Source organism: Oncorhynchus mykiss, chromosome 17 (genome assembly GCF_057628025.1).
Source record: "Oncorhynchus mykiss isolate SJ-2025 chromosome 17, ASM5762802v1, whole genome shotgun sequence".
Taxonomy (NCBI): Eukaryota; Metazoa; Chordata; class Actinopteri; order Salmoniformes; family Salmonidae; genus Oncorhynchus; species Oncorhynchus mykiss.
This window is the reverse complement of record NC_143038.1, coordinates 50,844,934-51,307,119: the sequence shown is the minus strand read 5'-3', so window position 1 is coordinate 51,307,119 and position 462,186 is coordinate 50,844,934. Positions and strand designations below refer to the sequence as shown.

Here is a 462,186-nt window from a genome sequence, read left to right as displayed (position 1 = left end):
ACCCAGCACAACAAGCATCCCTAGAAACACTGTCATGCAAAGTAAGCCATCACATGAAATCAAATCAAACTTTATTTATGTGCCGAATACAACAGGTATTCATTCACCTTACAGTGAAATGCTTACTTACAAGCCCTTAACTTAATCAACAATGCAGTTCAAGAAAGAATTAAGAAAATATTTAACAAATAAATAATTAAAAGTAGCACAATAAAATAATAATAATGAGACTATATAAAGGGGGTACCGGTACCGAGTCAATGTGTGGGGGTACAGGTTAGTTGAGGTAATTTGTACATGTAGGTAGGGGTTAAGTGACTATGCAGATAATAAACAGTGAGTAGCAGCAGTGTAAAAACAAATGGGGGGGGGGGGGGGGGGGGGGGCTTTTGGTCCTAGACTTGGCGCTCTGGTACCGTTTTCTGTGCAGTAGCAGAGAGAACAGTGTATGACTTTGGTGACTGGAGTCTTTAACAATTCTTGGGGCCTTCCTCTGACACCGCCTGGTATAGAGGTCCTGGATGGCAGGAAGCTTGACCCCAGTGATGTACTGGGCCGTATGCACTACCCTCCATAGTGCCTTACGGTCAGATGCCGAGCTGTTGCCATACCAGGCAGTGATGCAACCAGTAATGCTCTCGATGGTGCAGCTGTAGAACTTTTTGAGGTTCTGGGGACCATTGCCAAATATTTTCATACTCCAGGAGAAGGGGTCAATGTGATCTGTACAACCTTCATTGTTGAAAATAACACATTATTTTCACTGCATATTTCAAAAAAACAATTATTTCAGGGAGAGAGAACTAAAAACACCCCATGATTGACATTACACATTACCTTACCGACGAGGTTACTGTGACATTGCAGAAAACGTTCAGTTCGTGCTGACACCATCTGCAGATGGTAACAAAATACAGTGAGGAGAAAATTAGAGAAACGTTGACGCCTGAGGCCAAAGTTAAAACATCATCACCACATAAACACATCCACCAATAGAACAGCAGAGTGGGAGTGAGAGGCACTTTCTGTTGTGTAGGGGTAATACTACCCTGCGACCAAACTAACTATCTCATCTGCCCTGGCAGTTGGCAAAGAAAGGTAGTTGTGTGTTGGCCTTTGACAGGCGAGCTGTGCACACTTCCACGAGTGGCAAACAGCGTGACAGAGTTGAGAGCAAGGAATGTTGTAGATATAGGCTGTCCTCTCCCCCGTATGGTACAGTATGACTTCTCGCTGTTTTCAGGGTTCCTGTAGGGTGACTAGAGTCACTATCTCCACCCACTCCCAGTACTAGACATGCTGAGAGATGACACACTTAGAAAGCCCTGGTTACTCACTGCTCGTCCTGAGGTTACAGGGAAGTATTATAGGGATGTATGAGTGTCGGGAGCTTCCCCTGACTAACGTCTGCCATGGCCACTGATTACAAAAGGATCAGGACCTCTTGATGGAGTCCTAGGGACCACAATTATTCTTACACAGTCTCAGTTTTCTTGTGTTACAGAGCTTGTGCTGTAATATGCATTAACTCAAGCATTATTTTCCCAGAAGATGCTATATATTGAACAAGTCATGAGAGTGTTATGATTGATAGAATGCTGTGACTCAGCAAGACTTAAACATGGGCATATTCATGTGCACTCAAAACCTGCTAAATCATAGGTTTAGGAGCTGTATGGCAGTATCCGACAGTTGTCTTATTCAGCAGTTTACTTGGGTAGGTAGAGCTGGAAGGGCATGTACATGTACGCAACAACATCAAAAAAGTTTACCAAGCATGAAAAAAATCTCAGTTATATTATAACAAGATTTATACCAAAATATATTTTATTTGAAGTTACAGTTGATTTAGAGATCAACAGAAGGCCACCTTCCAGTTCATTGAGCAGTTAATTATTCTGAAAACAGTAATATAATATAATAATATTAATTTACACCATTAGCAGAAGCTTTTATCCAAGGTGATTGACAGTATAGTGACTATATATTTTTCAGCATGTGTATGTGATCCCTGTGGGAATTGAACACAGGACCTTAACATTGCTCTTACCAACCTACCCACACCCTTCTCAGATAACCGTTTAATTATATGTGTTTAATGTACATTTCATCATGCTTCCATGCAACTGGCTTGCACGCCCACCTGACAGGGGCTGTGACCTCTGCAGGATGAGCAATGACAGATTACATATTGCAGAGCCGTCCAAAAGGCACTGCCAACAGATCCCACATGCATACTTGCAGTATTCACACAACCAGACACGACACACTGGCTGTTCATTTAGCTGCAATATTGATATTGAACAATGTGTGTTGTACAGTAGCTATAAAATACAAAGGGGAAGCTAAATTGATACTGATCCAATGCAGTATTCTGAGAAATAACTGAGGCAGCCATAAATCATGTCTTTGCTCTTTTATTCTGCCCTGTGACATAGCAGCAGCTCTTAAATGTCATCACACTTTACAATCTAAGAGCGCATAAGTCAGAGAGGTTCCAGTCATATAGAATATGGTATAATCTTTACGGCTCACCAAATGGATGATAGTGCATATAATACTCTCCCACAAATCTGTAGGAAATCAGTGAGGAATGTACAGCGTGTGTCAAACTGGCAGTACAATAAACATCTGATCCTGCTTCCACTTGACTGGAGTCCTGGATGTACCAGATGGTGTGCCTTTTCACCATATTCTCATGAATTATACTTGTAAATAGATGTGTACGCACATCTATCATCTAGACTGTGATGTAACAAGAACTGCTATACCTGCCTCTCAAAATAACAGATCAACATAGAAAAATATAGTATAATTTATGTATGTTAGAAAACAGATTCAAGGCACCAGTGAAATGTAACACTTAGCACATATCATGTTTTTACTTCCTATCTACAGCTCAAGATTTCAGGTTAAAGTAACATGGGAAAGCATTGTTGAGTCATTGAACAATCTCATTGGAGGTGCTGGTATGCATAGACTAATACGATTTAGATTCTGGGATGCACTGGACTGGATATTCTTCTATCAGCAATCTGAAAGAGCAGGCCGAGATCAAGAGACTTTGACTGCATGCATCATAAAGAGCCTGAAACAATCAGCTTAATAACTGGTGCTGGGCTGTCGTCTCCCACGCCTGTGGCTGGCTGGCTAATCTGTTTAAGAAGGAACCACACAGCCACAAGGATCACTAGTCACGCAAGTCAAATACTCACAATCATTACTTTTTGCAGGCAGTATGTTCAATTCTCAATATCTTATTGCATGTTAGTTAAGGAGATGAGCGGTTACAGGCAGTTTGTGGTGTTCCTTATTGCTCTGTTGTGTTCTGCTTTAGGTTGTGTGGGGTCTACCACAGTGACAGACAGCCAACCAGGGGTAGCTTGTCCAGACACTGTTGAGGACACAAGTTATATCAGGGTGATTCTGGCTCATAACACCATGATGGGGAGTCAGATGTGCCCGGGGTTCTCTGTCCACTGTGCCCTTGCCTGACTTACCACCCCTCTCTCCTGCCTCCCTTCCTGGCCTGGCACAGGGCAAGCATACCAGATTCCCAAATGCCAACAGATAGCTTAAGACGCGACAGCTGCTCCTGCATCTTGAATGTCTGTCCATTACATTCCCAGAAGTGTTCTAAGGGAGGTGACATTTGCTGTGTGGTGCCTATGAACCCCCTACCTCCTGTCCTTGTTCCTCCTTACTCCACCCCCCCCCCCCCCCACCCCCCCCACCCCGCCACCGCAAAAGCAAAGACCCAGCATGGGGCACCAGCAAAGCCAAATAACAAGCTGCACTTGACATTCATAATTTATTGATGTGCCCTGCTTTAATTGCAGGTGGAGAGCCTCTCACAGTGGTTAACCGTGGGGAATGAAGGCCCTCCTGCCTCGGCCCCACACTTACTAACTCAGCACGCTGGGCTGTGCTCAGTGCTGGGGTTATATAACCCTGATGACACTCAGTTGCCTGCCTGCCGCCTAGTTGGGGTTTCCTATCCTGTCCCTCTCCACACGCTACCCGCTACTCGCTACTCCCTACTCGCTACTCCCTACCCACTACTCCCTACTAACTACTCCCTGCTCTGCAATCTGCTTTACAGTTTATAGGTTGAGAGGGAGGATGTGCAGTCATTATCCACTAATTTTGAGTGGAGTGGAGGAGGGCTTTGATTGGTGTGTGACTGATTGAAGATCCCTTCAAGCACAACCTCTGGTCTAATCCTTGGATAGTGAGAAGTATAGTGAGATGTCATTGTTGGGAGATGCTGAACTACAAATTCCTAGAGACACAACGATTTGTCAATGTGAAAATGCCCTTGATCAGGTATGGACAAGATTGTATTTTCACATTATGTTTTGTATTCAGCACAGACAACCACATATTGTTTTCACCCATCTCAAGACAGCCTCTCTGTTTTAATATATCTGGCTTGGGATTCATTTATCTGCATAAGCAGCAATAGCAATGATACATTTAGTCTTCAGTAGCACAGATGTGGCTGACATTAACGGCAAGGTTCTTGATATCCACACGGATTGTTATTTCTCAAAATGAATCCCCCAGGACGAGCAGCGAGGTAAACCTGGATCAATGTTGGTGCTCGCAGACAAGGTCAGTGATAGCTGAAGCTCGAACTTATTACTTATTATATTTTTCTCTCAGGTTGTATTTACACTACTTTGAACACCTTAGTGACTCGACATTGGTCTAAATACTGAGGGATCGGTTTGTGCTAACAGCTGTCAGGAAAGTGGTGTTTCACGCAGCCTTTATTTTTGACAGACTAAATAGCCTCTCACATCTTTTAGGTTTGGAGTGGGATTTGAAGCCATTGAGGATGTTACACAAAAGGTATTTCATGAATCATCCTGAATCATCCTATGCTCAAGGCACCCACAGCATAACACAGAGATACAATGGAGTTGGAATAGTATTAAACTCACAGTGTGAAAAGTAAGTAGGGACTTTGCCAAATTATATCCGCAGAATGTGAATGGCCTATTTGTGCTTTAGCGTAGACTTGCCCCAAATACACTCCAGCATCTCCCTCCGTCTGGCAGCCGATATAAAGATCTTCAAGCCCCGTCCCATCATTCTCTAGTTACCATACTCCACCTCCATTTTCACACTGAGAAAGAGAGAAGAGATGGGCCTCAATGACCACTTTGATGGTGTTGTTTATACCTAGTGCTAATTATACTGACATCTTATGGTAATCGTTAATCATTTCAAACCTAAATCAACCCTTCAAAGTTTCCTATTACTCACCCTGGCTCTTACGCACTGAGACAGCCAGCAAACCTGAATTTACACAAGATAACCGTTTCCGACTGAACAGCTCTGGTCAGGGAGTTGGAGGCCGTCATACCTGCTAAGAGTGGTGCTCCACATGCATTTCAATTTGGAAACATCTCCATTTTAACCAAATCTCTCTGTTCTCAGTCCATTTCATTCTGAGCTGCTTGGCAATTACTCAGCTGGCACAAACATGCCACAACAGGAAGGGGGGAAGGGATGTCTTAAACACAGTCATGAATATAGTAATTAAACATGTTGATTAAAAATAAATGACAGTTGGAAATTACACTTATACAGCCTACAGTGTTTGGATTCTGCAATTTAGTCTTGAGTCTGTCTATAATTAAATTGCTGGTTCAAAACAAAACAAAAAAGGCAACAGTGAGTCAGCTAATTCCGTGTCTATGATATAAAACCTGTTAGTGTTATAACTAACTAACTAACTATCATAGCGGCGCTAAATCCAACAAAGAACCAAAGCACTATTAATATGCAATGTCTGGCTTGCCTGTAAATACAGAGATGGTTAGCCGACCACACGCTGAGTCATGCTGCTCATAGATCCTCTACCTGGCAAGTCAACACATAAGTCACAAGTCTAGTAATGAAACCTGGCAGTTAGGGTATAATAGAGATGTGCTTTTCCCTTGCAGAGCACAATATGAAACGCTCTATCATTGTGCTGGAATAGGTCGAAAATATGATGTTATTTTGATGAAGAAGCTGCTCTCCTGCCCTGAGCGATATCACAGGTGTGCTTTATAGCGAAAAGAACTCACTTCAGCTCACACCCTAAAGCAGGGATGTGAGACATTGGTTTACGGATGACGAGGTATAATGTAGGTGCGTTGCTGTTATTCACTGACAACTGGAGCTGTTTGCATTGCCAAACACAATGTATTCTGTAAATACAGACACGCGTTCTTATGTTGTGATGCCGAGGTTGGGAATTACTATAGAGGGTCACTACTGGTAATAACGGCTCAGGCAGGCGGGGCTTCTATTTACCCATTGATATGTACTCCATATTCACCCATTACATCCCATCATACAGAGCCTTTTACTACTCCATCTCCCTCCACGTCTCTCAGGACTCCTCCACTCTGTCCCTGTGCTACAACCTTGGTCTAATTCCATTTGCCTGTTGATACAGATCCCATTGGGGAAATCTAATTTAAATCTGAATTTAAACCTGTTCCACTGTTGTGGTTTGAGACGCAGTCACTGGTCCCTTTGTGTTTTACTATTAAGGATATAGATTGTAGACACACATGGGCTCAGTGGCTGTATGAAAAAAAGGTATTTGTTCCCATCAGGCAGTTGTAGTGCAATCTACTGTGACAGTGCAATCTACTGTGACAGTGCAATCTACTGTGACAGTGCAATCTACTGTGACAGTGCAATCTACTGTGACAGTGCAATCCACTGTGACAGTGCAATCTACTGTGACAGTGCAATCTACTGTGACAGTGCAATCTACTGTGACAGTGCAATCTACTGTGACAGTGCAATCTACTGTGACAGTGCAATCTACTGTGACAGTGCATCAAAAGGATCATTGTATAACCTGAGCTGACTTAAAGTGCTGACGTTTGGCTCGCAGTGCAAACAAGGGCGAAGGTTATATGTGCAGTTTTTGAAAAGGTCACAGTTGAGACTTATTCCATTTTCCGGGATAATAATGAAGCATCTGTCTGACTGTAGCGTGGGCGGGTTGTGTAGCGCTGTCTGTCACCTTCGGACAAGATCTTCCTGAAAATGGTGATGTTACTGTGAGGCTGTCTATCAATGCATTGTCTCGTCATTCTCAGAGACTCTGGGATTAAGACTGTAGGAGAGATAAATAATATTCTGTTTGAGGGAGGACAAATAAAACAAAGCGACATTCATTATTCAGATATAAATCATTTTTTTCCTGGATGCCATTTTTGCATTGTTTCATTGATTATGTAAGGGGCTATGTGTTCTACGGAAAATAATGAATGAGTAAATAAGATATATATAATTGCTGCACTTAATTCGTTGACCTGTTTTTTATTGATAGTTATTTGATAAAACGGTGCTGATTCATGATTTCAACTGGCTGAGGAAAGCTGCCTGCCTCCCTTACAACAACAAAAAATGTGCAGTCAGAGTGCACTGTAGTTCTTCTGCGATTACTGCATCCAAAATACCACAGTCAATTTTTTTGTAAGGAGTGTCTGTCTCATCCCGACTCCTGACTTGCTCATTACTATGGGACAGCTGGATATCGAATTTGAATATTGAAACAATGTTGCAAATGTTGGAGAGACAGACAGCAAGGTTTATACAAACTTCGCTGTTGAAAACTAAATGTTATTCTAAAAGAAATGTGAGATACTGTCTAGATGATTTTTATAGTGGAGATAAAGTTTATAAATTGCCTGGCTGAGCTGATGAGACAGTGGATTGCGCAGTCAGATGGAACAGAGTAAATAGGCATTTTAATGTCAAAGATTTAGCCGGTGGTAACTTGTGGCATAGACATCTGCTGGAATGCGGTTTTAACCAATCAGCATTCAGTATTAGACCCACCCTTTGTATAAAGGGAAATAATGCATTCTCTAGAATGCCCTTCAAGCCAATCAGAAACAAGTATTCAACAAAGCCTTTATATAAAGCCCTTTATACTAGTCTATCAAAAGGTATCAAAAGATATCAAAAGGTTAAACCATAAAATATGCAAAATACAAATTAAAAAAGCGATACATAATGATACAAAATATTTTGTAATATCAATATTTATATCAATATATATTAATTAATCATACATTTAATTATTAATTTATTTGCTAAATTCATGACAATCAGTAATAGAAATTATTGGGATTTAAAAAATTTAAAAATCTTAGTGAAACAACCCAAATATTTTCACACTAGGAAGTGACATCATGTTTTGTCAACATGCTAAAGGCACGCCTCCTTCATAGCAATGAGGAGGGCATGAGATAAACCCTGGCACATTCTGAGACAGACAGACAGACAGACAGACAGACAGACAGACAGACAGACAGACAGACAGACAGACAGACAGACAGACAGACATTCAATTGACTGCTACTGTGCTAAATTCAGGATTGTCATCTGCATGAATATGACTTCTCCACGGACATTTGGATTCTCTCTCAATAGCAACAGAGCGTCGGGACCCAGCTGGGGAGTGTTTTGTCGAGCTCTGCTCTGCTGGCGAGTTGCAGAGCACAGGGAGGTAGAGAAGGAATAAAAAACCTTGCATACACTTCAGCCGTGTTACTGTTGGATTGGATATCCTTTTAGATTAGCAGGCAGATCAGATCGACAGGCATTCCCACGCAATAAACCTTGCTGTCTGTCTCTCCGACATTTGCAACATTGTGACAAATGGAGCGATGTAACAATTTCCCTCTTCACTTGATCTGCCTGAGACTGACTTACCCCGGCGTGTATCCTTTTGTTTCAGAGACCCAGGCGTCCTCCTCAGTCAATCCCCCAAGATCGACTGTGGGTTAACCCGGCGGACAGAGCCCCCTCCTTAGCCCCCCTCCCCCTGTCTGTGCCCCCAGTTTCTCTCTATTCCTGCTTCGCTATAGTTTCTATTTACCCTTGCTAAACCACCCTAATCTTTCTGCTAAGATCTCTTTCTTTCTCCCTCTATCTAGCTCGCTCACTCTCTTTCGCTCTCTCCCTCCCACTTCTTGCCATCTCCCTCCCCTAGCTTCTTCAAAGCCAGCAGTACTCTATTCTATCCAGGATGCTTGCTACATGATATCTCGGAACACAGCGTTCGACGCTGCTCTCTCGCTGCCTGATGCCGGAGCTGTCTCAGATTTTAATCTCAAGAACGGCAGGATGCTCCTGCACAGGGATTGATCCCCCCCTTTTCCCTCTCGTTCTCCCCTTCCCCTCCCCTTTCCTAATCTCCCACCCTCTGACCCTCACCCCCGCTTCTCTTTCCCGACACCCCTTCCCATTCTTTCTCACCCCAAGCCTCCTCTGCCCCTCTCTGCTCTTACCCCCTTGACCATGTTGCCATGTGTCTGCTGGCTCCAGCCTCTCCTCGTCTTGCTGTCCTCTGTCTTACGGGCTCAGGGGGAAAACTGTCCAGCTAGCTGCCTGTGCCCGGACCCCCACACTGTGGACTGCAGCGGCCGTGGACTCACCCGTCTTCCTGATGAAATCCCCTTGGACGTCCGCAGGCTCCTTCTGTCTGACAACTGTATCCCCCGCATTCCCTCTGACTTCCTAGTGCTCTACAGTGACCTGGTCTACCTGGACCTACGGAACAACTCTTTGTCCCACATCGAGCCGGGCACCCTCAGCACCTCTTCCAGGCTGGTGTTTCTGGACTTGGGCAGCAACAACCTGACTGAGATCCCCTCGGGGACCTTTGGGCAGTCCCGTAGCCTGATCAAACTCCGCCTGGGCAATAACCCCTATCTGAGCAGGGTCAACGAGGATGCATTCCTGGGCCTCACCTCCCTGCGTGAACTGGAGCTGGAGCGTAACGCCCTGTCTGGCCTTCAGGTGGGGGCGCTGAGCCAGTTGCCCTCTTTACGGGTGGTGAGACTGGAGGGCAACCCTTGGGTGTGCAACTGCAACTTTGCCAACCTGTTTGGATGGCTGGAGGAAAACAGTCAAAAGCTTCCAAATGGTAAGTGTCTTCATCAGGGGGATGTTAGTTTACTTACAGCTGGCTTGGCCTAAATAAAGGAAAGTCATGCAACATGAAGATTCTATTATCTCAGCAAATCCTCTGCCATGCCATTGCTGTGTGTTCTATTTATATTTTCACAGTAGAAAGAGGAACCCCTTCCTCTGCTCTAATTTTGGCTCCCTCTTTCTCTTCCTGCCCTAACCCACAGTACCAGGGAGAGTAATGAAAGACAATGAAAGATGAGCTCTAGGGGGAAACCTTCAGGGGGATGGTCTCAGATACATTTCACTACAGACTGTCTGCGGCTTCATCCACATCAGCAAAACAAACACAACAACAGAAAGTCAACACCTCACGTTTACAATTCTGCTTGAGCAATGAGATTTATGTTACCGTGGTTGTGTGTGTAGTGTACTGTCCAAGCCAAACACCTGCCTCTTCCCTCAGGCCAGTGGTCTATCAATGTTTCACTAAATCAGTCAATTAGTGAGTGCTGTTTGTATGACCACTGTAACCAAGCTCACCCTCCCTCTCTCCTTCCTGGTGGTGGAAGCTGGAGCCCATCCAGTCTTTTACTATTGTGCGTCTGCCTGGGGGAGTTAGGTAACGTTACGGCACTGATGTGTTGGCGTGGGCCCCCTCTCTCTCTGTGTGTCCCAGGGACACTCTCAGAATGTGTGCACGGCACACAAATAGGAAAAACAACAAAAGACAAAGGGGATTACAATTCTCCCACAGGAGTGTGTATCACACAAAGGGTAACGTCTGCTTACATGGAGATGATTAGACTGAACATCCGATCCCAGCAGCTATTGTTGTGGGATTCATGTGTTTATAATGCAGAGGGAAACAAAGCTTAATTGTAGAGATTTGCATTTCTTCCACTCTTTTCAAGGTAGAAACGTAACAAACCTCAGGCTACAGGATACACAGTAGCCAACTATCCAATCCAATATATTCATATTTTAGAACTTTCAGATTTGACTCCACATTTCATAATAATTATTCAAGCAAGACTGTGTATAGCCCACCAGATAATAGACTGTGTATAGCCCACCAGATAATAGACTGTGTATAGCCCACCAGATAATAGACTGTGTATAGCCCACCAGATAATAGACTGTGTATAGCCCACCAGATAATAGACTGTGTATAGCCCACCAGATAATAGACTGTGTATAGCCCACCAGATAATAGACTGTGTATAGCCCACCAGATAATAGACTGTGTATAGCCCACCAGATAATAGACTGTGTATAAACCACCAGATAATAGACTGTGTATAGCCCACCAGATAATAGACTGTGTATAGCCCACCAGATAATAGACTGTGTATAGCCCACCAGATAATAGACTGTGTATAGCCCACCAGATAATAGACTGTGTATAGCCCACCAGATAATAGACTGTGTATAGCCCACCAGATAATAGACTGTGTATAGCCCACCAGATAATAGACTGTGTATAGCCCACCAGATAATAGACTGTGTATAGCCCACCAGATAATAGACTGTGTATAGCCCACCAGATAATAGACTGTGTATAGCCCACCAGATAATAGACTGTGTATAGCCCACCAGATAATAGACTGTGTATAGCCCACCAGATAATACTATATAGAACCACAAACATGTAGGACACTTTGTTGTTAGAATATTATGGTCCAATAGTTCAGGTGTGTTGAATCTAGATACCCCAAATGACATGCTTCACACTGTGAATGTAAATATGTGTACTGTATTCAGTTCAAAGGTAAAGCCTCACAGCATAAAACATCATGAATACGTTAAGTCGGCACATGAACCAATAGACAAAGTACATAAATAAGCATGCACAGCTGTCACTGTCTCCAAGCCAAGGTCGTTTCACAGGGGAAAATGCTGTAACATGATGATCTACATAAATATGGGACATCAACACATTGTAATGACAAACATTGACCCATCTTATGTTACTGTATCTGTATCCTTTTGCAAATATGATTTCCTTACTAGGTTTGATGGATAAAGGATTACTTAGATAAACTCAGATATACAATCTATAATTCAGGCAAACTGGGTAAAGCTGACAATTGCCCAGGGATCCTTTCCATTATATCTGTGTGATACATTACTCTGTGGATATGGACATCATGTTGACATAACCTTACTTTGTTGTTCTTCTTTAATCATAGGAATGCAAGGGCAACAGTAGTTATGTTTTATAGAGGCTTGTGTGGAGACAAATAATATTTCTAATCATATTTTCTACCCTATGCAAGCAGTGGGTGGACATTGCAAATCGCTGACAACTAACAAAAACATCCTCACACGTTTAGTTTGTGCATTAGCATGTAATTGCCATCCCTCGTCCTCTCCCTCCTACTTCTCAATAATAAAGCAACCACAAAAAGTTGGGGCTGTGTGAGAAAGAGAAGTTGATAAATTGTCAGGAATACCTCGATCTCCCGTGGTAAGAGACTGCAAATGCATTCATCACTGGTCCTCAGTGTTGTCTACTGCAGGCTGTAATGAATTCTATTAGAGACGCTGGCCAAGCACACATCAGCAACAGTGAACAAGAGGCCATGGTCCCAGCGTGCCAACCCCTCTGGCATATCTGCCAACTGGGCCGAGAGATGCACTCTCAAATTGAGTTAGCAGTGAAGCTTCTCACCTCATGTAAGGCACTTACATTCAACCCAGTGCGTGTTTACTGTGTGACCTGGCTAGGAGGCTTTAGCATAAGACTGGTCAAAACCACCTGCCAAGGAAAAAAAACATAGTGACCTTTTCTATTTAGCGTCATCAACCACACCCACTGGGCACAGACGTTAGTTAAACATCTAGTTTTGATTTACATTTGGTTGAGTTGCCAACTAACTTGAATTCAACGTGAAATTAACAAAACATTTCATCATGTCATTGGATTTAGGTTAGAAGTTTGGTTAAAAAAAAGTATGAAAAGCCCTTATGTTGATGACTTTTTGTTAATCCAATCACTTTTTCACATTGATTCAACGTCATCACATAGATTTCCTTAGTTGAAATGACGTGTTGAAATTAAGTTTTTGTCCAGTGGGCACTCACACACATACAGTGGGGCAAAAACGTATTTAGTCAGCCACCAATTGTGCAAGTTCTCCAACTTAAAAAGATGAGAGAGGCCTGTAATTTTCATCATAGGTACACTTCAACTATGACAGACAAAATGAGAAAAAAAATCCAGAAAATCACATTGTAGGATTTTAATGAATTTATTTGCAAATTATGGTGGAAAATAAGTATTTGGTCACCTACAAACAAGCAAGATTTCTGTCTCTCACAGACCTGTAACTTCTTCTTTAAGAGGCTCCTCTGTCCTCCACTCGTTACCTGTATTAATGGCACCTGTTTGAACTTGTTATCAGTATAAAAGACACCTGTCCACAACCTCAAACAGTCACACTCCAAACTCCACTATGGCCAAGACCAAAGAGCTGTCAAAAAACGCCAGAAACAAAATTGTAGACCTGCACCAGGCTGGGAAGACTGAATCTGCAATAGGTAAGCAGCTTGGTTTGAAGAAATCAACTGTGGGAGCAATTATTAGGAAATGGAAGATATACAAGACCACTGATAATCTCCCTCGATCTGGGGCTCCACGCAAGATCTCACCCCGTGGGGTCAAAATGATCACAAGAACGGTGAGCAAAAATCCAAGAACCACACAGGGGGACTTAGTGAATGACCTGCAGAGAGCTGGGACCAAAGTAAACAAAGCCTACCATCAGTAACACACTACGCCGCCAGGTACTCAAATCCTGCAGTGCCAGACGTGTCCCCCTGCTTAAGCCAGTGCATGTCCAGGCCCGTCTGAAGTTTGCTAGAGAGCATTTGGATGATCCAGAAAAAGATTGGGAGAATGTCATATGGTCAGATGAAACAAAAATATAACTTTTTGGTAAAAGCTCAACTCGTTGTGTTTGGAGAACAAAGAATGCTGAGTTGCATCCAAAGAACACCATACCTACTGTGAAGCATGGGGGTGGAAACATCATGCTTTGGGAATGTATTCTGCAAAGGGACCAGGACAACTGATCCGTGTAAAGGAAAGATTGAATGGGGCCATGTATCGTGAGATTTTGAGTGAAAACCTCCTTCTATCATTAAGGGCATTGAAGATGAAATGTGGCCTGGTCTTTCAGCATGACAATGATCCCAAACACACCGCCCGGGCAACGAAGGAGTGGCTTCGTAAGAAGCATTTCAAGGTCCTGGAGTGGCCTAGCCAGTTTCTAGATCTCAACCCCATAGAAAATCTTTGGAGGGAGTTGAAAGTCAGTGTTGCCCAGCAACATCCCCAAAACATCACTGCTCTAGAGGAGATCTGCATGGAGGAATGGGCCAGAATACCAGCAACAGCGTGTGAAAATCTTGTGAAGACTTACAGAAAAAGTTTGACCTCTGTCATTGCCAAGAAAGGGTATATAACAAAGTATTGAGAACGTTTGTTATTGACCAAATACTTATTTTCCACCATAATTTGCAAATAAATTCATAAAAAATCCTACAATGTGATTTTCTGGATTTGTTTTCTCATTTTGTCTGTCATAGTTGAAGTGTACCTATGATGAAAATTACAGGCCTCTCTCATCTTTTTAAGTTTGAGAACTTCCACAATTGGTGGCTGACTAAATACTTTTTTGCCCCACTGTACTTTATGTTGCGGTAGACCTGAAGAACACTTTGCAGTTTGTGCCAGAATTGGGAATATGCGTGATATTTACTGCTGAATGCATTTGCAATTTAGCAATTCATAGAGCACAGGGGCACAGTGTTCTGGAACTGCCTCTGTGCTCATTAAAAATAAGAAATGTTGCTGATGCATATACATGAAGTCAACAAAGCTGTAAATCTGAAGGCAAAAGGAGAACTTATGATTTGAAGTCCCTGGCTGCAGCTCCAGAGGCCTTTTCAAGTCAATGTAATTTCCCATGGGTCTGGGATATCAGAAGAGAAATAATCCTTGTACAGGTTTGCTGAAAATCTGTGCACGATCTAACCAGTCTCTTCTCAACTGCTCACATCGTAAAGGAATTGTTGTGAACCACACCTACAGAAACTGTTCCCAAGGACAAATTATAGAGTCAAACGCACCTACACGCTGCTAACAATACTAAGTTGGTATTGCTGAATTGTTGGTATGCGTTGGTGTGAACACTTCAAACCACCCTAAATATTCTCGGAGTATTATGAAATGACCTGATTCATGATTGGTGATTTTTGTGTGTGCATGTGTGCGTGCGTGTTTGGAGCTATTGACCACCACTATTCCTGCAATGACTTATGGACAGTCATTTATAGAATGAGGTTGATTTGATAAGCTCCTGAATATGTATCAACCCTTCACAGAACCATGATCAGTATCCTCCTTAGGTGTATGATTTGTCATAGAGTAATGTTACCCTTTAATTCAGAGCTAAAATGGTAGTGGTTAGGATGGATTCACAAACCGCATCAACAGACAGTTTATGTTACCAGAATAGACATGGAAACATGGAATAATTCAAACATGGACACATTCCTCTATCCGTATCTGTCAAATCATTCCCAAATTACCATACAGGAAACTCCCTCTGTCCTAATCCTGTTGTTTCTCGTTGTGGATATGATTTTATCATGGATTAGACCCTGTCTAGCAGCAGCAGTGTAGACATGCTCTGGAGCCATTTTGTGCCTTTTCTTTCATGCTAATTTCCCATGTGCTAGATACCAGTCCACTGCACTACATACTAGCATATCTCTGTTTGCATAACTGTGATTGGGTCACTGTGCTGAGTGGGTTGTAAATGCCTAAAATTCTGGGCTTTTATGGATTAAAAGTGTTGCTGTCCAGATGACTGTTTTACAAAATGGACAAATGCGTAAGACACATATATACTGTAGCTATCTATACCTGTTGATAATGTATTTGAAATCATTGTGACTGTTGTACAATGAATAATGACTGATCTTAATCTGAATCATGTGTCATGATGACCCACCTTGCATATCAATTGACAACCTCTCTCCATAAACCTGCCAAGGATTCAGTCTGTGTAGTCAGATGTTTGTGGGTCCACTCCTCTAAGGAGATGTTCCTGTACGCAGGTCTGCCTGTGTGCCACTAATCAGGCACCTAAATGTTTCATTAGGGGAATGAGTGCAAACACGATCCACTCCTGTCTCCAGTGCTCTTGGGTTAAGGATGAACAAAGGCCATGCATCATTTAGAGCAACACAGTTCTATAGCACAGTAGCCAGCCGGGTAACAGGAGCCACAGACACAGACAGGGCAGAGCAGCTCCCATGGGTCCCTTGGGCCAGTGTCTGAGGCCTAATGTGTCACAGCTATCAACACCATTCATGATCCACTGCTCATGTGACAGGATCAAAGCCTGAATTTTCCTTCACAGCCTATTAGGTTACTTCCCAGAGAGCTTCCACCACACTGTATGAGCAGCTCTCTAAGTATGACGCCACTGTGAATTCACTAGTTCTCCACATCACTGTCGCATATACAGTATGGAGTTAACATTGTATTACATTACACAATTATCAACTGTCTTTGCCTCGGGCATGGATGTAAGGGAAAATGTATTATTCCACTTAGGGAGTGAACATTATATATAATGAGGGTTACATTGAGAAAATTGGACCTGTCTGAAATTAAAATGGATGGCCCTCCCTTCAGCAAAATATATTTCACAGAAAATAATAATTAAATCATAAAATGCATAGCAGAGAACATGCCTACCGTTTACCCTCACTTCTTGGACTTAGATATGCCGTTTTAGAAACTGTTCTTTGTCCTGTAAGCATTTCATGGCAACGCAGGAATTTTGATATCGCACAGGGCTGCCAGCCGGAAGGTTGTGGGTTCACAGACCACAGTGGACAAGAGTAGGGGTGGAAATATCACCTTTATAGTAAAAGCATTACACAAATCTATCGTATTTGCAGGTCCAAGAAAACATTGTCTTTTCTAAAAATGTAATTTTACATATTAGCAAAATGTTTTAAATACCACACAAATTACCGAAATGAGGAGCTGAGTATGGACAGAGAGATAGGCCTATGTGTTTATCTTATCATATTTCTCCAATGCCAAATCAATAAGTCTAGTTTGCAACCAAACTGTCCCTGTTTGCAAATAATTAAATCTGAGATGTCAATAGGAATATGAGTATGGTACTTTCAAAAGGGGCTCCCGAGTGGCTAAGGCACTGCATCTCAGTGTGCTAGAGGTGTCACTACAGACCCTGGTTTGTTCCAGGCTGTATCACAACTGGCTGTGATTGGGAGTCCCATAGGGCAGTGCACAATTAGCCGAGGGTCGTCTGGCGTTAGGTATTGGCCGGGTTAGGCCGTCATTGTAAATAAGAATTTGTTCTTAACTGACTTGCCTAGTTAATTAAATAAATAAAACAAGTTAGGCCTACCTTTCCACCCCAGACAGAGTAGATCAATCAACGTAGAAACATTTAAGCTTTAACTACTGGCTACTCGTCTTACGTGGCTTAACCCAACAAGAGGTCACACGTGTTTCCCTAAAAGCTGTCTGTGTTTAAACACGTTCTATTGTACAGAAAGTGAATAGCTGAATCAATTGATAGTGACAGATTTAAATTACTTCCCAAGCCAAGTGCAGTTTTTGTCTCCTCGGCTATTAAAGGTTGTAGCTCAGCCTCTGAATGTCAAATAAATGAATCAATGATATCCCCATATACATCGGAGTCTTTTCCAGATATTTTCACAGATATTTTAAAGCATCACAGAACAAAGCGCTGTTATCGATCACTTTAGATAATCAGATCTGTTTTATTTTCTTCAAAATAGAACTGCCAAAGGGGGAGGAGATAGAACTGCCAAAAGGGGAGGAGTTGTAGTCTACTGCAGCGATAGCCTGCAAAGTAATGTCATACTTTCCAGGTCCATACCCAAACAGTTCGAACTACTAATTTAAAAAATTACTCTCTCCAGAAATAAGTCTCTCACTGTTGCCGCCTGCTACCGACCCCCCTCAGCTCCCAGCTGTGCCCTGGACACCATTTGTGAATTGATTGCCCCCCATCTAGCTTCAGAGTTTGTTCTGTTAGGTGACCTTAACTGGGATATGCTTAACACCCCGGCAGTCCTACAATCTAAGCTAGATGCCCTCAATCTCACACAAATCATCAAGGAACCCACCAGATACAACCCTAAATCTGTAAACAAGGGCACCCTCATAGACGTTATCCTGACCAACTGGCCCTCCAAATACACCTCTGCTGTCTTCAACCAGGATCTCAGCGATCACTGCCTCATTGCCTGTATCCTCTACGGGCCCGCAGTCAAACGACCACCCCTCATCACTGTCAATCGCTCCCTAAAACACTTCTGCGAGCAGGCCTTTCTAATCGACCTGGCCCGGGTATCCTGGAAGGATATTGACCTCATCCCGTCAGTTGAGGGGTGAGGTAAAGTAACTTCCTCACCATCTTAGATAAGCATGCAGAACTAAGAACAGATATAGCCCCTGGTTCACTCCAGACCTGACTGCCCTCGACCAGCACAAAAACATCCTGTGGCGGATTGCAATAGCATCGAATAGTCCCCGCGATATGCAACTGTTCAGGGAAGTCAGGAACCAATACACGCAGTCAGTCAGGAAAGCAAAGGCCAGCTTTTTCAAGCAGATATTTGCATCCTGTAGCTCTAACTCCAAAAAGTTCTGGGACACTGTAAAGTCCATGGAGAACAAGAGCACCTCCTCCCAGCTGCCCACTGCACTCAGGCTAGGTAACACGGTCACCACCGATATATCCATGATAATCGAAAACGTCAACAAGCCTTTCTCTACGGCTGGCCATACCTTCCTCCTGGCTGCTCCAACCTCGGCCAACAGCTACGCCCCCCCCCCCCCCCCCCGCAGCTACTCGCCCAAGCCTCCACAGCTTCTCCTTTACCCAAATCCAGATAGCAGATGTTCTGAAAGAGCTGCAAAACCTGGACCCGTACAAATCAGCTGGGCTTGACAATCTGGACCCTCTATTTCTGAAACTATCCGCCGCCATTGTCGCAAACCCTATTACCAGCCTGTTCAACCTCTCTTTCATATCGTCTGAGATTCCCGAGGATTGGAAAGCTGCAGCAGTCATCCCCCTCTTCAAAGGGGGAGACACCCTGGACCCAAACTGTTACAGACCTATATCTATCCTGCCCTGCCTATCTAAGGTCTTCGAAAGCCAAGTCAACAAACAGATCACCGACCATCTCGAATCCCACCGTACCTTCTCCTCTGTGCAATCTGGTTTCCGAGCTGGTCGCGGGTGCACCTCAGCCACGCTCAAGGTACTAAACGATATCATAACCGCCATCGATAAAAGACAGTAGCCGTCTGTGCAGCCGTCTTCATCGACCTGGCCAAGGCTTTCGACTCTGTCAATCACGATATTCTTATCGGCAGACTCAGTAGCCTCGGTTTTTCTAATGACTGCCTTGCCTGGTTCACCAATTACTTTGCAGACAGAGTTCAGTGTGTCAAATCAGAGGGCATGTTGTCCGGTCCTCTGGCAGTCTCTATGGGGTGCCACAGGGTTCAATTCTTGGGCCGACTCTTTTCTCTGTATATATCAATGATGTTGCTCTTGCTACGGGCAATTCCCCGATCCACCTCTACGCAGACGACACCATTCTGTATACTTCTGGCCCTTCCTTGGACACTGTGCTATCTAACCTCCAAACGAGCTTCAATGCCATACAATAATCCTTCCGTGGCCTCCAACTGCTCTTAAACGCTAGTAAAACCAAATGCATGCTTTTCAACCGTTCGCTGCCTGCACCCGCACGCCCGACTAGTTTATCACAGTGCCATCCGTTTTGTTACTAAAGCACCTTATACCACCCACCACTGCGACCTGTATGCTCTAGTCGGCTGGCCCTCGCTACATATTCATCGCCAGACCCACTGGCTCTAGGTCATCTACAAGTCCATGCTAGGTAAAGCTCCACCTTATCTCAGTTCACTGGTCACGATGGCAACACCCACCCGTAGCACGCGCTCCAGCAGGTGTATCTCACTGATCATCCCTAAAGCCAACACCTCATTTGGCCGCCTTTCCTTCCAGTTCTCTGCTGCCTGTGACTGGAACGAATTGCAAAAATCGCTGAAGTTGGAGACTTTTATCTCCCTCACCAACTTTAAACATCTGTTATCTGAGCAGCTAACTGTTCGCTGCAGCTGTACATAGTCCATCGGTAAATAACCCACCCAATTGACCTACCTCATCCCCATACTGTTTTTATTTATTTACTTTTCTGCTCTTTTGCACACCAGTATCTCTACCTGCACATGACCATCTGATCATTTATCACTCTAGTGTTAATCTGCAAAATTGTAATTATTCGCCTACCTCATGCCTTTTGCACACAATGTATATAGACTCTTTTTTTCTTTTTTCTACTGTGTTATTGACTTGTTTATTGTTTACTCCATGTGTAACTCTGTGTTGTTGTCTGTTCACACTGCTATGCTTTATCTTGCCAGGTTGCAGTTGTAAATGAGAACTTGTTCTCAACTAGCCTACCTGGTTAAATAAAGGTGAAATAAAATACAAAAATAAAAATCTTAAGCTAACAAGGGCCTGTACTTTTTTGACATTTTCTTTAATAAAATGTAGGCCTAAGGAATACCCTTTCATACCCCGTCAATTCGACTCCTGGTTTTAACTTAATCGCCCTGACATGGAGGTAGGCTATTTAAAAGTGCCTGGTGGGTGGAGGAATTGGCCGACAAATCTATGGATCAAATCAAATCAAATCAAATCAAATTGTATTTGTCACATACACATGGTTAGCAGATGTTAATGGAGGTGTAGCGAAATGCTTGTGCTTCTAGTTCCGACAATGCAGTAATAACCAACAAGTAATCTAGCTAACAATTCCAAAACTACTACCTTATAGACACAAGTGTAAGGGGATAAAGAATATGTACATAAAGATATATGAATGAGTGATGGTACAGAGCGACATAGGCAAGATACAGTAGATGGTATCGAGTACAGTATATACATATGAGATGAGTATGTAAACAAAGTGGCATAGTTAAAGTGGCTAGTGATACATGTATTACATAAAGATGCAGTAGATGATATAGAGTATAGTATATACATATACATATGAGATGAATAATGTAGGGTATGTAAACATTATATTAGGTAGCATTGTTTAAAGTGGCTAGTGATATATTTTGTAGCACCCTATGGACTAATTTTGTCTGTCAAACAGGTAGGCCTAACTACTATTTCTTAAATAGTAAGAAATAGCCTCCCGAGTGGTGCAGCGGTCTAAGGCACTGCCTTGCAGTGCTAGAGGTGTCACTACAGACCCGGGTTCAATCTCGGGCCGTATCACAAACAGCTGTGATTGGGAGTCCCATAGGGTGGCGCACAATTGTTGTCCGGGTTAGGGGAGGGTTTGGCCGGGGGGACTTTACTTGGCTCATCGCACTCTAGTGACTCCTTGTGGCGGGCCGGGTGTCTGCAGGCTGACCCCCGGTCATCAGTTGAACAGTGTTTCTTCTGACACATTGGTGCGGCTGGCTTCCGGGTTAAGCGGGTGGGTGTTAAGATGTTCTTTTTGGCGGGTCATGTTTCGGAGGACGCATGACTCGACCTTAGCCTTCCGAGCCCATTGGGGAGTGGCAATGAGACAATATCTACATTTGGGATAAAATACAAAAACAATGTCATAGGAAGAAATTGCTACAACACAAAGCCCTCTTGTTGTTGAAATGAATTATGCCTACTCGAATTTGCCTACATTTAGCAGCATTAGCTGTCCATTTCCGATTGATTGTGCCGTGGCTGCTGCTTCAATTTTCAACACCACATTGTAAGTTACTCGAATCTGGTTTATTGTGAGGTCAATAAATCTGCTAAATATATTATGAAAGAAACATTTAGCTTTTATTAAAATAAATTATAGTAGTAGTAGTAGTTCTCTCGAACTTCTTCTCATCTTCGAGCTCTCCTTCTCAAACTGAACAGACTATAGGCTATAGGGTAGTCCGCACGCAATAATATAATTTCTGGGAATAGAAATATTATTTTGGGAATAATTATTTCACTCTCCTCCTGAACTGCCACTGTAGGCCTACACAGCACAGCATTGGTTAGGCAGCACAAAAAAACGTTTGAATTAGTAAGAGCAGAGTAAGAGCAGAGCAGGCTCAAGGTTGGAATATCCATTGCAGTGTGTAATGCAGCCTAGTTTTATTTACAACATCCTAGCAGTGCAAAAGACTCTGGAAGGAAGTACATTTTCTTAGAAATATAACTTTGCTCTGTGCTTCTTCGAGCATGCACTTCATAGGCTATAGCCTATAGGTGACTCACCACCTGGATTCGGTCTTATGAAGCAAAATTTGAAATGGTGTTTTTTACATTGGATAAATGTAGAGACTCAGAGATACAAAATGGTATATCATAAACTGCATTTGAGGAACAATGGGAAAGTAATTCTGCTTTGAAAGTTGATCAACTTGTAAACTCACTTTTGAGAAACTGGCCTTTGAATGTTTTGGTATCTAGTGAAGAGCTCTTCTTTGTCTACAGCCATTCAGCATTGTTCACACCCTCTTATGCTTTAGCCCCAACCATCTCGTTTTGCTCTCGGAGCGCACAATTTACGCTCTGACCGATGATTTGTTTACCTATGGATGACATGAAAACAGCCTAAGCAGCTCTGCTGGCAACAATTTCATTATGCTTTTTTGCAGAAGTTTACTGACGGCAGCCATATTCAACAGGTGTTGAACACACGTCATGTAACGTTAGCTAACAAGCCAGCTAGCTAATGTTAGCTAGTTAAACATCAATGAACACAGTTACTACCCTGCATGAATACGGCTCTGGGATATTAATATTAGTGTCAGTTATTAGCCGGCTAACGTTAGCTACAGTGGGGGGAAAAAGTATTTAGCCAGCCACCAATTGTGCAAGTTCTCCCACATAAAAAGATGAGAAAGGCCTGTAAAAGTTTATCTCAATACTTTGTTATATACTCTTTGTTGGCAATGACAGAGGTCAAACATCTTCTGTAAGTCTTCACAAGGTTTTCACACGCTGTTGCTGGTATTTTGGAACCATTCCTCCATATAGATCTCCTCTAGAGCAGTGATGTTTTGGGGCTGTTGCTGGGCAACACAGACTTTCAACTCCCTCCAAAGATTTTCTATGGGGTTGAGATCTGGAGACTGGCTAGGCCACTCCAGGACCTTGAAATGCTTCTTACGAAGCATTGCTTCATTGCCCGGGCGGTGTGTTTGGGATCATTGTCATGCTGAAAGACCCAGCCACGTTTCATCTTCAATGCCCTTGCTGATGGAAGGAGGTTTTCACTCAAAATCTCACGATACATGGCCCCATTCAATCTTTCCTTTACACGGATCAGTTGTCCTGGTCCCTTTGCAGAATACAGCCCCAAAGTATGATGTTTCCACCCCCATGCTTCACAGTAGGTATGGTGTTCTTTGGATGCAACTCAGCATTCTTTGTCCTCCAAACACGACGAGTTGAGCTTTTACCAAAAAGTTCCATTTTGGTTTCATCTGAGCATATGACATTCTCCCAATCTTCTTCTGGATCTTCCAAATGCTCTCTAGCAAACTTCAGACGGGCCTGGACATGTACTGGCTTAAGCAGGACGTCTGGCACTGCAGGATTTGAGTCCCTGGCGGCGTAGTGTGTTACTGATGGTAGGCTTTGTTACTTTGGTCCCAGCTCGCTGCAGGTCATTCACTAGGTCCCCCCATGTGGTTCTGGGATTTTTGCTCACCGTTCTTGTGATAATTTTGACCCCACGGGGTGAGATCTTGTGTGGAGCTCTAGATCGAGGGAGATTATCAGTGGTCTTGTATGTCTTCCATTTCCTAATAATTGCTCCCACAGTTGATTTCTTCAAACCAAGCTGCTTACCTATTGCAGATTCAGTCTTCCCAGCTTGCTGCAGGTCTACAATTGTGTTTCTGGTGTCCTTTGACAGCTCTTTGGTCTTGGCCATATTGGAGTTTGGATTGTGACTGTTTGAGGTTGTGGACAGGTGTCTTTTATACTGATAACAAGTTCAAACAGGTGCCATTAATACAGGTAAAGAGGGGAGGACAGAGGAGCCTCTTAAAGAAGAAGTTACAGGTCTGTGAGAGACAGAAATCTTGCTTGTTTGTAGGTGACCAAATACTTATTTTCCACCATAATTTGCAAATAAATTCATAAAAAATCCTACAATGTGATTTTCTGGATTTTTTTTCTCATTTTGTCTGTCGTAGTTGAAGTGTACCTATGATGAAAATTACAGGCCTCTCTCATCTTTTTAAGTGGGAGAACTTACACAATTGGTGGCTGACTAAATACTTTTTTGCCCCACTGTATCTAGCTAACAGTACACTTTTGCTTGAAATTAAACCACTTTCTGTCAAAATTTGAAATGTGTAATATCTGAAAACGTAGCTAGCTAACGCTGCACTTTCCTTATACGTCATCATGCATGATGGACATGTCTCCCTGTCAGGAATGCCATACCACGATTGCCCTCAGTTTGAAGATGCAATCTGTAGACAGGTGTTTTGTCTAGCTATCATACTCTAATTTCACTGATTTCAAAACTTGATCAGGAAGTAGAGAGCAACCCTTATGCAGCTCCAATACACAACAAAAACATTTTAATGTCGCTTTCGACAGGATTACCAACACAGAATGACGAACTCAAATAGACAGAAGCCTTCTATTTGGCAGACCAATCCTTGTGACATACGCCTAGTTTCCTGAATTGGGTCACATAGGCTCTGGATCATTTGAGATAAGGGGCGGCATCGTGCACACATCAATACATAGCCTAATAAGCAACGAATTAAAAAAATTGAAATATTGATATTTCGTCATTTACAAATTACATGACCCTGCCCCGGACTAGATTTAAAAATACTAAACCCTCCATTTAACTGAAATCGAAAAATCACGACACTCCCCCATTTTCCTCCAGGTACCCATTTGGTAAATGTTGATCCATCCCTTACTTGAGAAGAGAGTGTATTTGACCTTGGCCTCATTTAATGTTTATTTAATGTTGAAAAATGAATGCAAGCTGACATTGAAGTGTATAGGTTAGCAAGCAATCAAAAGGTGCTATGTGAGTAATTGATGTCTAAATGGCAAGTGTATTATTCTCACCAAAGCAGGATCTAACCAGTGCTCTATACAGTTGTGGGCTTTGTGCCTGTTCTTGTGTGCGCATGTGTGTTTTGAATGAGCCATGCTAAATGTTTGTGCTGAGAGTATCCCCATTTAACTATGAGATCACTGAGTCCCTGTGCATAAGGAAATCCCTTCATGATTTGAATGATTCACCCTTGGCCTCGCTGTCACATGAAGGGTTGTCAATTTGTGCATTCAGACTCTCTGCCCCATCTCCCTTTGTCTCTTCTCACTCTCTCTCTCCCTCTGACTCTCTGTCCTTCTTCTTCTCAGATTTATTCTATTTGATTGTCTTTGAGTAATTTCCCCCTCTCTCTGTCTGTGTGATTATGTCTCTTTCTGTCTGCTTTACAAACAGGCAGGCTCAAATTAGGGATTTGGCGGATGCTTGTGCACCCAATACTTAAGGCTCAAATAAAGCAAGGGGAGGAGATACAAGCCTCCAATATCAGCCTACGACAGTCAGCTCGATAAATCCCCCAGGAGACAGGGAGTGGGTTACAAAAGGACAGCCTATCCCCAAGGCTGCCTGTAATCCTGATTGTAATCCCTCAAGAGCAGACACTAGCTGTAACCTATCCATATGGTTTCCCATACCTGTGCCTCCTGGCAAACCTGACTGGTTTCTAGCTGCATCATATTCTATGACTCCAAACATTACGTTGCCATCCCAAACCATCTCAATTGGGTTGAAACTCATGTGATTGTGGAGACCAGGTCATCTGATGCAGCAATCCATCACTTTCTTTCTTGTCCTGTTGACAAACAAATGATAGTCCGACTAAGCGCAAACCAGATGGGATGGTGTATCGGTGGAGAATGCCATGGTAGCCATGCTGGTTAAGTGTGCCTTGAATTCTAAATAAATCACAGACAGTGTCAACAGCAAAGCACCCCCACACCATCACACCGCCTCCTCCATGCTTCACGGTGGGAACCACACATGCAGAGATCATGCGTTCACCTACTCTGCATCTCACAAAGACACAGCGGTTGGAACCAAAAATCTCAAATTTGGACTCATCAAACCAAAGGACAGATTTCCACCGGTCTAACGTCCATTGCTTGTGTTTCTTGGCCCAAGCAATTCTCTTCTTCTTATTGGTATCCTTAAGTAGAGGGCTTTTGCAGCAATTCGACCATGAAGGCCTGATTCACGAAGTCTCCTCTGAACAGTTGATGTTGAATGTGTCTGTTACTTGAACTGTGTGAAGCATTTATTTGGGTTGCAATTTCTGAGGCAAATAACTCTAATGAACCTTTCCTCTGCAGAAAAGGTAACTCTGGGTCTCCCTTTCCTGTGGCAGTCCTCATGAGAGACAGTTTAATCATAACGCTTGGTCCCAAGTTTCATGAGCTGAAATAAGATCATGGAAATCAAGCTTATTTCTCTCAAATTGTGTGTTTTAATTTGTTTACATCCCTGTTAGTGAACATTTCTCTTTTGCCAAGATTATCCATCCACCTGACATGTGTGGCATATCAAGAAGCAGATTAAACAGCATGATCATTACACAGGTGCCTCTTGTGCTGGAGACAATACAATGAAACTCTAAAATGTGCAGATTTGTCACACAACACAATGCCACAGATGTCTCAAGTTTTGAGGGAGTGTGAAATTAGTATGCCCTCCCAGGCCCACCCATGGCTGCGCTCCTGCCCATTCATGTGAAATCCATAGATTATGGCCTAGTTAATTTATTTCAATTGACTGATTTCCTTATATTAACTGTAACTTAGTAAAATCTTTTAAATAGTTTCATATTTCTTTTCAGTATAATTCCTTTTGGAATCCAGCCAAAGTGGGGGGGATGTACCATTTTTTAAACCCGCAACCTGCATTCAGAAAGACTGCCAGGGTTGGGAAGACTAAAATATGAGACTTCCCTAAACATCTACACTGGAATAACCCTGCAAAAACATATATATTGAAACAAACCATTTAAAAAATCTACCTGCATATGATAATGATGGGTGTGGTTTTGCTTTAACACTGGTTATTAACACCAACTCTGGGGTTATTTTACACCACTGGATATTCATTGAATTCTTTACAGTGTTCATAACTCTTGAATCAACACTGAAAAATCAACACTCGTTAACACTGGCCAATGTGTTGTGTGCTAAGGGACACATCTGCAGTCTTCCATCCATTTAAAGAACCTCTTACATTTCGAAAGAATTGTAGATGCCACGTCCCAGCACCCAGAACCAAACAGTCTGTCAAGAGAAACTACAGAGTCTGTGACAGGGACTGAGGAACCTGTCTGTCATGTGTAGGAAATCAAACTAGGATGTTTGTCTGGTAGACAGACAGTATTTTGGAGAGGGTCCCAGTGAGAATTCTCATGTCAGAATTATATAATCAGGAGGATTTGTGTAACAGGTGTCCACTGAAGCTTAGGGCTCTATTCAATCCGCATCGCAAAAGTTAAGCTTTTCAGCGTGTTTGATATTTATAGGCAATATTCCTGCTTTATCAGAGACTGTATTCAAGTTAAATGCTGCATATGTCGGCTAAGTCGGAAATTACCTTTACATTTCTATTGTGGAATCTGTAGCACTTGAATAGAGCCCTTAGCGTATATAAATTACACTAATACTGCATATGACCGGAGGCCCAGTGGCCCTAATCCAAGGCTCTGCTCACTGAAAAACTCTCTCCATTTGGGGGGAGAAAACTGTGGGTGGACCATGGTGCGTTATATAACCTATTTGTTCTCTATTAAAGAAATGGTAATAGCATGAAACTGCTCCATTTCCACAAGAATCAAGGCCCATTGTTTTCAGTTTAAACCGATTTCACCCTTTTTCAGTCATTTCCACATACCGAAAAAGTGTCTGTGGCCTCCTGCATAATGTATCTATAAAAATAATGTGTTAACCACAAGATAATCAGCACAAGGTAAAACAAAAATATCCACTGTCACCTATAAGCAGGGGTTCATTTAGTGCTGGAAGAAAATAGGGACTGTCGTCGTACCCCACTAGGAGCAGGATATCGTAAATACAGTAACTCCAACAGGACTCTGCAGGCAAACTTTGCTCTACAATCTCATTAATCAAAGTGTAGGGAGATGCTGGGGCAGAATTACTAGAGACAGGCCCATCTCAGAGCCTAAGGCTGGGTCTCCTGGGTCATGGAGTTTGCAATGCAAAGTTCCGTGTGAAAAGCAGAGGCCATTCATCTCTTATTGAAGTTGCCAATACAGCTGGTTTTAGCAATGTAAAGGATCCCAAGACTATATCCGACTCCTCTCAACTTTGAGTGGAATTTACATGCAGCCTCTTTATAAACTTTCTTGGGTTGTCCAGGTGAACTTTCCATCTGACCATGCAATCCTATGTTATACCTGTTTTGTAACATGGGAAGCCTATAATGTATAGGTGGTGCACATTTACACTGTAGTGAAAAAGCTAACAGTATGGTTAGGTGTATGACGTTGTCATGCACTTCAAAGTTTTATGCGGAACAGCAATGATTTTAAATGAGTGGATATTTTACATTTAAATAATTTAGCAGATGCTCTAATCAAGAGCGACTTACAATTAGTGCATTCATCTTAAGATAGCCAGGTGAGACAACAACACATCACAATCGTATCATGTACATTTTCCCTCAACAAAGTATTTATCAGCAAAGCCAGTGCTAGTAGGAAAATAGGTTGAGGGTGCCGTGAGAGTTATTTAAGATTGTTAAGAAAATAAAACAGATCTGATTATATAAAGTGATCTATAACAGTGCTTTGGTCCGCAATGCTTTATGCTAGAAACAAGCTCTAAAATACAGTGGAAGGAAACTAAGGTAACACTTTACTTGACAACCAGTGTCATAACATGTTGTAACAGGTCATAACCATGTCATAATATGTCATAACAGCTGGCATAACTTGTCATAACCTGTCACAATATGGTCATAACACTGTCAAACCAATATTTACACCTATTGTGACATATATTGTATTCTTTTCTGGTTATGAAACCTACATAAGAGTGTCAAACCCCACAGAAATATGATGAGATGAACACATACGCCTATCTCGCTGTCCATTCTTGTGTGGAATTTGATTTATTAAAAAAAGACTCTGTTAATATGAAAAATGGTGTAGAATGTTAACATTTTTTTTTCAATTATCTGACATGCAAATACGATGATAGATTCATGCAATACTTTTACTATAAAGGAGATCTTTCTCCTCTTGTCCACGGTGGTCTTCAAACCCACAACCTTCCGTCCGCCAGCCCTGCGCACTATCAAATGTCCTGCGTTGCCATGTAATGCTTACAGGACAAAGAACAGTTTCTAAAACTGCATATCTAAGGCAAGGCACTGGTCTGTACAGAAAGTGAGAGTAAACGGTAGACACGTTCTCTACTATCCACTTTCATTCATTATCTTGGGTATAGGGGAGGGTCACTTGCTTTTTTTCAGGGAGGATTTAGGTTAAATATATTTTGCTGATGAGAGGGCCATTCATTTTCATTTCAGAGAGGTCCGATTTTCTCCATGTAACCCTCATTATAAATAACGGTCACTCCCTTAGAAGAAAATAATTAGCCCTGTGCCACCAGATGCTCCCAGATTATGAGCGAACACATGGTCAGATGAGGAGAGAGCAGCTGGAGTGGTGTTCTCTGGGAAAATACATGTCTCCATCAGGGCCAAAAAGGGCAACATAGACTGAGATGAACTCAGCCTTATTGACAGCAGATCAGCAGTTCCAAACGCTGCTGGAGACTAGGAATTCCACATGGGTTGTGCACGCAGGGTACAATAAATTAGAAGGATTGCAGCTATGGGGTGGGGAGCGTCTGTAAAACCTAAAGGGAGAGGAGCGAACTGGGATGGGAAACACACATACTTGCCAAAGCTACAAAATAGCAAAATGAGATTATCAGAAAATAACTAGGTAAGATAATCAAGTGAGCCTTCCTCTCTTTCCTTCCTTGAATAACTCCATAGGACAACTCTGCAGATCAACTGTAACATAATCCTTTGACACCTTACATTTATAAAAAAAACATGAGAAAACCAGCCGCATTCCACATTGCATGGATGGCAAGTCCTAAAGCAGAGTGGATTGTAATGTTGACAGCAGAACATAATGAGCTGTGTGTGTGTGTTTGTGAGAGACTGAGAAAACATATACAGTATGCATGCGTGCTTTGGCATGTGGCCCACCTCCAATAGGCTTTCTCTCTGCCCACCTGTGAGTTAACATTTTCATTGCTATGTCTAGCTTTTTCATCCCAGTGTAAAGAGCCAATTTATTTACTGTATGCGGTTGTCCTCCCAAGCGGCCAGCCTTGTTCGAGTAGAACATTTTTCTCATTTTATACCTTTGCTAGGTGTTGTCATGCACTGTGTTGACAATGGCCTGTGCTGTAACTATGAAACAATGTTATGGGAAGAAAGGGATGTGGTCAGCTGTACAGTGATGAATGTAGAGGTCAGAAGTCAATAAGAGTGTCAGTGTCGGGGACTAACCAGTGCCCTGCAGAGCTCATGCGTAAGACAACTATAAACATGCCTTTCAATCAAAAAAGCCACTATGTATCGAATCAATTCTCTTCATCATGTGGACTTGAGTCAGATATGTTTCTCTACAAGCTAAACAGCCATGATTGTAATGCAGAACACTATACAGGAGCTAATTTGACCAATTCATCAGCTGTTTAACCTTGCAGTGTTTTCAAAGAACATTATTGCAGCAGGCAATGTCAAGAGGCTTGTTTGTTCATTACTTTCATTTCTATTCTAGACAGCATAAAAATCAATGAGGTAGTAGATAAACGAATGCAGTATTAGCTCAGCTGGCAATTTAGTCCTGGATTGAAAGTACATACGTATTATAAGGGTGTTTGAAGTTGTCAGAATACATCATTCCATTTTGTATCTGTTCAGCTTTGTGAATTATATAGCCAAGCCAGCTGAAAATCTCTCTCACACAGCACAGACCTCAAAGCCTTCCATATGCATAGGTAGAATTGGTGGAACTACTACAGCCTGTAATCTAGCCAGCTCTCTCATCTCACATGTTATCCCATCAGCACAGCACAGGGCATGTCAACGGCACTTCAAATATTTACTCAATGTTAACAAATTGGTTCAGTGAGGCTATGATCCACAGCTCATGTCACCTTGGGACTCAGAATTAAGACTAATGACATTACGATGGAAAAATACCCATGGTTTGTTCTTTCCTCAAAATGGAATGAGTGGAAACTAACCTTGAAATCCACAATGTGTTGTCGTTTTTGTCATTGTAAACGATATGTCAAAGTGACTTGGCACTGGCGAGCATGACAGACCAATTTATTATGGTTACATCTTGAGATTAGTTCAGTGAATGTGCTCCTTATCTCTGGTTGTCCCAGACAATGCTGTAAATAAAAAACAGAGGTTATTCCAAGTGGTGTTTGGTTAATTGTCTTCTATTGAACACCAAGGATCATAATTCATAGAATTTGAAACCAATCCAGACTTTCCATTTAGTAAATAAGACGTAATAAAATGAGTATTGGAATAACAAAAACTCTTTATATGTTATTATTGCATCTAGAGGTCAATATCTCGATAGTTATTAGAATTGCTGTTATTTGTGAAGGTTAATATATTTATTTCTGCTAGAGGGAACAGTTTGTTTTACATGATGATAATGTGATATTGGGGACTATGTCTGGGGTTTCTGTGTGGTCCTAATCATATTCCTCTTCCTTGTCCCCTTGTAGGAGTGGAGGGCATGGAGTGTACATTACCCATGGACGGCAGACGGGTGTCCCTGAGCCAGCTATCACAGGACAGCTTCCGGGAGTGTCAGATCACCCTTACCTTAACAGACTTACTCATCATCATATTTTCTGGCATCTCTGTGTCCGTAGTGGCCATCATGACCAGCTTTTTCCTGGCCTCCATTGTCCACTGTTTCCAGCGCACAAGCAAAACCACTAAGGGAGATGAGGAGGAGAGTGAGGAGTGAGACTGACTGTGTCCCAGAGCACGCATGAACTGACACTTCATCTGGCCCGACCGTGAGACCAGGCTGCTGCCCAACATGCTGCCCAACCTGCCGCCTCACACAGGTGGAGAACTGGGAGAGGAATAGAGGGATTGAGTGACACATTTTGCATTGGTTTGTGGGGTTTTCCAAAAGCCCTGATACTGCAGATGCTGTTCTCTCTGCATGTGTGGAAAATATATAAACATGTCCCAATGAGTTATAGTCACAGATAGAATAGATCATTCTCTATGTCTATGGTGTTGACAGTGTGCTGTGGTTGCTCTTTAAAAGCATACTGAATAGCTCTTTAATACACACAAATTCACTGGTGGTTGATGATTCGATAGGAACACCAAGATGTAGAAAAAAGAATATGTTTATAAAGAGTTGCATACTTTGCAGTTAGCTTTTCAGTGCCCAGCCTAGATCCAAACAAAGACATATCCAAACAAAGACATTATTAGACATAACATAAAAGCAAGTAATACAGATTTTCAGAAACTATTTACATTTGGTTTGACATTTTTACATCTTACAGACGTTCATACAGAGTCATTAAACTGTGATTTATTTTGAAATGAAGTAGCTATAAGTAGCCACAGGCTCTTAGAGCCCAAAATGAGTATTGAGTATTGGCTAAGTGAAAATGTTTGTTGAAGGATACAGTACGTCTCATATTGAACCAGGGCCTTAGATTGCCATTGTAATCCTTGGGCGGGTCACCTAAGCGTTGTTTTGGGCCAAAACAGATTGAAAAACACTTTCAGTGTAAACTTAAATGACTAAAACCAGATATAAAGTATGCAAAAAAGATAATAAAGCTATATATATATATATATATATATATATATATATGTTTTAAATATAAACTTTGAGAACTAACATTCACCAAAAGCTAGGCAGTCGGGAGAATTGAACACTTCAAAAACAATGCATTTCTCCGTATTGATTTTGTTATTATGTTCGAGCATTAGAACACAGCATTAACCAAGCCGAAATCGAATAGAATTGCAGAAAATTCGCTTTAAATCTGCTAAGATTTCTCTCAGCTCAAGGGATTTTTTATTTGAATTGCAGTAAATTGGCTTAAAAATGCTAAAATGTCTGTACACCATCAAGATGGGGGCCGCACCCAATGTTCAGCCACACCGACGAGCCGACCGCACCCAATGCCACTCTCCGAGCTACGTCCAGTATAATGGAATGTCCTGCCTTCTCACGGAGTTCAATACGTTTTATTTTGGGACTGCCTCACAGGTTAACTACCGTTCTGCAAAAATGGTTTTGCTGTTGCAGAATGCAATATTGATTAAGGGCAGCAGGAGGGGTAAAAGGGGTGTTCTGTGATGGAACATATAATTCATCTGACATATGCAGGTAGTCTCCGAGGTCTACGGATGGTTTTATATCCAGTATATATCCACCGATGTATGTATCAATGGAAATATAGTAAACAACATTTTAGAAAAAGATTTACATCTTCCAGATGATACATGTTCCCTAGATTGAGAATTGTGAATTGTGTAAAATGCCATACATATAATCTAATAAACAATGATAATTATAGGTGTAGAACCAAAATAGAATTGATGTGTCAAATACTACACTTTAAATGGTGACCGTTGTATCTGAGTTTGGCCCCTAACTCCACTGAGTGGACTAGTGTTGCCTATATCTGCCAAAGATTAGGTTAAGAGGAAATGGGCATTAGGGACTTCCTTGTGGATTATGTAGTGTACAGTGTTGTAGAGTTGGTCCTTAATAAAAAGGAATCCACAGTATAGCCAAATAACATTGAATTGATGTAACTGTAAAATCACTTATGGTCTTCATGCAGATTGCAATTTGCTTTAAACCTTGATTAGCTTGCTTAGTCAAATGTATAATTTAAGGTAGTTGGTTTCCCCTCACATGGCAAGAAAAAAATACATTTAAAGCTATGGTTAAAAAAAACGGTATATTCGCGAGAGGATGTCAAACTGCAAAATGCAAAAAGCAGAGCAAAGAATAACATCCACAGTGAAAAAAAGTACACTTGGATTCTTTCTATTAAAAAAGAGAGAACATTTATGAATGTCAAATATTTTTGGGAGGAATTACATTATGAACAGGGCAAAATATAATGTGCAGCGTTTTCGAGAGATGTGTTTCGCAGTGGGGAAAAGAATAAGACAAATGTGGCCTTACATGTCTTGGAATCAATGTACACCATACAGTTGATGCACAGAGATGTCATATAAAAGGGATACTTCAGAGCTCTCAGATACTATCCTTGGTTGCTCGTTATGTTCTGTATATTGTTTAGTGTTGGATTTCATCCAACATTTTCAATGGGATAGTTTGAGCAATAAATGAACCACGAAGATGTACTTTTCATGGAATATTATAGTTTATATTACAGCCCACAGATTATAGTTTCTCATACCCTGAATATGATGTTATCTATCATCAGTGTTGGATGCATATCAAACACTGGTTGTCAATGACTACAGAGGAGACCAAGTTAATAGATTTTCTTGGCAACGCTGCATAGGATGGACAGCTACATGAATTGATTATTATTGTCTGAGAAATGATTAAATGCTTCAGTTAACCTTTCATATGACCATCATACAGTATGTGTAGCATAACATTGAGACATATAACCATAATGAAGACACTGAGATAAATACATGTCTGTTTATGCAGTTTCCTGTGAACATAGCATTGAGTATGAAGTAACAATAATAGCAATCTATGAATTGTCAAGCATGTGTCATTCACAATATTCAGTATAAAGGAAATGAATTATCCTGACTAATCATCCATCACAGTGGGTAATGTGACAGGTATTGGTTTTACCATGAATAAGCAACCGTGTGCAATAACAAATATGTCTTACATGAATCGTTAGCATAATGGAAGTTCAGGTCCTAAAAGACACAGAAATACAAGTAAGTACAGCAGATAACTTCTAACTACTATGTAGTTACAGTGAAATTATATGACAAATATTTTAGTTCGCTTGGAGCAATTTTCAGCATGCCGTTTATTTAATGAATTTGATAATTTGTAAGTTATAAATTAATTTATCGTTAGATACGAACAAAGCATGCAACCCTAGGTTTTATTTCTGCTTTCCAGATTCATATGTATATTTTTCTATTAAAGTCTATGGGATGCAACTCTTCTGTGTCTTCACATATCACATGGGAGGTCTCCTGGCTGTCTGTGCCAGTTCACCTTGACAATGGTTCTATATCCTTGAAGAACACGTGTCGCTGATGGATACTGTTGTATGTTTTTCTTGACTTAAAATAAGATGATGTCACTCCACTTTGTGTTTAAAAAGTTAAAAGTTGAATCAAGGCTGTTAAAAACAATTAGCATGTTTGGAAAAATATGGTGTGACCTTTGTGAGCTGTCTGAATCCATGTCATAAAGATAGTACCATTGGGTTGTCAGCACTAAAACTGTTTAAAATCATAGGAAAGAAAGTCAATTAGGCTTCTTCTGTATTTCTGTTGCCAGACCTGTAAGCCTTCACATGTAGGGACATACTATTTTGACCAGGTCATTGCATTATTCTCGTAGACTGTGAAAAGGTCATATTGTGTCAACCACATAAATCATTAGCATTTATATACATGGCCAGGTCATCCTGTTCATCTTTGACATGCATTGATACATTATTACCTGGTAATAAGTCACACTTCAAATGGCATATCCAATCAAATTTGGCATAGATCTGACAGTAGGCTATATGCAATCAGTTGGCAGCATTTAGAAAAATGATGTTCTTTGCACAGTTTATTTTGCTAAATTTGTAATTCCAACAAAAAAAGAAGCTATGAGCAACATTGTCAGAGCAGGATGTATAATGTATGTGTGCAAAAAAACAAAACAAAAAAAAAGTGAATTTTTTAAATTATTATCTGTCTTGTTTTTTCTCACACACACACACACACACACACACACACACACACACACACACACACACACACACACACACACACACACACACACACACACACACACACACACACACACACACACACACACACACACACACACACACACACACACACACACACACCACAGCACAACACAACACACACACACTCACAGGCATACATGGACATAGAATCTCACACCACTCTTTTATAACACACTGAGGTACACTCTCTTCCCCTGTTGTGATCACTGGATACAGCAAAATACAAAAATAGAATAACTAGAGTAACTGAATTATTTCCTGATACCAGTCAGGAAGACCGATAATGGTTTGTTTGATGGGCTCAGTCAGTCCCTGAGCCCTCCTGTGTTCTGCAGTGAACATATCTGTAGTAACTGCATGCTTCGATATCTACCACACACTGTTAGCACAAAGTGCGTATGCAAATGCTGTTCTATTTTTGGCAAGGGTGATATATACAGAAGTAAGAGACTTTAAGAAGTCCTTGTATCTCTCTCTCCTCTGGATTTGAGCTGGTTGGTATTGATATCATCTTTTAAAAGGAATTAAACAATTTGTGAGGAAAAAGGTTGATGTACTGTAATTATACAAACATATTATGAGGCAAAGTTCAACACACAAAAGGAAATGCACTATTCCAAATGAATGGCACATGTGTAAATTGTTCACTTTCACATCTGACAGCGTTGCTGCGATTGCTCAGGTGAACATAAGTCGTAAAGGCATGTCGGCTGTTGGCTGAAATCATCTGTGTCTTTTAGGGGAAACCATTTTATTCATTGGTTATACAAAGGCTTGTGTTTCTTCCTTTGAAGATTTCTACACGTTCTGGCACAAACACAGGTACCTCATTGTTATGTACTATAGTGTTAATCAGGGGATGTCTTCAAGCAAAGATCAGGACTGGAGAGTGATCTGACTGAAACAAGATTTCCACATAGGCAAAGAGGACATAACCCCAACTCGAGACTTAGCAGGGGGAATGTCTGTTAGAGGGGAAATCATCTCTGGGCAATCCATACTCAAACAGCGAGGAAGGGGCATTAATAGTATGGAGTGGGTTTATCACCTGGGTGTGAGCCAATGAACAGAGCCCGGAGAGGGTGGTGTTGATGATGAGTATTTTCCTGTAACCATTTACCTCATTTGGTTGTCATGGCTACACAGCCAGAGGCCAGTGCTCTTGGAAGGCGAGGAGGGAACGGAGAGGGGAGAGGGAGAGATGTGGAGAAGCATGGCCCTCAGCATCTCTGCCTTGCATTTCCCTCTCCCACTGAACTAACTGGACCTGGCATCTAATCACTACGCCCCTGTGAACTGATCTCTGACTCCTTCCTCCAACTACTATTCCTCAGAGGAGGCTGGTGGGATTGGCTATAGGAAGATGGGCTCATTGTAATGTATGGGATGGAATCAATGGAATGGTGTCAAACACATTGTTGTGTTTGATGTGTTTGGTATCATTCCATATACTCCATTTCAGCTATTATAGTCAGCCCATTCTCCTATGGCTCCTCCCACCAGCCTCCTCTGCTCCTCCTACAACTCTGACTTCTCTACAATATAATATGATCTAATAGGGTTTCTAAGGTAATTTTTTTATTGACTCTTTTTTGGAATCAGCCTTTTTTGGCCCCATATTGGCATTAGAGAAACAGTAGTATGTCCTTCAAGATTAAGGATGATGTATTTCTGCCACTAGTGACCTCTATTCCACACATACCAATAGATACTCCTACACTAATCATTTCAGATTACAGATTATTTTACATCCAATCATCTCTGTGTTTTCAGTCATTTTATGCAATCTTGCAATGTCATACATATTATATTGTCCCTCCAAGTATATGCACAGCACACATTCTCTGTATGACCTTGAAAACGGAGTCTCTCAGATGGAAAATGATTGCAGTTGATAAAATTCTGTATAATTGATACTACATGTTTTCACCCCCTGTATGTACTGGAAGTGACTAAGCTGCCAACAGTCCGAGTCACAGTCATCCATCCTATGACCTGGAAACCAAGACAGGACACTCAGCAGCTTAAAGAGAAAGTCAGATAACACTGTGAAAGGTTTGGGCCTTCTGGCCCACAATGGGATTGGAGGTGATGGAGGAGGGTCAGGTTGCTGTGGTAAAAGGAGCCACCCGTCATACTTGGCTTTACCTAATGTAACAGGTGTGAAATGGCTAGCTAGTTGGAGGGGGTGCGCGCTAATAGCGTTTGAATCGGTGACGTCACTCACTCTGAGACCTTGAAGTAGTGGTTCCCCTTGCTCTGCAAGGGCCGCAGCTTTTGTGGATGGGTAACAATGCTTCGTGGGAGGCAGTTGTTGATGTGTGCAGAGGGTCCCTGGTTTGAGCCCAGGAAGGGGGTGAGGAGAGGGACGGAAGCAATACTGTTACACTAAGACTGGCCTGTGTGCATAAGGACACGGGAGGTTTCAACTCTGGAGCTTAAAGGTAAGGAGTTGAAAATAAAATGTTGGTCGATCCTGAGGTCTATATACAGTTGAAGTGAGAAGTTTATATACACCTTAGCCAAATACATTTAAACTCAGTTTTTTCACAATTCCTGACATTTAAACCTAGTAAAAATGCCCTGTCTTGGGTCAGTTAGGATCACACTTTATTTTAAGAATGTGAAATGTCAGAAATGACTTAATTCAGCTTTAACTTTTTTCATCACATTCCCAGTGGGTCAGAAATGTACATACACTCAATTAGTATTTGGTAGCATTGCCTTTAAATTGTTTAACTTGGGTCAAATGTTTTGGGTAGCCCTCCACAAGCTTCCCACAATAAGTTGGGTGAATTTTGGCCCATTCCTCCTGACAGAGCAGGTGTAACTGAGTCAGGTTTGTAGGCCTCCTTGCCTGCACATGCTTTTTCAGTTCTGCCAACAGATTTTCTATAGGATTGAGGTCAGGGCTTTGTGATGGACACTCCAATTGTAATGGTTGTCATTGGTGGAAGAAGAGGAGGACCAATGCGCAGCGTGGTAAGTGTCCATTATTTGAATAAAATAACTGAACAAAACAACAAAAACGACAAACGAACAGTCCTGTAAGGTGACGAAAAACACTAAACAGAAAATAATCACCCACAACTAAAATGGGGAAAACAGGCTACCTAAGTATGATTCTCAAACAGAGACAACGATCGACAGCTGCCTCTGATTGAGTACCATACCAGGCCAAACACAGAAATACAACATAGAAAAAAGAACATAGACTACCCATCCCAACTCACGCCCTGACCAAACTAACACAAAGACAAAATAAAGGAACTAAGGTCAGAACGTGACACCAATACCTTGACTTTGTTGTCCTTAAGCCATTTTGCCACAACTTTGGAAGTATGCTTACCTCATGATGCCATCTATTTTGTGAAGTGCACCAGTCCCTCCTGCAGCAAAGCACCCCCACAACATGATGCTGCCACCAGGTCATCCAGGTCATCTATAAGTCTTTGCTAGGTAAAGCCCCGCCTCATCTCAGCTCACTGGTCACCATAGCAGCACCCATACCGTAGCATGCACTCCAGCAGGTATATTTCACTGGTCACCCCCAAAGCGAATTCCTACTTTGTCCGCCTTTCCTTCCAGTTATCTGCTGCCAATGCCTGGAATTAACTGCAAAATTTACTGAAGCTGGACACTCATATCTCCCTCACTCACTTTAAACACCAGCTGTCGGAGCAGCTCACAGATCACTGCACATGTACATAGCCCATCTGTAAATAACTAATCCAACTACCTCATCCCCTTACTGTTTCTTTATTTTGCTCCTTTCCACCCCAGTATCTCTACCTGCACACTCATCTTCTGCACATCTATCACTCCAGTGTTTAATTGCTATATTGTCATTTTTTTGCCACTATGGCCTATTTATTGCCTTACCTCCCTTATCCTACCTCATTTGCACACACTGTATATATACTTTTTATATTTTATTATTGACTTTATGTTTGTTTATTCCATGTGTTGTTGTTTGTGTTGCACTGCTTTGCTTTATCTTGGCCAGGTCGCAGTTGTAAATGAGAACTTGTTCTCAACTGGCCTACCTGGTTAAATAAAGGTGAAATAAAAAATAATAAAAAAATGTCCTCTGCTGTTGGTCTGGAATTGATTTGCACTTTTCACACCAAAGTACTATAGGAGACAGAACGCATCTCCTTCCTGAGCGGTATACCGGCTGTGTGATCCCATGGTGTTAATACTTGCGTACTATTGTTTGTACAGATGTACGTGGTACCTTCAGGCGTTTGGAAATTGCTCCCAAGGATGAACCAGACTTGTGAAGGTCTACAATTTTCTTTCTGAGGTCTTGGCTGATTTCTTTTGATTTCCTCATGATGTCAAGCATAGAGGCACTGAGTTTGAAGGTAGGCTTTGAAATACATCCAAAGGTACACCTCCAACTCACTCAAATTATGTCAATTAGCCAATCAGAAGCTTCAAAAGCCATGCATTTTCCAAGCTGTTTAAAGGCACAGTCAACTTAGTGTATGTAAACTTCTGACCCACTGGAATTGTAACAGTGAATTATAAGTAAAATAATCTTTCTGTAAACAATTGTTGGAAAAATGACTTGTGTCATGCACAAAGTAGATGTCCTAACCGACTTGCCAAAACTACAGTTTGTTAACAAGAAATTTGTGGAGTGGTTGAAAAATGAGTTTTAATGACTCCAAATTAAGTGTACGTTAACTTCCGACATCAACTGTATTTGACCATATAATGATTGTCAGCCCCTGCGAAGCTAAAGTGTCATATCACAGCCTCATAATCTGTCCTGATTTGTGTTCGTGTTACATTAACAACTTGTTTAAGGGACATTGACAGAGATACATCTCTAGCTGTCTGACCATAAAAATCTAAGAATAGCAACACACATGCCTCAGTCTTTGGGAGGAAGACTTAGTGATGAGCATCCAAGCATTCAAGCAGGCTAACTGCATATCCATTGCACCAAAACAGACAGTATCTTGTCTGCTTCTAGATATAGGGAATGGTAATTACACAGAATAGCAACTCGACCCTTTCACCCCATCAAAAAGAAATGAGGGATTAGCTTTAAATTCCACCTGTGTGGAAGTCACATGTAGCACAGTAAAGGGGGGTTAATGTCAATAGTCCAGGTGGCCATTTGATTAGTTGTTCAGCAGTCTTATGGCTTGGGGGAAGACGCTTTTAAGGAGCCTTTTGGTCCTAGGCTTGGCGCGCCAGTACCTCTTGCCGTGCAGTAGCAGAGAGAACAGTCTATGACTTGGGTGACTGGAGTCTTTGACAATTTCTTGGGCCTCCCTCTGACACGGATTGAATAGAGCCCTTAGTGAGGTCAATTTATTACCCATTATTGAAGTTCCTGTCACAATCCTTTATACAAAATACCACCAAGACACTGATAACTAAGTGATATTAAGCCCCATTTACAGGTGTCCTTTGTCCTGATCTTGTCCACATGCTCATTGTGCCCATACTTTTAGACAGGTGTAAATGATTAAAAGGCGTATTGTGATCTGATTGTGATCAGATCTTATAAGTGTAAACAGACAAGATCAGGATAAGATCAGGACAATATCAGGACAAAGGATGCATGTTAGAACCAGGTATAAATGGGCCTTCTGTCTGTAGTTAAGGCCATCTAAAGTTAACAAGGTGAGTGAAGGGAGCAAGGTGACTCCTTAGTGTTTTGTCTTGAGGCAGTTGTTATATAACATAAACCTGTATTTGAGGGCTTTAACCCCATTAAACCGTTGATTAATTGCATAGTCCTGAAAAGTCATTTGTTGTGAAAAACTATGATATCATATAAAGTACCCAACAAGATACATCAAGCTGAACAGTGAACACACTGTTATAGTGACATACTATAAATATATATAGGTTTCCATGTGGCCTACTTAAACTTTGAAGAGACGTTGCGTTGAGCCAGCAATAAATTGCAAAGTCAATATGAACTATATAAGCAATATGAGGTTGGAGACGACTTGGAGCCAGAGTATATTTGTCTGTTTCTCCGCTTCAATCACTGGGCCGCCCCTTCTGTTTACCCAACGTCTCTCTCTCTCTCTCTCTCTCTCTCTCTCTCTCTCTCTCTCTCTCTCTCTCTCTCTCTCTCTCTCTCTCTCTCTCTCTCTCTCTCTCTCTCTCTCTCTCTCTCTCTCTCTCTCTCTCTCTCTCTCTCTCTCTCTCTCTCTCTCTCTCTCTCTCTCTCTCTCTCTCTCTCTCTCTCTCTCTCTCTCTCTCTCTCTCTCTCTCTCTCTCTCTCTCTCTCTCTCTCTCTCTCTCTCTCTCTCTCTCTCTCTCTCTCTCTCTCTCTCTCTCTCTCTCTCTCTCTCTCTCTCTCTCTCTCTCTCTCTCTCTCTCTCTCTCTCTCTCTCTCTCTCTCTCTCTCTCTCTCTCTGTATGAATTCTAATTAATTGACATGTGTATCCCTCTAGCCCCACTGAAGCAAACCTTCACTGTTTGTCTGCACTCCAGCCCTGGGATACACTCACAATGAGGCGAAGAGAGAACAGTTACCTGGAAAAGGTCAGCCGTGTTTGTACTACTTCACCGAATCCACATGAGTCAAGTGCAATTAATGCTTTGTACTTGGGCCTGGAAAGGGAAGTACTGTCGGGGGTGGACACAAGGGTCTAGAATAATGGACCGAAGTGAGCCACCAAAGGACAACAGGATTTTGTTTGAGAGGACCACTGTCTTAGTAGCTATAAAATCTAGGTTATGATGCCACAATCAATAAGTAATTTACATAAAGAATCAATTAAAGTGAAATGATGTATTCGTGTTGTTTTTATCAACCAATTCGGCTTATGCTTTCCATGCAGGTTAAACATGACTTCAATAACATTACAGTATTAACATGGTCAATCTTTATTTTCATCTGTATCTCTCCATAAATCTGTCCTGTGCTGATGGAGCTTATAGCGGTGGTGTAGGGGAGGGGCTCCAGCCTATAAAGGGGGTGTAGGGGAGGGGCTCCAGCCTATAAAGGGGGTGAAGGGGAGGGTGTAGATGGGGTGTAGGGGAGGGCTCCAGCCTATAAAGGGGCTGTAGGGGAGGGAATCCAGCCTATAAAGGAGGTGTAGGGGAGGGGCTCCAGCCTATAAAGGGGGTGTAGCGGAGGGTGTAGATGGGGTGTAGGGAGGGGCTCTAGCCTATAAAGGGGGTGTAGGGAAGGGGCTTCAGCCTATAAAGGGGGTGTAGGGGAGGGGCTCCAGCCTATAAAGGGGTGTAGGGGAGGGGCTCCAGCCTATAAAGGGGTGCAGGGGAGGGGCTCCAGCCTATAAAGGGGGTGTAGGGGAGGGGCTCCAGCCTATAAAGGGGGTGCAGGGGAGGGGCTCCAGCCTATAAAGGGGGTACAGGGGAGGGTGTAGATGGGGTGTAGGGGAGGGGCTCCAGCCTATAAAGGGGGTGCAGGCGAGGGTCTCCAGCCTATAAAGGGAGTACAGGGGAGGGTGTAGATGGGGTGTAGGGGAGGGGCTCCAGCCTATAAAGGGGGTGTAGGGGAGGGGCTCCAGCCTATAAAGGGGGTGCAGGGGAGGGTGTAGATGGGGTGTAGGGGAGGGGCTCCAGCCTATAAAGGGGGTGTAGGGGAGGGGCTCCAGCCTATAAAGGGGGTGCAGGGGAGGGTGTAGATGGGGTGTAGGGGAGGGGCTCCAGCCTATAAAGGGGATGCAGGGGAGTGGCTCCAGAGGTCCAAATGTGGAGGGTTGAAGCAGATGGTAGTCTCCATCACCATGGCCACAGGTATGGCTGGGATTGGCAGGAGGGAGTGCCAACACAAGACTGGTTGGGGGGGATGGTGGTGTTCCACATCTGTCCGGATTTATTTAGCACGCAGACCAAAGGTGAAGAGAAGATACAGACAAAGAATAAGATTATTTACCAACTGTGTAGACTTTTCCCTGAAAAACTGTAATATTACAGTGCTGAAAGCATTTCTGTGTTTACAGAAATTAGCAATGTGACAACAAAGCGATGGCAGCAACTCATCCTGCTGTCTCCTACTATCTCATTCAGGGAACATATGATTCACTAACTTCAGCTGCCAATGTATTTTGAGAATGTTATGAGGTGGATTTTGGCTTTCTGTATGATTTATTATATAGTTGTAGGACTTGTATGGTTGTTAGAATCAGCATATATACATCCAGAGCTATCAGAGAGGAGGGAAACCGCAATCTTTGGGAAGTTTAACATTAAGACCTTGGCGAGAGGGACATAGAGAACAATACTTTCCCTAATTATTTTGTCAGGGGGGTCATTTCAGTTTAGAGCCAATAATGAGACTAATTCCAAGGTAATAATGTGAGAGAGACAGAGACACTGGATGCGTGTTCAGTATTCCCAGCCAGCTGCCCTTAGGCAGACAGGACAAGTTGTCCTTTCAGAAGGAGACAGCACAATAGTTATCTTTTCTGACTGGCTGTGAAATCAGAATTGACAATATTCTGTGCTGCTATTGGTCGTTTTGTCCGGATGGCCACTTCCATACCACTCCCCACCATCAATCCTAAATGATCTGAATCTATCAGATTATATTTACATTTTTTAATCTTCAGATTTTGCACAGATGGATAGTTTGCGTGCTCCAACGGTAAAGTTGTGAGACACTGAATGTTTTAGAGAGCATAAAGAGTCCATTAAGAGGTCATGTTTCAAGAAGGTCAAAAGAGGCAGAAGTTAGATATAACCGGATCTACACAGTGTTTCTCTCTCTGTCTCCCTCTCACACATTCTTTATATCTCCCTCTTTCTCTCTTCCTACCTCGTCACTGGCTTTTAGCATGTCATGCCCTCCTTTCAGATGGCATTTGTGCCGACATCTTAAATTATTCATTAATGTATTTACAGATGCTGTATCTTAATTGGATCGTCCTGTCGTTCTAGGAAACAGCAGGAAATGCAAACTTGTAGTGTATTCAAGGTTTAAAAAGGCTTCTAAAAGATTGTAATTTCCACTCAAACATTTTTGACTTGATTTGCCCTAACAAAAAATGTATCAACCCCTAAAGAAAATCCATTAATTACAATCCACATAACAATTCACATGTCCTGTTGCTGCAGGATTATTTTCCTGCTTTGTGAAATTGCCTCAAATTAAGATACAAATTAAGATACAGCACCTTTAGGAAGGGCTTCACACTGTGGCACACAGTCTCTGGCACTGGCAACTTGGTTCCCGGACTGTCCTCTCAAATCAGAGAATAATGCAGAATGGCACATCCCCTGTGAGTGCATGGGCTAATCCCCCCCCCCCTCCCAAAAAATGCGTAACTTCAAGATGTCTTGATTTGTGACGAGAATGGGAAAGGTAGCGTAATAATTTCAAAGTGACCATGTTGAAGCTCATAGATAGGTCTGTGTGCAAATACAGATTAATCAATGTAGTTTAAGCCATCACAATGTTGCAATGTCATTGAGTAGTGGCCATTAGGTTATGTTAGGTTATGTAAGTGTTGAGCTCTCATGTTTATTGAATACAACATAGGAATGAAACAGTGTAAAGGCAAAGATTGTTACTCACAACCATAGACATACCTGTAAATGATATGGCTGTCTACGGTTCAGAGAAAGACTCTTTTAGGTAGCATTTCTATAGATCTCACTTACTGTATGTGAGTATACTACACTATTTGTCAGAGTTTGTTCAATCTAAAGCATGTGTGCAGCAGAGCCATATAAGCAAGACTGACTCAACTGAATTGGTTGTCACATCACATCGTAAAAAGGATATGACAAGCTATGAGACTACATTTCGCAAGAAAGGACTTTGTTTTGATATGGCAAAGTGGATAATGCATAAAAAGATGATTTACTACAGAAATGTATGTAATCCCCAAACTGTTTTACTCCCCTGACTTTACTACAGTGTGTTGGCTGAGAGGTTGGGGAAAAAGAGGGAAGGTATGACATGGTGGGTGTGGATCCCGATTGAAACATCAATAACAGACGTGTGTTATTATTGGTGTGAAAAGTTGAGGGAACAGTTTTTTATTTGTTCACTGATGGATACCTCCCAGTGAAGGTCAAGTCTCAGTCATAAGTACCAATCTCAGACATGCAAAGTCTATGTGTAAAATATATAAAAGACTTACATGTCAGAGTAATATATTATGTTCAGACAATCATCTACCATAAGTGAATCATGATTATGTGGGAATTTAGATATTATCATTATGTAAATATTGCATAAACATAATCTGCAGCATGTGTTTATAGGCTATGACATGACATTTATTATGATGACATTGAGAAATGAAATGTGATTAGTAATCATACCACATTTAGAGTGCCATCTCTTTGCAGTTTTGCACAAGAGGTGATTTACAGTAGCAGGTAGTAGATTGCCATCTAGTGATCTAGTACTAGGACTGCACTACACTACTCTGAAGCTACTAAGCTAAAACAACGATACAGGTATCCTAGATGTATACCAAATTAGGAACATGATTTTGAAATTAGGTCAACTATACCATCACATTACTTGAAAAATATAGTCAACTAGTAGTTATATAGATGAAGTATACTCCCCAACACTAATGCACTGCAAAATGGAGAATTAAATGCCCATCCAAATTATACTCAATTATGAAAGCATGTTTGCTTTCTTGATTCATGTAGATAATAATTGCCATGTTGTATAAGAGAATTTCCATTGGACATAAGGGGTTAGCTTTAGCCTGGAGTTTGGTTGATAAAAGGCAGTGTTCATTCCCACCACTGGAGGGCACTGTGGCATTGAAGGAATGGCATATGGTAAATTGTAATGATACAGTACTTGTATTTACAGAATGATCATAGAACAATTACAGCTCCAGGTTTGGATTCAGTCCCTGCAAAGGAATACACACAATTTCAAATATAATGTGAATGTAAAAGCAGAATAGGCTAGTTCGCCTGAAAATCCATGTTTTATCTATCAATTAGAATGTCGAGACAAACTAGTTTAGCAGACTTAAAAGAAATGCCTGAGCAGCGTACCAACATCCGATTTCAGGGTAAAAGGAAGCTAGGTTGAAGATACTGTATCCTTGAAAACAGGATTTTTCCGGTTTACTCCACCCCACTGAGGGTGGTGGAGACTTGGCTTGCCTTTGCCCTCCTGAGTCCTCATTTGTCTCCCATTTACCCTCTAATGACACAATGAAGGAAATTGTTACAGGCTTCCAGTGATGTGTATAATGGGACTCTTTGACCTGGCTGAGAGATTAATCTGAGATTAAAGTATTATCCACTCCACCAACACACACTAGATATTTTAATGTGTATTCTCTGATTATAGTACTAACATGGTCTATACTATTGTCACTATCTAGGAAAAATATCAATCCTACCACAATATACTATTATGATGCAGCCATTATGTGCAATCCAGTTAGTGACACATCTTGTCAGGTCGCTGACACTTGTAATGCAACTCAAACAGTTGTGCCTCTACCATCATACCGCAAGAGGGAGCAAAAAACACATTTTCCCATTTCTTGTGTCAGTTGCGCAGCAGACGTTTGATCCATTGTAAATTGTTTAGTCAAAAAATAATCTCTCATGGATTGACTATGTAAACATAAACGGTATAGAGCATATAACAAAAGTACGCAATATTTATGTTGTAGTTCAAGCTAGATTAGTAAAGAAATTATGTTGACAACTGCAGTATGTTGAAAACTGTGTTTTTTTTTAATGTACATTTCTAGAATTCCTTGATGACGTAGATTTTAACAATAGGCTATCAAGTAGAGAGAGTCATCGAAAATTAGATATTTTTTTGCTCTTACAGGAAAAACCTTTATTTCGTATGTGTTTCCAATACAATACAGCCATCTATTTAATATTGTGAGAAATGCACTTATTTCCTTCTAACACACCATGTGCTCCCTGCTTTTTGAAGGGAAAAAATAAAACTTCCAGACAAGAAATTGGTCTCCCATCTTACAATTCCTGATTTTGTGCCTAGCTCCACTCCTATTCCCCAGGCGCTCTCTTTTGATAACTTCTGTAACCGTAATAGCCTTGGTTTCATGCATGTTAACATTAGAAGCCTCCTCCCTAAGTTTGTTTTATTCACTGCTTTAGCACACTCTGCCAACCCGGATGTTCTAGCTGTGTCTGAATCCTGGCTTAGGAAGACCACCAAAAATTCTGAAATTTTCATCTGTAACTACAACATTTTCAGACATGATAGAACTGCCAAAGGGGGCGGTGTTGCAATCTACTGCAAAGATAGCCTGCAGAGTTCTGTCCTACTATCCAGGTCTGTACCCAAACAATTTGAACTTCGACTTTTAAAAATCCACCTCTCTAAAAACAAGTCTCTCACCATTGCCGCCTGCTATAGACCACCCTCTGCCCCCAGCTGTGCTCTGGACACCATATGTGAACTGATTGCCCCCCATCTATCTTCAGAGCTCGTACTGCTAGGCGACCTAAACTGGAACATGCTTAACATCCCAGCCATCCTACAATCTAAGCTTGATGCCCTCAATCTCACACAAATTATCAATTAACCTACCAGGTACCTCCCCAAAGCCGTAAACACGAGCACCCTCATAGATATCATCCTAACCAACATGCCCTCTAAATACACCTCTGCTCTATTCAACCAAGATCTCAGCGATCACTGTCTCATTGCCTGCATCTGTAATGGGTCAGCGGTCAAACGACCTCCACTCATCACTGTCAAACGCTCCCTGAAACACTTCAGCGAGCAGCCCTTTCTAATCGACCTGGCCTGGGTATCCTGGAAGGATATTGACCTCATCCTGTCAGTAGAGGATGCCTGGTTATTTTTTATTTAATTCCTTCCTAACCATCTTAAATAAGCATGCCCCATTCAAGAAATTTAGAACCAGGAACAGATATAGCCTCTGGTTCTCCCCAGACCTGACTGCCCTTAACCAACACAAAAACATCCTATGGCGTTCTGCATTAGCATCAAACAGCCCCCGTGATATGCAGCTTTTCAGGGAAGCTAGAAACCATTATACACAGGCAGTTAGAAAAGCCAAGGCTAGCTTTTTCAAGCAGAAAATTGCTTCCTGCAACACTAACTCAAAAAAGTTCTGGGACACTGTAAAGTCCATGGAGAATAAGAACACCTTCTCCCAGCTGCCCACTGCACTGAAGATAGGAAACACTGTCACCACTGATAAATCCACTATAATTGAGAATTTCAATAAGCATTTTTCTACGGCTAGCCATGCTTTCCACCTGGCTACCCCTACCCCGGTCAACAGCACTGCACCCCCCACAGCAACTCGCCCAAGCCTTCCCCATTTCTCCTTCTCCCAAATCCAGTCAGCTGATGTTCTGAAAGAGCTGCAAAACCTGGACCCCTACAAATCAGCCGGGCTAGACAATCTGGACCCTTTCTTTCTAAAATTATCTGCCGAAATTGTTGCCACCCCTATTACTAGCCTGTTCAACCTCTCTTTTGTGTCGTCTGAGATTTCCAAAGATTGGAAAGCAGCTGCGGTCATCCCCCTCTTCAAAGGGGGGGACACTGTTGAACCAGACTGCTACCGACCTATATCTATCCTACCCAGCATTTCAAAGGTCTTCGAAAGCAAAGACAACAAACAGATTACCGACCATTTCGAATCTCACCATACCCTCTCTGCTATGCAATCTGGTTTCAGAGCTGGTCATGGGTGCACCTCAGCCACGCTCAAGGTCCTAAACGATATCTTAACCGCCATCGATAAGAAACAATACTGTGCAGCTGTATTCATTGACCTGGCCAAGGCTTTCGACTCTGTCAATCACCACATCCTCGTCGGCAGACTCGACAGCCTTGGTTTCTCAAATGATTGCCTCGCCTGGTTCACCAACTACTTCTCTGATAGAGTTCAGTGTGTCAAATCGGAGGGTCTGTTGTCCGGACCTCCGGCAGTCTCTATGGGGGTGCCACAGGGTTCAGTTTTTGGACCGACTCTCTTCTCTGTATACATCAATGATGTTGCTCTTGCTGCTGGTGAGTCTCTGATCCACCTCTACGCAGACTACACCATTCTGTATACTTCTGGCCCTTCTTTGGACACTGGCTCCATGTCATCTACAAGACCCTGCTAGGTAAAGTCCCCCCTTATGTCAGCTCGCTGGTCACCATAGCATCACCCACCTGTAGCACGCGCTCCAGCAGGTATCTCTCTGGTCACCCCCAAAGCCAATTCTTTCTTTGGCCGCCTCTCCTTCCAGTTCTCTGCTGCCAATGACTGGAACGAACTACAAAATCTCTGAAACTGGAAACACTTATCTCCCTCACTAGCTTTAAGCACCAGCTGCCAGAGCAGCTCACAGATTATTGCACCTGTACATAGCCCACCTATAATTTAGGCCAAACAACTACCTCTTTCCCTACTGTAACTGTTTTCTTGAGGTGAAGGAGAGGCGGACCAAAATGCAGCGTGGTGTTCTTGACACATGTTTAATGACGATGAAAAAACGAACAATACAAAAACGTAACTTGAAAACCTATACAGCCTATCTGGTGCAAACAAACACAGAGACAGGAACAATCACCCACGAAACACTCAAAGAATATGGCTGCCTAAATATGGTTCCCAATCAGAGACAACGATAAACACCTGCCTCTGATTGAGAACCACTCCAGACAGCCATAGACTATACTAGATACCCAAACTAAGCCACAAACCCAATACCTAACAAAAACCCCAAGACAAAACACACCACATACAAAACCCATGTCACACCCTGGACTGACCAAATTAATAAAGAAAACACAAAATACTAAGACCAGGGCGTGACACCTACTGTATTTATTTTATTTTATTTATTTAAATTTGCTCCTTTGCACCCCATTATTTTTATTTATACGTTGCACATTCTTCCACTGCAAATCTACCATTCCAGTGTTTTACTTGCAATATTGTATTTACTTTGCCACCATGGCCTTTTTTTGCCTTTATCTCCCTTATCTCACCTCATTTGCTCACATCGTATATAGACTTGTTTCTACTGTATTATTGACTGTATGTTTGGTTTACTCCATGTGTAACTCTGTGTCGTTGTATGTGTCAAACTGCTTTGCTTTATCTTGGCCAGGTCACATTTGTAAAGGAGAACTTGTTCTCAACTTGCCTACCTGGTTAAATAAAGATAAATAAAAAATGTAGAAATCCAATTTTTAGGAAGGAATTTTAAGATGTATAAATCAATCTAGCTTCCCCGCTAATTTTATAAATGAGGACGACTAAGGTGAGGATGCCTAGGGTCATGGACTCTATTCTATCTAATTGATGTGAAAAGGCCAGCCCATCCCAGCCCACTGCTCCACTTTGCCAACTGCTGCTTGCTCGCATCCCGCCAGCCTCTCAGTCTCTGGGCTTATGGCTTCTTGGCCTAAGTAGAAAAGTATGCTACTTTATTTGCTTGTCTGCTATGGGGATTGTAACACTCAGTACTGCACTGCAGTTTAGATTCTCCAGCCATTCCCAGGTTTCTCCCAGTTTTACTTGCGTTTTCACCGATAAGTCATGAGTGAGGAAAGGGGAAACTGCTACAATCCTTAGATACTACTAATGAAACAAAGACAGCATTGATAAACTTTTACAATACCTCCTAATCCACTTGTGGCATGTTTATGAATTGTGTGTATTACCATTCCAGTTCCTTTATAATGCCCCTATAACAACACGATGTTTTACTGATTTGATGAATCCATATATCTTGCATCACCTGTGTTAGCAAGGCTAAAACTACTCCATGCTGCATCACTTATTTGAGATCTATGGTACACAGCTGGAATGGACAAACACCTCGTTCCTCAAATCTCACTATTTAACATCCAGCTATCTCTCTCCCTCTCTTCTCTCCCCTTTCTTGCATGTATACATGCAGGCATACAAGCATGCACAGACACACACTCCACATCACAGGACGTTGGTGGCACCTTAATTGGGGAGGACGGGCTCGTGGTAATGGCTGGAGCCGAATAGGTGGAATGGTATCAAATACATCAAACACATGGTTTCCATGTGTTTGATGTGATGCCATTCCATTTGTTCTGTTCCAGCCATTATTATGGTCCGTCCTCCCCTCAACAGCCTCCACTGTTCCACATGCACTCACAATCCCCTCACCATCAGGATGTGGGGGTAAGGAAGTGGAGTGGAGGGGCTATAAACTTGAAAGGGCTCTCGTCTTCCTAAGAGAGGAGTAAAGAGAGCTAACTAGGTGACATGGAGTGGGGGTGTGGGGGGTGGTGGTGGTGGAGGTGGAGGAGGGGGTTCGATTCTACTCTAGAAAATGTACTGGCCTAGTGGGAAAAACAAGCCACAAAAAGAGAAGAGCAAGAAAACATAGGGGTGAGAGGAACTGGAGCTGTGGCCTGAGGATGAACCCAACGGGACATTGCTTGGCGGGGTCATCCCAAGTTCACGTCTTTCCCTCGCTGACTCTGTGAGAGTGGAGGAGCTGTCCGAGGCTGAGGGGGCCTGCTCTTGACAGCCTCCAGCCCCGGCAGGGAGTCCCCCAGGGGCCCTGTAACACAAACCCATTTCCAGCAGGAGTCCTCTGGGCTATGTGAGGGATGGGGGCTCACCCTGGGTAAGGGAGGGTCACGCTGGGGGTCAAGAGGGTGGGGAGCCACCACAACCAATAAATATCTGCTTGACACATAAGAGTCTGTTTCCAAAGCTCCCATTCCTGTTCCCTCCTCAGTGAAGGTTCCAGTTACTTGCAATAGAAAAGCTGAAACTATCTCTATATCCTTATACAGGAGCCATATTGTACTGACATGGGAAAAGTAGGATGGGGGGGTAAAGTTTATTTTGGCTGAAATGATTTGATAATACAGGAAATGAGTTTACCTTAGTTTACCCTCTTTTGTTCTCTGTTGCTTCTCTTTTCTGTTATTGACTGTACGTTTGTTTATGTGTAACTCTGTGTTGTTGTTTATGTTGCACGGCTTTGCTTTATCTTGGCCAGGTAGCAGTTGTAAATGAGAACTTGTTCTCAACTGGCCTACCTGGTTAAATAAAGGTGAAATTAAAAATTTTAAAAATCCTGAAAGCAAAGGACACAGGATGTTGCTGAAGGGAGCTGTCCTCAGAGGAGACCCCTATGAAGAACCCTTATTGGTTTCAGGTAGAACCCTTTTGAGTCCCATGCAGGGCCCTTCAAACAGAGGGTTCTACATGAAGCCCAAAAGGGTTCTACCTGGAACCAAAAAGGGATTCTACCTGGAGTCTATAAGGGTTATCCTATGGGGACAGCCGAAGAACCCTTTGGAACCCTTTTTTCTAAGAGGGTAATATTGAAAGGGAATGACAGGTGGTCCAGGTGGAGACATGACTGTTACAGATGGACACAGAGACTCGAGAGGTCTTTGATTTAGACAAATGAGAGACAGTCTATCATTCGTCACTCACAGAACCAACAATGAGTCAGGGCCCAGAGATAGCCAACTAATCAGGCAGTTTACACAGACAGCCCAGCATGTGTCATTTGAGTGGATAAGTGGTCCCTCCCATTATGTTAAGAGTAAAGGCTCTCTACCAGGGGAGTGGGGAAAGGTTGTCAGGGAGTTAATGAGTTGAGTGATGGGCTGATCAGGGATCAGAGGGTTAAGCTATATGACAGGACACGTCAGAGATTGAAGACTTGTAGATTTATGAAGTGTTTGTTAATCACCAATCACCTCATATGGCCATCAGGAAACACAATGGATTCTGGGCACACTGTCGGTAGAGAGTTGACAGGTTTTCCAACCTGCTTTTTCCCCCTGGCCAATTATAGTACTTTTCAACCATTATTGCACATCTTAAAAATGCTCTATGAATACAGAAGATGTGTGGATATGGCAATATAATACTGCATAATAAAATGCTTCTCAGCAGTAACTTTTACAACTGCTGCCATTTGGTATCCTTGTTTTACCTTTATTTAACTAGGCAAATTCTTATTTACAATGACAGCCTAGGAACAGTGGGTTAACTGCCTTGTTCAGGGTTGGGGCAACACATTTTTACCTTGTCAGTTCTGGGATTCAATCTAGCAACCTTTCGGTTACTGGCTCAACGCTCTAACCTCTAGGCTACATGCCTACCCGCCACCCTGTTGCTTACATTAGCAGTGACTGAGACATTAAAAAACATTTTCATTCTGTAGAAAAAGAGCAGGTCTGAACACACAGGTCCGAGTCCCCGTGCATGTTGATTGCTCAGGATAAGATGACGTTGCTTTTCTCTTGGTCAATGAGTCATAGGTAATTTCAACATCACAGCCCTTGGTTGTTTTGGTCCTAAAGGCTGGGAAATGTGGTGATACTGTCATTGTAGTCTATTTAAAGTAGTTTACGTTGTTTTACATAGTTTTGCTTCATAAGACTATGATCAAGTTAGGGGAGGGTTTGGCCGGGGAAGGCTGTCATTGTAAATAAGAATTTGTTCTTAAATGAATTGACTAGTCAAATAAACGTTAAATAAATCTAATTAAATAAAGCATTAAATCTCCAACCTGGGAAATAGAGCGTGTCTATCATCTGGGTCAGTTGTGTCAAGTTAAAATATGTGATTACATTGCATTGTAGAATACATTTGATCATATTGAAATGTCATCAAATGTTCTGTCTCTTTCAAACATCTATAGATTGTAAAGTAGATTTTGAAAACTTTGGTTGATGCATAGAGAACAAAATATACAAAGCTGTATTCAGCAGTGTGACATGGCCTACACATGCTGAAGGAGTATTTCACGTTCTGACCTTAGTTCTTTTGTTATGTCTTTGTTTTAGTATGGTCAGGGCCGTGAGTTGGGTGGGTTGTCTATGTTCCTTTTTCTATGTGCTGTTTTTGTGTTTGGCCTGGTATGGTTCTCAATCAGAGGCAGGTGTCGTTAGATGTCTCTGATTGAGAATCATACTTAGGTAGCCTTTTCCCACCTGTGTGGTGTGGGTGATTGTTTTCTGTCTATGTGTATGTCACCAGACAGGACTGTTTCGTTTCGTGTTATTCTCTGTGTACATTTTGTGCACGACCGTAGGGGGCATTTGGGGCATTTGTTTGGGTTGGCGTCGGTTTCACCTGGGTGGTGAATTAAAAGTACCGCTACCCTGCACTCTCTGTTTCCTGCGCCTGACTTCTTCCTTCACTACACCCCGGGAATTACAGAGTAGGGTTTACTGTAACAATAGTGAACATTGACTTTATTGCAGATAGGAGTTCAGTTTCTCTTATGAAATGCCTCTTGATACAAACACCTGGTATGAATGGGGGAGCCTATATAGGTGGTGCCTGTGAGATTCATATAGACAATGTCCAGGCAGCAGGAAGTTTCACATTCATCTGGTTCTAGTTTAGGCATATCTACTGTATATTACAGTAATTATGTCCTTAGTATGCATCATAATAGCAATGTACATTTCTCAATATCAAAATACAGAATACAAACTTCAAGTCATTTTGTCTGTGTCAGTAACATGAACTTGCTGAAACGTGTTTTATGAGTCTGAACTGTGTGGTTGAGTTATAACACAAGGTGGCTGGTATGTAAAGCAATTTGTTCTGCATTTGCATGTCTGTAGGAGCCGTCTTCCTGAGGTGCCAACAGAGAGACTGTTCCTGTCTTGTTGACAAGGCATGGTGGAGAGAGAAAAAGGGAAAAGAAAGGGAGTGAGGAACAGAACAGAGCACAGAGGTTTAGGGGTGAGGGAGGATAGAGAGGTGAAGGAGGGTGTTGAGGGAGCTGAAAGGGGGTGGGGAGTGGGAGGGAGAGGGAGAGGGGGGAGAAAAAAGGCTGTGCTGAGGAGAGGACCTCCCCGTGAACTGTGCAGTCGCGAGCCGGGTCATCGGGGCGAGGTTGTTAGAGCGTGCCTGTAACAGTACACCCGAGGGTTCAGCCAAAGTTCACACACTCAATGTGCAGGATCCATGTCCCTCAGTCAGCGCTCCCCAGTCAACCAGCCCAACCAGCATTGCACACCAGCACATACACAGGAACACAGCAATACTGTACGTGCACTGCACCCAGCACACACTCACACAAACATGAGCTCAGCATAGACAGACAAACACAGATAAACATAGAAACCTTATAATCATTCTGGTTAACTTTGAAAAATGCAGTTCGAAATACAAACATGCATGTGTACATACTTATACACATAAAAAATTGCCCCACATTGTCCCACAAATTATATAGATAACATGTTGCTAACATTTCAATGATGAATCACACAGACTGTCGCTGAGGGATGATACATGATAAATATAAAAAGGACAGCATGATCTCATAAACTCTGCACAGGAACTAGACGGAACTGTTTGCAACAGGAAAAAGGAACTTCTTTGACACTATAATACTGTAAATTATATTTGTGTCTGTGGCCTGTAAAAACAGCCAAATGGTTTGAACTACAAGAGAGATGGCACTAATTCCAGCCAGGATGGTTAAATAGGAAAGGCCAATAAGCCAGAATCCCCTCTGTGTGAGCGAGCTCTTTGTGGAAAACTGTCTGCTGAACTCCCGTTGAAGACTGGTTGGCCCACTGTCAAACCCAGAGCTTGACCTGGTGTTGAACCCAACTGTCAAACTGACAGTGTATTGTGGGTCTGTGCTGAGGGAGGAGGGGCTAGAGTGTGGCGAAGTTGAGTACAGGAAGTTTTCATCATTATGAGTCCCTTTAAAAGTTGTGCTGCATAGTGATTTCATTTGGCTGTGCTCAATAGACACAATCAGCAAAATATGTTTGCATTGTTGGAAAAGGCATGATTTCAGGCCCAAACCTTTGGCAAACCATTATTTTACAATAACTGCACTGTTGGTGTGAAATATCTTGGATATCCCATCTGTCTCAGAGGCCTATCCATCATATGATGACCTGCACATACTCTCCTCATTCTCAGGCGAGGGATAAGTCGTTCCTCTCCTCTGTCACAAGAGTATTTGACAGGCGGGCCCAGCTGTGGCTGTCAGGCGCCAGAGCACCGCGCCCTTGGAGCCTGAGGCAGACAAGGCCCAAAACCCAGAACAATTCAGCCTTTGTGAATCTACTGGAAACCATCAACTGCATCCAAATGACCGTAAGCTGCAGATACAAGCCAGATGTTGGAATTCCACGACTAAGTTCAATCCCAGTCCAGTCTGGCTCATCCCAGCCTGGCTCAGGCTCAGTAAAGAAATGTCAGTCAGAGTAGTTATGAAGCTATGAAAGACACAAACTCATCCCACTGGCAAGTTAGATTGGGACACGTCCACATGGGTGGAAATTCTTAATTTGCCATACAGTACAACTGGTTGATTACTGTCTCATAAAGAGTTGAGGATCATTTGTTTCTATTTGAGTGAATATCAAATCCAGATCAGATTGTTTCAACCTACTGTACACTCTTAGAAAAAAGGGTTCCAAAGGGGTTCTTCGGCTATTCCCATAGGAGAACCCTTTTTGGTTTCCGGTAGAACCCGTTTTGGTTCCATGTAGAAACCTCTGTGGAAAGTTTTTTTTACATGGAAACCAAAAAGGTTCTACCTGGAACCGAAAAGCTTCTTCAAAGGGTTCCCCTACGGGGACAGCCAAAGAGCCCTTTTAGATTCTAGATAGCACCTTTTTTTCTAAGAGTGTATATTACCGTGATGTGCATGTCACGTGTGCTCCCTCTCTGGCCTCTAGGTCACTAGGCTGTTCGTTATGGCGCACACCTGTCACCATCATTACGCGCATTATGACACTCACCTAGGCTCCATCACTTCCTTGATTACCTGTCCTACATATGTCACTCCCTTTGGTTCCTTCCCCAGGCGTCATTGTTTATGTTTCTGTTCCATGTCTGTGTGCTGTTCGAGTTTCTTGTTTTGTATTATGTTGTGTTTATTTATTAAAACACTCACTCCCTGAACTTGCTTCCTGACTCTCAGCGCTTATCGTTACAGTGCATCATTAATTTGGGCTTTATCCCTGTAAAAACTCTGTAGATCTGGGTGTATTATCTGAACTCAGAGACAACATTAAGATGTTTTATTTATTTTATTTTTATTTCACATTTATTTAACCAGGTAGAGAAGTTGAGAACAAGTTCTCATTTACAATTGCGACCTGGCCAAGATAAAGCAAAGCAGTTCGACACATACAACAACACAGAGTTACACATGGAGTAAAACAAGCATACAGTCAATAATACAGTAGAAAAATAAGTCTATATACAATGTGAGCAAGTGAGGTGAGATGAGGGAGGTAAAGGCAAAAAAAAGGCCATGGTGGCGAAGTAAATACAGTATTGCAAGTAAAACAGTGGAATGGTTGATTTGCAGTGGAAGAATGTGCAAAGTAGAGATAGAAATAATGGGGTGCAAAGGAGCAAAATAAATAAATAAATAAATACAGTAGGGAAAGAGGTAGTTGTTTGGGCTAAATTTGAGATAGGCTATGTACAGGTGAAGTAATATGTGAGCTGCTCTGGCAGCTGGTTCATAAAGCTAGTGAGGGAGAAAAGGGTTTCCAGTTTTAGAGATTTTTTAGTTCGTTCCAGTCATTGGCAGCAGAGAACTGGAAGGAGAGGCGGCCAAAGGAAGAATTGGTTTTGGGGGTAACCAGAGAGATATACCTGCTGGAGCGCGTGTTACATGTGGGTGCTGCTATGGTGACCAGCGAGCTGAGATAAGGGGGACTTTACCTAGCAGGGTCTTGTAGATGACCTGGGGTCAGTGAGTATGGCGACGAGTATGAAGCGAGGGCCAGCCAATGAGAGTGTATAGGTCGCAGTGGTGGGTAGTATATGGGGCTTTGGTGACAAAACGGATGGCACTGTGATAGACTGCATCCAATTTATTGAGTAGGGTATTGGAGGCTATTTTGTAAAGGACATCGCCGAAGTCGAGGATTGGTAGGATGGTCAGTTTTACAAGGGTATGTTTGGCAGCATGATTGAAGGATGCTTTGTTGCGAAATAGGAAGCCAATTCTAGATTTAACTTTGGATGAGATATGTTTGATGTGAGTCCGGAAGGAGAGTTTACAGTCTAACCAGACACCTAGGTATTTGTAGTTGTCCACATATTCTAAGTCAGAGCCGTCCAGAGTAGTGATGTTGGACAGGCGGGCAGGTGCAGGCAGCAATCGGTTGAAGAGCATGCATTTAGTTTTACTTGTATTTAAGAGCAATTGGAGGCCACGGAAGGAGAGTTGTATGGCATTGAAGCTCGCCTGTAGGGTTGTTAACACAGTGTCCAAAGAAGGGCCAGAAGTATACAGAATGGTGTTGTCTGCATAGAGGTGGATCAGAGACTCACCAGCAGCAAGAGCGACATCATTGATGTATACAGAGAAGAGAGTCGGTCCAAGAATTGAACCCTGTGGCACTCCCATAGAGACTGCTAGAGGCCCGGACAGCAGACCCTCCGATTTGACACACTGAACTCTATCAGAGAAGTAGTTGGTGAACCAGGCGAGGCAATCATTTGAGAAACCAAGGCTGTCGAGTCTGCCGACGAGGATGTGGTGATTGACAGAGTCGAAAGCCTTGGCCAGGTCAATGAATACGGCTGCACAGTATTGTTTCTTATCGATGGCGGTTAAGATATCGTTTAGGACCTTGAGCGTGGCTGAGGTGCACCCATGACCAGCTCTGAAACCAGATTGCATAGCAGAGAGGGTATGGTGAGATTCGAAATGGTCGGTAATCTGTTTGTTGTCTTTGCTTTCGAAGACCTTTGAAATGCTGGGTAGGATAGATATAGGTCGGTAGCAGTCTGGGTCAACAGTGTCCCCCCCTTTGAAGAGGGGGATGACCGCAGCTGCTTTCCAATCTTTGGAAATCTCAGACGACACAAAAGAGAGGTTGAACAGGCTAGTAATAGGGGTGGCAACAATTTCGGCAGATAATTTTAGAAAGAAAGGGTCCAGATTGTCGAAATAGTGGATTTATCGGTGGGGACAGTGTTTCCTAACTTCAGTGCAGTGGGCAGCTGGGAGGAGGTGTTCTTATTCTCCATGGACTTTTCAGTGTCCCAGAACTTTTTTGAGTTAGTGTTGCAGGAAGCAAATTTCTGCTTGAAAAAGCTAGCCTTGGCTTTTCTAACTGCCTGTGTATATTGGTTTCCAGCTTCCCTGAAAAGTTGCATATCACGGGGGCTGTTCGATGCTAATGCAGAACGCCATAGGATGTTTTTGTGTTGGTTAAGGGCAGTCATGTCTGGGGAGAACCAAGGGCTATATCTGTTCCTGGTTCTAAATTTCTTGAATGGGGCATGCTTATTTAAGATGGTGAGGAATAATAACCAAGCATTTTCTACTGATGGGATGAGATCAATATCCTTCCCCGCCAGGTCGATTAGAAAGGCCTGCTCGCTGAAGTGTTTCAGGGAGTGTTTGACAGTGATGAGTGGAGGTCATTTGACCGCTGACCCATTACCGATGCAGGCAATGAGGCAGTGATCGCTGAGATCTTGGTTGAAAACAGCAGAGGTGTATTTTGGTTAGGATGATATCTATGAGGGTGCCCGTGTTTACGGCTTTGGGGAGGTACCTGGTAGGTTCATTGATCATTTGTGTGAGATTGAGGGCATCAAGCTTAGATTGTAGGATGGCTGGGGTGTTAAGCATTTTCCAGTTTAGGTCGCCTAGCAGCACGAGCTCTGGAGCTATATAGGGGTTAATCAGTTCAAATATGGTGTCCAGAGCACAGCTGGGGGCAGAGGGTGGTCTATAGCAAGCGGCAACGGTGAGAGACTTGTTTTTAGAGAGGTGGATTTTTAAAAGTCGAAGTTCAAATTGTTTGCTTACAGACCTGGATAGTAGGACAGAACTCTGCAGGCTGTCTTTGCAGTAGATTGCAACACCGCCCCCTTTGGCAGTTCTATCTTGTCTGAAAATGTTGTAGTTAGGGATGAAAATTTCACAATTTTTGGTGGTCTTCCTAAGCCAGGATTCAGACATGGCTAAAACATCCGGGTTGGCAGAGTGTGCTAAAGCAGTGAATAAAACAAACTTAGGGAGGAGGCTTCTAATGTTAACATGCATGAAACCAAGGCAATTACAGTTACAGAAGTCATTAAAAAAGAGCTCCTGGGGAATAGGAGTGGAGCTAGGCACTGCAGGGCCTGGATTTACCTCTACATCACCAGAGGAGCAGAGGAAGAGTAGGATAAGGGTACTGCTAAAAACTATGAGAATTGGTCGTCTAGAACAGAGAGTAAAAGGACGTTTCTGGGGGCGATAAAATAGCTTCAAGTTATAATGTACAGACAAAGGTATGGTAGGATGTGAATACAGTGGAGGTAAACCTAGGTATTGAGTGATGATGAGAGAGATATTGTCTCTAGAAACATCACTGAAACCAGGTGATGTCATCGCATGTGTGGGTGTTGGAACTGAAAGGTTGGATAAGGTATTGTGAGCAGGGCTAGAGGCTCTACAGTGAAATAAGCCAATAAACACTAACCAGAACAGCAATGGACAAGGCATATTGACATTAAGGAAAGGCATGCTTAGTCGAGTGATCATAAGGGTCCAGTGAGTAGTGAGGTTGGTTGGGGTCATGGCGATTCAGACAGCTAGCCGGTAGCAAGCTAGCATAGGATGGAGGTCTGTTTTTAGCCACCTCGTGCGTTTCCGTCAGTAGATTAGTGGGTTTCCGTGTGGTAGAAGGGATCAATCCAATTGCCAAAATATATATAGTTATAGTGACCCAAGAAAAATTGTCTGAATAGACCTATTCAGATAGCAGCCGATAAGACAGCTAACGTTTAGCGAGCCACAGATGGGCGTTCAGGTAACGTCGTGACCGAGGGGCCAGTTGGATAACTCCCTCGGGCAGATAACGTCGGTAGTCCAGTCGTGAAGGCCCGGTGGGGCTCCGCATTGGCAGTAAAACGGGTCCGGATAGGTGATTGTAGCCCAGGAGTGGCTGATGGAACTCTTAAGCTGGCTAGCTCTGGAATAATAGATGTTTGCTCCGGGATCGACGTAAGCCAGTAGTCACACGGATAGCGGCTAGCTAGCTGCGAGATCCAGGTGTAAATGTCCAGAGCTTGTGGTTGAAATCCGGAGATATGGAGTGAAAAATAGGTCCGGTATGTTCTGGTCTGAGTCGCGTTGTACAAAACCGGCGATAGATTTTCGAACTAAAGGATAGCTGATGACCACAAACCGTGGTTAGCTGAATACTAACGTTGGCCAGCTAGCTAGCTTGTGGTTAGCGTCTGGCTAGCTTCAATTGTGGATTTCAGATTTGAGGTAAATAATACTGTTTTTTTGTTAGTTCTTTAAATGGTGAGGAGGGTTGCAGGAGAGTGTTTTGAAGTTGAGTTTTTGGAAAAGAAAATATCTAAAAGATATGAGAAGAAAGGTGTAAATATATATATATATATACGGGACACGGCAAGACAAGGACAAAGGACGTCTGACTGCTATGCCATCTTGGGATAATGATTACTGAAATTATTGCATAGAATGTTGTCACTAAATTAAATGGCTTGAACAAAAATCGTCTCTAATGTGAAATAATAAGTGCTCTAAAAACCAAATCCCATTGGCCAAGCTGTGGGAGGCGTCCTCCAATTAGAATGGCTTCTCATTAGTGGTGCAGACTAACCTGTATTCAGAATGTTCAGGATAACACGATAAGTTCTTCCAGGGCCCAACTCAAACATGCCAAAGGTTGTTGGAAAAAGATTAATTTGTCCCTTTGAAGGCTAATTACGGCCTCCACAGCCGACCTTTCAACTCTGAGGTGTTGAGCAGACAATTGATCTTTTCAGCTTCAATGTGAGGCACAGACTGTGTGTGTGTGTGTGTGTGTGTGTACGTGTTCATTGTCCCACTCCATGGTCAGTGGACCATCATGTGTAGGAGGATGCACATGGCTGCTCTGTTTTGACCACCCACAGATTGCAAGCTCTCAGCCTTTGTGTGGGTGTTCTTTAATGCAGGAGCTTATACATGTGCATTCATTTGTTAGTGCAAGGGTTTTGGAGAACAATTAATATCCACTTTTGGATTCCATTTTCCTGTATGTTGCCTGATAGCTGCTCAGCTATATTATCCTACCCTATCCTCTCTGTATTTAAAGGGGATATGGGAATGCTAGCCTAACTACTTTGCAGCAGTAGCTGCAGCAATGTGCACCAACGTGGACTGTCCAAATGTTGGAAGGAAGGAACCTCAGGTTCTGTACCAAGGTGATCAAAGTGGGTTGATTATCACCAATATAATCATTGTGTTTTTCCACAGTGGTTTTGCTGCCTAGAAAGCTATCTTAGCTGCATGCTGACTCACTCCTCTGGGTAATAGCTATTCTTCTCTCCTGCACTGCTTGATAACCCACATCCTCTCCTCTCTTTAGGGAAATGCTTTCATCATGACGCACTCTGTGTATTTGGGCTGTTTCCATTTAGATGGGTTCAGGTGTAGTTCACAAAGGCCGCCTCCAAACCATATGACTAGCTCTCAGGCCTTGGACTAGAGAGGCCAATGTTTATGGAATATTGCATTGCCAGGGATTGAGAGGTTTTTCAAGCCAAGCCAGCAATGAAAGTGCAGTTTGACTATACCATCCTCTTTATTCCAGCAGACGTTCCTGTTAATAGTAACAAATGGCAAGAAAAGTCCACACAAAAGTTCACATCTGGTGTCTCACTCAGTTGTGATTTGGATGGCGTGTTTTGGAGAGCGTGCATAAGCTTTTTAAGCTGGTCTCCTTTTATGCCTGGGGCACTGAGATGAGGATTCTTCCCCTTGACCCACTTGTGATTCACCTTGATCAAGGCAGGCTGCTGGCAGGGCAGCAGGGAGAGGATAGTCTGATCTGACAGCAGAGTTCAGTGGAGCTGTGGCACCATTGCGTAACCTATGAGGAAGCAGTTCAGTAATAAATTATCCGCCTGAGACAGTCCATCTGGGAACAACATTTTTCAGCCTAACCTCCTGACGTGATGCCTGGTGGGCTTTATAAATATCCCCAGCCCATCCACAGTGTGAACTGTGTTTCACCCACACACACCCACACACAACCTCTGACTGTTTGCCTTCTCCTCTTTCTGAAAAGACAGCTTTGCTTTGTTTTCCCCGAGCGCTTACCTCCCACTTTCTCTAGTTAACTGTCAACGTTCAAAAGCATAACATTCAAGGTCACATGTACACTAGCCCCTACCCAGGTTGAATCCAATCATATTGGACCTTTAGAAGATCATACCTTAAGCTAAGATCAGAAAAGATGAACACATTTTATCCAAAATTAGGGTAGAAAAACAGAAACAAATGGTAACCATTGATGGACCGAATCCAGGCCTTTTATGCCAGTATCAGTCTGTTTCAACACAGCAGAGAGATGCTTGAAAGCAATACGTTTATTTCACGAGACTCCGTTGTGCAATTCCTTGTCAGATGTGCATGGCGCTCTCTGTGATCTCCGTGGCACTGTTGTTGTTCCTGATCAGATGTGTCGACGCGATACGCTGTTCCAGAAATGAACCTTAATGAAAAACAAGAGATAGGAGGAGAGGAAGTATGCAGTGCGGCTCCGAAACCTTTACCCCCCAAAGATCATAGGAAGATATGGTGTTCTGCACAGATTGTTAGGAGACCTGTACGGTGTTGTGTGGCCAGCATCCAATAATAAATTACACTACTCAGTAGGTCTCATTTATCATTTTCAAATAACTGTCAATGTTTAGTAGTAGTAGTAAATCAATGAAAAGCAATCACATTTGACAATCATGAAGCTGTAGAGTTGCTTGGCTTTCCAGGTCAACTTCAGTGTACAAAAACACTACAGCCACAGTGTGTGTTTTACCACATCTATAACCAAAGGCATTTACTTGCCCTTCACACCCTCTGAGCTCACTGGTCCTTTGACCTCTAACCCCTGCTGCTCAATATTTCTTGTTGTTTGACAGGCCAACCGAGCCGTGGAGGCGGGCCCCTTGCTGGGGGTTAGTACTGACCCTTTTATCACACAACCAACCTGCCTCTTGATGGAGGAACATAGCATTAGACTGGCAAGAATGCTAACAAAAAACGAACAGAGACATTTTGGGACATATCTCAAATAAAATTGTATTTGTCACATCCACTGAATACAACAGTGAAATGCTTACTTACAAGCCCTTAACCAACAATGCAGTTTTAAGAAAAATAAGTGTTAAGAAAGTATTTACAAAAAAAAAACAATAAAAATAATAATTAAAGAGTAACAATAAAATAACAGTAACGAGGCTATATACAGGGGTACCGGTAGAGAGTCAATGTGCGGGGGCACAGGTTAGTCAAGGTAATTGAGGTAATATGTACATGTAGGTAAAATGACCATGCATAGTAATAATAACAGAGTAGCAGCAGCGTAAAAATGGGGGTGAGGGGGGCGGGGGGTCAATGCAAATAGTCCGGGTAGCCATTTTATTAGTTTATGGCTTGGGGGTAGAAGCTGTTAAGAAGCCTTTTGGACATAGACTTGGCGCTCTGGTACCACTAGCCGCGCGGTAGCAGAGAGAACAGTCTATAACTAGGGTGGCTGGAGTCTTTGGCAATATTTAGGGCCTTCCTCTGATGTGGTGATGCAACCAAATGAGACATTTGTTTCTCTCATTGGAATACAATGACTGTATTGTCAGAATGTTTATTGCAGGATAATTCCATTCCTCTCTGTCCTCCTAGCACCTATCAATAGTTTGTTTGCCTAGGGCTTTGCTAATGCTGCAATGCCCCAATATCAGGCTGTGAGGAACCAACGGCCAAGAAAGTCAGAGTCAGGGGATTAGATGAAGTGAGAGACGACAGAATGCTGCACTGCCCAGAATTTTACATGCATTCGGCATCACTGCACTACTAGCTAAATGGACTCCAGAGCCAAAGGCCTATAACGTATTTAATAGATCATTGGAGGGGGACTCCGAGCACCTCTGTAGGAAAGTACACTCAGGCTTGCAGCTTTAAAGTGAAGCACAAAGATGGCAGATTAGTACAGTTCACTTAAGAGCAATGCAACAATAGTTTCTGATTGCTGATGGGGAAGAAAGTTGTGTGAGAATTTAGAGGACAGTGGACCATGCCTGTCTTTGATTAAAACATATGCTTTAATGATATCAATCTAAGACAATAGATGTGCTGAATTCTTCCTCAGCTCAAATCCCTTAATATTACTGAAAATGTTGTTACCCTACATATACTGTATCTGCATCTAATTTCTTTGTTACTTCATGCCAGAATGTTCTGAGTGTACCGATGTTCTTGGTGAGGCCAATAAGACAGTGTGACATGTACTGTAGTTCTCTCTCTATGCATTAACACCTCTACCCTATTCACACCTGCTTCCACCTGTGCCTGGTACCTCAGGCTCAAAGACTGTTTGTGTTTGTGTATATCTTCCCAAGCCTCCCTCTGATTTATCCACCATTTGGCTAACCTTGCTCTCTTCCATCATACTTGCACTACATAGCTCCCTCATCGACCTAGTTCAATCTCAACATGCCTCAGTCTTCTCCCTCTTCTTTAGCAACAACTATAGCCCAGTCAGGGAATGGAAAAACAGGCCATTAACAGAGGCTCAGGTTTTCTCCCAGCAGAGCACATTCTCTCTCCCTCTGACCAGTGCGGTGCGGGTCACCTACTAATCATAATGAACGGCCCTATCTTGAGCACACAGTAGGGTATTTATGGTTCGCTGGGATTCAAATGAATGTTTATGAGTCTTGTCTGGCAGCCAAAGGGTAGACACTTTCCCTGTTTTTACAGTTCTCTTATTGGTTGGCCTGGGGCTTTGTGTGTGCGCTTGCTTTGCCTTCTGCTCAGACAGAAGGCAGAGCAGCAACACAGCTCTGGGTGTTTATCTGTGCACTATACTATAGATCACTTTATTAAAGATGCAGTCCAGGATCTTAAGCACAACAAATGTGTAACATATTGTATGAATTGGATTCGTAACATATCATACAAATTGTAAGTACACAAGTGCATGACATTGTACACAAAAACGGGGACCCGTCTTGTCTTGTGAGCACCACATTCAAAACTACTAGCTGAAATTATAGAACATTTCAGAGCATCACTTTAACTAGAGGAAGGGTCTCTCTCACACAGCAAGGAGGGCAAAGATAACTGTACATTTTTCCCCTGATGATACAGTACAGCATGGCAATGTCATAAAGATAACCAAGGCCTATTTATTAATGATTAAATACCTCCACTCTGGAAGATGAAAGCTTGTCCTTCTAAATCAGGTTTTCCCCGACACCACACATACTGTAATTTACAAGGTTCTCTTTGATGATATCTGGGATACATCTCGCAAGGCCTTTTTAAACCGTGTTTTCAATTATTCAATAAAACATGAATGGTTTAATGGTTAACTATTTTCCAGCATGCAACAACTTGTGGCCGGGATTCAATCCGAGCACTCTAGTCGTCAACGCTACTTTTAAAGGCAATGTTAGCGCATTTATGGTCAACGCTACAGATGTCGGCTTGGAAATTGCCTTTAAATGTCAAATGCCATTTAACGTCGTTTTGGATTTAATCGCGGCCCTAATCTTCTTCATAGTGTATAAGTGAGCAGTGTATGGATTTGTCTTGCCTTCCAATGAATGTTGCTCATTTGCTGTTTTGACAACACATCCTGGCATGGTTTGCATAACTGTGTTATCATTCTCTACCATGTGAGAATCATCCGGTTAACTCTGCTGTGTTGACCACTCAGTAGACATTTTCCAGTCTACATGCACAAAGAGACACCTTGGTTCTCTGAAAAAGTATTTTATTAATGTGATTCCATTCAAAGACACATTATTGGTAGGATAAAGAAAGGATCATCAAAAAAAATGACTTGTGGAAAAAAGGCTGTTGATCCAGGCAAGTTTTGCATGGCTTATGTTCAATGTGTGAATGGTATTAAGTCCGTCCAACTACACACAGGAGATCAAGAATGTGACCAGGATAAGTTCCAGCAGCTTGTAAGCTAAAGTTACCTGCCGAAGCAACGATACATGCTGAAGTCCCCATGACACTTTGCTGCATACTTTCAAAAGGCTTTCATTGTTTCCCAATGTCCTGTAGCCCATGTATCCTTCCATTCAACATCCTCTGGAGTTAACGAGGTTCCTCTGATATGTATTGACATTCAGGATCATTTGTGTTTATGTCCTCCCTTTGAATGTATTCATGCAGGTATAGGTTCCAGAAAACTTGTGGATCTCTTCAAGTGCAGCCTGTGGCATAAAGCTAGGGTGTGGAGAAAATACAGAGATAGGGGGTTACCTATGAGTGAAAAACATGTGTGTACTTTGAATTGGTCAAAATGACATGAGGCATTACCTTTTGAGGACAACGAGAGCATGCATGGTCCAGGGCATGTAAAGGTAGGCTGTGTTAGTCCTGACTGCATCCACAGTCCTTTCAGCAACTGTCTCTGGCTTGAGGGGAGGGAAGAGCGCTGGAAACCTACAGGACCAGAAAAACCAGCAAGATTAGGTATGCAGTAACTGCAATACATGGTTTCATGTAAACTAGGGTGTGAAGAACCATGTTGCTCACCTGACTCTCATACCCTGGAACATCTCAGTGTTGGTGTGGAAGGGGAGCACGGTGGTGCAACCCACCCCGGGACAGTCCAGCAGGCCCAGAGTCAAGCTCTCCATGAAGGCCAGGGAGGAGGCCTTGGAGGTGCAGTAATCTATGGCCCCAGGGATGGGCGATTGGGAGAGGATGGAGTTTATACAGACTACGTGGCCATGCTGGAGCTCCAGCATCCGTGGCAGGAAGGCCTTTGTAGTCTGGATGGGGGAGAAAAAGGGAGGGAGGGCGGATATGGGAGAAAATGTGCCGTTAAAGACATGAAATAGAGACACACAGGGGAAGCAGGCCCGAGTGGAGCCACAGATTGAGTATACATTTATTTTTAGCTGATGATTGCATTTCTGTCTGCACACAACCTGACAGTTTGGTCTATATTCAAACAGAGTGCCATAGGCCTTCTGATTTTCTACCTAGGGGCTGAAGCAGTAAGCCTATCATTTGGAAATACCACTACACTCATGTAAATGAAGCTGAGACTGACATGCCTGCTGGGCGCCCACTTCTGTCAACATGCAGGGTTATTGGCCACTAAAAGCACTTGTGGAGAATGATACGATTGATCTATCTATAAGGAAACCCACACCTTTCTTCCTAAAACTTAACAACACTTACCCAGAACTGCCCCATTGTGTTGATGTGTTGAGATTTCAAAAGAGCGTCATCGTCACAGTCCATCAGACTTTTCCCATGAACCACTGCAGCGTTATTCACCAGGATCGTAACATCTCCCACCTGGGAAAAGAATAACATAACAAACGTCAAAAACAAGACTGCGTTTCTATTCCTCCTATTAAGAAGTTATCCACTTTCTTTCTACCTACTTTCTTTTCATATGAAGTTATGTAGTAGAGCTGACAGACAGTCATATTCAACACTCTTACAGTGCCTTGCGAAAGTATTCGGCCCCCTTGAACTTTGCGACCTTTTGCCACATTTCAGGCTTCAAACATAAAGATATAAAACTGTATTTTTTCATGAAGTGGAACGACATTTATTGGATATTTCAAACTTTTTTAACAAATCAAAAACTGAAAAGTTGGGCGTGCAAAATTATACAGCCCCCTTAAGTTAATACTTTGTAGCGCCACCTTTTGCTGCGATTACAGATGTAAGTTGCTTGGGGTATGTCTCTATCAGTTTTGCACATCGAGAGACTGAAATTTTTTCCCATTCCTCCTTGCAAAACAGCTCGAGCTCAGTGAGGTTGGATGGAGAGCATTTGTGAACAGCAGTTTTCAGTTCTTTCCACAGATTCTCGATTGGATTCAGGTCTGGACTTTGACTTGGCCATTCTAACACCTGGATATGTTTATTTTTGAACCATTCCATTGTAGATTTTGCTTTATGTTTTGGATCATTGTCTTGTTGGAAGACAAATGTCCGTCCCAGTCTCAGGTCTTTTGCAGACTCCATCAGGTTTTCTTCCAGAATGGTCCTGTATTTGGCTCTATCCATCTTCCCATCAATTTTAACCATCTTCCCTGTCCCTGCTGAAGAAAAGCAGGCCCAAACCATGATGCTGCCACCACCATGTTTGACAGTGGGGATGGTGTGTGTTCAGGGTGATGAGCTGTGTTGCTTTTACGCCAAACATAACGTTTTGCATTGTTGCCAAAAAGTTCAATTTTGGTTTCATCTGACCAGAGCACCTTCTTCCACATGTTTGGTGTGTCTCCCAGGTGGCTTGTGGCAAACTTTAAACTACACTTTTTATGGATATCTTTAAGAAATGGCTTTCTTCTTGCCACTCTTCCATAAAGGCCAGATTTGTGCAATATACGACTGACTGTTGTCCTATGGACAGAGTCTCCCACCTCAGCTGTAGATCTCTGCAGTTCATCCAGAGTGATCATGGGCCTCTTGGCTGCATCTCTGATCAGTCTTCTCCTTGTATGAGCTGAAAGTTTAGAGGGACGGCCAGGTCTTGGTAGATTTGCAGTGGTCTGATACTCCTTCCATTTCAATATTATCGCTTGCACAGTGCTCCTTGGGATGTTTAAAGCTTGGGAAATCTTTTTGTATCCATATCCGGCTTTAAACTTCTTCACAACAGTATCTCGGACCTGCCTGGTGTGTTCCTTGTTCTTCATGATGCTCTCTGCGCTTTTAACGGACCTCTGAGACTATCACAGTGCAGGTGCATTTATACGGAGACTTGATTACACACAGGTGGATTGTATTTTTCATCATTAGTCATTTAGGTCAACATTGGATCATTCAGAGATCCTCACTGAACTTCTGGAGAGAGTTTGCTGCACTGAAAGTAAAGGGGCTGAATAATTTTGCACGCCCAATTTCTCAGTTTTTGATTTGTTAAAAAAGTTTGAAATATCCAATAAATGTCGTTCCACTTCATGATTGTGTCCCACTTGTTGTTGATTCTTCACAAAAAAATACAGTTTTATATCTTTATGTTTGAAGCCTGAAATGTGGCAAAAGGTCGCAAAGTTCAAGGGGACCGAATACTTTCGCAAGGCACTGTATCTTATCCAGACATTGCAATTGAGGTGTAATCTATATGTCAGATGGTGAAGAGGAATCAAGGAGCTATGAACCCCTGCCAGTTCTGTGGGGGGAAGTAAACAGCAGTGATAGAAACCTTGACCTGTGAGCGTTTCACTGGCTCAAAACAACTTTTTTATTTGTGTGGATAAAAATTGCTCATTGGATTTACTATGGACCTACGGTAAAACAGCATACCTTCTCTCTGACCACCTTGGCCTGCTTGTAAACCTCCTCCCGATTGGCCACGTCGCACAGGAAGTAGTGGCACTCTGTTCCTGATTGGGAGATCTCTTCGCATGTCTCTTTCAGACACATCTCTGTGCGGCCCCACAGGATCACCTAAGAAAGGAAACATATTGAAGGTAAACTAGCCATGGGTTACAAAATAGGGTTAGAAAATGACTGACAATGAAGTTGTTTAATACTCTATGTAATATGCTCTGAATAGAAGGCGAACAAGTAACTCAGCTGCTTGAATAGTGATATTTAGCTTTTTAACAATCAGCGATCTGTACATTTATTGTTGTCCAAATCCTGAGAAAAACATGACTAAAATAAGTTTAATGGTGTTGGATTCTGGCTTGAAATATACTTATTCGTGTTGCCATACTAGAACTTATTGATTACTTTACATGTAAAATAAATGTAAATGCTCAATGAAGGGTGAACAGGGACTTTGTGTATGCAAAGTTACTGAGTGAGACAGAAAATGTATTATGAATTATTAAACATGTTATTAAACATGGATATTAATATTCTTAAGGAAGGAAGCAAAGAGCAACAGTCTAGTCTCAGTTCCTGATAACGCAGGCCAGTTGCCGTGGAACTAGGACAAGGAAGGATGTGGAACTCAACTCGAAATACGGTCAACAGTTGAAGAGAGATGAAACCTCTGGGTGTCACGATCGTCGTAAGGAGCGGACCAAAATGCAGCGTGGTATGTGTTCATTATGATTTATTAATTAAAGAAAGCACTGAACACTGAATACAAACTATACAAAAACAATAAACGAATAACGACCGTGAAGCTATAATGAGAACTGCGCTGACACAAGCAACTAACATAGACAATCACCCACAAACAAACAGTGAAACCCAGGATACCTAAGTATGATTCTCAATCAGAGACAACTAATGACACCTGCCTCTGATTGAGAACCATACTAGGCCGAAACATAGAAAGCCCAAAATCATTTAAAAACAAACATAGACTGCCCACCCCAACTCACGCCCTGACCATACTAAATAACGACAAAACAAAGGAAATAAAAGGTCAGAACGTGACACTGGGAGGGGGGCCAGAAGGGCCCACCCCGAAGAGCATCTAATGGAACTACTGTCCTATCTCACACACACACACACACACACACACACACACACACACACACACACACACACACACACACACACACACACACACACACACACACACACACACACACACACACACACACACACACTTCAACGATTATGAAGGTTCTAAACTTAGGGAGGACCATGACAATACCAGTAAGAGGAACCTACTGAGTTTCTGCCTAACAACAGAGAAGGATGTTTATCTTAGACATACAAAGAGGTGACTCCTAGTCAAAAGGTATAAATATGTGCTTGTGTGACTTGTATGTTGTGTCTGCAGCTAACGCACCCAGTGGGTTGAGTAAACCTTGGTTTGAGCTTTTACTAGTCGTCCGTTTGAGTGTTTACTCTCTTTGCTCAGAAGCTAACAATGGGTAGCCAAAACCAAATAACTATACCAACAACTCATGCTCTCAATAAGTGCATAGACATTTCATGTTTGCAGCATTTGGTCCAAAAGGATGAGAAGACATAATTTGGTTGAAATGTTCATTTAATTCATAGAACAGAGAGGCCATTTTTAGGTGCAACAAATAGTTTTAGAGTGAGATAAAGCGGGTGGAGTTGCAGTATGAATAAACTGTCTCTTCATCAGCCTGGTGAGGCTAAATGAAGTTCAGTCATTAGAGCAGAGAACACGGGGTAGGATGGAGGTGGGGGGCAGCGATTGGGCAATTAGATCTGTCAGTCTTTGGGGTCAGGGAAAGGTAATGAAATAAGGTGTCGAGCCCTCCTCATCTCTCAAACACACATTCTCAAAGAGATTACACAGCATGTTGAGCCCAGTCATTTCTGGTCAGGGAGTCTGAAAACAGTGAGTGTGTGAAGTACTGAGGGGGCCAATGTAGGGCTTGGCTGGTTGCCTGTGACCGAGGTTAATATTTGAGCAGAAAGAAAGTGATCCTGTGTGTATGTGTGTGTTTGTGTGTGTCTGGGTGTGTGCATGGACATGTGAGTGCAAGAACTTGCAGGTCTTTCACCCACCCTTACAGTATGATATCAATGTTGTGTAACTATAACAATCCTAATTCTAATAGGGAAGATCACTTAAACACAAGTACAGGTCACAGTGACATCCTTGTCCTGATGGAGAAGAGCACAGTGACAGCCAGGGGCTATAAGCACATATTTCTTTAGGAATGAATAGGAGGATAGTACAGTATATCTCAACCTCTCAAACATGCATAGCTTTCCAAAGGTTGCCTAAGGTTTTGCTGCTATCTGTCTTGTTTTACTGCAACACCACATCTAGGGCAATCTGATCAGCTGTCTGTGATTTACATAATGGAAGCACTAAGCGAATGAGACTTTAAAGTGAAACGTTTGCTTTGGGGCCTTCATTCATTTGAGTGGGAGGATCACAATCTGCATGACATGTAGTTTCTATCAGTTCCAAGACTTCAACATGGTTGTCTTTCCACTGGATGGGTCATTGTTTGAGTTCATTAGGATTGCTTTTTTGTTTGCTTCTTTTGCAAGCCCATTTTAGTCATCAGAAGAGATGGACAAGTGGCAAGTGGGTCTAGTTAAATGACTGAAAGCCTTTCATAGGATTTCATCCTAACAGTATTCACACTGTGTTTTCCTGTTATTTAATTAATTATGCTTATCTGCCAGTGCCAACACAAACAATGGCCAGTTAAATCTAGAGCTATCAGTTTAGGATGCCTACGTGTTGAGGTAAAACTAATTCTAAATTCCCTCACATCAGGTGACTAAGTATCTCTGATAAACCAGTGATTACTCTGAAGTGCCATATCTGACAAGATGAAACAACATTCACCAACTGTGTAAAACTGATGGTCTATTCAAGGACAGTAAGTCTTCGCCATTACAGAGGGCTGATGTGTCAGGGTGCAATGATGAACTGGCGGTGTGGTCATCCACATGCCTACACCACAACACAATTATATTTCACAAGGGAAAACCTGGGTTCAAGGATGGGCATGAACCCTTCTCTTCACAGCAGCTGTAGAGGATAGGGGCAAACAGGGAGAGAGGGCTTTGGGAGTTCAGGAGGCAGTCGCCTGTCCTGCTGCTGTCTAATTAGTGCAGAGATAGCAGGGTCAGTTGCAGGGCAATACCCAGCTGGGAGCAGCGTGCTTCCTGCACACACACACGCACACACACAAAGACACACTATATAGTGCTTCAACTAATCAACCTGGGTAGAGGCATATGTTCCCAGTTCTCCAGATGAGAAGCCAGGGCTGAGAAAGATTGCATTATCTTATCTCTTAGTTTTCTAAATTGTACTTCTTCCACATGTTCACAATATTATGATCAAAATATTGAGTTGCAAAACTGACCCCCCTTTGTTGTGAAGAAGCAAATGATAGCTTTTAAAAGCCACAGGTTTCCTCCGAGTTCTTCCATGAGAAGACGTTGATGGAAGGATGATGAGCGAGGCTAAAGCAATTTAACTTAAAATGTTTTTTTGTTTTTTTTAGCTCAGGCCACATAAAAGAACACCAATTATAAACCGGTACGTTTGAGGCATGAATGCTGACAAAACATGTATTTTTAATGCTCTTATTACGTTGGTAACCAGTTTATAATAGCATTAAGGCACCTCTGGGGTTTGTGGTATATGACCAATATCCAGGCACTCCGTGTTGGGTCGTGGTTAAAGACCCGCCCTTAGCCATGGTATATTGGCTGTATACCACACCCCCTCGGGCCTTATTACTTAAATAACAACTACGACTCTGTCGTTTGCCACATGGCAATTCATAAAGCTAGTCATTATTGGTCTAAGTTACATGGCGAACATGCAACTATCTTTTGATTTTGATTTGTAAAAGGGGGATGTGGTATTCATATGAAATCCTTGTGACATGATTATGTCTCAATCTGTGTGTCTGAGAGGTGTAAAGTGGACTGGACTCTGTCCATTACACATGAGAGCACACAGAACACCACGGTGGCTCACTATGCACTCAGCTGTGTAATGTTTGAAGGAAGTTATAATAGGAATAGTGGGTAATCTGACCAGTAGTGGAGGCTTGGCGGGGACTGTCAATGTAGTCACTGAGGTATTTCAAACCTAAGTGACTGCTCCTTTTTAGGGAGGGGGATGGGGGTGGAGACAGGCTATTTATAAGACCCCTGGATGTATGATGATGAATGTTTAGGATGGGCGAGGCAGCTAAAACATGTCACCTTCCTCTGTAGGCTTCATTTCACCTCAATAATGAACTCAATGTAAGGTCATTTCTGCCTTTCTGGTTTGCTTGAAAAACACATCTGAATCTGTTTTATTCTGGCAATGTGATGTTTTATGTTGGCACTTGGCATAGGTAAGTGTTCCTTTGCTGGTCCCAGATGAACAACAACACTTATTCTGTGAGGATTATGTGATTAGCTTTCAAACATGTTTCTTCAGAGAGTTTCAAGTAGAAAAAAGAAGCACACATTCATCCCAAATCCATAGTAGGGTTTTGTTATCAATTGATCAGTTCTGCTGGCAGTCATAAACCAATACAACTTTCTTCTGGACATTAATGATGCCTGATCTCATCCACTATACATTTTCAGCCATAACTCCTATTCCTGAATTTTGGCTGAACAAATATAATTCTGTGCTTCACTATATCATGGCAGTGGTCAAACGGTCAGAGGGGGACCATCGATTTCTGCAGACATGCCCTCTGGTTGACCTACTCTGTTGTGCAACTTGTACCAAAACTGAGAACCCTGTCCTGCAATCTCAATGGCCCATTTACTCTTAAGGTCATGGCACCCTGCATTCATATTGGAAGAAACAATAGATTGGAGTAACACATGGGCAAACTGATGTCTTTGCCCTCACAATGTACCTAGGCAAACATATGGAGATTTTGGTAAAGGAGGATGGGGGTGGGGCAGTACTACATCAATAAAAAATATTAGTTTTGTCAAGAAATGTGTGTAAATAAGACTATGTATGGTTGGTACAGGGTATGAACTCAGTCATTGTTATAACCATATAATTAACAAGTACTAATTCAAAAGATATGAAAACCTGCACAGGTGTGGGCTAATACTGGCTATTTTGAGTACTCCTATTGTCTAGGCTAAGTAGACCCACTCACTTTTAATGCGCAACAAGTTGCATAATAAAAACAAAAAATTGAGAAACTAAACGCATGCATCTGTTTAATTTACCTTTTTAGCGCCCTGCTTGGCAAACTCTTGAGCCAGGTGACGACCAATACCTCGCCCCCCGCCTGTGATCAGCACCACCTCCTTGGTCAGGGTTCTCCGTCTACTTGGTTGCAGTAAGCACACGCTTGCTTTCAATATGTAGTATAGAATGTGGATGGGGAACAGCACCATGCAGCCCAAACACTTAAAATCCATGTTACTTCTTGTACAGTAACCTAAATTCTCAAAACAACTTTCGAACACAGAAACACAAGTTCAGTAACGATATCCTCCAATCGTGATGTCCTTGGCAGAGCAGAGTTCAATATTAGGTTTTTAGGTAATTATCGGGTTAAAACTAATAGCAGACTAAAGAAGGCTACTGCAGCACTTGATGTCAAAATGTCCTACAATTGATAAGCTCGTCAATATACGGAGCTCAAGCATGTTTCTCGATTTATTCAGAATACTGGCAAAACTATGTTATTTGATTCAATACCTCTTTACACCGGTAGTACTTTGTTACTTTTAACAAAACTGAACTCGAGTAACCTAAAGAAGGCGCGAGTGTCTCCAAAGGCATGCGCTACGGAATCGTCTACAACAAGTGTGTTGTGTTCCTTCCTTTAGACGTTACCGCCTCTGACTCTGGCAGCTTAATTTATAGAGCTCTGACTACCCGTTCTCGCAGTGCTGGAAAGACCTGCGATCTGAAGGGAGTTTTTTAAAGACCATTAATCCTGATTGACAGGTTGACTGGTGAGGAATATATTTATTGACTGTGTCGGCTGTGAATGGTTGTGCTCCCCACCCCCGAGAAACGTTGGCCACCACTGCTGTGAAGGCATATTTCAGTTGCTCCCACTCTCTGATAAGTAATAGTTGGATACGTTTCTCATGAACTTTAGAAGTGGCATAACCTGCTTTGATAATTTACTTGGATTACTTTGATGGCACTTTGATGAGGCAACATTCACCCAAACTGGTTTAAGGGGTTGGTCGCAGTATCCAGGTTGTGTGCACACACACAATCTCTGAAACTGAGAGCTGGCGGGGAGTAGATGTGTCAAGTGACTGGATTCGAAAATATTTGGTGGAAAAAAGTGAAGGGAAAATAGGAAGCACAAAATTCTGCAAGAGCAAGCAGCAAAGAAACAAAATAAGTTAACATGCCAGCAGCAGATTCTTTCAGATACCTCCAAATCAGGAATTTCTTAAGGACACATATCCCATAGTATGACATTAAGCCAAACAATCCTAGATTTTATGATGTGCTACAGGCCCACATTGAGGCATCCACAGACACTATTAAAAGGGCTTGGGAGCAGGAACTTGGTTCAGAATACTCAGATGAGTAGGACTGGGTAGAAGCTCTCCGGAATATAAACCACAGTTCAGTGAATGCCAGACACAACCTTGTTCAGTTTAAGGTGATACACAGGTTACATTACTCAAAAGTTATACTGCATAAAATATTCCCAGACAGCTCACAACTGTGAGAGGAACAAGTAGGATGAGGGGACTATGACCGACTTATTTTGGACATGTCCTAAATTACAGTTGAAGTCGGAAGTTTACATTCAGTTAGGTTGGAGTCATTAAAACTTGTTTTTCAACCACTCCACAAATTTCTTGTTAACAAACTATAGTTTTGGCAAGTCGGCTAAGGCATCTACATTGTTCATGACACATGTAATTTTTCCAACAATTGTTACAGACAGATTATTTCACTTATAATACACTTTCTCACAATTACAGTGGGTCAGAAGTTTACATTCACTAAGTTGACTGTGCCTTTAAACAGCTTGGAAAATTCCAGAAAATTATGTAATGGCTTTAGAAGCTTCTGATAGGCTAATTGGCATAATTTGAGGTGTACCTGTGGATGTATTTTAAGGCCTACCTTCAAACTCAGTGCCTCTTGGCTTGACATCATGGGAAAATCAAAAGAAATCAGCCAAGACCTCAGAAAAAAATGGTATACCTCCACAAGTCTGGTTCATCCTTGGGAGCAAGTTCCAAATGCCTGAAGGTACCACAATAATCTGTACAAACAGTATGCAAGAATAAACACCATGGGACCACGCAGCCGTCATGCTGCTCAGGAAGGTCTCCTAGAGATGAGCATACTTTGGTGCGAAAAATGCAAATCAATCCCAGAACAACAGCAAAGGACCTTGTGAAGATGCTGGAGGAAACAGGTACAAAAGTATCTATATCCACAGTAAAACGAGTATATCGACATAACCTGAAAGGCCAGTCAGCAAGGAAGAAGCCACTGCTCCAAAACCGCCATAAAAAAGCCAGACTGCACATGGGGACAAAGATCGTGCTTTTTGGAGAAATGTCCTCTGGTCTGATGAAACAAAAATAGAACTGTTTGGCCATAATGACCATCGTTATGTTTGGAGGAAAAAGGGGGACGCTTGCAACCCGAAGAACACCATCCCAACCGTGAAGCACGGGGGTGGCAGCATCATGTTGTGGGGTTGCTTTGCTGCAGGAGGGACTGGTGCACTTCCCAAAATAGATGGCATCACGAGGCTGGAAAATTATGTGGATATATTGAAGCAACATCTCAAGACATTAGTCAGGAAGTTAAAGCTTGGTCGCAAATTGGTCTTCCAAATGGACAAGGACCCCAAGCACGCTTCCAAAGTTGTGGCAAAATGGCTTTTAAGCATAACAAAGTCAAAGTATTGGAGTGGCCATCACAAAGCCCTGACCTTAACCGTATTGAAAATGTATGGGCAGAACTGGAAAAGCGTGTGCGAGCAAAGAGGCCTAACCACCTGACTCATTTACACCAGCTCTGTCAGGAGGAATGGACCAAACTTCACCCTATTTATTGTGGGAAGCTTGTAGAAGGCTACCTGAAACGTTTGACCCAAGTTAAACAATTTAAAGGCAATGCTACCAAATACTAATTGAGTGTATGTAAATTTCTGACCCACTGGGAATGTGATGAAAGAAATAAAAGCTGAAATAAATCATTTTCTCTACTGTTATTCTGACATTTCACATTCTTAAAATAAAGTGGTGATCCTAACTTACCTAAAACAGGGAATATTTACTAGGATTAAATTTCAGGAATTCTGCCATTCTGCCCACAACAACTTCTCCTCAGACGCCAGTGACTGAGGATGTTGATTAAGGCAGCCCCCCACATCTCTCTGATTCACAGGGGTCACGTTAAATGCAGAAGATAAATATCAGCTGAATCCATTCAGTTGCGCAACTGACTAGATATCCCATGTGCCCTGCTTTTGCTGTTCTAAGAGCAGTTTGAGTCAACTGGGTCTAATGCGGCTTAAGCACAGAACTGTACCTTGTCATCAATTTATGTTGCTGTTTTAGGAGCAGCATGAGTATACAGGGGGCATTGCTTCGAACAGAACAGTGTCAATTAGATATTGCTGCTCTAAGAGCAGCTTGAGTCAACTGGGTCTTCTGCTGCTCTAAGAGCAGAAATATCAGTACTGGACATCAACATATTCAGTACTCCATATTCCTCTTTTCCCATTTTCCTAAAATGTTTTATTGCCTTTATCAGATCTGGATGGAGTCAGAACATCCAGCTCATCATCCTGGGGTAGAACGCCTACTTCACAGCATGTCACAACACACTCTTACACTATAAGGAATTGTTTTCCATTTAATCTAAATAATCTATATCTCTATGAAATTAAGTTGAACCAACGTGGACTAGATGCTGAATTAAGCACCAAACAGAAGAAAACTGACTAAAACAGAGACACCACATGAACTTGTTCAATAAGAAACACTTTTTTGTTTTTGTTTTCTGTTGTGAAATGATTTGCTACGGTTTGCCTTAATGAATATGACCCTGATCGTAACCCACCATTTACAAATACCCATAACAGGGTTTCCAATGAGTATATCCTTCACTCTTAGAATAAATTAAAAAATCTAGAACATAAAAGGGTTCTTCAGCTGTGCCCATACGAGGACCCTTTCAAGAACCTGTTTGATATGGAACCTTTTGGGGTTCCATATAGAACCCTTTCTACCTGGAACCAAAAAGGGGTCTCTTATGGGGACAGCCAAACCTTTTTTTAAAAGAGCGTAATAGTAGTTTGTGGTCCTCTAACAGGTACCGGTTTAATTTTTAATTCCAAGGGAAGCCAGGCTTCCCCTTAAAAATGACAAAAAAACAACATACAAAATAATTTATCTGTCGTCTGTGTTTCATAAATTTCTTTCAATTCAAGAGAGGCTGAATCTATCTCTGTAACGACTGTCTTGGGAAGAAGGTGAGGACCAAAGCGCAGCGTGGTAAGTGTACATCTTATTTAATGAAAAAAACTGAACACTGAATAACAAACAACAAAGAAACAACCGAAACAGTTCTGTCTGGTGCAGACACACAAAGACTGAAAATAACCACCCACCAAACACAATCGAAAACAGGCTACCTAAATATGGTTCTCAATCAGGGACAACGATTGACAGCTGCCTCTGATTGAGAACCATACCAGGCCAAACACAGAAATAGAAAATCATAGAAAAACGAACATAGACAACCCACCCAACTCACGCCCTGACCATACTAAAACAAAAGACAAAACAAAGGAACTAAGGTCAGAACGTGACAGTACCCCCCCCCCCCCCCCCCCAAAGGTGCGGAACCTCACCCCTTTGTCTCTGTATTTGTAGCCCATCTATGCTGTCTGGTCAAAAAGAGTATGACATTGTTTCCACCCGTAGCATTAAAAGCAAGGAAACCAGCGAGCATTTGGCCTCCCTTGATGAAAAAGTATATAATAGTAGCCAATCAGCGTTGAGATAAACTGAGTGAGCTCACCTGTGAATGGTCTTGGCGCACCAAAAAACAGTCTCAAGGGAAACCCGTTTGGATTTTGCTTCAGACCAATCACATCACATTAGAAGAACATTTTAATTGTTGTATCCTGTTTTGTTGTTGTCCTCCGGTGGCTAGGTTGCTAGCTAAAATTGTCTCTTTCCTAAATTAGTCATGGGATTTGGAATTTTGTTTTAACTTAATTCTCAATACTGGCCAATGATTATAACGCCAATTCTGATCCAGCCATGTATTCACACATTGTGGCCCTGGCCTGAGAGGATGGAAGTTCAACATGTAGCTAGATGTAGAAACGTTACGCTAATGTTAACCATGAAAGAAAGTTAGGCTAGCAATCAAGCATTTTAGCCAGGTAGCCTAGTACAACAACAACTAAAAGGGTGTATGACAGTCATAGACTGTTTAGGCAACATGACACAAAGAGATCTTCTTTTGGATCTGACAATTAATCTTGATGGTTGTACAGTCATCTCAAAGAAAACTGTGAAGGACGTCGGCGTTACTCTGGACCCTGATCTCTCTTTTGACGAACATATTAAGACTGTTTCAAGGACAGATTTTTCCCATCTACGTTACATTGAAAAATCAGAAACTTTCTGTCCAAAAATGATGCAGAAATACTAATCCATGCTTTTGTCTCTTCCAGATTAGACTACAGCAATGCTCTACTTTCCAGCTACCTGGATAAAGCACTGAATAACCTCCAGTTAGTGCTAAACACAGCTGCTAGAATCTTGACTAGAACCCAAAAATGTTATCATATTACTCCAGTGCTAGCCTCTCTACATAGGCTTCCTGTTAAGGCTAGGGCTGATTTCAAGGTGTTACTGCTAACCCACAAAGCATTACATGAGCTTGCTCCTATCTATCTTTCCGATTTGGTCCTGCCGTACATACCTACACATATGCTACGGTCACAAGATGCAGGCCTCCTTAGTGTCCATAGAATTTCTAAGCAAACAGCTGGAGGCAGGGCTTTCTCCTATAGAGCTCCATTGTTATGGAATGGTCTGCCTATCCATGTGAGAGACGTGGACTCAGTCTCAATCTTTAAGTCTTTATTGAAAATGTATCTCTTCGGTAGGTCTTCTGATTGAGTGTAGCTTGGCCCAGGGGTGTGAAGGTGAATGGAAAGGAACTGGAGCAACTAACCGCTCTTGCTGTCTCTGCGGTTCCTCTCTCTCCATTGGGATTCTCTGCCTCTAACTCTATTATGGGGACCGAGTCACTGGCTTACTGGTGCTCTTCCATGCTGTCCTTAGGAGGAGTGCGTCACTTGAGTGGGTTGAGTCACTGACATGATCTTCCTGTCCTGGTTGGCGCCACCCTTGGGTTCGTGCCGTGGGGAGATCTTCGTGGGCTATATTTGGCCTTGTCTCAAGATAGTAGTTTGGTGGTTTGAAGATATCCCTCTAGTGGTGTGGGGGCTGTGCTTTGACAAAGTGGGTGCGGTTATATCCTGCCTGTTTGGCCCTGTCCGTGGGTGTCGTTGGACAGGGCCACAGTGTCTCCCGACCCCTCCTGTCTCAGCCTCCAGTATTTATGCTGCAATAGTTTATGTGTCGGGGGGCTAGGGTCAGTCTGTTATATCTGGAGTAGTTCACCTGTCTTTTCCGGTGTCCTGTGTGAATTTATGTATGCTCCCTCTAATTCTCTCGCTCTCTCTCTCTCTCTCTCTCTCTCTCTCTCTTTTTCTCTCTTTCTCTCTTTCTCTCTTTCTCTCTTCTCTCTGAGGACCTGAGCCCTAGGACCATGCCTCAGGACTACCTGGCCAGTACACCTAGTTGTGCTGCTGCTCCAGTTTCAACTGTTCTGCCTGCGGCTATGGAACCCTGACCTGTTCACCGGGCGTGCTACTTTGTCCCGGACCTGCTGTTTTCGACTCTCTCTCTCTACCGCACATAATGTCTCTAACTCTGCATGATCAGCTATGAAAAGCCAACTGACATTTACTCCTGAAGTGCTGACCTCTTGCACCCTCTACAATCACTGTAATTATTATTATTTGACCCTGCTGGTCATCTATGAACGTTTGAACATCTTGGCCATGTACTGTTATAATCTCCACCCGGCACAGCCAGAAGAGGACTGGCCACCCCTCAGAGCCTTGTTCCTCTCTAGGTTTCTTCCTAGGTTCCTGCCTTTTTGGGGAGTTTTTTCTAGCCACTGTGCTTCTACATCTGCATTGCTTGCTGTTTGGGGTTTTAGGCTGGGTTTCTGTATAGCACTTTGTGACATAGGGTGATGTAAAAAGGGCTTTATAAATACATTTGATTGATTGATGAAAGAGGAGGATGGCATTGGAATTTCTCTACAAGTAAGGTGACTCAACATGTTTTGTTCTACTTGCACACACACATAAATCAGTGCCATGGACAGCCACATCCTATATAGCTTACATTGATTGGGCTAAATAATTGTTGGTATCTTTAGGTTGTCACTGTATTAGACTAAGCATAGTTGATTAGATGTTGTTGAAATGGTGCTGGAATGGTGGAGGCAGCGCCTGTTTTCAATGCAACTTGCTCTAAATCTCTGTGGTTCTAAATCAATAGTTGTTTAGTAGTCTGAAAATGTGGGAAACGTTAACTTGCTTGACCATGCTGTAGGTAATGTACCTGTTTATCTTTGCAATATGCTTTGTGGAATTCATCGGACAGATGTTGCTCTCCGGTTTTGTGATAAAACAAAGCTGTGGTTGAATTTATATGGTCACTGTGTCACTTATTGTCTCGGCCATAGCCCTATATATCATGATGTCAAGGCATAAGGACTAACAGGTTATGGAGCAAACTATCACAACACATAGGTTGTAATATGGCTATTGTATCCTGGCGATTTTACCCACACATCGCTACTACAGCCAATACCTGGGCTACAACACTATGCAGGACTTCTTCCCCACTATGAACATGAAGGCCAACCCCATGTGTGATGACCGCCACTGCAGAAAACAGCAGAACAAATACACTGAGCAAAAATGTAAACACAAAATGCAAGTGTTGGTCCCATGTTTAATGAGCTGAAATACAAGATCCCAGTGAGTATTTCTCCTTTGCCAAGATAATCCTGACAGATGTGGCATATCAAGAAGCTGATTAAACAGCATGGTGCACCTTGTGCTGGGGACAATAAAAGGTCACTCTAAAATGTGCAGTTTTTTCACACAACAGAATGCCACATATGTCTCATGTTTTGAGGGAGCATGCAATTGGCTGCAGGAATGTCCACCAGAATTGTTGCCAGCAATTTGAATGTTCACTTCTCTAACATAAGCCGTCTCCAACGTTGTTTTAGAGCATTTGGCAGTAAGTCGAACCGGCTTCACAAACGCAGAGCACATGTAACCCCGCCAGCCCAGGACCTCCACATCCGGCTTCTTTACCTGCGGGATCATCTAAGACTGAAACTGTGTGTTTGCACAACCAAAGAATTTCTGCACAAACTGTCATAAACCATTACAGACAAGCTCATCTGCGTGGTCGTTGTCCAGGGTATTGACCTGACTGCAGTTCGGCGTCGTAACTGACTTTAGTGGGCAAATGCTCACCTTCGAATGGCCACTGGCACGCTGGAGAAGTGTGATCTTCACAGACGAATTCTGGTTTCAACTGTACCGGGCAGATGGAAGACAGCGTAGCATGTATGATGTCGTGTGTGCGAGTGATTTGCTGATGTCAACGTTGTGAACAGAGTGCCCCATGGTGGTGGTGGGGTTATGGTATGGGCAAGCATAAGCTACGGACAACGAACACAATTGCATTATATCGATGGGAATTTTAATGCACAGACATACTGTGATCCTGAGGCCCATTGTCGTGCTATTTATCCGCTGCCATCACCTCATGTTTCCACATGATAATGCATGTCACAAGGATCTGTACACAATTCCTGGAAGCTGAAAATGTCCCAGTTCTTACATGGCCTGTACAATCACCAGATATGTCACCCATTGAGCATGTTTTGGATGCTCTGGATCGACGTGTACAACAGCGTGTTCCAGTTCCCGCCAATATCCAACAACTTCGCACAGCCATTGAACAAGATGATCAACTCTATGTATCGCGCTGCATGAGGCAAATTGTGGTCCCTACTTTTTTTTAAACTAACAGATGTATATCTGCATTCCCAGTCATGTGAAATCCATAGACTAGGGCATAATTCATTTATTTTAGTATATGAGCATGCATCCAATAGTGTTGAAATTCAATTTGAAGTGTAAATGACATTTACATTTTTGTCAATTAGCAGACACTCCTATCCAGAGCAACTTACTAGTCGGTGGTGATATTGGTGATATTGATTTATCAACATTTTTGTGAATATGGAATAAAAAAAAGTTTCAGGCCCTGACAAGTGTGATATTGACATCATTTCACATGATTTTAAAATATGAAAAACAAATCAATAAAAACAATCTGTATTTTATTTTTTACAATGCTGCTGTGGAATAGAAATATCAGTTGGTCTGGGACAACATTGACATTAGCAACCTCTAGAGCTTGTTGAATAGATAAGGTTAGTCAGAATCAAGGTGACAGAATCATTGAATTTCTCAGCATTTTTAACATAAGAGAAGCCCTTAATAGATTAAAATAAAAAATCACTGACACGGTGTCCCTTTTTGAGATGTTCTTTTTTTAAAGTGGTAGTTGTCGGAAGATGACAAATGTCTTAGCAATTTGCTGATGTACACACTGGGTGCCTCTAACTAAGTTAAGTAATGTGTGGTTCCCAGTTTCAAACATAAAGTTTGATGTGCCCCACAAGGGACCCCAGTTCTCCACCGACTCTGTAATAGGAAGTAGTTGATGAATATGAAAGGTCATGTGATTCATAGCATATAAATCTGGGACTTTGTGAAAAAAGTTGTCAACAATTAATTTGCTCTCAACAGGTCATTTGGACTTCTTTATTCTAGAAGCAGCAAACCAATACCTTCAACTAGAAAGTGCCTTAGATAGGTCATTGGAAGAATACCATTGTCATGACGTTGGCCTGGGGGGGTAAGTTTATGAGTCATCTCTTCCCCCCTTTTTCCTCTCTCTACCCTACTGAGGTTAGATTTGCAAAACCCTTGGTTAACATAGAGATTCTGGGAACATCAGTAGGTGGGGGGAAATAAACTATATTCTGGTAATCCGAACAATTGAAGATATGCGGTGGTACTTAATGAATATGATGTCAGTTCAGTCTTCATCTGAGACATTTTCATCAATGATAAGATGACAAACTCTACAGTGGAAAGTCTACACATCAGAGTTATCGGATTCACATGGAATTGTTGTTCAATGTAAATGTTTGAATATTACATTATTTGTGATGGGATGAAATGTGATTTTAGCTTCTAAAATTTAACATTTGGGTTTTCATAAGATAAGGCTGCTCAATCAGTGAACCTCCCCTGTGAAGGGACAAGGGCTATAAAACTTTTCAAACACATCCTCCTCTCCCTTCCTATATAAGCCGACGACAACATAACTTCCTGTTCCGAGGACGTGAGGACGTCGGTCCTATGTCAGAATGGTTCAGATAATAACTACAGAATGAAGCCAACATCAGCGTGAGCTTTGGTTGCGACTAGTATGAACTTTGAACTCTTATTCACTACAGAAGTGATACCTCCTAGCCGTTTAGTTAGCAACAGCAGCTGCAAACGAGGGTTAAGAAGGAACAGACAGAGTATCCCGTCTATCACACAACGGCATTACTACAACTTATCCAATTGACTACCAGAGACATTCTTCAAAGGACAGAGGACTCAGTTTGGCAACACGGTCTTCCATCTACCACCAACCTACTGAAGCGCAGCTCAGAGTAAATATTTATTGCATTTTCCTTTTCCAAATGGGCGGTCATTTAGAATGCAGAAGATATGTCACGTTCTGACCTTTATTTCCGTTGTTTTGTATTTATTTAGTATGGTCAGGGCTTGAGTTGGGTGGGCAGTCTATGTTTTCGGCCTAGTATGGTTCTCAATCAGAGGCAGGTGTCATTAGTTGTCTCTGATTGAGAATCATACTTAGGTAGCCTGGGTTGCACTGTTTGTTTGTGGGTGATTGTCTATGTTAGTTGCGTGTGTCAACACAGTCCTTATGATAGCTTCACAGTCTTTATTTGTTTATTGTTTTGTATCCAGTGTTCAGTTCTTTCTTTAATTAAACATTCAACATGAACACATACCACGCCGCATTTTGGTCCTCTGATCCTTCTTGCCTCTCCTCTTCAGATGGAGAGGAGGAAGACCGTGACAAGATACTGTATTTACGATAGCACAGCTTCGCCTTTGTCCCCGTTTTCCCGCTCTTTCACTCAACCCAGTCCCTTTTCCTTTGTGTAACAAGCTGTCGTATCTGTTCCGCCCGCTAGGGACATTTTCCTTTATGACGTAATTTGTAATCAAGTTCTGATTTAGTTATGTGTATGTGTGATTCGTTAGGTATTTAGTAAATAAACAATTAAACCCAATTTTGTATTGCTGATTCATATTTTTAGCCAGGGTTCGTGCAGATAAAATAATTTACAACTTTCAGATGAGACTGAATTAAGACGATAATTGATACTGACGGCTATTGATGTAAAATATTACTATGTCTTTAGGAGTTTATTCGGAGAGAACAGCTCTATAAATATTATTTTGTGGTGCCCGACTCTCTAGTTAATTACATTTACATGATTAGCTCAATCAGGTGATATTAATTACGGAGAAATTATTTTATAGAATAGCATGTCGTATCAATTAATCCGGCATAGCCAAAGACACGACACCATTAACACAAATGAGTGAGTAAAACCAAAGCCAGTTCCTCCATTCAGAATCTTCCAAGGTTTCTGTACCAAATATTAAGTTCTGCTTTTCTGATGTATCAAATACTTATGTCAAGCAATAAAATGCAAATGAATTACATAAAAATCATACAATGTGATTTTCTGGATTTTTGTTTTAGATTCCGTCTCTCACAGTTGAAGTGTACCTATGATAAAAATTACAGACCTGCAAAATCGGCAGTGTATCAAATACTTGTTCTCCCCACGGTCACTGTGGGGATGATGTCATAGATGCACTTATTGATGATGCCAATGACTGATGTGGTGTATGTTGCAGAAATGCTCAGTGCCATCGGAGCAATCCCGGAACATATTCCAGTCTGTGCTAGCAAAACAGTCCTGTAGCTTAGCATCTGCTTGATATGACCACTTTTTTATTGATATAGTCACTGCTGCTTCCTGCTTAAGTTTTTGCTTTGTAAGCAGAAATCAGGAGGATAGAATTATGGTCAGATGTGCCAAATGGAGGGCGAGGGAGAGCTTTGTATGTGTCTCTGTGTGTGGAGTATTGGTGGTCCAGAGTTCTTTTTCCTCTGGTTGCACATTTAACCTGCTGATAGAAATTTGGTAAAATAGATTTCAATTTCCCTGCATTAAAGTCCCCGGCTACTAGGAGCGCTGCCTTTGGGTGAGCATTTTCTTGTTTGCTTATGGCGGAATACAGCTCGTTCAATGCTATCTTATTGCCAGCCTCTGACTGTGGTGGTATGTAAACAGCTACAAATGATACAGATGAAAACTCTTTCAGTAGGTAGTGTGGTCTACAGTTTATCATGACATACTCTATCTCAGGCGAGCAATAGCTCGAAACTTCCTTAGATATTGTGTACCAACTGTTGTTTACAAAAATACATAGACCGCAGCCCCTTGTCTTACCAGACGCCGCTGTTCTATCCTGCAGTACATCATATAACCAGCCAGCTGCATGTTGATATTGTCGTCGTTCAGCCACAACTCTGTGAAGCATAAGATGTTAAGTTTTTTATGTCCCGTTGGTAGTTTAATCTCCCGTGTAACTCGATTTTATTCTCCAAAGATTGCACGTTTGCTAGCAGAATGGAGGAAAGTGGGGGTTTATTCGATCGCCTACGAATTCTCAGAAGGCAGCCCGACCTTTGGCCCATCTTTCTCCGCCTCCTCTTCATGCAGATCACGGGGATCGGGGCCTGTTCCTGAAGGAAGCAGTATATCCTTCGCATCGGGATCGTCAGATTCATGAAAGGAAAAAAAATATTCTGCTAGTCCGTGGTGAGTAACACAGTCCTGATGTCTAGAAGTTATTTTTGGTCATAAGAGACGGAAGCGGCAACATTGTGTACAAAATAAGTAAAAAAATAAGTTACAAACAATGCAAATAAACAATCCAAAAAACAATCGGCTTGGGGCAGGTAAGACGTCTGCCTTCTTCTCTGGCGCCATCTTACAATGCTCAATGCTGTAATCGCTGCCAAAGGTGCTTCAACAAAGTACTGAGTAAAGGGTCTAAATACTTATGTAAATGTGATTTTTTTTACGTTGAATAAATTATCAAAAATGTCTAAAAACCTGTTTTTGCTTTGTCATTATGGGGTATTGTGTGTAGATTGAGGAAGGAAAAAACAATTTAAATAACTTTAGAATAAGGCTGTAACGTAACAAAATGTGGAAAAGGTGAAGGGGTCTGAATACTTTCCGAAGGCACTGTTTATCCGAAGTATGTGGACACCTCTTCAAATTAGTGGATTCGGCTATTTCAGCCACACCCCACACTTATTTAGGCTTGCCATAACAAACGGATTGAATACTTCGATTCATATTGAATATATTGATTCAAGACATTTAAGCTTTTCATTTTTAATTCATTTGTAAAATTTTGAAAAATATAATTCAACTTTGACATTATGGGGTATTGTGTGTAGACCAGTGACAAACCAATCTCTTTTTAATCCATTTGAAATTCAGGCTGTAACATAAAAAAATGTAGAAAAAGTAAAGGGGTGTGAATACTTTCTGAAGGCACTGTACCTTGGCTAGTCTTGGTAGCTAGATAGCTTGTTGTATATGCTGGTTGTTAGCTTGCATAACAGATATGTGTCTAATTGTAAGAGACACTTCATGTTTTATGGATAAGTTTTAAATTTACAGAGTGGCTGAGACTGCTAATGAATCTGATCAAGCTCTGAGGCTGATATTGAATCAGATCAGCCACATATCAGTTATGCAAGCTAACAACCAGCATAGATAGCAAGCTGGGAGACGAGTTTGCCTGTCAGGCATCGTTCAGGGCTTAAATGGTTATCGTGCATCTGAACAAATGAATGAATGATGCTTGGTACATTTGATTATCTCGTGATCTCGACAAAACACCTTTTGTTATGTCGTGATCACCAGAAAATGATCTTGTGATGTCGACAAAAAATCTTTTGTTATGTCATGATCATGATATTCCCTTATGAACAATTCAAATTGGATTCCCATAGGAAAAATTCTCACTGGAAATATTACATTGGATTCCCATTGGATTCCCATTGTGAATTAGCCCCCCATGAACACTTAAAAACCATGAGATTGTAATGGTACTCTCATTGGAATCCTATTAACAAGAATATCATTGGGGTTTCATTGTATTACTCATATTCCCATTGGATGTTAATGGGTTATTAATTGGTTATTCATTGTTTTGTTGTGTGGGTATTTCATGGGACTTATTTAACATTGCCATAGTATTAGAAAAGATCATCTAGCACAAAAAAATGTTAATTTGATTTATTTTACTCTGCTTTTGGCTTCAGTTGGTTGACAACGTCCTTTAGCTTGTAGGCCACGGCAGTCCGTATTGAGGCCTTGTCCAACCCCTCAAAACATATCTGGAAATGAGCTGAAAGTAAAATAAAACACAAATCTTAATAATCATAGGCATTGATATGGAGTTGGTCCCGCCTTTGCTGTTACAACGGCCTCCACTCTTCTGGGAAGGCTTTCCACTAGATGTTGAGACATTTCTGCAGGGACTTGCTTCCATTCAGCCACAAGTGCATTAGTGAGGTCTGGCACTGATGTTGGGCGATTAGGCCTGGCTCGCAGTCAGCGTTCCAATTCACACCAAATATGTTTGATGGGGTTGAGGTCAGGGCTCTGTGCAGGCCAGTCAAGTTCTTCCACACCGATCTCGACAAACCATTTCTGTATGGACCTCACTTTGTGCACGGGGGCAGTGTCAAGCTGAAACAGGAAAGGGCCTTCCCCAAACGGTTGCCACAAAGTTGGAAGCACAGAATAGTCTAGAATGTCATTGTATGCTGTACCATTAAGATTTCCCTTCACATGAGCTAAGGGGCCTGGCCTGAACATTGAAAAGCAGCCCCAGACGATAATCCCGGTTTTCAAGTGAAATGGATAGAGAGCCTGTGATGCAACTTCCGCTTTTGGATGTTAACAAGGCGACACTCCATCTTATCTCCTCTACATTTACTGGATTCGTTGAACAGTGCAGAAGAGAACCTCCTCTGAAAAGTATGTAGGAGATCTAGTTTCAGGTATTTCCTTTACGCCTGCTACGTTAGAATAAGTAAACCTCCCATGAGCTTTTAGGTTATATAATTCTGGCAGACATAATTACATACTACTTCATGTGATATAAGTTAATAATAATTCACAATGAAGATGGGGGACTGTGAAGACCCCTGATGTATTGATATATCACATCGTTCTCTGTGACAATACAGAAATGGGTCAGTCCCAGAAACTTGTCAAGGTGGCAAATAGAGACCTGTATAAATACCTTCTAAACAAATCCAGTGAATTCATGGGCTACCGACAAGATTCCAGCATGTTATTTTTGGCGCAGGCCTTGTCACTTTTACTGGGTATAGCTGCTGAAACTGTGATGGGTTGAAAGAACAGCTTTACAATGCGAGCTTTATACTGGGTTCAGATTCTCCGAAGGCTGAGACTCTGACAGCTAAATGGTTGGCTAGTCCTAGAACACAGCTCCAGTTGCTGTCATTTTCTTGCACATTGCACAGAATTACAAATCACAAGGCATTGAAGTAAGAGATATATACAGTACTAGTCAAAAGTTTGGACACACCTACTCATTCAAGTTTTTATTTTTTACTATTTCTACATTGTAGAATAATAGTAATGACATCTAAACTATGAAATTACACAAATGGAATCATGAGGTAACAGAAAACGTGTTAAATGTTCATGGTCAAATTTCTGCAAAGAAACCACTACTAAAGGACACCAATAAGAATCAGAGACTTGCTTGGGCCAAGAAACATGAGCAATGGACATTATACCAGTGGAAATCTATCCTTTGGTCTGATTAATCCAAATTTGAGATTTTTGGTTCCATTTAGAATTAGAATTCAAGGCACACTTAATCAACATGGCTACCACAGCATTCTGCAGCGATACGCCATCCCATACCAAACACACCTCCAGGCTGTGTAAGGGCTATTTGGCCAGTAACCCGACCTCAACAATCACCCGACCTCAACCCAATTGAGATGGTTTGGGATGAATTGGACCACAGAATGAAGGAATAACAGCCAACAAGTGCTCAGCACATGTGGGAACTCCTTCAAGACTGTTGGAAAAGCATTCCTCATGAAGCTGATTGAGAGAATATGCAAAGCTGTCATCAAGGCAAAAGGTGGCTACTTTGAAGAACATAAAATCTAAAACCTTAAAACTTTTTGGGTTACTACTTTATTCCAAATGTGTTTTTTCCTAGTTTTGATGTCTTCACTATTATTCTACAGTGTGGAAAATAGTAAAAACAAAGAAAATCCCTTGAACTGAAGATGTGTCCAAACTTTTGACTGGTACTGTATATATTTTATATTTAATTCTGAATTATTATGAACATCAATTGTTTTGTAAACAACAACACATTGATATGTTTTCAATTCCAAATACCATGCATTTTGTTGCCACTTGTCTAGACTAGGGAACATGGTCTGCTATCACTCAAGCCATCACTGCCATCTACAGATGAACAGTGAAAGTTCAGATCCTCTGCTTCACAATAAATGTGAAAGCAGTTTTCATTTTTTAAAGGACATTAAAAATGTATTAACTTCTATCCTGTGTTTATACAAATTAGGAGACTGTATATTCATAAAAATAGCTAATTGTGAAATATGTGTTAAATGTATCTAATTGCTTGAGTCCATAAAATACATGGAATAAAATAATGAATGTCGCTTTGTTACTGCCACTCAAAGTCACTTAGATAGAACAAGTTCAGAGCAGGGTGTACACAAAGATGTAGGAGGGGCAAATAAAACCAAAGCAACTGGATAAAACATGCATACCTAATGACTTAGCTATTTCTACTGTAGCCTACCTGGGATCACACTAGAAGCACCATGGACATCATCACTGCAATTTTAATAATTGGCTTTGCTGCCTTGATTTCAGCCTGGTAATTGGTCTACTGTGTTCTGAGCTGATGAATTCAGACATTCCTCAAGGGGTTGCAAATCGAGGGAAACTACATGTAGTTCATGGCATGTTTGTTGGCATAGCAATTGTGGTGTGTATCTATCTATGGAATTGTTAGTGCTTATTATTTGATGTTTTCTGCAGTCAAATCACGTTCAAGTCTCTGAAAAAATAATTTATTTAATGTATTCCTTGGTGAAAAGAAAAACATCCTCGTACTTGAATAGTATTAAAAAGAGAACTCAGCTCTTTTAAAAGATGTTTGTCCTTTCAATGTACACTAACCACTGATAAACTTCAATGGTGTTGATAAGAGAACAATAAATGACAAAAAGTCAAAGTCATTGTTCCGGTAAGGACACTCAAGCAGAGTTTTCACAGTACTGTACTGTAGTCCACCTTCTGGTAACACCTTAACTGTGTCACTGGTTATTCATTATGTTGTTGCATTCATTGTTGCTTAGTGTGCAAGCAACAAGAAAAGCAAAGCTATATTGTGGCAATTGGAAAATATTTCACTTCACAATGGTTCATGTTAACCTTATATCTAAGTTCGTCTGTCATCAGGTCAGGTTCCCCAGGTGGTTCAGAAGACGGTTCCTGGAGACCAGTTCCCCCTATACTACATGTGACGGAACTCACTTTCTCTGAGGTGCCAGTCAGAGTGTATGAGCCCACAGCTGGCTCACTGGTCCTGTGGAAGGGCCTGGTGTATATCAATGGTGGAGGATGGGCTGTAGGTTATTTAAAAAATATATATGTATTTCACCTTTATTTAACCAGGTAGACCAGTTGAGAACCATTTCTCATTTGCAACTGCGACCTGGCCAAGATAAAGCATAGCAGTGTGAACAGAGTGTGAACAGAGACATACCACTGCTCTCATTGTGGAAAGTCATTTTCCCAGTCAGAGGACCTGAAAACACATGAGAGAATAGAGAGGCTGTGTTCTGACTTGTGTTTTTGACCTGAGAATGTAATTTTTTTGACACAGAGTTACACATGGAGTAAACAATAAACAAGTCAATAACATAGTAGAAAAAAATTATCTGTATACATTGTGTGCAACAGGCATGAGGAGGTAGGCAATAAATAGGCCATAGGAGCGAATAATTACAATTTAGCAGATTAATACTGGAGTGATAAATGATCAGATGAACATGTGCAGGTATAGATACTGGTGTGCAAAAGAGCAGAAAAGTAAATAAAATAAAAACAGTATGGGGATGAGGTAGGTAAATTGGGTGAGCTATATACCGATGGACTATGTACAGCTGCAGCGATCGGTTAGCTGCTCAGATAGCAGATGTTTAAAGTTGGTGAGGGAGATAAAAGTCTCCAACTTCGGAGATTTTTGCAATTCGTTCCAGTCGCAGGCAGCAGAGAACTGGAAGGAAAGGCGGCCAAATGAGGTTTTGGCTTTAGGGATGATCAGTGAGATACACCTGCTGGAGCGTGTGCTACGGGTGGGTGTTGCCATTGTGACCAGTGAACTGAGATAAGGCGGAGCTTTACCTAGCATAGACATGTAGATGACCTAAGAAAAACCAGATGTCTAGATAATGTTGCTTATTTATCTTACAATAGGGGCCTGCTAATATAAAAAAAGAAAAGCTTCATTCTCTGTTTACTCTAGTCTAACACTAATGTTCTGTTTCTTGTGATCAGATACTGCAGATGAGGTCTGCAGGCACATTGCCAAAGAGGCTGAAACCACAGTGGTTTCTGTTGGGTAACTTTTACTTTCTGACTCACTGACTCAAAATGTGCTTCCAAAGCAGATCAATACAGTGAAAAGGGCTGTGAAGTTGTCAAAGACATGTTGCTCCTTTTTCTACCCTCTTTAGATACCGGCTTATCCCTGAACATCAGTATCCCACTCAGCTGGATGACTGAGACTGTAATGTGTCACTTCCTGTCTGTGGCAGAGGCAGAGTTCGGGGTGGACCCGGGAAGAGTGGCAGTCGGGGGTGATAGTGCTGGGGGAAACCTGGCAGCCATACTGTGACAGCGTCTGGCCAAGAGAAAGAATGGACATCTGCTGTCTCCCTGTGCCCAGGTCCTCATCTACCCAGTTTTGCAGATGGCAGATTTCAACCTGCCTTCATACCAGCAGAATCATGCTGTGCCCATATTGTTCTGTGGCTGGATGGCATTCTACTTCCTGCAGTATCTCAACGGGGACACGTCAGTGTGCCAGGATGCGCTGAAGGGGAACCACATCCCTTCTGAGATGAGGCTGGCCTTCAAGGAGTGGTTCTCCCCAGAACACCTCCCTCCTGAGTGTAGGGTGCGGTGCCACCGCCAGCATGTACACTCAGCGTTGATTACAACAGAGAGGTGTACCACAAAATCAAAGACCGTCTGGATCCGGAGGTGTCCCCACTCCTGGAGGATGACACTGTTATTCGTCTGACCCCACCGGCCTTTATCCTGACCTGTGTGTACGACATGCTGAGGGATGTTGGGATCCTGTACAGGAAGTGGCTGCTGGACCTGGAACTGGAAGTCACATGGCATCACATGCCAGACCGCTTCCTTAGACTAATGGAATAAAAAAATAGGCTGGTTAACTTTCCCATCTGCAACATGGGCTGTAGATAGAACTTTAAACTACGTAAAAACGCTTAAAATTTAATAGGGATTATTTTGAGATTAGATTTTTCATGTTCCTGGCAAGTGACTTTGTTCTGTTTACAGGCAAAGCTAATAAACTCCTACACAGCTTAGAACATGTTTTACTCTTATTTTAACCTGTTAAGGCATTCATTTTCATTTCTACAGAAAGATGTATCCAATTATGTTCATTATGATTTAAATGAAGACGTGTATTGCATGTATGAGCTATATGCTAACTGCTCCAGAATACTCTGACATTCAAAAATACAGCACCATTCTAAAGTACTGCACCAAGTGTTATCATAATGCAGGTCATTTGCCTTCAGTTTGCCTCCACTACTGTTCCACTATTCTGTTTCAGTCACAGAATGTTTGCTGTATCCATAGCAACCGAGCTTCCTCTTCCCATGTCACAATGGGAGCAGGTGAAATGCACCATCATCCGTTCTGTTTGATCTAACTATGCTCTAATATTAGGACCAAACCAGCTCTTAATCAGACGTATTTGACACCATGTGCAGTACCACATACAGTATGGGAAATCAGGAAAAGAGTTATGATAAATGGACCCAACCTGGCTGGAGAATAGAGCAGAAGTATGCAAACAATGTTCTAATTGGCAACTGGGTGGAAGAGAAGTTTCAGGTATGGTTTTTAATAATTTATTTAGGGATTTTCAATTAATTGCTGTTGCTATCATGCATTGCCTGTGATGAATGTTGCTAATTCATCAAATAATGCAACATTTGGCAAGAGTCATCAAAAGTCATTATTAAGAGTTTTAATTACAGCAAAGCGTGGGTACAGCAGCCTTTCCTTTCGATCCAAATGAGATTCTCACAAGAAAAACCTGCACTGAGTGTGAGAATGTGCTGTACCTCCTGCTTTCTGTAGCCAAAGATCTTCAACAAACTAGTTCAATGGCTGGTTTCCAATGGTTCTGCTGCTTCTCTGTCGGTTTGCAAATCTATACAAAAATAATTAGAGGGCTTCAGTTAAGCTACATCAGCACAGACTCCCAGTGTGAGAGACTCAAGAGGCAGTCTAATTGCATTGACGCCAGGCAGGGCCGCGGGCTGCTGCTTCAGGATCTGACTAGAGGGATGTCTTTAGAAATACTGTACAACAGCATGGATCGATGGTGAAGTGTGAGCTTTGCTGAGCTCATGCTTAAGTGGCTGAGCAATCCCTCCTCTCCTCCTCTCACCCCCTCCTCCTCCTCTTCCTGTCTATTTACCCTGTCTGTCCGAGACAGTTCACTCGAGAGTGTAAGACAGCCAACAGCACCAACCGTGCAGACTACCAGCCACAGTGGGACCACCGGCCAGACGTCATCCTCAGACGAGAGGCGCTGCGGAAAGCTGAGGTCAGTCTTAAACAGCAGGATCATGATATCATTAGCGTTAGCAAAATGCTAGTCAAGTTAGCCCTAAAAGTCTAATCAATCAAAGAAGGCTAATCAATCAAAGAAACAGTGTGCAATCTGCCATTGCTTTTAAAGCAATGGATGGCCAGTAGAATAGTGTGTTGCATTGCGTTCCAGGGCCTTCCCGCTAAGCTGCTTCTCTCCCACCACGGCACGCTGCCCTCCCATTACCTGGTCACCCTCTATGATGAGATGTATGGGCGCCAGGGCACCTCCACCCTGCCTCCCTTGCGCTCCTGGCATCCAGACAGGCTGGCGTGGACGCCAGAGAAGTCTGACCACCCAAGCTTGGGTAAGAAAGGAAGTCAACATTAGAATAACCCCTTTCTAAAGCATTGGTTCAACCAAGTTTTGAGTGCAAAACCCATACGGAACACAGCACCTTGGTTTGACAAACCCACTTGTATATGGTAAAAAATCATCACACAGTATGTTTGAATTATAAAAAGCTTGTATTTAATTGACTGTGGCACAGAAAAATGTCAGCTGTAATTACAAACTAGTCTCAAGTAAAGAAAATCCGGGAAGAACAAAGATGCAGTGTTCAACAATTAAAGTTCAGGCAGAATAAATGGCCTTGGATTGTTCCAAATCTGTCACAGATATAATTAATGACTGCAGCACTATAACAGCTGAGCCCTCTCTCTCTCTCCCTCCCTTCTCCCTTCCAGCACCTCCAACTAACTTTGGCCTGGTGGAGTCTAGACAGGTCCGTCTGGATCAGCAGCAGTCCCCCCTCCCTGCGCTGAGTGTGTATAGGTCAGCGTACCAGAAGTACCCACTCAGTGCTTTCTGCCAGCCCCGCTTCGCCAGTGTGCCACGAGGCCACTCCAGTAAGCTCCATCCTGCCAATCGAATCAACAAGGACATGGATCTGAAACAACGGCCCTGCAGACAGGTCCCAGACAACTCAGTCTCCGCCAGCCTCCTCCCTCCCCTGTCTGTTGTGTAGACACAGAGCTCGGGCCCTGAGATGGCGCCTCACACGCTGTTTCAATACTCCGTGCTCTAAGGCATGAAAAATTAAATGAAGCAGAACATATGGGATATCAAAATATGCAGAAAATTAAACAGGAGTCTCATTATAATCTCTTGAAATCTAGGCTGTGTGTGTGTGTGTGTGTGTGTGTGTGTGTGTGTGTGTGTGTGTGTGTGTGTGTGTGTGTGTGTGTGTGTGTGTGTGCGTGCGTGCGTGCGTGCGTGCGTGCGTGCGTGCGTGCGTGCGTGCAGGAAGGGAAGGAGTGTCCGCAAAACACATCTGAACATTTAGGATAATCACATGCTAATTATTTACCTCGCACTTAATATTTTCAATTTGCTGTTTCGCTATTTGCCGTTCTTGTCTACTAATGTTTTGTATTATGTCATGTTTCATGTTTTGTGTAGACACAGGAAGAGTAGCTGCTGCCTTCGCAACAGCTAATGGGGATCCTAATAAAATACCAAAATACCAAATACCCTAGCCTAGTGTTGATGTCAGAGCTGACCTGTGTGTCCATATCAGGAGCAATGAGTGATGCAAGGCAAACTCTGAGGGGACCTGTCTAACTCCCATTCCATTAGGTGTTTAATTACAGGGAATCAAAGTGTTTAATTAGGAGGAATAAAAGATGCTTATGTGTTTGATGGTCAACCATCTGTGTCTCTATTCTCCTGCTGCCTCAGCTAGTGCAGCCCTCTGCCCGCCTCTCCGTTACTCATTTCAATACTTAAGTTGATTTTTGTGTGAGTCAGAAAATGTGGGTAGATCATGTGTTATCAATTACTCCTTTGTATGTTTGGTTAGTCAGACCACATGATGGCGCTATAGCGACATGTCACACAATGGAATCCCAGACAAGGGTGTCGTGCCACTCAATTATTCTTAGTCTATGATTGCTCTTTGTGAGACAGCTTGATTTGAATGAAAAAACTATTAGACATTTAAACATTCATTCAAACATGTGTATTGTTGATGTAATTATGCAACACATCAATTAACCGCCACATCTATCATCCTACAAATTCATTGATTTACTCTGCAGTCAGACACGACACATCACACAGCAGAGCTCTGTTTGTTAAATTGTTGATGACTTATCATTGAAAATCAGTCACTGTCAGGAAGGAAAGCACATTTCATTTAAGTGATGATTCAACAACATGACTTAAATGCCCGACACAATGCTGAACAAACTGCTTTCAGTTTTTTATTATTTTTTTGCATATTTCTTTCTTCTGCTGATTAATATTGTACAAATGTAACGATAAATATGTGTTTATAAAATCAAGAGTCATTCGTTATGTTGGTGCATGAATAACTTCTAATATCAACAATGTTGAAAACAACAGCAGAAGAAAACAGGCGAATACTATACTCCAACCTTAGAAGAGATTCAAAAGTAGCATGGACTTTTTTTTATTGAAGCTCACATACAGTACATTATGCTCTGTCACAACCTTCTACATCATGTCATATTTACAGACCAACTGTGGATAATTGTATTGAGTCCAGTCCTGTGTGAGTAATGTTTGTACCCTACACAGCTGCCTACTGTGATGGATTATTATTATATCAACCCAGTACTCCAAAGCATTATGGTTGAGTGAATTAACTTAAGACTTGTTTATTAATTATTTTTTTATATTTGCATGATTTAGAAGTAACTCGGTAGTGCAAGGGAGGAGGGAAATGAAAAGAACAAGCAGCTTTCACAAAAACATGGAGTTTCTATGGCAGTACACCCTGAATAAATCTAAACAAGCAGTAGTCTAATTACCATTAATGGCGTTAATATTTTACTTTCATTGCCTCTGATTAAGACAGCTGTGCTTCCCAGTAGGACACTCTCAGCTATGAAAATGGCCTGGGTGCATAAAAACACGAGATACTCCCTCACTGCTCTGACCTTGTCTGTGCTGAGGAGAATCATTCCTGGTCACACACTGGTCTGGAGAGCTTTCTTATCAGGAAGTGAGAGTACAAAGGGGAAAAGGATGCCCTTAGCTGCAGTGAGGACACTCAAATCATCCGCTACGAAGCTCGGAGAGATCTCATCAGCCAGGAACCTCATGGTGAACTGGTGGCATATGCAGTAGATGGTGTCGTCCACAACAACACACTGAAAGGCAGGGCAGTGGGCGAGGCGTTTGGTGCAGCATTCATACCATAGTCGTGCCACGGTGTGGTAGCGGTACACACTGATGCCTAGCTGTGGGTTGACATCAAATCGATACAGAAAGTTTCCTACTCCCACTATCTCGGTGGTCCTCATTTTGCTTCCCGTTATTGCGCTTTTCCTCCACACATTGGTTTTTGGGTTGTAGCGCAACAGTGTGTATCTCAGTGTTCCCCCTAGAACAAAGAGTTCCCCATTGCACACCGTGACATGATGGGCCACAGCAAATGTATCATTGGGCAGTGGGGCCACAAAAGTCCATCTGTCAGAGCGGGGGTCATAGCGCTCTACGGTAGACAGACACTCCCCTCCGATGGCATAGATGCAGCCCTGCAGGGCTGCCAGTTTGCAGTGGGGCCTGGACTCATTCATAGGACTGATCTCTTTCCAAATGGACGTTACAGGGTTGTAGCAGAACACTCTCTTGGAAGGCTTCATCTCTCTGTCTGCGCCCTGCTGGCAGCCCCCCACTGCTACAAATAAGTAGTTGTCCATAGTGCACACGGCACAGCCTTTGGAGATGACTTCCTGCGGGATGGGACACAATGGGTGCCAGCTGTCTATATAATCATCATAGCAGTAGAGACCACTGTATGGCTTGTTGGTGGCTCGCTGCTCTGTTTTTGTCCCTTGAGGACTACTCCCCACCCAGTCCTGAGGGACCATGTTGGCTGCCACTAAGAACTGCCTTCCTCTCATGCGCTGTTTCTGAATCTCATCCCGCTCGCCTGCTCTCAGCATCCCATACAGACCTGGGTCCCTGAGGACCTGGAGGTAGTTGTCAGACATCACTCTGAGGGCTGCCTGCTGCAGAGGGGCCTGCCCATGCTTCTTAGACAGCTCCAGCACCTCCATGCAGTTGCCCAAATCAAGTTTGGCCTTTAAGCTCTCCAACTCTGAGCTGCCCATGTTTTCTTGAGGCAGATTTACAAATCTAGCCCCAGCTATGGTTTCTAGGCTGGGCTTCTCCCATGCACTGGGGCCCCTGGTGTCTGTCATGGGACTGAGGGGAGTGACAGGGCTGGGATCCCCTGATGAATAGGCCTGAGAGTGGGGCCTCAGCTGGGTCGAGGCTCTGGGTATCAGAGAGGTGATCAGGAGTTCTGAATGTTCAGCCGCTGTGAGGTAGCTCTCCTTGCGTATGAGACCCGGCTTGATGGGAGATGTGGGCTCCGGACTAACTGGTGAGAACGGCCTCTCATCAGGACTCTGCGGCAAAACCAGATCACGCATGATGATGGGGCTTAGGGACGAGGGAGGCTCAGTGAGGCTGCTGCCACGGCTTCCAAATTTCACAGACTGTGAGTCCAGTGAATTCCCCTCAAACTGACCCAATATGGAGTCTGTGATGGAGTGCGAGGAAGATTCCACAAAGTATTCATAGATCTTTCCCCGCACAATGCTCTGGTCCCCAGGTCCTTCCATCACAAGGTTGGCATCCTCCACTGTGATCTCTGCCTTGGAGAGAAAGCTGGAGTAGGCCCCCTGGAGCCCCAGGTCCTGCCGCAGCTCTCTGCCGACACCCAGCCCCACACTGCCCTCCAGCCTCTGCAGAAAGCAAGGGGATCGACGGCCTGATGGGCTGGCCAGCCCACTGTCATTAGGATCAGGGAGTTTCAAGATGGATCCAAACATACAATTATTGGTCTTAATCTCAGCCTCCTCAACAAACACGGGGAGATCTTCCTCCAACTCCAAGCTGTTGTCCTCCTCTACATTCGATTCCTCCTGCAATGCAGCCATTTCCTTAGTGTTTGTGAACTTGCCTGCTTCTTCAATCTGGGTCACTTCTCCTTTCCCTGTCCCTGTATTGGTCTTGTCAGGTGTCAGGTCATCACTCTGTGAGTGGCCAGGCTGTTTGTCCCCATCACTTCTTGTGTCATGTTTGGCTGTGCTTGGAGCTCGCAGTTCCATCTTGCAGTTCAGACAGGTTCCAATGGGTGCTTCAGTGGGCCTGTCTGGAGGAGGCCTCACATAGAGCTGGGGTTTAGCTGCTGTACCTCTCGAGCTGTAGAACCTGTAAGCCCAGGAGATGAGCAGAACAGCGGCCACGGAACACGTCAGCTTCCCCAGCAGTTGCATGTCGAACTGGACACCCAGCAGATCTGCTATGGGCATGACTAAACGGAGGAGTTGCCAAGGTGAACAACCTTTTTGTCTGGGTATTTCTTTTCAGTGCATCTTAGCCAATGGTAGCTGGTAACCTGCAGGCTGTAGAGGTCTGATGACTGTGTCTGTTCTCTCTCTTCTCTCTGGACAACTTGTAAACTGATACCAACACTATTTGCATCTCTCGCTGCTGGGGCGGGGCAGCGGTCACAATCCACCTGCAACAGGTGATCATGTTTGCTCTGGCCTTCACTATGTCGTAGAGAACAGTCATACTTAGATAGTTCCAGTGTACATATTTACATTTGTTGTCTCATCACAAGATGAGTTTATCATGTTGTTTACTGAGTGGTTTAATTAAGTGTTTGAACAATTTGGAAACTATATCACCACAAGGTTAAACACAGATTCAGACTATAGTGCTGTTGAGTCTAACGTTTACATGACTGTATTTGTAGGAGTGGCCTGGATCATATGTCTCTATTTCAGACCTATGTCAACAAGAAAATAATGATCCAGTTCAAACACATGACAGTCTGCTGTCTGCTGAAGACGTGGTTTGACTAAGGCGTGGGAAAGGCTGATTGGTCACATTTAAGGACATCATGACCAGGATACAGTTGTTTGCACAGACAAAACTAAAGATGAAATATCTTTCACTATACAACACATTTGTTTTGGCTCAGCTACAACAGGAAAAGAGGCCAGGGATCATGTTCTTATAGAAATGAACTATACATTTAAGCACAGACTTCTAAAAACAATGACTGGGTAAGTGCATTTCTATCACACACTGTTATGAACACGTACTGTAAGACAGAGCCTCAATGCCAAAAAGGAATGTTGACTGTATGAATCTGACAATATCATCCATATTTATAGACTGCGTTGACATACAATACATACATCTCTGTCACGCCTGAGTCCTGTCACTCAGTCAACGCAGTTAAGCTGTCAAATTGTAATTTGTGTTGCCGATAACGACACGCTTGACCGAGGCCAGGGTCATAACAAAGAGCTGGGCCGGCAGCGATGCGATGCGATGATCTCAGGGAGGTGTGTCCTGCAGGGAGCCATTTGGCCGGTGTCCTCTGTGACATAGACACTATTTGGCCATCTGATAGCATAGACTCCAGATGCCCATAAAGGGATCTGGATTCAGCCGGCGTGGTTAGTCGTGAATAATTCACTGGTGTCACACAAAGGCAGCTCATTCTCCTCACTGCCTCCGCCATCTCAGGTGTACCATTCAGGAGCACTGCAGAACAAAATGATTGCCAGCATGTGCAGTGTTGTATGGAGACACTTTCACCTCTTCTCCTCCTGTGAAATGATATTGTGATAAGATATGGACAGGAAATGGGAAATGTAAACAGTTTAAACAGCCATAACTATTTAAGGTGAACCATATAACCGTAAGGGTTCTTTTTGGAGGATAGGTGGAGTGTGTAATAGATTAAGATAAGGTAGGGTGAGGGGAAAGTGAACTCGATAGCTATACATGACTATCAGAGGGCGTAATTACCGTAAGGCCATTCTGATTACAAGTTTAGCACTGACGTGTGAAAAGATAAAGCAATTGATGTGTTTATGTGTATTTTGTTATGTACTTGTGAAAAAGATATATTGCATACATTACAAGCATGATTACATATATTTCCTCTGTTGGCCATCAGATATGCATGCCCTACAAATATCCGGAACACGACACAAACACAATAGAGCCAGGATGTGTGCTTTTATTTGGTCCACTATCTCTTTTATCATAGATGGGCCTTCAATGAACATCCACATACAGTGCCTTCTGAAATTATTCAGCCCCTTCCCTTTTTCCACATTTTGTTATGTTACAGCCTCATCCTAAAAATGGATGAAATAAAAAAAAAATCTTTATCAATCTACCCACTATACCCCATAATGACAAAGCAGAAACAGGTTTTTAGACATTTTTGAAAATGTATTAAAAAAACATATTATTTACATAAGTATTCAGACCCTTCGCTATGAGACTTGAAATTGAGCTCAGGTGCATCCTGTTTCCATTAATCATGTTGTTTCTACAACTTGATTGGAGTCCACCTGTGGTAAAGGCAATTGATTGGACATGATTTGAAATAGCACACACCTGTCTATATAAGGTCCAACAGTTTACACTGCATGTCAGAGCAAAAACCAAGGGTACCAAAACATTGCTGCAGCAAGAAAACAGTGATTCTTGGAACCACCAAAACTCTTTCTAGAGCTGCCCTGCAAAACAGAGCTATCGGGGGAGAAGGGCCTTGGTCAAGGAGGTGACCAAGAACCTGATGGTCACTCTAACAAAGCTCCAGAGTTCCTCTGTGGAAATGGGAGAACCTTCCAGAAGGACAACCATCTCTGCAACACTCTACCAATCAGACCTTTATGGTAGAGTGGCCACTCCTCAGCCACTCCTCAGTAAAAGGCACAACAGCCTGCTTGGAGTTTGCCAAAAGGCACTCTCAGACCATGAGAAACAAGATTATTTGGTCTGATGGAACCAAGATTGAACACTTTGACCTGAATGCCAAGTATTACGTCTGAAGGAAACCTGGCACCATCCCTACGGTGAAGCATGGTGGTGGCAGCATCATACTGTGGGGATGTTTTTCAGTGGCAGGGACTGGGAGACTAGTCAAGATCGAGAGAATGGTGAACGAAGCAAACTACAGAGAGATCCTTGATGAAAACCTGCTCCAGAGCACCCAGGACCTCTGACCGTGGAAAAGGTTCACCTTCCAACAGGACAACGACCCTAAACACACAGCCAAGACAACGCAGGAGTGGCTTCGGGACAAGTTTCTGAATGTCCTTGAGTGGCCCAGCCAGAGTAAAGACTTGAACCCGATCTAACATCTCTGGAGAGACCTGAAAATAGCTGTGTAGTGACGCTCCCCATCCAACCTGACATAGCTTGAGAGGATCTGCAGAGAAGAATGGGAGGAACTCCCCAAAAACAGGTATGCCAAGCTTGTAGCATCATACCCAAGAAGACTCGAGGCTGTAATTGTTGCCAAAGGTGCTTCAACAAAGTACTGAGTAAAGGGTTTTGGATACCTATGTAAATGTGGTATTTACATTTTGTTTATTTTATTACATTTGCAAACATTTCTAAAAACCTGTTTTTGCTTTGTCATTATTGGATATTGTGTGTACGTTATTGGGTGAAAACACCCCCGATTTAATCCATTTTAGAATAAGGCTGTAACGTAACAAAATGTGGAAAAAGTCAAGGGGTCTGAATACATTCCGAATGCACTGTACATATGTACTTTTTGTAAGTTAGAGACTAGATACATCGTTTCCTCAGGTGGACTCTAAAAAACATGATCAGGAAAACAAATTAGTATATCCTGAACTCACAGACTTTATCATTTTGTAAACAAAGTAATGATGTGCATTTTACTTAGGCAGTAAAGTGATAGACAATATACACATTTCCTAATGCATTCATCATAGCTTTTGGAGCTGTTTTCTAAAAAAAGAACAAGAAAAGTATGACGTGCCTCTTGAATCCAAATACACAATACTGAAAAGATAGTTACAAATTATCATTCATATCCTCCCCTCATACTGTTCCCTAGTTACTCAGCACTCATCTCTAAAACAATTGAATGTGCATTGTACTCAAGGGCGGACTGGGACAAGAATTGGTCTCTGGCATTTTATCCACACAAGCCCTCATATCTGTGCTCTCCGCCAATTTTGTTGAGCGAAAAAAAATGAATAAAAAGATCTGGAAGTGTTTTATGTTGTTGTAGTTTTGTTTCATTTTTTAAGGTTACAAACACATTTTATTGTCTTAACCAATACTAGTGACTAAATGACAGCTTAAGTTTGAAATTCTTGGTAATCTTGGATGCTAGCCAGGGAGAAGTTACAAGAGAGAGTGGTGGTGCGGAAGTAACATTGGTAAGGCTAAGCTGGAATAGTCATTGAACATTTTGAAAAAACATCTCTTACTACATTCCTATTAAAGTGAGATGAGAACATTATGGTTAATATAGCTATTATGTGATCCATTTTAGTCTGATTAATATTATAAGGCAAAATATTGTGGTTGGAAAATTGCATTGTGACTCATGGTTCATTTTCTTAAGTATCAAACCTATAACCTTATTTATTGAATCAAAACGATCCAACATGAAATGATGGATTATAGTACATTTGTTGAAAGTAATGAGCATTACAAATAATAAACATGCACTTCTCGCCTGCCGTTACTTCCATCCCAAGCCTGTGTTTCTTCAGCCCCACCGGTAGGTACAAAAGTAAATTTGCGATAGTTCAGTTTTCGACTTATTTCGTTTCACCTCAATTAACCTAGAAATGAAATGACACTTTCTAAAGGTAGAGGACATATATACGTTTGTCATAAAATATGGTGGCCCTAGCTCTATCAATTTCTGAGTAAATAGGAAAGACAAAAAGTGTTACTTCTGTCCCGGTTCTCTGTGCTGAAACATAACATTGGGCATTACAGTATAGTGTTTCTCAACCATACCTACAGAAATCTGATACCATCCTCGCTTCGACAGGAAAAAAGGGGACATAACTTCCAAAGCTGTGTTTTTGTTATAGAATCAGATCCCATTCTTCTCTCTAGTGCATGGGGGAGAGGAGAGTGGCTCGCTCATCACAGCAGCAGGCCACAGCAAAACAAGCACAGCGGCAGAGCAGACACTTTCATTACAGGAATCATGAGAATAATGAACTTTACTGTTTGACCAAATTATGGTTTTAGCCGCCCAAAAAATAGGAAGTTCTGAGTGAGGTGAAAATGTAGAATTTGCTCTTTCTAAATTTATAGGCACCCTTATATTTTTATATGATCCATGATCTTGCCTGTCTTAACTGATGACAGAGTTGGAGCATGTCTCTTTGCTGACGTCACGTTTGACTTTAAATGTTGCGTGACCTCAGCTTAGCCTATCACAAAACCGGGGCCGGCCATTGCCAACTGATCAGTCAAAGGCTCATTATAGATGAGTATAACAGAGAAATTGCGCAAACATCTTAAAAATAAATCTTAACAGACCCATGGGCCTGCCAGCCGTGTCACTTTTTATTGTTTTATTTATATATATAAAATATTTCTGTGTGTAAATTTCAACCAGAACACCCATTTGCCAGATGGCCAATCCGCCCGATTGTAATTTAGCAAGGTGAGACGACCCCATCCTCATAAGGATGGCACTATCCATTCTATTAAGCCCTAAAAGTCTCCCCTCTTACCTCTCTGCTGGTTTAAGCCTCAATCCTTTAATACACGGTGTATCTAGAATAGTTTAAATTGCAATTCTCCAGAATTTCTGACGCGGGATTCTTTTGCAGTAACAAACCCCTCACAGTGTGACAGTGGAGCGTAGACAAACATACAGAGCCGTAGAAATGGGTTAATGGCAATGTCAGAATGCTGTATATTCCAACCTAATTATTTCCAGAGTCTTTCAGACAAGGCCAAGACAGATTTGAAAAGTTGTGAAGGGCAGCTAAATCGTGTGTTAATCGCCAGCTTTAGTATAGATATTCTGTAAAGAAAATATGGCCCAAGGGATATTCTGGAGGTAAAAACGTCTGGAAGGATCATCAAATATCCCAGCCAAATTCATCCATATACACTTAACCATGACCTCAAAGTAGAGTAACTAACGGTTACTGTAACCGTTACTGTATACATTAGATTCCTCATTATTCTGGGATGGGATTATTCTAACGGTTTTGTATGTATATTGACATCCTGTTATCCAAGATGTGATTAAGTAGGCCTTTAGAAGTAAGAATGAATTAAGTAGGTTTATCTATCTTCCATGGTAAAGACAATAAGGTAGTTTACTGCATGTAATTTTAAACACAGTTAGGTTGTAGAAGTAAAGTCAAACCAAATGATTTGATAATCTCTCCATTTTAATACAGGTGATATGAAACAAATGCAACAACCCTGTTTACACTCTGCGTCGGGTGAGCATCTTCCTGGAATGGTGGATAACATGACCCTACTAGTAGATGTCAGGGGGAAGAGTTACATATTGTACACAACGCAGGTCACTTAAGATAGTATGCAACAAGTAAATAACTGGATTACAGGCCAGTGACAATGAGATGTTGCGCACTGCAACACACGAAAAGGAGAAAGAATTGTCAAACGTCACATGCACCACAACCCCGAACGGCGGACATAATGTAAGATACTGTACTTGCATTGTTTTTCTATCCTCATTTAAAGATGATTCTGTCCTGACAGCCTATAGGATTATCTCTTGAAACAGCAAGAAAGGATGAGAAAATACAAACAAAGGCTGTGAGCTGCTGCAAACCCTCACAACTCTTCATCAACCATTCCTAACCTGAACCCATAAAACCTCTGATTATCTTCAATATTTACGCGGATGTACACAAAATACACTCAAAAAGAAGATTATCCATTTTCTCTTTGCGTTTCGTCCTATTGCACATTCCAAGCCATCCGAAAAAAACAACAACCGATTAGCAATAAAAAACAATGTTCTCATTGAGTATTTAGTTGCCAGTTGTTCATCTGTAGTTTAAAGATTGGGTACAGCACAGCCCAGTGAATGGGACAATTGGGTGGGGTCAATGTGGTGGGCCTGCCAACACCGGTCGGTTCATGTCTCTCTACACAGTCAACTCCTGCAATGTTTGAACATATCAAAACAAACCCAAATGCTTTTTTCCCCCTTTTTTAGCAACTGATTTTTATTGATCAACAGGCAGAGGTGGGACAATAAACAAAAAAGAAGGTGTGGGGAAGGGGTATACTGGAGGTGGTTATTCTCATGTTCAGTACGTTATGCTGTTTTCTTTATATTATAATCTTGGTTATTATTTCATTACAAAAACAGAGTGGAGGGCCATCGGGTGGTGGCACTGGTTCCTGAAAGACTGACGTATGGAGGGCCTGTTGGATGACTGGAAAAGGCTTGTAGGACTGTGTGTGTGGTGTGGGTGTGTGTTGGAGGGGCTTGGGATATGTTTGTGTGTGTATGTGTGTGTGTGTGTGTGTGTGTGTGTGTGTGTGTGTGTGTGTGTGTGAGTGTGTGTGTGTGTGTGTGTGTGTGTGTGTGTGTGAGTGTGTGTGTGTGTGTGTATGTGTGTGTGTGTTGTGTATGTGTGCATTGAGTATGTTGGCTGGAAGGTTTCACGTCAGTTCCACAGTCACTGTGAGGACCAGGGCCAGCACCATCCATATAGGTCCAAGCACATCCATGCGAGGGGTTCCATCTGCAAGGGCCAGAGGAAGACATAGTCAGATCACTATTTATAATATCCAATCACTAGACACACACAAACTAAACTAAATCTAAATAATTAAGACAAAGCAGACTTGAATTTCAATTAAAACATTTATATTTGTTTTCAACCTCTATGCCATAATGTTAAACTAAATGAAACCAAATCATGTACTGACAGAGCAGATTTGGTCCGATGTTATCCCCTGGTAACGACTTTCAATACAAGGACATTTGGCAATTATGTCTCTTTGCTTTTATGGCAGCTTAACCCATTCTCCACTAAAATGATATTGCTGCTAGAACTACACTTGAAATAGCCTCATGTTCTCCAGTTGTTTAAGTAGGATTGCAATAAAAACAACTACTATGGCCACTGCCTTCACTCCTTCCCTTGTGTCTCTATCCCTCAGTTAATTTCCATTATCATCAATATTCTAAAACATTTGTTAGGACAGCCAGAGCATTGAAGCTCTGACAGAGATGGAAGAGGAGCTTGGTTTGTTGCTCTGCTGTAGCCCCTGTTCTGACTGACTGATAGGGTGATCTTCCCACACACTCAGGGGGAGGAGTGGGCCGATCAGCCACTGAGCGTTCAGACATGTGTGCAGCGACCTCTCGGGCCATGTTCTACATCGATTTGACTTGCATGCGAGTCATGTCTGTGCCTCGCACTGCCTCGCACCGCGATCGGTGGCTTCCACGTTGACCTGATTCTGTCCTTGCTGTGGCACACCTGCCCCTGTGCTTGCTGGATCATTTGCATATTCAAATATACATCCGTAAGATACGGCAAGCAGAGCAGCAGAAAGAGAAAGAGACTGAGAGAGAGCCTTCATATACCTATGGGCTTCCTCTGATAATCCCCTATCTTTACATATGATAATCTGAGGTGCTGCAAATGAGGCCTCACACTGGGTATGATACAACTCTAATCTCACAGTTCTCACAAAGTGATAAAAGTGGATAGTGACTGAAACATGATTGTATCTGAACATAGAGGGGAGAGATTTCTGGTTAATCTGTTCCCTTGTGTTGATGATAGAATGATAGACATGTCTACACCTGTCGTCAGTTTGCTTATACATCAAACGCTAACCAAGAAGTAGCTAGAAGTCCTTTGTTACTGTGCCATTTTGGATACAAATTGCATGCTTGTCATTGCAGATGTCTTCAACTACATCTTGAGAAATGTGTGAGAAGCAAACAAACAGGAGAAATGCTTTTTAAAAGACAACAATAGAAACTTTCTCTGTCAATCGTCTTCATAGCTGCCATACTTACTGTTAGGATTCTGAGTGTTTTTCATCATGGCCGGATTTTCTGTTGAGAGACATGAAGGGGAAACGGAGAGAGAGGGAGAGAGAGACCAAGACCAAGAGAGAGCAAGAGATAGAGAGAGAGACCGAGAGAGAGAGAGAGAGAGAGAGAGAGAGAGAGAGAGAGAGAGAAATAGGCTAAATAAGTGTGATGAGGAGAAAATAGAGAGCTGTTCCTAAAGCTCATGTAAAATAACATCCCCCTGGTGAGTCTGTATTAATAGAGCTGTGAACATTGGGTTCTCTGACAGAACAAGCCAGAGCAGCAGTTAGAACAGTGGTCCGACAAGAAGGCAACAGCAGAGCTCCTATTCTAACAAACTCCCCAAACTGCTAGTCTTTCAGCATCCACATGTGATTTCCCCACTCAGTCCACAAAGACAGAGAGAAATCAGTGGGTTTGTGACAGCCCGCCTCTTCACTGCTGAGTCACTTCAGTGTAATCACCGAGGGTATTTTATCTAAGGTGCTTGGAGATGTTCATCATTAAGATATGAGTACTGCTTTCTGCCAGTGGAGAGTCTCAATAGCATCCCATCCTTATACTCTATTATACCTGATGATGTATAATGAACAGTTAGCCAAGTGAGCAGAGCTCCAAATATCCACCCTGCCCCTGGAGAGAAAAGTGTCTCATTTCAAGGCCACGGGGGATGGTGCCAAGGTCACTCAATCACCATTTAGCTCCCCTAAGTATGAGTGGAAGCCATCTAGGATATAGACATAGACAGATAGCCTACACTCCACACATAGCCGATGACAACTGATCGGGCATCCGGGTGTTAAATAAGCATTAGTGCTCTTTCTACCAAAACGCTCCCCAAGGTAACACCTTCCCAAAGTGGCAGTTTCCCTAGAAGGAGGCTCTTTGAGCCCTTCCAACAATTTGTACATTTCTGACATTTTCTAAATCGTGCTCACGGAAGGATGTCAAGGTGGGGATTTATAAATCATGGACAGATCGTTTCTTAGTTACATTATAGCAATGTAAGCAGATTACCATGTCCTGTGAATATGTTAACCCTGGACACTAGCCCTTGAACATATGAACGCATTTAGACTACAATTTACACTGGGTGTACCAAACATTAGGAAGACATGCCTAATATTGACTTGCACCCCCTTTGACCCCAGAACAGTCTCTACAAGGTATCGAACGCGTTCCACAGGGATACTGGCCCATGTTGACTCCAATGCTTCTCACAGTTGTGTCAAATTGTCTGGATGTTCTTTGGGTGGTGGACCATTCTTGATACACACGGGAAACTGATGAGTGGGAAAAATTCAGCAGCGTTGCAATTCTTTACACACTAAAACTGCTGAGCCTGTCACCTACTATCATACCCTGTTCAAAGGCACTTAAATCTTTTGTCTTGCCAATTCACCCTCTGAATGGCACACACAATGTGTCAATATTCTCAAGGCTTAAACGTCTTTCTTTAACCTGTCTCCTCCCCTTCATCTACACTGATTGAAGTGGACTTAACAAGTGACACCAATAAGGAATAATAGCTTTAAACTGGATTCCCCTGGTCAGTCTATCTCGTATGAAGAGCAGGTGTTCTTAATGTTTTGTACATTCAGTGTATATCAGTTCCATCTCTTGCACAGCAGTTATCTCTAAAATGAGAGTAGAGAATATATAATACATAGGAGAAGTCATTCATCCTCGGAGCAGCAGATTTGCTTAAAGTAGAGCAGCTATGATTGACAGGCCTCTGATCAGTTTTAATTCCAAAGGGCTCAAGGGTAAACACATCCAGGGCAGCAGGACATACAGTACAAGAGTAATAGTCAGCAAGCAGTCCAACTCCCACATCAACTAAAGCAAACTGGGACTGCGATAAATAGCACATCATGAAAAGACTGATCTAGCTTGCACGTGGTGGGTCGTTGAACAAAGAGGTGGGATGACACTGTCAACAAAAAATATAATTTATTATATTATGGGCCTCTCATGTGATTAGTAGCAGTCAGTGTTGGAGAAAATGGGTACAATGCACGCTGCTTGTGGGATTCTAATGGCTGTTGGATTTTTACTCACCCAGATGAGAGGCATTACTCACTTATGTAAATCAGCCTTTGTTGGAGAGGCATTGTTGAGTCATTTAGTGATACAATCACTTATTAATCATGCACTTAGTTTGCATAGATAATTCATGTCTAAAAATGGCCACAAATCTCTTCTTTTTTTAATTTTTTTTTTTACATAAATGCGATGCTTAACACTTTACAGTATGTGGATGAATAATATTAACCGTTGAAACACAAATTTAATGGTGTTTGAAATTTGAATAAAGATATTCATTTGAATAGTGGGAATAAAATATCCCATGAATAAGAATTAGTGTTAAGTTTTAGATTTTCTGCAATGCTCTCTAGGATTAGAGAATATGGTGATGAGTTTGGACACGTACCAAAGACGATGAGGCGAGTGTGCGTGTCCGTGGAGCCCAGGGGATTCTGGGCCGTGCAGCGGTACATGGAGCCGTTGAGTTCGGCTGGCACTCTCTCCAAAATCAGCTCCTTCCCATCCCACTCGGCACTCCCGTCCAGCAGACGGCCCCCGACCCGGGTCCAGGTGAAAAGGGGCTCAGGGAACACCTCATTCTATCACCAGACCACCGCAGTGTGTGTGAGGAAGGGAGGGAGGGACAAGAGGGGAAAAAGAGATAAGTCCCAGCCAAGAGATTAAGAACAAAGACTACATGAATAATACACGCTCTATTTCCCCCAAACGCAATGGTGAGTTAACAGCATGCATTAATAATCAACACTACATTTACAAAATGTTTCTCATTCTCATGCCTCTTCAGAGAGTTCCCCACACAGTTTTAAAATATTTCCCTTTTCAAAAGGGTTGTCATGGTTATTAAGAGGGCTATTCTCCCTCAGAGAATAAGCCTTCCTGCTGTCCTCCTCTGGATGTCTTTTCTGCCATCTGCTGGAAACAGACATGTTATTAGAATCAAGTCAGCTGGAGAACACGTCAGCAGGGGAGGAGAGGGCGTTAAGTAGAGAGAGTGGTATGAGGGGTTGTGGTGCTCAAAGGTTATTCAAAGGGAACAACACATCATCAGGAATGATGATCACTCCACACATGGTCAAAGAAGAACTGGCTAGGGAACTCTACTGTTTCATCTAGTCTGCACTGCAGGACTGAGGGACAAATATTTCACCGTCAATCATCTTGGGTGAAAGGGGACAAAGAGATTGACAAACGGTTGACATCTATTCCTGAAGAAAAGTGTGATGCAACAGAATGAAATTCCATTAAGATAAACTAACTGTTAGTGATAATCTGACTAGATTTTATTTTAGCAATTAGAAATGTGACACCCCAGCCCTTTTAAAGAATCTATGACGACTTGACTCTTGCCACCTTGTGTGACCCATAGAAATGCTTTAATGAACTGAACATCTGCCTTGACGAGCTGGTTTGTCATCGTTCTGACTAAGCTGGTGTGATTTGTGACACCTTTCAAAAACGACTGTGCTGATAAGAGTTATTGAACCTCCGAATTCACATGATGACAGAAGTGAAAAGGGTTTGTTGATCCGGGATAGTCTCATGGCATAAGGTCACACCAAGATAAAAAAAAAACATTGAAAGGTCCGAGTGAGACCTTCCTGTCACATATCCCCAACGGCCTTAGAGAAACCAAATTAAAAAGACCAGCCCCAATGAAAGAGTCAGTGCCTTTCTCATCTTCATGTGTATTAACACAGATTGGGGACTAAGCATATCAATGGAAAGAAAGGCAAAACCCCACACTTTGTGATTATGCATTATTCTGATACTATAAACCGTAGGGGATACAGATATCTTTTTTTTATCACACTATGAGAAGCCAAAAGAGGTAAAACATTTAGCATTAAATCTTATCTACTGGTGAAACCTCAGAGCCTTGGTCCAGTGAAGGATAAGGGAGATTTTCGTTGGGATCTGTTTCCGAAGGGCCCAATTGGCTGTACGTCCCAGTCAAGCCTGTTTATAGTGACCATTCTTAACACTATTCAAAGGACAACTTCAAATACCATGAGATCAGTGGGTGGAGATACTCACATACATCTGCCCAGGTTTCAGCCTGCTGCACTACACTAAACTTAAAGGCACCGGATCAGTGCCATGATTAGATCCTCTTCAATTCAAAAGTAGCAAACCAGAACAAAACAATGACAAACAGACACCTTATGAAAACAAACAGTGCTATCATGTCCAGAAATTCATGAAGCAGTGAATGAACAGTAACAAAGGCGATTGGTGTGCTGGTTCATTAGCATGGCCTATCAGGATGAACCTTATCCTCTCTACCTGCGCCACCACTGTGTCATCCCTATCCCTGTCACTGAGATGGGGATCAGCTAAATACCATTCACACTGCAGGAAAGATTGTATTTTTTTGACAGAGGATGATAGTATAAAAAAAAACAACTCCTAACTGGAATGCTCTAGCAGGAACAAACCCTCACTCTGCTCTGCTGAGGAAACCTCTAACAGCTTGACATGGATGCCTGTTGGCTTAAGGAGATAGACTTAAGAAAACAACAGAACATCAGAGAATTGGAGGTATCCATAAACAAACAGATTTGAAAAGGGTTATTCATTTTTCATTGAAATAGTTTCATGCCTTGAGGCATAGACAGTACGCAACAGTGAAACAGAAATGTGAAAAGATAAGAATATTCCCCCCAAAAATTCAAACCAGTCACATTTTCCAATAGTGCACTTTTTCCACATTTTTTTCCACAGAACAAGAAACAGTATGCTAGCCTTAGACTGAGAAGACATATGGTATATCCCTCACCCTGTAAGAATGGTCACTATTTCAGAAAACTCGTCAGGCTTAACTGCATATCTCCCCTGTCCCCTCCTATCCCAAACTGACATGGCTCTCCGGTTTCATAAACCCCCATGCACTTACCCCAGGAACCCCAGCGCCTACCTGGAATCCTTGCACAGTGATGCGCACTGTGTCCCCTACCTTTGCCCTGGTGGGGGTCATCAAAAGCTTGGGGCCCTTAGGAGCCGCTGGGAGGGAGAGAGAGAGAGAGAGAGAGAGAGAGAAAGAAAGAAAGAAAGAAAGAAAGAAAGAAAGAAAGAAAGAAAGAAAGAAAGAAAGAAAGAAAGAAAGAAAGAAAGAAAGAAAGAAAAAAAGGAGATCAAAAAAGCAGTGTCATCCCAGTGGCATGTCAAGTAAATCCAGGAGGCACCTTTTTATTTTGGAGAGGGGTAGAGAGGGAGAGAGAGGCGAATACAATTTCCTGTCAATTAAGGTCATGGTGCGAGAGGCTAGGGACCTCCATGTCCTTTCATCAACAGCTAGGACAATGGTGGATTTATTTCCCCTTGGAGAGAGGGGACTAAATTGGATAGATAGTCATTACTGGAGGAGAATCGGAGCTCCCCAGGAGGAGTGTGGAGGCAGCGAGATAAGGAACACTCAGAGAACCTTGTCTTGGTACAGACAGGAGTCCTCAGATGATATCCATTATGTTCCTACTGAAACAATGGACGTTTCAGGGGAGGGGAAATGGAAGCTTCCATATTCTTCACTTTCAGAGGGGCCTTTGGATTGTGTATGGAGCAGAGATTGAATGAAGACATTGAGTGATTTGCAAATTATTTAAGATTTAGTGTCATCTGTTAATCTACTGTATGTAACCTTGTTGATGTACTGTACATGCACTGTAGCAGGAGGACAGAGTGGTGATGTGGCCATCATCGTGTGTTAAATGAGATCTGTATGAACTGGTTCTGCATTGTTTGAGTTGATTAACAATTTCCCTCTGATAACCATATAGAACGCTGTGATCCCAAATGTTAGACAATGAACCAAATATAAGTGATGAGATTTGGTTGGTCAGAGATGCACGCACAAGTGTAGTTATTCAGGAACCTTACAATAATTCAAATTCACACTTTTCAATATAAATCAAGTGCTTGTTTCAATTGATGAGTGAAACAAAAATTAAAATTAAAATAGATAAATGACCTCAATTTCACCCATAAATCAAGTCATAAAGTGTTGGCCGAACTGAATGAAGCATCTCTTTTCTTGGGAAGTTACTGAATCATGCCCTGCATCTGCCTAATGGAATAAGAGTTCCTCTGTCACATTTGAAATGGGGATTGGAAATATGCATTGCACACATATATCAAGTCAGGGGACCCTTTTAGATAACAGGATCTCCATCCTTATCTTTCTGTTGCTCTCTTCCAGAGACATGAATCAGATGGAGGCATCACGATGTAGAGCACGGAGTGGGGAGACAGACGCAAGACTAGCGATACACATGAGAGATTAAGAGCTTGTCAACACAATGACAACAGTGACTCACTACAGTTACTACGTTGAAATGAAATGGGGGAATGAATCTTGGGCTAGCTAAATGTGTAAGAATAATATATCTGAAGGAACTGGGCAGAACTATAGTCAAGCACCTCTATTGTGTTAGGCCTAAAGTAGCCATAACAATCATCGCCCCAAAAATGAAAGATAAGACATTGAACCAAGCTTATCATACACATCAAAATAACAGTATTTTGCTTTAAGTGGTCTCAAGTCCATGATGAAGATGTCACTTTGCCAGTTATCATGGGAGTGTGATTGCCACGCTGCCTGCTTCCCACCTCCCACTTTCCGTCTGAAGGGTATTTTCAGTATTGGTTTCATGGCGTCACAGTGCTTGCTGGCACCGCCAAGAGGGTGATGGCTGATTTCTGGGATCCACTCCAACAACGACAGTTGGTGTCCCACGTCATCACTTTTGATTAGGACAGCATGCAATGTGACTGACATACTGCGGCACCCAGGAGGGCCTCATAAGGAAATAAGTCCTGGACTCCCAAGACGTCGGCCAGCAACCCAACCTCCTCACTTTACAGCATGGAACTGTTAGCACTGTGGGATGGGTCAGTGCACACACAGTGCCCTCAGTAAACAACAGCGCTCGCTGCATCAGGTGAGCTTTGTGATCCAGCCAAACATCAGCAGGCCTGGCCTCTGACTATACAGATTTGGATGACTGCAGAGAACTCTAAAATAGACAGAGAACTTCCAGTATTGGCTGGTTGAGTGGTTTGACTGTGTGGTAGAGAGAGCGAAGACAGAACCAACAATTTAAAAGGGATGACTGTAGGATCATTGGGTCATCATCAATCCAACACTGTATAATTCAATGCACACATCCAGCCTGGATTGGACTTCATACAACAGCAAGATGAAAGTGGGATAAATATGGAGATGAGACGCAGGTGAACATAAAGACACACACACGCAAAGATGCAAGCATGCACACACACACACACACCGCACAGCCCAACACACAGAGCATCTGCTCTCTGATTATCAGTCTGGCGAGGAAATGACTGGTGTATGCAGCCGTGGATCATTTCTCAGCACTGTATATGAAATTATAATTCCTCCAGTCTTTTCATGCTGATAAATAATAGACCATGCAAATAAAAAGAGTACTTTTAATTATTCAGATGTGCTGAGATCATAAATTCTGGAATGGAGAGGCCCAGGTGAGAAACCCACAGAGGTGTTGCTCATTCTGAGAGGTTCCCAAGACCTCAGCCCAAATCCATTTGTAAGGCGAGCACGGAGCAGCTTGTGAATATTCATGAAATGTAATACAACATTGGTCGGTTGTCAGATTGTCGCTCTGTCTCATGTGGCAATATTAAATCAGTGAAATATTTATTACTTATGGGCAGTGCAAAGACTGACCAAATACACCTTGGAAGGCAAGTGTAAGGGAGTGGGTGACACATCCCAGGAGCAATTAGCTGGCTTTAACTGTATAATCAGAAGACCGAGTTCTGCCCAATCTGAGGGATGGATTTAAAATGTGTCCCATTTTAGATGATCACATTCTACCAGGATATAAGGATATAAGAAATAATGTTTTGAAGTGGTGACATACATTTGCTACCTCAACACCTGTACTGTCTATTGTTGCATAGCCTACCCCAAGAGCTCTCACTCATACCACTCCAGTTTGAATCTGCTCCAAGTAGGTTTATGAATGCTATGAATTTCAAGTGTACTCCAATTAAAATCAACTAATGCACATTTTCTGTTCTCTATTCTCAGGGTGTTGAGGAGGAATATCTGGAGAAGCTCTTTCCATCTCTTTAAATAACAAAGCTACTGATAATTGAATGGCTTGAATTGCAGCATAGGAAAAGCCTTGTGAACATATGAAAGGCATTGACAGTTAGCAAGGCTTTCTCTGGGCCTAAATCCCTCTGGGCCGAGTATTTTTTACCATCAACATGTAACAATGGTAAAGAGGAGGCTGTTTCAATCAACACTCCAGCTATTTGTCTTGAGAAGACAGATAATACAGGAGCAGGATCTTAATTTGAACCAGTTTGCTACAGCAGAAAAATAATCCTGTAGAAACAGGACAGTTGAATTAATTGATTATAATTAATGGATATTTTTGTAGGGGTTGACATTTTTCTTAAGGGAAAATAAAGTCTGGAAATTACAAACTTCAGAAGCCTTTTTAAACATCAAATACACTACAAGTTTTTAAATTAAGGCATTGCAGGAAAGTTATCCTGCAACAGGGTGATCAAATTATGATCCTACATCAGTAGATCCTTATTAATCTTTTCATGATAATGTTCTTATTCCTATGTGTTATATTCCTGCTTGGCATTGGAGCGTTAATATATGAGAGTAAAAATATAAACAGGTTAAACATTTATTATTTGCACTATGCAGGCTCTTAAGCATTAAGCTGTCTCTTTCCCTGGCACATAGCCACTTGTCAGCCATGGTTGGTAAATCCTTTATAGACCCTAAACACTGGTCCTTCCATGTTGGTTGAGTATTTTTCTCGCTCCGCAGTTGTTGTTGCTCTAACAACAGAAACACTATGAAAAGCTAAAGGGCGAGCAACATGTGCCGCCCCCATGTCTATCAATACAACACAGTGAGAAAGGGACACTAGCAGGAGGAGAAGGAATTTTAAGCCTTGAGACATGGATTGTGTATGTGTGCCATTCAGAGGGTGAATTGACAAGGTAAAAAATGTAAGTGCCTTTGAATATGGTAGCAAGCGCCAGGCTCACCGGTTTCAGTAAAGAAGTGCAACGCTGCTGGGTTTTTCACGCTCAACAGTTTCCCGTGTGTATCAAGAATGGTCCACCATCCAAAGAACATCCAGACAATTTAACACAACTGTGGGAAGCTTTGGAGTCAACATTGGCCAGCATCCCTGTGGAACGCTTTTGACACCTTGTAGAGTCCATGCCTCGACGAATTGAGGCTGTTCTGAGGGCAAAAGGGGAGGGGGCAACTCAATATTAGGAAGGTGTTCCTAATGTTTGGTATACTCAGTGTATATTTTCTTCACTTTGATTATTTGTAGAATCAACTACAAACAAATAATCCCACAGTCACATTCCCTCGTTTATCCTTGAAACAATTTAAATGAAGGTAAAGAAACCTCCTCCAATACAGGACATTTGTTGAGATTATGTCATCATATTTAGAGCATATGGGAGGCAGTGATTTGTGTCAGATGTGGGGGTACACAGAGTCGCCTCTACATTGACATCACGTGGCTGGTTGTGTTTAAATTCTCATTTGGCTTCCCTTATTCAGGTTGACTTTTTCAATAACGGTTGTGAGTTAACTCAATCTAGCAACAGACGGCTCAATGAATTGCACCGTCAGTCACTACTGAGTTTTGCATTTCACTCTAAACTCGCAATCTGCTCAGCTGTAACACAATTAAGCATCAAATGGAAATCAGTGTTGTTCGGAGTAGATTTGCGAGGGAGACATAAGGAGGCTTGAGTAAAGCAGAGATTGAATAAGACTTCGGGGGGAGACAAGGAGAGAAGAGGAGAGGAGTGAGTTAGGGGAGGGGTATGTCTGTGTTGTACTCACCCAATGTGACCTCTGTCTGCATGGGCATGGAGAGTGCTGGGTGCTTGACCTCACAGCTGAACATGGCATCATTGTCCAGCTGGGGGTTAAGGGTCCAGGTGAGTCTGGCCTGCACCAGCACAGAGCCATCACTCTGGGGGATGTGGGTGTGGCTGAAGTAGTAGAGTGGGTCAGTGCTCTGCACCCAACGGGGGAACTCCCGGCTCACCACAGTCTCTGGAATGACCTCGGTGGCAGGGCTGGGCTGCTGCTGCTGGCCCTGGGTGTGCTGGCCCGTGTTACGACCACGCTCAGGGCTATCGGTGAACAGGCGGCCTGGCCGCCCCTCTGGATCCAACAAGGAAAGGGACCTCTGCAGCTTGGTGTCGTCCAGGTCCCTGCTGATGAGCGGCCTGGCACCCCGCACCCCCGCTGAGCCACCGCCGTCCTCTGCAACAGCTGAGGGGTGGATGTAGGAAATCACCTCTATCAACTCTCCATCTCGCTTAAAGTACACCTGAGAGAGAGAGAGAGAGAGAGAGAGAGAGAGAGAGAGAGAGATTTGTACCGTTGACAATTTTGATTCTTATTATCTTAATATTGTAAATATCCAAAGTAAGCTTTGGCAATATGTACATTGTTACGTCATGCCAATAAAGCAAATTGAATTGAATTGAGAGAGAGAGAGAGAACAAAGGGAAAGTGAGAGAGAAAGTGAAAGAGAGGGAGAGAGAGACAAAAAGGGGAAAGAGAGAGAGAAAAAGGGGAAAGCGAGAGAGAGAAATAGAAAGGGAGAGAGAGAGAGAGAGAGGGGGGGGGGGGGTGAGACAAAAAAGGGAAAAGAGAGGGAGAGAGAGAGAGAAATAGAAAGGGAGAGAGGGAGAGAATTGAGAGAGAAAAAAAAGAGGTGAGAGAGAGCGAGGGAAATAGAAGGGGAGAGAGATAAAGAGAGAGAGAGGGAGAGAGGGAGATGGAGAGAAACAAAAAAGGGAAAAGAGAAGGAGAGATTTGGGTTGAATTATATCCCTTCCAGTATTCTTATTACAGCTTCAAGTGGTGATCATGGGCTGTAGGTACTCAGTCACCAGTGAGCTGCTGAAGAGGAGATGTGTCAGAGCTTTGCCCTGTCCTGGTGTTCAGCCAGGCTTTTCTGTCATATTACAGGAGTTTCCTCACTATTTCATGGGGGCATTTAAGATCCCTGGCTGGTAAATCTCTTGACAGGGAATTCAAGCTCCCATTTCAACACATAACCTCCAGATATTAGCTTTAACATCAGGATGCAGAACTAGTGCCCGTGGCCCTACTCATACTGTGATTTTAGATGTTCTCTTTTCTTTATTTATTCGAAAAGAAAAATGTGACTTGCAGTCCGTTTGGGAACCTTTGGACATTTGGAATCAATTTGCAAAAGTATTATTAGCCTAATATACATTTCACTCCATTGTTTGGCTTTTTTGTAAAAAGAGATCGCTGAGGCATGCTTTGATTTGATGCCACCTCAGGGGCTGTTCACTCTGCTGGGTAAATAGCAGTAATGAGTGTAAACCAGTGTGACGTAAGGCCATGCTCCTAGGGGCTGACTCTCTATGGCTCCATATGAACAGATACCAATAGGGAGAGAACAGACGACCAGCACTCCTCCACACATGAACGCAACACTTTCAGGTTTATAGGCTTTTAGCTACAGCACATCATAGACAGTACAGTACATAGCTATTGATTGAACAATGAACAAGGGATTTAAATGACTCCTCCATACGGTGTACTGTACCTCCTTGTTTAACACAACAGCGCATGTATTCCTGCTAGTAACATGATAATACAGTAGTACTACAGTGTATATTGTATACAGCTGTCACACAAATACCGTTTTCTGTGTTGAGAGCCTTAACTATAAGTCAACTGGTCTGTGCTATGTTGACTTCCTATGTACTGTGTATGCCTACAGAAGTAGGATCTTAATTTGACCTGTTTCTCACAGCAGGAAAACAATCTTGAAGCAAAAGGATATTTCGATTATAATTAGAGATTTTTTGTAGGGGTTGATACATGTTTTGTTAGGGCAAATCAAGACTGACATTTTAAAGTGGAAAGTACAAACTTCAGAAGCCTTTTTCAACCTTGAATACACTACAAGATGTATTCCTACTTCTGGACGAAGAGTTTTTCTTCAATGAGTCGGACGCGAGGGATATACTGTTGACACCCGACCAGGCCCCGATCCCCGTGATTCGCTGGAGAAGGAAACGGCGATTCCGAGGCAAAAGATCAGGGTTCCTTGTGAGGACCAGGCGACGAGTGGCTAATCTGCCCTAATGTTCAATCGCTAGAAAATAGATAGGACGAACTGAAAGCACGTAAATCCTACCAACAGGAAATTAAAAACGGTAATATTTTATGCTTTACCGAGTCGTGGTTGAACGACGACATTGAGAGCATAGAGCTGGCGGGTTATACACTCTATTGGCAAGACTGAACAGCCGCATCTTGTAAGACACGGGGCGGGGGCCAATGCATTTATGTAAACAACAGTTGGTGCACAATATCTAAGGAAGTCTCAAAGTTTTGCTCACCTGAGGTGGAGTATCTTATGATAAGCTGCAGACCACACTTTTTACCCAGAGAGTTTTCATCTGTATTTTTCGTAGCTGTCTACATACCACCACAGAGCAAGGTTGGAACTAAAACTGCACTAAATGAGCTGTATTCCGCCATAAGCAAACAGAAAAACGCTCATCCAGAGGCGGCACTCCAAGTGGCCGGTGACTTTAACGCAGGGAAACTTAAATCAGTTTTACCGAATTTCTATCAACATGTTAAATGGGCAACCAGAGGTAAACAAATTCCAGACCACCTCTATTCCACACACAGAGACGTGTACAAAGCTCTCCCTCGCCCTCCATTTGGAAAATCTGACCATTACTCTATCCTCCTGATTCCTGTTTACAAGCTAAATTTAAGCAGGAAGCACCAGTGACTAAGGTCTATAAAAAAGTGGTCAGATGAAGCAGATGCTAAACTACAGGACTGTTCTGCTATCACAGACTGGAATACGTTCTGGGATTCATCCGATGGCATTGAGGAGTACACCACATCAGTCACTGGCTTTATCAATAAATGCATTGAGGATGTCGTCCCCACAGTGACTGTACATACAGTACATACCCCAACCAGAAGCCACGGATTACAGGCAACATTCGCACTGAGCTAAAGTGTATAGCTGCTGCTTTCAAGGAGTGGGACTCTAACCCGGAAGCTTATAAGAAATCCTGCTATGCCCTCCGACGAACCATCAAACAGGCAAAGAGTCAATACAGAACTAATCAAATCAAATCAAAGTTTATTTGTCACGTGCGCCGAATACAACGGGTAAACCTTACAGTGAAATGCTTACTTACAGGCTCTAACCAATAGTGCAAAAAAGGTATTAGGTGAACAACAGGTAAGTAAAGAAATAAAAAACAAGAAAAAAACTGTGAAAAATAACAGTAGCGAGGCTATATACAGACACCGGTTAGTCGGGCTGATTGAGGTAGTATGTACATGTAGATATAGTTAAGTGACTATGCATATATGATGAACAGAGAGTAGCAGTAGCGTAAAAGAGGGGTTGGCGGGTGGTGGGTGGTGGGACACAATGCAGATAGCCTGGTTAGCCAATGTGCGGGAGCACTGGTTGGTCAGTCCAATTGAGGTAGTATGTACATGAATGTCCATTTAAGTGACTAACCGGCTACATACAGACACCGGTTAGTCAGGCTGATTGAGATAGTATGTACATGTAGATATGGTTAAGTGACTATGCATATATGATAAACAGAGAGTATCAGCAGCGTAAAATAGGGGTTGGGGGGGAACACAATGTAAATAGTCCGGGTAGCCATTTGGTTACCTGTTCAGGAGTCTTATGGCTTGGGGGTAAAAACTGTTGAGAAGCCTTTTTGTCCTAGACTTGGCACTCCGGTACCGCTTGCCATGCGATAGTAGAGTGAACAGTCTATGACTGGGGTGGCTGGGGTCTTTGACAATTTGTAGTGCCTTCCTCTGACACCGCCTGGTGTAGAGGTCCTGGATGGCAGGCAGCTTAGCCCCAGTGATGTACTGGGCCATAAGCACTACCCTCTGTAGTGCCTTGCGTTCGGAGGCCGAGCAAGGTGATTTTTTTGAGCACTCTTAGCTTTGCCATTGAGGAACTGAAGCAAGCACGTTTTTAGGTTTTTGTTTGAAACACAGCCCTACGTCCCCACCATCACACAAATACTGTAAACGTACCATTAGAAATCACAATCTGGGTCAGGCGGGCATCATTCGAAAACATATTTTATTGCCAACATGGCTAGATAAGATATAAAATACAGTGTTAGACTTTCAAAAGGCACTTCAGACAAACAGATTGTAATTTTTAAGTGCTTGTTCCACAGCAAAAAAAACATAAGGAACTCTGCTCAGGATAATCCAGGGTAGAACGCATGTCATCCCTGTAACTGTGGATCAAACATCGCAATCATAGATGTTAATACTGTAAATTACATGAGTTTTCAAATAAGGAAATGTGAAGTGCACAGTTTTCTTGTATGATTTTCAAACTGTATAGGGGATAACAAGGGCTGTGGAAAGGGTGGAAAGGGCTACGTAACCTTTTTTTCTGAGTGGAAAGGGCTACGTAACCTTCGGTCTTAAGTAACCATACCAAATGTAACATAGCAACATTATTGGAGGGTAACATAAAATACCAACTGTCAGTCCAGGATGAATGGCTGCCTTGACATTTGAAAAAGCTTGAATCCACAAAGCACCTTGCTTTTATACAGAACATATAACAAAATCAAGCTCTAGGATGTGTCCTTCCTATTTAGAAAAATATCTCAAGATTTGCAGAAGCAGTGGCACATTTGGTGCAGTCACATCTGTTGTATGCACTGCTGACCAGTGTGGGGCACTATCTCTCCTACTTTCCCAAACAATGAAGTGAGTGCTGTACCAATTGTAAGTCAGAAGGATTCATCCAACTCTACTGTGCAATTTATTTATTTACTGTTTTCTTTAGAAATATATTTTGACAGAGAAAACTGTTGCTTTGAGGTTGTTTTAAATAATCATTGCATGTTATTCAAACCAGTAAAAGGATATCTTGTATAAGGTCTGGAAGAGTTGCATCATATGGACCTCAGGTGCCAGTGAGAGACCATCATTGTGGATGTCTATATAATCCCATAATCATTTTATATAGTACTTTATGTTACTACTCAATAATTCAGGATCATTCATACACATACAGTGAGGTCCAGAATTATTGGATCCCTTGATAAAGATGAGACAAAAATGTATACATATACTGAGCTATATTGTATGCTCATTTTTTTACATTATATTCTGAGGAAGAGATTTTGTAAAAAAAATAGTCTCGCACCCTCCACTTGCGAGGATAACGACATTCTAAAATGTTTTATGAGATTGGAGAACACATTTGGAAGGCTCTTAGACCATTCCTCCATACACAATCTTTCCAGATCCTTGATATCCTTCCACTTATGGACTGCCCTCTTCAAAACAAACAAAATGTTGATTTTGTGGTCGAATAACCATTTCTTTGTGGATTTTGATTAATGCTTGGGATAATTCTCTTGCTGGAAGATCCATCTATTTTTTGCTTATCTTTATTAAGGGCGCCAATGAATATGGACCCCACTGTATATACATGATAGTCAGTACTTTCTGGAAGATAGAACGCTTTAAAAGTAGGTTAAATCATTGAATAGTAATTAGTCAGTATTGTATTGGTTTACTATGCATCATTTACAATGGGAAGAATACCGTTTGTTACATTTCATGGATTATGAAATCCTCTCACATTAAGACAAAAATACACTGATCAATTGAATTTTCCTTTGAATTTGTGAATACACTTTCGGTAAAAGAAATTGAAATTGATATCCTGATATTCATCCTGATAGTCAAACTGATCGACTTACCTGAAATACCTAATCCTCACGTATTCACTAGGCTTAAAGGGGCAACCAGAAGTTGCTATGTCCATTGATTATTGAAGACTATAACCTATAAATACCTCATGAGCCCATCAGAACTCAAAATATAAGCTTGTTTTTCTCCAATGTTTGTAAACAACGTAAATGTAAACAAACACTATAGAGCCTCAAAACTATCATCTGTTTATGAATTTGAGAGTCTTTACATTTCTCCACCCCATCCCTTAGCTTTATTTTTTTGTTATTGCCACTTTAATCAGCATACTAGAGGCAATGAAAGTCCATTGTAATAGAGATGTCTTTAGGCTGGCTACTTCTTTTGGTGTCTGCATATGAGTCTTGCTGCTGGCTGTAATTTAGACAGTGGGCAGTGGTAGCTGTGTTGTAATGAGAAGCTATTTGTGGTTTTCAGTGGTCTTTATGCATGGTCCTTTATAGTGGAATAAAGTGATTATCAATCACGCCTCTGTTCTACATCCCCAAATGCATCAGGGTCCAATGTGTTCAGACAATAGAGCCAGAGCACACACCACCAGCTTCATTCGGATTCGAGAGAGCTTCGACAAACAAACAAAGATGTAATTCTGAACGCCCGCCCAAGCACAATGCCTTGGTGTTAGCGAAATTAAGCTGGTGCGGCACGAGGTAGGCTCTGCAATCTGCCTGTGAATAGACAGTGATGAAAAGCACCTGCACTTCAGATACTGCCAGCCTTAACCCCTTCGCCCTAACATCTTGGTTCCAAAGCTCATTTAGAAGTGTAACAATAACCCTTTCTCTTCCCCCAATGGCCCAAATACACCTTAATGTTGACACAATCAGAGGGACAAGGCAGTACATGGTGACAGTGTGACTCAGAGATAGAGAAAGAGAGAGAGAGAGAGAGAGAGAGATAGAGAGAGAGAGAGAGGGAAAGACGGAGAAAGAGAGAGATTAAACAATAGTAGCTACGACTTAATCATCTCTCATAATTAGCTGTCATTATCCTTCCTCTTTTCAATCAGTAGTTACTTGTGCTCTGAGGATGCTGTAATGCCTGTCACAAGACAACTATTAATGCTATATGATAGGCTCATCAAAAGCATCTAAAATTGAAGGTGATACACTTTTTACAGTACCTAGCGAAGCAACAACACTCTTGTTGCTTGTATAGTTTCTTCAAAGCTGACAAATGAATATTTCTGGTGAATAACTGGTGAAAGAAAGGAATGGATGTTCACAACCCAGTGCACAGCTCTTGTATGACATAGCAGCCATTGATTACGCTTACAAGCTAACCGAAAAAACTCAAATGATGGCTGATCACATAAGCTGCAATGTGAAAGTCTGTATGGTAACCAAAACACTGTTGACCTCTGTTAAATGGTGTATGTGTAAACACAGAACATGCATTGATAAAGACTTAGAAAAGCATTTAAGACTGGGAAAATAGCAAACAGAGCCCACAACAGCTCATTTTGTAACAAGCTCCCAGGCAACAGCACTGACAAAGAGCAAATGCGTTTCATCAAATGGCAGAATGGCGTTTGAAGTTGCATTCACAAAACCCAGGCCAATACAGTAGTGCTGCTGGAGCAGATCCTTATACAGCTAATAATGGGGTTTCATAATACCATAACTTCAAATAACAACAATTAATGACATAACGAGAATACAATTCCATTATGCTCTATACTTTGGTTAATGACATGTTACAAATAAAGACTACTGGTTGATGAAGCACTATGTAGTATGGTGTATACGTATTTGCAACTAAAAAGTCTGCAAACATGGGATTTACTATGCTGGCGAGTGTCTCTTGAAATAAATCCAAAACGATTTCTTCTGACTTAACTTTTTTTTAAATGAATGTTGTCCTCCACTGGTTAAGGACCACAACACTATATCTCCAAGGAGATGAAAAAGAGAAATGTGCAGGATTGGGGAGTCAAGAGGCACTCCTGTTATAAAATATATCTGTGAACAATGTCAGAATTTGTTTACTGGGTTTTGATTTAGTCCTACAGTACTGGGCAACCCTGGCAGGGTGATTAGCTCTCCACAGAGGCATCAAAACTTCTTCTGGAGTCAACAAAAGTACTGTATCCTCTAATATTTAGAATCATAGCATGGTCATGTTACAAACACAGACACACTTTCATTCCGTACTTCATGTAAATATATAGTTACTTGTTCCATTTCCTTGGAGACAACTCTCCTTGTCAACCAGTTTCTTAATCATAAATCTAAACTGCCCACTCCTACCACTCAATCTTCATCCAGAAAGGTTGCTTCTTTTGTTACCTCACGTAACCTAACATGAATTTAATGCTCAAACCTCTAAGTGTTTTTGAACTGAGTCCCTGATCGTGCTGGTTTAGTAATTATTTATTTTAAAATCAAATCAAATGTATTTATGTAGCTCTTCTTCCATCAGCTGATATCTAAAAGTTCTGTACAGAAACCCTGCCTAAAACCCCAAACAACAAGCAATGCAGGTGTAAGAAAACACCCTAGAAAGGCCAAAACCTAGGAACAAACCTAGACAGGAACAAGGCTCTGAGGGGTGACCAGTCCTCTTCTGGCTGTGCAGGGTGGAGATTATAACAGAACATGGCCAAGATTTTCAAATGTTCATAAATGACCAGCATGGTCAAATAATAATAATCACAGTAGTTGTCGAGGGCGCAGCAAGTCAGCACCTCAGGAGTAAATGTCAGTTGGCTTTTCATAGCCGATCATTGAGAGTATCTCTACCGCTCCTGCTGTCTCTAGAGAGTTGAAAACAGCAGGTCTGGGACAGGTAGCACGTCCGGTGAACAGGTCAGGGTTCCATTGCCGCAGGCAGAACAGTTGAACAGTTGAGATGGGACAACATAATCCTCTTGTCTAATTTCACACAGCCTAACAGTTAAACAAATCAAAATTCAAAGGTTAAAACATGCTACTAAATGATTTTGAAACGTCAAAATGATTGAGGTTTTAGGGGTTCTGTTAGGCCATATCAAAACGCATTAAGAGTATATAGTGAAAGATTTAGTCAATTTAGCCCTTTTTCTAATTACCAAGAGTCAGATGAACTCATAGACACAATTTGTATTTCTCTTTGTGCAGTTCGAAGGAAATTTTATGAAGGTAATTTAGCCTGCCATTGCTAACTAGCATTAGCGTAATGACTGAAAGTCTACCCGAACAGCTAGCAAGCCTTAACGGACCACTCTCTGTGAATCATCCAATAGTCTTCTATAATAATTGGCATATTTGCCACAGAGCTTCTAACACGTCAGCTACAAAGGAGAGTAGAAAGGTAAATTAATTATGGAATTAAAAGTTAAAGGAGAAAGATAGGCTACAACGACCAAGAGGCAACAGGTAGGCTGCTACTTTATATTCTGAATGAAGTTGTTGTTGTTTGTAACTGTGTAGGACAAGAAAGCGCATGAAGTCTCAATTAGCCTAGCTAGCTATGTAGCTTCTCTCAGTTTGATGCAGTCAAGACAGGTACTACCTAATCATATTGGATGAAAAATAATCTAGTTTTGGAAGCTATTATTCTACTATAGCGTGAGTCGGCACGGTTGGTTGCTATCTCTCGTCTCTCCCTCCTCCTTGTTCCCCATTCTGTCTCACTCGCTCACACTCACCGAAGCCTACACACACAGCACGGTCCCTGCTAGAGCGTCACCTCTCTGTACCTCCAGTCCCTCACGCTTTATCAGCTCCGGTTAATAAAGTAGCTTATAGAATTTACTTTTCTGCTGCTTCCCTTGCTCGGCTCAGATCGTGTCTGGTTGTCCTCGCATCCATTAGGAACGATTATCTATATTTAAAAAATGTATTCATGCACATCGGGTCCGGATGGGAAAGCCCCAGGTCTATTTCTTGAAAGCCTCTAGTGTGAGGCGGCTAGATGTACAAGTATAAATCCTGGACAGGACACTAGTCTATCGCAGGGCCATCACCACAATCTGTCTCCTTATGTAACATGTACCCTCTATATTACCTTCTGTATGTATTTAGACAGAAGATTACAGTCTGACCAAATCCACTTGTAGAATCATCAGTGATTTGATGAGTCATAAAACTCCTGACCAGATCCACTGACACCCATCTTTGAAACCAAATGACTACCCCACTGCATGAGTTGATCCTCTGCATGACTAGAGCTACTCAGGGAGTCTAATGGAAAGACTACAGGCATACATATATTTGGAGAGATGGTCTTTCAGATCTATCTCATTTCCTCCTTCAAGGTTGGGAGAGAAGTCCAGCAGAGCAGGACTGTAATGACTTAAAACCAGCTGTGGGATCATTATAGCAGAGTGTCAGGCAGGCCATGGAACGCACTCATGGGGCTTTATATAGGTGGTCAGTCAGTACCTGAGAGACGGAAATCGTGTTCACCTTGTATTCACCTCTCACTGGGTTCATAATTAAATGATTAATGGCCCAGTGGGGACGAACAGCGAGTGGCGCCACTCAAGCAGTGTTCATAGGCTCATAGGCCAGAAGACAGAGACGCATGTGGCTTCAGCTATCTCTACTACCTTGTCTGCTATCTCAAAAAGTTTAGGGAATAGCGGGGTGTCTAATGCAAATTCCTGGTACAATCATTACTAATTAGTCACTTTGTGATAAGATTAATGATCCAAACTCGGTCTACCCGTATGTCCATGTTTGATCTTTTTTTTTTTAAATAGTCTCTATAATGACTACATTGCCTGGTGTATTTACATAAATTATGATTCACAAGTCAAACTCTTCCATAGAAAATAATCTCTTCAATCATCCCCTTCTACACAGAACAAAAATATAAACATGTAAAGTGTTTGTCCCATGTTCTATGGGTGAAAATAAAAACAAAAAATCTGGAAAAAAAATCTGAAATAAAACATCCCAGAAATGTTCCATATGCACAAAAAGCTTATTTCTCTCAAATGTTGTGCAGAAATGTGTTTAAATCCCTGTAAGTGAGCATTTCTCCTTCATCAAGATAATCCATCCACCTAACAGGTGTGACTTATCAAGAAGCTGATTAAACAGCATGATCATTACACAGGTGCACCTTGTGTTGGGGACAATAAAAGGACACTCTGTGCAGTTGTGTCACACAACACAATGCCATAGATGTCTCAAGTTTTGAAGGAGCGTGCAATTGGCATGCTGACAGCAGGAATGTCCACCAGAGCTGTTGCCAGAGATGTTTATGTTAATTTCTATACCATAAGCCACCTCCAACGTCGCTTTAGAGAATTTGGCAGTACGTCCAACCGGCCTCACCACCGCAGACCACGTGTAACCATGCCAGCCCAGGACCTCCACATCCAGCTTCTTCGTCTGAGACCAGCCACCCGGACAGCTGATGAAACTGTGGGTTTGCACAACCGAGGAATTTCTGCACAAACTGTCTCAGGGAAGCTCATCTGCATGCTCATCATCCTCACCACGGTCTTGACCTGACTGCAGTTCGGCGTCGTAACTGACTTCAGTGGGCAAATACTCACCTTCGATGGCCACTTGCACACTGGAGAAGTGTGCTCTTCATGGATGAATCCCCGTTTCAACTGTACCTGGCAAATGGCAGACAACGTGTATGGCATCGTGTGGGCGAGCAGTTTGCTGATGTCAATGTTGTGAACCGAGTGCCCCATGGTGGAAGTGGGGTTATGGTATGGGCAGGCATAAGCTACGGACAACCAACACAATTGCATTTTATCAATGGCAATATGCACAGAGATAACATGATGAGATACTGAGGGCCATTGTCGTGCCACTCATCACCTCATGTTCCGGCATTATAATGGACTGCATACTCACCAGACATGTTAATAAATGCTCTGGAAGGACGTGAACGACAGCGTGTTTCATTTCCCGCCAATATCCAGCAACTTCACACAGCCATTGAAGAGGAGTGGGACAACATTCCACAGGCCACAATCAACAGCCTGATAAATTCTATGTGAAGGAAATGTGTCACGCTGCATGAGGCAAATGGTGGTCATACCAGATACTGACTGGTTTTCTGATCCACGCCCCTGCCTTTTTTAAAGGTATCTGTGGACAACAGATGCATATCTGTATTCCCAGTCATGTTAAATCCATAGATTAGGGCCTAATACATTCGTTTCAACTAACTGATTTCCTTATATGAATTGTAACTCGGTAAAATCTTTGAAATTGTTGGCATGTTGCGTTAACATTTTTGTTGAGTGTACTTTACCTCCTATCTTTTCAACAATACCTTTCAGAAAACAATGAACAATTATGTACAAGTTTTTATACCACAAAATACAGCAGTGGGCTAGTTATAGAAGGGGATGATTGAAGAGATTATTTATACACGCAGTGGGCTAGTTATAGAAGGGGATGATTGAAGAGATCATTTATACATGCAGTGGGCTAGTTATAGAAGGGGATGATTGAAGAGATTATTTATACACGCAGTGGGCTAGTTGTAGAAGGGGATGATTGAAGAGATTATTTATACATGCAGTGGGCTAGTTGTAGAAGGGGATGATTGAAGAGATTATTTATACATGCAGTGGGCTAGTTGTAGAAGGGGATGATTGAAGAGATTATTTATACATGCAGTGGGCTAGTTGTAGAAGGGGATGATTGAAGAGATTATTTATACACGCAGTGGGCTAGTTGTAGAAGGGGATGATTGAAGAGATTATTTATACATGCAGTGGGCTAGTTGTAGAAGGGGATGATTGAAGAGATTATTTATACACGCAGTGGGCTAGTTGTAGAAGGGGATGATTGAAGAGATTATTTATACACGCAGTGGGCTAGTTGTAGAAGGGGATGATTGAAGAGATTATTTATACATGCAGTGGGCTAGTTGTAGAAGGGGATGATTGAAGAGATTATTTATACACGCAGTGGGCTAGTTGTAGAAGGGGATGATTGAAGAGATTATTTATACATGCCATGGGCTAGTTGTAGAAGGGGATGATTGAAGAGATTATTTATACATGCAGTGGGCTAGTTGTAGAAGAGGATGATTGAAGAGATTATTTATACATGCCATGGGCTAGTTGTAGAAGGGGATGATTGAAGAGATTATTTATACATGCAGTGGGCTAGTTGTAGAAGGGGATGATTGAAGAGATTATTTATACATGCAGTGGGCTAGTTGTAGAAGGGGATGATTGAAGAGATTATTTATACATGCCGAAGGCTAGTTGTAGAAGGGGATGATTGAAGAGATTATTTATACACGCAGTGGGCTAGTTGTAGAAGGGGATGATTGAAGAGATTATTTATACATGCCGAAGGCTAGTTGTAGAAGGGGATGATTGAAGAGATTATTTATACATGCAGTGGGCTACACATGACTGGAACCTTTCATGTGTACATTAATATTGTTAACAGCGTGAGTTGTCCTATACTGCACTGTATATGCACTGAACAGCATGTTCAAGTGCATACATGTGTGACTCACCGAAGGGGCAGGTTTGCCTCCCTTTGCAGTGCACAGTAGAGTGAAGTTCTGGGCCTGGTACCGGCTGAATGGAGCTGGACAGTTCTCTGCCGTAACTGAGATGTTGTTTGGAGGAGCTTTGGAAAGAGAAAGGGACAGGTTAGGCAACAACACATGACAGCTAAAAATGTACTAAAAATGACTAATTATACTACTATTATAAACGTTAAACTCATTATCCTTGACACTGTGTGCTCAGGATTGTTTGTGTCATAAAGCAGGGCTGTTAGCCAGGGCCCTATGCTGTGTTCAGGATCCCCTGGGTTTCATGCCAGTCTAATGGGGCTGGTTAAAGATATGGAGCAGAGCTCATGCATATCATACAGTATTAGCAGCCCATTGCCTGGCTCTCTCAAGGGAAACCTACAAGCATGTCACAGAAATAGGAAAACATGTGAGCACCACTTTACAGCAGAGAAGAGCAATGGGAGTTAAGCTGAGTGAACAGGAAATATAGCCCCTTCACATAAATTCAGATGCTTAACATGCAATCCATGTTACACTACACTAGTGTTGGTCTTTTGAAAGCAAATTCCTCAAATAGCGGTCCCTCACTGAATGCGTAGATCAATAATAAACCCATCAAGGGAGATATAGGAGTGGATGACCAGGAGTGTGAAAAGAGGGTGAGTTGAATAAATGGATGAACAATATGAAAATGCAGATGGCGGTCACAGTGACAACATCAGTTGAGGAGGATGAAAGATAGAAAAAAGTGTTGACATCTAAATTTCCTTGCTACTCTGAATGTTTCAGACTTTCCCAGTTGCTGCATCCTCAAGGCTGGCATTAGATATTCTGCCTGCTATATTATCACATAAAACATTTCCTGTGAATTTGCCTTCACACCCGGCATAGAGGAAGCAGAATATGTCTGGTCCGTTTGGCTTCTCTGAGCCTTTATAGGAAAGAAAAACAGTGTGTGAAACTAGGAGAAGGGGTTAAAAGAGAGCCCAGTGGGAGTTCCACCATGAATCTCTCAATTGATAAGACACGCTTAAAAAGATCCTACATCAGCATTACTGGCCTGGGAATAGAGCCGTTTCATGTGTAACTTTTATATCTAAATCTATTTGGGGGGTTTCAAGCAGACATGCCAAAGCGATTAATTGATTAAAACGAAGGGGGGAAAATGTCTGATGGCCTGAACGCCTTCTTGTTTCCACACCTCTTAATTGCTTATTGATGGGGGACGTATGGCTGTAAATGAACCTTAGAACACTCCATTAGCTGTCTAACAGAGGTCTGTCTGAAACGGGTATGATTAGCTCTCAGAGGCATCACAGGCCCAGGCGGCTAGAGCTCAGAGCCTTACGTTAAATGTACAGCAGCGAAACTGTTATCCACTGCCAGAGTACCATTGACTTCACCAAAGCAAAAGGCTATATTCCGTTACAGAAGGATATTTGAGAAAAACTGGTCATTAACATGCTTTGTTCAATAATATGCAAAGCCACAAGTCTACTTGGCAAGTCTCTGCCTCTGACAACTTTTTAAATTGAGCGCAGGAAGTTTATCATGACTCTATTCTAACCACATGGTTGATGCATAAAACGCTGTGATACGTACGATGAGCCATACATATTGAAGTAAGCCTTGATAAAATATTTTAAATTATTACAAGCAAGACCTGTCATGCATAAACCACGATTTGAAAACACAACAATAGTTTGTTTAATCCTTTTAAGGATTAAGATGGTTGTTAGATGTGATATTGGCCTTACATACTCTATTTCATTACATTCCTATGTTTCTTGCACCATTTGTGGAACATTATGGATTCACACTTTGTATCATGAATTTTCATCATTTCACCACCTCATCAGCTCTGACGTAATTGTTAACCTCTTTCTCCATTTCACAATTCCTCAGCACACCTTCTGTTTTCAGAATGAAACTGTGATTCTCTACTGCATGGTAGAATATTTACTTAATGTAAAAAGATGTGGCATGTGCAAAATCCATAGCAGCTAAGTTTCCTAGGCACACGTAAACATTGATTAACTCATTTCATACAAAAAAAAAGACATCCCTGTGTTGTGTAAGAAATTGTGTAAGAAAATTGCGTTGTGTAAGAAAAATCCTTTACACTCTGAAGAGGATGTCAATGTCTTTGACAGCTTCTTCTCTGTAAAGCGTCATATTCTATTGCTATGCAGTGACACGAGCTGCTTTACTTTGTATCTGTGCATCCTGACTGCTACAGCCTCCGTAGTCATCTCTATCACTGCATTACATACAAAGCCGGGAAGGACATATTTGAGACTACGTTTGAGAGGAGGCCTGGGAGAAGAATCAAAGGACGGAGGTTCTCAAGTCCAGGATATTCATCTTATCAAACACTACATATGAAAGTGTTTGTATGGTAAAACTCTGCTCTGCATTCAATTGCTCCGCCAAGGCCAGCCTTCAAAGATGCAGCCCTTTCTCCTACATTTATACACTAAAGAAATCTAAAATTAAAGTGGAAACCATTTATTTTCCTTTCTCAGTCAGCTCAACTACAGAACAGTTCATACCACTAACAGTCCAAGCCCCCCTCTCCCTCCTCCATCTTGCTCTACACCCTCAAGCACCATTACCCTGCTCTCTTTTAAAAAAATAACAGCAAATTGGATTGGAGAGTGTGTAGAGCAGAACCAAAATTAACAGAGCTCACTGGGGACTTCTCTCCCAGGCCTGATAATTAAGGGAATTAGTGCTCTGGAGACAGTTGTGCGAACAAGGCAGCATCCCAACATCTCCTTTTACTCAGCGCACAGGTCTCAAGTTCACATCTCCAGGGTTTGGGGGAGAAAGGACAAAAGGAGAAGGTCCCTAGGTCATTCTTGGCTCCTTTTCACTGAAAGTAATTTTGTAATAACTATTTAATGGAATTGTACTTTTTAGTCATGTGCTCAAGAGTAATCAGTCCAAATAATCAGTCCCAAAGTAATCAGTCCAAATGTCTGCATGACCTTTCATTTGTTTCGGTCTGCTAAGAGATTGTTGGAGGCATTGTCCTACGTGGCTTGATCAAAATCATATTCAGATTACCTTCTAGACAAATCAACCTCAACAGCTCTCTCTCATTGATGGTGACGATCTACTTGTCAGATAATAGGACATTCTGACTCCAAGTAGCAGCCTGAATATTGTATCATTATGTGATTAAACATGATCTATTATTGACACTGAATTTCAAGTAGATCATCATTTTGTCTCCACATTCCATAGCATGTCCCAAGTTTCCATATCATCTAATTTAAGTAACATAAGTGGCAATTGATGCTAAAATGCAACCCTTGCGTAAAGGTTTTATTGCACTTAGAAACTTTTTTTATTTTAATTCCTCTGAATATTTAATATGGATACATGCACATTACTCATACCTGCTAATAAATCATGCATGTATGTCACAGAGAGATTTGCAGGTGATTTGAGAGATCTAGGTGAACCCTAAACGGAGGGGAAGCGCTTCATTCCCCCGTGCCACAGACCATGCTTCTACTGCTGGTCTACAGAACAGACTGCAATAGAAACATTGAGCTGTGCTTTCAGGTTTAAATATAACACCACCATGAAAAGGAACAGAGGGAGGAGTGAGACATACAAAGACAATGTACAATGTTAATTTGATGATGAACTTTCAGTGGGAACAACCCACCAGAATGAAAACACTTTCGACCCCAAAAGAAAGGCTGCATCCATTATTAATTTAGCAAACTGACACAACGTAATACTTGCATCTGGTGTCAGACCTTCCTCTGACACAAAAACGAGGTAAGGCATACAGACAATAGAAATGTCTCTATACTTTCACGCAGATTTAGAGATAACATTCTTAACACTTTGAGTCAAAGGCAAAAATTATCATATTCCATTCCATATACATATTCCAATGTGTCTCTATAGAAATACATTTATTCTCACAGCACCGTGTGTGGGGGAGACACTTAGATGGTGAGAGCATCACTATAGCAGACAATGAAGCATAGACAGGAGTTCATGTTACAGGTAATTGGCTATTGTAACCTATCAACAAACAGCAAAAGCTATTTTCTAATAACTGACACTAGTTCTTTACATGGCATCTACTATTCACTTAAGATCTAAGAAAACTAATATACTGTAGTCCGCCTCCACACCGACAGTCACTCTCTCAATGCGAAAGCACAATGTAGCCTAGATAGAGTGGGGCTAAGTGAGTCAATGACAGGAGACGACTTTGCCAAACTGCTTGCTTACAGAAGTTTGAGAAGTCGCCCACTTGGAAGGGATACGATTGAAGGCAGAAGATGGAAGGCAGCCTAAAAAACAATCAAAGCCAAGTCCTCTCTAGGGGGTAAGAGACACGTTGAAATAAGTGCTGGCGAGAGGCTCCAAGACCTACGACTGCTCCTTTGAAAGCAGTACCAGGAGATAAAAGACACTGAAATGCTTTTTAATCACTTTTCCATTGTGCTTTCAGCATTTACATTTACCCCCCGTCTCTTTCATTTTCATTCATCATTACTGGGCTGTCAGCTCTTATCGCGTTGTCCCACCGCTAACCAAACAGGAACAAGGAGCAGGAGGAAGGGGATGAGGGACTCCTTCAACTCTGGTGACTGTCAGGAAGAGGAAGAGGATGACACACAGACAAACGCTTGTGTCACTTTGAACAAGTTCCTCAGTTAGAAAGTCCATTAATCAAACCAAACGCTGCTGAAAATGCAGCATGCACACATACATAGTAGCTTGTGAGTGCATGTGTGCATATGGTTTCATAGATATTCATTGCTGTCAGCCCAGTCCTACCTGCTGTCTGCAGTGTTTGGACGTATCGTGGTGGCGATGTCTCTGTCGGAGAAAGAAAGCTCTATAGACTTATTATAATTTTTTTATCCGTTGTTTCTTAAATATGCCACCTTGGACTGATTAGTCTTAGCCCTTCAGAGCAAAACTTTCCAAAGTTTCCCCCCAAAAATGTGCAGAAACTTTTACAAAGGAAGGCTTTCTTTCACTAGGGAGCGATTTGCGCATTTAAGCTCAATTGAGAGATACTCTGTTTTCTCCCTCTGGTCCCATACGATAGGCAATAAGATATGTCATGGCTGTGTATAGCTTTACTGTCACTCCACTCTCCCGTGCCTGCAGCTCTCCGAGGGTAAAACCAGCCATGGACTTAGAGCCCTGTGCATATAATGAGGACATGGGGGACATAAGAGAGGATTTCTCTAGCACGGCTCTAAGGCTGGGTTCAGAAGGGACAAAAGGGAAGGGTTTTTTGGTGTAAAGCGTAGAGTGGCAGATGGGCACTGACTGGCACCCTCATCCCTAAAGTCTCTTTTCCTTTTCGGGTGGGGAGGGTTGGAGGAAGCTATGCAATCTGCTTTGACTTGGCCCCCATTTACCTCTGGCCCAGTCCCCTTCTCTTGTGGGTAATTTACAGGGCCCAGGCCTGCCGGCTCCTTTAGGGCTCCCTGGTGCCTGGTGTGTCACAGACAAATTGGTTGATCAGTGTGATTGTAATGCCTGGTTCAGATGCTTTCTTTATGACACCTAATTTACCGACCAAGCAGGGAAGAATGGGGCCATAAAGTTATACGAGGCCAAAGAGATTCAGACGAGGCAGTGGAGTATCCATCATTTAATTCTCCACCATTGGCCCCTGACCATATGAGCAATCCCTAAAGAAGTATTTGAAAGAGTCTACATCAAATGCCCTCAGCTAGACAGCCACAAGCTCCCCAACTGTCGGCAAGTAGTATACACAGCCTTCGAGGACAGACAGGCCGAGGAATTCATATTTCAAACTGACAACGCCTGGGGGTTTGATGGGGAACAGACATGAACTCATAACAATGACAGATGGATGACCATGCAACCAACCATTTGGCACACCACATCATTTCAACATAGAAATTGGGTAATAAGTTGATCAATGAGATTTCAACCTTTATTCACCTATTCAAAAAGTCAGCCAGAAGTTTGTTGAATTCCCAATGTGTTATTACCATTTGAAAGCACAACAAAGTTCAAATGGGAATACAATGTCAGATATTTTGTATTTATACCACAACTTCTTCGGGGTAGCCCCCCTTCTTCTCAATTTCCGTCAAAAGACATACCCTAATCTAACTGCCTGTAGCTCATGCCCAGAAGCAAGGACATGCATATTATTGGTATCATTTGAAAGGAAACACTCTGAATGTTGTGGAAATGTGAATTGAATGTAGGAGAATATAACACAATAGATCTGGTAGAAGAAAATACAAGGAAATAAACACACGTTTTCTGTTTTTTATTGTTGCTGCATCATCTTTCAAATGACCAAGAACAGCCAAACATACAGATAGGATGCTGAGGATGATTTGAATGAAGAACATAAGATGGCAACAATAGCTGAGCAAAGTTTTAGACAGATAACTTCAGAAAGGAGTGAGCTACATGACATTGAGCATGAAGTCACCCAGGTGCCCCACACAAATGTACCCAAATGTACCCAAGTGGCTGAATTGGTACAGTGATACATTTTGAAGGAAAGAAATATATACAAAATACATAAATGCTATTCTAACACACACCCCAAAAATATATATAAAACATGTTTAAAAAATAAAATAACAAGGGTAACTATTTACACATTTTCTATTTACAATATTGTGAAGACCCTCAGTCCTCTACACAATATTGTGCTGCTTTTGCATGGCCCATAGCAGTCTCTTTCTGCTGTAAAGCAGAGGCTTACTGAACAGGTGGTGCAGGTGATGGGGCATTTCCTGTGACAAAGGGCACAACGACGTCTCCCTACTGCGCTCTTTTTGCCCTGAGGCACATTCCTGCCTGCAGAGATGAATCTGGGAAGGTGAACACTACTGGTTGGAGCAGAAGGGACAGAGGTAGAGGGGACAGAAGGTGCTTCAGTGGACTTGCTGTAGCTTGCAAGCTCCTGGATGAGCAGCTCCCTGAAGGCTAGCTGTGAGATGGGGGGATGTCCACAGCTCTTGGCCATTTCCTTCTGGAGGATGAAGGCATTCATCACAGCAATGTCAATGAAATGATAGACAAATGTCTTGTACCATTTCGTGGTCTTGTGGAGAACATTGTAGTATCCTATCAATTTCTTTGATAATTTGGGTAACATCTGTATATCTAGACTTTGTTTTCGCTTTTCCTGATTTATTTGCCATAATTTAAATATATAGAATTGCTGAAAATGCTCTTCACTATGTACTGCTATGCGTAACACTCGTGGCTCCGTCAAGTAGGATTATCAATGGGGAATGAACCTCCTTTACGCCAGAGTTTACGACAAAAGCTGGTCTTTGAACGTATAACTATTACATATTGCCGTTTACCTCAGCTCATTGGCTATCTTCCAAGCTAGATTTCAAGATGATCAGTGGTCATTGGGCCAAAATACAGTCAATCAACAATAGACCGCTCCTACCATTGGTGAGCAATGAGGTCATTGTTTGGTGTCTTCAAATCGGTTTGTTTCGGGTCAATACGTCCCAGGAAAAGAGCCACCAAGTGTGATTGTGTTACTACCAAACAGAGGATTGCAATGAAACCAACCATGACTGGATAAACGTGTGTTTAGTGTGTGTATTTACCATGAATGTTTCATCCAAAGTTGAATGAGACGGAAATCACGACGCAAGCGTTTTACAAATGTTTCATGTTAGGCTATAAAAATGTATTTTATCAAACAAAACTAACATTCACTGTGGAGCTAGGACAATTGGCATTGCCAAAGAGGAATATTTTCAAAGGTAAGAGATGTATTTTATTGTTATTTCTGACTTTTGTGATGCTAATGCTTGGTTGGAAAATGCTAGCAATACTTTTGTTAGCTGGGTGCTCTCCTCAGACAATCGCATGGTTTGCTTTTGACGTAAAGCCTTCTTGAAATCTGACACAGCGGCTGGATTAATAAGATGTTAAGCTTTGAAATGATGTAAGACACATGTATTTACAAGAAATGTTAATATTACAAATGGTATATTTAGAATTTTAGAGCTCTGCAATTTGACTGGCTGTTGGCCAGGTCGGATGCTACCGTCCCACTGGTGCCAGAGAGGTGTTATCACTGTGCTTCATCCAATAGCACAACCAAATGACCAGGATTGCAGTTGAGATTATTGTGTAGATACATAGTGCAAGTGAGCAATGTTGTTCGAGATTCTGCACAGATTATTATAAGAAATTGTGAAGATCTTTGTGAAGCTCTCCACCGACCTGTGATATTTGAATGCTATCTTGAACGTGCACTCTTTCTATGATGACATTAGAATACGTGTATAGTCACTGTAGGCTAACCTGTGGCCATGGATGTGTTACTCATTTTAAGGTTGAATAAATACTGTGACATTAGTTTGTAAAATAGTCTTAACTTTAGGCTATTTACTTTATTACAAAAGTAATATTTAATTGTGTTTGGTTATTAATGCAGCCAAATACCAACATTGAAAGTATATCTAGTGGTTTGATAATTTCATCTGAGCCACTGGATTAATACTATTCTTTAACTATTATTTTTGGGTTAGTTGGATGCGTGAATCCAGCATATCATATGTTAACTTGTCGACAAGTTAATAGGCTATTTACTGTATTGCAAAATTAATGTTAAATTGTGTTTGGTTGTCAACACAACCAAATATCAACATTTGAAGGAAATATTGTATATTTTGTGCCCCTAACTTAGTCTGGATTTAATTCCAGTTTGTCTACGAAGTAAAAGTAAATATGTTGGATTCACGTCTTAAGCTCAACCAATAATCAAAGTTAAAGAATAGGACTAAATCTAATCAAATCAGACATTAAATGCACTTTAAATTAAATATACTGTATTTGATTTAGTCCTATTCTTTAACTTTGATTCTTGGTTGAGATGGAAAAGTGGATCCATCCAATGATTGACTTGAAGAATACATTTGAAATAAACCAAAGCTTGAAATCCTAGGCCTATTTGTACTGTCCATTTTTAGTTTAATCCTGGAATGAATTGAAACAATAGCTCTTGATGACTTTGCAAATGCTATACTTATTTCAATCTCTTCATTCAAAGACTCAATCATGGACACTCTTACTGACAGTTGTGGCTCTTTTGTGTGATGTATTGTTGTCTCTACCTTCTTGCCCTTTGTAATGTTGTCTGTGCCCAATAATGTTTGTACCATATTTTGTGCTGCTACCATGTTGTTGCTATGTTGTGTTGCTACCATTCTGTGTTGTTAAGTGTTGCTGCCTTGCTATGTTGTTGTCTTAGGTCTCTCTTTTATGTAATGTTGTGTTGTCTCTCTTGTTGTGATGTGTGCTTTGTCCTATATTTATATTGTATTTATTTAAAAAATTTAATTGTTCTTAACTGACATGCCTAGTTAAAGAAAGGTAAAAAATAATAACAAATATAGGCCTAAATAGTATAATTGATGACATATGACTTATAGAGTATGGTTATATTTAATTTGTTCTGTTGGAATGACTTTGATAGGAACAGTGACTATATTTAGTCATTAAGTGATCTCTCAATAATCATTCTAACGATAGCACATTGGTAGTAGTCAGTGACAAATATCAAAGCTATGCTGGGCTTGGAACCCTGGATGGGAGACCAAATGAATAGCAGTTAGATCAACTCTCCAGTAGGAGGTGCTGCCCAGCCTTATTTTTTTTCTGGTAGCGGATATAACGTTAAAGATCTGACTTTGTTTCAAAGGTAAAAATGTAACATATTTTATAGAAGGTTTGTCTATGTTGAAAATTAGTTGCAATTACGACACCTTCCACCCTCAAAACAACAGTTTATGTTCATTACTTTTCCACGTAGATTCCATGTCACAATACGATGACAAATTACATTGAAACAACGTTGATTCAACCAGTTTGTTCTCAGTGGGAAGAGTTATTTTCAAAACTAGGAATATTGTACCCCAAGAACCTGTTTAAAAAAACATAGTATGAAAATCTTTGGTAGTTTAGTAAGTGAAATAGGGAGATGGTAATATTAAAAGGCTTTTTGAGTGGATGTCTGTGTAACTGCCTCAACAGTATTGTGGACCACAAACGTTGTTTTCCCTCTGTAAGCCAATAATTAATTTAATGATAATGGAAAAGTGGCTTAAGATTTCCCATTTTTGTTTGTGGGCGTGTGTGTGAGTGTGTGTGCGTGTGCATGTATGTGTGTGTGTAAAGCATATAAAGGGGTGAAGTCCCCGTAGGTGATGTTGGCAACACTGATTGGAAACTCTGCCAATTCTACCTCTCACTGGTTGCCCACAATAACCAAAGAGCTGTGTGAAACAACCTCAAAGACCAGTGAAATAAATGGCATATAAAATATTTACACTTTAGAATTCACTAATATAGTTAGACCTTCTAAGCTAGGCCTTTGCTTGTTTTTTCCTCTGACTTAACCTATTCCTTTCATTGAGAGTTGAGAGACGCGAATAAAGAAATGTTTCCTATTTACTGTACAGCCTCCATACAGTAGCCTACTGTATACTTAACTTCTAGCGACTGCTTCCTCTTACAGTATCTCTCTTTTAAAACTTGTTATGGCTGCAATCCCGATATCGGGATAAGTGTCATCAACAACCGCTGAATAGCATAGCGCTACATTCAATAAATATCACTACAAATATTTATATTCATAAAATCACAAGTGCAATATAGGAAAACACAGCTTAGCCTTTTGTTAATCCACCGGTCGTGTCAGATTTTGAAATGATGCTTTTCAGCGAAAGCAATCCAAGCGTTTGTGTAAATGTATTGATCGCACTACAAAACATTAAGTACACTTAGTATCAGGCAGCTTGGTCACGAAAATCAGAAAACAATCAAATTAATCGCTTACCTTTGATGATCTTCGGATGTTTTCACTCACGAGACTCTCAGTTACACAACAAATGTTCTGTTTGTTCCATAAAGATCATTTTTATATCCAAAATACCTGTTTTTTTTTCGCGTTATGTTCAGAAATTCACAGGAAAGAGCGGTCATGACAATGCAGGCAAAAATTCCAAATAGTTTCCATAATGTCCATAATAAACAGGTCAAACTTTTTTATAATCAATCCTCAGGTTGTTTTTAAAATATATAATTGATAATATATCAACCGCAAATTTTTTTCACAGTAGGAGAGGGGAAAACAATGGCTGTCCAAATTCTGTTGCGTGAGCAAAACTCATGTGACCACTTGACGCAATGTTATCGTTCTGGCTCATTTTTCAAAATAAAAGCCTGAAACTATGTCTGAAAACTGTTGACACCTTGAGGAAGCGATATGAAAAGGAATCTGGTTCATATCCCTTTAAATCCAGCAAAGGGAGGCTATGGAACATGGAGTTTTCAAAATAGAAGCCACTTCCTGTTTTGATTTTCCTCAGGGTTTCGCCTGCAATATCAGTACTGTTATACTTACAGACAATATTTTGACAGTTTTGGAAACTTTAGAGTGTTTTCTATCCAATACTAATAATAATATGCATATATTAGCAACTGAGACTGAGGAGCTGGCCGTTTACAATGGGCACCTTTTCATCCAAGCTACTCAATACTGCCCATGCAGCCATAAAGAGTAAAAATTACACTATGTTTTCTCATTGATTATATTATGGAATAATGGATGCACTGAAGCCAAAAACAGACGTACGGTGTTCATATTTTCATACATATTTTAATAAAATCAATAGGAATACCTACAATGGAGAGATATACGTTTATCAAATCGATTAATAGCCTAAGATACAGATGTAGGATCCTAATTTTATCCAGTTTGCTACAGCAAGAAAATAATCCTGCAACAACAGCAATTATGAATTATGATGTGGATTATAATTAATGGACATTTTTGTAAGGGTTGATACACTTTTCATTAGGGGAAATCCAGTCGGAAATGTCAAATTGGAAATTTTGCAGGAATATTCTCAGCAACAAAATAGTGATCAAATTAAGATCCTACATCTGTATGCATCGGCAATCTGTCAAATAAACCACAGCAATGTGAAGAGAGTGTGCCTATCTGTCTGCAAATCAACTGTTCACTTTAGATCCAGCACTCCTCCTCTTGCATAACATCACTGACTGTTCAGCCTGGAAGCTACCTTCTTTTTGTAATCAGGATATGAAATGGAAATTATTATTATAATAACAATAATTATAATTATTATTGTAGTTATTAATAAAAAAAAAAAGAGTTCAGCTTTACTCTTTCTCAATTCCCGAATGGCTACATTTATTTCTTTGCCAAAAATACCTATTCCACCCTGAGAAGCTCTATATCTGGTTAGATCTGCATGTTTCTGGGTTAAGTCGGGGGCAATGTTGCCTACACCTAGTCTAGGGAGGGATGGGGTTACAACATAAAATGTGCATGGGAATTAATTCATAAGCATGGAAATCTATTCATGAATTCTTCGTGGGGATATTTTCCATCTGTATCCAGAGTATTTCACAAGGATGCTGTAGTGGTATTGGGATGGGCTTGTTATGATGCAAATAGCACATTGGTTTGGGGCCTGAGAGAGGCTCTGTTTATTTAGGCCTACTAACTGAAATTCTGGACCTCTTAGAAAAACAGGAAACAAGGAAAGAACAAATAATTATTCCCAAGTATCTTTGTTGCTGATATGTTTTAGAAGAAGCCAACACAGGGGAATTAATGAAAGGAAACAAATGAAGGGATTTTGTCATCATCAACCCCTTCTCAATCAAAAACATTTCCATTTTCCACTTGAGATGTTTCACTCTCAGCAGATTGCCAAACATCCTAAATTGAATCTGTAACGTTTGCCTCTGGACATGAGACACTTTGTTTCAAGGGTGCCTTTCATTGCTCAACTACTTCAGAATTTAATCTCCCAAGTGAGCCTTTTATTGTGATAAACCCAGTGGCTATGGTAGTATTGGCAATGCTATAATAGTAAAAAAGCAATGGAGACGAAAAGCAATGAGATGTTGAGCAGGTAAAAATGTGTTGTGAATAAAATCACAGGAAAATCTCACTAAAGTACATTCCTATGTGATTTGTGCATTTGTGTGTGTGCCTGTGTATAAAGTATGAGACATGATAAAGGCTCTTTGATGTATTCTGAGACGGAGCAAAAGCTTCATTACATGAGTCTCTGCTTATATTATGAGCCACAGCATGTTCTGTTCTTGTAGGCAATACTGACATCCTGTGAATAATAAAACATCAGTGTAATATCAGGAACAGGGGTCAACAGCACATTCTCTGTGCGATTACCACTTTATATCCACACCCCACCCTCAGTTGGTGCCAACATTATTTTTTTTTAATCACATAGGAGTTTAGTATGTAAGCTTGTCAGACAGACAAATGGATGTTTCCACACCTTACTCCCCTTACTGCTATAGAAGACAACCTATGGCAGCAGGAGAGGACAGAACCAAACAAAAGGACATTGAAAACCATGTGACCTTTAGCTTTCACAGAGAAAGTATTACATTAGATTGAGGCTTCAAGGCCACTTTTACTTCCTTGTGACAATAGGTTGAGACTAGAAATTAAATGATGTACTGGAATGAGTATGCCTAATGCATACACTGTGTTTGATCAGAAGGTCATGAATTTGCATTGACATGCCTCCATATGAACCTGTCTGTCAGTGGTTGTGATTAAAGGCTGGCTACAGTCCCCGGTCTATCTCTGATACAACATGCCATTAGGATGACCAGATTGCTCTGATGCACCCTGGCGGCAGTAGAGTTGTTGAGGGGTTGTGTGTCCTTTAAATTTCTTAGATATTAGGTTTTGTCGTGGAATTGTTAGATATTACCTGTTAGATAATGCTGCACTGTCGGATCTAGAAGCATAAGCATTTCGCATACACTCGCAAAAACATCTGCTAACCATGTGTATGTGACCAATAAAATGTGATTTGATTTGATTAAATGTAGTCATTTGTCACTCATTAGATGCTACTCCTCTACTCACTACGGGGTCAACACAGGCCAGGCCTGACTTTCTCACGCAGTCCACTTTGTTTGTTCTTTTCAAGGGAATAATATATCAAAGGAATAATTACCATCAACCTCTCATGCATTACAAATGGAACGTGGAAATTATACCTCTCGAGTTGACATGAGTCATCAGAAGAGAGCTTCAGAGAACGACGTGTAATTTGGGTTTGACTTTCTTTAGATAATGAGCCACTACCCTTATGTTTGGTCACTGATGTAGTCAGGTTCATTCTCTGATGATTCAGTCCAGCCTCTTAGGTCAGATCATCCCAACACAAACAGATTGTCACACAAGGCTAAAGGTGCCCTTCACATTGCAGGCAATTGAATCTAAAAACATTCCTAGTTTCACGGACCACAGTGAACACCCATGCGGACAACTGTGTGGAGAAGGATTCTTCATACGTCCATTTATGTCTATATAGTACGTCTTAATAAATGACACCAATACCTGGCTGATACATTAACATTGTGTCATCTGTCACTTGGCAGTAGGACTAAAGTCATGCCATTAATAATATATGGATGATTCTCAAGTGTCTGTGAAATCAAGCTAGATATAAATCTGCTACGTAATTACCTGTCAAAAGATGATGACAATAAATCATTAAGCTATGAGGAGAATTGCAGTCTGGAAATTAAATTGACTTTTTGATTTTGTCATCTAAAACGTTCAAATGCATAATATTAGCTACTCTGGTTTAAAGGTTAACATTAAATACATGATACATGGTAATCTTCACCTCTCCTTGATTTCATTGATCAGGGTCTGTCAAATTCATGATATTCTGTTTGGAGAAAGAAGAAAAACAGGACCATTTAATGGATTACTCCATGTATTTCTCTTCAGATCAGTAGAGCAGAAAGCCAGGAGAGACAACCTCTCACGTCCTAACAGAAATAGCCTGGCTATAATTGTAAATCAGGTTGTGAGCCTTTTTCTATTCAACAGTCATTCAGTCACAATAGGTTAGAACAAGTGAGAATATGCTCTCGGGCAAAGTCACAGCAAGTGCCAAGTTTAAGAGTCTTCATTACATAGAACACGATATCATTTATGGAGTCGGGTTACTGTTCAGGGGCAATCTGACAAACATATTGACTTTGACACACTTGAGGCTGCAGATATTCTGCACCTACTTTCCATTATGCCGTAATCTGATTTAGGAGGTACCTTGGCTCAGTAGAAAGCTACCTTCATAAACTTTTGGTATCAACATTTGGGTGAAGGTATTTCAATTCTCAAACAGAAACAGAAATCATATGTATTTTACAATGCCATAAATCGACTATAATATGGTATAATAAAATATGACGAGATTTTCAGACTTATGGTTATGCAAGAATATTACACAGCACATTAGTATCCGTTTGTTATTCAATATTTGAATCCTACAGACGAAGAACCATATATGTGACAATTTTTCCATTTTGAGATAATCAGTTATTTTTATATTATTAATTGTGTGTACCACATTAGGTGTTTTATGGTTGACAAATAATTTACCATACCCATATCTTCCAACAACAATTTATATTTTTTTGTTATTTCAAAAAATACTTTTTTTATTGCCGTTTTAATTTTAAGAATGTGGAAGAACAGTATATCTCCAGTGATGATTTCAGTTTGTGGAAGAACAGTATATGTGACATTTTGCATGACTCTTGTAAGATGTCCTTTTTTAACACCTGATATGATGTTTTAAGTACTTTCAAGTACAGATGCCCTTCATGTAAATAACTTAAATGCAATATGTAGTTAATTCATTTGTATGGAGGTTCATTTAAAGGTGGTCTATCAACTTTAGCACTGATGACTTTTCTTAAAAGTTGAGTCATGAAATCTTAGTCTCATTTAAAATGAAGCCCTCAATGTGAACATACCATAGAACTACAAAACACTCCCAATCTATACACAGAATGAGTTTGTATTGCACCATTGTGTAACACAGCACTTTTAGAGTTAACGTTAATGTACGTATCATTACTGTCAAAGTTAAACTATGCAAGTGTTCAATATAGCTATTATAATAATAGGCGTTTTGTCTTATTTCTAACCTGTTCTAAGCCGGAGAGAATCAACGCTTGTTGTTTCTCGTATGGGACAGTGTAGAACCTGTTGAACAGATGCAGCTTGCGTTCATCAGTCAACTTTCCACAATCCTTTCTGCACGTCGTGGAACACGCTCTTCCCTGCAGGATACAGTGTAACTAGCTAGCTACTGTAGCCATGTCGAATCATCCGGTGGACGGAGAAAAAGTAGCTAGCTATGTTTCTTCTATAATCTAGCAATAACATTTGTAACGATAATGTATGAGTTAGTAGCCAACGAACTTTAGCTAATATGTTTTCTCTATAGTTACAAATTAGACAACCCAGAACATACATGTTAGTTACTGTACTCTATAGCTAGCTAGCTTGATTGTTTGATATACGGTTCTTCCACATACCTCTTTTGGACAGCTTTTCCCAGTTTTTTCTTGACCCTTACGATTTGTATAGGGTTTTCCCGCATCCCGTAAGATCTTCCTTTGCCTGTCTTTCCATTCTTTTAGTTTTGTTTTACGTTTCTTTCCCACATTTCTGCGATTTTCATCAGCAACAGAAAGGTTGTGCACTTGTCCGTCCATTCTGAGTGGTGCACATAAACGGTTATTCCACGAGAGCCTATCTTTAAATGTAAAATTATTGTTAATTAGCGCGTGGAAAGCTTGTGAAACCGGTTCACTATAGAAAAATGGTGTCCAATAATGATTTTTCAGGTATATCTCTTTTTTTTTTTAAATGTCACATATATGGTTCTTCGTCTGTAGGATTCATTTGGTCAAGTGTGGATTTGTGGCATGCAGACACAACTCTTTAAAACCACTATATCATGTTCTTATGGTTGGAATGTACCATACAGCACATTAATAATGCACTAACAGTAATTATCCTTCATAAGTACATGCAAATGGTTGCTCATTGACATTTCCTGCTAAGCTCACTATAAGTGACAGAGTTTGTGCAAGTTGTAGTGAGAGGCTACACATGAACGACATGAATGTGATAGATAAAAGGCCGCAGAGTTGTTATCCCATGAGGAGTCATTACAAATCTCTCACTCCAGCACGGCTTGGCAGTTACAGTCCAGACATCTTGTACATGGCTTTTCCATTTAGGTATTTAAAAGATCTGCCGACCCACAGCCACTACTCGTAGCCTAACTTGATGCATTCCAGAGGAGAAAAGAAAGGTCCCAAATCCAGGCTGAATTTCCCTTTTTCATTTCCCCCCTTTCGCTTCCCTCACCTATTTTGTATTCAAGTTTAGATAAATGGGCATAGTGGGAAGAAATCCACTCGATACATGCTCATGGGCTGCCTTTAGTGCAGCCAACAGAGATGAATGTGGAATCTCTAAAAGCTAAGACTACCGTGAAGGGGCGCTCAGCAACGCTCCAAAATGTCTGACCCTTTTCCCTCTCTGATGGGCCATACCAAGTACCACTTACAAGCTCAGGATGTTTGACAGGGACTAAGAAGTGAACATCTGATTACAAACTGTTACCACAATAGTTAGTAATAGTTATGCCCTCAACTATGCCCCTACTATCGTATAGTTGTGCTGGCAGTGCCACGTAAAGACCCATCCAATGAAAACCTACCACACCACATTCCAAACCCATCACAACAATATCACATGGTTGGATTTATCTCTGAAATCTGTCAATAACAAATTAAGACATTTCCTGACAATGTCCAATTTTGTTGAACTTGTAGAACTGAGCGATTAAATGTTTTAAAAATATATATTATTAAACAACTAATTGACCAACGTATTTATCAACGCACCGTTTCTTCAGAGAGAAATCCTATAAAGCATGAGAGAAATCAAATCGAAAACAAACTGTGTGACGCTGTAGGGAGTTGTAGTTTTCAATAGGCAAATATTCAAACTAGTTCAGTGAAGAAAACGTGGTAATTAATTACAAGAATGTTGGATTTCATTATTACTGAAACAGGACCCAAGTGCTAAATATAAAGATCAGTCCATTTAAAACAATTGGAGGCCCCCTTACATTTCAGTGTTGTGATGCAAATATTCTAGCAAAATGCATAGCACATAGAATTAAAAAGTTATTTTCGGATATGATTCGTCCTAATCAGACAGGTTTTTTTACATGGATGATACATTGGAGATACTAAACTCAGCAAAAAAATACGTTTATTTTCAGCAAACTTAACATGTGAAAATATTTCTATGAACATAACAAGATTCAACAACTGAGACAAAAACTGAACAAGTTCCACAGACATGTGACTAACAGAAATTGAATAATGTGTCCCTGAAAAAATCAAAGGAACAGTCAGTAACTGGTGTGGCCACCAGCTGTATATTACTGCAGTGCATCTCCTCCTTATGGACTGCATCAGATTTGCCAGTTCTTGCTGTGAGATGTTACCCCATTCTTCCACCAAGGCACCTGCAACTTCCCGGACATTTCTGGGGGGTACCAGACATGCTCAATGAGATTGAGATCTGAGCTCAATCCCATTGATGGCAGAACACTGACATTCCTGTCTTGCAGGAAATCACACACAGAATGAGCAGTATGGCTGGTGGCATTGTCCTGCTGGAGGGTCATGTCAGGATGAGCCTGCAGGAAGGGTACCACATGAGGGAGGAGGGTGTCTTCCCTGTAATGCACAGCATTGAGATTGCCTGCAATGACAACAAGCTCAGTCCGATGATGCTGCTACACACTGCCCCAGACCATGACGGACCCTCCAAATCAATCCCACTTCAGAGTACAGGCCTCGGTGTAACGCTCATTCCTTCGACGCTAAACACAAATCCAACCATCACCCCCGGTGAGACAAAACCGCGACTCGTCAGTTAAGAGCACTTTTTGCCAGTCCTGTCTGGTCCAGTGACGGTGGGTTTGTGCCCATAGGTGATGTTGTTGCTGGTGATGTTTGGTGAGGACCTGCCTTACAACAGGCCTACAAGCCCTCAGTCCAGCCTCTCTCAGCCTATTGCGGAGAGTTTGAGCACCGACTGATGTAGGGATTGTGCGTTCCTGGGCAGTTGTTGGGAAGTTGTTGTTGCCATCCTGTACCTGTCCCGCAGGTGTGATGTTCAGGTGTGTCGATCCTGTGCAGGTGTTGGTACAAATGCTAGGATGATCAGCTGTCCATCCTTTCTCCCTGTAGCGCTGTTTTAGGCATCTCACAGTACAGACATTGCAATTTATTTCCCTGGCCACATCTGCAGTTCCCATGTCTCCTTGAAGCATGCCTAAGGCACACTCAGATGAGCAGGGACCCTGTGCATTTTTTGTTGTTGGTGTTTTTCAGAGTCAGTAGAAAGGCCTCATAACTGTGACCTTAATTGCCTATCGTCTGTAAGCTGTTAGTGTCTTAATCACTGTTCCACAGGTGCATGTTCATTGATTGTTTATGGTTCATTGAACAAGCATGGGAAACAGTGTTTAAACCCTTTACAATGAAGATCTGTGAAGTTATTTGGATTTTTACAAATTATCTTTGAAAGAAAAGGTCCTGAAAAAGGGACGTTTCTTTCTTGCTGAGTTTACAAGACAAGTACTGAAAACAATAGAACTCTATGAGAAATCTGGGAAACCAGGCCTGGTATTCTTAACTGACTTTGAAAAGACTTTTGATAAAGTAAGACTGGAATTTATATATAAATGCCTGAAATATTTCAAATTTGGAGAATAATTTATACAATGGGTTAAAGATATGTATAGTAACCCTAGGTGTAAAATAGTAATGGCTACTTCTCAGAATTTATTCAACTGTCAAGAGGGGTAAAACAAGGTTGTCCACTCTCTGCATATCTATTTATTATGGCCATCGAAATGTTAGCTATTAAAATCAGATCCAACAATAATATGAGGGGCTAGAGATGCAGGGCATAAAAACAAAGGTGTCATTGTACGCTGATGATTCATGTTTTCTTTTAAATCCAAAATGTGGTTCCCTCCACAGCCTCATAGAGGATCTAGATACATTGTCTAATCTCGCTGGATTACAACCAAATGATGATGAGTGTACTATATTACGTGTTGGATCACAACTTTTACATCACCGTGTAATTTACCTGACGGTGTCTGACGTTGAAGTGGACATACTCAGCATTCATATTCCAAAAGCAAGAAATGATCTCACTACAACACATTTTTATAGAAAGTTAGCATAAATAGATAAGATCTTGCTACCATGGAAAGGAAAATACCTGTCTATTTGTCCAAAAAGCACCCTGATGAACTCTTTAGTCATATCCCAGTTTACCTATTTGCTTATGGCCTTGCCTACACCTAGCGAAAATAATTATTTAGAACGGCAATCCAGACAAAATTAAACGGGCCTATTTATGAATTCAGAGGGTAGAAATGATTAAATATTAAAACATACCTCTCACTAAAGGCTTCAGTCATACAAAAGTTATAATTAAATCCGAAATGGTTCTCTAACAGATTAGTAAGAACGTTTCACCCCATGTTCAAGAATGGCCTTTTCCCCTTTATTCAGATTACAACCTCTCACTTTTGGTTATTTAAAAATTGGTTGCAATTTGAGTTTAATCCACCAGAAAAGACAGAACAAATAATTTAACTCAAAGATACTAATTGATAAAAATAAAAAACATTATTTTTGGAAAAAACTGTACAATCTTTGTAAATGATACAATAAATAGGACTGGTGGAGTTATGTCACACATGCAGCTAACAAAAATGTACAGTGGGGCAAAAAAGTATTCAGTCAGCCACCAATTGTGCAAGTTCTCCCACTTTAAAAGATGAGAGAGGCCTGTAATTTTCATCATAGGTACACTTCAACTATGACAGACAAAATTAGGAAAACATCCAGAAAATCACATTGTAAGATTTTTTATGAATTTATTTGCAAATTATGGTGGAAAATAAGTATTTGGTCAATAACAAAAGTTTACCTCAATACTTTGTTATATACGCTTTGTTGGCAATGACAGAGGTCAAACGTTTTCTGTAAGTCTTCACAAGGTTTTCACACACTGTTGCTGGTATTTTGGCCCATTCCTCCATGCAGATCTCCTCTAGAGCAGTGATGTTTGGGGGCTGTTGCTGGGCCACACGGACTTTCAACTCCCTCAAAAGATTTTCTATGGGGTTGAGATCTGGAGACTGGCTAGGCCACTCCAGGACCTTGAAATGCTTCTTACGAAGCCACTCCTTCATTGCCCGGGCGGTGTGTTTGGGATCATTGTCATGCTGAAAGACCCAGCCACGTTTCATCTTCAACGCCCTTGCTGATGGAAGGAGGTTTTCACTCAAAATCTCACGATACATGGCCCCATTCATTCTTTCCTTTACACGGATCAGTCGTCCTGGTCCCTTTGCAGAAAAACAGCCCCAAGGCATGATGTTTCCACCCCCATGCTTTATAGGTATGGGTGTGGTATGGTGTTCTTTGGATGCAACTCATCATTCTTTGTCCTCCAAACACGACGAGTTGAGTTTTTACCAAAAAGTTATATTTTGGTTTCATCTGACCATATGACATTATCCCAATCTTCTTCTGGATCATCCAAATGCTCTCTAGCAAACTTCAGACGGGCCTGGACATGTACTGGCTTAAGCCGGGGGACACGTCTGGCACTGCAGGATTTGAGTCCCTAGCAGCATAGTGTGTTACTGATGGTAGGCTTTGTTACTTTGGTCCCAGCTCTCTGCAGGTCATTCACTAGGTGTGGTTCTGGGATTTTTGCTCACCGTTCTTGTGATCATTTTGACCCCACGGGGTGAGATCTTGCGTGGAGCCCCAGATCGAGGGAGATTATCAGTGGTCTTGTATGTCTTCCATTTCCCAATAATTGCTCCCACAGTTGATTTCTTCAAACCAAGCTGCTTACCTATTGCAGATTCAGTCTTCCCAGCCTGGTGCAGGTCTACCATTTTGTTTCTGGTGTCCTTTGACAGCTCTTTGGTCTTGGCCATAGTGGAGTTTGGAGTGTGACTGTTTGAGGTTGTGGACAGGTGTCTTTTATACTGATAACAAGTTCAAACAGGTGCCATTAATACAGGTAAAGAGGGGAGGACAGAGGAGCCTCTTAAAGAAGAAGTTACATGTCTGTGAGAGCCAGAAATCTTGCTTGTTTGTAGGTGACCAAATACTTATTTTCCACCATAATTTGCAAATAAATTAATAAAAAATCCTACAATGTGATTTTCTGGATTTTCTTCCTCCTTTTGTCTGTCATAGTTGATGTGTACCTATGATGAAAATTACAGGCCTCTCTCATCTTTTTAAGTGGGAGAACTTGCACAATTGGTGGCTGACTAAATATTTATTTGCCCCACTGTATATATATATATATATATATATATATATATATATATATATATATATATATAAAGGGAACACTTAAACAACACAATGTAACTCCAAGTCAATCACACTTCTGTGAAATCAAACTGTCATCTTAGGAAGCAACACTGATTGACAATACATTTCACATGCTGTTGTGCAAATGGAATAGACAACAGGTGGAAATTATAGGAAATTAGCAAGACACACCCAATAAAGGAGTGGTTCTGCAGGTGGTGACCACAGACCACTTCTCAGTTCCTATGCTTCCAGGCTGATGTTTTGGTCACTTTTGAATGCTGGTGGTGCTTTCACTCTAGTGGTAGCATGAGACGGAGTCTACAACCCACACAAGTGGCTCAGGTAGTGCAGCTCATCCAGGATGGCACATCAATGCGAGCTGTGGCAGGAAGGTTTGCTGTGTCTGTCAGCGTAGTGTCCAGAGCATGGAGGCACTACCAGGAGACATGCCAGTACATCAGGAGACGTGGAGGAGGCCATAGGAGGGCAACAACCCAGCAGCAGGACCGCTACCTCCGCCTTTGTGCAAGAAAGAGCAGGAGGAGCACTGCCAGAGAGCCCTGCAAAATGACCTCCAGCAGGCCACAAATGTGCATGTGTCTGCTCAAATGGTCATAAACAGACTCCATGAGGGTGGTATGAGGGCCCGACGTCCACAGGTGGGGGTTGTGCTTACAGCCCAACACAGTGCAGGACGTTTGGCATTTGCCAGGGAACACCAAGATTGGCAAATTCACCACTGGCGCCCTGTGCTCTTCACAGATGAAAGCAGGTTCACACTGAGCACATGTGACAGACATGACAGAGTCTGCAGACCCCGTGGAGAACGTTCTGCTGCCTGCAACATCCTCCAGCATGACCGGTTTGGCGGTGGGTCAGTCATGGTGTGGGGTGGCATTTCTTTGGGGGGCCGCACAGCCCTCCATGTGCTCACCAGAGGTAGCCTGACTGCCATTAGGTACCGGGATGAGATCCTCAGACCCCTTGTGAGACCATATGCTGGTGCGGTTGGCCCTGGGTTCCTCCTAATGCAAGACAATGTGTCAGCAGTTCCTGCAAGAGGAAGGCATTGATGCTATGGACTGGCCCGCCCGTTCCCCAGACCTGAATCCAATTGAGCACATCTGGGACATCATGTCTCGCTCCATCCACCAGCCCCACATTGCACCACAGACTGTCCAGGAGTTGGCAGATGCTTTAGTCCAGATCTGGGAGGAGATCCCTCAGGAGACCATCCGCCACCTCATCAGGAGCATGCCCAGGCGTTGTAGGGAGGTCATACAGGCACGTGGAGGCCACACACACTACTGAGCCTCATTTTGACTTGTTTTAAGGACATGACATCAAAGTTGGATCAGCCTGTAGTGTGGATTTCCACTTGAATTTTGAGTGTGACTCCAAATCCAGACCGCCATGGGTTGATAAATTTGATTTCCATTAATCATTTTTGTGTGATTTTGTTGTCAGCACATTCAACTATGTTAAGAAAAAAGTATTTAACAAGAATATTCCATTCATTCAGATCTAGGATGTGTTATTTTAGTGTTCCCTTAAATTTTTTGAGCAGTGTATATATATACTGTATATATGGGGGATTCAACCATCCCAGCTCTGCAGATTTTGCCTCGAGGAAACAGAATCATTAGATAATTAGCATCATGACTCTGGACGGTTCTGACTTAGAATATTGGGACAACTATAAATACCTAGGTGTCTGACTAAACTGTGAACTCTACTTCCAGACTCATACTAAGCATCTCCAATCCAAAATTAAATCTAGAATTGGCTTCCTATTTCGCAACAAAGCCTCCTTCACTCATGCTGCCAAACATACCCTCGTCAAACTGACTATCCTCGACTTTGGGGATATCATTTACAAAATAGCCTCCAACACTCTACTCAGCAAATTGGATGCGGTCTATCACAGTGCCATCCGTTTTGTCACCAAAGCCCCATATACTACCCACCACTGTGACCTGTATGCTCTTGTTGGCTGGTCCTCACTACATATTCGTCGCCAAACCCATTGGTTCCAGGTCATCTATAAGTTTTTGCTAGGTAAAGCTCCGCCTTATCTCAGCTCACTGGTCACCATAGCAACACCCACCCGTAGCACGCGCTCCAGCAGGTATATTTCACTTGTCATCCCCAAAGCCAACACCTACTTTGGCCGCCTTTCCTTCCAGTTCTCTGCTGCCAATGACTGGAACGAATTGCAAAAATCACTGAAGTTGGAGACTTATATCTCCCTCACTAACTTTAAGAATCAGCTGTCAGAGCAGCTTACCAATCACTGCAGCTGTCCACAGCCCATCTGTAAATAGCCCATCCAACTACCAACCTCATCCTTATAGTTGTTTTTTGTTTTTCTGCTATTTTGCACACCAGTATTTCTACTTACACATCCTCATCTGCACATCTTTCACTCCCGTGGTAATTGCTAAATTGTAAATTGTAACTTATTTTCCACATAATGTTGATGCTACCGTCTCCTATGACCGAAAAGAGCTTCTGGATATCAGAACAGTGATTTCTTACCTCGAACTGGACAAAGATTTTTTCTTTAATGAGTCGGACGAGAAGAATATAATATTGCTCCCAGACAAGGCCCAAATCACCATCATTCGCATGAAGAAAATAAGGGAATACAGGGGGCGGAGATCAGTGTGCCTTGTGAGAATTTGTCAGCGAGTGGTTAACCCGCCTCTACCATCTGTTCTATTAGCCAACGTGCAATCACTGGAGAATAAACTGGATGACCTCCGTTCATGACTATCCTAACAATCGGACATAAAACATTTGAATATCTTATATTTCAAAGAGTCGTGGCTTAACAATGATGCAGATAATATACATTTGGCTAGGTTTTCTGTGAATTGGCAGGACAGAAGAGCTAATTCTGGAAAGATGAAGGGTGGGTGTGTGTGAATATTTGTCAATAATAGCAGGTGCGCAATGTCTAATATTAAGGGAGTCTTGAGGTATTGCTTGCCTGAGGTAGAGCTTCTCATGATAAGCTGTAGATCACACTATCTACCAAGAGAGTTTTTATCTATATTTCTTAGCCATTTATTTACCACCACAAACTGATGCTGGAACTAAGACCACACTCAAGAGGCCATAAGCAAACAAGAACATGCTCATCCAGAAGCGGTACTCCTAGTGGCCAGTGACTTTAATGCAAGCAAACTTAAATTTGTTTTATCTCATTTCTACCAGCATGTCACATGTGCATCCAAAGGGAAAAACAACTCTAGACCACCTTTACACCACACACAGAGACGCTAACAAAGCTCGCCCTCCATTTGGAAAATCTGACCAAAATTCTATCCTCCTGATTCCTGTTTACAAGCCAAAACTAAAGCAGGAAGTACCAATGACTCGCTCAATATGGAAGTGGTCATATGACACGGTTGCTAAGCTACAGGACTTTGATAGCACAGACTGGAATACGTTCCGGCATTCATCCAATGGCATTGAGGAGTATACCACCTCAGTCAACGGCTTCATCAATAAGTACATCGAGGATATCGTACATATCTCAATGAGAAGCCATGGATTACATGCACATCCGCACTGAGCTAAAGGATAGAGTTACCGCTTTCAAGGAGCGGGACTCTAATCCGGACCGTGATAAGAAATCCTGCTATGGCCTCAGACAAACCATCAAACAGGCAAAGCGTCAACACAGGACTAAGATTGAATCATAATAAACTGGCTCTGAAGCTTGTCGGATGTGGAAGGGCTTGCAAACTATTACGGACTACAAAGACAAACCCACCCACGAGCTGCCCAGTGACACGAGCCTACCAGACGGGCTAAATGCCTTTTATGCTCGCTTCGAGTCAAGCAACACTGAAGCATGCATGAGAGCACTAGCTGTTCCAGATGACTGTGTGATCACGCTCTCTGTAGCCGATGTGAGCAAGACCTTTATAAACAGGTCAACATTCACAAGGCCGCAGAGCCAGACGGATTACCAGGAAGTGTACTCAGAACAAACCCGGACCAACTGGCAATTGTCTTCGATTACATTTTCAACCTCTCCCTGACTGAGTCTGTAATACCTACATGTTTCAAGCAGAACACCATAGTCCCTATACCCAAGAAAGCGAAGAAAAACCTGCCTAATTGACTACCGCCTCGTAGCACTTATGTTGGTAGCCATGAAGTGCTTTGAAAGGCTGGTCATGACTCACATCAACACCATCATCCCGGGAAACTCTAGACCCACTCTAATTCGCATACCTCCCAAACAGATGATGCAGTCTCAATCGCACTCCACACTGCCCTTTCCCACCTGGAAAAAATGAACACCTATTTGAGAATGCTGTTCAATGACTACAGTTCAGCAATAAACACCATAGAGCCTACAAAGCTCATCACTAAGGAGCCTGAGACTGAACACCTCCCGCTGCAACTGAATCCTGTTGTTCCTGACGACCCGCCCCCAGGTAGTAAAGGTAGGGAACAACATATCTGGCACGCTGATCCTAAACACAGTGGCCCCTCAGGGGTGCGTACTTAGTCCCCTCTTGTACTCTATGTTCGCTTACAACTGCGTGGCCAGGCACGACTCTAACACCATCATTAAGTTTGCTGACCACACAACGGTGGTAGGCCTGATCACCAACAACAATGAGAGCCTATAGGGAGGAGGTCAGAGACCTGGAAGTGTGGTGCCAGGACAACAACCTCTCTCTCAACGTGAGCAAGACAAAGGAGATGATTATGGAGTACAGGAAAAGGAGGTGCAAACACGCCCTCATTCACATCGACGGGGCTGTAGTGAAGCAGGTCTAGAGTATCAGATTCCTTGGTGTCCACATCACCAACAAAGTATCATGGTCCAAACACAACAAGAAAGTCATGAAGAGGACACGACAACTCCTGTTCACCCTCAGGAGACTGAAAAGATTTGGCATGGGTCCCCAGATCCTCAAAAAGTTCTAAAGCTGCACCATTATGAGAATCCTGATGGGTTGCATCATCGCCTGGTATGGCAACTCCTCGGCATCTGACCGTAAGGCGCTACAGAGGGTAATGCGTACAGCCCAGTACATCACTGAGGCCAAGCTTCCTGCCATCCATGACCTATATACTAGGTGGTGTCAGAGGAAGCCCAAAAAATTGTCAAAGCCTCCAGTCACACATAGACTGTTCTCTCTACTACTGCACGGCAAGTGGTACAGGAGCGCCAAGTCTAGGTCCAAAAGGCTCCTTAACAGCTTTTACCTCCAAACCATAAAGACTATTTACATTTACTTTGTTTTTACACTGCTGCTACTCGCTGTTTATTATCTATACATAGTCACTTTACCCCTACCTACATGTACAAATTACCTTGACTAACCTGTACCGCCGCACATTGACCCAGTACTTGTAGCGTCCCCCCCTATAGCCACATTATTGTTATTTTATTGTTACTTTATTATTATTACATTTTTTGTTTATTTAGTAAATATTTTTAAACTATTTTCTGAAAACTGCATTGTTGGTTAAGGGAGTGTAAATAAGTATTTCACGGTAAGGTCTACTACAACTACACCTGTATTCAGTGCATGTGACAAATACACTTTGATTTGATTAATTAATTTATTGTGGTTAGAGACAATGGAATGTTTTCAATGTTTTGGCAATTGAATGTTCTCGATATTTGTCTTCAGAATTTTTATTAAAAAGCTCTAAAATAATTTTAAGTACATATTTCATAATTCATTTAATGATTTAAAGAATAAATTGAAACCAAAATCGAAAACCGTGATATTTTTTTTTTACCAAAACGGCACTAATGACTACAAACTTGTAATGTCAGGGACTATTTCTAGAGGAGGTGGTTTGGGGGAAAGGGAAAGTTATTATGCAAGGTGACATACAGGCTTCCAATAAAAAAGGAGAGAAAAGGTCATATGAACAAAATGTATATGTTTTCTCAGCCTCAGGTACAATCAGTGTCTCTCTGGGGAGAAGGAGAGGCAGTGATAGAGACATCCTGGGATGGAAGTGAGGGAGGCACACTAGGAATTAGGCCCAAACTTCACAGTGAAGAGATGTCAGGGGAGGACTGTGCACAATATCAGACACACATCAGACACACACACAGAGAGCAGGATGAAGGGAGGAGCGCTATTCAGGAAAAAAGAAAAGAGACATCATGAAAGACATCACAAGGTTATGTTTTAAGCTATTTTTTTAAAGAGTATGGGAGCTATTTGAATATGAATACTTTGAGAGTTTTTGAACTGTACTCCCCCTAAAACTTTGCTGAAAGTTACTTGCTGTGGCTCTATGTGTGCATGAATATGTGCATCACCAGTGTTCATCCAAGTGTGAATAATTAATAAGCGTTAATAATGTCTTGATTTTGTAACGGACTGTCAGAACAAGAATGTGGTTCAGATCCTTTTGTTTGAAATCATAAGGTTCATACTCATAATAACTACACTCTTAGAAAAAAGGATTCCGAAAGGGATCTTCGGCTGTCCCCATACTTCGAGTCGGTATTCATGTCAGAAGAAGGAATTCCCCTTGACCATGCCCACAAATTGGGGGAAAACAAACATGTTCCCATGTAGGGAAATAAAGCCTAGGAGAAGTAGGTGACACGTAGCTATGTGTGTCATCACAGGTAATACTTTTCATTTGTTTAGTATAGTCCATTTGTAACTCCACTCACTACTTGTAGCTTTATAGTCAGTCTGTTTGTGTTGTTGGTCTTGGCTTGCTTAATGTTCTGGTTGGTAGTTAGCATTCCCTCACGTGGCTAACGTGGCGTCGTAATGAAAAGGAGCATGAGGGAAGCCCTACACTATCCATGTAAAATCAAATCTAATTGGTCACATACACATGGTTAGCAGATGTTAATGCGAGTGTAGGGAAATGCTTGTGCTTCTAGTTCTGACAGCGCAGTAATATCTAACAAGTAATCTAACAATTTCCCAACAACTACCTAATACACACAAATCTAAAGGGGTGAATGACAATATGTACTTATACAGTGCCTTGCGAAAGTATTCGGCCCCCTTGAACTTTGCGACCTTTTGCCACATTTCAGGCTTCAAACATAAAGATATAAAACTGTATTTTTTTTGTGAAGAATCAACAACAAGTGGGACACAATCATGAAGTGGAACGACATTTATTGGATATTTCAAACTTTTTTAACAAATCAAAAACTGAAAAATTGTGCGTGCAAAATTATTCAGCCCCTTTACTTTCAGTGCAGCAAACTCTCTCCAGAAGTTCAGTGAGGATCTCTGAATGATCCAATGTTGACCTAAATGACTAATGATGATAAATACAATCCACCTGTGTGTAATCAAGTCTCCGTATAAATGCACCTGCACTGTAATAGTCTCAGAGGTCCGTTAAAAGCGCAGAGAGCATCATGAAGAACAAGGAACACACCAGGCAGGTCCGAGATACTGTTGTGAAGAAGTTTAAAGCCGGATTTGGATACAAAAAGATTTCCCAAGCTTTAAACATCCCAAGGAGCACTGTGCAAGCGATAATATTGAAATGGAAGGAGTATCAGACCACTGCAAATCTACCAAGACCTGGCCGTCCCTCTAAACTTTCAGCTCATACAAGGAGAAGACTGATCAGAGATGCAGCCAAGAGGCCCATGATCACTCTGGATGAATTGCAGAGATCTACAGCTGAGGTGGGAGACTCTGTCCATAGGACAACAATCAGTCGTATATTGCACAAATCTGGCCTTTATGGAAGAGTGGCAAGAAGAAAGCCATTTCTTAAAGATATCCATAAAAAGTGCCGTTTAAAGTTTGCCACAAGCCACCTGGGAGACACACCAAACATGTGGAAGAAGGTGCTCTGGTCAGATGAAACCAAAATTGAACTTTTTGGCAACAATGCAAAACGTTATGTTTGGCGTAAAAGCAACACAGCTGAACACACCATCCCCACTGTCAAACATGGTGGTGGCAGCATCATGGTTTGGGCCTGCTTTTCTTCAGCGGGGACAGGGAAGATGGTTAAAATTGATGGGAAGATGGATGGAGCCAAATACAGGACCATTCTGGAAGAAAACCTGATGGAGTCTGCAAAAGACCTGAGACTGGGACGGAGATTTGTCTTCCAACAAGACAATGATCCAAAACGTAAAGCAAAATCTACAATGGAATGGTTCAAAAATAAACATATCCAGGTGTTAGAATGGCCAAGTCAAAGTCCAGACCTGAATCCAATCGAGAATCTGTGGAAAGAACTGAAAACTGCTGTTCACAAATGCTCTCCATCCAACCTCACTGAGCTCGAGCTGTTTTGCAAGGAGGAATGGGAAAAAATGTCAGTCTCTCGATGTGCAAAACTGATAGAGACATACCCCAAGCGACTTACAGCTGTAATCGCAGCAAAAGGTGGCGCTACAAAGTATTAACTTAAGGGGGCTGAATAATTTTGCACGCCCAATTTTTCAGTTTTTGATTTGTTAAAAAAGTTTGAAATATCCAATAAATGTTGTTCCACTTCATGATTGTGTCCCACTTGTTGTTGATTCTTCACAAAAAAATACAGTTTTATATCTTTATGTTTGAAGCCTGAAATGTGGCAAAAGGTCGCAAAGTTCAAGGGGGCCGAATACTTTCGCAAGGCACTGTAAGTATATGGATGAGCAATGGCCGAGCGGCATAGGCAAGGTGCAGTAGATGGTAAAAAATATAGTATACACATGTGATATGAGTAATGTAAGATATGTATACATTATTAAATTGGCAATATTTAAAGTGGCATTGTTTAAAGTGACTAGTGATCCATTTATTAAAGTGGCCAGTGATTGGGTCTCAATATAGGCAGCAGTCTCTCTGAGTTAGGGATTGCTGTTTAGCAGTCTGATGGCCTTGAGATAGAAGCTATTTTCAATCTCTCGGTCCCTGCTTTGATGCACCTGTACTGACCTCGCCTTCTTGATGATAGCGGTGTGAACAGGCAGTGGCTCGGGTGGTTGTTGTCCTTGATGATCTTTTTGGCCTTCCTGTGACATCTTGTGCTGTAAGTGTCATGGAGGGCAGGTAGTTTGCCCCCGGTGATGAGTTGTGCAGACTTCTGGAGAGCCCTGCGGATGTGGGTGGTGCAGTTGCCATACCCAGCGGTGATACAGCCCGACAAGATGCTCTCGATTGTGCATCTGTAAAAGTTTGTCAGGGTTTTGGGTGACAAGCCAAATTTATTCAGTGTCCTGAGGATGAAGAGGTGTTGTTGAGCCTTCTTCACCACACTGTCTGTGTGGGTGGACCATTTCAGTTTGTCTGTGATGTGTATGCCCAGGAACTTAAAACGTTCCACCTTCTCCACTGCTGTCCCTTCGATGTGGATAGGGGGGTGCTCTCTCTGCTGTTTTCTGAAGTCCATGATCATATCTTTTGTTTTGTTGACATTGAGTGAGAGGTTGTTTTCCTGACACCACACTCCGAGTGCCCTCACCTCCTCCCTGTAGACTGTCTCGTCGTTTTTGGTGATCAGGCCCACTACTGTTGTGTCGTCTGCAAACTTGATTATTGACTTGGAGGCGTGCATGGCCACGCTGTCATGGGTGATGGTGTTGAATGCTGAGCTGTAGTCAATGTAGTCAATGAACAGCATTCTTACATGTACATAATTATTTTCCAGATGGGATAGAGCAGTGTGCAGTGTGATGGCGATTGCGTCATCTGTGGACCTGTTGGGGCGGTATGCAAACTGAAGTGAGTCTAGGGTGGTGGGTAAGGTGGCGATGATATGATCCTTGACCAGCCTCTCAAAGCACTTCAAGATGACAGAAGTGAGTGCTACGAGGCGGTAGTCATTTAGTTGTTATCTTTACCTTCTTGGGTACAGGAACAATGGTAGCCATCTTGAAGCATGTGGGGACAACAGATGGGGATAGGGAGCGATTGAATATGTCTGTAAACACACCAGCCAGCTGGTCTGCGCATGCTCTGAGGACATGGCTAGGGATTTCGTCTGGGCCAGCAGCATTGCGAGGGTTAACAAGTTTAAATGTTTTACTCGCATCAGCCACGGAGAAGGAGAGGGGGAGGCGCAGTCTTTGCTAGCGAGCCGCGACGGTGGCACTGTGTTATCCTCAAAGCGGGCAAAGTAGGTGTTTATTTGTCTGGAAGCGTGACATCGGTGTCCGTGACGTGGCTGTTTTTGTAGTCTGTGATTTCCTGTAGACCCTGCCACATATGTCTTGTGTTTGAGCTGTTGAATTATGACTCCACCTTGTCCCTGTACCGGCATTTTGCTTGTTTGATTGCCTAGAATAACTAGAATGCCTAGAATAACTAGACTGTTTATACTCAGCCATATTTCTAGACCTCTTTCCATCTTATATTAAAAAAAAAGAATTATTCTTTGTTATTGTTTTTATTTTTGGGGGAATATCCGAAACATACAATATACTTGCAGTGAAGCCACTCAACAACTACATCATACCAGTCATCCAACAGACTCCCATTCAGAGTGACACACAGAAGCATCCAGGGTCAATGTCCTGCTCAAGGGCACGTTGACAGATCTCACACCAGGCCAAAAAAAGTGAACCCGAACCCTCCCCCCACAGTTCCCCAATAACTGAAAAATAATAAAAATAAAAATAAAAATAAAAAATACACTTAAGTCCATTCCCCACCTCCAAGAACCTACCAATGCAGCAACAACCAAGCGAATGAACTAAAGAGAAAAAAGGAAAAGACAGAAGAAAACAGCAAACAACAAAGCAAAAAAAAAAGTTTTACATTTTATTTCACCTTTTATTTAAAACCAGGTCGGCCAGTTGAGAACAAGTTCTCATTTTCAACTGCGATCTGGCCAAGATAAAGCAAAGCAGTGCGACAAAAACAACGTCACAGAGTTACACATAAACAAACGTACAGTCAATAACACAATTGAAAAATAACACAATAGAAAAATCTATGTACATTCTATTTAAAACAAAGGACATCAAGGACAACTGAAATCATAACAGTAATTCCAACTGTACATGTTTGTGTGCATGTCTGGCCTATTATATGTATGTGTGTTCTTGTATGCATTTTTTTGAATGAGAGTGTGTGTATATGCATGTGTACAAATACCTGCATGGCATCAGCCTCAGGCAAACCGGCATTAATTGTAAAAACACTGGCCCTCATTGTCATTCAAATGTATTATGTTATGTTTATTATTATGTTTGATTTAGTTTATTATTATGATTTATTATGTTTTATTTCGTTTTATTTATTTATTCAGTCAATTTTAGATCAATGCTATGCATTTTCAGCCATTCCTGAACCTGAGACCAGAAACAGGCTACCTGAGGGAAATACCAAAATAAATGGGCTATTGTTTCTGTATCCTCACAACAAAATCTGCAGAGCTCGATGATTTTATGCCCCAAATATTCAACATTTGGTTGGTGGCAAGAATTCTATATAATCATTTTATCTGAAAAGCATGAAGTCTTGAATCTTGCTTTGTTTTATATATCAACTCATACAACCTGTTGAACCGTTGAATGGTTCTCGTCACTGGTACATCCTGTTTGAGTTTCTGCCTATAAGACGGGACGAGCAAGATGGAGTCGTGGTCAGATTTCCCAAAGGGAGGGTGGGGGAGGGCTTTGTATGCATCGCAGAAGCAGTGATCAAGAGTATTAGCCCTGCGAGTCGTGCAATCAATATACTGATAGAATTTCGGTAGACTTTTCTCAGCTACAATAAATGCAGACTACGGATATATAGTTTCCAGTTTAAATAGAGTCATAGAGTGAAGTTCCTTGTGTGCAATCTTGGTGTTCACTAGAGGGGGAGAAGCCCGGTGGCTGAACTGATTCCGACAACATCCAGTGCCTTGCGAAAGTATTCGGCCCCCTTGAACTTTGCGACCTTTTTGCCACATTTCAGGCTTCAAACATAAACATATTTTTTGTGAAGAATCAACAACAAGTGGGACACAATCATGAAGTGGAACGACATTTATTGGATATTTCAAACTTTTTGAACAAATCAAAAACTGAAAAATTGGGCGTGCAAAATTATTCTGATTGCCACCATATGAAGATCATCAAAGGTAAGGGATTAATTGTATCTCTATTTCTGAGTTTTGTAACACTTCTGCTTGGCTGGTTACTGTTTGTAATAATTTGTCAACTGGGCTATGTTCTGGGCTAGGTATGCTTTCGCCGAAAAGCATTTTATAAATATGACAGTGTGGTTGGTTTAACAATAAGTTAATCTTTAAACCTATGTAAAATATGTTTTGTTTTCTGAATTTTTATAATGAGCATTTCTGTAATTGAATTTGGCGCTCTGCAACCTCACTGGATGTTGGCCAGATGTGACGCTAGCGTCCCACATACCCTAGAAAGGTTAACTTCACACTGTTCAGTGTATAATAGAATATTACATTTAATGGCTGATTTGCGCATATTAGCAAAGGCCTACATATGATTTGGTTGGAGGAACGGGAGGAAGGAATATACATGCATAATGTTCTGCATTTCATTGTGTCAGTAAATGGAACTTTCTTTACTCTTCAGTTAACACAGACATACACTCTCCCTCCTTTCCTCACAAACTCTGTCTCACTCACTCTCATAAACACACACACACACCACTCTCTCTTTCCCACAAACACACACTCCTCCCAACTTTTAAAACGCTAGGCACAAAACAGAATTTAAGGAGCACTAGAAAGAACTAGATTTTTTATTCAGTTTAAGATTACATCAGGCGTATATTAATCCTACTTTTGAAGCACATGTCAAACTCTTTTCCTTTTTTCCTGTGCCAATCAAATTTGCCTAAATATACTGTCAAGTAAAGCAGGTTGTTAGGTAACATGACTGAACAACAATATTTGTGACCCGGGATTAGTTTAAAACGGGCCGCAACATGGTTTGTGGAATTATATAAAATGCGCGTGTATTCCAATAGAAAGAAAAATAATACAGTATTACCAGTCCGGTAATACAGTTGAAGTCGGAAGTGCACATACACCTTAGCCAAATACATTTAAACTCAGTTTTTCACAATTCCTGACATTTAATCTTAGTAATCTTAATAATAGTAATAATTCCCTCTAAATTAGGATCACCACTTTATTTTAAGAATGTGAAGTATTTGGTACACTGCCGATCTTGCCAATTTTTTTTGTTTTAGATTCCGTCTCTCACAGTTGAAGTGTACCTATGATAAAAAATTACAGACCTCTACATGCTTTGTAAGTAGGAAAACCTGCAAAATCGGCAGTGTATCAAATACTTGTTCTCCCCACTGTACATGCCCGTCTGAAGTTTGCCAATGAACATCTGAATGATTCAGAGGACAACTGGGTGAAAGTGTTGTGGTCAGATGAGACCAAAATGGAACTCTTTGGCATCAACTCAACTCGCCGTGTTTGAAGGAGGAGGAATGCTGCCTATGACCCCAAGAACACCATCCCCACCGTCAAACATGGATGTGGAAACATTATGCTTTGGGGGTGTTTTTCTGCTAAGGGGACAGGACAACTTCACCACATCAAAGGGACGATGGATGGGGCCATGTACCATCAAATCTTGGGTGAAAACCTCCTTCCCTCAGCCAGGACATTGAAAATGGGTCATGGATGGGTATTCCAGCATGACAATGACCCAAAACACACGGCCCAGGCAACAAAGGAGTGGCTCAAGAAGAAGCACATTTTTAAGGTCCTGGACTGGCCTAGCCAGTCTCCAGACTTTAATCTCATACAAAATCTGTGGAGGGAGCTGAAGGTTCGAGTTGCCAAACGTCAGCCTCGAACCCTTAATGACTTGGAGAAGATCTGCAAAGAGGAGTAGGACAAAATCCCTCCTTAGATGTGTGCAAACCTGGTGGCCAACCGCAAGAAACGTCTGAGCTCTGTGATTGCCAACAAGGCTTTTGCCTCCAAGTACTAAGGAGGGGTCAAATACTTATTTCCCTCATTAAAATGCAAATCAATTTATACAATTTTTGACATGTGTTTTTCTGAATTTTGTTGTTGTTATTCTGTCTCTCACTGTTCAAATAAACCTACCATTAAAATTATAGACTGATCATTTCTTTGTCAGTGAACAAACGTAGAAAATCAGCAGGGGATCAAATACTTTTTTTTCCCTCACTGTAGGACTCGTTTTACTGTGGATATAGATATTTTTGTACCTTTTTCCTCCAGCATCTTCACAAGGTCCGTTGCTGTTTTTCTGGGATTGATTTGCACTTTTCGCACCAAAGTACGTTCATCCCTAGGAGACATGGTCTTATGGCTGCGTCGTCCATGGTGTTTATTCTTGCGTACTATTGTTTGTAGAGATGAACGTGGCACCTTCAGGCATTTGGAAATTGCTCCCAAGGATGAACCAGACTTGTGGAGGTCTACATTTTTTTTCTGAGGTCTTGGCTGATTTCTTTTCATTTTCCCATGATTTCAAGCAAAGAGGCACTGAGTTTGAAGGTAGGGTTTGAAATACATCCACAGGTACACCTCCAATTGACTCAAATGATGTCAATTAGTCTATCAGAAGCTTCTAAAGCCATGACATCATTTCTGGAATTTTCCAAACTGTTAAAAGGCAGTCAACTTAGTGTATGTAAACTTCTGACCCACTGGAATTGTGATATAGTGAATTATAAGTTAAATAATTTGTCTGTAAACAGTTATTGGAAAAATTACTTGTGTCATGCACCAAGTAGATGTCCTAAACTATAGTTTGTTAACAAGAAACTTGTGGAGTGGTTGAAAAATGAGTTTAAATGACTCCAACCTAAGTGTATGCAAACTTCCGACTTCACCTGTATGGGTCAATTATTTTTAACCGTTTAAGCTTTAGACAAGCCATTTTCATTTCTATAAAGCTGAAAGCATGCCTGTCGTGAAGCGCTGCTACATTTTCCCTCTCTGACACTCAGAGGCTGCATGACATTGAACTTGCAAAGTCTACGCAGGCTGGTCTGTGCTCTTGGTTATAACAAGCGATGAAATGATACAATGTATCAACATTGCTCGCTTTGCACGCTGCTTCAATGTAATACATTTGCAAATCTAACAACAGAAGACTCATCAGGGTCTGTGTCTGCATCCTAGTTCGCCATCATGGCTAAATTATATTTTATAAAAACTGACAGAGGAATAGATGTGCATGAAGAGTGGATGGAGAGAAGCAGGTGAATGAAGGCTGGTAGATGTTGCTGATGGCTGATTACAGCTTCCACAGGTGATATGTGCATGAAAGTGAAGTGGATATTATTGGACCTGCCCATACAAGAGACTAGGGGCTGTTGCTTAAATTCAACTGAGTTTATAAACAAATCTGACTATAAACATGTTACAACAGGCACCAGCAGGTTCCCTAGATCGTTAGGGCTGAAAAGGTTGGTAGTAATCATATGAAACGGTACTATGGTATTCAAAAATGTTGGTATCATCAGTATCATGATGTTTTGGTACAGTGATATTACCGTGGTACTGGTACACCGTGCAAGACTACTAGAAAGCACCTTTTTTCCTAAGAGTGTAGTTATACACATGTAAGTTAACACATAATAACTCTACAGTGACTGTACTTTAAAGTAACATATAAAATTCTACTTATATTACTTCCCCCATTGACATGTCTCTGTCATAACAGGGGTTCTGTAGCAGGGGAGGTTAGGGAGTTTATCTGTGATTAACACAGGGTAGTTTCAGGATTCTGCGTCGTTGGGCTCATGCTGTGAATATAATGGTGTTTTTTTCCACATGGCTGCCCAGTCTAAATCTCTGCTGTTAAACAATAGCCATGCATGGGGGAGAACACACAGCAAGTCCTACTCAGGACACTTCCACACATTACATGAGAAGACAAGCAAACCATTTATGTGCCTGCAGGGTCCCTCATCTCAAGGTATATTTAGTATGGAGAAGCACAATCCAAATAACTTCACAGATCTTCATTGTAAAGGGTTTAAATACTGTTTCCTATGCTTATTCAATGAACAATAAACAATTAATGAACATGTACCTGCGGAACGGTCGTTAAAACAATAACAGCTTACAGACGGTAAGCAATTAAGGTCACAGTTATGAAAACTTAGGACACTAAAGAGGCCTTTCTACGGACTCTGAAAAACACAAAAAGAAATATGCCCAGGGTCCCTGCTCATCTGCATGAACATTCCTTAGGTATGCTGCAAGGAGGCATGAGGACTGCAGATGTGGCCAGGACAATAAATTGTAATGTCTATACTGTGAGACTTTAAGACAACGCACAGGGAGACAGGACAGACAGCTGATCGTCCTCGCAGTGACAGAACACGTGTAACAACACCTACACAGGATCGGTACATCCGAACATCACACCTGCGGGACAGGTACAGGATGGCAACAACAACTGCCCGAGTTACACCAGGAACGCACAATCCCTACATCAGTGCTCAGACTGCCCACAATAGGATGAGAGAGGCTGGACTGAGGGCTTGTAGGCCTGTTGTAAGGCAGGTCCTCACCAGACATCACCGGCAACAACATTGCCTATGGGCACAGACCCACCGTCGCTGGACAAGACAGGACAGGCAAAAATTGCTCTTAACTGACGAGTCGCGGTTTTGTCTTACCAGGGGTGATGGTCGGATTCACGTTTATCATCGAAGGAATGAGCGTTACACCGAGGCCTGTACTCTGGAGCGGGATAGATTTGGAGGTGGAGGGTCCGTCATGGTCTGGGGCGGTGTGTCACAGCATAATCGGACTGAGCATGTTGTCATTGCAGGCAATCTCAATCATGTGCATTACAGGGAAGACATCCTCCTCCCTCATGTGGTACCCTTTCTGCAGGCTCATCCTGACATTACCCTCCAGCATGACAATGCCACCAGCAATACTGCTCGTTCTGTGTGTGATTTCCTGCAAGACAGGAATGTCAGTGTTCGGCCATGGCCAGCGAAGAGCCCAGATCTCAATTCCTTTGAACACATCTGGGACCTGTTGGATCGGAGGGTGAGGGCTAGGGCCATTCCCCCCAGAAATGTCCGGGAAGTTGCAGGTGCCTTGGTGGAAGAGTGGGGTAACATCTCACAGCAAGAACTGGCAAATCTGGTGCAGTCCATGAGGAGGAGATGCACTGCAGTACTTAAATGGCCACACTGTTACTGTTACTTTTGACCCCCCCCCCCTTTGTTCAGGGACACATTATTCAATTTCTGTTAGTCACATGTCTGTGGAACTTGTTCAGTTTATGTCTCAGTTGTTTAATCTTTTTACGTACATACAACTATTTTCACATGTTAAGTTTGCTGAAAAAAAACGCAGTTGACAGTGAGAGGACGTTTCTTTTTTTGCTGAGTTTATAATCGGCATAAAAAAACAAGTTATCAACCATTAACCAGCAATAAACTAGCTGGTTTCAGGAACAGAAGGAGCTGAAAAGACCTGATTGTTGCTCCTGGGAGTGTTCTAACCAGTGTAAATGAGTAACACTGAGCCGTGTAGCATGTGGTAAACATCAATAAACATCAGAAAGAAAAGCAATTTCTTCTAAGGAGGTAGAATAAGCAGGAGGGAAAAACAGGTTGGTCATCAGAATGGAAACTATTAGACTGACTGGTCGCATATTAAGCTAAGTCCTGCTAATTGGATAATAAAATGATGATGATTGTTGACCTTATTCCATTAAGAAAACCTTGGGACTTGGAAAGGACATGAACTGGCCATTTTTACAAACAATTCTGCAAATCATCAACAGAGAAAGTACGACCTGAGGAGCACCTTGAGTCTATGTACAATTTATCTTAACAAGGAAGTAAAAACTGCAAGAACATATAACCAGGATTAGCAAAACATAAGTGTACCCTTTAAAAAAGCTGAAGGCTAGTTTTGAAGTCAAGTAAAAACCTTGACAGAGGTCAAGATCTAGTGTAATCTCTGTCAACCCATAGTGTGAATGCTGTCTGATGACAGAACATCCCAACAGCTGAGGCCCATTGGAGAAGACGGCCAAAGACTTCCTTTGTTGCTATCCTACATTGGCGCAATAGGGGCGAGTCAGTGAGTGAGTTGGTAGCAATCTGACAAAATGTTGCCTTGGGTTCTGCTTGATGTCAAAACGGCACTTGTACAAATATAAATGTGTGTATGTATAGAAGTGCTCCATGACAACACAAACAGTATTTCTGATTTTCTTTAGGGTAATTACTATTTGTCCCATTTGGAATTCATTGGCAAAAAAAACACAGCAGCCCACACTTTTTCAGATAAAGGTTCAAAACGCTGCTTCATAATTGCATGAATCATACAGCACTTCACAGAAAATGTTTAAGGCTTCACATCAACATAAACCAGACATGTTTTTATGTCTTAAAACTTCAGAAAGCTAAAATCCTTTAAAAAAAGAAGGCAAAAAGTATATATTTTTTCCTAACTGATGTGCATACTGCCAGTTCAATTTTGGAGAGGAAAACCTAGAGGAAGTCAATGGGTTGTTTATTTTCCCCTATATTATCACCCTAGGTTTTAGCTCAGAGAGACACAGACATTAAATAATTCAATACATTTTTTAATACTTTTCAGTCTATTTTTACAATGAGCGCTCCAAACCAACCTATTATAATGGTGCCTTGCTATAAGTTGCTCCCTATCAGAGCACAGTGACTGGTGGGTGTGGTCACTTGATCAGAAGGAACTATTTATGTCAGAACAAAATTATCTTGGTGGAGACTGGGTACTATGTCTTTCTTAAACTGAAGCAAAAACAAAGACCGGGGCATAAACAGCCAAACCATATGCCACGCAGAGGGGCATTTGTGTGACTCTCATTAAAATATGATACAGACGAAACACAGACCTGAGGAACGTTGGTACCGGATTAGTTAAATGGGTTGAGATTGTATTATAGAGGGGAAGAGGACAGTTCAGAGAGAGAGTAATGGATAATCACATCAAGGACACTCTGTGTGCTGGTGACCTTAGGCACAGTAATTCACGCACTTCCTAATGCATGTGATGAATCTGGCGTAAACGGCGTCCTTGTCAGGAGCTGATGATGATTAGCCCATTGTGTTCCAGTTCTTCCCTACGTCAGGCATAGGCTAGGGGTGCTCTACCCTCTCGTAACAAGTACAGGGCACAAGGGGAACAGCCGCCCCATAGCCATCCATCAAAACCCGTCACCGCCCTATCACCAAATTCCGACTGCTAACCCTCATTGCTGTGTCTGCAGGCGTTGCTGTGTTTGGGCATGGCTGGTACGTCATTAATCCCAGCCGTTTATAAACGAGCAGCTAAATATACACAGCGCTTAATTAAAGTTGGGCATCCATTATTGAAGCAAATCCCAGTTTTATGGGATGAGAGAGTAATTAGTCCCTATACACCTTAGAGCTCATCTCAGTGTTCTTGGGTATATAAATACCAGCCCTGCTGCCTCATGAAGGGTATCCTCTAAATTACATCTTTGCGCCATGCAAAGGTTATAACAAAGGATTTCTGGGATTACGTGACATGGCGTTTAAATGCGTCGCATGCCGCCCAAGATGCTCTTTATCAGGAAGGTGAATCTAAGCCTGACATTCAGTCAGCTGATAGGTTTTATAGCCAACACTTGAAACACTGGAGGGCAATAGAACAACAGACTGTTGTCTTAATATGGCTCTCAAGGTTTCTCTGCCAAGGTCAGTCTGATCTCTAAAATACAAATTAGTACTCCTAATTATTTCAAATGTCACAGAGGAATCACTTTAGGTAATAATAAATGATGACTCTATTTCTACAATTGGGAAAAGAGCTATTGATTTTTTCATTTTGTCTGGAATTTCAATGTCTGGAATTATGACCTTTGCATGTGATGTACAGGAGATAGATATATCACTGGAACTCTAGTAAAGAGAAATTCCATAATCTTTTGTGGTTAGCAGTCAGTAAACTGCACCTCGGGTGCAGTGAATACATCAAAACCAACCCGATCACTGTATTTCTGTACTTCTCACATCCAAAATGACCTTTTCGTATCATATGTATACTAAATGACTTCTCTACCTCATAATTAATTAGTTATTAAAAGCTGGACAATAGAGATTAATTCAAAATGAATTGGCAGAGGTCTCACAGCTAAATATCTACAGTGCCCAAGGGTTCTCGTATTTCCATTTCAAACCCCAGCTCTTGGACTCATGATTTGCTCAAGTGAGTTCAACTAGAACAGAGTTGTTTCAAGGTCACTTGCATTGGTGTTAAAATGTCCCTGATAGCAGGTAGGCTACATTGGCACAGGAACTATGGACTCAGTAGAGAAATAGATGTGAGAAACACATGTACTGAATCAAAACTTTATGCCCAATATGTGACAGATCACCAGCCAACCAGTAAAGTGGACAAAGAGGCAGAAGCTGTAGCAATGAATATGATGCATTATGACCCTCTAATGAGTTTGGCGAGATCAGAGCATATAGCCAAGAATAACTGGCATGACTAAGCAATAAGGCACAAGACGCTGTGCTATATAATATATAATGAATACAGTCACAGGTAAATGGTGTTGTTCGGCCCAACGCGATGCAGAGGCCAATCAACCCATTTACCTGTGACTGTATTCATTATATAGCACTGACTTGCATGCTTTTATAAAATGGTTATTAACATATAAAAATAACAATGAATTACATATTTTCATTATTACAGAGATGGTCGCCTCACTTCGAGTTCTTAGGAAACTATGCAGTATTTTGTTTTTTTTATGTATTATTTCTTACATTGTTACCCCAGGAAATCTTAAGTCTAATTACATACAGCCGGGAAGAACTATTGGATATAGGAGCAACGTCAATTTACCAACATTACGACCAGGAATACGCCTTTCCTGAAGCGGATCCTCTGTTTGGACCACCACCCAGGACAATAGATCTAATCCCAGTAGCTGACCCAAGACAAAGGCACCGCAGAAGGGGCAGATGGTGCGGCCTCCTGGTCAGGCTCCGAAGACGTACACATCGCCCACCACTCCTGAGTATACTACTCGCCAATCTACAGTCTCTTGACATCAAGGCAGATGAAATTCATGCAAGGGTTGCCTTCCAGAGAGACATCAGAGACAGTAACATTCTCTGTTTCACGGAAACATGTCTCTCTCTAGATATGTTGTCGGAATCGGTTCAGCCACCGGGCTTCTCCATGCATCGCACCGACAGAGATAAACACCTCTCCGGGAACAGGAAGGGTGGGGGTGTATGCTTCATGATTAATGACTCATGGTGAAATCATAACAACATACAGAAACTCAAGTCCTTCTGCTCACCCGACCTTGAATTCCTTACAATCAAATGCCGGCCATTTTACCTACAATGAGAATTCTCGTCAGTTATAGTCACAGCTGTGAACATTCCCCCTCAAGAAGACACCAAGACGGCCATCAAGGAACTTCACTGGACTATGTTAACTTCTTCGATATAGGGGGCGCTCTTTTAATTTTTGGATGAAAAACGTTCCCGTTTTAAACAAAATATTTTGTCACGAAAAGATACTCAACTATGCATATACGTGACAGCTTTGGAAAGAAAACACTCTGACGTTTCCAAAACTGCAAAGATATTGTCTGTGAGTGCCACAGAACTGATGCCACAGGTGAAACCAAGATGAAATTTCAAACAGGAAGTGCCCCAGATTTTGAAGGCGCTGTGTTCCAATGTCTCCTTATATGGCTGTGAATGGAACAGGAATGAGCTTACACTTTCTGTCATTTCCCCAAGTTGTCTGCAGCATTGTGACGTATTTGTAGGCATATCATTGGAAGATTGACCATTTTACAGTACATCTACCAGGTGCTCGCTTGGTGTCCTCCGTCACAATTATTGCGTAATCTCCAGCTGCGTGTATTTTTCCGTTTGCTTCCAAGGAGAAACCCAACTGCCACAAATGATTTATCATCGAATAGATATGTGAAAAACCCCTTGAGGATTGATTCTAAACAAAGTTTGCCATGTTTCTGTCGATATTATGGAGTTAATGTGGAAAAAAGTTTGGCGTTGTAATGACTGAATTTTCGGGGGTTTTTCTTAACCAAACGTGATGAACAAAACGGAGAGATTTCTCCTACACAAATAATATTTTTGGAAAACATGAACATTTGCTATCTAACTGAGTGTCTCCTCATTGAAAACATCTGAAGTTCTTCAAAGGTAAATGATTTTATTTGAATGCTTTTCTTGTTTTTGTGAAAATGTTGCCTGCTGAATGCTAGGCTTAATGCTATGCTAGCTATCAATACTCTTACACAAATGCTTGTGTAGCTATGGTTGAAAAGCATATTTTGAAAATCTGAGATGACAGTGTTGTTAACAAAAGGCTAAGTTTGTGAGTGAATATATTTATTTCATTTCATTTGCGATTTTCATGAATAGTTAACGTTGCGTTATGGTAATGAGCTTGAGGCTATGATTACGCTCCCGGATACGGGATTGCTCGACGCAAGAAGTTAACTGGAAACCATATATCCTGAGGATGCATTTATTGTATCTGGGGATTTTTAACAAAGCAAATTTGAGAATAAGGTTACCTAAATTCTATCAGCATATTGATTGCACTACACACAGGGGTAATACACTCGACTACTGCTACTCTAACTTCCGCGATGCATACAAAGCCTTCCATCACCCTCCCTTCGGGAAAATCCGACCACGACGCCATCCTGCTATTCCCATCTTATAGGCAGAAACTCAAACAGGATGTACCAGCAACGAGAACCATTCAACACTGGTCTGACCAATCGGAAGCCACGCTTCAAGATTGTTTTGGTCACGCAGACTGGAATATGTTCCGGTCAGCCTCGGAGAACAACAACGACATACGCTGACTCGGTGAGTGAGTTGATAAAGAGGTGCATTGGAGATGTTGTACCCACTGTCACTATTAAAACCTACCTTAACCAGCAACCATGGATGGATGGCGGCATTCGCACAATACTGAAAGCGCGAACAACCGCATTTAACCATGGAAAAAGATCTGGGAGTATGGGTTAATATAAACAGTGTAGTTATTCCCTCCACAAGGCAATCAAACAATCAAAATGTCGGTACAGGGAAAAGGTGGAGTTGCAATTCAAACGGCTCAGACACGGGACATATGTGACAGGGTCTACAGGAAATCACGGACTACAAAAAGAAAACCAGCCACATCACGGACACCGACGTTACGTACCCGATGTCACAGGAAGGCCAAAAATATCATCAAGGACTACAACCGCCCGAGCCACTGCCTGTTCACACCGCTATCATCCAGAAGGCGAGGTCAGTACAGGTGCATCAAAGCTGGGAACGAGAGACTGAAAAACAGCTTCTATCTCAAGGCCATCAGACTGCTAGACAGCAATCACTAACTCAAATAGGCTGCTGCTACATTGAGACCCAATCACTGGCCATTTTAATAAATGGATCACTAGTCACTTTAAACAATGCCACTTTAATAATGTTTACATATCTTACATTACTCATATCATATGCATATACTGTATTTTATACCATCTATTGCACATTGCCTATGCCGCTCGGCCATCACTAATCCATATATTTATATGTACATATAAATATATGGATCCATATAAGGGGGGGCGGTCTGTGCATATTTGTTAACAACAGCTGGTGCACGGAATCTGAGGAAGTCTCTAGATTGTGATCGCCTGAAGTAGAGTATATTGTGATCAATTGAAGGCCACACTACTTGCCTAGAGAGTTTTCAGCTATACTTTTCATAGCTATTTATTTAGAATCATAGACAGATAGATACTGGCACTAAGACTGCACTCAGTCAGCTGTGTAAGGAAATAAGCAAACAAGAAACCACTCACACAGAGGTGGCGCTCCTAGTGGAGGAGACTTTAATGCAGGGAAACTTAAATCAGTTCTACCAAATTTTTATCAACATGTTAAATGTGCAACCAGAGGGAAACAAATTCTAGATCACCTGTACTCCACACACAGAGACGCGTACAAAGCTCTCTCTCACCCTCCATTTGGTAAATCCGACCACAACTCTATCCTCCTGATTCCTGCTTACAAGCAAAAATTAAAACAGGAAGCACCAGTGACTCAGTCTATTGGTCAGATGAAGCAGATGCTAAACTACAGGACTGATTTGCTATCACAGACTGGAACATGTTCCGGGATTCTTCGGATGGCATTGAGGAGTACACCACATCAGTCACTGGCTTTATCAATAAGTGCATTGAGGACGTTGTCCCCACAGTGACTGTACGTACATACCCCAACCAGAAGCCATGGAGAACAGGCAACATTCGCACTGAGCTAAAGGGCAGAGCTGCCGCTTTCAAGGTGCGGGACTCTAACTCGGAAGCTTACAAGAAATCCTGCTATGCCCTGCGACTCACCATCAAACAGGCAAAGCGTCAATACAGGGCTAAGTTGAATCATACTACACCGGCTCCGAAGCTCAACTTAAGTGGCAGGGCTTGCAAACTATTACAGACTACAAAGGGAAGCACAGCCGTGAGCTGCCTAGTGACACGAGCTTACCAGACGAGCTAAATCACTTCTATGCTCGCTTTGAGGCAAGCAACACTGAGGCATGCATGAGAGCATCAGCTGTTCCGGGTGACTGTGTGATCACGCTCTCCGTATCTGGCGTGAGTAAGACCTTTAAACAGGTCAACATACACAAGGCTGCGGGGCCAGAAGGCTTACCAGGACGTGTGCTCCGGGCATGTGCTGACCAACTGGCACGTGTCTTCACTGACATTTTCAACATGTCCCTGATTGAGTCTGTAATACCAACATGTAGAACACCATAGTACCTGTGCCCAAGAACACTAAGGTAACCTGCCTAAATGACTACCAACCCGTAGCACTCACATCAGTAGTCATGAAGTGCTTTGAAAGGCTGGTAATGGCTCACAACAACACCATTATCTCAGAAACCCTAGACCCACTCCAATTTGCATTCCACCCAAACAGATCCACAGATGATGCAATCTCTATTGCACTCCACACTGCCCTTTCCCACCTGGACAAAAGGAACACTAATGTGAGAATGCTATTCATTGACTACAGCTCAGCGTTCAACACCATAGTGCCCTCAATGCTCATCACTAAGCTAAGGATCCTGGGACTAAACAACTCTCTCTGCAACTGGATCCCGGACTTCCTGACGGGTTGCCCCCAGGTGGTGAGGGTAGGTAGCAACACATCTGCCATGCTGATTCTCAACACTGGAGCCCCCCAGGGGTGCGTGCTCAGTCCCCTCCTGTACTCCCTGTTCACCCATGACTGTATGGCCAGGCACGACTCCAACACCATCATTAAGTTTGCAGACGACACAACAGTGGTAGGCCTGATCACCGACAACGATGAGACAACCTATAGGGAGGAGGTCAGAGACCTGGCCGGATGGTGCCAGTATAACAACCTATCCGTCAACGTAACCAAGACGAAGGAGATGATTGTGGACTACAGGAAAAGGAGGACCGAGCACGACCCCATTCTCATCAATTCCAGTTCCTTGGTGTCCACATCACCAACAAACTAGAATGGTCCAAACACATCAAGACAATCGTGAAGAGGGCACGACAAAGCCTATTCCCCCTCAGGAAACTAAAAAGATTTGCCATGGGTCCTGAGATCCTTAAAATGTTCTACAGCTGCAACATCATGAACATCCTAACTCGTTGCATCACTGCCTGGTACGGCAATTCAATTACTCGGCCTACGACCGCAAGACACTACAGAGGGTAGTTTGTACGTACCAGTACATCACTGGGGCTAAGCTGCCTACCATCCAGGAAGGCCCTAAAAATTGTCAAAGACCCCAGCCAACCCAGTCATAGACTGTTCTCTCTACTACCACATGGCAAGCGGTACCGGAGTGCCAAGTCTAGGACAAAAGACTTCTCAACAGTCATCATATATGCATAGTCACATTAACCATATCTACATGTACATACTACCTCAATCAGCCTGACTAACCGGTGTCTTTATGTGGCCTCGCTACTTCTATAGCCTCGCTACTGTATATAGCCTCGCTACTGATTTTCAAATTTTTTTTACTGTTGTTTTTATTTCTTTACTTACCTATTGTTCACCTAATACCTTTTTTTGCACTATTGGTTAAAGCCTGTAAGTAAGCATTTCACTGTAAGATCTACACCTGTTGTACTTGGCGCAGGTGACAAATAAACTTTGATTTGATTTGACATATTCTCATTCACCCCTTTAGATGTGTATATATTATGTAGTATGTAGTTGTTGGGGAATTGTAAGATTACCTGTTAGATATTGTTAGATATATTACTGCACTGTCGAAACTAGAAGCACAAGCTACACTCGCATTAGCATCTGATAACCATGTGTATGTGACCAAATAAATATGATTTGATAACAGTGTATTTATGCAAGCATTTCAAACACAAGCAACACATTGGAACGGCAGTCCAAATAGCAATTTTTCTCATTATCATTGCAAACATTGACTAGTTATTTTTTCAGCAACTCTCACTACGATATGGAATCTTATCTACAGTTGTGTTCAAAAATATTGACATCCTTGCCCTTTTTTAAAGAAACACACAATTTTCCCCGAAAGTATTTGGTCTCCACAATTCTTTATTTCACTGTTAATATTACAGAACATTTGTTTTTAAACCAGCAAATAAACAGAAATGGCATTGACAAAATTATAGACAACCTTGACTCAATATTTGACAGCACAGCCTTTTTCCTCTGTACTAGCAGTTTGGCCCACTTCTCTTGTGCAAACTGTTCCAGTTCTCCCATATTTGAAGGGTGCCTTCTCCAAACTGCTGTTTTCAGATCTCTCCACAAGTTTTCAATGGGATTTACAGTAGATCTGGACTCATTGCTGGCCACTTCAGAACAGTCCAGCATTTTGTCTTGAACCATTCCTGGTAGCTTTTTGAAGTGTGTTTGGGCTCATTGTCTTACTGAAAGATCTATGACCTTCGACTGAGACCCAGCTTTCTGACACTGGGTCCGACATTGTGCTCCAAATTGCCTTGGGATTCTCCTGATTTCATGATGACATGCACACGTTCAAGGCACCCAGTGCCAGAGGCAGCAAAGCAACCCCAAAACATCACTGAACCTCCTCCATGTTTGACTGTAGGGAAGGTGTTCTTTTCATTGAAGGTTTCATTTTGTTTTCTATAAATGTAGAGATGGTGTGCTTTACCAAAAAGCCATCATTTGGTCTCATCTGTCCACAGGACATACTCCCAGAAGGATTTTAGCATGTTCAGGTGTGTTTTGCCAAATTGCAGTCAATCTTTCTGTCTCTCTCTCAGCAGTGGTGGTCTCCTACCATATAACCCCCTTTCATTGAGTTGGCGACGGATGGTTCGAGTTGAAATTGTCATACATTGTGTCTGAAGGTCAGCTTGAATCTGTGTGGCAGTTGATCGAGGTGCATTCTCCACCATTCAAAAAAATACTTTGATGCGATTTTCCATCAAGTTTTCTCTTGCGGCCATGTCCAGTGAGGTTGGCTACAGTGGCATGGGCCTTAAACTCTTTGATAACATTACGTATGGTGGAAACAGGAACATCAAGGTCTCTGGTGATAGACTTGAGATTGGCCATGCTTGGCTACAATCTTGTGTCTGACCTCCTCAGATTTTCTCTGGTTTTCTTTTGCTTTCCATGCCCATTGCGGTACACACAGTGACACAAAACAGGAGAATGATTCCTTTTCTCTATTCAAACTGGTTGAATTTGTGATTTTTAAAATGCAGACATCTTCAGATCACCACAGGTGAGTTCAGCTCCAAAGTAAACGAAAATCACCTGCCTGAAATCAAATTATTTATTTTAGAAGGTGCCATTAATATTTCCCATTAATATTTATTTGTGGAATAAGCTAACATTCAGTAAATTATTCAGATTATTTTTGTTTTGTTCAACTGCAAACCAAAGACATACATATATGGATACCTGTCACGACTTCCACCGAAGGTGGCTCCTCTCCCTGTTCGGGCGACGCACAGGCGGTCGTCATCGCCGGCCTACTAGCTGCCACGGATCCCTTTTCTTTTTTGTTTGGTTTTGTCTGTCTTGTGTTCACCTGTGTCTAGCTTAGGTTTCTAGTGGCTGCTTTTGTGGTCCTGTACCTGTTTTGTTGGTGGACCAGTAAATAAAACACCCTTCTTGAAATTCTTGCTCTCCTGCGCCTGACTCCACACCTCTCCTAGGGAGATACTGAGAATACCAAAATATATACAGTTGAAGTCAGAAGATTACATACACCTTAGCCAAATACACTTAAACTCAGTTTTTCACAATTCCTGACATTTAATCCTAGTAAAAATTATATGTTTTAGGCCATTATTTTAAGAATGTTAAATGTCAGAATAATAGTTGAGAGAATGCTTTATTTCAGCTTTTTTTTCTTTCATCACCTTCCCAGTGGGTCTGAAGTCTACATACACTCAATTAGCATTTGGTAGCATTACCTTAAATGGTTCAACTTTGGTCAAACGTTTTGGGTAGCCTTCCACAAGCTTCCCACAATAAATTGGGTGAATTTTGGCCCATTTCTCCTGGTTTAACTGAGTCAGGTTTGTAGGCTCGCACACTTTTTTCAGTTCTGCCCATACATTTTTTATAGGGTTGAGGTCAGGGTTTGTGATGGTAACTCCAAGATCTTGACTTTGTTGTCCTTTTTATTTTTATTTGTATTTTTTTTTTACCCCTTTTTCTCCCCAATTTCGTGGTATCCAATTGTTGTAGTAGCTTCTATCTTGTCTCATCGCTACAACTCCCGTACGGGCTCGGGAGAGACAAAGGTTGAAAGTCATGCGTCCTCCGATACACAACCCAACCTAGCCGCACTGCTTCTTAACACAGCGCGCATCCAACCCGGAAGCCAGCCGCACCAATGTGTCGGAGGAAACACCGTGCACCTGGTAACCTTGGCTAGCGCCCGGCCCGCCACAGGAGTCGCTGGTGCGCGATGAGACAAGGACATCCCTACCGACCAAGCCCTCCCTAACCCGGACGACGCTAGGCCAATTGTGCGTCGCCCCATGGACCTCCCGGTCGTGGCCGGTTGCGACAGAGCCTGGGCGCGAACCCAGAGTCTCTGATGGCACAGCTGGCGCTGCAATACAGCGCCCTTAACCACTGCGCCACCCGGGAGGCGACTTTGTTGTCCTTAAGCCATTTTGCCACAACTTTGGAAGTATGCTTTAGGTCATTGTCCATTTGGAAGACCCATTTGCAACAAAGGTTTAACTTCCTGACTGATGTCTTGAGATGTTGCTTCAATATATCCACGTAATTGTCCTGCCTCATGATGCCATCTATTTTGTGAAGTGCACCAGTCCCTCCTGCAGCAAAGCACCCCCACAACATGATGCTGCCACCATCATGCTCACGTTTGTGATGGTGTTCTTCAGCTTGCAAGCCTCCCCCTTTTTCCTCCAAACATAACGATGGCCAAACAGTTCAAATTTTGTTTCATCAGACCATGTACGAATTTTGTCCCCATGTGCAGTTGCAAACCGTAGTCTGGCTTTTTTATGGCGGTATTGGAGCAGTGGCTTCTTCATTGCTGAGCGGCCTTTCACGATATGTCAATATAGGACATGTTTTACTGTGGATATAGATACTTTTGTACCTGTTTCCTCCAGATTCTTCACAAGGTCATTTGCTGTTGTTCTGGGATTGATTTGCACTTTTCGCACCAAAGTACGTTCATCTCTAGGAGACAGAACGCGTCTCCTTCCTGAGCGGTATGACAGCTGCGTTGTCCCATAGTGTTTATACTTGCATACTATTGTTTATACAGATGAATGTGGTACCTTCAGATGATTGGAAATTGCTCCCAAGGATGAACCAGACTTGTCGAGGTCTACAATTTCTTTTCTGAGGTCTTGGCTGATTTCTTTTCATTTTTCCATGATGTCAAGGAAAGATGCACTGAGTTTGAATGTACGCCTTGAAATACATCCACAGGTACACCTCCAAATTACTCAAAAGATGTCAATTAGCCTATCAGAAGCTCCTAAAGCTGTGACATAATTATCTGGAATTTTCCATGCTGTTAAAAGGCACAGTCAACTTAGTGGATGTAACCTTCTGACCCACTGGAATTGTGACACATCTAGTTATAAATTAAATAATCTGTCTGTAAACAATTGTTGGAAAAATTACTTGTTTCATGCACAAAGTAGATGTCCTAACCGACTGGCCAAAACTATAGTTTGTTAACAAGAAATTTGTGGAGTGGTTGAAAACAAGTTTTATTGACTCCAACCTAAGTGTATGTAAAGTTATGACTTCAACTGTATTAATTTCTACAGTTGTTTAGAATAAATGGTGCATTATGTGAAAAAAGTGCAAGGGTGACAATATTTTTTGCCACATTTGTTGAAGATTCTCATCACAAATAGTAGGCAGTCTAAAGCAGTAGTTGAAAACGACATAAGGAATAATAGAGCACCGGCACGGGCGATGCTAAATGAACTCGTCTGTTGTCAGATTATGCTTACCGCTCAGGTAACCTAATGTAGCAGGTGTAAAAGCAACCCCTGAAACAAGATCCTCCACATTCTGGTCATGACGAGAATTAAAAAAATGGGGGGAGAGGTTCTCTTCTGCACTGTTCAACCAATCCAGTAAATATGGAGGAGGAATTATAGTGGCTTGCAAAAGTATTCACCCCCCTTGGCATTTTTCCTATTTTGTGGCTGGGGTTATATCCTGCCTGTTTGGCCCTATCCGGGGGTATCATCGGATGGGGCCACAGTGTGTCCTGACCCCTCCTGTCTCAGCCTCCAGTATTTATGCTGCAATAGTTAATGTGTCGGAGGGCTAGGGTCAGTCTGTTATATCTGGAGTATTTCTCCTGTCTTATCAGGTGTCCTGTGTGAATTTAAGAATGCTCTCTCTAATTCTCTCTTTCTTTCTTTCTCTCTCTCTCTCGGAGGACCTGAGCCGTAGGACCATGCCTCAGGACTACCTGGCCTGATGACTCCTTGCTGTCTCCAGTCCACCTGGCCGTGCTGCTGCTCCAGTTTCAACTGTTCTGCCTGCGGCTATGGAACCCTGACCTGTTCACCGGACGTGCTACCTGTCCCAGACCTGCTGTTTTCAACTCTCTAGAGACAGCAGGAGTGGTAGAGATACTCTCAATGATCGGCTATGAAAAGCCAACTGACATTTACTCCTGAGGTGCTGACTTGCTGAACCCTCGACAACTACTGTGATTATTATTATTTGACCATGCTGGTCATTTATGAACATTTGAACATCTTGGCCATGTTCTGTTATAATCTCCACCCGGCACAGCCAGAAGAGGACTGGCCACCCCTCATAGCCCGATTCCTCTCTAGGTTTCTTCCTAGGTTTTGGCCTTTCTGGTTTTTCCAAACCACCGTGCTTCTACACCTGCATTGCTTGCTGTTTGGGATTTTAGGCTGGGTTTCTGTACATCTCTTTGATATATCAGCTGATGTAAGAAGGGTTATATAAATACATTTGATTTTGATTTGTTGCCTTATAACTTGGAATTAAAATGTATTTTGGGGGGGTTTGTATCATCTGATTTACACAACATACCTACCACTTTGAAGATGCAAAATATGTTTTATTGTGAAACAAACAACAAATAAGACAAAAAAACAGAACTTGAGCGTACATAATTATTCACCCCCCCCCCCCCCCAAAAAAAGTCTGTACTTTGTAGAGCCACCTTTTGCAGCATTTACAGCTAGCTGCAAGTCTCTTGGGGTATGTCTCTATAAGCTTGGCACAGCTAGCTAATGAGATTTTTGCCCATTCTTCAAGGCAAAACCGCTCCAGCTCCTTTAAGTTGGATGGGTTATGTTGGTGTACAGCAATCTTTGTCATACCACAGATTCTCAATTGGATTGCGGTCTGGACTTTGACAAGGCCATCCCAAGACATTTAAATGTTTCCCCTTAAACCACGCGAGTGTTGCTTTAGCAGTATGCTTAGGGTCATTGTCCTGCTGGAAGGTGAACCTCTGTCCCAGTCTTAAATCTCTGGAAGACTGAAACAGGTTTCCCTCAAGAATTTCCCTGTATTTAGCATCATCCATCATTCCTTCAAGTCTGACCAGTTTCCCAGTCCCTGCAAATGAAAAACATAGCCACGGCATGATGCTGCCACCACCATGCTTCACCGTGGGGGTGTTGTTCACGGAGTGATGAGGTGTTGGGTTTGCGCCAGACATAGCATTTCCTTGATGGCCAAAAAGCAACATTTTTGTCTCATCTGACCAGAGTACCTTCTGTCGTATGTTTGAAGAGTCTCCCACATGCCTTTTGGCGAACACCAAACGTGCTTGCTTATTTAATTTTTGTATTTTTCTGGCCACCCTTCCGTAAAGCCCAGCTCTGTGGAGTGTACAGCTTAAAATGGTCCTTTGGACAGACACTCCAATCTCTGCTGTGGTGGTTTGCAGCTCCTTCAGGGTTATCTTTGGTCTCTTTCTTGCCTCTCTGATTAATGCCCTCCTTGCCTGGTCCGTGAGTTTTGGTGGAGCGCCGGTTTGTTGTGGTGCCATATTCTTTCAATTTTTTAGTAATGGATTTAATGGTGCTCCGTCAGATGTTCAAAGTTTCTGATATTTTTTTATAACCCAACCCTGATCTGTACTTCTCCACAACTTTGTCCCTGACCTGTTTGGAGAGCTCCGTGGTCTTCATGGTGCTGCTTGCTTGGTGGTGCCCCTTGCTGAGTGGTATTGCAGACTCTGGGGCCTTTCAGAACAGGTGTATATATACTGAGATCATGTGAGAGATCATGTGACACTTAGATTGCACACAGGTGCACTTTATTTAACTAATTATGTGACTTCTGAAATTAATGGGTTGCACCATATCTTATTTAGGGGCTTCATAGCAAAAAGGGTGAATACATATGAACGCACCACTTTCTGTTTTTTAATAAAAAAAATTTAAAGTGTTTTTCTTTTCTTTTTTCACTTCACTAATTTTGACTATTTTGTGTATGTCCATTACATGATATCCCAATAAAAATCCATTTAAATTACAGGTTGTAATGCAACAAAATAGGAAAATGCCAAGAGGGATGAATATTTTTGTAAGGCACTGTAAGATGGCGCTATGTTAACATCCAAAAGCGGACTTTGCATCACAGGCTCTTCTTCCATTTCCTCTGAAAATCGGAACATCCGGTTGTTGTTGACTCCACTAAGGGTGCTCTTCCAATATACATGCTCGGGCTGCCTAGACCAGCTAGGTAGCCTATATGTAAGGTACTTGCATGTTCATTGAGAAGTTAAAAAGAAGTTAGTAGGGCCTGTGTGTGGTTAAAACACACATTGTTTTTTTGCCCTAATGCTAAACTCCAGTGTGGAGTTACTGTACATCATTTTTTCAGGAACTCTGGCTAGTGCCTACAATATGGCAGCAACTATAAAGATTAGCTTACATCATCACACAAAACACTGTTTGTTTTTGTGCAAATGCAATGTCTTTATTTTAATTTTATTTAACTAGGCAAGTTACGAACAAGTACTTATTTACTATGATGGCCTACTCCCCCGGCCAAACCCTCCCCTAACCTGGATGACGCTGGGCCAATTGTGCGCCACACAATTGATCCCGATCACAGCCGGTTGTGATACAGCCTGGGAACGAACAAAGCTCTGTAGTGACGCCTCTAGCACTGCAATGCCCTGCCATAGACCGCTGCCCAGCTCAGGAGGTCTAAGGGCCGCGTCCTGCTTGTGCAACTCCATTATACTTTACAAATGACAAAGAAGGTTGTATAGCCTTCAATAATTATTTTTGATAACGTTCGTTCAAATTGCCACAGGGTTTTATTTCAGCTGTTCAGAAATATGAGGTAGAGATGGACTACATCAGGGGTAGGAAACCCTGGACTGCCGCAGGTACTGCAGCATTTTGTTCCAACTAGGCACCACACCTGACCAACTGAGCTAATTGATCAGTTCAGTGATTGACCAAATTCAACACACATGGTCTTCCAGGTTGGTTAAATTAAAATACAAGAAGTGCCTGCAGCACTCCAGGACCAGGTGAGTCAAGAGAGAAACGTAAAGTGAGTGGGAGTGTGAGCAGCTGAATGTGATCCGGATCCTTAACCTTGATAAAGAGGATTCCAGAAGGGCGGGCGGGGCCGAAAACTCCCTATTTGGTGGATATTGTTTTTCCACATTGCTTTAGCGTAGTTGTCAATGCCAACAACTGGATGCTTCCGATTGTCAAGGATATAGAACTCAAATGTGTTCTCCAGCGCTCTCTAGCCAGGGAAACTTTTGACTCCATTGGAGAAAAAAGACACCAGAAAACAAATGTTATTTTCTTTAGCATATCTTTGAGATGTAGTTTTAGTAGAAAACTGTCACCATTGGCTATAATAGCATTGCCTTAATAATCCTTAAGGCAGAGGTCTCCCATGCCTTGAGGCATCACCAAACCACTGTGAATTTAAGCAGTTGAGGATGAAAGCAAAGACATCTCAAATGTTCCCAGAGTGAAAGATAGTGGCAGAGGTACCAAGAGTTCGAGGTTTGGCCTTCTGAAACTGAGTGATTTCATTTCTTGGCAGGGAATTCATTAAAATGATAATTCTTATTTATGAAGCCCTTTAAGAAATTGAAATACTCTCCATGTACTGCCTCCTATTAATTAACTTTTTCCTCTCATTTTCTTTCTTTCTCCCTTCTCCTTTTTTTCTCACTTCCAAGTGAACTTGGCACACTAATAGGTTATGAATAATTCTGTTTCAGTTTAGACGGCAATTAGCCACAATGCCAGAGGCCATTCTTCTTCTCCTCCACCAGTGGAGATTTAATACCCAGCTGATAGTCCTCACACTTTCTCCTGGCTGTATCATTCATATATCTCCACCACCACCACTCCTAAACGATTAAGGGGTTAACTTGGGCTGAATCCTCTCCCATTGATAAAGATCTGTTCATTTACGTCTGTGAAGAGTTAATCCGGTTCGGTATCTCAGGTTTATTGAATGGTTTTATGTCATTCTGGGAAAGTGAAGGTCAGCAAAGGAGCTATGAGAACCAGAAGTAGTCTTTGGGTAAACCTGCAGCTTAATGTCAACAGCCATTGGCAATATGGCAAACGAACAAAATATGCTAATGGTCTAACCATGTCCTTGTGTTTTTCTTTGTCTTCTGTCTGAGAAATATTACTGTTGATAATTAGCGATAGGATGTACATAAGAAGACTTGCTGCCGGACTTTAAATGCCAGTGAGCCAGCTGTCATTAGAGAAAGTTACACCAACAATTATGCCAAAGAGTGAGTGAGAAAAGCAGCTCCTCAGGTCACTGGCAGAAACATGGGAAGAAGAAGAAACGCATCATTCTCCAAAATAGCAGTGAAATGGGTTTGTAATTATACAGAGAGAGGATGGGAGGACAGGTTCAAATCCTGGTCTTCACAGTGTTCTCAGAGGCAGCATTAGAGAGGGGAAAGGTTCAGGTTATTTTGTCTTTCTTTTTTGGCAGTCATGTATCCTGTTATTAGGGAACTTGGGGTTCAGTAGGGGTAGGTGAAATTGTGTTACAGTTTGATATAGTACAATCTAAAAAAAAACAGTGCCTCTGCTGACACATACACTCATTATCACACTGAGACAGAGTGTCATCCATCAAACTTGCTGAGCACACCCTATGAGAAATGTTCACTACCAGTCAGAGAAGGGGAGCTAAGGGTAATGATGATGATTATGATTATTAGCTTAAACCTGATGATTCTTCTTCTTTGTCAAAACTTGACAGTTCTACATCTTTAGAACTGCATTCAGTTCTGTAGTACAACTGTCCGTAGTGTGTATCAGTAGTGCATGTCAACTTGAAACTATTTGACATTTCCTCCAGCCTGTCCAACTACTCTCATGGCTGTCTGTCTGCTACCTTCACTCACAAGAAGTGCTGAAGTAGATTTCTTGTCATTTTTTGCTGCTTTAATGTATTTCCATAGAACAGAACATGTTGATTACTGTTGCAGAACGTCAGAGTAGAACAGAGCTAAACATTTTTGCATATTCACAGTCACAGGCTGACTACAGAGAATAAATTACTTACACATAACGGTGAGAAAGACATTTCCCGATGCCAAGACCACCTTTTCTCTCGTTGCTCGGTCGTAGATGCCCACGTGGCACTCATAAGGCCCATTGTCCGAGATCCGAACCTCCGGGAGCCTGCAGAGACATGACAGAAAAAAACGTACGTAAAAACACACACAATAATAAAAACATTTACACTACCGGTCAAAAGTTTTAGAACACCTACTCATTCAAAGCATTAAAACAGCCAAGTGCAGTCGCAAAAATCATCAAGCGCTACGATGAAACTGGCTCTCATGAGGACCGCCACAGAAATGGAAGACCCAGAGTTACCTCTGCTGCAGAGAATAAGTTAATTATAGTTACCAGCCTCAGAAATTACAGCCAAAATAAATGCTTCACATAGCGCAAGTAACAGACACATCTCAACATCAACTATTCAGAGGAGACTGCATGAATCAGGAATTCATGGTCGAATTGCTGCAAACAAACCACTACTAAAGGACACCAATAAGAAGAAGGTACTTGCTTGGGCCAAGAAACACAAGCAAAGGACATTAGACAGGTGGAAATTTGTCCTTTGGTCTGAGATTTGATTCCAACCGTTGTGTCTTTGTGAGACGAGGTGTGGGTGAACGGATGATCTCCGCATGTGTATTTCCCACCGTAAACCATGGAGGGGGAGGTGTTATGGTGTGGGGGTGCTTTGCTGGTGACACTGTCTATGATTTATTTAGAATTCAAGGTACACTTAACCATAATGGCTACCACAGCATTCTGCAGTGATAAGCCATCCCATCTGGTTAGGGCTTAGTGGGACTATCATTTGTTTTGCAACAGGACAATGACCCAACACACCTCCAGGCTGCATCAGATGACCTGGCCTCCACAATCCCCCGACCTCAACCAAATTGAGACAGTTTGGGATGAGTGGGACCGTAGAATGAAGGAAAATCAACCAACATGTAATCGGCATATGTGGGAACTCCTTCAAGACTGTTGGAAAAGCATTCCAGGTGAAGCTGATTGAGAGAATGCCAAGAGTGTGCAAAGCTGTCATCAAGGCAAAGGGTGGCTACTTTGAAGAATCTCAAATATAAAATATTATTTTGATTTGTTTAACACTTTTTTGGTTACTACTTGATTGCATATGTGTTATTTCAAAGTGTTGAAGTCTTCACTATTATTCTCCAATATAGAAAATTGTAAAAATAAAGAAAAACTTTTGACCGGTAGTGTACATTGATTTTTTTTTCATAATACATTATTTTCTCAGACAGGAAATAGTTTGGACATTTTGAAGTGGAAATCAATATTGAAGTGGAATTCAGTTAATTCATTTCACTTGCAAATTGCATGACTGTCCTTCATAGTGTTCCTGCTTTTGTCCCTAGTGAATGATGTCGAAAGGAGGTGAACAACAGACATGTCAGAATACAACATTTTTGTTCTCTTGTTGAAATTCAGGAAGCAATAATTTGACCAAAACGTAATTCTTTTTTTCAGGAGCAACGCCTCCATGTTAGTTTGGAGAAATGAAGGACAGCAAAGTATTCAGGCAGCCAGCAGATTACCAGGAAACTGACATTTTTGAAAGGCCTGCGAGCTCAATCTGTATTCTGTTTCCGCCTAATGTGTCAACAGCGATAATCAAAGTGAGACACCACCAGTCGCATTTAGGCCCAGTAATTTATTTCCACAAAACGGGAACAATTGTCCTTGCCGCCCGGCTGTTTCAGAGGGAGACCTCTGTTGGAACAGCGGCAGGGCACTCGGAGCACCGTAGATCTGATGAGTTCAGCAGTGGTGTGTGTGTGTGTGTGTGTGTGTGTGTGTGTGTGTGTGTGTGTGTGTGTGTGTGTGTGTGGGTGGGGGGTAAAATGAGATAATTCTGTTGGAGAACAGTCAACCCTGTGTGGGGCCATCGTGCACCCTTCCCACCCCCAGCCTGTATAGAGCACACGTCCACAATCACTATGGAGAGGCCCCATGGGTCAACGGTTGCTGATGCTGACTGATAGAGACTCAGTGGCAGTCACATTCTACCATAAACTATGCATTTCTAATCCTATACCTAATCTCTTACATGACATGGCTGTTTTAATGCTGAATTCAACAATGGCCTCCAGCTTCAAAACACTTCACCAACATGATAGTCACACAATGATTGACTGACAGCAAGCTCATTTATATTGAATGGGGGCAAAATGGGAGTCCACTGTGCATCTCAAACACATTGCTCTCATTCAGCCACTCATTTTTTCCAGCATGTCAGATCACATCAATCAATCAAATGTATTTATAAAGCCCTTTTTACATCAGCCGATGTCACAAAGTGCTCTGGATCCTGACCAGATGTCCCTTCCACTGGAATTTGTTTCACAAATTAATCCTGATAAAATAACAATGTGGACCACAAAAAAAATGCTTTTTCCTTTTGGAGTAGCATGCAGTTTCACCCACTAATTCTGGTTTCGAGGGCACTTTGACAAACTGTGATTATGACGATTTGATGAGAGCCCTGGCACCGGCATTATCCTTGCATCCCTCTTAGAGTCTTGGCTCCACTAGCTGTGCCAACCAACTGCCATGTGACTCCAGTCAAGCACTTCTCTTTGTCTTTCTCTGTCTCGTTCTTTATCTCTCTCTCTGTCTCTCTCTTTTTTCCATCTGTTTGTCTGTCTCTCTATTTTCCATCTGTCTCTCTCTCTTTTCCTGTCTGTCTGTCGGTCTGTCTGTCTGTCTGTCTGTCTGTCTGTCTGTCTGTCTGTCTGTCTGTCTGTCTGTCTGTCTGTCTGTCTGTCCCGTCTGTCCCGTCTGTCTCTCTTTTCCGTCTGTCTGTTTGTCTGTCTCTCTGTTCCTTTTGTCTCTCTTTTTGTCTTTCTTTTTGTCTGTCAGTCTCTTGGTTTGTCTGTCTGACTCTCTCAAACACCACTGGTACTGCATTATGGGTACAGTGTTTTTTTTAAAAGTATTTCCCGAATTCCTCCACCCTGTCATGGCTCATTAATCAGCAACTAATAAAAAGCTGATTAACACTAAACCACACCAAGGTGAGGGGCTGCAATACAGTCTGTGTGTGTGTGTGTGTGTGTGTGTGTGTGTGTGTGTGTGTGTGTGTGTGTGTCTTTTGTCCCTGAAACTATAAGAAGTAGTTTACCTTGAAACGTAGAAGTTCAGGGAATCAAAGTAGTGTCATTAGTCACACATTGTTGTCATTAGAAATAGTATCATTAAGTGACTCAGCACAAAAAAAATGACTCTCTCTCACAGTACAGTCAAAACAACATACTACATACTGTTCACAATATAGAAACACCCATGTACACCCACCCACACACATACACACCCACACACACCCACCCAACCACATACACACCCACACACACCCACCCAACCACACACACACACACACACACACACACACACACACACACACACACACACACACACACACACACACACACACACACACACACACACACACATACACACACACACAGGATAGGATCAATGGCAATGAGGCCACTCAGAAGAGCGGCAAAACAGAAAAGAAAGGGAGAGGAAAAGAGAGAGAGGGAGAGTGAGAGCGAGAGATCAATCCTCCCTGGGGAGTAATGACTATTCTGTTTAACTCTGTGTTTTCTTCTTGCAGCCCTTCCTGTGCTGTCCATGCCTGGAAGCTGTGCTGTGTTACAGGGATAGGGAGGTGAGAGAGAGAGAGTCATCCTGACAGAACACTGCACAGAGTGGTCCCTGTTAGCTCAGCCAGACAATCTCTGCAGCAAATCAGCTAACGTGGTGTCAGGAACTGGGCTTCTGCTTCGCTGTGCTCTTCTTACCCTTAAGTGCAGGAGCCTTGTATCCCTGCATTAAGACTGGTTAGGGGGAGGATTGTCTGATGTAAGTATATGAGAAACAGAGACTGTTAGCCTAGAGGACAAAGATATGAAGAGACTAGAAAGGTGTGTAAGGCAGTAAGGCAGAGGCACACTGTGTCTCCAGTGTTTCCTCTGGAGAGGAAAGTCCTATTTTAAACACAATGCCATTGATGTGAACACTGTGATTCTCTGTGCTGTGAGAGGGGGGTGGCTTTGTAGGCCACTATGTGTATGCTGGTCTGTCCCAAGCCTGTGTTTACACACAATGCTGTATATTGTTGTTATCCATAGGCCTGGATGGTTGTCTGGAGCCTAACCCACACAAGAACAGAGGAAGATTCTGAGAAGACAGCTCTTAGACAAGATGGTGCAAGGCATGGAAAGATAGGTGAAACAGTGGCAAATGGTCACAGAGAAGCCTCACAACACTGATTTATTTTCCTGAGTGAGAGTCTTTCTGTGAAGCCTGTTGAAGAATGATAGCAGGACAGCAGCCCTTCAAATTTAGGAATGGGGAAAAGGTTGTATGTCTAACATTGTGACTCCTATTAAATATTCACACTGATGGAATACATTTTTAAACACCTTCAACAACTTATTTTCCCTCAGTAGTATGGGAAAGTCACATGGAGGGTTGCAAAGCTGCTGGTAATTTACCAAAATTGCCGGAATGTTCTGTAATGTTGTAATTAACACGTAATCTATCGCAATTGAGGTAACATTGGTAATTTATACTTGAATAACTTTAAAAAATATATGTATTCATATATAGTATACATTTTGTATGTCTGTGTCCATATTGTCCATTAGTTACTAATAGATAGACCATATGGTTTAAGAGAAAATAGCCTAATTAATGAAAAAAGCATCTAATTACGTCACGACTTCCGTCGAAGTTGGTCCCTCTCCTTGTTCGGGTGGCGTTCGGCGGTCGATGTCACCAATCCACTTCTCATTTTCCATTGGTTTTGTCTTGTCTGTTTCCCCCCATGTCCTTGTAATTGTTTCTTGTAGTGCTTATGCACGGTATGCTGGTATTTACCGTTTTTTTTTTTACCCATTTATTGTATTGTTCCAACGATAGACAGCTAGCTGCCTCTGATTGGGAACCATACCAGACCAACATGGACATACAAAAACTAGACTGCACATAGAAATAATAAACTAGAACACCCCCAGTCACGCCCTGACCTTTCTATGGTCAGGACGTGAGGGTTGGGGGGGGGGTGTCTAGTGTCGGTTGCGGTTCTGGTGCGGGACGATGAACCCTCTCATCCCGCGGATCCTCCAGCATCGGAGGCGGCTAAGGTGCGGGACGAAGAACCCGCTCATCCCGTGAATCCAGCCATGGACCCGGGCTGGACACTGTGCAGCAATGCAGAAGAAGACTCTGACCTTGGAGCTGGACTGGACGCCATACTTAGACTGGGCATCGGCGCAGGAGAAGGCTCCGGCCATGGAGCTGGAGGTTCCAGACCGTGGAGCGTCGCAGAAGGTTCCGGACTGTGGACCGTCTCAGGAGGCTCCAGACTGTGGACCGTCTCAGGAGGCTCCAGACTGTGGACCGTCTCTGGAGGTTCCTGACTGTGGACCGTCTCAGGAGGTTCCGGACTGTGGACCGTCGCCGGAAGCTCTGGACCGTGAACTGTCTTACGAAGCTCTGGACTGGGAATGGTTGCCGGAAGCTCTGGACTGGGAATTGTCGCCGGAAGCTCTGGACTGGGAACTGTTGCCGGAAGCTCTGGACTGGGAACTGTAGCCGGAAGCTCTGGACTGGGAACTTTTGCCGGAAGCTTTGGACTAGGAACTGTCGCCGAAAGCTCTGGACTGTGGAGGTGCACTGGAGGCCTGATGCATGGGACCGGTACAGGTGGCACCGGGCTGATGACACGCACCTCAGGGCGTGTGCGGGGAGGAGGCACAGGATGTACTGGACTGTGGAGGCGCGCTGGAGGCCTGATGCGTGGGACTGGTACAGGTGTCACTGGGCTGATGTCACGCACCTCAGGGTGAGTGCGGTGAGGAGGCACAGGACGTACTGGACTGTGGAGGCGCACTGGAGGCCTGATGTGTGGGACCGGTGCAGGTGGCACCAGGCTGATGACATGCACCTCAGGGCGAGTGCAGGGAGGAGGCACAGGACTTACTGGACTGTGGAGGCGCACTGGAGACACAATACATATGGCCGGCGCAGGATATACTGGGCTGTGAAGGTGCACTGGAGGTCTGGGGCATAGAGCTGACACAACGCGTCCTGGATGGATGCTCACTTTAGCCCGGCAAGTGCGGGGCGTTGGCACAGGATGCACTGGGCAGTGAAGGCGCACTGGCGACACAGTGCGTAGAGCCGGCGCAGGATATCCTGGACCAAGGAGGAGTACTGGAGACCAGGAGCGCTGAGCCGGCACAACCCGTCCTGGCTGGATGCTCACTTTCGCTCGGCAAATGCGAGGAGCTGGCACAGAACGCACCGGGCTGTGGATGCGCACTGGAGAAAAATGTAGTATCTCCGCAAAACTGGTCCCACGCTCCTCACAGCGACTGTCTTGCTCCAGACACCAAAACATACACTCTACCTCATCACTCCCCTCAACTATCTAACAATACTCATCGTTCAGTCTATCCCAATATTCCTCTTCGCTCTCATATTCGCCCCTCGGCTTTGCCGACGAACCCAAAAATTAGGGGGCTACCTCTCGGGCTTCCGTCGTGGTCGTGAACTTCGGAGTCGCCGTTGATCCTCCTGCGTCTGCTTCCATGGAAGGCTTTCGTCTCCTGCCATTATCTCCTCCCAAGACCAGAATGTCTTCTCCTCCTGGCCACACTGCTTGGTCCGTTTGTGGTGGGATCTTCTGTAACGATTGTTATAAGGAGTGGACCAAGGCACAGCGTGATTTGGGTTCATCATAATTTATTTGAATGAGAACCAGTAACAAAAACAATAAAGAAAAACAAACAAACAAACACACAGCCTTGTAGGGCTCAAAAGCAACAATACAAAAACAAGATTCCATTTTGGAAGACTCATTTGCGACCATGCGTGAACTTCCTGACTGATGTCTTGAGATGTTGCTTCAATATATCCTCAATTTTCCTCCCTCATGATGTAATCTATTTTGTGAAGTGCACCAGTCCCTCCTGCAGCAAAGCACCCCAACAACATGATGCTGCTACCGCCGTACTTCACGGTTGGGATGGTGTTCTTTTCTATGGCGGTATTGGAGCAGTGGCTTCTTCCTTGCTGAGCTGCCTTTCAGGATATGTCGATATAGAACTCATTTTACTGTGGATATAGATACTTTTGTACCTGTTTACTCCATCATCTTCACAAGGTCCTTTGCTCTTGTTCTGGGATTGATTTGCACTTTTCGCACCAAAGTACGTTCATCTCTAGGAGACAGAACGCGTCTCCTTCCTGAGCGGTAAAACGGCTGTGTGGTCCCATGGTGTTTACACTTGAGTACTATTGTTTGTACAGATAAGCGTGGTACCTTCAGGCATTTGGAAATTGCTCCCAAGGAAGAACCAGACTTGTGGAGGTCTTGTCAAGTTGTTTTTGAGGTCTTGGCTGATTTCTTTTGATATCCCCATGATGTCAAGCAAAGAGGCACTGAGTTTGAAGGTAAGCCTTGAAATACATCCACAAGCACACCTCCAATTGACTCAAATTAAGTCAATTATCCTAACAGAAGCTTCTAAAGCCATGACATAATTTTGTGGAATTTTCAAAGATGTATAAGGCACATTCAACTTACAGGGGCTGAGTCACTGGCTTACTGGTGCTCTTCCATGCCGTCCCTGGGAGGGGTGCGTCACTTGAGTGGGTTAAGTCACTGACGTGATCTTCCTGTCTGGATTGGTGTCCCCCCCTTGGGTTGTGCCGAGGCGGAGATCTTTGTGGGCTATACTCGGCCTTGTCTCAGGATGGTAAGTTGGTGGTTGAAGATATCCCTCTTGTGGTGTGGGGGCTGTGCTTTGGCAAAGTGGGTTATATCCTTCCTGTTTGGCCCTGTCTGGGGGTATCATCAGATGGGGCCACAGTGTCTCCTGATCCCTCCTGTCTCAGCCTCCAGTATTTATGCTGCAATAGTTTATGTGTCGGTGGGCTAGGGTCTATTTGTTATATCTGGAGTACTTCTCCTGACTTATCCGGTGTCCTGTGTGAATTTAAGTATGCTCTTTCTAATTCTCACTTTCTCTCCCTCGGAGGACCTGAGCCCTAGGACCATGCCTCAGGACTACCTGGCCTGATGACTCTTTGCTGTCCCCAGTCCACCTGGCCGTGCTGCTGCTCCAGTTTCAACTGTTCTACCTGCGGCTATGGAACCCTGACCCGTTCACCGGACGTGCTACCTGTCCCAGACCTGCTGTTTTCAACTCTCTAGAGACAGCAGGAGCGGTAGAGATACTCTCAATGATCGGCTATGAAAGGCCTGACATTGACATTTACTCCTGAGGTGCTGACTTGCTGCAACCTCGACAACTACTGTGATTATTATTATTTGACCATGCTGGTCATTTATGAACATTTGAACATCTTGGCCATGTTCTGTTATAATCTCCACCCGGCACAGCCAGAAGAGGACTGGCCACCCCTCTAGGTTTCTTCCTAGGTTTTGGCCTTTATAGGGAGTTTTTCCTAGCCACCGTGCTTCTACACCTGCATTGCTTGCTGTTTGGAGTTTTAGGCTGGGTTTCTGTACAGCACTTTGAGATATCAGCTGATATAAGAAGGGCTATATAAATACATTTTCTTTGATTTGATTTGAGTGTATGTAAACTTCTGACCCACTGGAATTGTGATACAGTGAAATAATCTGTCTGTAAACTATTGTTGGAAAAATTACAAGTATATACAGTTGAAGTCTGAAGTTTACATATACTTAGGGTATAAAACTAAGCATAAGTACAAAACTAAACTTGTTTGGGATCGGGGGCACTATTTTGACGTCCGGATGAAAAGCATGCCCAAAATAAACGACCTGTTACTCAGGCCCAGAAGCTAGGATATGCATTTAATTGGTACATTTGCATAGAAAACAGTTCTAAAACTGTTAAAAATAATGTCTGTGAGTATAACAGAACTGATATGGCAGGCGAAACCGCGAGAACAAACCATAACACACCAAAACATTTTCATGCTTACCACTATTTTCAATGGCTGTCACTTTTATTATAAGGCGAAGTCCTCCCAGATTGCAGGGCTTCCACTAGATGTCAACAGTCGTTAGAAAGAGTTTCAGGCTGGTTTTTGGAAAAGGTGGCTCCCATTTTGGCTGTAGTGTTTCCGAGTGCGTGAATGAGAACACGTTCTTTGGTATTTTTCTCCAGTAAAGACAATAAAGATTCTCAGTCTTAAATTGTATAGTTTATTTACGTATTAGGATGCCTAAGGTTTGATTATAAACGTTGTCTGACTTGTTTGGAAAAATGTATTAGTAATGTTTGGGATTCATTTTGTATGCATTTTGATGGAGGGAAACTGGGTGGATTATTGACTGAAGAGCGCCAGCTAAACTGAGTTTTTATGGATATAAAGAAGGACATTATCGAACAAAAGGACAATTTGTGATGTAACTGCAACCTTTTGGAGTGCCAACAGATGAAGATCATCAAAGGTAAGGCATTTATTATATCGCTACTTCTGACTTTCGTGTCGCACCTCCCTGGTTGAAATATGTTTTCCATGGTTTTATATGCGGGGCGCTGTCCTCAGATAATCGCATGGTGTGCTTTCGCCGTAAAGCCTTTTTGAAATCTGACACAGCGGCTGGATTAACAAGAAGTTAAGCTTTATTTTGATGTATTACACTTGTGATTTTATGAAAGTTAAATATTTCTGTAGTTTGATTTTCGTGCTCTGCAATTTCACCGGATCTTGTCGAGGTGTCCCGCTAGCAGCACGCCTTTCCCAAAGAGGTTTTAAAACTAGTTTTTTAACCACTCCACAAATTTCTTGTTAACAAACTATAGTTTTGGCAAGTCAGTTAGGACATTTACTTTGTGCAGGACACAAGTCATTTTACAGACATTATTTCACGTATAATTCACTGTATCACAATTCCAGTGCGTCAGAAGTTTACATAAAAGCAGAAATAAATCATTCTCTCTACTATTATTCTGACAAATTCACATTCTTAAAATAAAGTGGTGATCCTAACTGACCTAAGACATTGACTTTTTACTAGGATTAAATGTCAGGAATTGTGAAAAACTGAGTTTAAATGTAAAAGATGTATGTAAACTTCCGACTTCAACTGTATTTCCGTTGTGATAATGCAAACATAGAGGGACAGAAATAATTTGATTTGATAAACATTTTGATTTGATAAATTACAGACACCTGTGATTATCTGAAGTACCCAAAAAAGCCACCAGATATCATCTGATAACATTTTATATATTTCTTGACAATTACCAAAATTCTGGTAATTTACTGGTAAACTCAGAAAGTTTACAGTAGTATACTGCTTCTTTGCAACCCTAATCTGACTTTGACATGGAAGTGGTAATATTTCTGCTTGAAGCAATCTCACACAGGAGGACATTGAGGCTACAGCTACGGTGTGTTAGCAAAGTATTCAGACCCATTGACTTTTTCCATAATTTGTTACGTTACAGCCTTATTCTAAAATGGATTAAATAAAAAATTTTCCTCATCAATCCACACACAATACCCCATAATGACAAAGCGAAAAAGTATTTTGAAATGTTTGCAAATGTTTTAAAATTAAATACAGAAATAGCTTATTTACATTAGTATTCAAGCACTTTGCTATGAGACTCGAAATTGAGCTCAGGTGCATCCTGTTTCCATTGATCATTTTTTAGATTAGTCTACAACTTGATTGGAGTCCACCTGTAGTAAATTCAATTGATTGGTTATGATTTTGAAATATACACACCTGTCTATAACAGGTCCCATAGTTGACAGTGCATGCCAGAGCAAACACCAAGCCATGAGGTCGAAGGAATTGTCCGTAGAGCTCCGAGACAGGATTGTGAAGAGGCACAGATCTGGGGAAGGTTACCAGAACATTTCTGCAGCATTGTAGGTCCCCAAGAACACAGCGGCCTCCATCACTCTTAAATGGAAGAACCACCAAGACCACCAAGACTCTTCCTAGAGCTGGCTGCCCAGCCAAACTGAGCAATCAGGGGAGGTCATTGGTCAGGGAGGTGACCAAGAACCCAATGGTCACACTGACAGAGCTCCAGAGTTCCTCTGTGGAGATGGGAGCACCTTCCAGAAGCACAATCATCTATGCAGCAATCCACCAATCAGGCCTTTATGGTAGAGTGGCCAGACGGAAGCCACTCCTCAGTAAAAGGCACATAACAGCCCACTTGGAGTTTGCCAAAAGGTACCTTAAGGACTCTCAAGCCATGAGAAACAAGATTCTCTGGTCTGATGAAACCAACTTGAAATCTTTAGCCTGAATGCCAAGTGTCATGTCTGGAGGAAACCAGGCACCATCCCTGTAGTGAAGCATAGTGGTGGCAGCATCATGCTGTGGGGATGTTTATTGGCAGCAGGGGCCGGGAGACTAGTCAGGATCAAGGGAAAGATGAACGGAGCAAAGTACAGAAAGTTCCTTGATGAAAACCTGATCCAGGTAGCTCAGTACCTCAGTCTGGGGCGAAGGTTAATCTTCCAACAAGATAATGACCAGAAACACACAGCCAAGACAAAGCAAGAGTGGCTTTGGGACAAGTCTCTGAATGTCCTTGAGTGGCCCAGCCAGAGCCCGGACTTGAACCCGATCAAACATCTCTGGAGAGACCTTGAAATAGCTGTGTAGCGAAACTCCCCATCCAACCTGACAGAGGTTGAGAGGATCTGCAGAGAAGAATTGGAGAAACTTCCCAAATACAGGTGTGCCAAGCTTGTAGCATCATACCCAAGAAGACTTGAGGCTATAATCACTGCCAAAGGTACTTCAACAAAGTACAGAGTACAGGATCTGAATACTTATGTCAAAGTGATATTTTATTTTTTAAATATTTTTAGGTTGTAAGTCTAAGAACCTGTTTTTGCTTGGTTTTCATGGGATATTGTGTGTAGATTGGTGAGGGTCAAAAATGTATTTAATCCATTTTAGAATAATGCTACAAAGTAACAAAAGGTGGAAAAGGTCAAGGGGTCTGAATACTTGCCGAATACACTGTATATGAAGAGCACTTTGACTGGTTTTTCATTGTTCAAAGCTTGAATCTATAACCATGACAGTGTTACATAAACTGTCAAATGCTGTGCCGATGAAGAGACAATGCTTGAATTTGGTATTTTGAATGTAGCTTAATTGTTTTTTATATATATATATATATATATATATATATATATATATATATATATATATATATATATATATATATATATATATATATAGTAATTGCCATTCATCTTACATTTACATTAACATTTTAGTCATTTAGCAGACACTCTTATCCAGAGAGACTTATAGGAGCAATTAGGGTTAATCTCCTCCCATCTTTTTTTGTTTTTCATCAAAGAGCCGTCAAGTTAAGGATGAGTTATGGCCTGTATCACTGTCATTTGTCAAACAGCTAGCTGTCTACTTCGAAGCCCAGGGGCAGTTGATAAAAATAAAAAAGACAGAAAAAAAATCACCTCCCTTTCTATTTGCAAATCTACCTCGGTAATATTGACACTACAAGCACAGCATATTCCTGATATTTAACAACCTATTAAGAAAAAACTGACAGGGCATTCAATGAGAATCTAGGGCTTTCTGTGAAATTCACAGTATTACAGCTTTCATTTGTGGTCACATGCCAGGGCTTTGTAGAGAACATTTACCTCTCTCAGGTGGATATGTGAGATTATGTGAAATATCAGAGCTCTGCATCCCTCTCTGCTGTTGAACTCTGTGTTCTGCCATGGAGGAAGGCATGGGATACATCAGGGAGGATTGACTGGTCTTGGGTGACTATGGCTGTAGCCCTTTTACCTCTCTGCTTGACTAACGCCGGTTAAGCACTCTGCCAGACAGACAGGTCAGAGCAGGTACTGTCCAACTGTTCCTCATACTGCGACTGTCGATTCAAATCCTAATGAGTGTGTGTGTGTGTGTGTGTGTGTGTGTGTGTGTGTATGTGTGTGTGTGTGTGTGTGTGTGTGCGCGCACTTGTCCTTGTATGAGTACATGTGTAAAATAGTCCATTCCAATGATGACTACTCCCCTGAAGGTACTGTTGGATTGTCTGAGCACATCATACTCAGTCGGAAAAATGCTCAGTAGCTCAGAAATAAAAGATACATATGAGAGAGGTTGGGAATGGTGGAGAGAGAAAAGGGAAGGGCGGAGAGAAGAGGGAGTGAGGAGAGGGAGGGTCGGGGGAGAGGGAAGGGGGAGAAGGGGGGAGAGAGAAGAGGGATGGGGAGAGAAGAAGGGGGAGAGAAGAGGGAGGAGGAGAGAAGAGGGAGTGGGGGATAGAGAAGAGGGGGGTAGAGAAGAGGGAGTGGGAAGAAGAGGGAGGGGGTAGAGAAGAGGGGGGTAGAGAAGAGGGAGGGGGGAGAGAAGGGGGGTAGAGGGAAGGGGAGGGAGGAGAGAAGAGGGATACGGGAGAGAAGGGGGAGAAGAGGGAGGGGGAGATAAGAGGTACTAGATGATGCAGTGTGTTGGCTTAATGGCTTCTATTACTCCTCTGTACAAAGTATGAGTGCCAATATGAGAGAGGGATGGAGGGAGGCAATGAAAGCAAGAGGAGAGAATGCATGGGGAGGAGAGGGAGATGGGTGGGGGAGAGGGAGGTAGATGGTTGTGGGAGAAAGTAAGGGAGAGGGAGGGAGATGGTTGGGGTGGAGGGAGATGGTTGGGGTAGCGGCAGAGGGAGGGCGAGAGGGAGGGAGATGGTTGGGGGAGAGGGAGGGAGATGGTTGGGGTAGAGGGAAAGGGAGGGGAGAGGGAGGGAGATGGTTGGGGGAGACGGGAACAGATGCCAGCCGTATTGTTAAGGCTCGGGATAAAGGAAGACAGTACCCAGGACTCCTCAGACATGTCATCTACCCAACCAGAGCCAGATGATTCCTCTCGCTCCATCCCTCTCTTGTACTCTGCAAACCTTGCTCATGCATAAACAGAAGGGCTCTATATTCTGGGATCGGGTAGGGTGTGTATGTACGTGTGTTTGATGGGAAGGAGGGTGGCGAAGGAGGTATGCTGCCCCAAGCTGTGCCTAAGGTGAACCACCCTACCTTGAAAATAAAGGAGAACCACACTACCTGGAAAATAAGCAGCTCTGTGGTGGGAATAATGATTGACCTGGCCAGCTGTTCAGACAGAGCTCAACAATGAAATCTACATCCTGAGCAGCAGAGTGGCGGAGTAGAGTCTCACCACCTCTCGTCCCCTCCCTCCTTCTCCCTGCCAAGACGATGATGGTGTTAACCCTCCATCGGGGTCATCACATCCAGTCCCAGTATCATCCACAACAGATGGTGGGAAGGAACTAGCAAAACCTCTGCTCACTAATTCCTAGCAACATGGTGAGTTTATTGGGATATACTGTAGGTTAAATAGGCTTATAGTGTACAACGTAGCAGGGCAACAAACTAAATGGGAGAAGATTACATTTAAACATTCAATGTAGAAGTGATTGGTTGTGATGCTTACCGGACCGTAGATTGGTACACAAGGTCTTCTCGTTTGCGATAGTCCTCCATATGTGAGTAATTGGTATTAAACATAGCATCGTAGGTGAAAATCTTCTGCTTAATGGTGCCCCCGTCTGTGACCTGTCAAGCAAAAAATAGAAAGCATTAACAAAATATGGTCTATAATACATGGGACGGATATTTCTATACGTGAAAGGTATGTCGGTACCACCAGCCAGAACACAGCTTGCAAAAGGCATATTCAGTACCCTTACAAAAATGTACCATGGTACTACTATGGTACTTTCATTCATACCATGGTACCACTATGGTACTTGCACTTATACCATGGTATAGTCTGAATCATGGAAATGTACCATGGTTTAAGCCTTGGTACTACCATGGCACTGCCATTGTACTTAAATATTACCATGGTATTGCATCATTTATACCATGGTACATATCTGAATCATGGAAATGTACCATGATTTTAGCTTTGAATTATGATGGTACTGACATGCGCCTAAATAATACCATGGCATTGCCACATTTTTCAACATGGTAAGATGTGGATCATGGAAATACCATGGTTTTAACCTGCATTATACATTCTACCACGGTAATGGACAATTATGATACATGGTAACAAAAAATATCATATGGTACCATCTTTATTAATTGTGCGTTACCATAGCACAATGGCAGTATAATGCATTAAATAAATAAACACCCAAAGGTCAAAAGAGGTTGGTTGAGATTATATTGATGAATTTATATACCAGTATGGGAAAGTTTATGATAAAGTCAGAGGCAGACTACTATTATTGGTCCTAGTTTGTCTGTAACATCAAAGAAAAAGGGAAACCATTTCTGTGAAAAAGGGATAATACTTTCTGTATAAATAGTACTGTTTTTTGCTCATGTTTGGTTTCCCTGGCTTGCCAATCTGAAATGTGGGAGAATGAATATATATGGTAGCCTAATTTTTGGCATTTTGCAATCATTTACAGTAGTTATAGTCAAGGGATGTTGTGCTTGTTTCGGGCCAGCAGAGGGAGCCGCTCGCTCTAGTGGTTGCTTCACACTCTTATCACTCAACAGTGGCTCTCACGCTATACTGCCTAGCCAGTGAGTCAGTTGAATGAGAGAGCCAAGCCACCTGAAAAATGAAGAGAAAAGTGCCAGATAAACAAAATATTTTAAACGTTATCATCACGGTGAGCCAGTTATAAAGCATAACATATTAAACACCAAGTTAAGCGGAGTGTAATAATATAATTGTTATTTTTGATGATGTTTTGATAGTTTCCTTAATATTTAATATTTGTTAGCATAGAAGCTAACGTTGGCTAAAGTTAGAGCCAGTCAAGCTAGCCTGTCGTCATGGTGACATGATCAATACAAGTTCACACAGAGTGTAAACAAAGGGAAACATTGGGTGTGTTCGTAAATTCAATCTGGAGTGCCAGACTGCGCTCAGAGTGCACTCTAGGTTAGGGTTTATCCGAGCTGGCCGCACAACGGCAGTCAAGCACCCAAGCTAACTGGCTAACGTTGGCTAGCTTGCTAGCTACTTCAAGACACAAATGAGAGAACACCTCACTCTGACCATTTTACTTGCCCTAGCAGAGCTGGCTAGGCTGTTTTTATGTTATCCAGAGCGTTGGTGACTGTAACTGCTGCTGGCAACAATTGAATTACCCTTTTTTGTTGACGTTAACTGACACCGGCCATATTCAATGGGTATTGAGCGTTCGTAAATTTGTCAATTATTCTGCGATTTGGCACACTCAGACGAGAGCTCTCTGAAATGGGAGTAGACAGCCAGTTTGAATTTACGAACGCACCCATTGTAACTTGCTGTTTTAAGGGATATGTTGAAAATTATGTGATGAAAATGTATCTATGCGATAAGATGATAATTAATACCTTTTTACAAATGTTTTTTGTTGTTGTATGTTGACTATTTAGAATTTTATAAGAGTAGCCAAGCCCGATGAATGAGTGAGAGACAACTAAAAACTGTATTGAAGAGTGAAACACCAGATGAAGATTTAAAATAGTTAGTTTATATGGTGCTTTTCTCTTCAATGCAGTTTTTAGGGTATGGTGGGAAGAATGAAGCCTTGAAGATTTAAAATAGTTAGTTTAAGGTTTCAGAATCCCTTCATTCTTCTCACCATACCCTATCCATGTCCCAAGGTGAGGGTACACCACACTACTAGACCATGTGTGTTGGGGTTTTTCACTATTAGCTAAATGTGTTTAAGAGGGTACTAGCCCGACGCCTTGCCATTGCAGAGCGAATAGTTAATGTTGCATTATGTGAGTACCATAAATTAATAATTTTTGGTCACTTTACCCGAAAAACGGTGGGACACAGACCATCATAATACATTGTAAACAACTACCATGCTTTCATGTTTCAAATCAAATCAAATCAAATTTTATTTGTCACATACACATGGTTAGCAGATGTTAATGCGAGTGTAGCGAAATGCTTGTGCTTCTAGTTCCGACAATGCAGTAATAACCAACGAGTAATCTAGCTAACAATTCCAAACTACTACCTTATACACACAAGTGTAAAGGGATAAAGAATATGTACATAAAGATATATGAATGAGTGGTGCTACAGAGCGGCATAGGCAAGATGCAGTAGATGGTATCGAGTACAGTATATACATATGAGATGAGTATGTAAACAAAGTGGCATAGTTTAAAGTGGCTAGTGATACATGTATTACATAAGATGCAGTAGATGATATAGAGTACAGTATATACGTATACATATGAGATAAATAATGTAGGGTATGTAAACATTATATTAAGAAGCATTGTTTAAAGGGGCTAGTGATATATTTTACATAAATTCCCATAAATTCCCATTATTAAAGTGGCTGGAGCCACTCAATGTTAGTGGTGGTTGTTTAACAGTCTGATGGCCTTGAGATAGAAGCTGTTTTTCAGTCTCTCTGTCCCAGCTTTGATGCACCTGTACTGACCTCGCCTTCTGGATGATAGCGGGGTGAATAGGCAGTGGCTCGGGTGGTTGTTGTCCTTGATGATCTTTAAGGCCTTCCTGTGACATCGGGTGGTGTAGGTGTCCTGGAGGGCAGGTAGTTTGCCCCCGGTGATGCGTTGTGCAGACCTCACTACCCTCTGGAGAGCCTTACGGTTGTGGGCGGAGCAGTTGCCGTACCAGGCGGTGATACAGCCCGACAGGATGCTCTCGATTGTGCATCTGTAGGAGTTTGTGAGTGCTTTTGGTGACAAGCCGAATTTCTTCAGCCTCCTGAGGTTGAAGAGGCGCTGCCGCGCCTTCTTCACGATGCTGTCTGTGTGAGTGGACCAATTCAGTTTGTCTGTGATGTGTATGCCGAGGAACTTAAAACTTACTACCCTCTCCACTACTGTTCCATCGATGTGGATAGGGGGGTATTCCCTCTGCTGTTTCCTGAAGTCCACAATCATATCCTTAGTTTTGTTGACTTTGAGTGTGAGGTTATTTTCCTGACACCTCACTCCGAGGGCCCTCACCTCCTCCCTGTAGGCCGTCTCGTCGTTGTTGGTAATCAAGTCTACCACTGTTGTGTCGTCCGCAAACTTGATGATTGAGTTGGAGGCGTGCGTGGCCACGCAGTCGTGGGTGAACAGGGAGTACAGGAGAGGGCTCAGAACGCACCCTTGTGGGGCCCCAGTGTTGAGGATCAGCGGGGTGGAGATGTTGTTACCTACCCTCACCACCTGGGGGCGGCCCGTCAGGAAGTCCAGTACCCAGTTGCACAGGGTGGGGTCGAGACCCAGAGTTTGGAGGGTACTATGGTGTTAAATGCTGAGCTGTAGTCGATGAACAGCATTCTCACATAGGTATTCCTCTTGTCCAGATGGGTTAGGGCAGTGTGGTTGAGATTGCATCGTCTGTGGACCTATTTGGGCGGTAAGCAAATTGGAGTGGGTCTAGGGTGTCAGGTAGGGTGGAGGTGATATGGTCCTTGACTAGTCTCTCAAAGCACTTCATGATGACGGAAGTGAGTGCTACGGGGCGGTAGTCGTTTAGCTCAGTTACCTTAGCTTTCTTGGGAACAGGAGCAATGGTGGCCCTCTTGAAGCATGTGGGAACAGCAGACTGGGATAGGGATTGATTGAATATGTCCGTAAACACACCAGCCAGCTGGTCTGCGCATGCTCTGAGGGCGCGGCTGGGGATGCCGTCTGGGCCTGCAACCTTGCGAGGGTTAACACGTTTAAATGTTTTACTCACCTCGGCTACAGTGAAGGAGAGTCCGCATGTTTTGGTTGCGGGCCGTGTCAGTGGCACTGTATTGTCCTCAAAGCGGGCAAAAAAGTTATTTAGTCTGCCTGGGAGCAAGGCATCCTGGTCCGTGACTGGGCTGGTTTTCTTTTTGTAATCCGTGATTGACTGTAGACCCTGCCACATACCTCTTGTGTCTGAGCCGTTGAATTGCGGTTCTACTTTGTCTCTATACTGACGCTTAGCTTGTTTGATTGCCTTACTGAGGGAATTGCTACACTGTTTGTATTCGGTCATGTTTCCGGTCACCTTGCCATGATTAAAAGCAGTGGTTTGCGCTTTCAGTTTCACGCGAATGCTGCCATCAATCCACGGTTTCTGGTTTGGGAATGTTTTAATCATTGCTATGGGAACGACATCTTCAACGCACGTTCTAATGAACTCGCTCACCGAATCAGCGTATTCGTCAATGTTGTTGTTTGACGCAATACGAAACATATCCCAGTCCACGTGATGGAAGCAGTCTTGGAACGTGGAATCAGATTGGTCGGACCAGCGTTGAGCAGACCTCAGCGTGGGAGCTTCTTGTTTTAGCTTCTGTCTGTAGGCAGGGAGCAACTAAATGGAGTTGTGGTCAGCTTTTCCGAAAGGAGGGCGGGGGAGGGCCTTATATGCATCGCGGAAGTTAGAATAGCAATGATCCAAGGTTTTACCAGCCCTGGTTGCGCAATTGATATGCTGATACAATTTAGGGAGTCTTGTTTTCAGATTAGCCTTGTTAAAATCCCCAGCTACAATGAATGCAGCCTCAGGATGTGTGGATTCCAGTTTGCAAAGAGTCAAATAAACGTTGTTTCATAACGACATGCTGCTAGTGTCACGTTCTGACCTTAGTTCCTTTGTTATGTCTTTGTTTTAGTTTGGTCAGGGCGTGAGTTGGGGTGGGTGGTCTATGTTCTTTTTTCTATGTTGTGGTTATGTGTTTGGCCTGGTATGGTTCTCAATCAGAGGCAGATGTCGTTCGTTGTCTCTGATTGAGAACTTAGGTAGCCTTTTCCCACCTGTGTTTTGTGGGTGATTATTTTCTGTTTTGTGTCTTCACCAGAAGGACTGTTTTGTTGTCGTTTCGTTCTTTCACTTTGTTGTTTTGTTATTCAGTGTTCAGTTGATTTTTAAAATATTAACATGGACACATACCACGCTGCGCATTGGTCCAATCTTGACAAATCACGTTACAGAATCACCCACCAACCAAGGACCAATCAGCGTGGTATCGGGCAGCAGCGATCTCTGGACTCATGGACATGGGAGGAGATTTTGGTCGCAAAAGGACCCTGGGCACAGGCTGGGGAATATCGCCGCCCCAAGGCAGAGCTGGAGGCAGCGAGAGGTGCGGCGGCGATATGAGGAGGCAGCACAGCAGCGCGATAGGCACGAGAGGCAGCCCCCAAAAATGTTTTGGGGGGCACACGGGTAGTGTGGGTGCAGTGCGTTCTATGCCTGCGCTTCGCCCGTGCCGGGCGAATGTGGGTATTGAGCCTAAGGGAGAGGTGCGAGGGGTATGCACCAGGTCTCCAGTGCTCACCCACAGCCTGGTTCAACCTGTGCCTGCACTCTGGATGGTCAGGGCTAAATTGGTGATCCAGCCGGGAGGAGTGGTGACAAGGCTGAGCACCAGGGCTCCAGTGCTCCCCCACAGCCCGGTCCATCCGGGGCCTCCTCCAAGCACCAGGCCTCCTGTAGGTCTCCCCAGCCTGGTGGGTCCTGTGGCAGCCCCACGCACCAAGCTGTCTCTCCGTCTCCTCACTCCTCACTTCATTTTTGTACCATGGTAGCTAGTACAATGAAAAATATAACTATTTTTGGCAGGAAAATACCATGGTAATGGTGCAAATACCATGGTATTTTCCTGCCATGGTAGAACAACGAAAACTACCATGCTAATACCATGGTACATTTTTGTAAGGGTACCCAGGACTTAAATTATCTCATTGAACCATTTGCTGCCACGATAAGGTGTTTTTTCTGTCTAAAAATGGTGATAAGGAGCCTTTCAAACTAATTTTGAAAACTGCCAATGTGATGAAATCAATGTGACACTCACTTATGTAGCTTTAGGTATGTGCCCATGTATATAGCTGAGTCTTAATGAAGACTGTCACTCTGCAGCGTTCTGTAGGTGTCAAGCAGTCGGAGGTAATGGCTTGTGATGAGATATTGCGGAGGTGGGGGATATATTCAAAGCACCATAGTCTCATTTTGCATCCCCTTCTCTTTTTTTGTGGGCTGCAGAGTAAATGATGGAGCACCGCTCTCCTCTCTAATATTCACAGGGGAGAGGAAGTCACTTAGCATTTGAATGACTGTGATTTCTCTTCTCTTCAGCGCGACAGACAGACGTAAAGAAAAAAGGTGACAGGATTTTAATGGAGCCGCTAATGCCGGTTTGAAGGAGGACATTGTCGGTGGGTTGGGGATCTTTCTTCCCTTCGCTCTGAAGATGATCTCATCCGCTTCCTACAGATGTAAGATCTTAATTTTAGTCAGTTTTCTACAGAAGGAAAATAATCCTGCAGCAACAGGAAATGTGAATTATTATGTAGATTATAATTAATGGACATTTTTGTAGGGGTTGATAGATTTCGCGTAAGGGAAAATCAAGTCAGAAATGTGTAAACTTCAGAAGCCTTTTTAACCTCAAATAAGTTTAACATTTCCTACATTGCAGTAAAGTTCTCCTGCAACAGGGCGATCAAATTAAAATCCTATCTGTAATCCAATCCTCTCGGAAGTAAATAAGGCCTATGCATATTGTGATTAGTTACTGCATAATGTACACAACACTTCACGAGGGGACAGTACTGCGTAATTACTTTTATTTGAGCAAACAATTCTGGTGTCCCATAAATGACTGTGGAACAACTCATATCACTTCTCTGTCTCTGGGGAAAGGCACTAAATACCTCAGGCAGTTACTAAGAGGTGCACAGGGATTGCTTGGTTACCAATCCACACCACTCCGGCCAACTGATGTTTCTTCTTCAGGATGAGTCTAGATTTGCCTCCCTCCCTGACAATTTCTAGAAGGGAACACATTCTGACCATTCTGATTGGTCCCATAAACCGATGGGTTGAGCCAGAGCCGGGTCTACATGATGATGTTATAGACTTTGATACTCACATGAACAACTTCTAGGATGGCAGTTTCAGACTGAATGTACTGTATGTAGCAATCAATTAAATTCAGGGTGTGTCGTCACGGCAAACACAGAGGTAGAAGTACTGGAACAACAAATATTGTGTTTTTTAGGATATGTATAACAGTTGTAGGCGGTATTAGTGGAATACATTTTTGTCTGCTGTGGGTGACATCACATTTTCATTGCTATAGAAGATTAATTGCAGGGAGGTGTAATCAGTGAAAGGATTCAGGACCTACTGGTGAGGATAGGGACCATGACCCCCCACAGGCACAAAGTGTTTACTTGGCTTGGCCACAAACGGACTTTCCTTGAGAGACACCACTTTGCCCAAGGAATGCTTTGGCACCACACTCAAGGACCGAAGATTATTATAGCCATCTGTTCCTCTTTTAAATGTCAATTCAGGGATGTAGAGACACACCAGCGAGGTGGCATCGTTCCGAGGTTTACAGGGAGAGGCAACAGCAAAAGGTCAGCCGCTAAAAGCAAAGCCGTGTTGGAAAATGGTGCTTTCCCACCAACCTGCTCTGTGCCTGGATTGTAGTCATTCAGAAAAACTGTAAGATACATTTTTGTCTGACATCACTTTACAACAAAGCATGGAAAATTGTAAGTGAATGATGTTGATATGTTGAACTCAGGGGAATGTGTGTTTGAGATATAACAGTTAAATGACAAGTTCAAATCAATGACAAGTGTGACGGCTGTACCGTGGACCGCACAGTAAAAAACCCTGCCTAAAAATATCCTTATCCTTCTTTTATCCCATAACTGTTTTGCAGAAATGCACAATTACAGTCGTAACGTTACAGTTCACGTTGTAACAGCCACTGGTGTCATCTAACGTTATAATTGAACTAATATCCTTATCTACAAACGGTCAAAGTTCTAGGTAATGTCTTCTGTTTACCTCCGTGCCCCATGTCGGCAGCATGTAAGCCAGTTGTGTTCTGGAATTCCGTTGTTAAAGTATGTTTCCGGAGGAGTGTTGGAAAGTGCCACAGATCTGTTCATTGCAGGAAAAAAAAATGTTTCCGTCACATGTTGAAATAGCAAAGTACTTTTCAAACATTGATACTGTGCACTGTTAATGCTGAAATAACTTAATGTATTTAGAATAATCTGAAACGATGTATCATGATCATGTTCATTGAAAATGAATGGTTTGCAAAACCGGCCCGGCTCCAAAAGGGGACAAAAGGGGGCTCAGCCCCCTAAGTTGAAACTTGTGCCCCTCAGTTTTAGTTTTATGTCCCTTGATAAAAATATCTAAAAAGGTTCAAATGATTGAGTGACAGGTTGGCACAAAATCTGTATTTTCGCTGCGCTGTGACAGCACAATGGACAGAGTGCGCCGTGGTGTATGTAGGGGACTATGGAAAGCTACTGGGGCAGTTAGGTACACTATATATACAAAAGTATGTGGACACCCCTTCATATTAGTGGATTAGGCTATTTCAGCCACACCCGTTGCTGACAGGTGTATAATATCGAGCACACAGCCATGCAATCTCCATAAACAAACATTGGCAGTAAAATGGCATAACTGAAGAGCTCAGTGACTTTAAACGTGACACCATCATAGGATACCACCTTTTCAACAAGTCAGTTCGTCAAATTTCGTCCCTGCTAGAGCTGTTCCGGTCGACTGTATTTGCTGTTGTGAAGTGGAAACATCTAGGAGCAACAACGGCTCAGCCACAAAGTTGTAGGCCACACAAGCTCACAGAACGAGGCCGCCGAGTTCTGAAGAGCGAAAATCATCTGTTCTCAGTTGCAACACTCACTACTGAGTTCCAAACTGACTCTGGAAGCAACGTCAGTAAAATAACTGTTCGTCGGGAGCTTCATGAAATGGGTTTCCATGGACGAGCAGCCACACACAAGGCTAAGATCACTATGCACAATGCCAAGCGTCAGCTGGAGCGTTGTAAAGCTCTCTGCCATTGGACTCTGGAGCAGTGGAAACATGTTCTCTGGAGTGATGAATCACACTTACCAATCTGGTAGTCCAATGGACAAATCTGGTTTTGGTGGATGCCAGGAGAACACTACCTGCCCCAATGCATAGTGCCAACTGTAAAGTTTGGTTGAGGAGGAATAATGGTCTGAGGCTGTTTTCCATGCCTCAGGCTAGGACCCCTAGTTCCGGTGAAGGGAAATCTTAACACTAGAGCATACAATGACATTCTAGACAATTCTGTGCTTCCAACTTTGTGGCAATAGTTTGGGGACGGCCCCTTCCTGTATCAGCATGACAATGCCCCCATGCACAAAGTGAAGCCCATAAAGAAATGGTTTGTCGAGATCGGTGTGGAAGAACTTGACTGGCCTGCACAGAGCCCTGACCTCAACTCCATCGAACACCTCTGGGATTAATTGGAACGCCGACTGTGAGCCAGGCCTAATCACCTAACATCAGTGTCTGACCCCACTAATGCGCTTGTGGCTGAATGGAAGCAAGTCCCTGCAGCAATGTTCCAACATCTAGTGGAAAGCCTTTCCAGAAGAGTGGAGGCTGTTATAGCAGCAAAGGGTGGACCAACTCCATATTAATGCCCATGTTAAAGAGCGGGAAAAAACTAGCTTTACTTAGTGTTCCTTCACGCAAAGTCGTCTGAGAATGCGCTGAATGACTTTTAAATGTCTGGACTTTTTTACTTCAGATCTTTTTTAAGTTGAAGCTTTAGGAGAGTTTGTTTTTTCAATTCAGTTTATATTTGTTTATTTTAACACACCTTTTGGTTTATCTTCTCCTGTCATAATTTGGAATAAAAACCCTAATTATGTGTGTCTCTTGTTACCTACTTGGTCATCAATGGCAACAAGTACCTCATTCACTGCATAGAAAGTACTTTTGTACAAACCTGAATAACTACCATAACGTGCTTAGGCAGAAAGTGCAAAAAAAACAAAGCACTTACCAAAGCACTTATCTATTGTAGATAGATACTGTCCCTGGCTCTGAGTTATAGGACGCTCTCAAAAAGCCTGAGGTCTGTTAACTGGACATTTTCAGTCCCTCTATCTTTTCACAGTCCATCTAATCCAATAGACATTACAATTGTTCATGTCTTCCCCCTGAATGATGTGTCAAATTATGCAGGTATCAGATCCAGGTTGTCTGGATCTACAAGTACTAGCGAGACGATTGCTGCCTCAGACAGGTGGTCATGTGGCACCCTCTCTTTTTCTAGCCCTCAATGAATTCACTTCTTAATTAGGAACGACCTGGATGCACAGGCAAAATGACACCTCTCACAACGCACACACATCGGTGGAACGACCATGTTCTTAGAGAAGGGACAGCTTTGAGGAGAGAGAGAGGGAGCGAGGGAGAGAGAGAGAGACGGTGGCAAAGTAGTTGCGCAAGAGTGAGGGTGAAGGTAAGAGGGAAATGAGCACTCTTTGATGTTAGAAAAGCACAGTTTGGGGAGGCAACGCTTTGCTTCAGTTGCTTTGTTGATTCCAGGCTGTGCTTTACAGAGGTGCAGTGGCGATTTTAGCATGTAAATATTGGTGGGCAAATTCAAAAACGTTTTTTTTAGATGCATGCCAGCAAAGACACTACACAACACTAAACAATACATTAATTGCACTACAACGGCAACAAGCGGTGCCCACAAACTGTTAGGGCCTACAGAGCTTTCTATCCAGCACAATGGAGTGAATCCTTACCACCGCTACACCTGGCTATCAGCGGAGCCTTGTCTAGTAGCGAAACAATTCATTTAGACTCGTAGAGTGCCTTTAAAAAAAACATAGCTGATATGGCTGACTTGCTTAAGGCATACAGTATTAAAGTCCAGAGAATATACAAACAATTTTATTTGAAGTAGCATCAGAGAGAAGTACCAAGAGGAGGAGTAAAAATAAGCCCAAGTTAGAATCAAAGGTCCATGGCTACTTTTTTCACTGCAGCGATTATCTCTTACAGCCAGCCTGTTACAGTACTCTATCCTATTATGATTGAGAACAACATCAAAAGATAGCTTCAGGATTCCTCAGGTCTGATTAGCTGACACGGTTGCTTTGAATAATCTTTCTTGAATGAAACGCTCTTCAGGGACTCACTGGGAAGCATGAATGAGATTTAAGGAGGAGTTGTGTAAGACATCTGTGATTGTAATTTCAGCATTTTTCTCAATTAAAAGTTGCATGTTGTAATCTAGTTGGATGCATCGTTGACATAGCAGTAGTGACATGTACACTCATGCGGTTAATCACTCACAGATAGACTGCGGGAGTTGAGTTGACTCCTGAGTCCTAGGCTGCTGCACTAACTTACTTATAGTGTTACATGGCATTGATATCAAGAACAACACACAACCACATTGAAGTGAATTTAACAGCTTGGTTATCTATTCTCTCTTATCATTTGATTTGAAATGTTGACCTCTCCTCATGTGTTGCAGATAGAAGCGATCAAGCGGCTATTTGATATTGCGTTAGGAATAATTGTGAGAAGTTAGACAATTATGAGACAATTATGTTTTCAAAGTATTTAACACAATTGTACCCCCTTAATATGATCTCATTTGGAAGTGCTTTACCATAGAAATACTGGTTATGATGCTCCAAAGCAAATTATTTTGGAGAGAGTAAATCTTTTTTGGCTTGCATACACTTGATTTTATTGCTCCTGTAATTGTAGTCAACATATCATTTTGATTTAGAGTGCCTAGTCCACATCCTGATTCCCATGCGGAAGGACGAGCATCCTCAGGAGTGCAGTTAAAGTATTTAAAAAGGCATGTTGTGTAGGGCTACTGGTTCAATGACCTTATTCAAATAGTCCCATAAAAGGCAGCGATACACGTACATCAGTCGAAATTTATAGCATCAGATAAATCTGTCACCTGTCATGTACCTTTTAAAAGCTGTTAAGATATCTCTGAGTCAAGCTCTTTTCCTTCCTATCAGTAAAAATCAGTGAGGAAATGTATGCCTGCAGAGTAAAAGCCCTGATGAATTAAGTTGAGAACAGTCACAGAAAGATAGACTGAGATGTAAAGCAGCTGTGATGCGTTGATAGAGTGCTCTGACGTCCCTAGCCCTTAGCTGACACGCTTTTGAATAAAATAAGACATCTGATTGGATATGTGGATGTGGTTGTGTACTGTATGTGGTCTAACCATTGCCTCCCTCCCCCCGGGGCCTCTTGACAAAATAGTTATCGCTCGGCAGATTCTGGTGTTCAGCTAAAATTGATATATCTGCATGCAAGCTCCACCATTGTAGTCAAAAATCCACATGTAAACAACAACTGACAAATATGGAGCGTTAGCTTTTTTCATAATTAATCTTTTATTATCTATCATACAGTTTTGCTTTTTCATGTTTCAGTAACTTTGGCCTTGGAGACATGAAAACTTCTACCAAAACCACTCAACAGCCCGCTGTATCATTTTTATAAACACAAAGCCCTTGTGACCCTTCTGAGCTTACATCAAAAGCAAAAACTTTGTTTTGGGTTAATAAAAAAAAATATTTTTAAATATTGTCTCTTTGATATAATTTTAAAGACACATTTCACCATGAAGCTGTTACTGTGTCTGATATTCACAAAACATGTCAGCACCCTTCAGGAGATGAAGGAGGTATTTCTCAACCTCTGACATCTTTGTTTGTCTTTTTTCTCATCTTTTTATCTTTTTCTAAGGGTTTTCTACAAGGACAAGGACATAATAAGCAGCTTACTCTTATTTCATTCTGTTCTGACTTAGTCTGTTGAATGTGATGCAACTAACTGATGTAAGCATATCTGGAAAGTTATGGGGCGAGAAAAAGGATAAGGTGTATTTAATGGAGCCTCCTTATCCCAGCTCAGTGTGACTGTATAAGCATCAAGCTTTGTGACACCCTCTCACAGATTCTGGTGTTCATGGCTATTTGTAGCCTTGTTTTAAGTCTTCTCATTAAACCTAAATTCTTGTAAAGATAACTGATCAGTTACTGCAAGAAATGGTTTTAGTCATGGAATATTTATAAGACCTCTTCAATTGCCCGTCAACAAAACAAAGCATTTCTCCTTTAGCTCACAAAGGTCAGGAATCTGTGATCCGAGAAACAGGCATGCCGTTTGAACATCCTTTTATCCCAATGCCTCTCTTAGAACCCATTCAGCATTGTGGTCCGCCTACAAAATACATTATTTCCTTACCTACTCAACCATACAAACATAGGATGATGTAGAGGAGAAGGGTTACCTTTTTAGGCAATGTTGTTTATCCCATTTTACTGTTGAAATTAATGGCTATTTTTTTCTCAGCCTGACCAACATTAATCCAGTTGCACTTAGAGGCGCAAAACACAAGACCCAAGACCTCTTACAATAACATCCATTTAGACAAACATCAATGTCTCCAATTTCATCAAGGACATATACTACCGGTCATAAGTTTAAGAACACCTACTCATTCAAAGGGTTTTCTTTATTTTTACTATTTTCCTCATTGTAAAATAATAGTGAAGTCATCAAAACTATGAAATAACACATATGGAATCATGTAGTAACCAAAAAAGTGTTAACTTCTTAGGGCTGAGATTTAAACAAATATATTTTATATTTGAGATTCTTCAAATAGCCACCCTTTGACTTGACGACAGCTTTGCACACTCTTAGCATTCTCTCAACCAGGTTCACCTGGAATGCTTTTCCAACAGTCTTGAAGGAGTTCCCACATACGCTGAGCACTTGTTGGCTTTTCCTATACTCTGCGGTCCGACTCATCCCAAACCATCTCAATTTGGTTGAGGTTGGGTGATTGTGGAGGCCAGGTCATCTGATGCAGCACTCCATCACTCTACTTCTTGGTAAAATAGCCCTTACACAGCCTGGAGGTGTGTTGTGTCATTGTCCTGTTGAAAAACAAATGATAGTCTCACTAAGCCCATACCAGATGGGATGACGCTTCGCTGTAGAATGCTGTGTTAGCCATGCTGGTTAAGTGTGCCTTGAATTCTAAATAAATCACAGACAGCGTCACCAGCAAAGCACCCCCAAACCATAACACCTCCTCCATGCTTTGCGATGGGAAATATACATGCAGAGATCATCCGTTCACCCACACCGCGTCTCACAAAGACACGGTGGTTGGAACCAAAAATCTCCAATTTGGACTCCAGACCAAAGGGCCAAATGAGTCAAGCCCTTCCACCTGTCTAATGTCCATTGCTTGTGTTTCTTGGCCCAAGCAATTCTTTTTTCATATTGGTGTGCTTTAGTAGTGGTTTCTTTGCAGCAATTTGACCATGAAGGCCTGATTCACACAGTCTGTTACTTGAACTCTGTGAAGCATTTATTTGGGCTTCAATTTCTGAGGTTGGTAACTCTAATTAACTTACCCTCTCCAGCAGAGGTAACTCTGGGTCTTCCATTCCTTTGGCGGTCCTCATGAGATCCAGTTTCACCATAGCGCTTGATGGTTTTTGCGACTGCACTTGAAGAAACTTTAAAGTTATTGTAATTTCCCGGATTGACTTACCTTTCATGTCTTAAAGTAATGATGGACTGCCATTTCGCTTTCCTTATTTGAGCTGTTCTTGCCATAATATGAACTTGGTCTTTTACCAAATAGGGCTATCTTCTGTATAAACCACCTGCCTTGACACAACACAACTGAAGGCACACTTGTTAATTGAAATGCATTCCAGGTGACTACCTCATGAAGCTGGTTGAGAGAATGCCAAGAGTCATCAAGGAAAAGGGTGGCTATTTGAAGCATCTCAAATATAAAATATATTTTGATTTGTTTATCACTTTTTTGCTACTACTACATGATTCCATATGTATTATTTCATAGTTTTGATGTCTTCACTATTATTCTATAATGTAGAAAATAGAAAAAATTAAGAAGAACCCTTGAATGAGTAGGTGTTCAAAAACTTTTGACCGGTAGTGTATCTCATCAGGCAGTTTATAAAATAATGTTGCTCTCCTTATGAGTTGCAGGTATGAGTTTAATGGTTGTGGGGCTTTATTTATGGTAACATTGTCTGACAGTTTTGTTCCATGTTTAGTCTGTTAGACCTCCCATGGGGAATGTTAGGATGCTTCTAGCTTTCATGCTTTCCCTACCCCACATCTGAACCATAGCTACCTTTTAAGCTTTGAAGATCTGAAAGCTGTAAAATGCACAATTGTCAGTGCCCTGAGCCGATATGGGCTGGTACAGTATGTGCAAGAAACCATCTATTTACAGACCAAAATCACTGCACCAAATGTGTGCTCTACATTGAGGACATCTAACCTCATGTAATAGTAAAAATATAATGCATTTTTTCAGATGACAGACACGCTATTTCCCCCCTGCCGCCTCATGTGGGTTTTTGCAGTTGCAGCCTGTGATTCGACTGCTCTGGAATCTTTTCCCAAGGGCTCCTTCAGTAAGGAAACAATGGCTTTTTTCACACTTTCATTTGACAGCTCTTGCTTGCAGCAGACTTGGAAACAGATTAATGAGAGGAGATATGTGGAGTAGACAGTGAGGGAATGAGAGTGAGACGGAGAGAGAGACTTTTCCTCTGTCCTATTTACACCCTGCACCCTCTCTGCAATGTGATGCTGTTGTCTCTCGCTTCATTAGCCAGTGCCGCTTGATCACAGGGCCTTGAAATCCCCTCAGCCCTCACCAGACGACCAAAACACCTCTCAAACACAGTTCATATTTCTCTGGTCCCTAGACTGTAACAAGTCGTCCACCACACTCTCATGCTTTTCCCCCTTTAGCTGTGAGAGTCTTTTAAATCAAGGCCATGTTTTCTGTTCTCATCACCACAAGCAAGTAAACATTAACGCCATGGACACACTCATTGTTTTCTCACTGCTTTTTCTCTCAAATTGGAAGCCATTAGACTACGTCTCTACAGTGACTCGTAACACCAGTCCCTTTTAAAGAGCCCTGTTGAATGAGCCCCCATAAACTGCACATCTCAGTGTGAGCAGGAGGGGGGAGGTAGTGATGTGATGTTAGCGATGTTAGTGGTGTGTTCGACGATCCAGCTTGTAAAGTGTGCACTGTGATCTGGCATCAGTGGAGAGGTTACTGCCTGGTGCTCATCATTAGATATGATGTCTCTGTGCAGTAAGAATGTGCCCTACAGGGAGAGGGCAGAGATCAAATGGCTGCCCAGTCTCCCCAGTCCTATCGGATAAGTCGTCCTGTCCTGTTCAGTCTCCTCTCACAGTGGGGCGCAGATGGGATTGGAATCCCTGTCCATCACAGCAGACAAATGGTGCAAGGACAAACACATCTGGTGCCTGGGGGCGCAGTTCTGATGCTGTTTTCCTTCCACCCTGTGCTCTGAATCTTACCTCTTTGGACTACCACACCAGGGCCGTGCAAAATGTGTCGCCTCTGCAAAAGCATGGCTGCCACTTTAGCAGGCCTTTAATGTCAACACAGTCCTCATGACTGTAGTGGGAAATTATTTCATTTAGATAAGCAATTTCTTCTACTTCAGAGGCTTAGGGGTGCTTCATTTATGGAAGAGCTGTGTGTGTGTGTTTAATAATAATAATTTGGTGGGTGCTTATTTTTGTCCTATTTCACACCTAAATGTGTGTATTATACACGTTTGAATTGGAAATGTGTTTATTGCATATCCCAACGCCCCCTGAGAGTGGGGTCACAGCTAGGGTCTGCCATTATTAACCGCAACACCAGAGCAATTAGGGTTAAGTGCTTTGCTCAAGAGAACATCGGCAGATGTTTCACCTTGTCAGCTCGGGGATTCGAACTAGCAACCTTTCAGTTACTGGCCCAGCACTCTAAGTGCTAGTCACGTGTGTGCGTTTGATTGTGGGTGTGTGTGTGTTGCACCAATGCCATGGATGAGCTCACTCCCACTGTCCATCAGTGGCTCACATTGTGAGTGTATGATGTTTATCTCTACATACCAAGCTTACCTGCTGAGAATCCTTCACTTCAAATCACATACAGTCATACAATATGGTAAATTAATTCACCTTGCAGTCATATTGAATAACTATGTATCTTCCCCCATCTCGTCTATCCCTAGCCTGTGATATTTATTCCAGATACCGGACATAATCAGATTATTGAAGAATAATTTTCCAAAGGATATGTTTGTTTTGCATTACATGTGTTTATCATGCACTAAATGCAGTGTTAATAGCAACCTTTACTTACTGTTAAGCAGCTTTCTTTCAAGGCATTGAAAGTAGTAATAAATAATGTAGTAAATAAGCCTATTCTGTTATTGTTTTATGGGTCATTTTAAACTCTGCAAGGTATCCAAGTTGCTCCTGCTAATAATAATAATTTACCCGCCTTGCTTTGGTTTGCTTGTTACAGGTTTGCTTGTCATAGGCAATTCATGTTTTTTTTAGTTGTCAGTTTTGTGTCCTCCGAATGGCTAATCTGACTACTCGGTGCCAATATCATTCATTATGCTCTTGTTATTTGAGAACCATCCTTTTAATTAAGAAATGATGGGTAGCTGTCCTGGATGAAATGTGGAATGGAAAGCTGGGCTCCCTGACAGGTTGAGCTCTTTGGTAAATGTGACTGTTTCAAAGCAAGACACAAACAACATTTTGGCATATTTTTCTCTCTACTACAGCAGATACAAACCAGGAGGATTAAAGTTATTAATTGCATTAAGGGGAGGTTCTCAGGGAACAGCCAGTGTTCTAGTTAATTAACTATTTTGAAATTTGAAAACTCAACTTGCATCATGTCCTGGAGGGATTATAAAAATGGAACAGAGTTTACAGAGGATGAACGCATTAGAGATACTAGTGTTCATCAGTGCTGTATTCTGGCGTGAAACACTAGGTAGACAAACTTCCAGACAGTAATGTTAAGATCACGCCATTACATCTCATTTTAAAGCACAAGTCTCTTAGGAGTGCACCTACCTGTGATAGAATATCGCCACATCGTCAAAGCTCTTCAGTCAAAACCGCATAACAAAAAGATAAACAATGGAATATCCGATTAGACGTGTGGTTAAAATGAGAAAAATATAACAATTTAATATTGAATGAGGATTTTTGTTACATAATTAACAGTGCTGCACTCAGTTCAACGGGGGAGACAAAGTCACCCTGAAAATCGGCATTACTAGTAAATAATGTGTGCCACTGTCTGCTTCCTCAATTTAACTCAATCATGTCTTATTAAAAATGGAAAAAGCTCCTATGCCACATTAGGGATTAGAAAGTTTATGTATTTAAGCATGAAATGAGCAGAATGCATTGCAGATTGATGAATATTTCCCCCAACCCAGGAAGGATCCATTTGCAGTGGTTGCATGGGGAATGTGAAGAAGGATTGGTGCAAATCTGTATGTTAATCCCCAGTAACCTGCCTGACACCTCATCACCAGAAATTAAAAGCAAAATCCCTCCACTGGATTACTGATAAGCTTCCCATAGGGGAGGCAATGCTGCCTTTTAACAGGTGGAACCCAAAATGGCTGCAACAGATGAAATTCATAATTAACTTGGAAATTGCTTTTTTTTTCTTCAAATGCATTTTGTATATTACATTTACCATGCAGTAATGAATTATAGGCAGAATGCATTTTATTTAGTCTTTATCCTCTGCAGGTTTATATTGAAGAGCTCAAATAGTTATTTAGTCATTGGTACAGTAGTTACACGTTAAATGCATAAGCATTAAACACCAAAGTTGTGTTTAAATAATTGACAACCTGCTCTTCTTCCAATGCAATGAATAACATCCTTTTAATATGGTGCTATCAACAGTTACAGATGGTGACTGCAGCTATCTAGAGGGTATAAGGAATAAAGGGTGGTGGTTAGGGACTGCATAGCTCCACAGTGGCCCTGATGTCTTTTAAACCATCTGTCTTCCAGCTTGCTCGCCCTTGTGTGCCCACACCAATCTGCAGTGTGAGGAGGAAAATGGGAGAGATTGCTTATAGACCTATGTGATGAATAAAAAAACATAGCAAGGATACTTAGTTAAACTTAAATGGTACCTGAAGGTTTCTCTGTGACTTAATTGAACCCCAGTGCGTAATGTGTTGACTCCATAGGTGGAGTCCTCTGGTTTCCTCATTGGTGTTGTACGTACGTGGGGATGAGAGAGAAGATGTCCGCTGACTATCTGATGATTAAGTCCAAGTTAGAGGAAGGCGTGAGTTTGTAGTTCTGTGTTCACTTAGTGCTCATTGATCAAACAGATTAAGGACAAGTGCACATAATGAAGTTGTCACCTTGCCATGGATCTGCATTTATTATCCACCTGTCTTTGATTATCCCCTTTCTTTCCAGATAGAAGTGCTGGATTGCACAACATATCATTCACTTCTGGAGTTATGTCAAGCTTTCTTGCTTTTCCACCTTCATGTTATTGTTCCTGACCCACTGGTGCATCTTAAATATTACTTTTTGTAAGAGTTGCTGAGGCATTTGTTAAAAACCCTGGCTTGGATCCCCAAAGAAAGTAATTCATAATAGTGGGAGAGTGTTCTCTTAGTAATGAAGCAAGGCTACATTTCCTGTCTGCTAAATAGCACTAAAACCTGTATTACTCACTATATTTGCAGCAGTATACTCTACTTATCCAACCCTCTCTTTACAATGTACATGGGATGGAAGAAATAAGGTTTTGCGAGCTGTGGGAGCTATTTGGAACTCGTTTCGTGTTAGGTGTTTTCCCTTCTATAGCTAGAGCACTGTTAGTGCCAACTTTGGCTCGGATTTCATTTTAAAACCAAGTGCTGTTTCCAGAGTGAAGGGTATGGTTCACATTGTTCTTCAGCAGAGGCACAGACATAATATCTGATCCAGAGCAGCACTCTCCGTCTGGTCTGCTGTGCTTTGATCTCATCATCCGCTAACTGTCAGGCCATAGTCAGCCTGTCTCCCTCTCACTGACAGCATTAATAACCACTTCTCAATGGCCTTGTCTGGGATGGCTGTAGATGGCCACTTTTAGTAGGCCCTTGTGCATTGTTTAAATGCCTGAAGTAATTCCCTGACGTAGGTAGGTTGACCCTCACCCTGCTTTCTCCAGCCTACCTCGGCCTCGCCGACACAGGGTGGCAAACAAGGCTCGGCCCTTCCTGTTGGCGACACAGATTCATGAAGCCACAGCTTTAATCCCTGCATGCCAATCTGCCAGCTCAAACCTTAGCCAATCCCAAACCAGTACTACTCTGATATATTGGGATGAAAATGAGTAATAGCGTGCAGAGAGAATGTGACACAGATAATATCCACCACACTAATAGGCATCTATGGCTGGTGTATCTTCTCACACTAAGGGGTCCCAAGCAATCACGCTCATGTTTCTTCACATTGCCTTGAACAACGTCAGTTAAAGTAGTTGGCTCTGTATGGAATAAAGGACGGCAATGTGATTGTGCGTCAGATTGCCTTTCTTAGTTCATGTGTGACATGACTGAACTACCGCACCGCTAAAGCCGCGTTATCTGTCAAAACACAGACCATCTCATTCAGAATGATAGAGTAGGGCCTCTGACATCTATGTGGATGGAAGAACATGTGTGCGTCATCTATGAAAGCCCTGGTTGAATTAGCATATTCTCCTCCCTGCTGGGAGCAGTGACAGAGAGAGAGAGGGAGGGAGGGAGGTTGGAGAGGAGGGAGGTTGGCGAGAAGGGAGAGAGGCAGGTAGGAGTGGAGTGTGTTATCTGGAGCGTGAAATCCCCTTAAACAAGCTGTGTGACACTTAGGGCCCAGCAGGGGGCCACAGGCAGTAGACAGTCCAGTACAGTTTAGCACTAACTAGGCTGGATGACTACAACTGCATGCTGTTTACTTCCAGGATTAATTTCCCAGCAGCACATGTTCTGAATAAAGCATTTCAGCACACTACATGTTAACGGGTTCAGTGGACAGCGCACTGTAGCATGTTGTGTTGACAGGTGTCACCACTGACTGTCAACAAGGTGAAGCTCTTCTGCTTTGCTTAACTGACATGTTTTGTCATTACAATTGATTCATAGAATATAGCTTGTGTTGTTATACTGGTTGTTTTCTTTGTTTAGTGTAGATTCTGGTTTACCCAGCCTCACCCCCTTTGAGGCTTCAATTGAAAAGCTCAATGGAGCTCAATAGTTGTTATGACTGCTTTGTGTCTTATCCCCATTCATTATTCACAACTAACTGACAATTTATCCAGATACTTTGATTAAGACGCTACTATTGCTCCACCTCCTGCAGATTTATAGATGCCAAGTGAGAATCGGTGTAAATGGACATTATATCATGTGAAATGTACCCAGACTGTAAGTGATCCTTTCAATATATACTAGCTCACACCTAAGCTAACAGCAGTAGAGGAGACTATGACTGATGTGAAAGGATGCCAGATTGACCTGAAGCAGTGTTCTGGTTTAGACTCCTCCCAATAGCCTGAGCAGTGGCGATTTTGGCATGTAAATCTTGGTGGGGCAAAAAACATTTTTTATTTATTTTGGTCCCCAAATCAAACCAAATTTTATTTGTCACATGCGTCGAATACCACATGTGTAGACGTTACCGTGACATGCTTACTTACATGCTCTTAACCAACAATGCAGTTTAAGAAATATAATTAGGAAAATATTTACATAAGAAAATGATATAACAATGCCGAGGCTATATTTATTTATTTCATCGTTATTTAACTAGGCAAGTGAGTTAAGAACCAATTCTTATTTAAAATGATGGCCTACCAAAAGGCAAAATGCCTCCTGCTGGGATAAAAATGTAAATAAATAAAATAAAAATATAGGACAAAACACACATCACGACAAGAGAGACGACACAACACAACATAAAGAGAGACCTCAGACACCATAGCATGGCAGCAACACAACATGAAAACAACATGGTAGCAGCACAACATGGTAGCAGCTCAAAACACGGTACAAACATTGTTGGGCACAGACAACAGCACAACGGGTAAGGTAGAGATAACAATACATCACGCAAAGCAGCCACAACTGTCAGTAAGAGTGTCCATGATTGAGTCTTTGAATGAAGAGATTAAGATAAAACTGTCCAGTTTGAGTGTTTGTTGCTGCTCGTTCCAGTCACTATTTGCAGCGAACTGAAAAGACGAGCGACTCAGGGATGTGTGTGCTTTGGGGACCTTTAACAGAATGTGACTGGCAGAACGGGTGTTGTATGTGGAGGATGAGGGCTGCAGTAGATATCTCAGATTAGGGGGGAGTGAGGCCTAAGAGGGTTTTTATAAATAAGCAGCAACCAGTGGGTCTTGCAATGGGTATACGGAGATAACCAGTTTACAGAGGAGTATAGAGTGCAGTGATGTGTCCTATAAGGAGCATTGGTGGCAAATCTGATGGCCGAATGGTAAAGAACATCTAGCCACTCGAGAGCACGCTTACCTGCCAATCTATAAATTATGTCTCCATAATCTAACATGGGTAGGATGGTCAACTGAATCAGGGTTAGTTTGGCAGCTGGGGTGAAAGAGGAGCGATTACGTTAGAGGAAACCAGGTCTAGATTTAACTTTAGCCTGCAGCTTTGATATGTGCTGAGAGATGGACAGTGTACCATCTAGTCAAATTCCCAAGTATCGTAATTTCCGGACTATAAGCGGCTACTTTTTTCCCACGCTTTGAACCTCGCGGTTTATACAATGACACGGCTAATTTATGGATTTTTCCCTGAATCTTTCACAAGATTCATGCCGCCAAAAAACTGAGCACCGTCACATAATGTGACGTAAATTGAGCGCGCTCAAACTTCCCATCATTCTGATTACGATAGTCATTTTGTCACCCTCATCATGGCAAAGACACGGAGAAATGCATATGATGCAGCTTTCAAGTTGAAGGCGATCGATCTGGCTGTTGGAAAAGGAAATAGAGCTGCTGCACAGGAGCTTGGCCTTAATGAGTCGATGATAGGACGTTGGAAACAGCAGCGTGAGGAACTGACTCAGTGCAAAAAGACAACAAAAGCTTTCAGAGGGAAGAAAAGCAGATGGTCCGAACTAGAAAATGAGCTTGAAGACTGGGTCAACACACAGAGAGCAGACGGCCGAGGTGTTTCAACTGTGCAGATCCGACTGAAAGCCAAAACAATCGCCACCGCAATGAAGTTTGAGGATTTTAGAGATGGGCCATCATGGTGTCTAAGATTTATGAGACGTAAAGGCCTGTCCATCAGGGTACGGACGAGTCTGTGTCAGCAGCTCCCTCCCGACTACGAGGAAAAAGTTTCAAACTTCCGCAAATTCACTGATGCAAAGATAGAGGAGCATTCCATCGGCCCGCACGACATCATAAATATGGATGAGGTTCCTCTGACGTTTGACCTGCCTCTCACTCGGACTGTCAACAGGAAAGGCGAAACATCCGTCACGTTGAAAACAACTGGGCATGAAAAAAACGCACTTCACCTGTGTTCTGAGCTGCACGGCATCGGGAGAAAAGCTTCCGCCGATGTTGATTTTTAAACGCATGACGATGCCAAAATAAAAATTCCCGAGAGGAATTGTTATGAAAGTCAACAAGAAAGGATGGATGACGGAAGGCCTAATGCATGAATGGCATACGGAGTGTTACGGCAAGCGACCGGGAGGATTCTTTCACAAGAACAAGGCATTGCTCGTGTTGGACAGCATGAGGGCCCACATAACAGATTCTGTGAAAGAAGCCATCAAGTGGACAAACTCAATTCCAGCTGTGATTCCTGGGGGCACAACAAAGTATTTGCAGCACTCGACATCAGTGTAAATCGTGCATTTAAGGTGGCGCTCCGTGTTCAGTGGCAGGCTTGGATGACAAGTGGGGAGAAATCCTTCACTAAAACATGCGAAGAGCCACTTATGGTCAAGTCTGCCAGTGGGTCCTGACAGCGTGGAGCATTGTCAAAAAATCCACTATCATCAACGGGTTTCGAAAGGCTGGACTGCTACGTGTTGTTGAGGGCAGTTCAGCGGGGAATTTGCCTCCGGATGAAAGTGACGAGAGCGACAATGAAAACAATCCAACATCGGATGAAGCAATTCTGAGGCTATTCTACTCCGACACCGAAGGAGATGACTTCAGTGGTTTCAGTGCACAGGTGGAGGAAGATAGTGACCAATGACTTTCTTGGTAGGCTACTGTTTAATTTTTGTTACAAGCCGTGTTTCGTTAAAGCCTATTTATTTTTGTTACAAGCCGTGTTTCGTTAAAGCCTATTTATTTTTGTTACAAGCCGTGTTTCGTTTAAAGGCTGTGTAAAGTTAATTTGTTTCAATGTACCGGTAGGCACCTGCGGCTTATAGACATGCGGCTTATTTATGTACAAAATACATATTTTTTTATAATTCAGTGAGTGCGGCTTATATACAGGTGCGCTTAGTAGTCCAGAAATTACGGTACTTGTATGAGGTGACTTCCTCAAGCTCTAAACCCTCAGAGGTAGTAATCACACACTTGGGTGACTGGAGTCTTTTAACCTTTTTTGGCCTTCCTCTGACACCGCCTAGTATATAGGTTCTGGATCTCAGGAAGCTTGGCTCCAGTGATGTACTGGACCATCCGCACTACTCTCTGTAGTGCCTTACGGTCAGGTGCCGAGCAGTTGTCATACCAGGCGGTGATGCAACCGGTCAGGATGCTCTCGATGGTGCAGATGTAGAACTTTTTGAGGATCTGGGGACCCATGCCAAATCTTTTCAGTCTCCTGAGGGGGAAAAGGTGTTGTCGTGCCCTCTTCACAACTGTCTTGGTGTGTTTAGACCATGATAGTTCATTGGTGATGTGGAGACCAAGGAACTTGAAACTCTCGACCCTCTCCACTTCAGTCCCGTCGATGTTAATGAGGGCCTGCTCGACCCTCCTTTTACTATAGTCCACGATCAGCTCTTTTGTCTTGCTCACATTGAGGGAGAGATTGTTGTCCTGGCACCACACTGCCAGGTCTCTGACCTCCTCCCTATAGGCTGTCTCATCGTTGTCGGTGATCAGGCCTACCATTGTTGTGTCGTCAGCAAACTTAATGATGGGGTTGGAGTCGTGCTTGGCCACGCAGTCGTGGGTGAACAGGCATTACAGGAGGGGACAAAGCACACACCCCTGAGGGGCCCCAGTGTTGAGTGTGGCAGATATGTTGTTGCCTACCCTTACCACCTGGGGGCAGCCCATCAGGAAGTCCAGGATCCAGTTGCAGTGGGACCCATGCCAAATCTTTTCAGTCTCCTGAGTGGGAAAAGGTGTTGTCATTCCCTCTTCACAACTGTCTTGGTGTGTTTAGACCATGATAGTTCGTTGGTGATGTGGACACCAAGGAACTTGAAACTCTCGACCCGCTCCACCTCAGCCCCGTCGATGTTAATGAGGGCCTGTTCGACCCTCCTTTTACTATAGTCCACGATCAGCTCTTTTGTCTTGCTCACATTGAGGGAGAGGTTTTGGGAGGTGTTTAGTCCCAGGGTCCTTAGCTTAGTGATGAGCTTTGTGGGCACTATGGTGTTGAACACTGAGCTGGAGGAAATTAACAGCATTCTCACATAGTTGTTCCTTTTGTCCAGGTGGGAAAGGGCAGTGTGGAGTGCAATTGAGATTATGTCATCTGTGGATGTGTTGGAGCGGTATGCGAATTGGAATGGGTCTAGGGTTTCCGGGTATGATGGTGTTGATTAAAGCCATGGCCAGCCTTCATGGTTACCAAAGTGGGTACTACAGGGTTCGATGCATAAGGGGATGACAAGCGGATGAGAGGCAATCCGTAATTTCGATTAAGACATTAATGAGCGAGCTAGGACAGACATAGTCAATATAACTACTTGTTCAGCACTTCTGAAATGTACAGCGACAGAACACAGAACATGGGCCATTCTTACAGAATTCTCCCTGTACACCAAGTCAGAACTGTAGGATAAATAAAGGGGGTATTTTAGCAGACATTGAAAGCTCTTAGAATATTATATTATTACATTTCCTTAAAACAGGTTACAGGCTACATGTGCACCACAAAGTCAGAACAGTAGGCGAAATGGATAGGGTGAGGCACATGGGCTACTAGCAGCTTACTACACAACATACACTTATTATTACTTTCTTAGCTACAGTATATATATCTCCCTGGCATATTACATATTTTATGCAGCAGCATAAAATATATTTTTTGACTCACCCTGTTGTGCTGTGCTCACTTGAACAGTAGTAAGGTGGTGCAGCGGTCCTTCGTGGGCAAAGTTTGTCATCCAACTTTGTCATCAAATCTGTCATTCTCTGGAAATGTGGTGCATTCAAGACAACTGGGAACTCAGAATAAAAACAATGTCAAATCATGATGATGTCAGTGATCTTCCGGTCGTAGCTATAGAAAGAGGCTAGAGTTCCCGACTTACAATTCCGAGTTGAATGACCGTTCAAAAAATATTTTCCCAGTCGGAGGTTGTTTTTCCTGAGTTCCCAGTTGTCTTGAACTCACTGAAGTCAGATTTCCCAGTTCCCAAGGTAACAGTTGTTTTGAGCGCGGCATAAATCATGCTGGATTGACAGCATGGCCAATGTTGAATGTTTATCATTTTAAGCTTGGAAAAGAAACCCTTAAACACAGACTTGGGACCACACACCCACTCTGCTGAATATAAGGCTAGTGATTGCTTTGCAATGCTTGCAGTTAGCCACTGATTCCTTCCAAACGACTCTGTTGAATTTGCGATTTCCAACTTAATTATGTAATCTTTATGTCCAATGGACGATGACCACAGATATGTTTTATCTATAATTTCTCTTAACTATTTATCTTCTTATGACTATGAAATACAAGGATTTGCCAGTAGATTGTCAACTTGATTCATGATGATTACTGCTAGCTAAGATTTTGAAAGTATGATGTTGACATCATCAGTCCAATCAAAGCTACAGTACTCTAGATATAACATTATTTGACGTTATTTTATCTGTGGCCAATGACCTTGAGCCTTCTTGGATGGGCACTTCTAATGTAACTCTATGGCAGCACCCAGTGGGCTTACATTTTCGAGCTCTACCCTTAGATTTAGTGGTGATGTAGTGTCCCCATGAGTGACAGAACAGTGAGCCAATCACGGAGCAACTAGAGAACATTACCAACCCCTATGCTCTGTATTTTCTGCTGGCTGCCCCACCACCAAAGAAAGCACTGAGCTAGGCTGAAACAACTGCATTTTGGAGCTGCCTTACTCAGAAAAGAGACCATGTTTGTATGCAGCTTTATTAACTCAATTATATATTTATTTTTTACATTGTTTGCAAACTGATATGTGACACTTATTGCCATAATAACATGCAAAACAGGCAACCCCTGCTTTTTAGCAAAAAATGTGGGGCTCAAAACAGGTGGGTCTCTGCCCCACCTTCCCTGAATGATGGGTCACCACTGAGCCTTTGCTATTACTGTGGCTAGCTCGCTGTATTCTCTCCCACGGCTGCTGATGCAGCTGCAGCCTATAAATAAGCACACCTCTGATGAGCTGAGGGAGAAGGGTTAACCCCAGAGACCTGGGCCTATCTCACCTGACCTCAAAGAGGGAGCACAGCACAGAGATCAGGTAGGATTAGGTTCACTCTCTATCTGGAGAGATCATATATCTAGACACTGTAGGACACTCTGTAGTACTCTCTAGTATATGTACGCAAACCCAACCCATGTCAGCTACTTTACCTGGTCCCCTCAATCCTCACCTGGCCATTCATTATGGCCTAGTGTAGTAGGAGGAAGAGAAGCAGCATGTCCACCCATGCCTGTCTTTCATATCTCCAGATGGCAGAGGTGTTTGGAGAGGCCTTGGTTTGTTTGTTTGTGCCACCTCTGCAGTGGTGACCCGTCATTCAACTTTATTGAGGTAATAAAGCTACATACACACATGGTCTCTTTTTTGTTTTCTTGAGTAAGGCAGCGCTAGAATGCAGGTCTTTCAGCCTAGCTCAGCACTGTCTGTGGAAGAGAAATTGTAGATAAAATGGATCGGTGCTCATCGGCCATTGGACATAAAGATTATACAACAAGTTGGAAATCGCAAATTCAACACTGAGTCGTTTGGAAGGGATCAGTGGCTAACTGCAAGCATTGCAAAGCAACCTATAGCCTGCTATTCAATGGAGTGGCTGTGTGTTTGTTTCTGAGTTCCCACCATAAATCCAGAGAATGCCAGACTTTGATGACAAAGTTGGATAACAAAATTTGCCCACAAAAGACCGTCGCACCACCTTCATGTTTAAGTGAGCACATCACAAGCCAAGGTGAGTCCAAAAATGTATTTTATGCTGCTGAATAAATGCTGTAATATGAAAGGGAGATATGTATACTGTAGCTAAGAAAGTAATACTAAGTGTATGTTGTGTAGTAAGCTGTTAGTAGCCCATAGTAGCCTCACCCTAATAATTTGGTCTATTTTCACCTCTTAATTTTGCCTAATGTTACTGTTCTGACTCGGTGGTGCTACACATGTAGCCCATAACCTGTTTTTGAGAAATGTCATCATCTAATATTGTAAGAGGTTTCATTGTCTGCTTAAATGCCCCCTTTATTTATCCTATGGTTCTGACTTGGTGTACAGGGAAAATACCGTAAGAGCAGTCCATGTTCTGCATTCTGTTGCTGTGCATTTCAAAAGTGATGAACACACTCAGTGCTGAACTCGCTCATTAATGTCTTAATCGAAATTACGGATTGCCTCTTATCAGCTCCTTGTTCCCTTATGCCATAGTTTGTACGTTTTAATTATCAGTAGAAACCACATTTATTTAAATATCAAAAGTAAATGTAATTGCAAAATTATACTTGTATCAAAAGTAAAAGTAAAATTGTGGAATAATAATGGAAAATTACTTATATGAAGCCGACTAAACGGTAGTTTTTTATTTTGTTATATTTATTTATTTATCGATAGCCAGGGGGACACTCCAACATCTTTTACAAACAAAGCATTTGTGTTTAGTAAGCCTGCCAGGTCAGACGCAGTAGGGAATACCAGGATTGTTCTCTTGATAAGTGCATGAATTAGACCATTTTTCTGTCGTGTTAAGCATTGAAAATGTAACGCGTGCTTTTGGGTGTCAGGGAAAATGTATGGAGTAAAAAGTATATTATTTTCTTTAGGAATCTAGTCAAGAAAAAGTAAAAGTTGTCAAAAATATAAGTAGTAAAGTACAGATACCACAAAAAAACTATTTAAGTAATACTTTATTGCATTTTTACTAAAGTACTTTACACCACTGGCGCCTGTCACCTACTACCATACCCCCTTTCAAAGGCACTTAAATATTTTGCCTTGCCCATTCACCCTCTGAACGGCACACATACACAATCAATGTCTCAATTGTCTCAAGGCTTAAAAATCCTTCTTTAACCGGTCTCCTACCCTTCATCTACATTGATTGAAGTGTATTTAACAAGTAAAATCAATAAGTGATCATAGCGTTCACCTGGATTCACCTGGTCAGTCCATGTCATGGAAAGAGCAGGTGTTCTTAATGTTTTGTACAATCTGTGTATATATTTAGACCAAGTTTCCTGCTGCTACAGTATTATTTAGTAAATAAGAATCCCCCTCTTCAGAAAAAAACTAATATTAAATATATAAATAAAATGAAACAATAGAGTGTTCTAGTTAAGATGAAAGCCTTCTTTTAGCCTTGATTTTGTTCGACTCCATAGGGAAGGCTTCTGGTTTCCATTTGTCAGACTCTACAATTGCTTCTTTGATTAATTATATGCATAATGTCTATTTATATCAACCAATGGCAAGCAATATACCCAGATATGTAACAAAACTATGTTTTAAAGAGAAATGGAGTTAATTAATGTTGGCCATTAATTTCTGACAAATTGTGGCCTGTTAAGCCAACATATGATGTCTTTATTAGACTCTCTGATTCACGATTCTCTTACACAGCATAATATCATCTTAAGGATTGTACCCTTTTTTTCATTGTTCTCCCAAAATGACATAACCAAATCTAACTGCCTGTAGCTCACGACCTGAAGCAAGGATATGTATATTCTTGATACCATTTTAAAGTAAATACTTTGAAGTGTGTGGAAATGGGAAATTAATGTAGGAGAATATAATACATTAGATCTGGTAAAAGAAAATACAAACCAAAAAACATTTTTAAATTTTTTACAAATCAGAGCAAGATTACGGGATGTTGATACATTATTTACCTTCAGAGGTGAATGCATCAAACCAGTTGCTGTGATAAAAGTTGTTGGTTGTTGTGCACTCTCCTCAAACAATAGCATGGTATTTTTTCACTGTAATAGCTACTGTTAATTGTACTGTACAGTTAGATTTCAATAATTTAAGCTTTCTGCAAATATAAGACATGTCTATGTCCCTGAAAGTTGGCTGTTGTATACAACATCATTCTAGTCACATTAGCGCACTTTAGCAACAACCGTCTCAGTTATGGGACACCCACCCAGTAAAGGATATACACTGAGTGTACAAAACATTAGGAACACCTTCCTAATATTCAGTTGCACCACTTATTGCTCTCAGAACAGCCTCAATTCGTCGGGCATGGACTACAATGTTTCTGTCAAAAGCATTCGAAAGGGATGCTGGCCCATGTTGACTCCAGTGCTTCACACAGTTGTGTCAAGTTGGCTGGATGTCCTTTGGGTGGTGACCATTTTTGATACACATGGGAAACTGTTGAGTGTGAAAAACCTAGCAGGGCTGCAGTTCTTGACACACTCAAAAATGGTGTGCATGACAGCTACTACCATACCCTGTTCAAAGGCACTTCTTTCAAGCTTTTGTCTTGCCCATTCACCCTCTGAATGGCACACATACACAATCCATGTCTCAATTGTCTCAAGGCTTAAAATCTGTCTTTAACCTGTCTCCTCCCCTTCATCTTCACTGAATTAAGTGGATTTAACAGGTGACATCTATAAGGGATCATAGCTTTCACCTGGATCACCCTGGTCAGTCGATGTCATGAAAAGAGCATGTTTTGTACACTGAGTGTAGCTTATCACATTCTCTGCATGCTATACCCATCAATCAGTCTATAAGGCTGGTCTTCATTTGGGTGCCATTATTTTTATTTAACCCTTATTTTACCAGGTAAGTTGACTGAGAACACCTTCTAATTTACAGCAACAATCTGGAGAATAGTTACAGGGAAGAGGCTTGTAGATAGACAATTATTAGGATTGTGAAAATACAGTAAGACCCCATTTGATTTTGGATTTAGACATTTTACATGCACATTTTATGCAAGAATGCAGTCTGGTTATAGCACATCTCTGGAGTCTTCTTGGCATTAAAAGTGGTGAACATTTGTTTTTTTAGAGCTTTGCTAATTCACAGAGCCAATCAACTGTGAAATACAGTGGCTTTAAATGCCAGTACACCCTCTGAGCTTTGCTTTTGGGTGGAGCATTAGAATATTGCCAATTGATGCATTTTTATAGATGCAATGAAACTGTCAAGGCCTGGAATACAGAGACATGAGCCCTCTTAAGGTAGCTCTCCATAGTGCCATTTAATAGGTCCTATCAGGTCCTATCCTTAACTGCACACACTCCAAACTCGCTCTCAGTGATGAGTCTTAGTGTAGAAGAAAGGTAATTTAAACATTGTTTGATGCTTTTAATATGTTGTTTGAGTGTCATTGGCTCAGATAAGAATAATTAATAAGAGCTATTAGCATCATTGCTTTTATAACCTGATTGTGGGTTGAAGAACTCCATAACTCCAAACACAAAGTTAATACTGTATTGTCTACTTTAAGGCATTGTGCCACTACCACCCAGCTGTAATGGTAGAAAACCCCAAAGCTTGCATATCTCCTTTCTCTTTATATTTCAAAGGTATAGCCTTCGGAATCTGCTAGAACTCCAAAAGATCCCTTCATTCTATGGTCTTCGTCATAATTATGGAGAGAGACTGTGATTCCAGGCTGTCTTTGCAGACATGCATCTCAACTGGGATTATCTATGGTCTGGTTAAACCCTTTTCCTCACCAAGCTAATGACTGAGGCATGCTGAGCCATGTGGCATCACAGAAAATGTAATCCTTCCTCGTAAAAAAAAGCTAATATACACTGCCAAACGTATCCAGATTATTAGTATTTTTGTTTCAACACAGCCTTAATTTGTCAACAAGAAATGTTACTGAGCTACGTAGGGGAGAGTGGGGTAAGTTAAGCCATTTTTACATTCAGCATCATGCTGTCAAGGGAAATATAGTATTCTTTCTAACAAAGATATCTACATAAATTTCAGAATGTTGTGTATCCCTGGAAATAATCAGAATGAATTCATGTAGTTTTAAAAACATAATCTTGCGCCATCAGTACAGATACCAACACATCTTTACCACCAAAGTCTATTTGATGTCACAAAGCTGTCCAGTACTTTAAAAATAGCATATCCTGTTGTCCTGGTTTCCAGTGGTTTGTAGAAGAGGATGTCTTCCTTAATTGACCTTAATTGACCATAAACATAATGGACATATACCAGGAGCTGTGCCATGCCAGGTCTGTTGTCTCATCCAGCTGTAACGCATAGAATTCAATGACTTGTATCCGAAGCAGTAATTGTTTCAAAACATCTCCTGCCATATGACTGATGAGTTGTGAAAGTGTTGTTTGATGAAGGCATTGTCTGTATATTTTTTTATGGCCTTTTCCCCAAGCATTGTCCAAACCATATTCACGGCAGCAGGAATAATTAAGTCCTCCACAATAGTATGGGGCTAGCCTGTCCTAGCCACTCGGTAGCTCACCATATAAGAAGCTTCTAGCCACTTCTTATTAATGGTATCTGTGTCACATTCGTTGAATGGAGGAGACCAAGGCGCAGCGTGATATGAACACATGTTACTTTTAATAAAGACGGCTACTAAACAAACGTGAAGCTATAATATAAATGTGCAGACACAGGCAACTAGACATAGGCAAAGACCCACAAAATAACCTAAGGAATATGGCTGCCTAAATATGGTTCCCAATCAGAGACAACGATAAACAGCTGCCTCTAATTGAGAACCAATCCAGGCAACCATAGACATATAAATACCTAGACTAGTGAAAACCCATAGACTTACAAAACCCACTAGACAATACAAAAACCCCTAGACAATACAAAAACCCATATATCACCCTTGTCACACCCTGACCTAACCAAAATAATAAAGAAAACAAAACAAACTACGGTCAGGGCGTGACAATCTGTTGCTTTTATACATGTCTTACTACTCGAAAGTCATCTTAACTCTTGCTCAAAAAAGTCCTGTGGCTTAGTTTTCAAATTTACACATTTTGTTTCTAAATGTCTGCACAAGAGTGAAGGTTTAATTGAGTTGTGAGAGAGGTTTAAATGTGCAAAAGTACTCTCTGGGATAGGTGGGAAGCTTGATTCAAACAGTTTTAGAAACTTCAGAGTGTTTTCTATCCAAATGTACTAATAATATACATATCTTATATTCTGGGGATGAGTAGCAGGAAGTTGAATTTGGGTACGCTATTTATCCAAAAGTGAAAACGCTGCCCCCTATCCCGAAGAAGATAACACACTGTGGCTGAGGAAAGGCACTACTATCAATATAAGTAAACCCCAAATCAATGTAGTTCTCATCATATTTGCGCCTCTTCGATGATCCAAAGTCTCTCTGTTGTTCAGTGCTTTCCTGGGTAAGGGGGCAGTAGCTCTTCGGCTGAATCAGATTCACAACTGTCAGTGTCCATCCTCGCTGGGTTAACAACAAATGTAGAATTACTGATGCTGGCATTGGAAGCGGAACAACTTGTGTTGTCGACAGGTGCAGGTGTAGTACTGCTGGTAGTAGCAGTACTACCAGTAGACCTGGTATGTGTCTGTATGGACGCGGGCCTTACTTTTTTTTTTACCATTCATCCATTTTCAAGCAAATGGAATGAGCAACAGCTACGTTTGGCTACATACAGACCGTTAGTGGAATTCCTGCGAGAAAGTAACGGTTAATGTGATTGGATGTAAACTATTTGACTAGGCTACCTGTATTTGATATTGTGTTGTTATTTCGCTGAACACTAGGATGTTTAACCTCTACAGGATCAGTCGGTCCCCCGTTACTGTTGAGCTAACATAGGCTAATGTGATTAGCATGAGGTTGTAAGTAACAAAAACATTCCACAGGACATAGACATATCTGATATTGGCTGAAAGCTTAAAATGTTGTTAATCTACCTGCACTGTCCAATTTACAGTAGCTATTACAGTGAAAAAATACCATAACATTATTTGAGCAGAGTGCACAGTTATGAACTTGAAAATATATTGATAAACCAATCGGCACATTTGGGCAGTCTTGATACAACATTTTGATCAGAAATCCAATGGTTCATTGGATCAGTCTAAAAATGTTGCACATACACTGCTGACATCTAGTGGCCAACATTTAAATTGCACCTGGGCTGTAATAATACATTATGGCAGGTATTCCCAACTGGGGTACCCCCAGGGGTACACGCAATGCCGTCGCGGGTACGCCAAATAAAAATTGGATTCAATTTTTTATATATATATATATATATATATATATATATATATATATATATATATATATATATATATATATATATATATATATATATATATATATATATATATATATATATATATATCAAATCTTCACATTTTCATACAGTCCATTTATATTTTCCAATGGGGCTATACATTTGGGTGAGGATTTTTTCTTGTCTGAGTTGTCTCGTTTCACTGCCAAAAATAAAATGAAGTATATAAAGTATGTAAACCAAATACTTGTAGACTTTTCCTCAAGTTGTATTTTAATGGGTGACTCACTTTTACAGTCATTATCTATTACAGTATTTTTACTTTTCCTCAAGTATGACAATTTGGTTTGTGTCAAGTACTGCAAATGTTTTCCAAGTACTGCATAAGTTTCCTATAGTTTCCTATATCAACTTAATATTAGGAAGGTATTTTTAATGTTTTGTATATATGTTAACAATCTGTTAACACAGATTAGATTAGATTATATTTTATAGACATTTATAGGGATTTTATTGAAAAGATATTAGGGCACGTTGAGCAATAATTATTTTTTGTAATTCTAACTTTACCTAAAAGGTTCATGACGGCCCTTGTACCAATCACCAATACCAGGGTGAGAAATACAGAGCGGGCAAGCAGCTTGTCAATACTTCACTTTGTCTCAGTGACTGATCGATCGTAAACGAGTGAACATAAGCTACATCAGCAGGGGAGAGAGGCCATGGAAGCTTAAATTACATAAACATCTTTGTTTGAAAGTGAGGCTAATATTCTGGATCACATCAGTACAGGGGAACAACATCACCACTATCACATACCAGAAAGATTTGGATACTTCATCCAGGAAATAATATTGGATTTACTGAACAGATGCATGTTCCAAACAAAATGGTCCTTGAATATAGAATATTGCTTCTTTATAATACACAACATTACCTGAATACGGTGGTAGTTCTACAATGGATACATTTGACCTTCGGAATATTACTCTGGTCTGCTCTAGCCCAAAGGAGAAGCTGAGATATCTGTCTCTCTCCATTTGTCAGGCTGGAATTTGCTTGCAACAGCCAAACACAGGAACCAAATTGGAAGATTTCCGCTGGCCCAGTGGATAAGTTTTTCTAATTGTCATGGCATTTGTCATGTTGTTTCCTCACGCCCTCAACTACCAAAGGGGCCAGCCAGGCAATGATTCATGGCTAACAGGGATAAACCATTTACACAACAGGACAGAGCATAGCCATCCATATAAATGGTTGAAACCTAGTCAAGATCAGTTATGTTATGTTAAACACATTGGCTGTCTGTGCACATATGTAGAACAATGTAATGATCCAAAAGGCCTGACAAATGATTCACATTACAGATGCACACACAAGCACACACTGACACATGCCGACACACACATGCCGACAAAAACACTGCCCTACCCCATCATATCAGAGAATAAATCCAGTGACACAATCTTGGAGAAAATCGTTATACTATAATGGTGTCCATTGAGAAAAAAAATATAAATACAACGGTACATCTCTGAATACTCTATGCTGTCATTTTGTCCATTTCACAGTGCTTTGGTGCTTAATGTGGCTCATTCACTTATTATCCCTAGTTATTGTAGATGGAGGCAGGCAATTCCTCTGTTAAATGGTTGTGGTAGAGATTGCGCATAGATTAGGAGGAATTAGATGTTGGTTTAAACACTAAGGCAAATGTGTAAAGCAAAAATAATATAAAAACTACGCCAATATAGTTAAAAAATATATGTTTTGCCTTCATGTCACTTTACACAATAGCATATTGAGTAACTATTGATACATTTTGGCTCTAAAGGTCACATTGCTGAAGAGTTTTTTTTTTAAATGGCGCGGGAAGATATGGCAGTAGTTTTACTGGTGCCCAACCAATTGTGTAATTATGTGTTTTTCTCGCGTTATTTGTAACTTATTTTATACATAATGTTTCTGCAACCGTATCTTACGGCAAAAAAGAGCTTCTGGATATCAGGGCAGTGATCACTCACTCACCTTGGATTAGACTTGGATTAGAATTTTTTTACAACAAGGACGACGCACAAGACATTCTCCAAACACCCCACAGGGCCGACATCCCTGTTATTTGCAAGAGGAAGCGACGCAGGTACAGAGGACAAAGAGCCGGATGCCTGGTCAGGACCCGGAAAAGGCGACTGAGAAAGCTGCCGTTACCCTCAATACTACTCGCTAGCATGCAATCATTTGACAATGAATTAGACGAGGTACGATCACGAATATCCTATCCAATGGGACATCAAAAACTGTAATATTCTATGTTTCACGGAATCGTGGCTGAATGACGACATGGGTATCCAGCTAGAGGGAAATACGCTGCCCCAGGCAAGATAGAACAGCACACTCCGGTAAGACAAGGGGGGTGGTCTGTGCATATTTGTAAACAAAATCTGGTGCATGAAATCTAAGGACGTCTCTAGATTTTGCTCGCCTGAAGTAGAATACAGTGCCTTGCGAAAGTATTCAGCCCCCTTGAACTTTGCGACCTTTTGCCACATTTCAGGCTTCAAACATAAAGATATAAAACTGTATTTTTTTGTGAAGAATCAACAACAAGTGGGACACAATCATGAAGTGGAACGACATTTATTGGATATTTCTAACTTTTTTAACAAATCAAAAACTGAAAAATTGGGCGTGCAAAATTATTCAGTCCCTTTACTGTCAGTGCAGCAAACTCTCTCCAGAAGTTCAGTGGGGATCTCTGAATGATCCAATGTTTACCTAAATGACTAATGATGATAAATACAATCCACCTGTGTGTAATCAAGTCTCCGTATAAATGCACCTGCACTGTGATAGTCTCAGAGGTCCGTTAAAAGCGCAGAGAGCATCATGAAGAACAAGGAACACACCAGGCAGGTCCGAGATACTGTTGTGAAGAAGTTTAAAGCCGGATTTGGATACAAAAAGATTTCCCAAGCTTTAAACATCCCAAGGAGCACTGTGCAAGCGATAATATTGAAATGGAAGGAGTATCAGACCACTGCAAATCTACCAAGACCTGGCCGTCCCTCTAAACTTTCAACTCATACAAGGAGAAGACTGATCAGAGATGCAGCCAAGAGGCCCATGATCACTCTGGATGAACTGCAGAGATCTACAGCTGAGGTGGAAGACTCTGTCCATAGGACAACAATCAGCGTTATATTGCACAAATCTGGCCTTTATGGAAGAGTGGCAAGAAGAAAGCCATTTCTTAAAGATATCCATAAAAAGTGTTGTTTAAAGTTTGCCACAAGCCACCTGGGAGACACACCAAACATGTGGAAGAAGGTGCTCTGGTCAGATGAAAACAAAGTTGAACATTTTGGCAACAATGCAAAACGTTATGTTTGGCGTAAAAGCAACACAGCTGAACACACCATCCCCACTGTCAAAGATGGTGGTGGCAGCATCATGGTTTGGGCCTGCTTTTCTTCAGCAGGGACAGGGAAGATGGTTAAAATTGATGGGAAATGGATGGAGCCAAATACAGGACCATTCTGGAAGAAAACCTGATGGAGTCTGCAAAAGACCTGAGACTGGGACGGAGATTTGTCTTCCAACAAGACAATGATCCAAAACATAAAGCAAAATCTACAATGGAATGGTTAAAAAATAAACATATCCAGGTGTTAGAATGGCCAAGTCAATGTCCAGACCTGAATCCAATCGAGAATCTGTGGAAAGAACTGAAAACTGCTGTTCACAAATGCTCTCCATCCAACCTCACTGAGCTCGAGCTGTTTTGCAAGGAGGAATGGGATGTGCAAAACTGATAGAGACATACAGCTGTAATCGCAGCAAAAGGTGGCGCTACAAAGTATTAACTTAAGGGGGCTGAATCATTTTGCACGCCAAATGTTTAAGTTTTTGATTTGTTAAAAAAGTTTGAAATATCCAATAAATGTTGTTCCACTTCATGTTTGTGTCCCACTTGTTGTTGATTCTTCACAAAAAAATACAGTTTTATATCTTTATGTTTGAAGCCTGAAATGTGGCAAAAGGTCGCAAAGTTCAAGGGGGCCGAATACTTTCGCAAGGCACTGTACATACCCCAACCAGAAGCCATGGATTACAGGCAACATTTGCACTGAGCTAAAGGCTAGAGCTACCGCTTTCAAGGTGCAGGGCTCTAACCCGGAAGCTTACAAGAAATCCTGCTATGCCCTGCGACGAACCATCAAACAGGCAAAGAGTCAATACATGGCTAAGATTAAATCTTACTACACCGGCTCGTCTTATGTGGTAGGGCTTGCAAACTATTACAGACTACAAAGCGAAGCACAGCCGCGAGCTGCCCAGTGACACGAGCCTACCAGATGAGCTAAATCACTTCTATGCTCGCTCCTTAGGCAAGCAACACTGGGGCATGCATGAGAGCATCAGCTGTTCCGGGCGTCTGTGTGATCATCGGCTCTCCGTAGCCGACGTGAGTAAGACATTTAAAAAGGTCAACATACACAAGGCTGTGGGGCCAGACGGGACGTGCCCCCAGTACGTGTGCTCCGGGCATGTGCTGACACACTGGCAGGTGTCTTCACTGACATTTTCAACATGTCCCTGATTGAGTCTGTAATACCAACATGTTTCAAGCAGACCACCATAGTCCCTGTGCCCAAGAACACAAAGGCAACCTGACTAAATGACTACAGATCTGTACCACTCATGTCCGTAGCCATGAAGTGCATTGAAATGTTGGTCATGGCTCACATCAACACCATTATCCCAGAAACCCTAGACCCACTCCAATTTGCATTCCGCCCAAAGAAAACAGATCCACAGATGATGCAATCTCTATTGCACTCCACATTGCCCTTTCCCACCTGGACAAAAGGAACACTTATGTGAGAATACTATTCATTAAGTACAGCTCAGCGTTCAACACCATAGTGGCCTCAAAGCTCATCACTATGCTAAGGATCCTGGGACTAAACACCTCCCTCTGCAACTGGTACCTGGACTTCCTGACGGGCTGCCCCCAGTTGGTCAGGATAGGTAGCAACACATCTTCCACGCTGATCGTTAACACTGGAGCCCCGCAGGGGTGCGTGCTCAGTCCCCTCCTGTACTCCCTGTTCATCCCCGACTGCATGGCCAGGCACGACTCCAACACCATCATTAAGTTTGCAGACGACACAACAGTGGTAGTAGGCCTGATCACCGACAACGACGAGACAGCCTATAGGGAGGAGGTCAGAGACCTGGCCGGGTGGTTCCAGAATAACAACCTATCCCTCAACGTAACCAAGACTAAGGAGATGATTGTGGACTACAGGAAAAGGAGGTCCGAGCACGACCCCATTCTCATTGACGGGGCTGTAGTGGAGCAGGTTGAGAGCTTCAAGTTCCTTGGTGTCCACATCACCAACAAACTAGAATGGTCCAAACACACCAATATATTCATGAAGAGGGTACGACAAAGCCTATTCCCCCTCAGGAAACTAAAAATATTTGGAATGGGTCCTGAGATTCTCAAACCCCTCTTTTACACTGCTGCTACTCTCTGTTTTTCAAATATGAATAGTCACTTTAACTATACATTCATGTATATATATACAGTGGGGCAAAAAAGTATTTAGTCAGCCACCAATTGTGCAAGTTCTCCCACTTAAAAAGATGAGAGAGGCCTGTAATTTTCATCATATGTACACTTCAACTATGACAGACAAAATTAGAAAACATATCCAGAAAATCACATTGTAGGATTGTTTATGAATGTATTTGCAAATTATGGTGGAAAATAAGTATTTGGTCAATAACAAAAGTTTATCTCAATACTTTGTTATATACACTTAGTTGGCAATGACAGAGGTCAAACGTTTTCTGTAAGTCTTCACAAGGTTTTCACACACTGTTGCTGGTATTTTGGCCCATTCCTCCATGCAGATCTCCTCTAGAGCAGTGATGTTTTGGGGCTGTTGCTGGGCAACACGGACTTTCAACTCCCTCCAAAGATTTTCTATGGGTTGAGATCTGGAGACTGGCTAGGCCACTCCAGGGCCTTGAAATGCTTCTTACGAAGCCACTCCTTTTTGCCCGGGCGGTGTGTTTGGGATCATTGTCATGCTGAAAGACCCAGCCACGTTTCATCTTCAATGCCCTTGGTGATGGAAGGAGGTTTTCACTCAAAATCTCACAATACATGGCCCCATTCATTCTTTCATTTACACGGATCAGTTGTCCTGGTCCCTTTGCAGAAAAACAGCTCCAAAGCATGATGTTTCCACCCCCATGCTTCACAGTAGGTATGGTGTTCTTTGGATGCAACTCAGCATTATTTGTCCTCCAAACACGACGAGTTGAGTTTTTACCAAAAAGTTATATTTTGGTTTCATCTGACCATATGAAATTCTCCCAATCTTCTTCTGGATCATCCAAATGCTCTCTAGCAACTTCAGACGGGCCTGGACATGTGCTGGCTTAAGCAGGGGGACACGTCTGGCACTGCAGGATTTGAGTCCCTGGCGGCGTAGTGTGTTACTGATGGTAGGCTTTGTTACTTTGGTCCCAGCTCTCTGCAGGTCATTCACTAGGTCCCCCCGTGTGGTTCTGGGATTTTTGCTCACCGTTCTTGTGATAATTTTGACCCCACGGGGTGAGATCTTGCATGGAGTCCCAGATCGAGGGAGATTATCAGTGGTCTTGTATGTCTTCCATTTCCTAATAATTGCTCCCACAGTTGATTTCTTCAAACCAAGCTGCTTACCTATTGCAGATTCAGTCTTCCCAGCCTGGTGCAGGTCTACAATTTTGTTTCTGGTGTCCTTTGACAGCTCTTTGGTCTTGGCCATAGTGGAGTTTGGAGTGTGACTGTGTGAGGTTGTGGACAGGTGTCTTTTATACTGATAACAAGTTCAAACAGGTGCCATTAATACAGGTAAGAAGTGGAGGACAAAGGATCCTCTTAAAGAAGAGATTACAGGTCTGTGAGAGCCAGAAATGTTGCTTGTTTGTACGTGACCAAATACTTATTTTCCACCAGAATTTGCAAATAAATTCATAAAAAATTCTACAATGTGGTGTTCTGGATTTTTTTTCTCATTTTGTCTGTCATAGTTGAAGTGTACCTATGATGAAAATTACAGGCCTCTCTCATCTTTTTAAGTAGGAGAACTTGCACAATTGGTGGCTGACTAAATACTTTTTTGCCCCAATGTATGTACATACTACCTCAATTGGCCCGACCAACCAGTGCTCCCACACATTGGCTAACCGTTCTATCTGCATTGTGTCCCGCCACCCGCCACCAACCCCTCTTTTACGCTACTGCTACTCTTTGTTCATCATATATGCATCATCTCTTTAACCATATCTACATGTACATACTACCTCAATCAGCCTGACTAACCAGTGTCTGTATGTAGCCTCGCTACTTTTATAGTCTCGCTACTTTTATAGCCTGTCTTTTTACTTTTGTTTTATTTCTTTACTTACCTGTTGTTCACCTAACACCTTTTTTGCACTATTGGTTAGAGCCTGTAAGTAAGCATTTCACTGTAAGGTTTACACCCGTTGTATTCGGCGCACGTGACAAATACACTTTGGTTTGATAAGGGGGTATTAAAAAGTGAATCAAATAAATAGTTGAGGAAACTGTAAAGGTCGGATAAGGCAGCAACAGGATTATTTCAAAGAAAGGCCACAAGAGATACACCCATTGGGGAAGGGCAGGGCCAGATTAAAAGAGACATGAACAACCCCAGAGAGTGAAACTCTTATAAAGTAGAAGTGTAGATACAGTCAGTGCATGAGTGGTGAGGGGCATGAGTGGTGGATAACCTTACATTCTTGAATTGCAAACCGTTATGATGGCTAGACTTAATTCAGCTCTTAAAGCCAACTAAGTCAATGTCATTTACAAGTGTCTAGCCGCCTGCTCGCAAATGTCCACGTCTGGATGGAGGCAATCTTCAACATTCTCTACAGCTGTCTAGTGATATTGAGCATGAATAGTAGCTGTCATATATCTGGTAACATGTCTAATGCTATTGTAGAGAGTGGCTTCCTGAATGAATTTCCTTGAACCCCACAGGGAGTACACTGCCCCCACTGCAACAATTTCTTTGAGCGCCTTGGACCTAGAGGTCATCGTCTCATTTTACACGGACAAAAATCTATTATAAAACCTCTCTCTCTCCACAAGCATTATACCCACTGGAGTAGAGGGGTTTCTTTAATTGTTTCTCCTGGGCTACAAGCCTGACCCGAGGTAGCAGGGACTATTTATCCCAAACTATTCTATGGAGGGTGGGGGACTAACCAAGAAGAGATGACGGTTCACCTCACCAGTTATGGTTGGACCTCAGCTACAATGATCAATTCCTGAATGTCACAAACACTTGACTTAAAGGTGTAATATGGAGAAATCGCTCCTCCGTTTCCTGGTTGCTAAAATTCCAATAGTTTGCCTAATTTCAGTTAATGTGAAAAAACAAGCAATAATCATGAGACCATCTAAACCGCTGTGAAATATATTTTCAATAAACAAAAATATTGTATTTTCAAATGTTTGAAGCTGGTTTACAAAACCGAAAGTAAAACACAAAAATGATTGTGACTAGTGGAATGTTGTTCCACTTCAATGGCTGTGCAAAGTTGCTGGATATTTGTGGGAACTAGTACACACTGTCGTACACATGAGTATGCATGCTATGGATGAACTGGGACATTTTCAGCTTCCAGGAATTGTGTACAGATCCTTGCGACATGGAGCTATGCATTATCATGGTGAAACATGAGGTGATGGTGGCGGATGAATGGCACGACAATTCCTCAGAATTTCGTTACGGTATCTCTGTGCATTCAAATTGCCACTGATAAAATACAATTGTGTTCATTGTCCGTAGCTTAGGCCTGCCCATACCATAATCCCAATGCCACCACAGGGCACTCTGTTCACAACGTTGACATCAGCAAACCGCTCACCCACACATCACCATACACATGGTCTGCGGTTGTGAGACAGGTTAGACGTAATGCCAAATTCTCTAAAATGACATTGGAGGTGGCTTATGGTAGAGAAATTAACATTACATGATCTAGCAACAGTTCTGGTGGACATTCCTGCAGTCAGCATGCCAATTGCACTCTCCCTCAAAACTTGAAATATCTGTAGCAAAACTGTACAGTTTAGAGCGGTCTTTTATTGTCACCAACACAAGGTGCACCTGTGTAATTATCATGCTGTTTAATCAGCTTCTTGATATGCCAAACCTGTCAGGTGGATGTATTTTCTTGGCAAAGGAAAAATGCTCACTAACAGGGATGCAAACAAATTTGTGCACAAAATTTGACACAAACACAATTTCTGTGCGAATGGAACATTTCTGGGATCTTTTATTTCAGCCCACTGAAACATGGGACCAACACTTTACATGTTGCATTTATATTTATTTTTTGTTTAGTTACCAAACACTTGAGTTTCTATCTAAAGAAGTTTCAAACCCATCTCCCACTGATATAAACACACATAACAAATCCCCCAAAATGGCATATCTGAGGTGTGGGGTGGATTAAATGGTGGTAACAACCATTTAGTGTTGTTATCCTGTCCGTATGAACCAGCTGGACCACATCATACGCTATTTCTTACAATACGGGCTATTCAGCCTTCTCTCCCCTGCTGGTCCTTCATGAAAGCAGAAATGGAGGTCTCAGCATGATAACCATGGTAAACGGCCTTTAAAAACAACAAAGAGCCCAAATCGCTGACAACACCAATCTCCCTATCCCTCTAAAATGGCAAAGTGCAAATTGCGATTTCCAAAACCCTTTGATGGCAAATGTTAAGTTAAGTTTAAGCAACGGCATCATGTCTCCCTCTGCCTTGCCCACTGTAAGTGGTCTTCTGAAAGCTCCATCTTCTAGCTTGATATTAATTACTGATCTACTGTAAATTAGTGTAACATTTCTAACATTTCTATATACTGTGAACTCTGCTGCATACACACACACACACACACACACACACACACACACACACACACACACACACACACACACACTTCCGTTTTGGTGTGTGGCATTCATTCTTAGAACAAGTCCCTCTTTCCTCTTTCCAATGTTTCCAAAGGAACTCACTTTGTTGTATTTATGAACAGGCTACAGCTAAGACTCTGCTGGCATTGAAATCTCTTCCCCCTCTAATGCAAATGTCACAATCAATCCCTGATCCACTCCTAATCGCTAAGTAATCACTTTCATCTTTGATCATTCTGTGATACCAAAATGGATTTAGAAAATCTGCTGTGGTTTTACTTTGGAGATTGTCAATGTCCAAGCCCTCTAAAAGTTAGCAGAGCTTTATGTTTCTGTGGAGAAGAGTGTCATGCCTTCCTTCAGCATCATTAGATAACAAAAGCTACTAAGGAATGGAATACAACAGTTGGTCTGTCGTCTGCACCACTCTAATTCATGGGAATGCTGCATTGCATCATGGGAGAAATTATATCAATTGTAAATATTGAAATGGGGAGTAGTGTAAGGATACAAGGGAACCTTGGAAACAGGTAAAGTATGTTTCAATGAGTCTTCAAATTAGGATAATGCTCATTGAGGTATTACATAATGAATTAGATATAGTAAGTGTACTTGTAAAATGTTGGTGACCCTAGATGATGTCAGATACTTGGGGGATCTAAAGGAAATTAATGTGAGGAGATGTTACTTATTCACTGATAAAAGTGTGACAATACCATGCTTTCACTCCAATTACATTTCAAACAAACAGAGGTAATGTCTTCTCTGTCTTTAAAGCATTGTGAGTAAAACATGGCACATCTTGCAGTTTTCTGACAGCAGAGTGTGTAATTATAATGCAATGTAGAACCGATGGCTTATTTGCCATGGTGACATCCTCAAAAGGGAAGGTTGTGATGCAGTGATCCATATCACCTTATCGCCACTCTCCCCTTGGGGCCCGATTCACCACAGAGCCAGACACTGATTGAGATGATGACAGAGGCCTTTGTCAGGAACAGGCTGTCAACTCTATTATTGTTTCAGTACGTTTGCTATTTTCATGTAAAGTATACTGAAAGCCGGGAACATGTTAAAATAGTTATTTTTGTTGAAATACCATCAATTCCATGGTCTCAGACCAAAAGCATGACTGCATCACTGCAGAAATAAGATGACAAATGTATTCCTATTATGCAACACCCAGGGATAACACTCAATAGCAAAGGCACTGATTGGACATCAGCACTGTTTCATACATTCCCTTATACCATGGTCCTATTTCAATTGTGCATGCTCATATAATTACCAGGAAAATATTACAACAGACCTGACAGCAGGTATCCTAGCGACTTGAGCATTGGGCCAGTAACCAAAAGATTGCTGGTTTGAATACCCAAGGTGAAAGAAACTGTCAATGGGCCTTGAGCAAGGCACTTAAGCCTAATTTGCTCCAGGGTTGCTGTAATACTATGGCTGACCCTGTAAAACAACACATTTCACTGCACCTATCCGGAGTGTACTGTAATACTAAAACTCCCCATGGATGTCTAAAATGTCCTTTTCTTTTGGAAACATAGATCATGTATCCTTGCTGCACTGCCTTTCTAACTAGACCAAACTGTATTTTCCAGAAAATATGAACCCTTTACACATGTGGAAATTGGCCTATATGACATCCTTGTGTTCAGTATTTATGTATATATTTTTTTACGGATAGGGACAAATTAAAATGTTTCTAACAGAATAACTATTAAAAGCAAATGAATGACCACTGTAGCAATTGAAAGAGAACACTGGGGATTATGGGGAAAGTATCAGACCAAAAGTTAGGACACAACAGTTCACCTGACACAAGACTGAATCCAAACATTACAGTGTTGATTTTATGTGCATTTTACATTTACTATACTTTTCGCAGCATTTGTCAATAACGAAATTTGAAAATACTCTGGTCACATGATAACAATATTCATTGAAAATTTGGAGTAGGTGCCAGATTTTAAAAATTATTATAAGGGTTTGAGTGAGAGGTCTAACTGTTGTTTCCAAGTGGCCACACACTGTGTACAGTTCCTAAGTAATTTCAATGCACTTTTATGACTCAAGGAAAGAGCCTTTAAATATAAGGTGTTTATTGAGCTCTCCTAGCTTTGCCATTGAGGAACTGAAGCAAGCATACTTGTAGTTTTCTTGTAGCCCAATTAGCGGGAGGGATGTGGGCATCTTCATGTTTATAATGGCTGTCAGTCAAAACCCATATAGAGCTGTGAGGCAGAGAACCTGAGCTCTGATGTCATGTATAGCATGTTCCTATATAGCCACTGTGTTCCAATTTAGGTGCTTATCAGTGACACAATCTGCCATTTTCAACCTGTATACGGGATGACAGGGGCTGTGAGTGGAAAGGAATACCAAGGCTAGGCCTCATTAGTAAGTAGTATTATGCCAAGGGGAATCACTATATATGTGTGATCTTCAGTGGATGAAATTAGAGGTGCTTGAGGTCCCAAATATCTGAGTGGACAATGACCCCATTATCAACATAATATAACAACATTGCATCTCTGAAAATGAAAGTCTAATACACAATTGCTAAATTGTCTGTAAATATCTGAAGATGTCAAACAATTACTTGGATCATTGATTGCAAGATTCATCATCAGTGCGCTGTATACGGCTCCAGTGGGCCAACTTCAGACAAAAATGAATCAGTGAACCACCAAAAGAGTCAACATGGATTTCAGCACACATGTTGAGCGAAACTACCAACTGGAACAAATGGCTATTGGTCTTTTCTAAAAGAGTTCTCACCATCCGTCGAATTGATCTGCATGGTTGTGGATAATATCAAAATAAATCGCATTTACAACATTGCTGTACCTGAACAGGACATATTCAAATAGGTACAGTAACGTGTCATTACACTGAATAATCTATATCTGTGTGTGGGAATGGTGCTGCGTTTAGAAAGAAGATACATTTTTAGCTGCTACACATTATTCAGATTCATCAAATTCTTTCAAAGATGTGCCACTTTCAAAAAATCTGTTCAGGTAGTAGATCTGTCCAAGGATCTTGGCTACCAGCACAAGAGCTTCAAAGAAGGGCCAAAGCACCACTTGGTAATAAAATAATATACTGTACACTGAGTATACAAAACATTCACATAGACTGACCAGCTGAATCCAGGTGAAAGCTATGCTCTCTTATTGATGTCACTTGTTAAATCCACTTCAATCAGTGTAGATGGAGACAGGTTAAATAAGGATTTTTAAGCCTTGAGACAACTGAGACATGGATTGTGTACCCTTGTGTCAGAGGGTGAATGGGCAAGACAAAACATGTAAGTGCCTTTGAATGGGGTATGGTAGTAGGTGATGTAGAACTGCTAAACTGCTGGGTTTTTCAAGTTCAACAATTTCCCATGTATTTTGAATGGTGTACCACCCAAAGGACATCCAGCCAACTTGACACAACTGTGGGAAGCATTGGAGTCAACATGGGCCAGCATCCCTTTGGAACACATTCGACACCTTATAAAGTCCATGGCCCGGACGAACTGAGGCTGTTCTGCAATGTTTGGTATACTCAGTGTATATATACACTGTATGTGGACACCTGCTCGTCAAACATCTCATTCCAAAATCATGGACATTAATATGGAGTTGGTCCCCTCTATGTTGCTATAACATCCTCCACTCTTCTGGGAAGGCCTTCCACTAGATGTTGGAACATTGTTGCTGGGACTTCCATTCAGCCACAAGAGCATTAGAAAGGTCGGGCACTGATGTTGGGCGATTTGGCCTGGCTCGCAGTAGGTGTTCCAATTCATCCCAAATGTGTTCGAAGAGGTTGGGTTCAAGGCTCTGTGCAGGTCAGTCAAGTTCTTCCACAACGAACAAACCATTTCTGTGTGGACCTCGCTTTGTGCACGTGGGCATTGTCATTCTGAAACAGGAAAGGGTCTTCCCCAAACTGTTGCCACAAAGTTGGAAGCACAAATCAAATTTACTTGTCACATACACATGGTTAGCAGTTGTCAATGCGAGCGTAGCGAATGCCTGTGCTTCTAGTTCCGACCATGCAGTAATATCTCTAACAAGTAAATGAATGAGCGATGGCCGAAAGGCATAGGCAATGCGCAGTAGATGGTATGGAGTAGACCCAGGGTCTCGAGCTTAATGACGAGATTGGAGGGTACTATGGTGTTAAATGCTGAGCTGTAGTCGATGAACAGCATTCTTACATAGGTATTCCTCTTGTCCAGATGGGTTAGGGCAGTGTGCAGTGTGATTGCGATTGTGTCGTCTGTGGACCTATTAGGGCAGTAAGCAAATTGGAGTGGGTCTAGTGTGTCAGGTGGAGTGGAGGTGATATGGTCCTTGATTAGTCTCTCAAAGCACTTCATGATGACAGAAGTGAGTGCTACGGGGCGATAGTCATTTAGCTCAGTTACCTTCGCTTTCTTGGGAACAGGAAAAACGGTGGCCCTCTTGAAGTGTCACCTTGCCCTGATTAAAAGCAGTGGTTCGCGCTTTCAGTTTTGCGCGAATGCTGCCATCAATCCATGGTTTCTGGTTGGGGAATGTTTTAATAGACGTCACCGATACCCTTGCTAATAAATTCGTTCACCGAATCAGCGTATTCAATGTTATTGTCCGACGCTATGCGGAACATATCCCGATTGTTCGGACCAGCGTAGAACAGACCTGAGCATGGGCGCTTCCTGTTTAAGTTTCTGTCTACAGGCTGGGAGCAACAAAATGGAGTCGTGGTCAGATTTTCCAAAAGGAGGGCAGGGGAGGGCTTTATGTGCGTCACAGAAGAATCGTCTAGAATGTTATTGTATGCCGTAGCGTTAAGATGTCCCTTCACTGGAACTAGCCCGAACCCTGAAAAACAGCCCAAGACCATTATTCCACCTCCACCAAACTTTATAGTTGGCACTATGCATTCGGGCAGGTAGCATTCTTCTGGCATCCACCAAACCCAGATTAGTCTGCCAGATGGTGAAGCATGATTCATCACTCCAGAAAAAGTGTTTCTACTGCTACAGAGTCCAATGGCAGCGACCTTTACACCACTCCAGCTGACGCTTGGCATTGCGCATGGTGATCTTAGGCTTGTGTGTGGCTGCTTGGCCATGGAAACCCATTTCATGAAGCTCCTGACGAACAGTTATTGTGCTGATGTTACTTCCAGAGGCAGTTTGGAACTCGGTAGTGTGTATTGCAACCAAGGACAGACAAATAAAAATTGTGGGGGGAACTCAGCGATCTCGTTCTGTGAGCTTTTGTGGCCTACCACTGAGCCGTTGTTGCTCCTAGACGTTTCCACTTCACAATAACAGCACTTACAGTTGACAGGGCAGCTCTAGCAGGGCAGAAATTTGACAAACTGACTTTTTGGAAAGGTGGTATCCTATGACGGTGCCACGTTGAAAGTCACCGAGCTCTTCAGTAAGGCAATTCTACTGTCAATGTTTGTCTATGGAGATTGCATGGCGGTGTGCTCAATTTTATACACCTGTCAGCAACGGGTGTGGCTGAAACAGCCAAATCCACTATTTTGAAGGGGTGTCCACATACTTTTGTAGTATATGGCCAATATACCACGACTAAGGGCTATTGTTACGCCCGACGTAACACGGAGTGCCTGGATACAGCCCTTAGCCGTGGAATATTGGCCATATACCACAAACCCCAAAGTGCCTTATTGCTATTATACACTGGTTACCAACATAATTAGACCAGTAAAAATAAATGTTTGTCATACCCGTGGTATGCGGTCTGCGTTAAGATTCAAGTTACATTTTTTGCTGCTACACATTATTCAGATTCATCAAATATTGTACAGTATGCTGTAGCATTAAGATGTCCCTTCACTGGAACTAAGAGGTCTGATAATATATATATATAATATATATATATATATATATATATACTGTATATATTTATATATATATTTACATACAATCGAGATACTCCAACAAGCCGAGCCATTTTCACAATGACATAATTACACTTGGGGGTTTAAAGCAGCAGAAAGTTGAGCACACAAACCCCCCACAGGAGTGTGCTGTGTGTACACAAAGAGCTCTTTACTGTGCTCACATATTCCTGTTGCCTGGGCAACCCAGTCCCTGAGTTTTTCCGACTCCGATTTGGAATGTGACGCCTCCCTCATCTCTCCGCAGTCAGGAAACAGGATTACCGTAGAAAGAAAAACACTACTTCTTGGTCAAGTATTATACCAGCCATCCTATCCCTGTTCAAAGGTATGTATCTGGACAAATCCATCTAACTCTGGACTGAATAGCCCAGCCAGCTATAGATTTAGCCCTGGCACAATGCACTCCAATAACCTCCTCCAACTTCTGGTGTTGTAATACTCCCAAGAGAAAAGTAATTTGCATACCCATGATCTTGTGCTTTTTCTGTGTCAACAGCGTTAATGCGATTTGTAGAGAAATGTAGGCCACAAGTTAAGCTTGATGCACACCCAAAGACATTGTAAGTGTGTCCCTTACCAAAATGAAGTTGCTGCTGCAAACTTCCCGCAAGTTTCTGGCACTAAATAGTGTGCCACAAAGTGTTGCCAGATGTTTGTAAATGTTTGCCACTAGCTAGTGGGGATCTGCAGCAAACCTTTAGCAATAATGGCAATACATAATATTGATGCCAAAGATTTGCCACAGATTAAAAAATAATCTTCAGAGAATTGTTTGCCAGAAAAAACCTCTGGCGAACTGTTTAGCAATAGTGGCAATACATATTATTGTTGCCAAACAGTTCGCCAGAGGTTTTTTCTGGCAAACAAATCAAATCAAATCAAATTTTATTTGTCACATACACATGGTTAGCAGATGTTAGCGAGTGTAGCGAAATGCATGTGCTTCTAGTTCCGAAAATGCAGTAATAACCAACGAGTAATCTAGCTAACAATTCCAAAACTACTACCTTATACACACAAGTGTAAAGGGATAAAGAATATGTACATAAAGATATATGAATGAGTGGTGCTACAGAGCGGCATAGGCAAGATGCAGTAGATGGTATCGAGTACAGTATATACATATGAGATGAGTATGTAAACAAAGTGGCGTAGTTTAAAGTGGCTAGTGATACATGTATTACATAAGATGCAGTAGATGATATAGAGTACAGTATATACGTATACATATGAGATAAATAATGTAGGGTGTGTAAACATTATATTAAGTAGCATTGTTTAAAGTGGCTAGTGATATATTTTACATCAATTCCCATTATTAAAGTGGCTGGAGTTGAGTCAGTGTGTTGGCAGCAGCCACTCAATGTTAGTGGTGGCTGTTTAACAGTCTGATGGCCTTGAGAAATAAGCTGTTTTTCAGTCTCTCGGTCCCAGCTTTGATGCACCTGTACTGACCTCGCCTTCTGGATGATAGCGGGGTGAACAGGCAGTGGCTCGGGTGGTTGTTGTCCTTGATGATCTTTATGGCCTTCCTGTGACATCGGGTGGTGTAGGTGTCCTGGAGGGCAGGTAGTTTGCCCCCGGTGATGCGCTGTGCAGACCTCACTACCCTCTGGAGAGCCTTACGGTTGTGGGCGGAGCAGTTGTCGTACCAGGCGGTGATACAGCCCGACAGGATGCTCTCGATTGTGCATCTGTAGAAGTTTGTAAGTGCTTTTGGTGACAAGTCAAATTTCTTCAGCCTCCTGAGGTTGAAGAGGCGCTGCTGTGCCTTCTTCACGATGCTGTCTGTGTTGGTGAACCAATTCAGTTTGTCTGTGATGTGTACGCCGAGGAACTTAAAACTTACTACCCTCTCCACTACTGTTCCATCGATCTGGATAAGGGGGTGTTCCCTCTGCTGTTTCCTGAAGTCCACAATCATCTCCTTAGTTTTGTTGACGTTGAGTGTGAGGTTATTTTCCTGACACCACACTCCGAGGGCCCTCACCTCCTCCCTGTAGGCCGTCTCGTCGTTGTTGGTAATCAAGCCTAGCACTATTGTGTCGTCCGCAAACTTGATGATTGAGTTGGAGGCGTGCGTGGCCACGCAGTCGTGGGTGAACAGGGAGTACAGGAGAGAGCTCAGAACGCACCCTTGTGGGGCCCCAGTGTTGAGGATCAGCGGGGTGGAGATGTTGTTACCTACCCTCACCACCTGGGGGCGGCCCGTCAGGAAGTCCAGTACCAAGTTGCACAGGGCGGGGTCGAGACCCAGGGTCTCGAGCTTGATGATGAGTTTGGAGGGTACTATGGTGTTAAATGCTGAGCTGTAGTCGATGAACAGCATTCTCACATAGGTATTCCTCTTGTCCAGATGGGTTAGGGCAGTGTGCAGTGTGGTTGAGATTGCATCGTCTGTGGACCTATTTGGGCGGTAAGCAAATTGGAGTGGGTCTAGGGTATCAAGTAGGGTGGAGGTGATATGGTCCTTGACTAGTCTCTCAAAGCACTTCATGATGACGGAAGTGAGTGCTACGGGGCGGTAGTCGTTTAGCTCAGTTACCTTAGCTTTCTTGGGAACAGGAGCAATGGTGGCCCTCTTGAAGCATGTGGGAACAGCAGACTGGGATAGGGATTGATTGAATATGTCCGTAAACACACCAGCCAGCTGGTCTGCGCATGCTCTGAGGGCGCGGCTGGGGATGCCGTCTGGGCCTGCAGCCTTGCGAGGGTTAAGACGTTTAAATGTATTACTCACCTTGGCTGCAGTGAAGGAGAGTCTGTATGTTTTGGTTGCGGGCCGTGTCAGTGGCACTGTATTGTCCTCAAAGCGGGCAAAAAAGTTATTTAGTCTGCCTGGGAGCAAGGCATCCTGGTCCGTAAGACTGGGCTGGTTTTCTTTTTGTAATCCGTGATTGACTGTAGACCCTGCCACCTCTTGTGTCTGAGCCGTTGAATTACGATTCTACTTTGTCTCTATACTGACGCTTAGCTTGTTTTATTTGCCTTGCGGAGGGAATAGCTACACTGTTTGTATTCGGTCATGTTTCCGGTCACCTTGCCCTGATTAAAAGCAGTGGTTCGTGCTTTCAGTTTCACGCGAATGCTGCCATCAATCCACGGTTTCTGGCTTGGGAATGTTTTAATCGTTGCTATGGGAACGACATCTTCAACGCATGTTCTAATGAACTCGCTTACCGAATCAGCGTATTCGTCAATGTTGTTGTTTGACGCAATACGAAACATATCCCAGTCCACGTGATGGAAGCAGTCTTGGAGCGTGGAATCAGATTGGTCGGACCAGCGTTGAACAGACCTCAGCGTGGGAGCTTCTTGTTTTAGTTTCTGTCTGTAGGCTAGGAGCAACAAAATGGAGTCGTGGTCAGCTTTTCCGAAAGGTAGGCGGGGGAGGGCCTTATATGCATCGCGGAAGTTAGAATAGCAATGATCCAAGGTTTTTCCAGCCCTGGTTGCGCAATCGATATGCTGATTCAATTTAGGGAGTCTTGTTTTCAGATTAGCCTTGTTAAAATCCCCAGCTACAATTAATGCAGCCTCAGGATGTGTGGATTCCAGTTTGCAAAGAGTCAAATAAAGTTTGTTCAGAGCCATCGATGTGTCTGCTTGGGGGGGAATATATATGGCTTCGATTATAATCGAAGAGAATTCCCTTGGTAGATAATGCGGTCGACATTTGATTGTGAGGAATTCTTGTTGTTGTGACCACACCACGTCTCGTTAACCATAAAGCATACGCCCCCGCCCCTCTTCTTACCAGAAAGATGTTTCTGTTGGCGCGATGCGTGGAGAAACCAGCTGGCTGCACCAACTCCGATAGCGTCTCTCGAGTGAGCCATGTTTCCTTGAAGCAAAGAACGTTACAGTCCCTGATGTCCCTCTGGAATGCTACCCTTGCTCGGATTTCATCAACCTTGTTGTCAAGAGACTGGACATTGGCGAGTAGTATGCTAGGGAGTGGCGCGCGATGTGCCCGTCTCCGGAGCCTGACCAGAAGACCGCTTCGTTTGCCTCTTTTACGACGTCGTTGTTTTGGGTCGCAGGCTGGGATCCATTCCGTTGTCCTGGGTGGAAGGCAGAACACAGGATCCGCTCCGGGAAAGTCATATTCTTGGTCGTACTGATGGTGAGTTGACGCTGCTCTTATATTCAGTAGTTCTTCTCGACTGTATGTAATGAAACCTAAGATGATCTGGGGTACCAATGTAAGAAATAACACGTAAAAAAACAAAACTGCATAGTTTCCTAGGAATGCGAAGCGATGCGGCCATCTCTGTCGGCGCCGGAAGTTTTTTCTGGCAAACAATTATCTGAAGATTATTTTTAAATCTGTGGCAAACCTGTGGCAACAATATGCATTGTCACTAGAAGCAAACAGTAAAAACAAAATTCAGTAAAGGATATTAGAATAAGATGAGTGCAGGGGGAGTCTGTGTGGGCAGCAACTGTCTCATTCTCATCATCATTCCACAATTGATTTTATGTTCCAGCTTAGACTGCAGGAATTACATCACAGTGTGTTACAGATAAAAAATAAACTTTCCCAATTTTAAAGACAAGCTTTTCCTTTAAGGCAGTGGTTCCCAAACTTTTCATAGTTCCGTACCATTTCAAACATTCTACCTCAAGCTGCGTACCCCCTCTATAGAACTAGGGTCAGCGCACTCTCAAATGTTGGTGTTTTTTGCCATCATTGTAAGCCTGCCACACACACACTATACGATACATTTATTAAACATAAGAATGAGTGTTAGTTTTTGTCACAACTGTGGGAAGTGACAAAGAGCTCTTATAGGACCAGGGTACAAATAATAATATAATAATAATCAATAATTTTCCTCTTTATTTAACCATCTTACATATAAAACCTTATTTGCTCATCGAAAATTATGAATAACTCACCACAGGTTAATGAGAAGGGTGTGCCTGAAAGGATGCACATAACTGCAATGTTGGGATGTATTGGAGAGAGTCTCAGTCTTAAATCATTTTCCACCCACAGTATGTGCCTGTATTTAGTGTTCATGCTAGTGAGGGCTGAGAATCCATTATCACATAGGTATGTGGTTGCAAAAGGCATCAGTGTCTTAACAGCAAGACTTGCCAAGGCAGGATACTCTGAGCGCAGCCCAATCCAGAAATCTGGCGGTGGCTTCTGATTAAATTACATTTTCACAGAACCGTTTGTTGCAATTTTGATGAGGCTCTCTCTTGTTCAGATATCGGTAATGGACTGGAGGCAGGGCATGAAAGGGATAATGAATCCAGTTGTTTGTGTCATCTGTTTCGGGAAAGTATCTGCATAATTGCTCACTCAGGTGCTTCGCTATATCACATTTGACAGTGTCCGTAAGCTTACATGCAGCTTACAATGATGGAAAGATCTGTGTGTTGTCCTTGTTAATGCAGACAGAGAAGAGCTTCAACTTCTTAATCATAGCCTCAATTTTGTTCCACACATTGAATATAGTCCTTGATTCAGATCATTCTGGCGAGAAAAACATCACCCAGATAGTCCAGTCGTGTGAGAAACTCGTCATCATGCAAGCGGTCAGACAAGTGAAAATGATGGTTAGTAAAGAAAACTTTAAGCTCGTCTCTCAATTCCAAAAAATGTGTCAATACTTTGCCTCTTGATAACCAGCGCACGGTATGTTGTAAAAGCGTTACATGGTCGCTGCCCATATCATTGCGTAGTGCAGAAAATACACGAGATTTCAGGGGCCTTGCTTTAACAAAGTTAGCCATTTTCACTTTAGTGTCCAAAACATCTTTCAAGCTATCAGGCATTCCCTTGGCAGCAAGAGCCTCTCGTGGATGCTGCAGTATACAGTGGTTGCTCCACTAAAATATTTGTTATTATGCTGAGGGACATAGAGGTAATTTGTGGTTTAGTACGGTACCCTGCGTCACCACTTCATTGCTCCAGACCAGCGCAAGGGGGAGTTAGAGCACTGATTATGCTTTTGGGTCCTACTGTGTCTCTAACTGACAATGAATGGGCAACATAAACCTAAATAGACATTAATAATTGTGCACGACTTCAGTATTACTTACTAAAACTGTTGTTACACTAAGGTTTTTATTATTTTATTTTATTAGGATTATTTTGCTCTTACTGTATGTAGTACTGTAGCCCACTCCAGACCGGTCACGTGGCTACATACGGATCGTTAGTGGAATTCCCGCAAGAGAGTAATGGTTAATTATTTGACTAGGCTACCTGTATTTGACATTGCGTTGTTATTTCGCTGAACACTAGATGATTTAATTTGATTTTTGGCAGTGAAATGAGGCTACTCAGGAAGAAAAAAACCTCAACCAAATGTTTAGCCCTGCTATAAAATATAAATGGACTATTTGAAAATGTGAAGGAAAAAAAATGAAATTTTTTATGAAAAAAAAAAAATACGTTTTTCACATTTTTATTTGGCTTACCCCGACGCCATTGCGTGAACCCCAGTTTGGGAATACCTGCTCTAAGGAAACCAAACTGCAGGACTGAAACAATGTATTTTAATAATATATATTTTCAGGAAACTTCTCCGCTACATGCATGTTTCCATTTTTGAAAGACGTACAAGCAGTTAGCTAACATTTACCAACAAAAGGTTGGAAAGTCATAAGAGGGAATGTTTTTGAGGGGGAGGTACTGTATTGTTCCTATATCACATTTGAAAATGAGTTCATAGATAATGGTGGCTTTGTATTCCTTTGTTTACTTATTTGGTAGTTATAGGTTCATTGCTCATGCTCATAACACTGTATTTAGTAGAGTTAAATATTATTCCTACCAAGGTTCTTCTCATATATCCTACAAATTTATGCTAGGCTACCTCTCACAAATAAATGAGCTCTCATTGTCTAATAGTCCCAAGTGGGAGACTGTAATGCATTACACAGAACAAAAGCAAAATCAGTGAAAAGGAAAATGGATTCCACAGCAAATAAGCCTAGTTGACAAATAAGTGCTACTCCCATTACAGTTTACTGATAAAGTGATAGCAAACATCAAAGCCTTGCAGTAATGAAAATCTGAGATAGGCTATTATTGAAAGTAAGCCTACCTCTATTTTGAAGTGCAGCACTTACTGTACATCTCCCCTTTAAATCCCCTCTCTCTCTATGCAATCTCCACTTGTCAATCAACAATCATTTCTGCATGAGAGCCCATGTGATCTATTCAAGTGGAAGAATATCATGTGTCTAACCAAATGCTCACATCAATACTCTACAATTCAACTTAATCAAGAGGCTCATATGAATTATATAAATTCCAGCAAATTCTCAATGGCTAATGACACATTCAGATCATTAACTTGAACTTAAACATCACAGGTGTCTTGCAATATCAATAATCAGACTGTTGAAAGCAAAAAAAACTAAATATATATATATATATATATATATATATATATATATCTATATCTCCATGATAACACTATTAGTTCCATCCTTTCTTAACAGTATCTTCGATCTCTTCTATGAGGTGAGAATAGAGCTCAAACTGACAAAGAGCAGGATGAAGACAGCTGGTCCTGAGGAATTATAATGAAAGAGGCTGAGGTTAACCTGCCCGAACCATGTGGACCCTATGTGTGAGATAGCATTAATTCAAACGGATGAGCTTAGCGACAGGTCTGTGGTAAATTGCCCATGTTTAGGGCACTGGGCTCTGCTGACTATGTTGGCCAGAGAGATGATCCCATAAGAGTGCTGTCAAGGTGGGAGGAGGGATGTAGTAATGAGAGAGGGGAATCGGGGAGAGAGAGGGAGGTTAAACTAGGGAGAATTAAGCGTAATGCAGAATGGCACTCAACAGGCAGCCAAGCGGAAACCCTGCGCTGTCACCATCAACACTGCTGAGGTCCCCGTAGGGAGAGAGCCATGGGTATCTCTTCATTATAGTGACATAATCAGAACAAGCACAGCATGAGGTGAGCTGCCACACGTCTCAGTGAGGATAAGTCTCCACAGGCCTCCCCAGCCAGCATCTTATCCCTCCATGTCCCTACTGCACATGTTCAGAATGGTTTCAGAACTGATAGAGATTCTCTCCTCCACTCTATTTGTAACCCCATCATGAAATGCTATTACAATGTTGAGGACAGTTTGATGGTATTACATATCCACAGTGCCTAATCCATGGTCTGCCAGAACCCACTGCAAAATAAAAGCATTCATGTGGCCCTCAGTGGAATATCACATACACTTGAGATGCTTTTATGTGTTTGCTTATGGAGCATAGTGGTCTGATCTGACTAATACATTTAAACATCCAATAGATGGAAAAAACACTCATGGTGAGTAAGCCCTCTCTAGTATTATAGTCCATCTGGGGTTTTTTCCTACAGTATTTTCCTCTTCACTGCTCTAGCTCACCATGACCAATATAAATGTTGAATCCGAGATTCTTCCGATCCTACTTTTGATAATTTTTTTATAATGAGTCTTTTTGCATTATTGGTATTGGTGAAACAAGAATGAAAATGATCACAAAACCACATTTCAATCTTGGATGTTGGAGTAGTCTTTATCTTCCAATATTTACCCCCAAATTACTTTAGGCCCAAATGGGTTTCTTCCCGATGAACTGATCTTTGTGTAATTCAGGGGATTACATCTCCTCTCACAGATAAGTCCCTAACATAAACACAGTGTTGACATACAGTAAGATGGAAATCTGCTGTAACTTCCAGGGAGATATTAGGCACTGCGCTGATCTGGATAGCTTCTTCGTAAGGTGCAAGTAAACAATAATACATTCCCGAACTATGAAAAGAGGCATGTAGAAAATTGTACTTACAAGAGGCATCTTGGACCTACATCAGTTTATCCAGGTTGTCTGACTGTGATTTGTATGATTATCTTTGTTATCAGGGCTATGTCAAATGCCACACATAGAGATTGTTCAAAATGTAAAACGAACAAGTTTTGAATAGTAGTTTGAGCTTTTTTAGGTGACTATGTTTGACATCTTTCTATATTTTCCGATATGCTGCCCACTAAGTCTCTACTAGGCCAGCTTGAAAGCCTCTCAATAGCATTCTTAATTATCTTGAGGGACTACGCTAGGCCTTAGCCATACTAAGGATATGCAAGATTTCAAGGAGCAGTCTGGCGCTGGTGTGCATTACAGAATCCTCAAACAGAATCTGTTAAGATAAGGGCAACCTGGTAATGAATGAGTGGCTAGCTGAGATCTTTAGTTCATTCAGCTTCTGTTTCGTTGGCCAGACTTCGATTAGATATGATGATTCCCCAGGTGGGTATCAACCCCACTTCCATTTGAATGTGGGGGAGAAATGAGAAGTCGACAGTTTAGTTAAATAAAAGGCAGAGATTAAAGAGACTTTGGCAGCTGAGTGTGGATAATTGATTTATAATTTATTCGCGGTTGCATCGAGCAGTGGGCACAAGAGAGATAAGGCTGGTTTCTCTCTACAACCTCTGCATTTTCCTCACTATCCAATACTTGATGTGGACAGCCTTGCTCTCTATGGAGTTTGTTTTATACTACAGCAGCATACCATAACAGTCTAGTTCCTGCCTGGCAAAAATGATAGTGAGGACTCCATAAAAAATTATCTATTGTTGAATTCTATTAAATGTCCTCTTCCAAATCCATTCCCCCAAAGGGCAGACATGTTCACGGTGTAAAAGGCATTGCTATGATCAAGAGACAGTGAATTACTTCAAATACTTCATATCTGCACCAATATTAAACATTATTGTAGGCTAGTCCTTGAGAGCACGAAGCTTACAAGCCCAACAAGGTAAGGACTCCATATAAACTAAACTGGCTCATGTTCTACTCACATATCAGTCAGGATACTGTCTATGACTGCAGCATTCCACAGAATAAAGAAAGAATATTTCATCATGCATACTTGTATAACCCTTAACAGCGATTAATTGGGGAGTTTAGGGTAAATTAAATAATCAGGCCGTGAGCTGACAGCTGTTGCTTCATTGATATCCATCCAAGTGCTTCTATGTGACCTCTTTTGAACACCATTGTTTCAGTAGACAAAACCCAGCCTCTGATCTATAATCATCTGCCTATTAACGTCACATTAGTTTCCATTTTATGCAAAATATCTGGGCATAGTTTTGGTACACATTATCCACAAAGCAACAGCAACATTATAGACCCGAGCATTAGAGCTTGAGGGGCTGAGACAAAGACATTCTTTCTCTGACATACTGTACTTAATTATCTTGAACATTTATGCAGTTTAGTCCACCAACTGGGGCTGTGATAACTGCAGAGTGACCAGCTGTGAACCATTAAGACATGGCAATAACTAGCTAGCAGATTGTAATGGGCTTATGTGATGCTCCATTAGCCGTTACAGGTTAGGTACTGTTTGGAATACTGTAGGTACTGTCAACCAACCTTAACTTGGCGATACTTCCGCAATTTACAACTTTGAAGACAACCAATGTCTTCTAAACGTCCATGTCTAGTTTCAGGGGTTCGTTTGAATTTAGAAAATGCTTTGTTAATAAACATGAAGTTGTTATTAAACATGAAGCTTCACCTGGAATGCTTTTCCAACAGTCTTGAAGGAGTTCCCACATATAATGAGCACTTGTTGGCTGCTTTTCCTTCACTCTGTGGTCCAACTCGACCCAAACCATCTCAATTTGTTTGAGGTTGGGTGATTGTGGAGGCAAGGTCATCTGATGCAGCACTCCATCACTCTCCTTCTTGGTCAAATAGCCCTTACACAGCCTGGAGATGTGTTGGGTCATTGTCCACTGAAAAACAAATTATTGTCCCACTCAGCGCAAACCAGATGGGATGGCGTATAGCTGCAGAATGCTGTGGTAGTTATGTTGCTAAGTTTGCTTTGAATTCTAAATAAATCACTGACAGTGTCACCAGCAAAGCACCCCCACACCATCACACCTCCTCCTCCATGCTCACGGTGGGAACCACAAATGCGGAGATCATCCATTCACCTATTCTGCATCTCACAAAGACACAGGGTTTGGAAACAAAAATAAAACATTTGGACTCATCAGACCAAAGGACAGATTTCCACAGGTCTAAGCTTGTGCTTTGCTTGTGTTTCTTGGCCCAAGCAAGTCTCTTCTTATTATTGGTGTCCTTTAGCAGTGGTTTCTTTGCAGTAATTCAACCATAAAGGCCTGATTCATGCAGTCTTGAGTGTTGAGATGTGTATGTTACTTGAAATCTGTGAAGCATTTATTTGGACTGCAATTTCTGAGTCTGGTAACTCTAATAAACGTATCATCTGTAGCAGAGGTAACTTTGGGTCTTCATGAGAGCCAGTTTCATCATAGCGCTTGATGTTTTTTTACGACTGCACTTAAAAAAACTTTGAAAGTTCTTGAAATTGTCCGTATGAACTGACATTCATGTTTCTCTTTCCTTATTTGAGCTGTTCTTGCCATAATATGGACTTGGTCTTTTACCAAATAGGGCTATCTTCTGTATACCAACCCTACCTTGTCACAACACAACTGATTGACTCAAAAGCATTAAGAAGGAATGATATTCCACAATTTATCTTTTAACAAGGCACAACTGTTAATTGAAATGCATTCCAGGTGACTACTTCATGAAGCTGGTTGAGAGAATGCCATGAGTGTGCAAAGCTGTCATCAAGGCAATGGGTGGTTACTTTGAAGAATATAAAGTATATTTTGATTTGTTTGACACTTTTTTGGTTACTACAATATTCCATATGTTTTATTTCATATTTCATTTTGATGTCTTCCCTCTTATTCTACAATGTAAACTTTTGACTGGTACTGTACATCTTATAAAATGTATAAATACAGTGCATTCGGAAAGTATTCAGACCCCTTCACTTTTTCTACATTTTGTTATGTAACAGCCTTATTCTAAAATTGTTCAAATTGTTTGTTTCTCATCAATCTACACACAATATCCAATAATGACAGAGCAAAAACAGGTTTTTAGAAATTATTGCAAAAAAACAAACTGAAATGTCACATAGCATATTCAGACCCTTTACTCAGTACTTTTAAGCACCTTTGGCAGCAATTACAGCCTCGAGCCTTCTTGGGTTTGACGCTATGAGCTTGGCACACCTGGATTTGGGGAGTTTCTCCCATTCTTCTCTGCAGATCCTTTCAAGCACTGTCAGTTTGGTTGGGGAGGGTCACTGCAGAACTATTTTCAGATCTCTTCAGAGCTGTTCGATCGGGTTCAAGTCCGGGTTCTGGCTGGGCCACTCAAGGATATTCAGAGACTTGTCCCGAAGCAACTCTTGCATAGTCTTGGCTGTGTGCTTAGGGTCGTTGTCCTGTTGGAAGGAGAACCTTCGCCCCAGTCTGAGGTGCAGAGCGCTCTGGAGCAGTTTTCATCAAGGACCTCTCTGTACTTTGCTTCGATCATGTTTCCCTCGATCCTGACTAGTCTCCCAGTCCCTACCGCTGAAAATCATACCCACTCCATGATATTGTAACACAAAACCATACTTCACCGTAGGGATGGTATTGGCCAGGTGATTTGCGGTGCCTGGTTGCCTCGAAACGTGACACTTGGCCTTCAGGCAAAAGAGTTCAACCTTGGTTTCATCAGACAAGAGAATCTGGTTCATCATGGTCTGAGAGTCCTTTAGGTAGCTTTTGGCAAACTCCAAGCGGGCTGACATGTGCCTTTTACTGAAGAGTGGCTTCCATCTGGTCACTCTACCATAAAGGCCTGATTGATGGAGTGCTGCATAGATGGTTGTTCTTCTGGAAGGTTCTCCCATCTCCACAGAGGAACTCTGGAGCTCTGTCAGAGTGACCATCGAGTTATTGGTCACCTCCCTGACCAAGCCCCTTCTCCCCCGATTGCTTAGTTTGGCTGGGTGGCCAGCTCTTGGAGGAGTCTTGGTGGTTACAAACTTCTTCCATTTAAGAAGGATGGAGGCCACTGTGTTCTTGGGGACCTTCAATGCTGCAGACATGTTTTGGTACCCTTCCCCAGATGTCTGCCTCGACACAATCCTGTCCTGGACCTCTATGGACAATTCCTTCGACCTCATGGCTTAGGTTTTATTCTGACATGCACTGTCAACTGTGAGATCTTATATAGACAGGTGTGTGCCTTTCCAAATTATGTCCAATCAAGTTGTAGAAACATCTCAAGGATGATCAATGGAAACAGGATGCACCTGAGCCCAATTTCGAGTCTCATTACAAAAGATCTGAATACTAATAAGAAAATAAGGTATTTCAGTTTTTTATTAGCAAACATTTCTAAAGACCTGTTTTCGCTTTGTCATTATGGGTTATTGTGTGTATATTGATAAGGACATGTTTTAATTTAATCAATTTAAAAATAAGGCTGTAACATATAGTAACAAAATGTGGAAAAAGTGAAGTGGTCTGAATAATTTCATAATGCACTGTAATTGACACCAAAAAGTGATTAAGCCACACAGATCAGAGTTGATGGGCCAGTGTACATGGCATATACAGTATGAGCTTGTAGCTTTACTCACCCTGTACCACACAATCTCTCGAAGTCTTCCATCAGTCTTGAAGTTGCACTTCAGGGTCACAGTCTCTCCCACAACAACAGGAGGAAGGGGCTCAATGGTTACTGTCAGATATCCTATAGGGAAGAAGAAAGATATAATGAGTATGGTTAGCAATGTCATATCATGAATACACTGAGTGTATACAACATTAAGAACACGTGCTCTTTCCATGACATAGACTGACCAGGTGAATCCAGTTTAAAAGTAAGATCCCTTATTGATGTCACTTGTTAAATCCACTTCAATTAGTGTAGATGAAGGGGAGGAGACAGCTTAAAGAAGGATTTATTAGCCTTGAGAATATGGAGACGGATTGTGTATGTGTGCCATTCAGAGCATGAATAGAAAAGACAAAAAAATTTAAGTTCCTTTGAATAGGGTATGGTAATAGGTGCCATGCGTACCAGTTTGTGTCAAGAACTGCAACACTGCTGGGTTTTTTACACTCAACAGTTTCCTGTATGTATCAAGAATGGTCCACCACCCAAAGGACATCCAGCCAACTTGACACTGCTGTGGGAAGCATTGGAGTAAACATGGGCCAGCATCCCTGTGGAACGCTTTCGACACCATGTAGAGTCCATGCCCAGACGAATTGAGGCTGTTCTCAGAGAAAAAGGCAGGGAGGCAAATCAATATTAGGAATGTGTTCATAATGTTTGGTATATTCAGTGTATAATAGCAAGTTTGCTATCAACAATTCAAAGTCAGATCAATCTTTGTTCCCTGTTGATGGAACACCAGCAGCGCATGCATATTAATGTGATTGTTTCAAACATGGAAATGTGTAGTTTGACAACAAAAAAAATATTATTATACTTTAGAGCAGGGTTTCCTAACTTCAGTCCTCGAGTACCCCGAACAACACATATTTCTGTTGTAGCCCCAGACAAACTCACCTGATTAAACTCATTGAGGGTTGAATGATTATTTGACAAGTTCAACCAGGTGTGCTTTTCCCAGGCTACAACAAAACATTTTATTGTTGCTGGTACTGGAGGACTGGAGTTCAGAAACACTGATTTAGCAGGGCTGTTTAATTACGGTCCTGGAGGGCTGAAACCATAATGTTTTTTGTTTCTACCTGGTAATTGCACTCACCTGGTGTCCCAGGTCTGAATTATTCCCATATTAGAAGGAGAGGATGATAAACAGAAGTGTTTTGGCGGGGGGGGGGGGGGGGGGGGGCATGATCAGAAATAGCTTATATAAAGTATTGACATGTTTTGTTTTTCATTAATATAGGGAATACATTTTCATTGGCTTCAACACTTTTAAGTGAAATAAATTAGAAAAGGGTCTAAAAGCAGTGTAAGATGTACTATTCATGTATTTTAAATAGATCTGGATTACACCACAGAAATATTCTAATTGAATGCCCAACATGATTAATTCAAAGTTTTCTCAAATTGTTGAGGTCCCAATAGATCAGGCCTCTCCCTGTTTTCGATTCCAACCTCAGTTGTAACTAACCTGATTCAATTTATCAACTAGCTAATTATTAGAATCAGCGCTAGATTAGGATTGAAGCTAAAACCTACAGGACGATATTGCTCCAGGAAGATGGAGAGCCCTGCAATACATACATAGTGACAACCAATTTGAACTAAATAGGATCAACCTGTGCATAGCCCCACATGTTTTGTTTGTTGTTTCAGTGACCCCCACCCACCGCCTCCAATTTACATTATATTATGATAACTAGAGAAGAAACAGCTAATTTGAAACAAATAATGTCACTGAAGGACATAAACCTTGCTCAGCTATACCGTGCTTTGAACATTCTTAGATATACTAGTTTTGTCAGTTGGTTTTGTCAGTATAAAATTATAAGGAAACACAGACTGTTTGACATTAAATTAACTTCCTCTGTCAGGTAGCAACAACTTCCAATACAAGTATGACAATTAGTAAAGAGTAACATATGGCTTCATTCCTTCATACCATGGCTTGTGATTACTCCTAATGATCTGAAATGCTTAAGAAATGCCTAAGAAATGTTGTGATTATCAGTTCAAATTCAACTAAATGTTGTCTTTAATTACTCATTTAACAACTACACATATGTTTTCATGTTGTAGTTGTTCATGAAAGTGTTTGCCAAACTCTTCAGAAAATATTGTAACTTTCTGATGAAAACATGCAAATGTTCAGGAAATGTCTCATTATCCATGACAGAAAATCGAAGACAGAAATCTTGATTTACAGCCCCGAACACGAGACTGTGTAGACCTACACTAGTGGCTGAAGTTGATTACACTCAATGTAAAATTCCTTGCTTTGGGTTTGACACTATTATGGCTGAGTAGCGGGTAGAGGATGGTATCCTAAATCTGTGATGGATGTTTTTTTTTATGTATATGACAAAGTATTCTGGCGCAACTCGCATGGTACACATTGAAGGAATCAGGAGCACATTGAGTTAGGTGTCAGCTAGCCAGACTAGATTCCAACCCTTTGCTTGATTGTAAGTACATCTCACTATAGGGTCGGAGAGGGCTTCTGCTTAGATTAGGGCAAGGCAGAGCAGGAGCAAGTTATGGCTCGGGAAAACATACCTCAATCCAGGAATAGTCCATGGCACTGTCTTCCAAATGTTCCCATTATCCAAAATGTCACATCAAGAAGATTTAAATACTGCTAGTTTTTTCATCCTCATGCTAGGTAGCAGAAGCAACAGCCGCCATTTTGGAATGCACGTCACGTTGAACAACAAAGGATAGTCAGCCAATCAGGATCCTTGTTGTTCAACACTACGTGCTTTCCAAAATGGCTGCTGTAATATTATGCTGTAGTATTGGCCAATCATTGTTATATGAAACGTGCAAAAGCATTGCTTTTAAAGCATGATCACTGTCCATAAAAATGTTTGCCTAGCCATTTCAAGATGTTAATGGTTTATGCCAGGTCAGGGCAGGTCCTTATTGGAGAACTGCTTGGTAAGGTAACATGTTGCTACAGAGGTTTGAGAGTTTCCATTGTTGCTCAGGAGACTTACATTTCCCTCACTAACTTTAAACATCAGCTATCTGAGCGGCTAACCGATCACTGCAGCTGTACATAGTCCATCTGTAAATAGCCCACCCAATCTACCTACCTCATCCCCATATTGTTTTTATTTACTTTTCTGCTCTTTTGCACACCAGTATCACTACTTACACACCATCATCTGCTCATCTATCACTCCAGTGTTAATCTGCTAAATTGTAATTACTTTGCTACTATGGCCTATTTATTTCCTACCTCCTCATTCCATTTGCACATGCTGTATATAGACTTTCATTTTTTTCTATTGTGTTATTGACTGTACTCTTGTTTATTCCATGTGCGAATCTGTGTTGTTGTTTCTGTCACACTGCTTTGCTTTATCTTGGCCAGGTCGCAGTTGTAAATGAGAACTTGTTCTCAAGTAGCTTACCTGGTTAAATAAAGGTGAAATAAAAAAATAAAAACCTTTTAGGGCATTTTTCCTTTTGTGCCCGAGTGAAGTCCTTTTTTAAAAGTATTTTTTATTTTCTTTTTCTCACCATTCTGCATTTGTATGTTTGGAAATAACTTCTCACCTGCACTGTTACCTACATGTTTTGCTCCTGGTCCTCTGACTGTTGCTGCTCAAAGACTACAGTAGTTAACTAGGCTACCGGGTCCTCTATCTTAAACTCACTTACAGTAAGTCACATGTTACTGCAGTCTGTACAGGGATGTGGTAGATTTATTCAGTTTATGAAAATCTCAATCCTTGCCATAAAAGAATATGGCTAGGACAGAGCCAGTCTAGTAATTAATCACAATATGCTACACAAGTGAACTGCAGCAGCATCTGAGTTTGGCAAAAATTAGTTAACCAAAGCATGAGAAAATTCAGCACCGTGGAGAGTCTCCTGTACAGACTTCAGGGACTTGAAAAACTGCTGCTGTAGGTCTGTTCAGCTCCTCTACCATCCCTCCCACTGAGAATAGCTTTTACTCTACCTCCCTCTCTCAGTAACTGAACAATAAGTAATCATGAAGTGATACAATGGATATCAATGCAATTGGTGTGGAACAAACACTAATCTCAGTTTTCAAAAGTCTCTAGTAGTATGTTTGTAATGGAAAGACAACTGCTAAATATACAGTACCATTCAAGGTTTTTTCCTTATTTTTGCTATTTTCTGCATTGTAGAATAATTGTAAAGACATCAACACTATGAAATAACACATATGGAATTATGTAGCAGCAAAAAAGATTTTAGATTCTTCAAAGTATCCCCCCTTTGCCTTGATGACAGCTGGCACACTCTTGGTATTCACTCAACCAGCTTCATGAGGAATGCTTTTCCCACATATGCTGAGCACTTGTTGGCTGCTTTTCCTTCAGTCTGCGTTCCAAATCATCCCAAACCATCTCAATTGGGTTGAGGTCAGGTGATTGTGGAGGCCAGGTCATCTGATGCAGCACTCCATCACTCTCCTTCTTCGTCAAATAGCCCTTACACAGCCTGGAGGTGTGCTGGGTCATTGTCCTGTTGAAAAACAAATGATAGTCACACTAAGTGCAAACCAAATGGGATAGCATATCGCTGAAGAATGCTGAGGTAGCCATGCTAGTTAAGTCTGCCTTGAATTCTAAATAAATCACAGACGGTGGCACCAGCAAAGCACCCCCACACATCACACCTCCTCCTCCATGCTTCACGGTGGGAACCACACATGTGGAGATCATCCGTTCACCTACTCTGTGTCTCACAAAGAGACAGCAGTTGGATCCAAAAATCTCAAATTTCCACAGGACAAATGTCCATTGCTTGTGTTTCTTGGTACAAACAAGTCTCCTCGTCTTATTAGTGTCCTTTAGTAGTAGTTTCTTTGTAGCAATTTGACCATGAAGGCCTAATTCAGGCAGTCTCCTCTGAACAGTTGATGTTGCGATATGTCTGTTACTTGAACTCCAGGAAGCATTTACTTGGGCTGCAATCTGAGGTGCAGTTAACTCTGATGACCTTATCCTATGCAGCAGAGGTAACTTTGGGTCTTCCTTTCCTATGGCGGTCTCCATGACAGCCCGTTTCATCATAACGATTGATGTTTTTTTTATAAAAAAAATATATATATATATATAGATATTTCACCTTTATTTAACCAGGTAGGCCCATTGAGAACAAGTTCTCATTTACAACTGTGACCTGGCCAAGGTAAAGCAAAGCAGTGCGACAAAAAACAACAACACAGATTTGCACATGGAATAAACAAACGTACAGTCAATAGCACAATAGAAAATGTCTATATACAGTGTGTGCAAATGGCGTAAGGAGGTAAGGAAATAAATAGGCCATAGTAGCGAACTAATTACAATTTAGCAAATTAACACAGGAGTGATAGATGTGCAGATGATGATGTGCAAGTACAAATACTGGTGTGCAAAATAGCAAAAAAGTAAATAAAAACAATATGGGGATGAGGTAGTTGATGGGCCATTAATAGATGGGCTGTGTACAGCTGCAGTGATCGGTAAGCTGCTCAGATAGCTGATGCTTAAAGTTAGTGAGGGAGATATAATTCTCCAACTTCAGCGACTTTTGCAATTAGTTCCGGTCATTAGCAGCAGAGAACTGGAAGGAAAGGCGGCCAAACGAGGTGTTGGCTTTGGGGATGACCAGTGAGATATACCCGCTGGAGCGCGTGCTACGGGGGGGGGGGGGGGGGGGGGAGCTTTACCTAGAAAAGTCTTATAGATGTCCTGGAGCCAGTGGGTTTGGCAACAAATATGTAGCGAGGGCCAGCCGACGAGATCATACGGATCACAGTGGTGGGTGGTATATGGGGCTTTGGTGACAAAACGAATGGCCCTGTGATAGACTGCATGCAGTTTGCTGAGTAGAGTGTTGGAGTCTATTTTGTGAATGACATTGCCGAAGTCGAGGATCGGTAGGATAGTCAGTTTTACGAGGGTATGTTTGGCAGCGTGAGTGAAGGAGGCTCTGTTGCGAAGTAGGAAGCCGATTCTAGATTTCATTTTGTATTGGAGGTGTTAAATTTGAGTCTGGAAGGAGAGTTTACAGTCTAGCCAGACACCTACGTATTTGTAGTTGTCCACATACTCTAAGTCAGAACCGTCCAGAGTAGTGATGCAAGACGGGCGGGCGGGTTAGGGCAGCGATCGGTTGAAAAGCATGCATTTAGTTTTGCTAGTGTTTAAGTGCAGTTGGAGGCCACGGAAGGAGAGTTGTATGGCATTGAAGCTCATTTGGGGGTTTGTTAACACAGTGTCCAAAGAAGGGCCAGATGTATACAGAATGGTGTCGTTTGCATAGAGGTGGATCAAGGAATCACCAGTAGCAAGAGCGACATCATTGATATATACAGAGAAAAGAGACGGCCCGAGAATTGAATCCTGTGGTACCCCCATAGAGGCTGCCAGAGGTCCGGACAACAGGCCCTCCAATTTGACACACTGAACTCTATCTGATAAGTAGTTGGTGAACCAGGCGAGGCAGTCATTTGAGAAACCAAGGCTGTTGAGTCTGCCAATAAGAATACATTGATTGACAGAGTCGAAAGCCTTGGTCAGGTCGATGAAGATGGCTGCACAGTACTGTCTTATATCGATGGCGGTTATGATATCGTTTAGTACCTTGAGCGTGGCTGAGGTGCACTCGTGACCAGCTCGGAAACCGGATTACACAGCGGAGAGGGTACGGTGGGATTCTAAATGGTCAGTGATCTGTTTGTTAACTTGGCTTTCGAAGACTTTAGAAAGGCAGGGCAGCATGGATATAGGTCTGTAACAGTTTGGGTCTAGAGTGTCACCCCCTTTGAAGAGGGGGATTTTACCATCTTTAAGAATCGCAGGATGGATATAGGTCTGTAACAGTTTGGGTTTAGAGTGTCACCCCCTTTGAAGAGGGGGATTTTACAATCTTTAGGAATCTCAGACGATATGAAAGAGAGGTTAAACAGACTGGTAATAGGGGTTGCAACAATGGTCATTTTAGAAAGAGAGGGTCCAGATTGTCTAGCCCAGCTGATTTTTACGGGTCCAGGAATTGCATCTCTTTCAGAACATCTGCTATTTGGATTTGGGTGAAGGAGAAGCTGGGAGGCTTGAGCAAGTAGCTGCGGGGGGTGCGGAGCTGTTGGCCGGGGTTGGGGTAGCCAGGAGGAAAGCATGGCCAGCCATAGAGAAATTATTATTTAATTTCTCAATTATCGTTGATTTATCGTTGTGACAGTGTTTCCTAGCCTCAGTGCAGTGGGCAGCTGGAGGAGGTGTTCTTATTCTACAGTGTCTCAAAACTTATTGGAGTTAGAGCTACAAGATGCACATTTCTGTTTGAAAAAGCCAGCCTTTGCTTTCCCTAACTGACTGCGTGTATTGGTTCCTGACTTCTGTTGGGGAATAATCAGAATTAGTTGGTAACATAGGTAAGATGTTTAATATTCATCATGTGTTTGTAAGTTACTTCTCATCAGAATGTGTATAATACTGTGGCGGGGTTGCAGTATCTGTTCTCTGTCAAGACTTAAGTTACTTGGGCCGGAGAAAGGGGAGAGGTCAAGCGTGTATCTCTTAGCTCCACAATGTCTGTGTGCCAGTCAATGTGTCTCTGTGATCTTGTCAAGATAGGATGGATTTGATATATGCCTGTTGATATGGAGGATTTGTGTATGGTTCTGAGTTTGAGAAAAGAACATAGTTTAGGAGACAAAGCTGAACGATAAATTATGCCGATGCTGTCTGGCTATGCGTGTCTTTGCTATAAAGGATCTCAGTTGCAATGTGTAAGGACTCTCAGATAATTCATTTATAGACACTGAATTGATCTGAGAGTCACAGGGTTGTGATGGAGCTCATATAATTAAAGATGGACTTTGTGATAACTAACTCTGACTTGTGTGTGGTTTGCTCTCATGATTTGGTAAATACAGGACATTTCCACGACACTTCCCTGAAAAGTTGCACATTGCGGGGACTATTCGATGCTAGTGCAGTCCGCCACAGGATGTTTTTGTGCTGGTCGAGGGCAGTCAGGTCTGGAGTGAACCAGGGCTATATCTGTTCTTAGATCTAAATTTCTTTGAAAGGGGCATGCGTATTTAAGATGGTGAGGAAATTCCTTTAAAGAAATGACCAGGCATCCTCTACTGACGGAATGAGGTCAATATCCTTCCAGGATACCCGGGCAAGGTCGATTAGAAAGGCCTGCTCGCAGATGTGTTTTAGGGAGCGTTTGACAGTGATGAGGGGTAGTCGTTTGACCGCGGACCCATAGAGGATGCAGGCAATGAGGCAGTGATTGCTGAGATCCTGATTGAAAACAGCAGAGGTGAATTTGGAGGGCAAGTTGGTCAGAATAATATTTATGAGGGTGGCCATGTTTACGGATTTAGGGTTGTACCTGGTGGGTTCCTTGAAAATTTGTGTGAGATTGAGAGCATCTTGCTTAGATTGTAGGACTGCCGGGGTGTTAGGTCACCTAACAGAATTAACTCTGAAGATAGATGGGGGCAATCAATTCACATATCGTGTCCAGGGCACAGCTGGGAGCTGAGGGGGTCTATAACAGGCGGCAACAGTGAGAGACTTACTTCTGGAGATTAATTTTTAAAATTAGAAGCTTGAACTGTTTGAACATAGACCTGGAAAGTATGGCAGAGATTTGCAGGCTATCTCTGCAGTAGATTGCAACTCCTCCCCCTTTGTCAGTTCTATCTTGACAGAAAATGTTGTAGTTGGGGATGGAAATCGGCAACACGGCAAGGACATCAGGGTTGGCAGAGTGTGCTAAAGCAGTGAGTAAAACAAACTTAGGGAGGAGGCTTCTGATGTTAACATGCATGAAACCAAGGCTTTTACGGTTACAGAAGTCAACTAATAAGAGCGCCTAGGGACACACAGGGCCTGGGTTAACCTCTACATCACTCGAGGAACAGAGGAGGAGTAGGATGAGGGTACGGCTAAAGGCTATAAGAACTGGTTGTCGAGTGTGTTCGGAACAGAGAGTAAAAGGAGCAGATTTCTGGGCGCGGTAGGATAGATTCAGGGCATAATGTACATACAGGGGTATGGTAGGGTGCGGGTACAGTGGAGGTAAACCTAGGCATTGAGTGACGATAAGAGAGGTTGCATCTCTGGACGCACTAGTTATGCTGGGTGAGGTCACCGCATGTGTGGGAGGTGGGACAAAAGAGGTTTCTGAGGCATGTTGAGTGGGACTAGGGGCTCCGCAGTAAACTAAAACAATGATAACTATACTAAAGAACAGTATACAAGGCATATTGACATTAGAGAGAGAGACAAAAAGCGAGGCATAAAGCAATCACAGGTGTTGATTGGGAGAGCTAGCTAAGACAACAATGGGTAAGACAACAACAGCTAATCAGCTAAGACAACAACAACAGGTAAAATGGCGATTGCATTTGTAGGGTGCACTTTTGCGACTGCACTTGTAGAAACTTTCAAAGTTCTTAACATTTTCCAGATTGACTGACATTCATGTCTTAAAGTTGATGGACTGTCATTTCTCTTTGCTTATTTGAGTTGTTCTTGCCATAATATGGACTTCTACCAAATAGGGCTATCTTCTGTATACAAACCCTATCTTGTCACAACACAACTGATTGGCTCAAACGCATTAAGAAGGAAAGAGATTCCACAAATGAACTTTTAACAAGGCACACCTGTTAATTGAAATGCATTACAGGTGATTACCTCATGAAGCTGGTTGAGAAAATGCCAAGAGTGTGCAAAGCTGTCATCAAAGCAAAGGGTGGATACTTTGAAGAATCTCAAATATAAAAAATATTTTGATTTGTTTAACACTTTTTTGATTATTACATGATTCCATATGTGTTATTTCATAGTTTTGATGTCTTCACTATTATTCTACAATGTATACAATAGTAAAAATAAAGAAAAACCCTGGAATGAGTATAGTAGGTATGTCCAAACTTTTGACTAGTACTGTGTATCATACAATTAATTCAAAGAATCCACACATATGCTATTAACAGTATGTTAACTCTGACATAGTGTAATGTAATTCTACACACATTAACTGCGATAGTGTGTTGCTTGTCATTGCCAACACGCCCTTGAGGTGAAACCACAGAGAGCTGTGATGGACCGATAGAGCTCTACAGCTTGAGGAAAGACTGTAAGCTCTCTACTTTTTACCACACCTCCATATGCTTATTACAGAATCTTAATTTAATCATCAGACTTCAGAGCGCCTCTCTGTGGAGCTGATTTGAATGGATAAGCCCGGCTGAATTCAAGACTGCAGGTCATTAACATGAGCTGATGCTCTTAGAGCAAATTCCAACCACTTAGTACCAACGCTCCGCATCACTCTCTAGCACATGAGGAGCCCAGGCACGGCTCATACAGTACTGGCTCCATCCCTGTGAGTTCTCTTTATATGGATGCAAACCCTCATATGTTGTGGGAAATTAAGTTTCCTTCTTTGGAAATGTCAACTGACTCAGTGGGATGCAATGTCACTCACCAGGGGAAAGAGTCTATCATGCCTTCTCTAAATGGCATACGTTGTTGTGGGGGTTGTGGAAATTCACCATTCTATGAATAATGCATTGCCATATAAGTAAATATTAACTGCCCACATTGAAACGGTTGGGGAAAAAGTGTGGAAATGCATGGGTGAAATGAGCAAGAATCTTTTCAATCTAAAATGCAATTATTAACACATATTATGCAATTATACTGAAATACATAGCTCCCTGTGCTCCTATGTAGGTCTACATCGTAAATAAGTAAGTAACTATAGATAATAATATGCAATATAATTGAATTGCATAATATCTATTTCTGTAGCAAATAATAAACTAAAATTAGTAGGAGGATGGTTGTAGGGATTAATTGTAATAAATTCTGTGGCCATGTACCAAAGGAGGAAACAGAGATGTTGTTTAATATTGCTTGGCATAATCATGGGTACAGTAGAAAAGGCTTATGGCAGTGGGTGGGGAAGGATGATGGATTTTTAAAAGAGCAAATTACATGGGCTATGCACTCGTGCCAGTGAAGTTCATATTTCAAACAGTCCCTGGGAGAAGCGAGATCCAATGCTGCAGCAGTAAACTGCCACTTCTACAAATACATGGACGGTGTCTGTTACGATGACATATTTTTTTACCTTTATTTAACCAGGTAAATCATTGAAAATACATTTTCTTTTACAATAATAACCTAACCAGGATAGGGTAATAACTGTGCAGCAAAGCAGACAAGTGACAACATACATACAAAACAGGCATTAAGCTCCAGCAAAAATAATAATACATATTTACAATATCATTCAAACACAGGGGACACAACTAGTAGCTACTGAGTCTAAAAGCAGTCCCAGGGGTGGATAACCAGGTCATGTAAACTGTTATTGAAACTGGGGACGGAGATTAATTGTTTGAGTTTTAAATTATGTTGGAGTTCATTCCAGTCGGCAGTGTTGGGGGTAACGCATAACAAAAGTAATGCGTTACGTAATCAGATTACTTTTATGACTAGTGGATTAAGGTAACATGTAACGTTTTCAAATTGGGTAATATATTTACAGTTACTTCGTCAAACAACGTGTGATTATCCTGTTATATCTATTGCGTGTTTCCATGATACGAACTCGACTTATTCCTCATTTAGTTATTGAGAGAAAGATTTTGAATGAAAAGACAGAAAATCTGTACAAATGTTTGGCTTACAGAAAGTAGTTACAGCCTGAATTTAAAATTATATTGTTTTGTCACTGGCACACACACACAATACCCCATAATGTCAAAGTGGAATTATGTTTTGTGAAATGTTTACAAATGAATTTACAAAAATGTAAATGTGCTTAATAAGTCACATAATAAGTTGAATGGACTAACTATTGTGCAATAATAATATTTAACATCATTTTTTAATGACTACCTCATCTCTGTACCCCACACATATAATTATCTGTAAAGTCCCTTGGTCAGGCAGTGAATTTCAAGCACAGATTCAACCACAAAGACCAGGGAGGTTTTCCAATGCCTTGCAAAGAGGGGCACCTATTGGTAGATGGGTAAAAAAGCAGACATTGAATATCCCTTTGAGCATAGTTAAGTTATTAATTATACTATGGATGGTGTATCAATACACACAGACACCATAATGATACAGGCGTCCTTCCTAACTCAGTTGACGGAGAGGAAGGAAACCGCTCAGGGATATCACCATGAGGCCAATGGTGACTTTAAAACAGTTACAGGGTCTAATGGCTGTGATAGAAGAAAACTGAGGATGGATCAACAAAATTGCAGTTACTCCACAATGCTAAATTAATTGACAAAGTGAAAAGAAGGAAGCCTGTACAGAATAAAACTATTCCAAAACATGCACAGTGTTTGCAACAAGGCACTAAAGTAATGCAGCAAAAATGTGGCAAAGCAATTAACATTTTGTACTGAATAAAAAAATAGGTATTCTTGGGACAAATACAACACATAACTGAGTACAACTCTCCATATTTTCAAGCATAGTGGTGGCTGCATCATGTTATGGGTATGCTTGTAATCGTTAAGGATCTGGGGAGTGTTTCAGTATAAAAAATAAATGGAATGAAACTAAGCACAGACCGAGAGGCGCCGCAATCTAAGGCACTGCATCTCAATGCTAGAAGCGTCACTACAGACCCTGGTTCGATTCCAGGCTGTATCACAAAGGGATGTTATTGGGAGTCCCATAGGGCAGCGCACAATTGGCCCATTGTAAATAAGAATTTGTTCTAACTGACTTAACGAGTTAAATAAAGGTTAAATAAATAAATAAAATAATAAAACAGGCAAAATCCTAGAGGAATACCTGGTTCATTCAGTCTGCTTTCCACCAGATACTCAGAGATGAATTAATATTTCAGCAGGACAATAACCTAAAACATTTGGCCAAATCTACACTGGAGTTGCTTACCAAGAAGACAGTGAATGTTCTTGAGTGGCCGAGTCACAGTTTTGATTTAAATATACTTAAAAATCTATTGCAAGATCTGGAAATAGTGCTACCTTTCATGGAAACCTGCCACTTTCATCCTCATGCTTGCTAGGAGTAGCCACCGAAGCCATTTTGGAATAGCAGTGTCAGCCAATCAGCTTCTTTGTTGTTCATTCCATAATGACTGCTGTGGCAGGCAGATGTTTTTCATGAAAGTAATGCAAAGTAATATAACTAGTAATATAACGCATTACTTTCCACACAAAGTAATATTGTGAAATAACATGTTACTTTTGTTAACTGTAACAAGTAATATGTAATGAATTACTTTTTCAGTTAACTAATCCCAACACTGCCAGTCAGTAGCAGCAGAGTGTTGAAATGTTGTAGAGACAGAGTTGGAGTGGAATGTGGGGATATACAGGGAGATGTAGTTAGTAGAGCATAGGCTGTAGGTAGGAGGAATGGGAGATGGAGAGGAGTTTAGAGAGGTTAGAGTGTGGCTTTGCCAGTAAGGGTTTTGTAAATGAGGGTGAACCAGTGAATGTGTCGTCTGCTTGTGAGGGATGGTAGACCAAACTGCTTGTAGAGGGATCAGTGGTGGGTGAGGTAGAGGGCTCCAGTGTCGAATCTGATGGCTGAGTGGTATAGATTGTCCAGTTTTGAGAGCAGAGTTTTGGTGACGTGGTGGTAGAGTGTCACCAAACAGAGGGAGGACTTGATCAGGGATATTTTAGAGGGATGGGTGAAGCAGGATCTGTTGCATTACAGAAAGCCCAGTCTGGATTAGATTTAGCTTTGTAGGTTGTTGATATAGATGCTGAAGTTGAGTGATTCATCAATTCCCTGCCGTCGACTCTTATCAGCACCTCACAACCCTTTCAAGCTGCACACTCCACTCCCCATCCCCCAGGAGCTGTGACTGAGAGTCTAGAGGTACCATAAACCTGCCTCTCAAACTCTCTCTGATCTGTGTGACCTGGGACCTGATTGGTTGCTAAGGGGCAAGTTGTCAGGGGGCAGGACACCTGACAGCTCTTCTCACTGTGCAGGCCACAGTCTCCTCAGGTATCCTCTGAGTGGACTTGTGGGATGGAGTGCAGTTAAGTGAGTTAATAATGTTATTGTAACTTTGTGTTTTTACTGTTACTGTTGGTTGCAGTTGCTTATAGTTGTTTTCATATTTAGTTATATTATACAGTCCTTTCTTTCATATGAGTGTTATTATTAATCCACACGTGCTACTGTTAGTACCATTCCATTCTGTTGTATTCTACATCCATTTGATTATCCTGTTATATCTATTGCATAATATGTATATTCATTGCTCCTATTTTCCTGCAAGGCAAATAACCAAATCCTTCTCACATCCATGCTGTGTCTGTTGTGTCTGTGTATGGTAATACAGTGTCTATGTGTCTAACTCTGCAAGGTCAGCCAAAACGGAAAGTCGCTCTTTTTCAATGTCCACACTACTCAATAGTCCCTAACTACTGTTAAAGATAATGACAGTATAAACAAACACAATCATTTTAATTGTAGATTCCACATCAAAATGATTGCCCCATTTCAGTCTGAAATTATTCAGTGATTCATTGATTCACCAGTTGCCCACACCCACAAGCCATGCATGGATATGACTAAGTCTATAAAGCGTCATATCATTCAGACCCACTCAGCTGAAGAAAGACAGTGGGCTAAGCAATGAAATGGTGCAGTGATTGAATGATCAGACTAAGTATTTAGAGAGAGATAGAGAGGAGTGAGTGTGAGAGAGGGAGTGAGTGAATGATTGAATGAGTGAGTAAGTGAGAGAGACAGAGAAAGAGACGGAGAGAGAGAGAGAGAGATCACAATGGAGGATTTCTCAAGGGGTCCTTTCATTAGTCTCCAGGGCAACTGCGCCATTGCTGACGCATAATATGATCATATTATTAGTATCTGAATTATTATTCCCTATATTTTGAGGACAGCGTTGAATCTAGGCAGTAAGTGTCATGTTGTGTCTTGTCTCTGTCCTTTCCCTTCACCCTGTCTCCCTCTGCTGGTCGTTGTTAGGTTACCTTTTCTCCCCCGCTTTCTCCCAGCTGTTCCTTGTCTCCTCTAACTACCCATTCACCCCGTTCCCCACCTGTTCCCTTTTTCCCTCTGATTAGGTCCCTATATCTCTCTCTGTTTCTGTTCCTGTCCTTGTCGGATTCTTGTTTGTGTTTCATGCCTGAGCCAGACTATCGTCATGTTTGCTGTAACCTTGTCCTGTCCTGTCGGAATCTGCCGGTCTATCTGAGCCTACCTATGTTTGGTTATTAAAGAAGCTCTGTTTAAGTTAGTTCGCTTTTGGGTCCTCATTCACTCACCATAACAGAAGAATCCGACCAAGAATGGACCCAGCGACTTCGGATCCTCTCCACTCAGCCGTCGGGATCCAGGGAGCGATGCTAGGCAGACACGAGCAGGAAGTGTCTGCTGCTCGACATGCCGTTGAGACCCTGGCCACCCAAGTCTCCAACCTCACAGAACAGGTTCACCATCTCCGCCTCGATCCACCGGCCACTTCCAGGGCTTTCGAATCTCCGGAGCCCAGAATCAATAACCCGCCGTGTTACTCTGGGGAGCCCACTGAATGCCGCTCGTTCCTCACCCAGTGTGATATTGTGTTTTCTCTCCAGCCCAACACTTACTCCAGGAGCACTGCTCGTGTCGCCTACGTCATATCTCTCCTTATTGGACGGGCTCGTGAGTGGGGCACGGCAATCTGGGAGGCAAGGGCTGAGTGTACTAACCAGTATCAGGACTTTAAGGAGGAGATGATACGGGTTTTTGATCGATCTGTTTTTGGGGAGGAGGCTTCCAGGGCCCTGTCTTCCCTATGTCAAGGTAATCGATCCATAACAGACTACTCTATTGAGTTTCGCACTCTTGCTGCCTCCAGTGGCTGGAACGAGCCGGCTTTGCTCGCTCGTTTTCTGGAGGGTCTCCGCGCAGAGGTAAAGGATGAGATTCTCTCCCGGGAGGTCCCTTCCAGCGTGGATTCCCTGATTGAACTCGCTATTCGCATTGAGCGACGGGTTGATCTGCGTCACCGAGCTCGTGGAAAGGAGCTCGCGTTCTCCGTTGCCCCCCTCTCCGCATCACTACCATCTTCCTCTGCCGGCTCGGGAGCTGAGCCTATGCAGCTGGGAGGTATCCGCATCTCGACTAAGGAGAGGGAACGGAGAATCACCAACCGCCTCTGTCTCTATTGCGGTTCTGCTGGTCATTTTGTCACTTCATGTCCAGTAAAAGCCAGAGCTCATCAGTAAGCGGAGGGCTACTGGTGAGCGCTACTACTCCTGTCTCTCCTTCAAGATCCTGCACTACCTTGTCGGTCCATCTACGCTGGACCGGTTCGTCAGCTTCCTGCAGTGCCTTAATAGACTCTGGGGCGGAGGGCTGTTTTATGGACGAGACCTGGGCTCGGGAACATGACATTCCTCTCAGACAGTTAAGGGAGTCCACGGCCTTGTTCGCCCTGGATGGTAGTCCTCTCCCCAGGATTCAGCGTGAGACGCTACCTTTAACCCTCACTGTTTCTGGTAATCATAGCGAAACCATTTCTTTTTTGATTTTTCGTTCACCTTTTACACCTGTTGTTTTGGGCCATCCCTGGCTAGTTTGTCATAATCCTTCCATTAATTGGTCTAGTAATTCTATCCTCTCCTGGAACGTCTCTTGTCATGTGAAATGTTTAATGTCTGCTATCCCTCCTGTTTCCTCTGTCTCTTCTTCACAGGAGGAGCCTGGTGATTTGACAGGGGTGCCGGAGGAATATCACGATCTGCGCACGGTGTTCAGTCGGTCCAGGGCCACCTCTCTTCCTCCACACCGGTCGTATGATTGTAGCATTGATCTCCTTCCGGGAACCACTCCCCCCCGGGGTAGACTATACTCTCTGTCGGCTCCCGAACGTAAGGCTCTCGAGGATTATTTGTCTGTAGCTCTTGACGCCGGTACCATAGTCCCCTCCTCCTCTCCCGCCGGAGCGGGGTTTTTTTTTGTCAAGAAGAAGGACGGGTCTCTGCGCCCCTGCATAGATTATCGAGGGCTGAATGACATAACAGTTAAGAATCGTTATCCGCTTCCTCTTATGTCTTCAGCCTTCGAGATCCTGCAGGGAGCCAGGTTTTTCACTAAGTTGGACCTTCGTAACGCTTACCATCTCGTGCGCATCAGGGAGGGGGACGAGTGGAAGACGGCGTTTAACACTCCGTTAGGGCACTTTGAATACCGGGTCCTTCCTTTCGGCCTCGCTAACGCTCCAGCTGTCTTTCAGGCATTAGTCAATGATGTCCTGAGAGACATGCTGAACATCTTTGTTTTCGTTTACCTTGACGATATCCTGATTTTTTCACCGTCACTCCAGATTCATGTTCAGCACGTTCGACGTGTCCTCCAGCGCCTTTTAGAGAATTGTCTTTTTGTGAAGGCTGAGAAGTGCACTTTTCATGCCTCCTCCGTCACATTTCTCGGTTCTGTTATTTCCGCTGAAGGCATTAAGATGGATCCCGCTAAGGTCCAAGCTGTCATTGATTGGCCCGTCCCTAAGTCACGCGTCGAGCTGCAGCGCTTTCTCGGCTTCGCGAACTTCTATCGTCGTTTCATCCGTAATTTCGGTCAGGTGGCAGCTCCTCTCACAGCCCTTACTTCTGTCAAGACGTGCTTTAAGTGGTCCGTTTCCGCCCAGGGAGCTTTTGATCTCCTCAAGAATCGTTTTACATCCGCTCCTATCCTTGTTACACCTGACGTCTCTAGACAGTTCGTTGTCGAGGTTGACGCGTCAGAGGTGGGCGTGGGAGCCATTCTTTCTCAGCGCTCCCTCTCTGACGACAAGGTCCACCCATGCGCGTATTTTTCTCATCGCCTGTCGCCGTCGGAACGTAACTATGATGTGGGTAACCGCGAACTGCTCGCCATCCGGTTAGCCCTAGGCGAATGGCGACAGTGGTTGGAGGGGGCGACCGTTCCTTTTGTCGTTTGGACTGACCATAGGAACCTTGAGTACATCCGTTCTGCCAAACGACTTAATGCGCGTCAGGCGCGTTGGGCGCTGTTTTTCGCTCGTTTCGAGTTTGTGATTTCTTATCATCCGGGCTCTAAGAACACCAAGCCTGATGCTTTGTCTCGTCTCTTCAGTTCTTCAGTAGCCTCCACTGACCCCGAGGGGATTCTCCCTGAGGGGCGTGTTGTCGGGTTGACTGTCTGGGGAATTGAGAGGCAGGTAAAACAAGCGCTCACTCACACTCCGTCGCCGCGCGCTTGTCCTAGGAACCTTCTTTTCGTTCCCGTTCCTACTCGTCTGGCCGTTCTTCAGTGGGCTCACTCTGCCAAGTTAGCCGGCCACCCTGGCGTTCGGGGTACGCTTGCTTCCATTCGCCAGCGTTTTTGGTGGCCCACCCGGGAGCATGACACGCGTCGTTTCGTGGCTGCTTGTTCGGTCTGCGCGCAGACTAAGTCCGGTAACTCTCCTCCTGCCGGCCGTCTCAGGCCGCTTCCTATTCCCTCTCGACCGTGGTCTCACATCGCCTTAGATTTTGTCACCGGACTGCCTTCGTCAGCGGGGAAGACTGTTATTCTTACGGTTGTCGATAGGTTCTCTAAGGCGGCTCATTTCATTCCCCTTGCTAAGCTTCCTTCTGCTAAAGAGACGGCACAAATCATCATCGAGAATGTTTTCAGAATTCATGGCCTTCCGTCAGACGTCGTTTCGGACAGAGGTCCGCAATTCACGTCTCAATTTTGGAGGGAGTTTTGCCGTTTGATTGGGGCTTCCGTCAGTCTCTCTTCCGGCTTTCACCCCCAGTCTAACGGTCAAGCAGAACGGGCCAATCAGACTATTGGTCGCATCTTACGCAGTCTTTCTTTTCGCAACCCTGCGTCTTGGTCAGAACAGCTCCCCTGGGCAGAATACGCCCACAACTCGCTTCCTTCGTCTGCGACCGGGCTATCTCCTTTTCAGAGTAGCCTCGGGTACCAGCCTCCGCTGTTCTCATCTCAGTTCGCCGAGTCCAGCGTCCCCTCCGCTCAGGCTTTTGTCCAACGTTGCGAGCGCACCTGGAAGAGGGTCAGGTCTGCACTTTGCCGTTATAGGGCGCAGACTGTGAGGGCTGCTAATAAGCGTAGAACTAAGAGTCCTAGATATTGTCGCGGTCAGAGAGTTTGGCTCTCCACTCAGAACCTTCCCCTTAAGACGGCTTCTCGCAAGTTGACCCCGCGGTTCATTGGTCCGTTCCGTATTTCTCGGGTCATTAATCCTGTCGCAGTTCGACTTCTTCTTCCGCGATACCTTCGTCGCGTCCACCCGGTCTTCCATGTCTCCTGTATTAAGCCCGTTCTTCGCGCCCCCGCTCGTCTTCCCCCCCCCCCCCCCATCCTTGTCGAGGGCGCACCCATCTACAGGGTCCGCAGGATTTTGGACATGCGTCCTCGGGGCCGTGGTCACCAGTACCTTGTCGATTGGGAGGGGTACGGTCCTGAGGAGAGGAGTTGGGTTCCCTCTCGGGACGTGCTGGACCGTGCGCTGATCGAGGATTTCCTCCGTTGCCGCCAGGTTTCCTCCTCGAGTGCGCCAGGAGGCGCTCGGTGAGTGGGGGGGTACTGTCATGTTGTGTCTTGTCTCTGTCCTTTCCCTTCACCCTGTCTCCCTCTGCTGGTCGTTGTTAGGTTACCTTTTCTCCCCCGCTTTCTCCCAGCTGTTCCTTGTCTCCTCTAACTACCCATTCACCCCGTTCCCCACCTGTTCCCTTTTTCCCTCTGATTAGGTCCCTATATCTCTCTCTGTTTCTGTTCCTGTCCTTGTCGGATTCTTGTTTGTGTTTCATGCCTGAGCCAGACTATCGTCATGTTTGCTGTAACCTTGTCCTGTCCTGTCGGAATCTGCCGGTCTATCTGAGCCTACCTATGTTTGGTTATTAAAGAAGCTCTGTTTAAGTTAGTTCGCTTTTGGGTCCTCATTCACTCACCATAACAGTAAGTGATCGGTTTGTAGGTTTGGAACCCTGCACAATGCAGCAGGGTTGTCTTTTTTGTGTCACTAGTTGTGAGCGACCACTCACAACAGTAACAGACAGGATAGGACTTGGAGTCCCTTAACAACTGTATCTGCCAAATGGCAAGGACAACAATGGGCCCTCAAGTCTCTGCTTTCCTTATATGCATCATATTTAGTCTGCTGTACTGGTTGAAGAGCGGCAGCTTCTGGATTTGGACATTCACCAGGCTGAAGCTTGGCAAATCTATTCCCTTTGGCGACAACTACACTACCGTTGAAAAGTTTGGGGTCACTTAGAAATGTCCTTGTTTTTGAAAGAAAAGCACATTTTATGTCCATTAAAATGACATCAAATTGATCAGAAATACAGTGTAGACATTGTTGATGTTTTAAATGACTATTGTACCTGGAAACGGCTGATTTTTTAAATGGACTATCTACATAGGTGTACAGAGGCCCATTATCAGCAACCATCACTCCTGTGTTCCAATGGCACGTTGTGTTAGCTAATCCAAGTGTATCATTTTAAAAGGCGAATTGATCATTAGAAAACCCTTTTGCAATTATGTTAGCACAACTGAAAACTGTTGTGCTGATTAAAGAAGAAAAAACTGTCCTTCTTTAGACAAGTTGAGAATCTGGACCATCAGCATTTGTGGGTTCGATTACAGGCTCAAATGGGACAAAAACAAAGACTTTCTTCTGAAAATCGTCAGTCTATTCTTGTTCTGAGAAATGAAGGCTATTCCATGCGAGAAATTGCGAAGAAACTGAAGATCTCGTACAAATCTGTGTACTACTCCCTTCACAGAACAGCGCAAACTGGCTCTAACCAGAATATAAAGAGGAGTGGGAGGCCCCGGTGCACAAATGAGCAAGAGGACAAGTACATTAGTGTCTAGTTTGAGAAACAGATGCCTCACAAGTCCTCAACTGGCAGCTTCATTAAATAGTACCCGCAAAACACCAGTCTCAACGTCAACAGTGAAGAGGCGACTCCGGGATGCTGGCCTTCTAGTGCAGCGTGGTACATATTCATAATGATTTTAATAAAGATGAATACTCTAAACAAAAACAACAAACCAACAAACGAACAGTTCTGCAAGGTGCAACAAAAACACTAAACAGAAAATAACTACCCAGAAAACCCATGTGGGCAAGAGCTACCTTAGTATGGTTCTCAATCAGAGACAACGACAGACAGCTGTCCCTGATTGAGAACCATACCCGGCCAAAAACAAAGAAATACTAAAATCTAGAAAAAAGTACATAGAATGCCCACCCTAGTCACACCCTGGCCTAACCAAAATAGAGAATAAAAAGCCTCTATGGCCAGGGTGTGTCAACGTGCCATTGGAACACAGGAGTGATTGTTGCTGATAATGGACCCCTGTACGCCTATGTAGATATTCCATAATCAATTTGCCGTTTCCAGCTACAATAGTAATTTACAACATTAACAATGTCTACACTGTATTTCTGATCAATGTTAATGGACATAAAATGTGTTTTTCTTTCAAAAACAAGGACATTTCAAAGTGACCCCAAACTTTTGAAGGGTAGTGTATATTTGTTTTGGAAGGTACTATCCGATATGAGCTCTACTTTCAGAAATACTTTATAAAATCAGGTTTCAGTGAAGAAATCTGTCTTTCTTGTCATGTGCTGGATATCTCCAGTAAGCTCTGACAAGGTCTGTCTGTCTGTGTAGGAACACCTCAGGGAGGCTTACATTCTGTTTTAATGCTTACACTGCACAATATTGATCCTTCCTGTGCCATAAGCCCTATATTCTGAGGAAGCTGAGCAGATGCATCTAGATACTTGCTCACCACCAATTGCCCCTCCTTTCTACCACATGAATCAGTAGTTCAGTTGGACTGATATTATCATAAGATTATGTCACACAGCTGAGCAGAGAAAATATATCATAATGGCTCCTCGGGCAGGGGCTAAAACGCAGTGGCTCAAGATCGACATGAACAACTGGGGTAGATATACTAACACGGAACCTCTGTGGTGCTGGGTTGATATGAACGACTGCCATCGGCACAGTTCCCTTACTAAAATGCTAAAAATAAACTGCAGTAAGTGTAAAGTAGTGTTAGTGAGTGTACACCTCCTTAACATCAAAAGCTTTGTGCAATGAATCGGCAGACTGAGTTATAATTGTTGGGCCACATAAAACACTGTGGAGAGGCTGCAGAGTGCATGGCTTTAATTGGCTCATATTAACTGGTTGTAGAGGCAGACGAGGCCTCTGGCTTGTCTTAATCCATCAGGCACTGTTAGAACAACATCTAATGAGGGCTGCAAACTATGCATTCTTCCATTTTAATAACAGCAATTTGCCAAACTGCAATGAGAAAACAAAACCGTTCCCAATGATGGGCCGGCCCAAAATGTCCTGCTATTGTGCTGTGTGATTTATGGCTATGGTCAACCTTTGCTTAGATGTCAGTGCAACTGACTGTATGAGAAAAATGAATAGGCGAGATTGTGTTCCGCCGGCTCTCCTCCTCTCTGTTTCTAAATCTGCGTAAACAAACAGAGCTGATTTGTAGTGTCTGGGACACGTTTAAGCATTATCATCCCCCTCACTACGTCAAAAGAGAATGGGTGTTCGTAGTGTTTTATGAAGATGAAGCTTGTTGAGAACAACGACTGGTGATACCATACAAGGAGGACACCAGCGAAATGCATTTGGTCCATGTTTCATGTATTGTTACAGTCGAGGTTTAGCCGACACCTAAATTGTATTCTATTAAACTACAGTATAACATTGGCCTACCCACAAAAACAGGGAGTAGGGATGGGTAAGGAGCACTGTATAATATGGCATTAATACTCTATTAACAGTGCATAGAAACTGGCAAAGGTTGTTGTTAACAGCACCCAGAGGGCCCTGTATGTTTTCACCACTTCAATGAAAAAATGACTAAGCAGCAAATATTTCACTTTTTTGTTCACTCCTACCTTTTCACTTATAGTGAGAGGCATACATATAATTTGCCGAAATAGTAATTGTGATCCATATGTTAAATTAAAAGGTACAGTATTTCATTATATAGCCAAGGCCTTGAGTCTGAATATAAAAACGTAATATGTAAATCTATAAATATAAAATTTGGTTGTAGACTATCTATGCTCAGATAATGTGTAATATGAGACACTCATTGGTGGCAATTAAAGCTCTTGAGTAGAGAGGTGGCTACGGCAATGCTGGGAACATGTGTTGATTGCCTCTTGTCTCTCAGCCCTATCTGCACATGGGTCAACGAAAGTCAACTCCAATTCAGGAAGGATTCTTTGTTTTTTTTAGATCAGAAGATGGAAATTTCAACCGTCAAAACACACAATCCACCAGTCATGTAATAGTTACTGAATCCTGTATACATTTGTGGTAAAAATAAATCTATGGCATTATAGAAAGTGTTTTATTGTTACCGGAGCTGAGTGGTTGTCATTTGTAACATTATTGTAACGGTTATGTGGATAAAACTGTTTTAAGGAACACAAAGCAGTTATTGCAACATTAAAAGCTTCTATAGCTAGGTTTCCATCTAATAATAATAATAATTTTATTTGTATAACACTTTTCGGCACTTTTCGGTAACAAAGTGCTTCACATCATAAAATAATGAAATTAAAGTACTAACAAAGAAACAAAGACAAGGAAGAAGAAAGAAAAAAAGACAGCTAATTAAAATCATACATTAAGGGCATCTTCATAGTAGTGTGTCTTCATCCGCGATTTTAAGCCACTGAACCAAGCATGATAAATAACATTTTACAATCTATTCTAAAAATGACTCGTATCCAGTGTAGAGAAGCTAAAATAGGTGTGATATGGTTACATTTGTTTGGGCTGCATTTATTGGAAAGGCGCATCAAGCTCATCACCATGCACTTTCACCACCTTGTGAAGTGTACCATAACTTATTTCATCTGTAGCCTAAGAAACTGCATGCTTTCCAAAGTTGTATTGGGAGGACACAAGTTTAATTTGATCTGATGGTTATTATATCAATATTTGTGCATATAGGCGTTTCCACTGCCATTTCTGGCATAATTGATATTCAGACACTAAAGACACTGTCGACATTTATTTTAAAAAATCCTGCATTTCCATCAGCCCGTTTGTCTTTTTTCATGCATTAGGGAATTCATCCACATGAAATGGTTGGATGGAAATCTGGTTAGTGTCTACAAAGCCTAAATGTAGATTCCATATTTTTGCTTTCCTGTGGCAATAACAACCTAAATGGCATTCTTGACAGCCAATTATAACTGAACTCACAATCAAAAACCTTGATGCTACACTCCTAGAAAAAAAGTGCTATCTAGAACCTAAAATTGTTCTTTGTCTGTCCACGAGGAGAACCTTTTGACGAACCCTTGTTGGTTCCAGGTAGAATGTTTTTGGTTCCAAGTAGAACCAGACTGTGATAGCCAGTCTTTTGGGTTCTACCTGGAACCAAAAAGGGTTTTACCTGGAACCAAAAAGGGTTATCCTATGGGGACAGCTGAATAACACTTTTGAAACCCTTTTTTCTAAGAGTGGTCCTCACAACTTACAAACACCAAGAGAATCATGATGAGTCCATGAATTATATCTTGAGAGATGAAAGTACATTTTTATCCCCAAAATAATAAGGTTCAATATATGTGATGATTTGTCACTGAATCAATGGCCAAAGGGCTTGGTTGAGGAGTGCTTTGAGTGGGAGAATCTAGAGTATGACTGGCCCTTGATTTATGCTGCTGAAGAACGCAGTCTGGGCCTGTGGATCAGGTCTTGCTTTGTAAACAGGAAGCTGGGAGCTGATGCGTTTTTCAATCAGAGTGATTTACTGTTTAATGACACGCTTCAGCTTGGAGAGTGTCAGCGCCTTCGGCTGTAATCCAGCCCACTCCCCCAGGCCCATGCTGCCTCATAGGATAGCAATCAGGAAGAACTCCTATCACCAGGCCCTCATTCTGAAGGCAACTGGGTGAGTGGAATTATCTCTCCATCACCAGCACAAGGAGTCTGGGGCAGTAAGGAAACAGCCCGCCAGCCCGCCCAGCCATGAGTGCCTGGATGCACTGTCATATCCTCCAATGGCACAGCAGGCCAAGCACAGTGCAATGAACCAACAGCTCTTTCTCTCTCTCTTCTGTTTTTCCTTCCTCTCTTCCTCTATTCTCACAAAGGCCTGCCTCCCAAGAGCATGGTCGTGGATGACCACTAGTATGGCGTATAGTGATGGGGGAAAAAATAGATACAGTTACATATCAGGATATTATCTTTGACGATATAGAGTAACGTATTGTTTTGATAATATCGCAATATTAATTTTGAGCTAGTTGGCTATACTGTACCTGCACCAAAACTCCAGTATTTTTCCTTCATAGCCTGTTCTACATCTTTTTAATAGAGAGCCAATTTATTTTCAGCAATTTTATTTCCATTACTGATCAAAACTCATCTTCTCATTGCTCTCTCTTGTCCCTCTGCAGCAGACATATGGTGAGCAATATGTTTGGAACATCAAATCGCAATAAAATCACAGTATTTAATCACAACACGTAGAATCATGAGAATCTCAATACATATCGTATTGGCACCTAAGTATGGTGTATAATATAGGTATATACCTAAGTATAATATTGTATTGTGAGGTCCCTGGCAATTCCCAGCCCTAACGGGGGGCTAGAGTTCCCCAGGGTCTGTGAGAGTCATGTTTTCTCCCAAAAGGGGCAAATCACTCTTAGACTGTGTCTGATTCGTCGAGTAAAGAGTAGCCAAAACATGTGCAAAACTAAAGAGCCCTAAGCCTGTGTGCCTTTTTCTGGAGATTGTATCACAACGACATGCTGATGATGGATGATATAATTTGCTAAGGCAAGTTGAAAGTTGAGGTCCTCTGTAGGATGGCATGGAAAACTTTTTTGCAATGCAAATGTGTTTATTTCTATTTATGGACCTTTAGTACAAGAAATAAGGAAACAGACTGCATTAACAAAAATTGAGTCCAGGGAAATCAAAGACAGACAGTATGAGGCAAACCGAGATTGATTTGCAGAAGGTTTTTCCAAGCAATTTAGGCTCAGTGGATGAAACAGTCAAAACTCATAAAGGTAGGGGAGCAAAAAGGCTACTTCCTTGACTTGAAAACAAAATGACTATTTTGATCACTGTATCTGCTGCAGAAACAGAACATAAATATTGTATGAATAACAATGGCAATGGCTTCGTCTAAGAAATAAAGAAACCTATCACAATGTCCCATAATTACATTTTTATTAAGCATGCTAGAGATGAAGATGGGTATACTACTGTCATGACGTTGGCCTGGGGGGTAGGTTTATGACAGTCATAAATACCTCTTCCCCCTTTTTCCTCTCTCTACCCTACTGAGGTTAGATTTGCAAAACCCTTGGTTAACATAGAGATTCTGGGAACATCAGTAGGTGGGGGGAAATTAACTATATTCTGGTAATCCGAACAATTGAAGATATGCGGTGGTACTTAATGAATATGATGTCAGTTCGGTTGTCATCTGAGACATTCTCATCAATGATAAGATGACAAACTCTACAGTGGAAAGTCTACACATCAGAGTTATCGGATTCACATGGAATTGTTGTTCAATTTAAAGGTTTGAATATGAAATTATTTGTGATGGGATAAAATGTTGTTTTAGCTTCTAAAATGAGAGATTTGGATTTTCACAAGATAGGGCTGCTCAATCAGTGGCCCGCCCCTGTGAAGGGACATGGGCTATAAAACTTTTCAAACATGCCCTCCTCTCCCTTCCTTTATAAGCCCTTGACGACAATATAACCGCCTGTTCCGAGGATGTAGGACGACGGTCCTATGTCAGAATGGTTCAGATAATGACTACAGAACGAAGCCAACATCAGCATGAGCTTTGGTTGCGAATGTAATGAACTTTCAACTCTTATTCACTACAGAAGTGATACTTCCTAGCCGTTGAGTTAGCAACAGCAGATGCAACGAGGGTTAGGCAGGAACAGACAGAGTATCCCGTCTATCACCCAACGACATTACTATAACGTATCCAATTGACAACCAGAGACATTCTTCAAAGGACTCGGTTGGGCAACACGGCCTTCCATCTACCACCAACCTACCGAAGCGCAGCTCAGAGTAAATATTTATTGCACTTTCCTTTTCCAAATGGGCGGTAATTTAGAATGCATAAGATACTGTATTTACGATAGCACAGCTTCGTCCCTTTGTTCCTCAGTCTTCCCGCTCTTTCACTCAAACCCAGCCCCTTTTCTTTTGTGTAACAAGCTGTCATATCTGTTCCGCCTAGGGACGTTTTCCTTTATGATTTAATATGTAATCAAGTTATGATTTAAATATGTGTATGTGTAATTCTGTGTGATTAGTTAGGTATTTAGTAAATAAATAATTAAACCCAATTTTGTATTGCTGATTCAAATTGTTAGCCAGGGTTCGTGCAGATAACTAAGAATTTACAACTTTCAGATGAGACTGAATTAAGATGACGATTAATATTGACTGCTATTGATGTAAAATATTACTAGGTCTTTAAGATTTTATTCTGAAGATAACAGCTCTATAAATATTATTTTGTGGTGCCCGACTCTCTAGTTAATTACATTTACATGATTAGCTCAATCATGTAATATTAATGACGGATAAATTATTTTATAGAATAGCATGTCATATCACTTAATCCGGCATAGCCAAAGACACGACACTACACTACATTCAATCAAAACCTTTTTCTCAGGCATTGTGGTCACAAGGATTTCCTTACCACAATGACAGCATACCACCGCACCATGTGGTCCTCTCACCTAACACTTGTGTTTAGCATTTTTACTATTTCATTAGTACGAACAACCCTAGGAAAATAAATCCACATCAAACTAAAAACCAAGATGGAGCCTGGGAAAATGAAATGCCACAGTCTTTCCAATAGACATTCCAATCTGTTTTTAATAAAGTAAACAGGACTTCACTTCCAGATAAATCTAGTCTTCCTACCTATCTACAAGCCAGGTCATGGTTATCCAAGGAGCATGTTGTCACGGTATCCCAGAGACTCACTGAGAGATCAATCACAGTTTGTGCATTCAATCTGGAGACCCCGGCATCACTACAGGTCATGAGCAATGGCAGGAAACGAGGGAGGAGATGGGGGCATTGTAGACAAATGGCCATTCTGAATGTCAAACGGGAAGATTTGAGGAACGCATGCCGCATACAGGAACATAAACTGCAGAGTCCATCAATCAAAGTGGAATTGCTGCTGTTACAAGGAGGCCATTTCATGGAGGGGAGTGAACCCTGTTTCACTGTTCATTCGCAATCTCTCCGATCTGTGCTCTTCTCACTTCCTTCCCTTTTATTCCACACTCTAAATAAAGGGCCACATTTGTCACAACCAATGACTGCAGGCAGTACTCTTTAACACGAGAAATGCCGAGTGAGTCGTTTTGACTTAAATTCTAAAGTCAAATATCTCTGCCATTTTTAAAGTCATGCCTCCCTCCATTCCTGACTTTACCTAAATAAGTCTATTTAACACACATGTTGTAAGAATTTCTATATCACAAACTGAATTTGTGTTAGAAACCGTTTTAAGAAAAACAATTTACTTTTTCAAATCGTCCTACAGTCACATGCAGGTAAGACATTTTGATTTCTATACAGTATCAAAAAGAACAGATTCTGAGGTTTCAAAATATAACTTTTTCCAAGAATAACCACTTCCATGCCCTACATACTGTACTGTATGTGATCACATGGCAACAACTAGCTTACAGTAACATAAACTAATGAAAAAGCTGTTGTGTTCTTTGAAATATATATTTTTTGTATTCTGATGTTACCCAAGACCATAAAAATAATCAAAGGATTATGTTTCCGATAGCATATATTACACGTATTTATTAAACTGTTAGAACGTTTGAGTCAAAATGACTGCTCATTGGCTCAAAAGAGGGTCCCTCGAGGCCTGACTTATCTAGTGTTAAAAACTGAGGGTGAAAACAATGTATTTCCAGTTTGTCTTGATTTGTCAAAAGAATAGAAACACCAATGTTGTGGGACTGGCCTCAATTAAGAGATCAACCCGCCTGTGCCTGAGTGAGCCCTACCGGGTTTGCAGTGTTGTTAGTGCTCATCTCCCTTGTGCTGTATAATGCATTTCTATTAACTCGCTTGGCCTCCAAAACAAGCTTCCCTGGAGCTGTATCCTTGTCTCTTTGCTTACGGCCCTGCATGTGTACTTCCCCTCATATTAAAGCAATGCTACAAGACACCGCTGGAAAAAAATCTTAATCCACTCTCTCAGCATCTTCATTTGGGGACAGAAAAGACACATTGTGCCTGACGTAATGAAGAACTGGAGCGCATAATCTCCAATCTACGCCTACACAATCATGATACGGCTTAGGGGGCGCTGGGATCAATTTACAAAATGAGACCGCGAGGATGCAGACTATTTCACAGGCAAAACCAACAAAACAAATCATAGTGAAATTTAGAAATACTCTATGAGGGTCTGGTTGGTACTGCATAGAGGGACATCAAACAGTTGGCACGATCACTAATTCAACTGTGCAGCTATGATCACTACAAAAAAACAACACGGTGGAACGATAAGGAAGGACTGCAAAGACTGAAAAGGTCTGGCTTTTGGTCTGGTGAAAGAGCAACACTACTGTTTCAGTTTCAATCGATTACAGAGGTGGACAATTCGTGTTCTATAGAGCCACGGGGTGAATTAAAATAATCAGCTAAATCGTCAAACCACAATGGGAGCTGTTATTATTAGACCTCTGGACTACAGTCTTTATGGCCATTCAGTACAACAAAAGCTTTGACTAACCTCTCCTTTTGTGCCCACAATGAACAGGTCAAGTAGAGTTCAGATGCAACACTTGAGGCAATCTGTCTCTGATTGTTTGAAAGCGAGGGCGAAAATGGGGGGAGAGATCCCAGGTAGCTCTTATTGGCTGTGCTTGGTTAGCTAGGGGAGGAGTGTCCTCGGTGTGTCCGGTAGTGATGGAACGTTCTGGCTGTGTTTTGAGCCTGCCCCCCTCCCCAGTGATCCAGTGGCTGCCTGGGTCTGTACAGGAGAGTGGACCACAGGACCATGCACCTGCTAGCCCACCACTTCCATCCACCAACCTGTCGCAAGGCAGAGGGGGTAATCCGGGGTTGGATATTACATCAAAGGGCCTGAGGGGCGAGTGGGGGTTTGTTCATCACTCAAGGGCCAGGCAAACTGGTGAGGGGGATAAAAATGAAACGCGTGCCGATTTATCAGCACTGCGGCGAGGATTAAAAGACTGCCAGCCTCCTGCCTGTGCTGCCAACCTGCTGCCTGCTTGCTTTGTTTCAAAAGCTTTTAAACCCCCTCTGTCTTTCAAGATGTGCTTCATCACTTCAATATAATTATGCCTTCTTCTCATCCACATCGCAGAAAAAGAATTGCATGGCGGAGCACAGATAGAATGCTCTGCTCATTGATACAAATCACCTCTATCAAGGAACATAAGCATTCTGGTGGGGAGAGCAAAAAGTTTTTTTCATAACTCAACCTCTGCCTTCCTATGAAGGAGAAAGGGGCACACCCAAACCCAATTACAGGGTTTGTTTTGATATGAGCAGAGGCCCACATGCATACTGATAGATCACAACCATCCCCCACCACCCCACCCTCATCCCCTTCTGTACTTCTCTTACACTGCAGACTACAACCAATCCTGCCGTGCCTTTTGTGTTGGGAATAGCATTCATTTTGGTTGCAAAATACACACAAAGTAACTACTCAGCCCAGGCTGGAATTATTCATTCGGAGGGGAAGGCAGGGGCAAGCGGACCTGTATTAAAAACCGGCAGTAGAGGAGACAGCTGTCCCTGCCCACGTTCTTATGTGATCTCTGCTTAGGGAGCAGGCTGGTATTTCCAAAGCCCCATCTGAAAACAAATTAAAGAGGATTAGAGCTTGCCACTGCAGCTCCTCTGCTCTCTGTTCTAAGAAATGGAAGGCCCTGCCTGGTGGCCAAAACAGTGACCTTCACACCAAGTTCCAGGCCTCAGCAAAAAGTGCAGAGCAGGAGGCCTTCACATGTGAAGACAGAAACTAGTGTGGTCAAATAGCAACAATTGCAAAATAAGCAATGACAAAAGAAATATGAATCTTATTAACTCATCAATCCATTCTTCTCATTGTTATTTTGGAGTACAGTACAGTGTATAAGGTACTGTAACTATAACTTGCTGAGAATGGCTGAAAATGCATTTTTACAACACAGTCAATTTGTTGGTAATATTCAGTGACATTTTTTTTTATGGTTTAGTTTTTGATTTTGTGTTCTTCCTGTGTGTGCATTTTGTTTTCAACTTTGTTTTAGAGGACATATAACAAATTATGATATTGGACCTAAATAATTATACACTTCTTCCGAAGAGGAGAGGCGAAAAGGATCAGAGGACCAATATGCGGCGTGGTAAGCGTCCATAGTTATTTTAATACGTAAATGTATACATGGACAACTGAATACAAGAACCGTGAAAACCCAAAACAGTACCGTGTGGTGAAAAACACAGACACGGTAACAATCACCCACAAACACACAGTGAAACCCAGGCTACCTAAGTATGATTCTCAATCAGAGACAACTAATGACACCTGCCTCTGATTGAGAAACATACTAGGCCGAAACATAGAAATACCCAAATCATAGAAAAACAAACATAGACTGCCCACCCAACTCACGCCCTGACCATACTAAATAAACACTAAACAAAGGAAATAAAGGTCAGAACGTGACAACACTGCAGTAGGCTATATGTGTTTTATGATTACAATGAATCTAAGTTGCTCTTGTAAGCAATAATTGCCATTGTGGTTAAATGATGGATACAGATTCTAAACATTTTCATCATTTATCCAGAGCAACTGAGAGTAGTGAGTGCATACATCTTCATTTTGGCCATCTGTGAGGATCAAACGCATAACCATGGCGTTACAAGCGCAATGCCCTACCAACTGAGCCACACAGGACCACGTGAGGGATGTGTTGCCTACAGACGATCTACCATATCAATATAACTGAGATTAAACCAAATCAGAATACTTCTAACAGCCCTGCTGCTCAACATCCAGAGCCACTGTATATAGATACCATCAGCCATCAAACATTGAGGGAATGATTCCCTTGAAAGCAATGAGAACTGCTATACTGCACGCGTCCAATGGCATCTTTCCAAGCTCCGAAAATGCAGGTTCAATTCTCGATGGCTGACGCGCACATTCATTCTATGTTGTGAATTGAAATAACGACAAATAAAGTTGATTTTGGTTGGTTTCTGGTTTAGCAGGTAGAACGCCACATTGACGTCACATTGATGGCAACACATGTAGTGTAGCTGAAGTCTTAGCATGTCACATACAAATATGCTTGTCACACACAACAAAACATGTTTGTCACAATATGTGATACCAGGTATCATAACCCTGCAAACCAGCAATATTAACATTTCACGGTAACAACAATATCACTGCTGCTTGGTTACGCAAATCGCCTGCATGACTTTCCCCACCCACTGACTGTCAGAGTCCCAGTGATCTGACGGACGTCGATGCCTCCCCTCCCTACAGCTGTCCCCTCTACTTTGACTTCAAACAAGGGCATCGGCACTGATTAGACAGACACCGGTGTGATCATCTTTCAACACTTTCACCCTGTGGCTACATTTATACCTAACATTAATCAGCCTTCCTTACCTTTAGTGTCATACGTATAATTCTGCTGTCATTTCACCTACATATCTATCCCCCCTCCTCCTGATCCACAGGTACTGTAGGTGTCACACCCTGATTTGTTTCACCTGTCTTCTACTTGTCACCATCCCCCACCAGGAGTCTCCTATTTTCCCCATTATCCCCTGGGTATTTATACCTGCGTTTTCTGTCTGTCTGTTGCTAGTTCGTCTTGTTTTGTCAGGTTTAACCAGCATGTTTCTCGTTTCTCCAGTTCTCTAGTTCTTATTTTCTAGTCTTCCCGGTTCCAACCTTTCTGCCTGACCTGACCCTGAGCTTGCCAGCCATTCTGTCCCTAATAGACTCTGCCTTGGATTACGAACCTCTGCCTGCCCTCGACCTGCCCTTTGCCTGCCCCTTTGTTTATAATGGATATTCTGAGAACCGAACTATCTGCCTCCTGTGTCCGCATCTGGGTCATATCCTGAGTCGTGATAGTATGACTGTAAGATGAGCTACTCCATCTCTATCCTGTGGGGATCCACAGGAATAGAAATACAGAGAACAGACAGTGATAACAGTAATAGTGGACTGTATTCTAATCTGGGCATCTAAGTGCAGAGGTTTCCAATTGAAGAGTGGACCATCTGACAACAGCTAGAAGAGATCACTATCACTCCATTATATTACCCATCAGTGTGTTTCAATAAGAGATAGAGGAGGAATCTCACTGGCTGACAGTTCTGGTTTTCGCTTTTCTGCAGGGCTAAATAGGCGGAACTTATTTTACTATGTCAACAATCCCACAATCCTATTCTTACCAACCTCAATTACCTTTCTCGATCCTAGATCTAGTGCTTCTGCAGCTCTTTTTGTTTCTCTTTAGTGCTGCTGGTTCACAAACCTAGCATGAAGATGGAGCAGTGGCATGGAGAGAGAGAGAGAGAGAGAGAGAGAGAGAGAGAGAGAGGCATGGAGAGAGAGAGGGAGAGAGAGAGAGAGAGAGCGAGAGATGACTTCCCAATCACCACTTGCCTAGCAATGGGTACCATTGGTATTCACAGAGGTGTCTCAATGTTGGATCTCCTTCAGCACTTGGCTGCAGCCAACTGCAGCTCTAACACACCCACATCTTCCCTCACATAGTTAGTAAAAGAGCCACTGTGTTAATTGGGCTAAACTGCATTAGGAGGGGAGGGGAAAGTAATGCACGGCTCTAAGCAGGAATGGATGAATCACATCTGTCAGGTTTATGAGATCAAAGAAGACATACCGTGTGTGTGTCTCTAGCGTTTTATTTCCTGTGTACATCTGGTGCACTGGACAGCTTGATCTACAGTGAATTCTAAAAGTATTCAGACCCCTTGACTTTTTCCACATTTTGTTACGTTAGAGCCTTATTCCAAAATAGATTAAATAAATAAAAATACTCAGCAATCTACACACAATACCCCATAATCACAAGGTGAAAACAGGTTTTTAGAAATTGACATGATTTGGAAAGGCGCACATCTGTCTATATAAGGTCCCACAGTTGACAGTGTATTTCAGAGCTAAAACCAAGTCATGAGGTCGAAATAATTATCCGTAGAGCTCCGAGACAGGATTGTGTCGAGGCACAAATCTGGGGAAGGGTACCAAAAAATGTCTGCAGCATTGAAGATCCTCAAGAACACAGTGGCATTCATCATTCTTAAATGGGAGAAGTTTAGAACCACCAAGACTCTTCCTAGAGCTGGACGCCTGGCCTAACTGAGCAATCGGGGGAGAAGGGCCTTGGTCAGGGAGGTGACCAAGAACCCGATGGTCACTCTGACAGAGCTCCAGAGTTCCTCTGTGGAGATGGGGGAAGGAAAACCATCTCTGCAGTACTCCACCAATCAGGCCTTTATGGTAGAGTGGCCAGATGGAAGCCACTTCTCAGCAAAAGGTACATGACAGCTCGCTTGGTGTTTGCCAAAAGGTACCTAAAAACGCTCAGACCATGAGAAACAAGATTCTCTGGTCTGATGAAACCAAGATTGAACTATTTGGCCTGAATGCCAAGCGTCACATCTGGAGGAAACCTGGCACCATCCCTACGGTGATGGCAACATCATGCTGTGGTAATGTTTCAGCGGGATGTGGGGATGTTTCAGAGGCAGGGACTGGGAGACTATTCAGGATCAAGAGAAAGACGAACAGAGCAAAGTAAGAGATCCTTGATGAAAACCTGCTCCAGAATGCTCAGGACGTCTGACTGGGGCAAAGATTCACCTTCCAACATGACAACGACTCTATGCACACATCCAAGACAACACAGGAGTGTCTTTGGGACAAGTGACTGAATGTCCTTGAGTGGTGCAGCCAGAGTCCGGACTTGAACCCGATCGAACATCTCTGGAGAGACCCGAAAATAGCTGTGCAGCGACCCTCCCCATCCAACCTGACAGAGCTTGAGAGGATCTGCAGAGAAGAATGGGAGAAACTCCCCAAATACAGGTGTGCGAAGCTTGTAGTGTCATACCTAAGAAGACTCAAGGCTGTAATTGCTGCCAAAGTTGCTTCAACAAAGTACTGAGTAAAGGGTCTGAATACTTATGTAAATGTAATATTTCAGTTTTTTGTTTAAAAACAATTGAATCCATTTTAGAATGAGGCTGTAAGGTAACAAAATGTGGAAAATATCAAGGGTTCTGAATACGTTCCGAATGCACTGTACTTAGTGGAAAATACCAAAATGAAAATCACTATGTGTGCTATATCTACATAGAAAATCTTACATTTAGAATTATTACACAAAGTGGTTATCTGCTTCACCGTGTTATAGCTTGTTGGTACAGTGAGTGTCAGTAAGTTATATACAATAGTTGTAATGGGTGTTTCAGAAAGAGATGCCACTGTGTATTTCCAAGTGTCTGGCTTATGTGTTACACCCCTATAGCAATAACGAAACAACGGTGTGATGTTATACTGTAGCAATATGATGATTGTGACTCGTGTAGTCATGTACAGCATATCTACAGAGACACCCACATAGTAAACATCCATGTCCATCTTTACAACTGACGAATGAATGAGTCTGATAAAACCTGTCGCGACATCTTTATTTCCAATGTAGCCGTAAAATCAAACCTCGGTAATCCTAAAGCTGAAGCAACCAGTGTTACAATCCTACTGGCAAAGTGTGAGAGGGAGAGAGAGAGAGAGAGAGAGAGAGAGAGAGAGTGAAAGAGAAGAGAGAGAAAGACAGAGAGAGAAAGAGAAAGACAGAGAGAGAGCGAAAGAGAAAGAGAGAGATTTCTGTAACAATGTGCAAATTAAATGAACAATTTGTGAAGTGCCTCTTACAACGCAGGTGGCAATCAATACCAATTAGAGAACAAATGACTATTATAGCTAATAATGATGATTTCTGGATACCTTCATTTTTGTTTGACCATATATTAATTATAATAATTAATGGGATTTCTGTAAAGCTCCTTGTTTAATGGAATGTCGACAGGCTAGCCCTGTCACTAGCCTTAGCTATGTCCCTATGGAGGCCTCACTGCCAGCCTTAAAATAGCAAAGAAAAAAGTTAGACAAAAACATATATACATTATATATGAAGCATTTAGGAAGCACATTGCAAGTTGCCTTGACATGTTGATATGGACCAGAACATTTTGAAGCATCCTGCATCAAGCAATAAAACAAACAATGGCTGAAAACTATAGCATTAATCATCCATTCTCTGATTTATTTCAAGACTCTTCCACAGTTGTTGGTACATATCAGCCGGTTGAGTCATAATGAGTATACTAACAACTAACACGAATGTTTAATCAAATACAACCTTGAGCAAAAAAACTAAATCTGGTTATTATTCATTTTCTCTTTGTGGATGCTTGGACCAAAATAAAAACACTTCCTACTCCCTGTGTACTTATTTAGAATAATTGTAAACAGAGTGAGGCAGTGCATGTAGATCGTTGCTGCCAGTGCTGGTTGCAATCAAACAAAAAACATATACTGAACAAAAATATAAATGCAACAATTTCAAAGATTTTACTGAGTTACAGTTCATATAAGGAAATCAACCAACTGAAATCAATTCATTAGGCCCTAATCTATCGAGTTTACATGACTGGGAATACAGATATGCATCTGTTGGTCACAGATACCTTAAAAAAAGGTAATGGAGTGGATCAGAAAACCAGTCAGTATCTGGTGTGACCACCATTTGCCTCATGCAGCACAACACGTCTTCACATAGAGTTCATTAGGCTGTTGATTCTGGCCTATGGAATGCTGCCCCACTCCTTTTCAATGGCTGTGCGAAGTTGCTGGATATTGGTGGGAACTGGAACACACTGTCATACACATCAATCGAGAGAATGGCAGACATGCTTAATGGGTGACATGCCTGATGAGTATGCAGGCCATTGAAGAACTGGGACATTTTCAACTTCCAGGAATTGTGTACAGATCCTTGCTGTCATGTTCGTCATAACGAGGAGACCAAGGCGCAGCGTGATAAGAATACATTCTTCTTTTATTACACGAAGAACACTAAACAATCTAACAAAACGACCGTGACGCTATAAGCCATGCACGCTGACAGGCAACTACACATAGACAATAACCCACAAAACCAAAATGGAAAATGGGAACCTAAATAGGATCCCCAATCAGAGACAACGATAAACAGCTGCCTCTGATTGGGAACCAATCCAGGCCACCATAGACCTACATTTACCTAGACATACCAAAACCCCATAGATATACAAAAACCCTAGACAAGACAAAAACACACATACCCACCCTCGTCACACCCTAACCTGACCAAAATAATACAGAAAACATAGATAACTAAGGTCAGGGCGTGACACTTGTGACATGGGGTCATGCATTACCATGATGAAACATGAGGTGATGGCGGCGGTTGAATGGCAATGGGCCTCAGGATCTTGTCACGGTATCTCTGTGCATTCAAATTGCAATCAATAAAATGCAATTGTGTTTGTTGTCCGTAGCTTATGCCTGCCTATACCACAACCATGGGCCACTCTGTTCACAACATTGACATCAGCAAACCGTTCGCCCACACGACACCATACATGCTTAATGGGTCTCCGTTGTGAGGAGAGTTAGACATACTGCCAAATGCTCTAAAATGACGTTGGAGGTGAATTATGGTAGAGAAATTAACATTAAATTCTCTGGCAACAGCTCTGGTGGACATTTCTGCAGTCAGCACGCTCCCTCAAAACTTGAGACATCTGTGGCATTGTGTTGTGTGACAAAATAAAACATTTTAGAGGGGCCTTTTATTGTCCCCAGCAAAAGGTGCACCTGTGTATTGATCACGCCGTTTAATCAGCTTCTTGATATGCCACACCTGTCAGGTGGCCCACTAACAGGGATGTAAACACATTTGTGCACAACATTTGAGAGAAATAAGGTATTTTTACGTATGGAGAATTTCTGGGATCTTTTATTTCAGCTCATGAAACATGGAACCAACACTTTACATGTCACGTTTATATTTTTGTTCAGTATATAAAAGGCTGGTGATTTTTAGACCAAGCAAGGCACATAATTGCATGATGATTTTGATATAAATGAGTAGAGTTCTCTCTGGATGTCTTAAAGCTGGAATCGTTAATGGTGCCACGTCTGGTCACGACGTTTACAACGACAAAGAAATACTACAAACAACAAACACAGTTTTTCCCCTCGTTTATCATTGCACGCGTGATAGAAGAGCACAATATGTACTGCTAAACAATTTTTAGATGCTGTGCGTCGCTCCTCAGCTCGGCAACAGAAACAATAACAACGGTGATGGGGTGGCCAGTGACGCTGTTCCCCCTGTTGCTGATTCCATACTTAAACTGACATGGTTGTTATTCTGTCCTTTACTTCAGCGAGTGTGGCTTAAAAGTTTTCTTTACAGCAACATCGAAAGAAAATATTATTTTTGACAGCTCCTTTCACGCATTTAAGATTGACTATAATTGTGTGTAGGGAGTGCGATGAGGGCATTTCAGCAGCGAAGGACAGGTACATGTGTCACACAGATAGAGGCTGCTAAATGCTTGACTACGCTTGGTTACTCTGCCATTATTTTTTTGGGCTTGTGTTTGTGCTTATTTATTTATTTATTTCCGGCGTATCAGAAATAATTGAATTTGTTTCAAAGAATACATATCTGCCATAAAAATATGTCCCTTCTAAATAACCGAAGTCTGAACACAGAAACAATTTAAGTTCCTGAGAACATTTTAATTGTGAGCAAGGTCAGAATGTCAGCTGCCTCTCCCTCTCAGATCAGAAGCACTGTGTTCCAGCTACCCTGTCAGCCAGTCACTCACTGCAGTAACAGACAGGCCCCATGCCCCTGCACACAACAGGGGGCTCACGCTAAATGATGAAAATCCCTGCTGTCACGGCGTGTCCCTGCAGCAGGTTCACATGGGATGCTCGTTTAATCTCTGCTTCCTGCTGACAAAAGCAGCCTAAATAAGGAACACGGGAGGCATCCTCACCACTGCTCTGAACCTCTCCAAAAGGTCAGCCATCCCACAGGGGCCTTGGGCTACTGTCAGGAAGTCTGGAGCAATCAGGTGTAAATGTCTGCTCTCAGAGAGCCTTCCCAGGGCCCCATAGTTTTGCAGCTCCAGTGGCCCACTGGGCAGTCATGAAGGGTAGACAGGCTGGGCTAGGCCAGGGAAGGTCTGTATGGAAAAAGGGTTGGTAATGTGGAGGTATCAGGGACCAAACCACAACTCCGAAACTCTAACACAAACACACTGCTTTGATGGAGACTTGACTAATTATGTATTTTTCAGAAAAGGCTGATATCCAAGAATCATGTTTCATTGATTTTATAATTGGTCCTTTAATTGTCATTATGAGTGAATCCGTACTTAAGTCACCAGAACATTTTTAAGATCAATACATAATTTAGTTTTCTCCATGGCAAGACGTCCCAACTCCCTGAGGGCCTGTCCATTGAGGACTATGGGTGGAAAGCATAATGATTATCTGTGGTAACTTGTGATAGTGCCATCCAAACTATCCATAACCAGTGAAGGTCAATGGGATACTAAGAGAGATGACAGAGACCTGACAGATGCAGTACATAGGCTTTGTTTTCTCTCTAGTTCTTTCCACTATCCATTCCACCTGCCTGCAAAGTCACTATACACAATTTCATCTGGGTTAAACAAAATAAGCTGCCAGTTTCAAATCTGCCCTCATTTCATTTATTCACCTTATTTTTTTCATCTAATAATTATTCCATGATGTCCCCAACCTCACAATGACAAATCAGATCACCTGTCCCAAATATAATTTGTAATCTTGTTCACTGCAAACACAACAGAATGAATCATGGTTCTTCATAGATTATTTTCCGACCTGCCAGGTCCGGGGCCTCTAATAATGTGGCAACGCCTCATTTACTTTTAATATGCTGAATTTCAATGTTTAGAGCAGTGTGGTGGCAAAGGGGGGGAAATGTGATGCTCCTGTTCCTCCTCACCTCTGACACGCACGCTTCTTTGAGGCTTTTAAACTTTTAAATGTGTAGCAGTAGGAAGTATAAAAAAATGACAGTCAAGGGAGCCCTACGAGACTATGGGGGAGACAAAAGAGGACATCTTGACTTTGTGGCACAAGAGAGGAGCATCAATGTCAACCAATGACAGGAAGACAGATGCAACAAATATTAGCTCAGTAAGGCATATGCTGTATAAGATGATGACACTGAGCTGCCCGATATGGCCGTCAGTCACTCATTGAGATTGTAAGGTAAATGCTGTATATAGATGTGTGACCCTCGCATGAACTGGGTGATTTTTCGTGCATGGGTGAAGGTGAAAATGACAAAGGGACTGCTTAAGATGGATGCAGCAATGGAAGAGTGGAAGGTAGGGGATATCTGCTGTTTTACGAGCTCCTGACCAATTCTGCTGTTTTGTGTTTTGTAGACTGCCATTGCCCTCTGTTTTGTTGGCGAACATGCAGTCACTGGAGAACAAAGGGAATCAAATCAAACTTTATTTGTCACATGCGCCGTGAAATGCTTACTTTGAAGCACTTAGCCAACAATGCAGTTCAAAAAAGAGTTAAGAAAATATTTACCAAATAAACTAAAGTAAAAAATAATAAAAAGTAACACAATAAAAAAACAATAACGAGGCTATATACAGGGGGTACCAGTATCGAGTCAATGTGCGGGGGTACAAGTTAGTCGAGGTAATTTGTACATGTAGGTAGGGGTAAAGTGACTATGCATACGTAGATAATAAACAGTGAGTAGCAGCAAATAGTGCTGGTGTCCATTTGATTAATTGTTCAGCAGTCTTTTGGCCTGGGGGTAGAAGCTGTTAAGGAGCCTTTTGGTCCTAGACTTGGCGCACCGGTACCACTTGCCGTGAGGTAGCAGAGAGAACAGTCTATGACTTGGGTGACAAGAGTCTTTGACAATTATTTGGGCTTTCCTCTGACACCGCCTAGTATATAGGTCCTGGATGGCAGGAAGCTTGGCCCCAGTAATGTATTGGGCCGTACACACTACGTGAGCAGTTGCTATACCATGCAGTGATGCAACCGTTCAGGATGCTCTCGATGGTGCAGCAGTAGATTTTTTTGAGGATCTGGGGACCCATGTCAAATCTTTTCAGTCTCCTAAGGGGGAAAAGGTGTTGTCATGCCACAACTGTCTTGGTGTGTTTGGACCATGATAGTGATGTGGACACCAAGGAACATGAAATTCTCGACCCACTCCACTACAGCCCCGTCAGCGTTAATGGGGGCATGTTCGGCTCGCCTTTTCCTGTACAGTCGCGGTCACAAGTTTAGAGAATGACACAAATATTTATTTTCACAAAGTCTGCTGCCTCAGTTTGTATGATGGCAATTTGCAAATACTCCAGAATGTTATGAAGAGTGATCAGATTAATTGCAATTCATTGCAAAGTCCCTCTTTGCCATGCAAATGAACTGAATCCCCAAAAAACATTTCCACTGCATTTCAGCCCTGCCACAAAAGGACCAGCTAACATCATGTCAGTGATTCTCTCGTTAACACAGGTGTGAGTGTTGACAAGGACAAGGCTGGAGATGCTGTCATGCTGATTGAGTTTGAATAACAGACTGGAAGCCTCAAAAGTAGGGTGGTGCTTTGAATCAGTTCTTCCTCTGTCAAACATGGGTACCTGCAAGGAAACACGTGCCGTCATAATTGCTTTGCACAAAAAGGGCTTCACAGGCTATTGCTGCCAGTAAGATTGCACCTAAATCAACCATTTATCGGATCATAAAGAACTTCAAGGAGAGCTGTTCAATTGTTGTGAAGAAGGCTTCAGAGCGCCCAAGAAAGTCCAGCAAGCGCCAGGACCGTCTCCTAAAGTGGATTCAGCTGGGGGATCGAGGCACCACCAGTACAGAGCTTGTTCAGGAATGGCAGCAGGCAGGTATGAGTGCATCTGCATGCACAGTGAGGCAAAGACTTTTGTAGGATGGCCTGGTGTCAAGAAGGGCTACAAAGAAGCCACTTCTCTCCAGGAACAAAGCTTGTCCGGGAAAGACAAGGTGAGCGCTACCATCAGTCCTATATCATGCCAACAGTAAAGCATCCTGAGACCATTCATGTGTGGGGTTGCTTCTCAGCCAAGGGAGTGGACTCTCTCACAATTTTGCCTAGGAACACAGCCATGAGTAAAGAATGGTACCAACACATCCTCCGAGAACATCTTCTCCCAACCATCCAGGAACAGTTTGGTGACGAACAATGCCTTTTCCAGCATGATGGAGCCCCTTGCCATAAGGCAAAAGTGATAACTAAGTGCCTCGGGGAACAAGTATAGATATTTTGGGTCTATGGCCAGGAAACTCCCCAGACCTTAATCCCATTGAGAACTTGTGGGCAATCCTCAAGAGGCGGGTGGACAAACAAAAACCCACAAATTGTGACAAACTCCATGCATTGATCATGCAAGAATGGGCTGCCATCAGTCAGGATGTGGCCCAGAAGTTAATTGACAGCATGCCAGGGCGGATTGCAGAGGTCTTGAAAAAGAAGGGTCAACACTGCAATTATTGACTCTTTGCATCAACTTCATGTAATTGTCAATAAAAGCCTTTGACACTTATGAAATGCTTGTAATTATACTTCAGTATTCCATTGTAACATCTGACAAAAATATCTGAAGACACTGAAGCAGCAAACTTTGTGAAAATGTATATTTGTCATTCTCAAAACTTTTGGCCACGACTGTAGTCCACTCTCAGCTCCTTAGTCTTGCTCACATTGAGGAAGAGTTTGTTGTCCTGGCACCACACTGCCAGGTCTCTGACTTCCTCCCTATAGGCTGTCTCATCGTTGTCGGTGATCAGGTTTGTTGTGTCATCAGCAAACTTAATGATGGTGTTGCAGACGTGTTTAACCACGATGTCGTGGGTGAACAGGGAGTACAGGAGGGGACAAAGCACGCACCCCTGAGAGGACCCATTGTTAAGGATCAGTGTGGCAGACATGTTGTAGCCTACCATTACCACCTGGGGGCGGCCCGTCAGGAAGTACAGGATCCAGTTGCAGAGAAAGGTGTTAAGTCCTAGGGTCCTTAGCTTAGTGATGAGCTTTGTGGGCATTATGCTGTTGAACACTGAGCTCTAGTCAACAAACAGGAACAACTGATTACCAGGGGGCAGGGCTACCGAAGTTAAGGCTAATCTGAAAATGGTGCTGGCTAAAGCTAAAACTGGCGAGTGTAGAGAGTATAGAGATATTGTTATCCACGTCGGCACCAACGATGTTAGGATGAAACAGTCAGAGGTCATCAAGTACAACATAGCTTCAGCGTGTAAATCAGCTAGAAAGATGTGTCGGCATCGAGTAATTGTCTCTGGCCCCCTCCCAGTTAGGGGGAATGATGAGCTCTACAGCAGAGTCTCACAATTCAATCGCTGGTTGAAAACTGTTTTCTACCCCTCCCAAAAGATAGAATTTGTAGATAATTGGCCCTCTTTCTGGGACTCACCCACAAACAGGAACAAGCATGGCCTGCTGAGGAGTGACGGACTACATCCTAGCTGGAGGGGTGCTCTCATCTTATCTACCAATATAGACAGGGCTCTAACTCCTCTAGTTCCACAATGAAATAGGGTGCAGGCTAGGCAGCAGGCTGTTAGCCAGCCTGCCAGCTTAGTGGAGTCTGCCACTAGCACAGTCAGTGTAGTCAGCTCAGCTATCCCCATTGAGACCGTGTCTGTGCCTCGACCTGGGTTGGGCAAAACTAAACTCCATTCCTGTCATTATTGAAAGATATCGTGATACCTCACATCTCAAAATAGGGCTACTTAATGTTAGATCCCTTACTTCAAAGTCAAGTTCCCTCAATTTCTATCGGACCTTGTAGTCATATCAGATAATATTATCATTTTTGGTGACTTTAATATTCACATGGAAAAGTCCACAGACCCACTCCAAAAGGCTTTCGGAGCCATCATCGACTCAGTGGGTTTTGTCCAACATGTCTCTGGACCTACTCACAGTCACAGTCATACTCTGGACCTAGTTTTGTCCCATGGAATGAATGTTGTGGATCTTAATGTTTTTCCTCATAATCCTGGACTATCGGACCACCATTTTATTACGTTTGCAATTGCAACAAATAATCTGCTCAGACCCCAACCAAGGAGAATCAAAAGTTGTGCTATAAATTCACAGACAACACAAAGATTCCTTGATGCCCTTCCAGACTCCCTCTGCCTACCCAAGGACTTCAGAGGACAAAAATCAGTTAACCACCTAACTGAGGAACTCAATTTAACCTTGCGCAATACCCTAGATGCAGTTGCACCCCTAAAAACGAAAAACATTTCTCATAAGAAACTAGCTCCCTGGCACACAGAAAAGGCGCCACACCAAACTGGAAGTCTTCTGACTAGCTTGGAAAGACAGTGCCGTGCAGTATCGAAGAGCCCTTACTGCTGCTTGATTATCCTATTTTTCCAACTCAATTGAGGAAAATAAGAACAATCCGAAATGTATTTTTGATACTGCCGCAAAGCTAACTAAAAAGCAGCATTCCCCAAGTGAGGATGGCTTTCACTTCAGCAGTAATAAATTCATGAACTTCTTTGAGGAAAAGATCGAAATGCTTCAGTCTGGTTTTAGACCCCATCATAGCACTGAGACTGCACTTGTGAAGGTGGTAAATTACCTTTTAATGGCATCAGACCGAGGCCCTAGACCTTAGTGCTGCTTTTGATACCATCGATCACCACATTATTTTGGAGAGGTTGGAAACCTAAATTGGTCTACACGGACAAGTTCTGGCCTGGTTTAAATCGTATCTGTCGGAAAGATATCAGTTTGTCTCTGTGAATGGTTTGTCCTCTGACAAATCAACTTTAAATTTCGGTGTTCCTCAAGGTTCCGTTTTAGGACCACTATTGTTTTCACTATATATTTGACCTCTTGGGGATGTCATTCGAAAACATAATGTTAACTTTCACTGCTATGCGGATGACACACAGCTGTACACTTCAATGAAACATGGTGAAGCCCAAAAATTGCCCTCGCTAGAAGCCTGTGTTTCAGACATAAGGAAGTGGATGGCTGCAAACTTTCTACTTTTAAACTCGGACAAAACAGAGATGCTTGTTCTAGGTCCCAAGAAACAAAGAGATCTTCTGTTGAATCTGACAATTACTCTTAATGGTTGTACAGTCGTCTCAAATAAAACTGTGAAGGACCTTGGCGTTACTCTGGACCCTGATCTCTCTTTTGACGAACATATCAAGACTGTTTCAAGGACAGCTTTTTTCCATCTACGTAACATTCCATGCTTTTGTTACTTCTAGGTTAGCCTACTGCAATGCTCTACTTTCCGGCTACCCAGATAAAGCACAAAATAAACTTCAGTTAGTGCTAAATACGGCTGCTAGAATCCTGACTAGAACCCAAAAATGTGATCATATTACTCCAGTGCTAGCTGGCTTACTGTCAAGGCAAGGGCTGATTTCAAGGTTTTACTGCTAACCTACAAAGCATTACATGGGCTTGCTCCTACCTATCTCTCTGAATTGGTCCTGCCGTACATACAGTGCCTTGCGAAAGTATTCGGCCCCCTTGAACTTTGCGACCTTTTGCCACATTTCAGGCTTCAAACATAAAGATATAAAACTGTATTTTTTTTCATGAAGTGGAACGACATTTATTGGATATTTCAAACTTTTTTAACAAATCAAAAACTGAAAAATTGGGCGTGCAAAATTATTCAGCCCCTTTACTTTCAGTGCAGCAAACTCTCTCCAGAAGTTCAGTGAGGATCTCTGAATGATCCAATGTTGACCTAAATGACTAATGATGATAAATACAATCCACCTGTGTGTAATCAAGTCTCCGTATAAATGCACCTGCACTGTGATAGTCTCAGAGGTCCGTTAAAAGCGCAGAGAGCATCATGAAGAACAAGGAACACACCAGGCAGGTCCGAGATACTGTTGTGAAGAAGTTTAAAACCTCTTAAGTCTACCCCCTCCTTTTTCGAACATTCTGTTAAAAATCGCGCAACATTTCAGCATCCTGCTACTCATGCCAGGAATATAGTATATGCATATGATTAGTATGTGTGGATAGAAAACACTCTGAAGTTTCTAAAACTGGTTAAATCACGGCTGTGACTATAACAGAGCGTGTGTTTCATCGAAAAGCGCAAGAAAAACTGGTCACTGAAAGCTGAAAATAATATCCATTTAAAGGACACCAAATTAAATAGGGCCTCGGATGCAATTCCTACAGATTCCACACGATGTCGCCATTGTCGTCATTTTCCTGAGAGTTATTTCTTAGTCAAACAAAGGAAAGACATTCCATTTCTTCCGGTCTCCGACAGGATGTTTTGGAGGAGAGATTTTCGACCATGATTTGAAGACGTGGAGCTATTGAATACACATCGCCCGTGATCATTTTGATAGATTATAAACGTTTACTAATACCTAAAGTTGGATTACAAAAGTATTTCGAAGTGTTTTGTGAAAGTTTATCGTCGACTTTTTTAATTTAAAAAAATGACGCAGCGTTTTGAAACAACGTTTTTTTCTGAATTACACAGTTTCCATAGATAGCTATTTTGGGTATATATGGACCGATTTAATCGAAAAAAAGACCCAAAAGTGATGTTTATGGGGCATATAGGAGTGCCAAGAAAGAAGCTCGTCAAAGGTAATGAATGTTTTATATTTTATTTCTGCTATTTGTGTAGCGCCGGCTACGCTAATTATTTTGTTTACGTCGCCTTCAGGCATTTTGGGGTGTTGCATGCTATCAGATAATAGCTTCTCATGCTTTCGCCGAAAAGCATTTTAAAAATCTGACTTGTTGGCTAGATGAACAAGGTGTTTATCTTTCATTTGAGCTATTGGACTTGTTAATGTGTGGAGGTTAAATATTTCTAAGAATATTTTTGCGTTCCATGCGCCACCGTTTCAGCTGAACGTGGGAGGGTTGATTCCCAAATGGGAACCAATATCTTTAACAAGTTAAAATTGATGGGAAGATGGATGGATCCAAACACAGGACCATTCTGGAAGAAAACCTGATGGAGTCTGCAAAAGACCTGAGACTGGGACGGAGATGTGTCTTCCAACAAGTGGTTAAGGGCGCTGTACTGCATCGCCAGCTGTGCCACCAGAGACTCTGGGTTCGCGCCCAGGCTCTGTCGTAACCGGCCGCGACCGGGAGGTCCGTGGGGCGACGCACAATTGGCCTAGCATCGCCCGGGTTAGGGAGGGTTTGGCTGGTAGGGAAATCCTTGTCTCATCGCGCAACTCCTGTGAAGGGCTAGGCGCAGTGCGCTAACCATGGTTGCCAGGTGCACTCCGACACATTGGTGCGGCTGGCTTCCGGGTTGGATGGCGCTGTGTTAAGTAGCAGTGCGGCTTGGTTGGGCTGTGTATCGGAGGACGCATGACTTTCAACCTTCGTCTCTCCCGAGCCCGTACTGGAGTTGTAGCGATGAGACAAGATAGCTACTAAACAATTGGATACCACGAAATTGGGGAAAAAAAGGGGTAAAATTCAAAAAAAAAAAGAAAAAGTAAGGCAATTCTGCCAATGTTTGTCTAATGGCTGTGTCCTTGATTTTATACATCTGTCAGCAGGTGTGGCTGAAATAGCTGAATACAGTAATTTGAAGGTGTATCCAGGCCTACAGATAACATTCAGTAGGCCAAATCATATGGTGGTTCTTCTGAACTACATTTTCTTCCTATATTGTTTCTTTAGAACTGCCTAAAATAAATAATGGATTTATTGTGATGGTGTATATTCAATTGATTTATTAGACTTGTAGATGATCCAAAGGCGCGCATCAGCGGCTTGTATGCAGCCTGTATGCGTGGAGGCCTGGCGATGCTATACCTGTTCATGTTAATTAACAGTCAATTACTGTAAAACCGTCACACTTTTGCTTAACAATACCCGGCTGAGAAAATGTTATGACCGCCACAGCTCTAACTCTGACTACCTGTCTTTACTAAACCACCAAAGATTTCAAGACTAAATTCTTGTTTATGCTATTTCTATCGACATGTCTGTATACAGTTGTCACAGTGACATTATAAACATTATATTGTCGTCCGACATCAAACTTGTCATTGTCGTTATGAAAAAGTATAAACAGAAAAAAGACAGGCTGCTTGACATTAACAGCCTGCTGGTCCAAAATAGCATGACTGGTGTATTTTAACACCAATAAACTCATCCATTTAAAAATGTATTTAGTATACACCAATCAATATAGCAAACCAAGCAACTAAAATCAACTTTCTTAACAATGTTTTGTTTAGTTTCTAGCTAATGTTACGTTAGCTGGCTTGCTAGTTCAAATAATGAGTATCATATAGCTGACAACGTCTTAACTTTAGCTAATTTGTATTCAAAATGAACTCAGAACAAGATCATTATTTACAAGTTAATTGCAAGCTAACTACAGAAAATTACTTACGATTGTGAGTGTGACAAAATAAAAGCAGGCCATTCTACCAGAGAATTTTAGAACTTGGACACTGTCTCATTAGCCTAACGTTATATCCTAATTTGACTTTCGTGCCGGTCATGTTGTGCCTCACATTACCGTCTCTGGTAAACACACACTATATCAAATAAAATGTATGTTTATTTGTCACACAGGATACAGAAAGTGTAAAAGGTACAGTGAAATGGTTACTTGAATAGTGGAGTCTTTTGTTTAGACATGTAGCTAGCTAGTTAACTAGCTAAACAATGAACCATAATCCCAACTCATAATGTTACTACCCTGCATTAATCTACAGGTAGCTAAAGCTAACCAACTAGGTTCAATGTTAGCTAGCTAGCTAACATTATGCTATAACTAGCAATGTAAATGGCTCTGAGATACAAAGGATATTAGTACACAGATAATACATGTAATGTTAGCGAGCAAGTCAGCCATTCAGCCAGGTAACGTTAGCTAGCTAGCAGTACGCTTTAACTTGCAACAAACAATGTATAATATCTCAAAATGTAGCAAGCTACACTATCTTAGCCGTATACATGGATGAACGTTTCTCCCTCTCTGTCACGGATTCCATTGTTGCCCTTAGTTTGAAGATGTAATTTGGAGACAGGTGTTTTTTGCAGTTTATCATGACATCTTTAAAAAAACACACGTTAGAAAAGGATTACCTACACATACGGAGCAGCTCATGTTATAGACAGAAGCATGCTACGTGGCAGACCAATCCAAAGTCATCTCTCGGCCTATTCAGCCCATCCATTATCTCAGCCAATCATGGCTAGCGGGAAGGTTCCTGTCTTTTCCATTTGCTAAACCAACTAAGCTTTTAAAAATATTTATTTTCTCATCAATCTACCCACAATACCTCATAATGACAAAGCAAAAACAGGTATTTGGTAAAAACAGAAATACCTTATTTACAAAAGTATTCAGACCCTAGCTCAGGTGCAATCTGTTTTCATTGATCATCCTTGAGATGTTTCTGCAATTTGAATAGAGTCCACCTTTAGTAAATTCAATTGATATGACATTATTTGAAAAAGTGCACACCTGTCTATATAAAGTCCCACAGTTGATAGTGCATGTCAGTGCAAAAACCAAGCCATGAGGTCAACGGAATTGTCCAAAAATGACTGCAGCATTGAAGGTCCCCAAGAACATAGTGGCCTCCATCATTCTTAAATGGAAGAAGTTTGGAACCACCAAGACTCTTCCTAGAGCTGGCCGGCCGGACAAACTGAGCAATTGGGGAAGAAGGGCCTTGGTGAGGGAGGTGACCAAGAACCCAATGGTAACTCTGACAGATCTCCAGAGTTCCTCTGTGCAGATGAGAAAACCTTCCAAAAGGACAACCATCTCTGCAGCACTCCACCAATCAGGCCTTTATGGTAGAGTGGCCAGACAGAAGCCACTCCTCAGTAAAAGGCATGACAGCCCACTTGGAATTTGCCAAAAGGCACCTAAGACCATGAGGACTCCCAAAATGACTCTCAGATCATGAGAACCAAGATTCAAATCTTTGGCCTGAATGCAAAGCGTCACGTCTGGAGGAAACCTGGTACTATCCCTACAGTGAAGCATGGTGGTGGCAGCATCATGCTGTGGGGATATTTTTCAGCGGCAGGGACTGGGAGACTAGTCAGGGTCAAGGGAAAGATGAATGGAGTAAAATACAGTGATCCTTGATGAAATCCTGCTCCAGAGTGCTCAGGGCCTCAGACTGGGGTGAAGGTTCACCTTCCAACATGACAACGATCCTAAGCACACAGCCAAGAAAGTCTCTGAATGTCATTGAGTGCCCTGACTTGACAGCCAGTGCCCTGACTTGAACCCGATCAAACATCTCTGGAGAGACCTGAAAATAGCTGCCAAAAGTGCGTCAACAAAGTACTGAGTAAAGGTTCTGAATTCTTATTTAAATGTGATATTTCAGATTTGGATTTGAAAAATAAATTAGCAAACATTTCAAAAAATCTGTTTTTGCTTTGTCATTATGGGGTATTGTGTGTAGATTGATGGGGGGGAAAAATATTTGAATCCATGTTAAAATAGGTCTGTAATGTGGAAAAAGTCAAGGGGTCTGAATACTTTCTGAATGCACTGTACTAGTTTGTTACAAAGGCACATGAAAGTTCACATGTTCCAGAAGGCATTTCTGCCAAAAAACATATTTGCAGTTCTTGACACAATCAAACCGGTGCGCCTGGCAACTACCATACCCGATTCAAAGGCACTTAAATCTTCTGTCTTGCCCACTCGTCTTCTGAATGGCACACATACACAATCCATACCTCAATTGTCTTATAGATTAAAAATCCTTCTCTAACCTGTCTCTTCACCTTCATCTACAGTGATTGAAGTGGATTTAACAAGTGACATCAATAAGGGATTATAGATTTCACCTGGATTCACCTGGTCAGTCTGTCATGGAAAGAGCTGTTCGTAATGTTTTGTACATTCAGTGAATACACACACACTGGACTCTATCCAACATACTCACACATTCTTACACTGACATCAACACACACACACACACACACACTTAGCATGTGCACACATGCATACTGATGCCACACACACATACTCACACACACAAAATATTTGGCATGGGCTCTCAAATCCTCAAAACGTTCTATAGCATTGATAGCATCTTGACTGGCTGCATCACTGCTTGATATGGCAATATCACCACCCTCGATAGCATGGGACTACAGAGGGTGGTGCAGACAGCCCAGTACATCACTTGGCCTGAGCTATCTGGGCATCCAGGACCTCTATATCAAGCGATGTGAAAGAAAGGCCCAGAAAACCGTTAAGACTACAACCACCCAAGCCATAGACAGTTCTCTCTGCTTCCTAACGGCAAGTTGTACAGGTGCAAGTCTGACACCAAGTCCTAAACAGCTTTTATCCCCATGCCATAAGACTGCTAAATAGATAACAAAATAGCTAACACAATGGGCTACTATCTGAGTTGAACTTTGTATTTTATTTTTGCACTCTCACAGGGAAATACACACTACACACACTGATACTCCATCACACATAGAAACACTCCATCATTTGCTCACACACACAATATGCACACAGATTTATACTGACTCTACACACACCCACTCACATGCAATCATATACCCTGATGCCTAGTCACCTTACCCTGATACATACTGTATCTACCTCTATCAATCCAGTATCCCTGCACATTGTAAATATGGTACTGGAACAGACCCTGTATATAGTATGCTTACTTACTTTATTGTGTTCTTATTATTTTTATATCTTGTGTGTTTTGGTTCTATGTTGGTATTTTTAGTATTATGTTGTTATTGATTACTGCATTGTTGTGGTTAGCGCTTGCAAGAAAAGCATTTCACTGTACTTGTGCACGTGACATTAAAAACGTTAAACTTTAAACATTCCCCACATATACTGCTGCTACTGTCTATTATCTATCCTGTTCCCTAGTTACTTTACCCCTACCTACTGAATGTACATAGCTACTTCAATTATTAGCTTGTACCCCTGCACATCGACTCTGTACGGGTACTCCCTGAATGTTACTTTTACTTGTTATTGTCATTCGTTATTCACTGTGTATTTATTTTGCATGTCTAATTCAATGTTTTTTCTTTCTCTTAACTCTGCATTATTAGAAATACAATATGATTGTCCTCTCCTGACATTCATAATGGCTAAAGGACACAGTGAGCCTCCAAAGCCCTCCTCCCATGTCGCTTTATGACAGGCTCAGACACTTGGCAATCTGGTGGCACCCAGGTACCTTCACTCCAGTCATTATCTCTAGAAACCCATTCCATTCGACCTTTGCTGTTGATGCACATTACTCACGATAGGGAGAGTCTCCCACACATGGAAACACACCTCAGCACAGGTGAGACGAAGAGGGAGAGGGGGAGAGGAAGGGAGGGAGGCAGCAACAAAGAGAGTAATGAGTTAAACAGCTAATGGGAGTTTGATCACAAACTGAGAGAACTGAACAAGTTAAAAACCTTCAAAATAAAAACAAAGTGACCGCTGAACGTCTCCACCCCATTGGTAGCGTCCCCCCTGCCTCCTAATTAACATGTAAGTGTAAAAAATCTGCGTTCCAGACTAATGAATGTGAGGAGTGTCTCTATGTTTCTCTGTCTGATGCTATAGCCGTGACTCTGTTCATTAGAGAGGGATCCTTGACGCAGATCCTTCAGGGCCCCAAGAGCCAGTCATTATATAATTTAACAAATTACTCACAAAATTATTACCATGGAAACCTATTGAGATGAAACCTCTTTATGGATCAAGAGCAGGTAATGACGCTATGGAATACATACAGTATTGGGTGAAGCGTCTACAGCTGAGGATGGATAGGATCATGATGCACTTATGTCTGTTCCTGCATCTCTCTACACTTCTGGGCAAGGCCTCTGTCACATTTGTCATAAAGAGGAGACCAAAGCGCAGCGTGATTAGAATACATTCTTCTTAATGAAGGAAGACCACTTAAACTAACCAAAATGACAAAACGAACGTGACGCTATGAACAACGAGTGCAGACACAGGCACAGATACATAGACAATAACCCACGAAATACCCAAGGAATATTTTTTTATTTTATTTTATTTTTATTTTACCTTTATTTAACCAGGCAAGTCAGTTAAGAACAAATTCTTATTTTCAATGACGGCCTGGGAACAGTGGGTTAACTGCCTGTTCAGGGGCAGAACGACAGATTTGTACCTTGTCAGCTCGGGGGTTTGAACTCGCAACCTTCCGGTTACTAGTCCAACGCTCTAACCACTAGGCTACCCTACCTAAATATGGTCCCCAATCAGAGACAACAATAAACAGCTGCCTCTGATTGAGAACCATTCTAGGCAACCATAGACATAAAAACACCTAGACTGGAAAACCCCCATAAACATACAAAAACCCTTGACAGGACAAAACACATACCACCCTCATCACACCCTGACCTAAGCAAAATAAAGAAAACAACAGTACTCTGGACTGAGTACTGTCGCCGGACGCTCTGGACTGGGTACTGTCGCCGGACGCTCTGGACTGGGTACTGTCGCCGGACGCTCTGGACTGGGTACTGTCGCCGGACGCTCTGGACTGAGTACTGTCGCCGGACGCTCTGGACTGAATAGTGTCACCAGACGCTCTGGACTGGGTACTGTCGCCGGACGCTCTGGACTGCCGAGGCGCACTGTGGGCCTGGTGTGTGGTGCCGGCACTGGTGGTACTGGGCTGGTGACACAAACCTCAGGGTGAGTGCGGGGAGCAGGAACAGGGCGTACTGGACCCTGGAGGCGCACTGGAGGCCTGGAGCGTGGTGCCAGAACTGGTGGTACCGGGCTGGGGACACACACCTCAGGGCAAGTGTCAGGAGGAGTAACAGGGCGTACTGGGCTCTGAAGGCACACAGGAAGCCTGGTGCATGGTTTTGGCACTGGTGGTACTGGTCTGGTGACACGCTCCTCAGGGCGAGTGCGGGGAGGAGGCCCAGGATACACTGGCCCGTGGAGACGCATTGGAGATCCAGAACATAGAGCTGACTTAATATGTCCTGGCTGGATGCCCATTCTAGCTCGGCAAATGCGAGGAGCTGGAATAGAGCGCACCGGGCTAGAATAGTGCACTGGAGACACCGTGCGCATCTCTGCATAACATGGTGCCTGACAAATTACACGCTCCCCACGAGGAGTTGGCTCAGGTCTCCTACCTGACTCCTCGTCAACCAATCTCCTCGTGTGGTCCTTTTTTGGTGGGTTATTCTGTCACGTTCGTCGTAAAGAGGAGACCAAAGCGCAGTGTGATTAGAATACATTCTTATTTTAATGAAAGAAGACCACGAAGGACACTTAAACAAACTAACCAAAATGAACATGACGCTATGAACAACAAGTGCTGACACAGGCAACTATACACAGACAATAACCCATGAAATACCCAAGGAATATGGCTACCTAAATATGGTCCCCAATCAGAGACAATGATAAACAGCTGCCTCTGATTGAGAACCATTCTAAGCAACCATAGACATAAAAACACCTAGACTGGGTAACCCCATAAACATACAAAAACCCTAGACAGGTTAAAACACATATGCCACCCTCGTCACACCCTGACCTAACCAAAATGATAACGAAAACAAAGATAACTAAGGTCAGGGTGTGACAGCCTCATTGGTCTACTACAGTGATGTGAGAGACGTTGTAGGTCCTGAGCAGTTTTCAAGCAAACTTTCTGCAACTGTACACGCCTATGTTTTGGCAAAAACCTGAGGGATGGACCTGGAGAAATGTAACCTCTCAAATTCATGGACAACATAATGGATACAAGGACTGACCATCCATGATATCAAAAGTATAGTTTTAACAATGTTTTAAGGCTATACTTTGTTTGTCTAAGTTTACATTTTTTACAAAACGTTGGAATAAAAAAAGTTACATTTTGTGTTCTGATGGGGTACAACAGCTGAACTAAGCTCATAGGGCATTTACAAGTTATATTTTTCAAGAATCAATGGGTATATCATGGTATTCCATATAAAAAAGGGATGTAGCAACTAAGGATTATAGCTTTAAATTACAGGGCATTTACTGTACGTTAAAAAGAAAATACAAGAAGTATTATGTTGAAAAATTGATAATTGGTGGAGCACTGTGGATAACAATATCCCTGTGAGCCTCCCAGGCCCATGTTGCCCAGAGTTAAGAACATACAATGTAGATTAAAAATATCATGTTGTACTTTATTGTATTGTATTGGACCCTCTAAACTTATTCCAAGGATTCCTTGGCCAAAATGTGTTTTAATGTCTTTTCTATCTGCTTATTTGAGATGTTCTTGCCATAATATGGACTTGTTCCCCTACCTCCCTTACCTTGTCATAACACCACTGATTGGCTCAAACACATTAAGAAGGAAAGAAATTACACAAATGAAATTTTAAAAAGGCACACCTGTTAATAGAAATGCATTCCAGGCGACTACCTCATGAAGCTGTTTGAGAGAATTCCAAGAGTGTGCAAAGCTGTCATCAAGGCAAAGGATGGCTACTTTGAAGAATCTCAAATATAAAATATATTTTGATTTGTTTAACACTTTTTTTGGTTACAACATGATTCCACGTGTTATTTCCTAGTATGTTTGTCTTCACTATTATTATACAATGTGGAAAATAGTACAAATATAGAAAAACCCTTGAATGAGTAGGTCTGGCCGAAGAACCCCTGCAGACCCCAATTAGAGAACCCCTGGCTTATACATCTGTACTTTTTACTGAGAAAACGAGGAGAAAATAGTGGTATTGCATTTTGACTTACCAAATACTACATTCACCATTACGACTGATTTCCTTTGAAATCTTTTTTATTAGTTGCTTCCTAGCTATGAAATACTAGGGGAATGGGCCGGAAAGGAACAAATAACCCAGTAAGTCATAATGCTTTCAGAAAAAAGGAGACCTAGATTCAACAGACCTAACAGAGGGGTAGTGGAAGACTGTGGCATACTGAACTCAATGATGGATAGAGCTGTCCTGTGCTTCTCATGGAATAATCATTGTTTAGAGCTAGAGAGCATGGTGCAATGCAATTGCTTGCAGATATATTATTTGTAGGCTACTTCAACAGATGCTTATGGAATTAATGTAGAATAATTACAACTTTCTTTGTTTCCTATAGATGGGTTAGCTGACAATGTCACTAAAACAATGTGCACGCTTCTATGGGGCAGAAGTCTGTGTGTTGTGATTCTGGATGACCAGATTGCTGGCAAGAACAACAAAATTTGCCATGTGGGAAATCGTAAGTGGCTCGTTTCAGCTCGTTGATACCATGTCTTGTTTTGAGGTGTTTTGACTGATTTCATGTCAATGCTAATTTGCTAGCTAGCAAACCAACAACTATAACATAAATAAACATTGGAGACGATATATAGTTTGGATGTTGTGAACAAAACAAGCCAACCCTGTCTGTTTTGCCCTATAGTTGTGCATAGTTTTGTTGCTTAACAACCAACCCGTCTATATGAAAGCATGTTGTAATAAAATGTTGTAAAATTATGCTAATGCTCCTAATTGTATATTGCACTTGGGACTATTGGAATTTACGATAGTAATTCCAGGGCACCTAAAACATTACAAGTTGAATATAGTATGTATTTTATGCTAATTGTGAAAGTGGTTAGTTGTTCAGATTAGGCCTAAGTGCGGCCTTTTATTCAGAATGTCTGAATATATTCGTTTAGACATTGTTTTGGCCTTCACAGAAACAATGGAGGTTGATCCATGGGTTGAAATCCCTATAATTTCATTTTTCAATACATTTCAAAAGGCTGGCAGGGCTGGTCTGGCGAGCAGAACGTTTACACTGAAATGGACAAATGGATGTAATGAGGAGATAATAGATCGTTGAAACTCAGCTCAGAGAGGCACCAGGCAAAGTAGCATCTGTAGCCCCACTGTTTGCAGAGCAGTCAGATGGAAACATTGTTGCAATACATTACTGGCCACTCAGAATTCATTGAAAAACCAAACTGCTTATTCGAAATGGATACAGCACTCCATTTGACTATCCCATTTAAGAAGAATCCAAAAATAAGCAGCAATAACTGCAGAATACTGGGTACTACATTGAGACAAGACAGGGCTACAGTATACTGTACAGAATTATGGCTATGAATGGGAAGTGCACCATCTAATAATTGAGATTCAGGGAGCAAAATAAATATAATGAGCAACAGCATGAGCTTTATGTGAAAACAACATATTCTAAATGCCTTCAATTTAGCACGGGAATTGATTAATTGAGTCATTTGACGTGTCTACTCACTTGCCAAAATGTACTTTTTCCCCATCTCTCCAAGGAAATCACACTTAACTCGAGCTATTAGGTTTCTGCTCTTTGGGAGCCAGTGGTGTGAGACCACACATAAATATCTGCCAATCAATCTCCTCATATCCTCTCGCCTCTCTCCATCCCACATAGAGGAACACAGTTTAGGGCAGCAATACAGACGTCGGCAAATCCTGACAAGCCATGGTGGGGGTGTGATCATTCTTAAGGGTCAGCTTGGCACTCACATCTCTTTTCCCCAACACTCCAAAATTGGTGACAGTCAGGGTGCAGACAGGGTGCCAACACAAGCACAATTTAGCCCTGGACTAAGGCACACCTGTGTCAACCATGACAGCCACTCCACTTACATGGTTTAATGAGGTGGTTTAGCACAATGTGACACAGTGCTGGAGAGAAAGTGACCACGGTGCAATGCTTGGCCTTTTTTAAGCAATTTGAGAGTAATAAATTATGTGTCAAGTACTGTAAGAGAGGGATTCTTGGAAAGTTTCAAAAACTGTTTTAAAAAGTATTTCTAAGTAAAATAAATCAGCTAAGTTTACCAGACAATCACAGTTTGAATTGTTAAGTAGTCTGTGACCTTTTTAACTTTATCCCCCCTCCCACCCCCACTCCCCCTAACCTTAACCACACTGCTAACCTTATGCCTAACCTTAAATGAAGACCAAAAACCTGGGGCTGTAGAATCTGACTTTGAAGCTGTGTTATTTAGTGGAAATCCAACTGAAGGGACACCTCGTACTCTCCTGCTGTACCCTATCCTCTATGTTCCCTCCAAAGGAATGTGTCTGTTTTGTATGCACCCCCTGCCTTTGGCACTAAGTTACCATTGCATTGTGTGAAATACATTGATCGAGCAAGATTCCCTTGAAAATGTGTTATTATGAAAACGGGAACATTTGCAAAGCACAACTAAATTAATATATTAGATTGAATAAAATATAATCCATTTCCATATTTTTCTGGGTGGAAAAGGAAAGGGGCTTGGAGCCATACATTTTTGTCTTGAAAAATACATTTTGAAAATAATCTTCTGACGATGCTAGAGTGTTTTAATCTTCCTGTCTCTAGTCTCTAGTCTGCAGTTTGAATGCATTCCCTTAGGACACAGTGGGGTGACACTAACTTTTGTCAAATATATTCTAGGAGCAAGGAAGAAAAAAGCTCATGCCATGTTAATACCTGACTTTTGCAACTGTTTGCTCTGCACTTTTGAATCGGAAACTACATTCTAAAATACTAATAGAAACCGATTAATTTCAGCAGATGATTCAAAAGTTTGTATTGAGAGAGCAACGTGTTCAGGATTTCGACAATCCATCTTCCATCGCTACAAGATTCTTGTTGAGTCATGAAAACAAGACGCTGTACTACTTGACAGAAGCAATTGACCTGATAGTAATATGAGGCATACTATTCTATAGAGTCATGGGTGATAATTGGAGTACTGCTGACTGGAATTCCTCCTCCATCAAGTAAATCAGATGTGACAAGTGTCACAAATTGTTTGTGATTTTCTATAAATTACTCACTGTCAATTCAGGAGAGCAGGGAGGAGCAAATTGAAAGATGGTTAAGTGCAGGCATGTCACAATATTTCATGAGCTTATACCAATTAGAGCTTTGAAACTGACTTGTGTCACTGTAAATTATAATTACATAGGAATAGGACCATGGTCATGGTTATCGCTATCAAAAATCTTTAAAAAGTCCACAAATGTTAAAAAGGCATAGGTAAGCAGAACTAAGGAAAACTAAAAAAGATATTTATATATATTCCATCCAGATCAGGAATTTTCCCTGCTGAACATGGTGCCGCTGTAGTGTATCTCTAGGCTATTAGAACTACCATGGTGAAAGTGTTGCATGTCACATGTATTTACTCATAGCATTATGAAATGGCTTTACTACTTCAAATTTAAGCAGAAGTAGAATTGAAGGGCAGGTAAGTAAGAGCTATAATTCAAATACTGATTTTGTCTTAGCAGGACAGACACATATTTTACTTTGCCTACTGACAGAAGATAGATACTATCTAAAAGCAGGGCATAACGCGTACAATGGTGTCACGTTCTGACCTTTATTTCCTTTGTTTTTTTATTTATTTAGTATGGTCAGGGCGTGAGTTGGGTGGGCAGTCTATGTTTGATTTTCTATGATTTGGGGATTTCTATGTTTCGGCCTAGTATGATTCTCAATCAGGCAGGTGTCATTAGTTGTCTCTGATTGAGAATCATACTTAGGTAGCCTGGGTTGCACTGTTTGTTTGTGGGTGATTGTCTATGTTAGTGGCTTGTGTCAGCACAGGTCTCATTTGTAGCTTCACAGTCGTCATTGGTTTATTATTTTTGTATAGTGTTGCAGTGTTCAGTGTTTTCTTTATTAAAATTCACTATGAACACATACCACGCCGCATTTTGGTCCTCTGATCCTTCTCGCCTCTCCTCTTCGGAGGAAGACCGTGACAAATGGCCATTAACACTAGAACCACCATAGGCCAATGGCCACTGACTTTTGATTTTGTAAAAAAATAAATAATCTGCCAAAAATGTTCTCTTCCTACCCTGACGTTTCCTAAATGCTTGCAATTTACACTGCTCTTTTGTCACAAACAGAAAAGTATTTAGAGCCTTTTCTTCACACCTATTCCTAATTTAACCAATCAAGACAATGTGCTGTAGGATGGTACCATTGGTACCCAGCCAGGCGCTAATGCGTCTCTCTCCTCGCTGAATTAATGACAAAATCAAAAGTCAGTGGACATTGGCCTATGGTGGTTCTAGTTTTAATGGCCATAGTAAGCTTTATGCCCTGCATTGAGATAGATATCGTCTTCTATCAGTAGGCAAAGTAAAATATGTGTTCATCCTGCTAAGACAAAATCTGCATTTTAATTCTAACTCTTACTGTACACCTAACTTCACAATTTAAATTAGGCCTAACTGAATGATAAGGAGGGTGAAGAGGTTGATTTAATTTAGAAAGACAATAGTGTAATAATACGTTTGTTATGCCTATTTATCAGCAGAAAATAAGTTGATACCATTCTCGTTTACGTTTTACTTTGTAAAAAGAAGCTGTTATGGGACTGTTTGATTTACTATATTGCTAATAAAATGTATTGTAAGGGAAACAAGAACATGCTACATGTTGCAGTAGGCCTTCAGAATAAAGCAAAACATATCCTTGACCGTATCCAGCGAAGCAAAAGATTCCAGCCCACTGAATAAATGACAAATGGATGGAATGGGCGATCACTGTGCAAGTTAATTCACAATCGAATTTAAATTCGCTGGCATCATCAAATTTATTGTAAGGGAAATGAAAACATGCTTTGTGTTGCAGTAAGCCCTTAAAATAATGCAAAACATATCCTTGACTCTATCCAACTTGATGAGCGGGAAACAAACGATGCCAGTCAGCCTGCACAGCCGGCCCATCGAAACTACGCCTAAACTATACCGATACTAATGTCATACATAATAAGAGTTAGCCTATAGACAAGATTAAATTGACAATCTGATGAGTGACAATATTAGGCCTATCAGTTGTGGAATTGTACATGAAGAAAGGGGATACCTAGTCAGTTGTACAACTGAATGCCTTCAACTGAAATGTGTCTTACGCATTTAACCCAACCCTTCTGAATCAGAGAGCCCAACGCCCAACGCTCTAACCACTAGGCTACCTGCGAGTTGGGCGCATCTTGTCATTTACAGGTGCCGAGAATGGAGCATCACTTTATCAAATCCTCCTTCAGAGCCACATACAGGTAAAACATTTTGATTTCTATATAGTATCGGAAAGAGCATATTCTGTAGTTTCTATTAAACCTATCTCTGTCAGACAACTCTCATAATTCAAGAGGTTTAGCTCTATTTCCGAATGTAACTTTTTCAAAGAATATCTATGCTATCCATGCATTCAGCACATGACCACTTGAGTGGCAGCATTGCTCTGGCTACTAAGAAAAAAATAGTAACATAATAAACTTCAAATTAAATTATGCTATTCTGTTGTCAATGGACAAATAGGCGATAGAAACCAGATAGAAACTGATAATGGTGCATGTGACTTCAATGAACTGAATGATGAGGAATATGAAGAGGATGATTGATCTGAATGATGAGGGTGAATAGGATGATTGAATTTAGAACAATAGTGTAATTTTGATGAAGAATTGTGGGAATTGTGGGCGGTCTAATTATTTTATTATGATAGGCTGGAAATGGTATATAATTTCCCCTCAGAGAGTCAAATCAGACACAACATACAATGTGTGTAGTTCACAATGGCAAGCCGAACCAAACTAATTTAGATGAGTTGGGGTCAGATGGAGGATCAGATATTGAGCTTGAAATTGGCGTTGCTGATGAAGAGTCTTCATCTGATTCTGATGTTGACCTCAAGTCTCCACCACCGATGCCTGAGCCTCGTCGCAGAAAAACCGTAACGGAGCCAACTGAGTCGTTGATCCAAACTGCCACGGTGAGACAGGAGTCTGGGAGAGATGGCACGGTTTGGGTAGAAAAGAGTAACGAGTTTATGTGACATGGAGATGTTGCAGAACATCGGCGATCTGTTGCTCATGCACACAGAAAAGGAAAATGTAGGTGGGATATGTCTATGGATGACCTCTAAGCATTTACTACACTCTTGTATGTCCGCGGGGCATATGACGGAAAGAGCATGGATGTGGGGTAATTTTCATCTCATAGTACTTTTTCTGAGAGACCATGCCACGCAACCACTTCAGAGAGATTATGCGACACCTGTGGCAGATGCACACGAAACAAGGTTAATGAAAACTATGTGCAGTGCAACCGATTTGTTTGTGGTGCTTGCTCACACAAAGCCCTGAAGCTGTGTGCTGACAGTGGACCCAAAACATAAAGAGAAGACAAGATCGATTAATGCGTAAAGGTAACGCCTATAAGGGCACAATACCATCAACAAATTACCGTTTTTATATCTTGTCGTGAATATATTTCCACTAATATTTATTTATGCAATTCAGACTTTACAATGGTTCATGCACTGGGGCTTTTGTTTAGGAATACAGCAAATAATTGTACCTGTGCACCTGGCTGGTTATATTATTATCTTCTTAGTTTCTACTTTGTCAAAATAATCTGTAACTGGACTTTATTAACTACTATAACTCTATTACTAATCTAATCTACAAATAAAGTTGATCAAATAGATTACACTGTAATGTTTTATTGTAAGGGAAACAAAAAAAGGATGAATGGCTACTTGTGTTCTAGGACTTTGTAGAATTATACAAAACATACCCTTCACTCTATCTAAACAAATAACTGTTGTTATTTTTTAGTTCCACTAATATTTCTTCATGCAATTAATCCTTTATCATAGTTGATGCACTATTTATAAAGCATTGTGCTTATTATTGCTGCATTTTTGCAGGTTGATATGCATCTAATGCATATGCTAACGGTGATGCCCGGCAATGTTCTCTAGCGGGTACTTATAGGCTGAAAGGCCAGGCGGTTTTAGTGTTAAAAGAAAAATGGATAGCTTTCATATCACGCACCAATAAAAATATTACATTAGATTGAATAAATATTAACCTTACTTCTTTATAGGTCCTCTCTGTATTGTTTGTAGCCCACATACTGTAGGAGTGGGCCTTTTAAGGTATAGTGGGCCTTTTTAACTAAATGTTGTAAGTGTACGTGTGTATGAGGCCTAAGAGGCATACAGATTACACTAAACAAATGATCCCAAGGCTTGACAATGAAGAAAGCAGCATGGAACGTGTGGTTAACCACTCAAAAGGAGCTACAAGGATTTAATTCAAACGATCCCATGAAAAATGGCAAGAAAGAATGTTATTGCAATATCCCATTGGAGCTCAGCACTGCAGACCTATCACAATGAGAGCTGGGGCTCTTTAGAAAAAAGATGCATCTACAAACTCAAATAATAAATTGCCTACAATAAATCACCATGAGTGCAATTAGAACAACTATACTTTATCAAAGCCATGTGTATCTTATGACTATCATTTAGAAAAGTTATTATTGTTATTCAAGTATCTATGCTCATTTCCAACATCCTCCACTGACCTCAACATTCTATAAGTTTGCCAAATGAAAACAGTAACATTATGACAGAAAACAGCATGGTTTATGAGGACTTGAAATAGTTAGCAAAATAAACCGACACACTGTCCCACATTTATGTCATAAATGACACAGCTGTTACATAAATACTTTTTATACAACTTGAATGCATTCCAGCCGGTGTCTATTCCACAAGTTACCACCAGCTAAATCCATGACGTTAAAATGCCTATTTACTCTGTTCCATCTGACTGCGCAATCTCCTGTCTCATCAGCCCAGCCTGGCAATTTATAAACTTGATTTCCTCTATAAAAAGCATCAAGACATTATCTCCCATTTCTTTTAGACCAAAATTTATTTTTCAACAGCGGAGATTTGTATAAACCTTGCTGTCTGTCTCTCCAACATTTGCAACATTGTTTCAATATTCAAATTTGATCTCCAGCTGTGCCATAGTAATGAACGTTGCAAACTTATTTCGTGACAACAACACTGTTAATCGCCGTTTCTTCCCCATCCCTGTCATCAGAAGACTCAACAATGTCTTCTTCAATTAATATGTTTTTACCTTAATCAGGGATCTGCTCATCGTCTGATTAATTTTAAGACAGAAGATGTTACATCACAGACCAATCTGAAACTCATCTCTCAGTGAGCTGTTTTCCCATTTGTGTCTGTGAGTAGCTAGTAAGTTAGTTTGGGTGCTTGACTGCTGTTGTCAGTACAGAACTCTCGGATCAACCCTTAAAGAGATGGGTGTGGCTAAAGCTTAAGAGGGTGTGAACGATGCTGAATGGGCGTAAACAAAGAAGGGCTCTCCAGTAATAATACCAAAACTATTTTCTCAAAAGTGTGTTTACAAATGTATCAACTTTCAAAGCAAAATTACTTTCCCATTGTTCCTCAAATGCAGTGTATGATATACCATTTTCTAGCTCTGAGTCTCTACTTTTATCCAATGTAAAAAACACAATTTCAAATGTTGCTACATAAGACCGATTTGAGGCGATCGGTCACAAATGCAAATTCAGCTACTGTTGTTATTCTGGCTGCACTGTTTAATATGATCGTAAATTAGCCGTAGTTGGCTAGCTAGCAAGCAAGAGATAAGAACGTTGCCAGCCAAAACAAAACATTTATTAAGATGTTATGAAGTATTTATGCCAGATGATATGAATGCTGTATGTATACCCCCTTCATTTAAGTTACCATGAAAGCAATGTAAAATGGTGAACTTATCCCAGTCATAAGATGGTATGGCTCTACAATCAATGTTAATTGTGACTTCTGGTTATGACAATGACAACCAATCATAATCGCCATCTGCAACCAAAAAGAACCCAAGAATTGACCGTGCATTCGGAAAGTATTTAGACCCCCTTACCTTACATTACAGCCTTATTCTAAAATTGATTAAATCTTTTTTTTCCTCATCAATCTATACACAATACCCCATATTGATCACTGTGAATGAAATCTTATACTTATCATTATAAACTTTCCCTCTTATTTCAATAGCAGACATGGCGTGGCCAGATGTGAGCCTTTTCCTGAAAGACACCAGTTACTACAAACACACCATTGAGAGCATTATGTCTGGCTGCATCACCACCTGTAAAGGCAGTTGCACCGCCCCCCGGAAGATCACTAAGGATTTCAGCCATGGCCTGTTCTCTGCTTCTGCCTGGCAGACGATACCGGAGCCTCCACCACCAGGACATAAGACTGTTGAAAAGCCTAGCTGCCCACCTGCACAACCTGTTGTTCACCTGCACCTTAAGATACTATTTCCACTGACTCTCTTAACATTATTGCTTCCATCCCTCTCCTTGCCCCAACTTGGGCTCAAACCAGGGACCATCTGAACACATTAACAACTTGCCACCCACAAAGCATCGTTACCTACTGGTCCACAAAAGCCGCTACCCTTATATATACACACAGTCTCTCTCTCTCTCTCTCTCTCTCTCTCTCTCTCTCTTTATCTTCCTCTTTCTCACACACTGCTGCTATTATTTATTGCTGCTCAATTTATCTACTTGGTTGACATAGCACATTTCATAGTACACACCGTTACTGATAGTTTTACTACTACTTTTAAACCTTTTTATATGTGTTTACTACTTGCCTTATTGTGTTAATGTTTGATATTATATTTTGATATAATATATTTTGATATTTCATTGCGCCATTTACACCCAACTGTATCCTGTGTATATAACTCATAAACTTGCATTAGATTTAATTTAATTTGATTGGATTTTTTACAGTAAGGATACTTACCATTTCAGTTATAAAAGAGAGTGCACCAGGGCTATGTCTCTGGATAAATTCAGCCAGGAGGGCTGTACTGCTCAGAGGTGGCAACCCAGCAATAAAACGCATTTGCTGGGTTAACAGGAGATGCAGTTCAGCCTTTACAGGAAGCAGACCTTCAAGTGGGTGGTTGAAAATGCTCTGGGGTATGCTGGGTATTTAGTGTCATTGATGCAGAATCTGCCACTCAGCAAGCTAGGAGTGATGTGAAAAACCATGCTGCCAATCAGATGACTTTCAAGGAGTACCTGGAGGTCCCACCCCACCTGTCAGCATCCAGTCCACACCTCTACCCACATCAGTCCTCCGCTCCTGTGCAGGCTACTCCACCAGCTGGGTCTCTGTCCGTGCCCTCGACACCTGTACCTGGCTGGGCCTCTGTCTGTGACCTCCACTCTAGCTGGTCCTCTGTCCATCCTCCACATCTATCCTCGGCTGTCCTTCAGTCAGCCCCCTGTCATCCACTACTTACAGGCTAGGCATTCTGATGGAGCCAGTGATCTGTCTCTCTCCATTTTCAGTTAATTTTAAATAATTGTAATTATTTTTGCTCAATTGTTTGTCCCTCTGTGATGTTTATTCAACTCTATAACTATTTTGTAAATCTTATACAGCATACATTTTCATTGATGTAAAGTGCATTCGGGAAAGTATTCAGACCCCTTCCCTTTTTCCTCAGTTTGCTATGTGACAGCCTTATTCTGAAATTGATTTAATAATTTTTGTAATTTTTTTTGCTCATCAATCTACACACAATACCCCATAATGACAAAGTGAAAAACATTTTGGGAAATGTTTGCAAATTTATAAAATATTAAAAACAGTAATACGTTATTTACATAAGTATTCAGAGCCTTTGCTATGAGACTTGAAATTGAGCTCAGGTGCATCATGTTTCCATTGATCATCCTTGAAATGTTTCTACAACTTGATTGGAGTCCACCTGTGATACGTTACATTGATTGGACATGATTTGGAAAGGTAAACACCTGTCTATATAAGGTCCAACAGTTGACAGTGCAAAAACCAAGCCATGAGGTCGAAGAAATTGTCAGTAGAGCTCCGAGATAGTAGAGCTTAACACAATTAGTGGGATTATGCCTCTGCTGATTTTACTGTGGAGCTTATCCTTACTGAAGCATAGGCACAGGTAGACTACAGTATACTGACCCAAAATATAATACACTCTAACTGGCCTGAGAAAAGTCCATCGGTTTCTAACTGAAAGTTCTTCCACTTTATTGGCTTCTCCTGCCAGCGCTGCTTGCCTGTCCCAGACAATTTAACTCTCCTGGGAACAGCTAACAGGAGGGTTCATATCAAATATCTGCTTCCCCTATTATTCTAATGATCACTGTCAATCTTGATGGATTAGCATATGCATTATCAACCAAAAAATACAAGAAGACAGATTCAGCATGCATCGTTGAAGGAACAGGTTGGGTTTATGAGCGAACCCATTAGGGGCGTTAATCAGGATAAAATGTCTATCTCATCCATTTTCAGTGGCTGACCGGAATAATGAGTCATTAACTATTGTGTTTCAGAGAAAACCATCTCTATATTCTCCCAGAAATACCATGACATTATTCGTATTAGTCCCCTCTCACAACCTAAGTTCCACAGAATAACACATTTTAAAAACGTTTGCAGTGGAAGATAGACTTATTAGAAATACTGTAGATCAAACAAATGTATTATGAGGCTAATCAGAGAAAGGCGATTAGGCCTGTGCTCGTCAAATCATTTTCAAAGAAGACCTACTGCCATTACTCCAGCAGAATATAACTATTATGCTACTCATGAAAAATGGAAGATCCCATTGATTGCATGTTGGAGAGAATTGTAGGCTATTTTGTTACTGTTTTATTAAGCAATTATGTTTATGATTACACTGAAATGGAAGAAACGTGTTAAAACAAACAATAATTAGTTACATATTCAGATGTTTTTAATATGTTCAAGGAGGTTAAAGACAGTGCTTTGAATGATTTACAATAATGAGAATGAATTTGTTCTTTGCTTAGTAAGCAAGTCTCAAGGTTGGCTTGGCAGAAAAAATAAGCTTTAACATTAAAAGATGACCCATTGAATTCCCCTCTCTGTTTTCCAGCAAGAGGATGACACGCCTTTGTTAAATTTAAAGACTCTTTAGCTAATTAAATATGATCATTTTTGTATCAAATTGTATGTTAGCCATGTGTTACCGCTACTTAGTCTAATTCAATGTTCTATGTGATAGTAATGCAATGAGTGATAATTTGCAGCGAATTTCTCTCATTTCGGTTTAGCGATACTCATTCACACAATGTAGAGAGAAAGTGTACTGACGGATGACAAAGTAAAAGGTGATCTTGAGCAGAAGAGTGTATACAGATGTAGGATTTTAATTTGACCTGTACTGTCACAGCAAAATAATCCTGCAGCAAAAGGATTTTAAGATTTAGTCCATAATATTGCTTGATCGGCGGTTAGGCTATTGGCTGTTCAAAATGAGACTACATGAAAAGTGGAATACTGTTAATATAACCAACCGTGTGTTAGTGTGTGTTTTCGGGGAATTTATGTAAATCACAAAGCTCATGTGCATTTCCTACGCCACAGGAAAATTCTCAGCAACAGAAGAGTGATCAAATGAAATCCTACATCACAGAAGATGAAGAACAGAAAATTGCTCCCATGGATCTTGCATGACCTCGACCCAAACTTAACCTCAACACAAACCCTTTCATAAGTCTGGTACAGCTATTCACATGCTGTACAGTAAACATAGTATAACCAAGAGAAAAAGGACACTTAAAGTACAAAAGAAAAAGGGTTAAGCACTGAACACCAAAGTTGGGCCCTGTTTATTCACGCTTAGTACCCAAATAAGTCTGGACAATGAGATGTATGACCTTCCAGAAACTGGGGAGCGTATTGATTTTGTTAATGATAGGATTTCCTATTAGTTTAGCAGATCCAGAGAGAGCTGAGCTCATCAGTTTTGCATGTCCTTAAATACAATGTCTAAAGACTGCAGGATGAGGGATAATGATGATATGGTGGATCTCTACAGAACCCTGCTGTCTACTTCTAAACTGGCTTCATTATATCAGACAACTCAACAAACAAATCACCTGAACAAGCATACCAGAAAAAAAAGATCAATATAAACTTCTAATAACTTTTCTCAACAATGTGTTTCCATTATCTGGTGCCATCTAAACCCTTTAAGCATATATGCAATGCATGCAATTGGTGCATTAGAGAATTTTTCCACAGTTCAGTGCTGTTGCAATTTGAGACCTGAGGCACACAATGCCGTTGATAAAAACGTATCCTTGGGGTGGACACTCACTTGCCACGTTGTAATCCTCCACAAAATACTGTCCTTAGCCTCTTGTAAATTACCATGAGGTGTGTGTGTGTGTGTGTGTGTGTGTGTGTGTGTGTGTGTGTGTGTGTGTGTGTGTGTTTGCATGTTTGCAAGAGGGAAATAATCTACAAAACGAGATTACTTGCATATGCCTTTGAATTATGCCGCCAGATTGCTCTGCCTAGCGTTTAATCGGGCATTTAATCAATTCACCATGTACAGCTGTGTAGCTTCCCTGTTTTGGTCTTCCCCTTCTAGGCCTCTCTCTTCTCTCACTCACCCCAGCCAAGCACAGCAAACTGACACAGCCTGGCTCACTCAATCAGAGATCAAATGTCTACCATTGATGAATACCAATGGTAGTGCTGAGTGATTAACTGAAATTCCTGTTATTTTTTGTTTTTTAAACAACTAAATGACCGACGTCGGTTCAATTATTTGAATTCCATTTTGTTCAGTTTTTTTTCTGTGAGCTCCATGTGCAGTTTATGTAGAGATAAATCATATCAAGCCTGAACTGTGCAATGTAGAAGTAAGTTGTAGTCTCCAACAGGGCCATACTCTACATAATTTAGTGCAGAAAACATGGTAATTAACTGCAATGACCATAATCGTGCGTGGTCGCTTAAACTTGTCTGGTCTGTGCGGAGCAAGACATGGAGACTAAGAGAAATTATCCAACCAGTGGGTCTAATCCTGAATGCTGATTGGTTAAAAACGCATTCCAGCCAATATCTATTCCACAAATTACCACCGGCTAAATCTATGACGTTAAAATGCCTATTTACTCTGCTCCATCTGACTGTGCAATCCACGGTCAGCCCAGGCAGGGAAGTTATAAACTTGATCTCCACTATAAAAAGGATCTTGACATTATCTCACATTTCTTTTAGACTAACCTTTAGTTTTCAACAGCGGAGATTTGTATAAACATTACAATATTCTCCAACTGTCCCATAGTAGGGGTCGGGGGTCCGGACGAGAAAGAGGCAGGCAGTGTTTCTCAGCCAGTCGAAATCATGAATCAGCTGGCATCATTTTTAATGGATATATACAAAGAAATGTTAATTGAAAAAGGTAAAACGAAGTGCAGCTAGTTTGCAGTCTTTCCAGTTTCAGTTTGAAGTTATTGTGTAAACTGTGTTGTTGGCTAGCTCCTCTGAACAACAATGTCCTAACGAGAGAGCACATTTTCTATGCCAGGCGAAATGTTGCCTCATTAGTTCATTGTTATGGATGTATCCAAATAAATGTCACTAGAAAACAGTTTAAACAAATGCAGCTACTGTTGTTATTCTGTCTGCACTGTTTGACGTGACTGTAAGTTAGCAGTAGTTGGCTAGTTAGCAAGCAAGGGATAAGAACGTTGCCAGCTAGTATGGAAATGGAACATTTAGAACGAACGACTGGGTCCATAGATACAGAACAAGAAGACTGAACAACTGGGTCGCGTCTCTGGCAACTGAACCAATAGAACGAACGACCAGCCGGCTTGGGTAGCAACCCTAGATTTGTTTCGGCACTATATCTTGTGGAAGGATGAATTAGTAGGAATAAATTCATCAAAATAACGTTTTCAATTAAAATATGTCAATCATTATTTTAATATGTTGGTAACCTGTTGTATAAAAGTGATAATGCCATCGAAGCTGGCATTTGGAGGATTAATTGTTTCATTCTGTGTTGTTACAGCATTCAACCCACATAATGCACAGTGCATTTAAAGTCTAAAATAATAACCAAAACCAAAATCAGAAAACCATGATTATTTTTTAATAATCAAACTGAAAATGAACCTACCTCAAAAAGCACTAATTGCTCAGCACTAACCAATGGTCGGTATTCAAATTCAATATGTGGTTTATTATTAGGGATACTACTTGGTTGGATCTTTTTCCTGACCCAGCCTGCATAAAAAATTTATAAAAAATATACTGTATATATATTTAAAGGGAGAGAGCAAAGCTGCATTTGAGAAAACAGACCTAAGGTGAATTTCCAATGCTTACCATAGCAAGATGTCTGGTAACTCACTCTGAGGTGGGCATTCAAAATGAAGCATCATAAACAACAACAAAACATTGTCACAGTATGAGCATGTCCTGGACAAAACATTGTCACAGTATGAGCATGTCCTGGGATATGATGAGTGTTTAAAGGAAGGATTCACTGTTTTCATTACTGTTTCATTTCTTACATTTAATATAGTTGGAGTTCACACTAGAAATCACTTTTTATTTTTCTGTTGTTGTTTAAATGTTGTCTTCCATCCTTCAGTCAAGATTGCACTACTACTTCTACTGACTATGCTGTCTACAGGGCCGGATTAAGAAATCATAGGCCTTGAGGCTTTGGTATTTTATATACACTTGAGTAAAGGAAAGATGTGGGGTACTTTTTCTTGGCATAGTATAGGTTCACTTGTAGAATATATGCCAAGGCACAGTGAATCTGTTCTGGTGGCTCGTGGTGGCCCAACACCCTATTTTATGTTGGTGTTCCCTTTATTTTGGCAGATACCTGTATGTGCTTGTGATAAAACTTAATCCACAGTTATTTTTAGAAATTATTGATTCTCTTTGGCAAAATGATGCTCTTTGCTGTATTTAGAACATTTGTTATTTTTCTTTGCCTCCCGGGCCCCCTGGCGGTCTAATACAATTCCCATAGTATTCACCTCTAATGTTATTTCTTTCTTTCACACTGCCTCTCCTGACAAAATAAGTAGTGTTCACATGTCACACAAACACTGAAAGATTCATATTTCAAGTAGCTGCCCGTCGATTGGAAAAGCCTACTCTGGTTAGAATTATGAGGGTGGAACACGGGGGAGCGATCAAACTGTCCCTTGTAATGTGGCCAGATTGAGCAAAAGTAACTCAACCTGTTCTTCGCTTTCACGGCTGGCAAAGTCTTTGGACAAGACAGATGCCCTGAACTGTTCTCTGAACACATACAACAGTCTCCAGAGCTGAAAAAAAAGTGCTTTCACATTTTGGGGAGGTGAATCTTCTATTTAATGTCTTTCAGGAGACATGAGAAATGCAATAGCCCTTAAAATCCAATTTATCAGTGTTTACTTGAACACAGAGGATTTGATTAGGCTGCTGGCTTCATGCCAGTTGCTGGGGTGGCTTTAGTGGTATAGTGGAGGAGGGAGTTTAATGAGTATGTCAGCAGTGTTTAGGGAACGCACAGCCTAGGATTTCCCTGCTTGACACATTTGAGTGCTTTTGACTCCCTTTAAAAAGGATTGACCTTGTTAACCAACAGACAGTCCCACCTGTGGGACTGCTGTTTCTAACTAAGACACAGTGAAAGTTAGCTATGCAGCTGGACTCTCCGTGTGAGTGTCAAATAAAGGATTTGATTCCAAAACGCGATAAACGCTAATATTTCACATTGGCATTTTTTCATCTGTCCATATAATTAGAAATTAGAATACTATTAATGTAATATGATCTCTATGGCTCTGGCTATATCCACTGTCCAGATGCATGGAACGTTCCATGGTTTTAGCAACGGGCGCAAAACTGAGTCATTTAGCAAATTATTTCCATTATATTTGTCTGTTCAGTCAAAAGTTAGGTTTTTCTAAATATTTTTTCCACACTTACGAACGTAATCAGAACCTAATCTTATTCATTTAGGCTAACCCCTGGCTTAGTCAGCCAGATGCAGATGCAGCTATCTCTATCAACTGTTTGTGGACTGGATACCTAGTGTCGTGGACCTTTTGATTATTATAGATCCCTTCGACAGTATGTGGACACCCCTTCAAATTACTGGATTCGACTATTTCAGCCACACCTGTTGCTGACAGGTGTATAAAACCAAGCACACAGCCATGCAATCTCCATAGACAAACACTGGCAGTAGAATGGCCTTACTTAAAAGCACAGTGGCTTTCAACGTGGCACCATCATTAAAACAAATATATAATTTAACCTTAATTTAACCTTAATTTAACTAATGACAGGCTACACCGACTAAACCTGGATGACCCTGGGCCAATTGTGCACCACCCTATGGAACTCCCAATCACGGCCGGTTGTGATACAGCCTGGATTCAAACCAAGGTGTCTGTAGTGACGCCTTTAGCACTGAGATGCAGTGCCTAAGACAGCTGCGTCACACGGTAACCTAACTTAGGAGCCCAAATCATAGAATGCCACCTTTTCAACAAGTCAGTTTGTAAAATTTCTGCCCGGCTAGAGCTGCCCAACAGTAAGTGCAGTTACTGTGAAGTGGAAATGTCTAGGAGCAACAACAGCTCAGCCGCGAAGTGGTAGACCATACAAGCTCACAGAACGGGATCGCCGAGGGCTGAAGAATTCACGTGCGTAAAATTAATCTGCCCTCGATTGCAACACTCACTACTGAGTTCCAAACTGCCTCTGGAAGCAACGTCAGCACAAGAACTGTTCATCGGGAGCTTCATGAAATGGGTTTACATGGCCGAGCAGCCGCACACAAGCCTAAGATCACCGTGCGCAACGCCAAGCGTCGCCTGAAGTGGTGTTAAGCTCGCCAACCATTGGACTCTGGAGCAGTGGAAACTTATTCTCTGGAGAAATTAATCACGCTTCACCATCTGGCAGACCGACAGACAAATCTGCAGTTGGCGGATGCCAGTAGATCGCTACCTTCCCGAATGCATAGTACCAACTATAATGTTTGGTGGAGGAGGAATAATGATCTGGGGCTGTTTTCATGGTTCAGCCCCCTTAGTTGCACTGATGAGAAATCTTAACACTGCAGCATACAATGACATTCTAGATGATTATGTGCTTCCAACATAGGGAAGGGAAGGCCCTTTCAGTGCCCGACCTCACTAATGCTCTTGTGGCTGAATAGAAGCAAGTCCCTGCAGCAATGTTCCAACATCTAGTGGAAAGCCTTCCCAGAAGAGTGGAGGGTGTTATAGCAGCAAAGGGGGGACCAACTCCATATTAAAGCCCATGATTTTGGAATGAGACGTTCGAGAAGCAGGTGTCCACATACTTTTGGTCATGTTGCGTATTTGTTTCTGTTGGCCCTGCGGCAGTCCTCATGAGAGCCAGTTTCATCATAGCGCTTGAAAGTTCTTGAAATTTTCCGCATTGACTGACCTCCATGCCTTGGAGAAACTGTCATTTCTCTTTGCCCTTTTGAGCTGTTCATGCTATAATATGGACTTGGTCTATTACCAAATTGGGCTATCTTCTGTATACCACCACTAACTTGTCACAACACAACTGATTGGCTCAAACGCAATAAGAAGGAAAGAAATTCAACACATGAACCTTTAACAAGGCACACCTGTTAATTTAAATGCATTCCAGGTGACTACCTCATGAAGCTGGTTGAGAGAATGGCAAGAGTGTGGAAATCTGTTATCTAGAAAAAGGGCGGCTACTTTGAAGAATTTGTTTAACACTTTTTTCTTTACAACATGATTCATATGTGTTATTTCATAGTTTTGATGTCTTCACTATTATTCTACAATGTAGAAAATAGTAAAAATAAAGAAAAACTATTGAAAGAATAGATGTGTCCAAAATTCTGACAGGTACTGTAAGCATTCTGACCCTTTGCTATGAGACTTGAAATTGAGCTTCCTGTTTCCATTGATCATCTTTGAATGGACATGATTTGGAAAGGCACACACCTGTCTATATAAGATCTCACAGCTGACAGTGCATGTCAGAACAAAAACCAAGCCATGAGGTTGAAAGAATTGTCCGCAGAGGTCCGAGACAGGATTGTGTCGAGGCACAGATCTGGGGAAGGGTACCAAAACATTTCTGCAGCATTGAAGGTCACCAAGAACACAGTGGCCTCCCTCGTTCTTAAATGTAAGAAATTTAGAACCACCAAGACTCTTCCTAGAGCTGGACGCCTGGCCTAACTGAGCAATCGGGGGGAGAACGGCCTTGGTCAGGGATGTGATCAAGAACCCCATTGTCACTCTGACAGAGATCCAGAGTTCCTTTGTGGAGATGAAGGAAGGTTCTCTAAGTACTCCACCAATCAGGCCTTTATGGTAGAGTGGCCAGACGAAAGGCACATGACAGCCTGCATGGAATTTGCCAAAAGGCACCTAAAGACTCTCAGACCATGAGAAACAAGATTCTCTAGTCTGATTAAACTAAGATTGAACTATTTGGCCTGAAGGCCAGGATTCACGTCTGGAGGAAACCTGGCACCATCCCTACAGTGTTCCATGGTGGTGGCAGCATCATGCTGTGGGGATGTTTTTCAGCAGCAGGGACTGGGAGATTAGTCAGGATCGAGGAAAAGATGAACGGAGCTTAGTACAAAGAGATCATTGTTGAAAACCTACTCCAGAGCGCTCAGGCCCTACAAAATGGCGCCGGAGGAAATGGCAGCAGTTTTACAGGCACCCAACCAATTGTGCTATTATGTGGGGGGTTTTGCGCTATTGTAACTTATTTTATACGTAATGTTTCTGCAACCGTATCTAACGGCAAAAAAGAGCTTCTGGATATCAGGACAGCGATCACTCGGATTAGAGAAAGATTCTTTCTTCCACAAGCAAGACGCACAGGACATTCTCCAAACACCCGACAGGGCCAACATCCCCGTTATTTGCAAGAGGAAGCGACGGAAGTACAGAGGACAAAGAGCCGGATAACTGGTCAGGATCCGGAAAAGGCTCGTTTCGAGGCCATTACTGTCAATACTACTCACCGACGTGCAATCATTGGACAATAAATTAGACGAGGTACAATCACGAATATCCTACCAACGGGACATCAAAAACTGTATTATCCTATGTTTCACGGAATCCTGGCTGAATGACGACATGGATATTGTGCATATTTGTAAACAACAGCTGGTGCAGGAAATCTAAGGAAGTCTCTAGATTTTGCCCGCATGAAATAGAGTATATTGTTATAAATTGCAGGCCACACTACTTGCCTAGAGAGTTTTCAGCTATACTTTTCGTGGCTGTTTATTTACCACCACAGACAGATGCTGGCACAAAGACCGCACTCAGTCAGCTATATAAGGAAATAGGCAAACAGGAAATCACTCACCCAGAGGCGGCGCTCCTAGGGGCCGGAGACTTTAATGCAGGGAAACTCATCAGTTCTACCAAATTTCCATCAACATGTTAAATGTGCAACCAGAAGGAAAACAATTCTAGATCAACTGTACTCCACACACAGAGACGCGTACAAAGCTCTCCCTCACCCTCCATTTGGTAAATCTGACCACAACTCTATCATCCTGATTCCCGCTTACAAGCAAAAATTAAAGCAGGAAGCACCAGTGACTAAGGTCTATAAAACAAGTGGTCAGATGAAGCAGATGCTAAACTACAGGACTGTTTTGCTATCACAGACTGGAATACGTTCCGGGATTCTTCCGATGGCATTGAGGAGTAAACCACATCAGTCACTGGCTTTATCAATAAGTGCATCCAGGACGTCATCCCCACAGTGACTGTACTTAAATACCCCAACCAGAAGCCATGGATTACAGGCAACATTCGCACTGAGCTAAAGGGTAGACCTACTGCTTTCAAGGTGCGGGACTCTAACCCAGAAGCTTACAAGAAATCCTGCTATGCCCTGCGACGTACCATCAAACAGGCAAAGCGTCAATACAGGGCTAAGACTGAATCATACTACACCAGCTCTGACGCTTGTCTTATCTTATGTGGCAGGGCTTGCAAACTATTACAGACTACAAAGGGAAGTACAGGCGCGAGCTGCCCAGTGACACAAGCCTACCAGACGAGCTAAATCACTTCTATGCTCGCTTCGAGGCAAGCAACACTGAGGCATGCATGAGACCATCAGCTGTTCCGGATGACTGTGTGATCACGCTCTCTGTAGCCGACGTAAGACCTTTAAACAGGTCGACATACACAAGGTTGCCTCCCGGTTGGCGCAGTGGTCACCAAAGTGCCACCAGTGCCACCAAAGATTCTGGGTTTGAGTCCAGGCTCTGTCTCAGCCGGCTGCGACCGGGAGGCCCATGGGGAGTCGCACAATTGGCCCAGCGTCGTCCTTGTTAGGGAGGGTTTGGCAGCAACGCTCCCTATCCAAACTGACAGAGCTTGAGAGGATCAAGTGGGACAAGCTTGTAGCTTCATACCCAAAAAGACTTGAGGCTGTAATCCCTGCCAAAGGTTCTTCAATAAATACAGAATACTTATGTAAATAGTATGTCTTTTTTTGTCATAAATAAAATGTAAAACACTTATAAAAAAACTGTTTTTGCTTTGTCATTATGGGGTATTGTGTGTAGATTGTTTTTTCCCCCTCATCAATTTAATACATTTTATAATGGCCTCCTGAATGGCGCAGTGGTCCAGTTTGAGTCCAGGCTCTGTCGCAGCCGGCCGTGACCAGGAGACCCATGGTGTGGCGCACAATTGGCTCAGCGTCGTCCGGGTTAGGGGAGGGTTTGACTGGCAGGGATGTCCTTGTCCCATCGCGCACTAGCGACTCCTGCGGTGCGCTGCGCACAGTGCATGCTGACACGGTCGCCAGGTGTACAGTGTTTCATCCGACACATTGGTGCGGCTGGCTTCCGGGTTATGTGGGCATTGTGCCAAGAAGCAGTGCGACTTGTTTGGATTGTGTTTTGGAGGACTTACGATTATCGAACTTCGCCTCTCCCGAGTCCGTACGGGAGTTGCAGCGATGAGACAAGACTGTAACTACCAATTGGATACCATTAAATTTGGGAGAAAATGGGGTAAAAGAAAATAAATAAATTACAATTCAAATAAAAAATATATAAATACATTTTACAATAAGGCTGTAACGTTAAAAAAAAGGTGGAACAAGTCAAGAGGTCTGAATACTTTCCAAATGCACTGTATCTGCCCCAAATTAGTTGCATTCTGTGGTGGAGGATCGAATCCCCACTCTGCCATTTTCTCTACTCTTTGTTCTCTTTCTTCTCTCCCCTCTCTTTCTCACTGTCTAAAAAAAGTATAATATGAAACTAAAAAAAGCACAACAATGTCAAAATGATGCTTGAGCTAAACTTTCCTGATATACAGGAAGTGGGTACTTTTAAGTGATGTTTAGGATGTACAAGCACACCAACACATGCTGATGGCTGTAAAATGTGTTTCTCTCTCTCTGTAAATGTGTATTGATTGTCCAATGCTGACACTTTGCAAGAGGTTGATATTGTCTGGGTGTACTTTAAAGAAGAATACTTGTGGTTAGACACCTACTGGAGGTGCCCAACTTCGCCGACATTTCACACTTATGAGGAGGACTATAAACCCAAGTGGGGAGACTTGGCTGGCTTCCTGTACATACTCTGGTCTCCCTCCACTCTCCATTCATAGAAGCACCTGCCCTGTTGGCCTCATAGGACACAATAATAGTCAAGTTTACTGCAAGTCAATGATGGTGTTAAACACACTCTTGGAAAAAAAATTGCTATCTAGAACCTAAAATAATTATTCAGTTATCCCCATAGGAGAACCCTTTGAAGAACCATTTTTGTTTTAGGTAAAACCTTTTTGATTCCAGGTAGAAACCCTTTGGGTTCCATGTAAAGCCATTCCCACAGAGGGTTCTACATTGAACCCCAAAGGGTTATTCTATGGGGACAGCCAAAGAACCCTTTTGAAACCATTTCTTCTCTAGGATTGTAATTAAATACCTAAATGGTTTTAGGTATAAATCTTCCTCAAATGTCAGAAAATACATTCCAAAGAATCTACATAGCCTCTCTAACTGCTGTATAGCCTCACATGTGCAGTGGGTGTAAACAATGAAGGTACAGACACAACAAACATGTTGAGTCCTAGCCAAGGTCAGCTTCAAACAATACACTCATGCTTGCCCCTGGCCGTTTGACTTTAGCATTCACATGAAACACGGTCAAATATTACAGTGTCCAGAACACCTGGGGGCAGTCTTTAATTGTCCTGTGTAGTGCTGTAGCACTTCAATACAACTCAAACTAAGGAATCTCCATAGTCATTCACAGATTATCGTATCTAAATATACATATCTACATTTAATATCATAATATCATGCTACCAGATCTGACCTCACCCCTTATACCTATCACTCCAATAACAAAAACTCAATTACAATTAATGCATGAATTTGCTAAAACGTCTGACATTTAGACTTTAAAGTCTCAATATGATGTTACTGTCCCTTCCCTTGTTACTGCAAGGGCATTTTACTATGCACTCAGGTCATCTGGAGGAATGAATATGAAACAGTCTGAGCTCCGTCACCTGCCCATTTCCATGCCACTGACTTTATACAGAAGATCACAGCCTTGTCTTGCCACAGCCCTTGGAACATGGAATCTATATGAGATTAGAGTTTAACTATCTCTGATTATTCCTAAGGCACCAGGCCAGGGCTTTGACAAAATAACCACTAATGCAGTGCTTGTAGGGAACAAGGCAATAGTGTTTACTTGCAATATTTATGTGAGCCAAATAAAGGTTGAGGGAGCTTCAGGCATAATGTCAGACATACTGTATTACTGTAAAATATGTTTCTGCCGAGGGGTCTATGTGGCTAGAGCTCTATTAAAGATAGGCCTGATGAAAGAGCTGTGGGTTTTGTAATTCATAGACTCTCCACTTATTTTATCAGGATGATTGCCTCTGCCAACTCAGTCTCAATATTAGCAGGGATGTTATTCTGCAGACTGCATGTCCTTGGCCATACGGGCAGATGAAATCTTAGTTGCTTCATTACATATTGTAAATGGAATTTGGTTGCAAATATCTGACATTTTGACTGAGTCTATATACACTCAGTCAAAGCCACAGGAAGATGTTTGCAGGTGGGGGTGCTGCGATTTCGCTGATGGGGGGGGGGGGGGGGGGGGGGGATGGGTGAGCATTTTTAGTCGCCCACGCGACGTCTATATCGGTCTGCTACTACAAGACTAGTATTGTTTCAAAACATCTCCTGCCATGTCACTGATGCGTTGTGAAACAGTGTTGTTTGATGAAAGCATTGTCTGTATAGTTTTTTTGTCTTTTTCCCCAAGCACTGTCCCAGCCATATCCGCAGCAGCAGGAAGAAGAAGTCCTCCACAACAGTATGGGTCTTGCCTGTCCTATAGCCACTCGTTTGCTCACCATATGAGATGCTTCTAGCCCCTTCTTATTAATGGTATCTGTTACTTTTATACATGTCTTACTACTCGAAAGTCATCTTAGTTTTCAAATTGGCATGTTTTGTTTCTAAATGTTCTCACAAGAGTGAAGGTTTCATCGAGTTGTGAGATAGTACTTTTGCACATAACACACTCTGGCTGAGAAAAGGCACTACTCTCAATATAAGTGAACCCCAAATCAATGTAGTTCTCATCATATGTGCTCCTCTTCAATGGTCCAACGTCCCTGTCTGTTGTTCAGTGCTTTCCCGGGTAAGGGGGCAGTAGCTTTTCGGCTGAATCAGATTCACAACTGTCAGTCTCCATGCTAGCTGGGCTAACAACAGATGCAGAATTACTGATGCTAGCATTTGGTGGTGCACGTGGAAGCAGAACAACTTGTGTCATCGACAGGTGCAGGTGTAGTACTGCTACTACCAGCAGTACTACACCTGTAGAGCTGGTATGTGTCTGTATGTACGCGGGCCTTACTTTTTAAAACATTTATCCATTTTCGAGCAAACGGAATGAGCAGCAGCTGCGTTTGGCTACATACGGACAGTTAATGGAATTCCTGCGAGGGAGTAACGGTTAATGTGATTGGATGTTAATTATTTGTCTAGGCTACCTGTATTTGACATTGTTTTGTTATTTTGCTGAACACTAGATTAGTTTAATTTTATTTTTGGCAGTGAAACGAGGCTACTCAGGCGAGAAAACAACCTCACCCCAATGTATAGCCCCGTTGGAAAATATAAATGGACTGTTTGAAAATGTGATTACATTCATATTTTTTTAAACATGAATCACATTTTTATTTGGCGTAACCCCGACGGCATTGTGTCCCGTATCCCAGTTTGGGAATACCTGCCCCACACCATTACACCACCACCACCAGCCTGTACCGTTGACACCAGGCAGGATAGGGCCATGGACTCATGCTGCTTACGCCAAATCCTGACTCTGCCATCAGCATGACGCAACTGGAACCGTGATTCTTCGGACCAGGCAATGTTTTTCCAGTAACTGAATGCCTAGACGCCTGTCTGCCTCCTTTATATAGCAAGCCACAGCCACTTGACTCACTGTCTGTAAGAACAAACCATTTTTTTCAAACCATGTAAGAACAAACCATGAGTGGGGTGGTGGACCTAATAAACTGAATGTATACACCTCATGTTCATTCATATCTTATTTAGAAATAGAAATACAGCTACAGTAGCAGTGTTACATACCATAGGAGCTATTTTAAGTAATGTAATGTAATGTACTGTATACATTGAGAAACTAACGTGTCATCCAATGTATGACCAAAACACCCACTTTCCTCACACTCTTTCCTTAATAATGTAACGGGTTTCTTCTTCCTCCTCTGAGGGGGAGTAATAGGAAGGATCGGAGGACCAAAATGCAGCGTGGTATGTATAATGTGATTTAATGGAAAATGAATACAAAATACAAAAGAACAAGAAAATCCAAATGAAAACCGAAACAGTCCCGAATGGTGCAAACACTGAAACTGAAAAATAATCACCCACAAATCAAAGGTGAAACTAGGCTACCTAAGTATGGTTCTCAATCAGGGACAACGATTGACAGCTGCCTCTGATTGAGAACCATACCAGGCCAAACACAAAAATCCCAAATTATAGAAAAAAGAACATAGACTGCCCACCCCAACTCACGCCCTGACCATACTAAAACAAAGACAAAACAAAGGAACTAAGGTCAGAACGTGACAAATAACACCATTAGACAACACCTTTAGTCCTTTTTCTTTATTTCTTAGTAAAGCTGAAATTTAAGGGAACAGTGTCGTGTCACTGACTAATTATTGACTGCATGCTCAAAGTTAGCAATCAGAGTAGACTTACTCAGAGAAACATGTCAATATTCAGTACCGATTGGCACAGCCACCTATCACATTTCTTTCCATATCATTTGTTTTGCTAGTCTAGAAAATAAAATAAAAAACTAATAACAATGCAATCCTGGATTGCTGGTTGTGAGATTCCTTCACCTATCACGACTTCTACAATCTAATTTTAAATATGCTATATGAATGTGACAATAAATTATATAACTTAGATAAAAGAAGTGGGAATTCATTCACATTTCCCATAAATGTCCAAAAATGTGTATCTCTGTAATATAAAAAAACGACAAAAGCAGAAGAAAAAAGTTATTGTCAAAGGATAGAACCGCCACCATTGTGTAAATCACAAAAGCTGTCAGTCCTTTATTAGAACATGGAGGAGCAGAAAATGAGCCATAGCCTCTCTGGGTTGCCCTCGCTGCTCTCTTCTTAATTAGCCCCACATATTGTCACATATCAGCCCTCCACTTCCTTGACAACCTCTTGGTTTTTGATCTAATCAGTGTCCTTTATGTGTTCCATTTGCAATTTCACACATATCCAACCTCCCCGACCTCTTCTCCTTATCCGCACTAAAGATCATCTATGACGCCATTCTGTTTAGAAAAAATTACATTGTCTTTCTCTCTGTGATGCAGCTTGGACTGAGCTGACAGTATGGGATGAGCCATGTTCATTTACATCAGAGATGCAATATTCTTAAACTACATAAAAGATGTGAGGTAGAGCTAAAAAGAGATATCAGCAATCAGCCACCAGCAGTGTGAAAGTGTTTAATGTGCAGCTCTTAACATCAGTAGAATAATGATTCCATCAGACTCAGCAAGGACACTGGAAAGCTTTCGTCTCTCATTCAGCTGTAGGATTTATTACATGATTTCCAAATTCCATCTTCAAAGACCGAGAATAAAAACGCAAAACGCCTCTCAGTCAAACTGTGCTTTCTATTCTAATGGAAATGCTGTTTAAAAGAGTAAAGAAGTCTGACTGAAGTCTAGTTATGAAACAGCAAGCTTTCAGATCAGTGTCCCTAAATTGAATTAAATAGTTAAATTGTGAAGGCAAAGACAACTTTTAAAAGTACTAGAAACATTGTACTTTCAGTTAAAAAGAGGGACAAGGGACTATTCAACTTTGAATAGGGACAAGGGACTCCCAACTTTGAACAGGGACTATTCAAAATTGGGAGTAGATATAATACTGTATTTTTATAAGGATGGTCTCTAATTGTTAAAATTCACTAAATAGGTTCACAATTATTCAATGTTGTTGTACACAATATGTATACAGTACCAGTCAAAAGTTGACACACCTCAAGGGTTTTTCTTTATTTTTACTATTTTCTATACTGTATAATAATAGTGAAGACATCTAAACTATGAAATAACACATATGGAATCATGTAGTTACCAAAAAAAATGTAAACAAATAGCCACCTTGCCTTGATGACAGCTTTGCATACTCTTGGCATTCTCTCAACCAGCTTCATGAGGAATGATTTTCCAACAGCTCTTGAAGGAGTTCCTACATATGCTGAGCACTTGTTGGCTGCTTTTCCTTCACTCTGCGGTCCAACTCATCCCAAACCATCTCAATTGGGTTGAGGTCGGTGATTGAAGGTCAGGTTATCTGAAGCAGCACCATCACTCTCCATCTTGGTCAAATAGCCCTTACACAGCCTGGAGGAGTGTTTTTCGGTCATTGTCTTGTTGAAAAACAAATGATAGTCCCACTAAGAGCAAACCAGATGAGATGGCGTATCGCTGCAGAATGCTGTGTTAGCCATGCTGGTTAAGTGTGCCTTGAATTCTAAATAAATCACAGACATTGTCCCCAGCAACGCACCCCACACCATCACATCATCATCACACGGTGGAAACCACATATGCGGTGATCAAATTTCATTTTTCGGATTGATTGACATTCATGTCTTAAAGTAATGATGAATCCAGCTTATTTAGCCAAAAAGCCTGGATTATACCTTATGGCTGGGACATGCTGCATTTCATTTTAAGGTGTATTGTGAGATTATCATGCCTCGAAGACTTGCCCCTACATGGCCATCCAAGGACCTCACACAGTACAGAGAGAGATTGGGGAAGGGGACGATGACGAGGGAGGTGTCGTCATAACCTGGCTCTCAGTGATGGCAGATGTCTATGTAGTGTGGTCGTACATCATATATGTGATATTATACATACCTCATAGAGACCCATAATAAGACTAAGCAATTAACAAAGCATAATTCTAGGCATATAAATTCTAAACTTAATTACAAGACAAATAATTAACTAAGAGATGCATACTAGACCAGATGCCTAGAAGCCTAGGAAATTAGAAAATATCAATCATCTATGTGTGATGACCTGAGAAGGGAGTGGACTGGGTACAATAGCGATAAAAACACATTCCTGAGAGGACAATTGCATACAGTGGAGTGGGAGATGGGCGGGGGGAAGGGTGTACTGACCCTTAGGCATTGTCTTGATTTTTTTCCACATTTTGTTGCGTTACAGCCTACATTTAATGGATTAAATTATGATTTTGTCTCACTAGCCTATACACAATATCCCATAATGTCAAAATAGAATTATCTTTTTAGACATTTTTACAAATGAATACAAAATGAAAAGCTGAAATGTCTTGAGTTAATAAGTATTCACCACCTTTTAATAATTGTTTTCATTTATTTAACCTTTATTTAACTGGGCAAGTCAGTTAAGAACAAATTCTTATTTACAAAGACGGCCTACCAAAGGGCAAAAGGCATCCTGCAGGGATTTGGGACTGGGATTAAAAATTAAAAATAAATCAAATGAAATATAGGACAAAACACACATCACGATAAGAGACAACAAAACACTACATAAAGAGAGACCTAAGACAACATCATAGCATGGCAGCAACACATGACAACACAGCATGGAAACAACACAACATGAAAACAACACTGTAGCAACACAACATGGCAGCAACATGGTAGCAGCACAAAACAGGGTACAAACATTATTGGGCACAGACAACAGCACAAAGGGTAAGAAGGTAGAGACAACAATACATCACGCAACGCAGCCACAACTGTCAGTAAGAGTGTCCATGATTGAGTTTTTAAATGAAGAGATTGAGATAAAACTGTCCAGTTTGAGTGTTTGTTGCAGCTCGATCTTGTCACTAGCTGCAGCAAACTGAAAAGACGAGTGACCCAGGGATGTGTGTGCTTTGGGGACCTTTAACAGAATGTGACTGGCAGAACGGGTGTTGTATGTGGAGGATGAGGGCTGCAGTAGATTTCTCAGATAGGGGGGAGTGAGGCCTAAGAGGGTTTTATAAATAAGCATCAATCAGTGGGTTTTGCCACCCCTTTGATATGGCAAGCCTAAAGTTCAGGAATAAAAATGTGCTTAAACAAGTCACATAAAAAGTTGCATGGACTCTGTGTGCAATAATAGTGTATAACATGATTTTTTAAAGTCATTAAGTCATGATGTTTTACCTCATCTCTGTACCCCACACACATAATTATTTTTAAGGTCCCTGAGTCGAGCAGTGAATTTCAAACACAGATTCAACCATAAAGACGAGAGGTTTTCCAATGCCTCGCAAAGAAGGGCACTTATTGGTAGATGGGTAAATATATAAAAAGCAACTAACAATTGGATACCACGCAATTGGGGAGAAAAAAGGAGGTGAAATTAAAAAAATAAAAATAAAAATAAAAAAATGTATATATATAGTATATATAAAAAGCAGACAGTGACTATCCCTTTGAGCATGGTGAAGTTCTTAATTTCACTTTGGATGGTGTATCAATACACCCAGTCACTACATAAATACAGGCGTCCTTGCTAACTCAGTTGCCAGAGAGGAAGAAAACCGCTAAGGGATTTCATCATGAGACTAATGGTGACTTTAAAACAGTTACAGAGTTTAATGGCTGTGACAGGAGAAAACTGTGGATGGATCAACAACCTTGTAGTTACTCCACAATACTAACCTAAATAACAGAGTGAAAATAAGGAAGACTGTACAGAATAAAAATGTTCCAAAACAGGCATCTTGTTTGCAATGAGGCACTAAAGTAAAACTGGAAAAATGTGGCAAGGAAATTAACTTCATGATCCTGAATACAAAGTGTTATGTTTGGGGCAAATCTAACACAACACATCACTGAGTACCACTCTTCATATTTTCAAGCATGGTGGCGGCTGCATCCGTGTTGCCCAGCAACAGCCCCAAAACATCACTACTCTAGAGGAGATCTGCATGGAGGAATGGGCCAAAATACCAGCAACAGTGTGTGAAAACCTTGTGAAGACTTACAGAAAACGTTTGACCTCTCTCATTGCCAACAAAGGGTATATAACAAAGTATTGAGATAAACTTTTGTTATTGACCAAATGCTTATTTTCCACCATAATTTGAAAATAAATTCATTAAAAATCATACAATGTGATATTCTGGATTTTTTTTCTAATTTTGTCTGTCATAGTTGAAGTGTACCTATGATGAAAATTACAGGCCTCTCTCATCTTTTTAAGTGGGAGAACTTGCAGAATTGGTGGCTGACTAAATACTTTTTTGCCCCACTGTATATGATGAACAGAGAGTAGCAGAAGCATAAAGAAGGGTTGGCGGGTGGTGGGTGGTGGGACACAATGCAGATAGCCCGGATAGCCAATGTGCGGGAGCACTGGTTGGTCGGCCCAATTGCGGTAGTATGTACATATGTATATGAATGTATAGTAAAAGTGACTATGCATACATGATAAACAGAGAGTAGCAGCAGCGTAAAACAGGGGTTGGGCGGGGGCACACAATGCAAATAGTCTGGGTAGCCATTTGATTACCTGTTCAGGAGTCTTATGGCTTGGGGGTAAAAACTGTTCAGAAGCCTTTTTGTCCTAGACTTGGCACTCCGGTACCGCTTGCCAATGTGGTAGTAGAGAGAACAGTCTATGACTGGGGTGGCTGGGGTCTTTGACAATTTTAGGGCCTTCCTCTGACACCGCCTGGTGTAGAGGTCCTGGATGGTAGGCAGCTTAGCACCAGTGATGTACTGGGTCGTACGCACTACCCTCTGTAGAGGCCGAGTAATTGCCGTACCAGGCAGTGATGCAACCAGTCTGGATGCTCTCAATGTTGCAGCTGTAGAACCTTTTGAGGATCTCAGGACCCATGGCAAATCTTTTTAGTTTCCTGAGGGGAAATATGCTTTGTCGTGCCCTCTTCACGACTGTCTTGGTGTGTTTGGACCATTCTAGTTTGTTGGTGATGTGGACACCAAGGAACTTGAAAATCTCAACCTGCTCCACTACAACTCCGTCGTTGAGAATGGGGGCGTGCTCGGTCCTCCTTTTCCTGTAGTCCACAATAATCTCCTTAGTCTTGGTTACGTTGAGGGATAGGTTGTTATTCTGGCACCACCCGGCCAGGTCTCTGACCTCCTCCCTATAGGTTGTCTCATTGTTGTCGGTGATCAGGCCTACTGTTGTGTCGTCTGCAAACTTAATGATGGTGTTGGAGTCGTGCTTGGCCATGCAGTCGTGGGTGAACAGGGAGTAAAGGAGGGGACTGAGCATGCACCCCTGGGGGGCTCCAGTGTTGAGGATCAGCGTGGCAGATGTGTTGCTACCTACCCTCACCACCTGGGGGCGGCCCGTCAGGAAGTCCAAGATCCAGTTGCAGAAGGAGGTGTTTAGTCCCAGGATCCTTAGCTCAGTGATGAGCTTTGAGTGTACAATGGTGTTGAACGTTGAGCTGTATTCGATGAATAGCATTCTCACATAAGTCTTCCTTTTGTCCAGGTGGGAAAGGGCAGAGTGGAGTGCAATAGAGATTGCATCATCTGTTGATCTGTTTGGGAGGTATGCAAATTGGAGTGGGTCTAGGGTTTCTGGGATAATGGTGTTGATGTGAGCCATGACCAGCCTTTCAAAGCACTTCATGGCTATGGAAGTGAGTGCTACGGGTCTGTAGTCATTTAGGCAGGTTGCCTTCGTGTTCTTGGGCACAGGGACACTGGTGGTATGCTTGAAACATGTTGGTATTACAGACTCAATCAGGGACATGTTGAAAATGTCAGTGAAGACACGTGCCAGTTGGTCAGCACATGCCCAGGGCACACGTCCTGGTAATCCATCTGGCCCCGCAGCCTTGTGTATGTTGACCTGTTTAAAGGTATTACTCACATCGGCTACGGAGAGCATGATCACACAGTCGTCCGGAACAGCTGATGTTCGCATGCATGCCTCAGTGTTGCTTGCCTCGAAGCGAGCATAGAAGTGATTTAGCTCGTCGGATAGGCTCGTGTCAATGGGCAGCTCGCGGCTGTGCTTCCCTTTGTAGTCTGTAAGCCCTGCCACATAAGAAGAGCGTCAGAGCAGGGGTAGTATGATTCAATTTTAGCCCTGTATTGACGTTTTGCCTGTTTGATGGTTCGTCGCAGGGCATAGCAGGATTTCTTGTAAGCTTCCGGGTTAGAGTCCCACACATTGAAAGCAGCAGCTGTACCCTTTATCTCAGTGCGAATGTTGCCTGTAATCCATGGCTTCTGGTTTGGGGTATGTACGTACAGTCACTGTGGGGACGACGTCCTGGATGCACTTATTGATAAAGCCAGTGACTGATGTGGTGTACTGCTCAATGCCATTGGAAGAATCCAGGAACATGTTCTAGACTGTGATAGCAAAACAGTCCTGTAGTTTAGCATCTGCTTCATCTGACCACTTTTTTTATAGACCTTAGTCATTGGTGCTTCCTGCTTTAATTTTTGTTTGTAAGCAGGAATCAGGATGATAGAGTTGTGGTCAGATTTACCAAATGGAGTGTGAGGGAGAGCTTTGTACGCGTCTCTGTGTGTGGAGTGCAGGTGATCTAGATTTTTTTTCCTTCTGGTTGCACATTTAACATGTTGATAGAAATTTGGTAGAACTGATTTAAGTTTCCCTGCATTAAAGTCTCCGGCCCCTAGGAGCGCCGCCTCTGGGTGAGTGGTTTCCTGTTTGCTTATTTCCTTATACAGCTGACTGAGTGTGGTCTTAGTGCCAGCATCTGTCTGTGGTGGTAAATAAACAGCCACGAAAAGTATAGCTGAAAACTCTCTAGGCAAGTAGTGTGACCTGCAATTCATGACAATATACTTCAGGCGAGCAAAATCTAGAGACATCTGTAGATTTCGTGCACCAGCTGTTGTTTACAAATATGCACAGACCGCCCCCCTCATCTTTCCGAATTATGCTGTTCTATCTTGCAAGTGCAGCGTATATCCCTCTAGCTGAATATCCATGTCGTCATTCAGCCAGGATTCCGTGAAACATAGGATAATACAGTTTTTGATGTCCCGTTGGTAGGATATTCGTGATTGTAACTCGTCTAATTTATTGTCCAATGATTGCACGCTGGCGAGTAATATTGACTGTAACGACAGCTTTCCCACTCGCCTTCTGCAGGTCCTCACGAGGCATCCAGCACTTTGTTCTCTGTACCTGTGTTTCTTCCGCTTGCCAATAACGGGGATATTGACCCTGTCGGGTGTTTGGAGAATGTCCTGTGCGTCTTGCTTGTTGAAATAAAAATCTTTGTCTAATCCGAGGTGAGTGATCGCTGTCCTGATATCCAGAAGCTTTTTTTTGTCGTAAGATAAGGTTGCAGAAACATTATGTACAAAATAAGTTACAAATAACGTGAAAAAAACACATAATAGCACAATTGGTTGGGCGCCCGTAAAACTGCTGCCATTACTTCCGGCGCCATTTTAAAGTTTGCTGGCTATTGTGACATTTAGCCTCTGCAGCATTTACAAACACTCAGGCAGATATTTGAAACTGGGTGTTAATACTCTAATATTGTGTAGAGCATCTCTGCTGTGCCACACTAGGATTCTGGGGCACTGACCTTTGGTCCTTTCTTCCTTCCAGAAAAAGGACTCAGGGTGAGCCTAACAGGAAATTAATCATGCTTGGATGCTCCTTTGTGCAGGGCTGCCCATCCTTTTTTTGTAGAATGGAATCAAAATAATAAACTAGGTTATTTGTAATTACAGTATACTTTATCACAGTGGTCTTGTTGTTATTGTAGCATCAGATGTCTAACAACTGACGTCACCAACATTACCCAAAATATGATCAAAGCTACAACACATATACAGTACAATATGATACATTATTTATTCATATTACTGTGAAACGTGTGGATGAATATTCATGAGCGTGGTCTGTGGGAATGGATAATATAGAAAACAAGACGGCTGATACGGTTATCTACAATCCCAACGCATTCTTTAACTGGCATTTCACATTCCAGCATGCTGCTGCTACATGTTCGAAGTCTCAGAACCCTGCAGAATGTGATGTTCAGTCAGCTGTGACCAGGACTAATGTGAGCCTTCCCTCATGTGCCAGTCTCCTAGAATAGAGCCAAGCAGTCACATGGGTAATCTGCATATCTGAAAACATAGGTCAGTCTAACTGAGGAAGTTACTGTAAACCAACTGAGAGGAGGAGCAAATTACTACCACTGTTTCCCCCTCAAAAAAACACAGTGCTATTTACCTCTCTGGGATAGGCATTTTCACATCCGGATGAAAAGCGTGCCCAAAGTAAACTACCTGCTACTCAGGCCCAGAAGCTAGGATATGCATATTATTAGTAGATTCGGATAGAAAACACTCTGACGTATCTAAACCTGTTTGAATAATGTCTGTGAGTATAGCAGAACTGATTTGGCACGCTCGAAACCCCGAGCACAATCCATCCAGCGATTTTTTCTTTAGGTAAATCTATGGATTAACTATGGCAAACCTGTTTTAATAGAAATATGCGTGCAGTTCCTATAGCTTCCACTAGATGTCAACAGTCTTTAGAAATTGGTTGAGATTTTTTATTTTGTGAAATGAAGAAGTAGCCATTTTCTTTCTGGGTGTTTTGCCAAGTGTACTCTTTTGTTTGGGGGCGTGACCTGAAGCTCGCTCCACTTTCATTTTATCCGGCTATTGAACGCAGTTTATCCCGTCTTAAAATGTATCGATTATTTACATTTTAAAATACTTAAAGTTGGATTAGGAAAGTTGTTTGAAATGTTTGGACAAAGTTTACAGGTAACTTATTAGATATTTTTAGACATGCAGGGCGAGTTGGAACCAGTGTTTTTCTGAATCAAATGCGCCAAATAAATGGACATTTTGAGGATGTAACGATGGAATTAATCAGACGAAAGGACCATTTGTGATGTTTATGGTACATATTGGAGTGCCACACAGAAGAAGCTCTTCAAAGGTAAGGCATGAATTATATCGTTATTTCTGAGTTTTGTGTCGCGCCTGGCGGGTTGAAATATGATTGTCATGTGTTTGTTTGATGGGGTGCTGTCCTCAGATAATCGATTGGTTTGCTTTCACTGTAAAGCCTTTTTGAAACCTGACATGGTGGCTAGATTAACAAGAAGTTAAACTTTAATTTGGTGTATTGCACTTGTGAATGTGTAAAAATTTAATATTTCACCGGATGTTGTCAAATCGATCCCGCTAATGGGATTTGATCCATAAGAAGTTTTAAAACCTCAGCCACACAACTTACCTGACATTTCATCTAAATGTATCTATTTACAGTGCCTGCGAAAGTATTCGGCCCCCTTGAACTTTGCGACCTTTTGCCACATTTCAGGCTTCAAACATAAAGATATAAAACTTTATTTTTTTGTGAAGAATCAACAACAAGTGGGACACAATCATGAAGTGGAACGACATTTATTGGATATTTCAAACTTTTTTAACAAATCAAAAACTGAAAAATTGGGCGTGCAAAATGATTCAGCCCCCTTAAGTTAATACTTTGTAGCGCCACCTTTTGCTGCGAGTTGCTGGGTATGGAATTTGAAGATTATCTTTTACTTCAGATTTTTTGGGGGGTCAGTGTTTGCAATGCTGTCAAATACTCACATAAACCTGCATCGATTTACTTCAAAAACGTAATGATGTTTACTACAAAGTGTTCCGCGCTAGATCTACTTCCACAACTATTGCTGGTCCTATAAAAGTAGTGACACATCAGTAGAAGCTGAAGCAAGCTTTGAGAGTACGCACATTATCATTATCCAACACGTGGCAGCCTTTTGTTAACCGAGTGCCACTACGAGCTATTTTTGGGGGGGCACATGGGAAATTAACTCAGTGAACTTGTGTGACAAGTCCTGCGATGGATCAAAGGTTTTAGCGAGCTGGGTGAATGTTGTTCTAAATTACAGATGTTATGTGTTGATTATGTACTGTAGTGCTTATATAGGGGCAATGAAATTGATGAATGGAACTCTTCCCAAATACTCTGGCTAAGACCTCCAGTGGCTGAGGATTTGGCTAAATTACGTCTTGATGATTTTTGGTTGTCTCCCGCTCGACAGTTACACCTCAGGAATGCAATCTCCAGGAAAAAAAGCCTTGTCTGTGGTTCAGAGGGAAGAAGTTGCCATGAATAATGGGAAATAATCTGTTGTCATAAAATGCACAGCCCACACAATCCCCCCTCATCCCCACCCGCCTGCACTGCTCCGGCTCATCCAGACTGACGTCAAAGTGCAGATTAGGATGCTTCTCCTCTTTTTTTCCTCACCTAATCTGACAGCTGGACTTTCATAAAACCCAAAGATGGTGCATTCACTGTAGGGAATACTCGTTTAGATACTGTAACTGAAGATGCAAGTAACTGGAGTCCCTCACTATGCAAACATCATGTCAAATAAAAAAATATTTGCAGGTAGAATCTTAGGCTATTGCAGACAACAATGCTATGTTGATGGAAATGCAGATAAAAGATACATGCCTACATGTATGTAGCTAAGGAGGCCTTAAGGAAACAGACCCTCAAGGATGGAGGAGGGGTCCTAGCAGATGCTATAGGGTGGAAATGGCAGGTATCACTGTCAGTGCTGGCAGGTATCACTGTCAGATGAAGGCAGAGGAAGAAAGATAAAGCACCTGCATACACTGGCACACACATTTATAGGGTTCTGCTGGGTTCATTGCACGGGAGGGCTTGGGCCTGCGATGGCTGATAGCACCAGCAGTACAGTTCAGACATTTAAATGTGCACGCTCATTACTCCAAGCAAGACGCTCCCTGCCACAGAGACCAAATCATTGAGGATGATCTTTGAAGAATATTTTTGCCAGTAAATGGGCCTGTCCTTCCTTATATATTTCATTTTTTAGAACAGGCACCGCAGCGTGAAGACATATCTTTCGTCTTATCATCTCAAATTTGACATACTTTATAAATGCTAATGGAATCCGTGTTGATACTTTATTATGTGCATTTCTAACCTTGATATAGCACGCATCAAGGACAAGCAGAAGCCTATGGTTTAAAGCTGAGGTCATGGTGACGTTGAATAAATCTAGCGCTGCCTGGCAGGCAGATGTTCTGCCTCTCTTTAGGAATGTCATTGTATGAATGGCAGACAGAAGTGAAAAGGATAAGAATGAGTTAAGGTGTTGACAGAGATGAGAAATCACCAGTGCTTAGGAGTGCTATTCTTAGAGGCTTAAGCCCACTGTGATGAACCATGAACACAGATATAAGTGGAACACTATTGTAAGCTGAGACAATTTACCAAGCCTCTAATAAGGGGCCTAATGTGGGCACACAGTGGCACAGAAATTGTTATTACTCAGCAGCCATGTTTGAACACAATAAGCAAAACCACATAATCCATATTAGGATGTAGGAAACAGTGAGGAAAGACTACACTGAAATTGCTGATGAAGAGATGTCAGAGCACAAACTATTTTGGGACCCACCTGTTTAGCTAATATATAATATATATATATATATATATATATATATATATATATATATATATATATATATATATATATATATATATATATATATATATATATATATATATATATACCAGTCTTAAGTTTGGACACACCTACTCATTCAAGGGTTTTTCTTTATTTGAACTATTTTCTATATTGTAGAATAATAGTGAAGACATCAAATCTATGAAATAACACATATGAAATCATGTAGTAACCAAAAAAGTGTTAAACAAATCAAAATGTATTTTATATGTTATATTCTTCAAAGTAGCCACCCTATGCCTTGATGACAACTTTGCACACTCTTAGCACACAGCGTAGCGGTTGGTAATCTTCTCTAGTTGCGTCGTGATTGGCTCAGTGTTGTGACATTCATGGGGACACTACGTCACCGCAAAATCTACAGGGAAGGCTTGAAAGTTCAAGTCCCCCTTGGGTGCTGCCATAGATTTACATTAGAAGTGCCCATCCAAGAAGGCTCAAGATCATTGGGCACAGATAAAATGAAGTCAAATCAGGTTATATCTATTAGCTTTGATTGAACTGATCATGTCAACATCATACTTTCAAAATCTTAGTTAGCAAGCTAGACAAGCAGTTATTGTCATGAATCAAGTCGACAATCTACTGGCAAATCCTTTTCAATCATTTTCATTATGAAGAGAAATTATAGATAAATCGTATCGGTGCTCATCAGCCATTATTTTATTTTATTTTTTTATTTGAGCTTTATTTAACCAGGTAGGCAAGTTGAGAACAAGTTCTCATTTACAATTGCGACCTGGCCAAGGTAAAGCAAAGCAGTTCGACAGATACAACGACACAGAGTTACACATGGAGTAAAACAAACATACAGTCAATAATACAGTATAAACAAGTCTATATACAATGTGAGCAAATGAGGTGAGAAGGGAGGTAAAGGCAAAAAAGGCCATGGTGGCAAGGTAAATACAATATAGCAAATAAAACACTGGAATGGTAGTTTTGCAATGGAAGAATGTGCAAAGTAGAAATAAAAATAATGGGGTGCAAAGGAGCAAAATAAATAAATAAATTAAATACAGTTGGGAAAGAGGTAGTTGTTTGGGCTAAATTATAGGTGGGCTATGTACAGGTGCAGTAATCTGTGAGCTGCTCTGACAGCTGGTGCTTAAAGCTAGTGAGGGAGATAAGTGTTTCCAGTTTCAGAGATTTTTGTAGCTCGTTCCAGTCATTGGCAGCAGAGAACTGGAAAGAGAGGCGGCCAAAGAAAGAATTGGTTTTGGGGGTGACTAGAGAGATATACCTGCTAGAGCGTGTGCTACAGGTGGGAGATGCTATGGTGACCAGCGAGCTGAGATAAGGGGGGACTTTACCTAGCAGGGTCTTGTAGATGACATGGAGCCAGTGGGTTTGGCGACGAGTATGAAGCGAGGGCCAGCCAACGAGAGCGTACAGGTCGCAATGGTGGGTAGTATATGGGGCTTTGGTTACAAAACGGACCTCTGGCAGTCACTGTGATAGACTGCTTCCAATTTGTTGAGTAGGGTATTGGAGGCTATTTTGTAAATGACATCGCCAAAGTCGAGGATTGGTAGGATGGTCAGTTTTACAAGGGTATGTTTGGCAGCATGAGTGAAGGATGCTTTGTTGCGAAATAGGAAGCCAATTCTAGATTTAACTTTGGATTGGAGATGTTTGATATGGGTCTGGAAGGAGAGTTTACAGTCTAACCAGACACCTAAGTATTTGTAGTTGTCCACGTTTTCTAAGTCAGAGCCGTCCAGAGTAGTGATGTTGGACAGGCGAGCAGGTGCAGGTAGCGATCGATTGAAGAGCATGCATTTAGTTTTACTTGTATTTAAGAGCAATTGGAGGCCACGGAAGGAGAGTTGTATGGCATTGAAGCTTGCCTGGAGGGTTGTTAACACAGTGTCCAAAGAAGGGCCGGAAGTATACAGAATGGTGTCGTCTGCGTAGAGGTGGATCAGAGACTCACCAGCAGCAAGAGCGACCTCATTGATGTATACAGAGAAGAGAGTCGGTCCAAGAATTGAACCCTGTGGCACCCCCATAGAGACTGCCAGAGGTCCGGACAACAGACCCTCCGATTTGACACACTGAACTCTATCAGAGAAGTAGTTGGTGAACCAGGCGAGGCAATCATTTGAGAAACCAAGGCTGTTGAGTCTGCCGATGAGGATGTGGTGATTGACAGAGTCGAAAGCCTTGGCCAGATCAATGAATACGGCTGCACAGTAATGTTTCTTATCGATGGCGGTTAAGATATCGTTTAGGACCTTGAGCGTGGCTGAGGTGCACCCATGACCAGCTCTGAAACCAGATTGCATAGCAGAGAAGGTATGGTGAGATTCGAAATGGTCGGTAATCTGTTTGTTGACTTGGCTTTCGAAGACCTTAGAAAGGCATGGTAGGATAGATATAGGTCTGTAGCAGTTTGGGTCAAGAGTGTTCCCCCCTTTGAAGAGGGGGATGACCGCAGCTGCTTTCCAATCTTTGGGAATCTCAGACGACACGAAAGAGAGGTTGAACAGGCTAGTAATAGGGGTGGCAACAATTTCGGCAGATAATTTTAGAAAGAAAGGGTCCAGATTGTCTAGCCCGGCTGATTTGTAGGGGTCCAGATTTTGCAGCTCTTTCAGAACATCAGCTGAATGGATTTGGGAGAAGGAGAAATGGGGAAGGCTTGGGCGAGTTGCTGTTGGAGGTGCAGTGCTGTTGACAGGGGTAGGAGTAGCCAGGTGGAAAGCATGGCCAGCAGTAGAAAAATGCTTATTGAAATGTTCAATTATGGTGGATTTATCAGTGTTGACAGTGTTTCCTATCTTCAGTGCAGTGGGCAGCTGGGAGGAGGTGTTCTTATTCTCCATTACAGTGTCCCAGAACTTTTTTGAGTTAGTGTTGCAAGAAGCAAATTTCTGCTTGAAAAAGCTAGCCTTGGCTTTTCTAACTGCCTGTGTATAATGGTTTCTAGCTTCCCTGAACAGCTGCATATCACGGGGGCTGTTCGATGCTAATGCAGAACGCCATAGGATGTTTTTGTGTTGGTTAAGGGCAGTCAGGTCTGGGGAGAACCAAGGGCTATATCTGTTCCTGGTTCTATATTTCTTGAATGGGGCATGTTTATTTAAGATGATTAGGAAGGCATTTAAAAAAAATATCCAGGCATCCTCTACTGACGGGATGAGGTCAATATCCTTCCAGGATACCCTGGCCAGGTCGATTAGAAAGGCCTGCTCGCTGAAGTGTTTCAGGGAGCGTTTTACAGTGATGAGAGGAGGTCGTTTGACCGCTGACCCATTACGGATGCAGGCAATGAGGCAGTGATCGCTGAGATCTTGGTTGAAGACAGCAGAGGTGTATTTAGAGGGGAAGTTGGTTAGGATGATATCTATGAGGGTGCCCGTGTTTAAGGCTTTGGGGAGGTACCTGGTAGGTTCATTGATAATTTGTGTGAGATTGAGGGCATCAAGTTTAGATTGTAGGATGGCTGGGGTGTTATGCATGTTCCAGTTTAGGTCGCCTAGCAGCACGAGCTCTGAAGATAGATGGGGGGCAATCATTTCACATATGGTGTCCAGAGCACAGCTGGGGGCAGAGGGTGGTTTATAGCAGGCGGCAACGGTGAGAGACTTGTTTTTAGAGAGGTGGATTTTTAAAAGTCGAAGTTCAAATTGTTTGGGTACAGACCTGGATAGTAGGACAGAACTCTGCAGGCTATCTTTGCAGTAGATTGCAACACCGCCCCCTTTGGCAGTTCTATCTTGTCTGAAAATGTTGTAGTTTGGAGTAAAATGTCTGAATTTTTGGTGGTCTTCCTAAGCCAGGATTCAGACACAGCTAGAACATCCGGGTTGGCAGAGTGTGCTAAAGCAGTGAATAGAACAAACTTAGGGAGGAGGCTTCTAATGTTAACAAGCATGAAACCAAGGCTATTACGGTTACATAAGTCGTCAAAAGAGAGCGCCTGGGGAATAGGAGTGGAGCTAGGCACTGCAGGGCCTGGATTCACCTCTACATCGCCAGAGGAACATAGGAGGAGTAGAATAAGGGTGCGGCTAAAAGCAATAAGAATTGGTCGTCTAGAACGTCTGGAACAGAGAGTAAAAGGAGGTTTCTGGGGGCGATAAAATAGCATCAAGGTATAATGTACAGACAAAGGTAAGGTAGGATGTGAATACAGTGGAGGTAAACCTAGGTATTGAGTGATGAAGAGAGAGATATTGTCTCTAGAAACATCATTGAAACCAGGAGATGTCATTGCATGTGTGGGTGGTGGAACTAATAGGTTGGATAAGGTATAGTGAGCAGGACTAGAGGCTCTACAGTGAAATAAGCCAATAAACACTAGACATTAGACATAAACATTACACAAAAAGTTGGAAATAGCAAATTCAGCAATGAGTGGTTTGGAAGGAATCAGTGGCTAACTGCAAGTGTTGCAAATGCAATTCCTATTTTGTTTCCCCGGCCTGCTATTCAGTGGAGAGGGTGTGTGGTCCAAATCTGGGTTTAAGAGTCTCTTTTCCAAGCTTAAAAGGATAATATTCACAAGCAACACCATGGCCCAGAAAATGTTGAATACTTTGGCCATGCTATCAAGTCAGTATGACTTCTGACACATTGAAAACAACTTGAAAATCATAACTGGGAAATCTCAGACTTCAGTGAGTTCAAGACAACAGGGAACTCGGGGGAAAAAACTAGCTCTGACTGGGAAAATATGTTTTGAAAAGTCACCCAACTTGGAATTACAATTCGGGAACTCGGTCCTCTTCCTAGGGCTCCGACTGAAAGATAACTTATGTCATGATTCGCTTTTTTTTTTGGCAAAGTCTTATTTGATGGCAAAGTCTTATGACAAAATTTCCTCACAAGAAGGACCGTCGCGCCACCTTCCTGTTCAAGTGAGCACAGCACAACTGTGAGTCTAGAAATTGATTGTATGCTTCTGCATAAATTATGGTATATGCCAGGGAGATATGTATACTGTAGCTAAAAAAAAGTTATACTCAGTGTATGTTGTGTAGTAAGCTGTTAGTATCCCACGTGCCTTATCCTAATAATTTGGTCAATTTCCCTCTCATAACTTTGCCTACTGTTCTGACTTGGTGGTGCACATGTAGCCTATAGGCTGTTTTAGAGAAATGGGGTCATCGAATATTGTAAGAGCTTTCATTGTCTGCTTATATACTCCCTTTATTTATCCTATGGTTCTGACTTGGTGTACAGGGAGAATACTGTAAGAACGGCCCATGTTCTGAATTCTGTGGCTGTACATTTCAAAAGTGCTGAACGTTCATTCAGGAGAAACGACAGGGATTATCCAGTCGCAGTACATTTTAATGACCTAAAGCATGACATTTCTACCTTTAGATTTTGTGGCATAGAGAAAGTTAAGATATCAGACAGGGGAGGTGATATTAATAATACTCTGAGTAAAAGAGAATGTTTTTGGATTTTCACCCTCCAGACATTATTTCCTAAAGGACTTAATGATGAAATGCCTATGTATGTATGTTATGTTGTGAATTTGAACATGAATTATGTCCCTATTTAAGATTATTCTGATGTTTTTCGTACGATGTACCCAATGAATAATGAAAACTTACTATGTCCTCATTGTGGTTTTACAGGCGTGTTTAATACGTCTTATTTACACACTTTTGTAATATTTATGAAATGCATATTGTTATATTTGGTAGCACGTATTTGTTTTTCCTTCACCTCCAACCCCTTTCGATGCGTGGAACGGATGTGGGTGGGGCTTGGTCTACATAAGGGTGATAATTAAGAAAAAATCACAAAAGCTCTGACAAAGGCTGTGAGGCTTATTAAATATCAGTGATACTATCAAGAGCAGTGTGCCGTTTCCTTTTTCCTTCAAAAGTGCTGAACAAATTGTTATATTGACTACATCTATCTTAGCTCACTCATTAATGTCTTAATTGAAATTATTGATTGCCTCTTATCCGGTCATCGTTCCTTTATGACATTGTTTGTAAATCTCAATTGTCAGTAGAAACCACATTTGTTTAAGCAAGTCAGCCATATCATCTATGTTTTTTTAAAAGGCAGTAAATGAGACTGAATGAACTGTTTCGCTGCCAGACAAGGCTCTGCTGATAGCCAGGTGTAGCAGTGGTAAGGATTCACTCCATGTTGCTGAAAAGAAAGCTCTGCTGTTGGGACAGCTTTATGTAGGCCCTAACAGTTTGTGGGCACCGTTTGTCACCGTTATAGTGCAATTAAGGTATTGTTTAGTGTTGTGTTGTGTAGTGACTTTGCTGGTATGCATCTAAAAAAATATTTTTTGTTTGCCCCACCAAGATTTACATGCTAAAATCGCCACTGGTATTATGCTACTTTGAGCAAGGCACAAAGCTTTCATGTACAAACGACTCACACATACCACGTTATAACGGGTGACGCTTATTGTATACTGCCAAAGATCTCAGGATTTTTGCAATTTTTCTATCAAGGGAGGGAACCTACCTCTAAATTCCACCATGTGCTCTATAGAGATCATGGAAAGAAGCCACAACAAATATTGTTATGTAATTTTTTGGGGTTACTTATTCTTTTATTTTTTACTTTAGTTTATTTTATTTAATAAATATTTTCTTGTAAGTAAACATTTCATGTGACAAATAACATTTGATTTGATTTGAAATGTTATGCTTAACTGTTTGAACCCCGAGAGCCAAGCCTATCCTTTGTTTACCTATCTCTGCAACAACAGCTTCTAGAGGAATCAGAGTACCTTCAAAATCTCACACAAGTCAAACAGAGCAGCAACCTAGCTCTTTTCAAGACAGTCCAAAATCAAATCAATTGAATTCAAATCAGTACAGGACTTCAGGGCAGAGAGGGAAGTTACAATGCTTTTTGAACTCTCTTGCCCCTGGCATTTACTTATCTCCACTAATTGTAGTTTTTATTATATTCACTGATCCCATTGACTGGGATGGCAGACTGCATTGCATCCATACAGGCCACTTAAAGTTCATCTGCCAGGACTTTCTCTTTTATTTCTTCCAACTACCCTACACAAGAGGTGGGTATTATGGCAGCGAGGGAAGATCAATTTGGCATAATGGCTACAGATTCTGTTGCATTATTCACATTGGGGGAGATGTAAGCCCTTTGGTGTTCCCTAGGACCTAAGACAACTTGGCAACAAGTCATCTTGGATGCAGAACCCATTTACAGTGCCTTGCGAAAGTATTCGGCCCCTTGAACTTTGCAACCTTTTGCCACATTTCAGGCTTCAAACATAAAGATATAAAACTGTATTTTTTTTTTTTCAAAGTCCAGACCTGAATCCAATCGAGAATCTGTGGAAAGAACTGAAAACTGCTGTTCACAAATGCTCTCCATCCAACCTCACTGAGCTCGAGCTGTTTTGCAAGGAGGAATGGGAAAAAATGTCAGTCTCTCGATGTGCAAAACTGATAGAGACATACCCCAAGCGACTTACAGCTGTAATCACAGCAAAAGGTGGCGCTACAAAGTATTAACTTAAGGGGGCTGAATCATTTTGCACGCCCAATTTTTCAGTTTTTGATTTGTTAAAAAAGTTTGAAATATCCAATAAATGTCGTTCCACTTCATGATTGTGTCCCACTTGTTGTTGATTCTTCACAAAAAAATACAGTTTTATATCTTTATGTTTGAAGCCTGAAATGTGGCAAAAGGTCGCAAAGTTCAAGGGGGCCGAATACTTTCGCAAGGCACTGTATGTGGATTCCGTTAATAAAATATGTTAAAGGTTAATTAAGGTTTTTTTACAACCAAATCTCTATATTTGATGTAAATGTTATGTTAAAGAAGGGTCCAGACACTTCGTTTGCAATTTCAAATATTTTTGAGAAACTTACCCCAACCAGAGATGGATGACCTAATCCTTGAGGTGCAGTATGGGGGCTTTTAAAAATATGAACAAATGCTCCAAAAACAGCCAAATATGTCCTTTTGGAAATTGAGAAGTTCTCAATATAGTGATGCAGTCTTTACATGTTGTACACCCAAAATTGTGTCATTCAAAACTTTATCCGCAACGTTATATTACTTTTTTTTTTTTTTACTCGAGCAATACATGTAACTGCCAAAATATAATTTTATTTAACTAGCTCAGTTAAGAACAAATTCTTATTTTCAATGACAGCCTAGGAACAGTGGGTTAACTTAACTGCCTTGTTCAGGGGCAGTACAACAGATTTGTACTTTGTAAGCTTGGGGATTTGAACTTGCATCCTTTCAGTTCCTAGTCCAACACTCTAACCACTAGGCTACACTGCCACCCTAGGAAAAAATATATTGAAAACAGGTGCTTCCACACAGGAAGTTCAAGACACTTGTAGAATCTATGCCAAGGAGCATTAAAGCTGTTCTGGCGGCTCGTAGTGGCCTGACGCCCTATTAAGACACTTTATGTTGGTGTTTCCTTTATTTTTGCAGTTACCTGTAGCAGCAGGCTACCCAGAAAATGGAACAGCTGGATAGGGGAAGCAGCTCAAGTTGCACAAAATGGAATATACCGTTGCAGATAAGTAAAAAAAAAAAATGACACAATTTCATGTGTACAACATCCAAAGACCTGCATCACTATACTGAGACCATTTCCATTTTTAAAATGATACATTGTTTTGTTTTCAGAGCCCATGTACAGCACAACGAGGATGAGGAAATGAATCGCTTGTAAGTAAAAAATAAAAAAAATTGTCTGGACTATTCTATTACATCCCATTTACATCAAGAATATATATTTGGTTGTGAAACAAAAGCTAACTCCTCCTTTAATGGATTTACAAATACTGTTTTTTAACAAAGAGAGCATTTTAAGCTGGTCCCAAAATGTTAGTGTCATGTTGTCTTGTCTCTGTCCTTTCCCTTCACCCTGTCTCCCTCTGCTGGTCGTTGTTATGTTACCTTTTCTCCCCCTCTTTTCCCCAGCTGTGCCTTGTCTCCTCCTAATTACCCATTCACCCCGTTCCCCACCTGTTCCCTTTTTTCCCTCTGATTAGGTCCCTATATCTGTCTCTGTTTCTGCTCCTGTCCTTGTCGGATTCTTGTTTGTTTGTTTATGTGTCTCATGCCTGAACCAGACTATCATCGTGTGTGCTGCAACCTTGTCCTGTCCTGTCGGAATCTACCTGTCCATCTGAGCCCACGTATGTTCGTCATTAAAGTACTCTGTTTGTTAATTCGCTTTTGGGTCCTCATTCACGCACCATAACAGAAGAATCCGACCAAGAATGGACCCAGCGACTTCGGATCCTCTCCACTCAGCCGTCGAGATCCAGGGAGCGATGCTAGGCAGACACAAGCAGGAATTGTCTGCTGCTCGACATGCCGTTGAGACCCTGGCCACCCAAGTCTCCAACCTCACAGAACAGGTTCACCATCTCCGCCTCGATCCACCGGCCACTTCCAGGGCTTTCGAATCTCCGGAGCCCAGAATCAATAACCCGCCGTGTTACTCTGGGGAGCCCACTGAATGCCGCTCGTTCCTCACCCAGTGTGATATTGTGTTTTCTCTCCAGCCCAACACTTACTCCAGGAGCACTGCTCGTGTCGCCTACGTCATATCTCTCCTTATTGGACGGGCTCGTGAGTGGGGCACGGCAATCTGGGAGGCAAGGGCTGAGTGTATTAACCAGTATCAAGACTTTAAGGAGGAGATGATACGGGTTTTTGATCGATCTGTTTTTGGGGAGGAGGCTTCCAGGGCCCTGTCTTCCCTATGTCAAGGCAATCGATCCATAACAGACTACTCTATTGAGTTTCGCACTCTTGCTGTCTCCAGTGGCTGGAACGAGCCGGCCTTGCTCGCTCGTCTTCTGGAGGGTTTCCGCGCAGAGGTAAAGGATGAGATTCTCTCCCGGGAGGTTCCTTCCAGCGTGGATTCCTTGATTGAACTCGCTATTCGCATTGAGCGACGGGTTGATCTTCGTCACCGAGCTCGTGGAAAGGAGCTCGCGCTCTCCGTCGCCTCCCTCTCCGCATCACTACCATCTTCCTCTGCCGGCTCGGGTGCTGAGCCCATGCAGCTGGGAGGTATCCGCATCTCGACTAAGGAGAGGGAACGGAGAATCACCAACCGCCTCTGTCTCTATTGCGGTTCCGCTGGTCATTTTGCCACTTCATGTCCAGTAAAAGGCCAGAGCTCGTCAGTAAGCGGAGGGCTACTGGTGAGCGCTACTACTCCTGTCTCTCCTTCAAGATCCTGCACTACCTTGTCGGTCCATCTACGCTGGACCGGTTCGTCAGCTTCCTGCAGTGCCTTAATAGACTCTGGGGCGGAGGGCTGTTTTATGGACGAGACCTGGGCTCGGGAACATGACATTCCTCTCAGACAGTTAAAGGAGCCCACGGCCTTGTTCGCCCTGGATGGTAGTCCTCTCCCCAGGATTCAGCGTGAGACGCTACCTTTAACCCTCACTGTTTCTGGTAATCATAGTGAAACCATTTCTTTTTTAATTTTTCGTTCACCTTTTACACCTGTTGTTTTGGGCCATCCCTGGCTAGTTTGTCATAATCCTTCCATTAATTGGTCTAGTAATTCTATCCTCTCCTGGAACGTCTCTTGTCATGTGAAATGTTTAATGTCTGCTATCCCTCCTGTTTCCTCTGTCTCTTCTTCACAGGAGGAGCCTGGTGATTTGACAGGGGTGCCGGAGGAATATCACGATCTGCGCACGGTGTTCAGTCGGTCCAGGGCCACCTCTCTTCCTCCACACCGGTCGTATGATTGTAGTATTGATCTCCTTCCGGGAACCACCCCCCCCCGGGGTAGACTATACTCTCTGTCGGCTCCCGAACGTAAGGCTCTCGAAGATTATTTGTCTGTAGCTCTTGACGCCGGTACCATAGTCCCCTCCTCCTCTCCCGCCGGAGCGGGGTTTTTTTTTGTCAAGAAGAAGGACGGGTCTCTGCGCCCCTGCATAGATTATCGAGGGCTGAATGACATAACAGTGAAGAATCGTTATCCGCTTCCTCTTATGTCTTCAGCCTTCGAGATCCTGCAGGGAGCCAGGTTTTTCACTAAGTTGGACCTTCGTAACGCTTACCATCTCGTGCGCATCAGGGAGGGGGACGAGTGGAAGACGGCGTTTAACACTCCGTTAGGGCACTTTGAATACCGGGTTCTTCCTTTCGGCCTCGCTAACGCTCCAGCTGTCTTTCAGGCATTAGTCAATGATGTCCTGAGAGACATGCTGAACATCTTTGTTTTCGTTTACCTTGACGATATCCTGATTTTTTCACCGTCACTCCAGATTCATGTTCAGCACGTTCGACGTGTCCTCCAGCGCCTTTTAGAGAATTGTCTTTTCGTGAAGGCTGAGAAGTGCACTTTTCATGCCTCCTCCGTCACATTTCTCGGTTCTGTTATTTCCGCTGAAGGCATTAAGATGGATCCCGCTAAGGTCCAAGCTGTCATTGATTGGCCCGTCCCTAAGTCACGCGTCGAGCTGCAGCGCTTTCTCGGCTTCGCGAACTTCTATCGTCGTTTCATCCGTAATTTCGGTCAGGTGGCAGCTCCTCTCACAGCCCTTACTTCTGTCAAGACGTGCTTTAAGTGGTCCGTTTCCGCCCAGGGAGCTTTTGATCTCCTCAAGAATCGTTTTACATCCGCTCCTATCCTTGTTACACCTGACGTCTCTAGACAGTTCGTTGTCGAGGTTGACGCGTCAGAGGTGGGAGTGGGAGCCATCCTTTCTCAGCGCTCCCTCTCTGACGACAAGGTCCACCCATGCGCGTATTTTTCTCATCGCCTGTCGCCGTCGGAACGTAACTATGATGTGGGTAACCGCGAACTGCTCGCCATCCGGTTAGCCCTAGGCGAATGGCGACAGTGGTTGGAGGGGGCGACCGTTCCTTTTGTCGTTTGGACTGACCATAGGAACCTTGAGTACATCCGTTCTGCCAAACGACTTAATGCGCGTCAGGCGCGTTGGGCGCTGTTTTTCGCTCGTTTCGAGTTCGTGATTTCTTATCGTCCGGGCTCTAAGAACACCAAGCCTGATGCTTTGTCTCGTCTCTTCAGTTCTTCAGTAGCCTCCACTGACCCCGAGGGGATTCTCCCTGAGGGGCGTGTTGTCGGGTTGACTGTCTGGGGAATTGAGAGGCAGGTAAAGCAAGCACTCACTCAAACTCCGTCGCCGCGCGCTTGTCCTAGGAACCTTCTTTTCGTTCCCGTTCCTACTCGTCTGGCCGTTCTTCAGTGGGCTCACTCTGCCAAGTTAGCCGGTCACCCTGGCGTTCGGGGTACGCTTGCTTCCATTCGCCAGCGTTTCTGGTGGCCCACCCGGGAGCATGACACGCGTCGTTTCGTGGCTGCTTGTTCGGTCTGCGCGCAGACTAAGTCCGGTAACTCTCCTCCTGCCGGCCGTCTCAGGCCGCTTCCTATTCCCTCTCGACCGTGGTCTCACATCGCCTTAGATTTTGTCACCGGACTGCCTTCGTCAGCGGGGAAGACTGTTATTCTTACGGTTGTCGATAGGTTCTCTAAGGCGGCTCATTTCATTCCCCTTGCTAAGCTTCCTTCTGCTAAAGAGACGGCACAAATCATCATCGAGAATGTTTTCAGAATTCATGGCCTTCCGTCAGACGTCGTTTCGGACAGAGGTCCGCAATTCACGTCTCAATTTTGGAGGGAGTTTTGCCGTTTGATTGGGGCTTCCGTCAGTCTCTCTTCCGGCTTTCACCCCCAGTCTAACGGTCAAGCAGAACGGGCCAATCAGACTATTGGTCGCATCTTACGCAGTCTTTCTTTTCGCAACCCTGCGTCTTGGTCAGAACAGCTCCCCTGGGCAGAATACGCCCACAACTCGCTTCCTTCGTCTGCGACCGGGCTATCTCCTTTTCAGAGTAGCCTCGGGTACCAGCCTCCGTTGTTCTCATCTCAGTTCGCCGAGTCCAGCGTCCCCTCCGCTCAGGCTTTTGTCCAACGTTGCGAGCGCACCTGGAAGAGGGTCAGGTCTGCACTTTGCCGTTATAGGGCGCAGACTGTGAGAGCTGCTAATAAGCGTAGAACGAAGAGCCCTAGATATTGTCGCGGTCAGAGAGTTTGGCTCTCCACTCAGAACCTTCCCCTTAAGACGGCTTCTCGCAAGTTGACCCCGCGGTTCATTGGTCCATTCCGTATCTCTCAAATCATTAACCCTGTCGCAGTGCGACTTCTTCTGCCGCGATATCTTCGTCGCGTCCACCCGGTCTTCCATGTCTCCTGTGTCAAGCCCGTTCTTCGCGCCCCCGCTCGTCTTCCCCCCCCCCCCCCCATCCTTGTCGAGGGCGCACCCATCTACAGGGTCCGCAGGATTTTGGACATGCGTCCTCGGGGCCGTGGTCACCAGTACCTTGTTGATTGGGAGGGGTACGGTCCGGAGGAGAGGAGTTGGGTTCCCTCTCGGGACGTGCTGGACCGTGCGCTGATCGATGATTTCCTCCGTTGCCGCCAGGCTTCCTCCTCGAGTGCGCCAGGAGGCGCTCGGTGAGTGGGGGGGTACTGTCATGTTGTCTTGTCTCTGTCCTTTCCCTTCACCCTGTCTCCCTCTGCTGGTCGTTGTTATGTTACCTTTTCTCCCCCTCTTTTCCCCAGCTGTGCCTTGTCTCCTCCTAATTACCCATTCACCCCGTTCCCCACCTGTTCCCTTTTTTCCCTCTGATTAGGTCCCTATATCTGTCTCTGTTTCTGCTCCTGTCCTTGTCGGATTCTTGTTTGTTTGTTTATGTGTCTCATGCCTGAACCAGACTATCATCGTGTGTGCTGCAACCTTGTCCTGTCCTGTCGGAATCTACCTGTCCATCTGAGCCCACGTATGTTCGTCATTAAAGTACTCTGTTTGTTAATTCGCTTTTGGGTCCTCATTCACGCACCATAACAGTTAGAGGCATGGTTTACCCGTTACCTGAAAGGCAAATAGATCTGACACATGCAAATACCCTCTGGGCTTTGGTGGTTTCCTCAGTTTATTCTTAACATGTGGCTCAATATAGTGCCATAAAATATAAAACAGATTCATATATTGCCATATCATGACATGAATCTTTAAAAAATCTGTGATTAGGAACTAAAAACTAAATTAAGGCCATTCCTCCCAAACTATACCACTATCTGAAGAAGAGAGTAAACAAAAATACTGGCATACATTCTTGAGTGTGGCAATGTAAGACAAACTCTGTAGGGTCTATTTGATGATAGGAAAATGAGTAAACCAGATGAGTACACACCGGTTTATACAAGTGTTTTTATACGGCAGCTGAGCAGCATAATTGAGCAGCAGTGTGGAACATTGTGTATTGGTGGAATCTAAACAACACATTACAGTTAATTAGGAAGAAGGCTCAAGCCCCACCTCCTCTCTCCTCTTCATTCTCTCTTCTTCATTTGACAGAACACAAAACTGAGGGACAACATATTGAGCTACACAATACTACAAAGGCAATGTAAGGTCAATTTGATATTCTATAACAACCGAATAACTTGCACGCTATAGGTTTACATGGAGGGAAACGTTGAAAATCTTGAAGAAAAATTGTAATATGTCAGTCACAGTGTTCTTTGTGGATTTGTATAGCCCTCTTTTGACATTAAGGCATCACAAGGCTTCAGAAGGTCCAAATTGCAAGATTAAAAAAGTTCAAAATTAACATTCTGTGGACAATAGTGACTGGCAATACAACAGGCAATTATTGTTCTATAATCTAGGCAGAACAAAAACATCTCTACTAAAACATTGTTCAGGATATTGTTCGTAACAGATCTCTAATCTCAAACATGTTTCCGGAAACACAATGCATGGTTGATGACCCTGCATGTAAAAAAGACACATATCAAATGAATAAGGTAGCTGCGCTGACCACACAATAGCGAAATAAAATGCAAATTAAAAAACACAGAGGGTAGGCTTTAGATTTGTTCATAATCATTTTACATAACTGCTGAAATAAAGCCTGGTGATTGGTTGATGGAGGAGCCACCACAGCCCACTTTCCTGCCAATATCTATTCATACTTCCTGTGAGTCAAGCCCAGCTGTCACTGGCAGACGAGGACGGTGAACAGGAAAGCCTCAGATCAACTCCAACACACAACTTTTTAACTCCCCACTAAATCTCCCCCCACTGTTATGATCCACTGCATGTTGGACAGCCTGCCATGGAGCGAAGCAAGCCATCAAAGTAAACATCCAAGATAACGACTTATACTGATCTAGAAAGGGACTAAACAGACTAAAAGCCCAAACCAAAAAAGAACGCTGTATGTAAAACTACAATATCAAATATTTAATTATCCAATCACGAGATGTGGGTTGATTAAAACTAAATCAGCACATTGGCCTATAACAGAGCAGAAATTCAACTACAGTGCTTAACCACCACACAGTATTTGTGTCGTGGACTTGGAATAACACATGATGTTCAGTGTCCCTATGCCCTCTGACCCTGGTGTGCCTGAACAGCGATTATTACTATCCTTATCCCTGTAATGGAGAGATGTTCCTATCAGATAACACCAGCAACACATCATGAGACCACATCCTCTTTCCTGATTCAATTCAAAACACATGACATTGTACTCCCCACGTTGCCCTTTGAACCCATTTCCAGCTGTTTAGAGTTGAGATTTCAACTTCATTTCCTTTTCATATTGGTTTACCAAGACCATGTATCCATGTAATAAGGATGTTATATTACAAAACAATATCTAATGAATCTATCTAAGTGGTATTTACAAACAATTTAGAGGAAATTGTATAAAGCCTGAAAAAACGCATCACTCATGTAAAATGTATGCTGACAAAATGTGTCCTCTGCATTGATATTGGGTTTCTCATGCATTTTTTATTCTGTTTGCATTTAGACCCTGACCCTGTGGAGGAGAGGGCAATGTGGGGAAATAGGATTATGGCTAGCTACTTTAGTTCATTGTAGAAAGTTAAACTCTGCTCTATGACCTGAATAATTGACATGGAATACATTACAGCAGGTTATAAATCAATACAAAATATCCTTAGGCTTGTGTGTTATCCACAGACTCAAAACATGACAGGGACAGTAATTAAATACAAGTATTTGAGATTCTGCAATAAGAGACGACATTGTGCTGCCACAGTGTGCACATCCATATAGATGAATAAAAACATCTCTCCATATGGGGGGTACTTACAAAGAGTGCCCAGCTAGACATATAAACAACCACTAGGCATTCAGCTGCTCTGGCAGAGTTGACTCACAGAGAACAAAAGAGAGCAAAACGTTTAAATGAGAATACACATGCCCATAGTTGGACAATGCTGCCAAGAAACATTGAAGACAGAACTGCATTGGAATGGAAAAGGAGTAGATTAGTAAATTTGTTTCTCATTTAGCAGACACTCTTATCCAGAGCAATTAAGGTTAAGTGCCTTACTCAACGGCACATCGGCAGATTTAACTTAGTCAGCTCAGAGATTCAAAACAGCAATCTTTAGGTTGCTGGCCCAACCTCTTAACCGCTGGACTACCTGCTGCACTAAATGAGAAACTATTGTTGTGTATCTATACCATGTCCATTTTTATGTGGGTAAAACAGAATGTGTTTTTAGTACATGTGTGGGAAAACCTCCAACTTGGACCCTCATATAATCATGGCCATCTAATCATGGAAAATCTCTCCCTCATCTCTCCACGGTGATAGCTGATGAGGTGAGTAGTATCTTCAAATGGCTGTCATGCATTACCCAGGTAGGTGCTATACATTGGTGCTGGATGTGGTGTTTCTCAGTGTACAGATTTTTAAGATCCATTGAAAAATACTATGTGACTATATGTCTGTATTATTATAATTTATTTATATAGTTACACAATTGTGGCCAGACTCTGTCCTTGTCAACAATATTACTCTTTCAATGTCAGGTTATGACACACACACACACAAAATAATACAAGAGAGACTAAAGGGCTGTTCTAATCTAAACTACTTTGACACCTTCCTCTCGTTCTCTCACCCTCGAACAATAAGAGCTCCCTTGGGAAAGCGTCAGTGGAACGTCAATGGAGGGCTCACTGACTTGAGTGGAGTGGGAAGTGAAGGGTTGATGCTGCTTAGAATGCAGTGGGCCAATGTAGGCATATGCACTGCATTTTCAGAGCAGCATGGATCTAGTGGCAAGTAGCCCGACATTCCTAACTACGCTTTCGCTAGAAACAGAGTTGTCCCCTGATATTTTGTAGCAGATATGAGTCTGGCTAATGAAATCGTGATGAGGTTGCCCTGCCTGCATCTTCAAAATTAGTATCACCCTCAGCCCTTGAGGGAGTTGCTTCTTGGTCTAATGGTCATGACGTTGTTTTCTCATGTGGCAGAATAGGGTTCCGATCCCACCCGTGACAATGGCGCCCAACTGTGGGACGGTCTTTCATGGGGTAGGAGGTCATAGGGGGTTTATGTAGAGGACATGAGCTAGGCTCATGTTGTCTTGATGAGGTAGCCCTGCATGCGAATTCAAAATCAGTGTCATGCTTGGTTGAATAGGAAAGTGTCAAAGCTTTCCCTCCCTCAATCGGTTAAAGTTGCAGCAGCATCATTGATGATTTGCATTCCCTTTCCTTAACCTTTTCGCCTCACTCCACCCACCAGAATCAATTTACTCTGCCCACATGTTTTCACTTCACCTCAATTCCCTTTCCTTCAAATGAAAACTAATGACTTATAGTATTTTGCCTCCATCCTTTGCATTCAGTGACCAATTGATTAGACTGCTCAATCACTGTATTTCAAATTTCTTATGTGTTTCAAACCTTTTATGAATGGAATAGGACAGTCAAAAGGCAGCATATAGATTGCATCTAGGTATTAAAGATGCACTATGCATAAATTGATCCGCCATTTCCTGGTTGCTAAAATTAGAATAGTTAGACTTATTTCAGTTTATGTGATAAAACAAGCAAGTATAGTGTAGAGAATCATTGTACCATCTAAATTGCTGTGAAATATATATTTTCCATAACCCAAAATATTGTATTTTCAGCTGTTTGAAGCTGGTGTACAAAACCGAAGGGTAAAAGAGCAAAAACTAAATTTAAGAATGAAACATAGAAATAGCACACAAAGAACAGATCTACCAGATCTATAAATGAGAATCATAAATATACAGTACCAGTCAAAAGTTTGAACACACCTAGTCATTCCAGGGACTTTCTTTATTTGAACTATTTTCTATATTGTAGAATAATAGTGAAGACATCAAAACCATGAAATAGCACACATGGAATCATGTAGTAACCAAAAAAGTTATTAACAAATCAAAATATATTATATATTTGAGATTCTTCAAAGTAGCCACCCTTTGCCTTGTTGGCAGTTTTGCACACTCTTGGCATTATCTCAACCAGTTTCATGAGGTAGTCACCTGGAATGCAATTAAATTCAAATCAAATCAAATAGATTTATATAGCCCTTCGTACATCAGCTGATATCTTAAAGTGCTGTACAGAAACCCAGCCTAAAACCCCAAACAGCAAGCAATGCAGGTGTAGGTGTAGGTCTACAGCAATTAAAAGGAGTGCCTTGTTAAAAGTGAATTTGTGGAATTTCATTCTTCTTAATGCATTTGAGCCAATCAGTTGTATTGTGACAAGGTATGGGTGGTATGCAGAGATATTTGGTAAAATACCATATCATGGCAAGAACAGCTCAAATATGCAAAGAAAAACGACAGTCCATCATTACTTTAAGAATGTCAGTCAATCCGGAAAATTTCAAGAACTTAAAGTTTCTACAAGTGCAGTCGCAAAAACCATCACGCGTTATGATGAAACTGGCTCTCATGAGGACCGCCACAGGAAAGGAAGACCCAAAGTTACCTCTGCTGCAGAGGATAAGTTCATCGGAGTTAACTGCACCTCAGATTGCAGCCCAAATAAATTCTTCACAGAGTTCAAGTAACAGACACATCTCAACATCAACTGTTCAGAGGAGACTGCGTGAATCGGGCCTTCATTGTCGAACTGCTGCAAAGAAACCACTACTAAAGGACACCAATAAGAAGAAGAGACTTGCGTGGGCCAAGAAACACAAGTAATGGACATTAGAACGGTGGAAATCAGTCCATTGGTCTGATGAGACCAAATGTTTTATTTTTGGTTCCAATTTTTGGTTTATTTTGGGGTTTTGATGGGGGTGCGTTGCTGGTGACACTCTCTGTGATTTATTTAGCATTCAAGGCACACTTAAGCAGCATGGCTACCACAGCATTCTACAGCGAAGTGCCATCCCATCTGGTTAGTGCTTAGCGGGACTATAATTTGTTTTTCAACAAGACAATGACCCAGCACACCTCCAGGCTGTGTAAGGGCTAAGAAGAGTGATGGAGTGCTGCATCAGATGACCTGGCCTCCACAATCACCCAACCTCAAACCTGAGATATGGCTTTTGGGCTTTGCAACTCGCATCCCGGAGTAGCCGCTTCACTGTTGACGTTGAGACTGGTGTTTTGCAGGTACTATTTAATGAAGCTGCCAGTTGAGGACTTGTGAGGTGTCTGTTTCTCAAACTAAACACTCTAATGTACTTGTCCTCTTGCTCAGTTGTCCTTTTTCTATTCTGGTTAGAGCCAGTTTGCGCTGTTCTGTGAACGAAGTAGTACACAGTGTTGTACGAGATCTTCAGTTTCTTGGCAATTTCTCGCATAGAATAGCCTTCTTTTCTCAGAACAAGAATAGACTGATGAGTTTCAGAAGAAAGTTCTTTGTTTCTGGCCATTTTGAGCCTACAATCACAGCCACAAATGCTGACGCTCGAGATACTCAACTAGTCTAAAGAAGGCCAGTTTTCTTGCTTCTTTAATCAGAACAACAGTTTTCAGCTGTGCTAACATAATTGCAAAGTGTTTTATAATGATCAATTAGCCTTTTAAAATGATAAACTTGGATTAGCTAACACAACGTGCCATTGGAACACAGGAGTGATGGTTGCTGATAATGGGCCTCTGTACGCCTATGTAGATATTCCATAAAAAATATGCCATTTCCAGCTACAATAGTCATTTACAACATGAACAATGTCTACACTGTATTTCTGATCAATTTGATGTTATTTTAATGGACAAAAAATGATTTTCTTTCCAGATCAAGTCAATTTCTAAGTGACATCAAACTTTTGAACGGTAGTGTATATATACATCACATTTCTATGTGAATTTTGTCAGGTGGCCTAAAAAGTTACATATTGCAGCTTTACGGAAAAATGTGTGCTTCAATGCTGTAGAATCTGGTCAGATCTTTGAGTGTCAGACAAATAACCGAAATCTACTCTAACAGTGACTGTGCTGTAGCCTAGTTTGGCTAAATAAAAGTTATTGATCTACATCTTAAATGTAAGCCTAATGCAAAACCCCAGGAGCCCATGGAATAGCCTTCAATTGTTTATAAAAATATGCAGCAGTACACAATGCCTTGATCTTATGAGAAACTTCCAGTAGTTCCATTTAAAGTTCCATTATAACTATTATATGTAGGAGATAAGTAAATGTATCAATTGTCTTCATTCACAGATAGAAGGCTACTGATATTTTGTTATTATTAGAAGTCTGGTCCTGGCTGTATTCATGGGCTGTGGAGAACACTTGAGCTAAGGCTGCATTCAATGTGAGTCGCCGAGGAGCCCGAAACATAACGGTAGTTGAATGCCATAACTCACAGGCAGCAAATCTGTTAGCGATCTGAAGTAGTAATGATAACAATCATAATAAAATAACAAGAAGAAGATAATTACTTGATTTCACACTGTAAAGTTTATGGACCATTTGCAAGAAATACCATGATGTGTGATGCACACTTCCTCCATCTATGCTCTCCTTTACCAAACCCTAGTACCCAACGATACCATATCTGAGGATGCCAGCAGTCAAAACTGAAGCTGCGGAGGAATACCATTCTAGTGTCTTCAAGGAAACCATTCACTTTATCGGAATGGGGAAAAGTTTAGGCAATTCTATGTGCATACATATTGAATGCTATGGTTCATAATATGAGCGGCCAACATTTAAACTGTTTCAAATGTACATGGACTCAGCCATCTGCCTTCCACAGCGTCTCCGAAATTATGACCTCACGAATTCTTAAAATGTGAGAGGCTTTTTCTTATTCAACTCTCACATACTGTGTTTATGCATAAATTATGACTTACCAACGGCTAAATCCAGCAGATCCGCGAACAAGAGGAGACACAAAGAGAAGACAGTCATCTTTCCCTTATTTTGCAATAAATCCCAAACTCCATCTGCGTTTACATGCTCCCCATTTGTCGGCTGCGTAATCCCCACCATTCCAAAGGTGTGAGATCGAGAGGTGCCCACAAACTGTTCATGATGCAGTTCAAGTATAAATAGAAATATGATAAATTCGTTCCAAGAACACTTAAATTACAGCAAAGAGGACCAATAATCGTCAACTGAAACGGTTCCTCAACTGCGTAGAAAAATATTTTCCTGCTAGACAATCAACGTTAAGCAGTGCAGTCGATGATTAGAAAAAAATGATATAGGTTGGATGAAAATCTATGCTTCTCAGTCAATGCTCTTCTCTCTCACCCGCGCGCTCTATCCTCCCGCCCTCCCGCACACACGCAAGCACACAGTCACTCCTGATCACTCGCTCTTTATTTCACACAATTTTCCTTAATCCTACCCTGGCTCTAAACCCTTCCCCTCTAATTCTGTCCACTAAACCGATTTATTTCTGCAGGATTTTGTTTTTCTTTAGTGAAAAGGTTTTTAAAGATCATTATAACCTCCTGAATACTGCAACGCCTTATTCTACTGTACATTAACGCAATGAACCTGGATAGTTTCAGCATCTTTAGCTGGCACTATACTATAGCACCAAAACCATGAGCGTCATCACCATGAAAAACTATGAATTAATCCCGAAGTGCACCTTGCCCTTCTATTAAAAAAAACATTAAACCTTTTGCCCCAATATTCACATTTCAGTAGCCTGCGCCAAGCTCCTAATGCAAGTGTAGGATTATGTCAGGTTCTCTCCCCTCCTTTACTCTTTATCATGAGTATGTCCCATGACCAAATACAAATGAGGTATGGATGTTATTGTGAATTTAGTGTCCACACATACTTTATTTGTAAGGTCTGCATTTGTCCATTTGGCCAATTCTTGAAAATCATCCACAATATATTGAATAAGGCATATGCATATGTTATCCTCTATGCACTCACTGCAGGTGCTCACAAAATGTCATCAAATCAGCAGAGTTAGATTTTGCACTCAGAGACAGCGTTGCTACTGGAACAAATCAAGATGAAATTCTATCTTTTCACTGTGTACAAACAGACACCTGAAGTTGCTTCAAGGTTCACATAATGCAAAATATTTGTAGGGTTTATCCTATCCTATGTTCCCTTCCACCCACAGACCAGGTTGTAATCCCCAATATTATTGAGTATAAAGTATGCACTCTGATTTTTAGATAAATAGCAGTAGCTTACAACAATGGATTTGGAGCAAATGGTGGCATATTTGATTCTCTTTGGTCAGTGGATTGTATAAAGATATTTGTATTTTGAATGACCTTGCCTATAAAACAAGGAGAGAGATTACATAAAAATAGAAAAATAGAAGGAAAAAGTTGTCATAAATGGCTAAAGACAGTCTTATTCCCTGGAGCATCTAATTGCACTGCTGTAGAGGAACTGGCCTCAGTGCAGAAGACTGCTGTCTGGGATAAGGTCTGCAGTACTAATGCACTATCACACATCTCTAGAGGGCAGTGTCAACAACAATTTATTGAGGCAACAGAGCTGAACGTCTTCCTGTCCATATGGCACCTGCCCCATGAACAAAGAGGGGTCTGCAGTCTCGAGGGGATACACATCTTCTACTGTTGTCATGTATGGTGTGGCCAGCACAGGTTTCATACCAACAGAAATTAAGTTAGGGGACACAAAGGGATGCCTTTGGTTCGATAAACCGTAAATGGTGTTTATTCCTTTATTTGTGGACTGAAGGACAGCAGGGGAGAGTCAGACTGACACAGAGGTAGATAGGTAAATAGTGTTGAGTCTAAATCCTGTTTTATTTTGTCTCAGATACCTTCCACAGTATTTATTTGTATCTATCTTTAACTACGTTACACTGGTCGGTAGACATTCTCTGTTTTCATTGACACGTGTACTAAAAATGCACTTGTACTGTATACCACATGCATAGCAATAGCCTGTCATACCATCCTTTGCCACTCATCATTTTTTTTTGCTTCAGGACAGAAAAAAAGGAAAATACAATGCAGTAAGGAAGATTTGTTTCCAGGGTCTGTTGAAGGTGATGGTACAGAGCTTTTGTATAATTTCAACCAGTAGTTATGAAAGTAGCGCTCGTGAGCAAAAACGGGTCAGCAGAAATGTTGCACAATTGTGTACAACGTCATCCATTTTGTATGATTTGTTACGTCCCGCAAATTTTTTTGTTGTGCAATTGGTATGTTACGAATTTGTAAGTGCTTAAGATCCCATTCAATCTCTTTAAGCAGTTCCATCAAGGTTTCTGAACATCATGGCTCAGTTGGAAGAGCATGGTGCTTGCAACGCCAGGGCTTTGGGGGACCAGTATGGAAAAAAAGTACTGTACGTATTCACACACTACGGTAAGTCGCTCTGGATAAGAGTGTCTGGTAAATGTAATTATGATATTTTGCTGCTGGTTGGAACACAATAATAGTTTAGATTTTTGGACCATAGAACACATTCTATGCTCAAAAGCAAGGGCATGTGTACAGTACAATATGGCTCTGTCCTTTCCTCCCTCTTATTCCTGAAACTCAGCGGTTTGAGGTTCTTATATGGTGCAAGTGCTCATTTTCAAAGAGATTACAGCACATATCTGTCTGAGGCAGAATTGCATGGATATTATGCATGGGAGTCGACTCAGAAGTCTTCCAGTGTGAAACACATTGAAATGTGCCCTTACCATCACCACCGATTAGGGCTGATTTCTGAAAATGGGACGAGAACAGGCTTGAGGGGTTGACCAGGTTAAAACCTGCTGTAGACATGCTGGAGCTGCAACATTTTATGTCATGCAGCCTGAATAGGTACAGACAATAAAACCTTGATGTCAGCTTAAGGTATTTCCTAGAGCTGCTACCTCACATGCTACCTCTCACGACCTGTAGAAAGATATTGTGCTATAGTCATGTATATTTGATTGAGCTGTGGCCTTTTGGCCAACTGAATTAGTTTGTAAGACCTCTAGGAATTAGAAATATTACAGGATGATCTAGATCTTTAAAAAGCATTCACAGGTACTGTAAGAATTACAGATGCACTTGAGCACATGCTGTACTATAGTAACCTAATGTAATTTTCTAAATAACAATGTTAAAGTCCTGAATCACAGGATGTGTCACTGGATCAGCCTCCCACTCCTTCTGGTTGGGTTGGCCTACATGAGGACTCTCAAGATCACATGTATCTCTTTGTGATGTCAGGTGGGGTTGGAGAGGAAGGCAGAGGGGCTTTCTTAAGGCCAGATTCAATCAATCTTACTATAGCAATGTTTACTCGGTGCCTTTGTTTACACAACAGCTGTTTGCACACATACACTTCTCACTCTGACAACTGAAGGTCTCAACTGTATGTGAGAGGAGTCCATGTACTGTTTTTATAGTGTCTTAAACAAAATAACAAAACCAATGTATTTGTCTACGGGGAAAGCAAAAAAGCAAAAAAATGACAATGTTGGTTTGATTGAACTGAGCCCTTAGTTAAGCTCACAGTGCCAGCTGAGCTCAGAGTGGATGTGATACAATATATACACTGAGTGTAAAAAACATTAGGAACACCTGCTCTTTCCATAACATACAGTAGACTGACAAGGTGAATCCGGGTGAATGCTATGATCCCTTATTGATGTCACCTTAAATCAACTTCAATCAGTGTAGATGAAGGGGAGGAGACCGGTTAAATTGAGAAATGGATTGTGTATGTGTGCCATTCAGAGGGTGAATGATTTGAATGATTTGATTTGAAGACAAAATATTTAAGTGCCTTTGAATGGGGCAGGCACACTGGTTTAAGTGTCTCAAGAACTGCAATGCTGATGGGCATAGATGGGTTTGATATTCTTTTTAATTGTCATTTGTTAATCTTTAACTGAATGTGTTTCACCATGCCTCACAGGATGTTGGGTCAGATTTAAGATCTTCCCAATGCATCTTTGCAAGGTGCTAACTGCTATTTCATCAGGAAATTGATGTTGTGCGGTTAACATTATTAAATAGATGTCATAAATTATTAGATGCGATCCACTAGAAACATAGTATTTACACAATTTGTGTTGCTAAACTATATGTGTGCAACAGGCGTATAACTAACTGTAGGACACATCTTCTATATGTGCGCAATGCACTGCAAGATAATACTAGCAAGGCTCCAGCCAGAAATAAACCTGGATCACAAGATGGATTTTGACCAACGAACCAGCTTTCCTGAAGGTCACCTTTACATTAGTCTCACTGAGTGCCTCTTAACAGTGGCCCACTGTCCATTCAAATGGATTGAATTATCCTGAACGGTACAACAAAATAAAATGCACTGGGCACAGAAAACCCTTAAAGTTGAGAAATACCTAAGAAAAGTGAACTGAACATCCCCCTATTGGAGATTTATGTTTATTGCCTATTATTGCTCCCAAGGTCATGGCTCATATGTCTTCTCAGATGTCTGTCTTGTCGCAAGCAAAATTCTGAGTCAAATTCTATGAATTTGTTGGATATTACCTCTACTTCTGAGCACTCTATTTGATATTTGAAAAATACAACAAGAATTGTGTGTCCCTAGACAAACTTTGTGATGCACTCACATACTTGGAGTGTCACATGCTGAACAAGGACAATAAGGACAGAAGACAGGACCGGAAACCTGACAGAACAACTGTACAAATCTTTTCTCAGACAATATTCTTCCGAATATTACAAAATGTAGCTTCTGAAGTATAATGCTTGAGGGACACCAGCCAACAACATCTGGTGAATGTTGGAGGGAGCACAATTCAAATAAATAATTGTAATGTTAAACATTCATGAACATACAAGTATCTTATATCATTTAAAAGCGTAAATTCTTGTTAATCTAACAGTGTTGTCCGATTTACAATAGGCTCTATGGCGAAAGCATGCCATGCGATTGTCTGAGGATGGCGCCCCACATCAACATATTTTTCAACCAGCAAAGGCTTCTTAAAATCACAAAAAGCAATTAAATAAATCACTTACTTTTGAAGATCTTTCTCTGTTTGCAATCCTTCTTTATATCCCGTTTAGTTGGCACCATCAATTTCAGTAATCCACTGGTTCTACATGCAGACAAAGGAGTCGAAAAAGCTTCCTGAGTGTTGCTGTTTCAAGATGTTGAAGACTGTGAAACTTGCCAAGTACATACTATCCATGGGTTTTAGTCAGTGATCATGGGAAGAGGTTGTGGCTGATAATTCATCCAATCACCTTTTATGGCTACACATAGTTTGAGTGTGTCAGGAATTAAAACGCTGCTGAGTTTTTCATGCTCAACAGTTTCCCGCGTGTATCAAGAATGGTCCACCACCCAAAGGACATCCAGCTGTGGGAAGCATTGGAGTCACCATGGGCCAGCATTCCTGTGGAACGCTTTCAATACCTTATATTCCATGCCAGACAAATTGAGGCTGTTTTGAGGGCAAAGGGGGGTGCAGCTGAATATTAGAAAGGTGTTCCTAATGTTTTGTACACTCAGTGTAGACCCATACAGTACATTAAGTTGTTCTTTCACTATGCTGAAAACAACAATTGAGACACAATGCAGTCGGTAAGCTCTTACGGGAGAAGATCCCCCACCCACTATACACATTAAAAGGTAATGCCTTTTGTCAGCATTGGTTGCTTGCCTGCATCACAGACCTACATTTTCTTTCATCTTCCTCTGCTTTCCATCATGGAATCTCTATCCATAACCCTGTCGCTGTCTCTGCCTGACTTTATCAGACTAAATGGGCTAAAAGGACCAGACCCACTCATCCCGCTACCCTCAGCTTCTTATTGATAGTAATAACCACATGAATGTGTGTGCACTGGACTGCAGCACCATTAATCCAAACAAAGCATTCTGCAAATTCTGCATGCTTCTTTAATTTTCCAGTACTGACAAATTGAGATAATGGTAAGCCATACTTAATAGGCCTAAAGCTTATTTTCACGTTAAATGGGCACCCATACTGTGCAATGTTATTACAACCAAATAAAGGAAATATTTATGGAAATGGAAATGGGACAAGAAGTCACATTATACCGTGGTCATGTTAAGATCTGATTGTTTTTATTTACAAAATTTACTTTGCAGAGGATATTCTTGTATTGTAAAGGGGATGAATGAGGGGTACTGTATGTAAGTGATGCGTTGAGGGATCACTTTTTCAAAAACAGTAGGCAGTCTCAGAACACTACGAATCAACACAAATTCTAGTGCACTGCAGGAGAGAAAGAGGGAAAAATACATACAGAGCTGTTCCAGATTTAGAATTTTAGTAAAATTGTGTTGTGTAAAATTGTCTACCTCAAAATATATGATGACGGCCATGTTGACAAACAAAGCATCATATTGATTGAATGAATGATACAGATTACTATAGCATGTCCATTTACTCATGGAAATACAGGAGGATCAGTGGGAAACTTTAAGTTCTCAGATTACAGGTAACAAGACTGTCACACCCTGACCTTAGAGATCCTTTTTATTCTCTATTTTGGTTAGGTCAGGGTGTGACTAGGGTGGGTACTCTAGTTTTTGTATTTCTATGTTTGCCTGGTATGGTTCCCAATCAGAGGCAGCTGTCTATCGTTGTCTCTGATTGGGGATCATATTTAGGCAGCGTTTTCCCACCTGTTTTGTGTGGGATCTTGTTTTTGTATTGTTGCTGTTGCTGTTGAGCCCTACAAGGCTGTACGAAACGTTGGTTTTCTCTTTCTTGTTTTGTTGCTGGTTTTCATTAATAAATATGATTAACCTACCACACGCTGCATCTTGGTCCGACCATTCTTACAACAATGAGCGTTACAGGCCTCCCGGGTGGCGCAGTGGTTAAGGGCGGTGTACTGCAGCGCCAGCTGTGCCATTAGAGTCCCTGGGTTCGCGCCCAGGCTCTGTCGTAACCGGCTGCGACCGGGAGGTCCGTGGGGCGACGCACAATTGGCCTAGCGTTGTCCAGGTTAGGGAGGGCTTGGTCGGTAGGGATGCCCTTGTCTCATTGCGCACCAGTGGCGTGCCGGGCGCAGTGCGTGCTAACCAAGGTTGCCAGGTGCGGCTGGCTTCCGGGTTGGAGGCGCGCTGTGTTAAGAAGCAGTGCGGCTGGTTGGGTTGTGTATCGGAGGATACATGACATTCAGCCTTCGTCTGTCCCGAGCCCGTATGGGAGTTGTAGCGATTAGACAAGATAGTAGCTTGGATTAGATACCACGAAATTGGGGAGAAAAAGGGGTAAAAAAAATATATATATATTACAAAGACACATGGCCATGGTTGTTTTGCATTCATAAATATAAATTTCTCCCTGTATCTGCCGAACTGTATGAATGACACAGTAACAGTAATATCATGTTTTTCTAAATCACTGTAGGCTTTGGTCAATGGTCAGTGAAGATTTTAGCATGTGAATCTTGGTGGGGCAAAAAAAATCAAAGTGGGGTGCATGCCAGCAAAGTCACTAAACAACACAACACTAAACAATACTTTAATTGTGGTGACAAACAGTGCCCACAAACTGTTAGGGCCTATATAAAGCTGCCCCACCAGCAGAGTCCCAACACCTGCTACATCTAGCTATCAGCTGAGCCTTGTCTGGCAGCGAAACAGTTCATTCAGCCTCATTTAATGGCTTTAAAAAAAACATAGCTGATATGGCTGACTTGCTTAAACAAATGTGGTTTCTACTGACAATTGAGATGTACAAACTATGGCAAAAGGGGACGGCAAGCAGACAAGAGGCAATCCATAATTTCGATTAAGACATTAATGAACGAGCCAGGACAGACGTAGTCAATATATCTGTATGTTCAGCGCTTTTGAAATGTACAGCGACAGAATTCTCAGTGTTTTCCCTGTACACCAAGTCAGAACCGTAGGATAAATAAAGGGGGCATATAACCAGATAATGAAAGCTCTTACAATATGCAATGATTACATTTCTCAAAAATAGGTAAAAGGCTACATGTGCACCATTGAGTCAAAACAGTAACATTAGGCGAAATTAAGAGGTGAAGACAGAGGCACATGTGCTATTAAAAGCTTACACTTAGTATTTATTTCTTAGCTACAGTATAAATATCTCCCTTGCATATTACATAATTTTTGCAGCAGCATATAAGACATTTTTGGACTCACCTTGTGATGTGCTCACTTGAACAGGAAGGTGGCACAGCCGTACTTCGTGGTGAAATTTTGCAATCAAAGAAAGAAAAAGAGGCTAGAGTTGGATTTGGATGACTGTTCAAAAGTATTTTCCCAGTCTGAGCTCATTTATTCCCGACATCCTAGTTGCAATGCTTGCAGTTAGCCACTGCGACTGATTCCTTCCAAACCACTCATTGTTGAATTTGAGATTTCCAACTTGTTGTGTAATGTTTATGTCCAATGGCCAATGAGCCCCAATATGTTTTATCTATAATTTCTCTTCATTATTTATCTTCATATGACAAGGATTAAAAAGGATTTGCAAGTAGATTGTCGAGTTGATTCATGATGATGACTGCTAGCTAAGATTTTGAAAGTAAGATGTTGACATGATTAGTCCAATCAAAGCTACTGTACATATAATGTGATTTGATGTAATTGTATCTGTGGCCAATGACCTTGAGCCTTTTTGGAAGGGCACTACTCATGTAATTCTATGGCAGGAGCCAAAGGGCTTGAATTTTCTAAGTCCACCATTACTACTTGGACGTGACGTAGTGTCCTCATGAGTGACAAAACACTGAGCCAATCATGGTGCAATGCTTCTATTTTCTGCTGGCTAGCCCCACCACCACAGAAAGCACAGAGGTATGCTGAAACACTTGCATTTTGGAGTTGCCTTACTCATGCGGCTTTATTAACCCGATGAAATATATATTTTTTACATTGTTTGCAAACTGACATGTGACTGGTATTAATGACCGTATTAATGCCAAAATAACATGAAAAACAGGCAAGCCCCCCCCCCCCCCCATTTAAAAAAACAACAACAAAAAAAACTAATTTATTGCATAAAATGTGGGGCTTAAAACAGGTGGGTCTCATGAAATGTAACACTTGTAAAACAAAGTAAACAAGGACAGTAAATAAAGCGTTGTATTGTCTGAACACGGTCTTTGAAGTCCAAGTGAAGATGGTCCTTATTGGGATTCATATCTAGATTTCCTCTCCTCATTGTGCTCTTGGATCCATTGGCAGGCATTCCAGGAATCATGAGAACAATGGGTAAGTGTTCCAGGAAAAATAACTACCAGCCTACTGTATCTGCAGTTTTGGATATACTATATGGTATACTAGTTTGAAAAGCTATTGAAATATATTGACCCAATGCTACTTCATTTGACACAGAATCCTGGAAAATTATGATAGGGGATGGACCAACATAGGATTTGTTAGGAGAATGTATGGCTGCAGCTGACGCTCAGTGATGTATTTGTAATAACAATATAGAATAACAATATATCTGTAAAACAATATAGAAGTATTACTATTATTTCTCTGTTTGTACACTCTTTATTTTGGTATCTTACCTGACCAGAAGCTTTCTCAGTGTCCAGTGGTGAAAATGTTTTGTCTATTCTCTCTGCGAGGCCCCTGGCTGGAGTTTGAGACATTCTAATTTCAGTCTGAGAGAGTATGAATGGGGAGGTGGACACAGCACTAGCTCAGGAAGATGGATTGTGGCTTCCTTGGGAACTAATTAGCCAATGTTTTTCAAGGGTCATGTTGAAATGCCAGGGCCTAGAACAGCATGTGAAGAAAAGCTGGGGGAGAGATGGACAGGGGAAGGAATCACAAAATAGAGACGAAGTACAGTATAACTTAATAGGAGTTACCAATTGCCCACTTTAAAAGGCCTCTGTACCAGTTAAGAGAGTTTGGAGGTTGGTTGATTCTGCTAACTCTAAGGTCCTGTACTGCCTTTAACAACTACACTTTCTGTACTATGTCAAGGAACTTGCAGGTAATCGATATTGTATGGAGCAAATGAAAAGGTCATCGCTCCATCTGCAGCATTTAAACCCTCAGATTCCAGAACAGCCGAATCATGATTTATCCTCATGAAGCCACCCATAATAGCACATCAACAACAACAAACTATAATTATATAAAACAGGAATTGTTCAAAGTATACCAAAGTAAATCCCAGTGAAAATGTACACAATTTCCCTGTTGCAAGCAAGTACATGCAGTAAATTATAAACTACATATTTTGTTCTGTTTGTGGAAAGCAGAATGAACAATGCTAAGTTACAAGGTATTGACCCGTCACAAGGTCATTACATACAGTATCAGTCAAGTTTGGACAAACCTACACATTCAAATGTTTTTCTTTATTTTGACTATTGTCTACATTGTAGAACAATAGTGAAGACATCAAAACTATCAAATAACACATATGGAATTATGTAGTAACCAAAAAAGTGTTAAACAAAAATGTGAGATTCTTCAAAGTAGCCACCCTTTGCCTTGATGACAGCTTTGCACACTCTTGGCATTCTCTCAAACAGCTTCATGAGGTAGTCACCTGGAAGTGATTTCAATTAACCTCTTGCTCCTACTTGAGACGCAGACGTCTCATCTAGACACCTGGAAATGCAAATGCGCTACGCTAAATGCTAAATGTACTCGTTAAAACTCAAACACACATGCAGGGTATTGAATTAAAGCTACACTCGTTGTGAATCTAGCCAACAAGTCAGATTTTTAAAATGCTTTTTGGCGAAAGCATGAGAAGCTATTATCTGATAGCATGCAACACCCCAATATACCTGAAGGGGACGTTAACAAAATAATTAGCGTAGCCGGCGCTACACAAAACGCAGAAATAAAATATAAAACATTCATTACCTTTGATGATATTCTTTGTTGGCACTCCTATATGTTCCATAAACATCACAATTGGGTCTTTTTCCCGATTAAATCCGTCCATGTATGCCCAAAATATCAATTTGTATAGCCTGTCTGGTTTAGGAAAAAAGCTCTCTTCCAACACGCAACGTCATTTTTTAAAATGATATAAGTTGCCTATATTCTTTGACAAAACACTTCAACCTATTTTTGTAACCCAACTTTAGGTATTTGTAAACTTTAATAAGCGATCAAATTGATCACTGGGCGATCTGTATTCAATAGCAGCTACTCAAGAAAACGATGTCCTTTTTCTCTCTTCCAAAATCGATTCCTGTATGCTGGACGGAATGAAGGATCTATTTGTCATTACACAAAGGATTTTTGTCAATGAAAATGACGTTTTTGGCTACATCGTGTGGAAGTTGTAGGAACTGCAAGCTCCCTGCTACATATTTTTGCTTGCAATAAACAAATCCGAGACTGGCGGATTAATAGTTTTCTGTGGTTTTTGTGACCAGGTTTTTCTTGGGATTTCGCTTGCTGTTCACATTCTGTTATAGTCACAGACGTTATTTAACCAGTTTTAGAAACTTCAGAGTGTTTTCTATCCACACATACTAATCATATGCATATACTATATTCCTGGCATGAGTAGCAGGACGCTGAAATGTTGCGCGATTTTTAACAGAATGTTCGAAAAAGGAGGGGGTAGACTGAAGTGCCTTGTTAAAAGTGAATTTGTGGAATGTCTTTCCTTCTTAATGCGTTTGAGCCAATCAGTTGTATTGTGACAAGGTATGGGTGGTATGCAGAGATATCCCTATTTGGTAAAATACCATATTATGGCAAGAACAGCTCAAATAAGCAAAGAGAAACGACGGTCCATCATTACTTTAAGACATGAAGGTCAGTCAATCTGCAGAATGTCAAGAACTTTGAAAGTTTCTTCAAGTGCAGTCACAAAAAACATAAAGCACTATGATGAAACTGGCTCTCTTGAGGACAGCCACAGGAAAGGAAGACCCAGAGTTACCTCTGCTGCAGAGGATAAGTTCATTAGAGTTACCAGCCTCAGAAGTTGCAGCCCAAATAAATGCTTCACAGAGTTCAAGTAACAGACACATCTCAACATCAACTGTTCAGAGGAGACTGTGTGAATCAGGCCTTCATGGTCAAATTGCTGCAAAGAAACCACTGCTAAATGACACCAATAATAAGAAGAGACTTGCTTGTGCCAAGAAACACGAATAATGGACATTAGACCGGTGGAAATCTGTCCTTTGGTCTGATGAGTCCAAATTTGAGATTTTTTTGGTTCAAACTGCTTTGTGAGATGCAGATTAGGTGAACGAATGATCTCCGCATGTGTAGTTCCCACCATGAAGCATGGAGGAGGAGGTGTGATGGTGTGCGGGTGCTTTGCTAGTGACACTGTGGGTGATTTATTTAGAATTCAAGGCACACTTAATCAGCATGGCTACCCTAGCACTCTGCTGCGATACGCCATCCAATCTGGTTAGCACATGGTGGGACTATCATTTGTTTTTCGACAGAACAATGACCCAACACACCACCAGGCTTTGACCAAGAAGGAGAATGATGGAGTACTGCATCAGATGATCTGGCCTACACAACCACCCGACCCAATTGAGATTTTTCGGGATGAGTTGGACCGCAGAGTGAAGGAAAAGCAACCAACAAGTTCTCAGCATATGTTGGAACTCCTTCAAGACTGTTGGAAAGCATTCCAGGTGAAGCTGGTTGAGAGAATGCGAAGAGTTCCCATATCTGTCATCAAGGCAAAGGGTGGCTACTTTGAATAATCTGAAATATAGAATATTTGTTGATTTGTTTAACACTTTTTTGGTTACTACATGATTCCATATGTGTTATTTCATAGTTGTTATGTCTTCACTATTATTCTGCAATATAGAAAATAGTAAAAATAAAGAAAAATCCTTGAATGAGTGGGTGTGTCCAAACTTTTGACTGGTACTGTATATATACACTATACTATGCAAAAGTATGTGGACTCCCCTTCAAATGAGTGTAATTGGATATTTCAGCCACAACTGTTGCTGGCAGGTGTATAAAATTGAACACACAGCCATGCAATCTTCATTGACAAACATTGACAGTAGAATGAACTTACTGAAGAGCTCAGTTACTTTCAACGTGGAACTGTCATAGGATGCCACCTTTCCAACAAGTCAGTTCGTCAAATTTCTGACCTGCTAGAGCTGCCACGGTCAACTGTAAGTGCTGTTATTGTGAAGTGGAAACGTCTAGGAGCCACAAAGGCTCACGGAACGGCGAGTGCTGAAGTGTGTAGCACGTAAAAATAGTCTGTCCTCGGTTGCAACACTCACTACCGAGTTCCAAACTGCCTCTGGAAGCAATGTCAGCACAAGAACTGTTCATCGGGAGCTTCATGAAATGGGTTTCCATGGCCGAGCAGCCGCACACAAGCCTAAGATCCCCTGGGACTGTATTTCATGGTTTGATCTAGGCCCCTTAGTTCCAGTGAAGGGAAATCTTAACACTACAGCATACAATGACATTCTAGACAATTATGTGCTTCCAACTTTGTGGCAACAGTTTGGGGAAGGCCCTTTCTTGTTTCAGCATGACAAAGCGTGCACAAAGCGAGGTTGATACAGAAATGGTTTGTCAAGATCGGTGTGGAAGAACTTGACTGGCCTGCACAAAGCCCTGACCTCAACCACATCGATCACCTTTGAGATGAAATGGACATTTCCAAAATGTAGTGGAAAGCCTTCCCAGAAGAGTAGAGGCTGTTATAGCATCAAAGGGGGGACCAACTCCATATTAATGCCCATGATTTTGGAATGAGATGTTCAACGAGCATGTGTCCACATACTTTTGGTTATGTAGTGTATATATTGCTCGAACCTTGAGGGGTTGCCCCGCGAAACTGCGCTACGCCACTGGTTTGCTATGAACGTTTTTAATGACTGCTCATTATTCACATACCTATTACCCTTTTCTCTCCTTAATTGAGTTTTCGTAATGGCATATTGAATATCACTGAAAAGATAGTAAGTGTGCAATGAAATGCCTTTATGATCAGAAGGCTCACTCAATTAGCCATTGTGTCTCACAGTGAGACATTCTTCTGCAGGGGAGTGGAGTTGAAAATGGTGTGTGTCAGAAAATACTGCCAATTAATTGCTGCAACCTGCTTCACTACCTTATATCTAATCCACTCATAAGGGTTGTCACACATCCCATGACCTGATTGGAAAGTCATGGGAAGCTCTTGCCGTTACCTACTGAATAGAAGACCCTCACGTGGGCTGGATTATAAATACCTCCCATAGTTTTCGGCTAAATTCAGCCAGGGCACATAATCACTCAATTCCCTGCTAGGGAATTCAAATGGGACTTATTTAGCTTTTCATTAGCTGTTGGAACATTTTAATGTATGAATCCTATGTTTAGAATAGGTACAGTATGTGATGCAGGGATAGAACTGTGTGTGGTTGAAATCCCTTTCCTTTTATACTTTTGTATTACACATTTGATATGATAATTACTCCAACTTGTGTTTTAGCCTCAATCTGACCATCAATTACTGAGGCCTCAACCCTAGTTAGCCTATACCTTCATCCGGTTTACTTTTATACCTTCCTCAAACTTTAAAGATGATCTTAAGTCTCTATGATAAATGGTGCAGTCTTCAGGCTCCTCACTAGTTTTTGATGTGCAGCGATGAGATGGTACTTCCATGGAAGGTCAGCCCAATGAGGACAGGCAGACAATGACAAGCCATGATTGCTAATTTCTCTCTAAGAGCCTACTCCAACAGCACTCTCTCCATGTAGATGTGCATCCTCTCCTCTCAACAGCTCCAATGACTCATAACAGAGCAAAAAATACAATGCTAGAAATAGGAAACGGGCAAAGTGGGGTCTTTGACTATCTACTCAATCATTGTTGCTGTTTTGAAAAAGTGAGCATTTCAACTCTCTATATGGTTTATTTACTATAGGAAGAAACAAATTGGTGATTTAACCCCTAAAAGTCTATGCTGACATATGGAATTGTTTTAAGATGGTCATACCATGGCTCATTTAGCTATTTAATTGAGAATTTTAAGACCCTTGTAGTTATTTGATAAAATATTGAATTTGGCCTTTTACGCTATAGCCCATAGAAAAGCATTTAAATACACATTCATAAATGGCAAAACAGACAGTCCAAAAAATGTATCATAAGGAAAAAGGTTTTGAAGTGTCTGTCCTATATCTAGGAGATACTGTATAAGAAAGCTCAGGATTTTAATTTATTTTACAAATATTTAACCCCTTTTTTGGGGGGCCACAAAACTACTTCCAATTTTTTTTATTATGTTAAATGATTGACTCATGGGTGCGTCAATCAATTCTAGGAAGTTTTAATGTATTTCTATGATTTTTTAAGGGAAATGTCCGACATACACTATTATAGTCTGAATGACTACATTTTTCGGCTTACAGGACAGGTCTTTTTATATACCTGAAATTGTCATTTCGCTGTTACCCATGCTGAAGTATTTCTCCTTTTCACTTTGGCATTATTCACAAAAAGGAAATTATTCACAAAATAAAAATAAAGAGAGTGAAATAAATTACTGGGAGTTTATGTGTAGAGTGTGCGACTCTATTTACTTTTAAAGCTTACAGTTTATTTGGTGTTAGTAAGCACAAAATTATTTTCTCTGCGTGTGCGCGCCAGCTCATGCTTTTTATTAGATTATTAATTCTACCAACATACTTTTTGTAATAACATAACACGCTCTGGTAGCTTGTTGTGCCTTTCTTTAGACTTGAACTCTACAGTTTCCACACTGTAATGCACTAAGATGCTTGATAATGAAAACTTTGCTACTAAGCATAGTGTTAGCATACAACTGAGAACCTTGAGGAAAAACTTGATCTATTACTCTATACAGGCACTTACAGAACCCTCAAAAAGGTAAATCTATACTCAAGCCCTTGACTTTTTCCACATTTTGTTACGTTACAGCCTTACTCTAAAATGTATTAAATGTTTTCTTCCACATCAAATCTACACACCCCAATACCCCATAATGGCATTTCAAAACAGTAAATAGGCCATGGTGGCAAAGTAATTAAAATATAGCAATTAAACACTGGAATGGTAGGATATGCAGAAGATGAATGTGCAAGTTGAGATACTGGGGTGCAAAGGAGCAAGATAAATAAATAAATACAGTATGGGGATGAGGTAGATTGGATGGGCTATTTACAGATGAGCTATGTACAGGTGCAGTGATCTGTGAGATGCTCTGACAGCTGGTGCTTAAAGCTAGTGAGGGAGGAAAGAGTCTCCAGCTTCAAAGATTTTTGCAGTTTGTTCCAGTCATTGGCAGCAGAGAACTGGAAGGAGAGGCGACCAAAGGAAGAATTGGCTTTGGGGTGACCAGTGAGATATACCTGCTGGAGCGCGTGCTACGTGTGGGTGATGCTATGGTGACCAGTGAGCTGAGATAAGGCGGGGCTTTACCGAGCAGAGACTTGTAGATGACCTGGAGCCAGTGGGTTTGGCGACAAGTATGAAGCGAGGGCCAGCCAAAGAGATCATACAGGTCGCAGTGGTGGGTAGTATATGGGGCTTTGGTGACAAAACGGATGGCACTGTGATAGACTGCATCTAATTTGTTGAGTAGAGTGTTGGAGGCTATTTTGTAAATGACATCGCCGAAGTCAAGGATTGGTAGGATAGTCAGTTTTACGAGGGTATGTTTGGCAGCATGAGTGAAGGACGCTTTGTTGCGAAATAGAAAGCCGATTCTAGATTTAATTTTGGATTGGAGATGTTTAATGTGAGTCTGGAAGGAGAGTTTGCAGTCTAACCAGACACCTAGATATTTGTAGTTGTCCACATATTCTAAGTCAGAACCGTCCAGAGTAGTGATGCTGGACGGGTGGGCAGGTGCGGGCAGCGATCGGTTGAAGAGCATGCATTTAGTTTTACTTGCATTTAAGAGCAGTTGGAGGCCACGGAAGGAGAGTTGTATGGCATTGAAGCTCATCTGGAGGTTAGTTAACTTCTTCGATATAGGGGGCGCTCTTTTAATTTTTGGATGAAAAACGTTTCCATTTTAAACAAGATATTTTGTCACGAAAAGATGCTAGACTATGCATATAACAGCTTTGGAAAGAAAAAACTCTGACGTTTCCAAAACTGCAAAGATATTGTCTGTAAGTGCCACAAAACTGATGCTACAGGCGAAACCAAGATGAAATTTCAAACAGGAAGTGCCCCAGATTTTGAAGGCGCTGTGTTCCAATGTCTCCTTATATGGCTGTGAATGGAACAGGAATAAGCTTACACTTTCTGTCGTTTCCCCAAGGTGTCTGCAGCATTGTGACGTATTTGTAGGCATATCATTGGAAGATTGACCATTTTACACTACATCTACCAGGTGCTCGCTTGGTGTCCTCCGTCGCAATTATTTACACAAATTATTTATCATCGAATAGATATGTGAAAAACACCTTAAGGATTGATTCTAAACAACGTTTGCCATGTTTCTGTCGAAATTATGGAGTTAATTTGGAAAAAAGTTTGGCGTTGTAATGACTGAATTTTCTTTTCTTTTTCTTAGCCAAACGTGATGAACAAAACTGAGTGATTTCTCCTACACAAATAATATTTTGGGAAAAAAATGAACATTTGCTATCTAACTGAGAGTCTCCTCATTGAAAACATCCAAAGTTCTTCAAATGTAAATGATTAAAATTCAATGCTTTTCTTGTTTTTGTGAAAATGTTGCCTGCTGAAAGCTAGGCTTAATGCTATGCTAGCTATCAATACTCTTACACAAATGCTTGTGTAGCTATGGTTGAAAAGCATATTTTGAAAATCTGAGATGACAGTGTTGTTAACAAAAGGCTAAGCTTGTGAGTGAATATATATATTTCATTTGCGATTTTCATGAATAGTTAACGTTGCGTTATGGTAATGAGCTTGAGGCTATGATTTCGCTCCCGGATACGGGATTGCTCGACGCAATAAGTTAACACAGTGTCCAACGAAGGGCCAGAGGTATATAGAATGGTGTCGTCTGCGTAGAGGTGGATCAAAGAATCACCAGTAGCGAGAGCGACATCATTGATGTATACAGAGAAGAGAGTCGGCCTGAGAATTGAACCCTGTGGCACCCCCATAGAGACTGTCAGACGTCCGGACAACAGGCCCTCTGATTTGACATACTGAACTCTATCTGAGAAGTAGTTGGTGAACCAAGCGAGGCAATAATTTGAAAAACCAAGAATGTTGAGTCTGCCAATAAGAATGTTGTAATTGACAGAGTCAAAAGCATTAGCCAAGTTGATGAATACGGCTGCACAGTAATGTTTCTTATCGATGCCGGTTATGATATCGTTTAGGACCTTGAGCGTGGCTGAGGTGCACCCATGACCAGCTCTGAAACCAGATTGCATAGCGGAGAAGGTAAGGTGAGATTCGAAATGGTTGGTAATCTGTTTAACTTGGCTTTCAAAGACCTTAGAAAGGCAGGGTAGAATAGATATAGGTCTGTAGCATTTTGGGTCTAGGGTGTCTCCCTCTTTGAAGAGGGGGTTGACTGTGGCAGCTTTCCAATCTATGGGAATCTCAGATGATACGAAAGAGAGGTTGAACAGGCTAGTAATAGGGGTTGCAATAATTTCGGCAGATAATTTTAGAAAGAGAGGGTCCAGATTGTTTAGCCCGGCTGATTTGTAGGGGTCCAGATTTTGCAGCTCTTTCAGAACATCAGCTATCTGGATTTGGGTGAAGAAGAAGTGGGGGAGGTTTGGGCGAGTTACTGTGCAAAGCATGGCCAGCCGTAGAAAAATGCTTATTGAAATTCTCAATTATTGTGGATTTATCGGTAGTGACAGTGTTTCCTAGCCTCAGTGTAGTGGGCAGCTGGGAGGAGGTGCTCTTATTCTCCATGGATTTTACAGTGTTTAACCTTTATTTATGTAGGCAAGTCAGTTAAGAACAAATTCTTATTTACAATGACCTACCAAAAAGGCATCCTGCCTGGACGAGAGCTGGGATTAAAAATACAAATTTAAAAAATATATAAATATAGGACAAAGCACACATCACGACAAGCGATAACATACCATCACATAGAGACAGACCTAAGACAACAACATAGCAAGGCAGCATCACAACATGACGACAACATGGTAGCAACACAAAACATGATGCAAACATTATTGGGCACAGACAACATCACAAAGGGCAAGAAGGTAGAGACAACAATACATCAGGCAAAGCAGCCACAACTGTCAGTAAGAGTGTCCATGTTTGAGTCTTTGAATGAAGAGGTTGAGATAAAACTGTCCAGTTTGAGTGTTTGTTGCAGCTCATTCCAGTCGCTATTTGCAGCGAACTGAAAAGGCGAGCGACCCATGGATGTGTGTGCTTTAGGGACCTTTAACAGAATGTGACTGGCAGAACGGGTGTTGTATGTGGAGGATGAGGGCTACAGTACATACAGTGCCTTGCGAAAGTATTCGGCCCCCTTGAACTTTGCGACCTTTTGCCACATTTCAGGCTTCAAACATGAAGATATAAAACTGTATTTTTTTGTGAAGAATCAACAACAAGTGGGACACAATCATGAAGTGGAACGACATTTATTGGATATTTCAAACTTTTTTAACAAATCAAAAACTGAAAAATTGGGCGTGCAAAATTATTCAGCCCCCTTAAGTTAATACTTTGTAGCGCCACCTTTTGCTGCGATTACAGCTGTAAGTCGCTTGGGGTATGTCTCTATCAGTTTTGCACATCGAGAGACTGACATTTTTCCCCATTCCTCCTTGCAAAACAGCTCGAGCTCAGTGAGGTTGGATGGAGAGCATTTGTGAACAGCAGTTTTCAGTTCTTTCCACAGATTCTCGATTTGATTCAGGTCTGGACTTTGACTTGGCCATTCTAACACCTGGATATGTTTATTTTTTAACCATTCCATTGTAGATTTTGCTTTATGTTTTGGATCATTGTCTTGTTGGAAGACAAATCTCCGTCCCAGTCTCAGGTCTTTTGCAGACTCCATCAGGTTTTCTTCCAGAATGGTCCTGTATTTGGCTCCATCCATCTTCCCATCAATTTTAACCATCTTCCCTGTCCCTGCTGAAGAAAAGCAGGCCCAAACCATGATGCTGCCACCACCATGTTTGACAGTGGGGATGGTGTGTTCAGCTGTGTTGCTTTTACGCCAAACATAACGTTTTGCATTGTTGCCAAAAAGTTCAATTTTGGTTTCATCTGACCAGAGCACCTTCTTCCACATGTTTGGTGTGTCTCCCAGGTGGCTTGTGGCAAACTTTAAACAACACTTTTTATGGATATCTTTAAGAAATGGCTTTCTTCTTGCCACTCTTCCATAAAGGCCGGATTTGTGCAATATACGACTGATTGTTGTCCTATGGACAGAGTCTCCCACCTCAGCTGTAGATCTCTGCAGTTCATCCAGAGTGATCATGGGCCTCTTGGCTGCATCTCTGATCAGTCTTCTCCTTGTATGAGCTGAAAGTTTAGAGGGACGGCCAGGTCTTGGTAGATTTGCAGTGGTCTGATACTCCTTCCATTTCAATATTATCGCTTGCACAGTGCTCCTTGGGATGTTTAAAGCTTGGGAAATATTTTTGTATCCAAATCCGGCTTTAAACTTCTTCACAACAGTATCTCAGACCTGCCTGGTGTGTTCCTTGTTCTTCATGATGCTCTCTGCGCTTTTAACGGACCTCTGAGACTATCACAGTGCAGGTGCATTTATACGGAGACTTGATTACACACAGGTGGATTGTATTTATCATCATTAGTCATTTAGGTCAACATTGGATCATTCAGAGATCCTCGCTGAACTTCTGGAGAGAGTTTGCTGCACTGAAAGTAAGGGGCTGAATAATTTTGCACGCCCAATTTTTCAGTTTTTGATTTGTTAAAAAAGTTTGAAATATCCAATAAATGTCGTTCCACTTCATGATTGTGTCCCACTTGTTGTTGATTCTTCACAAAAAAATACAGTTTTATATCTTCATGTTTGAAGCCTGAAATGTGGCAAAAGGTCGCAAAGTTCAAGGGGGCCGAATACTTTCGCAAGGCACTGTATCTGAGATTAGGGGGAGTGTGTGAGGCCTAAGAGGGTTTTATAAATATGCATCAACCAGTGGGTCTTGCGATGGGTATACAGAAATGACCAGTTTACAGAGAGTGCAGTGCAATGTGTCCTTTCAGGAGCATGGCCAAATGAACATCAATGGTAAAGAACATCTAGCCGTTCGAACTACCATTCTATAAATTACGTCTCTGTAATCTAGCATGGGTAGGATGGTCATCTGGTTCAGGGTTAATTTGGCAGGTGGGGTGAAAGAGGAGCGATTATGAAAGAGGAAACCAAGTCTAGGTTTATCTTTAGCCTGCAGCTTTGACTCGTGCTGAGAGAAGGACAGTGTACCATCTAGCCATACTCCCAAGTACTTGTATGAGGTGACTACCTAAAGCTCTAAAACCCCTCAGAGGTAGTAGTCACACTTGTGGGGAGAGCGGCATTCTTCTTACCAAACCACATGACCTTTATTTTGGAGGTGTTCAGAACAAGGTTAAGGGTTGTGAAAGCATGTTGGACACTAAGAAAACTGTTGCAGAGCATTTAACACACAATCCGGCGAGGGGCCAGCTGAGTATAAGACTATCATCTGCATATAAATGGATGAGAGAGTTTCCTACTGCCTGAGCTATGTTGTTGATGTAAATTGAGAAGAACGTAGGGCTTAGGATCAAGGCCTGGGGTACCACCTTGGTGACAAGCAGTGGCTGAGACAGCAGGCAGATGTTCTGACTTTATACACTGCACTCTTTGAGAGAGGTAGATAGCCTTAGGGATGGTGCCATTTTGCCTCCAGACGTGACACTGGGTATTCAGGCCAAAGAGTTCAGTCTTGGCTACATCAGACCAGAGAATCCTGTTTCTGATTGTATGAGAGTCCTTTAGGTGCCTTTTAACAAACTCCAAGCGGGCGGTCATGTGCCTTTTGCTGAGGAGTGGCTTGTCTGGCCACTCTACCATAAAGGCCTGATTGGTGGAGTGCTGTAGAGATAGTTGTCCTTCAATGCTGCAGAATTTTTGGGGGTACCCTTCCCCCGATCTGTGCCTCGACACAATACTGTCTACAGACAATTCCTTTGACCTCATGGCTTGGTTTTTGCTCTGACATGCACTGTCAAATGTGGAACCTTATATAGACAGCCTTTCCAATCATTAACCACACGTGGACTTCAATCAATTAGAAGAAACAATTCAAGGATGATCAATGGAAACAGGATGCATCCGAGTTCATTTTCGTCGCTCATAGCAAAGGTTTGAATACTTATGTAAATACGTTTTATATAGGATACACACACAATTATTAAAACATGTTTTCACTTTGTCATTATGGGGTATTGTGTATAGATTGATGAGGCAAAACAATTATTTTATACATTTTAGAATAAGGCTGTAACGTAACAAAACGTGGAAAAGTCAAAGGGTCTGAATACTTTCCTAACACACTGTATGTACATGCATATGTATGTGATTGCTAAGTAAGCACTAAGAGCATAGTTGCCATAGTTGCCATGAAAGTAACACTTTCTATTTAAGTAAACTGGTATGTGGTTGAGAGGGAGGGGAATTCAATTTTTGTTTAGAACATCTACTTAATTATAAGGCTCATTAATTAAAAAATAATTCAACTGAATTCTTATGTCTCTTAATCATAGCACTGCAAATATAATTCAAAATCCTTTTTTTAATCAAAAGCAAACTGGGGTAATGGACCACAGAGTCTCTCTCTCCCTCTTAATAAGGATGTAACCTTAAAGCAAAAACTCCCAACTCAATTTTGTTCAACTCAAAAGAGGTGTGGAGAACAGTACACAAGATATGTGGAATTTCACATCGAAAACAAGGATACTCAATCCTAAGCTACAGATAGAAAAGTCTGTGTACTGAAAACATTGGCTAATGAAAGGAATTCATACTCCACAGTAGGTGATATGTACAATTAAGATGTTTAATGTCATACTCAGATTTGGTACAAAAAGATGTGGGAAACAAGGGACATTTCTGTAAATATATAACCTATGGCTATGAACAAAATCCAGGAAAGAACCCAATAGTGGAGCAGTTGGAATTACCCACACAAAGCAGCCATTTTTTACTTAATATTTAATCATCTGCAGGGTAAAGACTAAAAACCTCAGAACAATATGGCAAACTGACCTTAAGTGTGATATTGAGGATGATACCTGGTTGAAGATCTTGTCCAACTTAGGGAGGAAGACAACTGATGCCAATAAGATACCTAGGTTTTATTGTACCCCAACAAGGCTTCATAAGATGGTGCTGACCAACAATTCTCTGTTGGAAATGCCAAAAAGACACTGGGACAGTTTCACATGCAGTTTGGGAATGTACATTAGTGCTACGTTTCTGAAAGGATGTTATGAAATATCTGGAGTAAAGGTTGGGGTTAAAAAATTCCAGTTTCACCAAGAATATGTATCCTGGGCAAAAGAACAGAGTTACCTAAAAAAACAAATGAGGAATTTGCAATGATGACTGTTGGTATTGTTACAGCAGCTAGAGTAATCCTAAGAATTTGGAAGGGTCATGCCACTCCTACTCTGAAACAGTGTTGGAGGGATCATCTTATGAACAAATGCTTCCTAGGCTCACTGGTAGAAATGACCGTTCTAGAATCTGGACGCATTTTATTTGTCATGCTCATTAAGACTGTAGGGATGAATTACACTTGTAAACCCATGTACTTCTGTTTTGTCGCTTATGATGTGATTTGACTGTGTATGTGTGCCATGTTGGCTAATTTGTCTGGATGTCATGATCAACGTTCTAATGTAAAAAAAAAAAACAATTATAGATTTTTTATTGAATAACAAAAAAAAATGTTATATATATATATATACACACACAATGGGGTTACTTTCTGCAGCCTGGGGCCCTTAAGGTCAACAGCATCTTGAACTTTACTCAGAACCTGGACATTTTTACCAAAAACCTGGTTGCCTCTGATAAGAGGCTGAAACTTGGCCAAAAATCAGTCTTCACAAAAACCCAAGAAGAATCCATACAAAAAAACTGTTTTTTTGGAGGTGACACCATTTAAAATTCCTGTCTATATGAAAATCAATGGAATGTAGATGTCAATCTTTAGAAAGAGTTTCAGGCTTGTTTTTTGAAAAATGAGCTAAAATTTGTAGTTTTTCTAGGTGGCTCCCATTTTGGCTGTAGTGTTGTGGTGCGAGTCGGTGAGGGCGCGCACTTTGTTATTTATCTCCGGTAATGAACATACGATTCTCAGTCTAACATTTTATTTACATATTCGGGTACCTGAGGATTGATTAGAAACGCTGTTTGACTTGTTTGAACAAAATTTATTGGTAACTTCTGGGATTCATTTGTATGCATTTTGAACGAGGGAAACCGGTGGATTACCGAGTCAAACACTCCAACTAAACTGAATTTTTGGGATATAAAAAAATGACTTTTTTGAACAAAAGGATCATTTGTTATGTAGACGGGGACCCTTGTGATTGCAAACAGAGGAAGATCTTCAAAGGTAAGTGATTTATTTTCTTGCTATTTCTGACGTCTCTGCTTGTTTGGAAAATGTTTAATTCTTTCGTATGCGGTCCTCAGATAATCGCATGGTATGCTTTCTCCGTAAAGCCTTTTTGAAATCTGACAAAGCGACTGGATTAACAAGAAGTTAAGCTTTTAAAACTATGTAAGACACTTGTATTTTCATGAGTGTTTAGTATTACAAATTTTGTATTTTGAATTTTGCGCTCTGCAATTTCACCGGATGTTGGCCAGGTGGGATGCTACCGAGGAAGTTTACCGAGGTTACATGGAAGGTGCTCTTTCCAGCCTTCAAAGGTTATGTTGAAGAACCTTTTGCACATGCTGTATGTGTTCCTTCAGGGAGTAAAGCAGAATGTCATCAATATAGACGATGAGAAAGCAGTTGATCTTATCCTGGAAAACCTCATTCATAAAGGATTGAAGACAGCGGGGGCAATTGGTATGGCATGACCAGGTATTCGTAGTGCCTTCGTTCGGTGATAAAGGCAGTCTTCCATTTGTCACCTTCACGTATGCGGACAATATTATATGCACTTCGCAGGTCGAGTTTTGTATAGATGTTGGCACGGCCCACTTGTTCAAGGGTCGCTGGGATCAGAGAGAAACTGTTCTTGACCGTGACGTTATTCAGGGACGGTAACCAATACATGGACGAGACCGTCTTTTTCCACGCCAGGGAGCAAGTCAATGGCATAGTCCCCTGTGCGACTTTGCTGTACTGGGTGTATTCAGATGGCATGGTGGGTGGCACTGCAGAGGCAGAGTCCTCAATGGTGGTGGCTCTGCAGGGTAGGCTGAGACAACTAGAAGACCAGAATATTTCACCTGGTCGCCACGAGTTGGCAGGGTCGTGACAACAAAGCCAAGGGTGTCTGAGGATGAGTGGCTGTCTGGGGGATGAGAGTTCCATGAGTTGAATGTTTCGGTGTGGAAGACTCCAATCTGGAGGGTGACGCTCTGTGTCAGGTGCATAATGAAGCCTGTGCTCAATGGCTGCCCGTCCAGGGTGTTAATCCTTAAGGGAGGGGTGACAGGTGTTAGATCAATGTCAAGCTCTTGTACTAGCTGGTGATCAATAAATTTACTTGCTGCTTCCGAATCTATCAAGCCTTCCGCGTAATTAGTATCCCCCTTCACCGTTACCACTACCGGGATGGAGAATTGCTTCTGGGAGATATTTAGAAATAAGGACACGCCTACCTGCATGGCAGCGGAGGGGACCCTTCTCTCCGTGGGGGGCGAACAGGGAAATGACTGAGAAGATGATCTTTCCCTCCACAGTATAGGCAGAGCCCTTCTTGGATCAGCCTTTGACGTTCGATACACGGGAGAAGAGCTTGGCCCAACTGCATGGGCTCTGGAAGACTCAGACGGGATGACAGAATCATGGAAAAAGAAGGTTTCGGGTTCCTGGGTGGCAGAGTTCTTTGGCGGTCGGCGATGAGGTGGTCGATGGACATACGAATGTAATTATTTAAATCCTGAAGGTCACCTCTACAGGCCAGCTCCGCCTGAAGTTACCTGTTGAGCCCTCTTCAGTAGACGGTAAGTAAAGCAGCCTCACTCCATCCACTCCCTGCAGCCATGGTGCGGAACGCAAGGCCATAGTCGGCAGCTGAATTGCGTCCTTGTTGTTCGGAGGTCTCGTATTGGACGACTGGAAGGAGAGTGATCAAATACCTCTTTGAAGAGGATGTGGAAATGGGTCTCGGATCTGAGTTCTGTGCTGTTGGCAGTCCATATGGCGGTGGCCCAATCCAGGGCTTTGCCTGCGAGTAGAGACAACAAAATCCACCTTGCTCTTGTCGGTGGCGAAGTAAGTGGGGTTGTGCTCAATGCATTGCATCAGAAATCCCTGTCATTTCCCAGGTGAACCGTCACATTCTCCAGACATGGATATGAATGGAAGGCTATGGGTTACAATACCTGTCATCGGAGGAGTAGGCTGGCGGAGAAGATGTTAGATTTCCTCCATATGCTCCTCTTGCTGGGTTTAGGCGCCGCTGTAGCTCCACTGAATCATTCTGCTTTTAGATACTTAGGGAGAAAAAGATGTAGATTCATGCGCAGAGCGTGGCAGGTGTTTATTTCGCCTTCACAGAAGGCAGGAATCGTGGTCACAGGTAGGCAATGGTCATACACAGGTAGGCAAACAGGCATGTGACTCAAATCTAGGAATGGAAAGGCTATAGTCAAAACAAACAATACCTCACAAAGGCACAAACAGAATGAACTGAACTAAATAAGGAGCTGAAGAGACCAGGTGAATAACTAACACAGGTGAAATCAATGAACAAAAATGAAAGACAGGGCTACGTTCAAGAACACAAAGGAACAGGGCTACGTTCAAGAACACAACGAAACAGAACACAAGGTTGACCAAGAACATAAATACAGAACCTTACACAAGGTAGACAATGTAGTATTGTATTGTAAATGTCAACGTCATTATGAGCCATGGTAAACCACAAAGTATCAGCCACATTCAGTCTATTACTGTATGTATCATTCATTCCTGTAAACAGGAAGTGGATAGGAGTGTTTTCAGTTTTCAGTGTTTTCAGCATGATTCCAGGTGACACTGAGGGGAAGAATACCATTTATGATTTAATCAAGGAAGTTGCATAGTGTCCTTGAAGTCCAAATGCATTATTTTGACCAATAAATTAGAATCACTCATGACTCAAACATGGCTCAAAGGTAAGCTAGTTACAACGCAAATCTTCAGCTGTTAAGTCATTGTCAAGTATCTTCGCTGGATTGGTATCTAATTTCTTGCTTACTAGACATACAACACATCCCAAGGGACAGATGGAACAGTATAATGACAACAGGGATACAATTCCTCCATCAGATTAACAATTCCTCTAACCCTTCAATCGTATGCCATTTAAACATTCAGGTTGATACGATAGATTTTAGGCCACTAAATGCCAGGGAAACTAGCTTGAACACCTCACTCCCCCTCCATGTTGTATACAGTAGTAATGGATGTTTACCAGGTTGGAAGAAATGTAACCTTCGTCTGCACACTTCAGTGTGCCGTTCTCAGTTGTTTTGCCCTTAGGCAGAGTTGATGCTGAAGATGGGGGTATAGGGCCCTGGAGACAGTCACGCTACACTTTTATTCATTTGTGTTTCATGTACAGATCCTTATCCACCCATGTTCCCCCTCAGAGAACACAGTCGTTGAGGATAGCCACGGAATATTCATTAGGATGGGGAATAGACACAAAAATAATCAGCTTGGATGATTTTGTTTTTCTAATCCAACAGATGGATCATGCATCTGACCTGAGAGTTTAACACAACCTTCTAGATTGTAGATGTCATTTGGGATTAAATGCAGTAAATCCAATGAAATTCATTGATACATTCTACAGATGGACTTTGTACTACAGGGTGAGCGGGTAACATTTGATTTATCAGACTGAATGTTATTGTTTCAATGTCCAGAGTGCTCTCCGCATGTATAGAGAACGTATGACCAGGACACGAGATCATCATCAGAGGGCATTAACCATTAATACCATGTATGAGTGAGTGTGTCTGTGTGTATGTCAGTGTCACAGTTTGAAACTTCAAGAGCAGCAACCACTCTGAATACTCCACCCATGCAGGACCTTATCCCTTGAGTTCCCAACACACACAGAAGATCAGGACAAAAAGTAAGAACAACCAAAGTAGTTTATTGCCTAAATTAATAGGGTTACAGAAAATGTGTACGGCCTCCTGCTTCCATGGCTGTATACCACCCCCGCTGGCTAACCTTTACCCTTTCCAGGACAAAGGAAAACTCTGGCTCAGGGAGAAATCACTGTGCCCACAAAATATGAATATATATTAGGTTGATAAGAGGAATAAATATGCTAAAAAACACAATCTACTGCAAACGGTATAAAGATCTTGCTCGGTCACTGCAAACTGTTTTAGACTGGTTCTCTGTCACTGAAAACTGTTTCAATGGTGTTCTCAAACAAAAGCCCCGCCCCAGAATAACCACTGACTTAGTGGGACCCACTGTACTGCTTTTGGGTGGAGTATAATGGCCCATTAGACAGGGTTGGGGAATACATGAAACTGATTACAAAAAAATGGTAAGTGTAATCCCTCATGTTACCAGCAAAAATATTGTAATTAGATTGCAGATACTTTGAAGAAACTAGATGATTTACTTTTAAATTCAAAAAGGATGTTTGTGAAAACAATTTATTTGACACCTTTCTGTTTTCTCAATGACATTCAAATCAGCATTGAAAAAAGGCACAAGTTTAAGTTTGTTCCACCTGAGAGAGTCTGACCACAAGTCAGAGAACACAAGGATGACACACCAAATGCATTTGATGGATCATGGGAAAGAGCAGATATAGGCTTTTCTATGTCTTCCAATGGTGCGACTGAAGGCCAGCATCCAAAGTTTATCCAATTTCAATAAACGCTTGGAGGTAGGGACGACAGCAGTGGTGTAGTCTACGGGCGATGCGGATATCACTTATCATTAAAATCTATATAGTGCATGGATGTGAATCACACTGCTGGTCTCTCATTTAACTATTTGCGCCTTACAGATTATGGTTGTTGTTTTGGATGGCTGTTCACAAATGTTTATGCTTATTTTAACCCAATAATGGTTGAATTGAAGAAGTTTAAGCCGCCTATCAATCATTGTTTCGGTGACCAGTGGACAGCCAGTGAAAATGCACTCTTGCACTCTATGGAATAAAAGTTTGAGAGAGGTTCTCCCTTCTAAACTCCTTCGAGGTCTTGTGCTCCATACTGTCAAAAACGTTTTTAATTTAAGAACACCATGAGTGAGGCTTTTATTGCTCAATCTAATTCTTGCTGATTCATTCCATAGGCCTAACAGACATGCTCACACTAGTGCAATTCTGATGGACTTACACATCTACAAATTATAGAGATATCAATATGTCACCAACAAAAACGTAAACAATAGGCCTATAGCAAATGCAGCATATGGGATACATTTTTCTCATGGAAATAGCACTTTACGTTAGTCCTCAAAGCATGCCATTCCATGAGAGCAGCATTTCATTTTCAACTCGAAGCAATGAGCCCAATCAGTGCAGGTTAGCGTTTTTCACCATGAATCTTGTTCAGGAGGCAGTTCTGCAGTGGTTATTAGCTCCACAGCCACAAAGTCATACAATCTGCTAACCATAATGCCTAACCCTAACCTTAAATGAAGACCAAAAAGCACATTTTTGTTTTCACAATATAGCAAATTTTGACTTTGCAGCTGGCCCATCTAGTGGAAATCCCTCAGTTCTGTCTCAAGGACAAGACTCAACCTGCCTAATCAGTCCTCCATGACAACATCATCATAAACAACAGAGTAGGCTAATAAATCCTTTGTTTTTGGGTTATGCTCAGGTAAAACAATATGGCTAATCTATATTTCTAAGTCCTATTCTTGAAGATCAAGTGGTATTCAATTAATTGGAATGATTGGAAATCTGACATATTTTGGTTTTTAATGTAAAGATATAGCTTAACGGTATTATTACCTGTAGTAGAAAGCAGTGGGTTAGAAGAAGACTACATAACCAACCCATAAAGTAAAATGCAATATCCAATTATGGCCAGCTATGTAAATTCTAACATTGATTTATCCTGCAATAGATGTCGTTCAAATGGTAATATTCTAAAAGTAACGGAAAGTAATCTGATTACGTTACTCAGTTTGGTTAATCCAAAAGTTACGTCACTGATGACCATTTTGGACAGGTAACTAGTAACTGAAAGGATTACATTTAAAAAGTAACCTACCCCACCCTGCCAGTAGAAATGACAAAGCCCTGGAGGCACACAGACACACAGGACAAACAGTTTAGGGATAATTTGGGATACGTTTTCTTCCCTCTCATTCAACCGGCCACACTTGTGGAAGAGAACCGTATCCCCAAAATAAAATATTCTGAATCAAAATATAAATGCAACATGCAACCATTTCAATGATTTTACACCCACTTGGGAGCCAGGCCCAGCCAATCAGAATGAGTTTTTCCCCACAAAAAGGATTTATTACAGACAGAAATACTCATCAGTTTCATCAGCTGTCCGGGTGGCTGGTCTCAGACAATCCCGCAGGTGAAGAAGTCAAAAGTGGAGGTCCTTGGCTGACATGGTTACACATGGTTTGCAGTCAGCATGTCAGACTCCATCAAAACTTGAGACATCTGTAGCATTGTGTTGTGACACAAAACTGCACATTTTAGAGTGGCCTTTTATTTATTTTATTTTGTGCACAAAATCTGAGAGAAATAAGCTTTTTGTGTGTATCGAACATTTCTGGGATCTTTTATTTCAGCTCTTGAAACATGGGACCAACACTTTACACAAATATTTTTGTTCAGTATAAAAAATAAATAAAGAAGTGAGAAATCTTGAGCTCTGGCCCCTGGTGTGGATTATCTCAGGTTGTGCCTGGTCTGGACCAAGTCATAGACTGTCTTCTCTGCTACTGCATGGCAAGGGGTACCAGAGCGCCAAGTCTAGGACCAAAAGGCTCCTAAAAGTCATAAGACTGTTGAACAATTAATCAAATGGCCACCATTACATTGACCCCCCCCCCCCCCCCCCCACACACACATTTGTTTTGAACACTGCTGCTACTTGCTGTTTATTATCTATCCATAGTCACTTCACCCCTACCTATATGTACAAATGACCTCAACTAACCTGTACCCCCGCACACTGACTCGGTATTGGTACCCCCTGTATATAGCCTCGTTATTGTTATGATATTGTGCTACTTTTTATTATTTACTTTTGTTTATTTGGTAAATACTTTCTTAACTCTTCTTGAATTGCACTGTTGGTTAAGGGCTTGTAAGTAAGCATTTCACGGTAAGGTCTACACTTGTTGTATTCGGAGCATGTGACAAATAAAGTTTGATTTTGGCCTCGTCCGGGTCCGCCTCTGCTCTATAAACAACAGCGGCAACCGGCGTTGCTTTCAGTTATCAAATCAAATCAAATTTTATTTGTCACCTGCGCCGAACACAACAGGTGTTACAGTGAAATGCCTACTGACAAGGCCTTAACCAACAATGCAGTTTTAAGAAAAATAAGTGTTAAGTAAAAAATACATAAGTAAAAATATATGAAATAAAAGTAACAAATAATTAAGCAGCAGTAAAATAACAATAGCGAGGCTATATACAGGGGGTACCGGTACAGAGTCAATGTACGGGTGCACTGGTTAGTCGAGGTAATTGAGGTAATATGTACATGTAGGTAGAGTTAAAGTGACTATGCATAGATGATAAACAGAGAGGGGCAGCAGCGTAAAAGAAGGGGGGGGGGACAATGCAAATAGGCACGGTGGCCATTTGATTAGTTGTTCAGGAGTCTTATGGCTTGGGGGTAGGAGCTGTTGAAAAGCCTTTTGGACCTAGACATGGCGCTCCGGTACCGTTTGTCATGCGGCAGCAGAGAGAACAGTCTATGACTAGAGTGTATGGAGTCTTTGACAATTTTAGGGCTTTCTTCTGACACCGCCTGGTATAGAGGTCTTGGACGGCAGGAAGCCTGGCCCCAGTGATGTACTGGGCCATACGCACTACCCTCTAGTGCTTTGCGGTAAGAGGCAGTTGCCATACCAGGCAGTGATGCAGCTGCAGATCTTTTTGAGGATCTGAGGACCCATGCCAAATCTTTTCAGTCTCCTGAGGGGAAATGGGTTTTGTCGTGCCCTCTTCACGACTGTGTTGGTATGCTTGGACCATGATAGTTTGTTGTTGATGTGGACACCAAGGAACTTTAAGCTCTCAACCTGCTCCATTACAGCCCCGTTGGTCAGGCACAGCAAAACAGATAATATAAATAACCCAGCAGAGGATCCGCCATAAGCACACAAATAAGGTAATTATCACATCCCTTTTCTGTGTCTTGGTGTGTAGCCGTATCAGTAAATCTTGCAGTTGTTGGACTGTCTGCATCAGATGTTGCCTGGGAAAACTGATGTAGAATTGCATTGAATTCTATGTCAGGCAGAAATGAGCATTGGAATCAGAAATGTTTCCTCTCATGACCTCTACAAGCCAGAATGTTGAATAAAATTACATTATTTACCGGCTGTCCAAGCAGTTAGGTTCCCGAGTGGCGCAGCGGTCTAAGGCACTGCATCTCAGTGCTAGAGACATCACTACAGACTCTGGTTCGATTCCAGGCTGTATCACAACCGGCCATGATTGGGGGTCACATAGGGCGGTGCACAATTAGCCCAGTGTCGTCTGGGTTAGGGTTTGGCCCGGGGTAGGCCTTCATTGTAAATAAGAATTTGTTCTTTATTGACTTGCCTAGTTAAATAAAGGTTCAATAAAAAAAGAAAAACTAAAGGTGGTCCTTTTGGAGGTAGGAATGTGGGAAAATATATCCAAAGGGAACTATAATTACTTCATATTTTCAAAGTGCTGGTAGTGTGATCAGATTTCTATCACCTGAAGCTCACACCAGGCAGGCAGGAAGGCAATCAACCTTCTCCCTCTCTCACACTCTCCGATCCAGGGTTGCTGCACCACAAAGTGTTCAGCTTCTCAGTCCCTGCCTACTATACCGAACCGAGCATGAGGAATAACCTTACTATTTATCCCTACTTCCCTTCCGGTTTCAGCTGGCTCAATATGCTACAGGTGCGCCACATTTACTACACTTCCTTGTGTCTCCTGTCAACCTATGACATGAACTTTAAAAAACAGTAAAAAAAAAGTAACAGTATGTTACTGAAATTTCTAAAGAAACTTTGGTTTGACAGTACATTACTGTTAAATGTTACGGTAACATAAATAAACTTTTTACAATAACTTATAGATAACGGGCTGCCAGTAAGTTACCGTAAAACAACAGGATCTTTTTACAGAGTTGGTGTGCATGTGAGCATGTGTGTATGTGAGCGTGTGGGTGGAATGTGGTGAAGTTTGAGTGAATACTGTGTAGCTAAACCCTTCAATTGGATTAATTCAAGGTGGGCCCAGGGAAGATGCCAATTTAACCCACTTAAAATGCCCACAACCTATACTTCTGTGGTTTAGAAAATGTACTGTTGTTATGCATAGTTTATAATGACATAGAAAAGGAGATGAATGTAGTAAGAGTAACTTTTGTAAAGTAAATGACTTTACATTTTGAATTGATAAATTCATTCAATATTTGGGATTCTTTAATTCAGGCTCCAGTGGGAACCTTTGGATGCGTCACAGTACTTTAGAGACTTTATTTAAACCGGATGTCAGTCACGCCTTAAAACTGACCTTTTCTGCCAAATGTTGAACTATTTATTGCAGGACGCAAGGGTTCCTCAAGCTCAGGGGAGGCCTTGCCTCCAGAGAGTATACTGTACCTACATTACCACTTCCAGTACTTTGCAAATCAACAGTGATGCCATCATCATTGTTTCTTCTCATTACGCCGGTATCCTCAATCAGTAATCTGAATGATACAATGTTTTATATTATACTTAGGGAGACCATCTCAGTTCTAATGAAAAGTATCTCTGCTATTGCACCTGAGTAGATTCAAATCAAATCAAATTTGATCAAATTTAATTGGTCACATACACCTGGTTAGCAGATGTTAATGTGTAGCGAAATGCTTGTGCTTCTAGTCCGACAGTGCAGTAATATCTAACAAGTAATCTAACAAATTCACAACGACTACCTTATACACACAATGTAAGGGGATGGAATAAGAATATGAACATATAAATATATGGAATGCGTGATGGCCTTGCGGCATAGGCAAGAAGCATTAGATGGTATAAAATACAGTATATACATATAAGATGAGTAATGTAGGATATGTTAACATTATTACAGTGGTATTACTTGAAGTGACGAGTGATACCATTATTAAATCCATTAATTAAAGTGGGCAGTGATTTGAGTCTCCATGTTGGCAGCAGCCTCTCTATGTTAGTGATGGCTGTTTAACAGTCTGATGACCTTGCGATATAAGCTGTTTGGTTTGGACCATCAGCATACTTACAACTGTTGGAGAGGAGATGAGCTGCTCTCGTAAACATTTCCCCCACAACCTGAATATGAACCTTGGAGTTTGTGCTAGAAATTGAAGATTATTTACATAGCAAGTGAAAGCAACAGTTGAAGTCGGAAGTTTACATACACCTTAGCCAAATACATTTAAACTCAGTTTTTCAAAATTCCTGACATTCAATCCTAGTAAAACGTCCCTGTCTTAGGTCAGTTAGGATCACCACTTTATTTTAAGAATGTGAAATGTCAGGATAATAGTAGAGAGAATTATTTATTTCAGCTTTTATTCCTTTCATCACATTCCCAGCGGGTCAGAAGTTTACACTCAATTAGTATTTGGTAGCATTGCCTTTAAATTGTTTAACTTGGGTCAAACGTTTCAGCTAGCCTTCCCATAATAAGTTGGGTGAATTTTGGCCCCTTCCTCCTGACAGAGCTGGTGTAACTGAGTCAGGTTTGTGGGCCTCCTCGCTCGCACACGCTTTTTCAGTTCTGCCCACAAATTTTCTTTAGGATTGAAGTGAGCTCTTTGTGATGTTCACTCCAATACCTTGACTGTGATGTCCTTAAGCCATTTGGAAGTATGCTTGGGGTCATTGTCCATTTGAAAGACCCATTTGCGACCAAGCTTTAACATCCTGACTGATGTCTTGAGCTGGTGCTTCAATATATCCACATAATATTATATCCACATAATATTCCATCCTCATGATGCCATCTATTTTGTGAAGAGCACCAGTCTCTCCTGCAGCAAAGCACCCCCAAAACATGATGCTGCCACCCCCGTGCTTCACGGTTGGGATGGTGTTCTTCAGCTTGCAAGCTTCCACCTTTTTCCTCCAAACATAACGAGGGTCATTATGGCCAGACAGTTCTATTTTTGTTTCATCAGACCAGAGGACATTTCTCCAAAAAGTATGATCTTTGTCCCTATGTGCAGTTGCAAACCGTATTTAGGATTTTTTATGGCGGTTTTGGAATAGTGGCTTCTTCCTTGCTGAGTGGCCTTTCAGGTTATGTCGATATAGGACTCTTTTTATTGTGGATATAGATACTTTACCTGTTTCTTCCAGCATCTTCACAAGGGCTTTTACTGTTGTTCTGGGATTGATTTGCACTTTTCGCACCAAAGTACGTTCATCTCTAGGAAACAGAACGCATCTCCTTCCTGAGCGGTATGACATCTGTGTGGTCCTATAGTGTATGTACTTGCGTACTATTGTTTGTACAGATGAATGTGGTACCTTCAGGCATTTGGAAATTACTCCCAAGAATGAACCAGACTTGTGGAGGTCTACAATTGGTTTTCTGAGGTCTTGGCTGATATCTTTTGATTTTCCCATGATGTCAAGCAGAGGCACTGCGTTTGAAGGTAGGCCTTGAAATACATCCACAGGTACACTTCCAATTGACTCAAATGATGTAAGGTAGCCTATCAGAAGCTTCGAAAGCCATGACATAATTATCTGGAATTTTCCAAGCTGTTTAAAGACACAGTCAACTTAGTGTATGTTAACTTATGACCCATTGAAATTGTGATACAGGGAATTATAAGTGAAATATTCTGTCTGTAAACAATTGTTGGACAAATTACTTGCGTCATGCACAAAGTAGATGTCCTAACCGACTTGCCAAAACTATAGTTTGTTAACAAGAAAGTTGTGGAGTGGTTGAAAAATGTGTTTTTATGACTCCAACCTAAGTGTATGTAAACTTCAGACTTCAACTGTAAGTTATTTTCAGTCATTTCCAATGTGATTTCGTCTGCTGCTTTTGCCAAGGATAAAGCAACGGATTAAATAAATGTAATCCCGGGTGGCCAGCTTGTGACTTTGACAATGGAATGATATTAAGTGACACATGCCAGGACCCAGAGAACTGTCCGGGTTGACACCCACAACTTGAGTTTAACGTGATAGAGCGGTGATCGATGAGTACCGTCTGGACCAGATGATTAAAGGAGAAGTTTTCATTTTTTACAACCAGATCTCTATTTTTGATGTAAATGGAATGGGTCCAGACACCAATTTTGTGATTTCATGTTTTTGAGAAACTTTCCTAAAACAGCAAATCACTTCCTCATTGTCATTATGTAATATGGGGCCTACCGAAAACACATGAATAAAGGCTCCAAAAACATAAAAATATGTAATTTTAGAAATCGCAAAGCTCTCAGTATAGGGATGAAGGTCTTTAGATGTTGTACACATGAAATTGTGTAATTCTGAACTTTATCTACAATTTTATATTCCATTTTGTTGCGACTCGAGTGACACCTCTCCCTCAATTCTACAGGGAACTGCTAAAGTAAAGGAAACACTTCAATAAATGAGGGACCGAGCGGTTGAAAGCATGGGGTGCTTCCACACAGGAAGTTCCAGACCCTTTAAGAATCTATGCCAAGGTGCATTGATCAAACTAAAAGGACACATTTGGGTGATTTTGAGCCTTTGTTAATTTTTTTTTCCGGGGCCCCCATACTCTTCTATAACATGCCATTTATATAAGAAATTGAGATTTGGTTGCAAAAAAAATCACTTTATTAAAAGTGCAAACTTCAACTCCCTGGAAGCTGCCATATAAAGTTAGAAGTTAACCAGACATTGAGGGAATGGGAAACCTAAAATGTTCTATGTGATTTTCTGGGAGACTTTTTTCTATTTTGCTCCTGTAGGCATGTACTGTAACACCCAGCATATGTGGCCGAGCTCTAGCCAAGGAACCGAGGAGTGTAAGCGCTCCCTCTTGGAGGCAGTTAGCTGCTGAAGCAGGGTTATTTGCGGACTACAGTGACTCTCACTGATGTGTCATGGCCCCTGCATGGATACTTTGACATCCACATAAAGGACAAGCTTAGTAAAGCCGGTTATCTCTCAGTCCAGTGACAGGAATGGCTGTGTGGCCAGGACGAGATGAAGGCCTCCCTCAGCAGTGTTTGTGAGTCTCTGTTATAGGGGTTAATAAAGATGCAGGCTCAACTGGGGGTGGGAGTGGGCTGAGGTGTTTTTATTACTAGACCCAGCAGCAAGCAAAGCATGTTCTAAAATCCACTTGATTTACAGATTGTACTGCTTTGCACAAAGTCTCAGTGAACAGAGATACAGTAGATCATGGAGTGTGGACATTGTGCACCACCAACAGCAGTATGACTGACAAGAATCTGTGCAAAATATTTTTAAATATAAATCTTGTCTCCTTTTGCCACATCCAAGTATGATGATAATACAACTGTGGTGAAAGTGTGAAAGTGATTCCAGTCAAGGCAGATTTCCAAAAGACCTGTATCCATAGTCAAAATTGACTCTTTGACCTTCTAAGATCCTGTTAGTGTCACTAAAAGCCAGGTGGTGTAACTGTGCGGAGATAGGAAAAGGTCAAAAGAGCCATGAGGTCTCAAAATGCTCACCATTACTGTACATTCTCAGCCTATTTTCTTTACATTCTGCACACAGCCTACCACTCTGTGGTTGACAGATTGAGGGGAAATAAATTCTGGAACAGAACCTAATAGTTTATTATTTAAAAGTTCATGAAGCCTGCTTTGAAGTTGCTGTTACCATGGTAAAGGAGAAGAGCCTGCTTTGTTTTAATAAAACAAGCTTTCCAGTGCAGCTCCGTCCACTGTGCTCCATCTTTATTATAACAATCTGTCACGGTGCATCAAACAGCTCCTGGCTTATAAATTATAAAGATTATTTATAATGTATCTTTCGTCAGAGTGCGGCTGCAGCAGCACCTCCAGGCTCCTTGTTTTCAACCACATCATTGCCACAGGAAGTCACACAGGGAGGTAATCATTTATCACCGAATACTTTTAATCAGCCCACTTGACAAGCTTTTCATGTAGGGATGATTCAGCCCATGGGATCAAAGTACTTAAAAAGAAGGAGGGGGGATTCTCCAATACTCAATACTAAATTCCCTTCCACTACAAACATCTGACATGTATGTGCTTTAGAAATAATTTACATGTCATTATTAGAAAAACAAGTAAAACTCTGATAAGCAAAAGCCTTGAACCACCTCAACTAGGTCATACACACTAATCATTTCCTTTGTCTATTTTTCACACGGTCTTGGATTGTTTGAAACGTATATGATCACTATCAGATTGTTTTGGACAAGATTGAAACAAATCAATAGATTTACTATAATATGTTATAAATGTCAATTGGAATAGTCATTGATAACCGAAGGACCTGACGATGGACTGGGCTCTGGCCTAGCTGGATGGTTCTCCATGGGCTTTGGAGAAGTGAGGATGCTGGGGTTTCCTCCAGTGTCCAGTGCCACTGTGTAGAACAGGAGATAATGTCAGCACTGTCGGGATTAATCTGTCTCAGCTAAGGGCAGAGATTAAGGCCACCTATGTATCTGGGCCAAATGTGGCACCGATGCTTAGTGGGATGGGTTAGAGCAGAGTCCCACCATCTGGAACAGCACAGCCTAGTGTAGGGAGTAGGAGCGACTCATTAATCCCACTATATGAAAGAATGCCTTTAGGACTGAGGCACATGATTTGTTAATTTTTTTCCTTTGCTCAATGCTTAGGGCCCCATTTGGGGACAAAACATTTTGGTGGCTCCCTCTTGAAGGCTGGAAAAACATTTCAGTTTTAACCCTCACACTACCAACATAATTTAAATACTTGGATTACTGTAATCAATGTTCATAAATTCAAATTTTCTTTATCTGTCTGATACCCAGAGGTTGTAAAGTTCTGGTCTTAAATAAAACATACATAATTCCCAGCTCACAATTGATCAGATCCAAGTTTATTTGCGAGAGCTCCAACATAGTGATTTTCTCATGAGTCTCACCACAGTTTATAACCACTCAGCTCCCGTCTCCCCCAGATACTAGAGCTCTGGAGGGGCTCTCCCTGTCCTATCTTATCTCTCCAGAGTTACAGTCAGGTCGGTTCAAACATAGGTTAATGCCCCTCTTCATTCTCTTTCTACACCCACATACATTCATTTCTTCCTAGGTCCATGCCATATAACCCCTTCCTAATGAACAAACATTATTTAACACTACTAGAAAGACAGGGTAGAATTCTGTTAGTTAGAATTCTATGTTAAATGTATACATTATTTAGTCATTATTCATATAAAATCCCCTAACAATTACCAACTGACCCCAAGAGGAAACTATTGGAAAAAGTAACAATCATAGCAAAATATCAACTTAATTCTTAAAAAAACATAGTTACACATGTAAATAATGTTATTTCAAATATTTTATGTGGTATAAAACGACTGCTATTTAAATGCCGGTACACCAACATTTTAAGTATACTTCATATTATTGACAAAACGTGCTTCAATACATTGATCCTGAGAGACAATGATCAATAATATGGCTTCGTTTTCTTTATTCACTTACCCCACAGCCAGCATTAGCATCACTTCTAGAGAACAATGGGAATGGTAGGGCCTATGGAAATATGCTTCAAAAAGCATGCCCAAATCCTGAGTCACAAATGTTATAGCAACCCAAATACCATAAGAAGTTACACATATAGAATATTGGAGGACATTATAGGAATTCTGGTATTTATGTAACATTTCCCATAGAATACACACTAGTACAGCATTATGAGTACATTTAGAGGGTAGCTGGTTTCTGTATTACAGTTCTAACAGGTATTCATACCACTGACAGACTTTTATGAGCCGTTTTGACTGCAGCTAAACAACCCTAAATCTGTAAACAATGGCACCCTCATAGACGTTATCCTGACCAACTGGCCCTCCAAATACACCTCCGCTGTCTTCAATCAGGATTTCAGCGATCACTGCCTCATTGCCTGCATCCGCTACGGGTCTGCAGTCAAACGACCACCCCTCATCACTGTCAAACGCTCCCTAAAACACTTCTGCGAGCAGGCCTTTCTAATCGACCTGGCCCGGGTATCCTGGAAGGATATTGACCTCATCCCGTCAGTTGAGGATGCCTGGTCATTCTTTAAAAGTAACTTCCTCACCATCTTAGATAAGCATGCTCCGTTCAAAAAATGCAGAACTAAGAACAGATATAGCCCTTGGTTCACTCCAGACCTGACTGCCCTCGACCAGCATAAAAACATCCTGTGCCGGACTGCAATAGCGTCGAATAGTCCCCACGATATTCAACTGTTCAGGGAAGTCAGGAACCAATACACGCAGTCAGAAAAGCAAAGGCCAGCTTTTTCAAGCAGAAATTTGCATCCTCTAGCTTTAACTCAAAAAAGTTCTAGGACACTGTAAAGTCCATGGAGAACAAGAGCACCTCCTCCCAGCTGCCCACTGCACTAAAGCTAGGTAACACAGTCACCACCGATAAATCCATGATAATCGATAACTTCAACAAGCATTTCTCAACGGCTGGTCATGCCTTCCTCCTGGCTACTCCTACCTCAGCCAACAGCTCCCCCCCCCCCCCCCCCGCCCCCCGCAGCTACTCGCCCAAGCCTCCCCAGCTTCTCCTTTACCCAAATCCAGATAGCAGATGTTCTGAAAGAGCTGCAAAACCTGGACCCGTATAAATCAGCTGGTCTTGACAATCTGGACCCTCTATTTCTGAAACTATCCGCCGCCATTGTCGCAACCCCTAATACCAGCCTGTTCAACCTCTCTTTCATATCGTCTGAGATCCCCAAGGATTGGAAAGCTGCCGCAGTCATCCCCCTCTTCAAAGGGGGAGACACCCTGGACCCTAACTGCTACAAACCTATATCCATCCTGCACTGCCTAGTCAACAAACAGATCACTGACCATCTCGAATCCCACCGTACCTTCTCCGCTGTGCAATCTGGTTTCCGAGCCGGTCATGGATGCACCTCAGCCACGCTCAAGGTACTAAATGATATCATAACCGCCATCGATAAAAAACAGTACTGTGCAGCCGTCTTCATCGACATGGCCAAGGCTTTCGACTCTGTCAATCACCATATCCTTATCGTCAGACTCAGTAGCCTCGGTTTTTCTAATGACTGCCTTGCCTGTTCACAAACTACTTTGCAGACAGAGTTCAGTGTGTCAAATCGGAGGGCATGTTGTCCGGTCCTCTGGCAGTCTCTATGGGGGTGCCACAGGGTTCAATTCTCGGGCCGACTCTTTTCTCTGTATACATCAATTATGTTGCTCTTACTGCGGGCGATTCCCTGATCCACCTCTACGCAGACGACATCATTCTGTATACTTCTGGCCCTTCTTTGGACACTGTGCTATCTAACCTCCAAACGAGCTTCAATGCAGAACAACACTCCTTCCGTGGCCTCCAACTGCTCTTAAATGCTAGTAAACACCAAATGCATGCTTTTCAACCGTTCGCCGCCTGCACCCGCACGCCCGACTAGCATCACCACCCTGGATGGTGCCGACCTAGAATATGTGGACATCTATAAGTACCTAGGTGTCTTGCTAGACTGTAAACTCTCCTTTCAGACTATATCAAACATCTCCAATCTAAAATCAAATCTAGAGTCGGCTTTCTATTCCGCAACAGAGCCTCCTTCACTCACGCCGCCAAACTTACCATAGTAAAACTGACTATCCTACCGATCCTCGACTTCGGCGATGTCATCTACAAAATAGCTTCCAATACTCTACTCAGCAAACTGGATGCAGTTTATCACAGTGCCATCCGTTTTGTTACTAAAGCACCTTATACCACCCACCACAGTGACCTGTATGCTCTAGTCAGCTGGTCCTCACTACATATTCGTCGCCAGACCCACTGGCTCCAGGTCATCTACAAGTCCATGCTTGGTAAAGCTCCGCCTTATCTCAGTTCACTGGTCACGATGGGAACACCCACCCGTAGCACACGCTCCAGCAGGTGTATGTCACTGACCATCCCTAAAGCCAACACCTCATTTGGCCGCCTTTCCTTCCAGTTCTCTGCTGCCTGTGACTGGAACGAATTGCAAAAAACGCTGAAGTTGGAGATTTTTATCTCCCTCACCAACTTTAAACATCTGTTATCTGGGCAGCTAACCGATCGCTGCAGCTGTACATAGTCCATCGGTAAATAGCCCACCCAATTTACCTACCTCATCCCCATACTGTTTGTATTTATTTACTTTTCTGCTCTTTTGCACACCAGTATCTCTACCTGCACATGACCATATGATCATTTCACTCCAGTGTTAATCTGCTAAATTGTAATTATTCGCCTACCTCCTCATGCCTTTTGCACACAATGTATATAGACTATTTTTTTCTTTTTTCTACTGTTTTATTGACTTGTTTATTGTTTACTCCATGTGTAACTCTGTGTTGTTGTCTGTTCACACTGCCATGCTGTATCTTGGCCAGATCACAGTTGTAAATGAGAACTTGTTCTCAACTAGCCTACATGGTTAAATAAAGGTGAAATAAAAAAAATAAAAAAATAAAAACAAATAAAAATAAAAAAACGTCAGGTCGTTTTGATTTTGTACTCGGCCGCACCTAGTTATAGCCAATTATATATAACAATTATATAATCTCTGCAGGAGATCTGTCTTTCTGGTCAAAATCATTGATAGAGGTCTCCCTCACCTTCTGAGGATAAGTATAACTTAATATTAAGTCCGCAAACAAACCTGGATTCAAATTTGTATATATATGTTTTTCTACACTACAAAAAGGTGCTATCTAGAACTTAAATGGGTTCTTCGGCTATCCCCATAGGATAACCCTTTGAAGAACCTTTTTGGTTCCAAGTAGAACTTTTTCCACAAAGGGTTCTACATGAAACCAAGAAGGGTTCTACTTGAAATCAAAAAGAGTTATCCTATGGGTACAGCCAAAGAACCATTTTGGAACTTTTTTTATGAGAGTATAAAATAACTAATTTTCACGGAATACGCACTGATACTGCTCTCTTTGTAGATTCAGAGTGTATTTTAGTTATGAAGTTTGATCAATTATTGAAAACCATTGGCATATTTTGTATACAATTGGCATATTTTTATATGCACCAAAATATGTTTTGGTTTTGTACAGTCATATGATACATGGTAGAGAAAAGGTACAATCTTGGGCAGGGTACATGGGGAACTATATCTTTGCAGATGACCTGTCCATCTGGTCAAAATCACTGATACAGGTCCCCCTCCACCCTCTGGGGGTATGGATGACTTCTTATTATGTCTCCAGAGTAACCTAGATTCAAATAAAGGTCCTATCTATCAAATGACTATAAGTGGAATGAGGTGTTTTTATGAAGAATTTGAAGAATTGAATAAACCACCGTTGGGCTACGGTAAAAATAATATATGGTCAAAATGACCCCAGTCAGTAGTATCAGGATTAAAGTCCATTTTCAGCAATTCTATATATTTTTTGTAGTTGTACAACTAATTTCCCGCAATTCTACCCATTTCGACATGGGGAGGAGAGAAATATTTTCAGTTTTGAAGCAGATTTCCATGTCCTCAGCTGAGGTGGTCACAATCAAGATAACAAGTCATCTTATTTGTGGAACTGAGACTTAAATTCAACATTTTATGGATGAATGTCTATTTTTGACATTAATTCTGCGTGGTTACAGGGTAAATTCTGTGTGGTTACAGGGTTTAAACAGAAACAAACTAAAAAAGTTAACAGTTTAGACATTCATTCCGAGTGGTTAATCAAAGTCTATTTCCAGTGATCAGGCTGCTCCCATACTAATTTATCTCAGTCTGCCCTTACGTCATATTCAGCACCACAGTGTAAATTACAGTCTATGTGATATGTAAGGCGTTTGCATTTTAGGAGTGTATAATGAGTGCAGAACTAGTGGATAACATGTGCATAATAAGAACTGTTACTGTAGGAGCTGACTGTGTGGAGGGATGCCTCCATCCCCTTCTCTTATGCCCACAGAAAGCCCCACTACCGCTCTCATAGTTGTGGGGAGCACCTGAAAATCATCTGCCTGCTTAATTAGGAAGCTTGCAGTAGCTAAATCAGTAGTGACTGTCATTAATGGGACCAAGCTACTATACGTCTCAGAAACACTGCATGTGACACTTTTATTAGGTCCTGCTGACAAATAGGAATCAGAGCTGCCTTCTGGCATTTACTAAATGGCTCTTCAAGTGCCTTCTAACAATATAATACGCTCTGTATATGAAACTGGACAGCAATATGTCACCCATTATGGTATTATTTCTTAATAACACTTTTGTGTAAAACAGTGTATGAAGAGATTTAGGATGGATTTACATCGATAAGACGGATGGATTGTGTTGTACCCATTTTTCAAATAGCATATACATCCATTGCAGTGCATGCATGGCTAAAGTAACACTATTTTAATTGTTTATATTTAAAATAATTGAATTGATGAAAATGATTGCCCATAGTGATAGTGTTATGATGTAGGTGTGACAAAGTTAAAGTCAAGTACTTGATAGCCTACATTTCTCGTGTCAATGAATTAACACCATATATTATAGTTACACCTGCATAGTATCAAGTACGTATCATCTGTTACTTTCCAATTTTAACCACCTCTAATGACGTGTTTGTTGCAATAATAGGCCAAAGGTTACTACAAATGTACATGTCAGCTCATAGTGATATGAGACTAATAACATTCCTGTCGTTGTATGTGAAAATGTTTCTTTTAATTAGAGTATTAATGAGGGAGCAACATCATTATCATCAACAGCAGTGGCGACCCATCTTTTCAGGGCAGGTGGCGGGGTTGCCAGTTTTGCATGTTATTGTGTCACATATCAGTTTGCAAAAAAATATATAAAATAATCATTGAGTAAATAAAGCCGCCTAGAAACAAGGTCTCTTTTTTTCTTTATTGAGTAAGGTAGAAACAAAATGCAGGTTTCAGCCTAGCTCAGTGCTTTCTGTGGTGGTGGGGCAGCCAGTGGAAAATAAGGAGCATAGGGATTGGTAATGCGCTCTAGTTGTGGAGTGATTGGCTCAGTGTTCTGTCACTCATGGGGACACTACGTCACAGACAAATCTAAGGGTAGAGCTCGAAAATTCAAGCCCCTTGGGTGCTGTCATAGAGTTACATTAGAAGTGTCCACCCAAGAAGAATAAAATTACATCAAATCACATTATATCTACAGTAGCTTTGATCGGACTGATCATGTCAACATCCTACTTCAAAATCTTAGCTAGCAGTCATCATCATGAATCAAGATGACTCGATGTTGGAAAATTGCTGCAGGGACTTGCTTCCATTCAGCCACAAGAGCATTTGTGAGGTCGGGCACCGATGTTGGGCGATTAGGTCTGGCTCACAGTCGGCATTCCAATTCATCCCAGGGCTTTGTGAAGGCAAGTCAAGTTCTTCCACACTGATCTCAACAAATAATTTCTGTATGGGCCTCGCTTCCTGCTTGGGGCATTTTCATGCTGAAACAGGAAAGGGCCTTCCCCAAACTTTTGCCACAAAGTTGGAAGCACAGAATCGTCTATAATGTCATTGTAAGCTGTAGCCTAGGCCGAAACAAGAAGAACAGCTCCAGGCCATTATTCCTCCGCCACAAAACTTTACAATTGGCACTATGTATTGGGGCTGGTAGCGTTCTGATGGCATCCGCCAAACCCAGATTTGTCTGTCAGACTGCCAGATGGTGAAAATTTGATTTGATATGTTGTTGTCTCACTGAGCTATCTTAATATGAATACACTTACTGTAAGTCACTCTGGTTAAGAACATCTGCTAAATTACCAAAATATCAAATGTCAATGTTTTATGTACAGATCTCATGTTACTGTAGGCGTATTTATTTTAATTTTAAATATTGATGTCACAAATGTATAATTTCTACAGTTTAAAACATTTGTGGCAAAATCCTGCACGGAGCCTACACCGTGTGCTGCCACTTTAAGAGAGCATCAGCAGTAAGGAAAGAGGAAATATAGACAGCTTTTTCAGCTCTTTGGGGAGGAGCTCTGGGTTGGCGCGACAGTTTGATTGTGTGTGCTATGCTGCAGAAGTTTGGTTTCTTTTCAGCGTGTATAGTTTATAAAGTATTTAACTCAATCATCGGTGTGACAGTTCTAGGTAATGGTTGTTATCATTTGGGACCGCGCCGGCTATGGATCGCATGGATTAGTAGTAACATTGTTGCGAAGCTTTGACATACAAACCAACAGTGTAGTCTCCGAGAGGACGTACGCAGGGAGCTAGCGTGTCAGGGTGCCGCTCTCTCACTCGACGAACAGATAGACATGTCTATCCGGCTGGACAATCTGCTGGCTGCCCGCGGGCGTTCGGAAAGGGTCCTGTCTGGTCCACCTCCTAGCACTCCCGCTCCCCCGTGCCAAGGGGTACCGGAGGAGGAGGCTCCTCCTGCACCAGCTGTGGACGGAGAGGACACACGGCCGACCGGTGCTGGAGGAGCCCGTCTGGGAGTCGAGAGGGTAGGCAGGACACTACTCGGTCACCCCAGGTGAGTCAGCACCAAACTCACCCAGAACCCCCTGTTGGTCACATGTTTTTATTTAAAAAAAAATCTTGACTTTCCTCCCTCTTCCCAGCATAAGGCACTAGTCGATTCAGGCGCAGCTGGGAACTTTATGGATCGCGGACTCGCCATCAAGCTGGGAATTCCTCTAGTGCCGATAGATCCCTCCTTCCCCGTGCACTCCTTAGATAGCCGGCCATTAGGGTCAGGGTTGGTCAGGGAGGCCATGGTTCCACTGGAAATGGTAACGCAGGGGAATCGTAAGGAGCGGATTAGTCTCTTCCGTATCGATTCACCTGCATTCCCAGTGGTGCTGGGGGTTCCCTGGCTGGCTAGTCACAATCCCAGGATTTCGTGGAGACAGGGGGTTCTCCAGGGGTGGTCAGAGGAGTGTTCAGGGAGGTGTATGGGAGTTTCCATCGGTGCCATGTCGGTGGAGAGTCCAGTTCAGGTTTCCACTGTGCACTTTCACTCTGAATATGCCGATTTGGCTATCGCCTTCTGTAAGAAGAGGGCGACTAAATTACCACCTCATCGACAGGGGGATTGTGCGATAAATCTCCAGGTAAACGCTGCGCTTCCCAAGAGTCATGTGTACCCATTGTCGCAGGAGGAGACGTTGGCTATGGAGACATACGTCACGGAATCTCTGGGACAGGGGTACATTCGGCCCTCCATTTCACCCTTCTCCTCTAGTTTCTTTTTTGTGAAAAAAAGGAGGGAGGTCTGCAACCGTGCATTGATTATAGAGGTCTAAATGTCATCACGGTGGGGTTTAGTTACCCGCTACCTCTCATCGCTACAGCGGTGGAATCATTTCACGGAGCACGAATTTTCACAAAACTCGACCTCGGAGCGAGTATTCGGGATGGAGACGAGTGGAAAACCGTGTTTAGTACCACATCAGGTGATTATGAGTACCTCGTCATGCCGTGTGGGTTAAAGAATGATCCAGCTGTCTTTCAATCCTTTGTAGACGAGATTCTCAGGGACTTGCACGGGCATGGTGCGGTGGTCTATATCGATGATATTCTGATTCATTCCGACACCCACGCCGTGTCTCTGGTGCGCAGGGTGCTTGGTAGACTGCTGGAGCATGACCTATACGTCAAGGTTGAGAAGTGTGTGTTCTCCAAACGAGCCGTCTCCTTCCTGGGTTATCGCATTTCCACCTCGGGGGTGGTGATGGAGTGTGACCGCGTTAAGGCTGTGCGTAATTGGCCGACTCCAACCACGGTGAAGGAAGTGCAGCGGTTCTTAGGGTTTGCCAATTACTACCGGAGGTTTATCCAGCGTTTTGGCCAGGTAGCAGCCCCCATTACCTCACTGCTGAAGGGGGGGCGGTGCATTTGCGGTGGTCGGCAGAGGCTGACAGAGCCTTCGATATGTTGAAGGCGCTGTTCACCGATGCACCCATGTTGGCGCACCCGGACCCCTCTTTAGCATTCATAGTGGAGGTGGATGCGTCCGAGGCTGGGGTGGGTGCCATGCTATCACAGCGCTCGGGTACGCCACTGAAACTCCACCCCTGCACTTTCTTTTCAAGGAAGCTCAGTCCGGCAGAGCGTAACTATGATGTGGGGGACCGGGAGTTGTTAGCGGTGGTAAGGGGTCTGCAGGTCTGGAGACACTGGCTTGCAGGGGCTAGGCACCCTTTTCTCATCTGGACCGACCACCAGAATCTGGAGTATATCCGGGCAGCTAGGAGACTGAATCCGTGTCAGGCAAGGTGGGCCATGTTCTTCACCCGATTCAGGTTCACCATTTCTTATAGACCAGGCTCCCTGAACACGAAGGCCGACACGCTGTCCCGTCTGTATGACACGGAGGATTGGCCCATCGATCCTACTCCCATCCTTCCAGCTACGCTGGTGGCACCGGTGGTATGGGAGGTGGACTCGGACATCGAGCGGGCGTTACAGGTGGAACCTGCGCCTCCTCAGTGTCCAGTAGGTCGTAAGTATGTGCTGCTTGGTGTTCGTGATCAATTGATTCGGTGGGCTCACACACTACCCTCTTCGGGTCATCCTGGTGTGGCGAGGACAGTGCGGGGTCTCAAGGGGATGTACTGGTGGCCCACCTTGGCTAGGGACGTTAGGTTCTATGTCTCTTCCTTTTCGGTGTGCGCCCAGAGTAAGGCTCCTAGGCACCTTCCTAGAGGGAAGTTACAGCCCCTCCCCGTTCCACAACAGCCATGGTCTCACCTGTCAGTGGATTTCCTGACCAACCTCCCCCATCTCAGGGGAACACTACGGTCCTGGTTGTTGTGGAGCGGTTTTCTAAGTCCTGCCATCTACTCCCGTTGCCCTTGTCTCCCTACAGCCCTACAGACTGCTGAGGTGCTATTTGCACATGTCTTCCGGCACTATGGGGTGCCGGAGGACATCGTCTCTGATCAAGGTTCCCAGTTCACTTTCCGGGTATTTATGGATGCTCGGTCAGCTTGACCTCCGGTTATCACCCCGAGAGTAATGGGCAGGAGGAGAGAGTGAACCAGGAGGTGGGTAGGTTTCTGCGGTCGTATTGCCAGGACCGGCCAGGGGAGTTGTCTAGGTACGTCCAATAGGCGGAGTTGGCCCAGAACTCACTCCGTCACTCATCTACGAACCTATCACCATTTCAGTTTGTGTTGGGCTACCAGCCGGTCCTGGCACCATGGCATCAGAGTCAGACCGAGGCTCCTGTGGTGGAGGAGTGGGTGCAGCGCTCCAAGGAGACCTGGAGAGCCTTCCAGGAATTCCTCAAGCAAGCCGGTGGACGGCAGAAGCGGAGTGCTGACCACCACCGCAGTGAGGCAGTTGGGACAGGGTCTGGATCTCGACCCGAAACCTACCCCTCCGCTTGCCCTGCCGGAAGCTGGGGCCGCAGTGTGTGGCGCCCGTCAAAGTCCTGAGGAGGATAAACGAGGTGTGTTATAGATTATAACTCCCTTCCTATTATTGTATTAACCCCTCGTTTCATGTGTCTCTCCTCAGGCTGGTGGTAGCTGGTCCCGTGCAAGAAGGTGAGGTGCCGGAGGTCCCTTCGCCCCCTCTGGACATCGAGGGGTCCCCGGCGTACACGATATGTGCCATTCTGGACAGATGAGGGGCCTTTAGTACCTTGTGGATTGGGAGGGGTACGGCCCAGAGGACAGGTGCTGGGTACCGGTGGGGGACATCTTGGACCATCACTGTTGAGGGATTTCCATCGCCTCCATCCAGATCGCCCTGCGCCTCTGTTTATTTGTTTCACCTGTTTTGTGTGTAGGCTGATTAGTCGGGCTATGTTAGCCAGTAGGCTCGCCTGCTCTTTGTGCGGGATTGTTTTGTGATGCTACTGTGCACGTTTGAGGTTGACGTGTTTTCGTTCGTGGGCTTTTCTCCGGACTGTTTGAGTCCTTGTGTTTGGGGCATTTGTTTTGTGTGAGCCCTGTGTTTCGTGGGGTGGCTTAAGTTCGCCGTGTGTGCACTACTCTGTACTCTCTCGCACCCACTACGAGCGTTACAGAGCGTTACAACAGTGTGAAAGGAAAACATTAAGTGAGAGATTTTAAACAAGATAAAAACTCACTCATAATGTCTTTAAACAATAAAAGCTAATAGCCCAGCATTTATGCAAATGGTAATAAAGTGCTTTGGAATTAAACTCTTCAAATGTTTAGTGTATTAGGTAATAATATGTAATCAGTCCAAGATCGTCCAGTCTTTAGGCTACATAAAATTAACTCATGGTCTCTATTAGTCTTCTACACACAAAGTCTCCCTCAGTGTCATTGTGTCCACTTTTCCTGGACATTGTATAGCCACCATCCAGGGTATTGTCATGAGCATCACTCTCTCCACTGGGATCTACTGTGATTGCTGGAAGGCAGAGGAAGTTCTGAGGAAGATAGAGAAAGTTCTGCAATCTTTGGATGATTGAGGGTGTGAATGAGTGTGCCAGACTTCTAATTAGTAATTATGGGGCTTTCTTCTGGTACTACTCAACTGTCCTATTGGCTACAAGCCTCTTTAAAGACTCTCACAATCACCTATTAATTGCCAGAACACACTGGCTTCATTTTTCTCTTCTAATTACTATGCCCCAACATGTGCAAACAAAAAATAACTCACTAAATCACATATTTGATCTATGCCTTTACAGTACGTACAATAGATAACCTTTTTTTGTGCAAAGCTGATCATAATGCATTCCTTATCCAAAATATCTTACTCAGCACTGGCCCCTGAAAGTAGAAAAGTTCAGAACTGAGCCCCATATGCTCTAACTAACTGTATCCTAGGCAGGGTAGCCTAGTGGTTAGAGCGTTGGACTAGTAACCGGAAGGTTATAAGTTCAAACCCCAGGGCTGACAAAGTACAAATCTGTTGTTCTGCAGGCACTCTTCCTAGGCTGTCATTGAAAATAAGAATTTGTTCTTAACTGACTTGCCTAGTTAAATAAAGGAAAAATAAAAGAATCCTCTTACTCCATACACACCCCTTATCCTGGGCCAATGTCCAACCTGTTGTACTTCTGTTCAGAACAACCATTTGAAGATGTAGTGTTAATATATTCCTACAGTATAGGTGACAGCATGAGAGAGCTGGATTGAGGATTACACTGGCTCCGACGCTTGCAAACTATCACGGACTACAAGGGGCGCGAGCTGCCCAGTGACACAAGCCTACCAGACGAGCAAAATAATTTCTACGCTCGCTTTTAGGCAAGCAACACTGAAGCATGCCTAAGAGCATCAGCTGTTCCGGATGACTATGTGATCACGCTCTCCATAGCCGATGTGAGTAAGACCTTTAAACAGGTCAACATTCACAAGGTGCAGTGCCAGACTGATTTATTTTTTTATTTTTTTCACCTTTATTTAACCAGGAAGGGTAGTTGAGAACAAGTTCTCATTTACAACTGCGACCTGGCCGAGATAAAGCAAAGCAGTGTGACACAGACAACAACCGAGTTACACATGGAATAAACAATAAACAAGCCAATAACACAATAAACAAGTCAATGACACAGTAGAAAAAAAGAAAGGCTATATACAGTGTGTGCAAAAGGCATGAGGAGGTAGGCAATAAATAGACCATAGGAGCGAATAATTACGATTTAGCAGATAAACACTGGAGTGATAAATGAGCAGATGATGATGTGCAAGCAGAAATACTGGTGCACAAAAGAGCAGAAAAGTAATTAAAAACAGTATGGGTATGAGGTAGATAGATTGGGTGGGCTATTTACAGATGGAATATGTACAGCTGCAGCGATCGGATAGCTGCTCAGATAGCTGATGTTTAAAGTTGGTAAGGGAAATAAAAGTCTCCAACTTCAGCAATTTTGCAATTCGTTCCAGTCCCTGGCAGCAGAGAACTGGAAGGAAAGGCGGCCAAATGATGTGTTGTCTTTGGGGATGATCAGTGAGATATACCTGCTGGAGCGTGTGCTACGGGTGGGCGTTGTTATCGTGACCAGTGAACTGAGATAAGGTAGAGCTTTACCTAGCATAGACTTATAGATGACCTGGAGCCAGTGGGTCTGGCGACGAGTATGTAGTGAGAGCATACAGGTCGCAGTGGTGGGTGGTATAAGGTGATTTGGTAACAAAACAGATGGCACTGTGAAAGACTGCATCCAGTTTGCTGAGTAGAGTATTGGAAGCTATTTTGTAGATGACATCGCTGAAGTCGAGGATCGGTAGGATAGTCACTTTTACTAGGTTAAGTTTCGCGGCGTGAGTGAAGGAGGCTTTGTTGCGAAATAGAAATCCGATTCTAGATTTGATTTTGGATTGGATATGTTTAATATGAGTCTGGAAGGAGAGTTTACAGCCTAAGCAGACACCTAGGTATTTATAGTTCTCCACATATTCTAGGTCGGAACCGTGCTAGTCGGGCGGGCGGGTTCAGGCAGCGAACGGTTGAAAAGCATGCATTTGGTTTTACTAGCATTTAAGAGCAGTTGGAGGCCACGATGTTTGGCATTGAAGCTCGTTTGGAGGTTAGTTAGCACAGTGTCCAAGGAAGGGCCAGAAGTATACAGAATGGTGTCGTCTATATATAGGTGGATCAGGGAATCACACGCAGCCAGAGCGACATCATTGATATATACAGAGAAAAGAGTCGGCCCGAGAATTGAACCCTGTGGTACCCCCATAGAGACTGCCAGAGGTCCGGACAACATGCCCTCCGATTTGACACACTGAACTCTGTCTGCAAAGTAGCTGTTGGCCGGTGTTGGAGTAGCCAGGACGAAGGCATGGCCAGCCGTTGAGAAATGTTTCTTGAAATTTTCGAACTATCATGGATTTATCGGTGGTGACCTTGTTACCAAGCCTCAGTGCAGTGGGCAGCTGGGAGGAGGTGCTCTTGTTCTCCATGGACTTTACAGTGTCCCTAAACTTTTTGGAGTTAGAGCTACAGGATGCAAATTTCTGTTTGAAAAAGCTAGCCTTTGCTTTGCTGACTGATTGCGTGTATTGGTTCCTGACTTCCCCGAACAGTTGCAAATTGCGGCGACTATTCGACGCTATTGCAGTCCGCCACAGGATGTTTTTGTGCTGGTCAAGGGCAGTCAGGTCTGGAGTGAACCAAGAGTTATATCTGTTCTTAGTTCTGCATTTTTTGAATGGGCATGCTTCTCTAAGATGGTGAGGAAATTACTTTTAATTACTGATAACCAGGACGTGTACTCCGAACATGCGCTGAACAACTTGCAAGTGTCTTCGATGACATTTTAACCTGTCCCTGACCGAGTCTCTAATACCAACATGTTTCAAGCAGACCACCAAAGTCCCTGTGCCCAAGAACACCAAGGCAACCTGCCTAAATGACTACCTACCCGTAGCACTCACGTCTGTAGCCATGAAGTGCTTTGAAAGGCTGATTTGATAGTATTTACTGATAGCTAATTTTATGTTGTTTATAATTCTTGCGCCCATGTCCCCTGTATAAACTTTTGATAAATCTTCCCTATCGTGTTGTTTTAAATCTATTTCAATATACCCTGAAAAGCAAAGGAAGTGCTTGGGCTGAAATCTGAGGTTCTCGCATCCCAAGCATTCCCTTACGTTGTTCCTGTCAAAGAAGCAGAATCTAAGATCATAAGGGCACAAGGCGAGACCCAAATGCAGACACAGGAGTCAGATGGTTGAGCTCCGATATTTATTATAAAAAAAGGGGTAGGCAAAAGGCAGGTAGGGTACAGGGGAGAGTTCATAAACCAGGTCAGAGTCCAAACGGTACAAGACGATAGGCAGGCTCGAGGTCAGGACAGGCAGAGTGGTCAGGCAGGTGGGCTCAGAGTCAGAACAGGCAAGGGTCAAAACCAGGAGGGTCTGGGAAAAGCAGGAGGTGAGTTTCATGACGTTGCCCTCTTTGGGGATTGCGAGTACCATCCCCCTCTCTCTGCACCATCCCCCTACCTCTCTCACCACACCTCTCTCACTTCCCTCTAGCAACAGGCTCTGTTATGCAGGTCATCAATTCCTAGAGTAGTTCTCTCCTCATGGCCAGAGTATAAGAGAGAGTGAGTTTTCATAGAGAGAACAAAGGAACTTCTTCCACATCACAGAACTTGAGAACTGAACAATATCCATGTTTTGGAGAAGGTATAAATGGTTGGTAAAGTAGCCAGCTACGAACTGGTCCATTTTGTACAATTTGGTGACCTCAGGAAAGACAATACAGCCACATTACCTTGCATCTAATTGTTGTATAAAATGAATGAGTAAAGATTAAACTATTTGTGAAATGATGTACTGTGATTTTAAACTGTTTAATGAAGGAAACTCCAATTCCCTTTGGAGTTTAACTAAATCATTGGCCCGCCCAATGAGCACAGACATTGATCTGGCGTCATGGCACAGCCCCGCTTTACGAATATAAACCCCAACGGGAGGAATTCCCTTCAGACCAGTACCTCATCACAGAGGGAGTTAACTTCATATGGCTGCAGGGGCAGTATTGAGTAGCTTGGATGAAAAGGTGCCCATTGTAAACGGCCAGCTCCTCAGTCTCAGTTGCTAATATATGCATATTATTATTATCATTGGATAGAACACACTCTAAAGTTTCCAAAACTGTCAAAATATTGTCTGTGAGTATAACATAACTGATATTGCAGGCGAAACCCTGAGGAAAATTAAAACAGGAAATGGCTTCTATTTTGAAAACTACATGTTCCATAGCCTTTGCTGGATTTAAAGGGATATGAACCAGATTCCTTTTCCTATCGCTTCCTCAAGGTGTCAACAGTCTTCAGACATAGTTTCAGGCTTTTATTTTGAAAAATGAGCCAGAACGATAACATTGCGTCAAGTGGTCACATGAATTTTGCTTGCGCAACAGAGTTTGGATAGGTATTGCTTTTCCCTCTCCTACTGTGAAAGACATTTGCGGTTGATATATTATCGATTATTTTAAAAACTACCTGAGGATTGATTGTAAAAAAAGTTTGACATGTTTCTGTGGACATTATGGAAACTATTTGGAATTTTCATCTGTGTTGTCGTGACCGCTCTTTCCTGTGGATTTCTGAACATAAAGCGACAAATAAACGGAGGTATTTTGGATATAAAAATAATCTTTATGGAACAAAAGGAACATTTCTTGTGTAACTGGGAGTCTCGTGAGTGAAAACATCCGAAGATCGTCAAAGGTAAACAATTGCTTTTCTGATTTTCGTGACCAAGCTTCCTGATGCTAAGTGTACTTAATGTTTTGTCGTGCTATCGATAAATTTACACAAACGCCTGGATTGCTTTCGCTGTAAAGCATAATTTCAAAATCTGACACGACAGGTGGATTAACAAAAGGCTAAACTGTGTTTTCCTATGTTGCACTTGTGATTTCATGAATATAAATATTTGTAGTAATATTTATTGAATGTAGCACTATGCTATTCAGCGGTTGTTGATGACACTTATCCTGATAGGGGGATTGCAGCCATAACAAGTTAAGGTTTGAGTAGATTGCTGAATCTTTTAACCATACCACGTGGTTAAACTCTGAGACTATCAATCTGACAGAATAAGAGCTACTCTTCGATACTAATTACTAGTCTGCAGCTAGAAATTATGTGAATGTGAGGACCGACAACCACCGAAACATCGATTCTATAACAACATTTCAGAATGTTACTCTGAACTATCCATTCTAACCACGGCAGAGAGAGAGAGGGCGGACAGACTCTCCAACAGAAACAAACTTTCCAAAAAAGTTGTAAAAAAAATAAAGTATTCGGCCCCCTTGAACTTTGCAACCTTTTGCCACATTTCAGGCTTCAAACATAAAGATATAAAACTGTATTTTTTTGTGAAGAATCAACAACAAGTGGGACACAATCGTGAAGTGGAACGACATTTATTGGATATTTCAAACTTTTTTAACAACTCAAAAACTGAAAAATTGGGCGTGCAAAATTATTCAGCCCCTTTACTTTCAGTGCAGCAAACTCTCTCCAGAAGTTCAGTGAGGATCTCTGAATGATCCAATGTTGACCTAAATGACTAATGATGATAAATACAATCCACCTGTGTGTAATCAAGTCTCCGTATAAATGCACCTGCACTGTGATAGTCTCAGAGGTCCGTTAAAAGCGCAGAGAGCATCATGAAGAACAAGGAACACACCAGGCAGGTCCGAGATACTGTTGTGAAGAAGTTTAAAGCCGGATTTGGATACAAAAAGATTTCCCAAGGTTTAAACATCCCAAGGAGCACTGTGCAAGCGATAATATTGAAATGGAAGGAGTATCAGACCACTGCAAATCTACCAAGACCTGGCCGTCCCTCTAAACTTTCAGCTCATACAAGGAGAAGACTGATCAGAGATGCAGCCAAGAGGCCCATGATCACTCTGGATGAACTGCAGAGATCTACAGCTGAGGTGGGAGACTCTGTCCATAGGACAACAATCAGTCGTATATTGCACAAAGCTGGCCTTTATGGAAGAGTGGCAAGAAGAAAGCCATTTCTTAAAGATATCCATAAAAAGTGTTGTTTAAAGTTTGCCACAAGCCACCTGGGAGACACACCAAACATGTGGAAGAAGGTGCTCTGGTCAGATGAAACCAAAATTGAACTTTTTGGCAACAATGCAAAACGTTATGTTTGGCGTAAAAGCAACACAGCTCATCACCCTGAACACACCATCCCCACCGTCAAACATGGTGGTGGCAGCATCATGGTTTGGGCCTGCTTTTCTTCAGCAGGGACATGGAAGATGGTTAAAATTGATGGGAAGATGGATGGAGCCAAATACAGGACCATTCTGGAAGAAAACCTGATGGAGTCTGCAAAAGACCTGAGACTGGGACGGAGATTTGTCTTCCAACAAGACAATGATCCAAAACATAAAGCAAAATCTACAATGGAATGGTTCAAAAATAAACATATCCAGGTGTTAGAATGGCCAAGTCAAAGTCCAGACCTGAATCCAATCGAGAATCTGTGGAAAGAACTGAAAACTGCTGTTCACAAATGCTCTCCATCCAACCTCACTGAGCTCGAGCTGTTTTGCAAGGAGGAATGGGAAGAAAGTTCAGTCTCTCGATGTGCAAAACTGATAGAGACATACCCCAAGCGACGTACAGCTGTAATCGCAGCAAAAGGTGGCGCTACAAAGTATTAACTTAAGGGGGCTGAATAATTTTGCACGCCCAATTTTTCAGTTTTTGATTTGTTAAAAAAGTTTGAAATATCCAATAAATGTTGTTCCACTTCATGATTGTGTCCCACCTGTTGTTGATTCTTCACAAAAAAATACAGTTTTATATCTTTATGTTTGAAGCCTGAAATGTGGCAAAAGGTCGCAAAGTTCAAGGGGGCCGAATACTTTCGCAAGGCACTGTATATGTATTGATTGCAATTATTCCAGAATTAGTGAGCGTTCATGTGCAAAATATCATTTCAATTGTTAGAATTATCAAGTGTGCAGTGATTCATTTGCGTAATTCCCGCCTTTCTCAGTCTACACCCTCTTCCCTTTTGTCTACCAAGCCGCCATACCGGTTTAGCCCACTAGTGCACACCCCCTATCATTTCCTTGAAACCATATCTACTTTGTTTGTGTGTGCATTTCTGTGACTATTTAGTTAGTTAATAAATAAATGATTGAGACGATTGATGTATGGATGATTCTTAGGGAAGACTTGGTTCGTGCAACAATTTACGACGTTTGGAATGAGACTAATGTGGGGTAAAGAATAATTAATTAATTAGAAGACTAATTGATCAGATATTAAAATATCTGAAAGTAATATTAGGAAAATTATAATTTTGTAATCTGAATATTTTCCTTGGTGCCACGACTTTCTAGTTAATTACTTTTATCTGATTAGTTAATCACGTAATAATAGTTACGGAGAATGGATTTAATAAACTAACAGTCTTCAGTTTAATGATGCCAAAGACACGACATGAGATACAAAAACGCTTGTTTTTTTTTTGTTTTTTTGTCACCTGAAAATATACTTGTTGAGAGAGTATTTACACTGTTTATTTCTGAGTCTGCCAAACAAAATAATTGAAATACAGTGCCCAAGGGACTTTGTATACACATTTATATCAAGTGTTTAAAAAGGTGAAGGATATAAAGTATCTTTTACTGATAAATGACTGTCAGGTTGATTGCCAGAAAAAGTAAGGAGATGAGTGTAATTGTCCTTTGTGTGTCTTTCTAAACAGCGCCAAAAAGTGTATTCCTTTGCACTTTTACTGCAACTTCACACATACACGATTTTGCTTTCCTCTGAAAATCACCCTGCTAGCGTTATATTCAACATCTTCATTAAGCATAATTAGTGCACCTTTAGCTAGCTCTCATACTCTCTGATTTTAGTTTTTCACGCCTTTCACGTTTCTGGTTTCATGCCACTAAAAAGCTATTAACTGCATTCAGCAGGTCTTCGGCTTTTGATTCTTTTCTGGATAGAATTCCATTGAAAGAACAGGGTCAGCTGCAAAAGCTCCCATTAATGAAGATGCTGGGATGAGCCTATTCATAACAAGACAGATTTCTGCAAAAAGTTCTGCATATCCTCAAGTCTCCTAATTGTCTTCAAATATAAAAACAGACATCTCTTAAGTCCTAAACTGGCAGTTTCATTAAATAGTACCCAACAAATCACCTTTCTCAATGTCAACATTGAAGAGGCGACTACAGGATGCTGGCCTTCTTGGCAGAATTCCTCTGTCCAGTGTCTGTGTTCTTTTGCCCATCTTAATCTTGTATTTTTATTGGCCAGTCTGAGATATGGCTTTTTCTTTGCAACTCTGCCTAGAAAGCCAGCATCCTGGAGTCGCCTCTTCACTGAAGCTCCCAGTTGAAGACTTGTTAGGCGTCTTTTCCTCAAACTAGATACTCTGATGTACTTGCCCTCTTGCTCAGTTGTGCACCGGGGCCTCCCACTCCTATTTCTATTCTGATTAGAGTCAGTATGCACTGTTCTGTGAAGGGAGTAGTAGTACACAGCGTTGTACAAGATCTTCAGTTTCTTGGCAGTTACTTGCATGGAATAGCCTTCATTTCTCAGAACAAGAATAGACTGACGAGTTTCAGAATAAAGTTTTTTGTTTCTGACCATTTTGAGCCTGTAACCAAACGCACAAATGCTGACACTCCAGATACTCAACTAGTCTAAAGAAGGTCAGTTTTATTGCCTCTTCAATTAGCACAACAGTTTTCAGCTGTGCTAACATAATTGCAAAAGGGTTTTCTAATGATAAATTAGCCTTTTAAAATGATATACTTGGATTAGCTAACACAACGTGCCATTGGAACACAGGAGTGATGGTTCCTGATAATGGGGCTCTGTAAATTGCCATTTCCAGCTAGTCATTTCCAACATTAACAATGCCTGCACTGTATTTCTGATCAATTTGATGTTATTTTAATGGACAACAAATGGACATTTCTAAGTGACCCCAAACTTTTGAACAGTAGTGTAAGTCTATAGAAAACAGAGTTACACAATATGAACAATTTTCCCTAAATCCTCCTTTAATTGCACATAAGTGAAAGCAGGATCATTCTGTGTTTGGTGAGTTTTGTAAAGTTACTTATACAGTAATAACCTCCACTCACCATTGTTTAAAAGTGGGCCTTCTGCAAAAAGCCTCAATAAAGCACACCAACACACACCACACAGGATACTTTCATAGTGCGAGTGGTGTTAGATTTGATTTGCATTAGTCTGTAGTGTATGTTCAGAAAATGTGTTTATTATCACCTGCGCTGTCAACATAATTACACAAGATAATACTGTCTTGTATGGCTATATGCCATGCCATTTTGATGTCTTAATGGTAAAAAATTGGGTCTATTCACGTCTCGGTTGAGCAAAAGTGACACAGAGTTGAATCACCCCCCATATAAATTTGTTGGGGCATGGACTACAAGGTGTCAAAAACATTCCACAGGGATTCTGGCCTATGTTGACTCCGGTGCTTCTCATGGTCAAGTTGGTTGGATATCCTTTGGGTAGTGGACTATTCTTGATACACAAGGGAAACTGTTGAGCTTGAAAAACCCAGCAGAGTTGCAGTTCTTGACAAAATCCGGCGTGCCTTGCAACTACTGTACTACCATACCTCGTTCAAAGGCACTTAAATATTTTGGCTTGCCCATTCACCCTCTGAATGACACACATACACAATCAGTGTCTCAATTGTCTCAAGAATTAAAAATCATTCTTTAACCTGTCTCCTCCCCTTCATGTACACTGATTAAAGTGGATTTAACAAGTGACATAAATACGGGATCATAGCTTTCACCTGGATTTACCTGGTCAGTCAATGTTATGGAAAGAACAGGTGTTCATAATGTTTTGAATAGAATAAGAATCACAGAACATCTCAGGGATAAAATAAATACATACATTTTCAGTTTTTAACAAAGTGCACTGTCACACACTGAAATAATGATAAATGAACAAAAAGGAAAAGGACAAAAATACCATTTCATTGATGCTAAATCTGTCTAATTACACTTTGGAATCAGATATGTATTTGGCTTACAATGACTAATGCCTTTCTATTCAATTACAGATACACAGACTGTCAAAACTCCCTCTAGCCAAAAATACCTTGATGGGTGTCATTTTCCCAACTGACACATTCAACGTTCATGCCGCTTTTCTTTGGCTCAGACATGGGGTGTCAGCCTCCTTTGCCAGGTTGAATGGAATTCCTGCTGCCATCCAGAGTAATGTATCTGGTTGCAGATGGCTTTCCTCATTTCATTAATGTTTAATTTGTTCACAGGCCACCTTGAGCACCCCCAAAATTACCAACATGGATAATAGCTACTTATGGCTGCAGGGGCAGTATTGAGTAGCTTGGATGAAAGGTGTCCATATCAAACGGTCTGCTCCTCAGTCATAGTTGCTAATATTTGCATATTGTTAGTAGTATTGGATAGAAAACACTCTGAATGATGTCTGTGAGTATAACAGAACTCATATTGGCAAGCAAAATCTTGAGTTGAAATCAAAACCAGAGTCCCCAATGAAATCCCCTTGAGATATGAATGATATTGCACTGCCTAGGGGTTCCACTAGATGGTTGACATCAATAGAACTTATAATGAGGCTTCTATGTTGTTGTGGGAGTGAATGAGAGCAGAATATATCAGATGTCCATCAAGTAGCCATTTTGTGATCCCACTTTTTCCGTGAGGAATACTCCGGTTGGAACTTTATTGAAGCTATATGTTAAAAACATCCTAATGATTTCTTCTGTACTTAGTTTGAAATGTTTATTCGACTGGTAATATTTATTTTTGAAGTTTTTGTCCGATATAACGCTGACCAGAATTAGCGTTTGGATATGTATACCAAACGCAATTACAAAAGAAGGTATTTGGACATAAATAACGGACATTTTCGAACAAAACAAACATTTATTGTGGACCGGGAATTCCTGGAGTGCTTTCTGATGTAGATCATCAAAGGTAAGGGAATATTTATCATGTAATTTCTAGTTTATGTTGACGCCATCTTTGCGGCTGTGTTGTTTTTACTTTTGAGCGCCGTCTCAGATTATTGCATGTGTTTCTTTTTTCAGTAAAGTTTTGTTGAAATCTGACAAAGCGTTTGCATTAAGGAGAGGTATATCTATAATTCCACGTGTATGACTTGTATTATCATCTACATTTATGATGAGTATTTCTGTTGAATGATGTGGCTATGCAAAATCACTTGATGTTTTTGGAACTAGTGAATCTAACGCACCAATGTAAACTCAGATTTCTATGATATAAATAGGAACTTTATCAAACAAAACATGCATGTATTGTGTAACATGACGTCCTGAGTGTCATCTGATGAAGATAAAATTAATCTCTAACCTTGAATTATCTTTATTTCAGCTTTTTGTGAATGCTATATTTTGCTGGAAAATGGTTGTGCTTATTATGGTTTGGTGGAGACCTAACATAATCGTTTGTAGTGCTTTCGCTGAAAAGCCTATTTGAAATCGGACACGTTGGTGAGATTAACAACGAGAAAAGCTTTAAAATGATATAAGACACATGTATGTTTTAGGAATTGTAATTATGAGATTTCTGTGGTTTGAATTTGGCGCCCTCTATTTTCACTGGTAGTTGTCATATCGATCCCAGTATCGGGATTGCAACCATAACAGGATAGGGTGGCTAAAATATCTATATTTAAAATTGAAGGATTTTTGATGAGGGGTATACATACTGTAGGCTACAGTACATTCGTACATACTACATACTACTTGCAGTACAAATGCATAATATTGTTCGCTTGTCATGTTAGTATATCATCTTTGAATTTAATTCACACCCATTGCATTGGTAACTTGTCCATATAATTTATATGGCATCCCGTGACACACCACCATGCAAGATGTGGGAATCACTGGGGAAGTGTTAAGAGCTTTTAAAGAAGGGCTACAGATCGTACATTTCCATTGATCATGTCAAAATAATTCAATAAATTATCAAAGCACCATTGGGTACAGTCCCCTTTTCAGGCTAAATTATTTGGGCATATGTCATTCTTTGTCATTTATCTTGGAAACACAGATGTAAATCTACTTTCTTACATTTTTCAATTCTGGTCTCTGCTTGTAATCTCTGCTTGTAATCTCTGCTTGTAAGGAAATGTATTTTTAAAGACACCTTTCCTTGTCTCCATTCTAATAAAACGAGGTCTTGAAATTGTCTGAAACATCTGTCTTGGTCCCGGCAACCAAAAGTAATTCAAACTATTAAAACTATAGAAAAGGGATCCTAACATGTGAAGGCAAGTGAAAGACACAAGAGGAGAGTTGGGTTGGAATGATCCATGAGTTTGCCAACATCTGGTGGAATCAATCCATGTTCCTTTATTGAAGAATGAGATTTCTCCACTCTGTAGAGCTTTGGCTCTATTACAAGTACCAACCTCTATGAGTAATGGCCCACTAGACTGGTGATCCCCCTGCAGTCGTCAGTCAGGTGATAGAACACAGGAGTATGGTTGGATAGATCTGGCTCTGGGCAGTAATTACATAGGCTTGGTGTCCATACAGAGCTGCTGTATGGATCGTATTGACTCAGAGAAATGATTGTGCGACCAAGGGAGCTAACGCATGGGCCTGCGAGTTAAAATGAAACGGTTAAAAGGAAAAGGAAATCAATGAGTCAGTCAAGCCAGAGACATAGCTCTCTCCCTTTGGGCCTCGTCCCCCGTGTTTGTTTCAGTGACACATCTGTCAGAAGGAGTAAAAGTCACAGACATATTGTTCTACTCATTGGATCGAATGAAATAAAATAAAAACACTTCACTGCCATCTGTCATATGTCACAGTCATCTGTCGCATGTTTTGAGGACATAATTATTTTTCTTTTGACATTAATCATTTGGATGAGACTAATTAAAAGTCAATATTCATTACTAGGTCATTAGAGGTTCAAGTTATGACTTGGTGGCTAGAAGAGAGTTCTATACAAAAGGAATGATTAATGATTCCTTTAAGTATTTAAATGCAGGAGCATCCCTTTGTACTAAGTTGTTTATCCCTGACTGAAGAAATTATCCCCATCAGGCAAGTTTCTTAACTTCTATGTCCAGACTTTCTGCTGGTGCTAACATGGTGACACTGATTAAAGTGTCAGCTGGAAATGGTGGGCAACAGTGAGAGGTGCTGGAGGTTAACCTGGGTCAACCCGCTCAACCCACACCATAATGAGACATAGCCATATAGGTCCCTCTGTTTCTACAGTCTACTCTGTGACAGTTCAATTGTTTAATCTTAAGGAAGGTCTGAGTGGATTTCCATAGCCACACTTGCCAGGGGCAAGGCCTTGTATTTGTGTGAACTGAGGGACACCTGCATTACCAATGTTTTGTTCACGTCCTTACAGGTATTCAATATTGTCTGCCAAAAGAGTGGAGACATTAACAACATGCCCAATGGCAAGTATACTTTTTTAAAAGTACAGATCAAAACAGCTCAAAACAGAAATTAAAACACTGAGTCCCTCTCTAATCACATCTTCTTTCACGACTCTGACGAGCCAGAGGTGGAGGATATACGGCTCCCTCGGGAACAGGCCCTCTGACCCCAGTGATCTGCGTGAAGAGGAGGTGAAGAGAGGCCGGAGGGCGGGCTGCCTTCTGAGGTGTAGGAGGCGATTGAATAAACCCCCACTCCCCTCAATTCTGCTCGCAAACATGCAATCTTTGGGCAATAAAATGGACAAGTTATTGGGAAGAGAAAACTCTCTGGACTTGCTGTCACGCTAGCGTGCCACAACAGCAACATCCGGTGAAATTGCAGAGCGCGAAATTCAAAATACAAAAATCGTAATATTAAACATTCATAAAAATACAAGTGTCATACATCATTCCGGGTCACGATACCAATGTGACAGTGTTCCTTCCATCCCTCTCCTTGCCCCAACCAGGGACCCTCTGAACATATCAACAACTGACTCCCACAAAGCATTGTTACCTATTGCCCCAAAAAAAGCCCAGGCACCTGCAGAGCAAAGGAAACAACTATTTCAAGGTCTTAGAGCAAGTGCCATCACCAATTAAAATGATAAAGTACTAGCATACACCGCTAACTAACTAGCCATTTCACACCAGTTACACTAGCTCATCCTCCTCTAGACCGTTGATTGGCCAGCCCACCCTCGTCAGGAAGATGACACCAGTCTGTTTGAGATACAAGTTTGATGTGTTTTTGTTTTTTTTCCTCCAAAAATATTTTTTCTCTCCACAAATATAAGTATAGGATGTGTCAACAGCATTATTTGGATATGAACTTTTAAATATGAACAGAATATGAACTTTTAAAAGTGAGATTTCCACTGGCCAGTTACTTTAAGTATACACATGGCATAGGAATTGATATTTCATCTATATTTATAGTTTTATGATATAGATTTACTAGAACTCCATCCTAAAGTACAATCCCATCAACAAATTATTAGAATTGAGGAACAGAAAGAAATCAATGTTCAATTTCCTTTGCATCAGCTGAGTAATAAGTGTTGTACATAATGGGTTAGTCTGAGATGGTCATATAAAGAGTAATAGTGAAAATTGCACTGATTGTACTGCAAAGATTTGACAGAATAGAAGATGACAATGAATGAGTCTTTCACTTCAGAGAACTGACTCCTGAGTGGTTCTGCGTCATCTCACAGCTAATTTTGACCTTTGACAAGATCAATCTGTTAACTTCTTTGGGACTGGGGGGCAGTATTGAGTAGCTTGGATGAATAAGGTGCCCAGAGTAAACTGCCTGCTACTCAGGCCCAGTTGCTAAAATATGCATATAATTAGTAGATTTGGATAGAAAACACTGAAGTTTCTAAAACTTTTTGAATGATGTCTGTGAGTATAACAGAAGTCATATGGCAGGCAAAAACCTGAGAAAAAATCCAACCAGGAAGTGGGAAATCTGAGGTTTGTAGTTTTTCAATTCATTGCCTAGTGAATATAGAGTGTGTATGGGGTCATATTGCACTTCCTAAGGCTTCCACTAGATGTCAACAGTCTTTAGAACCTTGTTTGATGCTTCTACTGTGAAGGAGTGGGGAATGAATGAGTCAGAGGTCTGCCAGAGTGGCATGAGCTGGTCACATGCACTCACGTGAGAGGTAGCTCATTGAGAGGTAGAAGTCATATGGCAGGCAAAAACCTGAGAAAAAATCCAACCAGGAAGTGGGAAATCTGAGGTTTGTAGTTTTTCAATTCATTGCCTAGCGAATATAGAGTGTCTATGGGGTCATATTGCACTTCCTAAGGCTTCCACTAGATGTCAACAGTCTTTAGAACCTTGTTTGATGCTTCTACTGTGAAGGAGTGGGGAATGGGAGCTGAATGAGTCAAAGGTCTGCCAGAGTGGCATGAGCTGGTCACATGCACTCACATGAGAGGTAGCTCATTTCTACAGACAAAGGAATTCTCCAGTTGGAACATTATTGAAGATTTATGATAAAAACATGCTAAAGATTGATTCTATACTTTGTTTGACATGTTTCTACGAAATGTAATATGACTTTTCATCGGGACTTTTGCCTGGACTTGCCCGAGCGTTGTTTGGATTGTGTACTAAACGCGCATCATAAATGATGGACTTTATTGAACAAATCAAACATTGCTTGTGGAACTGGGATTACTGGGAGTGCATTCTGATGAAGATCATCAAAGGTAAGGGAATATTTATAATGCTATTTCTGACTTCTGTTGACTACACAACATGGCTTGTTTTGGTCTCTGAGCGCTGTACTCAGATTATTGCATGGTGTGATTTTTCGGTAAAGCTTTTTTGAAATCTGACACAGCGTTTGCATTAAGGAGAAGTAGATCTAAAATTCCATGCATAACACTTGTATATTTTAGCAATGTTTATTATGAGTATTTCTGTAAATTGATGTGGCTCTCTGCAAAATCACCGGATGTTTTGGAACTACTGAACATAACACGCCAATGTAAACTGAGATTTTTGGATATAAATATGAACTTTATCAAACAAAACGTACATGTATTGTGTAACATGAAGTCCTATGAGTGTCATCTGATGAAGATCATCAAAGGTTAGTGATTAATTTTATCTATATTTCTGCTTTTTGTGACTCCTCTCTTTGGCTGAAAAAAATGTCTGTGTTTTTCTGTGACTAGGTACTGCCCTAACATAATAGTTTGGTATGCTTTCGTCATAACGCCTTTTTGAAATCGGACACTGTGTCTGGATTTACAACAAGTTTATCTTTAAAATGGTTTGAAATACTTGTATGTTTGAGGAATTTTAAGTATGGGATTTCTGTTGTTTTGAATTTGGTGCCCTGCACTTTCATTGACTGTTGTTGAGGTGGGACGCTACCGTCCCGAATATCCCAGAGAGGTTAAAAACAGATATAGTAGGGAAGAAAGGGTCATTATTGTTATTACAATTATCTGTGGGCACCATTACACTATTAATCCTTCATTTTTCTATGTAAGGTGCCAAGGCCTGAGGGAAGAGGTATTAACGTTTGTTGTGGCATGTTGCGTAAATGTGGCCTGGGACCTGTGTGGCAAAAGGATGGGGACTTTGGCAATGACAGAAATAATTATTGAAAATTAAGTGCTGTTGGACCTGAAATTAAACCATTGACAGGCTTGGAATAAAGTGTGTTAGTGGTCATTAGGTATACTGGCCAGGGGCTTCCTATACAAATGAACAAGCAACCTTCTCTAGGGGCCCTTCAGCAGAAATATTCCCAGTCTCTTCTAATCAAGTTGGCCCATCCAAAAGAACAATCGCTTTTGGCACTTGCTCGATAGTCAAGCAATCCTTAGGTGTTGGCAATCAATGTGGCAATTAGGCAGATGTTACTGATATGGGAGGATACTACACAGAATTTACAACCTGTTGAGCTTTCATGTGCTCCTTAATAAATCATTGGGACACGCTGCTGTTATTTGACTAGGCCACTCACACACACACTACCTCAGGGCCCCTGTGCAGAGCAGAGTTGAAGTAGGGAGACTGCTTGAACAGAGGGAGATTACATCACCTAGCTAATTTTATAAAGTTTAACCTCAATTCTCTGGTCATCCATGCTGAACATATGGCTGCTCAGGGTCCTCATTGGACAACTCTGCTTGTTACTCAGGGAGCAAGCAACGCCTTATCTGTTTAGATAATCACATTGAAGTTGAATGAACATCTGGGTTTGTATAGTATTTTCACTTCTTCATGTATAGACAGTTCAAGGGACGATATCTGTTATTTGGTGACTGTCAGTCAAAATGTAATTTCTCATTAAGCTCTGTTCTGGCACAGAGGCCAGCACGTCCATAGAGACAAACTTCAAGCATCTCATTTTCTCATCTGACAGAAATTCCTAATAACACAATATTTAGTTATAACTATTCAGATGGATCCTTTATTTGTGTAGTTTTTGAATTAGTGAGTACGTGACTGAATAGAGGAGTTGTGAGAGAGAGGGAGTGAGAGTGAGCGATTTAATTAAACAGTTGCATACCTCTCTGTAACTAGCCTCATTTCTGATATACCAGCCAAGACCTCCATTGCAATTATAAATCATCAAGAACATGGGATTTAAACAGATGGCAAGGTGAAACACTGCTTACTTCCAAGCTTTGCTTCATGAATCACATTTCAGTTTGTTTTCCTGGAGCTCAGGGTGGATTTACATAGGTACAGTAGGCTACCTTCTCAATTAAATATAGTCCATCGGCACATTTTCAGGAGCTTCAGTTTTTGACTCGCATTAAACCCACTGTGTAAGTTTTTGCAGGTATAATACCATAGTAACAGTGATAATAACACTTTAGGAATAACAGTAATAATATAGTTTGTCAATACATTTATTTATTTATCAAAAACCTTCCTCCGGCAAGGAACAAAGCCTAGACATAGACATCATATAATGGTGTAAGTGGTCTGTCTTTCAGTAAGTAAAAAATTGCATCTATTTTCAAGATCAAACAAATTCCCTCATGGACATATGAGCCCACTCAGATGTGGAGATATGAAACCAGATCCATTTTTCTTTCAATTCAGTTTTTTATGAATCTTACTTATATAATGAATCTTCTGTCACCACTGATTACATACAATGAATTGCATGTATAGCAAATCTACATTCTGCACCTCATGCTATTTTTTTATGATTCTTTCAAACAACTTAAAGACCCTGTACTCAACATAAGTGTTTTTATCCATTATGACTAATGTTATTAATGTATGCTTATGATTGAGTCAATGTGCATAGGTAGGCTGAATAGAAGCATAATGCCTGGTGAGTGTGAAGGATCTTGAAGCAGTCCAATTGCCTTAGCCTTTTACTGCAGTGGGCTAAATCAAGGTCAAACAGAGGGTTTATTGGTAGTCTTAATTAAACAAATCTACTTTGAAACAGAAGTATGTATTCAATTTTGAGTTTGCATCCTAATATTACACTTTATATACGTACATCAATGATAACTGAAATATAATGAAACCGTTTGACATATGTTTATTAATTATGAAATTAACATTCCACCCATGAGGGTATTAGAGGGGCGGCAGGTAGCCTAGTGGTTAGAGCGTTGGACTAGTAACCGAAAGGTTGCAAGATCGAGTCCCCGAGCTGACAAGGTAAAAAATCTGTCCTTCTATCCCAGAACAAGGCAGTTAACCCACGGTAGAGATACTCCTAATGATCGGCTATGAAAAGCCAACTGACAACTTACTCCTGAGGTGCTGACTTGCTGCACCCTTGACAACTACTGTGATTATTATTATTTGACCATGCTGGTCATTCATGAACATTTGAAAATCTTGGCCATGTTCTGTTATAATCTCCACCCGGCACGGCCAGAAGAGGACTGGCCACCCATCATAGCCTGGTTCCTCTCTAGATTTCTTCCTAGGTTTTGGCCTTTCTATGGAGTTTTTCCTAGCCACCGTGCTTCTACATTGCCTGCTGTTTTGGGTTTTAGGCTGGGTTACAGCACTTTGAGATATCAGATGATGTAAGATACATTTGATTTGATTTGGATTGTGTAACATTCCACCCATGAACATTACACGCCGTCATTGAAAATAAGAATTTGTTCTTAACCGACTTGCCTAGTTAAAAAAAGGTAAAATAAAGAGGGCAATTTGTTCATTTGACTTCAGGAAAGGTGCTACTCATTCTTTGTCTTGGCCATGTCAGCTGTGTAATAAATCATACCGTTTGACATTGGAAATCTCTGTATATTAGTTGCATTACAGTAACTGGTCTTCACCAGAAGTTATCCAAGTAATGTTCACCTGAAGAACCAATGATACTGTAGTTATTTGACGTTAAATTTTAAGCAATCTATAGCTACTATACCGTAGCAATCTATAGCCACTATACCTTAATGCGCTGGCCGGGTTGCAGTCCTGAAACATATTGGTTGCAGTTTTAACAATGATAATAAGATTAAAGATAGAAAAACAGAAAAGATGGTCAGGCTTTGTTTAATTACATTCTGTAATAGGCCTAGCTGTTATTAGTGTGTTTCAAGTTTCTAGTTTTATTTTCACATGCACAGGATACAGCAGGTGTAAAACAGTACAGTGAAATGGGAGAGAAGAAAAAGAAAATAAAATAATGCAATTATATACAGGTCTTATATACAGGTCTTAAATACAGGTCTTATATACAGGGCTTATATAAAATCAAGTAAAATTGTATTTGTCACATGCGCCAAATACATCACCTTACAGTGAAATGCTTACTTACAAGCCCTTAACCAAAAATGCAGTTTTAAGAAAATACCACAAAAAAGTAAGAGATAAGAATAACAAATAATGAAAGAGTAGTAGTAAATAATAATAGCGAGTCTATACACAGGGGGTACCGGTACAGAATCAATGTGCAGGGGCACCGGTGTCAAGGTAATTGAGCTAATATGTACATGTATGTAGAGTTAAAGTGACTATGCATAGATAATAATAGAGAGTAGCAGCAGTGTAGAAGAGGGGGGGGGGGGGGCAATGCAAAAAGTCTGGGTAGCCATTTGAACAGCTGTTCAGGAGTCGTATGGCTTGGGGGTAGAAGCTGTTTAGAAGCCTCTTGGACCTAGACTTGGCGCTCCAGTATCGCTTGCTGTGCGGTAGCAGAGAGAACCGTCTATGACTAGGGTGGCTGGAGTCTTTGACAGTTTTTAGGGCCTTCCTCTGAAACCGCCTGATATAGAGGTCATGGATGGCAGGAAGCTTTGCCTCGGTGGTGTACTGGGTCGCACGCACTACACTCCGTAGTGCCTTGCGGTCGGAGGCCGAGCAGTTGCCATACCAGGCAGTGATGCAACCCGTCAGGATGCTCTCGATGGTGAAGCTGTAAAACATTTTGAGGATCTGAGGACTCATGCCAAATCTTGAGGAAAAATGCCCTCTTCACGACTGTCTTGGTGTGCATGTTAGTTTGTTGGTGATGTGGACACCAATCAACTTGAAGCTCTCAACCTGCTCCACTACAGCCCCGTTGATGAGAATGGGGGCGTGCTCGGTCCTCCTTTTCCTGTAGTCCACAATCATCTCCTTTGTCTTGATCACATTGAGCGAGAGGCTGTTGTCATGGTACCACACGGTCAGGTCTCTGACCTCCTCCCTATGTCTCATCATTATCGGTGATCAGGTCTACCACTGTTGTGTCATCGGCAAACTTAATGATGGTGTTGGAGTCGTGACTGGCCGTGCAGTCATGAGTGAACAAGCAGTACAGGAGGGGACTGAGCATGCACCCCTGAGGGGCCCCTGTGTTGAGGATCAGCGTCGCGCTTGTGTTGTTACCTACCCTTACCACCTGGGGGCAGCACATCCGGAAGTCCATGATCTAGTTGCAGAGGGAGGTGTTAAGTCCCAGGGTCCTTAGCTTAGTAATGAGCTTTGAGAGCACTATGGTGTTGAATGTGGAGCTGTAGTCAATGAATAGCATTCTCACATAGGTGTTCATTTTGTCCAGGTGTGAAAGGGCAGTGTGGAGTGCAATAGAGATGGCATCCTCTGTTGATCTGTTGGAGCGGTATGCAAATTGGACTAGTGTTTCTGGGATAATGGTGTTGATGTGAACCATGACCAGCATTCCAAAGCACTTCATGGCTACAGACGTGAGTGCTACGGGTTGGTAGTCATTTAGGCAGGTTACCTTAGTGTTCTTGGGCACAGTGACTATGGTGGTCTGCTTGAAACATGTTGGTATTACAGACTCCGATAGGGAGAGATTGAAAATGTCAGTGAAGACACTTGCCAGTTGGTCAGCGCATGCTCAGAGTACTCATCCTGGTAATCCGTCTGGCCCTGCGGCCTTGTGAATGTTGACCTGTTTGAAGGTCTTACTCATATCGGCTGTGGAGAGTGATCACACAGTTGTCCGCAACTGTTGATGCTCTCATGCATGTTTCATTGTTACTTGCCTCGATGCGTGCATAGAAGTGACTTAGCTCGCCTGGTAGGCTTGTGTCACTGGGTAGCTCTCGGCTGTGCTTCCCTTTGTAGTCTGCAATAGTTTGCAAGCCCTGCCACATCTGACGAGCGTTGGAGCTTGTGTAGTACAATTCAATCTTAGTCCTGTATTGACACTTTGCCTGTTTGATGGTTCGTCAGAGGGCATAGCGGGATTTCTTGTAAGCTTCCGGGTTAGAGTCCCACTCCTTGAAAGCGGCAGCTCTACCCTTCAGCTCAATGTGAATGATGCCTGTGATCCATGGCTTCTGGTTGGGGTATTTACGTACGGTCACTGTGGGGACGACGTCCTCGATGCACTTATTGATAAAGGCAGTGACTTATGTGGTGTACTCCTCAATGACATCGGAAGAATCGCGGAACATATTCCAGTCTGTGCTAGCAAAACAGTCTTGTAGTTTAGCATCGGTTTCATCTGACCACTTTTTTATAGACTGAGTCACTGGTACTTCCTGCTTAAATTTTAGCTTGTAAGCAGGAATCAGGGGGATATACTGTAATTATGGTACGATTTGCCAAATGGAGAGCGAGGGAGAGCTTTGCACGCGTCTCTGTGTGTGGAGTAAAGGTGGTCTAGAACTTTTTCACCCTGGTTGCACATTTAAAATGCTGATATAGGTCTTATATACAGGTCTTAAATACAGGTCTTATATACAGGTCAGTGCCGGGCCAGTACCGTTATTATAATGTGCAGGGGTACTGGAGTGATTGACAAAGGAATGTAGTGCCTTGCGGACCTGAGGATGGGAATAGAGTCATGCAGGGAGTCAGTCCGGAGAGAGAGGGCAGGGGTAGTTTGCTTGTCATCAGTTTTAAGCTATTAAACAGTCGTATTGCCTGGGGATAGAAGTTCCTTCAGATCCTGTTGATCCAACCCTGGGGGTACCCGTGTGGAGACCCAGAGCGGCACAGAGACAGGCTTGTTAAAAATACATTTTCAAAACAACAGCATACGAATCAGCAACCAATATACACTGCTCAAAAAATAAAGGGATCACTTAAACAACACAATGTAACTCCAAGTCAATCACACTTCTGTGAAATCAAACTGTCCACTTAGGAAGCAACACTGATTGACAATACATTTCACATGCTGTCGTGCAAATGGAATAGACAACAGGTGGAAATTATAGGCATTTAGCAAGACACCCCCAATAAAGTAGTGGTTCTGCAGGTGGTGACTACAGACCACTTCTCAGTTCCTATGCTTCCTGGCTGATGTTTTGGTCACTTTTGAATGCTGGTGGTGCTTTCACTCTAGTGGTAGCATGAGACGGAGTCTACAACCCACACAAGTGGCTCGGGTAGTGCAGCTCATCCAGGATGGCACATCAATGCGAGTTGTGGCAAGAAGGTTTGCTGCGTCTGTCAGCGTAGTGTCCAGAGCATGGAGGCACTACCAGGAGACAGGCCAGTACATCAGGAGATGTGGAAGAGGCCGTAGGAGGGCAACAACCAAGCAGCAGGACCGCTACCTCCGCATTTGTGCAAGGAGGAGCAGGAGGAGCATTGCCAGAGCCCTGCAAAATGACCTCCAGAAGGCCACAAATGTGCATGTGTCTGCTCAAACGGTCAGAAACAGACTCCATGAGGGTGATATGAGGGCCCGACGTCCACAGGTGGGGGTTGTGCTTACAGCCCAACACCGTGCAGGACGTTTGGCATTTGCCAGAGAACACCAAGATTGGCAAATTCGCCACTGGCGTCCTGTGCTCTTCACAGATGAAAGCAGGTTCACACTGAGCACGTGACAGACGTGACAGAGTCTGGAGACGCCGTGGAGAACATTCTGCTGCCTGCAAACATCCTCCAGCATGACCGGTTGGCGGTGGGTCAGTCATGGTGTGGGGTGGCATTTCTTTGGGGGGCCTCCATGTGCTCGCCAGAGGTAGCCTGACTGCCATTAGGTACCGAGATGAGATCCTCAGACCCCTTGTGAGACCATATGCTGGTGCGGTTGGCCCTGGGTTCCTCCTAATGCAAGACAATGCTAGACCTCATGTGGCTGGAGTGTGTCAGCAGTTCCTGCAAGAGGAAGGCATTGATGCTATGGACTGGCCGGTCCGTTCCCCAGACCTGAATCCAATTGAGCACATCTGGGACATCATGTCTCGCTCCATC

General features: G+C 42.0%; 5 protein-coding genes and 1 pseudogene across 8 annotated transcripts; 3 read left to right on the top strand and 3 right to left on the bottom strand.

Moving 5' to 3' along the window:
- The first annotated feature begins 8,248 nt into the window (after positions 1-8,248).
- On the top strand, positions 8,249-36,098 carry LOC110494445 (leucine-rich repeat-containing protein 38-like). 3 transcript variants are annotated; one of them, XM_090205867.1, is made up of 3 exons: positions 8,249-8,530; positions 8,762-9,952; positions 10,164-10,665. In XM_090205867.1, exons 2-3 carry the CDS (start codon positions 9,325-9,327, stop codon positions 10,196-10,198), a joined length of 663 nt encoding a protein of 220 aa, XP_090061993.1. In that variant the 5' UTR covers positions 8,249-8,530; positions 8,762-9,324; the 3' UTR covers positions 10,199-10,665. The 3 variants fall into 3 exon arrangements, with proteins under 3 accessions (XP_090061993.1, XP_021425158.1, XP_090061992.1); XM_090205866.1 differs by lacking the exon at positions 10,164-10,665 and adding an exon at positions 31,920-35,352 and having other exon boundaries at positions 8,291-8,530; XM_021569483.3 differs by lacking the exon at positions 10,164-10,665 and adding an exon at positions 31,920-36,098 and having other exon boundaries at positions 8,285-9,952.
- A 31,743-nt stretch (positions 36,099-67,841) lies between these two features.
- On the bottom strand, positions 67,842-77,502 carry dhrs3b (dehydrogenase/reductase 3b). Its single transcript, XM_021569481.3, has 6 exons — positions 76,684-77,502; positions 71,377-71,520; positions 69,289-69,408; positions 68,635-68,873; positions 68,416-68,541; positions 67,842-68,322 (listed from the first exon to the last, which is right to left on the bottom strand). Exons 1-6 carry the CDS (start codon positions 76,876-76,878, stop codon positions 68,238-68,240), a joined length of 909 nt encoding a protein of 302 aa, XP_021425156.1. The 5' UTR covers positions 76,879-77,502; the 3' UTR covers positions 67,842-68,237.
- Positions 77,503-93,690: 16,188 nt separating this feature from the next.
- Positions 93,691-96,404, top strand: LOC110493240 (arylacetamide deacetylase-like 3; annotated as a pseudogene).
- Positions 96,405-96,776: 372 nt separating this feature from the next.
- On the top strand, positions 96,777-99,266 carry cfap107 (cilia and flagella associated protein 107). The gene is made up of 4 exons (XM_021569480.3): positions 96,777-97,030; positions 97,641-97,751; positions 97,929-98,103; positions 98,483-99,266. Exons 1-4 carry the CDS (start codon positions 96,899-96,901, stop codon positions 98,761-98,763), a joined length of 699 nt encoding a protein of 232 aa, XP_021425155.1. The 5' UTR covers positions 96,777-96,898; the 3' UTR covers positions 98,764-99,266.
- A 720-nt stretch (positions 99,267-99,986) lies between these two features.
- klhdc7a (kelch domain containing 7A) lies at positions 99,987-106,039 on the bottom strand. The gene has a single exon (XM_021569479.3). The coding sequence runs from the start codon at positions 103,085-103,087 to the stop codon at positions 100,730-100,732; it is 2,358 nt and encodes a 785-aa protein (XP_021425154.3). The 5' UTR covers positions 103,088-106,039; the 3' UTR covers positions 99,987-100,729.
- A 2,946-nt stretch (positions 106,040-108,985) lies between these two features.
- LOC110494440 (immunoglobulin superfamily member 21) lies at positions 108,986-388,155 on the bottom strand. Of its 2 annotated transcripts, none has more exons than XM_036950494.2 (10): positions 387,619-388,155; positions 272,219-272,331; positions 207,868-207,989; positions 193,366-193,484; positions 134,975-135,090; positions 121,580-122,075; positions 116,591-116,697; positions 114,083-114,275; positions 111,631-111,669; positions 108,986-110,338 (listed from the first exon to the last, which is right to left on the bottom strand). In XM_036950494.2, the coding sequence occupies exons 1-10, from the start codon at positions 387,755-387,757 to the stop codon at positions 110,256-110,258; spliced, it is 1,527 nt and encodes a 508-aa protein (XP_036806389.1). In that variant the 5' UTR covers positions 387,758-388,155; the 3' UTR covers positions 108,986-110,255. The 2 variants fall into 2 exon arrangements, with proteins under 2 accessions (XP_036806389.1, XP_036806390.1); XM_036950495.2 differs by having other exon boundaries at positions 116,612-116,697; positions 387,619-388,084.
- Between the last annotated feature and the right edge of the window lie 74,031 nt (positions 388,156-462,186).

Bases quoted from the DNA above. Each gene is read 5' to 3' on its own strand.
- LOC110494440 (XM_036950494.2), bottom strand. From the start codon at position 387,757: ATGGTGGGGATTACGCAGCCGACAAATGGGGAGCATGTAAACGCAGAT. The intron at 122,076-134,974 runs GTGAGTCACACA...TCTCTCTCTCAG, and splicing joins GAGGCAAACCTGCCCCTTCG to GTGTACTTTAAGCGAGATGG. The intron at 116,698-121,579 runs GTGAGTACAACA...TCTCCCTCCCAG, and splicing joins GCAGACAGAGGTCACATTGG to CGGCTCCTAAGGGCCCCAAG.
- LOC110494445 (XM_021569483.3), top strand. From the start codon at position 9,325: ATGTTGCCATGTGTCTGCTGGCTCCAGCCTCTCCTCGTCTTGCTGTCC. The intron at 9,953-31,919 runs GTAAGTGTCTTC...GTCCCCTTGTAG, and splicing joins CAGTCAAAAGCTTCCAAATG to GAGTGGAGGGCATGGAGTGT.
- klhdc7a (XM_021569479.3), bottom strand. From the start codon at position 103,087: ATGCCCATAGCAGATCTGCTGGGTGTCCAGTTCGACATGCAACTGCTG.
- dhrs3b (XM_021569481.3), bottom strand. From the start codon at position 76,878: ATGGATTTTAAGTGTTTGGGCTGCATGGTGCTGTTCCCCATCCACATT. The intron at 69,409-71,376 runs GTATGCTGTTTT...TTCTTTTCCCAG, and splicing joins CCAAGGTGGTCAGAGAGAAG to GTGGGAGATGTTACGATCCT. The intron at 68,874-69,288 runs GTAAGTGTTGTT...TCCCCCATCCAG, and splicing joins ACACAATGGGGCAGTTCTGG to ACTACAAAGGCCTTCCTGCC.
- cfap107 (XM_021569480.3), top strand. From the start codon at position 96,899: ATGTGCAGTACCACATACAGTATGGGAAATCAGGAAAAGAGTTATGAT. The intron at 97,752-97,928 runs GTCAGTCTTAAA...ATTGCGTTCCAG, and splicing joins AGGCGCTGCGGAAAGCTGAG to GGCCTTCCCGCTAAGCTGCT. The intron at 98,104-98,482 runs GTAAGAAAGGAA...TCTCCCTTCCAG, and splicing joins GTCTGACCACCCAAGCTTGG to CACCTCCAACTAACTTTGGC.